Here is a 576,503-nt window from a genome sequence, read left to right on the forward strand (position 1 = left end):
GATATTTTATTTGTTTACATGTAAATATAGCATTTCGGATCAAGGTTTAAAGTAACGGTATCGGGTATCGTATCGGTCGGGTGATTTTAACAGACTTATCGTATCGTTCAGAGATACGTATCGAACAATACAGATACGCATAGATATGGTCAAGATACACATGGAAATACATTTTTTGAACAAAAAATAATATAAATAAACAATATACAATAAGTGTCATGCATAAAACCTAAAATGGTGAATAATATATAATCAAACAAGTGCATTAAATTGAAATTGTTATAAAAGATGAAATTTCTTACATGTTGTAATCGCATCATTCGGAGATACGTATCAAATAATACAGATACGCATAGATATGGTCAAGATACACATGAAAATACACTTTTGGAACAAAAAACAATATAAATAAACAATATATAATAAGTGTCATGCATAAAACCTAAAATGGTGAATAATATATAATCAAACAAGTGCATTAAATTGAAATTGTTATAAAAGATGAAATTTCTTATATGTTGTAATCGTCTATAGCCATGAAGATTATTGGATGATGCAAAGGATGATGTTGTAGCATTCCTTGATTCGTTTTTTAGTTAACAAGTGTGAAAAACCAAGATTAAATGCAATATTTTTTATTTTTGATTGAGAGTTTTCATTCATTTTTTCGTTAGATTAGGAGTTGTATCGAGTCTGTAAAATGATTTTTTTTTAATGGAATGTAACGATGGTATCGGTATCGGTATGTATCGGTACATATCGATAATGTATCGAGCCATATCTATCGATACGTATGAATACACATCGATACGTATTAAACCACCTACATAACCCTTTATTGGATGTATCGATGTTATTGGTCCGTATCGGTCAATATATTTCGATACAATTCAAGACAATTCATTTTTTTTAAAAAAGGAGACGTGTTGGTATGTATCATATCGGTATAATTATCTAATGATTTAAAAACAACAATCCTCTTTATCTAAACAATTTTTGAAAAATTCATGGGGTAGTTTAAAAGTTTAAGATACGGTAGTTTTAGTAAATATCTATAGGCTAAGTGTAGGGTAGTGATAGTAATTGCCCCTCAATTATATGATTCATGGGGTCTTGAGATTAGTCACATACCATGTGACCGATCCACTTAGTTATCCGCTTAACCAATTATAGAATTGGAGAGATCTTCATTTTACCTAGGAGATACCAACTGAAGAGTGACACATCAAAAATCCAAAAAAAAAATTTTATTTATGATGGTCGAAGAAGTCATATTATTGAGGTTAAGGAACTAACCAATTAAGGCATGATTGCTTGTACTGAAAGACCAAGGGAGTCGTTGGTCTGCTTTTCTCCAAGGAGCCCAGCATGTCCAAGGTGCTGCCGGTCGTTGGCTGTGCTGCACATCCCTAGGCGTGTGCCGAGATATGTGCGGTACAACTCAGCCGTTGGATGCCCCCTTGGGGCGCCAGGCTCCCTGGAGACGATCCTGACCCGGTCATGTATGCCCTTAATGACAATTTGTTAGAATTAATAAAATAGATCTATTTCTATTTTCATGCATTTATGTCTAGGGTGTTTCTGTTTGTTAGAATTAAGAAGGTTACAAACAAATTTTGTAACCATATATTTTTTACCCCTATCAAATGTTGTCTAAATTTATATTTTTTTGTAATTGCATGTCTATAAGAGAGACTGTAAGTGCAACAAGCGGAGGTGGACTGCTACATCTTGTACTTAGAACCAAGTTTGGAGCTCTTTTGATTTTGAAATCAAAACAAGGAGCAATCTCCTTCAGGCCTTTGATTCTGATTGTGATTAGCATCGCCATACTGTCTGTTGTTGGGGTCTTCAGATTTGAACGAAATTTTATTGCTACACTTGTAGCAGGAATGTTTTCAGATTTAGCTTCTTTAAGTTGCCTTTGTTCTCCTTGTTTTTTGGTTTTATTATTTTTTCTGTTCCTCTTATGGGTGGTCCTTTATATGTTTTTTCCTCCTTTAATGCAATTTTTATTCAACGCCCCCAAAAAATTAAAATTTTCTCTTCTCAAGTTCTCTGCCCGGTCAGGTTCGTAAGTTCCTCTCATAGGGAGGGTGAAAATGACGATCTCACCCCACCCGGGCATTGTGTTCGGGCAAGGGATGAGGTCATCATTTCCGACCCATTATGAGAGGAACCTACGAACCTGATCGGGCAGGAAAATGAGAGGAGTTAATATGAAATCTCTAACATAATAATGAGAAACTCGATGCGAAATTAACTACTGAGAATACCAACAAAATTATGTTATTAGTACTTAAAGCCATGGTCCCTGGTCGTAAACACTTTCCAGTCAAAACCTAATGATAAATATTCGTCTAGTAAATATGCAAAAAATTAACCAATATCAAACAATTTACATATGAAGTTGGTGGACACACTTCCAATGGGTTCAGGTGTTAACCAAAAGGTACAAGTAGTCAAATGAGGAGGGAACGACCCAAGAAATGATTCTACACGGCGAGTCTCAAAGTTGAATACTCCCGTGTCATGGTAACCTTCTGATGGTGGTTCAAAGGGTCCATAATCGTAGTCGTCATTAAAATAGATGGAGTTCCCCATGCAGGGGCATTCTGGAAATTCTTGGGCAGACAGAGAAATTGAGCTGCTATTTCCCAGAAACAAAATACGATCATCGCCAATGCTTTGAATTGGGATCCACTCGCGCTTGCTCTCGTCCAACTTCCGAACCCAAAACTTGATAGTTTTGAATTTGAATGGTGGGTGGACGACGATATCTTTGTAATCATCGTCATCGTAGTGGCCGTCAGGTTCGTGATCATCAAGCCACCTGAAGTGCCTTAAAACTAACAATAGTTCTCCTAATGATTCCACCAAATAATACATGTCGCATCCTCTTCCCGCCGGTGGCCGGAAAGTGATTTCCCTCTCAATTGGGGTTTCAGAACTGAAGTCATAAGTTACAACGGGTCCATGGTTGCTAACAGCATAGAGGAGTAGTCCCTGCTTGTAGAAAATAGCATCTTCAAAATGACAACATTTTTCTGATACTATAGTAGTCCATTTATCAGCTCCTGGCTTATAATAAGCCAACCACTTCTGATTAGTGACAATGACTACTACAACGTAGTCTGGTGTTGTACAAGGATTCGAAGATAGAACTGCCTTGTGGATGTAATGCATGGATGTATTGGTTGGAGGTTCAGGTGGGTGTTCTCTTGGAGGAAAGGAGAATTCGGAAAGGGAAGGAAGGTGGATATGGCCTTCAGAGACTGGATTGAATAGTTGAATCTCTTTGGTGAACCCATCTACTGTTAATAGCCAGCCTTGAGAAGATCCACAACACCACTTATCGTGAATCTCTGGGATGTGAAGCTCATTAATCTTCTTGCGACTTGAAAGATTAAAGAAAGGTCGGATTTTAGTAGTGTTGTCTTTTTCTTTGTCAGCAGGGGGAAGCATCAGAAACGGAAGTAGACGAAGACGGGGACAGCGATTACTAGTGATGATTGTAACTACTGATGATCGCCATGAGGAGCATACAGAAGCAAGACGAAGATGGTCGGAGAGAGAGGTGAGTCGATCAAGGATGAGCTCCTTCAGTTCAGGTAGAAGTTCGGACCAGCCCATTGCAGAAGAAGCCATATATAGAACGGAGCTTCAATGCCTCCAGAGGAACCCAATGAAGGAAAAAGTTAAGAGATGGAAAAAAAAAAGAAATATGGATATGATCAGAGACCGGGGGAGAGGTATAAAAGGAGAGGATGATAGGATTTTGAGTTTCTAAAGGAGAGGATAATAGGATTTTGAGTTTAAATTGGACTCTTTAAAGAGAGAGAGAGAGAGAGAGAGAGAGAGAGAGAGTTCCACTCGATTCGGTCCTTATACAAAAAAAATAACAGGATTAACAAAATTAGAATAAATTTGCTGTATTATAACGAGCAACTCGATTCCTTCTACAACAATGATAACGATTATTTATATATAATAAAAATTTGCTAACTCGATTACTTCTATAACACTATGATCACCATACAAAACCTACTAATACAAATTAACCAACAACCAAAATTTTCAGGCATTTTTAAACTATAAAAGGTATAGCGGAAGTTCGTCCCGCATTATTCGGTATGTACAAAGCCGATGTCTATAAATAAGACAAACACGAAAAAGAACGTTTCCAGGCTGCATAGCATCTCCTTATGTCTATCTCTCTCATGTATCCTATGAAATGACATATATATCTCTATTGTGGGAGGAGATATATACATATAGGGAGGTGCTAGCAGCGTACATTATATAGTCAGACAAGAACTACATCCCTTCAATCAAATACCATTTTTTTTTGTATTACTGTGCATCCTCTATAGTCATTATTTAGGTAAAAACATTCTTGCAAGTGCTTGATTTTCAAAACTTTTTTGCTATATGACAAACTCTACTTATATTGAAATTTAATCTCTAATTACGGAACATTATAGTCTACTATTTCTAAAAGTTTGGCGCCATTCAAGTTGTCACATGGTAGATATTTAGGCCACATAAGAAGCCTTTCCTAGGTGGGACATGTAGAAAACCATTTCTCTTGAGAGAAATTATCTAGATAGATGATGGGTGGCCTCCCATTTCCTCCAAGTTCTATGGGTAGTTAGTTATCCATGGAACAATGGAAGGTGATGTTTTCAAAAATCACAAGATTAATCTGTCATCTATTTTTGCATTTTTTTTTTAATCTAAATCGCATGTTTCTGTTCATAGTTAGGAGTGTGCACAGTAATGAACATGCACGAGATATGTGTGAATACAAAAGTGAGTACTAGATTAAATTAGACTCTTAAATTTGACACAAATTTAATCTAGACCACGTCCTCTCAATCCAATAGTCAGAATGGACATATCATCTATATGTGTGACAGGATAGATGCCTTGTGACAATTGAAAAAACAACAAAGTTTTGTGTCAATAATAATTCGCCCCTGGATGCAATATTGAGAGTTGTCTCTAGTTAGTCAAAACAATATAAGGAAGAAATTAAAACTTCAAACTGTGATTAGAGTTAAAAGGGTTGTATCATGTTTAATTGTCTATATCTGAAAAGGAAACTTGGTACTCCAAATTCAATATGATTAGAGTTAAAAGGGTTGTATCATGTTTAATTGTCTCACTTTATTAGACTGTATGATTAATCGATTGATAAGGACATGAACATACATATATAAAACAACTGTATTAATTTAACCGAAGAGATAGTGTAGGCTAAGAAGTCAATATTAATCCATGATTAATTATGCGAGAAGCTAATCTTATTTGGGATTCATTCACTTCAACTAGTGGGTATTCAATATTCAATAAGAGGTGTCAATAGGTTGGGTTCGGTTGGTTTCAGTCAGGCCTAGTCGTTCCCACCAATTTAAGGTTTCGCACCGTTCTTACCTGCTTATGTAATAAGGCCTCGTAGGTCATGGTATGGACACATTTCTATTCGATCAGTCGGTTACAGGTCCATAATAGGACTCGAGGTAATCAAGTTAATCAGGCTTTAAACAATCTAATTGATTAATCATACTATAAATGGTCTTTAAATGAGTCATAAATGGGCTATAGCCGGGATAAGTGGGCTTAAATGAACTAAGCCATAAATGGTTGGGTATTGTCAGGTCACTACCTTGCATTAGGAATATCTGATTATCAATCGATCGGTGCTTGAGCCCAACATGTTCAATAATCTCGGGCTTCAATCAATCGATTTACTATCAGTGTGGGCCAACTTTTGACACCCTCAAATCCTCATCATTAGAGATACTATTAAGAATTTTTATAAAATATTAAGAATTAATTAAGATTTGGTAGTGATTTGGACAATGTTCCTAGAATTTGGCCTACTACCCTACGTCCCAACTCCTACCATACATAGCATTTAAGATTTGGTGAGTTTCGCCTACGCACCCGTCAGGTCAAAGTCATAGCCAGCTGCTGGAGCCTTTAACAATCAAAGAAAAATGGATAGTTCCATCAAAAAATAAATAAATAAATAAATGGATAGTACTATTTTTAAAGGAGATTAGTTTTTTTTGCTGGTAAATATTTTAAAAAAGCTACCTCATCACATGGTAACATCTAACAATCAAATTAACATCACCCACCCGAAAACTCCAACTATGAATATTGAACAACTCTTATGAAATTGGGTCCCATGTCCCAAATTTATCTCTCTCTCTCTCTCTTTACATGAAATGACCTCGCATCATATTAGTATCTGTTTCTATGTTGCTTGTTCAGAGAACTCTCTTTATATACAAATGTTGGGTTTTTTTTTCTCTATTATGAAAATAGCTAGGAATGCTTATTTGTTTCATTTTTTTATATTTGGTTAATAGGAATCCATTCCTCAAGATGGCTTTAGATGTGCATGATGTATTGGAAGGATATTTTAGAGAATATACTAAAATCTTATAAGGATTTGTAAACCCTAGGATGGTGGTTTGACTTTCACAACCAGGAAAACTTTATGCTATTGGTTAGTCGTTTATGGGTGTTTTTATTGTCTTTATAGTCAATCAAGGCGGACACCAAGGTTTAAGTATACAGAATCGGATATAGGATTTGCCTTAATTTAACTCTGGTCTAAGTCAAATCAAAATCAATCGGAATCCTAGAAATTGGAATCAAACAGACTATGATTTTAGAGTTTTTTATTCAATAAAGTTGAGATAAGTAAATTTCATTAATTTTTGTACTATTTACTAACTAAAAGGAGGAAACAATAACCAAAAGTGAATATCAAACATGAATAATGGGTCAATCAACCAATTTAATTCCTCTTACTATAACCATGGCCCACACACCTCATTTGAAAAGTTCTTGTTTCCTCTTCACTCAACCCCTGTGGATTTGATTTGGCGCCAATTTTTGAGAAAATTATTAGATTTTAAAACATGTAAAAATATCATATTGGACGGTTTTGATTCAAGAACACCAATTGTAAATTGTAATAAAGATTCTTCAAGGGTCAAGGCTAGCTTGGTTATACAAGGCTTTCCATTTTTTTTTTAATATAGTAATTACCAAATAGTAAGACAAACCCTTAATTTTCACAACATGAAATGATTATATGGCAATTCTGATTGTTTGTTAAATTGGAAACCTTTTGGACAAAGGGACTTTAAAATGTATAGTTTCGTCCGCACCTAGCTATATCCATGAGTATTTAACAAGTTGGACTAGGACTGTACTTATCCTCACTCCTAGTACAATCATCTTAATCACATTTTTAAGACGTTGACTTTTCAACTGTCTTCAGTTTTTTTTTTTTTTTCTTCTTTTAAAAATTAACATGCTAGTCAGGGATGAGGACAGTGACGAGGGAGGTTTTCATCCTCTCAAGTAGGGATGTAAATGAATAGTCAAAATCTGTTTCTATATCCGTGTCCGTATCCATTTAGCACTATTCGAATCCGTCCGAAAGCTAAACGGATGCGGATACGAATAGGACGATAGCTATCCGAAAAGCTATATTTACATGTAAACGAATAAAATATTCGATCCGTATCTATATCCGTTTGGCACTGTCCGAATCCGTCCGAAAGCTAATCGGATGCGGATACGGATATAGCACTATCCGAGCCAAATCTAATCCGTTTACATCCCTACTCTCAAGTAGTCAAGTGCAAAAGTACTAATGAAAGATGGATGGAAGAGCTTAGGTGAAGATCAGATGTTTTTTATCGGACCGGTTTCATCTTTCTCCATCATATCTCCTTCTTCTTCTTCTTCTTCTTCTAAAAACAATCGTGATTTTAGCACTGGTGGTTTTAGAGGAAATCGCATCTATTTCATCGATTTCTATTTCATAGATCAACACAACGTAACGTCACATATGATAAAGGCGAATTCAACTTAGAAGATGATTGTATTGAGTCGTCATTACCAATTCTGATTTCTTGCTTTCCAGATGGGTTCAAACCGTAATCAGTTTGGGAAAAAAAATTTCAATTTCAATCCTAATCGATTTGGGGAAGATGAGGGCATGGTTATTTTATTTTTTTAATTTTGATGGGTTATTATCAGAAGGGCATTTTGGTCATTAGTTCCCTTAAAACTAACATCTAACGTCCCAAATTAACAACAGAGACCAAAGTGCTACAATATTTTGAAAGTAGGGAGGAGGTTGTAATAAAAAATGTTGTAGAGGATATTTGGACAAATGGACATTTTCAGGAGGGCATTTATCAAAAACCCAAAAAAAAAAAAAAAAAAAAAAAAAAAAAAAAAAAAATGTCAAATGTAAGGGTGTTAAATCTAAAATGTTAGCTTTTTTTTTTTCTTTTTTTTTTTTATGATGTAAGGGTGTCAAATGTTAGCTTGCATTGGTAGGCCCAACTAGATCCGATTGGTTAAAGCCAACATCAGACTGACCAATTAGTAAACAACTTGGTGCCAGACCTAGCCCAATTATGAAAAGGATCGGTAATGGTGTTTGATTACAGCCCAACTTGCACCCAACTAACCGGCCATTTATAGCACCAATAGCACATTTAATGCCATTTTAGTCTCTTTAAAGCCCGTTTATGTCCTATTTACGGCCCATTTATAACCCAATTGTAAGTTTTTGTTTTGGGTGAGGGAAGGGGGGCAGAGCCCAATTGTAAGTTGATTAGTCAATTAAACCATTTAAAAACCCAATTATTTCGTGAACCTGATTATGAACCAGTAACCAACCAACCGAATAGAAGTGTATCTACGCCGTAAGCTATGAAGCACAATTACTTAAATTTTATCCATGACATCTTCGTGATGCTAGTGAAACCTAATGAGAAAAGAGGCAGTCATTCAGAAATAATGTGGGTGCTATCAACACTCTAGATGGATTAGATTAGGATGATCATGGGGGGCACATCAAATAGATAGGGTGAAGAGTTGGCATAATGCCCTAGTCATCCCAATATAATGGACAAGTGATCAATTTAAACCATTTTTGTGTATGTATGTCCATATTCAAATTCTAACTATGTAAAGAGCGGTCAGGAATCGAAAGCAAGAGGAGTACCCAAAGGCTTGCAGCAGGCCAAGCAGTTAGGGCTCACCACCGTCACTCTCTGGATTGATTGTGAAGAATTGGTACCTCTTCTTCATTGGTTGTAGCAAGGTCTTGAATCCAATGCCACCTAGGCAAAATGGTTTTTCGATTTTGGGGACGTTCTGATCCAGTTGATTATGATTTTCAAATATGAGGGGTCGATTCTAGGGTTTCTAATCAGAATTGACCGATTTGATCCTCGATCCCAATTTTCATAACCCTGGCTATCACCCTCTTGCTTTATCTGTCTCTTTCATATATGAAATTACCTCCCTGTCCTCCTATCTAGAAATCCATTCTGCCTTATTTATGCCACTTGCACAAAGAACCCTCTCCTTAAAATATAATATATCTATTATTTTCCAATAAAAGGAAAAACTCATTTAAACAGTCCATTTTGATAAGCTTATCAAACCTTATAGTCTTGAATTTTCAAACTTCTATCCTGTCACGTGGAATGATGATTTGGCAATATATTCTACCATAGTCCTGAATTTTCAAATTTATATTTGGGTTTCCTTCATAAACTTGTGGTTACCAAGTTGAGCCGTTCTAAAAGTTTTACCGTCCAAATAAATATAAGACTGAGCTTTCTTTAATTAGGCTTCGTTTGTTTCGATGTAAAATTTTACTTGAAACTTTTTATTTCATAAAAATTTAGATGTAAAATTTTAAATGTTGAAAAGTGTTCCAATGTTTTTATTTTATGGAAACAAACATTAGAAAATTTTTCAACATGTAAAAATTTACATTTATGAAGTAAAATTTGCCGCGAAAAATTTTACGCCGAAACAAATGGAGCCAAGCCACACCGCAAGGCTTCAAATGCATGTGGAAGGGTATCGGGAGGGTCTTTTAGGGACCGAGTTTTCCTTAACCCATTCCGCGGGACTTCAAATGCGTGTGGGAGGGTATGGAGAGGGTATTTTAGAGAACATCGTAAAACCCTATAGGGGTTTGTGAACTCTACGATGGTGTGGTGATTCTCCATGTGGGGAAGGAAAACTTTCTCCATGTATAACCATATACTTCACCACAAAGACTCTCAAGTTCTATATTATTTCCAAAACCATAAAAAAAGACATTAATTTCAAAGACAATTTAAACACGTCAAGAAATCAAATTAAGAGTTAAATAACCCCTCCAATTAAAGACATTAACCCCACCCACCTACTTATATTGATAACGCATTTCTTCCCATTTATTACTGTAGTCTTATGTTACTCCTCTCTCTCTCTCTCTCTCTCTGCATCTTCTTCAATTCCTCTATATAAAACCATTCCTTCATCTCCACCTTTTCCACACATCTGTTACAACCTTTGTTTTTTCTATATTTTTCCCCCTCTTTTTTTGTCCATTTTTCTTTTCTTGCTTCTCCACTGTATAAGCCAACCCATCTAGGCACCTACTAGACCGACAGGGAGAAGGAAAATATGCCAAAGGACAAAAGCTTTCAAAAATCTCTGCAAATATACCTCTCTAAGCTCATAAAACCCATCTCAACCCAGCTTCCAATCCATCCAAATACCATAAACAGCCCTTCAAATTGGATCTTATCAGGTTGCAGACACCCTAAGACCTCTTCTTTCTCCGTGGATCAAAACCAATCCAACACCCATAAAAATGGTGATGATGATAATGCTGCAACTCTCACCGACATCGATCACTTCCTCTTCGAAAACTTCAATTCCCTCTACTGCAACACTAACAACAGCGATGGCAATAAGAACAGCGGTGGCGGTGGCGCCGCCAATCAACGTTGCAAAATCTGTAGTCCCAGAGCATTCCTCTTCGAATCACCAAGATTGGGTGACGCAACACCTCATGTACGGCCATCGAATCGGTTCTTTGTGTCACCCAGCACATCCAATTCACTACTGGAAGACACCCGATCGACCTTATTGGGTGAAACTGGATCGAGCTCGACTACTCTACGTGAGTCCATGGCTCTGTCTGCGAAGATAAAGAGTCTCAATTTGGAACTCCCTGATGAAAGCATTGCAGTGCTTACGTACAGTCGAGATCCTTATGAGGATTTCCGGCAATCCATGGCGGAGATGATTAAAGCACGGTTAAGTCAGGATGAGAGCGTGGATTGGGAGTTCATGGAAGAGCTTCTGTTTTGTTACTTGAAACTGAACGATAAGAAATCCTATAAATATATACTTGGGGCTTTTGTGGATCTGATGGTAATTTTACGTCAGAATTCCGGTAGTTCGCCGGGAAAACCACGTAAGATTAAGACAACAGCAACGAGCAGGAAGAGGACGAAGAAAGGAGAGAAGAGAAGGAAAGGACATGTAACGTGAGATTTATTATTTATACGATATAGCTGGCCCAGCAAGAAAAGTCACAATCTTTCTATGATCCCTCTCTATAGAGTATAGATATATATTATGGTATATATGCAACGCATGTGTTGTTTGTTTATGTATATGGAAATATGGAATGAGAATTCTCTTTTCTTACCAAACTTTCAAACCTCCTATTGTGATACCCAATATTGGTAAAGATATCAAGCTCCTCTCAGTGGCACTTTGGATTCCTTTCCTTCTGATACCCTCAGCATTTTTAAGGATATTTAGTAACTTGGTAACACATTTCAGAAGTTGTTCCATTCACCACATTTCCATGGAGATTAACCGCGACTCCCTAGCTAAGAGGGCTTTGTCTTGTGCGTGTGAAACTAATTAGAACAAACAAAAAGATTTGGGAAAATTATACTGCCACCCCCTGAGGTTTGTATAAAATACTAAGGGACCCCCTATATTTTTAAATTATACAACCACACCCCCTGAGTGGATGGTAAGTGGACGGTGTTAAATAATACATTTTAAATACCAAATTTGTCCTCTTCTAATAACCTATTAATACTCAGTGGGAAATTCCAACTTTGCCCTCTTCATCTATGCTAAGTGATGGACTATAGAAACTCCAACACCAACCATACTTCCAAGCAAAAGAGAGACGACTCAGAACTCCCCCTCAAGAACGGGGGCACCGCCATCGGTGGCATCGATCTCTCCCTCCTCGAAGCATGAAGATATGAAGCTAAACTAGGGCCTAATCTCATTTATCTACTGCTGCTTATGATGATATCTAGTTGGAAATATTGATTACCATGTCCATATCAGTAGTGGTTTACAGATCTGGAATTTTTTCTCAAGCTATCAAGATTCAATGGTGCTCACTATCAAGCCACTTGATGATACCGATTTTTTGAAAGGTAATTGAAGGCATCTGAACGTGCACTTGACCAATATTTCAGATCTTCTACTAGTCTGATTCTCAGTAATCAAATTTCTCCTACCTCACCTTGTTAAGTTTATGATATTAAACATAAACAATGGAAAAGAGTAAAGGAAGAAGAAAAACACAAGTTTTACGTGGTTCAGGCCATAAGCCCTACGTCGACGGATCCAAGGCCTACAGAGCCATATATTTCATTATGATCGAATGAATTTTACATCAATTGGCATCCAAATATATACAGGGTAAATGCACAATTACAGGAGGTAAGTATAGTAGGATATTTTAGGGTATCACCAACAATCTTGGTGATCAAATCAGAAAACATATTTGGTAGAATATCTTAGATATAGGAGATAATTAGGGAGCCTTATCACCAGCGAATCTTGGTGGCCTGGTCATAGACTCGGTCCACCCTTATCACCTGCGATACTCTGTTTTTTAGTCACATTGGTTCTTCAATTACTTCTGATCCTTCCACCTGATCAGAATAATATTTTGGGATACAAGTAACCTCTCCAAGGTTCCCCTCGTCTGCAATTTCAGGTCCATCAAACCTGTATTTTTCTTGCTACTGAATTATCTCCCAAATCTGGGTTTCAAGCTCTCGGTCTGAAGAGTTAGTTGCTGCCAACTGATTTGATCCTCTTAGAACAATGTTGCTGCTACCTGAATATACTTCTACTACCTGAATCTTTCCCTTGCTTTTAAGGTTTGGGTTTTTGGTTCTGTGAGAAGAAAGCACTTATGTGGAAACAACGAGAGTGAGAGTGAGAAACAGAGACTTGTAATCCTAAACCCTGAAAGGAGTAATGAGAGGATGGGAAGGGGGGAGAAGTAGTGAGGGACTCCTCTGTTCTGCGAAAAAACCCTAAATCGAGATGGCGTTGAACATTGCCTCAATAGATTGCCATCTTGAGAAGTTGCAGAGGACCAGAACCCTAATTTGATTTGAGTAACAGAGCAGGGGAAGGGGTGGGAGGGGATGGTAAGTTCACACCCCTAATAGGGGTATATTAGTCATTTTAAGTTGTGAATTACCAACACCGTACCACTTAACGGGAATGATATAACGGAGTGGGTCTGACTGTAACAACCAACCAAAACTCAGGGGGTGTGGCTGTATAATTTAGAAACATAGGGGGTCACTCTGTATTTTATACAAACCTCAGGGGGTGGCAGTGTAATTTTCTCAAAGGGTTTTTCATTATGGAAAAAATTTTCCTTTACCTGTTGGAGAGGTAGAATCCCTAACTCATTGGTGATAAAGGGTGTCAAACGGTTTGGTTTCGATTTTCGATCTAGTTTTGGGTCGATTTAAGATACAACATGTGGAAACTGAGACTGAATAGGAGCATGTGTTTCCAAATCAGAATTGAACTGACACAGTTCAATTTTTATTTGGTTTCACATTCAACTTTGACCTCGATTTGTATTTAGTTTGAGCCTTATTTTAGGCCTTTAGGCAAACATTTTACATTTTTACAATAAAAGAAACCATTGTTTGGTAGAGCCATAGTCTATTAAACTTTTTCCAAACATTAAAATGGAATAAAATTTATCATCCACATTAATTAAAACATTTTAAAAAATATGTTTTATTCGATTCTTTATTCAGCTTGAAAATGGGTAGTTCAGTTTGATTTGACAGTTTCAATTATGAAATCATACCAATGATTTCAGAATTTTAAAATCAAAATCAAACCAATTTATTTGGTTCAATTCAATTCGATTTTAAACGGCAAGTTTCGTTTTTGGCTCTAAATTGACACCCTCATGGATGATGCTTTATTTTGACATTTGTTAGGGTTTAATTGGATTCAAACTTAGCAGAAGAAAAAAAAGGCAAAAGAATGGGGCGTACTTCTCACTAAATTTGAAGTCCACTTGACCTACCACATGGCAGTTATGACTAACAACTAACTAGGGAAAGAGACAAATATGACTATCTTTATTCTCTCAATTTGTCTGCGCATACTTGACGTCAAGTACATCTAACAGAGGAGACAAAAATGACTATCCTACCCCCTCCCCGAACATACTGCCCAAGGTGGGGTCTACGTGAGGTCCACCTCCCTCTATTAGATTTACTTGACATCAAGTAAGGGCAGGCAAATTGAGATGATAATTTTCCTTTGTTTTTCTGATAAGACCCAATAATCTCTTTTTTAGCAAAATTAAAGACAATATTTTAGCATCGGGAAATTTTGGTTGTTACCAAGACAAGATTCTAACCTTACTTTTATGCCCTTTTACTATAATACATTTTTTTTCAAGGGTAAAGTTGTTTGTAACCGAGATGGTTACAAGTAACTGCTGGAATCACTTTTTTATTCCATTGTTACCCTTGAATATATTATTCTCTCCTCTTTCAAGTAAAATTTTTTTCGTAATTTCATTATCCCTCTCTACCCGATCTCTGTCTCAGTCTCTGTTTTCCCATCTTCCCCACCTCCGTCTCAGCCTCCGTTTCCAGCCCCCTCCTGTGTCCTCTCCCTCCTCCCTCTCCCTCCTCCCTTCTCCCCTCTCCCATCCCCTTCCCACTGCATCTCCCTTCCTCGACTTTGCCCATCCCACGAAACTCTGCCCCATCCTCTGCAAAAAAATTACCCCCGAATCCCCTTCAATGGTTGTCTTCAATTCCACTCCCTGTGTTTTTCCTGCAATCTTTAATAAGTGTGCAGAACATGATGTTTATGACATCCATTCCCCAGGATTCCATCAATTGATATTTCAGACTGCATTTGCGCTTCAGACCAATATCCTCAGGCTCAAGACCTGCAAGTACAGTGAGGTTAAGCCTACACTCAGCAATTGGTTGATATTGCCGAGTTCCTCCGCACCAACTTAGCCAACATTATGTGAAATGATGTATGATACCTTGAAGTGAATTTTACGGGTGAACTAAATCAAAACCCATCCTCCAAATGAGTTTCAACAAACATCGGTAATTGCAGAAAGTAAATGAAATCCTAAACAATATACCGAAGAATTTGGAAGTAGTAGAAGGGTATAGAACTATAAGCAAAAACAATTAGGAATAAAAGATGCAAATCATGACAACATGTGCTCGTTCTTAAGGCAGAGAATCTCCCATAATGGGAAGAAAATGTAAACTCCAAATTGGTGCATCAAATCGAAGTTTAGTTCCAACAAAGATGTTCATGGAATATTCAAGAGTATAAATCACAAGTACCTCTTATGCAGTTTAAGTTGCACAGTTCAATGGCAGCGCACATATTTGTGCTTCATTACAAGGATGGGGGAAGGAAGTGGGAGAGGGAAAAGAGGAGCCGAAGCCGAAGCCCAAAGAGAAGGGAGTGGGAATAGCGGACCTGGAAATAGGGTGCCTGCAATAGAATCAAGCAAAACAGGGAAGTAGCAGGAAGAGAAAGAAGAAGAGGGTCGTACAATGTTGAGAATTTACAATATTAGATGATTTGTTATAGTGCCACATCATTATTTGGAGGGTAAAACAGTCCGGTTACAAAGTCTGTTGGTAACCTTCTTGGTTACAAACAGACTCACCCATTTTTCAATGAGTTAATCCTTTCGTTCAACATAAAAAGTTAAAAACTGGTTTAAATGTTGCATAAATAACTTTCTGCTGTATGAAAACTCTGTTTTACCCTACATTAAAACACTTCCAAAAAAACTTCCAGGAATAAGGCAAGAGGCAATGAAAAAAATGTTACAACATCTTAGTTCACCACATTGGTGACAAGTTGTTCCCTTCAGAATTATTTCATTAGAAGCATGCAAATAGAAGAATTAAAGTCGAACTTCTCCATTTGACAAAACATGAGCTGCTAAAATTCAAATGTTGTGCCGGTATTACAGCCTCTGCTCTGGCAATGGTATGACCTATGAACGAAGATTTATCAGCCCGAACCATAACTGTTCCACTCAAATGTGATGTAAGATCAAATTGCAGTATTATCAATGGTATGAACAGCTGAGTTTCTCCAGTTATTTCTTTCCTGGCGTGCATCTCCAAAGACTAAAAGGTCTGATTTGGTATGATTTTTATTTCGGAATGTGTGACAGATTAGCCGCTTAAAACTTCATGGCTTCATGACCTTTGTTTGTCTAAAGCTATTGGTTGCACACATGCTTATCATCAATAAACTCCCTATTTACCAAAAAATAAAAGAAGCAAACTGTACTAGTTCCGCTGATATTCTGGTTCTGTACTTCTTAAGTCCTGCATTAGCCTATCTCAGTATATCCCCATTTCAGCTAAACTTTATAGTGTAGGTCCTTAGAGCACTATACTCAAATCCAACATGCATAGATAGTCTCATAATCATCTTAAATATAAAATATTAGTTTTAAATATTACATTCAAATGTTACACAGTTGGCAAAAACAAAAGTGTACAAGAATAATTACCATGCAGTTCAATGTAGCTCCAATCGTCATCATTGAACAAGTATCTCCTCTTGCCATACATAATTGCACGTACCCTTATCCCAAGGGGCATCCATATGAATTCCAAATTCTTCAGGTAGCGAAGGTTTTTCATAACATAATGAAAAAGAGAGCTCAGCTTAGCTATTAATGGTAGTAATGATCTTTTCCATCAGTCTTTCGAACTGGTAATAGCACTGGGCCCAAATACTCCACCAGCTCTGCTCACAGCATCCACATTCTATATTATATGACTCATGAAATCATTTCCATCACCACCATCTGTCAGCAACACCTAAGAAGCACCCCCATGAAAACAACCTCCATATCCACTGTAAAGCACCCAGACCTGCAGTATCGCAAGTTTCATTTATCCAGTTAAATAAAGGGTGTTGATTGGCCCTTTTTTTTTCTGTTGCCCATGAAAGTGGAGAAAGTAATAGCTCCACCATCTTTCATGTCTCATCTTCCCATCAGGGTTCATATTATTAATTTGCTTAATTGCATCAGTGTCCACCCGTCATACCCTTCACCACCTCTATTGTTGGTCAGCAACATCTATCTGACTCTGCACAACAACCCAAAAACAACCTCCACATCCACTATGAAGGACCCCACCTACAGTATTGCCAGTTTCATTATCCAATTAATTGATGGTCGTTACTTGGCTCCTTTGTTTGATGTTGCCCATGACAGTGAAGACGGAATGCCTCCAGCACCCTACATGCCTAATCTTCCCATCAGGGTATCTATTAAATTTTCCCCGGCCTGCCGAATCGTATCAGTCTCTACCCTGTCATATGTTCCAATGTACAGTTCCTCTCACTAAACGCAACATCCAGATTAGTAAGACCACAAAAATTTCAACCTTCCAGAGTCCCATGCGAGTTGTGGCCCCAGATCATAACACATTAAGTCAAGTTTCACCAACCCCAATGGCATTAAACAATAATGTAATTCATGCAATTGCATTAAGTCAAGTTTCACCAACCCCAATGTGTGTGGTAGTACGTCATGTCATCCTGGCTCTTCCCTTTAAGTCAAACAACAAAATATAAGCAAAATTATATGAACATATCAGTAATTAACTGCACAATACAGTACATACCTGAATCAAGTCTTTCTTCAGCTTTGCCAAGAAATTCCTAACACCAAGCTATCCAAGTCAGATGAATTAAGCTGCAGGAATGTACTGCCAATGAGAATATAGAGAATTTCATTCTGGTAGCAATACCAACTCAAGCACACCAATCATCCGCAACAATAGTAGAGAAAAACATTTGTGTAGAATAAATCCAGACAGCAACGAACAAAATACACAGCAGAGATTAAGAAAATTATCCTCTCAAGTTCTCTGCCCGATACAGTTCCCTAGTGCCTCTAATAAAAGGGGGGTGGACCCACCCGGGCAGTGTGTTCGGACAGGGGGTAAGGTCATCATTTCCGCCCCTTATGAGAGGAACCAGACGAACTGTACCGGGCAGGAAACCTGAGAGGATAAAGATCCCAGAGAATACCAACCTCCATCCAAAATATCATAGCAGCAGCAGCAACATAAACATCATAAGCCCTTCTCAAGGCAAATAGAAATCTTTACAAAGAAGATAGATAAAGTGCAGCATAGATCGCTGTGAACCATTGGTAAAAGTACAGCATAGGTTGTTACAAACCACTGATAAAAGTGCAGTGTAGGTTATCGCCATAGTTGTCACGGCGTCACGGCGATCCAAGTCGGTGGAGGGGTGTCACGTCGATATATCGACATGTCGCCCGCCATGGCGTTGCCATGGCGAGCATGTCGACCATGTTTTATTTTTTATTTTCTTTATTTTTAATGTGTTAATAGATGTATACTCAAGCCATGTTTTATTTTTTCTCTATTGTTTCTCAAGTTTTAAGAAGAAAATTCAGAAATCGAAGAAGAAATCGAAGAGGGAAAGAAGACAGGAAGAAGAAATCGAAGAAAAAATCGAAGAAGAAATCGAAGAGGGCAAGAAGAAATCGAAGAAGAAATCGAAGAGGGAAAGAAGAAATCGAAGAGGGAAGAAGAAATCGAAGACAAGAAGAAGAAATCGAAGAGGGAAAGAGAGACAGGAAGAAGAAATCAAAGAGGGTCGCCATGCAACCCTCTCTAGCGCCAGGACGCCATGGCGACGCCATGACAACTATGGTTATCGCAGACCAATGATAACAGCATAAGGTTGTCGGGAACCACATAACATAGCATAAGGTTGTTGGGAACCACAAACAAGAATTTTGTTGTTGAAAACCACAAGTAACCATCTTTATAAGATAAAATTGTTGATGAGGACACGAGAAGATGACACGAACAAGAAAATAATAATAATCTTCAGCTGATGACTAGAGCAGATAATAATAATGATCTTCAAATATCTCAGATAATAATCTCCAACCTTCCCCTCACATGTAGCACTACATATGGACAAATAATGCAGGGGAGAACACCAAAGGATAACCCATCATCATATGGCTACAATAACATGCATCACGAAAGATCAGTCGCACTTAAACCCCATACCAAAAACAGCGGTAGCAAATAAAATCCCAGGTAGGCCAAATTTAAACAAATCTGAGGAAATAATCTCTAATAATTACAACAGCAAACATCACTCCATGCAAGTACCAATCTTCAAAAAATTGCAACCCCAACTGATGTGATCTTGCGTTGGGTTTGTCTTCAACCTCCAACCACGATAGGTACAGACGGTAAGGCAAAACTTGCGGCTGATGGATATCAAGCGATTGGAGGCCAATCGACTTCAAACCTAAGACTTAAATTGCCAACCGGTTGCACTATAACTCCAACAGTTAATCACTGAATTAAATAGCTTGTAGTTCACTAGGAAGTTGTTGAAACATGAGTACAGGACCTGATGGCGGCTTAAGAACCAGGTCTGAACTCGAGTTGTAACTCACAACAGAGGAACTGATTGGGAGCAGGGATCCAGGGTAAGAATCGCCCTAGGGATAGGAAATGGCACACCAAATTTTATGGTGGGAAAACTAAGGATGATGAAGATCAATTGGTTTTGGTCCAGCAATCACTCACGGAGGGATACGTCAAAGCAACCTCCCAAAGTCATTGTTATGTAAAGATAGAACCCTAGATCTCTGCTGAAATTGGAGATGGTCAGCCTGTATGTTCCGTCGAACTAAAGAGAGGACAGATGCACCGTAAAGGAGGATAAAAAGGCAAGAGAAACAGGGAAGGAAAAGGGGTTGGGTTCAACAAAGTGGCAGCAACAGTATTATTTGAAGAGTCACGACAAAGTAAAGAGGGAAAGAAGAATCCAAACCTGAGAATATGATTCGACAGACGAAAGAGGAACCCATTAGCTCAACTCTACAACCGAGAGAGGTAACTCAAACCCAACTTTTCATTCCATTCCAACTAGGGTATTATAGCCCCCTTTTTTTTTTTTTTTTTTCTTCTTCATAGCTCTGATAACATGCACCAAATTAAATAAACCAGAATCTATGAAGAAGAAGAAGAGAACCAATAGAGAGAAAGAGAAGACAATATCGATGGACAGATGAGAACCCCTAGAGCCACAGTAGAATTCAGTATTATTCCTATCGTGACTAGGCTAAAGATTTATATTGTCAGTAAAAGTAAAGTCCAATAAGGAGTTAATTGCATAAAGACCCAAAGACAAAAAAAGACATAACACTAACATGACTTTAATAGACCAACTCTAACCAAACACTACTAACTAATAAGAATAGTAACAACATAACCAGGAAAGGAGGGAAATCCCCTTCACTCTATACACTTAACAGGTACCATATGAGACTAGGCTAAAATAAGTGAAGGGGGGTGTTGATGTGCCAAAAGGATGCCTAATTTTCTTCCTGGGGGATAAATGTGCCAAAAGGATGAGTAATTTTCTTCCTGTTCATCGCAGACATATCGAAGTCTCCAACTTTTGGTTGCATTTTCACATTAACACAGGTACCCCGGGTGTACATGAAGTGTCCAGGCAACAAAGCTTGAATCTCAATTCTCTCTCCTGCTTAACCAGTTACCTTAGGAAATAATAAAGTTACTTCATTTTCTTTATTTCAACCAATAGGTATTCTAAAAGGTTAATCACTAATATTTTCTTAAGCTTTTTGACCGACAACAATTTCTATGCTTTGTGAAGGATATGCTGCTTTCATGGAAATTCGGTGCAGTTTTACCATCATTTGATTTCATATATAGAGTTTCGATATCACAGGTTTGTTTGAATTATCGAACTAACTAATCCAGTATACTCGGTAATGGACTGAACAGGGCTAACCTGGCAATTGAACATACAGAAGCTATGCATTCTGGGAAGACAGAAACGAGGAAAATAAAATAGAGAAAGAAAGCAAATCTCAGAGGAATTTAATGCGAGCCAAAACAGATAGTTTCACAACAAGGAAATAGTCTCTTACATCATTGGTTAGCTGCCTCGTGAATTCTAAGATGCTGCTCATAAATAGGCCGATACTTCTCAGGGATATAATCCTTGAATCTGCCAAAAATTATTAACAGAATGAGATCTTGTGGTGATGAAATTACATTTCTTTATGTATATCTTCATTAGATCATAATCAAATGCATTGCAAGAAGGAATATGAGCACTCAGAGAAAATATGAATCATAACTTCATAAGCTGAAAATTTTAACTTTATCTTTGTTTTCTTGATGATTGGTAAGCCATGAAAATTAACCTTCAAACTATAAAGACAAGTAAGAACCAATATAACTCTTGTAATGTACTGTCAGACTGGGCAATTGGACCACTGAGTGCCAGACCAACACCAATATCAATTCAAGGATCGCAGGTCCTCCAAGACATGTGACTGGTCAATAAACCATCCAATCTGAACAATGGAATCGTTCTGATCATTCAAACTGCATGGTTGGAAATTAATTCAAAGTCACATGCAAATAGAGTTGAACAATAACCACCAAGGATATCAAGATAGTGCCTTACTCAGTGCAACAAGCAAACCCGGAATTTATGTACTTTCCAATTTAAAAAACATGGTTCTAGATTCACAAGGTGTGGGTGATGAAGTTCAGCCTCAAAAGGCCTATAAGTGATCAGACCTTATCGTGGAGGATGATTCAGCTTTGTTTACTATTAAGTGGTACAGTTCACACAAAAAGAGCCTTTGAAGACACTTGCATCTTATTATAAGGGCCAGATTTCTCTCTCCAGGTAGTAATATTTCTTTCAGTAGAAAATTGATACCAGTCAATAGCTAGGCTGATTAGCTTGTCCAAAGCAGAACTGTCACACAGCAATTGTATTTGGGGCCTTTCCTATTAGGTAGTCATCCCTTTTCAGTGTTTCTGTCTCTTGGTTCTATAATTTTTCTTCATCCCAGTAGATTTCTTGAGGGTCCACCTTCTTGTGTCAGACATTACACTCATTTGGACACTGCTGTGCATCTTTTGCATATAAACTTAGCTCAATGTGGTTCTACATCTACTTGGATGTTTCAAAGCTATACTAAATTTCTTATTCATTGTTTGTTTTGATTTTCTCTATTGACCTTCATTACAATACACTTAATTAAAGATACATGCACATACTTACCCTTGCTCTAAGCATCAACCAGTCCAATATGAAGGCACTCTTTTGAAGAGATATTCAAATACATGTCAAGCATAACTGATCAATTAAATTCCCATGGTTATATCCCCATTCTAGATTTTGGGAGGTTCTCATGTCTAACACTCCAGATAATAGTGGTGGTCTCTTACTTCTTGTTGCTATATACTATGTGTTACATCTGTAGCTCTCCCACAACTTGCCACATGTGCATGCACAGCGCCACTTTATTTTTTTGTTAAGATAAGGGTTAGGTTACCTGAGTCATTTGGGAACTTTAAGAGTTCACATAGTTTTAGTGTTGTTAGTGGTGGGTCCTACATTTTGTTAGTTGAGTTATTTAATTCCACTGAAGTTTTAAGTTGGACTGGGAATTGTTTTTTTTTTTTTAAGGTTGGGAATCAATGAATAAAGTTCATCTCATTAAAACTACACATTAACGTGTAAACTAGAGGTTTCGGGTTCCCTTGAAGCAATTTTCTTTTTTCCCTCGATTGCATTAAGCAAAATAGGGAAGAAAACACAGATTGTACCAAAGTGGCATAGAGCCTGGGAATGGACCATCGAGTGGAGAAGTTAGAGCAAGATGTGGGATCTCTCATGGCAAGGCAACAGTAGATCATAGACAGACTTACAGAGCGCTTTGAAAATTATCTGCTTAGTAGGTGGGAGAAAATTCTCAAGCTATGTCGCAAGGCATGGTGGAAGGGTCAGGGGTTAACGATAGATCATAACGCCATGGCTCTCATCATTCCTTCGTCCTTAAATTAGTAAAGTTGGATTTACCCAGTTATAATGGAGGAGAAGATAGAACGAGATGGTTGTGGCAGGCTGAACAGTTTTTCCAATTCCGTAGGATTCCTGAAGAAGAATGGATGGCTTTAGTGTCATTTCATCGAGAGGGAAATGGTCAATTATGATTCTAGCTGCTAAAACGAGAGAGGGGTGTTAGTTTCATGGTAGGAATTTCATGATGGACTCCACTCGAAGTATGGTCCCACTCAATTTCGTGATTTCTTTGGTGAGCTAACCAAACTTCAACAGGGTGAAACTATATGTAACTGTCAACCCAATTCGAGAAACTCTAAGCTAAGGTGGGGCACCTTCCACAAGACAAACAAGTTAGTTGCTTCTTTGGTGGATTGAAGAAAAGAATCAAATCCAATGTTTTAGCTAGGAAGCCTGATTCATTATCAGCAGCAATTGGGTTGGCTCAATTGTATGAAGCTCACAGTCTATACCAACTCCAAACTATGCCTTTGCACTTTAGGGAAAGCATGTCACCTAATGAGGAAGGCACCCTTCAACCACCCAACTCTTTCGTTAGAAGGATGTCTCCAGCAGAATTGCAAGAGAGACGCGCAAAGGGGCTATGTTACAATTGCAATGGAAAATTTAGTCTTAGGACACTGGTGTAAAAAACTATTTGTGATTGAGGCATGTTTTGAGGAAGATGGGGACGCCGTTATAGATGATGAAGCAATTTCTAGATCATGCCCTTCAAGACAAGGGCGAAAATTAAGAGGGGGATGTTACATCCATAGCTCCCCCACAACTTACAAGTGCACATGCACAATGTCACTTTATTTTCTGTTAAGATAAGGATTAGGTTACCTGAGTCATTTGGGAACTTTAAGAGGCCACGTAGTTGTTAGTTTTGTTAGTGGTGGGTCTTAATATTCTTTGTAGAGTTCTTGTTTTCTTGTAGGTACATGATGGAGTGGTTTAATTTCGTTGGAGTTGTAAATTGGAGTAGGATTTGTTTATTTAAAGTTGGGAATCAATGAATAAAGATTACCTTTGGCAAAACTAAACACTAAAGTGTACAATATGGTTTCTATTTTCTTCCATATAAAATTGGATTGCTTCGAGGGCAACCACCTCATAGATAGCGTTCATGTCACGCGAAGGCTCGCTTATAATGCTACCAAGCCAAGAAAGGAGTGCTCCACTCTGAAAGAGAAGGAACGGAAAGACCAGGTGGCATCGCTCGTCGCCTTAATGGATTTTTGCATTTGAATGAACGAAAAAAGAGAGCCGAACTATGTTTGTTTCATGATCGGAAAGGTCATCCGATCAGGATCAAAGATGACTGATTAGCAAGGTTTTTTACTTACTAGGAAGACCGCCTTTCAAAAAAGAAAGACACCAAACACTAAAGTGTATGGTATGGTCTTTGTTTTCTTCCATATAAAATTGGATTGCTTTGAGGGAATCTTTTGCCAAAGATAATCTTTACTCATTGATTCCCACCTTTAAATAAACACTCCAATAGAATTAAACTACTTACATGAAAATAGGAACTCAATGGCCCCTACTAACAGGTTAACAGCACTAACAACTACAAGAGTCACTACCTACAACAACCCAACCATTGCGGAGCTCTCGAAGTTCCCAATTGACTTGGCAACCTAACCCTTATCTTCAACACCAAAGCCATTGTATATGTACATGTGGCAAGTTGTCAGAGCTGCGGATGTAACATCCCCCTAAATTTTTCCCTTTTCTTCAAGAGCATGATCTTGAAACTGCTTCGTCATCCATAACGATGTTCCCATCTTCCTCCTCAAAACAAGCCTCAATCACAAACAATTTTTTGCAATGGTGTCCAGGGCTAAATTTGTAATTTCAATTGTAACATAGCCCCTTTGCACGTCGTTCTTGCAATTCTTCCGAAAACATCCTTCTAACCAAAAGAGTTGGATGGGTTGGAGGTTCCTTTCTCATAAAGTGAGGTGTTTTTCCTAAATTCCAAAGGCATAACTCGGCAGAGGGACAGATTGCGAGCTTCATACAATCAAGCTAACCCAATTGTTATCGATAGGGAATCAAGCCTTCCAGCTAAAATGCTAGCTTTGATGCTTTCCTTCAGCCCACAAACAAAACAGCTAACTTCTCTATCTTGTGAAAGATGGTGCAACTTAGCTAGAAGTTTCCCGAATTGGGTTTGATAGTCATATTTAGATTCACCCTGTTGAAGTTTTGTTCGCTCATCAAAGAAATCATGAAACTAAGTAGGACCATACCTCGAGTGGAGTCCAACTCAAAATTCTACCATGAACAGTTGGAACCATAGTAAGCATCACCCTCAAGATGGAATGACACCAAAGCCACCCGTTCTTCAAGAATTCCTTGGAATTGGAAAAGCTGTTCAGCCCAACACAACCAGCTCGTTGTATCTTCTTCGCCATTGTAATGAGGAAAATACAACTTTTACTAATTTAAGGGTGAAAGAATGTTGGAGCTATGTTGATGTGTTCCACCATTAACCCCTAACCTAACACCATTGCCTCCCAACAAACCTTGAGAATTTTCTCTAGCATGTCAAAGAGCTTTGTGAGTCTGTTCATGATCTATTGTTGGCCGGTCATGAGAGACCCCACATCTTGCTTTAACTTCTCCACTCGATGGTCCATTCCCAGGCTCTGGTACCACCTTGGTATGGTCTCCATTTTCTTCCCTATATTATTGACTGCAACAAAAAAGAGCAACCCATTGCACGAAGTACCTACTACTGCAGGGTCTGAGAGGGGCAAATGTGCGCAGCCTCACCCCTTGCTTTGCAAGAGAGGTTGTCTCCAAGTTTTAAACCTGCAACCAACAGGTTGCAATAGCACAACTTATCCCTTGTGCCAAGGGGGTAAAAAATTTGGATTGCTTCGAGAGAATCTAAAACGTCCAGTTACACGTCAGTGTTTAATTTTTGTCAAAGGTCCCTTTTATTCATTGATTCCCACCTTTAAATAAACACTCCACTGGAATTAAACCACTTACATGAAAATACGAACATAACAGCCCCCACTAACCTACAACTACGGAACTCTCAATAAATTCTTATTTATTTATAAAAATAAGGAAAAATGTTCTCTGCATTGGGGGCACATGATGCACCCAAACACATGGGGGTGGGAAAAATGACTAGCCCACCCCCTTGAATGAACGAAATGATGCGCCCGTCCCGCCCCATGTGTCTGGGCACAGCCCAAACCCCCATGCGCTTCCGAGCAGAGAACATCGCCCCTAAAAATAAATAGCCTAAAAAAGCAAACAATGACTATTCACAAGGGCCCATTGTAGAAATAATTAAGTAGTCACATTTCACTAGCTCAATAGGTAGAGAATCAAATTTAGAACATAACAAAGAAATAAACTTTAGCCTGTATTGGATCATCCATATCGCTTTTCCATCTCACTGTACATTATACATAGAAGTTTAACAAAATAATTCTTTTTGAGATAAGCAGCACATTTTGGTTGTTAGACCGATATACAATGATATCACGATACTCTTGATACATGCCTAACAGGTATCAAGCACTCTCAAAGCATGGAAGGTTGTGCTATTTGAATACCTATAACTTCCCGCCATTTACCTATTCACTAGTCACTACTCTTATAGTTACACACTTATACCCCTTTACCAGCCACCCACCCACCCACACACACACACACGAAAACTAAATCTTATATATAGATCCATGATCTCACAAGATTCAATGATCAAGACTTCAGAGTATCATAGTGGTTTGGTTGATAAGAAAATAAAGATTGGTTTCAGATGCAGAATACACTTGTGAGAGATTTATTATATCAACCAGACTCTGCTAATTTTAGAATTTGGACCCTAGAAGTCATTCTAAGATAGAAAACTAGGCTTATGTGTTCAATTTGGAATTCAATCATGCATTACTTTTCTCCATATATGAGCAGATCCCAGTTGCTGTTCTCAGCTCTCTTGAACTCTTATAGACCAAAAATAGATACAAAAGGATGAAGAAATGGCTTTGCAGATGGGAGGTCTTTATTTATAATGGCTTTAAGGTTTTGATCATTCATCAACTTAAGAGAGAGAAGAGAAGAGCAAGTGTTCATCAGTGAAGGAAGGCAGGAAACAATGGGGTAGAAAACAGAGATGCCAGGGAGGTAGATAAATCGTATATCTGAGCAATGCTAGGAGAACCCTAGTGTCCATTATCTGGAGCATCCCTAGCCTTTGATTGGGAGTCGTTACCACCCTGGTTTTTTCGAACAGGAGTTGAAATCTCATTGAATTCTTCTTCAGATATTTACACCATGAAGGTAGGGATGCTGTTGCTTCAGATCAATTGGCATTGGATGAGCCAGTTTGTAGAATCTACCAGATTGAAGAAGATTTTCAAGATTAAAATTGTTAAATCCGTGCCCAAAACCCAGTTTAAAACCCGATCTGACCACCAGTCTGGTTTGAACCTTTTGTGTAGAACCGGGAGTGGAGTACGCTCGTGAACTGTGGGTCATAATACTCAAGCCATCACACAAGATTGTCGACCGCAAAACAGGGGAAGTCCTCGAGGAAAGATCCACCGTCAAAGACAGGGGGAAAATCGTCCACGAAAGTATATTCTCGGAATTCCCTTATGATGGGGATTCGCGGGGCCCGCACCTGAATCGCCCTTATCCACTTAGCGATGACTGGGAGTAAGTCACTATCCGAATAATTCATGCCTATGCATGACCATTAATAAGCATAAGAACTAGAATGGGCTTGGGCTTAGGAGCTTAGTCACTTTCTATTTGTAACTAGAACTTAGGACATGGGCCATGGGCCATGGGCCATGGGCCCAAGTGGATCCAATGGCCCAATAACTTAAACTAGACCTTGGGCTTATACCTAACCAAACAAGCTCCTAAGAAAATGGACCTAAGGACTTGAGACTAACCAAACAAGACCTAATGCCTAAATGGATTATTAAAGACCCAAAACTACTATTCACCTCACATTACAATCCTAAATCGTGGAGAGGAGAGGAGAAAAAGAAAGAAGAAGAGGAGAAGAAGAAAGAAGAAGAAAGAAGAAGGGAGAAGTATGGTGGAGCACAAGCTATCATCATCAACCCTTGGTGAGTCTCTCTCTCTCTCTCTCTCTCTCTCTCTCTCTCTCTCTCTCTCTCTCTCTCTCTCTCCATCTCTCTTTCCCTAATTCTATTACCTAGGGTTTGAATCGGTTGAGCACACCTTGAGTGCTCCATCTACTCAATTAGAAGAGCCATTAATGGCAAATCCTTGATGCTTAACTATGAAGCACCTAACCCTACCTTAAACCCATTCACCCTTCTCCATTTATGAACCCTAAGTTGGGGATTTACCTCCATTTATGGGTTTCACCAACCCTCATGGAAGACCGTAGATGTGTGGTTTGAGGGGTGTTAAATAACATTGATTAAAGACATTTCAAAACCCCAATACCCAAACCCATGAGTTTCCTTTCCATATGTATTTTAATGGAGGAAAACCTAATCGATCATGGGGTTTACAAACCCATGTTGGGTGTGTGCTATGGCACCTTGGTTGGAGTTGTTCTCATGGCCAAAGAGACCCCTAAAAACCCCTAAGAATACCCCATTTTAGCCCAAGACTTTGGGGCTGCAAAACCATTCTCGGAATGACATGAACAGCAAGACTGGCACGTGGACAGGCACATACAAGTGCCAGTCCCTGAGAAACTAGATCTGCCGATGAGAAGTCCGAGAGGGGCAGGCACATGGACAGGCACATGCAAGTGCCAGTCCCTGAGAAACTAGATCTGCCGGTGGGAAGTCCGAGAGGGACAGGCACATGCAAGTGCCAGCCCCTGAGAAAGATCTGCCGGTGGGAGGTCCGAGAGGGACAGGCACATACAAGTGCCAGTCCCTGAGAACCTAGATCTGCCGGTGGGAAAGTCCGAGAGGGACAGGCACAGGGACAGGCACATGGACAGGCACATAATATAGCCTTGTTGTATGTGTCGGTCCCCTATTTCAGCCTTGTTTGATAACTTATGGGGCCCAACTCTTTTAACCCTAAGACACTAATCTCTCCCCACGTTGTACACTCTCTTTAGGTTGACTGACCCGGCTTGGGGGCGTATTAGTACGTGGGACAGTGTACTTGGCATCGAACGCCGATTTGAAGAGCTCCGTACTGACGATTGACTGAGAATCAAGGTGAGTGAGTTAAGCAAACGTCTTAATTTATGGAATGTTTGTATGTCGTGTCTTGCGAATGCCATTCATGCATGTGTGCTATAATATATAATTATTGGTAAGATATAGGACGATATAAATGTTTAGATGTTGATAGGACTTTACATTCTTGTCTTGCGATATTATTTATTTTATTGCACTATAGTGCAAATGGTATTGGATTTAGTTATGGGACTCGGGTGCCGGTTGGTGCTGGACCTGGGGATTCCATAATATGGACTCACTCATGGCATGTAGATCTAGGGCTTCGGAAGCGGGATCCAAGTGTCGGTGGGTGCTGGGCTTGAGATTGCTGTACTTGAAATTACATTAGAGTTGTCCATTGCATTAGGTGGAAAAGGGATGGTGACCGACCGACTACCTTCGGTATTCACATCTCGTACTTGTATACGTACGCATGGGTTAGAGGGGAGAGAGGATAGCCGGCCGATCGTATTTCAGTATCTATGGACTCGGCCTCTGGCCTATGCACATGCGTACCTCACTCATACAATAGGTGAATGTTGGCTAGGATAAATGTTTACCCAGTACTATGACCCTTACCGACAGGGGGTTAGGTGTCGGTCAAATCCGTGGGTTCCGACCGTTATTCGGGTATACCCACCCTGGAAGTTCGGGCACCAACCGTATTTTGGGCCGAACGCCAGGACGGGATTTGACTTGGGGGTTTGCGTATATCTCTTGAAGGAGACCGGTACGGCAGGCTTCCAGCGTGACTCGGGTTTGTCATCGCCGGTATACCATCCGTTTATGGTATCGATGTCGGGGATGCTACCTAAGGTGTTGCTATAGTACTATACCTGACTTAGTTGTGCGTTAGGTGGATTGGCTAGGATAAATGTTTACCCAGTACTATGACCCTTACCGACAGGGGGTTAGGTGTCGGTCAAATCCGTGGGTTCCGACTGTTATTCGGGTATACCCACCCGGGAAGTTCGGGCACCGACCGTATTTTGGGCCGAACGCCAGGACGGGATTTGACTTGGGGGTTTGCGTATATCTCTTGGTGGAGACCGGTACGGCAGGCTTCCAGCGCAACTCGGGTTTGTCATCGCCGGTATACCATCAGTTTATGGTACCGAGGTCGGGGATGCTACCTAAGGTGTTGCTATAGTACTATACCTGACTTAGTTGTGTGTTAGGTGGATAACAATAAAACTATACATCATCATTCATTCATGTAGCATGATTGTAAATTGTATGTAATGTACGGTCTACCTTGGTGGTATGGGACGCCTTGGTATCCGTCCATCATGTATGGTTTGCAGTCAACCCCATTCATTATTATTATTGTGTATGCTTGTGTGGCTTAGCCACTCATTGGGCTCAGTTGGAGCTCACTCCTCGAGGAAACATATTTTTAGTTGATGCAGGTATATTCGAGCAGGATGGCGCAGGGTTCAAGACTCCTGAAGAAGGTCATGAAGAGTGGTGGACTCCGGAGTATGAGGATCATGGACCGGAGTGCTACTGTGAGATGTGTTCCACGAGGGAACAGTGATTCTTGGCTGGTGGCCATCTTTTGTTACACTTTGATAAACTATCTTTTGTTTCAAAGGTGTATTCTTTTTATTCCTTTCTTGATAGGTGTATTTATTATACAGTGATAATACATAGATCCTGATTAGAACGAATTGTACTTGAAGGGGTAAACTTGAATAGACAATATTTTATATGCTATCACCTAGCTTCTGCTAACTCTAATGTTATTAATATTAATCCTTTCCTTTTACCTATTATCTGTCGTTGTGAATGAGTTAGTCTTGGGTACTGCATCAGTGATTCTGGTGGTTGGAGAGCGTAGTTGTATGCTCCGATTGCATTCCCCGTGATTCAGGGATGGGGGTGTGATAAAAATGTTATAACCGTTGGATGAAATTGTCAATAATGTAGAGTAAAAATATCTGATGATATGCAATATCAACCGGGTGAAAGGATATGTTGACGAAGTAATGTTTTGGTTTGTATACGATTGCTAAAGGGCCTATTTCATATGATTCATCACCAGGCCTCTAGCAAATGTTTGTAATACCACAAGGATGAGGTGTGGCACTGAAGAGTTTAAGTGGCAACTCAGACTAGAAGATGGTTATCATACAAAACCATGACAAAAGACTAATTAATGTTTAAGAGTTAAGAGCACTAGTATCAAGTTCATTAAGTCAGGGGGTTAAAGATTTATGGCGAACTTTACTTGCAGAAGAAGTAGAATTTAATACCTTTTAAGAAGAAGAAACCTCCCCGGAGCAGAAAATAAGCTTGCAATAGATTGCAGCACATGATTAATCTTCATTGTTTTGGACTTCAAAGCCTTCATAAAACCCACAAATTCTTTATATTCTACTGCTGAAAGATTTTCTTGAACCTGTAATTCTTACAAAAAATTAAAAAAGGTTCCTTTCTTTTGAATACAATTCCATGAACATTAGAATGTGCCACCAGATAAATCACTGAGCACAAGAGAGTTGATTAATTTCTCACAGCAAAGAATACCATAAAATAAAGATTCCCACATAGACTGCAGATTTGAGCATATCTAAAGCACCAAGCCAGCTCCATGGCCATTTAGGACCAGCAGGCTGTTACATAGGCTTTGGTTTACAAAGCTAGCATGTCGAAACTAAGCTAAATTGATCAAACAATAAAAGAATGTGTAGTACATAAAAATGGAAAAAGCATATCACAAATAAATTAAAACCAAAGTACCCACAAGGGAGATGATTTCACAATTTTCAGTAAAGCTATTTTTGAAGCTTCTGGAACAACCAAGACAGGGACTTCTATGCCTAGATGCTAGAGACAAGTAAAAGTGACCACAAGAATTTTTGTTTTACACACAAAATATGAAGTCAAATTAATGAGGCCAATGAGCTGTTAAAACAATTTACCTGAATTAGAAAATCAGATCCTTTCTTTTCTTCATCAACACAAGACACAGTGCTAGAGTGAACATCCTTTTGTCTGTCAGGAGAAGACTTAGCAACCTTCTGAGTCGTCATGTCATCATCAGTGTCATCATCAGTTATCTCTACAGAACAAACTTGGGCATGTTCCATGTTTTTACTACTTTCATAAGTAACAATTTCTGCTGGTTCACCTGCAGAAGGCTGTGACAGTTTCCTATGTTTCTCTAATTTTATGGAAGTGTGATTTGATTGTGCTGTCTTGACATCATATAAATGCTCACGGAAAAGAGAATTTTCAGAATATTGAGTTACACCAGAATCTGTTTCCAATATTTTAGGCTTCTTTGAAGAACAAGATGCCACCAGTTCTGCTGTGCTAGGCTTTTCATCCAACTGGGAATCAATGGTCAAATCAATTACTCCACAGTTGTGATAGTGTTGATCTTTTCGCTTGGAAGTCCACAATTTTTTTTCACCACAAGAAAGAACTCCTGAATATTCTAAGGCTAAAGGATGAGTTTTCTTGCAAGGAGTAAGAGTTGAACGGTTAGCAGGAAGAATTTCTCCCAACTGGCTGCTGGTGCTGCCTCTACTGGCAGCAAGTACAGAGGATAATGGCTGTTCCGAGCAACATCCATCTACTGAAGTTATCTGTAAACAGAAGATAGAGCAACTGCCTCCTTTTAGAATGTTCATATTAGGAAATATAGACATAAAGAAGATAGTGCACTTGGGTAAAATTAAAACATTACCAAATCAATACAAGACTTATCCCATAAGAATTTGTCCTGAGGCTGAATGACCTTCACCCCTTTCGCATCCCCTGTCAGATTTTATTAAGCATTAACAAGCAGTAGGATAGATTGCTTTCCGTTCTTGATCCATCACAACAAAATAATACCATCATTGGTTGTAAGGTGTTGAAATAGGCTGCTTACCAGATTGGGGTAAGTAGTCCTAGTTAGATTAGGATTAGTCCTACTAGTCCTAGCAGATTAGGATTAGTCCTAGTCAAGTTAGGAGTAGTACTAGTCAGATTATGATTCTCTTCTTTTATTTTTTCCCTTTGTTTTATTGTTCTTCCCTCAGCCGAGTCCTATTCTGGCATTCCTAGTTGTATTAGGAATTCCTAATAGGATTAGGACTGAGGCAATATTCCTATTTGTACTTTGATTAATTGTACTTCAATTCTATATAAATAAAGGGCCTTGGTGATCAGTTAAGATCATCCAAGCATTCTCTAAATTCTCTCTTCTCACATAAGGATAAACCAAAACCTGCTGAATTACTAGATAGCCTTGCACCATTTTGAATTTTTTAATCCACAGCCACTAAAGAACTCATATGGGATGCTCCCCACCCCCCCGGCGGGCATCCAGAAAACCAAAAACTCCCAACAGTTCTTAAAAATGGGCTGGAGGCCAAACTAATCTGGCTCAGTATTTGAGGATCCTAGTGGTCCAAAGACTCCAAACATCCCAGTCCAGCATCCAAATGGTCCCAAAAAAGAAAAGGTCTCAAAAGAAAAGGAAATGAAATAAATGATAATTATGATATACTACAACTACATGTCTAGACTAATGTTAGGATGCTGCCACTCAAGGTTTATGTTCAACTCCTGCTACACATCTAATTAATCGAAGTCCTTTGGCTCTGATATAGAGTAGTTTTTGCATGATCCAGCTGTCAGACCTTTCAGTCCGAGCACACTCAAAGAGGACATCCTTTTTTTTCTTCTTTTTTTTATTGGTAGGCAACACAAATAAATACTTGATCAAAAAACAGGGAATAAAGGACTTATAAAATATATTCTTATCAGTTGTTGTGCAGCATATGCAAAAAAAAAAAAAAACAGAAAGTACATATCTGGGCAGCAAAATGTCACAGAATCACAGTTACAGAATATTGCTCCAGTCAGAACCAAGATCCTGAGGTGTGACTTGTGAGGCCATAAAATTCCTTTGTAGCGCAAGTCCATTCTTCTAATATCTGAACAACTTCAAGTAGCACTGATTTCATCCTGTTTGTTGTCCTCAAAACAATGGTTTAAAGTATCGGTATCGGGTATCATATCGGAAGGGTGATTTTAAGAGACGTATCGTATCGTTTCGTATCGAAGAGACACAAGATACGCTTTTGATTATATATAAAAGATGTGGTTTCTTACATGTACTAATACCAATTTTTTAGGTATTGTATCGGTTAGTATCGGTGGATACGGAAGGATACTTTAAACCAGTCAAAACCTTCTATTTCTTTCCTTCCAAATGGACCAGCAACGACCATAAGGAGTCATGCTCCAGATCACTTTCACCTTGGGAGGAAAGACAACTTCTGGCCACTTCATGATCAAGAATTTCAGTGGAGTAACTCTAATGCAGAACCGGTTTAAGCCCGGTTTAAATTTGGGCCAGGATTTAGTACTGGATTGGATTGGGCATTAATTTGTTGAGTTTATTTACTGCAATAGGCCGAGTTAAAAAAGGGCGCACCCAGTGCACAAGGCTCGCGCCACTGCGGGGTCTGGGGAGGGTCATAATGTACGCAGCCTTACCCCTGCTTTCGCAGAGAGGCTGTTTCCAGACTCGAACCCACAACCAGTTGGTCACAATGGAGCAACCTTACGGTTGTAATAGGCTGAATTATAAGGCCAAAAAGTGAGGGATTAAAGGGGTACACAAAATTGTCTTCTTATTTTAGTGGATCTCATGTTGGTGATATTTGGATAGGGATTCATCTTATATGTTAGTCCAAGTTGTTAGTATTCGAGTTAGTTTAGGAAATTTAGAGTCATTAGTTGTCTAATTAGGGAAGTCTTAGTAGTTGAGTTAATCTAAGAGATTTCCTTTTATTTCCATACAAATATGTAAGCAATCCCCCCCCCCACAGTATGTGATTTTGGAATGGAATAGAACCTGTTTTTTCATAAGATCCTACATAAGCCTACCCTAGTTCCCTCCGCCTTCTCTCTTTCAATTTCTCTTCTCTCTCCTCTATTCCCCCACCATTTCTCCTCTCTCTCTTATCTTTGTGATCTCCTTTTTCTCACCTTTTCCCTGTAGTACCTCGCCGGCAGGTTCTCAGATCTGAATCTTTCCTCTTCTATCTATTAAGCAAACCCCCCCCCCCCCCAACCAGCAGATCCATCAATTGATCTGCAACAAACCCCCACCATAGTCAAATAAGCCAAAAACATGTCCACAGAAAGAAGGCACACTCACACTTCAAAAACAGATGCTCAGCAGCCTCCTCATCATTTATAACAAACACTGTATCTACTAAGCAAGCAGAAAACTAAGCCGAAACATCCACTTTTAAATTTTCTCAAGAGTTAAAAAGTTTCTTAAGTGATAGCACCCAGTCAAAAAACTCCAACTCTCTGTTTAACATTGCTTTTCCATATCACAGTGCTATCCTTGATATCAGAATCTTTGCCACTCAGATTTTGAAATAATTCTTCACAGAAAACTCACCTCTTGATTTCAGAATTTTTGGAAGCGGCTTCAACATAGATAAAATGCAATCTTTAAACTAGGTCAGCACATTGATCAAATTCATGGTCCAAAAGACTTCTTCTAAACAGCGGCACCCATGCAATAGATCCATCATCCATGCGACATGTCAAAAACCTGGTTTATCCGTTTATCACTGCATTCTTTTCAGTGTACAATCTGCATATACGTCAACAACTCCCTTGTGGCAGCCATTCCCCAAGACAAGCAAAAATCACTAAAAACTCTAAAGTAGACCCGGTTAAAAGTTGGTTCAGGATTTAGTATCAGGTTGGGTTGGGTTGGGCATTAATTTTTGGGTTTATTTACAGTAATGGGCAGAATTATAAGGCCCAAAAGTGGGGGATTAAGGGGATCACGAAATTATTATCTTATTTTAGTGGTCCCATGTAAGTGATAGTTGAATAGGGATTTATCTTATATTTTGTCCCTTAGTTTAGGAACTTTAGAGTCCTAAGCTGTCTAGTTAGCAAAGTTTTAGTAGTTGAGTTAATCTAGGAGAATTTTTTTTATTTATTTACTTATATGTAACCAACCCCACCCCTCCCCCCCCCCCCTAATGTAAGACTAGACCAGAATAGCTCTAATCCCAGGCAGGATCAAATAGAAAACCCTCCAATAAACAAGAAATCATATGAGGGAACCAAGAGAACAATGGGAACTAAAATCATATGAAGGAACAATTTCCTTGATTGAAATTATAAAAAAAACCCACAAAAGTAACCTGTCGAAGCAGCAATGATCTTGATGTGGTAATCTTCAAGAAATCGATGTGACAATCAGTTGAAAGAAATCCCAGCAGCTTGTAGCAGTCTTGAGATCGATTTGAACAAAACTAGGGTTTAGATTCAAGAACGGATGGAAGGGGAAAGGGGAATGGGCATCTCACCCCAGGTCGGTGTTGCTGACTGCATACGGGATTGGTGTCCTAAACTCATTTCTTCACTTCTCTTCTGTTCTCCTCCTCTCTTCTTCCTCCAAAGAAGATCGATCCCATCTCTTTTCCCTCCCCTTCCATCGATCTGATTTCTTCTCTTAACAACGTGATTGCTTCCTTTAGATCTGATCACATATTTGAGATCAGTAAGCCTGCCCGCATCTAAGACACATAATCTGGATTTTCAGATTGCATAATTTGGTATTAAAGCCAAACCTGGCTATAGATACTTACGTTTTCAAGACTAGAGTTCGTTTGCCAACAGAAAAACTGCTATTTTCTTCATAAATGAAGGGCAGAGTGACAATTTCATCTCGGGATCTGTGGTGGAGATGCTATCAAAGAGCGATGAGACCATCATTGAGTCTGAGGAGGATGTCTTTGTCGAATTATCAATTTTCCCATATTGTGATGGTGTTTATTGTGAGATATTTGAATCTTCTGAACGCATCATTAAAGTAGGTCGACAATGGTTGGAACTTGGAAGAGCGAAGAGTTGTAGTTGATCACTATCGCAATTTGTGCATCGATCTGATTTCTTCCCTTAACAACACAGTTGCTTCCTTTATCTTAAATATGATCACAAATTTGATCAGTGGGCCTTCTTGCATTATATATGCTTCATTCTGAACACTTATATATAAACATAGGCCTCAACCTTGCCAAGATCTCTTCACTTGGGGGTCTGAAAGTGGATCCAGGTCCAAATGCTGAACTATTGAATAGAAAGATGGGAAATTTCATACACATGGTCGGACCACCAGGTATGCACCTGGTGGCTGGTGCTCATCTTCAACCTCGATGTCAGGGGTTAGAATTTCTATGAACCTTCTACCTAGCAAGACTGGAAACCCACTTGAAACAGAAACTAAACGATTGAAGGATTGGAAATCTCTCTAGTAACTTGTTCAACAACTTTCCATGGCTGAGACTTGGGAAGTTTGCAATGGGAAATGCTAGAACCGTGTTCATAAATTGAGTGTGTGGTGGCCATGCTCCAACAGGATCATGAATTGTGACAGCTATGTCCCACCCTCTAATTTTTGTTCATTTCAAGGACTGGTCAGCATACAGGATCTAAGTGGGAAACATGGTGGCCACATTTCATACTCCGGTTGGAGCGTGGCCACATGCTCAATTAATGTGTGTGGCCTTAGCCTTTCCTGTTTTCAATATTCTTCTTGGTGTCTCCTTCAATGACAACCAAGGGTTTAGAGATCAGGATCCACATGGTTTCAATATAGGTATAGGTCCAAAACGATCCTGATCCGGGAGGGGGTTGGATGACCACGAATCCTCCTTATTTCAGGTTTTTTTTCGGTGATCATCCTGATGATCTGGATCAGTATGATACCTATTTTTAAAACCTTGATCTAGGATCATGTCGGCCCTCGCTGATCCCAATCCAGATCAGATCTGGATCAGCTGATTGACTGGTCCACAACTAAAATAAACCAAGATCACATTTCCTAGCTGAAACTGGGATTGGATCCAGTAGTGGATATACTGATCATGAATCCTTGATGAAAACACCCGCCTAATATGATAAAGTCAAATACTCAAAAGTATATACAGTATGAGATAACTAATGCATATTGCCATTCATACTTCACAGTTAGCTTTCTAGAGAAACCGTCTAATGAAAGATTAAACTCGAACCAGAGAAAACCAATTGGAATTTAGCTCAAACAGGATCACGGAACAGAGATACAAACCAGAAACAAAGAAATCTAGCAGATAAGGTTGAACAGTTCATATAGGCTCCTATTTCAGTCAAAGGTTCTGCTCTGTTTACAAAGCAGGTCTGCCAAATTTTAACGAAGTCTGATGGCTAGAATGTGAAATCTAGAACAATCTTACTGCCATAAAGAATTGTAGTAAATTGTAATAGAACTGCAGTAATCAATTACTAGAATCTGAGATCAATAACAGCACTTTAAACAAGATGAAATCTGAAATTGTAGGAGCTAACAGAAAGCTTTGAACAGATCTGAAAAATAGCAACAGAAACTGAAATTAACCACAATAACAGATCTGAAAATTGATAAAACAGTATAGCCGCAGGGTATGCAAGTGAGTAGCTCTGACCTAGCATCTAACAGAAAGATATACAGAAAGAAAGAAAACATGTTAGAAATCCACCCAAACCCCAAGCTAGGAATCCACCAAAGTTTGCAAAGAGAATCCACTCTTCCGCTAAGGACATCGCAATATTTTCAATAAAGACATCCTCCAAGTACACCCAGAATCCATCAGGTAAAATCCATTGAATCCTTAAGAGGTATGGTCTGAATTCACTGAACCAAAAAATTTGAATATTTTATTTCTTCTAATCAAAGTGAGGAGTTGTAGACCAATACAAGTGAATGTTTTATTTCTTCTAATCAAAGTGAGGAGTTGTAGACCAGTACAAGTATTTATAGCTACTCCAAAAGCCTGTGATTGACTTAGGAGAGAACTTACATCATCCAACAAATAAAAATCTTTAAACTGACTTAAAGATTTAACCAATAAGAAAAAAACAGCCAACTCAAACTGGAATAAAATGTACTTAATCCAAGATAAGCTTTATGATTTTTAAAAAAATGGGAAAAAGAAATCTGTCCGGGAGTGTGGCCTACACCAGCACTCCCATGAGTCTATCTCTCTCCCTTCCCCATATGAAAAGACACCTCCGCCCCCTTGTTTTGAGGAGAGAGATAGCCATGGGAGTGCTGACGTAGACCACACTCCCGGACAGAAAACCACTTCCTTAAATATATATATATATATATATAATTTCTAGAAGACCCCATAACTTAACTAAATAATAAATCTCATATTTAGGTTCATTAAAGTGGCCTATTATAATTTCTACCCAAAAAAAAAAGTGGCCTATTATAATGAAAACTTCTTGGACAAAAGGCCCAACATATATGTAACCCAACCCAAAGCTTATTTCCACTAAAAAAAACCCATTATTTTCAATTTATCTGCATCACCATCCCCACAGTTTCATGAGAAAATGGTGCCCCGTAATTGCTTCCTACGAGGTTAATAAAATATAGTGAAGCATACTATGGCCTAAGGCAGTTTAAAGTAACTCTAGAGAAAAGAATATGAAGATCTGTACACAAATCATATATAATAGAATTGTAATGTAAAAATATAAGCACTGTTTAATAACTTGGCTAGAAGATAGTCAAGATACTTAACTAATGCCTATGTTTGACTTTTTCAGATCAAGTTTCCCTCCATTTCTGAAAAACCGAGTCAGCGTAAAGACTACGTCACCAAAATTAGGATAACACTGCAGAAGCAAAACAGAAGTAAGTGCAAGGTTTACTAAACAAAAACATTACACCAAAACACACTAGTGTACCTTGATATATGGCCGAATCCAAAGTGACATTTCGCCCTGTCGACCTGGTTGCATGAACCTGTTCAAAGAAAAGAAGATGAAATAACGTACAAGAAAATGCACATATTGTAGTGTTGAATGGTAGAACAATTGCTCCAGTGAAAATCTTATACAAGTGAATCAAGAGAGGCGTACTGCACCTTAGTCTGAACGAAATGAGATGTTAGAGGCTTTTCCATACTACAGAGGCTCCAATGATCATTGCTCTAAAATGACTCTCTAAGGATGAAAAAAAAAATCTGGATGTCCCCATAGTCAACTAAAAGAAGCTAAGATGCACAAACCTTAACGTTCTGGCTCAGAGATGGTAGATAAATGGAATGGTGCCCCAGATTTTATACAGTACATCATAAGAAATTTGTAGTTCATAATTTTCTTGCACGCTCATACAGTTATGAAGTACAGATGGGAGAAAAGGACAGAAGGCTCTGGTTGTGGTTGTTCTGGTGGTTGTTCCAAAGTAGCTTCCCATTACAATTCCCTTACCAAGGAGGCAGATGAAGAGGAGAGCGAAGGTTAAAGGATGTTAGCAGGTTTGGGAGACAAATTTTCTGCAACAGTAGCTACATTTGCCCTAAACAAGGTTCTTACATTAGACAATCTTTTTATATAGTCATTTTTGTTTATGACAAAACAAGTCAGCAGTGCTAATCTTTCTGTATTATAATATGGTAGTGAAAGTGTTGTTGTATTTGCTTTGGTTGTTTGGTGTGCATATCACTGGAGCTCATAATGTGAATAAATTATTATTCAATAGCCTAAGTGACCCTTGGGTGAAAAGGCAATGTGTAGTGGAATTAGTTACAATATGCTCTGGCTTGGGATTTGTTGAAGGAAATGAATCTGACTTTTTGAAGACAACTCCAGAGTTTTCCCCCAAATTTGTGATGATATTTCACAGGTATTTGATTGATTCAACTTTGACTTGTAAAGAACGCATCAGCATAGATAGGAATAGCTTTGCTTTCATCTGGGGCTTCCTTGTTATATGACTGAAATCTTTTCCTGATTCTGTTGATAGTTCAGTCTTTTGGTAACTCTTGTATAGGCTTCAGGGATATATGAATATTATCTCACAGGTAATTATACCCTTTAATGAAAAGTTAAATCTCTATTTTTTGCTGATTGAAAAGCGGGGACAAAAAAAAGATGCACGGATCTTACAATAACTATAATGAAATTCAGGACTTAGTATGTGTTAGTAAGTGTTAGTAACAGAGTAGCAGTAAATGTAACAGTAGGAGCATCATCTTAATTATTGAAATTTAATTCAATTGAGTTCCCACATACTCTTGCAGCAGAAATAAATGGAACAAAACCTTTCATCACATAAGATAATTGCTCCATAATCATTGCTGTGACGAATGACGCGTCCAACAGCCTGATTCACAGCCCGAGATGCCTGTTGTCTGTACCATTCCTCTCCAGTCAAAACCTGCAAATTTAGCAAACAATGAATTGATTCTAGAGATAATCAAGATTCAAAAAAAAGATCCATCCCTAGAAAATTTATATCCTCCTCCGGTATAACCATCATATTCACAAGTATAGCCTATATCACATCACTATACCCGGAGCAGTTTAACAAGTTTAGCAATATCAGCATTACCTTAAACTTTTTCATTTGTGATTGAGCCTGTTGATCCAAGTACTCACGTTTCAAACGAATCTATGATACAACAATTAGATGGCAAGTTAGTGAAAGAAAATACATGTATAAAGAGGAGTAGTAGCAAGAGTTATGAAATCAAGCAAATGAACATGCGATAGATAGATAGTAAACAATAACCATGAAGCACGGCAATAACGATTAGCACATGTTCTGTGTGTATTACGGCAGCATTTTGCCAACTATTATGACCAATCACCCAAGAATTGAAACTACAGATTTACTATCCCTCCACATTCCAAGTTCCTCACCACCAGCATGTCTCAGAAAAAGAACCAATAAAAGAATGGATTCAATGGACCAGGCCAGGCTTAGAAAGTAGTGTACAAAGAAATTATATTGTAAGCATCCCTTCTCACTGAATTTAATAAGGTAAATGTTAACAGTAACTGTTTTAAGTCATGGTTGCCAGCTAGGAATTGTAACGCAAAAAATTAAAGAATATAAACTCGTGAGCATGTAAAATATCAGAGAATAATTATAGTTTATGAACACTAAAAACACCAAGAATTTTAATAGTGTCAAAAAGAGAGCTATATTACAGTTTGTCTAAAAATCTGAAAGCATACCTTCGGATCAGTCCTCATGGCAAATGGTATACCAGTGATCACAACGGCTCTCCCAGCATGATCGGCAAAATCTAATCCTTCACTTACCTGACAACCAACAGATTACAAAGGCAGTGATATCTGACGGTAAATTATCATAATGACACAGCAAATAAAAGCTATCAACAGGGGCCATGCAGAATAATTTTGCTTCCAAATTCATTAGATACAATTTGCACTCTGATCTCAAGAAGAACAGAGTAACTCTGTCAGATGATGACAAGAAAATGATGCTGAAAAGTTTCTGGGTTGGACTCATACCTTGCCTCGGCAAACAGCAAAAAATACTGCACCAGAAGTAGATGTGTCCTTCAACTTAGTCATAAAGTCCTGTAAGAGAACCTTATTTCAGCTAGTCCATCAAGCGATGAAGACAGGAATGTTGGTTAAGAATATTGAACAAATTGAAGGATCACAAAAAGGAACAAAAATATGGATATTTGTAAGAATATATCATTTTTACTTACTTCGATTGCAGAAGGGAAAAGCGAAGATTGCCTAGGTTCTACAACAGGTTGCTTGTGTCTGCAGATCCTTTCCCAGATTGTGCTCGAATTTGTGGAGTTTGTATGACCCTATAAAAATGCATCAATGTTTATTCATATATAACTACAAATTATAAACAGGTAGGTTCATCATGGCTGATATCTTACCATGGTCTTCCAACACCCAATAAATTGGTCCAAAAGATAGTATGATGGAAAGAAAACGAGCAGTCCATCAGGTACAATTCGAGCAAAATTTACTGCAAAATAGCAATTCGTAAAAGATTGGCATTGGAAGAAATTTTAAAGAAAAAAAATGCCCCAAACTCAACATTTCTACCTTGTACCACCTGTTGATACATACCAATAGCATTCCCAAGATCTTGTTTGTAGTCTAGAGAATCACGATTTCGATAAGAGGAGTTGAAAGAGCAACCAGATGGACCATTAGATACTACTCCAGCCCAGATTTGATTTGAAGATATAACATGAGGATTCTCCAACTGAACAGGAAATTCTCTAAGATGGCAAAGAAGCAATTCAACTTCAGCAATGGAGATATGTGTGTGTGTGTGTGTGTGTGTGTGTACACGAGTGCATTCATCAGTGTGTGTGTGTGTGGGAGAGAGAGAGTTATCTACATAAGAAACCTACATCTTCAACTCCTGTGCAAATGAATCAAGTGGAGATAATGTGCCAGATGTCAAAATGATAGAACCAACACCCAGCTTGGAGAATCTCTCCATTGCCATTCCTGGGTTGAAACACCACCAGCTGAAAATCCTTGATGCCTTGCCTATAAACATCAAATTCAATGAAAATCAAGAACAGATCAAAGACACAATAAAAAGAATAGGATGAGTAAAGCTTGTCAAGCACAAGACTTTAGAGGAACTGGAAATTTGAACTTCAGTTTTGTGTCACAACTACCTCGATAAGCATCTGTAGTATTCACTTCTACTTCTTGCACATGAACCTTAACCCAGCCATGCAGGTGAGAGAGAGAGAGAGAGAGAGTAAGTCATGATAGTCCCATATGTTGAAGATTTCAAAGAGAGCGAGAGAACAACATCCATTACGTGAACCAACTTACCTGATAGAATTTGGCATGATCTTTACTACCATCTCTAAAGATTGTGTAAAGAATATCACCCATGCTTTCAAGCCTGCATACAGTGCCATTTGCCTTTTGTGGCCCGCCATCTGCAGTTACATTTACATGTAAAATTTATATAACATGCACTTTCCAATATGAATCATCATTAAATATATTCCTACAACTGCAAAATTGATTAAACATGTCAAAGTAGGACAACACCAGCATGTCTCCTAATAAGACTGAACTAATGCAACCATATAAAATGTTCATTAACATGTGAGCATCTAAACTCAGACAATAAGGGGCTGTATGGCAATGTTTTTGTTCCAAATTAGTATTTCTGTATCAGAAATATTAATTAGTGTTTCTGTTCATTTGGAATACTTCTGTACAAAATATGTTGTAATGGTAAAACTGAAAAAACAGTATTTTAATTTTTGGCCACTAAAAATGAACAGAAGCACGTATGGTGCATATTAACAGAAGCATATCTTTTGTTTGTACCAAATTAAATAAAATGCCATCCTACACATTTTAGCCACGTATTTTATTACCTCCATGAAAAACGCTTATATAGCGGGAATCTGGAAATTTGAAGAATCCTAGGTCTAAACCACCTATTTTGAAAGTAGGATCCAATGACATTGAAATCAGGTCAATTTGAGTTCCACAAGAAAAGATTTTGTTTCAAGGACCATCATTGGTTAACAAGAAATTGTGTGTGGAACCTGTGAATTTTAAAATTCTAGGTCTAAACCACCTAAATTTGAAAATGGGATACAATTAGGATTGAAATCGGGTCAATCGGATTTCTCAAGGGCCATCATTAGTCGCTGCAAATATTAGTGATGGTGGGAACATGGAAAATTGAAAACCATAGAACCACCTAATTTTAAAAGAGGGTCCAATAGCGCAGAGAGAGTTCGAGGGGTCCTTCAAGTTTGAGGGTCGAGAGTCGGGGTGTATCAGGCCTTTTTTGTTCATCATTTGTGTTTCTGTTCTTTATTAACAACTTCAGATGTGTTTCTCCAATTAACAACAAATGTGCTTTTTTTATCCGGTTCATTCCAAAAAAAAACCACAAAACAGATTGGACATCACATACATGTTCTGTTCGAAATTACTTCCAAAAAAAACACAAAAACAACAAAAGTGTTTCTTTCAAATGTTGCCACTGCAGATAGGGAAAAATCCAAGGAATGTGAAGGCATTGACAGTCTAAGCTGACCTTCCTCAAGAAGCGATGCAGCTACTTCAATTGTATCAATTAGCATACTAGCAGTTTCATATTTGATATTGAGATCAGCAAGCAATTCATAGACGTACGACCCCGGTCGAGTAAAACCCAACTCCTTGGATTCAATTGGTACTTCAGCAATTCGCTTCTCAAGCTTCAGCAGAAGGGCTGCAAGAATAGCATTACACCTCATTAAGAAATATGACAAACCATTCAAAAAACTTCCGAATGCTTCTCTTTAATAAATAAAGATAAAATCATAAAAAGACAAAAAAATGTCAGTTTCAGTACCGTATGACATTAGTTGCACATACAGAAAGACCTTCTAGGCCAAATAAATTTTCTCCTATCCCTACCTCTTTGCATATAAAAGTTACATGATACAAGAAGTCTAGTGTTTATGTTGATCAGATGATATAATTTCTTAATTTCATGAATAACAATAATGTTAATAGCAATATCATACGACTTTAGTTATACATACAGAAAAGAAATTTTATGCAAAATAAACATTATTTGACCCTACAAGGAGTGCAAGTCAAGCCCAAAAATACCCAAGCCGGAAATTTCCAGGATTGGGCTGAGATTGCCAACTCATGGCCTGAGCCTAGGCTGTGAAATCCGAGCCCAAGGCCAGCCCGGGCTGGGCTAGGGTTGAGGATTCAGGTTGGGCACAGCCAACAAAGCCCAGCCCGGTTTACATGAACATGTTAAAAAAATCTGTAAATTGCAACCCCTTAGTCTAGGATTCAAATCTTCTTTTCATCTCTCTTTATTATATACAATTAACCACTTCTAGGATGGATTTTCCAGGTCGGACAGCTCCTGACAGGCCGAGCCGGTTGGGCCTTCCTAACTCGAGGTCAGACCAGGCTCAGCTTCTGCTGGGGACAGGTGACTTCAGGTTTGGCCCAGATTTTCAAAACCCAGCCCTACTCACCTGAGTTGCACACACCTAGTCTACCTTGTAGAATATAAAAGGTACCATGTAGGTCACAATGACACAAATTTCAAATTTTATAATAACAGCAATATCATACTACATTTACTTATCAGATGTGCTTGGAATGGCAAGCTTGTCAATCATCTCTTAATACATTATCATTTCCTCGTCTTTTTCTTTTTTCTTATTCTCTTTTTTTTTCATTTTTTTTAATGTTGTGTATTCCTATGTTTTAGCTCCGATTGAAGGAGCTAAGAGAGCGAGGGGCAGACCTAAAATGACCATAGGAAAAGTTGTGAGGAAGGACATGCATAGTCTTGGTTTTGTACCATGTATGACCGTGGATAGAGCCTATTGGAGGGCAAGGATCCATGTATCAGACCCTATTTAGCCTGAGATTCTCTTGACTTGCTGGGCTGTGCCTCTTTCCTCTTACTTTAATCTTTCACTTTTATTTTCCACCGTTCATTTGTCATTTTTCATTTTTCACTTCTCATTTCCCATCACTCTTGTACATCTCTTCATTCCCTTATTTTGTCTAGACCCCAGTTTTACCTACTTTGTTGTTGTTGTATTCCTATGTTTTCCTACTGACCCAATTAAGTTCTACTGGAGTTAATACTCAACTCAGATTGGCTTCATAGGCAAGCTCCTCATTTAGAGGATTTTGGAGTATAGACAGGAGAACAAATAAGATTTTCAAGGTAAGAATATGTTGACCATCATCAATCTAACACAAAGCAGATTGGTGAGCATCTTCGGCAGTCTTTTAGATCACAGAATATATGGCTCCAACTTGGAATTGGAGGGAGGTTGCCCAATTATGGACTCATCTTCAGCAGAGTCTTTAAGTGGGAGTATATCTGGAAATTTACATAAGAATGGGGATGAAATAAACCACTCAGAAATATAGGGGCTGTTATGTAAATATGGAGACTAGGGGTTAAGTTACGTGAAGAGGTTGTCTTCAACCTCTCAACAAGGCACCCAGCAGTGACCTAACCTGTTCCAGAAGAGGAAACTTTCACATAATTTTTCATTCATCAGAGAAATATAAAGATAAAAAGGTGTACAGAAAGATTAGGATCATAAATAGTGCTCTGTATTTGACTAGAGCTAAACAGAAGCTGAAACTAACTAGTTCCCTCTCCACCCAATTGCCCACGACAAGACAAGAGGATAGCATTAAGTGGAGATGGAGTTCCATATCACGTTTATCAGCAAAAAAGTGGCAACATGAAACATGTGTACTCCGTTCAGTTACCTTTAAGAATAGCAAAATTATCTGGATTAAGTGCTTTATCATTTGATTGTTCAATTGCCTTCTTTGCAATAGAAAGGTCAACGCATTTTTGTGCTTCAGAAATGCAAGCAGACAGAAGGCCAGATGGTATGTCAAAGGATGCTGCATCTGCACATATGCTTTCCTACACTTCAGAGTAAGCAATCCATCACTTAGAGTTTGCCAAAAACTTCACAACAACAAAGGCAAGTTACAACTCCTGCAAGGGTTCAAACAAATCACTTGCACACGCGGATTTTATCAAATAAATGACTTTAAAGTGAGAGAATCAGAATTAAAAACCAAAAAGGAAAATTCAACAATGTGGTGAGAAAACCAGTGTCATGAAACCAGCCCGGCCCGGCTGGTCAAACCAGAGCTAGATTTCAGAACATTTCAAAGAAAAAAAATATTTCAGATTAAATCATAAATGTCCCCACAGTTTTCTACACTTCTGACACAAGATATTCTCATTAATTTAGTTAAAAGAAGAAGAAAACAACAAAAGATACGATTAGAGAACTGATCCCATTTGTCATGATCCAAATTAAAGTATTGTTGCCTTACCAAGTTGTGAGCTTCATCAAATATGAGTACACTGTTATGCCACTGAAGGCTAAGAGTTTTACAGTTCTTACGATCTATAAGATAGTTGTAAGGAGCAAATAAAATATCAACAATCTTGTGGAGCTCTCTAGAAGTATAATAAGGGCACCTGCAAGGAAGGTTGACATTCAATTAAAGCAAACAAACAGAGTCTACATTAACCACCATTCTCATAGCATGCAACATAGAGAACACATTGACAACAAAGAGATAGAGATACTGAGAAAACTTACGCCCCATCTGTTCGCCCAATATTGACCAGATCCTCTATGTCAATAGGGTCATCTCCAAGATTAGGGTGACGCTTCACATAATCTACAAAAAAAAAAAAGTAATCATATTAGTGAAAGTTAAAAATGTCAAACACAACATACATTTCCCAAATATACAGTCTTTCTATTTAGATTGGCAACATAAAGAATATTTTACTTGTGTATAAAATAAGCAGTATAGTAGCGATGATTGGAGTATACCCCACAAATGTATGGTATACAGGAAACAAAATAACATCCATATGCCTCCTTACTAGAAGGAAATCCCTGATACCGCAAAAGTCTGCTCCCCAATCTGCAGAAATTCTTGGTGGACTTCAGGGTTTGTCATCCAAGAATTTAGAATTGCTGAATTTACAAACCCTCCAACACATTAAAGGAAGAATCATCCAAAGAATCTAATAATTAATATAGTACAGAATCCAAGGTCAATCCGAAAACATGCCTTTACTCCTTTGGCCGTTACCCAATTTCCTGAGGAAGACTAAAAAGTATCCAGAAAATGAGCGTGAAGACTCACAACGGTGTCAAAGATTATGGAAATTCCCTTCATTGGACAAGTAAGTAATCATCATGAATAATTTACTAAGGGTAAGTAACCAAGCAAACACTTCCATTTTGGGATTGATAGTAGGACCCCAAACTCTTCCAACCAAAAAAAGAATTAACTTCATTAAGAAGATTGTTTCTTATTTTTTCAACCCCAATCCCTCATATCAATTCCAATTCTATCAATATCCGCCCCTTCCAACAGTGCAAGAAGATGAATACATTCTTCTTTTGTTTTTTAAGACAAGTAAGACAATTTTATTGAATGAAAATGCCAGAGGAATCACAAGGCCTCCAAGACAAAGGCTATGCAAGCTGACTGTTAAGTTATGGACATGTACTGCAGGGATATTTATGTCCTTTCCCCTTTATTATTTCAAGTATGGTAATAAAAATTTATGTTGTTTTTACACGAGATGTGTAAACAGAACTGTATTTCTTATCATTATTTCTGGCATGTAACATTTACATAGCTATGGTACTTTCTGTTCTTTCTTTTTTTTTTTGGGTGAATGCTTTCTGTTCTTTTCCTTTGAAGTTTGACGGGTTCTTTTCTTCTTTTCTTCTCCTGGTTTAATGCTTCTCTTGCTTTATAGCTGTGAAGATGTGCCTTCAGGGGACTGATGTTTGTTTTCAGTTTTCTTCGTTCCATTATTTAGTTATTCAGATTTTGATATTTTTGGAGAACGATTTTCGTCCCTAATGTTGTATTTGTTGGTTCAAGATGCCTTCATGAATTTTATGATGAGCTCATATTTGTATCTCTCGATATTTCTCTTGCTTTAAGCAAGCTCTTGTCATCATTGTCGTTATTATGTGCTTTCTTCATTGTTTTATGTAATAATGTTCTGTTTTAACATGATTCTATTTTGTTTCTTATTTAATGATTTCCGCAATAAGGTTTTCCTTGTCGTCGGGCTTAAATCGTTTAAGACAGTTAGTTCTGAATAGCCCATTCATCTCAAGTCGTAGGGTTGTGATAAGTGGCAAGCTGTGAAATTTCGAGGATGAAATTTTTACAAGGGGGTAGGATGTCACACCCTGCATGTGTATCATGATTATCTTTATTATTATTTAGATGGTCTTGAATATTTTATGTTTTGTGATTATTTTATTAATATTTGCATCATAATGGGAGTGATTTACTGCTATCCAATATTATTTATATAATATAGTCATATTATTTTAATGTTGCTAATTATTAGTGGCAAAATTGTAATTTCTACTATCACCAATGACATGAGAATGTGAATTGTTTAGTGTATTAAATTCTGTTTCATTACTTTTACATATTCCTTTAATGACAAATATACTATTTTATATTATTATAAGGTGGGATATATTATTCTATTATTATTGGTATAATCCCTTTATATTATAAGAACCTATTTTGGATACTAAGGTGTATATATGTATATACTATGGTATATATATAATGTTTAACATATATACTTATACAGAAGGTCGTGCTTGGCGCGTTGGTCAAGTGCTCACTTGCTGAACGCTTGGTCACGGGTCCAAGTCCTGGTAACAGCCTCTTTGGAAACAAGGGTAAGGCTGCGTACATTTGACCCTCCCCAGACCCTGCTAAACGTGGAAGCCTTGTGCACTGGGTATGGCCTACTTATACACTAAGGCTGCGTTTGGTAACGTTCTTCGGAACGTGTTTCTCCGTTCTTTCGTTCTCCGAGAACGGAAAAAACGGGCTTTAGCTATTTGACATTTTGGGTTTTTTTTTGGTCTTGAAGAACGAACCAGTCAAGAAAATGGTCTGTGGAACGCCTTTGACGAAACACCTCAGAGGTGTTTTGTCGTTCCACAGAACAACATAACGGCCCAAAAAAATCGAGAAGTCATGGCTGAATGAAGGAAGCTGGTCATCGAAGGGATAGAGTGTAGACCTGAATCTTCCTACAAATCCATCCTCAACACACTACAGCGCTACGAAGGTCTATCTCTCGTCCCTCCATCCCTCCCTCGCCCCTCCCTCGTCCCTCTCTCTCTCTCTCTCTCTGAACCTGTGTGTGGTTTTGAAACCCTAACCCTAGTGGATCGGGTTTGATATCCACTGAATCAGAGGAGACTCCAGCTTGATGAACTGTTGCCCTCTCCCTCTACCTCTCCCTACCGATTTTTCAACCAAAAAACCTAGTTCGTTGTAGATTTTGCTGTGATTGTAAATTTATTTTTTTTTAAGTTCAGATCTATGTTTTCCATTGCAGATCTGTGCTTTCTTCCAAGGGCTCTTCGGCTACACCATCACAACTCTGCTCTCTCTCTCCAACAAGTAATCCGAAAATCTTTCTTTTTCTGATTTCATTCATGGATGTGTCTGTGATGCTCTTATCGATTACCCTGTTTTGTTTGTTTGGTTTTATTTTTTTATTTTTTTTTTTGCAAAAATGTTTCTAATAGCTTGATTTATCTACAAGTAGTAATCTTACAAGTTCAGATGTTTTCAAATAGAAATATAGCAGAGGATAGATGAAACCCATTATTGGTGTTCACTTACAAGTAGAAAATGCGAAGGAGTGCGAGGAATTGTTAAATCTTCGGGTCTGCATATTTTAATGTGGTTGATTTTGCAGTCATTTGTCTCATCTTCCTATTTTTAGAGAGTACAAAACTTTGGTAGAGTTATTCAGTAGCTTCAAGTTACTATTTGATGGACTTGTGATAATTTTGCATTTTTGTTTGATTCCCAGTCATTATTTTGATTTCTACCGTGGAGTTGGTTTTGGCATTACTGTAATTACTAGCAAATTTGTAAGAACAGGTTTTACCAAACACCATAGTTGTTCCAGAACTGTTCTGAGAATAGTTTTGAAACGGATTTGCCAAAAGGTCAATTACATATAAAGAACACTGTTCCAGACCAAAAACAGCAAAAAAATTTTCTGGGAAAAAACACCTGTTCTTGACAAAGAACGTTACCGAACGCAGCCTAAGTGAATAGTGTCTCATATGGTATATATATGATATATATAGTAAACTATGTGATGTAAGACAAAACATGAAGAAAAAGAGACCAAAACACTGTCCACGTGAACAGTGTTACAGCCCCTTATTTTGCCTTGGTGAGAATATTATTAGAAGATCCTTGGTGGGGATCACCTGAGAATCCAAGCTTTGACAAGAAAGAGGATCAGCTGCTAGAAGACTTGAAGATCTGATTTTATTTTGTTACTATTCTCTTAGTAGTACTTAGTTACTAAATCTATTAGTTTCTATTTTAGTTATCGTAGCATGTGGCTGAACTACAAAGCCTAGTAGTTTCTTTTAAATACCTTTTTTAGTTAGGTTTTAGTAGTTTTTATTTCCCAATTTTTTTATTTTCAGTTAGTTTCTATTTTAGAAAGTTTGTCTTTTTATTGTAAGCCTGCCTAAGCTATTAATAGGCCCCCTATTGTAAGGAAGGAGCAGATTTTGGATAATAGAATTTTGTGGCCAAGCTTGCCATCGATTATGGGATTAATTCCTTGTTTCAACAGCTGGGATAGCTGTGGGTGAGTGACCCAGGCTGAGAAGGCCATTCCCTTACCCCCTGTTCAATCCCTTTTATTGCTGCTGCCTGTGACTACTACCAGTGCTGGAGATCACATTGAAGATTAGATTCAATCCCACCAAATTGAGATATTAACTGCTGCTGCTGTTCAACACAAAGAAGGCCGCAATCATCCCTGCAATTCCAGTTTCCGTCCAGGCTTGCTGCAAGTTTCAGACTTGAATAACTCCACCACCAGACACTGGAACCAGAAGAGATTTGAAGGGCTGAATCATACAACCAAGGGCTACACTCGACCCCTGGTTTGGTGTCCTAACACTCACTGGTTTGGAAGATCTGCTTTAACCTTCTAATTTTGACTTCATTTCATATCTTAGCAACCAGCCATCACAACAGGCTGAGATTTGGAGCACAAGACCTACTCAGTCCCTGCTCCATTTGATCCAAGTTTGACACCAAACTGCTGGATGGATTATCTAGTATTTGTTACCTTCTATTTTGGTGTTTACCTTCTAATTCTGATTTGTTTCTATTATTGATGATCTGCGGCAACCTATCATCAATCTTACTGCAGAGTGGTTCTTAGCTGAACCTCTTCAACATTACTGTGTGTGAATAGTGTTTATAGGATACTGTTAGAAACCGAGAATAAGGGTCTCGGTATTAGCGCCTGGCGCTAATAGCCTAATACTGAGACTTGTTTAGTAAGGGTATTTTGGGGTTTTCTTCTTTTGTAATATGTTTAACTTATTCTTTATATATATATATTGGTGAAAGGGGGAGAACAAATCAATCGATTGTTCTCCCCAAAGGATTACAGTCTATCGTCTTCTTCTTCTTCCCTCTCTTCTTCTTCCTTCTTTCTCTTTTCTTCTTCTAATTCATTATTGTTTACATGGTATCAGAGCTTGGCTCTTAGGAATCGATTTAATTTCCTAGGACCTACTCTATCACTCTCGGTTCTCATTGGAGTTGCGATCTGAAGTTTTTCCTGAATTTGGTTTGAAGGGGTTGCAGCACCCTATGCTGCGTTTTTGGAGGATGTTTGAGACTAGTTCATGAAGATATAAGAAGAACTTGGTCTCCTTTTTTGTGGTTTGTATCGATTCAGGGCTAGTAATTGAGGTTGATTGAAAAGAGATTCAATTTCAGGTTTCAGTTTTTGGCAGATTTGTTCGAATTCTTTTTTTCCTGGATCGATTGCTGTTGAAGCTCGATTTTTTGGCTTGTTGAAGATGTGTTTTTCTTGTTGGAGGGACATTATTTGGAGCTGCAAATTCCTTTTTATTTGATCGAGATGGGTGACAGAAGTGGAGATTCAAAGGAGGTTGTTGCAGAAGTTATCTCGGGCTCTTCCAAGTCTATCACAGAGAAGAAATTGGAGGATGTTAGTAATTTTCAGCAATGGAAGAAAATTGTCTGGGTGGTTCTAACTGGTCGTGGTCAACAGAAACATCTTACCAAGGCCAAAATAGAAGATGATGAAGCATGGGAAATTGTAGATGCACGTATTCTGGGACAGATGCTGAACTGTATGGCTTCCCAGATCGTTGACTTAGTGACTCACATAGATATTGTGAAGGAGTTATGGGATTATTTGCATATTCTGTATTCTTGACAGAATAATTTGTCTCGTATTTATGAACTATCACAAGAATTTTATCGTGAAGACAGGAAAGGTCGTCCATTGACCCAATATTTTGCTGATTATAAGCAGATGTTTGAAGAATTAAATGCATTGCTGCCTATTAGTTCTGATGCGAAACAAATGCAGGAACAGCAGGAACAACTCGCAGTTATGGGGTTTTTAGGAGGTCTGGGTCAGGAATATGACTCAGTACGCTCTACCATTCTTATTGGAGGTGATAGAGTTGCCTCCCTTGCTGAAATTTTCTCTCATGTTCTTCGTGTTTCTCGCGATAGTTCTCATGAACCAACACCTGGTAATGGTGAGAGTTCAGCTCTTGTTGCATCTAGCTAGGGGAGAGACAATGGTGGACGTAGTGGGGGCCGTGGTGGTGGCATTGGTAGCCTTGGTGGTGGAAGAGGCAGTAGTGGTGGTAATAGTGGTGGTAATGGTGGTGGTAATAGTGGTGAAAATTCTGGTCCTGTGAAGACCTGTAATCATTGTGGTCGACCAGGACATATCCAACGCTTTTGTTGGAAGCTTCATGATAAACCACCACAACAACAATATGCCAATTCAGCGACTAATACCGAGTCTTCTGTTCCATCTTCTAAGGGTAAAGTGGTGAGATTGTCGGATGAGGATTATGCTCGGTTCACACAGTTTCAGATACCTCAGCCTTCTACATCCTCCTCCACTGCTACTTTTGCTCAGACAAGTAATACTGCTGCGTGTTTCTTATCTTCTCGCCCATGGATCATTGATTCGGGTACATCTGATCATATGTCTGGTGTGTCAAGTAATTTTTCTTCCTTTAAGTGATGCAAAATTATCACCAAACTGGGCTTCTTTTATTAGGAATAAGTCTAGGGTTGGGATATATATATGTTAGGCCTTTGATCCCAAGGGTTTTCTATATAATAGGCCACTTTAACAGGCCTAGAATAGGGGTATATAGGTTGCATACGGGATTAGCCCAATACTTAGCTTTATTTTCTGTTTTTTAAATTGAACCGGTTTAAATTGGTTCCATCCAATTGGTTCAATTGGTCTAATTTAAGTGAAGTGCTCCTATTGGCTAAAAAATTCTTAAATTCTATTGGCTAGTAAGGAATCTTCTTTTAAATCAGTTGTTTTAAGTTAGATTCTTTTATTTTACGTTAGTCGGGGTAACAGAGTCCTTTCTTTTAAAAGTTTTAAGTTGTTTCTATTTTAGTCCCACCCTTCCACGATTTATGTGGTAAGAGGTTAAGTTGTAGTGAGATTTGGCCTTAGGCCTTCTATTATAAATAAAACAAATCGTGGGAGGCTCCCCCACAGATTATTTGAGTTTAAAAAAGAATTCGTTGGCTGCCAATGCTGCTGCTCCTTGCTCCCTTGTGAGTGTGTGCATCCTTATGAATCTCAAGGTGGAAGGGACTGGTGGAATCCGGTTGACTCCTTACGCTGTGACGGCTGGGAGGATCTTCTTCAATTCGAAGGTGGTTCTATCCTTCACATCTGTTCAAGCTGCTGCCAATGGAATCTCCAGTAAGTTTGACACCCAATTTCTTCTTCTAACCCTCTAATACTTTCCCCCAATCGATCCCCTTTATTTTTTGGTTTGAATCCCATAAACCCTAACTCCATTAAACCCTAGATCTTGCTGCCTAGCCACATGTAACCATTAGAATTACTTCAAATTCAAACTACAGCCTCTCCTTAACACCCCCTACACTCGACCCAAGCTGCTACCTCTATTTGTCTTTCAAAACCCTAAATCCCCTCACCTACATTAAAGCCCTAAAATCCCCACAGCCTGATTGAACCATCAGAACCAGCCCATATTTGGATTGAATCTTCCCCTCCCTGTTTAGAAAACTCGACCCCAAGCCCAGTCCTTACATCCCACTTAAAACCCTAAACTTGACCTAATTTCTAAAACCCGAAACCCTAATCCTAAAATTTTGGAATTTGAATTTTTATTCAAATCTTGTTCAAACCTACATTAATAGCTTCTCCTAGACCTGCCTATCAATACCCTATAAGATTCATCTCCATATTCATAAACCTAACCCTAGAAATTGACCTAAAACCCTAATTCTGCCCATTCGAACTAACAGCCCCCTTTGAGATCCCGTTGCTTGGTCTCTAATAGGATCCTTCTCCTATTTAGAGCTACATTATTAAGTCAACCAAATCTAGTGTTACATTGGGTGATGGTTCCTTTGCCAAAGTCACTGGCACTGGCACTGTTTGTCCTATTAAATCTTTGTCTCTATCTTATGTCCTCCATTTACCTGATTTCCCTTGTAACTTGCTTTCTGTTAGTAAAATAACTAAAGCCTATAATTATTCTGGGACATTCTTCCCTGATTCTTGTGTTTTTCAGGAACTTACGACGAAGAAGATGCTTGGTAGGGGACGTGAGAAAGGGGAATTGTATCTTCTTGACGACTCTTCTTCAGTTGCTTGCTCCAGTGTTTAGTTTCCACACCAAGTTCATTGTCGGTTGGGTCATCCATCGTTGCAGAGCTTACAGGAGTTGGATTCTCGTATTCGTTTTCTTTCTAGTCTAGAGTGTGAGTCATGTCAGTTTGGAAAGCTCCATCATGTGAGTTATTCCCCCAGAGTCAATAAACGGTCTGTGAACTCTTTTTCTTTAGTGCATCCTGATGTATGGGGACCTTGTCCCGTTACTTCTAAGTTGGGATTTAAATATTTTGTTGTCTTTGTTGATGACTATTCTAGAGTCACATGGGTTTATCTAATGAAGCATCGTTCTAAGTTATTTGCAATTTTTCGTACCTTTGTTAATGAAATTCATACTCAATTCAATACCAATATTCGTGTCTTGCGTAGTGATAATGCACTAGAGTAATTTTCAGCACCTTTTAACTCCTTTATGGCTGACCGTGGTATGTTACACCAGTCTTCCTGTTCAACCACACCCCAACAAAATGGTGTGGCTGAACGAAAGAATACATATCTAATGGAGGTGATTCGTTCAATCCTTTTTGAAATGAAAGTGCCAAAAATATTTTGGGTTGATGCTGTTTTGACTGTCTGTTTTCTTATAAATCGTATGCCATCTTCTGTGTTACAAGGGGGGATTCCTCATTCTCTTTTATTTCCGACTGAACCGCTTTTTGTTTTACCACCTCGTATTTTTGGCTGTGTTTGCTTTATTCATGATCATCGTCCAGGGCTGTCCAAGTTAGATCCCAAAGCCATTAAGTGTATTTTCTTGGGGTATTCACGGACTCAAAAAGGTTATCGGAGTTATTCTCCTGTTCTTCAAAAATATTGTCACTGTCGAAGTTTCCTTTTTTGAGTCCACCTCCTATAGTGATGACTCTTTTGTTCTCTCTGAGTTGGACAATGAGATTCCTTTGTATGTGGTTCAGCGGTCTATCTCACAGGTTCCACCAGCTACAGTTTCATCACCACCACCTCCACCTCCACCTGTTTGGCCAGCACCTCCTCCAGTTTGGTTCACTTTTGTTCGTCGTCCTCGTATCGATGCAACACCCTCGGCCTCTACTGATCCTCCGGCATCTACTTTGTCTACAGATCCAGCCCCTCAATTAAGTGTTCCTACTTCCGATCTGGATATTCCCATTGTTCATCGTAAGGGTGTTCGTAGTTGTACTCAACATCCTTTGTCTAATTTTGTGTCTTATGCTGGTTTGTCTGCTAGCTTCTCTTCTTGTATCTCTACTATTGAATCTTATCCTATCCCTAAGTATGTTTCAGAGGCATTATCACATTCTGGCTTGAGGACAATTATGGAAGAGGAATTGTCTGCTTTGGTTGAAAACTACACTTGGGATTTAGTGCCTTTACCTGTTGGTGCAAAGGTCGTTGGTTGTCGGTGGGTGTATGTTGTGAAGGTGAATCCGGATGGCTCCTTGGCCCGTTTGAAGGCACGGTTGGTCACAAAGGATTATACCCAAGTTTATAGGGTTGATTATCTTGACACATTTTCCCCGATTGCAAAGCTTGCATTTGTTCGCCTCTTGATTTCTCTTGCGGCTTCGCATCACTGGACTCTTTTTCAGTTGGATGTGAAGAATGCATTTCTTTATGATGATCTCCATGAGGAGGTTTATATGGAGCAACTTCCGGGATTTGTTGCTCAGGGGGAGTCTAGTCTGGTTTGCAAACTCAAGAAATCGTTGTATGGTCTGAAGCAATCCTCTAGAGCCTGGTTTGGGAAGTTTTTTTATGTGGTTTTGGAGTTTGGGCTAGCTCGGTGTGGCAGTGATCATTCGGTATTCTACCGACATAGCAAGGCTGGCAGGTTATTTTTGGTGGTATATGTTGATGATATAGTCATCAGTTCATCATTGATAATGATACTGAAGGTATTAAGCAACTGAAAATACATTTGGAGCATAAATTTCAAACCAAGGATCTTGGTCGGTTTAAGTATTTCCTTGGGAGTTAGAGGTTGCTCAGTCTAGCAAAGGTATTTCTCTTTCCCAAAGAAAATATGTTCTTAACCTGCTTATAGAAATAGGTATGCTTGGGTCTAAACCTTTGGATACTCCAATGGACCCGAATTTGAATTTGACAGGTGACAGTGGTGATGTTCTAAATGATCCGGAAAAATATCGAAGACCTGTTGGTAAATTGAATTATCTCACTGTGACTCGACCGGATATTGCCTTTCCGGTCAGTGTAATGAGTCAGTTTTTGTCCTCTCCCAGAGTCCCAGGACGTCGCATTGGGATGTTGTGATTTGGATTTTGAGATACCTCAAGAAGGCTCCAGACCATGGTCTACTCTACACTAACCATGGTCATAGGCGTGTTGAGAGGTTTTGTGATGCTGAATGGGCCGGGTCCCCCGTGGATAGGAGATCTACTACTGGATATTGTGTCTTTGTGGGAGGAAATTTGGTGTCTTGGAAAAGCAAGAAGCAGCCAGTGGTAGCCAGATCTAGTGCAGAGTCAGAGTATTGGGCGATGGCCCAATTACTTGTGAATTGATGTGGATGAAGCAATTGTTGGTTGAATTGAAGTTTGTGGAAAAGTCATTTATACAGCTATGGTGTGACAATCAAGCTGCTATCCATATTGCTTCCCAGCCTGTGTTCCATAAAAGAACAAAACACAAGAAGTTGACTGTCATTTTGTTTGAGAAAAGCTACAAGATCTTATTACTCCACAACATGTTCGTACAGGAGAGCAGCTTGCTGATGTTTTTACTAAGTCTTTGGGGAGTGTGAGAATTGATTATATTTGTAACAAGCTAGGCATGATTAACATATATGCTCCAGCTTGAGGGGGAGTGTTAGAAACCAAGAATAAGGGTCTCGGTATTAGCGTCTGGAGCTAATATCGAAACTTGTTTAGTAAGGGTATTTTGGGGTTTTCTTCTTTTTTAATATGTTTAACCTATTCTTTATATATATTGGTGAAAGGGGAGAACAAATCAATCAGTCGTTCTCCCCAAAGGATTACAGTCTATCATCTTCTTCTTCTTCCCTCTCTTCTTCTTCCTTCTTTCTCTTTTCTTCTTCTAATTCATTATTGTTTACAGATACATAGTATAATATAGTATGATATGTGATATATATATATACATACGCACACACACACACATATATATAAGGGACTAAGTGAACAGTGCTTATAGCATCAGCTTAAGCATGGAAGTAGTGGTTTATGAGGTGGCAGCATATGGCTTGTGGTTTAACGTAGTGGAATCTTTACGTTCAGCCATCTAGTATATGGATGAGGTGTCAAATGGGTTATATCAGCAACATAGTAATATTAAGTGGAATTCTGTGTGGCAGCAGCATAGGTATGAGGATGTGGGGTGGCTTTCCTAGAACCTTCCGCCTATCATGGGGGCAGGGCGGTCATTTCACCCCCCACTGTGTCTGGGCATGGCCTGCCCCCGCCCCACACACACACACAGAGAGAACATTTTCCCATAAATTGTACTACAGAGGACCGGTGAGAGAGAGAATAGCCATATGATACCCCAAAAATAGATCCAATCTTTAAAAAAGTTCTACCTCTTAATGACGAGGGAAATCCCACAAAAAAAAAACCAAATAAAAGAACAGAAATGTAATCTGCAAGAAGAGATTTCCATAAACAACCCAAACACAAACTATACACGAGTCAAGCAGAAATACCTGCTACACGAGTATAATGGGTGCAGCGCTTTTTGCGGCCCCTACAAAGGGAATGGCAAGCATTGGTTTGTGCTCTCCCACGAAGAATGCGCACTTCATCATGAATGCACAATTGCTCCCGAGAACCTAATACCACCATTTTCGGCCTGCAAGCTTATGATTAATGAATGAGTTAAATCTACAAAATATGTGAAGTTTTTTTGGGCTGCAGGTCTAGAGGGTATATCTTGACCGGCACAAATATCAGCATATTGCAGACAGTTTTGTTGGCAGGTAGACACCAAGGTCTCCTACTCACATGTCAAGTTTCAGCTAAAATGGAGTTTGCCAAGTGTAAAATAAAAGCATAGAAAACTTCTACACTACCAAGAGGGTGCACGGACTACCAATAAGGTGCATGGACACGCCATTACTGGGGAGTGTGTATGATTGAATCCAAGCCTGAAATTTAACATGTGACCAATCCACACTTTTCTTGGATATTGAAATTGTCACATCACCCTTCCACATGGCAAGATGCAGGTGCTGGTCAAGAGATACCCTCTAAACCTCTCAGTCCATAAAACTTTTGCCTATATACCTACAATCATAATTTTGATAAAATGACACCAATGGAACAACCACTCAGGAGATTAACCAACAACGTACCCTACATTAGGTGTGGGGGGGGGGGGGGGACGGAGGAAGAAAAAGGAAATCCACAGTCAATCTTGTGGAGTAACCTCCAATTGTGAAAAGGAAAAAATAAAAATAGCCAGAATTTCATGGTAAAATTCTTCCAGAAACAAGGTGCAATGGAAAAATGGCACTTTGATCTTGTACATTCTTTAAGGCACTTAGTCTATTATGCTCTTTTTCCTTTTAACTTCAATGTACGTAGAAATTTTGTCATGACTCCATTTATTTCTGGTGAAAACTGCATAAAAGAGAACTTTTCAGATAATCAGTATAAAAAATAATATTTGTGTACAAATCTTTTCCTTCCGCATGGTTTTAACTGTAAACAAACGGAGCCTACATGAAATTATGCTCCATGTTCTCCGATTGCATGGATTATTGGAGTGCTCAAGGCACTAATGGTCAAAAAGGAACACTTTTCCATCCTTTACCATGGATAAGTACATTCCCATTAAGACCTTTTTCCATTCCTAACATAATAATCAAACTCCCATAGAAAACCACTCTTGTTCTAACACCAAGATAATCAGCAAACAAAAGTTCCAACAGGAATATTTCAGTAAAGATATTGAAATCCATTAACCATGCCTAACCTGTAACTGGTTCTTTTTAACTCTTGAATTACTTGCTGGAGCTGGCTGTGGGTGCGTGAAGTGTATACTATAGTAGGGAGATTTCCAGTTCCAGATTGCGATTGTGATACAGTTAAGTGCTTGTCTTCCATATTCTGAACTTTCCTCACATTTTTTCCAGTTGAGAAAGGACCCAAACTCTTCCTCCAAGCCAATGTAGCACATAGAAGACACAGAGTCTTTCCTGTTCCAGTAGGACTCTCCAATAATGCATTGCATTTCTAAAACATTGATTGAAACGCATTACAATTTGCTCCTCAGAAAAGAAATGCTACAGATATAGGACATAAAAGTAAATCTCATAAAGTTTCTACATAAAGACCCTGAATGAAACTGTATGGCACTAAACCCAGATTGAACGAAATTTTTGAAACCTATTCTACATAATTTACACTTGACTCACTTACTGTAATCTCTCTAGTGTAGTAAACATGTAAATATTGAGTAATGAAAAACAAAATCATTCTTTAAATTTTAAAATAAACCAAAGGAAAAACGAAATCATTCAGAAATCAGAACTTACATCCTGTAACGACTGGATTACTTTCTCCATATAAACTAACTGGCAATCGTATGCCTCGAAAGGGAAATCAACATCGATCCCCCTGATCTTGTAGGTTGGCATTGTGTTCCAATCAGAAATGATCGCACCAACCCTTGCCTTTCGCAAACCCTAATAAGAAAAAGGATTAAGAAAACCACTTCGAAGCTTGCAAGGAAGACTTTTCCCGCCACGAGGAGCCCTTTTTTATAGTTGAAACGATACTAGTCTTGCTCCTGGGGTTTTTACCGTTAGATTATAACTCGAGGTCAAAGGGGTATGATTTTTTCAACCCCCACCGAAAAAAAAAAGGGTTAAAAAAGTATCGGAACATTGGTCATGAATAATACATGGAAGAAGAACTGTATCGAAACTTGTCGAAACCATCGAGTTAATTCGGTTTTGCAGGTTTTCGAGACGAGTTAAATGGTGGTTTTAAAAAATTCAAAGTTTCGATCGGAATTCGATGGTTTCGACTAATTTCGACCGAGATGTTGGTAATTTCACAAGTTTTGATACTTGTGCCCATCGAAACTTGGGGAAACCTGACTCGAAACCAGTACAGATATTTAAGTATGTCAGTTAACAGGCAAAAAACCAGGATAGACACTTATGTATGCCTAATATCATTTAAGTAAATATTTTCATTTACTTGAGATATTATTCATAAATAAGCAAATAATCCTATTTGAATCCAATAAAAATAGTTAAAAAATCAAATTCCAAAAGAAAAAAAAGTCGCTCTCCCAATTCAAGAATAAAAACTGGATTTTCGACGGTATGTGCAATTTTCAACTTTCTAGTGCTAGGGTTATTCTCAAATCTAAAAATCCATAAACCTTAATATAGTAAAACATTGCTAAAAATCAAAAGTGTGATAAAATATTCATTTGTTTTGATATCCAAAAAAATATTTTCATTCAAAGCGATTTTGAATGCATTCGTGCACACCAAATCAAGTTTGACAGTACATAACTCCTTCAATATAAATCAGATTTAAACAATCTTAAACTTGTTGGAAAACTTTCTAACAAATCCAAGATTGCTTAAATCTCATTTATATTGAAAGAGTTATGTTCCGGTCAAACCTTATTGGATACCATGTCCAAGAACAATATACAGTATCAAACTTGGATCAAAACCACAAGTAATATTTGTAGTGTTCTCTATGTGAAACTAATGCATGGATTGAGTTTAAAATGTCAAGATTAGGCAACAAAATAAGAATCAAGGCAAAAGAACAACTTCTGGGCCTCGAAACCAAGGTTCGAGCTAGCCTGGAGAAAGTCCCAGGTTTCGACCGAAATGAACTCGTTTTCTAGCTGGTCGAAACCTAATCGAAACCCGAGTTTTAGAACCTTTGTCATGACTATATCCGTCCTTGCCAATACCGATATCCATTTTTATTGTTGGTTATACCAATGCCGGTATCCTTTTTTTTTTTTGTTTGGTAATACCAATACCGATATCGATTGATACTAATAATGTGTGAATTCAACCATATCGGGTCAATTGGGCTGTACTGATCACATTTTGGATCAGCCCGTGTGTATCGGCCAGGAAAAAAAATCATAAAAATATACTATTATTGTGAAAGTAATAAAAATTAAAAAATAAAAAGTTTAAGCTTTTAGGTTTAGGGTTTGAGGTTTAAGATTTAAGGTTTGGGGTTTAGGATTTTAGGGTTTTAGGGTTCTAGGGTTTAGGGTTTAGAGTTTAGGACTAGATAAAAGAAGGCAATGGAGTCTTTTCAAAGGGAGATGAAAGAGGATGACACATGTTGGGCACCCTAGAGGCATACCCATCCTTTTCTCATAATTAAATAAAAAAATAGGGAAAAGATCCATGCTAGGGTCCATGCCCCCTACACTCTCACACAAAGCATCGTAAAATGACATCCTTGTCCCCTGGGTAGATACACAAGTGTGTTCCCCCTTTGGCCCAAATGCTGGTGTAGGGACCATGCAACCAAGTAGTGATCTTCTGCCCTTAAAAGAATATAGTAGCCTATGTCATTTCCCAACTTTAAGACACTCTTTATAGGGAGAGGAATAGGCACATTGCTTGCATGTGATAGGCTAGCAAGCAGCACCAATGGAGTCTTGGGACAAGAGACATCATATAGAAGGGGTAGGGAGTCATTTCAAGAGGGGGAAGTGAGAGATATGCAAAGTGGGCGCTAGCTTGCGTTATGCAGGCTGTGTGCCCAGCCTTTCCCCGCTTTATATATAGGAAATGCTTCTCAAATTACCAATCCTATAAATTTTTCCTTTATTTTTCCTTAGTTTTTATGTACATAATCTAAGAAAATATTAGAAGTCTAATTTTCATATTTTTGGATTAAACAAATTTTTATCAGATGGAAGTTAAATGGAGCTAAGATGTTGTTGACAAAATTGGCCAAGTGAGATAACAGTGCGTGAAAAAAATTTCCACAACAAAAACGAATTTATGTTTTAAATTTTGTTTTAAATATTTCCTGACTAGTGATTAGATGAGAAATACTTGTTGGGAAAAACAATGTATGTTTTTAACATGAGCAATGCATAAAATCGTGTACGAGTCATACGACACATAAAACTGTATACGTGTCCATAGAATTGTATTCAATATACAAAAACATATATGAAGGATCAACGAAAACAGTACACTAAAACAAATACATACACAAGAAGCAAAAGATTTACGTGATTCAACAAAATGATATAAATCTATGCAGTGAAATCCAACTTCCACTAAGAATAAATATAAGAGGCGTATATTATTAAATATTATAGATGACATTTTATATTGTGGTTTTTTTTTACAAAAAATAATCATTATTTTCCTCAAAATTATGAAAAAGCTTGACAAGGCAATGGAATTTTCTAAATAATAACTCAATGATAAACCAATAATTTTTTTCATTCCTACACTTAATGTATCGAAGCCCAATCACCCTATACTATAGGCACCTTAGAGAACACATCCCTCAACAGAATGTCAATCACAAATTAAGGATCCAAAATCATATTCAAAATGCTTAAACTATTACATTTGTTCGTGTATGATCCCAAATTAAGGATCTAAAATCATACTCAAAATGCTTAAGCCATTACATTTCTATATGTTTGTGTTTGTGTGCACGTGTGCGCATGCGTGTGTGTTTTTGCTCAATAAATATTGTAGAAAGATATAATTCGGTGCATACCTCTTAAGCCCCTTTTTTTAATGGAAAAAAAAAAGGTACTTGGTTGTGTGGCTCAGGTTCTCGTACGAGGATGGTCCTTGGGACCTGCGCACCACCCACATGAAATCTAGAGGGGGCAGTGGATTCCATATGGGTGGTGCTCAGATTCCAAGGACCATTGTCACACCCCCATCCCTGAACCACGGGGAATGCAACTAGAGCGTACCAATACGCTCTCTAACCACCAGAATCACTGATGCAGTACCCAAGACTAACTCATTCACAACGACAAATAATAGGTAAAAGGAAAGGATTAATATTAATAACATCAGAGTTAGCAGAAGCTAGGTGATAGCATATAAAATATTGTCTATTCAAATTTACCCCTTCATATCAATGGGTTCTAATCAGGATCTATGTATTATCACTGTATAATAAATACACTTATCAAGAAAGGAATAAAAGAATACACCTTTGAATCGAAAATAGTTTATCAAAGTATAACAAAAGATGGCCACCTGACCAAGAATCACTGTTCCCCGTGGAACACATCTCACAGATAGCACTCCGGTCCATGATCCTCATACTCCGAAGTCCACCACTCTTCATGACCTTCATCAGGAGTCTTGAACTCTGTGCCATCATGCTCGAATGTACCTGCATCAACTAAAAAATATGTTTCCTCGAGGAGTGAGCTCTAACTGAGCACAATGAGTGGCTAAGCCACACAAGCATACACAATAATAATAATGAATGGGGTTGACTGCAAACCATACATGATGGACGGATACCAAGGTGTCCCATACCACCAAGGTAGACCGTACATCACATACAATTTACAATCATGCTACATGAATGAATGATGATGTATAGTTTTATTGTTATCCACCTAACACACAACTAAGTCAGGTATAGTACTATAGCAACACCTTAGGTAGCATCCCCGACATCGGTACCATAAACGGATGGTATACCGGCGATGACAAACCCGAGTCGCGCCGGAAGCCTCGCGATCGGTCTCCACCAAGAGATATACGCAAACCCCCGAGTCAAATCCCGTCCTGGCGTTCGGCCCAAAATACGGTTGGCGCCCGAACTTCCCGGGTGGGTATACTCGAATAACGGTCGGAACCCACGGATTTGATCGACACCTAACCCCGTCGGTAAGGGTCATAGTCTGGGTAAACATTTATCCTAGCCGCATTCACCTATTGTATGAGTGAGGTACGCATGTGCATAGGCCAGAGGCGGAGTCCATAGATACCGAAATACGGTCGATCGGCTATCCTCTCGCCCCTCTAGCCCATACGTACGTATACAAGTACGAGATGTGAATACCGAAGGCAGTCGGTCGGTCACCATCCCGTTTCCACCTAATGCAATGGACAACTCTAATGCAATTTCAAGTACGGCAATCTCAAGCCGACCCACCGGCACTTGGATCCCGCTCCAAGCCCTAGATCTACATGCCATGAGTGAGTCCATATTATGGAATCCTCGGTCCAAGACCAACCGGCACCCGAGTCCCATAACTAAATCCAACACCATTCGCACCATAGTGCAGTAAAATAAATAATATCGCAAGACAAGAATGTAAAGTCCTATCAACATCTAAACATTTATATCGTCCTATATCTTACTAATAATTATATATAATAGCACACATGCATGAATGACATTCGCAAGACACGACACACAAACATTCCATAAATTAAGACGTTTGCTTAACTCACTCACCTTGATTCTCAGTCAATCGTCAGTACGGAGCTCTTCAAATCGACGTTCGATGCTAAGTACATTGTCCCATGTACTAATACGCCCCCGAGCCGGGTCAGTCAACCTAAAGAGAGTGTACAACGTGGGGAGAGATTAGTGCCTTAGGGCTAGAAGAGTTGGGCCCCATAAGTTATCAAACAAGGCTAAAATAGGGGACCGGCACATACAAAGAAGGCTATATCATGTGCCTGTCCATGTGCCTGTCCCTCTCGGACTTTCCCACCGCGAGATCTAGGTTCTCGTGGACCGGCACATGCATGTGCCTGTCCATGTGCCTATCCCTCTCGGACCTCCCACCCGCAGATCTTTCTCAGGACTGGCACTTGCATGTGCCTGTCCATGTGCCTGTCCCTCTCGGACCTCTCACCGCAGATCTTTCTCGGACGGCACTTGCATGTGCTGTCCATGTGCCTGTCCCTCTCGGACGCCCCACCGCAGATCTAGTTTCTCGGGACTCGGCACTTGCATGTGCCTGTCCACGTGCGTCTTTTTGTTCATGCCATTCCGAGAATGGTTTTGCGATCCCAAAGTCTTGGGCTAAAATGGGGTATTCTTAGGGGTTTTTAGGGGTCTCTTTGGCCATGAGAACAACTCCAACCAAGGTGCCATAGCACACACCCAACATGGGTTTGTAAACCCCATGATCGATTAGGTTTTTCTCCATTAAAATACATATGGAAAGAAAACTCATGGGTTTGGGTATTGGGGTTTTGAAAGGGGCTTTAATCAATGTTATTTAACAACCCACAAACCACACCTCTATGGTCTTCCATGAGGGTTGGTGAAACCCATAAATGGAGGTGAATCCCCAACTTAGGGTTCATAAATGGAAAAAGGGTGAAAGGGGGTTCAAGGTAGGATTAGGTGTCTTTATAACTAAGCTTCAAAGATTAGCCATTAATGGCCTTTCCATTAGGGTAGATGAAGCACTCATGGCTCATAAGTCCAAACCCTAGGTCTATAAATTAGGAAGTGAGAGAGAGAGAGAGAGAGAGAGAGAGAATGCTCACCAATGTAGGAGAGTGAGCTTGGGTTCCACCTCTCTTCCTTCTTCCTTCTTCTTCTTCTTCTTTTTCTTCTTCTTCTTTCTTTCTTTCTCTCCTTTCCTCTCCACGATTTAGGTTTTCTATTGTGAGGTGAATAGTGGATTGACCCCTATTTACCTCACTTTAGTCTTAAGTCATGTTTGGTTGTCTTAGGTCTTTAGGTCCATTTTAAGTTATTGGGCCCATTATACTACTAGGCCCATAATATGATTAGAAGGAACATCAGGTCCTAAGCCATTCTAGTATTTATACTCATGAGTTATTAGGATATTAACTTACTCCCAATCATCTATAAGTGGGAACGGGTACACCGGGCGAGGGCCGGGCGGATCCTCGAAATAAGGAAATGCTAGGAATGCACCCTCGAAGATAAACTTTCCCCTATCTCTGTCGATGTACCTATCCTCGACGACTTCTCTAGAGTCACGGTCAACAATCTTGTGGGATGGCTTGAGTATCATGGTCCACAGTTCACGAGCGTACTCCGCTCCCGGTTCTACATAAAAGGTTCAAACCAGACCGGTGGTCAGACCGAGTTTTAAACCGGGTTTTGGGCACGGATTTAACAACCATCCTTGTACAAAGACCTGAGCGGGACTCCATGGCTCTTGTCCCCAGGCATAGGAGTACACAAAACTACCGCCAAACTCCTATTGAAATCAAAATTCCCATCCATGTTGATGCCTTTGCACGCACTCTCATAGGACCTCGCGTTGGTGCAAGGGCTACACGACCAAACAGCGATCGCTAGCCCCCTTTTTTGTATAGGGAAAGGGTTTTCTACGCTGCCACACCAGACCAATTGGTGTCTTGAAAAAGGTATCATTCATATGAGAGGTATACATTCAAAGTAGGGGAGGGAGAGAGAGGGAAAAAAAAAAAAGAAGCTCACGTGATAGAGAAATTACACTTTTTTTTTTAATGAAGAAGAGAAAAATATATTAAGCCGAAGAAAGATTTACATAGAGTTTATAGTCAAAATGAGACTTTAAATTACAGGCTTTGTGCGCCCAAAGCATTAAAATGGTAGACAAAAAATCATCCTTAACGAGACTAAAACCAACACCATGGGTCCAAAATCTCCAAAAAGTAATTTAGAACAGGCCAAGGCCAAGTAGATTGAGTTGGAGATAGAAGAAGACCCAACAGCAACTTATGAAAGCACCAAATTTCTTTCACCTTCAGCCCCATATTCTCAACATGAGCTAGACCTGTCACAATTCCAAAAAGTTCGAGTTTCAAGTCGTGATGAGGATTGATATAACCCACAATGATCAAAACGAAATTGCCATCAACCAGAATGTTGAATGCCCAACCAGAAGAGCCTAGGTTTTTGGAGTTGGATCCTACGCATATCAAAACAGAAAAATCCAAAATAGGTACAGATGATAATGAAGTGACAGAAATAAAATCCTCATAATGATTAGTTACATCAAGGGATGAAATGGGGGGGGGGTCTGACGATCCTTTAGCCAACGTTCAATCCTCCTCATAACTAAAAGAGGGTTAGGCTTAACCGAATTAAACGTAATACAATTCCTGGATTCCCAAATAAAGTAACGATATATAATAAACATTAAAAAAAAAAAAAATAAAAAAAAAAATCATAGTAGCTTATCAAGCTTGTATTTCAACAAGGTGAAAAGGTATAAATGTTCCAATGAGCGGTGGGAGAGAAACTCGGTTCTCAGACTAGAGGACCAACTGCTCAGATATGTTTAACCCAATCACAAGAAAGGAAGGTATGCCAATGGGTCTCGGTACAACTGAAACAGAAAGCACAACTGGGGTCGATCTGATTTCATTTCGAAATAATATCCTTAACCAGAAGCCCTGCATGTAACACACGCTAGAAAAAGAGATTAAACTTAGAAAGTAAATTAAGCTTCCAAAAAAAATTTCACCTTGAGGTAAGAGGTAAATCACGAGTAGGGGAGTTAGAGAGCAGAAATTTAGCAGCAAGTTTAGTACTAAATCGGCCATCTTTAGCCAAGGTACACCACCAACTATCATTAGAATCATAAAAGGAACATTAATAATGTTAGGCAAAAAATTAGGAACAAAGGAATTAATTAAATCAAAATCCCACTGAAGAGAATTTGTAAATAAATAAACCTTTTTGGGGAACTGAAGCGGGGAAGAATTAGAGCAAATGGAGAACCCAAGGATTGAAGGAATCCAAGGATCCGTCAAAAAATGGGTATTCTGACCATTACCCACTCTTTGTCTCCCCATTACATGAAGTTTTGGGTTTTAGGAAAGCTAGAACCCACAATGATGCCCTTTTTCTTAAGTTGGGGTGGAGATTTCTTTCTGATGATTCCTCTTTGTGAGCAAAAATTTTAAAGGCCCGTTATTTTTTGAATATGTCCCTATTTAACCCTAGGACCTCTCATAAGAAAGGGTCTTGGACCTGGAATAACATCACCCATATTATCCCTGCCTAAAACCCAAACCTCCATATGTAAACGAAAAGCCACACTTATAGCCTGAGAAATTGCACTATGGTAGCATGGCAATCTTTTTTACTATACTCCAAAGTTGACTCATAATAATAAATAATAATAAAAACTGTATATCAATTCCATGAATGCACTTTATACAAAACAAAATCCATTCATCACTTTATGCATACCCAAATACTTACCTATGTACACACACAACACATGGAGGCACACAAATACTACTGGACAATCTTGTCTTATAAAGTGACTAATTATTCTTGAACCAAATTTTTGTTTTTTTTTTAATTGTAATAAGGAAGAAAATTTTCCTATAACATAAAAATATTTTTTTAATTATTTGTTTTACCTTTTTAACGTAAAATGCCCCCCAAAAAAATGTATACTTTGAGAAAATTTGTCATATAAAATATATTTTGTATAGAAATTTTACAATGAAACAAACATGCCATTGGGTGATAATTTGACCCGAGTGGTAAATTTTTTTGTTTCCCTATTTTAATCATATTATACATGTATTACTAATATTATAAGTTGCTCACAAGGATTAAAAAAATTCAGAATTCTCTCAATAAGCAATAACCCTAGTTTTTGTACAAGGATCAATCGGTCTGGAGCAATAAGGATCATGATTGACCTTGGCTGATTCAATCATAAGTTTTAAAACAATGATTGCCCAAATGAATCAGGTTGTTTTTATCAAAAGAAAATAAAGAAAATCAATGACTACATCATTTATCGACAAACTACCAAACTCCTAATAACAAATCACATGGTGAAGACAATTGCTAACGTAGTTAGTTGGTGCCTTGTTGGTAGAGTGCAGGCTCCTAGAGGTCGGGTTCTACTTCTCCGTCTTCATATTGTGTCTTAAGGCACCCCTTTCCCCCTCCCCACACCCATAGTTTTAGTTCAAGGTATCGATCAATTTTGAAATTGATCCTAATACCAATACGTAACTGTTATACCTGCACCCAAAGTACACCTTAATTCTTCGGGCCACGTCGAACTTTCACTGGTAGATGTTGCGGCGCTGCCAATGGTCAACACTTGTGAGTTTGGGTCGTGACAGTCAAGGAGATAACTGGAATCAAATGGTGGAATTTCAATGTGATGGGTGATGTGACCGCGTGAAGGTGAACATTTAATCTTTAAATATCATGTGTACGTGCTCCCTTTGTAACCCTCGAAAGGTGGGCCAAAGCCCAGAGTTTATTACCTTGGGTTTACCCTATTTCTGCAGGATTGGACCCTGAGCTGGACCCACGGGGGTGAGTCCACACTTGCCATAAGATTTATTATAGGTAAGTGTCATGCGCCCCGCTATTTTTTTTTGCAACTTAGTGATTCGGCCTTAAAATATCTTAGGGGCCCACTAGAGACTAATTGAGGGTTTTGGAGTTATGTGGATTAATCAAATGATCCACTCACTAAGCCATGTGTTAATCCATCTATCCACTCACAAAACCACTAAACACCCACTAACTAGCCACTAACTCTTCTAACCTAGCAAAACAGCGGAGATGAGGAGAGAAAGGAAAAGAGAGGAAAAGAGAAGGAAAGGAGAAGAAGAAGGAAGAGAAGAAAGGAATTAGAAGTTCTAGGACTAGTGTATTCTGTCCTAGGAGTCATCATCTTGGTAAGGTAGGTTCTTGAATCTATCTCTTTCTCCCTTCTTGAATTCTTTTTGGGTTTGTAGATGAAGCCATTTAGGTTGGGGGTTTTGAACCAAAGGTTCCATTTGGAACCCAAGTATGTTTTTGGGTTAGTAACCTCCCTACTTGGAGGCTTGATGCTAGCCTTGAGTCTGTCCTCTTCCCTTTTGTGGAATTTGATTCTTGGATTTAGGGTTCTTGGTGGAGAAACCCTAGGTTTGGGGTTTTGATGAAATTACCCTTTGAACCCAATAACCCTATGATAAGGGTAGGGTATTATGACCCTAGGTGGCTTATAGTCCTTTTCCCCTAGCCCTTGTGGGCTGAAACCCTAGAGAAATCGAATTCAGGAGCTTGCATGTGGTGAATTTTGGATTTTGCAGGGTACTGGACCCTGTGGTGGACTCAGACCAGAAACCACCATAAGAGTCCACCCCTTCTCTGCCTACAGCTGGACCTTATGGTGGACTCATACCAGAGTCCGCCCTATAAGTCCGCATGCTTGCTGGTTCACACTGGACCCAGGAGTGGACCCAGACCAGAATCCACCCAAGAGTCCAGTCTTAGGTTTTAGAGTATTTTGCCCGGGCACTGTGCCTCCACTCAAGAGTCCACCTAAACTCTATTGTGTTACCTTTAAGCCTAGACTTCAAGATCCCTCATACCTTATCTAATTCGCTTTGTCACGCTTCTTTAGGCACCATTACTCTTACGGTGAGGCTTATCATACATTGATCGACGATGAACCCTAATAAACGAATCACGAACTAATAGGTGAGTGGGTGTGGATTTGACTTAATTTGGAAGTGTTTTGCATTATGTTATGCTTGTATGCCATTTCTCATGCATACTCATTCTTGCATTATTATAATTATGTTTGTGGAAATTGCGAATGTATGCGTTATGAATGTGGCTTGTTAATGTTTTCATTATGCTTATAATTGGTTTGTCATGCGTCGTGTCGTGCTGGTACCCGGGTGATAGATGGTATGGGACGTTGATGCACTCAAAATACCTCTTGATACGATAGTGTCATATTGCATCATATGGTTAGTGCTATTATATGGTTTGTCATGCGCCGTATCGTGCTGGTACCCGGGTACTAGATGGTATGGGCCGTTGATGCACCCGGAATACCTCTTTACACGATAATTCATATAGAATGATTAGGATTACATTCCCCTTGCTATGACCCTTACCAACAGGGGTTTAGGTGTTGGGTATCCAAGGCTCCCTATGTGCCTGAGAAGTGATACGAGGCCAGGTCAGGGATGATCATTGGTTATCGGGGTTTGCCTCTGGGTGGCGAGTGGCTTCTACTGGCACGGGTCCCAAGGTTATAATTGAGGTTGCATCGTGGTGATAAGATAAGTGATCCATGATGTTTTTCGAGTTGTTACAGTATCAAGAACCTAGTGACTTAGACATGTTTGCCAGGTGGCTAATATTGTTAATTAATTCATGCATCATGGATTATGTGTTATTGTTTGCATGTTCTCCATCTCCTCACTGGGCTCAGTGGAGCTTACCCCTCTTTGCGCAACCTTTTTAGATGTGTTGCAGGTGATGTTTTAGTGAAAATCTCAGTGGCTCTTTCTCTTGGACATGTTTTTCTCGGCGTTGCTGACGTGCAATCGGTGACTTATATCTACGATGTTGATTAAATCATGATGACTGTGCCAATGGGACACTTGGATCGAGACACTTATTTCTTTATTTATTTTAAGTTTCATCATTTGTATAGTATAAACTCTCTAAAAATTACTGTTGTTCTTAGTTTTATTTAACCTCTTGAGAAATGATGTAATATATTATTTGTCTATCACATAGAATTTTGAACGCTTTTATTATTGTAAACGCTACCATTATTTTGCATCTACATTTACTTTTATTGTAAATGTATTTCTTTCCGTACTCTGATGTACATATGAGTTGTATTGAGTTGACTATGATTCGAGCCATTGCATCGAGATCCTAGCGGTGTGAGGTGACAGGTGTCATTCTAATCATACCCTCTTTTATTATATTTTATCCCTTTTTGGGATAGAGGTGTAACCGTAACGGTCTGCATCAAATGTATCAATTATTTCCCTCCTCTCAAAGATACTGATTATAACATGGATTTTGACCACATTACGCTATGTCCGTACCCCATCACCGATCTGGTATCGACCAGGTATACACCCAATTTGATACCGATTCCTAAATCCTAGCACCCACCTCCTAGAGTTCAGTTCCTCTGCACGTACCAACAAGTGAACGTACATGTGAGAGCCAACCACCTGTCTTATTTTTGCCATTTACAAGGGGATGAGTGGTTTTTATGGAAATAAGATTAAAATGTGATTGACTCTGAGATGTACATTCACGAATCGTTATCGTCTACGGTTCCTTGACCGGTGCGGTTCCCTACTGCCTCTCACAAAAAGGGGGTGGGACCCACCCGGGGCACTTGATCGAACACTCTGCCCGGGTGGGGTCCACCCTCCTCTTATGAGAGGCACTAGGGAACCGCACCGGTCAGGGAACCACATACGATAAAAATTCGTACGTTCACCTGTTGGTATGTGCAAATGATCCATTCTCCACCTCCTACTTCCCCCCTCTAGAAGATGTAATTAAAATCCAATGGAACAGTTAGATAGGTAGCCCCCCAACCATGAACCACCCCTAACAACACCTGTCGGTGAGGCAATCAGTCTATTATAGAAGGGGAAAAGAAAGGAGCCCGGTTTTATAGCCCAGCTCAGAATTAAGGCTATAATGGGCTTTTTATATTGAGCTCAAATTCCATGATGGTCCAGATGAGATCCGGTCAAAGAACCACCAGATGGCGCCAAAGTTACATTTTCGTTTTCCCGCGAAACAATTAGCGCGCGAAAACACCCATTTCAGATACTGTGCCGTTAAAAACGGCAATGGAGAATGGAGACAGGGCGCCTCGAAACAGTTTCAGATCTCATCTCTCTCTGGATCTATAGTCAAGTCCTCTATCTCAATGGCAGCCGCAACGTCCCTGAAGAGGAGAACACGAGCTCCAAAGCCTATCTCTCCTCTATCACTAACGGGCAGCAGTGACGAAGAACGAGAGTACGATGAAACCTTTTGTGAGGAATGCCGCTCCGGTGATGCGGCTGACGAGCTTCTCCTCTGCGACAAATGTGATCGAGGGTTTCACCTCTTCTGCCTTCGACCCATTCTTGTTTCTGTGCCAAAAGGGCTGTGGTTTTGCCCACCTTGTTCCAACCTGAAGAAACCCAAAAGTAAGTAAATGTGTTGTTGAGTTTTATTCTTATTATATTGTTATAAGCAGTCGTTTTGATTGGTTTTGTTCTATTGTTGCAGAGTTTCCTCTAATCCAAACTAAAATTATTGACTTCTTTCGAGTTCAGAGGTCCTCGGATTTGACACAGAAATCCAAAAGTGGTAAGGGCCGTATATTGATTTTCATGGATATTCCCCTCTTCAGTTATAGAGATTTAATCTGTATTAATTCGTAATTGTTCTTATATTTAGGTAATCAGAGAACAAGGAAACGAGCAGGTACTTTAGTGGTGTCAAAGAAAAAGAGAAAGCTATTGTCGTTCAAGCCCACTGAGGACCCTGCAAGAAGATTAGAACAGATGGCATCTTTGGCCACAGCATTGACGGCAACGGGGACAGATTTCAGTAACGAGCTTACTTATATGCCCGGCATGGCTCCAAGGTCTGCAAACTGCCCACGTATTGAAAAAGGAGGAATGCAGGTAAGCGGAAATGATAATTTCATGAGTTAACTAATGCTGAATTACCCATAAACAATTCAAAACAGCAAGAAAAGCCACTTAATACAATGGCATTAGTGTTACATGCTGGCAACAATAGCATTTACTTGCTTAAATTCATTGTTTATTAGATAGATTCTTTACATCCATGGTTTCAAATATCTGTATCAGATCTGCAAATATGAATTGGTATCCTGTGTCAGTGGGAACAGTTCTTGGGGTAAATTTGTTCAAAAAAAATTGAGGGCAAAACTGCCCGATTTCTGAAACCTTGGTGCACATAGCCTGGTATTGTTTGAGGCTCTTTAAGTGAGGTTGCTATGGGTTTCCATGGTAGTTAATACTGTTGTATTCCTACAAACTATTAAATTTTTTTTCCTAGTATGCATAATTGTGTGTTAAATGCAGGTGGTATGCATGAGAAGCCTCTTAGCATGGACATCTAAGTATGAAAGTTTATTATTTGATGACATATTAGTGTCACAAGATTGTTATTTTTTCCAATACTTACAAGGCGTCTAGTTTGCCACATTGATAGATGATGTGTCCATTCTGATCGTTGTTAGATAGAGGGAACATGGTCTAGGTTAGCCACATGTCAAATTTCATAGACCTGTGTATGTACATGCATTTGTACCTCTTTTGCCACATCGGATGAGGCCCAAATTTTCTAGACAGATATGTCTTAATGTCTCTCGGTTCACATGTCAAGTTTCAGCTCACATAGAGTTTACCAAGAATTACCAAGAGGGTATGTAGACCTTCGAGGGAATCATGGACCTAAAAGGGAGGGCTAATGATTGAATTTGAGTATGGAATTTCACATATTGTCATTCTGGATCATTCCCTACATGTCCAATAGTCAGAATTGCCAAATCACCATGCCAAATGGAAAAATTGCTATGCTCGTCGAAAAAAGTTTATAGACTTGCCCCTTGAGAGATATTTTTGCTGTATTATTATTAGAATTTACAAATTTACAAAAACTCCATTAAAACATAGTGAGAGTTGATCAGAGATTTGTCTGTCTTACAACTATTATAGTAGACTTAAACTGGTTTTCAAGAATATGAATTAATGTTAGAGATATCTTGGTTTCCAGGTTTTATCTCGTGAAGATACTGAAACCTTAAACCTCTGCAAGAATATGATGGAAAGAGGAGAATGGCCTCCCCTCATGGTTGTTTTTGATTCTCAAGAAGGGTGAGCCCACTCCATTCCAGTTTTCATTTTATTTAGATGAATTCTCCTTTGTTGTTTTCACATATTCAAACTGGGATTCAATAAACTTAATCAATTGAACAGGTTTACTGTAGAGGCAGACAGATATATAAAAGATTTCACAATTATCACAGAATATACAGGTGATGTTGATTACTTAAGAAATCGTGAAAACGACGATGGTGATAGCATGATGACTCTTATCTCTGCTGTTGATCCTTCACAAAGCCTTGTTATTTGTCCTGATAAACGTAGTAATATTGCCCGCTTCATCAATGGAATCAACAACCACACTCCGTAAGTATTCTGTTAAGAGAACCAAGAAAGCAAAAAACTTGTTTCAGGTAATTGAAAAAGGACTAAAGCTTTACTCCTATGAAACAGGAATGGGAAGAAGAAGCAGAATTTGAAATGCGTGAGGTATAATGTCAATGGTGAGTGCAGGGTTTTACTGATAGCAAATAGAGATATACCAAAGGGGGAGAGATTGTACTACGATTATAATGGGCAGGAGCATGAATACCCTACTCAGCATTTTGTCTGAAACTACATTCTTTGACAACTAATCCTTTACCCTTGGCTAAGGAGTAATTGATGACTTTGGAATAGTTTATTAGCTAATCCTTTTTGAGGAAATTTTATTGGGGATGAAAATGTTTCATCCTTTCCCATGTAAGATCAAATTGACCTTTGTAATACAACCATTACCTCATCAAAGGGTTAATCTGAAGAGGAAAAAAAATCTTTTTTTTTTTGTCCAAAGAAATTATAGGGATCATATTTGTTTTGAGTCTTCTAATTACAAAAGCAAGTAAAATTCTTTTTCTGATCTGCCTGATGGGATGTTTTTGTTAATGGAACTAATTTTCTAGGGCAAATATGGTGATTGAAGCCTCCTTGAGGCTTCAAACAACAAAAGAATGTATTATTTCTCAACTAATGTCACTACTGAGTCATTTGTGTGGCCTCAATAAAGGAAGTAAGAAACTTAAAATGGCAAAACAAAAAAAATCAATTGTAAAGATTAAGGCTGTGTTTGGTATGCATTCTAAGAATAGATTTTGAGTCTAGTATGTATTTTAAAATCTGATTCTTCTATATTTTCTTATTTCATAATGTATATAGACTTGGAACCTATTCGATGGATCCATACCAATTACCAAACACAGCCAAAGACAAAAAGTTGAAAAAAGATATGCAGCCATCAAACTCAACATCATGGGAGAGGAAGGGATAAAAGAAAGACTAATTCATGTTGCAGAGGAAATGGTACTGTTAGAATAAATGGACTCTATCCCTTCCTCATTATCCTGTCATTGTTTCACATAGAAAAATAGATGACTATGGCATAGGGGCATCAAAACCTTTGCTCAACCCAACTAAATCAACTGAGATCAGCCTATTGATGCTGATTTGTCTGGTGTTTGGAACTGCTCCTTTTGGAGAGTGCTCGTGGACTTGGTCAGTGAAACAAGTCCCTTTGATGGCATCTTTGGTTACAAAACTATTATGTACTATTTTTTTCCAAGTGTGTGGCCCTCCTGTGCTCCCATCTTGGCCCCTCTGTGGGTCTCTTGTATGGCCCCTAGTGGACCTCTTACACAAGAAAAAATAGATCAGCCTGTCGATTATTAAGTGGTCCTTTCTCAGTCTGGGTTTTAGACTTCGGTAAATAACCGGCCGGCCACAACTAACAGATCATAAATAGACCAATTAACCAAAACAGAGAAACCAACTTGCCATTTAAGAAATAGTTTCAGTCTGTGACCGTTGAGAACTATTTTATAGTTAGGCAATCTGTCTGGGTTAAAAGGCTGGGGTGTTAAGTCTAGATCAACTAAAACAGAAAGGCACCAATCAATTGACACCCCCTAATATGGCATTGGATGCTATAAATGGTTAGAAGTTTCCAGATTTTACCTGCAATGACAACTTGTCCTGGTAAGAAAATGTTTGGCATCCATTTCTTGAAGTTATTTGACATTGAACTCTAATGTTGAAGAACTAGACACCATGTATTTAAAGAATAAAAAATAAAAAATAAAAATAATTGCATCAAAGAATTAAAAACTCATCTCAAGGATAAAGGGCATATCCAGTTAGGGCTGTAAACGGATCGGATTGGGCTCGGATAGTGCTATATCAGCATCCGCATCCGATTAGCTATCGGACGGATTCGGATAGTGCTAAACGGATATGGATCGGATATTTTATCCGTTTACATTTAAATATAGCTTTTCGGATAGCTATAGCCTATCCGTATCCGCATCCGTTTAGCTTTCGAACGGATTCGGATAGCGTTAAACGGATACAGACACGGATACGGAAACGGATTTCGACTATTCATTTACACCCCTATATCCAGTGCACGAGGCTCCCGCCATTACGGGTTCTAGGGAGGACATAATGTATGCCAGCCTTAACCCCCGCTTCGCGGAGAGGTGGTTTCCCGAGGATATGCCCATAATTTCTAGTTTCAACTATATCCTTACTTGGAGACGAAGAACATAGATCATTTCCTCAAGATCCACTTGACAATGATACATGAAGTGGCTATGGGTTATAGACACACATGCACACATGAAGCTGTAAATAATACAGTAGCACTGGTTTGACATTAGGATTCTATACTGAAGTGTCATGTGTAGTTCCATGGGTAATGAATTCCACAGCCATGTAGAGTTGAAGATGACCTATGGGGCTGAATACTTCATCCTCACCCTCGACAAGATCAAATTCATTTGAACTTCAGACATACAACTAATAAAACAAGTATTACTTCGTCAAAAAAGTCTTGCCAACATTAAGTCATTCATTGGTATTCGGGGAAAGTTGAAATGGCAAAGAAAGTCAGTTCTAATACTTTATGTTATCTCCAATACATACATCATACATACATTTGGTAAAAGCACCTTTGTGGAGGGCAACAATACATTCTGATATCAAATTTTCACTCCACAAGAAGATGTAACTATGATATTAAACCTTAGGAAAGAGGAGAATAAAAGAGATACTAACAAATCTACAATGTAGTATTGGTGTGTGGAAGGGAATCTACAATGTAGTATTGAAGTGTAGTCCTTCCATCTTTCTAGGAACATTCCCTTCGTTACTACCAGAGTGTTCCTCTTAGCTCATTGGTGATCTAGGTTAAGTAAAACCTTAACTGATGAGTTGCATAGAGGACATCACATTTTTTTTTTGGGTCTGTCCAAATCAAGGGCCCATAGGCCAACTACAATTACAAAGGGAAGGCGAAGACAAGCCAACAGAAACCTACAACTACCAAGGGGAAAGGGATAATGGCTGCCTTTTTTAATGACACAAATGTGACCAGGAGAGTCAAACCCATGACCTCCTGGAGGGCATGCACTTCAACTAGCAAGTCTCCAACCAACCAAGGAAGCAGATGTTCAGAAGTATATCAGATGCTGTATACTTTATTTTGTAATCATTGGCCTGTCCCTTTCCTCTCATCTCACATAGCATTAAAGATGAATATGACAACAGATAGTAAATGTCAAGGATCCCAAACACTATCTGCAATGTCAAGTATGCACTTGCCATGTGATAGGCATACATTAAGAGGAAAATTTACATTATAGAATTGAAACTTCTTGCTCTACAGATAAGCAGGTGATTTCAAATTGTAAGCCATATCCCTAGGTATTACATAAAAAAGAAAAAAAAATGCAAATAAGCAATAGCTAGGTGTGCATTGGTTCAGTCTGGTGATTGTGAACCATCAATATTACCTTCCTCAACCACCACTACAAAATTCTTACACGGAATATAAAAAAAATCATCCAGTACATAACATCTGATTGCCAGCATCTTCTGACAAGTTTCCATCTTCAGAGTCTGAAATAATATGAGGTTCAAAAATGCTGTCACAGGGAGGTCTCTGCCTTAACTGCTTTTTCATGTCTGCATCACTTCCTAGCATCAACCCAGGACAATCGGTCCCTGCTATTCTCCTACTGCGGCGCAATCCTATGACTTCAGTGAAACCATTTCGTTTCTGAGAATTCTGTTTCACACCATTTCCAGGGCCAATTTTTTTACTATTCTTCTCAGAAGTACCTAAGTTGTCACCAATGTCATCATTGTCAACCTCATCCTTGCCATCATAATCGTCATCATTGTCACTGCTATCACTGCCAGTTCCTATGAACTGAATCTCATCAGTGACACTTCCTTCAGGATCACTGTCATTTTCCTGCTCATGCCTTTTATCCCCAGTGGGATCTCCCCTAATCATAAATTAAAATTTCCCAATCAGTTATGAGACATTTGCAACAAATAAAAGATGGAAAATACTATTATTTGAGCAAGGGATACCAAATAAGTCAACAATTGCAGGGGGGAGTAGATGGAAGAAAAATAATCATGGTTGCATTTAAAAATAAAAATAACGCTGTTCCAACGATGGTAATTTTTAAAATGCAAGTGGATGAGAATTGTATCAAGAACTCTTTGAGACGGAAAATATTTGCTGTCCAACAGAAGGGTTGAAAGACAAGGTTCCATGTAACCAAGAAAATTGGAGAAACATTCAGCAGGGTTGAAAGATAGGATTCCAAGAAACCAACAAGATTGGAGAAACACATTCTTATTTAGAAGAACAAAATTTTTACTCAAAACAGTTGCTGCCATTTGAAAAGTCAAAGAGTTCCAAAACAGCGAATACCTTAAGGGCCCATTTGTTTGCAGGGGTGGGAGAGTTGCTAGACTTTCCCCCAAAACAGGGGAAAGCGAAGTGTTTGATTAACAAGGGTGGTCACCGTGGACAGCTCCCAAACAACCTCTGCAAGTCAGGTTTTCCATGTCTGCTGATGTGATCGGCCTACTTTAAAGAACTCAGGCAGCGTTCAGTCTGCAACCCATGGTCCGTGAACAAAATCCACTAATTGATCTTCCCTGCCCTCTCTCTACCATGAAACTAATCTTGGTTTCAACAGGTATTGAGACGAACCCTAAGGTCAATACAGGTTCGTACCAAGTTTTGACTCTCTACTCACTCCTGTCTCTGCTCTCTCTCTTCCTCGTCTCTTTGTTCAAAGCTCTCTCCTCTCCATCGTCTGTCTTCCCTACCCTTTCTCTACTCACCTCTCTGCTCTGTCTCTTGTCTACCTTCCCTGCCCCCCCTCTCTCTCTCTCCAACGTCTTCTTTCCTGCCATTCTCTATTTTCCCACGCTCCCCCTGCAACATTCTTCTTTCTCTCTCTTCACTCTACCTCTCTCCTCACTTTCGAACCTTCCTACCCAACCAAACGAGGTGGGGGGGGGGTGGGGGGTGGGGGGTGGGATGCAACAGTAAGTTCCTCCCACTTGACCATTCTGATCGTTCACCGCACTAGCATGTGGGGCCAATCTCCAAAACTATCCTGTTAAAGATTACTATCATGAGGGAGAGTATCTCTATTGAGTATAAATTGTTGGGTTCTGTTGAGTTTAGTTGTAGTTTCCTTTTACTTGTTTACTTTAGTTATTTGTGCTATTACAACCTGTTGGTTGCGGGTTCAAAATTTGGAAAGCCTCTTTGCAAAGCAGGAAGTAAGGCTGCTTACATTTGCCCCTCCTAGATTCTACACTAGCAGGAGCCTGGTGCACTGAGTCTGACAAAGATTCATCACCGAACTAAGCTTGTTTTATTAGGAATAAGTCTAGGGTTGGATTCTATACATGTTGGGCCTTTGATCCAATGGATTTTCAATGTAATAGGTCACTTTTATGGACCTAAAGTATGGGTAATGGGGTTGCATACGGGATTAGATGTTTTAGTTCCATACTTAGTTTTATTTTGGTGTTTTTGTTCTTAAATTGAACCGGTTCAACCAGTGGTTTAACTTAAGTGACTTTAGTAGTTTTTCTATTAAGTGTTTAGTTGGGCTGGATTAGGACTCCGTTTGATTAAGGATTGGGTTAAATCTTTCCTTTTAGTGTAGGAGTCTATTTTTTAGTCTTTTATATAAGGTTGTAAGGGGGGGGGGGGAAGTATTGAACACGAATTTTGATATTAATGAAAAGCTCTTTGCTACTCTTCTTCTCCATTGAAGATTTTTGTCTTGTGTTTGATCAAGGCTGGTGGGATCGGTGTTTCATCCGATAGACACCTTAAGGTGGGAAGCCCAGGTGGTTCGTTTGAAGGAATTGGTGCACGATCCGGTTGACACCTTGCGTTGGGAAACCCCGGGTAGTTTATTTTGGGGTTCTTTGCATCTCCATTACTGTTCTACAGTCAAGCAATCTGATCTCAAGGTTCTCTTCATCAACTATCAGAACACATATTTCATAGGTTTTGTCTGTGTCATTGGACAAGTGAACTGATGATGAAATTGACTCTATGGTCAAGGTTGGCGGTAATTCTTCTGCTAACAAAATCTATGATTTTTTATCCATGTTGAGTAGTAATCGTTGGGTTATCTTGAGTTTAGTTGTAGTTTCCTTTTACTTGTTTACTTACTTTTAGTTATTTTTGCTATATTAACCTGTCGGTTGCGGGCTCAAAATTTGGAAAGCCTCTTTTGCGAAGCAGGAGGTAAGGCTGCTGCGCACATTTGCCCCTCCTAGACCCTGCAGTAGCAGGAGTCTGGTGCACTAGGTTGCTCTCTTTTTTACTTGCTTTTAGTTATTTACTTTTGTTGTAATTAGACTTGGACTATGTGAGGAAGAAGAAAAAGAAAAAATAATCTCCTGTGGATGCTCTATTTTTGAGTTAATTTGCTGTAACCTACAACTCCTCATCTCTTTCTCAATCATACTCTGTTTAGCCTGAAAATCTACCCATCATCTATGTTCATCTATCTCTCAGAAACTCTTGCTTAACACACTGTTTTTTAACAGTTGTAGTTGCTGGTTTGTCAAACCAGCAAGCTCTGCTCTGCTCTGGACGACCCAACAGTCCCCTCTTTTAAGATCTCATCTCTCATCCCTTCTTTTTCCATAAACCTGGAGTGTGAGATCCCCTAACCTAGGCAACCCCAACACTAGGACCCTAATTGCTGAAGCCTTCCCCATTGAAAGAATCAAATTCCAAACTATTGCTGAAACTGAAACTTTTGCCGTACCTGTATGTTGTAGTCTTACTAAACTTATTGCCAATTGCTGAAACCCCTTTGTTGAGTAAAATTGATAGGATTAGAGGTTGAGATTAATATACCCCCTAAAGCTTCAGTTCGAACGACTTCATCTTGAGGGAGATTTATCTTCTTGAAGCGAAGTTTCCTCCGATGGTTCTGAGTTCAAAGGTTCAAGACATCATTGTTTCCCCCCTTCTTAGTAGTTCCTACCATATATCCCCACTATCCTTATTACCCCTCCCCCTCTTATTTTTCACTTCTTACCCTTATTTTTTGTTTCATACCAAATCTACCCTCCATTTTATCTTCATATCTTTTATCATTTACTTTATTTGTTCCAAGTTTGCCTCCACTTTTAATTAGAATTCCTATCCTGTCCTTTCCTTCTTTATCTCCCTAATAAGACTTTGAAATTCTCCTTTATTACAAGATTGTCTCTCCCTCGCAAACCTTGAAATATTTACAGAATTTCCATCTTCCTATTCAGCCTATTGTACAATTGGTTAGGCCCATTAGCAAACCCAAATTGTGTTTTGGGACCCAGGTTTCGTGCCAATTTAGTGGGTCCATTGGTCTTGCATATTTATCACTTAAGTAGGCCCATAGCAACCAAATTTAGGGTCTCTAACCCTAGATCGCATCAGTTTTGGGTTGCAATTTTGAAGATTGGTACTTGCATGGCGTCATATTGTTGTTGTTCGTGAGCAGATGCTGCACATTGTTTATATTATATTGGATGTTGGTTCTTTCCTTGCAAAGCCGCTGTTTTGCCATTGTTATTATTGAAGACTATTTGCTCAGATTTGTTAAAATTTGGCCCATCTAGGATATTATTTGCTAGCGGTTGTTTTTGGTGTGTGGTTTGTGCGATTGATCTTTCACTATGCTGGTTATTGCAGCCATGTGATGATGGATTATCCTTTGGTGTTCCACCCTATATTATTTGTCCATTTGTAGTGCTACACGTGAGAGGGGGGGGGGGAATGGAGTCATCATCTAATATTTGAAGAATACTGTTATTATCTGTTCGTGTCATCCGCTGTAGTCATCAGCAGCATATTTTCTTATCAAGACGGTTATTTGTAGTTTTTAGCAACAAGATTCTTATATGTGGTTCCCAACAACCTTATGCCATGTTATGCAGTTCCCAGCAACCTTATGTCATTACTTGTGGTTCACAGCTACCTTATGTTGTCATCAATGGTTTGCAGCAACCTATGCTGCACTTTTATCAGTGGTTCGCAACAACCTATGCTGCACTTTTACTGGTGATTCACAGAGACCTATGTTGCACTTTTATCTGTCTTCTTTGTGAAGTTTACTACTTGCCTTCCTTGAGAAGGGCTTATGATGTTGTTGCTGTTATGATATTTTGGCTTGCGGTTGATATTCTCTACCACTTTATTTTACTCGTTGATGTCTGAATTTATTCGATATGAAGGCTTTTCTTCTACTGCAGTGCTGGTCGTTGAGGTGTTTATGATTTTACTGGGACTAGAAAGTGGTGTTACTACTGGCTTCCATAGTTATCAAGGCGTCGCCTAGGTGTCAAGGTGGTAAAATCAGGCCAAGGCAGTGGGCCGCTTTAGTGAATGCAAGAAAGCCAGGCGTCACCTTGGTCCCCTTAGTACGACTTGGGTACAAGGCGGTCGTCTTATGTATTAGATTGTATATTTTTTTTCTAACCTTATATTATGGTAATGACTTATATTGTTTTTGTTCCATTCTCATTGGATGGTGTATTATAGTTCCTACATTGCTGCTACATGGGATGAAGCCTTTAAAAGGGTAATATAAAGACCAAATTACCAAAACCCAAACCCTCAATTGGAGTATTTGACTCTCATTTTTGTGAGAAGCTGAGAAGTGAGGAGGCGAGATGACGTAGAACCAAGCCTCCTTGAATTGAGGAAGCCACCCTAAACCTAGGGTTTTAGTAGGAGCCTTAGGATAGTTTATTTCAGTTCTATACTTAGTTTTTTTTAGCAGCCTTAAGGACTTAATCCTATTGGCTGAGATTGTTTTATTCTTATTGGTTCCTAGGGTATCTTTTATTTAAGTTGTTTTAAGTTGTCTTAAGTTATTAGGGTTTAGATGGTCAGATGGGACTCAAATTGGGATCGAGTGTAGGAGGGAGAGGGAGGGATGTTTGCTGGAAGTTTGGAACAGATCTGATGGTTGGAAGGTGAATGCTTGGGGATCAAGCTAAAATTCGAAGGAATAGTTGCAGGTTTAATGGAGGGGAAGGAAGGCTGGCTGTAGTGATCTGATTGGGTAGATGGGAAAGGATGGATTAGGTCAGAGGATGAAGGGGGGAAGAATATATGCAAGAAACTAAAATTACTTACTAGTTTGATCTCCTTCAGAGGCAAAAGCAGCAGCTTGAAGAAGCTTGAATGAAGAAGAAGAAAAACCTCTCAGTACTGGACAGACGCAAGGAGTCATGAGAGTCCACTCACCCTTCACCTTGAGATCCACAAGGCAACACTCACACAAGGGAGCAATGGCAGCAGCAGCAAAGCAGCAACGAAATTGTATTTTTTTTCCAAATAAACTGTGGGGGAGCCTCTCCCACGATTCTCTTATTAATAAGGGCCTAAGGGCCAAAATAGAATACAATTCAAACTCTCCTTCATCAATCGTGGATGGGAGTAGCTAGATTAAAATAACTTAAACTTAAAAGAAAAAGACTCATCTACCCCTAATAACTTAAGACAACTTAAAACAACTTAATAAAAGATACCCTAGGAACCAATAAGAATAAAACAATCTCAGCCAATAGGATTAAGTCATTAAGGCTGCTAAAAAAACACTAAGTATAGAACTGAAATAAACTATCCTAAGGCCCCTACTAAAACCCTAGGTTTGGGGTGGCTTCCTCAATTCGAGGAGGCTTGGATCTACATCAATGATCTGTGCCAAACTTCCAGCAAACATCCCTCCCTCTCCCTCCTACACTCGATCCCAATTTGAGGCCCATCTGACCATTTAAACCCTAGTTTTCAGCCTAGATCCTTAAACCTAAAACCCGAAACCCTAATTCTGCAGATTTTTCAAACTTAACCAAATCCAATTATTTTTATCCCATAATAACCCCCTAGACCTGCATATTTAAGCCATATAAGACCCATTCCTAAATTCCCATCCTAAACCTTAGAATTAACCTAAAACCTAGTGCGGTCCATTTGAACCAGCAACCCCTTTTGCTATTGATCCTGTTATCTGGCTCCTAGTAGGTCTCCTACCTATCTAGGACTACATTACGAGAACAGCAGCGGCTCCGGCGACCTTCCTCCTTCGATTCCATCGCCAGTGAACCTTATCTCTACCTCTTCAGTTCTGTCAAGGTGTTTTTTTCTTCTGCTTTTTTTTTTTTACAGTTGCTCTCTTCTTATTCTTCTTACATTTTCCCTATATGAGTTGCCGTTGCTCCCTGGTGGTGATGAGGACATCAGCCCAGGTCGAGAATTTAAAGTGTACCAGAGAAAGAGATGCTGACGCTTAAAGTGTACCAGAGACAGAGACGATGACGCAGAGATCGGACTACTCCAGCCCAGTTTGGGATGCACGATGAGTTCAGAGGCTACCGTCTTGCTAGGAGGACAATCGAATCACCAAAGCTGGCCCCATATTGAAATCGATTTATTTTTCTGGTTTTTTTTTGGTTCAATGGTTTGAATGGTTCAGCCCCACATTGGCACTTACGATTCATATTAGTTACTAGGATATTTTTACTTTTATTTTTACCTTTTTACTCGGAAGATTTTATTTTCTTAGGATTTGTTTGGGATGCGATTTAATTTCTTTCCTAGTTTATTGATTAGGATAGGATTTTTTTATTCTCTTACTTTATGAAAGCATGTAAGGCTGCAGCCAAATCAGTTATTGATGAATGATAAAAATAATAATTATTATTATTATTTCTTGGACTCTTCTCCAACGTCTCCCTCTCCCATTGTGGAGCACTCTCTTCTTCTCCTCCTCTCTCCATCTTTCTTGGTGCTAAAGGTAAGTTCAAACTCTCCTTTCTCTCCCATTATTTTCTTCTATCTTCTTCTACTTCATTTCTTTTTACTCCATATATTGCTGTCCATGAATATTGTTTCCCATCCCCATCGAATTCAGATTTGTTTCACCCATCCCTGTTTTATGGTTTATTTATTATTACCGTGTTCTGAGAATTCTTTGCATTGAATCTCTTGCTGTTTCTTTATTTATTGGCTGCATATTTAAGACCTAACTTGGCATCTATTATTTTCGGAATAGTGAAAGAGCTTGCACTTGATTTGTTACTATGCAGTTCATGTTCCTCATCCCTACATCTCCCTATTGATGTCTTGTTAAGTTGTTGCATTTTGGCTAAGATTTTTATTGTTCATAGTTGCAATAATATTCTGTCTTAGTCTTCATTGTTTATCATATATGCTGCTTCCACTCCACGTTTACAGCCCCTCCCTAAGGTTTATACTTGCTAGCATAGCCTACCCCACCAGCCCTTGTAGGAACACTAGTCTCTAGGTTTTCCCCTACATCAGGTGGCTTGCTCACTTCTTCTTTTCCTCTTTTGTTTTGCTTTTCTTACCGCAGGTGGAAACTTAGACGTTGCTCCCTCCTGGCCTCCTTAGTCCTGCTCCCTGCTCCCTACTCTCTTCTTCTTCTTCTTCACTGACTCTAGTTACGCAGTTCATCTTCTCTCTGTGTTCTTTTTTTTTTAACAGCCGCAGCTGCTCCCTATTTTCTGGAACCAGGCAACCAGTGGTCCGACTGTCCAAGTGTTCAACACAGTAACATTATCTGAGTAAGCCGTTAGGGTTCTTAGTTACATGGTCCGTTTGGTTGACAAAGATATGGTGAAAGTGGTCTGGTTCAAGTGAACTTAGTTTGTTGATTTGTTTTTCAGATGAATATCTTTCATTGGTACGATTCTTTAATATTTATTTAGCATATAAGTAGAATTATATAATTTTTAATATACTATTTGTACCGAATAAAATGATTATATAAAAAAAAAAAAATAACACTACAATGCCTTGTTCGGCGAGGAGACACCTTGCCGCCACCCTATCACCAAGGCACTTGGGAAAGCTCTCAAACGCCTTGGTCACCTTGCCGCCTTGATAGCTATGCTGGCTTCTACATATGGTTATCTGTCCAAGTTGGGTTCGGCGCGTTATTTTTATTTTTATTGTGTTCCAAGATGAAGTCAAGGGTATATATGCTCCAGCTTGAGGGGGAGTGTTAAAGATTACTGTGTGAGGGCGAGTGTCCCTGTTGAGTAGTAATCATTGGGTTATGTTGAGTTTTAGTTGTAGTTTCCTTTCACTTGTTTACTTGATCTAAGTTATATACTTTCATTTTAGGTTTCTGAATATATCGTGGCCTAGAATTCTCTCCCCTTTTCACCATCGTGTTCTCTGGCTTTCTCTCTTCTTTTTCTTCACAGGTCCTTGTTGTTAAGATCAAATTTTATCACATCCCACCCCACACTCCACTCTATCCAAATAGGGGCCCTAAGAAACCAAGAAAAACTCTTCATACCTCACAATAGGTTAGAAGGAAATTCAGGCAAAGAAGCCAAAGGAGTCAAATTTGTGTAGAATTTGCAATTATAAGCAAAGTATTACTTAAATTAAATTACAGTTCTGCAGTTTAAAGAGTTAATTTTTTTTTTAAAAGTAAACAAGGTTCCAAAATTGTGAATTCCTTAAGAGGCCAAGAATATCTCTTCATCCAAAAGGTTGGAAGGGAACTCCAGAAAATAAGTGAGGAGATGAATTGCTACAGAATTTGCAATTTTAAGCTGAGCTTTTACTTAGATAAAATTACAATTTTCCAAGGTAAAAGGATAGGCATTTACATTTTTGAAAAGCCATAAGCTTTTTCTAAGAAAAATCTCATCTTATACATGTCGGGTTTCGAGTCTTCCATGCAATCTTTGAAGTCCAACAAAGTGCAGTGGTAAGATTGTTTAGGTTTGCTCCAAGTTTTCAACATAAATGAGGAGCAACCACAACATCTAGCAAGAAGGCAGTGCCATTTTATACTCTGAATAAATCTACTGAAAATTTAATTTTTTTAAATTTATTTTCTGCACAAAAAAGGTCTCACACTGGAAAGGGGAAGGAAAATAGAAAAGCCCTTGAAAGTGGCTGCTTGTAAATTAAAAAGCAAAGAGACACTAAGATGGAGAGGAGCAATGAAGGATAGCAGTTCTTACTTAATCACCTCTATAGCCTCGTCAATAGACCTGTCATACTCATCTGTAGATCAACCAAATTTAGGGGAAGCTTCTTCAGAAAAGTAAAGATGAAATTAATAGAAGGGGGAAAAATGGGTGGTCAATGTGAGAAACACAAAATGAAAGGAAAGAAACATAATACAATTTAAAATTACTCTATATTTCTGTTCTTTGTATTTTCCTAATTTATTTCCATTTGAAGAAGTGAGATTGATTGCTTTATACAATTATTTCATGCCAGTTCATATCAGTAAAAGTTTTCATAAAAAGAGGCCTCCAATATGATGCTTGTTAAAACAGTCGACTGATAACAAATACAACTATTTTCTGTTGGTTAACATCATTGGGAATCAAGAATTGATCATTACCATTGCCAGTACAAATCATCTCCCCCGCCCCTAAAAAAAAGTTGGGAGCCATGTATAATAAGCAGGTGCACATATGCAGTAGAGAAACTTTTAGTGCTTAGACAACCATATGGCATCCAAAATTTCCTGGTCAGGGCATGTGACATGACAATTGGCTATAACAGAGATTTTCCAGTCCTTGAGATATGCAGCACAGAGAATTTTTATCTACATTGCTTCGAAAAAATAAACAAATTCCCACAACTATTATTCTATGGGCAATGTAATAATATATAGTGAGGTATAGTTCAGACTCACAGTGGCAGTCGACACTAAAAACAGTCCAGACCATCTGCTAACAGCTGCTCAATCAAAGATTGGCTGCCAACTTTTGATTCTGGTGCCCCTCCCCCACCCAAGGTTTAATATTTCGCGATATCTCGGTATCTCGGGCCTACCGAGATATCCGAAATATCGCGAAATATGACCGAAATATTGCATTTTTTCTGCAATATTTCGGGGGTCCATCTCGGGGGGTATTTGGCCATATCTAGGCCTGAAACTTCATGGATAGCCTTATTTAAGCTTAATAAACACATTTAAACCATAAATTGTAAAAATGTGAATTCAAATTGGTGTTTTAGGCTTGCACCCTTGATTGACATACGGTTGCCGACCCTAATGTATAAATAGTTAAATACACATAGATTAGGCAGTTAATATTTAATAATAGTATTTAACTTCATCACATATCAAGTTAAAGCCAATACACATTGATGAGTACCATGATTCTCATAAACTCCATAATATTCAATAACTCGTTTAAAGCCTTAAAGGCAATACACTAAGTGTCAAAGTCAGTAAGTCACAAGACTCGCAACTCGCAAGTCACAACTCACAAGTTCATAGATCAATGAAATGACAACTTAAGTTACAAATTACAAGTGCTAAACTGCTAATAGTAGTTGCTGTGCCTCCCTGGATCAATCCCACTCATGCCTCGCTGGAGTCGACGTCCATTGCTTTCTGTTTGAAGGACATATGTGGACTACGGTATAGAATCGGAGAAGAAACGAGTATAGTCATCCACAAGTGTCACGTAAATGGAATCATCAACATACTGTAGGTAACCTATCCTAGGATATAAGCTAGGGTTACCAATCGATCCAGTCCGTGAAGAAGATGATCCACTGTGATATAATGTTGGCGCCGGCGCAAGAGGCGACGGCATTGGCTGCATGTATGGCTGGTGAGGTTGGTAGCTAGGTCCGCTAGGGTATGCAAAGATGTTATCTACAAAAGATGCTCCAGTATGTCCCTGGGACTGGTAGTCATAGTCCCCTACCCCACTAAACTGCTCATATGATGATGATCCATATCCATATCCATCGTAAGGTTGTGATGCACCATAATCCGATGCCAATGGAGTGGTATATGCGTCAAAAGATGGGGCACGCCAATGTCCAGTCGGTCCTCCCTCCCTATCACCCATACTCAAACCACCAACAAAGCTAGATAGGTTATCAATGTCCATGTGATCAGGTTGCAACTGTGTTTGTTGACCCCTATGCTTCCTGTTGTATGTATGTAGGGGGCCTCTTGAGGGTGGGGGTGCGGGGGCACGTGCTCTGTGGTCCGTATCTTGTGTGGCATGATCAAACTGTGTCTCTCCAGTGAAACGGAGTGGCTCTACAGGTGTTGTATCCTGGGCCTCCTGGCCTACCACATAACGCTCTCGCATGCAGTCAAATTCTTCACTAGCATCACCATCACCACCACCAGCATCACCATCATCATCATTTGAGGACTTAGACCAATCTTCATCATCAGCAACATTGCCACCAGTGGGCTGGAATGGTATGGGTAAGGCTTCCCTTGCATGTATCTAACCCTCGTCAGCCATATACTCGTCCACATCAGCACCAATCTCAGAAGCTATCATGGGGTCGGGCCTACCTCCCTCCTCATCTAACACTGGCTCACCTCTATCCCTCACCCAATCCACAATAGGGTCCTCATCGTCTGAGTCAACTTGAAAGATGTCAACTAGATCAATGGTGCCCCTCTGTCCCTCATGTCCCATACGTATGTGTTGCAGTTTCAGCCTCAAGTTGTAATGCACATACACCATGTCAGATAAACATTGAGACCCCAATCTGTTGCGCCTCTAGGAGTGGATGAGTGCAAAGGTACTCCAGTTCCTTTCACAACCAGATGCAGAACATGTTTGGGCAAGGACTTTAATTGCTATTCTTCTTAAGTTTTTAGCCGATTCCCCATACAGCACCCACCATTCAGCTGCATTACAAGTTTACAACAAAAAAGACATGTGTCAAATGTTATTTCAACTTTCAAATTTCAATACATATGTAATTTAAAACTTAAAAGAATTACCAGCATCACCACGTGCTCTGCCTTGTATCGCAACCTCAATTCCAAAACTTCCCAATGCATCCCTAAATACCTTGATCTACACCCATGTGGAAAATTAGTAAGTACTTCTTCACTACTTATTTGAAAGCATCAATAAGTTGAGTTTCCAAATGAACTCACCTCATTGTTGCAAATTGCTTGTAGTGCACCATCTGGCTCCAACTTCTTCACTACTTGTTTCACATCATCAATAAGTTGAGTTTCCAACCCAAGCCTATTGTTATATTGATACTTAGGGTTCAAGTAGTATGCTGAAATATGACATATAGAATAGAGGTATTGTCAAATGCATAGGTAATTAGTAAATAATAATACTATGAATTAGTAAACATAAAACAAATTTACTCACCAGCCTTATGCAGTAGATGCATAAGTTAATTCTCTCAACGAGCATTTATGATATATAAGAAGTGTTTGCTACTGCGAGGAGCCACACTATAGACACTATCTTTCATCAAGTCTATTGCAGCATATAGGACTGGCATGGTTGGGCCCTTCAGAGCGGAGTCAACAACATGTAGAACTTTAACTACTGGCTCCAAAACTTTCACCACTTTGCTTAGTTTGGTCCAGAAGTCCTCAGATGACATCGTTGCTTGTGCTTCCCTCCCATTTGTAGTCTTGGAACCCTTCCATTCAAACCACTCCTTAAAAGCAAACATGCTTCTCAGCCTGGCCTTCTTTGTCTCAATACTTTTGAGGGCAATGTAGTTGGTGGCAAATCTTGTGATGCCAGGCCTAACCAAGTCACCCCCACATTTTTCCCTCAATAGATTGAGTGCATAGGAGTGGTTGTATACAAAGTTGGTGACTTGTCTTGCACTTTCAACCACAATCTTCACCAACTTTAACTTTCCCATATCTTTTAGCATTAAATCAATGCAAAGGGCTACACAAGGAGTCCAGAAGAGCCGGTACTTACTATTGTTCATCATCTTCTCACTGACCAGCTTGAAGTTACTTCCATTGTCCGTTACAATCTGGACAACATTCTCAATACCCACATCTTTTTTCACTACTTCCTTTAACAATCTGTAAATATATTTTGCATCCTTTATCTCTTTGGATGCATCCACAGATTTGAGGAACACTGTCCTCCCATCACAATAAACCATGAAATTGATGATGGACTTTCTTGTAGGCCCAATCCATCCATGTACCATTATAGTCACCCCATATGTCTCCCACATATTCCTCATCTCACTAATGTACTCATCAATCTCACTCTTTTGTTGAGGTAGATAAACATCCATTACCTCATATGGGGTGGGGCCCTTGAATCCTGGGCCAGCCTCTGCAATGGTATCTATCATGGTATCATAATGGGGGCCTTGTGCAGTGTTTGCTGGGATGGTATGGTATAGCATCCACTTAGCTATTGATTCTTTAACCAATCCCTTCATCCCCTTCCATGCTCCTTTGATTCTGGGTTGACTGCTTCCTTTCTTCTTATGCAATTTAGGATCAGATGTTGATGGTGGTATTGGTACTGGTAGAGGTGCTGGGGTTGCCCTCACACTTTGTGATCTTCTAAAAGGTTTCAAAGATCTAGGACCTCCAGAACTGCCAGCTCCTCCACTACCCTTTACTCTTTGTCTCTGCTGATCATCTTGAAAACTTACTCTACTCCTTGAAACAGTCCGCCTAAAATCCCTAGCCTCCTCTACTGTTTGTATGTCATCAGGTACTGCAATGTCCTCATCATCATCAGAGGAGTCATCATCATCATCATCATCATTGTATTGTCTTCCTCCTCCCATCGAACTCCTCACTGTATCCTCAAATTGTTCTCTTATCCTTTGCTTGTCAGCCTTCCTCTTCTTCTTTCCCCTCAAACTATCACCAATCTCCCTGGCTACTTCAATAGGGACCATATGACAACCTACAACATCTTTAGATCCTCTAGTCAGATGTTGTTTAAGTCTACTGGACCCACCTCTCATAAATTGCATGTGACAATAGTTACATATAGATTTTCTCTTATCCCCATCAATGGGAGTGTCATGTAACCATGCAATGTCACCCCTATGCTGGCTGGCAGGTCTCTCTTGTTCCCTATGTTCTCTTTGTTCCCTCCGCCCCCTTTGTTGACTACTTTCCCCCACCTTTTGCTTGCCCTTCGCACGTTGTCTATCGCGATCCGCCATAATGATACTTGTTTACTGCAATGTAAGTAACACAAATAATTAAAAAACTTAATGTCGATGCACTTCAATTGACACTTTTAGATTACTAATACACTTGTATAGCTATTTAATATTTTTCCCCTAACCCTTATATTTTTCACATAATTAAAACCAATTTTTTATATATAATGTTAATATAAGTATTGACCTAACATAACAAAACAAAAAATTAGCAAACATAATATACATGTAATGCATTTCAAAACATATAGAAATAACTTTCATATTTTTTAAACTTAAAACTCATATTTTTCCTTATTTATTTTTTTATTTTTTGTATTTATTATATATTTTTCTTAATTTTTTAAAATTGAAATAATTATTTAAGAGCAAAAAAATAAATCCGACACCGTGAAGCCGTAGATCGGCCATTGGTGTCTAACATATATTTAATTCATTACCATCTAAGTCATATTACCCCTAATTATTTCCTATTTTAACTGTAGGAAAATGAATTTTTAAAACCAGAAAATTAAAAAAAAAAAAATACATATGGAAAAAAAATTTCGACACCATGAGGCTATAGATCGGCCTCCGGTGTCTAACATATATTAATATCATCACCATCCAACAAAATTTGTACATAGTCTTTTCAAAAAAATAGTTTTAGAGAAATAGAATTTACCTTAAATAGTGGAAAAAGGCTTGGATGATGAGCTTAGATGACCCTCCGATGAGTTTACCGGCGAAAATCCGACAACAATGTGCTTGAACAATGGCTAGAGTGTTGGATGAGAGCTTGGAAGAGCGGAAGAATAGGCAAAAGACTGAAATTCCTTAGCAAATGCAACTCTCGGTCGAAATATGGACCGAAATTTGTGAAATATTGTATTAAAGCCCCCCTTCACGTGACACTTTAAGCCAAAATACCATATTTCGTCGATATCTCGTGAGATATCGACGAAATATGGTATTTTTTCATTTCGACCTGATTTCGCATCTCGGTAAGCTCGAGATATACGAAATTAAGCGATATTTCGGTGAAATATCGCGAGATTTTGAACCATGCCCCCACCCCCCAAAAAAAAATCCCACAAGAATTTATAAAGCTGATTTAACCCTACAAACTTTCTTTTATAAGCAAGCTGATGTCAGACAAAAGAGGGGAACACACAATGACAGCAGCTTCTACCCATCTTACCACCCTGATGACAAGATTTTTATATTTCATTAATACTAGGTAGAATAATCATTTCGCCCATAATTAAGAAGTGCTGGAGTAATCAACCAAAGGAAAAATAATTTATAGATAAAGTATATGTAAGTAAGTGATTGAAAGAGGAAGCCACTTTCACACAATATATAAGAATCTTTACACAGTTAATTTTTACATTAATAAAGTATATATTTATAAGTTTCAACACCCAACTAAACCTCTATAACTCTTTTTAGCATATTCTAGAGCCTATGGTGAAATGTAGACAAGAGAACCCAAAATGCCCATCACTCTACCTTTGGAGTGAGGCAGAAAAAGGCACAAGAAACTCGCAGTTTTTCATCCTCACTATGACTAAGAGCTCAAGTATGAAGTATCTGTCTGCTTGTGTGGGTATGACTTAAGTGGTACATCATGCATTCCCTATTACTGGTACCCAATCATCACCTTATGATATGGAATTCAGGACCAACTGGGACCAACTGGGCACAAATGATACTTTCCCAAATGGAAAAGATTTCTGGGAAACCACTAAAAACTCATAAATGTATTGCTGATTCTACTTTATGCCATATTGTCATGCAAGTTAGGAAGTTGGGAAGAAATTGAAGATCCAAAATTCTTACAAAACAAAAAGAGCGACCCAGTGCACGAGGCTCCTGCTACTGCAGGGTCTGGGAGGGCAAAATGTATGCAGCCTTAACCCCTGCTTCGCAGAAGAGGCTGTTTCCTTCCAAGTTTTGAACCCACAACCAACAGTTTGCAATAGCACAACTTAACCATTGCACCAAGGCTCGCAAAAAACACCCTTTTTTGGATAGAATACTTAGAAGAGATTCAGCAATGGCACTGCCAATTATGACCAGGAGCATGATCAGGGGTCAACATCATCTGCAGGTGAGGTAATTGATGAGGTAGGCTAGGCTGAAACAAAGCAAACATTAGCAAATCTACAGAAACCAGAATCGCAGTGAACCTAAAGTCTGAGAAACACAGCAGAACTTGAAGTGAATTGAACTTGCAAACTATAAACCTGATGAAGCTGAAACTAATATATCCCAGAGGCTCTATGGGGGTGACTATGGTAAAAATATCAAAGAGAGTTAATGGTCAGATGGGCAGAAACATGCAAGGACACTAGATAGAAAGTGTAGAAGATAGCAAAACAGCAAATTAAGAAAACTAATGTAACTCATGATCTGCTCGCTACCGTTTCACCTAAAAGCTCAACCGTTAGGGAAGGGCAGCGTAAATGTATACATCAACACTCCCCTGCACGTGCAGGCCAAGATCACATGGTCCTTGCACGTGACCAAGATCACATGGCACCTAGGGAGAAGAAATGTTGTGAAAAAAAACCTTCCGATGCACTTCCCAGGGGTTGAACACATGACCTCCCTGCTCTGATACCATGTTCGCTACCGTTTCACCTAAAAGCTCAAACTGTTAGGGAAGGGCAGCGTAAATGTATACATCAACATGATCTAACCATCCGATGGACACCATAGCTAGGTCAAATGAAGTAAGAGGGGAAGGGAATAACAGTTTAATTTCAGTCCAAGTTGATGGCTAAATTATCAGAAACTATTAACTGAAGATCAGACTGTGTTGTTGTCCAACAGTATATCACAGATATGTAAACAGTACTAGAAATTAACAGAAATTAAGAATAACTTAGAGAACAATATAGGGGTTAACTTAACACAGAAGAAAAGATCGGACATCACCTAGTAGATGACCACAATGGGAGTATCAACTGCTGGAATGTTGATCAGACAGTGAACGGAAAGAGAAACAAAACAGAGAAGAGAACGAAAGGAAGAAAAAGCATGACCAATAGGCTTCACCACCTATAGCCTGCGGTTGGGCTTCACCGCCTTGGTTGTGACTGATTCACCACAGTATACACACTCACATAGAGCTGGTTTGTCAAAACATCCAAATCTTTTGGCTACTGTGCCATTCTTTATTTATACCTGTGAACATTCCAACCAAATAGGAAACTCTCTAATATAGTGAGAGATCCTTTACTACAAAGCAACAAAGAAAATTTAGTAACTCCCTAAAATCAAAAGTCGTAAACAACTGAAAAACAATAGAGTTTAGGAACTGTCCACAAAATAGAAAGTCCCAAAATAACAACTACCAAGTAGCATACTTGCTTACTAACAAAGGAACTATTAACTTCTAAATAAACAACTACTTAACAAAATGGAAACTTGCTATTTCAGACCATACAATATTCCAGTAGCAAAAAAAATCTTCCACCAGGATCCTCCACCAAACTTGTTCATTCAGGGGCCCACACAACTCCTTGTGAAAATTACAACATGAATAGTACAACCAAACCTTCTTCCAAAGGTCATATCCCTTTTATTTCTTCTTCCGGACACTTTTTCTTCTTTTCTTCAATCATATGAATGAAGAAATAAAAGGATATGACCTTGAATTCAGCACCAAAGGCCTGCGGTAATCACCACCAGACCCAACCTATTGCTTCATCACAATAGGGCTGGAGTGGCATCACCATAGTCCAAATAACATCACCACTGACCCAAAGAGGCAAAAGCCAAGCTTCTCAATCAACTCAAAATCGTTGGAGGTTGTTCCTCCTTTGCTTTATTTACAATATTTGTTGTATTACAATGGGAATGAACTCTAATATTAGCAACTAAATCATAATAGTAATAAATCTAACAGAATATTTCAGCCAACAATCCTCTAGATAATCTCCTCTCCAAACAAATCACATTGAGCCCATGCAAATCCCCTCCAAATCTTCTAAAACAAACAATAAATACCAAAAGAGATTAACTGCTTAATCCCATATAGGACTCAAATCCCTAATATTTGGGTTGATAGGATTGACCTATTACAATAGTAAACCCAAAAATACTAAGCCCATAATCCATATAAAACCCATTGGACACTCAAATTAAACCCAACTTAAACCATAGGTTAAGTTGGAGCCAATAAACTAAACCAAACCCAAAACAAGAGGCCATCTTCCTTTGTCGCTGGAATTCTGCATCATAAGGACTTCCTCCGTAGTGTATTTTTCTATCCTCAAAGATTTTGATCCTCATTATCCCAAACCTTTCAAACCTGTGCCACCTACCACTTATCACTTACACCTCAATTTGGAATAACCACATTGAAACATAAGTTTGAAGAATGATGGTAACAGAATATAGGTAAGCTTACGGGAGAATAAACATAACAAGAAGCTAAGAAATTCAAATGTATAAATTTGGAGGTCATTGAATCATTTATAGAACTCATAACCAGATCATGCAATGCATAAAACAAAGAAAGTAAGTAGTATCATACCAAATGTGTAACTGACTGGTCTACGAACACGACAAGTACGCGTATTCATCATTCCAAAAGAGCTAAAAATTCCACTCTGAAACATTGCTTTCTCTTGTTGACGTTTCAATGCCCTTTCTTTCTTCTGTTACAGGGCAGAATAAATAAGTTTCAAAATAAATCCATGCTAATGTCAAATACAATCACACTGCAAAATGAATATGACAAGAAAGAAGATATTAGTTCACAGCCTTTGGAGCTTTTCCAGAACAGGCAAGGATGCTAACAACAAACCTTCTGGAGCTTTTCCAGAACAGGCAAAATTTCACTTTCAACAATCTTCCCAACATTAGATTCCACCACAACTTCACTAGAAGAAAGCTTATCCTGCCAATGCCAGAAAAAAAAAAGAGGCATAATTAAACACTCAGGAAAGCCAAAAACATGGGAATAGAAGAGACAAAAAGAGTTGCCTCACTAAAATCTCACGAAATTCCTCAAGATTGGTTGCCAGTGTTTCCCATTGAAAACCAGTTGTTGGCGGTGTTAAGCGTCCCTTCTCCCTTGAGCTTTGGTTGTATTCAACCTTTTTCACTTCCCTGTATAACCGATGACCAATAACTGAATCTCCATCATACCTAACAAGAATATGGAAGATTAATTAGCATCAAGATTTTTCATTAAAAGATCTACAAAAAAAAAAAATCCAAAAGATTACCAGTAATTAGTTCCATTTCCATCTCCACCAATTCTATCTTTACGGAAAGTGGAAAGTTGTCTTCCATCTTTCAGTTCATCGTTAATATAAGTCAATATATCATCTTGCTGCAAATAAACAAAATGGTTTTTCGGTTTTTCCACAATAGTAATAAACAAAAAATAATATTATTGATACGAAAATAATACTTCAATAAAAGAAAAGCAAGAATTGAGGAACACAATAACAGATTGGATATTCCAGCGAGAGACACATGCAGCACAACCCCATCAGACTCACAGGAAAATAACAAATTAACAACAAAAAGGGGAAAAAGTAATTTTTTATTATTTTTGTATGTTAAACTTACAATAAGACGAATTTCACAGAGTACTTTCAAGATCTCCAAACGAACAGTTGGATCAATTTCCTTGTATTCGGATATCTCTTCTCTGCACAAGCCCCACCAACAAAAACCTTTTGTCTCAAGAACTAGAAAACGTGGCACAAAAGTAAAAAAAATCACCAAATATGAGATGTGCTCCATGCATACCCATGGGATACAAGGAGTGGAATTCCCCCTTCAGCCACCTACACCAAAATGCTGTTCTAATTAAACAAAATAGCCCTCTTGACAGTGGAGAATATTTCCACAAAATGTTTTGCAAAACAGTGCATTAGAATTACCTACCCTTGGCCACCACGCATAAAGTTTCTTACAAAGTTCCGTAATCCAAACGTCAGGGTCATTCAATTTTTTGCTGACGGATGGTATACCCTAGAAAATATAGATGTCATATTGTACAGTATTTATGGGCAGGAGGAACAGGATAACTAACCAAACAAACAACTTAACACAGAAAGAGTACTCAACTAAGAAGTACAAAAATACAGAGAGAAAACACGACAATAAACCTTCAAAAGTAAAATGTGGAGCCGAGCGAGAGTGTCGTTGGGCGTAATGAGGGCTGTCTCGATTTCTTCCGCTGGAAACTCCAACTTGCTATCAATAATAGGCTGGAAAACCTGCCAAAACGATCAAACCAACATTAAAATACGAAACCCACTGTCAAATCAACATTAGAGAAAGCATAAGCTAATTGAATAAACCGGTGAGAAATTATGGGAAGGAGATGAAGAAAGAAAAGGATAAAGCATGATCTTGCATGTAAGAAGTTAAGAACAGAAGCCAGTTCCCATCGTTCCCTAAGACGAAGACGAGCAAGCTGTGATTCCGACGGATGCAAGACTGAATCCATTGATGATCTTCCATCCGAAATAACCTTTTCTTCAACGTTCAAGTGAACAGTTGGATTCTCTCTCCCGCGCTTTTTCGCCATTTTTTGAAACCTCAAAACACGACAGAAAGAGCAGTGCGTTCTTATGTTTGCAGCAAGAATCGTTAACAGTTAACCGAAAGCATGAGAAGTTGGAGGGGGAGACGAAACCATAAAAGAAAGGGGGAAAAAAAAAAAATTTGGTTCTACGGAGTAGAGAGACGACGGAAGAGACAGCTGAAATAAATAATAAATGAAAATGCTCCCGCCTAAAATTGAAACAGAGGATTTCAACCGGGGTTAACCTTCTAGCCCTAGGGCTGATTACAGGATCTTCTCTTGTCATCTTTCATTCGCTTTTAACCCGTTACCGAACACACTGGTTGAAATGTTGAGTCAAACTGGTATAACGTTCACGCATACAAGGGGCGGCATGATTCGCAGCTATCAGGGCCTTAGATTTCATAGGCCTTTTAGTGGCACAAATGTGACAACGAGAATCGAACCCACGACCTCCTAGAGGGCAAGCACTTCAACTAGCAAGCCTTCAACCAATCGAACAAGCAGTTGTTCATAGTCAAAGCAATTGATGTCCTTAAAAAAATATCATCTATACGAGACTCATATTTTCCAAGCATGCGCGAAAAAATGACAAAATAAACAAGAGATAATTAGCACACTGTGGCCCTTTGATTCCATCTTATTCAAGTAGTTGATGATATGGTCTCATCATCTTATTTTGAGGAGATATCGTAATCCATATCAAATTTGGAACGATTCCTCTCGTCATGGAAACTGATATTTCATACTATTCAAATGTAATCAATGTAATCATACCACAAATCCTTCGCCGTTTAACGGTTCTTAGGTCAGTATATGCCACATGAGAAGCAAACAAGGTGGCTCAGATAATAATGACCCTACGATTAATCCCGCACTAATATAGAGTGACATTTATCGAGGGACAGGTTGAGTTTTTTTTCTTCTTTTTTCTTCCTTCTTCCTCTCATTTTTTTTTTTTTTTTTTTTTTTTTGCGTTCTATACTAAATAGTATGCCTTTTTATCGAGGGATAATCTGAGCTTCTCTTTTGTAAACATACTATATTAGATAGAACAATATTTACCGAATGACAATTTGAACTCTCTTTATAGGCACGCTATATTAGGTAGAGTATACCATCGGGAATCTCAATCTGAGCCTCCAACAATTTACAAAGTTAATTTGTGGCGTACCTAATCAGATATGATCTAATTTCTTACATGATGCATGCAATAGGTATGTTTGTATGACATTAAATATCACCCTTAATAGAACTGATATACACATCGCTCGTATTTACGAAGTAAGTCAGAGGTATATATGTGATTCCTTTAAGATACCAATTGGTATAATATCAAGGGGTGTGGCTTCACCGCGAATTATCCATGACTACACATGGGGTTCAACGACTAACCATGACCTTGACTATTTTTATGTCGTACGTGTGGGTGTGCATAAAAATGTTGCAAGAAGCGGCCATCATCTAATCTCAGAGTACTTAGTATGATGTGTCTCATCTCCCCGAGTGTAGAGGCACAATAGGGAGTACCCTTAAGTTTGATTTTCACTTCGAGCACAATGCATGATGTGGTTAATTGGTACAATCATGATGCAACAATGAGGTTAACCAAACATTATCATAAATCAATATAGCAGAGTCGCCACTGACCACTATGGGTACTACGACCTCCGGATGCAGGGTTTCAATCCACCTTGCGAGCAGGATTCGTTTGATTCTGGCTCCCTTGACGACAGGGGGTTTGGGATCATAATATATACACATTAAAAAACAAATGGAGTCGCCACCTAGGATTCGGGTCTAGGACCCAGTGTGAGTAGCCCCATCCAAGATGAATGGAAAGGGATTATATGATTCCATATAGTTTGGTCAGACAGTCTGGGTTAGTGGTTAGATTACGAGAGTGGGAAGGTATCAACATCCCATGTCGTTCGATTGAACCGGTCTTTCTACTAGATGCTCGATTTTGAACATTTTCCGATAATGATATTTATTATACCAACTTGTGAGGCTAATTTATGATGCATAAAATATGTAAAAATGAACACTAAACATGATACTTGCAACCAAAAATGGTAATGTGCATGTTAAAGTAAGTTACTTCAATATATGAAAATGAGCTGAAATGCTTTGCAGAAAAATAAAACAAAACACTATGTTTTTGTAAATAAAGTTTACTATTTATACTAATGCAAACTACTTTAATTGTCTACGTCATGCCAAAATGATAAAAATGGGAAAAGCATATACTTGCAATGAAATAAACAAAGTAAAAAAGAAATACCACAAATACAAAATGTGATGATGTCCCACGACTTAGATGGAAACAGACGATCGGCTTGCCTCTCTTTCATCGAACAGAGTAACAACTATGTAAGATAGGTTGGGTTACCTGAACTTCAATAGAGTAACAATTGTAACAAGGACTTTTATCACTAGGATCTCGAGCAAAGCAACGACATCGCTGGGGATTTCTCGAAACTATTGCCCGTTACTTGGATAGAGTAACGATACTAAATGGCCATAACAAGGATATCATGGGGAATGTTATGAAAGAAGGTGAGAAAAATGGGAAATGAAATATGGGTTATGGCCACTTGGAGCACGAGCAAGGTCTCAAGAGGCTAAAATATCGTAGGACATGGGATATAGGGAGGGTGGGTCACTAGAGAGCACGTACATACATTCAAAATAGGCAAAAGCGAGTGAGAGAGATCGCTTCCCAAGGCTATGGGACCTCCTCCCGAAGTGGGACTTGACAGCCCTGTAGAGACCGCGATCATGTAGAGTACGAATTTTCGTTCCCGTAGGGCTGTAGATATTCCGCAGCACCGCGGCTTTTTTTGAGGGGGGAGGGGGCAGGGGTTGTGCCTTTTTTGGATGTTTTCACATGCGTTCGACTGCGAGTGAGGATCCAATATTGGCCCATGACCAATTGTCGTCATCGCCATGAGCAAGTGACGATTTCCAGCGTCTATAGTAAGTAGTGTAGAGTGAACAAATAATTTCGATTACAACACATTCTTATAATCGGGTTGGTTTCAAACAGATTAACCCTCATTTCAAATAAATGTATCGATACGATTGATTGCAAATCAACTAAATTTATTCCAAAAAAATTAAAAAGTTAGTTTGACAAGTTTTATTATATATATAATGGCTATTCAAAGTTGGGAAAGAGTAGTTGGTAGAATAGGTATTTCTATTCCTCTTTGAAGAAACATAAGATTGACATACTTGGGATGCCTGTGCGCGTACCCTATAAAGGAATATAGAGAAGCCCCCACTTTTGTATTTCAATAGTGGCATCTGGATCTCTCATTCCATCAAAACAAAGTATTCCCTCCCTTTTGCTAGCTGACTCTTCCTCCCTAACTTGTTTGCCAGGCTTTGGACGAGGGATAAGGTCAAGTCATCCTACCTCCACAATTCCTCGCCTCTACTTGTGCTTGCCATGTCTTAACCACTCATATGAGGCGTTCCTTTCAGGATATCGCAATTTAGTATAAAAGGCCTTAGCCTGGTGTCTTATTCACATATCGCAATATTTGCATAACAGCCTCCCAATGGTCAAATTGAGTTTGAGCGGTTGAGCCATGAACTGGCTAACCACACTGACTGGGAAAGCAATGGTCTTTCCCATAACATCTCAAGATAAAATATTCTGTATTGAGACGCATAACACAATTGTTCTACTTAATTGCACTGCAATCAAAGGCGCTTTGGCTACCTTTCACACCAAGAAGGGATATTTGTACAAGAGAAGGATGAAACTAGGGTAGTATATATCATGTGAATAGTGAAGTAGTATTTGATTTTGAGTAATGGCTACAATGACTAACACAAGGCCTTACAAAGTAAATTAACGGGTACCTTTAATAAGAAACAAAATATTATGAGATGGGGTGGACGATTCATGAGAGAACATATGAATAAATTTGAGGACGAAATTTGGTAAAACTAATAGAAATTTTTTCCCTAAGCGCCTATGTTCATGTTACACATCATCATATTTTGTGGCACAATTAGGTAAAGCGTATAGAAATTATATAGTTGTTATGTAGTCCAAAAAATAATGAAAAATGGTTTCTACAATAAGAACTCTAGACATTGGAACATGAATGGATGACAATCATGACATGGCTATTTTAACCATTGGATAGAGAGGTCATAATTTACATTAATCACATATCAAATTTAGAGTCCAATTGAATCAAATATCCTCTCGTGTATCAATATTCCTATGTATGTGTCTGTTTACAACCAACATTTAGATCAATACTTTGGGATCTCTCCCACAACCTTGGATTTGCAAAGCTATATTGTGTCAATTGGTAAACTCCAATAGAATTGAAATTGTTGGCGCTTGAAGTTGACGTATAAAGAAAGTTCATACATTCAGCTTGTAGGAATTAGGTTAAAAAGGGGGTGATGAACCCAAGACTATTTAGACCAATCAGGTGCTACCACGTGTATCAGTCCAAGAAGGGGCCGTCCTAGGCCCAGAAGAGAACCAACACAGACACGAACCATAGGCGCGGCTCCCAGAGACGCGGGCTCCCAGGTGCGGCCTCACAGGCGTAGCCTCCACAAGCGCGGCCTCCTATAGGCGCGACCCCCTTTTCACCAAGTTCCACGTCACATAACCTTCGCGGACGTCACCAAGCCTATGCTCCAACCATCACAGCAGACATACGCCATCTCCAGGACTCTAGGCCACCGCCTAGAAGTCACGTCACCCTAACGGACTCTAACACCAAAGGTGCTATCATTACCCGTCGGTGTCTATCTATTAAGGATCCCAACATCACTGGGATACTCCCTTCCGCAAGGAGGTGACAAGCCATGGAAGAGCCCTGCTACCCAGGGTCTCTATCTACTCTACGGCTCATTCGCCATCAAACTGGGACTTTCCACACCGCCATACTCCGCTATAAAAAGGAAGGTATGCGACTCCATCAACCCATCTTGAATTCTAATTATTCATCTGTTTGCTCAGAGAGATCTAACTTAGGCATCGGAGAGTCCTAGGTCGAAACCACACCGGTTCTCCTTTGTCACCCAAGGTCTTTTGTAGGTTACGACGCTTGAAGGACCGCTGAACGATTTCTTAACGCAACAGATTGGCGCAGTCGGTGGAAACGACGCTAGCCATTACCTTTACTAGCCAATTTCCATATCTATTGAACCATGGCACCACGAGGTAGGAAGATCGCTCCCTCCACCAACAATGCCCCGAGGGAGGGGAATGGATCACCTCCTCCAGAGAGCTCACGTCACAGAGCCAATGACCAGGACCATGTCTCTCTAGAGAGGGAGGTCCCAAACGATGATCAAGTTGCGGTAGTCGAACCCAACAATGAAGTGGTGATGGAGATGGTACCTGACCCCAATGCCCCAGCAACTATGGGTCAGATCAATGACCTACATCGACAGATCCTCGAGGATCAACGACTCTTCCACGACTACCTAAGGCAGTGTGCAACATCACACCGTTGTAGGATGACCCTCGACTGGAACTGAGCCCCAGGAGGTCCCCTCCCAAGGGTGACAGATCAAAGAGGCACACCAAGCAGCGGGGAGAGCCTTCCCAACCTAGGGGGCAATCGACGGATCCTCCAGCACAGTCGAATCAAGGGAGAACACCATCACATCGATCCGTGGTACCTAACCCTGAAAGGGTCCATCCGAAGGTCGGTGTTTGATGGTCGAATAAGAGGAAGTTATGTACCAGGGCAAAGCCAGACTTATCGTGAAGCAAGCCCCTCGCGGTCAAGATAAGATTCATCACGACGTGACCCTTCACCATCTCGCCAACAGTCGAGATGGGAAGGGACTTCTAGGAGAGGACGCGAACGACTAGTCAGACGTGAAGGACAAACACGGGATGAAGACCTAGATAAGGGACTCCGAGAGTTGGACGAGAAGCTAGAAGGGTTGAAGAAGTAGACCAAGGGTGAGACACACTCAATCCCTGGACAACACCCCTTCTCAAAAGAGATCATGTCAGCCTTACTCCAATCCAGGTTCAAGTTTCCCACCTTTGAACTCTATAGTGGTATCATCGACCCTAATGACCATATCAACTACTTCAACGGGATGATGACCCTCTATGGTGGATCGGACGTGGTATCCTATCAAGCATTCCCTGTATCCCTTAAGGGTGCAGCGACCTCATGATTTTCCAGACTGCGACCATGGCCGATTGGGTCATTTGCAGAACTATGCAAACAGTTCGTGACCCTCTTCTAGAGTAGCGTAAAGCAAAAGAAAACCACAGTCAATATATTGAACGTGATACAAAACCCTAGGGAGTCCTCCAGGGAGTATGTCAGCAAGTTCACCAAGGAGTCCTTATAAGTCAGAGGAGACCTAGACGACCAGACCCAGCATGCTGCCTTGGCTGGGGGCATCCGAGACATAGAGTTGATCAAGGACCTGGCACGTCATGAGACCAGGATTATGAAGGAGCTCCTAGAGCGATGCAACGAGTTCGCCAATATGGCCGAGATAGTACAAGCTCCAAAGAAGGCAATCGAAGTCAAGCCACAAGACAATAAAAGGTCAACACCAGAGGACCGTAAAGATAATAAGAAGTCAAGGATCGAGCGTCGACAAGAGAAGGGCGACCGCCCATCTGGGAGAAGTGATTGTCGCCCAGAGAGGAGTGAGAGAGTAGGCAGTCCAGAGTTCACACAACTAAACACCACCAGGTCCCAAATCCTTATGCAGATCCAGGACCGTGACCTAATTCGATTGCCACGACCCATGCTAGCAGGGCCTGAGAAGCGCAACCCAAACAAGTACTGTCTCTTCCACAAGGACTATAGGCATGACACATAAAACTGCTACCAACTGAAGAGGGAGATAGAAGGCCTTGTGAGAGCAGGCAGTTTGAACAAATACATGAAGGGGAAACCTGATGGCCGTTCGGGCCAAAGAGACAGAGGGCGTGATCTAGAAAGAGAAGAACCAAGAAGGGAAGAAAGGAGAGCAGACCGAGATACAGAGAGAGACCGAACTGACGAAAGAAGAGACGCGTCGGAGCCCAGCGGCACCAAGGGAGCCCCCATCCTCGCAGTACTTGGAGGACCAGGGCAGGAATCAACCAGGAAGGCCAAAGCCCATGCCAGGTTCATGGGAGTGGCAGAGAAGCCAAGTAAGATAGCAAAGACCGAGACGATGATCTCCTTCTCGGATGCAGACTTGAAAGGGGTGAGCTTTCCACATGAGGATGCCCTGGTAGTACAGGTGGAGGTAGCAAACCGACCTGTGCACAGGGTGTTGATAGATACAGGAGCATCAGTAGATGTACTCTCCCTGGAAGCCTACCGACAGTTCGGGTTCGGAGACGATCAACTCAAGCCAGAGCTCAACTACCTCCATGGATTCTCGGGCGCTATCGCCTCCATTAGAGGCACCATAGAATTGTCCGTCACCTTCGGAGTACATCCTCACCAGGTAATGATCATGGTAAACTTCATGGTCGTCATATCCGTGGTGTCATTCAACGACCTCTTAGGGTGCCCATCTCTGGTAGCCCTTAGAGGTGTCATGTCTCCACTCCACCTGAAGATGAAGTTCCCCACTGACAACAAAGTAGGTGAAGTCCGAGGCGACCAGAAGAAAGCCAGAGAATGCTACGCCACCTTCTTGAAGAAGAACAATAGCAACACACGGGGGATGTCACTATGTATAGAGAACCTGGTCAGTGACTAGAGAGATGAACTAATAGAGAAGAGAGGAAGGCCGGTGGAGGACCTTGTCCCATGGCCACTCAGCAAAGATGACCCTTCCAAGGTAGTACAGGTTGGCTCATTATTGAGCGATGAACAGAAAAAAGAACTGGAATACCTCCTCCAAGCCAACATGGATGTCTTCGCATGGTCGACCGACGACATGCCATGCATACCTAGATCCATAGCAGAGCACAGGCTGCATGTAGACCCAACTAGGAAGCCCATCCAATAGAAGAGGCGAAACTTCACCCTCGATCGACAGGCAGCTATCAAGGAAGAGGTAGAAAAGTTGAGCCAATCAGGGTTCATCAGGGAAGAGAAGTTCTCTACCTGGCACGCGAACATGATCATGGTACCCAAACCTAATGGGAAGTGGAGAATGTGCGTCGACTATACTGAGCTGAATAAAGCATGCCTAAAGGACGAGTACCCACTACCTAGGATTGATCTGCTGATCGACGCCACCACCGGACATGAGATGTAGAGTTTCATGGACGCATACTCTGGTTACAACTAGATCCTCATGCATGAGGATGATGAGTCTTACACCGCATTTTGAACGGACAAGGAGAACTACTACTACCGTGTCATGTCGTTTGGGCTGAAGAATGCAGGGGCCACCTGCCAAAGGATGGTCAATAAAATGTTCGAGGAATAGATCGGGCACAACATGGAGGTGTACATAGACGACATGGTCGTGAAAAGTGTCCAAGCCCATCAACACCTATCCGACCTGGAAGAGGCATTCATGATATTGAGAAGGAACCAGATGAGATTAAACCCTGCAAAATACGTTTTCAGAGTAAAGTCAGGAAAGTTTTTGGGGTTCATGGTCTCAGTACGCGGAATTGAAGCCAACCCATCCAAGATCAAAGCCATCCAAGAGATGGCACCACCTCGGATGGTCAGGGAAGTACAGAGGCTGAATGGAAGGATCGCCGCCTTTTTAAGGTTCGTGTCACGGTCAGGAGACAAGTGCATGCCGTTCTTCAAGACGTTGAAGAACCTCCGAAGTCTTAAAGACTTTGCATGGATGGAGGAGTGTCAAAAAGCGTTTGAAGAGCTGAATGCGTACCTCGAGAATCCTCCACTGCTTGGGCAACCAAAACCCAATGAAGAGCTACAGATCTACCTGGCTGCGACCCCAGTCCCAGTGAGTGCGGTACTATTGAAGGAAGAGGGTACGATACAGAGACCCATCTATTATGTCAGTCATGTACTAATTGACGCAAAGACCAGGTACACCAGGATTGAGAAGGTAGCCTACGCTCTGGTGATCGCGGCTAGGAAGCTACGACCATACTTCCAAGCCTATACTATCATAGTCCTCACCGACCTACCACTGAAGAAAATACTGCACAAGCCAGACGTCTCTGGACGGTTGGTTGGTTGGGCAGTAGAGTTGAGTGAACACGACATCAGGTTCCAGCCCAGGACGGTCATCAAAGGCCAAGCCTTGGCAAACTTCGTCACTGAATGCACCCTACCTGAGATCGAGCCAGATGCAGAAGGACCAGACGAGCATGAACGAGGATCGTGGGAGATGTACGTGGATGGTTCGAGTAACGCCATAGGAAGCAGGGTTGGCTTCCTACTCACTAGCCCCAAAGGATTTCGAATCCAATACGCTCTCCGCTTCACCTTCCCAGCATCCGACAACGAAGCAGAGTATGAGGCACTACTGGCTAGACTCCGGGTGGCCAAAGCCATTCAAGTCACACACCTATCCATTCGGAGTGACTCCCAGCTAGTGGTAAATCAGGTGAATGGAGAGTATGAGGCGAAGGTCGAGCGAATGACATCATATCTAGCACGTGCTCAGGAATTGATCGGGGGGTTCATGAAGTTTGAGATGGCTCGAGTTCCCAGGATCGAGAACACCACCGTTAACGCCCTGTCCAGGCTAGCCAACGATGAGCTCTGCAACCTGGCTAGTGCCATCTACGTCAAAAACTACCTACAGAATGATGTCTTACCAGAAGACAAGGTCGAAGCAAGGAAGATAAGAATGAGAGCTGCAAAGTACATCGTCATGGACGGAATACTATACAATAGGGGGCAACAACACCACTACTTCGGTGCTAGGACCCAAGGGGGAAGCCCAATATGCCCTGATAGAGGTACATGAAGGGATTTGTGGAAGCCATATGGGAGGAAGAGCCCTAGCCTATAAAATCCTCCGCCAGTGGCTCTACTAGCCAATAATGTAAGAGGAAGCCATACAGTACGTCAAGGACTGCGAGCAATGCCAGTTATTCGCCCCAGTACCCCATCTACCTGCCACCAAGCTGACATCGATCCTTAACCCCATTCCCTTTGCTATGTGGGGGGTGGACATCTTGGGTGACTTCACAACAACATTTGGCAACCGCAAGTACTTGGTGGTCGCCATAGACTACTTCATCAAGTGGGTAGAAGCCAAGCCATTGACCAGGATCACAGAGAATGAAATGGAGAAGTTCGTCCATGACGACATCATCTACAGGTTCGGGGTACCAAAGATAATAGTCTCAGACAATGGAAAGCAGTTTAACAACCCCAAGTTCAGAGCCTTCTATCACAGCTACAACGTTGACTATCGACCTATTTCAGTAGTATACCCACAAGCCAATGGTCAGGTGGAGGTGACAAACATAACACTGCTAGATGGAATAAATAAAAGACTAGAAGGAGCCAAAGGGAAGTGGGTCGAGGAACTACTGAGTGTTATGTAAGGACACCCACAGGAGAAAGCCCATTCTGCCTAACACATGGCACAAAACCACTAGCTTCAGTAGAGGTCCTTGCCATGTCCCACAGAGTACTGCACTTCAATGAGAGAACCTACACCGACAGACTGCGAGCAAACCTGGACTTCCTAGATGAGGTACGAGAGAAGATACTATTGAGAAACGTGGCATACCAGCAGCGAACAACCAAGTACTACAACGCCAGGGTGCGAGAGCGCTTATTCCATCAGGGGGACCTAGTCTTACCGAGAGCAAGTGCATCACAGCCAAGGAAAGAAGGAAAACTATCAGCAAATTGGGAAGGACTTTACATAGTTTTCAAGCAGATACGTCCAGGGACATACCACTTGAAAACTCTGAGGGGCAAGAAGGTAGACCGTACCTAGAACTCAGAACACCTAAAGATATACTATCAGTAGAAGTAACAGCAACAAGCAAGCAGCAAGCAAGCACTAAGCAACCACCAAGGCCAAGGGCCAAAAGAGAAGAAAGCCAACAAAAAGTCACACTATTCTATGTTGCTTAAAGATAAACACATGAGGGGCACCAAAAAGACAAATGTCAAATGAGTGCAAGGAAGAGACAAGATTTCAAAAAAGGTGGAAGGCAAAAAGTAAGAGAGAAAGAGATGATGAGAAACAGTAAGAAGTGAAAAGTGGAAAGGGAAGAGAGAAGGAAGGAGATATATACATACCTACCCAAAAAGAAGAAGAAAGAGTGTGGGAGGAGAGGCTTGAACCTACAACCTCTCCCACCTCACCAAGAGGGATTTACATGCAATCCCCTAAAGAGAAGCTTGTTCACAATGAACCCCTCACTGCATAAAAGCATTACTCTCTTAGACATTCTGTTCTAAGAGAGTGGGGGGCAAATGATGAACCCAATATTATTTAGACCAATTAGGAGTTGCCACGTATCAGTCCAAGAAGGGGCCGTCCTAAACCCAGAAGAGAACTAACACAGACACGAACCGCAGGCGCGGCCTTCACAGGTGTGGCTCCCAGGCCTATGCTCCAACCATCACAACAGACATATGCCATCTCCAGGACTCTAGGCCACTGCCTAGAAGTCACGTCACCCTAACAGACTCTAACACCAAAGGTGCTATCACCACCCGCAGGTGTCTATCTATTAAGGATCCCAACACCACTGGGATACTCCCTCCCGTAAGGAGGCGACCAACCATGGAAGAGCCCTGCTACCCAGGGTCTCTCTATCCACTCTACGGCTGACTCGCCATCAAACTGGGACTCTCAACACCACCATACTTTGTTATAAAAAGGAAGGTTTGCGACTCCATTAACCCATATTGAATTCTAATTATTCATCTGTTTGCTCAGAGAGATCTAACTTAGGCATCGGAGAGTCCTAGGCCGGAACCACACCGGGTCTCCCTTGTCACCTAGGGTCTTTTGCAGGTTACGACACTCGAAGGACCGCTGCGCGATTTCTTGATGCAACAGGGGGTGTGGGGGGGGGTGAATGATGTACACATTATTGGTACCACACGATATATAATGATTTCTTTCCTCATATCACTCTCTACATTATCTTTCCACCTTGACCATATATATGAATCCCTAATATACAAATCAACTTTATTTCTTTTTTCTTTTTTCTCATGTCACTCTATATATTATCTTTCATCCTTGACCATATGAATCCATAATATACAAATCATGAAACATTCTTCGTGTGTTCATTGTCTTAGTGTGGGGATGCCAATACATGCAGACAACGTATAGATCCATCTTCCCTCCCCCCGCACTAAAAAAAAGCAATAAAGTTTAGAAAAAGGATTTTGTCCGAGAACATGGCTCATGCACCTAAACACAGGATGGAGCAAAATGATCGCTCCACCCCTATAAAATGTGGAAATCCCACCCTTGTGATATTTATATGTGTGCTCCATTGGCCCTTTAGCTGGCATAGCACGTTTAGGGACAGAAAAACCTTTTTTCATAAAGTATTTTGAAACATGCAAACATGGAATCATGTCCTATATGGATTCAAATATTATTCTATACTGACTACTGTTGATGGAATTTGGTAAACACTGGAAACGTCTGGACGAAACGAGTCGGTTCAACTAAAATTTTGTTTCCATTTTGTTTTTTTGTGCAGTTTTGGAATGGTTCTTAGTTTTGATCGTCCAAAGGGCAGGTTTAGCGGGCCACACGTGGATTCATGACGTGAGTCTAATAAACACAACCAGACGGTCCAGAGTTGAATTTGGTCCAGTTCTATAATACCGACAGAACCGCTCAGTAAATCAAAACTCATTATCTTTAGGTTTCTCTACCGTCGGATATCATAAACACGGGGAGACACGATATCAAAACTCATTATCGTTAGGTTTCTCTACCGTCGGATTTGATAAACACTGGGAGACACGAGATGGGAACCAAATCAACGGTATAAGTCTCAGGTCTATGATTACTATTTATGTTTCTTCATATACCTAAGTATCATTTAAAAGCATAATACCCATCTAGAGTTCTCGAGCCCCACCGTCCAACCTTCTAGGGTTCTCGAGTGCGAGGGGCAATTCCAAATTAATTTTCAACCCAAAATGAGGTTTCTTTTCATGGGTGGAATTTTTTTTGGAGGATTCTAGAAGAAGAGAGCCCTAATATTGAACTCGATGCCTGGAATTCTCTCCAAAGCATACAAAATTTCCGCGAAAGCTTGAAGGTACATTCAGATAAGAACCCTAATTTTCGCAATTTCTACCCGGCAATTCTTATGCTCTGAGAGGTTTTAGCTTTGCAGATCTGTAAAATTTTCAGCTATTCTGAAATTTAAACCGTTTTCGTTCAGTCTAAGGTGTTCATATAGTGTATGCGAATACCTTATTTCGTTCATGCTCCGTTATAGAATTTTCCTCTATTCTGCTCTTTATTCGGTCTGTTGAAAACCCTAGAAAATTGACGCCGGTCTTTGTCAATAGAGCCTGTGTAGGTTCGTGATCAGATCGGATTTTTGGAAGGTCTATTGGATATTTGATAATGAGGACCTTCTTTCTTTAATTGATTTACATTTAGTTAATTTTTTTATTCGAAGTATTACTCGTACGTGAATAATGCTGTGTTTCATGTTCTTTCCGGCTTTAGATTGTGACTAATTCCTATTATTGCACTTTTGTTTAGATCGTTGATTGTTGGCCGGGAGTGACCAATTTGTCAAACGGACTGATTTTGTTCCGGCGAAAATGAGCGTTGTTGGTTTTGATTTGGGTAACGAAAGCTGCATTGTTGCTGTTGCTCGGCAACGAGGCATTGATGTTGTTCTTAACGATGAATCAAAACGGGAAACTCCTGCTATCGTCTGCTTTGGTGAGAAGCAGCGGTTCATTGGAACAGCTGGGGCCGCTTCCACGATGATGAACCCTAAAAACTCGATCTCTCAGATAAAGCGTATGATCGGGAGGCAGTTTTCTGATCCCGAGTTTCAGCGTGATATTAAATCCTTACCTTTTACAGTTACGGAAGGGCCGGATGGTTTTCCATTAATTCACGCTCGATACCTTGGAGAAACAAAGGTCTTTACCCCAACGCAGCTATTGGGGATGGTACTGTCGAATCTGAAGAGCATAGCAGAGAAGAATCTAAATGCGGCAGTAGTGGATTGTTGTATTGGAATTCCGGTGTATTTCACGGATCTTCAGAGAAGAGCTGTTTTGGATGCCGCTACAATAGCTGGTTTGCATCCTTTACGTCTGATGCATGAGACGACATCCACAGCCTTGGCTTATGGAATATACAAGACTGATTTGCCCGAGAATGACCAATTAAATGTCGCATTTGTTGACATTGGCCACGCATCTATGCAAGTATGCATTGCAGGCTTCAAGAAAGGTCAGCTGAAGGTTCTCTCACATGCATTTGACCGGTCTCTTGGAGGTAGAGATTTCGATGAAGCTTTGTTCCAGCACTTTGCAGCAAAGTTCAAGGAAGAGTACAAAATTGACGTTTTCCAAAATGCACGGGCATGCCTTAGGCTGCGTGCGGGTTGTGAGAAGCTGAAGAAGGTACTCAGTGCAAATCCAGAGGCACCATTGAACATAGAGTGCTTAATGGATGACAAAGATGTCAGAGGCTTCATCAAGAGGGAGGACTTTGAGCAGCTCAGTGTTCCAATTTTGGAGCGTGTGAAGGTACCTTTACAGAAGGCTCTTGCAGATGCGGGAATAACTGTTGACAATGTCCATGCAGTAGAGGTTGTTGGTTCAGGGTCACGTGTTCCCGCAGTCATCAGAATATTGACTGAATTCTTTGGAAAGGAACCAAGGCGTACAATGAATGCCAGTGAATGTGTTGCCCGAGGTTGTGCACTTGAATGTGCAATCCTCAGTCCAACATTCAAAGTGCGGGAGTTCCAGGTAATATATTTTTCTATGTTTATTGGTTTCATTTTGGTCGATGTGTTTTGAGCTTGTTGATTAATCTAATCCAATAATTGGAAGGTTGAAACAAATCAGGTGCTTGCAAGTTAGAGCTGATTTCCTGAGCACTTGATAATTCTTCTGAAGATAATTGGTGAAATAAATTTACTTTCCTAGTTAGAACATTTTTTAAATTAAGTTGAGAATGATTGCAGAAAAAGAGGGGAGGGGTTGTTGAGAAATTGAGAATGCTAGTGAAGGTCCTGTCTATGCATGATGAGTAGGTAGGTGGGGTGTGGGGGAGGGAGTGTGTGAGAGATACTTGGAGGGGTGGTAAGAGTGAAAGGTCTTGGTGGGTGGCTGAGGAATAGGTAGTTTCCCTAACAAAGATGGAAGATTGAGAGAGATAAATGGGGTACTTTCCTAATAAGGGAGGAAAGAGGGGGGAAGAGATATGGTCATTAGTTTAATATGAGTGGCCTTAATTGAAAGGTTAGTGTCTGTAAGTTTCCTAAATCTAAAGATTGTTATCTGTTGGGTAAAAATGAAACATCCTTTATGCTCATCATCCAAACCTTCACGTAAACAGCTTGTAGAAATGAAGTCTAGTATGTTAATGCCTTTTTGTATCTCTTCTCTATGTGATTGATAAGTGCCAACTCATATTTCCGCAATTTGAGATAGGAATGCTTACTGCTTGCTAACCAATGGTTGTTATCTTCAGATAAGCTATTATTTTGTTTCACTGCTTTAGGCTTTATTGACTGTTTATTTAGTGATCAGATTATTTTTTTATTATTTTTTTTAATGTTAGCATGGTTTTCAATATTTTTTTTTGTGACAACGTTGAAATCTTTCATGAACTTATTGACCTGCCCAACCTGGAACAAAGAAATTACCCATTTTATAAAATACAATTATGTTTCTAATTGAGTTAACTTCTAATGGGTGTGAATGTGTGCTCTTACTGTGTATTTGGACAAGGTGTACATGGGCCAGGCTCGTGCTGGACTGGGCTTTATTACCCCAGCTTAGCCTGAGAATAAGTGGGCTGGGATGTCTGGGTGCACTTGGTATAACTTCGGTGGTGTGGGTTTGAGCCCCCTTCCCTCTCCTCTTCCGCCCAACACCAACCAAAATAAAATAAAAAAAAGGCCTGGAGCTATCTAGGATAATGTTTGGGAAAATATTTGACACTTTGGAGTAGTTTGGTATTTTGCTCTTTTACTTTTTCTTCCCTCATAAGATACACTTCCCCATTCTTTTGTGAGGGTCATTTATTGTAAGTATTGAGTTACTGTTAGAATTACTTGTGAGAATGAAAGAAGTACTTCAGAAAATTAGTCAATTGAGGAAGTCAGATGAAGCAGATTGCTTCCTTAGCGTCTGGCTTGTTTTAGCATTTTTCTTTTATATAAATAATAAATGCACTTTAGTCCTCGAGCACGAAAGCCACTTTAGTCCTTGAGCATAAAAGCCTGGGCCTGGTGGGCTGGACTTGGACATTCCTTACATAGCTGGTACAGTTATTTACCCTTCTATTCCCAAACCAGTGTGAGCACAATAAGTCCCTTTGTTTGTGCAATCTTAATGTCTTTTTGCAATAGATGATCTGTTTTTAAAAAATGTAAAACTGACACCCAAAATGTTTACTACTATTTGTCAAATATTTTAATTTTTTTGCTATTGTTGTTGCATTTGTATATTATTCCAATTTGTTAGTGATGGTGTTTAATTGTTGGTTTCATCTTGATATTACAAGTGGCTCTGCTTTGATTTATTCTAATTCTTACTGTTCAATAAGGCAAAGCATTTTCATCATTTGCACCTGCAAAAGTTATTCTTTCTTCTTAAGCAAGTTAGCGTGGACATCGTACTGGTTTGCCAGTCTTGTTATTAATTATTGTGTTTTTGTCTCTTCAGGTCAATGAGTGCTTTCCCTTCCCAATTGCCTTGTCATGGAAAGGGTCTGCACCTGATTCACAAAATGGTGCCACCGATCATCAGCAAAGCACCATAGTCTTCCCCAAGGGAAATCCAATACCCAGTGTCAAGGCCTTGACATTTTATAGATCAGGAACATTTACAGTTGATGTTCAATATGCTGATGTGAGTGAATTGCAGGCACTGGCAAAGATCAGCACTTACACGGTAACTGAGCTGCCAATGGGGTTCATTTATTGACTTAAGTTTTATAATGTATGTGCAACATTTCTTTTCTCACTTGCATTCTGAATGTGCCCAGATTGGTCCATTCCAATCTGCAAAAGGTGAACGTGCAAAAGTGAAAGTGAAAGTTCGCTTGAATCTGCATGGCGTTGTGTCTATTGAGTCAGCAACAGTAAGTGCTGGACATAACAGTAGCTTAATTTAAATTCCATTTGTTTGCATTTTCCTCAGATTTTTATGCGAATCTTTATTTCAGCTTCTGGAGGAAGAAGATGTGGAAATCCCAGTTGTAAAGGAGTCAGCAAGGGAGACTACAAAGATGGAAACTGATGAGGCTCCTGCTGATGGTGCACCTGCTGCTGCAGGTGAAAATGATATAAACATGCAAGATGCAAAAGGTAGCACTGATGCATCTGGTGTTGAAAATGGTGCTCCTGGGTCTGGGGATAAGCCTGTGCAGATGGAAGCAGATGCAAAGGTTGGTTATTCTTTTCTTATTACGCATCTTTTTTTTTTATTTCCTGTGGTCTTTTTTTTTTCCTTCACATTTTTTGCTTCACTTGGTTTAGTTTAGGACCCAGTTTGGATGGTATCCATTTGCTTCTTCTTGAAACTGTTTTTAACATTGTCTGCAACCTAGTTAACAATTAAATTTGAACCTTAAAAAGAGTGGCTAATTTTCATGTGTGTGTGTGATGTGACATACATGGTGATATTTAGTGAGTCTGGTTGTGCTTCACAGCCTTCACTACACCTTTGGTGGTTTATAAATGCACAATCACCATGCTATACAGGGTATTCTTTGGCTGGTTAGCTACATAGTAAGTTATAGGATTTTGGTTGGTTTATGGTTTTCTAGATGGGTAGTGTAGAAATCTACAGCTTGGCAGTTTCAGCCATACAAGGGAAGGAGATGGCCGAGACAGACTGCCCATCAGATGGTTGATGCGCAGAGAGTCCGAGTTGATCGTGCTGTCCCAGTTCATGGTTCAAAATTTCAACCTAGAATTTTTTGCAAAATAATTTGGCTTTGACATTAGTCGAAATGAAATGCCTATGCAAAACACAGGGGAGTCCATATATCGGTGAAATTTCATTTCACTTGGCAAAATTTTGATCATTTCGTCTTATTTCAGCGAATTTTTTAACAGGGCCCTTATAAAAAAAACAAGATTTCAATGAAATTTTGAGCTTTGCCCCTCTTTCTCCCCAGGGCTTTTTATTTTCGGTAAAATATCAAAATTTGTACCACCTGCAGGCCTTCTGTGATGGATTTTGAGAGACTTTTCTAGCCAGAGGATTGGAGGATAACGTGGCCATCATTTCTTTTGGTTTTCTCCTTTTTTTTTTTTTTGTGGTCCTTCTGCCCTACCCCACAAAATCTAGTGATTCAAGCATGTGTAAACTTAAAGGCAAAATCTAGGTTTTGACAGGTGAAATGGCCATTTCAAAATTTCCAGTGTAATGTTGCAAATCTCGATGGCCAAATGCTAAAATATTTCGGTTCCAGTGGGGTGGAAATTCCACCGAAATCCGAATGTTTTAACCTCAAACAAGCTATTTACTACACTGCCTGTTGCATGCGGCCTGTAGGAGGTGGATAAATCAATGTTCAGGAGAACAGTTTTAAATTCAACTCCTCAATTCTGATGTGTGGTTGTATTAGAAGAAGATCAGTAACAACAGTTGTTGTGCTTAAACAATGATATAGAGCTTTGTCGTCGTGATTCCATCTGCAATGGTCCTCACCACGTCTAAGGTGACAAGTATTATAACATACATTACCATTTGTTGACTGCATACTAAATGTAGATCTGTAGATATTTTAATTTGTATTAGCGCTGGTATCACTGTGTTTCTTAGGAGGTTTTGGCCTGCTGTTAATATTTGCTTTTGCCAACATTTTTCTTGGAATTTATATCAGAAGCACCACAGGTATTGAAACAGAGTTCATTGATGTTGGAGTAGGAAGGAGGAAGAAAATCTTCCAGGTCATTTAGATTTCAATTCTTGGCATTGGGATCTGGTTCTACTTTTATTGGTTCTTCTCCAAACTTATATTATTGAATTGTGCTCTTCTAACTGTTTTTCGTATTTATTTTGTAACTACCGGAATTGTCTCTTTCATTTACCTTGAATTGAAGATATATGCGGTATACTTCTGTTAGTCGCTGGGTTGATATGAGCTTTTTATGCGGTATAGTTCTGTTTGTCTGCTGGGTTGATATGAGCTTATTTTTTTAATATATATATTTTAGTGTTATAATTGAGCTTGGTTATGCTTCAATTGTTATTTCCTGAATCTGCTCTGACCTAGATTTTGTTGTACATGCAATTTTTCCTCTTCAGGTTGAGGTTCCAAAAAAGAAGGTAAAGAAGACAAATATCCCGGTTACTGAATTTGTTTATGGGGGAATGCCACCTGTTGATCTGCAAAAAGCTGTGGAGAAAGAATTTGAAATGGCACTTCAGGACCGAGTGATGGAGGAAACAAAGGACAAGAAGAATGCGGTGGAGGCTTACGTATATGACATGAGAAATAAGGTATATCTATGCACACATGATAGATAGAGTTGTGTTGCACTTCATTGGCATATGTTCAATTGCTATGTGCCAAGTTGTTGATGTTATTTCTCTTGATTTTCCAGCTGAATGACAAGTATCAAGAATTTGTGACTTCTCCAGAGAGAGATGAATTTATTGCAAAACTACAGGATGTTGAGGATTGGTTGTATGAGGATGGTGAGGATGAAACCAAGGGTGTTTATATTGCTAAGCTGGAGGAGCTCAAGGAGGTAAGATTTCTTATTGTTCTGTGCAGTTGAACTTGCAGCAGTGATATGTGATATCTTCTGATATGGTTCAATGAATTAACAGCAAGGTGATCCCATTGAGGAGCGTTACAAAGAGAACTCAGAGAGAGGACCAGCTATTGAACAATTTACCTATTGTATCAACAGTTTCAGAGAGGCAGCATTCTCGAATGATCCTAAATTTGATCATATTGATGTAGCTGAGAAACAAAAGGTGAAGGGGTCCCCCCAATCCCTCCTTCCCAAACCTCCCAAAAAACTGAATTTCCCTTTTTGCCTACTTAATTTATCTGTTCATTTAAATACCAGATCACTGCTCTGACGTACTGGATAGAGACCACTTTCTGATAATGTTCATCCTTTGATATCTTGTAGGTGGTAAATGAGTGTGGCGAAGCAGAGGCATGGTTGAGAGAGAAGTGGCAGCAACAGGAAAGCCTCCCGAAATATGCTTCCCCTGTTCTGCTATCAGCTGATGTGAAAAGGAAAGCAGAAGCAGTTGACAGGTACAAGTGTTAAATTTAAATCCATCTCCGTGTGTCTTCTCCTGTAGGAAGAGACTTGGTTTATTTCTTTCTTCTTAACTTGTTCCTCCTATTACTAAATTGTGGTTGCTTGCTTACCCCCTTTTTTTAATTTTTTTTTTGTGGTTCTTGCTGTACAGGTTCTGCAGACCTATCATGATGAAACCTAAGCCAGCCAAGCCATCAACTCCAACTGAGGCACCTTCACCTTCACCCCAGGGCAATGAACCCCAAAGTAGCGAGTCTGGTAGTGAAAACAAAGAAGACAATGGTGAGGCATCGCCAACTGCTTCTGAGCCAATGGAAACTGAAAAGTCAGAGGGTGCTAAAAATCATGCGTAAGTTAATAGGGCATTTGTTTTGTGATTCATTCGAGTCAAAGATAGGTTCATTTTGTATTTTTATCGTTTCAGTTCGGGTGTGGATGAGGTCGAGGGTTGATATGGGATTCCCTACTTCTAAAGAATTAGTTATCATGTTTGAATTTATACAAACACCCGGTGGTCACCACCGTTTGTTATTACACCTTACGAGGAATCTCTAGAATCCGGTTTTCAAGAGGGATTTAAGAGAAAATATGAGACTTTGTTATGCTTATTTTACACTTACTGTGAGTAGATGCATTTTACGCATTCAACGCACTTTATTTATCTTCCAATGTATGCACCTTACCTATTCAAGAGGGACTTCTTCACAAGCTTTTTGTGGCTGGCCTTTCTATTTCTTTGATATGCAGCAAATGAGGATGGTCAAATCAATTCAAGTTTTGGGGGATGGGTTCATTTGAAGTAATTCTCAGAATGCAAGTCCAGCAGTTTTAGGCTTGAGCCCTCTTTGAGAGTCTTGAGAGTCCAGCAGTTTCATCTCATAATCTATTACACTTCCTTTCGTCCCTCAGATTGTCAAGATTTTTGGTTTCCTGTTTATGAAAACTGTTGTTTAAAGTAGGTTAGCTGGAAGCCAACCTATTCCACCCCTTCTTGTCTACTGCACTCGGCACTCTAAGAAGCAACAATTTATTGGGGTTAATGTTCTTTTTATTAGCTGCTTAGACTGAGCAATTGATATATATATGGCTGCATGGGTTGCATGAAGCTATATGGTTGAAGTTTTAAATTGTTTATACAATAATAATTATAGGAGAAGGTTTAGGTTTCTGAGAGGCTGTGTGGCCCCAACGCTAGCATGAGGACAATGGAAGCATGCATAGAAACATTAACATTATTAGAGAGAGCCTTTAATGGGGGTGGGCTATCATTTCGTACCATGCTTCGTGGCATGGTTTGAGGTATTTGCACGTTTCTTTTACCCAAAACAAAAAGGGGTATTTGCACGTTTCGGGTTATACATATTGGTATCACAAGCGTTGCTTTAAATCTCAGTCGAAACTAATTGAGACGAGGAATGGGTGGAGTTTAAAAAGTCACATATCGAAACTTGAGGAAACTTACTCTAAACCAAAAAACACATTTATTTATGCCAGAAATTAAAATAAATATGTTTTTTTATGATAGCCAAGGTAGAAACTAATTTATGCCTAATATTATGCATTTGTTTAAGTTATTGTTCATAAAAAGCAAATATCCCTTATTTGAATAAAAAAATATTAAAATCAAATTTTAAAAGGATAAAAAATCAATCCTAGTTCATGAACAAAAATGAATTTTCTAAAGTGTAATTTTCAATTTCTTAATGTTGCAGGTTTTTCAAATCTATAAATGTCATAAATCTTAATACTATAAAACATTGTTAAAGCTAAAAGTGCAGTAAATTTTTATTTATTTTTTTCATTTAGAATGATTTCAAAAAGCATTTGCACACACTAATTAAGTTTGATCGGAATATAATACTTTAAATCTAAATTAGATTTAAGCAATTTTGGATTTTTTTTGAAAGCTTTCTAGTAATTTTAAAAAATCTTCACGCATATCAAATTATGTTTGTACACAACTTGTTCAATATAAATTAGATTTAAGCAATTTTGGATTTATTTGAAAACTTTCTTGATAAGCTTTCAAACAAATCCAAGATTGTTTAAATCTGATTTATATTAAAGGAGTTATGTTTCAGTCAAATTTTATTCGATACCATATCCAAGAAATATACAGTATCAAATTTGGGTCAAAACCACAAGTATTGTTTTTAGTGTTTTATAAGTGAAATTAATGCATGAACTGAGTTCAAAATGTCAAAAAATAGGCATCACAACATGAATCAAGATTAAAAAAAAATAACTTCTAAGCTTCAAAACCAAGGTTTGAGTTAACATGGAGAAAATCTCAGGTTTCAACCAAGTCTTAGTTTTTGACTAATCAAAACCGTTGACACTAATACTTAGAACCTTGATCACGAGTCACCAATCTTTCACTATCATTTTGTACCTATCTGTGGCATGTTTTAAGGTATTCGCACGTTTCAGGTGATACATATCCATATCATAAGTCATCAATCTTGAGCTGTCATTTCTTGCCCCTCTGGCATGTTTTGAGGTATTCGCATCTTTTGGGTGATACATATCGGTATCACAAGTCACCAATTTTGATATCGTATCGATACGAATACAGAATTCATCTTTTTCTTTTTAGGTTTAATATTTTGAATAGATATATTAAATGTAAAATACAGGTGGATTATATCTTGTAAAAACCCGTTATAGTAAGACTTAGGAAATGTATCAGTGAAATAGGATCGACAAGGGGTAAAACAGTGGAAAAAACCTTTTAAGGAAAATCAATGGTAAATTTGTCTGATACTATTCCTCAGAATTTTTGTTTTTTTTTTATAAATATTTCACTTCCTTCATTTGTTTTGCAACCAAACGGAGCCTAGTCCACCATGAACCCTGTTTATCCATCAAGACAAAGGCCCTCTTCTGTATATAATTTTTCTTTTTTATGTTTTTATAAATGATTTCACTGCCTTCTCCCAAAATTTGATTTGCAAACAGAGAGCCTAGTCCAATATTAACTCTGTTAATAACTTAATCCATCAAAACAAAGAATTGGCGTTGGGCAGTCAAGAAAAATGCAGTGGTCAGCCAGAGGAAAGGGTGATCTCCATGAGTCGATGATGGGGGAGTAATAATTACTAGGAGAAGAAGACAGATCTAAACAATTGCAAGTTTCAGTCCCTGGATAAAGATCTCGCTTAAAAAAGTTGGAAAAAGGGTACGCTATCATCTTCTCTTCTTCTCTCTCCTCATATAAAATTAAGCAGTCGTTTTGAAGTTTAATGAAACATTCGTTTCTTAGTTCATGTGTACTTCCCAAACCGAAATTTAGAGTAAGGATTGGGGCTGAATCAACAATATATTAAATTTTTCATCTTCAATCGAGAAACAAGTGGAGAATATTTGCAGAAATTAAGCTCAATCTCATTACGTAACAATTTCGTCAATTTCTTTTCGTTAATTGGGAGGTAAAACCCGTACGAATCCCGAAAAAAATCTCGAACTATATAACAGTATCAATAAAAATAAGAGGATACCTAAGATAAAAGAAAGAGAAAATTTATCAACCACTACAGAGTATTTCTGTTTTCTTTACACAGATTTCTTACAAAGCTAATTCTATAGTTTTCCACATCCGATTTCATCCACTCTTTCAACCTTAACATCCGGAGAAAAGGAAAGAAAGATTTACAACAGTAGAACGAACTAAACACACGACAACTTCACCTATAACTCGGAATCCATCACATTCACTTACCCTTTCCCGACCCTGAGTTTCCTCTCAGCTTGACTTCCAAGACCCTCTCCATCTTCGCTAACACAGCCTGGTTAGGAACAGCTTTCCCGTTCTCGTATTCCTGAACCAACTGTAGCTTCTCATTGATCTGCTTAGCCAGATCGGCCTGACTCATCTTCTTAGCCAACCGTGCCTTCTGTATGGCCTGTCTCACATCCGCCGCTACTCGGTTCACCGCCGCCGGTTCCGTCTCCTCGTCGAGTTTCCTGGCGTTGACAGCCGTTGCCGGTAGTTTCTTGTTCGAACCCGCGTCGAACTTCTTTATCGTCTGAATCTCTGTACCCACACGTAGAGCCTGGTTCACGGCTTTCGGATCTCTAAGCGCCTGAGCCTTTGGCTTGGATTTGTGTAGCACGACTGGCTCCCAATCCTGAGACAAGGCTCCTGCGTATCTGCTCGGCATCGTTGATCGAAAGTCGAAGATGAAAGAAATGAGAAAAGAGAAATTGCAGGTGACGAAGATCAACGATCCATTCGAAATGGGGAATGGTTTTTTATAGGAGTTGGTTGTCTAGAAGGTTCGTTCCGTCACTGTGAATCGATTTGGTTCTCGAAGTTTCTCAAGTGGCTTTTGTCTTATTTTTGAGAATCCAACGTGTTGATTGGTTTCGTAGTTCGAAATTGGATTGGGGCCTGTATGAAATGGGCCTATTTTGTTGTCCAAAATTAGCAATACTCACTTATGGCCAAGAATTAATTGGCATTATTGAAAACAAATTTAGCTCCAAATCTATAACTCAATTCAAAGAATTAGGTCAGAATTGATAATTGGCTTTCAACCCACTCATCCATTTAAACTTTTTTTTTTTTTTGGGGTAAAACTCATCCATTTAAACTCAGAATGGGGGGACATTGGTCCCTGATGATTCCAATCTGGATCGAATCGGACCTGATAAGAACTGGGGTCATTGGTCCCTGCTCATTCCGATCTGGATCGAATCGGAACTGATAAGAACTGGTTTAAAAAACCCTAGAATCGATCGTTCCATAACATAATTAACCAAGATCGATCACAATCGATTCTGATCCGATCTGGCCAATTGAACCAATTTGCTTCCAATTTTTTGAACCATTGACTGTGATGGGCAAAAGGGCAACTCTGGAGATGTGAGAACTGTAACTCTTGCAATTCCATGCTACAGTTTTAAGGATCATATATTCATAATGCTTAAGCAATGTCATTTTTTCGTCCTCTCGTGTTGCGAGCTTAAGAAATAAAAACAAATTATTGGAATAATAAATTTTGTTATCGACCAAAGGAATGGAGACTGGAGAGAAAACAAGGTAAAAACAGAAATAGTTCACACAATTGCAAGAGATAATTGCAAATCTGGTTAATAATTTAGTCATAAGGCCCAACGGCCTGGCAGCCCATATATATTTAGAAAAATCACAGGATAAGAAAATATGTCAAATTGATTCTCGATGGACATTACAAAACGAACAATTAGTATCCAAGTCTAACCATTTCCCCAAGGTTTCTCGAACAGGAACACCCTCATGAAGCACCCTCCAAAGATGGACTTTGAACTTATGGTGGATATTAAATTTCTAAAGAAATAACCACCATTTAGCGAGAAAATGAGGTCCAGCCACCCTCTCAGAGCGAGAGGTTACAGACTTACAGATAGATATTTATCCTTACACAAAAATTTTGCCGCCAATTTGGTAGTGAACAAGCCATTGTGGGAATCTTTAAAATTTCACAAACCAAAGAAGGAGGTAAATACAAAGAGAGTAGATTTGCATTCCATGTATTTAAAGAAACAAAATCACATATCTTGGCCTTAGGATCGTGTCTTGCCCAAACTGAGGGAACAGTACACATCGGCAACGAAGGAACCTAAGGGTCGGACCAAAAGTTTCCTGTCCATTACCTATTTTCCGAGACATCATTTCATTGAAGAATGGGAATGATGATAGCAATGCTGCTCCACTTCCAGAAACCCCTCTTCGAAACAGTTGTTATCAAGGATATATTTATTAAAAAAAAAAATATTTAGTTCGCAAAATCTTAGCCCATAGGACCTCCTCTTCATTAATTAAGCACCAACCCATCTTAAGTAAAAGAGCCTTATTTTGGGTTACAGAGTCTCTCAAACCCAAACCCCCAAAGTTTAGGTGAACAAATCGTATTCCAAACAAATAAATGAAGTTTCTTTGAATCACCCTGATTCGCATTCCAAAATCTCAAACTAATCGAATCAAGCCTGAAAGATTTTAGCGGGAAAGGCAAAACAAGAATTAGATAGGCTGGGATTGCAGATAAAATAGATTGAGATCAAACCTTACGGCAATCATAAGAAAAGGAGATTCGCATTCCAAGTTGTTAAGCAGTTTTTTACACGATTAACAATATGCTCTAAACCAAACACTTTTGGACCTAGGATGAAAAATGCTAGTACAAAATAAATAACATTCTTTGTCATTTCCTTAATGCCAATAATCAAAACAAGACACCATCTGTCATCCAAGGGAATATTACAATTAAAAAATTAACCGTTTTTATCAAGGTTAATATGTTGGCCAGACAAATCAGAAAGGAGATCTAGGATAGATTTAATAGTCAAGACATCTTCAATAGTCGTTTGACAAAAAAATGAAAGTATAATCGACAAAAAGTAAGTGAGATACTTCAAGAGCATTGCAAGAAACCTTCATACCTCTAAACATGTCTAATTCTCTATGCTAATAAAAGCTAGGAAAGAGCTTCTATAGCATTGACAAACAAAATAAGGGCTCAAGAGGCACCCTTGTCTGAGGGTTCAAAGTTCTCAAAAAAACTACCCTCAAGCTTGATCGAATAGGAAACATAATATAAGATGTGATTAACGAGATCACATCAACAGTCTCCAAATCTCCAAAACTCAAAGATAGCTCTAATGAATCCCCACTCAAGTCTATCATATGCTTTGGTCATATCCAACTTAAGAGCAATAATACAAAGACTTCCATTTTTTATGGTTCAAATAGTTAAAATTTTCCTAAGCAATAATAATTTTATCAATGATTTGTTTGCCTAGTATGAAAGCAACTTGGAAAGGCGACACAAAAGACTGTAAGAGACCCTTCAACTTGTTGAGTAAAATCGTAATAATTATTTTGTATGATGCATTGCACAGACTTATGGACCGAAAATCATCAACCCTCGTAGCATCATCTTTTTTGGGGATAAGACAAATTAAGGTATGATTAACACCAGAAGCAAGACATTAGGTACGAAAGAAATCATCCACAAAACGACAAACATCTACCAAGTCTCGAAATTTCTAATAAAAACAAGCTTGAAATCCATCAACATTTGGGGCTTTAAAAGACCCAAAAGAGAAAACCACATCTCTGATTTCATCCTACGAGGGGAAACACTTAGAGCACTTGGATGTGATGGGTCAAACAAACATTCAACAAAAGTAGGTTCTAAGGGAATGAAGATAGTAAACAATTAAACTATTATAAGACGCAAAAGTTTTAGTAGTATCCCAAGTATTCTAAATACGATCACCATCAGCATCAATTAGAAGATCCATTATATGCTTACGAAGATGATGTTTGGTTAGAGCATGATAGTACCGAGTATTTCTATCACCATCCTTCATATGAAAATGCCTAGATTTTTAGAGGGTTCTCCAAAGTCTCCAAATTCGAAAACAAATAGAAAAGAGAAAAATCTTAAAACCTCAACATGAGAAAAAATGATCGATTCAAAAAACCTTCAAAAGTCTGTTGAGACTCGTTAATTTAGCCATCAGACTCTAACCACTTAAAAGACCACATTTTTTCAATACAAAAATTCGGAAGTGAGGATGGAAGTCCTAGCTTCTTGAAAATAAAAAAAAACCTTTCTGAAAAACAAGTTTCAGGTTTGTGGACTGAAGAAGAATTGGATTATGGTTTGATCCAATGGAATGTATTTTCAAAAGAGAAGCGAAAGGGAATAAATTAATGGGAAAATTACATACCCCTCTCTGTACTTTACCCTAATTACATGTTACTCCCCTTGGTTTTCCCACCTTATATTTTCCTCCCCTGTACTTTAAGAAATATTACTATTTAACCCCTGCCGTTATCATCCGTCTGTTAAGTGTTAATGTGACATTGTTAGATTTTTCATAATCCCCAAACTAACCCTGGTCCATGTAAATAGACCCTTTTACCCTTTTGATTAAAAAGATTCTTCTTCTTCTTCCTCCTCCACCTGCAACCGCACCCGCCCCCACCCCCTCTGCAACCATTTTTTCGAAGCCTTTTATACGCTTGGATGAGCGAAACCCAACATATGAACATGAGAAGGGCTGCCAAGGCTAATCCCAGAATTCGCAGAAACTGAAAAAACCCCATCTCTCTACGTCTCCCTTTCTCTGTTTCTTGAAGAAACCTGCAAGCCCTACCCTTGTAAACCCCAGACCCCACGAACCCCAAGCTCCTGGAATGATTATGACAATTTTATCTTCCTCTTCACCCCTTCACTACCTCTTCTCCTTCTTCTAAAACCTGATCGAATCACAACTTGCAACTGCCACTGCAATTGCCGCTCCACCATCGCCACCACTACCAATGCTGCCCAACCGCACCACATCCTCTTTCCCGCCCAGCGAGATCCTTCCATCCCTTCTGTTTCTTCATTCTTCTTCTTCTCCTTCTTTTATCTCTGGTTTATTTTCCCCAATCCCCTGTTCTGGCGCACAAACAGCCCTCACGTAGGGAAAAGGAGTTTCGCCGGAAGCTGCAACGGCGAAGGGACGATGAGAATCACGCCGCCAAAGTAGGGCAATGACTGTTGAGAAGAAATATGAACCAATCACTGATTCCTACTGTAGTCCACATATAGTTAAAACGGGTATGGAAAAAATACAGTGGTCAATTCTTGTGCTAGTTTTTGTATCAAATATGAATATTGGACTTTATTCCCAGTTACATTTTTGGCGAAGTGCCAAGATGATAGTGAAAAAGAGATTTCTGACATGAGAGAGGAAATGTTAACTCCTTGAGTATCATGATCTAGGAACTCCTTTGCCTGAATTTAAAAGAGAGAATAATTTGTTTCTAGGAATATTCTTTGACAATTACTGTGAAATATGGTAGCCTGGTTTAGTTAAATCCATCTCTCTCTGTCCCCTTCCGGCTCTTTGTCTGGATTTGAATCGAAGGGTAAAAAATTCAGTTACATTTCAGACAAAGCAGCCGAATCAACACCCCACCCCTCTGCATATCACCGCCAGCCCCATCCCTTTGTTGTTCCACTGAAACCCTACCCCATTTCAGTGTTTCCGATAGCACTGAAACCCTAATCCCAACCCATCGACCACCACTGAAACCCTTCCCAACATCCACTGTGAAGCACAAAACCATCCACCGCCCCACTCTGATCTCAATCGAACCCCTTCCTAGGGTTCCGCCAGAACCCCAAAAAAAAATGAAGAAGATAGAGCGCGAGACCACAAAACAGAAACGTCATAGGATAATCAGAGGCGGTGTATATCTTATCCGCCGCCAACCTCCTCCTCGTCTCCCATCCCCAGCGAAGGATAGCATTGTAATTTAATTTCTGTTGTTTTAGTACAAGGGTTAAATAGTATTTTCTAAGTAATATCTAACAGCAGGCTAACACTGTAAGCTGGAGGGAGTCAAAATGTAAGGTGGGAAAACCAAGGGAAGGAACGTATAATTAGAGCAAAGTACAGGGGAGGGGATGTAATTTTCCCTAAATTAAACCATGAGGGATAAGTTAAAATCCTATTCCAAACATTTTTTAATCAGACCAGGAGGGGCTTGCCTATTAGTCCTAGTAAAACGAGAACCTATAATGTCAGATTTGCATCTTGAAGAATTATATAATTGAGAATTAGAATTAAACCAAACTTGCCCTATATGCTAAGGCCCTAGTCATGCCTTGTATAAGCATACTAGCACTCCCATTTTTGGCGACAATGAAGACCATATGGCTTGAGTATAAATTTGTAAACCCACTCCCCCAACCCAACCCCTTTCTCTATTTCAACTCCATTTTGATCCTTAGGATCACACATTCTGATGAGGGTTTTCTTATACTAATCACCCAGTTATGGCACGTAGAAGGATGGTCCAAATATGATCGTTGGATATGTAGTGAATAGTGTAGATTGCTCGCATATTAATTACTAAAGTAAATTTAACTATTTATCGTCTCATGTATTGAAATGCACCTTTTTAATAGGTCTAACATTGATAGGCAACCTTCCCCCCCCCCCCCCTCTTTTAAAAAAATCCAAAATATATTTTTTGAAGGAAGAAGTTTTCCTTCATCAAGGAGTGAAGGATCACCGATTCACCATCCCCATCAATGGCCATAAAAATCTACTCCCTACTGTGGGCGATCCCTTGTGGACACTAATCCAAGGCCTTGGTCAATGGAAACCCCATCGACTGTGGTTGAAGAAAAACTCGATCATTTTTCAAAGTGGGAAAATGAGCTCTGTTTGGGAGCTTGACATCTAAGCCCTCAGTAAGCACTTTTTAGGAGTTGTTTCATTAAAAAATTGGTGGTATATTGAACATTGATACACTTGGCGTCTAGGGTGGACTCCATCTCCATCATGTGACTAGATTATTTGCTTCACTCAACGTCTTAACCATGTCATGTCCCAATAGAGGAATGAAAAATTAAAAAGAATAAAAAAATAAATAAGGATCAAGTTTTCCTTAAGCCACGATGAATGTGAATTCATTCACCGCAAGGCTTCAGATGTCTGTAGGACGGTGGGAAAGATATCAGAAAGGTATTTGAAGAACATACTAGAACTTTACAGGGTTTGTGAACCCTAGAATGATGGGGTGAAGAAAAATTTTCTTCAAAAAAATAATAATAATTTCCAAGAACTATTTCATGAAACCTAACCAAAAAACAAGTTAAACAACCGAACACAAGATTATTCAAAGAGGAAAGTTTTCATACACGGCTATGTAAGCCGTGTATGTGAGAGGATCTCTCACAAAAAATTGGAAAAGTCATAAATCCCCACCCATTAATTAATGTCTTGAAACTCCCATCCTCTTATATACACGGTTTACTCAAATTATGAAAAAATGTGTGAAGCTTGGGCTTGGCAGGTATCACTTAGGCCCCACTTACATTAGCCCATGCAATGACAAGCATAGTCCGATCTGGCCATGTCTAGTGCTCCAATGCCAAGTGACCAAGTCAATCATAGTGAAACTCTCCAGATGTATTTGTAACAAACGAGCCATTTAAGGCAGGCTTGGGGTTTTGGCGGCCCACAACCCTCCAGATTTTAGAGTAAAGAATTCACTCGAGACTCCAGACTTTCAAAAATACCGACCGATGGGTCCAATCTGTAAAACATCAGCTGAATAGGGGCATTTATGTCTTTGGACGCTCCAAAATCCAAAGCCAAAAAGTGGCGCCAAGTCTCCCCCCATCACCTCATTAGCCATATGAGCCAATACCCACGACAGAGATGCCATCGTTCTTTCCACTGTCTAATTTCTCGTTATATTCACACTTTTGTTCTCTTCGTTGTGTGCTTTCACTTCAATCAGAATGCAGCGCCAGAGTTCCATACTCTCCTTCTTCCAGAGATCCTCATCTGAAAACCATCAGAGCTCCGGTGGCTCCTCAGACGCCGACATGTTAGCCAGTCGGCGTCAATCTCCGTCGTCGGAAAAGCAAGGGAAGCAGAAGTCATTATTCACAGAACAACAAACTGCTCTTCCATCGGCTAATGATTCTTCGTTTGAAATCAGAGGAACTGATACTCCTCCAGAAAAGCTGCCGCGTCAGATTCTTCCGTCTAGCTTTTCGGTGAACGATGACATCAGGCCTTCGCTGTTTCATAGTATTATGCATAAGTTTGTGAAGGTCGACGAACGAGACAATTCTTGTGGACGGTATGTTCTTTCCATTTAAACTTCAAATCAAAATATCCGGATTAGGATATTGTTTGATCTTGGTCTGTAAGGTTTTGTGAAGCTGTTGTGACGATTTGTGGAAACTCTTGTAGATATAGGTCAAGCGCAGCTATATCCGAAGAGAAAATTCTGTTCGTTTTATTTTTATTCTTCTCATTACTCTTTTTTGATACAGCAGGAGTATATAATACCACTCATCCTAACTTAATTATTTCTCAATCAATGATAACGGTGGGCTGGGAATTATTTGAAGAAATGAAAGTGTCCAAAAAAAAAAAAATTTTTGTTACTTTGAGCCGGATGGCATATAGAACACTATAATCATGGAATGATGGAATATGCAATATCATGAAACCAAGATATCTATAATGTTAAATCTAACTGACTGGTTGCTACCCTAAGAAGTTGGTTGAGAGGCCTTCTTTGTCTGTCTGCTGGGCGATGCATTTTCATGACTCAATGACCATGTATAGTTAACGGTGCATACTTATTTAAAGTTTTTTTTTTTTGGTTCAAAATTAAAGTGTATATTCAACCGTGGCATCATTATTAGTTGTTTTAGCACATGAATGTTTTAGTTTTGGATGAATCACATTTTAATTTGGGGATAATTTTGCAGGGACCAAGCTGGTGGTGGTTCCTCTAAAGGTCTCATGATATCTAGTAATATCGGTGACAATCAGCTATTGTCTCAACACGAAACATTTGTCAGGAATTCCCAAAAGGACAGTGTTTGTAATTCTAAGGACATCAATGATCAAGGGGACTTTTTATGGATGGAAAGTGATCCCGATGATTTAGGGCCAGAAACACCAGGTATTCGTCCTCTTGTTCCCCGTTTGAAGCGAATTCAAGAGGATTATTCTAACTCAGACAAAAAGAGTGGATCTTCCTTGTCGAGTTTTGGCAAAAGAGCAAAGTTACTTGAAGATTCAAGTTCTGGAAACCAGTGTCGTGGAGATGCATCGGAAACAACTGTTAGTAAATTTGAATGGCTTGACCCTTCTTTGATAAGAGATGCAAATGGAAGAAGGCCTAATGATGCTCTTTATGACAAGAGGACCCTATACATACGGCCTGATGCATTGAAAAAAATGACAGCATCTCAAAAACAATATTGGAGTGTGAAATGTCAGTATATGGATGTTGTTCTCTTCTTTAAAGTGGTTAGTTCAACTTGCCATCTCATTTGGTGTCTGTCTTATGGTAACATTGCTTTTGGTTCGATGGAACTAGAAAATTTCTTTTAAGCCTTTACTTTGGTTAAGATACTGGTTTACAAGTTAGAAATTTTGTGCTGTTTTGAACTTATACCATACTGCAATTGAAATGCTGATAATCCAAGTGCAAATAGGAAAGTGTCAATTTATGTATAAATTGCTGAAACATGACATATTTGAGAAGAGTCGCATTGGGAAGGTTTTGTAAATAGGTAATGGGATTTTCCAATGTCTACGATGCATACGGTTCAAAAAAAAAATTGCAAAAAAATCAATGTGTCGATCCTAGTCCTCTTTCTTTTTTCATAGCAGTTTTTTTAACTCCTAACGAAAGGGCTTTTCTTCCATTTTTCAAGAAAGATAAGTTTTGGCTCCCTATAATATGAAAAAGAATTCACTAAACTTATCGAACTAACCTCTCATTGATGTATTGTTTCATCGAGATCCAAATCACGATGTAATTTTCTTGTTCCTGAATGGGCCTCTTCAAGTCTTTTAGGTTTAGGCTCTACTCTGGGTAAAGGTCTGCCTGATTTTTATTTGCACATATAGGACAAATGATCCCAATACCACTTCTTTTTGCTATGATTTCTGTTTTTCTTGTTCAAGTCATTTCATGTCTTATACTATTATTAAAAAAGGGGGGTGGATTTTTTGTTCAAAAAGCCCTGCTGTGGACTTCTTGCAATTATTCAGCATCTTGAGTCTATGAGTTACTTGTTTTTTTGCATTATATTAATCAAATTTCTCACCTTTTCTGAGGTGGAAAAAAATTGAAGAAGTGAACATTCTAATAAAGGATAGAGTGCTTGCATTCACACAATATAGATTAGGTATTTGGGTCGTAGACTCATATTTGTGAACTATTTGAGATAGAGTGAGACAAAAGGAGAGGAGAATAGGATAAAAAATAGTTTATAGTCATTATACATTGGATCCCTTGGGAGGGCCTCTTGTATGTACATATTTTTTCAGGAGCTTGCTGCACATTGTTTTATTTTCTATCCTATCTTGGTGAACACCCTGGTTTACCTTTTGATCTGCACAGCGTTTTGTTTTTTCAGCATTACCCAAGGCTTTCTTTATTGCTGGTTGTTGAAAAAGAGAAAAACTGACATTTATATTGTGTGAGTTAGTTTCTGTGATGATTCTTTAAATTTTCCTTAACTTTGAGTCTGATATTTTCGGGAAACAGACTCTCCGCGAAGCGGGGTAAGGCTGTGTACATTATGACTCTCCGCAGTGGCGGGAGCCTTGTGCACTCGGTACGCCCTTTTTTTGAGTCTAATATGTATTATGTTTTTCTTTATGGACTGTAACTGGTCATTCCACTAAAGCATGGTTGATAAAAGGGTGTACCCAGTGCACGAGGCTCTCGCCACTGCAGGGTGTGGGAGGGTCATAATGTATGCAGCCTTACCCTTGCTTTTGTAGAGATGCTGTTTGATGTTCTTAATATTGACTCAATACTGTAATTAAGTATTTACGGAAATTGGAATTGCTGGAGTTGACTGATTTTTTGTGACAGGTGAAGGACATCACATTTAAAAGGCATATGACATTAAGTTGGGGTTCAAATTGAAATTGGGAAACTTGGGAGCCAGGATCTATCGAAGTTAAGGGTTTTATAGGTGAAAAGTTGGCTGAGCAATTCATGTTTTGTGGGGTTTCTAGTATATTGGATTGGGCTAATTTATTGGGACAAAGGCATGGGGTTTTGAAGGCTCAAAGGATTAGGGTTTTAAAAACCTGGTCATGGGGTTAGGCAACAGCAAATAACGCAAGGATGACACACTAGCGACATTTGATTTGACCTTGTTGTGGCCTAAAGATCAAAACTTCAAGGAAATTTTTTATAAAACCAAACCAGCAATGCAAATAGTTTTTCTCATTACCACTGAAGAAAGCAATTGCAATACCTCTACCAGGGTTCTCAAGTTTGGCCAGGAAAATCAACTAAAACTTTTGAATTTAGGAATAAAAAACCAAATTATCCGTAGAATATTGATACTTTATTTGGATGTGTCATTCAAATTGACTTTGTAAGATTGACCACAACAATATTAAACTTGAGAACACTTTAATTTGATAACAAACAAAAATATTAAGAATGAACCTTTTCAAATGTACGTAGTATTTATGATACCAAATTATAAATGGTTTGAACTTCTACTAGATAAAAACTCCAATGTTCTAGTTCAGCATCACAACATGAATCTCATTCGCTTTGACTTGATATGATCCTTTTATGTTGGGAATAATCCCAGATCGGAAAACTCTAGTACCTTGGATGCCTTCATGACCATTGGGCCTCTCCACCTTATAGCTTAAGCTTTTGGGTTGGACACTTCAAGATGGTATCAGAGCCATAAAGCCCAGTACGTTGTAACAGATTTTTGTACATTTTCCAAAAAGAGGGGCCACACATGCCACGTGTGTTGCCATCCAAAAGAGGGGCAACATGTGAAGGGAGGTGTTGGGAATGATACTACATTGGATGACTCTGAGACCTTGGATGCTTTCATATACCAGTTTGGCCTCTCCACCTTATAGCCTAAGCTTTTGAATTGGACACCTCATGCATTCAAACCCCTGTGTGGGTCCCAAATAAGTAATTGCCCCTTCTACACAAAGTTTGAACTTGAGTATTGTCCTTCTCCTGGTTCACTAAAAGGCTTTCAGCTCTTGATCCTTACTATTAACTCATTTCCTTTTGTTATCTCTTTTTCTTTGGCCCGTGGACATATTTCTGGTAAATTTTATGTCGGATCTTCTTATGTACTGTTGCTTAGTGCGATGATAAAAACATCTCAGGCTGCCGGCAGGATGACGCGGCTTTCAGTCTTGAGAGCAGCTGCTTTGTGCAAAACAGAATTTGGGAAAGCGGGACTTGCACCTTGTTACATCCCTTTCTTTCCCTAGAATTTGGAACGAAAAGAATAGACTTTTGAAGACCATTCAAGATCTTTCCCAAGAATTTATGCTGACATTAGCTCTACCTTTTTCATTAGGCTTTGGGCAACTAAAGAATTCACTAGAGTTTCAACTTTCAACTGACCCTTTTGCTTGCAATTGGATTCTTTGCTTAAGATTGAATTCTTTTTGAAAAGGGGATATACTTCCTTTTTTAGTGAGTTTTTGTTCTATTTGGGTAGGGTGAGGTAAAAAATCAGGTATAATTTTACATTTTGACAATTATGAATGACTGAAATTCTATGGTTGCTATGATTATTAAAAAAAAGAAAAAACTAAAGCAATTGCTAATGATTTTATTGTTTAGTCAATACTGTCATCAACTCATGTTATGTTTTCCTCCCGTTTATTAACTTTTCCACTTGTGAATTGCAGTGGGTGTGCATTTGTTTGTTTGTTTATTTGTTAATTTTGGGGATAGACAGAATAAAAATTATTATTATGACAATATCAAGGCATTAATAACCAACAGCAGTAGAAGAGGAAGAGAAGAAGAGAATGGTGGGAGGTAGATAGGATGAACCGTAGGTTCATACTAAAACACCTCCCTTCTAAGATCCCAAGCAAACCTAAACCCGAACTCAACAGAATAGTCAACGAGAGTCAACTTTTGCAGATGAAGGTCAAACTTTGGGAATCAATCACAGAAAAGTACCAGGGATATCCTTCAGAAGATAGGAGTGATCCAACAATCAGATTGTAAATAATTAAAGAATTATGAAATCAGAGAATAAAATCCAGCAAGTAGGAAAACTCAAATTAAATGAATTCCGAAGGTCAGATCAGGGTAAAACTCAAACCGAGTCTCACTCTTAGGATGCTTAATCAATGCCCAAAATATGGATCAAATCTAAAGGTTAGATAGAAAGTAATCTTGAAATCTTCGGACCTGAAATAGAACACCTGCCGAAAATAGGAGATTTTTAATAACTTCAAACTAGGTGCTCAGATCAGTGATAGTGTCGCCTTGAATGCCACCAAGTTTCAGCTTGATCTGATCACTAAAACTATCTCGGGTGCAAAAATTAAACTGACAGAAAACTGGCTAAAAACAGGGTTGCTGCGGGTTGTTCCAATCAAGTTTTAATGAGGTTGAACCACTATGAACAAAGTAGTAATACCAGTAACAGATTAAAGGAAGATATCTAACTCAAATCAGAGAATGAAATCTAAGAACAATAGTGCCAATCGTTGGGATATCAACCAGTATACCTTGATTGTTAGAAAACAGAGTATAATGAGATAACCAAGGCTTCCCACCAACTGGACCAGAATGCCACTGTCCAAAGAGGCTTCACACCATGACTGAATCACACATCTAGTTGCAGAAAAGCAAACTTCAATTATTCATCCAACGTATGGAGCTCTTTGCTCTACAAGTTTATGTAGAAAAGAATTAAACCGATTCCTAATCTGATTAGGAAATCAGATCCTAGTCTGAAAAAAAAAGCAACCCAGTGCACGAGGCTCCCACTACTGCAGGGTCTGAGAGGGGCAAATGTATGCTGCCTTACCTTACCCCCTGCTTCGCAGGAGAGGCTGTTTCCAATTTTAGAACCCGCAACCAATAGGTTGCAATAGCACAACTTAACTGTTGCGCCAAGGCTCGCCCATTAAATCAGATTCTAGTCTAACTATGAAATTATTCCTATTACTAATTACAAAGCATAACTGAGAAAGGAAACATAGTTCAAATAGGAAAACTTAACTACTTAAATTAGAATCTAAGTAACTAATTATTAAGCCCACAAATGTGCTGGATTAGGCCCACAAATGGGCTGCAACCACCTAACTTGAGCTGGACCCGTTGCTGACATTTTTCTTCCTTCGGGACTCGGGAGTAAGTGATGTACTCCTGCTCTTCACCAGAGAGGGAATGAAGAGGGATCGAAGAAGAGGAGAGAGAAGGGAAGATTACTGCCCATGGTTTGAGTTGTGAACGGCCTACTCAAACCGTGGGGAGAGAATTATATTTATAGCCAAATAAACACCTTACAACGTAGTCCACCGACTTAAGATGAAGATAAAATTAAAAACTCTTGAAACACTTAACACACAAAGTGAGACATATAAAGTAAAACTAACACTTAAACACATAAAACCCAATTCTACACCAACACTAAAACCGTGAGTTGCTCCTAAACCATGAGTAACGCTTTAACAATTATTAAAGAGAAAAAAGGATCTACATATACAGCAGTCTATAAACACAAATGACTGTACATATACTGCAACATAGTGAGAAAAAAGAAGAAAAGAGGGAATGTACACTTGAAAGAGAAAACCTTAGACATAAATGACTATACAATATATATAGCCACATGAAGGAAGGACTTACCAAAAGAGAAATGCAGAGTGCACACGTGTCTACAGAGAAATATAGAGCGCTCATGTTTCTTTTCACATCTTTGTGTTAATATTGTAGCCAGGTTCAGTTTCCCCGTGTATCTTTTATGCATCTACCTTGTTCATTTGTCAGTAATAATTTTATTATTATTATTTTTTTCTTTTTATCCCATTTTGGTGGTTTCTTTCTATATATAAATTTCCCTACCTAATGTTTTCCCTTGGCAACTAGGGGAAATTCTATGAGCTTTATGAATTAGATGCTGAAATCGGTCATAAGGAGCTTGATTGGAAAATGACATTCAGTGGTGTAGGTAAATGTAGGCAGGTGAGCTTCAGCTCTAATATTTGTGGCCCTTCTGGTGGTTTCCTCCCCCTCCCCCCTCACTGTTGTAAGTAATTCATAGCTTCAACAAGGATTTATTTGTATTCAGTAGCATCTCATTTTTGTCAGGTTGGTATTTCTGAAAGTGGAATCGATGATGCTGTTCAGAAACTTGTTGCTCGTGGGTAAGTGAACCTTGTTTATTTGACATACATTGGGGATGGTTGTTTCTTAGTTTCACGTTGCCCTGAGAAAGAATCATAGGATCGTTATTTTTCTTGCTTCAGCGAGTTGATGCAATCTCTGCTTCTCCATCCCTGTGTCTTTTTCTCTTGCTTGTCGCTCTATTTTTGGTATTTAGTTATATGATTTCATCTCTTTTTTTTTTAATCAAGTAACTAAGTTAACTTGTATTTTACTACAATCTGGTGTTTGTCTGTACAAACCTTTTTTGCATTTGCTAATTTGTTGGCTAGACTCTTCCCCCACACCCCTTACTTCATTCCCTTCTTCCCCCTATTTTGGTTAATTAAGCCACGTGAAAGGGCCTCTATGCAGATATGTGCTACCTGTGTTGGATGTTCCCCAGGTGGATAACATTTATATTTGGTATGATTTCTTAGGCCAACATGCACCCAATGTGCCCATGGCCATTATATAGTATATTTTCCCTGTTTTTTTTTGGTTTTAAATTTTCAATAACAAACGTGACTTATGATAATGTCTGATGGAGAGCATTTTTTTTAATGGGGTAAATTGGTTGCAATGGCTTTCTTCCTTGGTGTGGGTGGCTGGGTGCAATTCTATAGTATATACTTGTTTTCTTTTGAGCTTCTTGATCTTTTAGTGCTTGAAGCTTGAATCAGCATATTTGGTGGATCGCAACCTTCTACCGGCATACATTGCTTGTTTTAAAATTCTTGATCTGTGGTGCAAAAGTTGCTGCTGGACTCATGTCCTAATTACTAAGATAAGCTAGCTGTTGTATCTGGGCTTTCAAAATTTCCCTATGAGGCATTGATGTAGGACAAAACATGAAGATAAAGAGGCCAAAACACTGTTCACGTGAACAGTGCCACCGCCCCTTATTTTGCCTTGGTGGAATATTATTAGAAGATCCTGTGGGGCCCAAGACCAAAGGTCAATTTTGTCTACGTGTGGGGATTTAGAAGTTTAGTTTAGTTTCTAATTTTCTATTTAGAAAGTAGGCTTAAGTTTCTATTTTTATTAGGATTGGTTTCTAATTTTGTTCCTTGCATGTTGGCTGAACTATAAAGCCCAGTTTCTATTTTCATTAGGTTTCTATTTTCTCTTTTTCTTGAGGAGCAAGTCTTGCCCTCTATTAATTGTGAGGCTGCTGTAGCCATTCCACACGATTTATCTCAGTTATGTGAAAGTTATTTTCCTGCTGCAAGCATGGTTATTCTCAAGTTTGATTGTGAAGTTTGAAGGGCTGAAGGAGTCTTGCTGAGAGAGCTAAATCCATCTATCCCCCCAACCTTCTATGTCCTATCTTCTCCATCTTCTCTGTCTCTCCATCTATCTTTGAGTACTGCTGTGATATTGAGACTGCCCAACCATCCAGAAATCCAATCAGGTGTTGCTGCTGCTGTTGCTGGAGACATCCTTTCCTCATTGTGATTGCTGCTACTGGGTGTGCCTTCGACTGGGGCTGTTGCTGCATCTCTGTAACTCTTTTGGCAGCACCTTTTATTTTCATTCCACCCCCATAACTTCACTTCTACCCATCAGAACTTCATCAAACTTGCAGCAGAGCCCTCTCTCCATGGATCCTATACTCGATCCAAGTTTGATCACCATCATATTTCTGTGATTTGGCATGCAGAGAATTAGTTTCTATTTTGGGAGTTGCTGTCATATCTTCCAGCTGAACCATCAGAATCAATTGAAACTTTCAGCAGTGTTTCTACTCTATACAAGCATCATTCGATCCAAAGCTGGGAGAATTCCTTTGGCTGGTTTGGTTGATTTCATATACTTTCTAATTCTGCCTCTTGTTTCTATTTTGGATTTATGGGTTTATCGATCCTATTGTAGAGTGGTTCTTAACTGAACCCCTTCTATATTAGGCATTGTTTGGAGACATTCCTGACTGTCCTGGACTCCTTGTTTTCTTGGTGATGAGACCCTCAATTATGAGGAACACATGAACAAGTTCCCAGAATCTATCCAAAGGCGCCAAAATTCCTTGTAAATCATTTGAAATTTGTATAATGGCCATCTCAATCATCATATCCTTAGAGTTCACTTCTATAGATCCTATTTCTTTCTTACGAGTCTTTGATTTTGATTTTTGTATCCTTTCATATTCTGTGAAGGTATAAAGTTGGACGAATGGAACAGATAGAGACATCTGATCAAGCGAAGGCTAGGGGAGCAACTTCTGTAAGTAGTCAAGTGGCCTTGAGGCATTCAGACTCTTCCACAATAGTTATTATTGTTTGTTAGTTAACCAAAAAAGTTAAATTTTGCTAATTCCAGAGCCTGGATCATTATTGGAAACAAATGCTTCTCTAGTTCTTTGTGCCTACAGTGTTAAATTTGTGGCATGCTGTCAAAATGTGTTGTAAATTAGGCTTGCTCTAGATGAATATTCTCTTTTCTATTGGTGGATGAAAGCTGGGATTCACGTATAAGCATAGAGTGATCATAATTTGTCTTACGAAACTAATGATATTCTTAACTACTTTTTGAAAAATTGAAGCCAACTTATTGTGTAAAATAACGTTTGAAGCTTTAGAGATTCATGTCTATAAATGAAACTTGGGTTCCATCTCAAAAGTGCTCTAGGGATCACAGACAGTGCTTAAGTTGAGATGCTGGGAAAGTTATTCCTTTTTTTATTTTATTTTATCAGAAGGATAGTAGGAAAACTGAAAATTTTTTTTTGGTGTGATAATGAAGTGATTGCTACCACATGTTAAGTCAGGGAAAGAAGATATAATTTTGTATCTTCCTTCATGATGTTAACATTATGTATATAATTCTACGACGTAGTATTAGTGAAAAATTGTAAAAAACAATTCTTTTGTTTGGAAAAAATAGTAGATCTTTTAAAGTTGGCCCAATATTTTGCTTACAATTTATACTTTTAGGTAAAAAATACCTTATGTAAGCTTTTGCGACATACTGTCAAACTGGCATTGCAATCGTAACACTTTCTTTTGCATGTAAGCTTTCTTTGATGTTTGTTTATTTAGGCATTTTGAATGTTTAACGGCAAATTACAAGCAAAACTTCTGATATTTCAGCCGTTTTCATGGTATCCTTTTACTGTAAGCATTCAAACCCGTTTGTTTTGAAGGGAGTAGGGGTAATAACCTGACATTGTCGTGAGGTTGAAGGCAGGAATGGGAAAGTGCAGTAAAAATACTGTAGCATCCTACCTCACCTCATTTGGTTGGGTGTGATGAGAAAGGTTATTCTTTTTTATTGGAGGGATAAACAGGATGGGAAGGTTCGAGAATCTAGACTGAGGTGAGAGGGAGATTGAAGAGAGAGAAGCTCTGCATTCTTGTTCACGTCTAAAAGTAGAGTCTCCAACTCATGGCTCACCTGAGGGCGAAGGTTTGCATTTTCCTGCTGTTGCTGCTCCTCCATGACCATGAACCAGAGAAATTCCCAGGACCAAAAGAGGGGGGGAGAAGGGCTGTTGTTGCTGTTCAATTGGGTTAGTTTGGGTGAGAGAAAGATAGATGAATCGAAGCTACTCTAGCTGTATGGTTATCGTGTTAGGGTTTTCAGTTAAGCTATTTGAGCTTGGGTGTTCACTGTTCACAAACAACTGGGACCATATTAACAGAGTCCTTAATTTTCATCATCGATGATGACGGATCGGAGAGTCAGAGCAAGGATGGATTGTTCTCACTTTGGTCCGTCTGAGCTGTCGGTTGAGAACCCATTTCAAAATTGTTGAAATTATGCAAAAACCTAATCTCATTCATCAGATCCAAGCTCTAGAAAATCAGTTCCATCATCCCTAATTCAACCACGCCATTTGTGTAACGAATACACATCATCATCTGCAACACATAGTCCGGCTCTCGCGAGCACCGTCACGTAGGGTTTGCAGGCACTGCTGAAGTGTCTCTTGACTGAGCAACATCGAAGGAAGCAGTGCGATGAATGGCGCTTCTTCATGCAAACCGGAGTTTGGTGAAATCTTGAATTTTGGGGAGAGCAAGAGGACTTTGAGCAGTGCTAATGGTACTCTGTTCTCAACAATTCAACACAATTTGCTGCAGATGATAAGAAGAGATCTGCCACATTGAGGTGCAGTAACGAAGAGGGCATTCTCTCATTCACTTCTGGCGTAGTATTGCCTTCTTCTGGTGTTGTTAATTCAAGCTGTGGAACTGGAGATTCCGACCACTCTGACCTTGAACCTTTGGCTGTAAGGCTGAGAGTAATAGAGTCGTTGACCCTGAGAATAGCCCTCGGAAGCGAGGAAGGGAACCCAACAATGCCCGAGAGGAACCACCACGCCATGTTGAAGCTGAGAGACAATGGTGTGAGAAGCTCAACATTACGTTTCACAAATTCTAACAGCTTCCATGGCGGTCTCAGGCACTGTAGTTCGCTGGCATTTGTCGAACACAATGAGCTCCAACGCAGAGATCAAGATTGTGTAGCCAGCGAGAGAAGAAGAGAACCAGATGACTGTAACCACTTTCCCTCACCTATCCCTCAAGAGTTCTACCAAATCGGTGGGACCCTGAAGAGAGGTGGGGTGGAGAAAACACAATCCCGAATCTCCCGACAGGGATTTTCTTGAAAAATGTGAAATCCCACCCTGGACATCCAAACGGAATTGTTTTACCTCAACCATGGGATAGTTGTCGGGAAATCCCACCCCCTACTAGACCCCCGCTTAACAAACGGGGCTCCAGAATTGGCGATAATAGGTTTGCCAAGGGTTGATAGTGGATCTTATCGTGTTATGTAAGCAACATTTATTTCCCTTCAATTTTTGTCTATATAGCTTTTTCTTATCATTATATTGAGTTTTATCAGTAGTTCTATTTTTATTTTTTAGTATCAAAGCCTAACAAAAAATGTATAGAAGTATTTTGAACGGAAATTTAGTTAACTAACTGATTTTTCTTTTGGTTGTTTGACTGGTGTTATTTCAAGTGCCCTGTTTTGATTAGTGATAATTGATTTTCAGGTGATCCAAAGGAAATTAGTAAATGTTATTACTCCATCGACAACAATTGATGGCAACATTGGGCCTGATGCTGTCCATCTTCTTGCTCTAAAAGAGGTTCGCAGATTTGTTTGTTGATGGCATTCTTCTGAATACATACACCAATTCTGTCTCTGTGAAAGGTTGCTAATTTGGTTTGCATTAGTTGTATATATTTCATCCCCCAACACCCACTCTTTTTGCGTGGGAGGTTGGGTTGTTGTCATTTGGATATTAATATCATGGATATTTGTATGAGTGTATCTGCTGGAGATTGTGCTTGATGGTCTCCTCGCTCTTTTGGGCTTGGATTTTCTTCTTTATTAACTCCATCATTGGTGATTCCCTTGCCTTTAAGGTTTTGTCCAACTATTTGTTACTTCTGGTGTGTTTTAATTGGCTTTGGTGCTATGACATGTTAAGAAGGTGAGTGGTGTAAGGTTTCTGGCTTCTTGGCAGGCATGTCCCCTTGTATTGCCTTTTTGCAGTTTGTAACTTGAGAGAAAACCAAGTCCAGTCAACCAAAACAATATGCAGGAAATAACACAGAAAGAGAGAAGAAGAAGAAGAAGAGGTAATTCTAATGCTGGCTATAGGCTCAAAGAGGTAATTCTATCGCTGGTAGGATCTATTTATATTAGTAAACAGAGTTACAAAAAAAACATAAAAAGGAAGTCAACTCAAACTAGGAAACTACCTAGAAAACAAAAGAACTTAAACACTACCAAGGACTATCTCACAATGGAAACAACTCGCTATCATGAGTTACATAATACTCTTATCGCTGGACATAGGAATGGGTCCAATGGGGTACACACGACAACTATAGGACCAACTACAAATATTTTAACACTCCCCCTCAAAGGTGGAGCATACAAATCACCCATGCCCAGCTTGAACAAACACTTCCGGAATGCAGGACCAAAGAGGGACTTAGTAAATAAATCAGCCAACTGATCACCAGACGAAACGAACGGATTAACAATCAGCTTTTTCAGAACAGCATCCAGCAACACCAGACCCATCTTTGTATTTATTTGATGCATGGATTACAAAATTAGGAAGTATCTAGAAATCTTACAAGGAAATAATTGAGACTTGATCCCTAAGGAATAGAATCCTAACTTAGTCTAGACCAACTAAAAGGAAACAAATGACCTAAATAAAAATAGAAACTAAATCTAAAATAAGGACAAAAATAGAAAATAGACTATGCCTATTCCACACAAACTGCCTTGGGCCCCACAGAATCTTCTAGAAGCATTCCCCACACAAGGCAAATATGGGCTGTGACACTGTTCACATGAACTGTACCGTGAAGCGTGTTCTGGTCTTTAATTCAATCTCCACCAGCTGTCTTGGGGTCCACTCGAGATCTGAAAATACTCCTTCACCTGCTGGCTCGATGTGGCAGAGTATGGACCAAGAAATGGCAAAATTTGAATGGGAATTAATGGGCAGCATTCGATCTGTGAGATGGACCAAAGATTGGCCTACTTGATAGCCCAATCGATGGGCTTGGACTGCATCACAATCTATGGATTGAAACAGTCCCCAAGAGCCTGGTTCGACAAGTTCAATTCTATTGTTACTCATTGTGGGTTCTCTCAATGTTACTCTAACCATTCTGTGTTTGTACGGCGTAAGGGCTCCAAGGTGGTTGTGTTAGTTGTCTATGTAGATGACATTATTATATCTGGGGATGATGTATCCGTGATTGCAGTGGTGAAGTCTTACGTATATCAGCATTTTCAGATGAAAGACTTAGGTGCCCTCCGGTGTTTTCTTGGCATTGAACTTTTACGGAGTAAAAAAAGGATTAGTCTATCACAAAGAAAACACTTGTCAGACCACTTGTCTGAAACTGGTATGCTTGTGTCCAAGCATGTTGATACTCTGTGGATCCACATAAGAAGTTTGGCACTAGTGATGGCGAAGACTGTGAAGATAAGCGCCAATATATGTGACTGGTAGGGAAGCTTATTTATCTAACAATTACTAGACCGATATATCCTTCGTTGTTGGTGTTATTAGTCAATTTATGGGGTCACGAAAGAAAGTTCAATGGGAGGTAGACTGTCGTATCTTGAAGTATCTAAAGGGGGCCCTAGGGAAGGGGTTCATTTATCGTCCTCATCAGAATGTTGATCTAGTAGGTTTTCTAGATACTGACTTGGTTGGTGCTGATGGTGATCGACGATTTACCATAGGATATTGTACTTTTGTTGGTGGAAACTAGTCACTTGGAGAAGCGAAAAGCAAACAACTGTGGTTAGTGTTAGTGCTGAGGCTGAGTATCGTGCTATGGCTCATACTATAGCCGAGTTGATGTGGTTGCAATCATTACTTCAAGAGATGGGTTTTCCAGTCTCTCCACTGATGAAGATGTTTTATGATAACCAAACTGCTATCTTCATTGTCAGCAATCCAATGTTTCTTGAAAGAACCAAGCAAATTGAGGTTGATTGCCATTTTGTGAGGAACACTGTTATGAAAGGCTGATTGTTATTTCTTATGTTTCTTTTGCTGATCAACTTGGTGGTGTCTTTACCAAACCTCTTTTTGGTCCTGCTTTCGGGAAAGGCTGTTCCAAGTTGGGAATGGGTGACTTTTATGCCCCAGCTTGAGGGGAATGTTAATGGTTGCACTATGCATACCATGGGGGTACAATTGTGTACCACAATAGGAGAACTGTCCCTATAGTGGTTGGTTAGTTGCTTAGATATCTCTTTAATTCTTTCCTAATTAGATTAGATCTCTTCTTTCTATTTTAGCTAGGTATCTTCTATTGTACCTTCTATAGGATTCCTTTCCCTTCTCTTGTAATAGCTCTATGTAAATATACGGTTGAGGGAGACTGTTAGAGATACCGATTGCTAATCTCTCTCTCTCTCTCTATCTTGCGTGGTTACTGGTTATTAATTTCTGATATTGTCACAGGGCTTAACCATAGCGTCAATCCCTACGCTGTTGGCCTTATTCTTAGGCTTAACACTGCCCTATTGCTGCTGTTAAAGAGGGGTTTTACTTGCTGTAATCCAGTACATTCAATCCTATTGTTGGGTTGGAAGTCTTGCTTGCTGTTTAGTGGACTTGCTTTTGTAGTGTTTTGTTAATAAAGCTTGTCTCATAATGGAAAGTATTTGTCAATGTCTCCATTTTGATTCATTAGCTGTTGCCTGTTAGTGAAGAAATTTTGTGCCTTTTATACCCCAAATTCATTTTCTTTTTCCAAGTAGCACTAAGGGTTATTGATAGATTTTTTTAATCAACTTTAATGCATTGTATTCTGTGTTTAGGGGGATGGTGGGTTTGAGAATGGTTCAACGGTATATGGATTTGCATTTGCTGACTGTGCTGCTTTAAAATTTTGGGTTGGTTCCATATGCGATGACGGTTCCTGTGCCGCTTTAGGAGCTTTGTTGATGCAAGTAAGTTCTAGCCTTCTGTTTGGCTGTTTGAAAGTTGTAAAATGTGCAGTATATCATGAGTGTTATGATAATAAGATCTCTCTTTTTTTTCTTTCAGGTTTCCCCAAAGGAAGTTATATATGAAAGTAGAGGTAAAGCTTTCTCTATTTCCTTATGGGTGGATTTTTTTTTTTCCGGAAGTGTCCCTGCAACTTTGTCTTCATGACTGTTTTTTTGTTATTGCAGGGCTTTCTAAGGAAGCTCACAAAGCACTCAAAAAGTACTCTTCAGCAGGTGGTAATTCAAATGAATCTTTCGGTCTCTTCAAGGTGTTTGGTGTAACGTATTTGTCATAGTAATTCTAAGTCAAGAAATGACGTGCTTAACGGAATATATTCTCTCAGTCTTTATGTTTCATCACTATCAAAAATCTCTCTTGGAAGACCTTACATATAACCTTTTCTGTGGTTCTCCCTCACTCTGTCAATTAATTCATCCTCAATCATAAAAAAATCATAAAAAAGGAGCATATAGATGAATAAAGTTAGTTATACACCAAAACATTGGTCTAAAACCTCTTAGACATGGCTAAATTCATTTATCCACTAGAGCAGGGGGAATGTTGCAGAATCTTCAGTCATTTGAGATTTTGAGTTATCAGGATAAACTTACTGCTTATGATTACTTGAGGCACCATTTTGAGCTCAGATTGAGTTGTAATTGACATTACAGAGATGGTAGGGATTTTTTTTCATTGATCAAATATCAAATTCAAGTGTTTAGGGATTTCTCGGTATTCATGCCATTGTCTTTCTCATGATTTGGGACTTTTGATAATTTTCATTTCATTCACTTAGCTGGCATGAGAGCTGGCGTACACATGCACACCCACACAACCATATTGGGATGGTCATGCATGTACATCAGTTTGAGGTTGACTTCACTTAATGATTGCTGCATGTTTCCACTCCTTGAAGTATTTGATGACAATGTTCAAGAATTCATTTAAAATTATGGCCAAAGGTTATATGCACGGCCGTGCGCTGAAGACAACCATGGGTCGAAATGACCAAAACCCTCCCCCCCCCCCCCCTTTGAAGAATTGTGGATGGGGTGTGGTGCCGTGCATGAATCCCCTCACTTAAAATTATAATGTCTTCGAGTTTCGACTTTCCCACAGGTTCCACTATGTCACAATCATTGTCAGTCGCGGGTTTTATGGATGCATCTGAAGTTAGAAAACTGATTCACTCCAAAGGATACTTTAGAGGGTCTTCTAATCCCTGGGAATATGTACTTGATGGTGTAAGACACCATGATCTCGTTGTTTGTACCCTCGGTGGACTCATTAGTCATTTATCTAGGTTGATGGTAAGCTTATTTTTGCCATTCTTTGATTGAGAACATGGTTGTAGTTGCTGTTTATTAAGAATATAATACTGACCCTTTCCAGTTTATAACAGTTAGATGATGCTTTACACAATGGAGATATTCTACCTTACCAAGTCTATAGAGGTTGTCTTAGATTGGATGGTCAGACACTTGTAAATCTTGAGATTTTTAGCAATAATGCTGACGGTAGTTCATCAGGTAAGTGTAAACAAATCCAGTTTGAGAGGCTGACTTGCCTTTCCATGAGCAAATAAGGGCTTATTTATTTACTTTTAACAAGGTTTATGTTGCTTGATTTCAGGTACATTATACAAATATCTTGATAGTTGTATTACATCATCTGGTAAGCGGCTTTTAAGAAGCTGGATCTGTCATCCACTAAAGGAGGTTCAGGAAATCAATGATAGGCTTAATGTGGTCGAGGAATTGATGAAAAATTCTGAAATAACATCAATTATGGCTCAATATCTGCGCAAGCTTCCTGACTTAGAAAGGCTATTTGGACGGGTTAAAGCTACTGTTAGGTCATCAGCTTCACTTTCATTTCCCATGATTGGGAAAAAAATATTGAAACAGCGAGTATGTCTTTTTCATATTTTTGCATGGATTAGTCTTTTTCATTTGTGATTGTTGCTATATTGATGCACCTGTCTCTAATTTCTGCCATAGTTTTCATATCCAGATTGAATGCCAAATTTGAAAGAGTGTGGTAACCATATAAAAAACCATGGGGGTTGAGTCGGTTTAACCCAGTTTGGCTAGCTGGTCCACTCTGTTTCTTAGAGCTCTCCCTTCTGGAATATTCTTGTTAAATTCTTCTTGCTTTCTTGCTCCATGCCATTCTGCAATTCTTTTTTGTAATTGGTTTTTACTTTGGTAGATAAAAAGTTCATGTCTTTCCTAACTTTATTTTCAATATTCTGATAAAAAAGGGGTAGTTTCTAACTTTCTATTTAATAGTCTAGTGAATAAATGTATTCACATGGTTGTCTAAATCTTAGATTCTTGGGATTCAACTCAGGTCTGATTTTAAGTTTCCTAAACACATTCAGAAGGAGATAAGGTTGAGACTTTGGTCTCTTGTTTGGCCTTATTGTCGTGTGATTCCTCTTGCAAGGTTTGATCTTGCATGTCCAGGCTGTAATATCTGTAATGCACCAAGTAATTTGCACACTGCGAGTAAATATTCCTTGGATAAATTAATCAATGCTGCTTATGTATTAAAGATGGGATTTTCTTATTGACACCCTCTAAGGTGGTAATAAATTTGTAACCTTACTTTTTTGCCTCTTTTTTTATTCCCAAAAGTTATTTAATGCAGGGGAACAAAAGAGGTTTTTTGAAAAATTGAAAGTCATTTAATGCATGTCCTATGTTAAATGACAGATTTACTCTCATTGAAAAAACTGCATTAAAAACTTTCGGGAATGAGACAAGGGGCAATTGAATGAAGGTGTCAAATTCTAAATACACCTATAGAGGTGTCATTCAGACGTCCCCCTCAAAAAAAGAATAAAAGAAATTAATGCTTGTTTACCTGTTTCCTATGTGCTGCATATTTTAAATCGCTATCAATATCTAATGCACATCATCTTCTCTCTTTTAGGTTAAAAAAATTTCTTTTATTGCGTTAATTGAGATGTATACCGTTTTAGAATTTACTACTCCAGTCATGTGGTTTGATTTTGTTGTATTACCTTTTCTTTTATTCAAGTGGCTTCATGTATTGCTTGGAAGCTGAATGGGGGTGCCTTGCCAAGTTGCCATTACTGTAAACTCAAATATTTCAAGGTTTTGAACATTAAACTACTTTAACAAAGATAACTGGTTCTTATTTTATATTTATTAATTAAAAAGTGGAACTATTCGACTGCCTCTTTTATTTTAATTTTTTAATATATATTACCTTTGGTGTCATACAGGTGAAGGCATTTGGATCTCTTATTAAAGGACTTCGAATTGGAATGGACTTGTTAAACATTTTCAACAAAGAAAAGCATGGATTTCCATCATTATCAAAAATGTTGGACCTTCCATTATTATGTGGTGTTAATGATCTTGACGAACTTCTTACCCAATTAGAAGCAGCTGTAGATAACGACTTCCCAAAATACCAGGTATGATTTCATGGACACGGGCACAATACTTTGGCATCTCTTGTATGCATCGCAAAATAGGTTTGGTTAAACTTTGTTTTTGAGCACTCTCTTTTTTCTAGTACATAGAAGAATCCTTGATCTCTGTAAACGGCATCAGCAAGTTCTCTGTAAGTGTAACCATAGCTGGAAGAAGAAATACAATCCTGTTTATATCTGTGTCTATGTGAGTTCAGATCTCTAACTTCATTGCTTGGAATCAGGTTGACTTGCTTATTACCTCTTTTGACCCTGACGGTAGGTCTTCCATAGATTGCCTTATGGTTCTGAAATCCTCGGGGTATTTTCTCTTAACCTCCAAGCAAATGTTTGTTGGACTTTGAAGATTTCTTGCAAGTCCTTCCTCCACCCCACCGAAGATATAAAGTATCGGTATCGGGTGCGTATCGGAAGGGTGATTTTAAGAGAAGTATCGTAGCGTATTGGAGATACGTATGGAAATGGTCAAGATACACATGAAAATATACTTTTCGGAGTGAAAAACAATATAAATAAGCAATATATAACAGTTATCTTGCATAAACACTAAAATGTAGAACAACCTTTAATGAGACAAGAGACTTACATCGATTTGAGTACAAATCCTTGTAAATGATCAAGTTTGATGCATCAACTAACTTAGTTTTACCTAAATCTATCGATTTATAACGATTAATAGGATTAAAAACCATGATTTAAACACAATGATCAAGTTTTTCTGAAACCTACATTTTTCTGTGAAATCTCCTTTAATCTTTGATCTCAAAAACAAAATCATAGTCTAATAGTTACATGGGCCTTTAATGGCCGTGTCGACGTGTATCGGTTGGTATCGATTGTATCGAGCCATATCGATCTGTATCGGTTAATACATACCGATACCAGCGATATGTATCGATACTCTCACAGAACCCTTTAACAACATCACTTGATTGAAGAAGCCATTAGCACTAGATCTGCAGACTCTCTTTTATCAAGAATTGAAAAAAAAAAGATCCTGTTCTTTGATAAGGAACTACATTCTCATCTTCCAAGCATCTACGTTTAAAGGTTCAATCTTGCGATGCTTGACAATCGTATGTGTTTTAAGTAGATATGGTTTTATTATTTTGTCACTTTTGTGGATGATCACTCACACATGATATGGTTGTATTTATTGAAGGATCGTTTTGAGTTCTTGTCAATGTTTAACAATTTTTTAATGAAATAAACACTCAATTTATGTTTGAAAGTGTTTCGTTCTGATAATGCTCTTTAGCATTCCCAAACCGAAATATCATCTTTTTGTTTTGAGCATAGAGTGTTATATCAACTAGTTGTACTTATTCTCTTCAGCAAAATGATGTTGTTGAATGGAAGAATAGGCACTTACTGGAAGTTGCTAGATCTTTGATGATAGATATGAAATCAAAAAAACTATTGGGGGAGATGTCGTGTTAATTGTTTGTTTTCTTATAAATCATATGCCTTCCAGTGTTCTTCAAAAACAGTCTCCTTTTTCAGTAAAGTTTCCAATATTGTTATTATTTTCTTTTCCTCCACCTCCATGGGTGTTTGGCTATACTTGTTTTGTTCATAATCTACAGCCTAATATTGATAAAATATCTCCTTTGTTCCAGAAAATGTGTTTTTTCTTGGATATTCTCGTACCCAAAAGGGTTACTGATGCTATGGCACCTATCTCTGATCAACAATTTGTAAGCACTGATGTTACCTTTGTTGAGATCACACCTTATTTTTCTAGTGAAGGAAAAGTGTTGGAAAATGACTCCTCTATTCCCTCTATTGTGTGTCTGCCTCTCCTAGTATGAATTCCTCTTGCAGATGCTCCTTGTCCACCTCATTCTTCACCTCTATAAGTATACCAACGATGCTCCAAAGCATTAGGTATTGCCTCGGTATCTCCCTCTGCTTACCTTTTTTGCATATGGAGATTCGCCACATCCTTGTTTAGTTTTTGGTCTTCCTATTGCTCTCAGAAAAGGTAAACGGTCTTGTTCTCTACAAACTCAAGTTTCTTATCCGATTGCTAAATATCTATTAGTTTCTCGTCTTCCCACTTATCTTCGTACTTTTGCAATGTCATTGTTTGCATACACTGTTCCCAATACTTTTCGGTAAGCTCTGGCTCATCTTGGGTGGAAGATGGCTATGGATGTAGAGATGGATGCTCTTTGTAGTTGTCAGTCATGGTCTCTAGTTGACTTGCCTCTATGCAAGGATCTTGTTAAGTGTCTCTGGGAGTATGCCATCAAGTATCTTCCTGATGGCTCTATTGAGAATAGAACTAAAACTCGGAACTCAACCCCAACTCGACCCCTTAGAAAACCGAGTTGACTCGAGATATCTCGAGATCTCGGTCGAGTTGGCGCATTTCCAACTCGAAACTTGGTTTTGGTGGGTTTTAGACCTAGTTTGGGTCTGAAACTTGGTACTCAGCCTATTTTAGGCCATTTAAACACAATGGCACTATCAAATTTTGCAAAAACAAAGTCCAAATATGAGTTTCACTTCGGACCCTAGGTTGGTAGGCGATGACGTACTAAAATACCCTACTCTACACATAATTTAGTAATAGAAAGCAATCAAAACATTCAATTAATGTAAAACAACTTAAACAAGCATTAGAAATGTTAAATTGTACATGACATGAATCTGTTTAACAATGTTACATTACTTAAAATGTGATTGTTTAATGAATTCAGTCCCAAAACTATCCACATAGAATTCCCATGTCATAGTGTTGCTGTAGTGTTGCACATAGTTTGCCACATCATTCATATAAATGTTGTCATCAACATATGCCGATTCCCTTATCCTAGGGTACATGGGAGGTGGTTGCCATGAGGCATGAGATCTATTGCTACTGTCATATTGAGGCATGTATGGGTGTGGCTTGTTTGGGACTGGGAATATGAGCCCAAAACCTGACCCAGTGCTTTGATTGTCAAACTCAAGTGCTGATTGCCCAAACTGACCATAGCCATTATATTCAGAACCGGTGCTCTCTTGACCATAATCATAGTCATGATGAGGCTGAGATGAATGCCACGACTGACGCTCACTAGTAGTATCTATACTCATGCTTCAAAACTTGCAAGCATGGTCTGCATACTCATGTCATCATCCTGAGCCTGTGAATGATTGTAACCTTTCTTTCTCTTGTACATAGCGGGGGCACCATGGTCTCAATCTTGTGTGGCATGCGTAAACTGAGATTCACCTGTGTAACTTATAGGATCCGCCTGCGTTCCCACCTCATACTGTTACTGCTTGCGCATCCCCTCATGACAATCATCATAATAACCACCACTCAGCATGCCACTACCACCACCGCCACCACCAGGATCACCACCATCACTATTACCACCACCATCATCACCATCACCACCACCATCATCATCATCATCATCATCATCATCATCATCATCACCACCACTTCCTGTTGCAGCCTAAAAAGGTCTCGGTGACTCAAAATTGTTTACCTTCGAAAATGCTTCAAATTTGAGATGAATCCTTCAATTGTGTAGCTGAATCAACTCTCCGACAGGTTGTATGTTGAAATCTGGAGGTAAAATGAGCTCACAGCTTTCACAGGGGAAGAAAAGAGGTTCTGGACAGAACTCGATCGAGATATCTAGAGTTCTGTCGAGTTACGATACATTTAAAGGATAAGATGGGTTGAGATATGGGTTGACCCAAGATCTTGGGTCGAGATCTCGTCTGAGATATTTCACTTTTAGAACTCGTTTTAAGTTTCGTCTCGACCCCTTGGAAAACCAAGATCTTGGTCGAGATCTCGCGAGTTATAGTTCTATGCTATTGAGAGGCTTAAATCCCGTTTGGTGGCTAATGGTTACACTCAAACTTCTGGAGTGGACTATTTTGAAACCTTTTCGCCTGTTGCCTGCCTTAACTCTATCCGAGTTTTAATTTCTTTGGTTGTGAATCTTGATTGGCTGTTGTTTCAACTTGAAATTAAAATGCATTTTGTATGGACATTTACTTAAGGAAGTGTATATGGAGCAACCTCCTGGACATGTTGCTCACGGAGAGAATGCACAGAAAGTGTGTAGGCCGCACAAGGCCATTTATGGGCTGAAACAGTCTCCTAGAGCATGGTGTGATAAGTTTAGCAAGGTTGTGATTGGTTGTGGTTTTTTACAATGCTATTCTAATCACATTGTGTTTTTTGTCGTCGCGATTCCAGGGTGGTTGTGCTAGTATTAAACATGTTAAGTTTTATTTTAAACATTTCTAGATGAAAGAATTGGGGGTTCTAAAGTATTTTTTGGGTATTGAAGTGCTTCACAACAAGCGTGGGGTTCGCTTATCTTAGAGGAAATATGTTCTTGATCTTCTGTTTGAGACTGGTATGTTGGGTTGCAAACTTGTTGATACTCCTATGCAAGGTTCGAGAACTCGGGTCTCGGTGGCATCTTGGCCAGGCCAGAAACCGAGTCGAGCCGAGATCTCGGCGAGTTGATGCATTTTTTTTTTTTGGGACTCGGACCCCCAACTCGGTGGGTTGTACACATATTTTGGGTCTGAAACTTGGTATCCAGCCTATTTCAGGCCATTTAAACACAATGGCATGCCCAGATTTGCCAAAAAACAAGTCCAAATATGAGTTTCACTTTGGACCATAGGTTGGTAGGTGACGAGTCGTACTAAAACAACATAATCTATATATAATTTAGTAAAACATAGCAAATTAGCAATCAAAACATTCTAATTAGCACACATCAATCAAAACATTCAAATAAAATGTACATTACATCAATGTTCACTTAATTTGTTACATAAAATGAGATTGAACAAGAAATTCATCCCTATATCGATCCACATAGAATTCCCATGTCATGGAATTGCTATAGTGTTGCAAATAGTGTGACTGACTTCCATATAAGTCTTCGATCAACATATACCAATCTCCCAATCTTAGGGTACATGGGAGGTTGTTGGTATGAGGTGTAAGATCCATCTACTCTTGTCATATTGAGTTTGAGGCATGTATGATGGTTTGGGACTAGGAATGTATACCCAACACGACTACTGAGCTTATTGTCATACTCACTTCTTGTTCGCCACATCGACCATAGGCACTATAATCGAACCGGTGCTCTGCTGGCCATAGTCATAGCCATGATGATCTTGAAATGATTGCCGAGTGATGCTCACTAGTAGTATCTATACTCTTGCTTCGAAACTTGTAAGCATGGTGTTCATCATCGCCGTTGTCCTCCTCCGAGCATATGACTGATGTGAGTGTTTGTGACCCTTCTTTCTGTTGTATGTTTTAGGGTAGCCACCATGGTCTTGATCTTGAGTGGCATGCGTAAGCTGAGAGTCACCGTGAAACGCACAGGTCCTCCGCGCTCCAACTTTCGTCAGACGCTCGCGCATCCCCTCACGACGATCATCATAATAACCGCCACTCCGCATGCCACTAGCAGCAGCAGCTTCACCACCATCACCATCACTAGCATCACCAGTGTCACCACCACCACCACCATCATCATCAGCAGGACTTCCTACAGCAGGCTCAAAAGGTTTCGGTGACTCTGCATGTGCACGCCCCTCTTGCGTCGGCATATATTCATCAACATCAGTGCCAGTTACAGACGCAATGGTGGGGTCGGGCCTACCCCCAGATTGATCCACATCAGGTGTACCACGATCCCTCACCCATTGGAATAGGGGATCCTCATCGTCATCAGAGTCCTCTTGAAAAATGTTGGACAGTTCAATGGGTTCTTTATCATTGGCCTCAATTCCTTCACGTATGTGCCTCATCCTTAATCTCATATTCAGAGGCACATACACAAGCTGCTCCGTCGTTCGCTACCCAACCTATTCCGCCTCTTTGAATGTATCAATGAGAATGTACTCATTGCGCTCACATCCGAAGGATGAACAAGTTTTGAGAGCACTCTCACCGCTACCTTCCTCGGTTGGGTGAACTTGTACCATAAAGCACCCACCACATCGTGCATTACAAATATAGAATAGTATGAATATGTACATTCTAAAGAGATAAAATTATAATTCATAAATGTAATATCATGCCACCTACCAGGGTCTGACTTTTGTCTACCCTCCACTGCAGCTAGTCGACCGAAACTTGCTGAGGCCTCTCTGAAGTATTTGATCTATTTTCAATATGAGGCATTAGTATTTCCTATTTAGTAATTACATTCATAAAACCAAAGTGCCAAAGTCCCATACTCTCACCTCATCGTTGCAAGCAGCTTGTGTCTTTGGATGGGGCTCCAACTTCTGAGTAACAGTTTGAACTGCCTCTAACAATTCTATGTCTAGCCCAAGATCATGGGAGTAGTGATACTTTGGATTCAACATATATTAAAACCACATGAATCTAACAAGGATTACAAAAATTTTTTTTGGAAAAAATGGATTTGGGGAAGAAATAGAAAACACCTTTGAAATCTTGCAAATAGGTGATGATGTTCCAAATTGGCACTTGAATCTTCACTTTGGCACTTCAATCTAACTCCAAACAGTGCATTCCATCCAACAATCGAAAGAAAGAAGAAGAAATTTGAAGGAGAGGTGTTTTTCCCCTTGGTTTAGAGCCTAAGAACTTCTGTTCCTGCTCTCTCTTATGTTGGAAATGGGTTTTTGGGTGAAAATTGGGCTGAATACAAGTAAATAGCACCTTTGGGCCCAACCGAGATATCGCCGAGATCTCGGTCGAGAAAGTGCACTTTTGAGTACCGACTAGGAACTCGACTCGGTTTTGCCCAAAACCGAGAAACTCGGCGAGATCTCGCCAGCGCGAGTTCTCGAACCTTGCTCCTATGAACCCCCATGTCAAACTTGGAGCTTGTGATGGTGCAGACTTTGCAAATAAACAATAGTACCGACAGGTGGTTGGTAAACTTATTTATTTGATTGTTACTAGGCTTGATATATCCTTTACTACTGGTGTTATTAGTCAGTTCATAGAAACTCCTAAAAAATTCTTTGGGAGGCAGCATGCCGAAACTTGCAGTATCTCAAAGGTACTCTGGGGTGAGGTCTTATCTATCGTTGTCATGGTCACACAGATGTTGATGGCTTTTCTGATGCTGATTGGGCAGGTGCTGATGGTGATCGTAGGTCAACTACGGGGTATTGTACTTTTGTTGGAGGTAATCTCGTTACTTGGAGAACAAGGTTTAAGATCTCTGTGCCAACATTGGTTTCGACCAGTCAGAACCGAGATTTCCTAGGTTTCGACCATATCTCGGTTGAAACCTAGTACTTTCTCCAAGCAAACTCCAAACCTTGGTTTCGAGGTCCAGAAATAGTTTTTTTTGCTTGGACTCTTGTTGTGCTCCCTATTTTTGACATTTTGAACTCAATCCATGCATTAGTTTCACATAGAGAACACTCAATATAATACTTATGGTTTTGACCCAAGTTTGATAATGCATATTGGTTTTGGACATGGTATCGAATAAGGTTTGATTGGGACATAATTCCTTTGATATAAATCAGATTTAAGCTATCTTGGATTTGTAGGAAAGCCCTTTCTGCCTGCTGAAATTGATGTGAATATTTTACTGCTCTTTTTGGTTTTTAGTAATGTTTTATCATATTAAGATTTATGAAATTTTTAGATTTGAGAAAAAACCCAACATTTAAAAGTTGAAAATTGCACCTATCATCGGAAATCCTATTTTTGTTCTTGAACTTGGGGGTTGACTTTTTATCCTTTTAGAATTTAAATTTTTAACTATTTTTATTGGATTCAAATAGGGGGTGTTTGCTTATTTATGAATAATATCTTAAGTAAAAAAATCATTTGCGTAACTGATATTTATAATTTCGATGAAGATAAGTGAATTTATATTGGTGTTCAGGTCGAAACTTGCAAAATTATTGAAATTTGGTTAAAACTGTGTCGAAACCATGCGAAACCTGGTGTAATTTAAATTCGACCCTTAACTCGTCTCGGTAGCCTGCAAAGCCGAGACAACTCGCTGTTTCGACTGAGTTCTTCCATGTTGGAGAAGCAAGAAGCAACTTACAAAGGCTCAATCTAGTGCCAAGACAGAGTATTGAGCTATGGTTTACACTGCAGCTGAGCTGATGTGGTTGAAATCTTTATTTCAAGAGCTTGGCTTTCCTGTTAACAAGCCTATGGATATGTATTGCGAGAACAAGCTGTCATTTATATTGCTAGTAATCCGGTCTTTCATGAGCGGGCGAAGCATATTGATTTTTTTTTTTGGGTGAATAAAAAATTCATTACCAAAGACCCCACAAAGGGGGAGAAAGAGGATCTACAGAAGCAATTACAAGAGAAACAAAACAAGACGAAGCCACACCCAACCATCAAGAGGGAGGGACAGAGGGTTGTAGCAAGGACAAGGACAAACCCCAGAAGACAACAATGAGCTTGTTCCTTGGGGAGTCATAAACATTACGATGGGGTAATATATGGAGCTTAAAGCTAACTTCAAAGTAGATGACTTTCCAAATCTTGTCAAAGGAACGGGAGTTGGAGGTCCATCATATGGAGTTTAGAGCTAATTTCAAAGCATATTGAGGTTGATTGCCATTTTGTGAGAGATGCTATTATGAGAAAGGTGATTTCAACTCACTTTGTCAATTCTAATGATCTACTGAGTGATCTCTTCACTAAAGCCTTATTTTGTAATGCCTTTGTTAATGGTTGTTCCAAGCTGGGTTTGGGTGATGTTTACGATCCAGCTTGAGGGGGAGTGTTGAGAAGTGAGTAGTAATATTGTCATGATATTGTGTCAGTGCTGTTTAGTGTTAACCGTAAGAGTTATGGAGAGTAAGTCTTAGTCTTATGTTTTGATAAGATAAGTAGGGACAGTAATGATAATATACTGTACTTTTTTTTTTTTAATATATAATGGAATCACTACGCATGGTTTGGGTGTTCTCTCCAAACCATGAGGTCTTCTCTCCCTCTTTCTCTTCTTCTCTCTCTTCTCACTTTATTCCCTCGTGTGGCTGCTGTATCTTTTAGACTCTGATATTGTCAGTTGTCACAGTTACATGAGGAGGTTGACTTCAACCTTTCGACAAAGGCATTTAGCAGTAACCTGAATCTCTTCCAGGTGAGAGAACTCTCTTAAGCAGTGATGGATCAATCTGAAATTTTAGGGTATGATTCCCAACTCATAACCCTATTGAGTGCACCTAACCATTGATTTAATAAATAACTAACAAAACCAAGAAATTCCTGGAAATACAGCAGGACAGCAAGAACAGGTTCAGCAATGATTTCCAATTTGGTTCTTACAGCAGGATTAGTTCAGTGGTTAAGGACTTAAGGTTTGGGTCATCTAGAGCACATAGTCCGAAATCTCGCGAGATCTCGCCGAGATTCTCGGTTTTTGGATTTTCCGAGTCGAGATGACCTACGAGTCCCAAAAGTATACTTTCTTGTCGAGATCTCGGTTTGACATAGGCAAATGCCCATCTAGGTCCTTTATATGAGTGCTACATCTCGAAATCTTGGTGGAAAATCTTGGTATACAGACACCTATCTATGCCAGGAACCAAGGCAGACAAGACAGGTACTTATTAAGTAAATGTTTTTGTATTTGTATTTCATTTATTTAAGATATTATTCATAAATAAGCAAATACCCCCTATTTGAATCCAATAAAAATAGTTAAAAAATCAAATTCCAAAAGGAAAAAAAGTCAACCCCCCAGTTCAAGAGCAAAAACTGGATTTTCGACGGTAGGTGCAATTTTCAACTTTCTAATGCTGGGGTTTTTCTCAAATCTAAAAATTTCATAAATCTTATTATGGTAAAACATTGCTAAAAACCAAAAGTGCGGTAAAATATTCATTTGTTTTGATGTTCAAAAAACTATTTTCATTCAGAGCGATTTTGATAGCATTTGTGCACACCGAATTAAGTTTGACCGGTACATAACTCTTTCAATATAAATCAGATTTTAGCAATCTTGGCAAAGCTTTCCAACAAGTCCAAGATTGCTTAAATCTGATTTATATTGAAGGAGTTATGTACCGGTCAAACTTAATTCAGTGTGCGCGAACACTGTCAAAATCGCTCTGAATGAAAATAGTTTTTTGGACATCAAAACAAATGAATATTTTACTGCACTTTTGGTTTTTAGCAATGTTTTACCATAATAAGATTTATGGAATTTTTCGATTTGAGAAAAACCCCAGCATTAGAAAGTTGAAAATTGCACCTACCACCAGTTTTTGTTCTTGAACTGGGGGGTTGACTTTTTTTCCTTTTGGAATTTGATTTTTAACTATTTTTATTGGATTCAAATAGGGGGGTATTTGCTTATTTATGAATAATATCTTAAGTAAATGCAATACTTAAATGATATTAGGCATAAATAAGTCTGTTTGTCCTATGTCTGTCTTGCTTTCTAGCATAAGTAAGTTTCTGTCCTACTTTCCCACTAACTGAAACTCCTATTTGGACTTTGTTTTTGCAAAATCTGATAGTGCCATTGTGTTTAAAAGGCCTAAAATAGGCTGAATACCAACTTTCAGACCCAAAAGAGGTCTAAAACCCACCGAGATGGGCTTCCGAATCAGAAAAAAAAAAAAGTGCACAAACTTGCCGAGATCTCGGCCCAACTCGGTTTTTGGCTGGGCCGAGATGGCTCCGAGACCCGAGTTTTCGAACCTTGCTAGAGCAGAGAAAGTCCCACCAAAACCTTAGTAAGAAAGGGGAGGGGATGAGGGAGATCGACCCCAAACTTGAGGGACTGTTTTACTGCTGGAAACAGGGTATGGTGAAGAGAGTCTAAGTAACTCAGAAAGAAATAGAAAGAAGAAAAAGAATAGGGAGGAAGACAAACTTGGATAGAAGAGAGTTCGGAGAAGAGATTCCAAGCACAAAGAGCAGGAGAGAGAGGACATGGAACCGCGACGTGGTCAACTCACAGCCCATGAAGCATAGATAAAAACTTCTAATCTCAAACCTAAAACGGACATAGAAACTGAATCAAACTAGGAAACTACTACCAATAAAACCCTAATTACAGAATAACCCAAATTCCCTACCAACCTTATGGGTCATGCTGGTCCAACCACATATATGCAATTGCATCAGGATTGTTTTCTCATTGAGGGGAATTTGACACATTTCTATCCATTTTCATAATATGTAGCAATATTAAGGTCTTATCATCTACCTGTAATTTGATGCTGTTTGATTTATATTCACTCATAATTTGTTTTTAATTATTGCACCAGACTTCCATATTTTCCAACATTAGATACATCTTCTTGCTAGAAATTCCAACAGCATGTAAATCATGGCAGATTCATGGGGCTAACAGCTTGGTGTTCTCATTTGTTACAAATCACTGAGTAGATTTGCTGCCCTTTTTGATAAATTGAATGACCTTCTTTGAGTGGTGTGAAGATTGCAGAACTTGGAAAGTTCTATGGTTCTTAAACAAGGAAAAATGTTCTCAGTGCCGGGGGCGCAGGCTGCGCCCATACACATGGGGGGTGGGCGAAATGACCGCCCTGCCCCTCTGAATGGCTGAAATACTGCCCCCATGTGTCTGGGTGCAGCCTGTGCTGCGGCATAGAGAACATGGACCCTTAACTTAAATATATCTGTTTTTCATTGCATAAGATCTTGGTTTATATCACTTTTCTAATTAACGTTCTTCTATATACAAGTTGGTTAGTGCTTACACAACAGTTATGACTTTGAGCTTTTTTTTTTTTTTTGGGTGAATGACTTTGAGCATGTTGTTTCTTTGTACCTGGGTATTAGGACCATGAAGTGGCAGACTCAGATGCTGATACACTGTCCGTTCTGACTGAGTTGTTTATTGAAAGAGCGACTCAATGGTCTCAAGTCATCCACGCACTGAACTATATTGATGTTATACGCTCCTTCACAATGACTGCAAATTCTTCGTGTGGGTCAATGTGCAGACCTACTTTCCTACCCGCTAAAGCCAAGCCCTTGATTGCTTGCCAAGAGATTGGAGGACCTCTACTTAAAGTTATAGGGTTGTGGCATCCATATGCTCTTGGAGAAAATGGGGGCACAGTGGTTCCCAACGACATACATCTTGGTGAGGATGCTACTGGCTATCATCCCCATACTTTGCTATTGACAGGACCCAATATGGGTGGAAAGTCAACTCTGATGCGTGCCACATGTCTGGCTGTTATACTAGCTCAGGTTTGTTTGACTTCTAGAACCTAATGCACTTTGGTTTTTATGGGTATGTTTGGCGATAGCTAGAGCAAAATTTGTACCGCTAGAAATCAGATTTGAGTGAAATTGTAAAATTCTCGACCTAAAAGGATCCATATTTGAACTTTGGTTGAGAGTCAACAACTCAGAATCTCTCAAGGTATTGGAAATTGCTAGACTTATTACTGAGTAATAACTAACATTAGCTTTGAAAATATTTTAATATGTAATTCTTTTTTGTCTCCTTTAATTTTCCTTTGCAGTTGGGCTGCTATGTGCCATGTAAGATGCTTGTTCTTTCTCCTGTGGATATTATTTTCACGCGACTTGGTGCCACTGATCGGATCATGACCGGGGAAAGTAAGTTCTTCCTATTTAGTCATAAATTTTATGTTTCATGCTTGCATCTGTTGAGACTAACAATAACACACATCATGTATATTAGCCTCTGGTAAAGTTTTTATTTTATCGTTCATGCAGTCATCTACTCCCCTTCCTTTTCTACGGTAGAAAGCTGAATTACTTTTTGATAATTTAAGAGGTTTGTACTTCATAAATGGTCTAATTTTTTGCTGTTTCACCAATCAGTGGGTGTACCGAATCTAATACTCAAGAGCTGATATAGGTGGTGGTCATACAATCTATTGGGACTTCTACTTCTAAACAATCAGATTATCATTGCCTGTTTGGGAATAATAATTCATTGTTTTAGGGGAATGGTTCAGGTCATGCTGCCATGTCCCCAGTATGGTAAACGTGTTTAACTGACAATTGCTGTCTTGAATTTTCTGGTTTGCATCATGAAAGTCGTAGAGATTGGATTTGAAAGGCCATGCCTCAAGCACCAAATTAATGTCACAGATCCATGTTTACTTTGGATCATGACATCTTGGGTGAAGTCTATCATATGATGGTCCCACTTAGCACACAGGTCATTCCACCTGTTATTTCAATGTTAATCAGTCATTGTCTGCAGTCCACCCATAACATCTCAAATATCCTGGTGTTTTGATTACTCTAAACTACTGTTTTTATGAGCTTTGACTGTGTGATTAGACTGTGACCAGACTGTTCAGGCTGCCCAACTGTGAGGTTTGAAGAGTCTGTACCAACCTCAGCTTTGGAGGTCACGGAAAACCATTGGCTGGTCAATGGGCCATATGGCCCAAATAGTCAGATTAGGTGGTCAGCAGATGATCTCTTAGCATTTAATATTATTATTTGTATTCTGTAAAATTTAGAATTGGTAAGCCTTACACTGTACACAAATGATGAAGTTGAACCGCAAACTTGTTGCATGGCAAGTTAGCTGCATGACGGTACCAACATTAGCTTTTGTTTATATTCACAGTTATATAAAATATGCAATATTTATTTACTTTCTTTCAAACTGCTAGACTAGCAAATGCCATGCCAGAGTGAACCAACCTCTGGTCCACTTTTAAAAACATTTCTCTGAAACCTAACCAAAATCATCAAGTTCTAGTTTTCTGGGTTTTTCTGAAAGTAAATAGAAATGAGGTTTCATTTAGTTGAGCTTAAAAACATTAGATATTTACTTTTTTTTCCTCCTAAAATTTTAAATGTGGATGTTGAAATGTTGGTTATTACTTCTATAGGCACATTTTTTATTGAATGCATGGAAACAGCATCAGTTCTTCAAAATTCCACTCAAGATTCTGTTGTTGTTCTTGATGAACTTGGTCGAGGAACGAGCACATTTGATGGATATGCCATTGCATATGCTGTGAGTGAATCAATCTTCTGAACTGTTGTTTCACTTCTGATTCAGTGCCTTTTTCTCCATGAATTTTTGTTATTCATAATGGTCATTGCTTTCATTTTTTCATTTATAATGCATTCATATTATTATAAGCCGGTCCGTCACCTATGGATCAATGAAATCGTGTGCAAACTGAATGGGCTCACATTCAGCTCCCGCTCTCCACTCTTCTTTTTCTTCTTCACTTCAATCACATTGGCCAACATGGTTTCAAAGCAAACTCTGATGACTGATCTAAGGAACACATTCCTCCTGGTTTTAGAGTCTGAGGCAGCCAGTAGCTAATTTCATTAGTCATGTGTTCTTTACGTCCAAATGGCTGAGTATAACTTTTGACTGAGGAGTTCTTTGGATTAAGTTTTGAGTAGATTGGTGAAAGTTGAAGTTTTTGGGAAATTACAAGATTATCTACAGTTTTACGTTACAAAATTAACCACTCTCTTTCGTTTAACCATATTAGTCAAAATAAAGATTGACATTACAAAATTACCCAAAACAGTGTTTCTCTTTCACCTCTTTATGTTTTATGACTTTTTTACCCCCATTTTCCTCTTCCACCTTGTTTCCAATCACAGCCTTCACCTTGGCCACAACTATTAGCTGACGCATGTAAGAGGGACCAAGAGTCCCCACCAATTTCCTATTGTCTGCTGCAGCACAGGGATACTGTTCTTTCTTCTTTCTTTCTTTCTAGTTACTGAACCTTTCTCTGTTTTGGTGCACAAAGTAGTGTGTTTGTATGTTGTAGAGATGAGCACAGGCGAGATTCCTCTGAATATGACCATGTACGTCAACAATCTCAACGAGAAAATCAAACTCAAAGATATGAAACCCATCTCTCTCTCTCTCTCTATTGTGTGCTCGCTGTTTCTATAAATTCATCTTCAATTGCTGTTATCCCTGCTAGGTTTTGTTAGTTTTCTGTTTCTGACACTTGAAACTTTTTCTCGAAGATTTATCAGGTTTGGGGCAAGCAAGAATACGACTTTTTCCCTAAACCCATTGCTTTCTACATTTGACTGGTCTGGGATTTGAGATCTTGCTGGCGAGATTTGCAGCGGTAAGATCCTGAAATACGGAAAATCTGCAGTTTCATCCTCAATGGGCATTCGGAGTCGTGGTTAACCTAGATGGTGATAGGAATGGCAAGATGTTGGAGGAGAATTGAAGTCCGGGGAATGGGAAGCGAGACCGTCTGGGGAATGCAGCACCGGTTTCAGGAGAAGGGATGCCCCATGGTGAGAGAGGGGTTGTTGTAATTTGGGTATTCTCGTAAGTGTGTTCAGCACTAAGGGTATTCTTGTAATTTTTTATTTTCTCATTTATTATGAATAGAACTTGGCTGTGATCCTTTGGGACACAAGTCATTATTCTCCCAAGTCCCAACCTCTTTCATCATGGTATTAGAGCGAGAATCAATCTTGGGATCCCTGCCCTAGTACCCAGGCCACGGTGAAGCAACACAGCAGTGCCGTTGACTCCCATAGCATCACCGACAACTACAACATCATCACCGCCTCACCCTTTCTTCCTTTCTCTCTCCCGCGACTCATCTCCACCAACCTTTCTCCCGCGACTCATCACCGCCTCACCCTTTCACCCTTGCTCTCTTGGCCTCACCGCTAGATATTCCGCTTCCTTTCTATCACTCGCCACACACCGCTACCAGCACCGCCTCACCCCACCGTTGCCTTTACGTCCTCGCAACTTCTCTCTCTCTCTCTCTCTCTCTCTCTCTCTCTCTCTATCGCGAGTCTCCACCTTCCTTTTTTCTCCCTTCTAAAGCCCTCTTTCCCTCTCCATGGGTCTTCTACATGAACTAACCCTCGGTAGTTCTCTTTTTTCCCACCGAGGGTCCTTTTCTTGTGACTGGTTGCTTTCTAGTTTCCATGCCCTAAACCAACAATCCTTCTTTGTCGTTGTTTGTTATCCTTGTGATGCTCCTTTACTATAGCCTTGTTTTCACCCTTACCTTGCTGTAGCTAGCAGTTGGGTCTATCTTTTGATCAGCCACCATGTCCGGTGAAAGCACCACCTCAATTAACACTGAGGGAATGAATCGCAGTTCCTCTAGCGAGTTTCCGTCGTTCCCTGTTAGCTCCATCAAGTTTGATGGTAGTAACTACTTGATGTGGTCATGCTCTTGCTTCCTCTCTAGTGCTGCCGGTGGTTTTACCGGATACCTTACGGGTGAAACTGTGAAGCCTACGACTGCTGGTCCTTCGTTCTAGAAATAGATTTCTGATGACTCTCTTGTCATGTCCTTGATTAACTCTATGCAACCTTCGATTGCTCGTGGCTATCTTCTCCTAGACTTGGCTAAGAAAATTTGGAAAGTAGCCAAAAAAAACCTATTCTCAAGTTGGGAACTCTGCACAAGTCTGAGTTTTTTTTGGGTGAATAAAATAATTCATTACCAAATAGGAAGGAAAGAAAAAAATACAACTACCCTCAAATAGGAGGGAGAAGAAGAGAAAAACAAACAGCCAAAGACTCAAATAGGGGACTAACCAGAAGGAGATATTCTTGTCGCAGTACTACTATGAGTTGCGCAACATGTGGCAGGAACTTGATTTCTATGAGATCTTTCAGGCTACATGTTCTACTGATGCTGCCAACTTCAAGAAACGTGAAGATATGATTCACATTTATGACTTTTTATTTGGTTTGAATGTGGAGTATGACCATATACGGTCCCAGGTTCTCAGTCGGGACCCCCTTCCGTCCTTAGAGCAGTCTTATGCCCTTGTCCGACTTGAGAAATGTCAGCGTACAGCCATGTTGCAGCCTGTTCCTCAGGAGAGATCTGCTCTCTACACTGGCTTAGGCTCTGCTTCTCAATCACGGGGTGGCTCTGCCCGTACTTCTGATCGTTCCTCATCTGATTGTGAACCGGTGAAATGTGAATATTGCGGGAAGGAACGTCACACGAAGGAGTATTGCTGGAAGCTACATGGCCATCCCACCTCCACCGCTACACGTGGTTGTGGATGTGGTACCTCAGTATTGCTCATGCACATCACATTGAGGTGCCTCCTCCTGCATCCACCGACGACCAGTTTCTCAGGATGAGTTACTTGTTCTCCGCCGTCTGATGTCCAGACTGGAACCCACTTCTACACCAGTACCGAATTCTGCTGCCTCTGCTACCTCTGGTTCGACCTCTTCTGCCTCCAACGTGCACTCAGGTATTCCTTTTGTTGATCATTGAGCTTTAGCTATACCCTCATCTTGGAGAATTGACTCTGGCGCCACAGACTATATAACTGGTTCCTCTAGTCAGTTTCTACCTTTTATCCAGGTTCAGGTAAGGAATGTGTTTGAGTTGTTGATGGTTCCCTTTCCTCTGTCTATGGGAAAGGATCCATCTACTCTACCACTTCTTTACCTTTATAGTTTGTTCTTCAAGTGCCCAATTTTTCTACTAACCTCCTTTCTATTAGTAGTATTACTCGGGCTTAAACTGTAAGGTCACCTTTTTTCCGTCTCATTGTGTTTTTCAGGATTTGGTGAAGGGGAGAACGATTGGCAGTGGTAGATTGAGCGGTGGTCTATATCTGCTGGAGGACAGTCATTCTGCGGCTTCAGTTCTTTCTCCTCAGGCTCATCAGTTGGACTCTTTTGCTTCTGCCTTATCAGAGTTATATCGGTGGCATTGGCGCTTAGGCCACCCACCTTTTAGGACTTTATCTCATGTTTTTCCTAGTCTATTTCAGAAGTATAATCCTAATGGCTTTTTTTTTTAATTTTTTATGATGCTTGTGTTTTTGCCAAGCAAACTCGTGTTGTTTATCCTCTTTTTCAACGTATTAGTAATGCAAGAGTCGAGCTCGAACCAGGGAAACCAGCGGGAGATTGATTGCAGCAGGATCGACACAATGAAAGGAACAGCAGCAGGGTTCAAGACTGAGGTCTAGTGGGCTCCTTAGGGGCCTGAAGCAGTCGTCCAAGTATCACCCTGATCAAGACCTTCGAATCAGCAGCATACTGATGCAGCCGCAAGTGTGGAAAGTGGTCTTCTTTGCCTGGACAGCACCAGAAGATTCAGTTGTTGTTTAGGATGCTCTCTAGGTCTTCACAGATGTAGTAACATGTAGCAGCACTTGATTGCAGTCGCACAAAAGCAGGAACAGTAGGGAATCGAATAAGAGAAGTAGAAGATAGGAGAAAAAAGGGAAAGGGATAGGGAGATTCGGCTCTCCCAGAAAGGCTTTCTCAACCCTAGGATTTTGGCTCTCTAACACTATCGTCCATGCTGGCCATTGTATGGCTTTGATACCAAATAATGTAGAAGGGGTTCAATTAAGAACCACTCTACAGCAGGATCGATGATAGGTTGCAGGCTTGCAGCAGAACATCAATTTTGAAACAAAATCAGGTTGATTGGTTCTTGTATGGAGTAGTAGCACTGCTGAAAGTCTCATTTGATTCTGATGATTGAATTGGAAGATATGGCAGCAGCACCAAAATAGAAGGTTAAGGGTCATCTCACAAACCAGCACTTTGTTTGGGCTCCAATGAGGATCGAGTGGAGGCCTTGTGGAGTAGGTGATCTGCAGCAAGTTCGGTGTAATTTTGATGGACAGAAGTGAAGTTATGAAGGGGGAATGAAAATAGAATGTTTGTGAATATGGAGGATTCTAGCCAATGGAATGGGATAGAAGTGGGGATCGAATGGAGGGGGTGATGGAGTGAGGTGATGCTCCAAAACTCTGCAGGTTTTGATGAAGTAATGTGGTGTTGCAGCAGAGAGAAACTCGCAGGAGCAGCAGAGGTCTTCAATCAATGGGTACAGCAGCAGCAGCAACAGACTTGGAGTGTTTGGGAATTGATTGCAGCCTTCGAAGGATTCTTCACAGCACTTGTATTGATCAACAGAGAAACAGCAGCACAAAGGAATGATTGCAATAGAGAGGAGAAGAAGATAGAGAAGAGAAGAAAGGGGGTAGGGGAATGACTATCTCAGCCTCGAACCAGGGAAACCAGTGGGAGATTGATTGCAGCCAGGATCAACACGATAAGGAACAAATTAAATAACTAAAGGTTTTTTTTTATTGCTGCTTTTTTTTCTATTACATATGAATGGAGAACATAAAGGATAAGAAGAAAGGAGAAAAAGATAAAGAAGAGAAGAAAGGGGGTAGGGGAATGGCTGTCTCAGCCTGAGTCTCTCACCCACAGCTATCCCAGCTGTTGAACAGGAACCGAGTGCAAGAATGCCTGAAAATTCCATTCATTAATTCTGTCTAACTATTACAATAAGGGGTTGCCTATTTAATGAAGTAGGCTACTATCTCTCCAATGAAGCACTCGTGGTTGAATTTCTGATTCAAACGGTCGAGGCTCAAAAAGTTCCACGAATTTTTTATCGAGAGGGGGCAGAAGTTTTGTAGAGGTGACGTTTGTCAACTCATATAAGCATTTCCAGCTAACAGCAAGATTGTGGCAATCAGCTTACAAAATTAGCAACTTAAAAAAAAATAGCAAGTTGACAAACTTAGCAACTAATGGAAATTAGAAACTTAATGAAAATAGAAACTACTAAATGCTTTATAACTTTGCCTTCTAAACATGTAAAGATAACCAAATTAGAAACTACCTAATATAAACTGAAAATAGAAACTAAACTATGGTAGCATTAGGAGAGAAGCTTTCTCCACTTGATGGGCCCAATAGATCTTCTAAAAGGCATCCCCACACAAGGCAAATATGGGTTGTGACACTGTTCACGTGAACAGTATTTTGACCTCTTTTTCTTGACCCTTCTAGAAGACCTGCTGGGCTGGCTCGATCTGGTCCAATTCTGGTCCATCTGGAGCTGGTTTGATGGGCCTTGGTTCTTCTTTTAGTTAGTTGTGGGATCTACATCAATTAGTATTGAACCTTTTGTTTTAATGCACTCTGATTTTTGGGGACCTCGTTGTGTGTCTATTCCTGGTTATCAATATACTTTTATTGATTGCTATTCTCGTTCGACTTGGGTTTATTTAATGTGCCATAACAGTGAGATGTTTCATTGCTTTCAACTTTTTCATCGTATGATTGAAACCCAGTTTAATGCTGTTGTTAAAGTTCTCCGCAGTGATCGAGAATATATTGAGGGCAATTTTCAATCCTATCTTGCTGCTGAAGGTATATTCATCAGACTAGTTGCGTGCATATTCCTGCACAAAATGGTGTCGTGGAACCTAAAAACCGCCACTTGTTGGAGGTCGCATGTGCTCTTATGTTTGAAATGCATGTCCCTAAACATTATTGGAGTGAGGTCATCCTTACCGCTGCTTACTTAATCAACCGCATGCCGTCTCGTGTGTTGGGTTCTCGGTCTCCTTTGGATGTTCACCGCATGCCTTCCTCTGCGAGTCTTTGGCTGCGTGTACTACACACACAACCATCATCTCGCTAGCAAACTCGATCCTTGGGATCTCCGGTGCATTTTTGTTGGTTACTTTGCCACTCAGAAAGGCTATAAGTGCTACCATCCGCCCACTCGTCGTATGTTTGTCACTATGGATGTCGTGTTCATGAGTCTGCTGCTTATTATTCCTCGGCACCTCTACAGGGGGCCCTTCTGGTGATGATGTGCCGCTGATTGTTCCTCTTGATAGTCCTTCCTTATCCCTTCTTGAGCTCGATGTGCACCCCTTTGTGCAGGGGGAGCTTCCTTCTACTGACAATGTACAAAGTGCTAAACCATTACAGGTGTTCACTCGCTCTCGGTCTCGCAAAGATCTAGCTGATATTACCACTGCTCTACCTGGTCAGTCGCCCTTAGATTCAGAACCGCCTATCATCTAATTTGAACTCAGTAATCTTCCTCCTAGTGATGACTCTTTGAATTTGCCTATTGCTGTCTGTAAAGGGAAAAGGAGTTGTACCCAACATCTTATTTCTCATGTGGTGTCTTATGATTCCCTCTCTCCTTCCTTGTCTTTTATTTCTATTCTCCAGTCTTGGCAGAATGCAATGGTAGATTCGAGATGGAAAGAGGCCATGATAAAGGAGATGAGAGCCCTTAGAAAAAATGATACATGGGACCTTGTCTCTCTTCCTCCAGGCAAGAGACCCATGGGCTGCAAGTGGGTATACACGGTGAAGTGAAACAAAAGGCTGTTGGAACACTGGATAGATACAAAGCGAGGCTAGGTTCACCTAAATATATGGGATTGACTACTTGTAGACTTTTGCACCTGTTGCAAAACTGAACACTATTCAAGTTATCTTTTCTTGTGTTGTTAATTTGGGCTGGGAACTGCAGCAACTTGATGTAAAAAATGCCTTCATGGCGAACTTAAAGAGGAGGTATATATGGAAGTTCCTCAAGGATGAAACTCAAGGGAAGGTGCGCAGACTATAGTGTGCTTTGAATGGGCTAAAACAGTCCCTTAGAGCCTGGGTTTGGGCGTTTTCATAAGGCTATGGTCACTATTGGGTACACTCAAAGTAATGTTGATCACACCTTGTTCATTGAGCAGTCTAGTGTTGACTTTACTGTTCTCATTGTTTATGTTGATGACATCGTCCTTACTGGAAGTGACTCAACTGAAATAGCTAAATTGAAAAAGTATTTGGGGCGAGAGTTTGAAATCAAAGATTTGGGGCAGTTGCGGTATTTCCTTGGGATTGAAGTTGCTCGTTCTTCTAAGGGAATCCTTCTATCTCAAAGGCACTATACTTTGGATCTCCTATCCGAGATTGGGATTCTTGGTTGTCGGTCTGTTGATACTCCTCTTAAAGCAAACACACATCTAAAGGGCAAAGATATGATCCAGTTGACAAAGGAGGCTATCAGTGACTGGTGGGAAAGTTGATATCTCTCTCCCATACTTGACCAGACATTGCTCATGCTGTGAGTCTAGTGAGTCAATATGCATGACCCATACTCAACTCACTTGGATGTTGTATATCGTATTCTAAGATACCTGAAGTCAGCACTTGGAAAAGGGGTTCTTTTTTCTCCTCATAGTCACATTCGCATAGACTATAGAGGCCTTCACTGATGCAGACTAGGCAGGTCTTCTGATAATCGAAGGTCCACGTCTGGCTATTGTACCTTTGTAGGAGGTAACCTTGTGACTTGGCAGAGTAAGAAGTAAGCTATTGTTGCTCAGTCCAGTGTAGAGGCTGAATTCCGTGCTATTGCACACAACATATGTGAGATGTTTTGGCTTAAGGGTTTTCTTCATGATCTTGGTGTTAGTACTAGTTCTCCCATGACACTGTACTGTGATAGTAAATCTGCTATTAGTATTACCCACAGTCCTGTTCAGCATGACAGGACAATGCACATGGAGATAGATCACCATTTCATCAAGGAGAAACTGGATCAAGGAGTTATATGTATTCCCTCTGTTCAATCTGGTGATCAATTGGCCGATGTCTTCACCAAAAGCCTTAGTAGTGAGATGTTTCATTCTATTGTGTGCAAGTTGGGCATGTGTGATATATATACACCAACTTGAGAGGAAGTGTTGTAATTTAGGTATTCTCCTAAGTGTGTTCAGCCCTAAGGGTATACTTGTAATTTTGTTCTTTTTTCTTTTATTATAAATAGAACTTGGTTGTGATCCCTTAGGACACAAGTCGTCATTCTCCCACATAGTTGTCAAGGTGTCACCTAGGAGACGCTTAGGCGTCTAGGTGGATTTCTAGGTGCCTAGGCGGTTGCCGCCTTATTGTAGGACGCCTTGCATTGGTTTAATTGGGTATCGAACCAGGTTCTGGCACTTATTTATGCCAAATAACATTTAAGTAAATGGTTTTATATTACTTAAGATATTATTCATAAATAAGCAAATACCCCCTATTTGAATCCAATAAAAATAGTTAAAAAATCAAATTCGAAAAGGATAAAAGTCAACCCCCCAGTTCAAGAACAAAAACTGGATTTTTGGCGGTAGGTGGAATTTTCAACTTTCTAATGCTGGATTTTTTTCTCAAATCCAAAAATTCCATAAATCTTAATATGGTAAAACATCGTTAAAAACCATAAGTGCGGTAAAATATTCATTTGTTTTGAAATCTAAAAAAATATTTTCATTCAGAGCGAAGTTGATAGCATTCGCGCACATCAAATAAGATTTGACCGAAACATAACTCCTTCAATATAAATCAGATTTAAGCAATTTTGAATTTATTGTAAAGCTGGTTTTGTGCTCTACCTAATACAAAAAGTCTCATGTAAAATAAAATCATTTGATCAATCAAATTTCTTAGAGAACAATAACATTTCTCTAAATCAAGAGCAGTTTAATTACTTATTGATAACATCATAATTTCTAAGAGCAGTATTAACCAAATGTGAGACTAGGTATACCTGAAAATGACCAATTCACATATAAACCAAATGTGTGTTTTGATTGTTTCACTCATATAATTGATATATTAAAGAAATAATACCGGAATGTGATTTAGACCACCTAGGAGCCGCTTAGGGAGGACCTCGAATGCCCTGGATCGCCTAGCGCCTTGACAAGTATGTTCTCCCAACCTCTTTCATCAGGGGTCAACGTGATTTTAGGGACAATTGTCCAATATGTAGGAGGTTACTGTTTTGGGTATTTTTGTAATACCAGTCTTTATTGTTGGTATATTAGTTAAATAAAAGATTAGGTAAGTTTTGTAAACTGAAACTCAATTCTAGGTAATCTTGTAATTTTTGCAAGTTTTTTTTGGATTTTATTTCCACCCCTTGAAAAGCAATAACATTATCTGCTAAAATCTTGCTATTGAATCTTTTTCATATCTGTAACAAATCAGGATCTGAAATCAGTACCTGTCAAGTAGAAGAGAGAGGAGAAAAGAGAGAGAACAATGGAAAAATAGAGAGCTAAACCCACGAGAGGTTCAACTTGCCTATTGTGGTCTGCCAATGAATTAATTATAGTGACAAGCAAAATCAGAGTTGGACTTTGAGTAGGTTACAAGACCCACACGCGCATAACTTAGTCAAACTAGACTCCAACTAGTAAAACTAAAGAAGACCATATCACAACAAGGACACTCCACTATCGTGACTAAACACAGTACATATCTTAACAATATCTTTTTTTTTTGTTTTTTTTTTTAACCCGAATATTCTCTGGGACCCGGGGTAGCCCCTAATCTATTATTAAAATCAATCAATGAAATAATAATTACAAGGGGGGGACATGCCCGCCTTACCCCAAACCATACCTAAAATAAACACTCTTATCACTCCTTGACACACCAAAACCAATCCACCTAAACAAATTATTTCCTGAAAACCGGCAGCCCACAAGCATCCTCACGTGTAATCCTTCGAAGGTCGGGAGGGAGCTCCTTCCCCCCCTTGAAATTCCGTATCCACCGCTGAGTCACATGCCAAATTCGCCAACCAGTCTGCTGCCCTGTTGCCTTCCCTGAACGTAAAAAGGATCAAAGGTTTTAAAACCCTGACCAGCTCCATCGTTTCTTGGAACCAATACCAGCCCTTCCAAGATCCACACCTCCCCTTTGCGATGCTTTGGATTGTTACCTTCGAATCCGAGTTGACCACGACCCCTGTCGCCTCCAGCTTGGTACAAAGCTTCAGACCATCATTCAAAGCCCTTAGTTCGGCGATGGTGTTTGTACATTCTCCATAGAATTTTGATGGCAGGGCAAACTTTGAGCTATGTTTGCCCTGCCTTGTTGCTTCTCTTCTTCTACTTGTACTTTCTAGTCTATTTTGGTGCTAACCATGGTGATTGAGTTAGGAATGGCGCATGAATGATTTGCTAACATCAATACATTTTTTTCTTGATTGTTGTTGATGGTTGTTGTTGTTGTTGTTGACTGGAGCATTGGTTATTTGCTTGGTCCTTACTCTGGCAATAATATGTTGGGAGTGAAGGTCTGTCTCTCATTCAAGGATATAAAGATTTGGGATTCAGGTTCAGGTTTGTATCCGCCTATCCTAACCATAACCGATCCACTGATAGAATCTCTTCTGTCATCTTCACTTGCGGAGCTGAACAGACTCTGGGAGACCGGTAAAGCCCTGAAAGTGGGGACCTCATGGTTTTTCAAGCCCTGGTCCATTTCATCCTCCATCTTGTTCAAGCACTGATAAACAGATTGGCAAATCCAAGACATAATATCGGATCATTCACTGACCAATCCCATTAGGCATTGGCTTATGCAGATGTTTTATCTTTTTTTTAGTTTCCCAAAAATCATTGTACTCTACATTTAAAATTTTCAAAGATGTTGATCTTTAATACAACTTGAGTTTTGTAACATAAAGTCAAAAACCAACATGGCTTCATGGTGTCTAACCTTCAAACTTTTCCTCAAACATTTAGAAAATGTTTTGTTTCATCATCCAAACAAGCAAGCTAGGAATAAACAATTAAAATCACCCAATCTGCTGATTTCTTGGTGCAAGCAATCTCAGGTAAAAACCAGCCTTTCAAGCTGGTTCAGTGGTTCTATGACCAGGGTACTAATAAACTATTAGTCGGTGGTCGCTAGTTAGTGATAAATATTTGTTGGTCCACTGGAGAAATGGGGAGAGATTGTAGTGTCAAGAAAGTGGTGACCATTCAGTCTCCAGGTATATGTTCTCTACATGTGGAAGGTCAAATGGAGTAGGATGAACGAATGAATGGCCCTCCCCAAATAGCCACCCATCCCTGTAGCAATGGTAGTAGTGTGCTAGCTCCTTTGGTTTAGGTTACTGCCATCCCATACAACAGTTTCTTTCCTGTCTATTACAAAGCCTTTCTCCTTGGAATCTACAGAAATTTTCCAAGTACCTTCCTTCCCAAATAAAACACAAGTCATGTTACTGCTGTTTATTACTAAGGTTGAGTTGGTTTGGCACCTGGAATGAAATCATTCATTAAGAATTTCCTTACTATTTGTGTGCAACAGTCAATGCTTCAAAGTTTACTTGTTTTATGTTTGCTGGTTTATTTTTTTTTGAAATGAAAATATTTCTATTAGGTATACAACCTCTATTAGTTGGCAGAAGGCATAATCGAGTTTAGCTGTATCTATTCTTTTCATGTTTTGTGATGAATGGACATTAGTATGTTTTTTGGTTGGTCAGGACAAATGACCACGTGCACTAAGGCAAGTCATGATTGAACGATTTTATTAAAAAAGGACGACCATGTGCATCCTTAATAAACATGGACATTAAATTGATTTTTTTTTTCCCTGAAAGATGGATTGTGGTGAGATTTCTGGAAGACAGTTCGCTCTTCCTGAGCAAGTCTAAGGCCTATATCTTGAATAATTGTTTCAGGTATTCCGTCATCTTGTTGAGAAGGTCCACTGCCGTCTACTGTTTGCCACACACTACCACCCACTCACGAAGGAATTTGCTTCTCATCCTCATGTCACACTACAACATATGGCCTGCACATTCAAACCAAAAGTCGGAGGCTCCTTCAGCAGTGATCAAGAACTAGTTTTTCTGTACCGGCTTACCTTAGGAGCCTGTCCTGAGAGCTATGGGCTGCAAGTGGCGCTCATGGCTGGGATTCCTAGGAAAGTGGTTGAAGTTGCTTCCAAAGCTAGCCAGGGAATGAAGGAGTTGATTGCAAAGAATTTCAGGTCAAGTGAACAGAGATCAGATTTTTCTACTCTACATGAAGAATGGCTGAAGACCCTATTAGCAGTCTCAAAGACCAGAGAGAGTAGTTTAAACAATGATGATGATGCCTTTGACACATTGCTTTGCTTGTGGCATGAGCTGAAGACCTTTTATCGTCTCCCTAACTGAAAAGAATTATGCAGCATCATTATGTGTCATTCTAAAGAGGGAGGAGAAAAAAATGAATTGAACTGGCATTCCGTCCATCGAAGGTGCAGGTCCCTGGTTAAGTTCCAGGGTGGAAAGACTGCAGGGTTCATGGGTGGATGATCACTGGATGATCCCTTTGCTGGGTCACTGATTGTACATATAGCTCTAGGCAACTGCTGACGGGATTCATGTAAACATGGCTGTGTTTTAGTGATCATTGTAAGGAAATTCTGATCTTGCAATCCAGTTTTGCATAGGCATGGCTTCTGATAACCTTGGTAATGTGGTGGAGGAAAAATTCATCGTTTTAAATTGTAAGCTGAATTTGAAGCAACATAAAAAACGCAGGCCTTTCAAGGACTTCTCTGAAATCAGATTCTTCCACTGGCAACTAAGCAACGAATATGAGGATCATTTGATTGTCTCCATCCCACTGTTTCATCAGTCTGTTGCATGCTGTATATTTTTCTCATTTTCTCTGTTCTTTTTTGATCTCAGTCTCAAACTTTCCTTTAGAGTAGTGCCAGGTGATGGGGTTGCAGTCACTTCAAGTAGTGGAGCTTCTACCTATCCCCCAACAAAAAATAAAAATTTGTGGAGCTTCAGGCATCCGGCGACCAAAGCCCTGTTGAACGGTGGCTGTAGCTATAACGGTCCTAAGGTAGCGATCCACCGACATAATTTTGCTGCTTCTCAGTCACTTCAAGTTGTGCAGCTTCTACCTATCCAAAAAAAAAAATGTGGAGCTTCAGACATCCGGTGACCAAAGCCCTGGTGAACAGTGGCCGTAACTACAACGGTCCTAAGGTAGCGATCCACCGCACATAATTTTGCGGCTTCTTAGTGTCTCTTTTCTGAAACCTTGCAGAGTTAACCCGTGACGGTATCCAACAAAAGGATGATATCCAGGCCAGGGATTGTCCACTTTGACAGTGGGCAGAAGCTTAGTTATTCAACAACAGATATTCTCCCCATAATGTTAGTCGAACTATGAGCTCTTCCCAACATGGTCAACTTGGCAAGAATATTAAGCAACACCATTGGTCGTGCCATTTTGTCTCAGCTGTGAAATAGAGCTGAAAAAATAAACTATATAGTCCAATGAAGAAAACTGGTTATGTTTTTAAAATAGAGGTGGAGAAGCATTGGGCCACACCGGAAGAGTTAAGAAATGAAAACTGAAGCATGGAGAGATGTGACAATGGAGGCGTTCCTCTTTCAAACTATGGAGGTTATCAGCCCCTCTAAGTTGTGATTCATAACAGTAAAAAACCATCTCTACCCCTCGATGGGAGTTGTCGAGGATCAAATATGCCAAAAAAGCTACTTTTTTTTGTCAGCAAACTCCCCACCTAAAGGTATTATTTATCATAATAATCTCCATTGAAATCAATGATCCATTGAAATCTTCAGACACATTACTCAAGCTCTAAGACAGCCATGAAAGTTATGTTCAACTCGAATAGTGGCTTGAGGTTCACAAACTTAATGAGGAACAATGCGGCAGAATGAAATTTAGTTTGCAGTTATATTAACCATGTTCAAGTTTCTTTGTCAATTAGTTCCTCCTATATTTCACCCAAAACTGATCTGTTCAAGACTCTCTACACCTACACCTCAGATGCGTTTGGAATATTTGGCCAAAGGTAGGATGAACTACAAACCATTGGAGTCCTATTACTTGTACAGGCATGAGGCAGAAAGAAAGAGCTTCGCTACTTAGGAGAAGGGAGTGAAACTTGGAAGAGGGAGGAGGTGTTGGAGACAGATGGCGAGGACATACAACGGAGATTTTTGGGGAATGGTAGTTTTCGAGATCAGTAGTTATAAATTTAGGACGAAGTTTCCCTTCATCCATAGCGAAAGGAGAATTTTCCTTCATCAAGGGCCTTGGATGGCGTGGAAAGAGTTATCGACTTCGTATTGTATACTTTTTCTTTACCCAAGGTGGAGGAAAATGTCCAACATAAATTTATGGGAGACTGATGGCCACACTGTGGGTATTATGCACCCTCGCACAGTCTCCCCCGGTCCTCTCATTTTATCCATTCCTATTCCAATATTTCTTGAAGCTGATAGGTTTATTTGGGTGCCCACTTCAAAAGGTATTTTCATGATCGTTTCTGCTTATAGTATTGCAATAAATGGGTTCTCTCAATCATATGATTCGACATGGCTTAAGATCTGGCATCTTCCGACCGTTTCTAAAGTACAACATTTCATCTGAAAAATATTACACCAAAAGCTTCCATTGCCGGACCTTCTCATTCGCAGGGGACTGAATCTAAATCCTTTATGTACCTTTTGTCTTGATTAGCAACAGTCATTAGATCATTTCTTTGGAGGCTGCTTAAAGACTCGGGAAGTATCATCACAGTCGTTCACAATCTCATTAAAGGTCAGAATAACTCTAGCAAAGACAATATTCTGCTGATTGCTTATTGTTGCAGTATTTTGTGGAACATTTGGATTGGATATTGAGACTGGACCTTCAAGCAACAAGTATTCAATCCTAGAGCCGTTGTGCTTAGATTCATTGCGGGGGCTAAGGAAGTGGTCAATCAATTCTGCTTCTCTAAGGTAAAAATGAGAAGATTGGTATAATGGGTTCACCCTCCTCACCCGTTTGTTAAGTTCAATGTTGATGGTCCAAGCTTGGGGAATTCTGGAAAAATTGGAATTGGAGGAGTTTGTCGCAATCAGGATGGAAAATTGGAATTGGGGGAGTTTGTCGCAATCAGGATGCATCATTCATTTGCGGGTTCTCGGAAGGAATTAATTGGAACTATGCTCTGGCTGCCAAAGCTCTAGCTGCTCGTAGGGCTATCCTATCAGCTCTTTCTTTGAACTTCAAGGTCATTATTGAGAGTGATAACCTTTTGCTGATTAGCCTGTTGAATGGTGCTACTGAGGCCTCCCCTTGGAAGATCAAGCCTATTGTGATTGACTGCTTCAACCTCGTCCCACTCTTCGACGAGATTAGGTTCAGTCATGTTTTGCGGGAAGCGAATTCTGTGGCAGATTCCCTAGCATTTCAAGCGGCTTCTTCCCAAATTTCCCTTTGTTGAAGTTCTTCTCCTCCCCCCTCTATTTCTCCTTTATTGTATGCTGACTCTGTGGGAACATTGTTCCTTAGATGATACATTTTCTTCATAAAAAAAAAGACATGATATATGGGCCCTAATATACAAACCATACCAAGCCCCTCCCCTTCCATGCTCCCATAGGCTTACCATGTAGGATTCCATCCCACACTTCCCCTACTCTAAATTTAGATTTCATACTAACATAAAATTACCAAGTTACCCTACAAGCGACAATGAGTTTTCACGAGTGGTCATTCATAAATGACAAAAGAGTGGCCTAGGGTGTTCTAGGTCTTGTTCATGATTGTTTTAACAAATGAGAAGATTCTCAGCTCCATCAAAAAATAATAATAATAATAAAATAAAATTAGAAGATAAAATCTTTGAAATCACCATGAGTCAACTCAACGTAGGTTAATCCCAACTAAATGTGGCCGGCTATAAGGATCATCTTTTGTCAATCTATTCAATTCAAAGTTATATTTGTTATTAGTCATAAATTATGCAAGTTCTTTCCACCCCAGTTCTCTTATAAGCATTTTAGGTTGCCTTTGACTCTTTTAACTTATTTGATTTAAATCTTATCAATCATCCTTATTGACATATTCAAAGGTCTCCATTGCATTCCTATTTCACCTTAAACAATTGTTTCTCAACTTATTGAATATTAAAGATACTCCCATATTCACTTTAGTTTGTTTATTCTTTACTTTATATTTTGTAGTTTTATCACTCATTCACCTCAGCATCATGTTTTCCCTCTAATAATTATATTTTGGGTACGTTATGAAACACCCCCTCAAACGAGATCGAATCGCACTTATCTGAAAATACTCAGAACACCCTCTGCTTTAGATCCCTATATTACAGATTAGTCCCTACCGTTAGTTTTACGCTGTTAACGTATGAAGTCAGCTGGTTAAATTTTTTTAAAACCCTAAACTACCCTTGACCAATGTATAATTACCATTTTACCCTTTAATCTAACTCCCCCCCTCCCCCCCTAAATTGATCCTTTCTCACACCACTTTTTTCCATATGACCTGCAACTTAATCTTCGGCGAGGAAGAAACACCCATCCAAATCTGCTTTCCTTTTGATTAAAAATTTGAGACCAATATCTATCCAGTAGGTCCATAGCTTCAAAGTTGAAGAGATTAAGAACACTAATGGACTATGACTTAGAGGTAGAGACGCGCTTGAGCGCCTACCAATTAGATATGGCAGCAAGGCCGACCAATGACTTGTTCCGCTATGGCTTCAAGGAGCTTATTCCGATCCACACTGTGGCAGCCCAAGATCTTCAAGGTCCTGAGATTCTTGGAGCTAATGATCAGGAGTCCGAAGTACTGGCTGTTGTAGAGATCCTCGATGCAGATGGTTTTAAGGGAGTATGCGGTGACACCTAGTCTGATAGGCATGGCAGTGGAGCCGGTAAGACGCTTGACCGAAAGCTCTTCGAGGGAGGAAGAGTGACCGAGGATAGCGTCATGCCCTTGGCACCAAAGTTGCAGGAATCACAATAGAGCTTCTTCAATCCCTTGCAATTGACGGCAATAGAGACCATGCCTACATCGGTCAAGTCAAGGCAACAATAGAGCTTAAAGCAAATGAGGTTACGACAGCAGAGAGAGATGATAACAAGAGCGTCGTCGCCTATGCTGACGGATTGGGAATCACATTCGAGGGCAAGGTGGGTAAAAAAATCAAAGCGAGTGAAGAGAGAGGGTATGACGGGGAGGAGATCGGATTTGACATTGAGAGAGAGCCGATATCGGCTCTAACCCTCGCAGCGGAACCAACGACGGCAGATGAGAGAGCAACTTTTGCAGTCGAGGGAGCGTAGGAACTTGAAGATGTAGGAGAAGAATGGAGAAGAAGTGGAGAACCACTCGCCGCCGGCAGAAGAACAAGAGGAAGAAGAGATGGAGAAGAATGGAGTAGAAGTGAAGAACCAGTCACCGATTCGCCGCCGACAGAAGAAGAAGACGAAGAAGAGATGGAGAAGAAGTGAGAACCAGGCTTTTCACTTCTCTTACATAGGGATTAGGGTTGGTTGGGTTGGGTTGGGTTGGGTTGGGTTACTAAGGGATGGGTTAAGGTTAAACATGACATTTCACTTTTTTGTTTGACTTAAGATAACACCGTTAGTGTAGAGGGAGACGGATGAATATTTTAGAATAGGAGGGGGTGATCTAACATTCAATCCGATTTCAGGGGGTGTTTCGTAATTTACCATTATATTTTATATTTTGTTGAACGACTTAACATTTAACTTCATACATCATTATTATTACTGATAGTATAATTTTCCTATAAACTTTTTCTTTAAATTTTTAATGGAATACGTCTCCTCACACAACACTAGAAAAATCTCTATTTCATCCACCATGTTGACATCAAACAAAATGCATATTCTTTCCATTATTAAATAACTATTCCACATTCCACAAGAACCTAAAAATTTAAAACTGATTTTGATTCTCTACCCAAAAAAATAAAAAAGTGATTTTGATTTTACAATTCGATGAAGATTTTTACTACAACAAGGAGTATGAATGATTTACACACCAATCAGGGTTTTAGTTCAGGGGATCAAGATTCACCAAATAATCTAGGGTTTAAGCAAAATCATCGATATCATATCAATATGGATATCTCAAACCATGCTTATATGACATTTTGGCAATAACAATGGAGTGGAGGAATTTAGATAAAATAAAAAAAAAGGGGTATCACGTGAGACTTATCTTCTATTTCTTATTTTTTATTTGGGAGAGGGTTCCCTAAAAAACAGTGTGAGGGCCAATGGGAGCGCGTGTGGAAGTATCAATAACAGTAGGATTTTCGCTTTTCATGGGGTGGGGGTGGTCATTTGCCTCCCCCTATTTCTGAACGTAGGAGCCACGTTGCTTTTTAGGTTCTTTTACCTTTTTTTTTTTATATTATAATTGGACTTAAAATATTTAAAATTGTGGCGAATGGTTTGTTAGTTATAACAAAGGAATATGAGTTTGGAGCAATAGACCACATAACTGGGATAAAACACTTGGCCCCTATAACACTTGGCCCCTATAGCACGAATTGCCCAAAATATTTTCATATTCATGATTTTGTACATACGATTGTCACCATCCTAGTTGTAGACCGCACACGCTCTCTCCTCATTAAATGTTCCTTGGAGAACGATTTAATCACCCACCTTTTTTGTGAAAAATTGCACTTTAACGTTGTAGTGATTCAGTGATTCCTCTACCTCTAAAATGTATCTCTATCATTAAATATCATCCTTCTTTTTTTTTGGGAAAATTACATCCCCCTCCCCTGTACTTTGCCCTAATTATACGTTCCTTCTCTTGGTTTTCCCACCTTGCATTTTAACCCCTTATGGCTGACGGTGTTAGAGTGCTGTTAGTTAATGGTTAAAAAGACAATATTACCTTTTACTAACAAATTAAAACTGCATTTCCTATTCTACCCTTTTCATCATCTTCAACCTAAAACACCTCTTTCTTTCCTCCTCCACCGCCAGCACCACCACCACTATTGCCGCTACCTCCTCTTCCTCCTCCACCGTCAGCACCATCACCACCGTCACCATGGATGGTGATATACGAGGGTCTAACCACCTGCCAATGAAACTCAAATTTGATATTAACCAATTGATGGCCAAACAGAAAGCTCATATTTAAGGATCCCAAAAGATGGTTTCATGAGAGCTTGCACCAGAAACCGGAAACACCTTCTATAGATCAAACTCATTCCAATGTTTCAGATTGGTTGCAGAATGTGGTCTAAGGGGGGAAAAATAGAGGGCACAAGCAAGTTGTTCTGCCTGATTTGCATATGGCTTTGGAAGACCGCCACCTCCACCGCCATTTAATTTGTTAAATATAGGTGATTTTTCTCGTCCGCCGTTCTCCTCTGGTATCATTGTAGTAGACTGATAAAAACAGAGGACGAGGGAGGGTAACAAAGAGAACCAACCCATTCTCCCTTTGAATCCTCCATTAACGATTCTGGAGATTTGGTGTTTCTAGTTTGATTAAAAAAATGGCATTCTTAGATCCACTCACACCAGAGATTGTGGGCATTGCTGTCGCGTTTGTCACCATCGGCGCCGGTGCTGTGTATTCTATCTCAACAAGAAACCCAATGGTATGAGATTCAGTGATCCGAGAAGTACCCTATTTTTCTTTAGATTTTCTGTGCCTTTGACATTAGTTCTCCATCCGGTTTACCATCAATCAGAATCGATTCTTCTTACCAAAGTTCCCATCATCCATAATGCTGTAAGAAATTATAGAAAATAAAGTAAGAAAATTTAAAAAGAAAGGGGATGTTGAAACATTTATGCTCAAGAAAGGTCAAATATCATCTTATAATATCTAGAGAGGCAATCGGCTCTTCCTATTCAACTAAAAATCATCATACCCAATCAAGAAATTGAGTATTCGAGTCAGAAAGTTCATCATTTGGCCCCTTCAAACTATATTAAAAAGAGAAGAAGAAGCAAACGAAGGTAAACTGGATGGAGAACTGAAAACCTAATTCCATAGTGGAGTGTTAAAATCGATAACGCTATCAAGGAGAAATTTTCCAAAAGATATGTGAAGAAGAAGAGAGGGGGAGGGGGGGGGGAACAATAGAAAAATTAGGGCTTTGTGATCTGGAATAGTAAACTAAGAAACCAGAAGAACCAGCTATCGCGATGACGAAACGATGTTCCCTGATGGATCATACAATTCGAAACCTACGAAACAACGATTCTAACTATCCATGGCAACCTCAGTAGGGTTTCTGGTTTATAACACCACAAGATCGAAGGATATATCGGTTGGTGGAAGGAAGAAGAAGATGATGGAGAAGAAAAGAAAAAGAAGATCAGTGGAGGAGAAGATTCAGCTAGGTTACCTACGGTTAGGGTTTAGTGAAGTGGAGAGGAAGAGATGGAGGTACTCCATTTTTGTTCTCACCGGAGTTTGCAGGAGAAGGTCGGGATTGGAGGAGGAGGAGGAGGAAGAAGAAGAAGGGTAAAAGGGTCTATTTACATGGATCCAAGGTTAGTGTGGGGATTAAATCAAAAGGGTAAATGGGTCATCTCACAAGGACCCAGGGTTAGTTTGGGGATTATGAAAATTTTTACTATGCCACATCAGCACTTAACAGACGGACAGTAACGACAGGGGTGTAATAGTAGTTATGTTCAAAGTAGAGGGGAGGGGTATGTATGGTGAGAAAACCAAGGGGAGTAACGTGTAATTAGGTCAAAGTACAGGGGAGGGGACGCAATTTTCCCTATTTTTTTTTGGGTAGAAATTATCATTAATTTTCAGTATTTAGAAAGAAAAAAAAAAAAAAAAAAAAAAAAAAAAAACTCCACATAGAAGGTTTAAATTCCAGAGGTCCCACTCCCAACACAACACAGTTCATATAAAAAGTTACGAGAGCTAGACCCTTTTCAGGCGGTTGAGGTTGAGGAGGAAAGCAACTGAAACAGAAAAGGCAGAAAGACAAACGGCGAGGAATCCAAATGGGCAGGATTTAGTCATTGCGTATCGATTGTTACAGTCATGGAGAAAGAGATCGAATTGCTCTCCAGAGTGACTGTGAATCATCTATTTCTCGCACAGTTCGAAGCGTTCAGGGCATCCTTGCTTAGCTTGCGAAAGCGAAAGCCCGAGCTTGCAATAGCAATCCTTCAGACCGTTGTTGCTAAAGGAGCGAGAATTGATGGCATCCTCTGGTCCGGCACCTGCGCCTCTCCCTCTTTGCTAGCATGGTTATCAGCCGTCGAATTGCTCGAATTCGATGACGTATCAGCGACCTGGAACCTTCACCCGGAGATATTGCGGTTGAAGGTTGAATTCATTTTGCTGGTACAGCTCGTATCTTCTAAGCTCTCGGAAAGCGTTCGTGGACTAGTTAATTTGGAAAGTAAAGGGAAAGATGATATTTCCGGTGACAAATTTGAGTCTCGACCTGAGAATCTCACTGAAGAAGGGAATCTGAAGGAATCAGCTGGTGCTTTGGTTGATACTGTAAAATTTCTAGACCGGTTTTCGAATTTAGGCTTGCGGCGGTTGAGGGGTTATATATTTGATGATGACATTGGACCCTCTGATTTTGTTATTTCCTTTGATGAGGGAGAACTACGGTGCTTTAGGAAATTAATTCTTGACCAGAAAGAGATTTTTGATGCAATGTGCTGGAATATTCAGAAACAAATTCATTGGTCCGATCCATATGATTCGGGTTTGGCGATCAGTGTGTGCACTGAAGAGAAGGTGGCTTTTGGTTCTACGGAGGAGGAACTGAAAGCTCTCACTTCGATACAGAAGAATGTTCAACTTGCACATTTGGATGCTATGAAGGAGTGTGCCACGGAAGATGACGAGAACAGGGCAATTTCTCATCTTCGTTTCCTTCATCTAGATTATGGAGTATCGGAGCTCGAGTATCAGTAAGTTTTTTTTTTTGTTGGGGGGGGGGGGCGCGGTATACTATCGTCAACCATGATTCTTCTCTGAAATATGTTTCCTAGCTACCCAAGAATCCTACCTATAAATGGATGTACACGTTTAGGAAAAAAACGATAACAATCTTAATTCATGACAGGATCCAAGTTGTTACTATTTAAAAGAAGAGAACATTCTTAATGCATTACATAAATTTCTTTATAATCCGGCATAAATTTTCACTGGGATGTACAGTTCTTTTCAGTCTGTGTATTATATTATGTGGAGTTGGATCCATTTTGCTGATTGTTGAGAGAATTTGTTATTGCGGTGATCTTGGATTCCTTGCTTCATCTATCTTTGATCTTGCAGTGGACCAAGCAGTTCAAAGATTTACTTTGTTTCAGAATAACTTCTAAAATAGAACTTTCCCATGTAAACTACGATTTGATTTTCTTAAAGAATATTGGGAATGTACTGTGACAAGATTTTCTGTGATCATAGTTCGTTTTTTTTTTTTTGGGGGGTGGGGGGTTGGGTGGGTGGGAGAATTGAAATCCTAGAGTTCTATCTGTTGATATTGCTTTCGATAGTTTAGGGTCCATATTCTCCTTCACTTTGTGGCTCTTCTTAACATTAGACATCTGGGTCCTATCTTTTCTTGTTTGTGCCTTTTCAACAGGGTTCATGTACTGATATATGGTTAGGAAAAGGGTAAGGAAAAGAATTAACCACAGGAAAACAGAAAGTGAAGCAGCTAGAATTGAGAAAGTCAACGGGGGATTAAAAAGCGGTTATGGTCCGTATGGAGGCTTGAATATGAACATGTAATTTGATACGGTGAAACATATTGAAGTTGTGAAGTTAAACAGGGTCTGGAAGCTTTTACTGGTAATGTTAGAAGTGCTGAAGATGGGATGTTCAGTGGTTGGAGAATCCCTTAGCAGTGACATTGTTTAATGTGAACAAGTGTGTGTGTGTGTTTTTGGGTAGTTAAAAAAAAGAATTTCTGTATAAGGGAATGAATACAGTATCCTTTTGACTGATTACATCCATATAGGTAGAGAACCACAATGTCCAACAACAACAACAAAACAACTCAGCTTTATCCCAACTAAATGGAGTCGGCTATATGGATCCTTGCCCTTCAATCAGTTTTATTCGAGGTCATACTTGATACAAGGCCAAGGCTATGCATGTCTTTCCTCACCACTTTTCCTAAGGTCCTTTTAGGTCTGCCCCTGACTTTTTTAGTTCCTTCAATCTGAATCAAATTAGCCTCCGTACTGGAGCATCCAATGGCCTCCGTTGAATATGGCCATGCCATCTCAAACGACTTTCTCATAGCTTATCATGTATCGGATCAATGTAACTGACCCCATCTCCTCATTCCCTTTTTTTTAGTTTACCATGTAGCTGACCCCATCTCCTCATTCCCCCTTTTTTTTGTTTTGTTTAGGTCTCAGTTCTACGTACCTTGTTTTGTTTAGGTCCATGTAGCCGACCCCATTGAGTTGGGATAAGGCTGAGTTTGTCGTGAAAAGAAGGATGGGAAATGAGATGAGAAATAAAAAATGGTAAATTTACAAATGAAAGGTGGAAAATAAAAGGAAAAATGAAGGATGAAAGATAAAAGTAAGAGGAAAGAGGCACAACCCAGCAAGTCAGGAGAATCTCAGCTAAATGAGGTGTGCTACATGTATCCTTGCCCTCCAATAGGCTCTATCCGAGGTCATACTTGGTCCAAGACCTAGACTATGCATGTCCTTCCTCACAACTTCTCCTATGGTCATTTTAGGCCTGCTCCTAGCTCTTTTAGCTCATTTAATCGGGATCAGATCACTCTTCCTTACTGGGGCGTTCCTAGGCCTCCGTTGAACATGACCATGCCACCTTAAACGATTCTCTCAGAGCTTTGTCGTTGATCGGGGCAACTCCCAATTCAGCTCTAATATGGTCCTTACTTTATTCTTCCTAGTTTTTCCGCATATCCATCTTAACATCCTTATCTTGCTACACGTAGCTTCTCAATATGACACTTCTTAACTGTCCAACATTTTGTCCCATACATCATGGCCGGTTGTACAACAGTCCTATAAACTTTCCTTTAAGCTTTAAAGGAATACGTCGGTCACACAGTACTCTGAACGCACCTCTCCACTTCATCCATCCCATTTTAATTCTCTGTGAAACATCATCCTCTGTGTCACATTCTTTATTTATGATTGACTCTAGATACCTAAAATAGTCACTTTGTGATATCTCTCTTTCCTCAATTCGTACTATGTCAATATCTATCATAGTGTGACTAAAATTATACATCATATACTCCGGCTTTGTTATACTAATCTTAAAGCCTCATGTTTCCAAGGTTGATCTTCATAGCTCTAACTTAGCGTTAATCCTTGCTTTTGTCTCATCCACCAAAACGATATCATCGATGAAGAGCATACAACACGGGACCTCGTTTTGGATGCACTTGGTTAGGTCGTCCATGATCAGCGCAAAAAGATAAGGGCTTAAGGCTGATTCCGGATGTAACCCAATCGTAATTGGGAATTCCTTGGCCTGACCTCCCACAAATATCACGTTAGTTACCACACCCTCATACATATCTTTAATCACATCAACATATTTACTCGACACCCCTCTCTTTACTAGAACATGCTGGATTAAATCTCTAGGGACTCGGTCATAAGCTTTTTTCAGGTCAATAAAGACCATATGGATCCTTCTTGCTATCATAGTTGTCAAGGCGGCAAAGCAACCAAAGGCGTTGGAGGGGTGTCTAAGCGCTTAGGCGACAGGCGCCCGCATAGGCGACACCAATATACCCCACAACCTCCTAGGGTTTTCCATACTTTTATTGGAATCTCATGTGGGCCTGGTATCTTGCCTACTTTCATCTTTCTTAAGGCTGCTTTGACTTCCTCCACATTAATCTTTCATACATATCTATGATGTGTGGTGTCCTGTTGAATAATGAATTAGTCTTGGATCATTTCTACTTGACCTGTCTCCATTTAGTAGTTCACAAATATATTCATCCTATCTCTTCACAATGTCCTCATCCCTTACCAGATTTCTCTCCATCATCACCCTTGATATACCTCACCTGATCGAAATCTCTACTTTTCCTTTCTCTCATCTTAGCTATCTTACAAATAGCTTTTCCCCTTCTTTTTTGTGTAGGTTGGTATAGAGGTTCTCATATTTCTTTGACCTAGCCATCCCCACAATCTTCATAGCTTCGTTTTTGGCATCATTGTACCTCTTTTTATCCTTTGTTTCTTTAATCCTTTGTTATGCCTTAAAACAATCTTTCTTTGTCTTAATGGCTGCTTGGACCTCATCGTTCCACCACCAAGCCTCCGTAGGGGCCTAGCAACTACCCTTCGCTTCCCCTAGCACATCTTTAGCAACCCTCTTAATACAAGTCATCATCTCGTTCCACATCGCATTGGTGTCTCCCTCAAAGTCACACTTTCCTTGATTGACCACATTATCAGTAAATGTCCTTAGGGACTCCCCTTTTAATCTCCACCAACTTATCTTAGGGTACATAGGTTCCGTCCTCCTACGCTTCTATACACTGAGGCACATATCCAGGACTACCAGTCTATGTTGGGTGGTTAAACTCTCCCTAAGAATAACCTTACAGTCCTTACACACCATTAAGAGTACTGAACATGAATAGAAAATAGAAAGTAAGAAAAACCAAAAATCATTATATTTCACGAACAGGAATAACTCCCAATTCTCAGGTCTGATGATTCTCCAGTTTTGGTCGAGCATAGTCCTAACAAAGTAGCATATCTTATCACAATTTGGGCCTAATCCAGGGCTGGATAGTTGGAACCTAAAGGTTGTAACTTGTAAGAGAACAAGAGAAAGGAGATGATGAGAGTAGGAAGTAATATGGTGTGGGAGAGAATAGACTTCTCTCCCTTATATTTACTCACGTAGCCATCATACGAGAAATTACATACCTATAGAAGAAGAAGTATTGTGTTGTGGGAGAGAATAGACTTCTCTCCCTTGTATGACTTCAGAAGAAGTAATATGTTGAGGGAGAGAATAGACTTCTCTCCCTATATGACTTCTCAATATCCCAGTACCCAAAGTTCCCTTATAACATGAACTCTAACACTCCCCCTCAAGCTGGAGAATAAATGTCATACATTCCTAGCTTGCACAGAAGAGTACTGAACATATGAAAAATGAGCCATTTGGTGAAGATATCAGCTAACTGGTCACCTATCCTCACAAAAGGGTTACATATGTGACTAACATCAATCTTTTCTTTAATGAAATGTCGTTCCACCTCAATATGCTTTGTTCGGTTATGTTGCATAGGATTGTGGACTATATTTATAATAGCCTTGTTATCACAAATTCACAATAGAGCCACATGGGTGCCTTAGTATCAAAACCCAACTCTTGGACCAATCTTCTCAACCATAGGAGTTCACTTACTTAATGAGCCATAGCCCTGAATTCTGCCTTTGCACTTGATCTAGCCACAACAAACTGTTTTTTGCTCTTTTATGTGACTAGGTTACCACCTACAAATTTGTAATAAATAGCCTGATGATGCAGACTGTCTGTCAGAAACTGAACCAGCCCAATCAACATCAGTGTAGCCTTCTATCCTCAAATGGCTGTGCCTGGCATATAGTAGCCCTTTTCTTGGGGTGGACTTCAAGTACACGAGGATGTGATATACAACAACCAAGCACCCACTCTTGGGGGTAAACTGACTCACCACCCCAATTGCATAGGTGATATCTGGGCGATTCAGAGAGAGATAGATTAGCTTCCTCACTAGTCTCTGGTACTTCCCTGCATTAATAAGGGATGAACCACAATCTTCTCCTAACTTGTGATTTTTCTCAATAGTAGAGTTTACTGGTTTACAGCCCAGCATTCTTGTTTTTTTAACAAATCCAGTACAAACTTCCTTTGACAGATATTTATTACCTTCTGTGTTCGTGACACTTCAATTCCCAAGAAGTATTTCCAGGGTCAAAGGTCCTTGATCTCAAACTATTGAGCTAAGTAGGCCTTCAGTCTATTTATTTCAACCATATCATTTCCAGTCATCTCAATATCACCCACATAGAAAATTAGGGCTGTGATAAGTACCATTACCTTGCCGGGTAATAGAGTATGGTCAGTTTGACTGGGTATATCCGGTCTTCGAAATAGCTTGTCTAAACCTCTCAAACCTAGCCTTCGGGGACTGTTTAAGGCCATATAAAGCTTTCTTGAGAAGAGACAATTTCCTTTCAGCTGAGGGAAACTTGAAGCCTGGTAGAGTATGCATATACACTTCCTCTTCTAAGTGACCTTGGAGGAATGCATTCTTCACATCAACTTGATATAATGGCTCGTATTTATTGGTCGCCAATGATAACAGAGCTCTCTTATCGAATTGTGTTTAGCTACATGAGCAAATCTCTCTTGATAGTCAATCCCATAAACCTGAATATGTCCTTCGTCCACTAACCTTGCCTTATACCTCTCAACAATGCCATCTGATCGTTACTTGATTGAGTGGACCCAGCTACACCCAACTGGAACTCTCCCCTTGGGAAGATCAACTAGCTTCCGAGTACAGTTCTTCTCAAGTGGCATCATGTCCTCAGACATGGCCTCAGTGACATTCTTGGGAATGGAAGTGGTGGAAAGAGAAATAGAAAAAGCAACACCTGTAGGAGGGATATCATCATAGGAAAGAAACTTGGCTATAGGATTAGTACAACCTCTACCAATGGGAAGATCTAACTCAGAAGGAGGGGAAGGGATGTTACCTGACCGAGGAAGGTGGATCTAAGGATGTGGATCCAAAGAGGACTCTTGGAAGGTCTTCTTTCTCTTTCTTTTGTAAGCAAGTAACTCCTTTTCATTACCAGCTCCCCTTGAATGATCTAAAACATCAACAACAGCCACCTCCTTGTTTTCCCCCACATCAAACAGAAATGGAGGAATAGGCAAAGGTGGAAGAAAGGGGGTGACATCAACAGCCTTTTCACTCCCGCTATTCTCCCCCTGAAGAGGATGTTGATGAGGAGTAAAGAAGGGCACAAATTCAAAAAATGTGACATCTTTGGAGAGAAGTCGCCTTCGGGAAGGGGGATGGTAGCATTTATAGCCTTGGTAGTGGGGAATACCCAAGAAAAAGGCATTTGAGAGCCTTAGGGTCAAGTTTAGTCCAAGTAGACTTATTAACATAAACATAATATACACACCCAAACACCTTGCGGGGGGGGGGGGGGGGGAAGAGAGAAAGCGGAAACCTGAGGGGACAGAATTTCCAAAGGGGATTTGGAACCAACAACTTTAGTGGGTGTTATTGTGAATTGTATAAGCTTGGTATTAGCGTCGATAGCTAATACCGAGAGAATGGTGAGGAGGGTAGATTAGTAATCTAGTTTATTTCTTTTATTTTATCTGTTTTCCTATTTTGCCCTTGAGTGGCTATATATTGAAGTTTAGAGGGAGGGTTACACGTATCGTGTAACTCCCAAGTTGCACATCTCTTCTCCTCTTCTCCCTCTCGGTTTCTCTCCTTGTTCTTCCTCTTTTTCTTCATTAATTTACATGGTATCAGAGCTGTAAGTACTGCTACAAATTTCGTAGATCACTACTTCTCTTATCTACAACATCCAATTGAAGATTTAAGAAGTATTTGAAGACTTGAAGACCTTGCGGTTTCTCCTATTTTCTGTTTGAAGGGGTGCAACACCCTATGCTGTATTTTGGGATTGTTTAGAGGCTAGTTCATGATATAAATTAAGAACTAGGTCTCCATTTTGGGTTTGTGGAAATATTTGAAGGAGTTTTGATGGAGTGAAGGTTGTGTTGGATTCTCAAGCATCAATCGACAATATTCACAGGGTTCTTAGATCGATTTTTCTAGAGGAAGAAAAATCGATTTTTAACAGGGTTTTTTGAAGGAATCGATTGCTGCCTTTGCTGCCTTTGTCGACTTTTGTCTGGGTTTCTATCCCTGCTTTCAGCATCCTTTATCTTATCTTTTTTCACTTCATCAAGTACACAATGGGTGATGAATTGAAATCTGGTGAAGTTTTAAAGTTTGTAACAACTATAGAAATTTTTCTTCCTCCTCCAATCGCACTACCGAGAAGAAGTTGGAAGGGATTACAAATTTTTTGCACTGGAAGAAAATTGTTAGGCTAGTGTTAACTGGACGTGATCAGCACCAACACCTCTTCAACACTAGGCCTGAGAATGACACTTTGTGGGACACAGTTGATGCTCGAATCTTGGGACAGATGTTGAATTCCATGGAGAACCAAATCGTGGATTTGGTAACACATATTGATATAGTGAAAGAGTTGTGGGAGTATCTTAATGTTTTGTACTCTAGACAAAACAACCTTTCCCGCATTTATGACTTGTCCCAAGAGTTCTACCGAGTTGATTGAAAGGGTTGTACTTTGACCCAATATTTTGCTGATTTTAAGAGAATGTATGAGGAGCTTAATTCCTTACTTCCTATCACTACTAATGTGGAATAGATGCAAAGTCAGCGGTAACAACTTGCTGTTATGGGATTTTTGTGAGGCCTTGGGAAAGAATTTGACTTTGTTCGTTCCCAAATTCTTGGTGGTGACAAGGTAGCCACTTTGTCTGAAACTTTTTCCAGGGTTCTTCGTGTTTCTCGAGAGCATACTAATGATAGTGATACTTCTGCCCTGGCTTCTTTCCCATCCAACTGTGGGCCCAATAGTGGGGCTGGTGGTGGTGGTAATGTCAGCTCTGGTGGTGGCCGTGGTCGTGGTGGTAGGGCTCGTTCTTCTAGTAAGGCACCTACTCTGGGTACTCAAAGTAACTCTGATATTTCTGGTGGTTCAGTGCGAACTTGTCATCATTGTGGTCGTCCGGGACATATCCAACGTTTCAGTTGGAAACTTCATGGCAAACCAAATCAGCAACAGTTTGCCAACTCTGCTACTACTGAGTTTCCTGTATCTCCATAGCCTGTTGGTAGGACTGTGAAGATGTCTGATGATGAATATGCCCGTTATACACAGTTCCAGATTTCTCAGTCAGCCCAGCCTCCAACTTTGACCTTTGTTCAGACAGGTAATGACACTGCATGCCTTTCGATTGTCTCTTCCCGTCCCTGGATCATTGATTCAGGGGCCTCCGAGCATATGATTGGCGTTTCAGGTATACTTTATTCTTTTCAGAAATCTTCTTCGAGTGTCACTTTAGCTAATGGTTCCTTGGCTAAAGTGACTGGTACTGGTACTGCCCATATTACACCGTCTCTTTTTTTGTCTTCCGTTCTTTATGTACCTGATTTTCCTTTTAACATTTTATCTGTTAGTCGGTTTATTAAAACCCATAATTGTTCTGTAACCTTTTCTTCTGATTCTTGTGTATTTCAGGATCTTTCGTCGAAGAGGATGATTGGTAGAGGTTGTGCATCGAGGGGACTTTACATACTTGAAGACACTTCATCTATGGCGTGTACTAGTGTGGCGTCACCCCACCAGATTCATTGTCGTTTGGGTCATCCTTCGTTGGAGAGCTTGAAGGTTCTTGATAGTCGTTTTCGGTCACTTTCTAGTTTAAATTGTGAGTCGTGTCAGTTTGGGAAACTCCACCGTGTGAGTTATCCTCCTAGAGTCAATAAACGGTCTGACCAACCTCTTTCTTTAGTTCATTCAGATGTCTGGGGTCCATATCCTGTCGTTTCCACTTTGGGTTTTCGTTACTTTGTAACTTTTGTTGATGATTATTCCAGGGTTACCTGGATCTACTTAATGAAACATCGTTCTGAGTTATTTTCTATCTTTTGTGCATTTGTGAATGAAATAAATAATCAATTTTCGCAGCCTTTGCGTGTTCTTCGTAGGGATAAAGCTAAGGAATATTTTTCTGCTCCTTTTGCTGAATTTATAACTCAACGTGGTATTATTCATCAGTCCTCTTGTGCTTATACCCCCCCAACAAAATGGTGTAGCTGAGAGGAAAAATAGACATTTGATGGAGGTTACTCGTTGTCAGTTGTTTGAAATGAAGGTAGCTAAATCCTTTTGGGCAGATGCAGTTTTAACTTCGTGTTATCTCATTAATCGTATGCGTTCTTCCGTTTTACGTGGTGGTATTCCCTTTTCTTTGTTGTTTCCTTCTGCGCCACTGTTTGTTTTGCCACCCCGTGTGTTTGGTAGTGTCTGCTTTATTCGTGATCATCGTCCTGGTGTTTCCAAGTTGGATCCCAAGGCTCTCAAGTGTCTGTTTGTTGGTTATTCTCGTACTCAAAAGGGTTATCGTTGTTATTCTTTTGAGTTGCGAAAATATATTGTTACAGTTGATGTCTCTTTTTTTGAGTCTATACCGTTTGATAATTCTTCTAGTAATGTGTCTGACTTAGATGATGATCTTCCCGTTTCTATTATTCAGTCTACCGTTCACCATGCTCCACAAGCTGCCTCATCACGGGCACCTCAACCTAGTGTGTTTCAACGTCACCAATGGAAAGTATGTGCTTGGACCCCCGCTACATCGACTTCTACACCATCTCCTCCTTTGCCGATAGATTCTGCAATAGGTAATGGTCGTCCTCCTTTGGAACCTTATTCTGATCTTGATGTTCCTATTGCTCGTCGTAAGGTGGTTAGGGCTTGTACCTGACACCCCATTTCTAACTTTGTTTCCTATGATGGTTTGTCTTCCGCTTTTCATTCTTGTTTACATATTGTTGAAAATCATCCTGTTCCTAAGTCTGTCGCAGAGGCATTGTCTAGTCCTGGTTGGAGGGCTGCTATGAATGAGGAATTGTTGGCATTGGAAGAAAATCAGACTTGGGATCTTGTTCCCTTACCTTCAGGGAAATCAGCTATTGGTTGTCGATGGGTGTATCTGGTGAAAGTGAACCCTGATGGGTCCTGGGCTCGCTTGAAAGCCCGCCTGGTTGCCAAAGGTTATGCCCAAGTGTATGATGTGGATTACTTAGATACATTTTCTCCTGTGGCAAAGCTTACTTCTGTTCGTATTTTGATATCACTTACTGCCACTTCCCATTGACCCTTATGTCAGCTTGATGTCAAGAATGCATTCTTGCATGGTGATTTGAGTGAAGAAGTTTATATGGAGCAACCTCCTGGATTTGTTTCTCAGGGGGAGTCTGGTTTGGTATGTAAATTGAAGAAGTCTCTGTATGGGCTGAAACAGTCCCCTAGAGCTTGGTTCGGCAGATTCACTGAAGTTGTGTTAGAGTTTGGGCTGACACGGTGTGATAGTGATCATTCTGTATTTTTCCACCGTTCTGAAGTTGGAAAATTATTCCTTGTGGTTTATGTTGATGATATAGTCATCGCAGGAGATGATGTTTCTGGTTGAAGGTTTGAAGACACACTTGTAGCAGAAATTTCAGACCAAGGACCTGGGAAGGTTGAAATATTTTTTGGGTGTGGAAGTTGCTCAGTCAAAGAAAGGAATTTCACTCTCACAGAGAAAATATGTTCTTGATCTTCTGTCAGAAACAGGAATGCTAGGTTCTAAACCTCTAGATACTCCTATGGATCCTAATTTAAAGTTTGTTGCAGATGATGGGGAGGTCTTAGTTGATCTAGAGAAGTACTGGAGGCTTGTTGGAAAATTGAATTATCTAACAGTGACTAGGCTTGATATAGCTTTTCCTGTTAGTGTGGTAAGCCAGTTTTTATTTGCTCCTCGGACATCTCATTGGGAGGCTGTTATACATATCTTACGCTATCTTAAAAAGGCTCCTAGACGTGGACTTCTCTATAGTGATCATGGCCATGGGCGGATAGTAGGTTTCAGATGCTGACTGGGCAGGATCTCCAGTTGATAGGAGATCTACTACAGGTTACTGTGTGTTTGTTGGTGGAAATTTGGTGTCCTGGAAGAGTAAGAAAAAGACAGTCGTTGCTCGTTCCAGTGCAGAGTCAGAGTACAGGGCTATGAGACATGTTACCGGTGAGTTGATGTGGGTGTTAATGGCTGAACTTGGCTTTGTCGATGGTTCTCCAATGAAACTGTGGCGTGACAATCAAGCTGCCGTTCATATTGCTTCCGGTGTTTCATGAAAGGACGAAACACATTGAGGTTGATTGTCATTTCATTCGAGAAAAGTTACAACAAGGTTTAATTTCTCCTGGTCATGTCCATACAGGAGAACAACTTGCAGATGTGTTCACAAAGTCTTTGGGAGGTGCAAGAGTGGATTATATTTGTAACAAGTTGGGCATGATTAACATCTATTCTCCAGCTTGAGGGGGAGTGTTATCGTGAATTGTATAAGCTTGGTATTAGCGTTGATAGCTAATACCGAGAGAGGGGTGAGGAAGGTAGATTAGTAATCTAGTTTATTTCTTTTATTTTATCTATTTTCCTATTTTGCCCTTAAGTGGCTATATATTGAAGTTTAGAGGGAGGGTTACACATATCGTGTAACTCCCAAGTTGCACATCTCTTCTCCCCTTCTCCCTCTCGGTTTCTCTCCTTCTTCTTCCTCTTTTTCTTCATTAATTTACAGTGGGCATACGGTTGATTAAGAAGGCAGTAGTTAGAAGGGCATCAAACCAAAAAGTTTTAGGGACATGCATGCCAAATAGCAAACTCCTAATGACTTTCAATAAATGACGATTTTTCCTCTCAACTACCCAACTCATTTGTGGTGTGTCAACACAAGCAAGCTGATGGATAATGCCATTATTGATAAAAAGTTTTGGAGTCCACCATAGATGTATTCCCTCCTATTAGAGCGAACAATTTTACTTTTACTATCAAATTGAGTACAAATCATTTGATAGGAATTTTTGACAGTGTCATAGACATCACTCTTGTATTTCATCGAAAAGGTCCAGGTGGTGCGGGAACATTCATCAACTAATGAAACAAAATAACTATAGCCAAATAAAGTAGTGGGAGCCGGTCCCCAAACATCAGACTGCACAATATGAGTAGGAACAATAGATCTATTACCATTATAGGGATAAGAGGAATGACAATGTTTAGCAAACAAATATGGTTCACACTGAAATACATGGGAAGAAGAAAGAGAAGAAAACAAGTATGGCAACTGTTTTTTTGTAACAACAAAAGGATTGCCCAAATGCTGATGCTAAAGCATCACAAAATCAGCAGTACTGTTGTCACTACGTCCACACACGTAGGACTGAGCTGTGGGCATAAAGGATGTTCTGGGTTACAAAAGGTAGAGTCCTTTCTCCTCACGTCCACTGCCATTAATCCTCTTCGTCACCAAATCCTGAAAATGACAATAAGAAGGAAAGAAGTGGACACATCAATTCAAGGATTTGATTAGGTGGCTCACAAATAAGAGATTAGTGGCAAAGTTAAGAACATGAAGAACATAGTCGAGAAATAGAAGAAACAACATGAACACTACCCTTTCCAGAAATAGAGGAAAGGGAAGCATTAGCGACCCTAACCTTATCCTTACCAGAGCAGGTAGAATATGATTCATAACATTGAGACATACCAGTCATATGATCAGTGGCGCTAAAGTCAATGACCGAAGAAAAGGCAGTGGAAGGAGCGAATGTAGAGACTTGCAAGGCTGAAGCTAAAGGATCTGGCAATGTGAAAGGAGAGCTACCCAACTATGAGATAACCTTTCAAAATGCTGCAATGTCCTCCTGAGTGAGGGAACTAGGGTTTGCCTGTAGTCCAGATGGGTACCCCATAGGTTCAATCTCAGGCATCACGGTGTGTGCTTTAGCTCCACCTCTCCTACAACCATGCATACCAAGGGGATGGCCATGAAGCACCCAACACCTCTCTCTAGTGTGCCTAGATTTCATATAGTGGTCGTTTGAGTCTATATCTGTCATCCCCACGAGGTGGTCCTTGGCCTCTTCCTCCACCTCGCCAGTCTTTGTGGGAGCTAGAGGTAAGAGCAGATCACTCTAGGGATGGTATAGTTTCCATGGCCACTCTTCGAGACTCCTCACTTTGCAAGTAGCTACAGACTTCATCTTGAGAGGGAATAGGTAATAGGCCCAAAGTTTGCACCTAGATTGGTTCATATTTCGGGTTCAGCCTACCAAGGAGAATCAAGACAAGTTCCTGCTTAAGACGTCGAGATACTTTTGTTTCATTCTCGGGGTTGGATAGTTGGAGGTCCATATAATGATCATACTCCTCCCAGAATCCAATAGCAGTGTTATAGTACTCAGAAATTGTCTTGTCTCCTTGCTTCATTGTGATGACTTTCTGAAGGAGTTGATAGACCTTAGCCGAGTCACCTACTCGATCAAAGTCTTAGAGAACTACCCAAATATCCTTGTTAGTCTCCTTCCTCGTAAATCTTCTTCCGATCTCAGGTTTTATAGAGAAAATCAACCAAGTCATAACAGTTGAGTTCTCGGTCTCCCATTTCTGATATGTCAGGTCACTTGAATTAGGAGCTTCAATGGTACCTGTAATGTACCCTGACCTCCCCCGATTTCGCAGAGAAAGCTTCACAGAATGGGCCCATCCAAATAGTTGGTGCTCCACTAACCTCAGACATAATGTAGGAACACACTTAGCAATGTGAGGATGATATCCAAACCAAATGGGGAGTACACACTCAACCAAAATACATTTTCCTAGTACTCAGAAAAAAAACCCGGCAAGAAAAAAAACTGCAAAACTTTCAGATACCCAAATCAAATACACCTTTCAAAGAGTAGCACCATATCATAACAACTCATGAGATCCAAACAAAGTAGCTCATCGAGGAAGGGAGGGAGAGGAGGGAGAGGAGGAAAGCAATATTTGATCAATAAATTCAAAGTTTTGATAGATAACTGTTCTTGCGCAAATATGGTTTCAATCCTTCATTGCTGGCTATTCAATCCCCAAATGATGATGAAATCAAAACCAGTAGAGTCGCTTTTTTCCAGTTGAAGGAAGGAATCAAGTTGATTTTGTCAAAGAAAAAAAAAAACAAACTTTGAATGCCTTACAAGTTACAGGAGGTCAGGAGCTCTCGGTAAGGGTTTTGCAGTCACGGATCATGTTCAATAGTTTATAAGAGATGTATTGAGTGTATCGCTAGGTATTACCCCTATTTTTTTCCTCACAAATTTGTTGTGGGAAAATCAATTTTTTTTTTAAAAACAGAAAATTCAATAAAACCTAAAAAATAATCCGACTCTGTGAAGTCGTAGATCAGACCATTCTATCTAACATATAGAAACTTGAAACAAATTTACCATGTCTATTAATATAGTCTTCCAAAAAAATTGGATTTGGGGAAAAAGGCATCATTATCTTCAAGCTCCAAGGAGCAAATCCACTCTCTATAAGGGTTGAATGTGTGTGAGAATGCATGAAAGAGGTGATCAATGAAGTATTTTGGGCAAAAAACACCTCCGTTTAGTTGAAACCAGTGAAACTCCTCTTTCAAAACTTGTCGAAACTGACAAGTTAGACACAGATAATGAATTTTTATATGGGGTTAAATCAATTTTCTGTCGAACGACCTAAACCTGGTCAAACCCTGTTGAAACCATGCGATACCATTTCGACCCATGGTATTTTCTCTGTAAGCTATGGAACCGAGATATCTCGGTCGAAACCTTCAGTTTCGACTGAGATCTTAAACCATGAGTTAGGGGCATTTTAAGAGGCAGAGAGAGTAGGCATATTGAAGGGAAAACAGGACAAATGCAAATGGATCTTCTCTATGATTCTTCCATGTGCTTTGGCAGCTTGGTGACTGGTGATAAGTTTAAGTCATTTGTGGGCATAATCTGATGCAGTTTTCATTGTGCATGGTAAATAGAATCATACTGTACAGTTTGTATAACGTATTTGGATACTTTATTCACTTGTTTTCCTAAAGAAGGAAACTTATTCACGTGTTGCCTATTGAAAACATGTTTTCCCTCACAGTTTTTAATTAGCTATTGTAATATGTTGTTTCTCCTAGGATGGCTCTACAAGTTCCGATCAAGGCTATTTGGTCCGGAAGAAATGGTTTTGGAGACGCTTGGCATGCTGTACGAGAAAAAATGCTGCTGGTTTTTGGAGAAGCACTTTCATCAAATTGCACAAAACTTGTCCAGATGATTCAGGTGGTAAAACTCTTGGTCAACTGCTGTCTGTTGTGATTAGTAACATTTGGGTCTAGGTTGAGATGTACATACACTAGGGATACTCTATGATATGCATATAACACTTTTTTCAAGATTTAGTTTGCTTAATGGGTTCAGAGTATGCTATGTGTTATTCACATGGGAAGAGAACTTATGCAAGAGATACTGCATTCATTTCTTATTCTGCTTTTTTTCCTTTTGGAATCTGATTTTTTAACTATTTTTATTGGATTCAAATAGGGGGTATTTGGTTATTTATGAATAATATCTTAAGTAAATGACAAAAACATTTACTTAAATGATATTTGGCATAAATAAGTGCTTGGCCTGACAACTATGACTCTCAGTACACTGTGCATACACTAGTAAACTTGGGTAAAAAACCACAAGTACCATTTTGAGTGTTTTTTTTTGTTGGTGAAAATAGTTCCTGCATTGTGTTTAGAATGTTAAAAATAGGCTGTATACCATAGTTGTCACGGCGTCACGGCGATCCAAGTCGGTGGAAGGGTGTCACGTCGATATATCGACATGTCGCCCGCCATGGCGTTGCCATGGCGAGCATGTCGACCATGTTTAATTTTTTATTTTCTGTATTTTTAATTCATTTAGTATGCTATAATATATGTCCTATAACATCAAAAATCAACATGAAAGTGTACTACACTACTACTAATATACTATGCCACTATGGTTTAATTCATGAAAGTGTAACTAATATCCATTAGTGTATATGAAAGTATGAAAAATTGAAAATATAGATTAACCTATCAAATAATTGAAAGCAATAGTAAAAATCAAATGATAGGCTAACCTGTTTACTGAAGCTTGATAGCAATAGTCTTTCTTTAGTGTATGTGATTTGGAGCAAAGCATCTAAGCTATTAAATGGTTTAAAAAAAAAAAATTTTAATCTAACTTTTATATGTACAAATATCGACCGATATGCCAACATATCGTGGTATGGCGTCCATGGCGACGCCATGGCGTCGCCATGGAAGCCATATCGAACGATATATTGACATCCACCATGGCGTAGCTCGATATGCCCCCTCTCCCAACGCCAGGACGCCATGACAACTATGCTGTATACAAAAAATCAGTTCAAAAAAAGCATTTATGGGTCTTGAAACCACCAACTCGAGTTGGCTGGGAAAAAATCACTGGTTTCGACCAAGTTTCGACCAGTTGACCATATCTCGGTTTCTGGCTGGTAGAAACCAGGTCGAAACCCGAGATCTTGAAACTTGCTTGTATGTCATCTCATCTCGAGGAGCTTGAGAATTCGGCGAATTTTTGAACTGTGCTCCTGCTTTTCTTCCATGGTCCTCTATTCTGTGTCTTTTTCTTTGTTCTTCTGATTGAAGTTCATTTTGCTGCTACATTGTAAAAAAAATGCTGGCTTGGTCTGTTTTACAGCTTGCAAACTTACCTCAGTACTTAAATGGTAACTTAAAATGTGAAAACTGACTTTCATTTAGTATTAACTACAAATATTGGGGAATCGGCTTATATTGGTCAGAGAATTTAAATTTTTTGGTTTGTTGTTAGGTGGGAGTTTCCTGCTAGCTGCTGGTTTGATTGGCAGAATACAGCAAAATGTTGATCTAATTAATAAGACAGATAAAATACTTTGTAAACTTGATTGATTCAATTAGTCTTGTAAGTTTGCGTTCTCTAGCCAACCTAACTTATCTGAACTGATTTGTACTTTGGAAAATTGTATTGATTTTTTTTTGTGGGAAATCAGTTTTATTGATTTTACTCCTTCATAGGTCATTCAAGACGAGTTACTTGCTGAAGAAGTTGAGAAGTCCAGAGCTTCTGATACCAACTGGATCCCACCTCCTCTTGGGTGTCTTCTTAAGTATTTTGTAGAATTGGAACATGATCTGGATGAAGATGACAGAACTTCAAAGCGGATCATGGCAATCAGTTCTTGCATGAGAGACATGTACCACTATGCTCGTGTCTCGGGATTACATATACTGGAGTGTATTATAGATACTGCACTATCTGCTTTGAAGAGGGAACAACTTCAAGAAGTTAGCAATGTATGTGATGTTATCCCATGTAAATTTTATGAGTATGGCATGTAAGGGACAATGTCCTGCCCTAGTGCTGCGGTAAATTGGTCATTTTTTTTATTGGCTTCCTGTTATCTTCAATTTGATTAATGAGGATTTGTGGTCATTTATGACAGATTCTTTCACTCTATCCTCTTCTTCAACCCCTGGTAGCTGCTATGGGTTGGGATCTATTATCTGGTAAAACACAAGTACGGAAGAAAATGATGCAACTATTGTGGAGAAGTAAATCACAAGAACTAAGGCTGGAAGAGTTTTCTTTTTATGGAAAACAGTCAGATGAGGTAGTATCTTGCTCTCTATGAAAATTTGAATTAAAAAATAAAAAAATAAACTGTTTTATTGCAGTTGCCTCATGTCATATTTTCTGTCGGCACTCAGGAGAAACAGTTGTTAATCATTGAAAATTGCTTTCAACAGATATCTTGCGTGGAACATCTTTGTGATATTCTATGTTACCGGCTGGATCTTGCTTCTTTCGTTGCCTGTGTGAATTCTGGTCAACCTTGGGATTCAAAATCTTCATTGCTGTTTTCTGGAAAGGATTTTCAGGTGAATGAAAACGAGGATTTCAGTTCGGAGTCTTTGGACCCTTTTGTTGAAAATTTTGTTCTGGAACGACTTGCCGTCCAGACACCTTTGCAGGTGAGAATTCACTTTTCTTATTTGATGAATTTAAGATATACTAGGCATAATGATTAGATTTCTGCAACTTCTAAATTGCATTTTACTTAATCACCTGCAAATCTAAATATGCTGTACTTATCTGTTTATGTTAAAAATTTCCTTGTGTTTTAAATGTTCACTTCCTGTCCACCTATTTCTTTTTCTGTTTTAGCATGTTTCCACATGTAGTTATGTTTTGGAGTCTAAAATTTGGGTCTTCTGGCATTAACCGCATCAGACATTTGCCCTTTTCATTGGTATAGTAATAATATATTTATATGTGGACAGGAAAAGGGTGCTATGAAATATCAGTGGTATATTAATAGCTAATGGTGCAACTGTAAGATTGCTCCATTGTGACCAAGTGCTCACGGTTTTGAGTCTGGAAACAGAGCCTCTCTGCAAAAAGCAAGGGTAAGCTGCGTACATTATGACCCTCCCCAGACCCCGCAGTGGCGGGAGCCTTGTGTACTGGGTACGCCCTTTTTTTCTAGTAATAGCTAATGCAGGCCTGGTTTAAAGTTGGGCCAGGTTTGCCCTTTCCATTATCCATCAGGTAGATCTCTATATTTTCTTGTAATCTCCATTGTTTAGTGAGGGAGAGCTTTGATGATATGGAATGGTGGTCGACTTCCAATGAAGTAGCCAACTAGGGAGTTGAGCCAGAGAGGCCTCATCATTCAGTAACCCATTTGGGCAGTGAGATACTTTGGAGCTTCCAATGATTGTAGGGGCAACAATGCATAGAGGGAGGCCTTCCCGGGAGAGCATAGGGGCTTATCTGAACAGAGCACTCCAGGTAGAGACTAAGTGAGGAGGGTTATGGGAAGGCGGGGGGGGGGGGTCAAGAAGTGGAGAAGGCGGATGGGGAGAGGGGAGACCTGGATGCTGACGACACCACACCACGGAGACCATCCATGGCGGCCGGCGGTCACAGGGGCTGGGACAAAACTAATGCAGGCCCGGTTTAAAGTTGAGCCAGGTTCTTGTAAATAAAACATAAAAGGTTGTACATGAGCAATGTGGGACTAAACCCATATACAAAACAATCAATTAAATAAAAGGAAAAAAGTCCAGAATACCCCCACGGTATTCTGGCCCCCACGGTATTCTGGCTATATCTAACACTCCCCCTCAAGTTGGAGCATATATATCATGCATGCCCAACTTGACTAAGATAGGATGAAACAGCTTGCTATTCAGCCCCTTAGTGAACACATCTGCCAGTTGATTAGTAGACTTCACAAAGGGAACATAAATGAGGCCAGCTTCAAGCTTTTCCTTGATGAAATGTCTGTCAACCTCCACGTGTTTAGTGCGATCATGCTGGATAGGGTTATGAGCAATGCTAATGGCAGCTTTATTGTCACAATAGAGCATCATTGGAAGATGGACAGCCACACCAATATCCTGTAATAACCCTCTAAGCCATAGAAGTTCACAAATGCCTTGGGCCATCGCACGAAACTCGGCTTCAGCACTGGACCTTGCCACAACATTCTGTTTTTTGCTACGCCATGTGACAAGGTTCCCACCCACAAAGGAACAATAGCCAGAGATAGACTTTCTGTCAGAAGAATCAGCCCAATCGGCATCAACATAAGCTTCAACCTTGAGATGACCATTGGGAGATAAGAGAATTCCCTTCCCTGGAGCAGACTTCAAATACCTCAAAATACGACGGACTGCATCCATATGAGAGGAATAGGGATCATGCATGAATTGGCTCACCATAGTTACTGCAACTGCTATGTCAGGTCTGGTGTGAGAAAGATAGATTAGTTTGCCCACTAACCGCTGATAACCACCTTTGTCGACAGGTTCACCTTCTTTCTCCCTAAGTTTTGTAGTAGCATCCATAGGAGTATCTGAAGGATGACAACCTAGCAGCCCTGTCTCAGTCAATAGATCAAGGACATATTTTCTTTGAGAAAGAAAGATGCCCTTTGAAGAGCGAGCAACTTCTATCCCTAAAAAATATTTTAGAGAGCCTAGATCCTTGACCTCAAACTCACGACCAAGGAGAAGCTTCAAATCCCTGATAGCAGCATCCTCATTACCAGTCACCACTATATCATCCACATAGACTATGAGTAGAGTAACCTTGTCACCAACTCGTCTGATGATCAAGGTGTGATTAGCATTGCTCTGCTTGTAACCTGCTGAGATCATAGCCTTATGAAATCTGCCGAACCAGGCCCTAGGTGACTGCTTCAACCCATAGAGAGCACGTTTCAACTTATAGACTTTGCCCCTAGTCCTGTCGTCAGAGAAGCCTGGTGGAATGTCCATATATACCTCCTCCTCAAGCTCCCCATGGAAGAAGGCATTCTTTACATCTAACTGCTGAAGATCCCACCCAAGATTTGCAGCACAAGATAATAACACCCTGACAGTGTTGAGCTTTACCACTGGTGCAAAGGTCTCCTGGTAGTCAACTCCATAAGTCTGAGTAAACCCCTTTGCAACCAGACGTGCCTTATACCGATCCACTGAACCATCAACCTTCTGTTTGACTACGAAGACCCATTTACATCCCACTGGTTTTTTCCCTAGAGGAAGAGCCACAAGATCCCACGTGTTATTTTTGTGTAGTGCTCTCATTTCTTCCAACATTGCAGCCTTCCACTTTCCATCTGTATTTGTTTCTTGCCAATTTTTCGGAATAGAGACAGAAGAAAGAGGGAATACAAAAGCACGGAAAGAAGGAGAAAGAGAACTATACGAAACAAAGCGAGATATGGGATGTAAAGTGCAAGTCCTAGTACCTTTGCGATGAGCAATAGGTTGTTCGGAAGGAGGGGGATTACCAGGAGATGAAGGATCCGGGTCTGGAGCCGGCAATTGGATGGGTACTGGTGCTACAGTGGTTTGCAACTGCCCTCTGTTGGATCTGCCCCTTGTATAGGTGATGATGTTGGAGTTGTCGTCGATTCTCTTATGAAATTCACCAATAGTCCTCTAGACTGGAGTCAGTTCCCCCTAGATAGGGACATTAACAACACTATTTTCTATGGTCTCCCCCTGTAAAGGATTCCCATCAGGTGAGGGAGGAACAGCCAAAGGAAGTTGGACATCCAAAGTAGGCTGAGCAGCAGCCGTGGGTGGTGGTAAAGTAGGCTGGACAACAGCCTGAGGAACCTCTGGTAGAGGAATCTCAAAGGGCACATCTTCACTAGAACTCTCCCCCTGAAGAGGTGGCGAAGAATAGTAAGAAAGGGACTCATGGAAAACAACATCCATACTAACCATGGTACGCCGGGAAGGGGGATGGTAACACTTGTAACCTTTCTGGGTCGGAGAATAACCCAAGAAAATACAACGAAGGCCCCGAGGTTCAAGTTTGCCAGGAGATCTAGTATTCCTAACATAACACACACAACCAAACACCTTAGGGGGCACAATGAAAGAGGAATTTCCCATTAAAACATTAGAGGGGGTACGAGAGTCAAGAACCCAAGAAGGCAGTCTATTGATGAGATAGGCCGCGGTGAGTACCGCATCCCCCCAATATTGAGATGGGACATTCCTCGCAAACATCAAAGCCCTGGCCATCTCTAACAAGTGGCGATTCTTACGTTCCGCCACACCATTTTGGGCAGGGGTATCGACACAGCTAGTTTGATGAAGGATTCCATGGTCAGCAAGATACTTTTGAAATTGGGATTCTGTATACTCTGTTCCATTATCACTTCTTAATACTTTGAGAGTAGCCTGGAACTGAGTTTGAATCAACTTATGAAAATGCTGAAAACATGAAAAAACCTGATTTTTGGTGTGCAAAAGATACACCCATGTATGCCTAGAACAACCTATGAAAGAGACAAACCAACGATGGCCAGAAATAGACGGTTTACGACTAGGGCCCCAAACATCAGAATGCACCAAATTAAAACAAAAAGAACTCCTTTTATTTGAAAGTGGATAATTTGAACGTGTCTGTTTGGCCAGAACACAAGCCTCACAAAAAGAGTCATCCTTAGTACGAAGGGTGACCAAACTAGGAAATAAATGAGCTAAAATTCCTAAAGGGGGGTAACCTAACCTAGAGTGCCACTGGTAGAGTTCAGAAGAGACCATGGAGTTCTGGTGTAGCGGAGAAGGCAATGGTGGTGGAGAGAAGCGACCGTCATCCAGCAGGTACAGCCCACCGTGCACTTTACCCGATTCAATCGTCTTCCCAGACTCCAGATCCTGAAACACACATTGAGAAGGAAAGAAGGTGACTTTGCAGTTAAGATCACGAGTAATACTACTAATAGAAAGAAGGTTAGTAGTAAAGTTAGGAATGTGTAAAACAGAGGACAAGGGAAGAGAAGAAGTGCAGTTGATGATTCCTTTTCCAGAAATGGCAGAAAGGGAACCATCAGCCACTTTGACCTTGTCCTTCCCAGAAGTGGGAGAATATCTGTGAAACAAGCTAGAAGTACCGGTCATGTGATCTGTAGCTCCAGAATCAATGATCCAAGGATGGGAACCTACAGAAGCACAATGACCCCCAAATGCAATACCTGACCGGGCAAAGTGTGAACCTGAAGGAGCAAAAGAATGGGCAGGAGCTGATGTAGTAGAGGCAGTAGCAGCAGCGGAAGTCCTGAGCATACGTAGGAGTGCCTGTAGATCATCCTGGGATAGACCAGTGTTAGTAGCAGGGGCTGCAGTAATAGCTTCGGACTGGTGGGCCTTGGTCTTCCGCTTTGTCTTTGTCTTGGCAGCCCGTTTATCTTCAAAATCATCTGGTTTCCCATGAAGTTTCCAGCACTTCTCCTTGGTGTGGTAGGGTTTGTGACAATGCTCACAAACAACAGTCCCTGTGGAAGAATCACCAAGAGAAGCAGTCCTACTAGGTGCAGGAGTAGCAGGGGGCAGCAGCCTTAAGTGCTGATCTGTCAGTAACAGGGGGATGCAACATGGCAGCCCGACGGTTCTCCTCAGAGGACACCAATGCATAAGACTGTTCAAGTGTGGGAAAGGGCTTATGGCCCAACACTTGAACACGGATCTGATCATACTCCACATTCAAGCCAGCCAAAAAATCATAGACTCTAATCTTGTCCACATGCTTCTTATAGTAGGTAATATCTGCAGCGGTACTCGGGTGGAAGTCAGAAAAGTGGTCCAGCTGCTGCCAAAGGCTACGTAAAGTAGCATAATATGTAGAGACTGTCAATTCCCCCTGAGTAGTGTGCAGGACCTTCTTCCTGAGTTCATAGACCTGGGCATCATTGCCAAGTTGCCCGTAGGTTTGCAAGCAGCCCAAATCTCTGCAGCTGTATCAAGAAGAAGAAAATTATTCTGTAGTTCTGTAGTCATAGAGCCAACGAGGTAGGACATGAGAACTCCATTGTTGGCCAGCCACCTGTCTCGAGCAGCTCCAATCTCAGTCGGCATAACACTGGCACCAGTAATATGCCCAGTAAGGCCACGGCCAGCAATAGTGAAAGAGGCTGACCGAGACCAAAGCAAGTAGTTAGTGCCATCCAACTTGATTGGATTAGGAGTAAAATTATGATAATCTGATTTACTGTGTCCATCATCAACAGTAGTAGTAGTCGAATCCAGAGAGTCACCCATGAGAGCAGTATAAAAGCCCAAAATATAGAGAGAAGCTGTTATGAAGAGAACCCCACAAAAACCTGCAGTTGAATGGTCTATAATTGGAGCGGCAACAGCAGTAAATAGCAGCAACAGCGGCAAGGTGAACCCTTGGATCGATTCTTTCTGAGTTTAAAAAACCCTGAAAGAGCTGAAATCGATGCAAGGAAAAAAGGGAACAAAAACACTGCAGATGGGTCTGAAAATAGGAGATAATAATCTTCTAATAATGCTGAAGCACCCTGCAAAAAATCAGCAGCACCTGAAACCTGCAAACCCTAGATCGATATTGGTCAGGGTTTTGAAAAAAACCTGGAATGCTGAAATCGATAAAGGGTGTGATATGCCAAAAAACTGATCTGATGTAGTCCCAACCAAGGTCGAGTGAGTCTTTAATAGTGGAGAACAAGTCTTCAAAAATTCAGAAGCAATCGAAGTCACCAGCCCCTAGATCGATGGTTGTCAGGGTTTTAGAAAAAAAACCCTGTTTTTGAGGAAAAATCGATCTTAGGGGGTCTTGAACAGATCTGATGATAGGAACAGATGTCGACCTGCTGCAGTTCTTGATCTTCAAAGAGGAGGAATGATCCCTTATAGCTGAGATGGAATCAATCCCCAAAAACTGAAGAAACCAAATATTGCAGACAGGTAAGGGTACCTATCGAGCAGAAAATCAACTAATAAAAACAGAGGTAATGGAGGGCAGCAACTAGATCTTTGCAGATCACCTCATTAGTGCTGCCCTAATGGGAGAATGAAGAGCAAGAGAGGAGAAGGCAGCAACCGAGAGAGAGAGGAAGAAGGCTGAGATCGAGAATGGAAGAGAAGGAGGGATGGGGAAAGGTCCCTAATTCGAGTTCTGCTCTGATACCATGTTAGCAGACCAGAATTAGGCTGAATGCTTGGATGATTAATTCACCCCAAGCTCCACTTTATTTATAAGAGTAAATAAAACATAAAAGGTTGTACATGAGCAATGTGGGACTAAACCCATATACAAAACAATCAATTAAATAAAGGGAAAAAAGTCCCGAATACCCCCACGGTTTTCTGGCTATATCTAACAGTTTGGGTTGGGCCTTTTTTTTGTTTTGGTGAATAAAAATTATTACCAAAACCCCAAAGGGAAGAGAAAAAGAAGGGGAGGGATAAACAAAGCCTCAAGCCCTAGGAGGAGCCTGAGGGCTGCAAAAAGAAGCAACTAGACCCCAGGAAACAACAATATGCATGTTCCTTGGGGTTCAATATTAGAACCGTGAGGGAGCATATGAAGTCTGGAGCTAACGTTGAAGGAGATGGCTTTCTAAATCTTGTCAATAGAACGAGAGTTGGAGGTCCATCTTCAAAGATTCTGCTCCATCTAAATGTGCGAAATAATGGCCCCAAACACCAACTTGGAAGCAGTTTCGTAGATAGAAGTGTCTGAAAAAGTCATATCCAATCAAAGCCACTCTCGAGTGAAGGGAAGAGCTCTCCTATTACGGGGCCAAATGGAGAGTAAGGCTTTCTTCCAATTAGTGGAGGTAAATGGGCAAGTAAAGAATAGGTGATCGACGTCCTTTATGCCATTCCAAGTATAGTTGTCAAGGCGTCGCCTTGGCGTCCAAACGCCTTGGTTGACTTGGGCGCCTAGGCGGGCACCTTGGTCACCTAGTTAGTATCGCCTTGATTTTGGACCCTCTCCAACACCTTGGGTCGCCTAGATGCCGTGACAATTATGATTCCATCAAAGGGTACAGGAGGGGAGCCTTGGATGTGACGGTGAAGGAGAAATGATTGGGTATGGAGGCAAAGGTTGAGGGTTCTTCCTTCGGTAATGTCTCTTCCCATGTGGCCTCTTGCCGCAGTAGCTTCTCCCTTGTCCTATCCCAACTCCAATCGTACACGCTCAACCCTTTCCAGGTTGACGAGGAAAAACGCCTCTCTGGAGGTCTCCTCCCTCTCATCCCAAGAAGAGAGTTTTATTCGCCAAAAATCCCGCATCAAATGGCTTGAGCTTGGTGACTCTAATTCAGCCTATTTCCACTGATCTATGAAAGCCCGTACTAACTCCAAGTCATATCCAAAGTAGCTCTTAAAGCTTGGAATGCGTCTTTCGAGAATATCTCTTCTTGTGTGGCCTCTTGTCGCACTAGCCTCTCCCTTGTCCAATCCCAACTCTAATCTGACATGCTCAACCCTTTGTTGGCTGAGGAGGAAAAACACCTCTCTTTGAAGCTCTCCTCCCTCTCATCCCACGAAGAGAGTTTCCTTCGCCAAAAATCCGGCATCAAATGGCTTGAGCTTGGTGACTCTAATTCGGCCTATTTCCACCGATCTATGAAAGCCCGTACTAACTCCAATTTTATCCTCTTGCTCCATACACGGGATGGCTCCTCCCTTACAGACGCCCATGACATCAGGATGGAAGCCATCTCCTATTTCTCATCCCTCTTTTGTTCCTCCATCCCCTCCCTCCCCCCTTTCTCCTGACCTTATCAATAAATTTGTCCCTCCATCCCTTTTGGACTCTCTCGAATCTATCCCCTTTGAGGAAGAAATCCTAAAAGCGGTCCTCGCCCAGAAATCCAACAAGGCCCCCGACCCTGATGGATTTAGTATGGGGTTCTTCTCGTCTTGCTAGGACATCCTTATAGATGACCTTGTCAAAATTATTTGTAGCTTTTTCTTCAATCCCAGCTAGCTCCCCAAAATTAATCAAACTTGTTAAGAGGATCAGAATTAAAACTTAATGCTTGGATGATTTAATTCATCCCAAGCACATATGTATTTATAACTATAATGAAAGAATGATCAAAAGTACATGAGCAATGTGGGACTAAACTACACGCGAGGAACTAACAAAATAATAAAGGGAAAAAGTCCGGAATACCCCCACGGTATTCTGGCCCATATATCGAATACTCCCCCTCAAGTTGGAGCATATATATCATGCATGCCCAACTTGAGTAAGATAGGATGAAACAGCTTGCCACTCAGTCCCTTAGTGAGTATATCAGCCAGTTGATCAGTAGACTTCACAAAGGGAACACAAATGAGGCCGGCGTCAAGCTTCTCCTTGATGAAATGTCTGTCAACCTCCACGTGTTTAGTGCGACCATGTTGGACAAGGTTATGAGCAATGCTAATGGTTGCTTTATTGTGACAATAAAGCATCATGGGAAGATGGACAGCAACACCAATATCCTACAATAATCCTCTAAGCCACAAAAGTTCACAGATGCCGTGGGCCATGGCCCGAAACTCGACTTCAGCACTGGACCTTGCCACAACATTCTGTTTTTTGCTACGTCATGTGACAAGGTTCCCACCTACAAAGGAACAATAGCCAGAGATAGACTTTCTGTCAGTAGAACCAGCCCAATCGGCATCAGTATAAGCTTCAACCTTAAGGTGACCATTGGGAGATAGAAGGATTCCCTTTCCTGGAGTAGACTTCAAATACCGCAAAATGCGACGGACTGCATCCATATGAGAGGAATAGGGATCATGCATGAACTGGCTCACCAAACTTACAGCAACAACTATGTCAGGTCGTGTGTGGGAAAGGTAGATTAGTTTGCCCACTAACTGCTGATAAGCACCCTTGTCAACAGGCTGATCCTCTTTCTCCCTAAGTTTTGTAGTAACTTCCATAGGAGTATCTGAAGGATGACAACCCAGCAGCCCTGTCTTAGTCAATAGATCAAGAACATATTTTCTTTGAGAAAGAAAGATGCCCTTAGAAGATCGAGCAACTTCTATCCCTAGAAAATATTTTAGAGGACCAAGATCTTTGACCTCAAACTCACGGCCAAGAAAAAGTTTCAAATCCCTGATTGCAGCATCATCATTACCAGTGACCACAATATCATCCACATAGACTATGAGAAGAGTGACCTTGTCACCCAGACGTCTGATAAATAAAGTGTGATCAGCATTGCTCTGCTTGTAACCTGCTGAAATCATAGCCTTATGAAATCTGCCAAACCAGGCTCTAGGTGACTGTTTTAAACCATAAAGGGCGCGCTTCAATTTACAGACCCTGCCCCTAGTCCTGTCATCAGAAAAGCCTGGTGGAATGTCCATATATACCTCCTCCTCAAGCTCCCCATGGAGCAAGGCATTCTTTACATCTAACTGCTGAAGATCCCACCCAAGATTTGCAGCACAAGATAATAACACCCTGACGGTGTTGAGCTTTGCCACTAGTGCATAGGTCTCCTGATAGTCAACTCCATAAGTCTGAGTGAACCCCTTTGCAACCAGTCGTGCCTTATACCTATCCACCGAACCATCAGCCTTCTGTTTAACCACGAAGACCCATTTACATCCCACTGGTTTTTTCCCTGGAGGAAAAGCCACAAGATCCCACGTATTATTTTTGTGTAGTGCTCTCATTTCTTCCAACATTGCTGCCTTCCACTTTCCATCTGTAGATGCTTCCTGCCAATTTCTAGGAATCGAGATAGAGGAAAGAGAAGATACAAAGGCACGAAAAGAGGGAGAAAGAGAGTTATAAGAAACAAAATGAGATATGGGATGTAAAGTGAAAGTCCTAGTACCTTTGCGAAGTGCAATAAGTAGGTCGGAAGAGGAGGGATTACCAGGAGGTGTAGGATCCATGTCTGGAACCGGCAATTGGATGGGTACTGGTGCTATAGTGGGTTGCAGCTGTCCTCTGTTGGATCTGCCCCTTGTATAGGTGATTATGTTGGAGTTGTCAATTCTCTTCTGAAATTCACCAATAGTTCTCTGGACTGGAGTCAGCTCCCCCTGGATAGGAACATTAACAACACTATTTTCTATAGTCTCCCCCTGTAAAGGAATCCCATTAGGTGAGGGAGGAACAACCAGAGGGTGTTGGGCAGTCTCCAAAGTAGGATGGGAAGCATCCAAAAGAGGCCGGGCAGCCGCTGTGGGTGGTAGGGAAGGCTGGGCAGCAGCCAGAGGAACCTCAGGTAGAGGAATCTCAAAGGACACATCTTCACTAGAACCCTCCCCCTGAAGAGGTGGCGAAGAATAATAAGAAAGGGACTCATGGAAAATAACATCCATACTCACCATGGTACGGCGGGAAGGGGGATGGTAGCATTTATAACCTTTCTGGGTTGGGGAATAACCCAAGAAAATACAACGAAGCCTCCGAGGTTCAAGTTTGCCTGGAGATTTGGTATCTCTAGCATAACACACACAACCAAACACTTTGGGAGGCACAATAAAGGAGGAATTACCCAGTAAAATATCAGAGGGGCTGCGGGAGTTAAGAACCCGAGAGGGTAGCCTATTGATGAGATAGGTTGCAGGGAGAACCGCATCCCCCCAATATTGAGACGGGACATTCCTCGCAAACATCAAAGCCCTAGCCATTTCCAACAAGTGACGATTTTTTCTTTCCGCCGCACCATTCTGGGCAGGTGTATCAACACAACTAGTTTGATGAATAATTTCATGATCAGCCAAATATTTTTGAAATTGTGATTCTGTATACTTTGTTCCATTATCACTTTTCAATACTTTGAGAGTAGCCTGGAATTGAGTTTAGACCATTTTATGATAGTGCTGAAAACATGAAAAAACTTGATTTTTTGTGTGCAAAAGATACACCCAGGTGTTCCTAGAATGAAAATCAATGAAAGAGACAAACCAACGATGACCAGAAATAGATGGTTTACGACTAGGGCCCCAAACATCAGAATACACTAATTGAAAACAAGAAGAACTCCTTTTATTTGAAATTGGATAAGTTGAACGTGTCTGTTTGGCCAGAACACAAGCCTCACAAAAAAGGTCATCCTTAGTACGAAGGGTGACCAAACTAGGAAATAAATGAGCTAAAATTCCTAAAGGTGGGTGACCTAACCTAGAGTGCCACTGGTAAAGTTCAGAAGAAACCATGGAGTTCTGGTGTAGCGGAGAAGGTAATGGTGGTGGAGAGAAGCGACCATCATCAAGCAGGTACAACCCACCGTGCACTTTACCCAATCCAATCGTCTTCCCAGAGTCCAGATCCTGAAACACACAATTAGAAGGAAAGAAAGTGACTTTGCAGTTAAGATCACGGGTAATACAACTAATGGAAAGAAGGTTAGTAGTAAAATTAGGAATGTGTAAAACAGAAGACAAGGGAAGAGAGGAAGTGCAGTTGATGAGTCCTTTTCCAGATATGGAAGAAAGGGAACCATCAGCCACTTTAACCTTGTCTTTCCCAGAAGTGGGAGAATATCTGTGAAACAGGCTAGAGGAACCGGTCATATGATCTGTAGCTCCAGAGTCTATGATCTAAGGATGTGAAGCTATAGAAGCACAATGACCTCCAAAAGGAATACCGGACCGGGCAAAGTGTGAACCTGAAGGAGCAGAAGAATTGGCAGTAGCTGATGTAGTAGAGGCAGCAGCAGCGGAAGACCTCAGCATATGTTGGAGTGCCTGTAGATCATCCTGGGATAGAGCAGGGTCAGTAGCAGGGGCTGCAGTTAGAGTCTCAGTCTGATGGGCCTTGGTCTTTGTCTTTGTCTTAGCCTTGGCAGCCCTCTTTGCCTCAAAGTCAGCCGGTTTCCCATGAAGTTTCCAACACTTCTCCTTGGTGTGGTAGGGTTTGTGACAGTACTCACAGACAATAGACCCTGTAGTTGAATCACCAAGAGAAGCAGTGCCACTAGGTGCAGGAGTGGCAGGGGCAGCAACCTGTAAAGTTGACCTGTCAGTAATAGGAGGGTGCAACATGGCAGCCCTACGGTTTTCTTCAGAGGAGACCAGGGCATAGGACTGTTCAAGTGTGGGAAAAGGCTTGTGACCCAACACTTGAACCCGAATCTGATCATACTCCACATTTAATCCTGCTAAAAAATCATAAACTCTAATCTTGTCCACATGTTGCTTATAAGAAGTAATATCGGCAGCTGTACTCGGGTGAAAGTCAGGAAAATGGTCCAGTTGCTGCAAAAGGCTGCGCAAGGTAGCATAGTATTTGGAGACTGTCAACTCTCCCTGAGTAGTGTGAAGGACCTTCTTCGTGAGTTCATATACTTGGGCATCATTGCCAAGCTGTCCATAAGTCTCCTTGTAAGCAGCCCAAATTTCCGAGGCTGTGTCAAGGAGAAGAAAATTGTGCTGCAGATCTGTAGTCATAGAACCGATCAGGTAGGACATAAGAACTCCATTGTTGGCAAACCACTTGTCCTGAGCAGCTCCAACCTCAGTAGGTATAGTAGTGGTTCCCCTAATATGATCAGTAAGGCCACGGCCAGCAATGGCAAAGGAGGCAGACCTAGACCAAAGCAAGTAATTAGTGCCATCCAACTTGATTGGATTTGGGGAAAAAGTATGATAATCTGGTTTGCTGTTTCCATCACCAACAGAGGTAGCAGTGGAATCCACAGAGTCACCCATGAAGACAGGAGAGAACCCCAAATCGCAGAATGGGGCTGTAGTGAAGAGAAACCCAACAAAACCTTCAAGTTCAGGGCTGAAAAAACGATGAGAACCTTCTAGTAATGAAGGAATGAATGCCTCCAAAAATCAGCAACAATAGATAAGTAGAACCTTGAGATCGATTTTTTTTCAGGGTTTTGAACAAAACCCGTAAAGTGCTGAAATCGATAAGAGGAGAAGATGCCCAAACAGTGAGTAGAAGAGGCTGAAGTTGCTGTCGAAGATGCCTTGAATAGGGGAGAATCACTCCTCAAAAAATCAGAATCATTGGACAGGTGGAACCCCAAGATCGATTATTGTCAGGGTTTTGAAAAACCGTGAGATTGTGAAAAAATAATCGAACTTGAGGGGTCTTCAAGTTGATGTAGATGCTGGAATACCAATCTGCTGCAGTTCCTGAGCTTCAAACAGGTGAACAAATCTCTTATAGTAGAGATGGAATCTGTCCAAGGAAGGCTGAAGGCTTCAAATGTCGCAGCAAGGAGGCAAAAAACCTATCGATCAGGTCTGAATATCATGGGATGAGGCAAGAAAAAGGGGGCAGCAACTGGATCAACAGATCACCTCATCAGTGCTGCCCTATGGAAAAAAGGAAAGCAAAACAAAGGGAAGAAGAGAAGAGAAGGGAGATCGAGAATTAGAGAGAGGAGGGGGATCGAGAATGGTAAAAAGTTCTAATTCACAACCAGCTTTGATACCATGTTAAGAGGATCAGAATTAGAACTTAATGCTTGGATGATTTAATTCATCCCAAGCACATATGTATTTATAACTATAATGAAAGAATGATCAAAAGTACATGAGCAATGTGGGACTAAACCACACGCAAGGAACTAACAAAATAATAAAGGGAAAAAGTCCAGAATACCCCCACGGTATTCTGGCCCATATATCGAACAAAACTTTTCTTTGCCTCATTCCTAAGAAAGAGGGAGCCTCTTCCTTGACTACTTTAGACCGATCTCCCTTTGCAACCTCCTCTACAAATTTCATAGCCAAAATCCTGACAAACGGCTCCAGCTTGTTATCCCCTCTCTTGTCAGTCCCAATCAATTGACCTTCATTTTCGGCAGAAGCATTGTTGATAATATCCTCCTTTGCTCGGAAATTGTTTGGGGGTTTCGATTGCAAATCGCACTCCCCTCCCGCCCTCATGAAAATTGACATTCACAAGGCCTTTGACTCCCTGCATTGGGATTTCATTTGCGATGTCCTGACCCAAATGTCCTGACCGTCCGTTTTTGTCCATTGGATTCATTATTGCATCTCCTCCTCTTTCTTTCGGTCATTGTCAACGGCTCGCATGCTGGTTTCTTTGCCCCCCAAAGCTGGAATCCGCCAGGGCAACCCCCTCTCTCCTTTTCTATTCTCTCTCACTCTCGAGGTTTTCTCTGAAGCATCCAAGTTAAAACCGACCAACACCTTATCTCCCCCATTCCTAAGTGCAAAAGCCTCAACATTACCCATCTCGCCTTTGCTGATGATCTTATAATCTTCTCCAAGGCTTCCCCCTCATTTATCTCCACCATTATGTCCTCCCTTCAGCTCTTCGAGAGACTCTTTGGTCTTCGAATTAATCTCCTGAAATCCCATATTTTACTCTCTGGGGTCTCTGACACGGACAAGGATACCCTTCTCCGCCTTACTGGATTCACCTTGGATCCCTTCCTGTGAAATATTTTGGCCTTCCTTTGATCCTTGCTAGGTTGACCAGTCATCACTACACCTCTATGCTGGGCTCCAACTTTAGAAGGGCAAACTCCTTTCTTTTGTAGTAGGATTGTTCTAATCAAATCAGTCCCTTCAATCCTCCTGCATTTACTGGTGTGGTATTTATGGACTTCCAAAATCCACCATCTATGCCATGGAATCCCTCTTTTTCTTCTTCATGTGGAAAGGAAAGGAATCTTCTAAATTTCTTCACCCGATTAGCTGGACTGCCATCTATCTCCCAAAATCCGAAGGAGCCCTTGGCATTTGTAGAAATATGTGATTATAATATTGTTGGCATTCTCAAGCTAATCTGGAAAATCTCCACTAAGCATGATTCTATCTCGGTTAACAAGGTCTATTCCCATCTCCTTCAGCGGGACTCCATTTGGACGGTCCCTCAACCCGCTGATCCCTGCTGGGTTTGGCGCAAGATCCTCCTTCGCCTCTTAGCCCTTTCAGCTACCTCCTCGGTGATCGCCAATGGGACCTCTATATCCCTCTGGCTAGATCCTTGGCATCCTGTAGGTGTCCTCTACAATCTCATTGGTGCTCGATGGGTTTATTCATCTGGCATTCCTAAATCCGCTCCTCTCCCCATATTCATCTCCTTAGGATCCTGGACCCACCCTCCCCTTCCCCTCATTGCCTCTCCTAGATCTGAGCGTCTCTCTCTCCCCCTCCTCCTCCCTAACCCCTTTCTCTTGGATAAGGTTACTTGGCTCCTCTCCCCTAAAGGGGTTTTCAGCTCTTCCTTAGCTTGGGACTTTGTCGGACACCATGCTCCCTGGTCCCGTGGTCCAATATTTTCCGGTTCAAAGGCCACATCCCCCGCCATAGCTTTAATGTTTGGAGAACCCTTAACCTTGCCCTTCCCGCCCAATCATTTCTTCTCCACCGCCACATCCCCCTATTCCCCTCCTCTGTTCTATGTTGGAATGGTATTAAGGACATTAACCACCTCTTTTTCTCTTGCCCCTAAGCCCTCTCTATCTGTAAGACAGCCTTGGCCTCTATTTGGTACCGTAGCAGGAGACCCCTTCCATTTGGAAGGGAGTGGCTTTGGTTGAGTAGGGTTTTTTTCGGGTAGTACAATCTGTGACACCGCCAGCAAGTTTGTGTTTGGGGCTGCTATTTCTCACATTTGGATGGAGTGGAATACTCGAAGATGGACTTCCATTCTTGCTCTATTTCTCACATTGCTCCACTCTCGGGATTTGGAAAGCCATCTTCTTCGATGATAGCTCTAAACTACACATGTTTCTCCATGGACCTCTTGTTGATACCCCAAGGAACAGGCATATTGTTGTATCCTGGGGTCTTGATGTTTCTCTTCTTCGCTCTGATGACCCGGTTTCTTAGGGCTTGGGTCTTGTATAGCTTCCCCCCCCTTTCTTCCTTGTGTATTCTCCCTCCTCCTCTCTCCTCCCCTTTCTGGGGTTTTGGTAATGAATTTTTTATTCACCAAAAAATAAGAAAAAAAGGTTGAGGGATCTCCAGACATTGAAGCTATGGCGAGGAAGAGGAGACTTAGTTTTTGATTTTATTGTTGTAATGGGCTCAAATATAAATCCCAAAGTAGGGTTTTAAGGGGGTGCACAAAAATTATTTCATTTATGGGTCCCATGTCTAGAGTCTAAATTTAGGAAGTTATCTTAGCTATCCAAGAGACCTATTATTAGTTATTTTAGGCTAGTAAGAGTTTTATTAATTTTGGTTGTTTATTTAGAGTAAGAGGGCGGGCCTCTACGCAACTGTAAGGTTGCTCCATTGCAACCTAGTGGTTGTGGGTTCGAGTCGGGAAACAGCCTCTCCACGAAGTGGGGGTAAGGCTGTGTACATGATGACCCTCCCCAGACCCCGCAGTGGCAGGAGCCTCGTGCACTGGGTATGCACTCCCTTTTTTTTTAATTGTTTAGAGTAAGAGAGTGTTAATGAGTCGTTATGAGAGAGAAGTTGGGAATGTTCACAGGTTATAAATATGTAACCACCCCTTCCAACGATTTGGATTATTGGAATGAAATTTGAATGGATTACTTTTGGTAATTCATTTGCTGGCTTCTCTCTCCTTTCCTCTAGATCGGGTAAGAGATCCCTCTCTCCCTTCCTATCGTTTCTTTCTGTTCCTTCTGCTTTATCACACACACGGTAATCTCTCTCCCTTCTTTCTCTCCTAAGTTTTCTCTTTTCTTTTTTGTTTCCATGGATTCTTTTTTTTTTTTTAAGATCTGATTTGCCTTTCTTTCATCAATTGGTTCCTTCTTTTCCTCTTCCTTTATTGGGACAGCACATCAGATATACTCGCTTCATCTTTCATTCCATAAAATGTTAGTTTCAGATACTAAATTTTAGGATCTAACCTCCCTAGATTCTCTCCTCATCAATTACCTATTGCAGGTTAAATTTCCTTTATTTATCTCCCAATTTTCTCTCAGGTTATCTCTTTCCTTATTTTTACCACTATCAACCACACTCCCTCTCAATTGCACCACATCAATTTCCATTAATTTTGCTGGTTAAATTCTGTTTTATTTCAGAAAATTATTCTTGAAATCTAGTAATTATTCAATTGAAAATCTGACCGTTAATTTTGAGATCAGATCTGGTCCACCTCTAGTCGTCAGATCGGGATCTCTTTCATTCCACTGGTGGGCCTTTACTGGAAGGCCAATCAGATCCATCAGATCTGATCGATCTGCATCAAAAACCATCCAGCATGGGTCGTTTTGATAAGCTTATCAAAGCTTCTCAGATATCTGCCACATGGCAGATCGGATGGAGCCCAAATTTTGTTGACAGGTAGATCTTGAGGTCCCTTGCTCACTTGTTAAATTTCAGCCCAAACAAAGTTTCCCAAATGGCAAAATAGAGCTTTTAAAAATCCAGGACCATAGGAGAGTGAACAATAGTGGTTGGTGTACTTCAGGCGTGCATGGACATACATGGGGGTTGTTTGATTGAATTTGAGTCTGATATTTCCAGTCCATGCCCTCTCCATCCAACAGTCATCCACATCATCTTTCCACGTGTCAGAATGAGGGTGGGCCTCTTTGATAAGTTTATCAACAGAGAACTAGTAGAAAGAGTCTTTCCCTTCCTGTAAATAAACAAAGAACCCAAAATTTTCCATTTTATGTGTTCATGAAAGGTGAAAGGTGAACCATTAGTGGATTAAGGTAAATGTAATTATGTAATTCAGGAATTGGAGATTCTCGAAGCTGTTGTGTCTTATTATAAAAGATCATACCTCCGGGAAGTCCTTCAGAGGCCGGCATTGAATGGAATTGACTTTGAGAAGGTTGGGTGAGGATGATTTAGTTTTTTGATGTGGTCATGGAAGATATAATGAAGACTTTCTGGAACATGCTTTTTTGGATAAAATCAAAAGGAAAAATTTAATTGAGGGACCCCCAAAAAATTATGCAACCACGCATGCACCCACACCCACACCTACAATAAAGGTGTCCAAATCGGAGGCTATAATGAATACTGGACTGCTAGACAAAAACAACCTCCTGTCATGTCTAATGTCAGCTATGAACTAGTCAGAATATTCTTTACTTGTTGAAGCCCGTAAGTTCAACTTTTCTTTAGCTGTGCCACCATTCTGTTGGCTGGAACAGCATAATTGTTGAAGGCCCTGCATTTCTTTCAAACCACACACTCCAACTAGCAGTAGCAGGTAGCATGGTTCAAAATTTTTCGACAAATTTCGACACTACCGAGACGAGATGGGCTTCCGAAATGAAAATGTTCAAATTTCGGTATATTTCGGTCTGCATCAGGGTCCGACCGTATACACTGTCATTCAAGGGCACAAACCCAAAACACCACTTTGAGTTCATTTTTTTACAATATGAAGGTTTAAATGTGTTTATTTAGCTTAAATAAGGGTGTACATGAAGTATCAGACCTTAATATGGCAAAAAACCCACCGAGATGGAGTGCCAAAATATGACACAAAAAATACCATATTTTTGGCGAAATTTGGGTATATTTCAGGTATTTCGGAAATCTCGACCAGCCCGAAATGGCGAGACTAGATTTTAAACCTTGCTTGAACGCATCAAGGCTGGACTTAACAGAGACCATATCCATGTTGCTTAAGGTCCAATCTTCTGTCCTGCTGGCCTGGTTGAATTCTTTTATTCTGGAGTTTGAAGCCGTAGTCATATGGGGGATCTCCCAGTCATTTAAATTTTTTGCACAAGGAGATCAAATACATAGGGATCTGTTAGCCTGGGCATGAAAGCTACACAAGCCTGCTTATCACTGGCAATGCCTATATCACAGGGAAAGACAGCTTAAAAGGGGTGTCCAGGCACCAATTATCATTCGAAAAATACGTTGACCTGCGTCACCTGCCATCTCCAACCATGATACTGATATAATGCTTAAAAGAATTGTGTCAAGCCTTGATGCTCTTCCATAAACTGCGAGTATAAGTATAAAGTGCTTCTAACTTCCCAGATTTTGCACTCATTCAGGCTTCCATATGACCGATAGGTTTTGGCACTAGTGTGGAAAGTTATCTGTGGGTCCACAAATCTGCATTGAGGAGCTTAATTGGCTACAATTTCTTTGTTGTGATTTGGGGGTGGGTGTGGCTTGCTGGAGCCCGATTTTGCCTCCTTTCTCTTATATTTATGTCTCTTTCCTTGTTAATGTAACTTCTTTTTGTTGCCGATCAGAAAAGCAAAAACCTTTATTGGTTTACTACAACTCGGTGGTCATTCCCTGTTGTTCTCTCCTGATAAATTTCATTGCTTGTTGCTGATTGTGTTATTTCTTCTCGTAGTTTTGTGTGTCAAGTTATTGTTATAAGTCCATGGAATACAGGGTTTTGTCTTATACAGTTTTTGGTTTTGGGTTCTTTTTGAGTTATTTGAGATAGAGGGAGAGAGAGGTGAAGGTTAATGTTTTTTTTTGTCCATATACCAATGTTCTCCAGCCATGTCATTCTTTGCTAAGGTGTGCAAGAGAAATTTTTGCTCCTATCCTTGGAAGTCGTTTCTCATTTAATCTGCATCTTTTGGAAGATGAAAGTAATACATAGATTAGTAACATGTTATGTATAGTAGGATTATTAATACCATTTTGTGTTGGTCTTAACAAGTTTTTTGTTTTCTTCCTCCCCTCACCCCCTCTCTCTTGTAGGTCTTGTTTGATGTGGTTCCTGGAATGAAGTTTAAAGATGCTATTGAGCTAATTAGTATGCAGCCTCTTGCATCAACAACAGCTGCTTGGAAGAGGTGAACTTGCAACTATGCTTCTATTGTTCTGTCAATATTATCAAGCAAGTTATTGTCTATAAAAAATATGCTCCTATTTTCTAACTATGAAATACCGGGTACAAAGTTTAACTTTTAAGAATTTAAGTTCATACTCAAACTCACTTTTCCAAGTTCCAACCAATTTGTAAAACAAATGCAAGTTGCAACGAAGCTGCAATTTGCATTGAAATTTGTGTGGCCCAGTGTGCGTGGTTAGTTGATGCTTTCATATACTGTGAGTCTGTGATGATGTTCTCTGTAATTAAGTGCATAATATGGTTACTAGTTGAATTCATTGGTACATCTATCTTATAGTTTATGTGAGGATATTGGATTTGGATGTTATGTCATCTGGACGAAGTTGTGATCTATTTTTCCCCTGAATCTGGTTATCTGTGTATAATGCCTAATGAATGCTTGAGTAAATCTATAGTTAATTTACAGACTATTTGGACCTCTGAAGCCCTCTTCATGTCAGTCAATATCTCTATTCTTTTCCATGTGTTGATGTATATCTTCTATGTATGTATATTTTGGTAGAATGCAGGATATTGAACTGATGCACATGCGCTATGGTCTGGAATCTGCTGTGCTAGCTTTAGGAGCTATGGAAAGGAGTATGGCCAATGACACTGAAAACCATCATTCTATGGCATTCTGCTATTTGAAAGACTTGCAGAGCCATCTTGAAGCCATCAATAATATTCCACGCAAGGTTAGTGGCTTATCATCAGAATTCCTTGAAAAATGTTATATAGTACCGCACAGTGCTGTTGTCCCTGTTAATGCTCTTTTTTTTTTTTTTTTTTTAAATTGCTATATTCTTTCTGATCTTCTTGGTTCATGGTAAGGCAAGGTATGCCTGATGTTAGCCAAAAGAAAAAAAGGCACTAAGATGGGTATATATATAGGGTGCATCTGTTTGTAACCAGATTCTTTTACCCTCCATAAAATGATGTGACACTCTAATAAAAAGTCTAATAATGTACTCTTTGCAAGAGAGAGAAGTTGGGTGGGAAGTGATTTCCTCTTTGCAGCACTTCAACATCCCCACTGTTATGTGTGAATCTCTGCTATCTCTGCTTATTGGATGCCTGAATCTTGCCCACTGCCGCTCATCATGAAAGAAAAGCTTAAAGAGATGAAGTATACAGAGATGGTGGCACAAGAGATTGTGAAGTTTCAGGCTCTGGTGACTGGTGCCTCAATCTGTTTTGCAGTGATGGAGACTCAAAATTCTGGGATGGGCTGCACAGCAGAGAAGCGGGGGCTGGGGAGAGGGGGCTGCAAAGCCACCGGTATTGACCAACAGTTAATGAGCTTGCTACCCCTTCATTTATACTAAGGTATCAGTAAGAAATTTCAGAGGACATCTCAGACTGCAGTCACTGAACACATTTGTTTCCATCCGAAAACCCATGTTCATAAACCACCATATGTAACCCTGCAAATTAAGGAACTCAAAATTATCTCAATTCGTTGAGTCTTGAGTAAAAAGGCCGTACCCAGTGCACAAGGCTCCCGAGTTTAGCAGGGTCTGAACTCAAGACTCAATTCGTTGAGTCTGGAGTCCATCCGTGAATTTAGAAGTCCAAAATTTAACCAATGGAATCAATAATACACAAAAATGCATACATCTCCAATTTTTTTGCCATTATCATCTTCCTCTGGTCACAGAAAGGAAGAAAGCCGAGAACTTTTGAATGTTTAGACAATGCAACACCAGGATCCATGGAGGTTGTCACTAAGATTCACATGTTACTCTTTGATTTTAAGAGAAAAAAAAATTGCTTAGTATTGTGCCATTGTCGGCTTCCGCCAGAGAGACAGCTAGAGCTAGCAAGGGAGGGCAGAGGGAGAGCCGAAGGTGAGAGGGAAAGGGAGAGGGAGCCAGAGACTGAGAAGAAGGGGAGAGGACGAGGGATAGTGGGAGGGAGGAGTGACGAATTACAAAAATTCCCTTATTATCCATAAAGAGTAATCAGTGTGGAGCAAATGAGCCTGGTTACAATAATATGTTGTTACCGGGTTGGTTACAAAGTACAAACAGCTCTTTATATATATATATATACCACCAAGCTCATTCTGGAGTGTCTCTAAGTTACATTGCTGTGGTATTCCGTGGAATTTCATGGTTCTTTGGAAAGATTTCTTCTTGCTTGAGAAGTGATGTAGGGCGAAAGGGGCCACCATTCTCTTTCCTCAATTGTTCCGATCAGGACAAGTGGGTTGGTTTGTTTCATCTTCCTATCTACGCAATTCTCTGTCTTCGTTGTGAGCATTAAATCTCAGATCTGATTTCATGTCAAACATAGTTTCAATTCGGTCACTTTTCCTTAGAGTTGTTTTTGTAAGGTCAAAACTTTTATATTTTGGGTGATTTTGGTATCCTTTGATAGATTATTGAGTTACTTATCTAATAAGACCAAGGTATTGTGATTCTGAGATGTGTCGGGAAAGTTATGACCGATTTAGTAAAGGAGGCTCAGTCAGTTAAGGATTATCTATCTTTGGTTTTTTGGGTAGTCTAAGAGTTTTTGTATGGATATTTTAGTCATTATTTCTTCCTTTCACTAATTGTTCATATTGTCCTTGATTTGTAGCAGTTAGTAGGGTTATTTCTTAGACTACCAAGCAATGACCAGAAATAATGACTAAAATACCCATACAAAAACTCTTAGACTAACTAAACAACAAAAAATATAAAATTGTTAAGTAACTGACACTCCTTCACTTAATTGGTTCAAACTTTCCCAAGAAATATTGGAATCACGAGATCTTGGTCTCATTGGATGGGTAACTCAATAACCTATTAGATGACATACCAAAATCACTCCATTTCCAAAAACAACCCTAAAGAAAAGTGTCGGAGCTGACTCTATGTTTGACATGAAATCAGATCTGAGATTTAATGCACCTACTACTGTTTTTGATGTTCTTTTATTTCAAATCTTACTCTTCTTTTTTCTCTTCCTCTCCTACATCAGGAAGGATGAGATTTGATGTGTATTAAAACTGCCCCATATGTACCGTGAGGGTACATATCTCTATGTGTACATGTGGGCAGTAGGCTAGTTGGTTGTTAGTTCCCTTTTTGGTTATTTTACTTTATGCTATTTCCTAATTTTTTGTTATTTCCTAGTTAGTCTTCTATTGTATTTAGGAAACTATTGTAATAGGGAAGCTTCTAGTCTTCTAGACTTTCCTTTTATCTTGGATTTGAAGGATTATATATTGACGCTGAGGTGGAATGCTAGACATACGATTCTGCAGTCTCTTTGGCAGATTCATCTTCTTCTTCTCTGTTCTTTCTCTTGTATGGTTACTGGTTTCTAGGTTCTGATATTGTTACACTGTGGTACTGAAACTAGTAAGTCATCCAGGCTCGTTCAATTAGATACAGATCCAAGGAAGTTGGGAAGGATTAGATCTGTAACAAATCTGGCCAGATTGATTGGATAAAACACCTGGCAGGTTTCTTCAATTATGATAGTCAACTGAAGCCTGGGGGGATAAATCAGGTCTGGTTCTATAAGCAACCTAGCAGCAAGCTTGGCCTAAAGGTGAAGAAGTTGTATAAGAGTCTGATCATAGGGGATGAAATCAATACATGGATTAGAGCTGGAAGCTTTAGAAAATTGAGTTCTTTCTATCATTTCTCTTTCAGGTTGTTTTTAGACGGTCAGAACTTAACTGTTTTACATGATTTTGGTGTTGTTTGAAAGCTTAGTCTGTTACCTTTTGAATAAAACCAATGTACAGCATTCTGAATTGTGTCGGAGAATTATGACCAATTTATTGATTGGTGTTTGTGTTATGTTATGTTATTTTTTCTTTTTTGGATGTTTAATTAATTTAGGAGAGTAAGTTGGGTATTTTGGTTTTTAAGTTAGTAGTAGGTCAGAATTGGGTTAAGGAGTCCATCTATACATTTTGTCGAGAGATTGTTACCTGATTTCCATTGACTAAATTGCTATTCAGTTTGGCTGGGATGCTTCCCTTCTTTGCTTTGTGTTATGTTATTCATTTTTAAGGTTTTTGAAATTGATCACCCCCACCCTCAACCTATTATGCCTTGGCATTAATATATGTTACTTGTGAAAAATCAACAAAAAGTTATAGCTAGACTTTCTTTCTTCTCTCCTCTTCCTCTTGTGTTTTGTATTGGAAAGTGCTTCTCCTCTCATAGTGCAGTTTATTTTACTTACAAAATTACTTTATATTTTATGAAAAATCATCGGTTCTTGCTTTGTCCTGGTGCTAGATATTCATTTCTAGTTAGGTATGATTTAGGCAATTTTATCTTTTGTACCCTGCCATGAACATTAGTAATTCTGTTTGAAATGCCTCTTATCTATATTTGGAAGTGATGGAATCCATTATGCAATGACCCTATCAAGTAACTGATGATGAGCCCTTCAAATCGATGCAGATATTCTTAGTGAGCATTGTCATCTCACTTTTACATATGGATGACATTGCTGTGAACTTGACACATTGTGCCCCGACTGGGAGCTCTTCTGAATTGCCCTATATGTCGACTTCAGAACAAGTTTATCTTACTTCATGTGAAGGAGGGAACAAAATGGTGATATCTTTTACAGGGTTGCTGCTAGATATATTACATCACAATTTACCATCAGATGGATTTGAACAGGAGCTCTTGTTGAACAGCAGTATAACTAGTAGTGCAGTACAAGCCTTAGAGTGGAAAATTTCAAATGCCAAACGTTTCATCGAAGATTGCGAATGGCGTTTGTCAATTTTGCAACGTCTTCTTCCATTATCTGAACGCCAGTGGAGTTGGAAGGAAGCATTGACTATATTACGTGCTGCTCCATCTAAATTGTTGAACCTGTGAGTTTGATAAAGCCAATTTAAATTTCAAATGACTTATTTTTGTCACACTTTTTGGTTTTGATTAGTTGTTTACTTAGAAGGATTGTTTAATTTCATAGTTCTAAGTTTTAAATTTGAAGTATATTGCTAAGATTTGTAGCACATATTTCTACTTTATTTTTCATTTCTTACTTTGAGCAGCTACGTTGAATAGAGGCCCGTTTTGTTGGTCCTATAATGACCTTTGGTCTTTCTAGGTTCATGTAAGTTGGATCTGTAGTAACAAATATCTCTAAGCTAAATAGTTAATAGTTTTTCGAGTGATCTACTTGGTTCAGATTGCAAACATAATAATCTCCAGCTAGTAACTGACAATCTCAAGCAAAACCTTCCACCAACAGCTTAGATACTTCAATATTTTGCTCTTTGAAATAATTCCTGGATTTGAAATCAACTTTGGAAAAAATTAACAATCGGAGTTGGATAGGTTCTGAAGATGGGGGAGTTGGTGGAATGCTTCCAACGTAGAGATTGCTTTCTTCTAATAAATATTTGCCCTTGCTATGCCACTCAGAGCCAATTCAATAAGCTGTCAGTTTAAGAATCACTGCTGGAGCATGTGGAGCAAAGACTGCTGTATTGAAAGGGAAACTACATGCTTGAAGGGGTAACATCACATAAGTTAAAGCTGTTTTTTCTAGGATCCCATACTTCAAGCGACTAACACTGTAGATCATTCTTGCCTAGGAACTTTATTGGATTGAAGTAGAAAATGCATCAAACTGCTATTTTGTTCAGAGGTAGGGGTGCAGTCCAGACTGGTCGGTAGGTTCAAGGATGAGAATATTAATATGGAAGAATAAATCTCCCTTCATGAAATGTTGGGAGATTCAACAATGAGAGTTATGGAAACAGGTCATTTACCTAACTACAAGATAGATAATGTGAGGCATCATTAGGGGTCATTACATGCAGTATTCAATCATTTGGTTAGTTTTAATACTTGTATTTCACTTGTACTCATATATTCCTTGTTGGTGTTATGTTTTTTGATGCAGTGTAGGGTGGTGGCCATGGATTAGGCACTAATGGGGTTGATCTTTGGAGCATAGTTTTAATTTTTAAAACTCGTTTCGGTATGCCATTTCAGTCAGACTGAATTAGTGAGATGCACTGAAATTGGCAAAATTTCGCCGAATAGTGCACTTTTTGCCAGACTATTTCGGGGGGCAAATGAGAGAAACTTCGACCAAAATTCCGCCGAAACAGTGCATTTTTGTCTACAGTGTTGACATGATAGAAATGAGTGACATGATAGAAATGAGCGAAATTTCGGCAAAACAGCGGTGATTCTGGGTTTTGCCTCTTGTTTTGTCTCAGACATGTCGAAATTAGCGAAATTTAGGCGAGTTTTTGTACTATGCTTTGTAGGGGAACTATGGAAAAACTAAACCTCTTCCTGGGGAGGTCTGAAGTATTTGTAGTGGTCTTTGGTGAAATGGGTGCTGTGTGGATAGACCATTTTAGCAACAAATTTCCAGAAACATGCAACCTAGGTGCAGGGGACTGCCTGCAGATTCTCTTGTTGAGACCTAAATGATCTCCTTTCAAAGGAAAAAGCAGCAATTTATATTAACTATTTTAAGGGTTTAAATGAAGGGGGAAACATATAAAAGTTACTCATATATGCATGACATCAGGAAAAGTGATGTTGTGAATTGGGGGCAAACAAGTTGGATATGTGGACCTGTCTCTTTTTCTTAGAGGATTTCACTATCCAGTTTTAATTTCCTTTTCTATATAATATCTAGTCTTAAACCCCTCAATTTCTGGAATATAATAGTTGGTATTTGATGAATAGTGCATCTGGTGCATGTTGAACATGTTGGATTCAGTCACTCACACACACATATATATGTATATGTATTGTATTAAATGTAGCGAACAAGTTACCAGACCAGATCTGAGTTTGTTGTCTGGAAGCTGCCAGCACTATTGGAGGTAGACAGTCCAGATGTTTGCTTGCATGTGTGGTGCATGCGTAGTTGTGCCCCTTTCCACTTTCAATTGTGTGTCTTTTATAATAACATCTGTTGCTATGGTTTGACCACCTTTGGTGCTTGGTTATTATGCAGTTGCATGCAAAGAGCGAAATATGACATTGGGGAAGAGGCAGTTCATCGGTTTTCCTTACCTCCAGAAGATAAAGCAACACTTGAACTTGCTGAATGGGTAGATGGTGCTTTTAGAAAAGCATTGGTATGGTTTAAACTAGTCACTCCATTCTTACTTGGATCTTTCCTCTGGTAGATCAATATTTTTTGTATATCTTATTATCTTCACACCACATATTTTCTGTACTTGCAAAGTTGATTGTTGCCTGGACTACTCTTTTATTACTTCTCTTAATATACAGGTTCTATATATTCACTCTTATAATTAATCCACTTTTGTATAATATGCTTTTCTGGTCAGTATCATTTATTTGATCTAACTATGTATACTGATTTGTTGATGATTAATATGGGGCGATGCCACCATATTCCTTTCTACTAAATCAAAGTGCATGGAAATGCATTTTTGATTGTGTGGCTCGATGGCATCGTTCTATCAATAGAATTCGCTTCATTGTCATTTAATTTGGAGGCAACAGCTATGCGTCCAACATCCTTCCATTGGTGATTGGGGATCTCTAATTCTTGTATTTATGTAAGATTTTTCTCAACACGATTGGGGTTGTAGCATTGTCCATGCCAAGGCATATGTGCTTCTCTCTGTTAGAGTTATTAGAATATCTTGTATAAGGGTAGTTCTGTCATTGTCTTATTATAAGACATGCCTAATTGTATGTTCTTTCTTTATTTATTTCTGTTTACCTCCCTAGAGAGTTCTGTGTAATTCATGAAAGTACTTTAATGAAGTGAATATGTGTGTGTTGAGAATCTCTCAACACACACAATCGATTCTCTCTTCTCTTCTCTTCTTCCTCTCCTAGCTGCTGAACCTTTGATACTCTCACTAGGAAAGATCCATCTACAGATTTAACTTGGTATCAGAGCTAGCATCTCTGGTTTGAGAGTCGACTAGGCTCAGTTGTGGTCTTCACTTCTCTTTGGAACCCTAACAAGGTGGAGGGTTCCATTAGAGGCTGTAATATGTGAGATGATATACATTATACATTCTTTGGAGTTGTACTCTTCAAACCAAACTCATATGGAGAGAGTTTAGGAGTTGCTGCAGTGGATTGAAGCTGTAGAAGGCAGCTACCATGTTACCGCCAGCCTTTGGAGGGATTTTTTTTCAATTCTGCCTTATCTCTTCACCATTTGGAATGAGACCCTGTGCATCTGAATCGCCTAGGGGTCCTCTTTCAGACCCCCAGACACTTGCATGTTGAGAGGAATGCTTCTTGGCAGAAACTGCATTGCAGCCTTTGGAAGAAAACCCAGGATTTCTGCCAGCTTCTCTCTGTTCCAGTTTCGATTCTGCCCTTTGGCAGATTGTTTTGCCTTGAAGTTAGGCCCATTTGAGTCGCCTAGAATTTCTCTTTTGAAGCCCTAAGAGCTTGGTTCTTGAAGGGGGAAGATTGGAGAGTATTGCTCTCTCTTTTGCTGCTGTACAGGTATTGACAGCTCTGTTTTTTGCCCACGACCTTTTATGGGAAGTGGTAGTGTGGTTTGGTTGATTTGGAGTTATTTGCCTACTGGTTGTTATGGAATGAAGGCTATTGGGTGTTAGAGTGATTTGGTTGATGTTTTACAATCTCTTGCTTCCTGTACACTTGCTGTTTTTTGGTACTTGCTCTATGTCGGGTTGATTTGGTTGTTTGGAGCTAGTTGTTTGCTGGTTTGCCTCCTTTGTTTGGGTTGAGCATACTCCCCATTTGAGTAGAACACTATATTGCTTTTTGAAGTTTCTACACATTATGTCTACTGTATCTAGGAGTAGTTTTGAGGTTAGTAGACCAGCTCCGGCTAGCAGTTTGAGTGGTGGCTTCCCCACTATGGCTTCTTTTGATAACCCCAACACCCAAATCTCTGTTGTGAAGTTGGACAATACCAACTACTTGGATTGGTCCCATTTTGTGAAGATGTCCCTACGAAGTAAGGGAAAGTTGGGGTATATTACCGACTCTATTAAGGAGCCTGCCACTACTGATCCAGGATACCTGAAGTGGGAGACTGAGAACTCCACAGTTATGATTTGGTTGGTCTTCTCCATGAAACCTGAGATTAGTAGGAGATTTATGGACAAGGAGATCACAAAGGATATGTGGGATAGTACCACCAGGACCTTTGATCGAGTTGGTGACTATGCAAAGGTGTACCGAATCCACCAAAAGGTCATCAATATGAAACAGGGTGAGCGAAGCATCTCTGACTACTACAATACTGTTATCAACCTGTGGCAGGAATATGATCACTACAGGTATCTTCGACTATCCAACTTTGAGGATGAAGTCAAGGTCTACAACAATCAGGAAGTTGAACGGATCTTCTCTCTACTTGGTGGGCTTAATCCAGAGTATGAGCCTATTCGCCTATAGATCCTAGGGATGTCTCCCTTTCCATCCTTGGATGAAGTATGTAGTTACTTGCAAAGTGAGGAAACCAGGAGAGCGACCATGGATACTGCACCATCAATGGAGCGATCTGCTCTTGTTTCTAGCTCCCACAAAGACTGGAAAAGTGGGGGGAAAGGCTAAGGGCCAACTCGTGGAGATCACCGTGAAAGATTTAAATGTGATCACTGTGGAAAACTGGGGCACACTAAGGACAGGTGTTGGGACCTTCATGGGCAGCCCTCTAGTATGCGTGGTGGTTCATCTGGTGCCTGTGGTGGCAAGCGAGGAGGAGCTAGGGCTCACTCTGTGACATCTGAGACTGAGTCATTTGGACCCCAGTTTTGCTCCTGATTCCCTTTCACAGGATGATATTGTAGCCTTCCGCCGATTGATGTCACACCTTAGCTACTCCCCTACTAGTTCTACCCCTAGAGGGTCAGCTGCTTCTGTCTCAGCTTTGCAGGTCTCGTCTGTACCTTCTACTGCTCCCACTTGGATCATTGACTTTGGACCCTCTGACCACATGACTAGTATGTCACAGTTTTATGATTCTTATTCCATTTGCTCTGGCCGAGACAAGGTAAGGGTTGTTGATGGATCCCTTTCTTCTGTCTCTGGTAAGGGTAATGTGAGAGTTACTTCTTCTATTTCTCTTGAGTTTGTCCTTCATGTCCCTGATTTTGCTACTAACCTACTATCAGTGAGTCATTTAACCAAATCCTTGAATTGTTGTGTCATTTTCTTTCCTTCCTATTATCTTTTTCGGGATTTGGAGACAAAGAGGGTTATTGGTAGTGGGACTGAGAAAGGAGGACTCTATCTACTTAAACCACAATTACCCGGTTCCTCTACTGTTGCAGCTTATGTTTGTGGTCGGAGTGACTGTAGTACTTTGGAGCATGGTACTAAATCTCGTTTCGTTTCGGTGTTTCGGTCTGACTGAAATTTCCGAGATACCAAAATTTCGTCGAAATCTCGGTCAAAATATGGTATTTTTCTGTGGGTGTAAAATGCCAAAAATGTCCGAGATTTCCGAAATTTTCGAAACGAGATGACCGAAATTACCGAAATTTCCGAAATATTGCATTTTTTCATTTCAAACTTGCATTTCGTTTCGGACAGGTCGAGATACTCGAAATATTCGATATCTCGACCGAAATTTCGCGAGTTTTAGTACTATGCTTTGGGGTCATTAATCCTTTGGCATCGACATTTGGGTCATCCCTCTTTTGTTGTTATGAGGAGACAATTACCCCATTTGCTTACTTCTTTTCCTTCTTATGTTTTTCAGTGTGAACCATGTATTTTTGCTAAACATTGTCGAACATGTTATCCTTATTGTGGTAATAGATCTCCAACACCTTTTTCTCTTGTTCAATCTGATTTTTGGGGACCTTATCTCACTACTTCTTTGTCTGGATTTCGTAACTTTGTTTCATTTGTGGATGATTATTCTAGGTCCAATTGGACTATTTTTTTGAAACACAAAAGTGATGTTTATGATGCTTTCAAGGATTATCAACTTATCCTTACTCAGTTTGGTACTCGAATTCAAATTGTTAGGTCTGATAAGGGGGGTAAGTAAATATATGGGGGCTCCAACAGTTCTTTACTGATCATGGCATCATCCATCAACTGGCATGTGTTGACACCCCTCAACAAAATGGGGTAGCTGAGAAAAAAAGCCGCCACTTGTTGGAAGTCACCAGGAGTCTTCTCTTTGGTATGCATGTGCCTAAGACCTTTTGGTCTGATGCACTTCTTACTGCTGCGTTCGTTATTAACCGGATGCTATCTCCCCTTCTTGGCTCCAAATCTCCTCTAGCTCTTCTTTCTTCTCAATCGTCAGTCTTCTCTTTGCCTCCAAAAGTGTTTGGTTGTGTTTGTTATGTTCATGTCAACAAATTAGCCCGCACCAAACTTGATCCCAAAGCCCTCAAGTGCATCTTCTTGGGCTACTTTGATTCAACAAAAGGGTATAAATGTTACCACCTGTCTTCTTGAAGGCGACTTCTCTCGAAAGATGTCACCTTCTTTGAGTCTATTCCCTTCTTTTCTTCTCCTTAGCATCCTCTTCAGGGGGAGAGCATTACTAGAAGTGAACAGGATGCTGATGTCATTCCTATTTTATCTCCCTTGCCTACCTCTACTTCCCCATTCCTATTTAATACTGGAAAATACAAAGAAGTGGAGGTTGTTCATGCTGTTGATGGTGATGGTGTTGTTGATATTGATGCTAGTAGTAGTGGTGATGCTAGCAGGAAAAAAGACCACAAGAGAAGATTCAAAGATGTTATATTCAAAAGAGATGAATGCTTGAAGGGAAAAGGAAAGCAACCTTGCCAAAACCCCTCTTTGGATCCACATCCTCAGTCTCATCCTCCCCAGTCAGGTAATAACTCTCCTTCTGAGTTAGATCTTCCCATTGCTATGAGAAAAGGGAAGAGAGCCTGTACTAACCCCATGGCCTAGTTTGTTTCCTATGACTCTATTGCTCCTATAGGTATTACCTTCTCCACTGCCCTTGAGTCTTCTTCTATTCCCAAAAATGTTACTGAGGCCTTAGCTGATCCCAAATGGATGCAAGCAATGTCTGAGGAAATGAAGGCTCTGGAGAAGAATGGTACTTGGACACTTGTTGATCTTCCCATGGGGAGAACTCTGATTGGGTGCAGATGGGTTTATACCTTTAAGTATAGATCAGATGGTATAATGGAAAGATACAAAGCTCGACTGGTTGCAAAAGGGTACAGTCAAGTGTATGACATCGATTACCAAGAGACTTTTGCCCCAGTAGCCAAGCATAACTCAATCAGGTGCTCCTTTCAGTGGCTGCCAATAAAAATTGGCCAATGTACCAATTAGATGTGAAAAATGCATTCCTTCATGGAGACTTAGCAGATGAAGTGTACATGCAGCCCCCACCTGGCTTTAAGTGTCCCTCAACTGAAGGGAAAGTTTATCTCTTGAAGAAAGCTCTCTATGGCCTCAAGCAGTCTCCTAAGGCCTAGTTTGAGCGATTTAGGTAAGCCATCCTGAAGAATCGGTGTTCCTAGAGTCAAGCTGACCACACCTTGTTTATCAGGAGAGGAGATGGCACAATCACAGCTCTCATTGTCTATGTTGATGACATTGTAGTCACTGGGAATGATGTTGTTGAGATAATCAGGTTGAAGTCTTATCTGGTTAAACTTCTTGGATATTGAAGTATCTAGATCAAGGAAAGGAATCAATATCTGCCAGAGGAAATTTGTCTTGGACCTTCTGAAGGAGACATGAACGTTGGGGTGTAAACCAGCAACCTCTCCCATTGATTCGAATCACAAGCTTGGTGATGAATGTGGTTCTCCTCTCATAGATGCAGGCAAGTATCAAAGATTAGTTGGGAAACTAATCTATCTTTCCTTCACTCAACCAGACATCTCTTATGCAGTTGGAGTGGTGAGTTAGTTCATGCATGCTCCCAAGAATGGATATCTGGATGCGGTATATCGCATCTCCCCTATCCCCTACTGTAAGCACATCAACCTCACTCATCTGGCCTTTGCAGATGTTTTGATGATCTTCTCTAAGGCCTCCACCTCCTCTATCTCTGCCATCATGGACTCTCTCCACCTCTTTGAATCCCTTTCCGGTCTCCACATTAACCTCCTCAAATCCAAAATCTTCCTCATTGGCATCCCTGATTCAGTCAAAGCCTCCCTCTTGGATCTGACGGGGTTCTCCATTGGTTCCCTCCCCGTTAAGTATCTCGGCCTTCCCCTCATTCCTGCTAGGCTATCCAGCCACCATTGTGCTCCCATGCTTGACAACATCCGCAAGAGACTCCAACTTTGGAAAGGCAAACTCCTCTCCTATGCTGGCAGGTAGGAATGTGTCAAGTCTATCCTCCAAGCCTCATACATCTATTGGACTGGCATCTTTGGTATCCCCAAAGCCACTATCAAGGCTATGGAGCGCCTCTTTTACGCTTTTCTCTGGAAAGGGTCCGACTCCTCCAAATTCCTCCATCCCTCTAGCTGGAAATCCATTTGCCTTCCTAAATCCGAAGGTGGCTTGGGTATCCGTCGCATTTGCGACTCCAACACTGCGGGTATCCTCAAGCTGATTTGGAAGATCTCTTCCCGTCAGGATTCCATTTGGGTCACTTGGGTCTACTCCTATCTTCTCAAATCAGACTCCATTTGGACTGCCAAGACTCCCTCGGATTGCTCTTGGATTTGGCGTAAAATCCTCCTCCTCAGGCCTCTTGCTCTCTGAGGCACCGCTGCCTCTATTACTAATGGTTCCGCCATCTCTCTCTGGCTTGATCCTTGGCACCCGCTTGGTATCCTCTATAATCTTCTGGGCCCCAGGACAATCTATTCTTTAGGTCTCCCAAAAGCCTCTCCCCTTTCCAGCCTCATTGTCTCTGGATCTTGGACTCCCCCTCCCTCCCTTACCCCATTTACCTTGTACTTATTCTGGCAGTCCCTCCCCCCTCTCCCCTCCCCTCCCCTTTTCCCACCCTTGTTGATAGAATAATTTACCTTCCTTCCTCCTCTGGCTCCTTCTCCTCTAGGTCAGCCTGGAACTTTGTGCGTGATCCCAGCCCATCCGTCCCCTGGCACACCCTAATCTGGTTCAAGGGCCACATCCCTTGCCATAGCTTTATAGCCTGGAGATCCCTTAGACTTTGCCTCCGTACACAAGCCTTCCTGCTGCACCGTAACATCCCTGTCTTCCCTTCTTGCATCTTTTGTTGGAGTGGTCATGAGGATATAGCCCACCTTTTCTTTGCCTGTCCCTTCTCCTCCACCATCTGGAAAAAGGCCCTTTCCCTCATTTGGCCCCGAAATAGAAGACCGTTGGATTTTGATCAGGAATGGCGTTGGTTGGTGAAAGCTTTCTCAGGGAAGTCTGTCTGTGACACTATTGGCAAGCTGGTTTTCTGTGCTGCTATCTATCATATTTGGATGGAGCGAAACCTTAGGAGATGGACTTCCAACTCCTGATCTTTTGATCTGATTTGGAAGGCCATCTCCTTCGACGTCTCTTCTAAAGTCAACTGTGGTCGCATTCGTCGTTTTTTGGACTCCCCAAGGAACAGGCATATTGTTGTTTCCTGGGGACTTGATTTGTCTCTTTTGAGGAGCCCCTTTTCTGCGTAGGCTGGGCTGGTCGCCTTCCCTTCCCCCCTTCCCCCTCTCTTCTCTCTCTTGTATATCCCCCCCCCTTTTTTTCTCCCTACCCCATGCTGGGGTATGGTAATATATTCATTCATCCAAAAAAAAAAAAATCTGGGCCTTTTATTGATCCCAGCAAGGCTATCTGCCCATCATTGCACCCCTAAGCTCGATGTCATTTGAAAGAGGCTTCAACTGTGGAAAGGCAAACTCCTATCCTATGCAGGTCGGCTGGTCCTCATCAAATCAGTCTTGCAATCCTCTTACATATACTGATCGGGCATTTTTGGTCTTCCCAAAGCTATCATCAAGTCCCTTAAGTCTCTCATGGCTGCCTTCCTTTGGAAAGGAAATGACTCCACCAGATTCCTTCACCCCATTAAATGAACTTTTGTTTGTCTCCCTAAATAGGAAGGAGGGCTGGGTCTAAGAAGAATCAAAGATGTTAATTCAGCTGGCTTCACCAAATTGATCTGGAAGCTTGTAAACATGGAGAAAAGTATTTGGGTGGACTGGGTTTATTCAAGGCTGCAACGTTTTGACTCAATTTGGACAGTCTCGACCTTGTCTGATGCTTCTTGGGTGTGGCGCAAGATCCTAGACCTTCGTCCTGCTGTTCTCGGAGCCATTTGCTCCCATATTGATGATAAGGCCTCTACCAAACTTTGCTGGACCATTGGCAGCCCATGGGTGTGCTCCTTCACCTCGTCCCTCCTAGAGCTATCTACAACTCTGGTCTCTCTAGGCAGGCCATGGTTGCTGACGTCATTCATCTTGATGTTTGGGCTCCCCCAATTTCGTCTCATCGAGCGCTTAATGTTATTTGGAATGCTTTGTCATCTATCCTTAGAAGATCCTCTGGAAGGGGAGATCGAGTAGTCTAGACAATTTCTTTCTCAGGTTCCACCAGCTCCAAGGCAGCCTGGGATCTCTTGCGATCCAGATTATTCCTACTTCTTGGCAAAAGCTTCTTTGGTTCAAGCATCACATCCCTCGTCATTGTTTTATGACTTGGTGGGTCTTCACCAACTACCTCCCAACGCAATCCTTCCTTCTCCACCGTCAAATGGCTGTCTCCTCCTCGTGCTGCCTCTGCTGGAATGCGGTTGAAGATATCAACCATCTTATTTTTGAGTGCCCCTTCTCCTCCTCTATTTGGAAAGGCATCCTTGCTAAGTACTAGTCCAGAAGGCGTCGTATTCTTCCTTTCGCAAGGGAGTGGGTCTGGGTGGATATGATCTTCTCGGGGTCTTCTTTTTGTGATACTGTGGGAAAGCTAGCCTTCTGCTCTGCTATTAATCACATTTGGATGGAGCAAAATATCAGGAAATAGACCTCCAACTCTCAGTCTTTTCTGTCAGTCTTTTCGCCAGATTTGGGATTCCATTTCTTTTGACATTAAAGCCAAGATTTCTTTGGTCCCCCTTTCTTGTATTGACACCCCAAGGAATAGGCATATTGTAGCCGCCTGGGGTTTCCTTCTCTCCTCCCTCCGGGCCTCCTCTTCTTCTTGTATATTTGTGTATCTCTCTCTCTTCCTTTTTAGGGGGCTGTTGTAGTTCTCCTTCTTTTTGGTAATGAATTTTTTATTCACCCAAAAAACATAACGTAATTTAAGGCTTATTTTTTTTGGGGTGAATAAAAAGATTCATTTCCAAAGAGAAAGAGGACTACAATAGCCCCCTTAGGGGGAGAAAAGAACAAATCGAAAAAATAAACAAGAAACCTTAGCCTCAAACATGGATGGGAGAGGCTTGGAGGGAGACGGAGAGAAGACCCCAGGAGACAACAATAAGCCTGTTCCTGGGGTGTCAATACATATAGAGGGAACAGCCGACGAGAGCTTAGCTTTAATTTCAAAAGAAATGGAATCCCAAATCTGTTGGAGAGTCCGAGAGTTGGATGTCTATTTCCTGATATTGCGTTCCATCCAAATATGATTGATGACTACACAAAAAGCCAACTTGCTAGTCGTGTCACAGATAGAAAGACCGGAAAAAGTCATATCTTCCCAGAGCCACTCTTTAGTATAAGGGAGAATTCTTCGACTTCTAGGCCAGCATTTGGTTAAAATGCCTTTCCAAATGGCGGAGGAGAGAGGACAAGCAAAAAAATAGGTGTTCAATATCTTCCACATCATTCCAACAAAGGTAGCACATGGGGAGACAAAGATCTGGTGGTGGAGGTGGTGGTGGCGGTGGCGATGGCGAAGGAAGGACTGCATTAGAAGGCCGTTAGAGAAAGCTCTCCAGACCGTGAAGCAATGGCGGGGAATGTGATGCTTGAACCAATTAACCGAACAAGCTTCCTCCAGGGTGCCAACGGGCTCTTAGAGCGAATAAAATCCCTGGCAGCTTTAGCATTAAAGGAGCCCAATAAGTTCGACATCCAGATAACACAGTCGCCTCTCCCAGAGGGTCTTCTAGAGATAGAAGGCAGAGCATTCGAAATGCTATTAAGAACAGGATGGAGGATAGGCGAAGGAGCCCAGCCAACAGGATCTAAGATATCAGCCACCATAGAATGTCTACGAAGCCCCGAGCTATAAATGGTTCTGGGGCTGATGAAATGGAGATTTTCCTGATTAACTTGAGGATGCCAGTGACGGATCCTGCGGATACCAAGACCTCCTTCAATTTTTGGGAGACAGTTAGCTGCCCAGCCTAATTGGATGGAGGAATTTAGAAGATTCCTTACCTTTCAAAAGAAAGGAGCAGAAGAGAGATTACATGGCTTTGATCGTGGATTTTGGAAGCCCATAGATACCAAACCAGTAGATGTATGAGGATTGAAGGGCTGATCTGATCAACACAATCCTACCTGCGAAGGAAAGGAATTTGCCCTTCAAGAGTTGGAACCTTTTGCGGATAAGTTCTGGTGCTTCAGCTATATCAATGCCCCCTTTCTGCTTTCTCAATCGCATTTCTCCTTGGTTCTTGCAAATAAATTCTCTTTCAGAGCAAAATTTTTAGTATTGTTACCTTCGATGCTACTGATATGCAGGATCCTTCCCTTAGTTGGTGCTAGAGTCATCTACAACTCAGGGTTACACAAGAAGTATAGGGTTGCGGACATCCTTCGCCATGATGGTTGGCCCCCCTCCCTTCCCCCCAGCTTGCCGCCATTTGGAATGCCTTCCCTTCCATCCCAAGACGTCCTAGAGGTTCAGGTGATATTGTGAATTGGTCTCCTTCTTCGGATCTTTTTAGTTCGAAATTTACCTGGGATCTCATCAGAACTTGTGCCCCAGTCTCTCATTGGTGCAAGTTGGTTTGGTTCAAGGGGCATATCCCCAGCCACAACTTCTCTGTCTGGTGGGCTCTAACTGTCTCCAACACAGTCTTTTCTGATCTACCAGCAGATTCCTGTCTCCCCAAGCCTGTTGTCTTTGTTGGAATGCTTCTGAAGATGTTGATTACCTCTTCTTTAATTTGATACAGCCTTTTGGCTAAATGCTATCCAAGGAGGAGAAGGATTTTACCCTTTGAGAGGGAATGGATTTGGGTTGATATGACCTAACCTTTGCTGGCAAGTCTATCTATGATGTGGTAGGAAAGCTTGCTTTTGGAGCTGTGGTCTCCCATATTTGGATTTAGCGTAACCTCAGAAATGGCCTTCGAGTTCGGGAACCATCAAGCAAAGTTGGGACTCTATAGTCTTTGATGTCAAAAGTAAAGTTTCTGTGATTTCTTCTAGATGTAATAGCTCCCCAAGGAACAGTTGAATTGTTGTCTCTTGGGTCCTCCTCCCCTCCCTGTTTCATCCCCCTGCCCTCTTTCTTAGGGGTTGTGCTTTGAATTTCTTTTTGTCTTGTATTTTCTGTTTTGTTTCCCCCTTAATTTAGGGTTCCCTTGTTTCCCTTCCTAATTTTTTTTTTTTGGGGGGGGGGGGGGGTTCCCTATTTTTTCTGTCCTTTTGGTAATGATTTTTTATTTACCAAAAAATAAAAATTGATATAGAGGATCCTGCTATGACATATTTTTATTATCCACAAACTGCAAAAAGCCTTACTATGCATTGATTAAATTTTACATTAGAATGCCAAGTTGCCAACTTCCTTCGCCATGCTAAATAGAATTAGCTTATTCTTGAAGTTATTATTTCCATTTGTTTCTATCAGATCTTAATATAAAACTGTTACTAGCAGCATAGTTAAGGTGTCGCCTTGGCAACGCCTAGACATCTGGGCTCTTTCTTTGGGCCTTGTTGACACTTCACGAATTTATGTTTATTACTTTGTTTTTTCGATGAATATGCTTTATCTTATATATCCTATACTTCGTTTATTATATGTTGATTTTCTCATATTAGGTACTAACTAGCATATTTATGTCATATTGCATTGACGTGGTTAAGATGTTACATATAAGTATAATTATATAAAATTATCATCGCTATATTATATATAGTCATGTACTGCACGCCTAGGGTGCCTAGGACACTTGGGCAGGTGCCTTGTCGCCTAGGTGCCCCTCCAACGCCTTGGGTGGCCTTGAAAACTATGACTAGCAGCGGCAAATGAATTATGTTCTTTTATTTATCAGTTGTCAGCGCTTAGCTGCAATGCAAAATGCAATTGAGTATTCTTTTTTAGTTTCAAGAATAGGGTTTGGATCTCTTTTTCTCCACTATCTTTTATTACTATCAAATAAATTTTTGTTTTCCTTTTCCTGCAGAACATTAATCAAACCCTGCTGCTGTGTCCATTTAGGGTGCTTTTCTGTGTTGTTTCCCACTCTCTTATTTGATATGCTTTGTAGGTGGAAGATGCAGTTTCCCGTGTTGCTGATGGAACTTCCACTGCTGAACAAGAATTTGTTTTTTCATCGTTGCGTTCTCAGTTAGGTCCTCTAGCTGCGGTAAGTGTTCTCAATGTTTTTCTTCTCCTTCTCTTTTTCCCCTTTTATTTAAATTCCCGCCCCCCCATGAGAACCATAACTATGTGCATGCATATGTTTTTACTTTTCAGATTCTTCTTTATATCGATGTTGCTGCAAATTCTTCAAGGTCTGTGAATATGTCCAAGCGGCTTCTGGACCGGGTAAGAAAGGGTGCTTTGCTAGTTTGTGATTTGAGGATTACCATCATTGTCTTGTTAATGCAGGAGAAATGCTAGCACCACTCTCTGGTGATAATTCGTTATCTGATGCTGGTATCGAAGAATGTTTCAGTAAGAATGTGCCTGTGTTTTACCAGAAAATCCTTGGATATTAGGGTCTCAACACTAATGCAATGTCCTTATAAATGTTTTGGGTTTTTTTTTTTATATGGGTAATGTTAACAAAACAGGAATTTCGTGAATGGCTTGAATGATCAATGAGATCAGTTAAGCTCTCTATTTATAATAATAATAATAAAAGAGATTACAAAGGGAAACACTGTTCACGATACTATTCACGACACTGTTCACGACATTGTTCACGTGAACAGTGTCACAGCCCAAATTACAATCCTACCCTTGTTCAAAAGTACATAAATAAAGCATAAATAAAAAACCAAAAATACCCTTATAATATCTAGTAACACATCTCAACACTCCCCCTCAAGTTGGGGCATAGATATCACACATGCCCAACTTGACTAGACTAGGATAAAACAACTTCCCACTCAACCCTTTGGTGAAGACATCAGCCAGTTGATCTCCAGACTTCACAAAAGGAATACAAATCTGCCCACTCTCTAACTTCTTCTTGATGAAGTGTTTGTCAATCTCCACATGTTTGGTACGGTCATGCTGCACTGGATTGTGGGCAATGCTAATTGTTGCTTTGTTGTCATAGTACAACATCATTGGAAGATGAACAGAACCACGGATATCAAGGAGTAAACTCTAAAGCCACAGTAACTCACATATGCCCTGGGCCATAGCATAGAATTCAGCTTCAGCACTAGATCTTGCCACAACATTGTGCTTTTTACTCAGCCATGTGACTAGATTTCCTCCAACAAAAGTACAATAGCCGGAGGTAGATTTCCTGTCAGGGTTACCACCCCAGTCAGCATCTGTGTAAGCCTCAATGCGAAGATGGTCATGAGGAGACAAAAGGATCCCCTTTCCTGGAGCTGACTTCAAGTAATGGAGAATACGAAGAACAGCAGCCATGTGAGTGGAATAAGGATCATGCATGAACTGGCTCACAAGACTCACAGCAATGGCAATATCTGGTCTGGTGTGGGAGAGATAAATCAGCTTGCCCACCAATCGTTGATATCTGCCCTTATCAACAAGTTCACCATCCTTCTCTTGCAGACGGGTAGTAGCTTCCAAGGGAGTGTCACAAGGATGACAACCAAGCAAACCAGTCTCTGACAGTAAATCTAGAACATACTTTCTCTGGGAGAGAAAGATGCCTTTTGGAAAACGGGCAACTTCAATCCCAAGAAAATATCTTAGCTGTCCTAGATCTTTTATGTCAAATTCCCGTCCCAAGCAAGCCTTAGGTGAGAAACTTCATCTCGTATCATTACGATCACAACTATGTCATCAACATAAACTATGAGAAGAGTGACATTTTCTCCCTTTCGCTTGATGAGCAGTGTGATCAGCATGACTGTTTGTATCCACAGGAGACCATGGCTTTATGAAACCTACCAAACCATGCCCGTGGAGATTGCTTCAACCCATAGAGTGCCCTTTTGAGCCTACAAACTTTCCCATGGGTCTTGTCAGAGGAAAAACCCGGAGGAACATCCATATAAACCTCCTCTTCCAACTCCCCATGAAGAAATGCATTTTTTACATCCAACTGCTGTAGGTCCTAGCCAAAGTTGACAGCATAAGACAGTAAGACCCGGACAGTGTTCAACTTCGTAGCAGGGGCAAATGTCTCCTGGTAGTCGATCCCATAAGTCTGAGTGAAGCCTCTGGCCACAAGCCTGGCTTTATATCTATCCACTGTTCCGTCGGCTTCGCTGACAACAAATACCCATTTGCACCCGGTGGTTTCTTACCCGAAGGAAGAACAACTAGCTCCCATGTCTCATTTTTAAGTAAGGCCGTCATTTCTTCCATCATGGTTGCTTTCCACTTTGGATCTGCAATCGCCTCCTGCCATTTCTGAGGAATAGAAACAGAGGAAAGATAAGAAACAAATGCACGATAGGAAGGAGATAAAGCATCATAGGAAACAACATTGGAGATGGGGTGTTGGGTGCATGACCTAACGCCTTTACGAACAGCGATAGGTAAGTGAAGGGAAGGATCCTTACCAGATGATGTAGTAGGGTCTGGATCTGGATCAAGTGCAGATGATTGTGGAGGTGATATGGTGGTGGTAGTAGTCTCAACTTGTCTGTGCGCTCCGGGTATATACCTTATCAACAGGATTTGTGATGGTCTCACGCTCCCCTGAATAGGAGCCACTATAGGAGCTGAAGTTACTGGAGGGCTCCCCACGAATAGAAGCCGGAAGAATAGCAGACACATCTTCAAAACCCCGATCCTGCTCCCCCTGAAGAGGTCTGGGAATAATATGACAAGGACTCATGGAAGACCATATCCATGGAGACAAAAGTACGACGAGAAGGTGGATGGTAACACTTGTATCCTTTTCTGGGTCGCAGAATAGCCCAGAAAAATACACCGAATGCTCCGTGGATCAAATTTCCCATGAGGATGATGATTGCGGACATTGCAAAAACAACCAAAAACTTTGGGGGGAACCACAAAGGAGGAGGAACCCTGGAGGAGATCAATGGGGGAACGACCATAAAGGACACGGGTAGGCACACGGTTGATGAGATAAGCAGCGGTAAGAATGGCATCACCCCAGTAGTGAGAAGGAACCTGCCGTGCAAATATAATGGCCCGGGCTAGCTCAAAGAGATGTCTATTTTTCCTTTCAGCAACCCCATTCTGGGCAGGTGTGTCAACACAGCTGGTCTGATGGACAATACCATGTTCAACCAAATAAAGTTGGAATTGACCCTCCAGGTACTCTCTACCATTATCACTGTGTAAAATGCGCAAGGTGGCATTGAATTGGGTCTGAACCATACGATGAAATAACTGAAAACAGCGGAAGACCTCACTTTTATGGCTCATCATGTACACCCAAGTGACACGAGTATAACAATTAATAAACGAGACAAACCATCGATGACCAGAAAGGGAAGTACAACGGGCAGGGCCCCACACATCAGAATGAGCCAAAGCAAAAGGAAACTCACTTCTTTTATTTAATGAAGAATAACTGGAACGAGTCTGTTTGGCCAAAACACAAGCCTCACATAAAAACTCATTCCTATTACAATGCTTAATCAAGCTCGGAAACAAAAGAGACAAAGTACTAAGGGATGGATGACCAAGTCGGCAGTGCCAGAGATGAAGGTCAGGGGACGAGGTGGACTGTAAATGATGAGCTGTAGAGGAAGCCGAATGCAAAGTAGAAGGCTGACCCGGGTCAAGTAAGTAGAGACCACCCCGCATCTTACCACCCCAATCGTGCGTCCCGTCTCCAAATCCTGTATGACACAATGTGAAGGGAAAAAAGTCAGTTTGTAGTTCAGATCTCTAGTTAGACTACTAATAGAGAGAAGGTTGGTAGAAAAGGACGGAACATGCAAAACAGATTTTAATGAAAGGGTAGGTGAGCAGCGTATGGAACCCTTCCCATTAATAGGAGAAAGGGAACCATTAGCTACTCGAACACTATCTTTGCCAGAAGATGGAGAATAAAGATGAAAGGCATGGGAGGAGCCAGTGATGTGGTCAGTGGCACCAGAATCTATAATCCAAGGACTGGATACAGCCGATGCACACGATTACTGACTGGAGTACCTGAGGCAAAATTAGAACCAGGAGGGGCAGCAGGTGTGGATGCCGTAGTGGACGCAGTGGAAGAGGCCTGTAGCATGCGACGGAAAGCTAGGAGCTCATCCTGAGTAAGCCCAATGTCAGATGAAGGGGCAGCAGCTGCAGTAGTAGGAGAATCAGCCATATGAGCCTTGGGCTTAAACTTCCCACGGGCTTTCTTTTCCTCAAAATCAGCAGGCTTCCCATGGAGCTTCCAGCATTGAGCCTTAGTATGATAGAGCCTGTTGCAGTGTTCACACTTGACAGGACCTTTAGGGACAACAGTACCACTATCAGTAGTGGTAAGAGAAGGAGTACTGGAAGCAACTTGCAAGGCGGAGCGATCAACAGTAGAGGAATGCAGCATAGCAGCCCGACGAGATTCCTCATTATGAACCAAGGCAAAGGCCTGCTCTAGGGATGGAAAAGGGGACTGCCCAAGTACTTGCACCCGAATAGGATCAAACTCCATATTTAGTCCAGCCAAAAAATCATAGACACGCATTTTGTCAACGTGTTTGCGATAGGCAGCCAGATCAGTAGCAGTAGAGGGCTGATAGTTGGAGTAATGATCCAATTGTTGCCACATGTTCTTAAGGGCAGCATAGTATTTGGAGACAGAGAGCTCCTATTGGGTAATGGCATTAGCCTTCTTTCTAATCTCATAGACCTGTGCATCATTCCCCGTGCGACCATAAGTCTCTTTGGCACCAGTCCAGATAGCATGGGCAGTGTTCAGTAGAAGAAAATTGTCTGAGATATCCCCTTGCATAGAATGGATCAAGTAGGACATCACCATCTTATCATTCGATAACCACTTGTTGAGCTGAGAACCCTCTTCCACTGGTTTAGTTGTTGTCCCAAGAAGATGGCCAGTGAGGCCACGGCCAGCTATTGTCAAATAGGTGGACCGAGAGCACTTCAGGTAGTTAGAGCCATCAAGTTTGATTGGGGCAGCAAGGGGAAGAAAATTAGTCCGGGGCTGGCCATCAATGCCAGAAGAGGCCGAAGAAGAATCTGAACTAGTCATTGCAGCAGGTAACCAATCTTCAATGAAGCAGCAAACAGCCAAAAAGTATCCAAAAAAATTCTGGAATTGACCCCCAATAGAAAAGGGCTGTATTGGAGCAAAAAATTTCAGATATGTAGGCTGGGAATGATGTCGAATGAAGGCAGCAAGGGTGCCAATCAGATGCAGCAGGAACCAGCAGCCTAACCCCAAGATCGATTAATGTCAAGGTTTTGAAAAAAGACCCTGAGAAGAGAGATCGATAAGGGGCTGGGGTCTTCAACCAATCTGATGAAGTGAATAGGGGCTGAGAACAATATCAAATAAAGATCCCATAATAGAAGATGCAGCCGAAACTGATGTAGAGGACTGATCTCCAAAAAAAAATAGGAATCTTCAAATCGCAGACAGTGCTTCAGCTCCACTCGATCCAAAAAATAGGCATAAAAAAGGTGGTATATTGGGGCAGCAGCTAGATCATTACGATCACCTCAGTAGTGCTGCCCTAATGGGAGAAGAAGAACCAAAAGAAAGGAAGAAAGAAGAAGGGAAGAAGCTCGATGGAGGGAAGGGGAAAAAAATCGAAGGGAGGGAGGTGGGTTTTGAAAACCTAGATCAGAGTGTATTTGGCTCTGATGCCATGTTAACAAAACAGGAATTTCGTGAATGGCTTGAATGATGAATGAGATCAGTCAAGCTCTCTATTTATAATAATAATAATAAAAAAGATTACAAAGGGAAATACTGTTCATGACATTATTCAGGACATTATTCACGACACTGTTCACGACACTGTTCACGTGAACAGTGTCACAGCCCAATTTACAATCCTACCCTTGTTCAAAAGTACATAAATAAAGCATAAATAAAAAACCAAAAATACCCTTATAATATCAGGTAACACTTCTCAACAGGTAATATATAAATGGTTTAGTTGCCAAGTTTGGCACGTCTCTTCCACTAAAAACCATATGGAAACTGGCAGCGAAGCACAACAGTATTTAGATAGATTGGGTTTACTCAGGATTCCTTCAAAATGATTCTATTTGGACTGTTAACAGATCTCCGGATGCATCTTGGGTTTGGAAAAACATCCTCAAATGGAGAAACTTAGCCATTGGAGTTATTAAGTCCAAGATTGCAGATGGCTCCACCACTCAGCTTGGGCTCGATCATTGGCATCCCTTGGGTATCCTCCTTCCCTTAGTAAGTTTCAGGAATATTTACAAGGCTGGTCTTCACCATAGTTCGAAAACTCGTTTCGTTTTGGTATTTCGGGCTGACCAAAATCATGGTTCAAAATCTCGCGATATATCTCCGATATTTCGGATATCTCAACACTGCCGAGACGAGATGACCATACGAAATAAAAAAAGTCAAAATTTCAGTATATTTCGTGAAATTTCGGTATATTACTAAAACAATATTTATTTAACTATTTATACATCAGGGTCCGACCGTATACTGTTAATCAAGGGTGCAAACCCAAAACACCACTTTGAGTTCATTTTTTTTTTGCAATATGAAGGTTTAAATGTGTTTATTTAGCTTAAATAAAGGTGTATATGAAGTATTAGGCCTTAATATGGCAAAAAACCCACCGAGATGGACTGCCGAAATATGACAGAAAAAATATCATATTTCGGCGAAATTTCAGATATTTCGAAAATCTTGACCTGCCCGAAATGGCGAGACGAGACGAGATCTTGAACTATGACCGAAATATCCGAAATTTTGGTCGAAATATTGTACTTTTTCAGCAAGGTTTCGGTAGGTCGTTGCGGTAGGTTTTAGGCCAAGTTAAGGCTTAAAACTTCATGGAAACCCTATTTTAGGCTATATAAACACATGTAAATGTCCAAATTGCAAAAATACTCACCGAAAATGGTGTTTTGGACACCATTAATTTGCAGTATACGGTCGAATCCTAATGTATAACTTAGTTAATTACACACACTCATTGTTTAATACTTTAAGTACTAGAGGAAATAAGTCACATAATAACTAATAAGCAATTTAAACAACTAAATTCACTTGGAAACATAAATTCAATGACTCATAAGTCATAACTTATGTCATAATATTAAGTACAATAAGTCAATAACAATAACAACTTAACAAGATGATATCAGTATCCCAAATTCCCAATACAAGTCAAGTAGTCATCAAGTGACTCAAATGTTTACAAATATACTAATAATAATTACTCCACCGTCCAGGATTGACCCCGCTCATAGTCCGATGGAGCCGACGTGCAATGTTCTCCGACTGTAGGACATATGAATGCCACGTCATAGTTTGGGAGAAGAAACGAGTGTAGTACTGTAGTCATCCACAATTGCCATGTAAATTGCATCATCAACATGCTGAAGGTAGTCATTGTTGGAGTTGTTAGCAAGGGATGTACTGGGTCTCTCTTCCCCAACTTCGGCGGTCCTAACCCGTATTCAATCCTCTGTTTACCAAGTGCTTCCGGCGTAGATGTGGCGAAGATTTGAAGGCCGGTACACAAATCAGCACAGAGAAGGTAAAGAATGAAGAACAGAAAAGAAAAAACCACAAAAGAGCAGCCTAGTGAGTCTCGGTTGAAATTTCGACCGAGACTAACGAGTTTTTATCTTTTGTATCAAGTGATTTGAAAGGGGAATCTCGATATCTCACGAGATGTAACAATATCTCGAGATATCACGAGATGATCGAAATCTCGATTGAGATTTAGTATTTTTTCATATCGAAGTATCATTTCGTTTCACCCTGGTCGAGATACTCGAAATTCTCGAGATCTCGACCGAGATTTCACGAGTTTTTGTACTATGGTCTTCACAAATTTTCAAAAGTGGCTGACACCATATCCTTCGGATCTTGGGTCCCCTCTCCCTCTCCGTAGCTTGAATTTATTTGGAATGCTCTCCCTCCTTTGAATGGAAGAAATTCAAATTTTGAAGACCTGGTTTCTTGGACTCCATTGGCTATAGGTATCTTTAGCTCCAAATCGGCTTGGAATCACATAAGATCTAGTTGCCCGCCTACTGATTGGTTCCAAATTGCTTGGTTCAAAGGTCATATTCCAATGCACAGCTTCTGTGTTTGGCGCACGCTTTTAAACTGCCTCCCAACTCAGTCTTTCCTCATTCGTCGGCATTTAAGTGTCTCTCCTACTTGCTGCCTTTGTTTGAATGGCTTAGAAACGGCTGACCATCTATTCTTTGATTGTCCTTTCTTGGCTTCAATTTGGAAAGGAATCCTCATCAAATGCTGGCCGAGGAGAAGAAAGATTCTTCCTCTTCAGAGAGAATGGAGGTGGATCACACAATCTTTCGGGGGCAATTCAATTTGCGATACTATTGGTTTGCTGGCTTTTGGGGCCTCCATCGCGCATATTTGGATGGAGCGTAATATTAGGAGATGGACCTCCAACTCTAGGTCCTTTAGGCTGATTTGGGATTCCATCATCTTTGATGTCAAATCCAAATCCTACTGTTCCCCCCCTTCTTCCTCTTGTGTAAACTTCCCAAGGAACATGCACATTTTTGCTTCCTGGGATCTCCCTACTTCTCTTCTTCCCCCTTCTCCCTAGGGAGATCTCCCTACAATTGGGTTGATTATTTCCGCTGCTTGATTAAGTTTATTCTGCTGCGTGCTGCCCTGGTTCTACACTTCAAGATTTTATGTCACTGTGACAATCTGAGATTCATCACTGGACAGCTATTGAAGATTGGTGAAAGTTTGTTGATCAAGTCTGCCCAAGTTTTGGAGATCAATTATTTCAAGTTTTTGAAGGTTTGTTTGGGAGCTTCATTCATCCGTCAAGCTGGACTCTGCTGCAACTTAGTTTCTTCCCATTTTGTTCAAGTTGGGCATTAGTGCCTTATATGCGCCAACTTGAGGGGAAGTATTGGAATATGTAATCCAGAATACCGTGGGGGTATTCTGGTCCTTTTGGGTTTACTTAGTTGTTAAGTTATTAGGATTAGATTGCTGCTTTTATAGAGTCAGCTAGTTAGGGGTATTTTTGTCTATTTATGCCCCTTTGTAGTATTTCCCTCTATTTATAATAGAGGGGCTTACTTATTAATGAATTAAGCCATTCCATTCTCTAATTCTCTCTTTCTAACCCACGGTTCTGCTAACAATTCGTCTTTTCCTTCTTCCTCTTTCTTTCAATTCACTTTCTTAATTCCTTGCTGAACCCAGTTGTATTCTTACCTAATCACATGTACCGCTTGAAGATTTGATGGTTCAGCAACCCAACTGTTTATTATTCCTACTGGTTTTCCCAAACATCCAGCAACCTCCAGCCCCATTTTCTCTTTAATTTAGACTGGTTCAGCACCTTAATTCACAGATGTTCATCTAATTTCATAGAAATACAGCAGCCCCATAATAACTCCTAGGTATTCAGCTTCTCTTTTCTTCAATTCTCCTCTGTTTTTCTTCAAATTAGAACTTTAGATCTTCTACACTCAATTCCAGATCCCAATAGATAAGGTAATCCTCTTCAAAACGCAATTCCTGATTCATAAATCTCAAATCCTCTCTTCAATTCTTCTTGATTCCCTTCCAAATCTCCTACGGTTCAGCAACCTCAGATCATAATTCTCTTATTAATTTCATGAGGCCACTGCAGCTCCTTCCCAAATCCCAGCAGTACTTTGCTTCAAATCCCTTCAACTCCTTATAGTTCAGCTACTCAGAAACTTTTAAATCCTCCATTAACTTCACTCACGAACAACAGCTAACAACACTCCAACTTCTCTTCTTCTTCATTAATTCTCCTTTGCTTCTCTTCAATTTAGACCTCCAGTCCTTTAGCATACCATCACCAGCTCCAGATAAGAACACCCCTTTAAAACCTGATTTTAAGTTGAAGTTCAGGTTCCTATCTTCTTATTCTCAACTCCAGAACCCAATTGTAACTTTCTTCCAGGTCCTAATACTCCTACATCTTCATTAAATCAACATTCCCAAACACAAATTTCCATTTAGTTCTATAAGAACACAGCAGCACATCATTCTTCTTCTCTTCTCTCTTCTTTTTCTGCAGTCCAGAATCGGTTCTGGTTTGTTGAGTATCTAATCCCCTTTCTTTGATTCAAACATACCCTTATATCTAATTTCCTAATCATTCACTTAAACCCATATGTCTAATTACTGACTTATTAACTAATTAAACATCTAATTCACTTAATAAACATTAACTACCAATCTAATTTATTAAACTACCTTACTTTTGTCAAACCTCCTCTAATTACAAGATCCCAGCTCAAGACATCTATTCCTCTTATGAGACTGAAGTCCGAAGCCACCTCCTACTTCCCATGCACAGCCTCATATGCCATCTCCTGCTTCCTCAGCCATGTGGGGCTGGCTTTGAACAGCCACCACCTCCTTCCCCATACATAGCCTCATAGGCCACCTCCTCTTTCCTCTGGCTGCTCCTCTTTGAATCTCCATAACTCAAACAAACCATAGTTATCCATATTTGAACCATTTGGTTCAACCAAACCAAACCAAACCAAACCAGACCAAGCCACGCCAAGTCACGTCCTACTTGACTATTCACTTAGTATACAATTACAACTATATGTTGTATCAATCATATATATACACATACATACACCATAGTGTATTATATAATATAAAACTCATATAATTCATATGACTTCTATTAAAAATAATAAAATAATTCTCTTCACGTTATAATAATATAAAACATTATACTAATCTACTAATATAATACTAAAACAGAATATGAAGCAATAAAATACTCATAATTATTCAAATACTATTATAATATTCATAAAAGCATTAGAATATTCTAGGACACCTAATATAAAAATAAAATATTCATGACCTGCATACGGGGTGTTACCTGCATACTTTCTTAAAAGGTAGCTAAGAAAGAATGTAAAACAAGAAGGAGAAAGATGAAAATATAAGGTTGGAGAAGAAGAGGAAGAGGGAGAAGAGAAGAAGAGAAGATGGTGGAATGTTGTGTGTTAGAGAATAATCTCTACTACACCTATATTACTTCACTAATATAATGTAAAGAATTACATACACCTCCCAAGGGAGGTAAAAGGTAAAAAAAGAGAAAATACAATAAAAGACAACTAGACAACAAACTAGTTCCTAAAGTACTCTTATAGCATAAAGTCTTAACAGTCCCCCTCAAGCTGGAGAATAAATGTCATGCATTCCCAACTTGCATAATAGGGTACCGAACTAGTGAGAGGTGAGTCATTTAATGAAGATGTCTACCAATTGATCACCTGTCATCATGAAAGGAGTGCAAACGCAGCCAGTATCTATCTTCTCCTTGATGAAGTGCCGGTCCACTTCGATGTGCTTTGTTCTATCATGTTGCACCAGATTGTGAGCATTGTTTATAGCTTCCTTGTTATCACAGTAGAGCCGCATAGGTCCTTCAGTATCAAACCCCGACTCCTGGGCCAATCGTCTCAACCTTATGAGTTCACAAACTCTGTGAGCCATTGCCCTAAATTCTGCCTTTGCATTGGATCTAGCTACAATAGACTGTTTTTTTCTGCTCTATGTAACCAAATTACCACCTACAAAAATGTGCAATAGCCAGATGTAGACCGTCTGTCTGAGATGGATCTAACCCAATCAACATGTGTGAAACCTTCTATCTTCAAGTGGTTGTGCCTGACATACAATAGTCCTTTCCCTAGAGAGGACTTCTAGTATCTGATAATGTGGTATACAACATCCAAGTGCCCACTCATGGGAGCATGCATAAACTGGCTTACTACTTCCACTGCATAAGAAATATCTGGCTAGTCATAGACAGATAAATGACCTTCCCCACTAGCCTCTGGTAGTTCTCTACATCAACAAGAGAGGGGTCACAGTCTTCTCCTAGCTTGTGGTTCTGCTCAATAGGAAAACTTTCTAGTTTGCAGCCCAACATCCATGTCTCTTTCAACAAATCTAGAACAAACTTCCTTTGACATATGTTGATTCCCTTCTTGGACCTTGACACTTCAATTCCCAAGAAGTACTTTTTTTTTGGTGAATAAAAAATTCATTACCAAAACCCGAAAGGCAGGGGAGGAAGAGAAAAAGGGAGGGGGGGAATACACAAGGGAAGGAGAAGGGGGAGGGGAGCTATACAAAACACAAGCCACAGACTTAGGGAACCTGGGTAGAAGAACAAAAGAGAGAAGAATCTAACCCCCAGGTAACAACAATGTGCCTGTTCCTTGGGGCGTCTATAAGGGATCTATGGGGAAGCAAATGAAGTCTAGAGCTAACATAAAAAAAGATGGCTTTCCAAATCATGTCAATAGATCGGGAGTTGAAAGTCCATCTACGAAGATTCTGCTCCATCCAGATGTGAGAAATAGCAGCCCCGAACACAAGCTTGCCAAAAGTGTACCAAAAAAGGACATATTGAGCCAAAGCTGCTCCAGGGCGAAGGGAAGGAGCCATCTGCTATGGGGCCAAATGGACTGAAGGTCTTTTTTCCAGATAGAGGAGGCTAGGGGATAGGAAAAGAAAGGGTGGTCAACATCCTCAAGGCCATTCCAGCAAAGGATACAGGAGGGGGAGACAGAGATGTGGCGGTGGTTGAGGAATGTTTGGGTCGGGAGGCAAAGGTTTAGGGTTCTCCAGACATTGAAGGAGTGTCTAGGAATGTGACCTTTGAACCAAACAAGATTGCGCCAGGGGACAAATGGGCCATGAGGTCTAACAAAATCCCAAGCAGAGTGGGAGCTAAAAATACCATTGTGGGAGGGGAGCTAGGTTACTTTGTTCGTGTGAGAGGGTTGGGGAGGGGGGAGAGAGGTCCAGACCTGAGTGAGACTAGGGGGAAGGGGGAGGGGGGAGAGAGGTCTAGACTTGAGTGAGACCAGGAGGAAGGGGGAGGGGGGGGACTAGGAGCCATGAGAGATAAGTAATTAGAGAGGGGCTGATTTGGGGATACCAGAAGAGTAGACTCCTCGGCACCTAAGAGGTTGAAAAGGACTCAGAAGGGTGCTAAGGATCAAACCAAAGGGATATGGATATACCATTAGCAATCATTGATGAAGTGGCACTAAGGGTAAGGGGACGAAGGAGAAGGATTTTGAGCCAGACCCAGGAGGGGTCCGCAAGCTGGGGGACAATCTAGATGGAATCGGTTTTGATGAGGTAAGAGTATACCCAATTGACCCAAATTAAATCCTGTTTGGAGGAGATTTTCCAGATCAGCTTGAGCAGGACAACAATATTGTAGTCACAGATACAACGGATGCCGAGGCCTCCTTCAGATTTGGGCTAGCAAATTGTTGCCCAGCTAATCAGGTGGAGGAATTTAGAGGACTCTTGGCCTTTCCAAAGGAAAGCACAGAAGAGAGCTTCCATAGCTTTGATTGTGGATTGCGAAAGGCCATAGATACCGCACCAATAGATGTAAGAGGATTGGAGAACGGATTTGATCTAGAGAATCCTACCCGCGAAGTAAAGGAGTTTGCCCTTCCAAAGCTGAAGCCTCTTGCGGATGAGATCTAACATAGGAATGCAGTGATGGCTGGTCAGCCTGGTAGGAATTAGAGGGAGGCCAATGTATTTCACAGGAAGGGACCAGAGGAAAACCAAATCAAACTGAGGAGGGTGGCTTTAACATCCTCAGAGACCCCGGAAAGAAAGATTTGAGATTTTAAGAGGTTAATGTGTAGCCTCAAGAGAGATTTTAAGAGGGCTGTAATGGTGCCATGACCTTACCTAATAAACAAGGTGTGATCAGCTTGACTCTGGGAATACCCATTCTTCAAAATAGCCTGCCTGAATCACTCAAACCATGCCTTTGGGGACTGTTTGAGACCATATAGTGTGTTCTTGAGAAGACACACTTTCCCTTCAGCTGAAGGAAGCTTGAAGCCGGGTGGAGTTTGCATGTACACTTCCTCTTCAGAGTCACCATGGAGGAAGGTATTCTTCACATCTAACTGATATAATGACCAATCTTTATTGGCCGTTAGTGATAAGAGAACTCTTATTGAGTTGTGTTTAGCCACAGGAACAATTGTCTCTGGTAATCAATCCCATACACCTGACTATACCCTTTGGCCACCAACCTTGCCTTATACCTCTCAATTGTACCATCGGACCAATATATTTAAAAAAAAAAAAAAAAAAAAAAAAAAAAAAAAAAAAAAAAGAAATTTTATTGAAGATATAAAAGCAGGCCAACAAGCCTATGACAGATTACTGGCAAAGAAAGCTAAAGCTTAAAAATGGGGGAACTCAGTCCTAAACCATATTGGCGAGGGCTTCAAGCCACTCGCTCACCCAAGAGAAATAATAAAACAAGGCTACGGGGGATCTGCGAGGCGCACCGAGGGGGTCCTTGTCCTATTTGATCGTTGGGGGAACTCAGCATATACACCAGGCCGATCAAAAGCCACACGGGCCAAAAGAGCCTCCTCCTCTGGTGAAAAGGGAGATGAAATCTCCTTTTCAACCAGAGGTTTTTCTACCGCCGTGTCCACCGCCTTAACACTAAGCTTTGCCTTCCTTTGACGTCGAGTTCTACCAATAATTGGAGTTGCCATATGGGAACCTACCCGACCACCTCGAGGGGCATTCCTACGACCATTACGATTATTTCGACCCAATACCTGAGTCCACCCACCTTGCATCTCCTCTTGATCAAGTTGGTCATCACCCGACCCACGAGAATCCGATCTTAGAACTGAATCCACCTCATTAGGCATATTTAAAGCGATAGCCCCATTTTGAAAGAGGGAATTCTGCACATTCGAACTCCTACCCTCTCTTTGGTTCGGCTCCAACGATTTGCCCCGATGCCCCGTCTCAGATCCATGATCCAACCCAAATCCTGACCCGATTTGAGCATTCAAGACCTGAGAAGCGTAAATGTCTCCGTCGCCTTCAAGGGAGCACTCACCATCCGACCCACCCACATCTGACCCAGATGCACAAGCAAAACCCATAACCCATTTTTAGGCCCGAATCCACTCCATTCGACCCACCTATGTGAGGGTTCAATCTGCCAGAAATACGAGCATTATCCCTTACCATAACACCCTCCATCGTATGAGGCTGATTAGGAATTTGAGATTGACTCAAATTCCTTCCATTCTCGACTCCAACGTCCACTCTCCCAACAGAAACGCCCCTTTCCACATTTAACTCCACGATCAAAGGAAATCCAGCTCCATTATGTCCAACTGGCAGGGGGGAAATCTCTTGACAAACTTGACGTCCAAGAGAAGGAGTTCTCCTCACCGATTCCCTCCCTGAGTTGGGTCTGTTAGAGCGCGTCCCTGCCGAGTGAACTCGGTCATCTTCAACGTAGGCCGCTTCCGGAATCTCAGCCGCGATGTCCTTCATGGTTTGCCGTTGCTCATCCACCTTTTTATGGCTTTGTAATTGCTCCCTTGGACTAATTTGTGATTCACTCAATGCTTCACCTACCAACGAAGACTCAACAACAGCCTCCTCTCTCACTGCAACTTCGCCGGATTCTTGAGGCACTTGCACCCTTGTCACCAAGTCCGTCGATAACAACGATAACCGCTGCTCTTAAGGAGGGCTAACGCCGGAACCTGACTCCTCGGCTCCTTCAACCTCCAAGCTCTGCGCACCATCCTCAACTAAAAGGCAGGGAGCTGTGCACTCATCAGAACCAGCGCTCAACTCACCACTGCCAACAGATATGCCCACCTGGCCCTCCACACACGTCCCCACCAAAGCGCCATCAGTGCACCCCTGCACAAGTTCCTCCACACATACTTGATTGTGTAGCCCCTTTTGCATCCCCCAACTGGAACTCTTCTCCAGGGAAGATCAACAAGTTTCCAAGTACTATTCTTTTCATGTGCCAACATTTCCTCAGACATGGCCTCAGTAACATTCTTGGGAATGGAAATGGAGGAAAGGGCTGCAATAAAAGCAACACCTGTGGAAGATAGAGCATTGTAGGAGACAAACTGGGCAATGGAACTAGTACAAGCTCTCTGTCCCTTTCGAATAGCAATGGGAAGATCTAGCTCAGAGGGAAGTGAAGGAGTGTTACCTGACTGAGGAAGGTGGAGCTCAGGATGTAGATCCAAAGAGGACTCTTGGCAGGTCTTTTTTTCTCTCTCTCTTGTACATAATTGCTCCTTCTCGGTACCAGAACCATCACCAAACTGATCACCAATATCAACCACATCTACTTCTTTATGTTTCTGTTATGTGCCTAATGGGGTCTACTTTAGTGTATGGGCGCTAGATCCATCAACTCTGGAGCTTTTGGTGTATCAGTCAAGTACCTAACATTTGGTATTAAAGCTGGGCATTACATCATGGGTTTGAGTCACGGAAAGGGCTACCTAGGAAAAGGCTACCTGGAGTAGAGTGAAAGCCGTCAAGAAAGGGCTACCTGCCACTAGGAAATGATTCTGGACTTTGGAGCAGAGTGGAGCTGCTTGAAAGGGCTACCTACCACCAGAGTAAAAGCTTCCTAGAGTGATAGCTGTTGAGGGCGACGGTTGCGGAATCGTGGTGGTATGTTATATGTCTAATGGGGCTCACTCTAGTGTATGGGTGCTAGATTGGGCCAGCCTAGTATGGGATATGTTAAAGGGCTTGATTTAACGTGTTCCATCAGCTCTGGAGCTTTTGGCGTATCGGTCAAGTACCTAACAGTTTCCCCATGTTAGGCATAAAAGGAGAAATAGGTAGGGAAGAAAGAAAGGGAATGTCATCAGCAAGCTTTTCACTCCCATTATTCTCCTCTTGAAGAGGATGCTGCTAAGGAGCAAAGAAGGGCACAAGTTCAAGGAAGGTGACATCTTTGGAGAGGAGAAGTCGGCGGGGGAAGGATGGTAGTACTTGTAGCCTGTGGTAGTAGAGGAATACCTAAGAAAGGGCATTTGAGGGCCTTTGGATCAAGTTTAGTTTGAGAGGATTTGTTAACATGAACATAAAAAAGACACCCAAAGACCTTGGGAGGAAGAGAGAAAGCAGAGACCTAAGGAGTCAAGGTTTTCAAAGGAGATTTGGAACTAAGGAGTTTTGTAGGCATGCGGTTGATGAGAAAAGATGCAGAAAGAAGAGCATCAGACCAAAAAGTTTTAGGAACATGCATGGTAAATAAAATACTCCGAGTGACCTTCAATAAATGACGATTTTTCCTCTCAGCTACCCCATTCTGTTGGGGTGTGTTAACACAAGCTAGCTGATGGATAATGCCATTATCAATAAAGAAGTTTTGGAGGCCACCAAACATATACTCCCCCCCTTTATCAGAACGAACAATTTTGATTTTAGTTTCAAATTGAGTTAGAATCATTTGATAAAATATTTTGGATGCACCATAAACATCACTCTTGTGTTTCATCAAAATAGTCCAAGTAGTGTAGGAATAATCATCAACAAATGAAAAAAATTGTCGATAGCCAAATAAATAGGTAGTAGGAGTGGGTCCCCAAGCATTAGTATGCACAGTGTGAAAAGGAACAGTAGATCTATTACCATGATATGGATAAGACGAATGACAATGTTTGGCAAACATACATGGTTCACATTGAAAGACATGAGAAGAAGAAAAAGAAGAAAATAAATGAGGTAACTTGTTCCTCATTACAACAAAAGATGGATGACCAAGGCGTTGATGCCATAACATTACAGAATCTACAGAACTACTATCACTACGGCCACACACATAAGACTAAGTTGTGGGCAAAACAGGTGATCGAGGTTCCAGAAGAAGGACCCTTTCTCCTCACGCCCACTGCCAATAATCCTCTTCGTTACTAAATTGTGAAAAAGACAGCGAGAAGGAAAAAAAGTGACACAATAGTTCAAGGATTTTGTTAAGTGACTCACAGACAAGAGATTAGTGGCAAAGTTCGGGACATGAAGAACAGAATCAAGGGAAATGGAAGATGTAGCATGAATATCGCCTTACCAGAAATGGAGGAAAGGGAGCCATCAGCCACCCTGACCTTATCCCTACCAGAACAAATGGAGTAGGAATCATAATAGTGGGATGTACCAGTCATGTGGTCAATGGCACTAGAGTCAATGACCAAAATGGGGCTGTGGTAGGAGTGGATGTGGAAGCCTACAAAGCTGAATATGAGGAGTCTGGAATTGTAGATGTAGAAGATGAGCTACTCAGCTGTGACCATAGTACTAAAACTCGCGAAATTTCGGTCGAGATATCGAATATTTCGAGTATCTCGACCTGTCTGAAACGAAATGCAAGTCCGAAATGAAAAAATGCAATATTTCGAATATTTCGACCAAATTTCGACCAAATTTCGGAAATTTCGGTCATCTCGTTTCGGAAATTTCGAAAATCTCGGTAATTTCGGTCATCTCGTTTCGAAAATTTCGGAAATCTCGGACATTTTTGGCATTTTACACCCACAGAAAAATACCATATTTCGACTGAGATTTCGACGAAATTTCGGTATCTCGGAAATTTCGGTCAGACCGAAACACCAAAACGAAACGAGATTTAGTACCATGGCTGTGACATGACCCTGCAAAATGCGACAATATCCTCCCTGGTGAGTGATTTGGAATCAGCCTGTATACTAGGTGAGTAATCCAGAGTATCAGTCTCAGTCATCACAGAATGCACTCTAGCTCCTCCGCTACGACCACCACGTGTACTAGGGGGACGGCCATGAAGAACCCAACACCTCTCTCTAGTGTGCCTAGGTTTCCCACAATGGATACATCTGGGCCTATCTCTGTCATCTCTACTTGGTTGGCCTTGACCTTTGCCACCACCACGCCAATCTCTTTGGAAGCTAGAAGAAAGAGCAGACAACTCAAGGGAAGAAGCAGGTTCCATGGCTACCTTGTGAGTCTTCTCACTCTACAAATAACTACATACCTCATCTAGGGATGGAAGAGGAGACCTGCCCAAGATTTGTATATGGATGGGCTCATACTCCATGTTCAAGCTACCAAGAGGAATAAGAACACGCTCCTTCTCAAGGGTTCGGTAAACTTTTGCTTCATATTCTAGGCTGGATAGTTGAAGATCCCTATAATGATCATACTCTTCCCAGAGACGAATGATAGTATTATAAAATTCAGAAATAGACCTATCCCCTTGCTTCATGGTAATGATCTTTTGGAGAAGTTGATACACCTTAGCCGAATACCAACTCTGTCAAAAGTTTTTGAAACACTATCCCAAATGTCCTTGGCAGTTTCCTTGCTCATAAATCTCCTCCCAATCTCAGGCTTCGTAGAGAAGATAAGCCAAGCATAGTTATCAAGGCGTCACCTAGGTGTCCAGGCTCCTTGGTCGCCTAGGCGGGCAGGGCGCCTTGCCGCCTTGTTGGTGTCGCCTGGATTTTAGACCCTCTCCAACGCCATGGTCGCCTTGCCGCCTTGATAACTACGGAGCCAAGTCATAATTGTGGAGTTCTCAGTCTCCCATTTTGGATATGTTGGGTCATTTGGGTTGGGGGCTTTGATGTTGCCTGTAACATACCCTAGCTTCCCCCTACTCTGGAGGGAAAGCTTCACACAATGTGCCCAGTCCAAGTAGTTGGTATTGTCCAACTTCACAATGGAAATCTGGGTATTTGGGTTTTCAAAAACCACCTGAGCAGGAGGAGCACCACTCGAAACAACCTCCGTGGATTCACTGATCCCAGCCATGATGAAGAGACAAACTTAGGAAGTAGGGTTAACACCCAAAGTCAAATGGGGAGTATATTCTTAACCCAAAAAAACCTTTCAAACACTAGTGAACACAGTCTAGCAACCAAACAAGGCTAACATCTCAAAAACAATTCAACTCCACCACAATTCTTCAAAGTATAGCTTCAGCACACAACCACTAGAGAAGCTCAAACAACATACCTCACCAGCACCAAGCAGCCAGAAGCATCACATATCCCTAATGCAGACAAAACAGAGAACTGGGGCTGGCGGTAGCCTAAAAGTCAAGGGAAAAGTGAGTTGTGGAGCTTGAACTAGTAAAAGCATGGAGCAAGGCCAGGGGGGGGGGGAATTGATGTACACCCTAGGGTGATCCAAAAGAGTCTAACCTGAGCTTCAATACTGTCCGGATGAGAGTGTACCAAAAAAGCTGGCGGTAACTTCCTCTTGGGCTGGTTTTACTCGATTTTACCTCCATGTGTCTATTTCTTCAAATTAGTTCTTCTCTTGGTGGCTCCATGGTCCTTGTTCATGTTCCTTGCAAGATTTCTTCAAACATTTCACATAATAATCTCTTCCTTGGAACCCCTTTGTAACCTAGGGTTCCAAAGAGAGGAGAAAAGAAGAACAGGAAAGTACTTAGACTCTCAAACCAACAAAAACAAAGTGTGCTCTGATACCAAGTTGGAAGTTAAAGAATGTAAAAGAACAAGGAGAAAGATGAAAGTAGAAGGTTGGAGAGGAAGAGGAAGAGTGAGAAGAGAAGAAGAAGAAGAGAAGACGGTGGAATGTTGTATATTAGAGAATAATGTCTACCACACCTATATAACTTCACTAATAAGATGTAAGGAATTACATACACCTCCCAAGGGAGGTAAAAGGTAAAAAGGAGAAATACAACATAAGACAACTAGACAACAAACTGGTTCCTACAGTAGGTGGAACTTGGAGTGAAGCTTGTCTACACTGGACGGTTTAGGGGCAATCATGCCATTCTGTAGTTGGGGCTACTTCTTACTCATGGTCTTTTTTTTTATTTTTTATTCTTCTTTTCTAATCTGCCTTATTTTGTTTTTTTTTTTTTTTTGGTACTTTACCCTGGTTCTTTGATTATGTTCTCTTTAGACTGGATCTGACTTTTTTATATTTAATGCAAGCCTTTGCATGAGCAGCCCTGTTGGGAAACTAAATATGTATGCTTTTTGGACAATGCAAAATTAGTTCTTGTGCATTTCTTGGAAAATCTATATTTGATATTTACACTTTGTACAAAGATATATTGATATTGACATTGTTATTGATCTTTATCCATGTTTTATGATATATTCATGTTACTCTATCTTGTATGTTAATCTTGTGATTACTTGTTTCTTTAATCCTGTGTTTTTCCCTGGGTACATATAATTTCCATGGTTTCTTGAATGTAGGTTTTTAATCATAACACAACATATGTTCTTTGTTTTCACTGCCTACAGTCTGTCCATGCACGCCTTTATCTTTGGTGCTAGATCTTGCATGTATTTTAAGTGTTAGGCTGTTGCATTGAATTGTTTCACATGCAGGCTCAAGTTATTTTATCTGAGATCTATCCGGGAGGTTCGCCAAAGACTGGTTCAACTTACTGGGATCAGATTCAAGAAGTGGGGATAATTTCAGTTACAAGGCGTGTACTTAAACGTCTGCATGAAATATTGGAACAAGTCAGTATTTCAAGTGTTTTATTTTCTCAAATAGTCATTCGTACTTCTTATGAGTGTGAATTATCTTATTTCCATCAAGCTGCACCCTAAGAAATGTTTTTACAACTAATAATGCTCTAATGACCTCTGAAAAATATTGCTTCACTACATTGTTTGGAGGTGCTGAAGTATATTATATGACTCAATGTAAATGCTGTTGGTTATCATCCATACCCTCTTTATAAGTGTTAAAAAACCCACAGAAAACCTTTGGTGCTAATTCTTTTCAGGTGGGGGTCTTCGATTTTACTTCCCCTCTTTTTGATTTTTTGACCCTCTTTATAATTTCTTTTCTTCTCTTTATTTGGATAGGAACCACAAGGAAAATTTCCAACCAAGTAAACCTGGGAAAAAGTTCCCTCTTGGTGGAACACTATTCTCTAAATGCAGGGAAATTTGCTAGGTAGCTGAAGGATGCTACCTTTGAGTATGGAAAGGCAAAATCTAATAGTCAGTATACATTGTAATGTTTAGACTTTACGACCTTGCCACATGGCAGTATAGGGGTGGATCCATGTGATGGATGATTAGGAAGCCATGTCATTGCTGTAAGTTTCAGCCTCAAACAAGTAGAGGAAGTGGTTCAAATCACATAGATGCCATTTTTTATGTTTATTTTCATTACCCTCTTCTGGCAAATTTGTAAATTTTGAAATACTGGATCAAACTCTAGTCCAATCTTCTTACTCATTTCTGGTTGAAATTTTATGAGGTTTGAGGTCCTCTATCACATGGGCCCCACCCTTGTATAGGTGTGTGGCAGGGTTGTGAAATGTAAACATCACTAGGTGTTAGCAGACCTGAATTAGAGAATAATGCTTGGATGATCAAAGACTGATCCCAAGCTTTGTATTTATAAGCAATAATCACAAGTTCATGGACAGAATTGTCCCTAACGCATAACCGACTCTATAATAGAGTCAATACAAAGCATAAAATATAGATAATGACCAGAATACCCTCACGGTATTCTGTCCCATACATTCTAACACTCCCCCTCAAGTTGGTGCATATATGTCACACATGCCCAACTTGATTAGAATAGGATGAAACAGTTTGCCACTCAACCCCTTAGTGAACACATCGGCTAATTGATCAGCAAATTTCACAAAGGGATCACAAATGAGTCCGGCTTCAAGCTTCTCCTTGATGAAATGTCTGTCAACCTCTACATGCTTAGTACGATCGTGCTATACAGGGTTGTGAGCGATGCTAATAGCAGCCTTATTATCACAATATAGCATTATAGGAAGCTGGGTAGCAACCCCAATATCTTGCAACAATCCTCTAAGCCATAATAATTCATAGATTCCGTGTGCCATGGCACAAAACTCTGCTTCAGCATTGGACCTTGCAACAATATTCTGCTTCTTGCTACTCCACTTGACAAGATTTCCACCCACAAAAGAGCAATATCCAGAGATGGATTTTCTATCGGTAGAGCTAACCCAATCTGCATCAGTGTAAGCTTCAACCTTTAGATGACCAATGGGAGATAAAAGTATTCCTTTTCCTGGAGCAGACTTCAAGTATCGTAGAATGCGAAGAACTACCTCCATATGAGAGAAATAAGGATCATGCATAAACTGGCTTACCAAGCTCACGGCAATAACTATGTAAGGCCGTGTATGAGAGAGGTAGATTAGTTTGCCAACCAATTACTAATAGCGACCTTTGTCAACTGGTTCACCTTCTTTCTCCTTGAGTCTTGTAGTAGCTTCCATGGGAGTATCTGCAGGATGACACCCTAACAATCCAATCTCAGACAATAGATCTAGGATATATTTTCTTTGAGAAAGAAAGATGCCCTTTGAAGATCAAGTAACTTCTATCCCTAGAAAATATTTTAGAGTTCCCAGATCCTTTATCTCAAATTCATGGCCCAGAAAGTGCTTCAGTTTGTTGATCTCATCACCATCATTTCCGGTCACCATAATATTATCCATATAGACTATAAGAATGCTTACCTTATTACCAACTCGTGTGATGAACAAGTTATGATCAACATTGCTTTGTTTGTATCCCACCGAAACCATAGCCTAGTTTGGCCCTAGGTGATTACTTCAACCCATAAAGAGTATGCTTTAATTTACAGACCTTGCCCTTGGTCTGTCATCAGAAAAGCCTAGTGGAATGTCCATATATACCTCTTCTTCTAGTTCTTCATGGAGGAAATCATTCTTCACATCCAGCTGTTTAAGACCCCATCCAAGGTTTACAACACAAGATAACAATACCCTTACAGTATTGAGTTTGGCCATTGGTGCGAAGGTCTCCTGATACTTAATCCCATTATGTCTGAGTGAAGCCCTTTGCAACCAGACGTGCCTTATATCGATCCACTGTCCCGTCTGCTTTCTGTTTAACCACAAACACGCATTTACATCCCACTGATTTTTCCCTAGGAAGAAGAGCCACAAGATCCCATGTATTATTTTTCTGTAAAGCTCTCATTTCTTCCAACATTGTTGCCTGCCTGCCTTCCACTTTCCATCTATAGAAGCTTCTTGCCAATTTTTAGGAATGGAAACAGAAGAAAGAGAGGACATAAATGCACAAAAGGATGGAGAAAGAGAACTATAAGAAACAAAATGAGATATGGGATGTTGAGTATGTTGGAATATGTACTCTAGAATACCGTGGGGGTATTCTGGTCCTTTTGGGGTAGTCTTTATGTTATTAAGTCTAAGTTGGCTATGTGGGTTTTAGTCCCACATCGCCTATTTTAGTCTCTTGTAACTTTCCCCTCTATTATAAATAGAGGGGCTTACCTATCAATTAATACAAGCAATTATTCTCTCATTCTCTCTTTTCTAGCCCACGATTCTACCAACATGGTTGTAGCCAAGGTTTAAAGTATCGGTATCGGGTATCGTATCGATCGGGTGATTGTAAGAGACGTATCGTATCGTTTCGAAGATACGTATCGAACAATACAAATACGCATATAAATGGTCAAGATACACATGGAAATATACTTTTGGAACAAAAAACGATATAAATAAGCAATATATAATAAGTGTCATGCATAAAACCTAAAATGGTGAATAATGTATAACCAAACAAGTGCAGTAAATTGAAAATGTGATTAAAAGATGAATTTCTCACATGTTGTAATCGTCTATAGCCATGAAGAGTATTGGATGATGCAAAGGATGATATTGTAGCACTCCTTGATTCGTTTTTTAGTTTAAAAGTGTGAAAAACCAAGATTAAATGCAAGATTTTAGACTCTTGGTTGAGAGTTTCCTTTCATTTTTTCGTTAGATTAGGAATTGTATCGAGTCTGAGAGTGAAAATGGTTTTTTTATGGAATGTATCGATGGTATTGGTATGTATCGGTGTGTATCGGTACGTATCGGTGATGTATCGATACGTATCGAGTCGTATCGGCCGATATGTATCGATACGTATTAAACCGCTCACTGAACCCTTTATTGGACGTATCGATGGTATCGATACGTATCGGTCGTGTCGTATCGTATCGGCCCGTATCGGTCGATACATTTCGAGACAGTTCATTTAAAAAAAAAAAAGGAGACATCGGTATGTATCGTATCGGTCGGTCGATACCGATACGTATCGGTCCGTATCGTATCGTATCGGGTGATACTTTAAACCATGGTTGTAACCAATACCTGATTATCACTGTAATTGCCGTTTTGAGAGTCGATTTTAAATTCTGGCTTGAAGAAGGAAACCCTAGTTCATAGAGGAAGAAGAGGAACTAGGGTTTCACATACTGGTTTTGATGAAAGCTGAAATAGTGTCTGAAGATCATACCTGAAGTTGGGTGTGCATCGATTGTGGAATCTTGCTGCTATTGTTGTCGTTTTCTGCTTTTGCTATGATCGATTTTCCGTTGAGTAATCGATTTACCGCCGGAAGATTTGTTAAGGAATATCGATTTGCTGCTGAAATTCCAGGCTTTATCTCTGCTGGGTGGTATTACCAGAACCAAGAAGAAGCATGCTGAATCTTTAATCCTTGTCGATTGGTTCTTAGATCTGGGTTGAAGGGTGCCTGCCCATAGACAGCTCAAGTCTTTGAAGATTTCCTTCAAAACTTTCCTTTAGTTGTGAGAGTCGAAGCCTGCAACTGAACTGCTGCAACTTCTACCGCCTGCTGCAGCTCCAGTCCTTCAATCTCAGAATCTGGTGGTTGATTGGAGCTTTGTTTGGGTGCAATCCAGAGGTATTTCCATCACCTACTTACCGTTAAGACCCTAGGATAAACAGAGCATCCCCGAAGGAGTTCTTTCCTTCGGAAACCTGTTGGGTTTTCCGTCTCTGGTTTGTGCTAGAGGTAGGAGAGGACCTCTTCAACTTCCCCTTTCCAAGAATTTTATTTTTTCTACTTTTATTACCCCACTTTCCAATTTTACCCTTCCATAATGTCAATAACCCCTTCTATCCTTTAGTTTGTTTTCTTCCAAGTTAGTCCTAAATCTATAAATTAATTCCCATTATGTCCCACTGCTTCAATTACCAATACCCCCCTTGCAAATTCTGGTTTATTACGAGATTGCCACTCCTCCCTTAAATTTGGCCTTGGTTATGCATATATATATGGATTTCACTTAAATTACAGTTCTGCCATTACCTCTTGTTATTGCCTATTATATACTTGGATGGGTCCATCCCGAACGAAATTGGGTATTTTGACCCGGGTTCCACATCAATTGGAGATTGCATGATGTAATTACAGAATTGCCATTGGGTATATATATGTGCCATTTTTCCTGCAATTTTTGGTGTTTCTCCCACTTGAAGATCAAGTCTCAATCACCAAGGAGATTGGTTATTCGAACTGGAGATCCATTCAGAGGTGGCGGTTCCAACATGGTATCTAAGGGTTAGGGCAGTCCACTTTTGCTGATTTTTTGAGGAGAGTTTTATAACCATCAGAGGAATATTCAACCCATATTTCAGCAACATTCATCAGTTCTTTTTGGCAAAAATTCAGGTTCATTCTTATGGCTCGGTTTCTCCAATTATCAACCTATTTTTTTTACTTGTTCCTATGTGGCCGGCTGCTTCAACTACCTATGGATCTTTCGGGTTCTTTATCTTATATTTGCTGGTTCTATTGAGCTTTACTACATATATTGCTGGTTTTGTTGATTGGCTTCTGTAAGCATGACTGGTTGACATATTACTGCTGCCTTTATGTGGACTACTGCTGCCCTATTATTGAGACTGAGTATCCTACTATTGGAGATCGAATTTCTTTCATTATTGAAGACTTGTATCTACTACCCTGGAGATCAGTTTATTTGGGATTACAACAGTGTGTTCCAAGGTTATTGGTTGCAACTACGAACCTATTCAGTTATGTGAAGCTTTTTTGGTTCATATCCGGCTCCCTTTGAGAGCTTGATCCTAGCATTGTTCACAAATTCAGATCTGATCCAAGTTTTTTGTTGAAGCTTCTTACATCCATTGCTGTCCAAATATCTTCGTCAGTTCTATTTAGCATGTGGGAGTTTATAGTTTGGAATTTTGCACACTAGTACTTCCTTGTGTGAATATCGATCAAGGTTTTACAGAATGGTACCTTCTCCTTCTACAAATTAGACTTGTTTTTTTAATTCAGATCTGATCATTGGAGATTGGTGTTTTGGAATTAGTTTGATCGATTGAAAGAAGGTTGTAAATTACTGTGTTGTTTTGTCCATGGTTCATTATCCCACTGCTTCTTTTCACTTCACCACCTCCCAAACCATACCTTTGGCATATACCCATAACCACCTTGGAAGTTTATGGTATTCTCTAAATTGTCATTTCTTCTCTTTCCATTACCCTTGGCACCTTTTGGAAGATTCTGGAATATTATGTTTTTGCCTTATCACTTACATCATCTCTGTTATGTCCACGTGTACTACACGTGAGGGGGGGATTATGTACAGTATACTGCAGCCATTGCAAAAAGCAGAACTTGCAGGAACACTTGGTGCAAAACATAGAAGATCAGAGTTTTCACCATTGCCAATGGGTATCTACTTTGTTATTGGGGTGAGTTTGCCGTAAGGGGGAGATTGGTATTAAAGTATTGAAGATGTTTGGTGATTGCCTGCCTATATGAGGTTGTACAGTTGGGTTGATTTTTTCCGCTGCTTGATCTTTTCTGCTGCTTGATTCATCTGCTCGCTACCCTAGTTACTTATCTTCAAGATTATCATTCAGAGATTCATCACTGGACAGCAATAGAAGATTGGTAAAAGTTGCCTTTTTTGAAAGACATTCCAATCCCGGTTTGCTGATCAAGTCTGCCCAAGTTTTGAAGATCTATTTTTTCAAGTTCTTGAAGGTTTATTTGGGAGCTGCATTCGTCTTGAAGCTAGATTCTGCTACAACTTATTTTTTCCCGTTTTGTTCAAGTTGGGCATTAGTACCTTGTATGCGCCAACTTGAGGGGGAGTGTTAGCATTATTATGGAGTTTTTTTTTATTTAGTTCAAAGCTGAATTTTCTTTCTTTAATTCTTTGTATAATTCAGCTTGAGGGGGAGTGTTGGAATATGTACTCCAGAATACCGTGGGGGTATTCTGGTCCTTTTGGGGTAGTCTTTATGTTATTAAGTGTAAGTCGGCTATGTGGGTTTTAGTCCCATATCGCCTATTTTAGTCTCTTGTAACTTTCCCCTCTATTATAAATAGAGGGGTTTACCTATCAATTAATACAAGCAATTATTCTCTCATTCTCTCTTTTCTAGCCCACGATTCTACCAACAGAGTACAAGTCCTAGTACCTTTGTGATGAGCAATAGCTAGGTCAGAAGGAGAAATCTTACCAGGAGAAGTAGGATCTGGATCCAGAGTTGGCAACTGGATAGGTTTTGGTGCTATAGTGGATTGAAGCTGCCCTTTTTTAGAACATCCTCTTTGATAGGTTAAATTGTTGGAGTTGTCAATCCTTTTCTAAAATTCACCAATGATTCTCTAGACTGGAGTCAACTCCCTCTGAATACGAACTTCACCATCACTATTTTCCATAATCTCCCCCTGTATGGGATTCTCTTTGCCCAAAGGAGTAGGGGCAGCAACCAAAGGAGAAGGAATCTCAAGGGAAGACTCAAGGGAAGGAGACACATCTTCACTAGAACTCTCCCCCTGAAGAGGTGGTGAGGAATAATAGCAAAGACTTTCATGCAACATGACATCCATACTAACCAGGGTGCAACGGGAAGGGGGATGGTAACACTTATAACCTTTCTGGGTCAGAGAATAACCCAAAAAAATACACCGTGACCCACGGGGTTCAAGTTTGCCAAGGGACCCAGTATCCCTGGCATAACACACATAGCCAAACACTTTGGGTGAAACCACAAAGGAAGAATTCTCAAGTAAAACTTCAGCCGGACTATAGGAATCAAGGGGCCTAGTAGATAACTGATTAATGAGATAGGCTGCAGTGAGAACAACATCTCCCCAATATTGGGAAGGAGCATGTCAAGCAAACATCAATGCTCTGGCCACTTCTAATAAGTAGCGGTTCTTCCTCTCAGCCACACCATTTTGGGCTGAGGTATCAACACAACTGGTCTGGTGAATAACACCATGGTCAGTGACGTACTTTTGGAAGGAAGATTCCTTATATTTTGTTCCATTATCACTGCTCAAAATTTTGAGAGTAGCCTGGAATTGAGTTTGGACCATCTTATGAAAATGTTGAAAACATAAAAAAACCTGATTCTTTGTATGCACAAGATATACCCATGTGTTTCTAAAATGACAGTCAATAAATGAAACAAACCAACGATGCCCAGAAAGACTAGGATCCCAAACATCAGAATGAACAATATGAAACAAAGAAGAACTCCTTTTATTTGAAATAGAAAAAGTTGAACGAGTCTGTTTGGCCAGAACACAAGCGTCACAAAAAAATTCATCCTTATTACAACTTTGTACTAAAGTAGGAAATAAATGAGATAAATTCCTAATGGGGGGTGACCTAATCTAGAGTGCCATTGGTAAAGTTCCGAAGAGTCCAAAGAGTTCTGGTGGAGCGAAGAAGGTAATGGTGGTGAGAAGGACTTCCATCATCAAGTAGGTACAATCTACTTTGCATCTTACCCCATCCAATCGTCTTCTTAGACACCAGATCCTGAAAAACACAATGGGAAGGAAAAAAAGTTACTTTGCAATTAAGATCACGAGTAAGACTACTAATGGAGAGAAGATTAGTAGTAAAATTAGGAATGTGTAAAACAGAAGATAAGGTAAGAGAAGTAGTGCAGTTGATGGATCATTTTTCAGAGATGGATGAAAGGGAACCATCAGCTACTTTGACTTTGTCTTTCCCAGAAGTGGGTGAATAGCGATGAAAAATGCTGGAGGAACCTGTCATGTGATCTGTAGCTCCAGAATCTATGATCCAAGGATGAGAAGCTACTGAAGCACAATGATCACCAAATGGGATACCTGATAGGGCAAAATTTGAACCTGAAGGAGCGAGGAATTGGCAGTAGCTGATGTAGTAGAGGCAGTAGCAGCGGAAGACTTTAGCAAACGTAGGAATGCTTGTAGATCATCCTGGGATAGACCAATGTCAGTAGCTGGGGCTGTGGTAACAGTCTCAGAGTGATTTGCCTTGTTTTTTGGTTTTTTCTTGGCAGCACATTTGGCCTCAAAGTCTGCTGGTTTCCCATGAAGCTTCCAACATTTCTCTTTGGTGTGGTAGGGCTTGTTACAATGCTCACAAGTAACAAGGCCCTTGGTAGAATCACCAGATGAGGAGTTCCTAGCAGTGATAGGAATAGCCGTGGAAGCAGTCTGGAGAGCTGATCTCTCAGTAGGTGAAGGATGTAACATAGCAGCCCTATGGTTTTCTTCAGAGGAGACCAAGGCATAGGATTGTTCAAGTGTGGGAAAAGGAGAGTGACTCAACACTTGGACATGAATCTGATCATATTCCACATTTAATCCCGCCAAGAAGTCATAAACCCATATCTTGTCAACATGCTTCTTATAAGTAGCAATATCAACAGCAGTAAAAGGATGGAAATCAGAAAAATGATCCAACTGTTGCCAAAGGCTGCGTAGGGTTGCATAATATTTGGAGACAGATAATTCCCCCTAAGTGGTATGAAGGACCTTCTTCCGAAGTTCATAAACCTGGGCATCATTACTAAGCTGTCCATATGTTTCCTTGCAGGTAGACCATATCTAATCAGCTGTATCCAGGAGTAGAAACCCATCGGCTAAGTCTGGTTTCATGGAACCAATCAAATAGGACATGAGTACACCATTATTGGAGAGCCACCTATCTTGAAGAGGGCTAGGAGTAGTTGGCATGATAGTGGTACCATTAATATGCCCAGTAAGCTCACGGCCAACAATTGCAAAGGAAGCAGATTGAGACCATAGGAGGTAATTGGAGCCATCCAGTTTAATAGGATTGGGTGGAAAAGTATGATACTCAGTCTTACCATGTCCATGTATGCCTGAAGTTCTAGTAGAAATATCAGAGTCACCCATAAGTGCAGCAGAGAAACCCAACTCGCAGAGAGGGGCTGTTGTGATGAGAAACCCAATAAATACTCCAAGATAAAGGCTAGAAATTGGAGGAGAGACCTCTTTAAATATAGGAACAGGTGTCTCCAAAAATCAGCAGCAATAGACAGGCAATCCCCTAGATCGACTTTTTCCGGGTTTTGAAAAAAGCCCTGATTTTGGTGAGATCGATGTAGGGAAGAATCCCTTGCAAAAAATCAGTGGAATGAGCTGAAACTTGGATCGAGTGGACTTCTAGTAGTGCTGAATCACGCTTCCAAAAATCAGCATCAACAGAGAACAATAACCTTAAGTTCGATATTTGCAGGGTTTTGAAAAAAACCAAGATGAGGGCAAAATCGATCGGGGAGAGATTCCTCAGTATGGCTGGAGATAGAACCTTGTCCAATAAATCTGCTGCAGTTCTTGATCTTCAATAATATGAGAGATCCCTTGGAAGATTATAGTGAATCAGTCCAAAAACTTTAAGTCTTCAAATTTCGCAGGCAGAGTACAAGCTCCTATCGATCAGAATTTTTTATAACATCGAATGAGGTGATGGAGGGCATCAAGTCATAAAAAATCAACATTAAGCCACATCAAGTCATCAAAAAGAACATTAGGGCACATCAAGTCATAAAAAATCAATATTAAGTCACATTAAGTCATCAAAAATCAACATAGAACTTGAAGACAACAAAACTGAAGAAGCAAGCTATTGGAAGTTTAAAACAATCAAAACATACATTTGGTTGATACTGTTCTTGGAATTGGTCATTAACCTGGTTGTTAGAGTTGTTAGAATATCTTGTGTAGGGGTAGTTCTGTCATTGTCATGTTATAAGACATGACCAAGTTGTATTTTTCTTGTTCTTATTTTATTTCCCTTTACCTCCCTAGGGTGGCCTGTGTAATTTGGAAGAGATTATTAATGAAGTAATATGTGTGTTGAGAATAACTCAACACACAATCGATTCTCCCATCCTCTTCTCTTCCCTCCTTCTTCTTCTTCTTGCTGTAAATCTCATCTCTCTTATTAGATTCGATCCATCTTTAAGTTTCAACTTGGTATCAAAGCTAAGCAATCTGGTTTGAGAGTCGACTAAGCTTTGCTGTCTTGTTCTTTACCTCTCTTTGGAACCCTAAGAGGACAAAGGGGTTCCATTAGAGGCTGTACTTTGTGAAGTATACACATACTACACTATTTGGTGGTTCATTCTTCAAACCCACACACTGTGGATGGAGTTTAGTGGCTGTTGTTGAAGATTAAAGCTCTTACAGCCACCCAGTTTTTTCCGCCAGTTGAAGGAGTGGTTCTCCTATTTATCCCTCATCTTCTCATCTTTTGGGAAGAGGTTTGCTGCTTGTGGATCGCCTAGGGGTACTCTTTTAAACCCCTTACCACTCGGTTGAAGAAAGAACCTGTTTGAGGAGCATAGCTCCAAACTGTGACACTCTCAAGGTTCCGCCAGCTCTGTTTTTTGTCTCTGGTTTGTTTTTTTTTGAAGCTCAGTATATTGGATGTGTGTTGGTGTATACGAATGGAGTTGTTTGTTCTTTTTACACCTATTGTTGCTATGGACTGAAGGTTATTGGGTATTAGAGCAGTTTGGTTGATGCTATACATGCCTTTACTCCCTATACAAGCCTTTTCTCCCTTTACACCTATTTTTTTTGGTATTGGTTCTCTGTTTGGTTGATTTGGCTGTTTGGGGACTTGTTTGCTGGTCTGCCTACTTTGTTTGGGTTGAGGGTACTCCCCATTTGAGCAGTCCACTATTGTTTGTTGAAGTGTCTGGACAAGATTCTGAGGTCAGTGGACCAAGTACAGCTGGCAGCCTAAGTAGTGGATTCCCAACCATGGCTTCCTTTGATAACCCCAACACCCAAATCTCTATTATGAAGTTGGACAATACCAACTACTTGGATTGGTCTCGGTCTGTGAAGTTGTCCCTACGCAATAGGGGAAAGTTGGGCTACATTACTGGGTCTATCACAGTTCTTGCTACAACTGATCCAGGCTATCTCAAGTGGGAGACTGAGAACTCCACTGTTATGACTTGGCTGATATTCTCCATGAAACCTGAGATAGGTAGGAGGTTTATGAGTAAGGAGACTGCGAAAGATATTTGGGACAGTGCCTCCAAAGTTTTTGATAGAGTTGGAGATGCAACAAAAATGTATCAAATTCTCCAAAAGATCATCTATATGAAACAGGGTGATAGGAGTATATTTGAGTACTACAACTCTGTTAGTAGCTTGTGGGAGGAATATGATCACTATAACAACCTCTAGTTGTCCAACTCTGATGATCAGGCAAAGGTCTACAGGAGTCAAGAAAAGGAAAGGATCCTTATTTTGCTTGGAGGTCTTAACCCAGAGTATGAGCCTCTTCGCTTGCTAATCTTAGGAAGATATCCCTTTCCATCTCTGGATGAAGTGTGCAGTTACTTGCAAAGTGAGGAAACCAGGAGAACCACTATGGATATTGTTAGAATATGTACTCCAGAATACCCCCACGGGTATTCTGGTCCTTTTCGGGTAGTTTTTATGTTATTAAGTTTAAGTCGGCTATGTGGGTTTTAGTCCCACATCGCCTATTTTAGTCTCTTGTAACTTTCCTCTCTATTATAAATAGAGGGGCTTACCTATCAGTGAAGTAAAACAATTATTCTCTCATTCTCTATTTTCTAGCCCACGATTTTACCAACATGGTATCAGAGCTGGTCTGATCTAGGTTAGAGAGAGAGAAAAAAAAAACCCTATTTCTCCCTTCTTCTCCTCCCATCGATCTCTCTCTTATTCTCCCTTTTCTCAGTTTTCTCCTCCTACTGGTTTTCTTCTTCTTACCCATGTAAGGGGACAGCACTAATGAGGAAAATAAAATATTCAATGATTTAGTTACTGCCCTCCTTCATTCTATTCGAATTTTTCCATTAAAATTTTGCTGGATCCTTCTCTGCGATTTGGAGTTCCCCTTCTTTGAGATCAGATCTCTATGAAAACTGATCCTCTAATTTTGGAACACCCTATGTAGCCTTTTGCAGCCCTATACTGCCCTATTCCAAAACCTAACTTCCCTTTTTTCTTTATCTCCATCTTTTATTATTTTTTTTCCAGCCCCCATACCCAAATCGATCAGAAAAAAACCCTGACTCCAATCGATTTTAGGGTTTCCTTTTTCAGATGCAGCTGATTTTTTGGGGGTGATTCCATACTTTCTGATGGCTGGATTTGTTTTTACAGCAAAACCTGCTCAACCTGCTATTTTTGGTTACCTGCTAAAACCCTGACTCAAATCAAAATTAGGGTTATAGGTTTCAGTTTTTGCTGATTTTAGGAGGGATGATTACTCCAACTACAAGGACCACTTGACCTCAGTATAAGCCTCTTTCCAAGTGTTTGAAAACCCCCAACCCCAATCGATCCTCCTTTTCAGGGTTTTACAAAACCCTGACACATATCGATTTTAGGGTTAGGGTTGCTTGCTGCTGCTGGAGTTTTTTGGAGGTGTTTCTACCATCAAGAGGGACATTCTACTTCAAGTATTCGTGGCTTGAAGAAGTTCTATTAGACAAGATAGCTGCTGCCCTATTTTTTCTACAAATTTTGGTGTTTCTCCCACTTGAAGATCAAGTCTTAATCACCAAAGAGATTGGTTATTCGAACTGGAGATCCATTCCCGCAGTTGAGGTCAACATCTATTACCAGAAAACATCACCTTTGACAAGTCATTATCACTTTTGTTGAAGCCCACTTCCCTACAATCGATCTTCACTTTCAGGGTTTTTTACAAAACCCTACCTATAATCGATCTAAGGGTTAGGGCAGTCCTCTTTTGCTGATTTTTTTAGGAGAGTTTTATAACCATCAGAGGAGTATTCAACCTATATTTCAGCATCATTCATCAGTTATTCTTGGAAAAAAATTCAGGTTCATTCTTATGGCTCGGTTTCTCCACTTATCAACCTATTTTTTTACTAGTTCCTATGTGGCTGGCTGCTTCAACTACCTATGGATCTGTTGGGTTATTTAATCTATACTTGCTAGTTCTATTGAGCTTTACTACCTACCTTGCTGGTTCTATTGATTGGCTTCTGTAAGCATGACTGGTTGACATGTTACTGCTGCCTTTATGTGGACTACTGCTGCCCTATTATTGAGACTGAGTATCCTACTATTGGAGATCGAATTTCTTTCATTATTGAAGACTCAAATCTACTACCCTGGAGATCAGCTTATTTGGGATTACAACAGTGTGTTCCAAGGTTATTGGTTGCAACTACGAACCTATTCAATTAGGTGAAGCTTTTTGGTTCATATCCGGCTTACTTTGAGAGCTTGATCCTAGCCATATTCACAAATTCCGATCTGATCCAAGTTTTTTGTTGAAGCTTCTTACATCCATTGCTGTCCAAATATCTTCGTCAATTCTATTTAGCATGTGGGAGTTTATAAATTGGAGTTTTGCACACTTGTTCTTCCTTGTGTAAAGATCGATCAAGTTTTTGGAGAATAGTGCCTTCTCCTTCTAAAAGTCAGACCTGTTTTTATATAATTCAGATCTGATCATTGGAGATTAGTGTTTTGGAATTAGTTTGATCGATTGAAAAAGGTTGAAGATTATTGTGTTGCATTGTTTTTGTCCATGGTTCATTATCCCATTGCCCTTTTCACTTCACCACCTCCCAAAACATACCTTTGGCATATACCCATAACCCCTTTGGAAGTTAATGGTATTCTCTAATTTGCCATTTCTTCCTTTTCCATTACCCTTAGCACCTCTTGGAAAATTCTGGAATATTATGTTTTTGCCCTATCTCTTACATCATCTCTGTTATGTCCACGTGTACTACACTTGAGGGGGGGATTATGTACAGTACACCTACAGACATTGTAAAAGCAAAACTTGCAGGAACACTTGGTGCAAAACATAGAAGATCAGAGTTTTCACCATTGCCAATGGGTATCTGCTTTGTTATTGGGTTGAGTTTTCCGTAAGGGGGAGATTGAAGTATTAAAGTATTGAAGATGTTTGGTTATTGCCTGCCTATATGAGGTTCTACAATTGGGTTGATTTTTTCCGCTGCTTGATTTTTTCTGCTGCTTGATTCATCTGCTTGCTGCCCTAGTTGCTTATCTTCAAGATTACTAGTCAAAGATTCATCACTGGACAGCTGTTAAAGATTGGTGAAAGTTTGCTACTCAAGTCTGCCCACGTTTTGAAGATCTATTTTTCAAGTTCTTGAAGGTTTATTTGGGAGCTGCATTCGTCTTGAAGCTAGATCCTGCTACAACTTAGTTTTTTCCCATTTTGTTCAAGTTGGGCATTAGTACCTTGTATGCGCCAACTTGAGGGGGAGTCTTAGCATTATTATGGAGTTCTTTTTTCTTTAGTTCAAGCTGGATCTTCTTTCTTTAATTATTTGTATAATCCAGCTTGAGGGGGAGTGTTAGAATATGTACTCCAGAATACCGTGCGGGTATTTTGGTCCTTTTGGGGTAGTTTTTATGTTATTAAGTTTAAGTCGGCTATGTGGGTTTTAGTCCCACATCGCCTATTTTAGTCTCTTGTAACTTTCCCCTTTATTATAAATAGAGGGGCTTACCTATCAGTGAAGTAAAACAATTATTCTCTCATTCTCTCTTTTCTAGCCCACGATTCTACCAACAGATGTTGCACCATCAACAGAGAGATCTGCTCTTGTTTCCAGTTCCCACAGAGACTGGAAAAGTGGGGGGAAAGGCCAAGGGTTACCTCATGGAGATCATCGTGAGAGATACAAATGTGATCATTGTGGCAAGCTTAGACACACCAAGGACAGGTGTTGGGATCTTCATGGACAGCCCCCTGGTATGCGTGGTAGTTCATCTAGTGTCCGTGGAGGAAAGTGAGGGGGAGCTAGGGCTCACTCCGTGACATCTGAGTCTGAGCCACCTGGACCCCAGTCGGCTCCTGATTCCCTCTCACAGGATGATATTGCAGCCCTCCGTCGGCTGATGTCTCACCTTGGAGCACCTGCTACTGGTTCTACCTCTGGAGGATCTACTACTTCTGCCTCAGCTCTGCAGGTCTCATCTGCCCCTCTTACTGCACCCACCTGGATTATTGACTCTGGAGCCTCTGATCACATGACTGGTATGTCACAGTACTATGATTCCTACTCCATTTGCTCTGGCCGGGACAAGGTAAGGGTTGCTGATGGTTCCCTTTCTTTTGTCTCTGGTAAGGGTAATGTGCGAGTTACTCCTTCTATTTCCCTCGAGTCTGTCCTTCATGTTCCTGATTTTGCTACTAACCTATTATCAGTGAGTCATCTAACCAAATCCTTACATTATTGTGTCACTTTCTTTCCTTCCTATTGTGTCTTTCAGGATTTGGAGACAAAGAGGGTTATTGGCAGTGGGACTGAGAAAGGAGGACTCTATCTTCTTGAACCATGGTTACCTGCCCAATTTACTGCTGCAGCTTATGTTTGTGGTCGGAGTGACCGTAGTACTTTGGAGTCTGTAATGCTTTGGCATCAGCGTTTGGGTCATCCCTCTTTTGTTGTTATGAGGAGACAGTTACCCCACTTGTTTACTTCTTTACCTTCATCTTATGTTTTTCAGTGTGAATCTTGTATTTTTGCTAAACATTGTCGCACATCTTATCCTTATCGTGGTAATAGATCTACTGCACCTTTTTCCCTTGTTCATACTGATGTTTGGGGGCCTTCTCCTACTACTTCTTTATTTGGATTTTGTTACTTTGTTTCATTTGTGGATGACTATTCTCAGTCTACTTGGACTATTTTGTTGAAACAAAAGAGTGATGTTTGTGATGCTTTTATGGATTTTTATCAACTTATTAGTACTCAGTTTGGTACCCGCATTCAAATTGTTAGGTCTGATAAGGGGGGTGAGTACATGTATGAGGGGCTCCAATAGTTTTTTACTGATAATGGCATCCTCCATCAACTGGCTTGTGTTGACACCCCACAACAAAATGGGGTGGTTGAGCGCAAAAATCGCCATTTGCTGGAAATCACCAGGGGTCTTCTCTTTGGTATGCATGTGCCTAAGACCTTCTGGTCTAATGCACTTCTTACTGCTGCATTTCTTATTAACCGGATGCCAACTCCACTCCTTGGCTCCAAATCTCCCCTGGCTCTTCTTTCTCCGCAATCCTCAGCTTTCTCCTTGCCTCCGAGAGTCTTTGGGTGTGTTTGTTATGTTCATGTCAACAAATCATCCCGTACCAAGCTTGACCCCAAAGCTCTCAAGTGCATCTTCTTGGGCTACTCTGATTCAACTAAAGGGTATAAGTGCTACCATCCTCCTTCCCGAAGGCGACTTCTCTCCAAAGATGTCACCTTCTTTGAGTCTATCCCTTATTTTTCTTCCCCTCAACATTCTGTTCAGGGGGAGAGTACTAGCAGTGAACAGAATGCTGATGTCATTCCCTTTCTATCTCCCTTGCCTACCTCCACTTCCCCATTCCTATTTGATATTGGAAAGTACAAAGAAGGGGATGTTGTTGATGATGCTGATGCTAATGGTGTTGTTGATATTGATGCTAGTAGTGGTGGTGATGCTACCAGGAAAAAAGAATACAAGGGAATAAGATTCAAAGAAGATGGTGTATTCACAAGAGGTGAATGCTTGTTGAAGGGAAAAGGGAAGCAACCATGGTATAAGCAACCTTGCCGAAACCCCTCTTTGGATCCACATCCTCAGTCTCATCCTCCTTAGTCAGGTAATTCCTCTCCTTCTAAGTTAGATCTTCCCATTGCTATGAGAAAGGGGAAGAGAGCCTGTACTAACCCCATAGCCCAGTTTGTTTCCTATGACTCCATTTTTCCTACAGGTATTGCTTTTTCCACTGCCCTTGAGTCTTCTTCTATTCCCAAAAATGTCTCAGAGGCCTTATCTGATCCAAAATAGATGCAAGCAATGACTGAGGAAATGGTGGCTCTAGACTGAGGAAATGGTACTAAATCTCGTTTCGTTTCGGTGTTTCGGTCTGACCGAAATTTCCGAGATACCGAAATTTCGTCGAAATATGGTATTTTTCTGTGGGTGTAAAATGCCAAAATGACCGAGATTTCCGAAATTTTCGAAACGAGATTACCGAAATTACCGTGATTTCCGAAATTTTCGAAACGAGATGACCGAAATTTCCGAAATATTCGAAATATTGCACATGACACTTTTAGTGGCTTTTTCAATATCTCGTGATATATCGTGGGTCCACGATATTTCGTCGATATCTCACGAGATATCGTCGAAATATGGAATTTTTCCATTTCGGATTGGTATCATATCTTGGACAGCTCGAGATATACGAAATTTGGCAAAATATCGCCGAAATTTCGCGAGATTTTGAACCTTGCTTCCTAGGGGGAGAACTCCAGTTGGATGCAGATGGGTTTATACAGTCAAGTATAGATCCGATGGTACAGTGGAGAGGTACAAAGCTAGGCTGGTTGCAAAAGGGTATAGTCAAGTGTATGGCATTGTCTACCAGGAGACTTTTGCCCCCGTAGCCAAGCATAACTCAATCAGGGTTCTTCTTTCGGTGGCAGCCAATAAAGATTGGCCAATGTACCAATTAGATGTGAAGAATGTATTTCTTCATGGAGATTTAGCAGAGGAAGTGTACATGCAGCCTCCAGCTGGTTTTAAGTGTCCCTCAGCTGAAGGGAAAGTGTGTCTCTTGAAGAAGGCTCTCTATGGCCTCAAGCAGTCTCCTAAGGCCTGGTTTGAGAGATTTAGACAAGCCATCCTGAAGAATGGGTATTATCAGAGTCAAGCTGACCACACCTTGTTTATTAGGAGAGGTAATGGTACAGTTACAGCTCTCATTGTCTATGTTGATGACATTGTGGTGACTGGGAATGATGTTGCTGAGATAAACAGATTGAAGTCTTATCTGGCTAGATAGTTTGAGATCAAAGACCTTGGACTCTTGAAATACTTCTTGGGTATTGAAGTATCTAGATCAAGGAAAGGGATCAACATTTGCCAAAGGAAATTTGTCTTGGATCTTCTGAAAGAGACAGGGATGATGGGGTGCAAACCAGCCACTTCCCCCATTGATCCGAATCATAAACTTGGTGATGAATGTGGTTCTTCTCTTATAGATGTAAGCTAGTACCAAAGGTTAGTTGGGAAACTAATCTATCTCTCCTTGACTCGACCAGACATCTCTTATGCAGTTGGAGTGGTGAGTCAGTTCATGCATGCTCCCAGAAGTGGACATCTGGATGCCGTGTATCGCATTATTAGATACTTGAAATCCTGTCCAGGAAAAGGTCTTCTATTTGCCAGGCATGACCATTTGCAGATTGAAGGCTACACAGATGCTGATTGGGCTGGTTCAGTTTCTGACAGGAGATCTACTTCTGGGTACTATACCTTTGTGGGTGGTAATCTAGTTACTTGGAGGAGCAAGAAACAACCAGTTGTAGCTAGATCCAGTGCAGAGGCCGAGTTTAGGGCCATGGCCCATAGAGTATGTGAGCTTATATGGCTGAAAAGGTTTTTTCAAGACTTGAGCTTTGAAACTGAAGGGCTAATGAGACTTTATTGTGACAACAAAGCTACCATAAGCATTGCCCATAATCCAGTTCAACATGATCGAACCAAGCATATTGAGGTTGATCGTCACTTCATCAAAGAGAAGCTGGATTCTAGGTGCATTTGTACTCCCTTTGTGAAGACAGGTGATCAAGTAGCAGATATCTTCACCAAGGGTCTCACTCCTAGTCTATTTAGTACCCTATTGTGCAAGCTGGGAATGTATGACATTTATTCTCCAGCTTGAGGGGGAGTGTTAGAGTTGTTAGAATATCTTGTGTAGGGGTAGTTCTGTCATTGTCATGTTATAAGACATGACCAAGTGGTATTTTTCTTGTTCTTATTTTATTTCCCTTTACCTCCCTAGGGAAGGCCTGTGTAATTTGGAAGAGATTATTAATGAAGTAATATGTGTGTTGAGAATAACTCAACACACAATCGATTCTCCCATCCTCTTCTCTTCTTCTCTTCTCTTCCCTCCATCTTCTTCTTGCTGTAAATCTCATCTCTCTTACTAGATTCGATCCATCTTTAAGTTTCAACTCTGGTATCCTAGTCTCACATTTGATTTGTACTGTTCTTAGAAAATATGTACTTATCTATAAGTAATTAAACTGCTCTCGATCTGGTCAAAAGGGTTTACTCTCACCTCCTCAAGGCGGACTCCATCTGGTCAATCTCTATCCCATCTGACTCCTCTTGGATTTGGCGTAAGATTCTCTTACTCCGTCCTCTCGCCCTCTGTGGTATCTCAACCTCCATTACTGATGGCTCCACCACCTCCCTCTGGCGTGACCCCTGGCACCCTTTAGGGGTCCTCTTCATTTCCTTCAGTCCCAGATCGATCTATTCTTCTGGCCTCCCAAAAGCCTCCCCTCTCTCCTCCCTTATTACTCTTGGCTCTTGGACCCCTCCCCCTTCTCTCAATCCCGCCATCCTCTCCCAAATCTGGTCATCCCTCCCTCTCCTTCTTCCTCCCCCTCCCCCCCTCATGCGGATAAGGTTATATGGCTCCCTTCCCCCAATAGCCTCTTCACCTGTAACTCAACCTGGAATTTTGTTCGAGACCCTAGCCCCATCGTCCCTTGGCACAAGTTAATTTGGTTCAAAGGTCATATCCCTCGCCATAGTTTCACTGTCTGGAGAACCCTTAGATCCTGCTTGCCCACCCAAGCTTTCCTCATACACCGCAATATCCCCGTCTCCCCTTCTTGTACCCTTTGTTGAAATGGCCATGAAGACATCCCCCACCTCTTCTTTGTTTGCCTTTTTACCTCCCCCATCTAGAAAAAAGCCCTTTCCTCGATCTGGCCTCGTAGTAGGAGGATCCTTGTGTTTGAGCGAGAATGGCTATGGTTGGACATGACTTTTTTTGGGACCTCTGTCTGTGACACAATTGGGAAGCTTGTATTTGGCGCCGCTATTAATCAATCTGGATGGAAAGGATTCTCAGAATCTCAGGAGATGGACTTCCAACTCTCGATCTTTTGATCCTCCTTTTCTCCCTGCCCCCTCCTGGGGTTCGGTAATATATTTATTTACCAAAAAAAAAAAAAAACTGCTCTCGATTTAGAGAAATGTTTTTGTTCTCCAAGAAGTTTGATTGGTCAAATGATTTTATTTTTACACGAGACTTTTTGTATTAGGTAGAGCACAAAACCAGCTTTCCAACAAATCCAATATTGCTTAAATCTGATTTATATTAAAGGAGTTATATTTCGGTCAAACTTTATTTAATGTGTGTGAATGCTGTTAAAATCGCTCTGAATGAAATTGTTTTTTAGGGAAAATTTCACGGACACCGCCTGTAAGTATTCAATATGTCACAGACTTCCCAAACTTGGTCAAAATGGCAACCTACCCCCTGACGTTAAGCACAGTTAGTACCGAAAGGTGAAATATCCATTTTACCCCTTAGTTATTTGAATAAAAAAAACTGTCATTTCCTCTTCTTCCCTCTTCTTCCATATTCTTACCTTTTTGGAGAACTGCTGCAAATCCATTTTGGGCGACCATCACCTGCTCCGGCTCCGGCGGCCATTACTAGCGGCAATTCCAACTCAGGCGACCATTACCATCTTCTTCCCCTTTCTTCTTTCTTTCTTTCTTTCTTTCTTTCTTCTTTTTCTTCTTCCTAAAACTCCACCCACCCCCTGAACAAGATCAATGTAAATAGCTGATGCTGGTTGCTGTGAAGAGCCTCTCTTTCTGGGGGCGGGGGGTTCTGGGAAGATCAAGGAGAAGGAACGAAAAAGCATTACCACAACTTGTATAGACGAAGCAGGATTTCCTGTATGGCTGGTGGAGATCAACTGAAGATGATGAATCTTTTGTAATTTTTTGCTGTTCTTACATTGTCCAATGTCTGATCCTCTATTGTAAAAATCTGGAGTTCTTATTTTCAATCAATTAATGCAATATATTTTTCTTCTACTTTCCTGTGTACCAGTCCGAGTTTCTTATAGGTCTTTCTGGGCTAAACTCTCTCTTTTTCAAACTTAAATCAATGGATGGAAACTGGGTCTGGTACGTTTCTCCATATATATATTTTTTTTTGGTGAATAAGTATATATTACCAAACCCCAGGAGGGGGCCGGAAGGAGAAAAAAAAAGGGGGGGGGGGAATGTACAATGAGAGGAGGGGGGGAGAAAAGAAAGACTAGGGTCAAGTCCTCCTTAAACTAAAAGGGGACTGCAACATACTGCTATGTTTCTCCATATATTATTTTCACTTCAACGGTGGAATCATGATTCTTGGTAGTGTTGGTTTGTGATCTCCACTGTGAGAGAGATTCTAGCATGAGATCTCTTACCAATCTGAGAAAGAATCCTTTCACTCCTCTGTAAGTGTAGAAGGATCCCTGATCATGGTTGCTGTTTCTGAGACCTCATCGTCTGTGAAGGGTCCATTAATTTAACGGCAGACTGTGATGGAATAGACCGGAGGAGGGCCATAGAAAAAGACCTCATCGGGGATGGATTCGGCAAATATGATTAGAGTACAATACCTACTGTTCATCATCCATCTACTGTTAGCCCATGGAATGACTTCATTCGAATACCGCGGCACAGATCCCAGGTTCAATAAAGTGTTCAACAGCGGAATGTCCAACCACTCCACCATCACCATGAAGAAGATCCTTGACACCTACAAGGGATTCAAGGGACTCACCTCCCTGGTGGACGTCGGCGGTGGAATTGGGATCGAGTGGGGTGGAAGGGAAAAGATGAACAGTAATTGTTTTTAGATGTAAGGGTATTATAGGGAGTTCACCCTGTGGTAAGGGTAATTTCGCCATTATAAAAGAATTAACAGCAACTTAATTGCCCAGTGGACCAAGTTGAAATAAAAACATAAAGTAAGGATAGTCCGTGATATTTTTCCAAAGTTTGGTATGTCCGTGATATTTCATATACTTACAGGGGGCGTTTGTGAAATTTTCCCTTTGTTTTATATAACAAAACAAATAAATATTTTACAGCACTTTTGGTTTTTAGCAATTTTTTACCATATTTAGATTTATGAAATTTTTAGATTTGAGAAAAACTCGGGAGATTTGAAAAATGATGGTTTTGGACTTTATGATCACAGCCCATCTTTATTTATAATAGATGAGAGAACATTCTAGAATAGGTACGAGGACGGAAATACAATTAGAAACTAGGCATAGATCGATTCTAACAAGGAAAAAGGAGTAAGAGCTTGCTACCTATATAAAATAAACATATTTTAATATTTTCTGTAAAGATACCTACATTTCCATGTGGGGTTTTTGAGTACTTTTTTTTGGGGGGGGGGGGGGGTGGGGAAGGGGAGACTGGCCCCACCTTGGCTCCACTCCTGTTTGGTGGTGAAGTGATTCAATGAATGCTTTGTTCAGAAAATAAAATAGCACATGTGGAGAATGGAGCACGGTTTAAAAACTCAGAATCGGGATCCGGATTGGTCCCAGCTGATTCCGATCCAGATCAGTGTGGAATTAGTAAGAATGGGCCCCAATATGCCCTAACCCTAGTTTTGGGAAGGGGATAGGCCGATCTGGATCCACCAGAATCAGGATCGGCCTTGGCCAATTCCGATCCAAACCGATCCTGATTTTCGAAACCCTGGATCAGAGTTCTTTCACACATATGGGAGTTTGCTAATATGCTGCATCATAATTCATATGTGATGCTTATGAGATCATAGATTCTCTAGCTTAAGATTGTGTAGGTTTAATCTCTTGCACATGGGATATGGTTTGCTAGTCTTGGCACTACAATAAGGTCTGTGTTTAATTGTTGAGGTGAACCCCCAGACATCTTTATCTGTTATTTGCTTTTATCTCTGCTTGTAACTTTAGAGAGTGCCCATATCTTTTTAATATGTCGTGCAATCTTATCCAAAGTTTGCTTGCCATGTGAAATTCTCACTTCCAAGTTGCTGTTAAGCTGCTAGGTGACAATTGCAAGAGAGGCTTCATCTCTTCCTCTCATTTCTACTCATACACTTTTGTTGCATTGAAAGAGATAACTGTCTTTTGATTTATTTTGTTCAGGAAAAACCTCCGACTCTTCAAGCAATTCTTTCAGGAGAGACTATACTTTCTTCATCTAGGGAGTCTAACCGACAAGGACATAGACAACGTGCTCTTTCTATCCTACATCAGATGATTGAAGATGCTCACATGGGGAAGCGGCAGTTTTTGAGTGGTACTTCATACTTGTTTGAGTTGTTTCTGGTTTTTTTGAGATCAATACCTAGTTTTTACATTATGATGGGTAATCTCCTTAAGATTTGCGATTTCCTTGTCTGAAATTTCAGGGAAACTTCATAACCTTGCTAGAGCTCTTGCCGACGAGGACATGGATGCAAATTTCATGAAAGGAGAAAACCCCACTGCTGATCAAAATATCATCTCAATTCTTGACCGGGATGGTGTGCTTGGACTTGGACTAAAAGCTACCAAACCAAAATCCTTTAGGTCAGCAGTTGGAGAAACTAGTGTGCACTCTGTTGGTTATGATATGAAAGATACTGGAAAACGATTCTATGGTCCTCTAAGTTCCAAACCAGCTACATATCTTTCAGCGTTTATTCTCTACATTGCAACGATTGGTGACATAGTTGATGGAATTGATACAACTCATGATTTCAACTTCTTCTCACTTGTTTATGAATGGCCTAAAGATGTAAGTTTTTATGATTATTATGTTGATTGTGTGTAGATTTATGGTTTTCCAGTGTAGAAATTATTTTCTCAGCATTTGAAAATTTCTGATCACAAACTTCTTATTTATAGGGAAACAATTGTTGCTCTTGGGTGATAAAGTGTGTTGATTAATTGGCTCGATGTTATATAAATTTAATCAGGGTTATGTGGAACTTCTCCTAGTTTAAGTCTTCACCTTTTTTCTTAAAAAATTTTCCCGGTTTTAATCTAAGGACATTTTTATGACTTCTACAGCCAAACTTGGCAAAATAAAACTTTGCTGTTCATTGACATGGAATATTACTGTAATTGTGACCATAGTTGTCAAAGCAACCCAGGTGGTGACCAGTTGACAAGGCACTCACCTAGGCCAGACCTAGGCAACCTAAACATACATGCTATCTATTATTTATGTCATAAGGAGATCTATAATGCTTTAATGCTATATATTAAATTTAATATATATGTATCAATACAATATGATATAATTATGTTAGTGCTGACATAATATGAGAAAGCCAACATATAAATAAGAGTGTAATAGCATATAATAAAGAAAAAACAATTACAGGGAACATATGTGTTATACTTTCTTTTTTCCTCTCATATTCATGTTTCCATGCATTTCAATGTACCAAAACTCTGTAAACCAAGCCAATAAAACAGTCAGAAAAAATCACTTTAATAAAAAAAAAAGGGCGTACCCAGTTCACAAGGCTCCCGCCACTGCGGTGGAGCCTTTTGTGTGTGTTTGGGGGGGGGGGGGGTTGAAGGAATCTTGCATTTTGTTAAACTATGTTCTGAGAAGGAGAAACAAAATATCAAATTATTGGTACATGGCTCATAAGCTCGTTGTAGAAACACTTCCGTGCATCCCAAAATCTCTAAGTAGCCAATGGCCAGATATAGCCATATAGGTGTAGCTATAAGCTTCAATTTTACAGCTGGACTTTAAAGTCAGGTTGGGGGAGGGGAGGCCTGTTAAATAATTTTCCTTGACCGTTAGTTCAATTGTTAAAACTGATGTTACTGAAATAGCCCATTTTTTTTGTTTTTAATTGGGAGGGGGGGGGGGGGTTTGGTGGTGTGTTGCTCAATGTGGATGTCCTGGAAGAAATTGTTTTATTCTTTGTTAGTAAATGAAATATAACTTGTAAATGTTTTAGTGGTAGCAATTCTAGAGAGATGAGCTCAAAGGAAATAAAGCAAGGGAAAGAGGTCCAAATATCACAACACTATACCCTTTGAAATCCTCTTCTCTGCCCCTGAAAAACTTTCCCAAGGGAACAGCCTTGAAATTTATCTGGATGAACCAGAACCTTGTCAAGGTCACCAAGGCTACAACATCCAGGCACCTTCCAAATCAACCATCAAATTAATTGGCTGTCTGCTGACACGTATGTTGACTTCTACCTAGATGTAATTAGATTGAGAGAAGTTTTTTCCCTCAAGCAGCTCAATGCCTCAACCATCCTGGTCCATTTGTGCATGTTGAGCTTTAGTATGGGCATCTTTACTTGCAGTGCTTTGGGTGTTTGCCTTCTATATTTAAAAGATATTATATCAGTCAAGCTATCACGTCTGATATTGATATATGTTTGGTACATTTTGGTATGAATGAGTTTCATCACATATTAACAAATAAGTCCAAGTATCTCTTTGGCTATGCAACAAGGACGTGACATATTTGGTGTCCGATATGGATATGAGGTGACCAACAGGGTAACTCCTGACGGCATAACAAGTATGCAAATAATGATTATGTTTTGCCTATGGGCAATTTCCTTGGTGCAGCTATAATCATGTTTCCTTATCATGCCTATGTGCATGACTGCATTTGTTACATATATATTTGGCACACTGTCAAGAGGTCATAGCCTTAAAAAAAATATTTCCTGTAGGTGTATATATTTATCAGATGGCCTCATGATTATTTTTCAGCTTTTAACTCGATTGGTGTTTGAGCGGGGCAGCACTGATGCAGCTGGAAAGGTGGCAGATATAATGGGTGCTGATTTTGTGCATGAAGTTATATCGGCATGTGTGCCTCCAGTTTATCCTCCACGATCTGGTCATGGTTGGGCATGTATTCCCGTGCTACCTACCTATTCAAAGACAAGCCTGGAAAATAAAGCATTTTTTCACTCTTCTAAAGAAGCAAAGCCTAGTTCATACGCCCCTTCATCAGTGACGCCTGGAAACCCTCTTTATCCTTTGCAACTTGATATAGTGAAACATTTGGTTAAGTTGTCTCCTGTGAGGGCTGTGTTAGCGTGTGTTTTTGGCAGTAGCATGTTATACAGTGGTAATGATTCATCTATATCTAGTTCCTTGAATGGTGGATCGATGCATGCATATGATGCTGACAGGATGTTCTATGAGTTTGCTCTGGATCAATCAGAGAGGTAAGAAGTTATAAAGTACTACTTTCCTAGAGACATTGACCACATCTTCATCTATTTGATATGGGAGGCAGGATCCCAATTACCTGATATGCAATGGACATTGCCCTATTCGTGGGGTGCTGGCCCAATTTGGTTACCTTGTCAGCAGTCAAGTACGTTGCAGAATTGGGTCTTGATGACTGTTTCACGATTTGGGTCCAATTCAGCTAGCCTGTACCCATTAACTGATTAACCTTCAAGATTTTAGTCTATAGACTTCTATTTGTCTTGGGGAAAGAGGAAAATATACATTACTGTCAACTATTGTTGGGGTCTCTAGTTGCTTTCGGGTATTTTTGAAAGCATCTTTAGAACCAAGGGTAGCTGTGGAACCTGGAGCACTGGAACTAATGTATTAAGTACAGTTTGACCTTGACTGGCTACACCTGGAAACCCTTGATATCCTTCCTTTCTGTTTGATATCTTACTTGTCTAATTTTACTTGTTGATTTGATGAACAGGTTTCCAACCTTGAACCGATGGATACAAATGCAGACAAATCTTCATAGAGTATCAGAGTCTGCTATGACAGCTACGCAAACTCCTGAAGATTCCAACTCTAAGCCTGAGATCAATACTTCTGTCAAGCGATTACGTGAGCCTGTAAGTGATACCGAGTCAGAATCTGAGGATGTTGTTAGCAGTAACACTTCTACAAGTGTGCTGGAGTTCAGGAGCAATGCAGCTTCCGAGCCTTGGCAAGATTTCACAAAGTCTGAGAATGTTGAACTTGATCCAACCGTTTTCCTCTCTTTTGATTGGGAGAATGAGGGGCCCTATGAAAAAGCTGTAGAGAGGTTTTTACATTTTGTCTTCTGTCTTCATATTCTGCTAATTTATTGCCTTCAGATATACGATCATCCTATTTTCCTTTATTTACTGGTTATGTATCTACTGTGTAGTCTAATGTATGGGTTAAAACAATATTTCCTGAAATAGTACTCCACTCTGAAATATTCGTCCAAAATCAAATGCTAATGGTAGTAGATGTTCTGTCATGCTTCAAAAGTTCAATAATCAGTGCTGCAGTTGATGCAGAATATTTTTGCTTGGCATGGCAGAGCTTTGGTAATCTGCACTTAATTGAAACATGTGTTTGGTCAACAATACTACTATACTAGATCATCTATACTAAAAGTTATCCAGAAAAGGTACCTATGAGAAGTTAAAAAATTCAAGAAAAAGGTAAGATGTTATGTAAAGTCTTGAGAGTCGTTTGTTGTGGTATGGTCATGTTCAACAGAGGCCTAGGGATGCCCCGGTAGGGAGGAGTGATGTGATTCTGATTGAAGGGGCTAAAAGAGCTAGGGGCAGGCCTACAATGACCATAGGAGAAGTTGTGAGGAATGGCATGCATAGTCTAAGTCTTGTACCAAGGATGACCTCGGATCGAGCCTATTGGAGGTCAAGGATCCATGTAGCAGACCCCATTTAGCTGAGATTCTCCTAACTTGCTGGGCTGTTCCTCTTTCCCCTTACTTTCATCTTTCATTTGTCATTTTCCTTCTTTTCATTTCTCATCTCACGCTCATCCCTCTTTTCCCAACTCTTCATTCCCCCTTTTTTGTTTAGACCTCAGTTTTACCTACTTTGTTTTGTTTGAATCCATGTAACCGATCCCATTAAGTTGGGATGAGGCTGAGTTTGTTGTTGTTGAGGAAATGGAATATGGATATGAGATGAACCTAAGTGGATGGTTGCTGTTCCAAATGCGACGATGCATTGATCGTGGATGATGAGGTAGCGTTGGATGACTGAAGATCTTGAAGAAGTGTAAGGAGTTGATTGTAGTTGTTGCGAGCCACAAGACTTGATGAAGAAACTCCAGATAAAGGTGCATTAATGGTTTCGCCAGGAGACACTGTCTCAGTATTTCCATTAGACACAACAGTATTAGCTAATGGTGGAGCCCACTCTGGTCTGCAATGTTTAGCCCAACATGTCTCAACCGTATGGTTGGGCTTGCCACAAAAGGAACACTGTCTGGAGGGGCAATGAATCCGTTGTCCACCTGTAACTCGACCACGACTCCCCCATGAGCCTTGCCCTCTCCCATAAAAGGTAGAACTGTGTCCACGGCTAGAACAAAAGCAGAACCTTCCTTAGGAGAGGGTGAGGTATCAGCGCTGGAGTAACAATACGCTGAAGACGAGCAAAGGACTCAGAGTGAAGGCACCTTCTCCCCAGCAAGCAACTGGCTCGTAACAAACTAATAATTTGAATTTAGTCCTGCTATAAACTTTGCAATGTGAATTTTCTCCTGCTGAATTTTCAATTGTTCCATAGTAGAACTAGTGACATGCATATTGAGCTCCTCTGTCATATCCCTAAAAGCACTGAAGTACTCATTCAAAGATCTGTCCCCTGCTTGAAGACTGAAGTTAGAAATTTTATCATATAAATCATAAATATGGGAGATATTCTTCTCTTGGGAGAAATTTTGCTTCAAGTCATCCCATACTCCCTTTGCAATGGTGTGGAACATGACCTTGGCTGCAATAGCAGGATCCATACTGTTCCACAACCATATGAGAAGGGTGTCATTCTGATGCATCCACTCATAGGCTTTGACATCAGAAGGGTCTTTGGAGCCAGCATAAGGCGATTTGGTTTGGAGGTACACTTCAGGTCCCCTTTAGCATTAATGTAAACCTTAACGGCATGGGCCATAACAGATAAATAGTAATTCAATTGAGTTTGACAGGAGTAATCTGGACATTCACAGTGTCCGAGGTGGATTTCAGATCAGCCATCCTGCACAGATGGAGTACTGATGAGTTTCCAAGCCTGGAGAGATATAGTATATAGTAGGGGATATAAATTCCACAAGATCACACAAATCTGATGACACTTGCAGTAGCAGCAACAAACAAAATCAAATCTGGAAGTGTAATAGCAGTAAATAAAGGTGCCAGATAGACACCAAATTAGAATCAAAGGGCCCACTGTAGGAGGGAAACAATGCCCTAAAAACTTGGAGATCTGCTGGTCGGATCCCAAGTAACCAATTGATATGGTGATAAATCTGCCCAATCTGAGTATTGCAAGTGCCAAGGAGAAAACTGAGATCACAACCTCAGAAGCTCAGATCAGGCCCAAACCTAGATCGAGTATGCCATAGGGATTAATCAAGCCCTAAAAGATAACAAACATCTTCTGGTCCAATGGAAAATAGAAGAAGATCTTCTGTAACAAAAAAATTTCAGAATATAGTGCCTGTAGCCACTATTTTTAGAAAAAATAGTTCCTGCGATTGAATTCTTCCATGGACAGCAAGGAGAATATAGTTGATGCAGAGAGACCCTAGTTAATCTTTATATCAACATCACTAGGGTTTTAGATTAATCAAAGGCAGCATGGGTTGCTATAACCACAAGGAAAATCTTTCAAGAGTCTCTCAAAGCAGTATCATTGGTGATTGTAATCACTGATTAAGAGTGCTCTGATACCATGTACAAGATCAGAAGCCAAAACCAGCAATCACAATAAGGAGAAGAAGAAGAATGCAAGGACTTTTCAGTCTTGTGGTTGTAGTAGAAAACAATTAGGAAACTAGAGAACAAATAGGAAACTACCGAACATACTGACTATAGCTAATGGAAACTTAACAACACTGAACTAATGACTACCGCAAGGACAAGACAATAATATCCCTGCAGTATTACAAGTATAACTTAACAACTTCATCCAGCATTTCAATCTTCAATTGTTCATGCAATATTTTTAATTTCTGATGACATGAATGTCCAGATTGATATACAATAATTAAAATAAAATTCTAACATGATTATGATTCAAGGGGTCACCAAGAACACAGATATTCCAGGAACCAGCCTTCATTTTGTTGCTGAGAGTCCCTTCCCTAAAAATTTTCTTTTTTGGAATTTTGAAGAGATGTTTATGACACTCGACTAGTACATTAGTATTTTCTCTGGATTTAATTGATCTAATAAGCAAACACTCACCATTTTTAGTTCTCCTGCCATGCTCAAAATTCTCCGGGAATACAATGTAATCACTGTCGTCTTAACAGCTTTGTTGACAGTGATGGGTCCTCATTGGAACCCTTCTGTTCCATAGGGGTGATTTTCCCATACCACAATCTGCCTGCTGATCCACATCATTGTAAAAAAATCACCTTCTCTCTGTTAGGTACTTGACCGATACGCCAAAAGTTCCAATGCTGATGGAACGCGTTAAATCAAGCCCTTTAACCTATCCCATACTAGGCTGGCCCAATCTAGCGCCCAAACACTAGAGTGGGCCCCATTGGGCACATAGCAAACCACCATGCTTCCGCAGCCGTCGTCCTCGGCGGCTCTCACTCTAGGCAGCTGTCACTCTGGCAGTAGGTAGTCCTTTCCGAGCAGCTCCACTCTCTGTTCCAGGGTTTTTTCCTGGCGGCAGATAGCTCTTTCTTGATGGCTTTCACTCTACTCCAAGTAGCCCTTTCCGTGACTTGAACCCATGACGTGGTGCCCAGCTTTGATACCAAATGTTAGGTACTTGACCGATACGCCAAAAGCTTTGAAGCTGATGGAACACGTTAAATCAAGCCCTTCAACCTATCCCATACCAGGCTGGCCCAGTCTAGCGCCCATACACTAGAATGGGCCCCACTGGGCACATAACACTCTCCCCCTTGAATCTTCATGACTAGCATCCTCCTTTTCAAATTGGTTTGAGAAGAAAGCTACATATTCCATCATGGCCAACACCCTTATCCCTTTTGTTGTGAGTTGCAGCCAAGTCCACTTCCCTTTAATCCTTCATGTTCATCAGAATAATTTCCTATTTACCTGTTTGCTGTAGGGAAACTGATGAGTATCCATTGCATATGTGGAACCTTCTTTTTCTTTTTTGGGATATATCTGTAAAACCAAATCGAGTCACTAGGTTTTTGTGAATCCTTCCGAATCTCTATGAACATCAGTGAATGCAAAAATTCAAGCTCATTACTAGTGGCTGTTATGATCTTCAGTAATATACTGTTGCTCAATCATTGTATAGCTTCCCCTTGCTTCAGGGAAGCTCAATGAATTTTAGAATTAATACATTTCCTGCCTGTTTCAACCTCTGGGACTCTAATCATTCTGAGTCTTGCTCAGGCAGTTATGCTTTTTTTTCTGATAAATTAAGAGGTTTTAATGGTGTTTTGTGTCTTCTTTGACAGACTTATTGATGAAGGAAAATTAATGGATGCTCTTGCTCTTTCTGACCGCTGCTTACGTGATGGAGCCTCGGATAGTTTACTTCAATCACTCATTGAACGTGGAGAGGAAAGCCTCTCAGTCTCTGGACATTCGCAAGGTTATGGTGCACATAATTTCTGCAGCAATAGTTGGCAGTATTGTCTACGGCTGAAAGACAAACAGCTGGCTGCTAGACTCGCTCTCAAGTATGTAAATTACAGAGAATTTTATTATTGTTACACTGAATAATTTTCTTATGTTAAGTAATAGTTGTTTCTGTTGAGTTACTGAATGCATCTTCACCTAGTTAGGAACAATGTTTAAAATCTCGTTTCGTTTCGGTATTTCGGTCAGACCAAAATATCTGAGATATCCGAACTTTCGGATGTTTCGGTTGAAATATTGTATTTTTTCTGGAAGGTTTCGATAGGTCATTTTGGTGGGTTTTAGGCCAAGTTAAGGCCTGAAACTTTTTGGAAACCTTATTTTAGGCTATATAAACACATAAATGTTCAAATTACAAAAATAGTCACCCAAAGTGGTGTTTTGGATTTGCACCATTGATTGGCAGTATACAGTCGAATTGAAACAAGTAAATTCACTTGGAAACATAAATTCAATGACTCATAAGTCATAATATTAAGTACATAAATCAATAACACGAATATCCTCTAAGAAAAAGAGCATTTGGGTTAACTGGGTTTACTCAAGACTCCTCCGGCAAGATTCTATTTGGACTGTTACTGTCTCCTTTGAGGCTTCTTGGGTTTGGCGCAAGATCCTGGAAGCTCGCCATCTTGTTCAAAGTCACATCCACAATCACATAGGTGATGGGCTCTCCACCTCTCTTTGGCTGGACAACTGGCACCCCAAGGGAATATTACTCCACCTTGTCACCCCAAGGGTTATCTATGCTTCGGGTCTTCATAGGAAGGCTTGGGTGGCTGATATTCTCCATCTTGATGATTGGGCTCCCCCCCCAACCTCCTCTCCGCAATTAGCTCTTATCTGGAGTGAGCTTCAGTCTATCAGCAGAAGGTTTCCATCTAGGGGAGATAGTGTCTCTTGGAATGCAAACAGCTCTCCTACATTCTCCTCTAAAGGAGCTTGGAACCTTATCCGGCAGAAAGGTCCCATGGCTATTTGGAGGAAGCTTCTGTGGTTCAGGCATCACATCCCTAGGCACTATTTCACTGCTTGGAGGGTCTTCACCGAATGTCTTCCTACGCAAGCCTTCCTTCGCAGGCGGCTCATCCAGGTGTCCAGTTCTTGCTGCCTTTGTTGGAGCAACCCGGAAGACTTGGCTCATTTGTTCTTTGATTGTCCTGTCTCCAAGGCCATATGGAAAGGCATCCTCTCCAAATGCTGGCCTGCCCAAAGAAGGATTCTCAGTTTCTCTAGAGAATGGATTTGGGTTGACATGACCTATGGAGGAACTTCTTTGTGTGATTCTGTGGGAAAGATGGCTTTCTGTGCTGCTCTTAGTCACATTTGGATGGAGAGGAATATTAGGAAATGGACCTCCAAATCGCGTACCTTTCAGCAGATTTGGGATTCCATTTCCTTTGAAAATCTCCTCAAAGCTGCTGTTTGCCCCTCCCTCTTTTTGTAAGAACACCCCAAGGAACAGGCTTATTGTTGTCTCCTGGGGTCTCTCTAATGTTTCTCTCTCTTCTAGCTCCTGTTAGCTAATGCTCTCCTAGCCGTGGGCTCTTGTATTTCCCCTTTGGGTGCCCCTTTCTTTTTCTCTAGTAATTATATTCTTTATTCACCCAAAAAAAAAAACATGAATATCCCAAATTCCCAATACAAGTAAAGTAGTCATCAAGTGACTCAAATGTCTACTAATAATAATTACTCTGCCATCCAAGATCGAACCCACCCATAGTCTGATGGAGCCGACATGCATTTTTCTCCGACTGTAAGACATATGAATGCCACGTCATAGTCTGGGAGAAGAAACGACTGTAGTCATCCACAGTTGCCATGTAAATAGCATCATCAACAATTGTGTTTCTCCGATGAATCGGATCGACTCCTGCTGCTCTTCTACCACATAATGCTCTTGAATTCCCTCATAAGCCTCACCAACACCAACACCAACACAACCATCACCACCACCACCACCACCATCATCATCTCTATGACTACCAGTGTTCTCCAAGTGCTTCCGGCGTAGATGCGGCTAAGATTTGAAGGCCAGTTCAAAATTCACCAAAGAGAAGTGAAGGAGGAAGAAATGGGTGGAAGAAAATGAAAAAAATCAAGCCTTGTGAGCTCTCGGTCGAAATTTAGACCGAGACTCACGAGATTTTGACATTTTATAACTTGGGTTTGTAACATTCTGCCGATATTTCGGTGAGATGTTACAAAGTACCAAAATTTCGTGAAATGACTGAAATCTCGACCGAGTTATTGTATTTTTTCATTTCGAAGTGGTGTTTCGTTTCGGCCAGATCGAGATTCTCGAAATCTCGATCGAGTTTTAATGAGTTTTTGTACTATGGTTAGGAAGGATCTATTATTCATTTATTCCTTTGTCAGCCCGTGGCATGTAATACCCAGGGTCTAACCTGTGAGATCTACCACCAACCTATATCATGATATGCTATAAAAGGCCAGACAATCTGCAGATAGGAAGGTTGAAATCCTCATTCTACAGCTTATTGTGTTAGGTTTTTCTACTATCTTGCTTGTTTCTCTTGATATATTCCCGTTTCCCTCTTATGCTGCATCACCTTTTTCCTTTTGTCGAAGTTTAACTAGATCCCATACCTTGCCAAAAGATGAAGTAAAGGTAGAAAAATAAGAAAAATAAAGGAAATGTTGGAATATCTAGTGAGGGCATTCTGGTCATGTACATTTAAAATGTGTATGTGGGGGAATATTATTTCTAATAAGGGCATATTTGTAATTCTATTTCTTTCCCATATATAAGTTAATAGCATGTGGAGTGGGAGTTGATGACTCATACACTCTTCTTTTCTTTGTATTCTTCTTCTTCTTCTTCTTCTCCAATCCTCTCTGGTTCTCTTCTTCCCTTTCCTTAGCCTCTGTTGTGCATTTAATCACAGCAGTTTCAACTTGGTATCAGAGCTTCATTGCTGTTTTGAGGGTTGGTTAAAACTTTCACAGTTCCCCCTCTCTCAGTAAGGAACCTAGTAGAGGAGAGGGGTTTCCATATACTTAGACATGTGAGGATTGTCACCTTGGATCCTTGGAAGTGAAGTAGAGAGATGCTGAGACAGTTTGGAACCACCTAGCATGAACCGAGACAGTTTTTGAGTGTACAGGGTAATCCCCTAGGTCAAGTTGCAGAGTAATTTCTATCACTAACCATGGTTTTTTTAAGGGCATGAAACTAGTAACTTTTAGGTCATCTTAAGGTACTCTAATGGTGCTCTAAATATCAAGTTCAAAGCTTACCTGGCGTGGGTGCAGCAGGTCCAACATGGAAGAATGGTCCTACCGCTTGGTTCTGGTTGCAGGATCTGGTTTCACACAAACCAGAGTCTTTTAGGGCAGAAGGCTGGTACCTTCCAGGTTGCTCTACGGTCCTTTTTTGGTGGCTTCAATATCAAATTCAACAGCCATGTATACTGCTAGCATTAGCTCCAGGTAGTGGTACATGTTCTACTGCTCACAGGAACCATACCAACATCTCTAATCAACTGGAGTTACAGTCAGTCAAGCCTGGGTGGTGAGGATAGATGAAGTCGAGACGAGATGACATACGAGTTGAAAAAGTGCAACAACTCGAGCGAGATCTCAAGAATCTCGATCCAAACTCCTTTATGTGAGTACCAGATCTCGAGATCTCGGTGGGAAATCTTGGTATACAAACACCTATCTATGCAAACTTTGCTATACAAACACTTATTTATTCCGAAAACCAGGACAAACACTTATTCATGCCTAATATCATTTAAGTAAATGAATTTGTATTTCATTTACTTAAGATATTATTTATAAATAAGCAAATACCCCCCTATTTGAATCCAATTAAAATAGTTAAAAAATAAAATTCCAAAAGGAAAAAAAGTCAACCCCCCAGTTTAAGAACAAAAACTTTCTAATATGGTAAAACATTGCTAAAAGCCAAAAGTGCGGTAAAATATTCATTTGTTTTGATGTCCAAAAAAATATTTTCATTCAGAGCGATTTTGACAGAATTCGCGCACACTAAATTAAGTTTGACCGGTACATTATTCCTTCAATATAAATCAGATTTAAGCAATCTTGGACTTGTTGGAAAGCTTTGTTTTGATATTAGGCATAAATAAGTGTTTGTCCTGTGTCTGTCTTGGTTTCTGGCATAAGCAAGTGTTTGTCCTGGTCTGCCACTAAGTGAAACTCCTATTTGGACTTTGTTTTTGCAAAATCTGATATTGCCATTGTGTTTAAATGGCCTAAAATAGGCTGAGTACAAAGTTTCAGACCCAAACTAGGTCTAAAACCCATTGAAACCAGGTTTCCAGTTGAAAAAAAAAATGCACCTACTCGACTGAGATCTCGGTTTTTCTTAGGATTGAATTGGGGTCGAGTTCCGAGTTTTAGTACCTTGCCTTGAACTAGACCAAGTTTCCAGTAATCTCTCATAATGCCGGACATCAGCAGGTCAATGAACTGCATGTCAGGGAGAGTCGGCACCGTAAATCTAAATATGGACAGTATGTCTCCATAGATATCCATAGTCAAATTGGATCATACGACTACTTAGACTGGTCTCACCCTGTCAAGTTGCCCTCGTGGAGCTGAGGAAAGTTAGGATAGCTCCAAATCCTAGTGATCCGATTCCACTTACCAAAAGTGGGAGACTAAAACTTCTATGGTAGTGACATGTCTTACATTTTCTATGGAACCGGAGATTGGTATGAGACTGATTAGAAAGTTGACTACAAAAGAAGTATGAGATAGTGTGGTTTTGTGGTCATGACTTTTGACCGAGTGGGGGATTCTGCCAAAGTCTATCACCTGCTTCAACGTGTTTTTTTTTTTTTGGATGAATAATAAATTTCATTACCAAAGGAAAGAGAGGGGAGGGGGAAGGAAACAGCCCGAACCTATTACAAAGACCTGCCAAACGGCTATGGCTTGCAAAATAAAAGGCAATAGCCCAAAAAGGAACTACGCACTAAGCAAATCAAAACAAAGGGAAACAGAAGCCAGCCTTGACAAAACCACGAACTCTAACCTGGGTCCATAGCCACACGGCAAAAAGCATGATTTTTGATAGCCAAACTCGAAGGCAAAATCTTCTCCGCACCAGGGTGGGAGTAGGCAATGTAGGGACGAATCTTAGGGAAAGGAGGGGAACTGGGTTTATGGCGGAGAAAAACTCTTAAAGGCGGAGGAGCATTAGGCTAGGGCACGAAGGAGGGAGCCTCAATAGAAGGTTAGAACAAAGAGACGAAAAGCAAGGAGCAATAGGACCATTGGGCCTGTTAGCCCAATAGGCCCAATAGGCCCTGCTTCAATGTGTTATAGCCGCCAAACAAGGGGATGAGTCAATCTTTGAGTATTATAAAACGATGGTTGGCTTCTGAGAGGAATATGTCCATTGCAGGGATATTCACTTGTCAAAGCCTGAGGGCGAGGCCAAGTTTTATGAGATACTTAAGATAGAACATATTCTATTTTTCTTTGGGGAGTTGAACCCAGAGTAGAAAGCATAGTTGCCAAGGCATTGCCTAGGCAACAATTAGGGGTCCAAGGTGCTTGGACGCCTTTGTTTCCTTTTGGTGTTGCCATGCGTCTAGGCCCCCTCTAATGCCTTGGTTGCCTAGATGCCGTGGCAACTATGGTATGAACCTATTTGTGTGAAAAAGCAAGAAGACAAGCTATGGATCTAAGTCCCCTCTCAACTTTAGATGAGGTTTGTGCTATCTTTAGAGTGAAGAAACAAGAAGGCAAGCTATGGATCTAAGTCCCCTCTTTGAGAAATCTGTATTTACCACTATGTCACAACGAGGTGGCCCTATGGGTGGTACGTGGACCTGGTGCTAGCTGTAGTGAAGACAAATATCATCTCAGATTTTAACATTGTGGGAAGACCAGGCACGCTAAGGAAGCTTTTTTGGATCTCCATGGTCATCCACCTAAACAAGTAGTTGGTGGATCTAGAGGCAGCTGAACTAGAGGAGCCAGAGCCCACTCTGTGGTTGCTAGTACTAACTATTTGGGAAACCGACCTACTTTTGAATCATAAATTGATGTTGGCTCTCTTTCGAGAGAAGAGATTGAGACTTTCCGATAAGTCTTGGCAAGGTTTGGAAATGCCAGTATGACTACCGGAAGTGAAAGGAAATCCTCGATTATGTGAGGCATGGATATTCTTTCACGTCAAGAAAAAAAAGTTCTGCCAATTTATTTGAATGGAGAAAGAGACTCCTGGAAAGTGCTTTATGAGGGCTTAAATAAAATAGAATTTAAATGTGGAGAGAAAGGACACAAGGCAGTGATTAGCCTTAAAAAGTCTAAGGAAAGTTTCTGATGCAGTGTTCGAGGGCAAGGCAAGAAGCTCTATTAAAGGCCGAAGAGAAGTGTAGAAAATGTGAATAGTGGCTTGTCTCTAATTGATCACAGCCCCGCTTTGTTTATAGCAGATGGGAGAACATTCTAGAAAAGGTACAAGGACGATAATACCCCTAGGACAGAAATACCCTTGAACCCATATTACAACACTCCCCCTCAAGTTGGTGCATAAATATCAAACATGCCCAACTTGCCAACTATAAAACAAAAACTCTTACTACTAATACCCTTAGTGAGAATATCAGCTAACTGCTCACTAGACTGAATTAAAGAAACACAAATGAGTACTTGCTCAAGCTTCTCCTTGATGAAGTGACGATCGATTTCAACATGTTTGGTGCGATCATGTTGAATTGGATTATGTGCAATACTTATTGCTGATTTACTGCTGCAATAGAGACGCATAGGAAGATCAACAACAACATGTAAGTTTTGGAGAAGTCCTTGGAGCCCGAGAAGTTCACATATTCCATGGGCCATAGCTCGAAATTCTGCTTCAGCATTAGATCGAGCAACAACTGTATGCTTCTTGCTTCTCCAAGTAACCAAGTTACCACCAACAAAGGTGCAATAACCTTATGTGGATCTTTTGTCATTTGGACACCCTGCCTAGTCAGCTTCAGTAAAGGCTTCAACCCGAAGATGATTATGAGGAGAGAAGAGAATACCCTTTCCAGGAGAAGACTTCAGATATCTTAAGATCCTATATGCGGCCTTCAGATGAGTAGAATAAGGACCATGTATATATTGACTGACTACACTTACTGCAAAGGTTATATCTGGCCGAGTGTAGGATATGTATATTAAACGCCCAACAAATCTCTAATAGCTTCCCTTATCAACTGGCTCTCCATCCTTACTCTTTAGTTGAGTATTTGGTTCGAATGGCGTATCAGCTAGCTTACACCCCAATATTCTAGTGTCAGTCAACGAATCAAGAGTGTACTTCCTTTGAGCCTTTAGTTTGCTTATTTCCTCAACATTACTCCCAGTGATTACTATGTCATCCACATAGACTATCAACACTATAATATGCTGTCCTGCCTTCTTGATAAATAAGGTATGATCAGCATTACTCTGTGTGTACCCAATAGGGGGCTCTATGAAAATGACCAAACCATGCTCTAGGAGACTGCTTTAGGCCATATAAAGCTTTCTTCAGATGACATACCTTTCCAAGAGTCTCTGGGGAAGAAAAACTAGGAGGAATATCCATATATACTTCTTCTAACTCCCCATGGAGGAAGGCATTTTTCACATCAAGCTGTTGAAGATCTCATCTTAGGTTCAAAGCACAGGAAATAATTACCCTTACAGCATTCATCTTTGCAAGTGAGGCAAATTTTTCCTGATAATCGATCCCATAAGTTTGGGTAAATCCTCTTGCAACCAGCGTAGCCTTATATCTCTCAACCGATCCATCAGCTTTCTGTTTTACAGCAAATACCCATTTGCAGCCTACAGGTTTCTTTCCAAGAGGAAGAGGTGGCAATTCCCAAGTATTATTTTTTCCCAGGGCACTCATTTCTTCATGTATTGCATCTTTCCACTTTGAATTAACTAAATCCTCTTGCCAAGTGTTAGGGATAGAAACAGAGGCCGAAGAGAAAACAAAGGCATAGAAAGAAGGGGAAAGAGAATTATATGAAACAACTTTGGAAATAGGATGCTGAGTACATTTTCTCTTAGGCTTACGAAGTGCAATAGGTAATTCAAGACTAGGATCAGAAGTAGACTTACCAAGAGAAGAACTCGAAACTAGCAATACTGATTGAGGTGGAGCAGTGGTGGTGGGTTTTTTAGTACAAGTTCCTCAAGAAAAGGTCTTCAAGGTGTCAAGTTCCCCAGGCTCCGCCTGAATTAAAGGTTGCTCATGTTCCCCCTAGATCAAAGGCTGCTCTTGTTCTTGCCCTGTTATACCATCCTCAAGTTCTATGGATGGGTCTTCCACTGTAGGAACATACACATCCAATGGAGCAATCAAGTCCACTTCACTAACAAGATCCCCTTGAAGAGGACTATGCGTAGGAAAATTAGCTTCAGATTCCCGAAAAATGATATCCATAGTGACAAACATCTTCCTTGTAGGCCGGTGATAGCACTTATATCCCTTATGGGTAGTAGAGTAGCCCAAAGAAATGCAGCGGAGTCCCTTGGGATCAAACTTCCCATGGACATGATGATTGCGAGCAAATACTTCACAACCAACGACCGTAGGAGGGATCACAAAAGAAGAAGATCCCAAGAGAACATCAGAAGGACAGAGAGCATCGAGGACCCGGGAGGGCAGCCGATTGATAAGATAGGCAACAGAGAGCACAAATCACCCTAAAAACGTGGAAGAACAGCCATGCTGAACATAAGAGATCTGGCCACTCCAAGAGATGTCGATTCTTCCGTTCAGCTACACCATTCTAGGCAAGAGTATCCACCCATGAAGTTTGGTGTATTATCCCATGAGAAGACATGTAAGTCTGAAATGAGCTCTCCATATATTCTTTCCCATTATCAGTCCGGAAAATTTTTACACGAGCATCAAACTGAGCTTGAACCATTTTATGAAACAATTGGAAGCAGGAAAATACGTCACTTTTTGGTGCATAAGATAAACCCATGTAGTTCGGCTGAAACAATCAATAAAGGTAACAAACCACCGGTAGCCAGAGTTGGAAACACAATAGGTAGGGCCCCATACATCAGAATGTATCAAACTAAATGGAATAAGACTTCTATTATCTGGAATGGGATAAACAGCTCGAGTTTGCTTGGAAAAAAATGCAAGCATCACAAGAAAAATTGTTGGGGTTCAACTCTTAACTAAACTGGTAAATAAAATAGATTAAACTCTTAAAGGAGGGTGGCCAAGTCGACGATGCCACTCATGCAGTTCGGCCAAGGCTGATGCCGAAGATTCAGGGAGGGAAGCAAGAGAAACCAAAGTTGATGTGGGAGAAGGAGAACCATCTAGTATGTAGATCCCACTAACCACCTTATCACTGCCAATCGTATGACCCGTTTCCAAGTCTTGAAAAAGACAATGGGTAGGAAAAAAAGTTACTTTATAGTTCAAATCACGAGTGAGGCTACTAATAGATAATAAATTAGTAGTAAATTTTGGAACATGCACAACAGAAGAAAGTCTCAAGGAAGGAGTGCCCTTAATCGTGCCCTTCCCAGAAATAGAGGAAAGGGATCCATCAACGACCCAGACTTTAGTGTTACCAGACAATGGAAAATATTTAAAAAATTGGGTAGAAGAACCTGTCATGTAATTAATTGCACCGGAGTCAATGATCCAAGAATTGGACATGACTGAGGTACAATTTCCACTAAAAATACTTGTTGTGGGTGAAGGTGAAGAAGTGGAAGTAGTGGGAAGTCCTGGCAATAAGGTAGCCGAAGCAGCAGAAGGTGTTGGTGCAAAAGTGTGGTGTCAAGCCGAGTCATCAAGTGATGAAGATGCTGGTTAAATTCCTCCTGGAAAAGATGTCGATCAGAGGTTCTGTCCTCAGATGAAGTCTGATTAGCCCGTGCGGTGGTAGAACGTTCCTAGTCACGTCCACGGGTATCATTGGGATGCTCTTGAAGCTTCCAACATTTTTCTCAAGTGTGTCGTTCCTTGCCACAATAATCACACTTTACTAGTGGGCGATCTACAGTAGATTGATCACCTGTAGGGAGAAGGGACCCCACGAGACGGCTGTTGTGGGCTAGTGAGGAGGGCAGATCACTCCTGGGTAACAGGGTGAACCATAACAGTGCAACGACTTTCCTTTGATTGTACCATAGCATAGGAGCTTGTTCTAGAGTAGGGAAGGGATCACGATTCAAGATCGTGGCACGAATCTGATCGTACTTTATATTGAGGCCAGCAAGAAAATCAAATACTGGAGATCTTCTTCTCACTTCTTGAAGGCAGTAGCATCAACATCACAAACAGCAGTAAAAGGCCCATAAAAATCGATCTGTTGCCACATGCCTTGTAGTTTAGAATAATATTGAGAGAGGGATAATTCTTGTTGCTTTATGGAATGTATCTTCTGACGGAGCTCATAACACTGGGCCGTATTACCAACCTGAGAGTAGTGTCCTCCTTGACTGTCTTCCAAATCTTGGCAGCAGTGTCAAAAAGGAGATAGCCACTAGCAATATCAGGATCCATAGAGTTAATGAGATAGGACATCACAAGAAAGTTTGATGTCATCCATTTATCTTAGGCAGAACCAGCAGCAGCAGGCATAATAGCAGTTCCGGTGATGTAACCAGAAAGACCACCGGAATCAATAGCCAATAAACAGGATCTCGACCACACAAGATAATTGCTCCCATTTAATTTGATGGGGCTAGTAGGGAATGGAAGGAAGTCACGCTGAGTTGCTCCTTCAGGTCCAGTAAAAGCGGTGGAGATATCTAATTCTGCCATAAGTGCTGGTGAAGAAAGACCAAATCACAAGATCAACCCTAAAAAAAAGGATCCCAAAAAGAACATCAAGAAATCCCAAGGAATTATGGATTTAAAACATGTCACACAAGATAAAGGCCCTTGGTGGGAGTCAACTCACCACCAAGGGGAAAAGAAAGTAGCCGGAAACAGCTGGAGGCGACGGTGGCAGGAGGTGCTGTGGAAAAAACCAAGAGGGAGAGAGAGGTGCTGGCGGTGCTAAGAGAGAAGCCGTGAGAGAGAGAGAGAGAGAGGCGGGAGGTTGCTGGCGGCGCGAAAACCAAGTAGGGAAGAGAGAGGAGCGGTTGCGCTAGGGCTTCGTGAAGGGCATTAGGGTTGGAATCCCGAAGTGGATCCGAGCTCTGAAACCATGTAGAAAATGTGAATAATGGCTGGTGTCTAATTGATTACAACCCCACTTTTTTTTATAATAGATGGGAGAACATTCTAGAATAGGTACACGGACGATAATACCCCTAGGATAGAAATACCCTTGAACCCATAATACAACAAGAAGCCTTCAAGAGATAGGGTTGTTTTTATAGAGAAGGAAAAGATAAAGGTCTTGTACTAACCATCCCATTGCCTTGTTTGTCTCCTGTGATTCCTTTTCTCCTACAGCTTTGGCCTATTCTATGGCCCTATCATCCATTCCAATTCCCAAGAATGTCTCAGAGGTCTTGGCTAATCTAATATGTAAGGAGGATCGGTTCTCCAGGCTTCTTATATCTATTGGTGTGGTATTTATGGTATCCCTAAAGCCACCATCAAAGCTATGGAACGCCTTTTCTGTGCTTTCCTCTAGAAAGGGAAAGAAACCTCCAAGTTCATTCACCCTATCAGTTGGAACTTGGAAGTCCATTTGCCTCCCTAAATCTGAAGGAGGCCTTCGTATTCGTCGTATTCGTGACTCCAATACCGCGGGCATCCTGAAGCTCATTTGGAAAATCTCCTCTAGGCACGACTCCATCTGGGTCAACTGGGTTTACTCCCACCTCTTAAAGCCTGATTCCATCTGGACTGTCCCCATTTCCCCCCGACTCTTCCTGGGTTTGGCGTAAGATCCTCCTCCTTCGCCCCTTTGCTCTTAGAGCTACCTCCTCCTCCATTGTCGATGGCTCCTCCGTCTCTCTCTGGCTTGATCCCTGGCACCCCCTTGGGGTTCTTTACAATGTCTTTAGCCCTAGGCAGATTTTTTCTTCGGGCATCCCCAAATCTGGCCCCCCTCTCCTCCATCATCTCTTGAGACTCTTGGTCCCCCCTCCTTCCCTCCATTACACCATCCTATCCCAGATCTGGCCTTCCCTTCCCCCCCGCCTCATGCAGATAAGGTCATTTTGCTTCCCTCCCCCAACAGCCTCTTCTGCTCTAGATCGGCTTGGATTTTTATTAGGAACCCTAGCCCCTTTGTCCCTTGGTGTAAGTTAGTCTGGTTCAAAGGCTATATCCCTCACCATAGCTTTACAACCTGGAGAACCCAAGCCTTCCTTATCCACAGACACATCCCTACCCCCCCCTTCCTGCGTTTTCTGCTGGAATGGTGACGAGGATATGCCCCACCTCTTCTTTGACTGCCCTTTGTCCTCCTCCATCTGGAAGAAAGCCCTCACTATCATTGGCCCCGGTGCAGGAGACCTCTTGCTTTTCATAGAGAATGGCTCTGGGCCTGCCTCTGGCTTGACATGACATTCTCTGGTCGCTTCATCTGCGACACTGTTGGTAAGCTTGTTTTCGGTTCTGCAATTTATCACATTTGGATGGAGTGAAATCTTAGAAGATAGACCTCCAACTCTAGATCTTACGATTTGATTTGGAAAGTGTTCTCTTTTGACGTGTCCTCCAAGCTCAGCTTTATCCCTCATAGGTCCATTTTAGATACCCTAAGGAACAGGCATATTGTTGTATCTTGGGGTCTTGATATTTCTCTCTTGCAGCCTCCTACCTCTTCTTTGGTAGCTTGAGGCTTGTTTCCTTCCCCCCCCCCCCCCTTGTATTCCCCCCCTTTTTTCCCTCTGCCCCCTCCTGGGGTTTGGTAATAGATTTTTTTCTTTTTTGGGTGAATAAAAAATTCATTACCAAAAGAGAGGAGAAAGAAAATTACAGAGGGCCCCAAAGGGGGAAGCCAACCAGCCTAAACAGAAGCCGGAGAAACCAAGGAAACATTAGAGAGACCCCAGGAAAGAACAATGGTCCTGTTCCTCAGGGACTCTATACAAGAAGGGGGGGGGGATAGAAGATAACTTTGCTTTAATTTCAAAGGAAATGGAATCCCAAATCTTCTGGTAAGGCCGAGAGTTGGAGGTCCATTTTCTCAAATTGCGCTCCATCCAAATATGGTTGTGAGTAGCACAGAACGCCAGCTTCCCAACCAAGTCACAAGTAGAGGAGCCCGCAAAAGTCATTTCAATCCAAATCCATTCTCTAGAGAAGGGAAGGATACATCTACAAGAAGGCCAGCCTTTGAGGAGGACACCCTTCTAAATGGCAGCAGCAGTAGGGCACTCAAAGAAAAGGTGGTTCAAGTCTTCATCATTGTTCCAACAGAGGCAGCAAGCACGAGAGACTAAGATCTGGCGGCTGCGAAGAAAGGCTTGAATGGGGAGGCAGTTGTTGAAAACTCTCCAGGCTGTGATGCAGTGCCTAGGAATGTGATGCTTGAACCAAAGGAGCCTACGCCAAGGAACCAAAGGGCCTTTCAGACGAACAAAATTCCAAGCAGCCTTGGAAGAGAAGGAGCAGGAGTTGTTCGAAGACCAAGTAACACAGTCACCTCTAGAAGCAGCCCTTCTAGTGACAGAGAGGAGCTCATTCCAGATAGCAATGAGGGAAGGACCAGTTGGGGGGGGGGGGAGCCCAACCATTGTGACCTAGAATGTCCGCAACCAAAGAAAGCCTATGTAAGCCGGAGGAGTATATGGTTCTAGGGGTAATCTGGTGCAGAACAATTCCCCTAGGATGCCAGTTGTCAAGCCATAGGTAAGTAGAACGACCATCACCAATGTTGGAGCGAATGACTTGAAGGACCAAGGGACGGCTAGCAAGAATCTTCCTCCAGACCCAAGAGGCATCAGATAAAGAGGAGGCAGTCCAAATGGAGTCATTGCGGAGAAGACCCGAATAAATCCAATCCACCCAAATGCTCTTTTTTTTCGAGGCAATCTTCCAGAGAAGCTTGATGATACCAGCTGAGTTGACATCTTTGATTCTGCTAATGCCTAACCCTCCTTCCTTCTTGGGAAGGTAAACAGCAGCCCAACTTAAAGGATGAAGAAACCTCGAGGTGTCAGTGCCCTTCCAGAGGAAGGAAGCCATAAGAGCTTCAAGAGCCTTGATAGTAGCTTGGGGAAGCCCATAAATACCCGACCAGTAGATATAAGAAGCTTCCAGAACTGATCTAATGAGAACCAACCTGCCAGCATAAGAAAGAAGCTTGCTTTTCCAGAGCTGAAGTCTCTTTCGGATCAGATCCAACATGGGAGTGCAGTGATGCAGTGATGAGCAGACAATCTAGCCGGGATCAAGGGAATTCCCAGGTATTTGACAGGCAGCTGGCCTTCAAGGAACCCTGAAGCGGCAAGGAAGGCAGCTTTGTCTAAATCAGAAACTCCTGCAAAGAAGATGAGGGACTTGGAGGGGTTGATGCGAAGGCCCGAGAGCTCTTTGAATTGCTGGAGACAAAGCAAGATAGCTTCTAAAGAGGCAATTGAAGCCTTGGAGAATATCATCAAATCATCGGCGAATGCCAAGTGAGTGAGCTTGAGGGCTTTACACTTGGGTAATAGATTTATTTATTCACCAAAAAAAAAAAAAATGTGTAAGGACGCTATGCATGAGGAATGAAGGAATTGGAGAGGAGTGGTACTTGGGATTTGGTTGATCGTCCAAAGGGCAAAATCCAGTGGGATGCAGATGGATGTTCACAATATGGTACAAGCCAAGTGACACTATTGAGAAATATAAGACTAGATTGGTGGTAAAGGGCTTTGGACAGGTATATAGTTTTGATTGCCAAGAAACCTTTGCCCTTATAGCTAAGTTGAACTTTATAAGGGTTATTCTGTCCTTGGATGCAAATTAGGAACGGGTCCCTATATCAGTTTATGTGAAAGTGCTTTTCTGCAGGGTAATCTGGAAGAGGTGGTGTACATGCAAACTCCCCTAGATTTAAGTCTCCCACAGCAAAAGATATGGTGTACCACCTAAAAAAGGCTCTTTATGGTCTGAAACAATCATCAAGAGCTTGGTTTATCAGTTTAGACAAGCTATGGTAAAAAACAGATACAATCAAAGCCAAGCAAACCATACCTTGTTCACCAAGAGAGCATATGATAAGCAGGTTTGAAATTTCAGATTTCTAACTCATTTTGATTTCTGTCGAAACCGAAATATTTTGGTGAAAATCCATTTCACAAATTTTGGTCCATTTTGACATTGTAATTTTGATAGTCATTTTGTGTTGATTTTGGTTGAAACCGAAATATTTCATGAAATTTTGGTTGGCATGATGGTATGTTTACAGCTCTCATTGTGTACATTGATGATATGGTGGTGACTAGGTGATGATGAGGAAAAAGTAAGGAAACTAAAAGAGTATTTAGCTTATCAATTTGAAATTAAGAACCTGAGTAGCTTAAAATAATTCTTAGGAATTGAGATATCAAGGTCAACCAAGGGCATTTATATCTGTTAGAGGAAGTATGTCTTGGATCTTCTAATTGAAACGGAGATTTTGGGTTGTAAGCCTATAGACTCACCTATTGACCAAAATCATAAATTTGGTGGGGAAAGTGGACATCTGGTTGGTGATGTAGGGAGACAACAAAGACTGGTTGGGAAGTTGATCTATCTCACCTTCACTCGTCTAGATATTGCATATGCTGTCAGTGTGGTCGGCTAGTTCATTCATGCTCCTAGAATTGGTCACATGAAAGCAATTTATCGAATTATCAAGTATCTGAAGTCAAGCCCAAGGAAAGGATTACTATTCAAGAGAAATAATCATTTGAGAATAGAGGCATATACTGATGTAGATTGAGCAGGATTAGTCATAGACAGGTTGTCTACATCAGGATAACCTTTATCAGTAGGAGTCTGGTAACTTGGAGGAGCAAGAAACAATTCATTGTTGCCAGATCTAGAGCCAAGGCATATGGCTTATGTAGTTTTTGAACTTCTATTGCTAAAGAAGTTGATCTAGGAACTGGGTCTTGAGGCTGACAAACCTATAAGACTCTACTATGACAACAAAGCGACTATCATTATTAAGGACTTAAGTATTGGTTTCAGGTATCGTATTGGAGGGGAGATTTTAAGAGACATCGTATCGTAACGTAGAGACACAAGATACAATAATGATACGCATGGAAATGATCAAGAAATGCATGTATATGCTTATGATACATAAATATATTTTTGAAGCATAAAACACCTTATTATGCAACATGTAATTATATATCAACTTGATGCAAGGATTTAATTTGTTTTTACCTAATCTAGTGACGCATTAAAAGAAAGAAAAAAAAGATTTGAGCACAAAAAAAAAACTTCTACTTTACTACTTTTTTTTGCTCAAATCTGTTTTGATCCATGATTGCAGCACTGTAAATCCCCAAAACTTTTTGAAATGGTAAAGATTAGGTTCATTTTTTATGTTAGATGATTTCCTCCAACTCATATCCAAGAGAAAAACAAGTTTCCAAGGCCTTTGGTTGCTCTCAGTTCTGTATCTCACTCACAGTTTCTGTTTTGCAGGTCTAAAGGTGGTGTACCAAGTGTATCGGTCCCATATTGGGCCGTTTCAACCTATATCGGTTGATACAATTGTTTTTTGGTAACAAGTATTGTATCAATCCCCATCGATACCGATATGTATCGGCCGATAAGATATGATACTTACCGATACTTAAAACCCTGATCAGTATGGCTCACAATCCAGTTCCAGCATGATCATACTAAACATATTGAAGTGGACTGTCACTTTATCAAGGAAAAACTTCAATTTGGATGTCTATGCTCACCTTTTGTGAGATTAAGAGAACAACTAACAGATGTGTTAGACCAAAGAAATTGTCTCCCTACGCTTTCATGCATTTGTTAGACAAGCTGGGCATGTGTGATATCTATGCTCCAGCTTGAGGTGGTGTGTTGAAATATCTAGTGAGGGCATATTGGTCATGTATATGTAAAATGTGTATGTTGGGGGAATTTCATTTCTCATAACTTATAAGGGCATATTTGTAATTCTATATCTTTCTCATATAAGTTAATAGCATATGAAGTGGGAGTCGATGACTCATACACTCTTTTCTTCTTCGTATTCTTCTTCTTCTCCAATCTTTTCTGGTTCTCTTTTCCCTTTTCTTATCCTTTCTGTGCATCTAATAACAGTAGTTTTAAGCTGGAAAATCCCCTCTTGGTCAACTCTTATATGTGTTTATGTGTGTATTCAGCACTAATGGTGGTGTTTGCGGAGATGGGAAAATCCGTGCTGTGTGTGTACTCTTTTATGTACTGCTAAAACATTATTGCATAAAAAATTTCTGTTTCAGGTATCTGCACAGATGGGAACTAGATGCTTCTATGGATGTTCTATTAATGTGCAGCTGTCACTTGCCGGAAAGTGATCCAATTAAGAATGAGGTATCTACTTTAGTTTATATTTGCTTCATTGCCACAAAATATAAGAATGTGTATGGATCCATGTGATAAATGACTCTATACCCATCTTACTAGTCAAATTTCAGCCTTAGACAAGCTACTTTAGTTTAATTTGCTTCATTGCCACAAAATATAAGAATGTGTATGGATCCATGTGATAAAGGACTCTATACCCATCTTACTAGTCAAATTTCAGCCTCAGACAAGCTAGTGGAATGGTCTAGAAGTTTTTACAAACTTCCTTAAAATTGTAAAATTGCCATTACATTACAATGGAAGCTAGTCACATTTTTGTAATTTTATCACTTTTTACACACTTTTGAGACCATTTTCCTACTCATGGGGCTGAAAATTGACTAGTGAGATGGGCATAGGGTTCTCTTCTCATGTACACCCCCCATGTCTGCCACATGGTAGCTCGTGGCAGATTGATGTGTTTTAAGGTAGGCAAAGTAAGATTAAGAGAACACAATAACCACAGGACAGAAACACCGCAATTCAAGCTCAAGAAACAACAACAACAAACTCAGCCTTATCCCAACTTAATGGGGTCGGCTATATGGATCCAAACAGAACAAAGTAGGGAAAATAGAGTTATATATATATATATATATATATATATATATATATATATATATATATATATATATGAGAAAATTACGTTTACCACCCCTGTAGTTTGAATTTATTACGTCTACCACCCCTGTAAATTAATCTATTTCAAAACTTCCCTTGTATTTTGGAAAAGCCTTACAACCATACCCTTACCATTAGATTAGAACAATTAAGTGATGATGTCATCGCCCAATTTAATTTAAATGCCCATACTACCCTTAATAAAACCTCATTCCTTATTTACTCCCACTTGAAATAATTAATATTACTTATTCACCCCTAAAACATCATCTTCTCTAAATGAAAAAAAGGAAAACGAGAGAACTTTCATCGTCTATCGGTTGTTTTCAGAGGACCTTCATCGCCTCAAAACCTTCATCCCACCTCCGATCAACCGATGCCACCATCGCCAACCATTCCCAACAACGACGTCGCCATCACCATCATCGATGACCTCCACCGTTTTTCTCCTCACATTGCGCCATGGCCACTATTCCTCTGCTGGTTTGAACTGCTCCTTTTAGATCCAAAACTGGGAAGGGGATTAGTTGTTTTTTTGAAATTTCAAAAGCCAAAATAGTATGGCAAAGCTTAGACATTTTACTGAAAGTTGCAAAATTGTTCTCATATGGGATCTTGCTTGAGAGTTGATCATAGTTGTCACGGCGTCACGGCGATCCAAGTCGGTGGAGGGGTGTCACATCGATATATTGACATGTCGCCCGCCATGGCGAGCATGTCGACCATGTTTTATTTTTTATTTTCTCTATTTTTAATGTATTAATAGATGTATACTCAAGCCATGTTTTATTTTTTCTCTATTGTTTCTCAAGTTTTAAGAAGAAAATTCTGAAATCGAAGAAGAAATCGAAGAGGGAAAGAAGAAATCGAAAGAAATTGAAGAGGGAAAGAAGAAATCGAAGACAGGAAGAAGAAATCAAAGAGGGATGCCATGGCGTAGGTCGCCATGCAACCCTCTCCAGCGCCAGGACGCCATGGCGACGCCATGACAACTATGGAGTTGATTGAATGCCACATCGAAAGTAGAAAGATAATAGAGTTGAATCATTTGAGGAGGGATCATTCCTACCAACTTGTTATGGGAGAGATCCAAACTCTCCAAATTTTCCAACTCTTGAAAGGATTCTGGAAAATGGCCCATTAGAGAATTGTGAGAAAGGTTTAATGAAAGCAGGGCTCTCAGCTCTCCAATTTGAGATGGAATGGAATTGGTTTAGGGAAAAATCGATCCTAGCCATCTGAGCAAGAGGAAGACCCTCATATGAGTTCAAATTTTTCTTTATGGCAAAATTTATCTTGTGTTTAACTTCAATGTACCTGGAAAACCATATTTCTCCAAAAAATGGTGATTCAGATTTTTCTTGCCATGAGGTGATGTTGTTGAGGCAAGAAGGTATGCTTCCAGATAGAGTGTTATTTGAAAGATCCAAAAAGCATAATCGTTGCATATGACACAATGACTTGGGTGGAAGATGACCAACAAAATGGTTTCTTCTCATAAGGAGCACAACCAAATGTGGGAAAGCAGACCAATCTTGGACAAAGCTTTAGTAGACAAAATTAGTTATTGAATTTAGGTCTTTTTGCTTTTCCTAAAGCTTAGAGATGGGATCATAGTTCAAAATCTCATTTCGACCTCCTCGAAATGAAATGCCACCTCGAATAAAAAAAATACAAAAATTCGATCGAAATTTCGAGATATCTCGAGATTTTTTCAAAATTTCGCGAGATTTTGAGTTTCTTGAGAAATTGCTTTATATAAATGAACATGTTTCGTCAGTCTCGGTCAAAATTTTGACCGAGACTGAGAAACAGCTCTGGGTTTGCACTTTTGCTTGGTTTTTGAAGGTTTTTTCTCATTTCTTCACAGTGGATCAGTGGGTAGTATTTCTTCACAGTTTGGTGACTTATATCGTAGGATAGGTTACCTTCAGCATGTTGATGATGCAATTGACATGGCCACTGTGGATGACTACACTTGCTTCTTCTCCCAGACTATGACGTGGCATGCATTTGTCCTACAGTCGGAGAGCAATACACGTCGGCTCTAGCGGACCATGAGTGGGGTTGATCCTGGACGGCGGAGTAGTTATTATTAGCAAATTTGTAAACATTTGAGATGAATGATGACTAGTTGACTACTTGACTTGTAGCCTTGTAGGGGACAATTGGGGATATTGACATATTGTGATTTGGAATGTTTGATATCATCTTCTTAAATCTTAACTCTTAAGTTGTTATTTGTTAACTTGTTATTGACTTGATGTCTTATGTACTTAATATTATGATTTATGACTTAACTTATGAGTCATTATGTTTCCAACTTAGTTCCAAGTCAATTTACTTGTTTAATGTACAATGTGTATGTGTAATGTTTAATATATATTAGGGTTTGACCGTACGTTGCCAATCAATGGTGCACATCCAAAACACCATTTTGGGTGACTATTTTTGCAATTTGAACATTTAAATGTGTTTATATAGCCTAAAATAGGGTTTCCATGAAGTTTCAGGCCTTAACTTGGCCTAAAACCCACCAAAATGACCTATCGAAACATACCAGAAAAAATACAATATTGCGACTGAAATATCCGAAATTTCGAATATTTCGGATATTTCGGTCAGCCCGAAATACCGAAACGAAACAAGTTCTCGAACTATGGATGGGATGAGATGGTGACTTGCAGAAAAAAGAAGATACGCAAGGAAGGTTTGGGATGGGATGGTGACTCGTGATCAATCTCTAACATTAAGAAGAAGCAGAGAGAAGCAGCAGAGAAGAACAAGAAGCAGAGAAGAAGAAGCAGCAGCAGGGAAGAAGAAGAAGCAGAGAAAAAGAAGCAGCAGCAGAGAAGAAGAAGAAGTAGAAGTTACCTGTTGGATCAAGGCCGGAGCAGGAGGTAGTCGTCGCCGGAGCAGATGGTCATCGCCGAAGCAGCAGGTGCTCTGAAATCTTCTCGCTCTAGGTAGTAGGTATGCAATGGTAACAAGGGGTGGGGTTAGTTTATCAATAGAGAACAGGGAAGGGCAAAACTGACTTTTTAAATTAATAGGGAATATGGAAGGGCAAAACTGTCTTTCCAATTTAAAAGTAACAGAGTTAGCACTCAGGGGTACGGACATAATTAATTAATTTACAGGGGTGGTAGATGTAATAAATTCAAACTACAGGGGTGATAAACGTAATTTTCCCTGGCAAAAATAGTAAGAGGAAGTAGGCACAGCCCAGCACGTCAAGAGAAACTCAGCTAAATGGGGTCTGCAACATGAATCCTTGCTCTCCAATAGGCTTTTGTTTCAAGCTTAAGAAACAAAAGGACAGAATATAGGAAGTTTAAAAAATCTCAGAATATAATGGTCAGATGGGGATGAAATTAAACTCGAATAGACCTCTCAATAGGGTGTTCAATCTCTCCAAACCTGAAGCTGATCCACTGGTTGGATCTGCTAGAACAGGGTATAACAGAAATACAAACTCTAAGAAACTGTATTTTCTTCTATCGCAATCCATGGGTCAGATGATCCTCAAATTCTGGTTGAAGGTAGGGAGGACAGGTAATACAAAAACTATAGGCCAATCCTATGGTTGGATTGGCTGGAATGAAGACACCAAAACAGTACAACCATAATAGGTTAGTACTTTAACAAATCCAGAACCTGGAACCAGTCCCTGCAAGTGGAAGACAGGAGAGAAAGAGAGAGATGATGGAGATGGAATTGCTAAGCCACGATAGACTCAACTTGTAATTTATTGTTGTCATGCTGCCTTTACTAATAATTTAGCTACAAGCCAATAGGAAGTGGACTCTAAGTAGGAGTCTTACTTAGAGTACAGAACACTGCTTTATTTTCTTCTTCTTTTTTTTTCAAGTTTAAGGAAGGGGCCCGCTCCCTCTCCGTCTCCTCTAGAAAACACCTTAGCGATAGGAAGCAAAACCCAGAGCCGCCGATGTGGAGCAGCCCGGCTTCCTCCTCTTTTTTTTTTTTTTTCTTCTTCTTCATCAGGTTTTGGAGTCTGGCAGTGAGGTCAGGCTCCTCCTTCCGTTCTTCTTCTGCTTCTCTCCCTCCTTTCTTCCTCCTCCGCCTTCTCCTCTTCTTCTTCGGGAATCAGGATTTGGAGCTTGGTCTTCTCGTTTGGACCAGTGTAGTGCTAGTGGCCACCATCTTTGCTCAGTCTGCAGTCATGCTAGTTGACAGCCCTCTTGGTCTGTTGTTTTCGTGGTCGTCGGCCTTGCCTGGTTTGCTGCCTCGCAATTTGCCCGCCTGCTAGGTTTGTACCCAGGCTCATTGGGGACTCTCCTGCCTGGTCACGATGCTTCGCTGGGCTTTCGTCTCTGACAACCGCTCACTTTGCTGGGTCGCCTCCCTCTCTGGCTGCCTTCCTCGCTTGGCCTGCTGACCCGTCTCTTCGCCTCCAGCCCCGTTCGCCTTCTCCCTCGCCAGTCGTCTTGCATCGCCGGTGCTCTCAGTTGTCACTTGGACTGCAGCTGCTTGGACGCCAGCCCCTCTCGGTCAGCCTTCTGCCTGATCCGCCTGGCTCGCTTGGCTAACGCCGTGTTACTGCCGGCTGCATAGGCTACCCTCTGCAAGCTATGCTCGGCTGGCAGCCGGTTCGCCGTTGCCCTCTACAAGGCCGGTGCCTCTCCGACGTGGCTGTCACCTCCACTTGGCCTGCTGCCCGCTTGGCCGTGGTCCTTTGCTAGGCCAGCTCCCCTCTACTGTGGCTGTTTGTTTGCCAGTGATGCTCCGATTCTTGTCTTGGCGGCTGGTCGTTGTTGTGCTGAGATATTTGGTTTAGGGTTTGTGGTTCCCTACCTGGAATTGACATGGCTGTCCTTCTCTTTCTATTGGGCTTCTTTGCTCTTGTGGGCTTTTGTATTTTCTTGGGCTTCCTTTTCTTTGTTTATGCCCATGTGGGCTTTTGATTTTTGCAGGCCTAGCCTCCTCTCAGGTTGGGCCTTGTAATTTATTGATGAGATAAAACAATACAAGGCAGTTGCAAGGAACTAAAACTTGGAACTCGACCAGGTTTCAACCCTGGGAAAAACCGAGTTGTCTTGAGATATCTTTTTTTTTCAACTCGAAACTTGGTTTCGGTGGGTTTTGGGCCTAGTTTAGGTCTGAAAATTGGTACTCAGCCTATGTTAGGCCATTTAAACACAATGACACTATCAGATTTTGCAAAAACAAAGTCCAATAGGAGTTTCACTTAGTGGGAAACCAGGACAAATACTTATACCAAAAACCAGGACAGACACTTATTTATGCCGAATATCATCTAAGTAAATGTTTTTGTTTTTGTATTTCATTTACTTAAGATATTATTCATAAATAAGCAAATACCCCCCTATTTGAATCCAATAAAAATAGTTAAAAAATAAAATTCCAAAAGGAAAAAAGTCAACCCCCCCATTCAAGAACAAAAACTGGATTTTCAGCGGTAGGTGCAATTTTCAACTTTCTAATGCTGGGGTTTTTCTCAAATCTTAATATGGTAAAACATTGCTAAAAACCAAAAGTGCGGTAAAATATTTATTTGTTGTTGTACAAAAAAAAAAATTTCATTTAGAGCGATTTTGACAACATTAGCGCACACCAAATTAAGTTTGACTGGTACATAACTCCTTCAATATAAATCAGATTTAAGCAATTTCCAACAATCCAAGATTGCTTAAATCAGATTTATATTGAAAAAGTTATGTACCGGTCAAACTTAATTTGGTGTGCGCGAATGCTGTCAAAATCGCTCGGACTGAAAATATTTTTTTGTACATCAAAACAAATTAATATTTTACCGCACTTCTGGTTTTTAGCAATGTTTTACCATATTAAGATTTATGGAATTTTTAGATTTGAGAAAAACCCCAGCATTAGAAAGTTGAAAATTGCACCTACCGCCAAAAATCCAGTTTTTGGTCTTGAACTGGGGGGTTGACTTTTTTTCCTTTTGGAATTTGATTTTGTGACTATTTTTATTGGATTCAAATAGGGGGGTATTTGCTTATTTATGAATAATATCTTAAGTAAATGAAATCATTTACTTAAATGATATTAGGCATAAATAAGTGTCTGTCCTATGTCTGTATACCAAGGTTTGTATTGATAGGTGTCTATATACCGAAATGGCAGTCTCAGTAGAAGTGGAACAAGCTCTCGGTTGAGATAGCTCAAGATCTAGAAGTTATATAAGGTGAGTTGGGTCAAGATCTGGGTTGACCCAAGATCTCATCTTGACCCGAGATATTGCACTTTTTTATCTCGTATGGCATCTCATCTCAAACCTGGGAAAAACCGAGATCTCGCGAGATTTAGTTCCTTGGGCAATTGTCAGTAACCCATTTAGTTTGAGAAGGACCAGAGCAGTAGGCTTGTCAGATTCCCCTATAAGGTTACTAGAAAGGCTACGGGAACCAATAGCAAGAGAACACGAACGAGACCACATCAGGTAGTTGCTCCCATCTAGTTTGATGGAGCTAATAGGGAACAAAGGAAAGTCACACTCTCGCTAAATGACTCCTTCTTGTCCAGTGGATGCGGTTGACATGTCAGACATTGTTGTTGATCAGATATGGACACCAAAAGAGATCCTATCACAGGAAAAAATATAAAAAATCTCCAAAAACTGCAATGGGAGATTTAAATCATTGCAAGGTAAGGGACCCTTGGTGGGAAAAAAACTCACTACCAAGGGTGAAGAAAAGGGAAAAACAAGGAGGCGGTGGTGGTGAAACCGAGAGAGGAGAGAACGGCAGTGGTGGTTGGCGGTGAAACCGAGAGAGAGAAGACGGAGGCGAGAGAGAGGCGGCGGTGGTGGTTCTAGGGTTTCATGAGCAAGAACATTAAAGTTTGGATCCCAATGTTGATCCTTGCTCTGATACCATGATGAATTTGGGGAATTGAACTTGTGTCTATGAGACACCACAGCTTTATTTATAATTGAATGTTACGAGGTACAAGTACAATAGTGCCCCTAGGGCAACACTAATAAACCCTAACAGAGAATTATATCCTTGTACCCTTATTACTACAGTAGAATAGTAAACAGCATTGAAGGGAATGGAGGGCTAAAGAGTAAGAAAGAAACTCAAGAACCTATGGCTGTTGGAATACATCCCAAAACAGAATTGAGAACTTGAAGTAGACTGAGCGGCAAGATATAAAACTCCTCAAACTTCAATTCTCAATCCTGATACCAGTGAAGGACCTCCCATGGTAGTAGGGCTTATACAGTGAATCAGCAAATAAAGAAAGATAATTGGAAGGAGAGAAAGAGGGGGATATGGTTGGTCTGGTTTCACCACCCGCCATTCCAAGGATTCCCCATCTTGGTTGTTAGTTTGCTGCTACTTCACACAATAGGAGCTGTTGCTTCATTGAAGAAGGATCACTTTGTTTTTCAAAATTGTGGGAGGTGTGTCCCTTCTTCTATTTATTAACTTGAATAGTTGCAAACTTGCAATTACAAAAATAGAAACCTTGGCTACCAACTAGCCTACAAGCAAATGAAATAGAAACCCTTGGCTACCAAGTAGCCTACAATCAAAATAGAAACATCTAATGACAAAAACCAAAGAAGAAAAAATACATTGAAAATAGAAACTATAAAAGTAAATATTCCCAACATGGGACCACAAGATATGTTGTCCAGCAACTCCACCAATTGATGGCCCAATATGAGACAGGATATGGGCCTCAAAACTAGTGCAACCGATGGCCTATATTGGGCTTAAGTGATGGCCTATGATGGGCTTAAGTAATAACTAGAATATGGGCCTAAGTGTAGGATTAAGTGTGCCGGTTATTACTAAAACCACTGGGTCTCAATTAGGGACCTATTTCTTTCTCCTACGGCGGTACATCCTTAGCTCTGCATCACAGATAATCATTTTCTCGCAAACAGAGTTATATATTTATAATGCTCGTAACTTGTTAGCATGATGTTATCAACTGATGCTTACGCAGTACTAGTTGTAACTTGTAATTTCTTCTTTTGTCGCCATATTTTATTGGCTAGGTTATTTTGTGTTGCCTTGGTGATGTTCTTTGTTGTATATCATTAGGTCATGCAGAAGAGACAAGCTTTGCAGAAGTATAATCACATTTTATCTGCAGATGACCATTATAGTAGCTGGCAAGAGGTCCTTATTCTTCTTTCCTTTCCCTAAATCTAATAAGTACATTATATTGAACTTTGCTTGATATCTTTAAATACTGCTGACATGTAATTCAAGTTTTCATTCTCATCTTATGTGCAATGTATGAGGGAAAAAATTTGTTTATTAATTCTATCGCCCTCCCCCTCCCACCTCCCCCCCCCCCCCCAACAACAAAAAAAAAACTGGGCACGATTTTTATCAGGTAGAAGCTGAATGTAAGGAAGATCCTGAAGGTCTAGCACTTAGGCTAGCTGGCAAAGGAGCAGTTTCTGCTGCATTAGAAGTAGCTGAAAGTGCAAATTTATCTATAGATCTGCGAAGAGAACTCCAAGGAAGACAACTTGTGAAGCTTCTCACTGCAGACCCTCTTAATGGTGGAGGTCCAGCAGAAGCTTCACGATTTCTTTCTTCACTACGTGATCCTGATGATGCTTTACCAGTTGCAATGGGTGCAATGCAGCTGTTACCAAACCTGCGGTCAAAGCAACTTCTGGTATCCTATTATTTTTCTACTTAAATTTGAAGAGTTGATTTATAAACATCATGGTCTTTCTGTAATAATTGTTTCTTTTGTTTTATGAAGGTTCACTTTTTCTTGAAGCGGTGGGGTGGAAATCTGTCTGATGTTGAGTTATCCCGTCTTCATTCTTGGGCCTTGGGCCTCCGTGTTCTAGCAGCCTTGCCATTGCCATGGCAACAACGATGTTCTTCTCTGCATGAACATCCTCATCTGATTCTGGAAGTGCTTCTAATGAGGAAACAACTGGAATCTGCATCTTTGGTACTATTCTTTTCCTACTAATTTTTGAGGACCTTGCAGATGCGTTAACTGACTTGAGCCCTCTTCTCCATACTCATATTCCCATGTTTCCTGGTGGTCTTACATACTGTTGATTAGGGAAAACATAGCAATTGCCTAAGACATCTTTTACCACCTCACCTACAAAGACATGAAAATAATTTTTTTTTTATGTATACCAAGGAATAATTGCTGTCATTTCTAGCTGTTATCCCCATCCATAATTATTCTTGCATTTTTTGTTTTTGGGGGCTGGTGGCAGATCTTGAAAGAATTCCCTTCACTGAGAAACAACAACTTAATTCTTACATATTCTGCCAAAGCTATTGTAGTCAGTGCTAGCTCTTCTTCAAGGGAACGGATACCTGTATCAGGTCCAAGACCGAAGCAGAAAGCAAGAATAGGCATTCCATCTAGGTCCAATTTTAGCAGCAGCCTCAGTAACTTGCAAAAAGAGGCTCGGAGAGCTTTTTCTTGGACTGGGCGTGATACTGGAACCAAGACAGCTCCAAAAGAAGTTTACAGGAAGAGAAAAAGCTCGGGATTAACACCATCTGAAAGAGTCGCTTGGGAGGCAATGGCTGGTATTCAGGAAGATCGCCTTTCAATATATTCTGCAGATGGGCAAGAACGGCTCCCATCTGTTTCGATTGCTGAGGAATGGATGCTCACGGGTGATCCAAACAAGGATTATTCAGTTCGCTCTTCTCACCGATATGAAAGTGCTCCGGATATAATTCTTTTTAAGGTATGGTGGGAAATCAGGTTCTGAATTGAGAGATGATGTATTTGTGACATAGTATGTACAATCAGTGAAAGTACCTCTGTAACAACAGCTGCCTAGCGCAGTTGGTGAGCTGTGGTGCGCTTCATGCCCATGCTCACCAAGAGGTCTCGAGTTCAAGTCTCCTGGCTGGTACCTCCCGTCCTCCCCCCCCCCCTCTTAAGGAAAAAAAAAAGTAGAAGTACTTCTGTACTTGAATAGGATGTAAATAAACATTAGTAGACGTAGGCCACTACTGCACAATGTGCATGTTGAGTATCTTGCATATACGAATTACGAAAATGATTTCCTATTACCAATACAAACATGTGTACATAACTTTTATTTTACCTAGTAAATGTTTAAAGAATATCCTGCTACTGTTGTCTCATACTTACTGAAAATTATTTTCCATGGTTTCTGAGTTTTTTAGGTAGAAAGTTAAGGTCTTTGTTAAATGTATAAAATTTCTGGAGAAAACTATCTTGCAATACTTTTTTCAATTCTACACCAAATCTTGCACAAAACATATTGAAGTTTTGACAATATTTTGATCAAGTACTATTTGGGTTTGTAGTCTTCAGCAAACATGTTTTCTCAATAATGCATTTTTGTCTTTATTTAGTATTGCTACATATGCTTGATAAGAAATCAATCACACCCATAAAAAAGAGTTCCTGAAAATTTGTTGTTGAAAGCTCTGAAGAAATTCCTGAACATAGATGTTCAAACTGAACTAGATACAAATAAATGAATAATATAGTATTTTTATTTCACTTTGCAGTGTGTGCATGCTGGAAAAATGTAAACGTAAGGTAGCACACATGTAATTATTTGCTTCACAATATGCTGCCCTGGATCAGCTGAATTTGTGGTTCTTTTTTCATTGCTAGGCTCTGCTTTCATTGTGCTTTGATGAGTCAGTATCTGCCAAAGGTGCTCTGGACTTGTGTGTTGGTCAGATGAAGAATGTGTTGAGCTCTCAGCAGCTGCCCTTGAATGCATCGATGGAAAATTTGGGCCGAGCATATCATGCGACAGAAACTTTTGTACAGGTTACTACCTTAGCAATTGATTAAGACAATCCAGGAGTATATATTTGTTGAAATCCAAGCTGCTTGCTTGGGGTATTGTGTCATAGTCAAAAATGAATAACCCCTTGGTCTACCATCATGGTTATTGATGAAAAATAAGGGGTGGTCAGTCATGGTGATAGCTGAATTCTGTGCATATAGAACCTGCATCTTCCTCAACTATAGCTTTATTATCTATAAAAGTTTATTATTGGAGATTGTATATATTATTTCATTTTGCATCTGCAGGCATTGTTTTATGCTAAATCCCAGCTGAGAAAACTTGCTGGGAGCAGTGACTTGTCGAGCAATTTGGACAGAAGTAGGGATGCTGATGATGCTTCTTCAGATGCTGGCAGCTCTAGTGTTGGTAGTCAAACAACTGATGAAGTGTCCGAAGTTCTGTCACAAGCAGAAATCTGGCTTGGGCGGGCCGAGTTGCTTCAAAGCCTTCTGGGGTCTGGAATTGTTGCTTCTCTTGATGATATTGCAGACAGAGAGTCGTCTGAACGTCTTCGTGACAGGCTAATTGAAGATGAACGTTACAGCATGGCTGTCTATACTAGCAAAAAGTGCAAGGTATCATCCATGTGGAGGCATTTAATTGTGCATGTTATTTTCTTAGTTCCTATATTTTTTTATATCCGATTTGATTTATTTATACATATATTGAAACTGTTTGATTCTCAGATTGATGCTTTTCCTGTATGGAGTGCATGGGGACATGCTTTACTTCGGATGGAACACTATAGTCAAGCTCGTGTGAAATTTAAGTATGTTGACCGTGCTTTTGAAAATTTAATGTGTCTAATATGGGAAGTGAACTTATGGACTTGCTGTAGCAAATTGAAACATTCAGTGCAGAGACTAAAATTCTTGTGGCACATGGCTAATGAGTTTTCATGGTGTCCAGGCAAGCTCTTCAATTATACAAGGGTGATCCTATGCATGTTATTCTGGAGATCGTCAATACAATAGAAGGAGGGCCACCAGTTGATGTTTCAGCTGTCCGTTCAATGTAAGAGTTAAAGCAGCTTACTAATCATATTGCACTGATTTCTTCGTTCTTTGTTCTCAGAATAGATATTGAGCTTCTTTGCTGTGGTTGCTATGGGGCCAGGCTAGGTGGATTCAACAGTCATCCAGACTCAGAAGATCTGTCTAAACCTGACCATCTCCTAAAATCTTTGGTTGGGCCTATCCTGAGGCCCAACTTTGGGTACCAGGCTCACCTTTGCCGAGTGCCCACAACGTGTATGTGGTTCTTGATAAAGCTGAAGCTCTAATCCTGTTACAGATAGTGTATGGGGTCATTACAGCCATGCTTGCTGTGGGCCAAACCCACTAGCGTTGTTCAGCTCAGTCCTGGTGGGAAGATCTAGACTCCTTAAAACAGAGAAACTGTATTTTCCTTGTATGTTAAAAGCACAGGTCACTAAAAGTTTATTGTAATGAGAAAGAAAGGCTTTCTTTTTTTTTTTTGGTGAATAAGAAATTCATTACCAAAAGAGAAGAAAGAAACAAGGGGCCCCCAAGGGAAGAAAGAAAAATAAAAGCCAACCCCTAGCTTAGCTATCGGCCGGCTGAAGCAACAAAAGAAACATTTGATAGGCCCTAGGAATCAACAATGAGCCTGTTCCTTGGGGAGTCAAAACAACTAGGAGGAGGAGCTAGCGATAACTTTGCTTTAATTTCAAAGGAAATGGAATCCCAAATCTTCTGGTAAGAGCGAGAGTTGGAGGTCCATTTCCTGATATTGCGCTCCATCCAAATGTGGTTGAAAGTTGCACAAAAGGCTAATCGGCCAACCGTGTCGCAAATAGAGCTGCCCGCGAAGGTCATGTCAATCCAGATCCATTCCCTTGAGAAAGGGAGGATTCTTCTTCGAGAAGGCCAGCACTTGGAGAGGATGCCTTTCCAGATGGCAGCAGCGGTAGGGCACTCAAAAAAGAGGTGATCCAAGTCTTCAGTATTGTTCCAGCAAAGGCAACAGGCAGGGGAGACTGAGACCTGTCTAGAGCGAAGAAAAGCCTGGGTTGGGAGGCATTTGGTGAAGATTCTCCAAGCTGTGAAGCAATGGCGAGGGATGTGGAGCTTGCACCAAGGAGCTAAGGGGCCATGCAGACGGATGAGATTCCAGGCAGCCTTGGATGAGAAGGAGCAAGAGGAGCTGGTCTTCCAAGTAACACAGTCACCTCTAAAAGCAGGCCTCCTAGTGATGGAGCTCATTCCAGATGTGATTGAGGGAGGGAGGGAGAGGGAGGAGGGGACCAGCCATCTTGATCAATAATATCAGCCACGAGAGAAGGCCTGTGGAGACCCAAAGCATGGATGGTTCTAAGAGAGACCAACTGGAAAACGATTCCCAAAGGGTGCCAATAACATGTAAGTAGGTAGTTTGGAAATCCAAGGGAGTTGGTGGATTAACTTAACAAATTATTGACAAAATTATTATAAAGAAGAAAATGCTGGATGAATGGAGCATTGTGGTGCTTGTTGACAAGAAAAAGGGTGATATTTGTAGTTGGACACTTGGGCTTGCTATTGTGATATCAAACTCTTGAGTCCTGAAACTTTGAGAGAGTTACTACTTACTAATAACGGATTAAGAAGAAGGTGGGGATGGCTAGGGCAAGGAAATAGGAGGAGCTCTATATTAGTCTTAACACAAAGGAAGGGGAAAAAGCTATTTATAAAATAGCTAAAATGAGAGAAAGGAAGAGTAGAGATTTTGACTAGGTGAGATGTATAAAAGGGGAGGATGGAAGAGTTTTAGTAAGAGATGAGGACATTGTGAGGAGATGGGATGAGTATATTTTGAACTTCTAAATGGAGATAGTTCGAATATGACCGAACCGGTTAACAACATTATTCATCAAGATGTCACACATCATAGATATGTACGAAAGATTGGTGTGGCGGAAGTTAAAGAAGCCTTAAGAAAGATGAAAGTAGGCAAGTCTCTAAGACCGGATGAGATCCCAATAGAAGTGTGGAAGGCCCTAGGAGTATGTGGGGTATGCTGGTTAACCAAGTTATTTAATAAGATTATGATCACAAGGAGAATGCTTGATGATTGGAGGAGAAGCATTGTAGTTCCGGTCTACAAAAATAAGGGTGATGTCCAGAGCTGTAATAACTATAGAAGCATAAAACTGATGAGCCATACCATAAAACTTTGGGAGAAGGTTTTTGGATCCCATCTAAGAAGAGAGAGTCATATCTCAAAGAATTAATTTGGTTTTATGCTAGGTAGATCCATGGCAGAAGCTATCTACCTATTGAGGAGGCTCATGGAAAGATATAGAGCTAGCAAGAAGAATCTCCATATGCTCTTTATAGAGTTGGAGAAAGCCTATGGCAGAGTACCTAGAGATTTAATCCGGCATGTTCTTGCGAAGAGAGGGGTGACGAGTAAGTATATAGAGGTAATTAAAGATATGTATGAGGGTGTGGTGACTAGTGTGAGATCAATAGGGGGTCAGGGCAAGGAATTCCCAATAACGTTGGGTTACATCAAGGATCAGCCCTAAGTCCTTATTTGTTTTCATTTATCATGGATGAATTAACCAAGAACATCCAAGACGAGGTACCATGGTGTATGCTCTTCGTCGATGATATTGTTTTGGTGGATGAGACAAAAGCAGGGATTAACGCTAAGTTAGAGTTGTGGAGATCGACCTTGGAAACAAGAGGCTTTAAGATTAGTAGATCAAAGACGGAGTATATGATGTGTAACTTTAGTCACACTATGACGGATGATGACATGATGAAAATTGAGGAATGAAAGATACCGCCAAGTAACTATTTCAGGTATCTGGGGTCTATCATACACAAAGAAGGTGACATAGATGATGATGTTTCACAAAGAATTAAAGTAGGATGGATGAAGTGGAGAGGTGCGTTCGGAGTCCTGTGTGATCGACGCATTCCTTTAAAGCTTAAAGGAAAGTTCTATAGGATTGTTGTCTGACTGGCTATGATGTATGGAGCGGAATATTGGGAAGTTAAGGAATGTCATATAGCAAAGATGTGTATTGCAAAGATGATATTAAGATGGATGTGCGGCAAAACTAGGAAGGATAAAGTGAGGAACAAATGTATTAGAGCGGATGTAGGAGTCGCCTCGATTAGCGACAAGCTCCGAGAATGTCGCCTAAGGTGGTTTGGCCATGTACAACGGAGGCCTGGGGACGCCCCAGTAATGAGAAATGATCTGATACCGATTAAGGGAGCTAAAAGAGCTAGAGGCAGGCCTAAAATGACCATAGGTGAGGTTGTGAAGAATGACATGCATAGTCTGGGTCTTGTACCGAGTATGACCTCAAATAGAGCCTATTGGAGAGCAAGGATCCATGTTTTTTTTTTTTGGGTGAATAAGAAATTCATTACCAAGAAGGAAAAAATAATTACAGTGCCCTCAAAGGGGAGCAACAAAACAAAAAATGAGGAAGACCCCTAGCCTCAGCTTTGCGGGCAGGGGGGAACAAGGGAGACAGAAGAGAGGCCCCTGGAGACAACAATAAGCCTGTTCCTTGGGGTGTCAGGGCAAAAGGAAGGAGGGGTTGACGATAACTTCGCCATAATATCAAAAGAAATGGAATCCCAAATCTGCCTGTAAGATCTAGAGTTGGAGGTCCATTTCCTAATATTACGCTCCATCCAAATGTGGTTCAAGGTAGCACAAAAAGCAAGTTTCCCAACAGTATCACATAAAGAGCGCCCTCCAAAGGTCATGTTGATCCAAATCCATTCCCAGGAGAAAGGAAGAATTCTTCTAGGGGTTGGCCAACATTTAAGCAAGATGCCTTTCCAGATTGCTGCTGCAGTGGGGCACTCAAAGAAGGGGTGATCCGTGTCCTCCAAATTGTTCCAGCAGAGGCAACAAGAGGGGGAGACCGGGATGTGGCGATGCCGGAGAAAAGCTTGAGTTGGGAGACAATTGTTGAAGATCCTCCAAACAGTAAAGCAGTGCCTAGGGATGTGGTGCTTGAACCAAAGCAACTTTCTCTAAGTGGCTATAGGACCCTTGTGCCGAATGATGTCTCAGGCAGATTTGGAGGAGAAGATCGGAGGATTGTTTGCCAACCAGTTAACACAGTCTTGGTTGTCAAAAGATCTCCTGGTGATGGAGGAGAGGTCATTCCAGATGGTGGCAAGGTCCTGAGAGGAAGTAGGAGGGAGGGCCCAGTCGGACTGATGAAGGGTGTCAGCCACCAAGGAGAGCTTGTGGAGGCCAGAAGCATAAATGGTCCGAGGAGTAACCAACGGGAGGAGGACTCCCTTCGGGTGCCAATGATCCAACCAAAGATTGGAAGAGAGACCATCCCCAATCTGAGATTTGATGACATGTTTGACCAGGTGATGGGAACCTAAAAGTTTGCGCCAAATCCAAGAAGAATTAGCCAACAGGGAGGCTGTCCAAATGGAATCATGCCAGAGGTACCCCGAGTATATCCAGTCCACCCAGATGCTCTTTTGCTTGGAAGCAATCTTCCAGATTAACTTGCAAATACCCGCTAAGTTGAATTCTTTGATTCTTCTGATGCCCAAGCCTCCTTCAATCTTCGGCAGACACACCGCAGCCCAGGGAAGAGGGTGGAGAAATCTGGAAGTATCATTACCCTTCCAAAGGAAAGAAGCTAGCAAAGATTCCAAGGACTTTATAGTAGCTTGAGGCAACCCATAGATTCCAGACCAATAGATATAAGAAGATTCCAAGACTGATCTGATAAGAACCAACCTGCCTGCATAAGAGAGAAGCTTGCCTTTCCATAACTGAAGCCTTTTGCGGATGAGATCAAGCATTGGGGTGCAGTGATGAGCTGAAAGCCTGGCAGGAATCAAAGGAAGTCCCAAATACTTAACAGGCAAGTGAAATTCTTGAAATCCAGATCTGGCAAGTAAAGGAATTTTGTCCATCTCAGAAACCCTTGCAAAGAATTTGAGAGACTTTGAAGGGTTGATGCGAAGGCCCGATATCTCATGGAAGCGCTGTAGGCAAAGCATAATAGTCTCCAGAGAGGCAATGGAAGCCTTTGAGAAGATCATTAGGTCATCCGTGTAGGCCAAGTGAGAAAGATTGAGAGCTTTACACTTAGGCATAGGCGCAATCAGCTGTTGGTCAGTGCAGATTTGGATATTCTTGGAGAGAGCTTCCAAAGCCAAGGGAACAGATAGGGAGACAGAGGACAACCTTGTCTAATTCCCACAGAGGCATCAAAGAAACCTGTCGGGCTGCCATTAACAAGCACTGAAAACTTTGGGGAAGAGATGCATGCCTGAATCCAGTTGACAAAGATACAAGGAAACCCCATCTTGGACATCACCTGACTGATGAAGTCCCATCTTAAAGAATCAAAGGCTTTGTGAATGTCAATCTTTAGGAGAATAGCAGGGGAGTGACTTTTCCTCTCAAAGCCTCTGACAATGTCATGACAAATGAGGATGTTGTCAGAGATGTGTCTTCCAGGAATGAAGGCCGATTGGTTGTCACTGACAAGGATATCCACCACACTTTTGAGTCGCCTTACAAGGATCTTGGCAATAAATTTGTACAGAAGGTTGCAGAGAGCAATGAACCTGAAATCATTCATTGCAGATGCACCATCCTTTTTAGGGATGATACAGAGAAATGTGTGATTGATGCCTTTGACTTGATAAGGGTTGTAGAAGAAACTGACTATAGCAGCAATAAGATCCGGCTTGATGATGTCCCAGGCAGCTAAAAAGAACCACATGCTGAAAACATCCGGGCCAGGGGCACCCGACACCTTGAGAGAATGGATGGCAGCCACAATCTCATCTTCATTAGGAATGGAGCCCAAAGAGTCATGGATGGCCGGGGGGATAAATTTGTTAAGAAGGCCATTCGGGAAGGATGGAGAGGCCAGTTGAGAGGTGGTGAAGAGACCATTGAAGTGCTGAACAGCTAGATCTTTGATATCTTTGACAGTGGAGACAATAGAACCATCATGGGCTGTAAGCTGAACAATGGAGTTTGCATTAACTTTGGCCTTCAAAGATCTATGAAAATAAGCAGTATTAGAGTCCCAAAATCAAGCCACTTGATTCTAGATTTTTGCTTCAAAAAGCTCTCTTCACGAGCTAGCAAGGAAGAGAGCTCAAGAGAAGTAGCTTTTTCTTCCTCAGCTAGGACACCATTGCAATGATCCGATTGCAGCCGAATCTGAAGAGAGCCAAGTCTGTCCTTGCAATCCAAAACCTGTTGAGATATGTTGCCAAAAGTGGAGGCATTCCAGTCCTTGAGAGCTATCTTGACATTTTTGAGTTTTTTGGAAAAAGCAATGAGAGGGGAAGAGAAAGTATTGACTGGTTTTTCCCAAGCTTGAAGAACTGTGGGTAAAAAGGAGGGGTGAGAAGCCCACATGTCAAAGTATTTAAATGGTTTTGGGCCAAACGAAGGGAAGGGCTGAATGGCTAGGGAAATGGGGGAGTGGTCTGAAATGTCCGGACTGTCAAAGTTGGCATGAGAAGAAGGAAAGGCTGAAAGCCATTCCTCATTAACCAAAACTCTGTCAAGTTTACAAGAGATCCTATTATGACCAGCTCTTTTGTTGCACCAAGTAAGAGGGAACCCAGTCCATCTTAGATCATTTACACTCTTGTCCTCAATACAATCATTGAAAGACTTGATTGCTTCTAAATCCAAGTGATCACCTCACTTCTTTTCATGACTGAATCTGATCACATTAAAATCACCTCCCAAGCCCCATGGGTGATGACCAAGCTGGCTAGCAATGCTAAGAAGGTCTGACCACAGGGGAGTTCTCAAAGCATGACTGTTGTGGGCATAAACCACAGTGAAGAAGAAGGAGAAATGACCCAGGCAGTCAAAGAGAGAAAGATGGACAAATTGAGAGGAAGAAGACAGGAAGGATATAGAGATTTTTGAAGGGTTCCAAAGAATCCAGATTCTACCATTTGGGTGATGGGTGTAATTAGAGAGGAAAGACCAGCCAGGAGCAAGAGATTGCAGAATTTTGGCATGGTTGGGTTCTTTGATATGGGTTTCAAAGAGGCAGCAAAAGTTCGCTCGAGACTGGCGCAACTTAGAACGAACAGAGGCTTGCTTAGCAAGGGAGTTCAAGCCCCTAGTGTTCCAGATGAAGCCTTGGATCATTTGGAAAAGGGAGGAAGAGGCAACAATGGCTCACAGAGCCTGGATAGGACAGATCTCGAGCGAGTTTCACTTCTGTGGCGACGCCGGTAGGAGCAGTGGAGGGGAGAAACAGGAGTGATTAACGGCCTTGCAGGGCAAGGAGAAAGGTTTGAAATGTCGGGTGAAGGAGATGGAGTTCCAGACAGGTTGGGATTTACGGGTTGTAAAGTGACCCGCGAACCCGAGAGAATAGTCGTGTAAGGGTAAGGATCACTTAAGTTGGCGGGGTGAAGCCCAGGGTCAAAGAGGTTCGAGCCCATAAAGGGGGAAGGACCAAGGGGGACCACCAGGGGTTCAAAGGAGCCAGAAGGTGAGGGGCCCACAGAAGGGGGGCAAAAAGGAGACATCGTTGACAGAGGCAAAGGAGTTTCATCGGTGCCAAGAGACGAAGGCGCAAAGGGCCAGTCATAGGAGCAGTACGATTTTCCAAGGCTGACGACAACGGACCTGCAGCAGGGCCTGGAGGACCAGAAGAGCCAAGAAAGGAAGGATCAGAGTGGGAATCCAGCGACATCCTCGATCTGCTTCTGGGGAGAACATCGAAATGGAGAATTTCAGGGCACGAGACAGGCCAGGGTCAACTGCCTCATCGTCGTCAGCGGCAAGGACACTGAACTTGTTCAGGTCAGAGGCGAAAGCCTGGTGGCTCTGTTGTTGGAGCTGGCCATTCACATTCCGACGAGGATTCCGGTATCGCAATCTGTTCCTGGTTCTTCCCCGGGAAGGCGATCAGAAACTGCTCGTAGTCGGTTGGGATCTTTGCTCCGCTCCGATGGAGCCAGGGGGGCTGGTTCAGAGGCCCTCCAGCAACGGCAAAGGGAAGGGGTTCAGGCGACACACCTACGACAGAAGCAGGGGCATTCGACACTCCATCAAAGCCTCCTTTGACAGAAAAAGCAGGGTCTTTCGGCGTACCTACGACAGTGGCAGGGGCAATCTTCTCGCCATCACCAGTAGCAGGAGCTGGTTTGCAGAGTTGAGAGCCGTGGCCAAAAGTCTTGCAGACCTCACAATGGGGAGGCTTCCATTCATAATGGAGCTCCTGTTCAAAAGAGAACTCTTCTCCCTCCTTGACCGTGATAAAGGAAGGAAGTGGATCAGCAGTAGAGACTTCAACGCAAATTCGAGCGTAGGCTAATCTGTCTTTTCGTTTGGTTCTCACGTCTAAGAAGAGAGGGGTGCCTAGGACTGAGCCAACCAAACTGAGTCCATTAGTGCACCAGTAGTGCAGGAGGAGCCCCGGCAGAGTAACCCAGAGGGGGATGGAGGTAGGGTCAACTCGCCGAAGATGGAGATGATGGTGCCATTGACACAGGAAAATAGGTTTTTGACCAACAAGCCAGGGTCCACCCTCAAGATCACGGGTCTTGTCAGATTCAACAGAGAATTTGAAGATAAAGAAGCCGTTGTCCAGAAGAAAGGAGTCCATGGAGCCCTGTGTCCTCCATTGTTTGGAGAGGGACAGCTTCACTGTGTGGAATGGTGGTCTGGAACCAAAGAAGTGCCCGACAAGACAATTCTCCCAAAGCTTTGCTTCCGAGGTAAGAAGGTCAGGTGAGCAGAGAGCAACTTTGGAGGAGCCAACAGAGGCAGGTGCAACAAAATGCAAAGGAAGGCCCTCAGGCAGAGAACCAGACCTCAGAACAAGCAAAGAGCTCCAAGAAGCAGGCTGGGGGGATGCGGGATTGCGGGAAGAGCAGGAGGAGGGGGAGAAGGCATGGAGGAAGTAGACGGCAAGAGAGGGTGAGGCTAGGGGATCAAGGCAACAGGTTTGGCTGGAGCCGAAGGGGGAGAATCGAGCAAGGATCCATGTTATCAACACCATGTAGCTCAGATTTTCCTGAATTCCTGGGCTATCCTCTTTCTTCGTACTTTCATCTTACATTTTCCGTTACTTGTAAATATTTTTTTAATATTCATCTTATTTTATTGCTTATCAAGGAAAAAGTAATGTCAGAACTATTGGTAGAGAATGAAACTGTTAAAACACAGGTAAAAATTCAGATATTTCGCATTGATTATATTCTAAAGCATTATCTAAACGAAGTGTCTTAATCGACACACCAAGTTGATTCTTAATTTTAGAATAAAACTATTGCAAGTTGAAACACACGTAAAAATTCAGCACGAGATTAATCGTCCACAAATGTCACAAAATAAACAAACCCCAATTGACTCTTGACCAAGGTTCTAAACTCGGGTTTCGACCAGCCAGAAACTGCGATATGGTCGAAACTGATCGAAACCTGTGATTTTTTCCCAGCCAACTCGAGCTGGTGGTTTCAAGGCCCAGAAATGCTCTTTTTGATCTATTTTTTGTATACATCCTATTTTTGACATTCTAAACACAATGCATGAACTATTTTCACACCAAAAAAAAAAAAAAAAAAACTCAGAATGGTACTTATAGTTTTTTACCCAAGTTTACTAGTGTACGCACAGTGTACTGAGAATCATAGTTGTCCAGACAAACACTTATTTATGCTTAATATCATTTAATTAAATGAAATAATATTGTTATTTATACCCCCCCCCTCCTATTAGAATCCAATAAAAATAGTTAAAAAATTAAATTCCAAAAAGATAAAAAGTCAACCCTCCTAGTTCAAGAACCAAAACTGGATTTTCGAGGGTAGGTGCAATTTTCAACTTTCCATAAATCTTAATATGGTAAAACATTGCTAAAAACCGAAGTGTGGTAAAATATTCATTTGTTTTGATGTGTAAAAAAATAGTTTCATTCAGAGCGAATTTGACAACATTCACGCACACCAAATAAGGTTTGACCGAAACATAACTCCTTCAACCACTAACGACAGACTAACACCATCAGATTTCATGGGGCTTCAAGTAATTGTTTGAAAAGTTGGGGTTATCAAGCAATCGGGCCATAGTACAGGGGGTGTACAAGTAATTTTCCCTAACTATTTTTATTGGATTCAAATAGGGGGTCTTTGCTTATTTATGAATAATATCTTAAAATTAAATGAAATAACAAATATAAAAACATTTACTTAAATTATTTTAGGCATAAATAAGTGTCTGTATACCAAGGTTTCCCATCAAGATCTCAGCCGAGACAATGCATTCCTTCTATTTCGCCTAGCATCTCATCTCGGTTTTGCTAAAAACCTAGATATTACTGAGATCTCAGCAAGTCTTGTTCCATGGTAATGGCGTAATGCCAATGAAGTGGTGAAGTCACAGGAGAGGTAACAACAGCAGCAGCAGCAGTAGCAGTAGTAAAGTCCATCCTTCTCATCCCCTCCACCAATCATCTTCCTTGTTTGCAGATCCTGAAAAACACTATAGGTAGGGTAAAAGGTGACTGAGCAATTTAAGGATTTGGTTGATTTGACTAACAGACATAAGATTTAATGGTAAGTAGGGAACATGGAGAATAGAAGTTAAAGAGGGAAGTGAAGGTAGAGAAACAGACCTAGTAGCAACCACATTTGTAGAGGAGCCTTTGGCTAGGATGACCCTATAAGGATGGGCAATCTTCTGAGGTGAAGAGAGAATGTTAGACTTACCAGTCATATGGGTGGAGGCTCTTGAATTAATTATCCAAGGAATGGGTGAGTTTGTAAGTAGGGCAGTTGTACGTGTATAAGCCAAAGTGGTTGTGGAAGAGGAAGCACCAATGGAAGGCTGAAGGTTCTGAAGAAGCTTAAGAATTTACTGCAATCATCACGAGGTCCTGTACCAGACAATGGAGCACGAGATGAAGATGCACTAAGAATGTCACTAGGATACATCTTCTTAGAATTACCGTCAGGAGTAGCAGTATGAGCTGATTGAGAAATCCAATCGGGTTTACCATGTTTTGCCTAGCAGATATCAATAGTATGATTTAACTTGCCACAAAACGAACACTGTCTAATAGGTCTGTCACTCTATTGTCCACCAGTACCATGGCCTCCCCATGAGCCACACCTTCTTCCAAAGAAATTAGCTTTGCGGCCACGACCAGCAATAAAGGCAGAACTATCTTTAGGAGAAGTATCTGCACATGAAGGTGTAAGTGTGTAACAATGCGTTGAAGATGTGCAAAGGCTTTATGATGTAGGGGATTACCTAGAAGCTAGGGTTCCTACATAGGTTGCATAATAGGGACAATAATGAGTATACACTCAAGGGACTGTAGGTATGAAATGGGATGGACAGCAGCATATGCAAGCCTGCATGAGTTAATGAAACAGAATTTTATTGTAGCAGTGAACAATATAGGTCTAAGCAACATGCATCAATTCAACAAACACATGGTAGGCAACATGGGGGTGGGGAAGCAAGAACAAAAATTACCAATATCAAGTGCAGAGATCTTTCAATACTCTGAAAAGAACCCATGCTATAACCAGTCCTAGGCATGCATTCCAATAGAAAATAAGACATAAGCAAGTATGAAGAAGATGCATAAAGTTTAACAGCAGTATAGGTGAAAACAGATTAGATAATAACAATGGTTCAAGGTTCCAAATTAGGAATTACAGCAGGGAGGGGAGGGGGAATGATGAGCATGCATTCGGGTAGGGGGGAATGGGGTAGTGCAGATAATGTAACAAACAGAAAAGAAAGAAGTGGGGGAGAAGGGAAACAAATAACTTAACCACTTACCTGCTGTGCTGCTGAAACAGAAAAGGAGAGAAGAAGAAGAAGATAATCCATTTGGGGGGTTGAGGGGAGAAGATGCTCCATGCAAGAGAGGAGAGGAAGACCCAAGAGCCAATAGCTTGTTTCATTTCATTTCTTAACATTCAACATCCCTGGCTGAATGGCCTATTACATCTTTAAATAGAAACAAAACAATAAAAAAAAGGCCTAACTAGGCTGTTGATTGGGCACACAGTCCAACAGCCTAGGGGAAAGTGCCAAAAAGCAAAAAGTACAATCTGTTCCAAGTGGGCCTGGGCCTGGACTATGGCTTAAACAAATTAAAGATTGACCCCAGTGGGCCTGGGCTTGGACTATGGCTTAAACAATTTAAAGACTGACCCCAAGTGGGCCTGGGCCTGGGCCTTGACTAAAATTACATAAGACAAAAAAAAAACTGAACCAAATACTGACCCAAATTGAACCAAACCATAAACTGAATTACACAAAGTAATTGACCCAAATAGAACCAAAAACAGATCTGGACCAGCAGAGGAGCTTCAGCACCACAAACCATATCGAAAGAAGTCCCCATCCAACCATAGGGAGCTCGATCCCAAATGTAGCTGCTTACGCAATCTCCTTTGGTATACCTTTAAATCCTTAGGAATGGGGCTGATGTCCCCATCACTTTATTGAGTGAAGGAATTTTTTGCTCCAGCAAGTAATTGGCTTTTAACAGAATGATAGTCAGAACTTAGACCGGCCACGAACTTTGCAACATGAAATTTTTCTTGTTGAAGCTTCAATTGCTCCAGATCTGTGGTGAGTGGCTGATGAATATTAAGCTCTTTGTCATCCCTTTAATCATACTGAAATACTCATTGAGAGACCTGTCCCCTTGTTTGAAATTGAAGATTTTATCATATAAATCCTAGATTCGAGATATATTCTTCTCCTGGGAGAAGGTTTGCTTCAGATCATTCCAAACTCCTTTCGCAGTTGTATGGAACATGACATTAGCAGCAATAGCAGGTTCCATGCTATTCCATAACCAAATAAGTATAGTATCATTCTCCTGCATCCATCCTAATGTAGTCCTAGATAGGTAGGAGACCTACTAGGAGCCAAACAATAGGATCAAATAACAAAAGGGGCTGCTGGTTCAAATGGACAGCACTAGAATTTAGGTCAATTCCTAGGGTTAGGGTAGGATATTGGGAATATAGTTTATACGATTAAACTAGGCAGGTTTTGGGGAGTTTAGAAAGCTAGATTTGGTTAGGTTTTGATGGGAATTTAAAATTCCAGAAATTAGGGTTAGGGTTTCAGGTTTTGGGTTTTAGAAACTAGGTCAAATTTAGGGTTTTGAAAGACAAATAGGGGCAGCAGCTTGGGTCGAGTGTAGGGGGTGTTAAGGAGAGGCTGTGGTTTGAATTTGAAGTAATTCTAATGGTTAAATATGGCTGGGCAGCAAGATCTAGGGTTTAATGGAGTTAGGGTTTATGGGATTCAAACCAAAAATAAAGGGGATCAATTGGGGGAAAGGATTAGAAGATTAGAAGAAGAATTTTGGCGTCAAACTTACTGGAGATTGCACTGGCAGCAAGCTTCGACAGTTGTGAAGGATAAAACCACCTTCAAATTTGAGGAAGATCCTCCCAGCCGTCACGGCGTAAGGACTCAAACGGATTCCACCAGTCCCTTTCCACCTTGATAGAACCACAAGGATGCACACTCACAAGGAGCAACACTCAACAGAGCAGGACAGCAGCAATGGCAGCAAACAAAAGCTTTTCATTAATCAAATTCGTATTCAAGGCTTTGCTCCCTTACAACCTTATATAAAAGACTCAAAAATAGACTTTTACTCTAAAAAGGAAAGGCCTAACCCAATCCTTAACCTATTAGATAACTTAAACTGACTAGGAAACTAAAATACTAAAAGAAATAGACTCAAAACATGGCTGGACTTATAGAATCCTAATCCAACCCAACTTACATCACATGACCACTTAAGTTGTCACATGATCACTTAACCAAGTCACATGATCACCATAGTTGTCATAGCGACGCCATGGCGTCATATCGCTGGAGAAGTGGGCATATCGACCACCAATATGGATGATGTAAGAATATCGACCGATATGGCCTCCATGTCGTCGCCATGGACGCCATACCATGACATATGGCCATATCGGCCGACATGGTTGTTTCAAATTATAAAACTTAATTTTTTAACAATAATTTTTTTTAACCATTTTTTATTTTAATGCTTTTTCCTTAACATAAAAAAAATTAAAAAAACATCAAACAGAAAACACTAATACATTATTGACTAATACACAATCACATATTCACATCAGCAATTTTTTTTTTTTATTTAGATGGGTTGTTTATTAGCTTTATTCACTCAATATAAATGTTTACCAAAAAAAAAAAACTTTCACTCAATATAAATTACGTTCTTGTAATTGTTTTTTTGTTTTGTTACTTTTGTAATCACTTTCATATGAATCATATCTCAACTCTCATGATTTTTCAACTTTATTATCAACAAAACTATTGCTATCCATTATTTGATAATCGTTCATATACACTAATGGATATTACACTTTCATGAATTAAACAATAGTAAATTAGTAGTACACTTCCATGTTAATTTTTTATGTTATAGGGTATATATTATAGCATTCTAAATGACATTAAAAATAGAAAAAATAAAAAATAAAACATGGTCGATATGATCGCCATGGCAATGCCATGGCGGGCGACATGTCGATATGTCGACATGACACCCCTCCATCGACTTGGATCGCCGTGACAACGTGACAACTATGATGATCACTTAAATTGAACCAATTTGAACCGATTCAATTAAAAAAACATAAAAATAAACTAAGTATTGGGCTAATCCCGTATGCAACCTATATACCCCTAGTTTAGGCTCATTAAAGTGGCCTATTACATAGAAAACCCTTGGGATCAAAGGCTCAACATATATATATCCCAACCCTAGACTTATTTCTAAAGAAATAATCCCATTTCGGTGATGAATCTGCATCAACTCTCCCCAACTTGAAAAAATTCGTCTTCGAATTTTATAGTGATGAGGGGGAAACAACATATGAGTAGCAGCTTCAACCATTCCCAAACAAAATTCTGGTGATGCAGGAACATTAGGGATGAAGTCTTCAAGGTGTGGAGCTTTCTCTTCGAAGAACCATGGTGGCATAACAAACTCTATGTGTTCGATCTCTGAATCACTCGTGAATACCTTATCCATAGAGTCTTCAGTGTTAATAACCTTCTTAGACACCAGCTCCACCTCTTCATCTTCTACTGTATCAGCCTTATCTACATTGGTTTCTTCGACATAGACCACTTCAGTAGGATCTTCTACATGTTGCTTTTCCATCTTTGAAGCTATAGGAGTGGTCTCTTTCTTTTCATCACAATTCACTGCCACTTCAGATTTATTTTCAACTTCCTTTGGCAATGAAAATATGTATTCTCTATACCTGTCTGTGTCTTCTCTGTAACCTCTGAGTCTATCCCTGTGTTCTCTGGCAGGGGTGACTGTTTGTTCTCCCAATCGTTGCAATCTATCCAGGATGGCTTCATTTGCAGCCCTTTGTTCAACAGCAAATTTCTGGAACAATTCCAACAGAGCAGCCATAGGATCTGCTGATGGATTTACTATTAGATTACCATGCTGATCCATGGCTCTGATACCACTTAATGTAGTCCTAGATAGGTAGGAGACCTACTAAGAGCCAAACTACAGGATCAAATAACGAAAGGGGCTGCTGGTTTGAATGGATAGCACTAGAATTTAGGTCAATTCCTAGGGTTAGGGTAGGATAATGGGAATATAGTTTATACGATTAAACTAGGCAGGTTTTGGGGAGTTTAGAAAGCTAGATTTGGTTAGGTTTAGATGAGAATTCAAAATTCCAGAAATTAGGGTTAGGGTTTCAGGTTTTGGGTTTTAGAAACTAGGTCAAATTTAGGGTTTTGAAAGACAAATAGGTGCAGCAGCTTGGGTCGAGTGTAGGGGGTGTTAAGGAGAGGCTGTGGTTTGAATTTTAAGTAATTCTAATGGTTAAATATGGCTGGGCAGCAAGATCTAGGGTTTAATAGAGTTAGGGTTTATGGGACTCAAACCAAAAATAAAGGGGATCAATTGAGGGAAAGGATTAGAGGATTAGAAAAATAATTTGGGCGTCAAACTTACTAGAGATTCCACTGGCAGCAAGCTTCGACAGTTGTGAAGGGTAAAGCCACCTTCGAATTTGAAGAAGATCCTCCCAGCCGTCACGGCGAAGGAGTCAACCGGATTCCACAAGTCCCTTTCCACCTTGATAGAACCATAAGGATGCACACTCACAAGGAGCAACACTCAACAGAGCAGGGCAGCAGCAATGACAGCAAACAAAAGCTTTTCATTAATCAAATTCGTATTCAAGGCTTTGCCCCCTTACAACCTTATATAAAATACTCAAAAATAGACTTCTACTCTAAAAAGGAAAGGCCTAACCCAATCCTTAACTTATTAGGTAACTTAAACTGACTATGAAACTAAAATACTAAAAAAAATAGACTCAAAACATGGTTGGACTTATAGAGTCCTAATCCAGCCCAACTTACATCACATGACCACTTAACCAAGTCACATGATCACTTAAATTGAACCAATTTGAACCGGTTCAATTAAAAAAACATAAAAATAAACTAAGTATTGGGCTAATCCCGTATGCAACCTATATACCCTTAGTTTAGGCTCATTAAAGTGGCCTATTCCATAGAAACCCTTGGGATCAAAGGCCCAACATCTATATATCCCAACCCTAGACTTATTTCTAAAGAAATAATCCCATTTCGGTGATGAATCTACATCACATCCCTCATGCTTCACTTTAGCATTAATATATACCTTTACCGCTTGAGCACATAACAAGTAATTGGATACTCCAATTAACTTAACACTAATTTGCACATTGACATGGCCAGTGGTGGGCTTAGAATCAGCCATCATGCAGCAACAGTGACCAATATGATGGAAAAAATCTGAATTTGTAGTGAAATTTATAAGCATCAGAACCTGAGGTCAAAATAACTCCAAGTTAATCGAATGACCCTCACCAATAGGTGATCAATGCCCTAAACAGTATCCTGATCTTTTGAATCAGTAGGTCATATTAGCAGCAACAATATGATGGAAATTACCTAAAACAAAACGGAGTGCCGCAGGATTAAAGAGAGAAAACTTGCGGCTTGCACTCTGGAGCTCTGATTCACTCCAATTTTATATCAAGTTGACTATTAGATAGGGGCAAAATACCTCTGAATCTCAAGGCAATCTGGTGGACAGATTAGAAATAATTGCAATTTGAAGAAACCTTAAAACTAATCGTAAACAGGGTATCGCATGGAGTGAAGAACAATAATGATTGAGGAAGATCAATGAGGCCAATCAGCTTCAAACCAGTATCGAGTTGACCTCCAAAGTGGTTCAACCTATCCACAAATTTTGAGAAGAATCCACTGGCTGGATCAAATTTAATTTGAGATCACAATATGAGGAAAAAAACAGGTTCCAGAATAAACAACTTCAATCTGCTATTTCCTTGGCTGCAGTCGATCTCCACTCCATAAGAATATCTTATCAGAAAAAAAGGACCCTAGTTTACCATTATTATCACCAACTAGGGCCCATTATGATCAATGTGCAGCATAGGGTGCTGCAACCCTTAACAGGAACACTTTGAGACTTCCAAACCAGAATCGAATGAGATGATTAGTTACTGATTGAGCTCTGATACCATGTAACGAAATTAGAACCTAATCAGCAATACAACAAGAAGAAGAAAGAAGGGGGAAAGAGAAGGAATCAATGGAAGACTGAGAGAGAGAGGAAGAAGCTGTGCGGTAAACTGGAATACACTACCGCCAGCAACAAACACTATATTTATATTGAGTTGGTTACAATTACAATAGGAAACTGACTCTAGGCTCTAGCTAGCTACTAGCTAGAAAACACAATTACAATAGGAAAGATTAACTACAAACAGAGCTTTAACTTAAACACAACTTAAATAAAAGGGATCCCATGGAATGGAAGTCTATGGACTCCCATAGACCTCCAACCATAGTTCGAGAACTCGTTTCGTTTCGGTATTTCGGGCTGACCGAAATATCCGAAATATTCGAAATTTCGAATATTTCGGTCGACATATTGTATTTTTTCTGGTATGTTTCGATAGATCATTTCGGTGGGTTTTAGGCCAAGTTAAGGCCTGAAACTTCATGGAAACACTATTTTAGGCTATATAAACACATTTAAATGTTCAAATTGCAAACATAGTCACCCAAAATGGTGTTTTGGATGTGCACCATTGATTGGCAATGTACGGTCGAACCCTAATGTATAACTTAGTTAATTACACATTTACACATACACATTGTATATTAAACAAGTAAACTCATAAGTTAAGTCATAAATCATAATATTAAGTACATAAGACATCAAGTCAATAACAAGTTAACAAATAACAACTTAAGAGTTAAGATTTAAGAAGATGATATCAAACATTCCAAATCACATATATTTATTTCATCACAAACAAACATGTTGATCATGCATTTCCCTAAAAAAAATCAATTTTGAGAATATGGTTTTACCTGGAATAGTGGAAAGGCTTCACAGATGTGCTAAGAAGTTTGTTCTCCAAGTGATTCCGACGTAGATGCGGCAAGGATTCAAGTGGGAAGTGGAAGAATGGAGAAGAAATGAGCAAAACCCTTCAAAAACCAAGCAAAAGTGCAAAACCAGAGCTATTTCTCAGTCTCGGTCGAAATTTCGACCGAGACTGACGAAACATGTTCATTTATATAAAGCAATTTCTCGAGAAATTCGAAATCTCGCGATATTTTGAAAAAATCTCGAGATATCTCGAAATTTCGAGAATTTTGATCGAATTTTTGTATTTTTTTTATTTGAGGTGGCATTTCGTTTCGAGGAGGTCGAAATATCCAAAATTTCCAAAATCTCAATCAAGATTTCGCGAGATTTTGAACTATGCCTCCAACGACACACACATACATTCTAACAAGGATAATATTCAAACCAAATGGGGAGTACACACTCAACCTAAATATACCTTCCCAGTATTCAGGAAAAAAAATTCCTGCAAGGTGATAAACCAAAAACAAATTGAAAAATTCAACTCAAACACCTTTCAATCCATGGATAAATGAGTTGTGCTCCAACAATTCATGTCTTCAGTAACCAAGACCATGGGGGGTTGGAGGTAACCCTTGGGCAATTCAAATGAGCCCTGTCCCACCTCCAATGGATGCTGGATGAGAGAGAGAGAGAGAGAGAGAAACTCAAGTACAAAGCTGGCAGTAAGCTTGTTTGTTCTGCCCTTTGTCGATTTGAGCTCCAAACAGCCACATCTTCACGTGAGATCTCTTCTTGGTGCTTCAATATTCTTCATCTAAGACTTTTCTCATGATTTCTTCAAATTTTTCACATGGTAGCCTCTTCCTTGAACCCCTTTGTAACCTAGGGTTTCAAAGAGAAGAAAAAGAAGCGGAGAACTTGTAGCGCGACTCTCAAACCAAATCTGGAGGTTCTGATAATCTAAAGGATGTAAGAGAACAAGAGAAGATGAGAGTTGGAGGACAAAGAAGAAGAAGAGGAGAAGCAGTTGGCGGTAATTAGTTGTGGGAGAGCATAGATTTCTCTCCCCTATATTGATTCACTTAGCCACATAAGGGAAATTACACACCTACCCCCCTATGCTAACATAAGACAGATACGGGAGGTAAAAAGGTAAAAAAAGTAAAGCACAATACAACATAATAACCTAGTACCCAAAGTACCCTTATTACATGAACACTAACACCCCCCCTCCCCAAAAAAAATAGAAAAGCTAAAGCGTAGGAAGGGTTGCCTAGTTTTTTCAACAAAATTAATTAGAAATGAATATATTCACATGGAATGTACGAATTGCATCGTAAGGTAAAAGATAAGGGAAGGTTGATTCTGACTGCTAGGAGGAGAGCAGAAAATGCCATTGAAAGGTGAGGAATGATGTAATGCAAACACAAACCAGTAAAAGGAATGAAATGGCAAGAATCAGAGCGCAATGGCAAGACATGATTCTTGTAGTGATCTTATCTATTTCGGGGTAAGGTTTAGTTTAGTTGTGTTGCACTTAGTTGTATTCTTGTAAAGTTGGGAAATTTATGTCTACCACCCCTGGGGTTTCAAACAATTATGTCTACCACCCCTGGGATTTCAAAAATTATTTTCGTACCCCTAAGTACTAACTCTGTTAGTTTTGGAAGGAAATGACAATTTTGCCCTTGTCCTCTTCTTCTTCTTCCCTTAATTCTACTCTTGAACCCTAACGGCATAGAACCCGTCTCTCCCATCTATGGTAAGCCTCCATCTCCCTTCACTACGTCTTCTCCGGTAAGCCACCATCAAGCCTGAGAAAATCCCTCAAGAGAGCTGTAAGTTAAACAGCTGACTCTCGATTCCTCACTGCAGAATAGAAGACCCAATCTGGAGTTTGGATCAGAAATTACTACTGACAGTGAGGGGGATAGGATTAATATCTGGATGAGAAAAGAAAGGAACACGATCCACTCCAAGCATTTACCCCATAACCCCAGAAGTTTATACTGCTCAGTCGAAGGCAATAGATGGCAAATGAAAGGAAAATGTTGACACAGAATGGAAAAAGCACATCAACCCAGAATTGAATCAGAAATCCAGAAACATATATTTATTTGCCGTCAAAAAAGAGTGCATAAAACAAACGAGAACCCATCTCACATAACCATCATTCACACACATCTAACTCTACATTTCCACCCAAATCGCATAACCTCAATTTGCAAACAAACCCATCAACCAGAAGCGGAAAATAAAAAGAACACAAAGAAATTGATGTAGGACTCACCTATCATTGTTGGAATCACGGACAGAACCCAAGTCAATCCTTGCTTACAACCATTTAAGAGACTAATACCAACCGTTATATTAAGCGTAGCTTGAGAAATGCGAGAAATGCGCAATCCACCTACTGTCTCTTTCTTGGTCTGTCTTTCTATTTTTCTATTCTTTTTCTCTGCTACTAAATAACTCTCTTCAGTCTTCACAGAAATATCGGTTAACCATTGACACACAGAGAAAAAAACATGTGGACAATGGTACCTTAGACGAGAAATCACCAAAATCTTGGCTTGATTTCCCCAGAAAACTGTGCTAATTGGTTAGATTCTCATCCATCAAATTCGATTCTGCACATCTCATTTGGGTCTCAGAACACAATCAGCTCTACCCAAATGATGGAACTTGCAATGGGTTTGGAGGTTAATGGGAAGCCGTTCATTTGGGTCATGAGACCTTCGATTGGGTTCCATATTAAAGCTGCACTCAGAGCCGAGTGGTTGCCAAAAGGGTTTGAAGAGCAAGTGAGAGAAAGAAGAAGAAGAAGGGTAAAAGGAAGGGAAGGAGAAGCTAGCCGTAGAGGGAGCAGCAGCAGAAGGGTCTCCGAGGGCTACTCCGGCAACACGAGGAAGGAGTGAGAGACGAGAGACAAATTAAGCAGCAGTTAGGGCTACAAACAAATGGGGATAAATATGTAAAAACACCTTCATTAAGGGTATTATGGGCATTTGGTTAATATATGGGTGATGACATCATCACTTAACTGTTCTCATCTAACGGTAGGGGTACGTTTGTAAGAATCTTTCAAAATATAGGGGAAGTTTATGAAATAGATGAAATCCTAGGCGTGGTAGACATAATTGTTTGAAACCCCAGGGGTGGTAGACGTAAATTCCCTAAAATAATCTATTTGTGTATTAGGAGGAGAGCAACAAAGGCCATTGAATGGTGAGGAATGATGTGATGCAAACAGAAACCAGTAAAAGGAGCGAAATGGTAAGAATCAGAGTGCAATGGCAAGACATGATTCTTGTAGTGATCTCATCTATTTCGGGATAAGGTTTCATTCAGTTGTGTTGCGCTTGGTTGTATTCTTAATAGTTTTATTTGTTTATCTATGACAGGGTGTTCTGTTGTAAATTTTATGTTATAAAAAGGTTATGAGATTGCATGAAATTTCACGACTTAAAGATGCAACAACTATTTGTAATGCTACATGAAATTTGACAACTTAAAATATACTGCAGGTATGAACATTTGGCTAAAAGTGCACCAACAATCTTAGATGACTCCCTATCCGCTGACTCATACCTTAATGTTCTATATATGCCATCTACTTTTCCCCGTTCTGAGAGGTCTAGACGGGCTCTACTATATTCAAAGAGTCAGTCCATGTCATCTATTTCAGATTTTGATGATGGCCCTCGCAGCAACCTGGACAATGTTCGTTACCTCGAGTGTGTTAACTACTTGCAAGAAGTAAGTTGGAATGATCTTGCTGTGGTTTAAATTGTACGCAAATCTTTCACTAATATATTGGTCATGTCTGTAAGAAAATTTCAGATTGATTTGTACACTTGCACATTCCATAGCCAGTTCTTGCATTTGAACACGTAACAAGCTTTTATTGGAAAGTCAACTCTATTACTGATTCTACATAACAAGCATTTATTGGAAAGTCATAATTGCTTTCAAACACCCCCTTCTTCTCCAGTAGTTCTTTCTTGGTGGTTGGTTGGACTGCCTGTTTACTCAGAAATTTGTGGGTTGGGATATAGCCAGTATGGTTTACATCCTTATATAGTTGACTCTACATGGATATTTATCCTGATGCTTCATGTGGTGGTAAATTTTCTATAATATTTTTGTTTCTGATGATATTTTTTGTCTTTGTATTTGCACTTTTTGCAGCATGCACGTCAACATCTACTTGGTTTTATGTTCAGACATGGCCGCTACAAGGATGCTTGCATGCTGTTCTTTCCTCCAGATGCTGTTCCTCCACCTCCTCAACCCTCTTCACTTGCGGTTGTTACTCCATCTTCATCTCCTCAAAGGCCTGATCCTTTGGCAACTGATTACGGAACAATTGATGATTTATGTGATTGCTGCATTGGTTATGATGCCATGCCCGTTTTGGAACTCGTCATTTCAACAAGAATGTCTTCTAGTGTAGCACAGGATGTGGCAGTGAACCAGTATACAGCTTCTGCACTTGTCCGTATATGCGCCTATTGTGAAACTCATAGGCATTTTAATTATCTTTACAAGTTCCAGGTGCATAAAATGTTATCCCCTTCTTTTAATGAAGCTTTTATATAGAAATGGATTGGGATCTCTTACAAGTAGGGAAGCTGCCTGGTTCTGTTCTTACTAAGATGTCAGAAAATTCTTCATTCTTGTGATGAAAATATGTGATAGAGAAATGATTATCGTGGACATGTGTGTGCATGTGTGTGCTCGCACATGTTTTCGTTTAGAACAAAAATTATTTTCACTTATTTCTGCAAGCATCCAAAAGATGTTTATGCTAAATGAAAAATATTCATTGTCAAATGCATACCAGCTTTTGTGGTTTGTCTGATACTGAGACAGATTTTTCGTAAATGCCCTAGAAGGCTAGAATTGATCAGTTCTTTGTGAGGGCATCAGACACATGTTAGATAGGATTGTCCAATAAATCATATGATGTCCATGCATCTAATCTAAGAAACTTCCACAGCCATTTTACAAGTAAGCCTACATTTTTCCCCTTTGATTTTGGTAGACTTTGTCCACTGTCCTTGTTTGATTTACTATTTTCCCAGATTATAAGCTAATGTTTTTCTTCTCAAATCAGGTTTTCAAATTGATCACAGGATCTCATTATAGAATTAGTTCTAGTAGAAGTATAGTTAAAAAAAAATCATCCTTTTTTAACCTCTGCTTTATTCTCCTCTTCTTTTTACTCTATTGATGACATGGCCAACCCTTTAAACATATTATGTCCTCAATTTCAGAATACATAGACCATGATTACCATCATTATATTCACGGCAATCTTCTCTTTTTTCTTTTTTTTGGGGTGGGGGGGGGGGTTGGGGGGAGGGCTGATTTTGAGCAATTTTTTTTCTATTTTGAGTACTTGACCATAACTTGCTGCTACAGGTAATCAAGAAGGATCATGTTGCTGCTGGACTTTGTTGTATTCAGCTATTTATGAACTCTTCTTTCCAAGATGAAGCTCTAAAACATTTGGAGCATGCAAAAGTAAATCCCTCTTTTTTTTTCGTTTTTTTTTTTGTTGGATTAGTGAAAGCAAGTCCTTATTTGTTAATAATACGATGACAGTCCTGTGGAAACCTACAATTTTCAAATAACTCAGCTACTTTATTATTTTGCATATCTACAACTGTTCAGCTAATGTAGTTTGTATCTTTTCTCAAGTTCTTCTATGACTATGAGGCTGTGACTATTTTTATGATCTTGTTGTGGAAACTGCTGCTGTACTAAAGATGCAAGTCTGTATATAAAAGACTAACATATGTACAAATTACAAGACATATTTTATTACTGGACCCATGACCAAAATACTCTCTTCTTCCGCTGTTGGACTAAAGTGTGCAAGTATCTACATTAAAAAACTAACATAATTACAAAACATATATTCTATTACTTGACCCATGACCAAAATACCCTTGCTTTTCTTTTTTATTTTGGGGGGGGGTGTTCGGAGATATATTATGAGGTCACCACACTTCCTGCTTACTGTTGCTACGTTAGCATGCTTTTCATGGGTTAAGTGGCATGTGCTTGTTCAGTGGGAAAAAGCAATGGACCAGAGCTTTATAAGCTTGTGATCTGATACTTTTATGATTTCTTTTAGATCTGCATTGCAGGATTTCTTGTCTTTGGTTTTGCTTAGCATATCTTTATTATGGTGCAGTTGCATTTTGAAGAAGGATTGTCAGCACGACACAAAGCAGGGGATTCAACAAAGCTCATCTCGAAGGGAGTCCGAGGAAAAAGTGCGTCCGAAAAGCTTTCTGAGGAGGGACTTGTCAAGTTATCTGCACGTGTTGCAATCCAAGTATGATATCTTCTAAGAAAACAAATGCTTTCAGCAGCTTTTGATGCAACACCATGTAGACTTATGGCAAAATCTTTGTTAATTTTCGTCATGTTCGATACTCTCCTGCATAGATACCTTGTATAAGATAGTGATAAAATATCTGGTTCACTTTTATCCAAAAAACAATGTGTTTGTCATTGATGTATGGCCAATTGATATGAAGAACTTTAATGGTGTAAACTGTAAACCATATCAAATAAAATGTGAATCTTTCCTACACTTTTGAAACTACTTTAATGTATTCGCTTCTCTTTAGCAAACGACCTTATTCAACTCCTGGGCCGCACACATAAGTATAAGCTTGTTAAAACTAAACCGTAAGTAATTTAAGTTTAGTGCGTTCAATTTTATCCGTCTAGTATTGACTGCTAATTAAAAGATATCCAACAGTTATATAACATCTTTTAGAAGTTGCAATATTTGTCCAACCTTGATTTGGAGAGGTTCGAGTAAGAATCTTATGTTCAAAATCTAGTTCCATTCAATTAGATCTCATCCATATTAGAAACCAGATTAGAACAAGGTTTCGCAATTGGGACTCTCAACCTAGGGGCCTGAATTAGGAATATTGACATATTAGATAACAAGTTTATTTATCCTATAAACTAAGCATTAGCTCAGATGGTTATTGTTATGAGTTATATAAGTTTTTAGTTCTGATATTATGAAAGGTGCTTTTAGCATATCAATAAATTCAGTTATAATTGTATTAGTGCATTTATTAAGCTCAATTATAATGGTTTTTGTGAGTTGTGACATGAACTTCCAAAAGTAGCTAAAACTGTTGGGTCCAGTTAATCAGATTAAAACCCAGTCATATACAGAGGTCCTGGTAGAAAATTGGATTCTGGCTCAGGCTGATGGTCTTAAAGTTAGAAATGAGCTAGGATTGATTCAAGACTAGAAGTAAGAAGGTAGAGGCTGAGAAGAGAGAAGAGAAGGAGGAGAAGAGAAGAAGAGAGAAGGACAAGAGGAGAAATGAACACAACCATATGGGAGAGAGAATTGATTTCTCTCCCCTATATTCTTCATTAATCAACTGCTGGAATTACAAACAGCTCCCTAGGGAGGTAAAGGGAAAAATAAGAAACAAGAGACAAAATACAACTTAAGGCACAATACAATGGCCAGTCACAGAAATACCCCTAAAACATAAACTCTAACACCCCCCCTCAAGCTGGAGAATAAATGTCGTACATTCCCAGCTTGCATAGAAGAGCATTGAACTGATGAGGAATGAGTCCTTTGGTGAAGATGTCTGCCAATTGATCACCGGTCTTCACAAAGGGAGTACAAATGTACCCAGAGTTAATCTTTTCTTTGATGAAGTGTCTATCAACTTCAATGTGCTTTGTTCAGTCATGTTGCACAGGGTTGTATGCTATACTAATGGCAGCCTTGTTATCACAATAGAGTCTCATAGGTGCCTCAGTATCAAATCCCAACTGTTGGACCAGCCGTTTCAACCATAGGAGTTCACATACTCCATGAGCCATAGCTCTAAATTCTGCCTCTGCACTTGACCGAGCCACAACTGGTTGTTTTTTGCTCCTCCATGTGAGCATATTACCACCCACAAAAGTACAATAGCCAGATGTAGATCGTCTGTCAGAAACTGAACCAGCCCAATCAACATCAGTGTAGCCTTCAATTCTCAAATGATTGTTCTTGGCATATAGAACTCAAATGATTGTTCTTGGCATAGAGAAGACCTTTTCCTGGAGAGGACTTCAAGTATCTGAGGATCTGGTAAACAACATCCAAGTGCCCACTCTTGGGGGCATGCATAAACTAACTCATCACCCCAACTGCATAGGTGATATCTGGGCGAGTCAAAGAGAGAGAGATCAATTTCCCTACAAGCCTCTGGTATTTCCCTGCATCAACAAGGGAAGGTCCACAGTCTTCTCCTAGCTTATGATTCTGATCAATAGGAGAGTTTGCTGGTTTGCAACCCAACATCCCTGTCTCTTTCAACTAGTCTAGGACAAACTTCCTTTGACATATATTTATTCCCTTCTTAGACCTTGACATTTCAATACCCAAGAAGTACTTTAAACGTCCCAAATCTTTAATCTCAAACTGTTGAGCCAAGTAGGTCTTCAGCCTATTTATCTCAACTATATCATTTCCAATCATTACAATATCATCAACATAGACAATAAGGGCTGTGATGGTACCATTACCTCACCGGGTAAATAAAGTGTGGTCAGCTTGGCTCTGGGAATACCCATTTTTCAAAATGGCCTGTCTAAACCTCTCAAACCAAGACTTCAAGGACTGCTTGAGACCATATAGTGCCTTCTTGAGCAGGCACACTTTCCCTTTAGCTGAGGGACACTTCAAGCCAGGTGAAGTCTACATGTACACTTCCTCTTCTAGATCACCGTGGAGGAAAGCGTTCTTCACATCCAACTGATACAATGGCCAATCTTTTTTTTTTTGCTGAATAAGAAATTTATTACCAAAGAGGAAAAAAGAATTACAGGGCCCCCGAAGAGGAGCAACAAAACAAAAAATAAGAGGCCAAAGCATCAACTCTGAGGGCCAATAGAAACAAGAGAGACCCCAGGAGACAACAATAAGCCTGTTCCTTGGGGTATCGGGACAAAAGGAGGGAGGAGCTGACAATGGTTTCGCCTTAATTTCAAAGGAAATGGAATCCCAAATTTGCTGATAAGACCTAGAGTTGGAGGTCCATTTCCTAATATTACGCTCCATCCAAATATGGTTCATAGTTGCACAAAAAGCAAGCTTTCCAACAGTATCACATATAGAGGGTCCCGCAAAGGTCATGTCGATCCAAATCCATTCACGGGAGAAAGGAAGAATTCTTCTAGAGACTGGCCAACATTTGAGTAAGATGCCTTTCCAGATCGCTGCCGCTGTAGGGCACTCAAAGAATAGGTGATCAATGTCTTCCACATTGTTCCAGCAGAGGCAGCAATAGGGGGAGACAAGGATGTGGCGATGCAGAAGGAAGGCCTGAGTTGGAAGACAGTTGTTGAAGATCCTCCAAGCGGTGAAGCAGTGCCTAGGGATGTGATGTTTGAAGCAAAGAAGCTTTCTCCAGGGGGCTAGAGGACCCTTAAGCCGAATGAGATCCCAAGCTGATTTTGAGGAGAAGAGAGAAGTATTGTTTGCCAACCAATTTACATAGTCACACCTGCCCAAAGGCCTTCTGAGTATGGAGGGAAGGTCATTCCAGATGAGGGCAAGATCCGGAAAGGAAGTAGGAGGAGGAGACCAGCCAGACTGATCTAAGATGTCAGCTACCAAAGAGAGCCTGTGGAGACCTGAAGCATAAATGATCCGAGGGGTAATCAAGGGGAGGAGGATCCCCTTTGGTTGCCAATGATCCAGCCAAAGATAGGAAGAGAGACCATCCCCAATCTGAGATTTGATGACATGAATGACCAAGTGACGGGAGCCTAAGATTTTGCGCCAGACCCAAGAAGGATCAGACAACGGGGAAGTTGTCCAAATGGAATCCTGCCGAAGGGGTCCCGAGTAGATCCAATCAACCCAAATGCTCTTATGCTTTGAAGCAATCTTCCAGATTAACTTGAAGATACCAGCCGAGTTCACATCTTTGATTCTTCTAATGCCCAGGCCACCCTCTTTCTTCGGCAGACACACAGCAGCCCAGTTAAGAGGATGAAGGTATCTGGAAGAATCATTACCCTTCCAAAGAAATGAAGCCAAAAGAGATTTCAAGGACTTAATAGTAGCTTGAGGCAGCCCATAGATGCCAGACCAGTAGATATAAGAAGATTCTAAGAGTGATCTAATAAGAACCAACCTGCTAGCATAAGAGAGAAGCTTGCCTTTCCATAACTGAAGCCTTTTCCGAATGAGATCAAGCATCGGGGTACAGTGGTGGGCTGAAAGCCTAGCAGGGATCAAAGGAAGACCCAAATACTTAACAAGCAATTGACCTTCATAGAAGCCAGATTTCTCTAGAAAAGAAACCTTGTCCAGCTCCGATACCCTAGCAAAAAACAGGAGAGACTTTGAAGGGTTGATGCGGAGGCCCGATAACTCATGAAAGTGCTGCAAACAGAGCATAATAGATTCCAGAGAGTCAATGGAAGCCTTTGAGAAGATCACCAGGTCATCCGCAAAGGCCAAGTGAGTTAACTTGAGAGCTTTACACTTAGGCAAAGGCGTAATAAGCTGCTGATCTGTGCAAATTTGGATTTCCCTGGAGAGTGCTTCCAAGGCCAAAGTGAGCAAATAAGGGGAGAGAGGGCAGCCTTGCCTAATTCCCACAGAGGCTTCAAAGTAACCTGCCGAGCTGCCATTAACTAGCACTGAAAACTTTCGGGAAGAGATGCAAGCCTGAACCCAGTTGACAAAGATAAAAGGGAATCCCATCTTGGTCATCACCTGACTAATGAAGTCCCACCTTAAAGAATCAAAGGCCTTATGGATGTCAATCTTCAGGTTGACTGCGGGGGAATGATTTTTCCTGTCAAACCCTCTGACAATGTCATGACAAATAAGAATGTTGTCCGAGATGTGTCTTCTTGGGATGAAAGCCGATTGGTTGTCACTGACAAGGAGATACACTACACTTTTGAGCCGCCTAGCAAGAATCTTGGCAATGAATTTGTATAGGAGATTGCAGAGAGCAATGGGCCTGAAATCATTCATAGCAGATGCACCATTCTTTTTGGGGATGAGACAAAGAAAAGTATGATTGATACCTTTGACCTAATAAGGGTTGAAGAAGAAGCTGACAATGGCAGCAATAAGATCCAATTTGATGATGTCCCAAGCACCTAAGAAGAAACCCATACTGAACCCATCAGGACCAGGATCTCCCAACACCTTAAGAGAGTGGATGGCAGCCACAATCTCATCTTCTTTAGGAATGGAGCTCAAAGAGTCAAGGAGAGTCGGAGGAATGAACTTGTTGAGCAAGCCATTCGGGATGGAAGGAGAGATCATCTGAGAGCTGCTGAAGATTCCCTTGAAATGCTGAACTACCAAGTCTTTAATATCTTTTAACTGTAGAGACAATAGAACCATCTTGGGCTGTAAGCTGAACAATGGAGTTTGCATTGACTCCATAACTCCAGATTTAACCATCTGATTTAGCCGTAACTTTCAGCATATATTCCCCTCCACCCTGCTCACACTCAACCTGAATATTAAGTCCATTCAACCACCTGATTTCCTGTTATCATAACCCTAGTGTTGAGATGTGTTACCCGATATTATAAGGGTATTTTGGGTTTTTTATTTATGCTTTATTTATGTACTTTTGAACAAGGGTAGGATTGTAATTTGGGCTGTGACACTGTTCACGTGAACAGTGTCGTGAACAGTATCGTGAATAGTGCCGTGAACAGTGTTTCCCTTTGTAATCTCTTTTATTATTATTATTATAAATAGAGAGTTTGACTGATCTCATTGATCATTCAAGCCATTCACGAAATTCCTGTTTTGTTAACATGGCATCAGAGCCAAATACACTCTGATCTAGGTTTTCAAAACCCACCTCCCTCCCTTCGATTTTTTTCTCCTTCCCTCCATCGAGCTTCTTCCCTTCTTCTTTCTTCCTTTCTTTTGGTTCTTCTTCTCCCATTAGGGCAGCACTACTGAGGTGATCGTAATGATCTAGCTGCTGCCCCAATATACCTCCTTTTTTATGCCTCTTTTTTGGATCGAGTGGAGCTGAAGCACTGTCTGCTATTTGAAGATTCCTATTTTTTTGGAGATCAAGCCTCTACATCTGTTTCGGCTGCATCTTCTATTGTGGGATCTTTATTTGATATTGTTCTCAGCCCCTATTCACTTCATCAGATTGGTTGAAGACCCCAGCCCCTTATCGATCTCTCTTCTCAGGGTTTTTTTCAAAACCCTGACATTAATCGATCTTGGGGTTGGGCTGCTGGTTCCTGCTGCATCTGATTGGCACCTTTGCTGCCTTCATTCGACATCATTCCCAGCCTACATATCTGAGATTTTTTGCTCCAATACAGCCCTTTTCTATTGGGGGTCAATTCCAGAATTTTTTTGGATATTTTTTGGCTGTTTGCTGCTTCATTGAAGATTGGTTACCTGCTGCAATGACTGGTTCAGATTCTTCTTCAGCCTCTTCTGGCATTGATGGCCAGCCCCGGACTGATTTTCTTCCCCTTGCTGCCCCAATCAAACTTGATGGCTCTAACTACCTGAAGTGGTCTCGGTCTACCGATTTGACAGTAGCTGGCCGTGGCCTCACTAGCCATCTTCTTGGGACAACAACTAAACTAGTGGAAGAGGGTTCTCAGCTCAACAGGTGGTTATCGAATGATGCGATGGTGATGTCCTACTTGATCCATTCTATGCAAGGGGATATCTCAGACAATTTTCTTCTACTGGACACTGCCCATACTATCTGGAATGGTGCCAAAGAGACTTATGGTCGCACGGGGAATGATGCACAGGTCTATGAGATTAGAAAGAAGGCTAATGCCACTACCCAACAGGAGCTCTCTGTCTCCAAATACTATGCTGCCCTCAAGAACATGTGACAAGCAATTGGATCATTACTCCGACTATCAGCCCTCTCATCACATCGATCGGCTGCCTATCGCAAACACGTTGACAAAATACGTGCCTATGATTTTTTGGCTGGACTAAATATGGAGTTTGATCCTATTCGGGTGCAAGTACTTGGGCAATCCCCTTTTCCATCCCTAGAACAGGCCTTTGCCTTGGTTCATAATGGGGAATCTCGTCGGGCTGCTATGCTGCATTCCTCTACTGTTGATCGCTCCGCCTTGCAAGTTGCTTCCAGTACTCCTTCTCTTACCACTACTGATGGTGGTACTGTTGTCCCTAAAGGTCCTGTCAAGTGTGAACACTGCAACAGGCTCTATCATACTAAGGCTCAATGCTGGAAACTCCATGGGAAGCCTGCTGATTTTGACGAAAAGAAAGCCTGTGGGAAGTTTAAGCCCAAGGCTCATATGGCTGATTCTCCTACTCCTGCTGCTGCTGCCCCTTCATCTGACATTGGGCTTACTCAGGATGAGCTCCTAGCTTTCCGTCGCAAGCTACAGGCCTCTTCCGCTGCCTCCACTACGGCATCTACACCTGCTGCCCCTCCTGGTTCTAATTTTGCCTCAAGTACTCCAGTCAGTAGTCTGTGTGCATCGGCTGTATCCAGTCCTTGGATTATAGATTCCGGTGCCACTGACCACATGACTGGCTCCTCCCATGTATTTCATCTTTATTCTCCATCTTCTTGCAAAGACAGTGTTCGAGTAGCTAATGGTTCCCTTTCTCCTATTAATGGGAAGGGTTCCATACGCTGCTCCCCTACCCTTTCATTAAAATCTGTTTTGCATGTTCCGTCCTTTTCTACCAACCTTCTCTCTATTAGTAGTCTCACTAGAGATCTGAACTGCAAACTGACTTTTTTCCCTTCTCATTGTGTCATACAAGATCTGGAGACGGGGCGTACGATTGGGGGTGGTAAGATGCGGGGTGGTCTCTACTTACTTGACCCGGGTCGAGCCTTCTACTTTGCATTCGGCTTCCTCTCTGACTCATCATTTCTGATCCACCTCGTCCCACGACCTTCATCTCTGCACTGCCGACTTGATCATCCATCCCTTAGTACTTTGTCTCTTTTGTTTCCGAGCTTGATTAAGCATTGTAATAGGAATGAGTTTTTATGTGAGGCTTGTGTTTTGGCCAAACAGACTCGTTCCAGTTATTCTTCATTAAATAAAAGAAGTGAGTTTCCTTTTACTTTGGTTCATTCTGATGTGTGAGGCCCTGGCCGTTGTACTTCCCTTTCTGGTCATCGATGGTTTGTCTCGTTTATTGATTGTTATACTCGTGCCACTTGGGTGTACATGATGAGCCATAAAAGTGAGGTCTTCCGCTGTTTTCAGTTATTTCATCCTATGGTTCAGACCCAATTCAATGCCACCTTGCGCATTTTACGCAGTGATAATGGTAGAGAGTACATGGAGGGTCAGTTCCAACTTTATTTGGCTGCACATGGTATTGTCCATCAGACTAGCTGTGTTGACACACCTGCCCAGAATGGGGTTGCTGAAAGGAAAAATAGACATCTCCTTGAGGTCGCCCGGGCCATTATGTTTGCATGGCAGGTTCCTTCTCACTACTGGGTTGATGCCATTCTTACCGCTGCTTATCTCATCAACCGTGTGCCTACCCGTGTCCTTGATGGTCGTTCCCCCGTTGATCTCCTCCAGGGTTCCTCCTCCTTTGTGGTTCCCCCCAAAGTTTTTGGTTGTGTTGGCTATGTCCGCAATCATCATCCTCATGGGAAATTTAATCCACGGAGCATTCGGTGTATTTTTCTGGGCTATTCTGCGACCCAGAAAGGATACAAGTGTTACCATCCACCTTCTCGTCGTACTTTTGTCTCCATGGATATTGTCTTCCATGAGTCCTTGTCATATTATTCCCAGACACCTCTTCAGGGGGAGTAGGATCAGGGTTTTGAAGATGTGTCTGCTATTCTTCCTGATTCTATTCTGGGGGAGCCCTCTGTAACTTCAGCTCCTATAGTGGCTCCTATTCAGGGGGAGCGTAGACCAGTCAATCAAATCCCTGTTGATAAGGTATATATCCGGGAGCGCACAGGACAAGTTGAGACTACCACCACCACCATACCACCTCCACAATTGTCTGCACTTGATCCAGATCCAGACCCTACTACATCATCTGGTAAGGATCCTTCCCTTGACTTACCTATCGTTGTTCGTAAAGGCGTTAGGTCATGCACCCAACACCCCATCTCCAATGTTGTTTCCTATGATGCTTTATCTCCTTCCTATCGTGCATTTGTTTCTTCTCTTTCCTCTGTTTCTATTCCTCAAAAATGGCAGGAGGCGATTGCAGATCCAAAGTGGAAAGCAGCCATGATGGAAGAAATGACACGGCCTTACTTAAAAATGAGACATGGGAGCTAGTTGTTCTTCCTTCGGGTAAGAAACCAGTCGGGTGCAAATGGGTATTTGTTGTCAAGCAGAAGCCAGATGGAACAGTGGATAGATATAAAGCCAGGCTTGTGGCCAGAGGCTTCACTCAGACTTATGGGATCGACTACCAGGAGACATTTGCCCCTGTTGCAAAGTTGAACATTGTCCGGGTCTTACTGTCTTGTGCTGTCAACTTTGGCTGGGACCTACAGCAGTTGGATGTAAAAAATGCATTTCTTTATAGGGAGTTGGAAGAGGAGGTTTATATGGATGTTCCTCCGGGTTTTTCCTCTGACAAGACCCATGGGAAAGTTTGTAGGCTCAAAAGGGCACTCTATGGGTTGAAGCAATCTCCACGGGCATGGTTTGGTAGGTTTCATAAAGCCATGGTCTCCTGTGGATACAAACAAAGTCATGCTGATCACAATCTATTCATCAAGCGAAAGGGAGAAAAGGTCACTCTTCTCATAGTTTATGTTGATGACATAGTTGTGACTGGTAATGATACAAATGAAGTTTCTCACCTGAAGGCTTTCTTGGGACGGGAATTTGACATAAAAGATCTAGGACAGCTAAGATATTTTCTTGGGATTGAAGTTGCCCGTTCTCCAAAAGGCATCTTTCTCTCCCAGAGAAAGTATGTTCTAGATTTACTATCAGAGACTGGTTTGCTTGGTTGTCATCCTTGTGACACTCCCTTGGAAGCTACTACTCGTCTGCAAGAGAAGGAGGGTGAACCTGTTGATACGGGCAGATATCAACGATTGGTGGGCAAGCTAATTTATCTCTCCCACACCAGACCAGATATTGCCATTGCTGTGAGTCTTGTGAGCCAGTTCATGCATGATCCTTATTCCACTCACATGGCTGCTGTTCTTCGTATTCTCCATTACTTGAAGTCGGCTCCAGGAAAGGGGATCCTTTTGTCTCCTCATGACCATCTTTGCATTGAGGCTTACAGAGATCTTGATCGGGGTGGTAACCCCGACAGGAAATCTACCTCCGGCTATTGTACTTTTGTTGGAGGAAATCTAGTCACATGGCGGAGTAAAAAGCAAAATGTTGTGGCAAGATCTAGTGCTGAAGCTGAATTCCGTGCTATGGATCCAAGGCATATGTGAGTTACTGTGGCTTCAGAGTTTACTCCCTGATATTCGTGGTTCTGTTCATCTTCCAATGATGTTGTACTGTGACAACAAAGCAGCAATTAGCATTGCCCACAATCCAGTGCAGCATGACCGTACCAAACATGTGGAGATTGACAGACACTTCATCAAGGAGAAGTTAGAGAGTGGGCAGATTTGTATTCCTTTTGTGAAGTCTGGAGATCAACTGGCTGATGTCTTCACCAAAGGGTTGAGTGGGAAGTTGTTTTATCCTAGTCTAGTCAAGTTGGGCATGTGTGATATCTATGCCCCAACTTGAGGGGGAGTGTTGAGATGTGTTACCCGATATTATAAGGGTATTTTGGGTTTTTTATTTATGCTTTATTTATGTACTTTTGAACAAGGGTAGGATTGTAATTTGGGCTGTGACACTGTTCAAGTGAACAGTGTCGTGAACAGTATCGTGAATAGTGCCGTGAACAGTGTTTCCCTTTGTAATCTCTTTTATTATTATTATTATTATAAATAGAGAGTTTGACTGATCTCATTGATCATTCAAGCCATTCACGAAATTCCTGTTTTGTTAACACCTAGATTCCCTCATCTACCCCCTTTCAAAACCCTATTCCTAGTTGCTGCCCAAATCCATCTAACCTACTTCTACCCATCCAAAACCTATAAAACCTAGTTGATTAGACTCCTACAAACCTTCCTAGCTTTACCATATAAGGTCCATCCCTATTAACTTAACCCTAACCCTAAAATTGACCTAAAACCTCAATTCTGCCCCCATTGAACCAGTAGTTCAACAGACCCTGGTTACTTGGCTCCTAATAGATCTATCATCTATCTAGGATTACATTATTAAGCCACATAAGTCATCAAAAATCCACATTAAGTCACATCAAATCATCAAAAATCAACATTAAGTCGCATCAAGTCATCAAAAATCAACATAGAACTAGAAAACAACAAAACTGAAGAAACAAGATATTGGAAGTTTGAAACAATCAAAATAGATAGTTGGTTTATACTGTTCTTGGAATTGGTCATTGTCATGGTATACCTAGTCTCACATTTGGTTTATATTGTTTATAGAAAATATGATCTTATCTATAAGTAATTAAACTGCTCTCGATTTAGAGAAATGTTCTTGTTCTCTACGAAGTTTGACTGGTCAAATGATTTTATTTTTACATGAGACTTTTTGTATTTGGTCGACCACAAAACCAGCTTTCCAAAAAATCCAAGATTGCTTAAATCTGATTTATATTGAAGGAGTTATATCCCGGTCAAACCTTATTTGGTTTACGCGAATGCTGTCAAAATCGCTCTGAATGAAGAATTTTTTTTAGATATCAAAACAAATGAATATTTTACCGCATTTTTTGTTTTTATCAATTTTTTACCATATTAAAACTTATAGAATTTTTAGATTTGAGAAAAACCCCAGCATTAGAAAGTTGAAGCTTTCAACTACTGCCAAAAATCCAATTTTTGTTCTTGAACTGGGGGGTTGACTTTTTATCTTTTTGGAATTTTATTTTTTAACTATTTTTATTGGATTCAAATAGGGGGTATTTGCTTATTTATGAATAATATCTTAAGTAAATGAAATAACAAATATAAAAGCATTTACTTCAGCACTACACTACATTATTTTCCAACCTTGCGTCATTTGTTTGACCGTCATATTTTTTTTTCAAATTGCTTAACTTCTTTGTTTCTTGTTGTGTAGTACTCTGAACATTACGAATAGTTTCACTGCTATATTCCAGTTGAAGAAAATGTCATAGTTGTTTCTACACTTGCAATCCTTACTTTTTTTACCGTGACATTGGGTGAAAATATAATCACTAAACATGAGGTCATCCAAACTGCCTGCATTTTCCATGTTCTTTCCTGTGTTTATTCTCGACCATGAGGACTGTTCGACTTACCTCGAAGAGTGATATCCTGCTAATTGTTTCCTAACATTGTCAAAAACTGTATAGGTTGATGTAGTGAGATCCTTCAATGATACAGATGGACCCCAATGGAAACATTCTCTTTTCGGAAATCCCAATGACCCTGAAACTTTCAGGTTTGTATTCCCTTGATTTCTAGTCAATCCATGTTCTCACTTTTTTTTATTTTTTAAATTTCATATTTTACCTCTATAAGTGTAGTTTTGTAATCTTATTTCTTTATTCAAGTAGAGATTTAAGGGATGAGAAGCCCCAAATGCCAGAGAAAGAAGTATCTACGCAAGAAATGAACTGGCCCAAAAAAAAAAAATTCTCTACTTTCCTCTTGTTACATAATCCCAATGGAACAAATCACTTTCTGATGTCATAGGGGCTTCTTAATAGAAGAGCTGGAAAAATCTGATGGAGGAGGACAAAAACTATACAGGCAAGAAGAAACCAGGAGAAAACACAACCTCTTACTCTCCTCTAATGGACTGCTTAAAAGAATCTAAACTGAACTGGAGTTGAAAAAATAAATCCTTCAATGAATGAATAACTCAATGAGCAGGCCCTAACTCAATTTCTTTTCTTTGAAGGCTTCTCTAGACAACTAAAGGGAGTATTCTCCAAGGCCATCCTCCCATCCTCACTGGATATCCCAAGGCTCTTAGAGGCCAACTGTTGATGAGATCAATCATCTTACAAGTTGCACCCAAGAAGCCTTAAATAAGGATAAGAAGCAAGCTTACACCTCCCTAGTAATGATAAATATTGTGGGGAGCCACTTGTTCTATTTTTTTATTTTTCATTTTCCTTTTCAACAGATTTGTTTTAAACTCTGATTTTACAGCCTAAAAAATTATCATCGTTATGTTTTTGGGTTTTTAGTTTTGAGGGGTCTTTCCCTTCTCTTTTGCAGACCTTGCCTCCCTCCCTCTGTAAAGGCAGTCTTGTAAGTTGTATGTTGTTTGTCTCTCCCCCCCCCCCCCCCTCTCTTCTCTTCCTTTGGTAATGAATTTTTTTTTATTCAGCCTACAAAAAAAAAGGTACTGTCTGGTTTATTACTCTAGGTGTTTTTAGAACTTGTAATCTTCTTCACACAGTCCTTGGTCTTTTTTTTGGGTGAATAAAAATTCATTACCATAAAGAGAAAATACAAGGAAACCCCAGAATACAGGAGGGGAGAGGAGAAAAAAAACCAACAAAACAAAGGGCACGCAGACCCAACTAATGGGGGGATAACATACAAGAGGGGTGGCCCCAGGAGGCAATATTATGCCTGTTCCTAGGGGGAAGAAACACAGGAAGAAGAGGGAGAGGGGGGTTGGGATTTAGTTCTGACTTCAAAGGAGATGGAGTCCCAAATCTGCCTGTAGGATCTAGAGTTGGAACTCCATCTCCCAATGTTGCGCTCCATCCAAATATGTGAAATAGTAGCTCCAAAAGCAAGCTTTCCAATTCTATCACAAAGGGAGTTGCCCCCCGAAGGTCATTTCAATCCACACCCATTCTCTTTGAAAAGGGAGAATTCTTCTTCTTCTAGGCCAATATTTGCGAAGAGCCCCATACCAAATAGCGGAAGAGAACGGGCAGTCAAAAAATAGGTGCTCTACAGATTCAATGCCATTCCAACAAAGACAGCAGGTTGGAGAGACACTGATTTTGCCAATGAAGGAGAAAGGACTGAGTTGGGAGGCAGTTTGTAAGAGCGCACCAAACACAGAAGCTATGCCGAGGGATGTGCCCTTTGAACCAGACAATCTTGTGCCAATAGGATCCCTGGATCTTATGAGGTTCCAAGCAGATTTGGATCTGAAAATGCCTGAAGAAGTTGGAGTCCAAGTAGTCAAATCTCCCGAACCATCAGGTCTTCTAACAATAGAAGGAAGGGCATTCCAAATGTCTGCAAGTTGAGGGGAGGGAGTGGGAGTCCAGCCATTAGAGAGGATAATGTCCGCAACCGATGAGAGCTTATGGAGGCCAGCTCTGTATATAAGTCTAGAGCTCACTATATGAAGGACAATGCCCATGAGGTGCCAATGATCTAACCAAATTCTGGAAGTAGAGCCGTCATCAATCTTGGTGGTAATTGCCTTAAAGGCTAGGGGTCTGAGTTTGAGAATGTTCTTCCAGACCCAAGAGGAGTCAGGGAAGCAAGATACAGTCCATATAGAATCTCTCTTAAGAATCCCCGAATATATCCAGTCCACCCAAATACTCTTATGTTTAGAAGCAATCTTCCAAATAAGTTTGAGGATACCAGCCTTATTGACTTCTTTGATTCTTCGTAACCCAAGACCTCCTTCCTTTCTAGGGAAGCAAACCAAGGACCAGCTAGTAGGGCGAAGGAATCTAGAGGACTCCGCGCCTTTCCAAAGGAAGCTACTCATAATGCGTCATCAATCTTGGTGACAGTCCTTGTCTTATTCCGAAAAGTTCTTTAAGTCGGGTAAAAAAAGGTTTTCAAAATAATTTGAAAGTATACTTACCATCATGTCATTGTCAAGAGTTTTCATTGTCTTGCACATTTTTCGAGTATGCATGTGAAATGACAAAATTGTACCCTCACTAAAAGAAGATGTGTGCTATACCAGGAGGGCAAAAAATAAGGTTATAAATTATTTGATGCCCTAAGGGGTTTCAATAAGAAAATGATGCAGTAGCACTTGACTGGTTGGACCAGCATGACCGAGTTTGGAAACCCAAACCAAGAACTGGTCCAACCCAGGTTTTTTAGTCCAACAAGGGTTGGAAGTAGTTCGTTTATTTATTTTTGTCAATTATTTGTAAAGTAGGATACATATAGGCTGGTTACTTTATTTGAACTCTATTCTAGTTTTATAGTTGGATTAGGATATAGTTTTACATTCCCACTACGACTCTTGATTTTGTTTATTTATACATTGTAACCCAACATTAGAGAGAGAGTAAATTGAATAGAAAATATTGGGTGTGCCTGTTAGAGTCTATGTAATAAGGGTAGTTTGGGCACTAGTTTAGTATCTTGTTGTCTTATGTTGTAATTTTCCTTTTTTACCTTTTGCCTCCCTGGGGAGGTGTTTGTAATTCTTCTTTGTGTTAGTAAATCAAGTAGGGGAGAGGAATCTTTACTCCCCCACATTTGGTTGCACATCTCCTTCTCTCTTTTTCTCTTCCCCTCATCTTCTCTTCTTCTTTTCTCACCTCCTACCTTCTCTCCTCTCTTTAATCGATCCTTACACCATTTCCAGCTTGGTATCAGAGCATGGTTTGAGAGTCGACCAAGCTTTTACTCCCTTACACCTCTCTTTGGAACACTAGAAAAGTAAAGGGTTCCAATAGAGGCTATACCATGTAAACAAACACATCTAGAAGCACCTAGAAGGCATAATGGAAGAAGTTTGGAGGTTATGAAGACTATTCGAAGAAGCAAGAAGCCCCTTGGTCACTACCACCAGTTCTTTTTTCTCTTCTGGTTTCTCCTCCATCAAGCAGTATTTGGAACTTGGAAGTGGGGCTGTGCTTGCTAGAGTCGCCCAAGGGGTGGCTTTCAACCCCCCCAAGGCCTTGGTTACTAAAGAGGTGAGTTGGTGGAGCACAACTCATCCTCCTCCAAGCTGCCAGGTACCGCCAGATTTGTTTTTGTTGCCCCTTTTTTTGCTCAAAATGCTTTGTATGGTGAGTTTGGTTGCTATTGGTTGGTAAGTTATATCATTTGGGACTTATGTGTTGTCATGGAATGAAGCTAAATCGTGAAGGGTGTATATGAGTTGGTTGTCAAGTTTTTTATGGCTACCTACTTACTGGATTTTTTTTTGGTAGAGTGTACTCCCCATTGGTTTTGGGTATCATCCCCACTTTCTACGTGTGTTCCTACATTATGTAAAGCCCTTTGGAACCAGGCGTGCCTTATATCGATCCACAGTCCCATCAACCTTCTGTTTGACCACAAACACCCATTTACATCCCACTGGTCGTTTCCCTGGAGGAAGATCTACAAGATCCCAAGTATTTTTTTATTTTTTTGGATGAATAAAAATTTAATTACGAAGAAAAAAGAAGGAATATACAAGCCCAAGGGCAAACAATGCCGAAGCTAGGATCTAGCTAGGATGCAAAATGGATAGAGGGAGACCACAGGAGACAACAATGAGCATGTTCCTTGGGGAATCCTTCAAATCCGAAGGGGGGAGGGATCTAATCTTAGATGAAACATCAAAAAAGATGGCCTTCCAAATCGTGTCAAAAGAGCGGGAGTTAGACCTCCATCTTTTAAGGTTACGTTCCATCCAAATGTGAGAGATAGTGGCACAAAAGGCAATCTTGCTAACCGAATCACAAGTCGACTTCCCTCCGAACGTCATGTCAATCCAAATCCATTCTCTGTTGAGAGAAAGGGGGGTGTGCCGATCGGGCCAACAGTGGCGAAGAACACGGGTCCAGATGGAGGAAGCAAAGGGGCAAGAGAAAAACAGGTGATCTGCATCTTCAGCCCCATTCCAACAAAGGCAGCAGCTGGGAGGGACCTGAATATGCCGATAAATGAGGAAGGCTTAAGTAGGGAGGCAATTAGCAAGGGCACGCCAAGCAGTGAGGCTATGGCGGGGGATGTGGCCTCTAAACCAAACGACTCTGTGCCAAGGACAGGGGTTCCCTCTATGTCTAACCATGTCCTAAGCGGAGTGGGAGCTGAATCTGCTAAAGGGGGAGGGGAGCGATAAGGTGGTGTCGCCTCTACCTCGATGCCCGGGGGGGATGGGGGGAAGGGAGCTCCACAGGTCGGCAAGGGGGGGAAGGGAGAGGGGGGGACCAAGAGCCACTGGTGATGATAGAGGCAACAGGGGCTGATCTGTCCAATCCGGAGGAGTAGATCTCGCGGGGGCTCACAATGGGAGAGAGGACACCAGAAGGGTGCCATTTGTCCAGCCAAAGTAAGGTGGTCAAACCATCATCAATCCTGCAAGAAATGGCGTCCCTAGCTAAATGCCTCACCTGGAGAATTCTGCGCCAAACCCAGGAGGAGTCAGCCCCAGGCTAACAGACCAAATGGAATCTCTACGGAGGGGCCCAGCATACACCCAAGAAGTCCAGATGCTGGTTTTGTTGGTGAGGAGCTTCCAAATTAGCTTGATGGAACCAGCAATGTTGACATCTTTAATTCTCCTGAGCCCAAGGCCTCCTTCAGATTTGGGGACGCAAAGGGAAGCCCAGCTCATGGGATGAAAGAACCTGGCTGAGTCCACACCTTTCCAGAGGAAAGCACACGCAATAGATTCAGCCTCCTTGATGCTAGCCTTTGAAAGGCCAAAAACACCACTCAGATAGATGTAGCAAGACTGGAGCACCGATCTGATGAGCTCAAGGCGACCTGCATAGGATAAGAGCTTGGCTTTCCAAAGCTGCAGCCTCTTGCGAAGGAGATCCAAGATGGGGGAGCAATGGTGGGTTGAAAGTTTGGCAGGGATGAGGAGAAGGCCAAGGTAGCGGACTGGTAAGGTGCCAATGGCAAAGCCGGTGAGGGGAGAGGGAGGCTTTGGTGGTATCAGGGACTCCAGTATGGGGGAGCAGTATTATTTTTTTTCAATGCTCTCATTTCTTCCAACATTGCTGCCTTCCACTTTCCATCTGTGTAAGCTTCCTGCCAATTTTTAAGAATAGAAATAGAAGAAAGAGAGGACACAAATGCGCAAAAAGATGGAGAAAGAGAACTATAAGAAACAAAACGGGAAATGGGATGCTGAGTGCAAGTCCTAGTACCTTTGCGATGAGCAATAGGTAGGTCGGAAGGAGAAATCTTACCAGGAGAAGTAGGGTCTGGATCCAGAGTCGGCAACTGGATGGGTAATTGGGTACTAGAGCTACGGTGGATTGAGGCTATAACTCTCCCCCTACTCAAGAATAGTAGGCCCTAGGGAAGGAAACACATCCACATCTTCACTATAACTCTCCCCCTGAAGAGGTGGTGAATAAGAAAGGCCTTCACGGAAGGTAACATCCATACTGACTAGAGTACGACGGGAAGGGAGATGATAACACTTATATCCTTTCTGGGTTGGAGAATAACCCAAAAAATACACCGCAATCCACAGGGTTCAAGCTTGGCAGGGGACCTGGTATCCCTAGCATAACACACACAGCCAAACACTTTAGGTGAAACCACAAAGGACGAATTCCCAAAAACAACTTCAGCCGGACTACGGATGTCAAGGACCCTAGTAGGCAATCGATTAATGAGATAAGCTGCAGTGAGAACAGCATCTCCCTAATATTGGGAGGGAACATGTCGAGCAAACATTAATGCTCTGGCCGTTTCTAATAAGTGACGGTTCTTCCTTTTGGCTACACCGTTTTGGGCTAGGGTATCAACACAACTAGTCTGGTGAAGAATTCCATGGTCAATAAGATATTTTTGAAAGTGACCCTCTTTATACTCTATTCCATTGTCACTTCTCAAAACTTTGAGAGTGGCCTGGAATTGAGTTTGGATCATCTTATGGAAATGCTGAAAACAGGAAAAGACCTCACTTTTCGTGTGCAAAAGGTATATCCATGTGTTTCTAAAGTGACAATCTATAAATGACACAAACCAACGATGTCCAGAAATTGAAGTCTTACGACTAAAGCCCCAAACATCAGAATGAACCACATGGAAAAGGGAAGAACTTCTTTTATTAGAACTAGAATAAATTGAACGTGTCTATTTGGCCAGTACACACCCCTCACAATAGAATTCATCTTTATTACAACCCTTGACTAAGGCTGGAAACAAATGAGACAAAGTTCATAATGGGGGATGACCTAATCTAGAGTGCCATTGGTAAAGTTCAGGAGAGACCATTGAATTTTGATGAAGTGGAGAAGGTACGGTTGGTGGAGAAGGACGACCATCGTCAAGCAGGTACAATCCACCTTGCACTTTACCACATCCAATCGTCTTCCCTGTCACCAGATCCTGTAAAACACAGTGAGAAGGAAAAAAACTATTTTGCAATTAAGGTCACGAGTAAGACTACTAATGGAAAGAAGATTAGTAGTAAAATTAGGAATATCCAAAACTGAAGACAAGATAAGGGACGAGGTGCAGTTAGTGGATCCTTTTCCAGAGATGGAGGAAAGGGAACCATCAGCTACCCTGACTTTGTCCTTCCCTGAAATGGGAGAAGAACGATGGAAAAAACTAGAAGATCCAGTCATGTGGTCTATAGTACCAGAATCTATGATCCAAGGATGGGATGCTACAGAAGCACAGTGACCACCAAATGGGATACCTGACCGAGCAAAATATGAACCTCAAGGAGCTGAGGAATTGGCAGGGGCTGATGTAGTAGAAGCCGCAGCAGTAGAAGTCCTTAGCATACGTAGGAATGCCTGTAGATCATCCTGGGATAAACCAAGTTCAGTAGTAATAATCTCAGTGTGATGAGCCTTAGCAGATTGAGGCTCAAACGACAAGGGACCTCTCAAGCTATGGGCCTTCCCATCTCTGTTTGCTTTCACCACAGTTCCTAGCGAACCGAGTGAAGATCCGTATCAAAGACCTACTGAGATCCAAGATTGAAAAGATTACAAAAATGAACCCACAAAGGCTGAAAGAGACATGTTCTTTGGTTTTTTCTTGGCAGCCTGTTTTGCTTTAAAGTCAGTTGGTTTCCCGTGGAGCTTCCAACACTTCTCTTTGGTATGGTAGGGCTAGTGAAAGTACTCACAAGTGACAGTACCAGTAGTAGAATCACCAAGAGAAAGGTTTCCAGTAGGTGCAGGAGTAATCGGGGCAGCAGCCTGGAGGGCTGATCTGTCAGTGGTAGGAGGATGTAACATAGCAGCCCTACGATTCTCTTCAGGGGAGACCAGGGCATAAGACTGTTCAAGTGTGGGAAAGGAGAATGGCCCAACACTTGAACACGAATCTGGTCATACTCCACATTCAACCCTGCCAAGAAATCATAGACCCTGATCTTGTCCACATGTTTCTTATAGGCAGTAATGTCAGCAGTTGTAGTAGGGTGGAAATCAAAGAAGTGGTCCAATTGTTGCCAGAGGCTGCGCAGGGTAGCAGAGTATTTGGAGACGGATAATTCTCCCTGAGTAGTGCGAAGGACCTTTTTCCTGAGTTCATAAACCTGGGCATCATTGCCAAGCTGACCGTATTTCTCTTTGTAAGCAGACCAAATCTGAGAAGCTGTGTCAAGGAGAAGAAATCCATGTGCAAGGTTTGAAGTTATAGAACCAATCAGGTACGACATGAGAACCCCATTGTTGGCAAGCCACCTACTTTGAAGAGGACCTGGTGCAGTCGGCATAACACTGGTGCCATCAATATGGCCAGTAAGGTCATGGCCAGTAATACCAAAGGCTGCAGATCAAGACCATAACAAGTAGTTGGATCCATCCAGTTTGATGGGATTAGGAGGAAAGTGTGGTAATCAGTTTTACCTTGACCATCCTGATCAGAAGTAGCAGTGGAAGTGATTGAGTCACCCATACTTGTAGCAGAGAAACCCAAATCGCAGAGAGGGGCTGTTGTGAAGAGAACCCCAACAAATACTCCAAGATAAAGGCTGAAAATTGGAGGAGAGACTGCTGGAAATATAGTAATAATTTTTTCCAAAAATCAGCAACAGCAGCCAGGGCAATCCCCTAGATTGATATTTTCAGCGTTTTTTTCGAAACCTTGAATATGGTGAGATCGATGTAGGAGAAAATGGAAGCAAAAACACATTGGAATGGGCTGGAACTTGGATCGAGTGGCCTTCTAGTAGTGCTGAATCACCCTTCCAAAAATCAGCATCAACAAAGAACAATAACCCTAAGATCGATATTTAGAGAGCAAAAATCGATAGGGAGAGAGAGTCTTCAGTATGGCTGGAGATAGAACCTTGTCCAATAAATCTGCTGCAGTTCCTAAGCTTCAATAATGTGGAGAGATCCCTTGGGAGATAAAGTTGAATCAGTCCAAAAATTTGAAGGCTTCAAATTTCGCAGGCAGGGTACACAAGCTTCTATCGATTCTGAAATTTTAGAACATGAATGAGGTGATGGAGGGCAGCAACTGGATCTGTAGATCACCTCATCAGTGCTGCCCTAATGGGAGAATGAAGAACTTGAGAATGAAAGAGAGAAGAAGAAGAAGAAAATTGAGAATGGAAGAGAGGAGAGTTACCCTAATTTGAAACCTGCTCTGATGCCATGTTTTTTTTTGGATGAATAAGAATTTCATTACCAAAAGAGAAGAGAAAACAAGGGGCCCCGAGGGGAAGAAAGAAAAATAAAAAGCCTGTCCCTAGCTTAGCTGGGGGCCGGCTGTAGTAACAAAAGCAACATTTGAGAGACCCCAGGAATCAACAATTAGCCTGTTCCTTGGGGTGTCATTACAACTAGAAGGAGGAGCTAGCGATAACTTTGCTTTAATTTCAAAGGAAATGGAGTCCCAAATCTTCTGATAGGAGCGAGAGTTGGAGGTCCATTTCCTGACATTGCGCTCCATCCAAATGTGGTTGAGAGTTGCACAAAAAGCTAATTTGCCAACAGAGTCGCAAATAGAGTGACCAGCGAAGGTCATGTCGATCCATATCCATTCCCTTGAGAAAGGGAGGATCCTTCTGTGGGCAGGCCAGCACTTAGACAAGATTCCTTTCCAGATGGCAGCAGCAGTAGGGCAATCGAAGAAGAGATGATCCAAGTCTGTACCATTCCAACAGAGACAGCAAGCCGTAGAGACAGGGATCTATCTAGCCCGAAGAAAAGACTGAGTAGGTAAGCAATTGTTGAAAATTCTCCATGCTGTGAAGCAGTGGCGAGGGATGTGATGCTTGAACCAAAGAAGCTTGCGCTACGGGACCAACTGACCGTGTAGCCTAATAAGATTCCAGGCAGCCTTAGAGGAGAAAGAGCATGAATTGTTTGTCTTCCAAGTAACACAGTCACCTCTAGGAGCAGGCCTTTCTGGGAATAGTATGGAGCTCATTCCAGATAAGGCCAAGGGCGGTAGAGGAAGAAGAAGGGGGAGCTCAGCCAGCTTGGTCAATGATATCAGCCACTAAAGAAAGCCTGTTGAGACCTGAAGCATAAATGGTTCTCGGGGTGACCAAGTGTAAGAGAATTCCCATAGGGTACCAGTGATCCAACCACAAGTAAGAGGAAAGGCCATCACCAATGCTGGAGCGAATGACTTGGAGGACCAGATGACGACTAGCAAGAATCTTACGCCAGACCCAAGAGGCATCGGATAAGGCTGAGGCAGACCAGATAGAGTCTTGGCGGAGCAGACCTGAGTATAACCAGTCAACCCATATACTTTTTTGCTTGGAGGCTATCTTCCAAATGAGCTTGATGATACCTGCTGAGTTCACCTCTTTTATTCTACGAATACCTAGACCTCCTTTTTTTGGGAGACACACGGCGGCCCAGCTGATAGGATGGAGGAATCTAGCTGATTCATTTCCCTTCCAAAGAAAAGAGGCCATGAGAGACTCCAGAGATTTAATAACTAATTGGGGGAGCCCAAAGATGCCAGACCAATAAATATAGGACGATTCCAGGACTGATTTGATGAGAACTGTTATCGTGGACTTGGTATTAGCGCAGAGAGCTAATACCGAGAATAGGTGTAGGAGGGTAGAATGGTATATTTAGAGGTTTAAGTTATTTCTTTTAATTTTATTTGTTTTCCTGTTTTACCTTTAAGTGGACAGATCTATATATTTGAAGTTTAGAGGAGAGACACACATATCGTGTGGCTCCCCAAGTCACATTCTCGACTTCTCTTTTCTATCTCGGTTTCTCTTCTTCTTCTTTTTTTTTCTCCATTAATTCACATGGTATCAGAGCTGTAAGGCCTGCTACAAACTTCGAAGATTTTTGCTTCTATTATCTGCAACACTCAATTGCAGATTTAAATATATTTTTTTAGGCTTTGAAGATCTACTGTTTCTTCTATTTTCTGCTTGAAGGGGTGCAGCACCCTATGCTGTATTTTGGAGTTGTTTGTGGGACTGTTTAGAAGCTAGTTCATGATATAAATTAAGAACTAGGTCTATCTCTTTGTCTGAAACATGTTTGAAGGGGTTTCTCGATGAAGTGAAGGTTTTGTCAGGGTTTTGATTGAAGGATCAATTGCTGCCTCTACTATCTGTATCGACTTGGTCAGGGATTTATTTGAGGGGATCGATTACAATTTTTGCTGCATATTTTGGGGAAATTAATTGCAGTCCTTGCTGCCTCTATCGATAACTATTAGGGTTTTATATCCCTTGTCGATTTCTGTCCCTGCTGCCCATATTTTTTATTTTATTCTTTTCATCCTTCACTTCATCAAGCACACAATGGGTGATGAATTAAAGTCTGCAGAAGGTTCAAAGTCAGTAACCGCTGAAGTTTTTCTTCCTCTTCAAATCAGATTACCGAGAAGAAGTTGGAAGGAGTTACAAATTTTTTGCAATGGAAGAAAATTGTGAGGCTAGTGTTGACTGGCCGTGATCAACACCAACACCTCTTCAACACTAAGCCTGAGAATGACTCTTCTTAGGAGACAGTTGATGCACGTATCTTGGGACAGATGTTGAATTCCATGGATCACCAAATTGTTGATTTGGTAACACATTGATACTGTGAAAGAGTTGTGGGAGTATCTTAATGTTTTGTATTCTGAACAAAACAATTTGTCCCGCATTTATGACTTGTCCCAGGAGTTCTACAGGGTTGATCGAAAGGGTCGTTCTTTGACCCAATATTTTGCTGATTTTAAGAGGATGTATGAAGAGCTCAATTCATTACTTCCTATCACTGCCAATGTGGAAAAGATGCAGAACCAGCGGGAACAACTGGCTGTTATGGGTTTTTTAGGAGGTCTTGGGAAAGATTTTGATTCTGTTCGATCTCAGATTCTTGGGGGTGACAGGGTGGCCACTTTATCTGAAACCTTTTCCAGGGTTCTTCATGTTTCTCGAGAGAATACAACTGATGGTGATACTTCAGCCCTGGCTTCCTTTCCATCCAACCGTGGGCCCAACAGTGGGGCTTGTAGTGGTGGTAATGTCAGTTCTGGTGGTGGCCGTGGTCGTGGGAGTGGGGCTGGTTCGTCTAATAAGGCTCCTACCTTAGGTACTCAAGGTAATTCTGATGTTTCTGGTGGTTCAGTCCACACTTGCCATCATTGTGGTCGTCCAGGACATATCCAACGTTTCAGTTGGAACTTCATGGCAAACCAACTCAGCAACAGTTTGCCAACTCTGCTACAGCTGATCCTCCTATATCTCCACAGCCTGAAGGTAAAACTATGAAGATGTCTGATGATGAATATGCCCGATATACACAATTTCAGATTTCTCAGTCCGCCCAATCTCCAACTGCAACATTTGTTCAGACAGGTAATGCCATTGCATGCCTTTCGACTATCTCTTCCCGTCCCTGGATTATTGATTCGGGAGCCTCCGAGCACATGACTGGCGTTTCAGGTATCCTTTCTTCTTTTCAAAAATCCTCTTCAAGTGTCACTTTAGCAAATGGTTCCTTGGCTAAGGTGATTGGTACTGGTACTGCCCATATTACACCTTCTCTTTCTTTGTCTTCCGTTCTTTGTCCCTGATTTTCCTTTTAATCTTTTATCTGTAAGTCGGTTCATTAAAACCCATAACTGTTCTGTAACCTTTTCTTCTGATTCTTGTGTATTTCAGGATCTTTCGTCGAAGAGGATGATTGGTAGAGGTCGTGCATCAGGGGGCCTTTACATACTTGAGGACACTTCATCTATGGCGTGTACCGGTGTGGCGTCACCCCACCAGATTCATTGTCGTTTGGGTCATCCTTCGTTGGAGAGTTTGAAGCTTCTTGATGGTCGTTTTCGGTCAATTTCTAGTTTTAATTGTGAGTCGTGTCAGTTTGGGAAACTCCACCGTGCGAGTTATCCTCCTAGAGTCAGTAAACGGTCTGACCAACTGCTTTCTTTAGTTCATTCCGATGTTTGGGGTCCGTGTCCTGTCGTTTCCACTTTGGGTTTTCGTTACTTTGTAACTTTTGTTGATGATTATTCTAGGGTTACCTAGATCTACTTAATGAAATAGTGTTCTGAGTTATTTTCTATTTTCTGTGCATTTGTGAATGAAGTGAGTAATCAATTTTCATACCCTTTGCGTGTTCTTCGTAGTGATAATGCTAAAGAATATTTTTCTGCTCCTTTTACTGAATTTATGACTCAGCGTGGCATTATTCATCAGTCCTCTTGTGCTTACACCCCTCAACAAAATGGTGTGGCCGAGAGGAAAAATAGACACTTGATGGAGGTTACTAGTTGTTTATTGTTTGAAATGAAAGTAGCTAAATCCTTTTGGGCTGATGCTGTTTTAACCTCGTGCTATCTCATTAATCGTATGCCTTCTTCGGTTTTACGTGGTGGTATTCCCTTTTCTTTGTTGTTTCCTTCTGCACCACTGTTTGTTTTGCCACCTCGTGTGTTTGGTAGTGGTTGCTTTATTCATGATCATCATCCTGGTGTTTCCAAGTTGGATCCCAAGGCTCTCAAATGCATGTTTGTTGGTTACTCTCGCACTCAAAAGGGTTACCGTTGTTACTCTTTTGACTTGCGAAAATACTTTGTTACCGCTGATGTTTCTTTCTTTGAGTCTACACCGTTTGTTCGTTCTTCTAATACTGTGTCTGCCTTGGATGATGATATTCCTATTACTGTTGTTCGGTCTACTATTCACCATGCTCCGCAAGCTGCCTCATTACTGGCACCTCAACCCAGTGTGTATAACCGTCACCAATGGAAAGTATGTACTTGGTCCCCTGCGACATCGACTCCTACACCATCTCCTTCTTTGCCGGCAGATCCTGCAATAGGTAATCTTCCTCCTCCTTTGGAACCTTCTTCTGATCTTGATATTCCTATTGCTCGTCGGAAAGGGGTTAGGGCTTGCACCCAACACCCCATTTCTAACTTTGTTTCTTATGCTGATTTGTCCTCCACTTTTCATTCTTGTTTACATATTGTTGAGAAACATCCTGTTCCTAAGTTTGTCGCAGAGGCATTGTCTAGTCCAGGTTGGAAGGCTGCTATGGATGAGGAATTATTGGCATTGGATGAAAATCAGACTTGGGATCTTGTTCCCTTACCTTCAGGGAAGACTGCTATTGGTTGTCGCTGGGTGTATGTAGTGAAGGTGAATCCTGATGGTTCTTTGGCTCGCTTGAAAGCGCGCCTAGTTGCCAAGGGTTATGCCCAGGTGTATGGTGTGGATTACTTGGATACTTTTTCCCCTGTGGCAAAACTTACTTCTGTTCGTATTTTGATCTCCCTGGTTGCCACTTATCATTGGCCTCTATATCAGCTTGATGTCAAAAATGCCTTCTTGCTTGGTGACCTGCAAGAAGAGGTTTATATGGAGCAACCTCCTGGGTTTGTTGCTCAGGGGGAGTCTTGCTTGGTGTGTAAATTGAAGAAGTCTCTATATGGGCTGAAACAGTCCCCTAGAGCCTGGTTTGGCAGATTCACCGAAGTTGTGTTAGAGTTTGGGCTGACACGGTGTGATAGTGATCACTCAGTATTTTTCCATTGCTCTGAGGTTGGAAAATTATTTCTTGTGGTGTATGTTGATGATATAGTTATTACAGGAGATGATGTTTCTGGGATTGATGAATTGAAGACACACTTGCAGCAGAAATTTCAGACCAAGGACCTGGGAAAGTTGAAATATTTTTTGGGTGTGGAAGTTGCTCAGTCAAAGAAAGGGATTTCACTCTCACAGCGGAAGTATGTTCTTGATCTTTTGTCAGAAACAGGAATGCTAGGTTCTAAACCTTTAGATACTCCTATAGATCCTAATTTAAAACTTGTTGCAGAGGATGATGAAGTCTAAGGTGATCCAGAGAAGTATCGAAGGCTTGTTGGAAAATTGAACTATCTCACTGTGACCAGACCTGACATAGCATTTCTTGTTAGTGTGGTGAGCCAGTTCTTGTCTGCTCCTCGGACGTCTCATTGGGAGGCTGTTATGCATATTTTACGCTATCTTAAAAAGGCTCCTGGATGTGGTCTTCTCTACAGTGATCATGGTCATGGGCAGATAACAGGTTTTTCAGATGCTAACTGGGTTGGGTCTCCGGTTGATAGGCGATCCACTACAGGTTACTATGTATTTGTTGGTGGAAATTTGGTGTTCTGGAAGAGTAAGAAACGGACAGTTGTTGCTCGATCCAGTGCAGAATCAGAGTACAGGGCTATGGCACATGTTACCTATGAGTTGATGTGGGTAAAGCAATTAATGATTGGACTTGGCTTTGTTGATGATGCTCCAATGAAACTGTGGTGTGATAATCAAGCTGTTGTCCATATTGCTTCAAATCCAATGTTTCATGAAAGGACGAAACACATTGAGGTGGACTACCATTTTGTTCGAGAAAAGTTACAACAAGGTGTAATTTCTCCTGGTCATGTTCGTACAGGAGAACAACTTGCAGATGTGTTCACAAAGTCTTTGGGAAGTGCAAGAGTGGTTTATATTTGTAACAAGCTGGGCATGATTGACATCTATGCTCCAGCTTAAGGGGGAGTGTTATCATGGACTTGGTATTAGAGCAGAGAGCTAATACCGAGAATAGGTGTAGGAGGGTAGAATGGTATATTTAGAGGTTTAAGTTATTTCTTTTAATTTTATTTGTTTTCCTGTTTTACCCTTAAGTGGACAGATCTATATATTTGAAGTTTAGAGGAGAGACACACATATCGTGTGGCTCCCCAAGTCACATTCTCGACTTCTCTTTTCTCTCTCGGTTTCTCTTCTTCTTTTTCTTCTTTTTCTCCATTAATTCACAAGAACCAATCTGCCAGCATAGGATAGAAGCTTGCCCTTCCAAAGCTGAAGCCTCTTCCTGATAAGATCAAGCATTGGGGTGCAATGGTGAGCTGAAAGTCTTGCCGGAATCAGAGGAAGGCCTAGGTATTTGACTGGAAGGCGACCTTCAAGGAAACCAGATTTCTCCAGGAAGGCAGATTTGTCTAACTCTGGCACCCCCGCAAAGAACAGCAGAGACTTGGCCGGATTGATGCGCAAACCTGAGAGATCATGAAAATGCTGAAGACAAAGCAAAATAGACTCAAGCGAGCTGATCGAGGCCTTAGAGAAAAACATCAAGTCATCAGCAAAGGCCAAATGAGTAAGCTTGAGGGCTTTGCATTTGGCCATCGGAGAAATAAACATCTGATCAGTGCAAATCTAGATATCTCTGGAGAGAACTTCCAAGGCCAAAGTGAATAAATAAGGAGAGAGCGGACAACCTTGACGAATCCCCGCCGAAGCCCCAAAGTAGCCTGCCGGGTTGCCATTAAGCAGAACTGAGAACATAGGGGTGTTGATGCAAGAAGAGATCCAGTTGATGAAGACCAACGGAAACCCCATCTTGATCAAAACATGAGCTATAAAATCCCACCTGAGAGAGTCAAAAGCCTTATGAATGTCAATCTTCATAAGGATAGAGGGGGCATGGTTTTTCCTGTCAAAGCCTCTCACAATGTCATGGCATAAAAGGATGTTGTCCGCAATATTTCTTCCAGGAATAAAAGCTGACTGGTTGTCACTGACTAGCGGGTCCACAACACCTTTTAAACGTCGAGCAAGAATCTTGGCTATAAACTTGTAGAGTAGGTTGCAAAGAGCTATGGCCTGAAATCATTCATAACATTTGCCCCTTCCTTTTTGGGGATGAGACAAAGGAAGGTTTGATTAATGCTCTTAATCTGATTGGGGTTGAAGAAGAAACTTTTAATGGCAGCAATGAGATCAGATTTGATGATGTCCCAGCAGGCTAGAAAGAAGCCCATGCTAAAGCCATCCGGGCCCGGAGCCCCATTCACCTTGAGGGAGTGGACTGCTGCTATAATTTCCTCTTCATTGGGGATGGCACACAGAGAGGCCTGCTGCTCCGGGCCAACAAACTTGTTGAGCAGATTTTCGGGGATGGGGGGATGGTTCACCTGATGGTTGGTGAAAAGGTCTTTAAAGTGCTGAACAGCCAAGTCTTTGATACCATCCACAGAAGTGACAAGAGAGCCATCCGGGCTAGAGAGCTGAGAAATGGAGTCAGCATTGGCTCTTGCTTTCACAGATCGATGAAAGTAGGCAGTGTTCGAGTCACCCAGATCCAACCACTTGATTCTAGACTTTTGCTTGAGGAAACTTTCTTCCCTAGCAAGCAGGGTAGTAAGCTCAACTAAAGTTTCTTTTTCTTCAACAGCAAGGGGGCCATTGTGAAGATCAGATTGTAACCAATTTGTCTTTGCAATCAGCCACCTGGAGAGAAATATTACCAAAGGTATTGTGGTTCCAAACCTTGAGAGCAGCCTTGACATTCTTGAGGTTTTTGGAGAAGGTAAGAAGGGGGTTGGAGAAGGAGAAAACAGGCTTGTTCCAAGCTTCAAGGACCAGAGGGAGGAAAGTAGGGTGAGAGGACCACATGTCGAAGTATTTGAAAGGTTTGGGACCAAAAGAGGAGAAGGGCTGGATGGTTAGGGAGATAGGAGAGTGGTCAAAGAGGCCATGTTAACAGATCTGAATTAGGGAATAAGGCTTGGATGATCAAAGGCTGATCCCAAGCAATGTATTTATAATATTAGAAGACAAATTTCATGGACAATTCTGTCCCCTCATAACCGACTCAATATAAAGCAAAATAAAAAGGGAAAAAAGGACCAGAATACCCCCCACGTTATTCTGTCCCATACAACCAACACCTCTACATCTGCTCCTTCCACTGCCTCTTCGTGGGTCATTGACTCTGGAGCCACTGACCATATGACCGGCATATCTCAGTGTTATGACTCCTACTCTATTTATTCTGGTTAGGAAAAGATTAGGGTCATTGATGGTTCTCTTTCTTCTATTTCTGGTAAGGGTAGTGTCAGTGTTACTCCTTTTATTTTCCTCGACTCCATTCTTCATGTTCCTAAGTTTAACACTACCCTCTTACCTATGAGCCACCAAACCAAATCCTTGAATTGTTGTGTCACTTTTTTTCCATCTCATTGTAATTTTCAGGATTTGGTGACAGAGAGGATTATTAACAGTAGCTGAGAGGAAAAGGGACTCTACCTTCTTGATCCAGGAACATCCCCTCTATCTATTGCTCAGTCCTACACGTGTAGGCATAGTAACAACAGTACCATTGACTCTGTAATGTTGTGGCATCAACGTTCGGGCCACCCTTCTTTCCATGTTATGAGGAACAAATTGCTACACTTGTTCTCTTCTATTCCTTCTTCCCATGTATTTCAGCATGAACCCTGTTTATTTGCTAAACATTGTCGTTCTTCTTATCCTTACAATGGCAATAGATCCATCGTTCCCTTTCATATTGTGCAGACTGATGTTTGGGGACCTTCCCCACTACTTCTTTATTGGTTATCGTTATTTCGTTTCAATGTTGATGATTATTCCTGGTCCACTAGGGATTTTTTTATGAAACGTAAGAGTGATGTCTCTGATGCCTTTAAAATTTATCAGCTGGTTTTTACTCAGTTTTCTACTAGAATTCAAATTGTTCACTCCGATAAAGGGGGTGAACACATATATGGACTCAAGAAATTTTTTACCGACAATGGCATTACCCACCAACTTGCTTGTGTTGACACACCCCAACAAAATGGGGTAGCTGAGAGGAAAAATCGCCACTTGTTGCAAGTCACTAGGACTCTCCCTCTTTGGCATGCATGTCCCTAAGACCTTTTGGTCTGATATCCTTCTTGTTGTTGCTTTCCTCATTGACCGCATGCCCACTAAACTCTTTGGTTCCAAATCCCCTTTGGGAACCTTGTTCCCTTAGGCTTCTGCTTTTTCTCTTCCCCCCAAGGTGTTTGGGTGTGTCTGTTATGTCCATGTTCACAAATCTGCTTGGACTAAACTTGATCCCAAGGCCCTTAAATGCATCTTTCTTGGGTATTCCTCCTCTACCAAAGGCTATAAGTGCTACTATCCCTCTTCCCGCCAGCGACTTCTTTCCAAAGATGTCACCTTCTTTGAGTCTGTTCCCTTCTTTTCTCCTCATCAGCATCCTCTAAGTCTAAAGGTGAAGCCAATGCAAAAATGGATGCCCTCACTATCGTTGTCAATTCCATTGTGACCGGTGGAATCTATTCAAGCTTCAATTGATTGACTGGTGGCTTATGATAAAGGAAAGTGCTGAAATAGGCTGCTTACCCGATTGGGGTAAGTAGTCCTAGTTAGATTAGGATTAGTTCTACTAGTCCTAGCTGATTAGGATTAGTCCTAGTCAAGTTAGGAGTAGTACTAGTTAGATTATGATTCTCTTCTTTTATTTTTCCCTTTGTTTTATTGTTTTTCCCTCAGCCGAGTCCTATTCTGGCATTCCTAGTTGTATTAGGAATTCCTAATAGGATTAGGATTGAGGCAACATTCCTATTTGTACTTTGATTAATTGTACTTCAATTCTATATAAATAAAGGGCCTTGCTGATCGGTTAAGATCATTCAAGCATTATTTTTCACTGTTGTTTACATGGTATCAGAGCCACTTCTGATCTGAAGAAGCAGCCCTCTCGATTCTCTGGTTTTTTCTTCTCCAACTCTCTAAGCTACTGGTTCTCTCCTTCTCCAACAATCTCGGTTACTAGTTCTCTTCTTCTCCACCACTCTCGGACTCTCTATCTCACTTAGGGCAGCAACTTTGAGGTGAATCCAATGAAGATATAGCTGCTGCCCTCAATGACACCTCACTGAAGATTGAAGACACTGGTGTGACCTAATTCTGCAGGCAGATTCCCTCCATCTTTAGAGATCAAGCTACTTCTTCAACTACAGTTCGACTTCTGGTTCTTTGGAGATTGGTTCCTGCCATTATTGGTCTACACCATTCCTTTATAGAAGACTGCAGCTTTGGATCAAATCTAATTCAAATTCCAAACCTGCGATATTTCTGTATTTTTGTTTTTTTCCTAAATTTTGATAAATTTAGGGTTTTTTATTAGCTCATCCGAAGGAGCTAATTATTGGAGGACTTCTTCCCCACTACTAGAGGAGCACTCGATCAGTTTTTCAGCCTATTCTGACGGCTGAAATTGCTGCAACTTCAAAACCCATATTTCAGATGTGATTCAATTTTTTGAAGATCTGTTTTTTTCAAATTTGTGGATCGATTTTTGCCTTGCTGAACTATGGGTGATTCTGAAACAACTACTGCTACTTCTAGAGGGGATGGTCAGCCTAGGAATGACTTCCTTCCCTATGTTGCTGCCATTAAGCTTGATGGTACGAATTATTTAATCTGGGCCAGATCACTATCCTTGACTGTGGCTGGTAGGGGATTCACTGGCCATCTTACTGGCACCACCAAAGACCAAACAACCTGCTGAAGAAGGTGCTGCCCATACTAAATGGGCTGCCAACGATGCTATGGTGATGTCATTCGTTTTAAATTCTATGACCACTGATCTATCCAGTCAATATCTCCTCCTTGACACTGCTACTCAGATATGGACTGCTGTCAAGGGAACTTATGGTCGATCAGGAAGTGGTGCTCAGGTTTATGAAATCAAGAAGACACTCCAAAACACTACTCAGAAGGAGATGTCTGTCACTAAATACTATGCTGCCCTCAAGTGTTTATGGCAGCAATTGGATCATTATGCTAGGTTTCAACCTATTACTACTACTGATATTACTACCTATTATTCTTATGTTGATCAGTTTCGGGTCTATGATTTCCTAGCTGGACTCAATGATGATTATGACGCTATCCGGGTGCAAGTCCTTGGTCAGGTTCCTTTCCCCACTTTAGAGGAGACCTTTTCTTATGTTCACAGTGAAGAGACACGAAGGGCTGCCATGATGCTTACTCCCAAAGTTGAGAGATCAGCCTTACAAACTGCTGGCTTCACCCCTGTTACTTCTTCTGACAGTGTTGCTGCTACTACCACCAAAGAGCCTGTGAAGTGTGAGCATTGTCACAAACCATATCACACTAAGGCTCAATGTTGGAAATTACATGGGAAGCCAGCTGATTTTGAGGCCAAACGTGGTCGTGCTAAGTCTAAAAACAAAGCCAATCACATTGAAAGTGTAGCTCTAACTCCCACTGCTGACATCAGTTTCTCTCAAGAAGAACTCCAGGCTCTACGTCATATGTTGAACACATCCGCTGCCTCTACTACATCTGCTGCCAATTCAGGTTCCTTCTCTGCCCGTACAGGTATTTCCTTTGCTGGTCATTATGCCTCAGTAGTTTCCACTCCATGGATCATAGACTCCAGTGCTACTGATTACATGACAGCTTCTTCCAGCCTTTTTAATACATATTCTCCTGCTTCTGGTAAGGATAAAGTCAAAATTGTTGATGGGTCCCTCTCCTCCATATCAGGGAAAGGATCCATTGGTTGTTCTCCTTCTCTTGCCCTGTCATCTGTGTTGCATATTCCCAAATTTGCAACTAACCTTCTTTCCATTAGCAGTATCACTAAATCCCTGAATTGTAAAGTGACTTTTTTTCCCACTCACTGTGTCTTTCAGGAACTGGACTCGGGGAAGACGATTGGATTGGGTAAAGTGCATGGCGGATTGTACCTGCTTGATGGCAATCCTACACCTACCCAGGTTTTACCGTCGGCATCTTTCTCTTCTGAATTACATAAATGGCACTCTAGACTAGGCCATCCCCCTTTAGGTACTTTATCAAATTTATTTCCAGCATTAGTTAAAGACTGTAATAAGGAAGACTTTTTTTGTGACCCTTGTGTCTTGGCTAAACAGACACATTCAACTTATCCTATTTCTAATAACAGATCCTCTTCCTTATTTCATGTTGTTCATACTGATGTGTGGGGTCCTAGTAGGAAAGCTTTCCGGTCTGGACATCGGTGGTATGTCACTTTTATTGACTGCTATTCTAGGTTCACTTGGGTATACCTTATGCACACAAAAAATAAAGTTTTTTCGTGTTTTCGGCACTTTCATCAGTTGGTTAAAACCCAATTTAATGCCACTCTTCAAACTTTGAGGAGTGACAATGGGAGAGAGTATATGGAAGGTCAGTTCCAAAAATACCTTGTTGCCCATGGAATTCTCCATCAGACCAGCTGTGTTGACACTCCAGCCCAAAATGGTGTGGCTGAGAGGAAAAACCGCCACCTCCAAGAGGTGGCTAGGGCTCTTATATTTGCTCGCAATGTCCCTTCCCTTTATTGGGGGGATGCTGTCCTTACTGCAGCCTATTTAATTAATAGGCTACCCAGTCGTGTTCTTCTTTCCAAAGCCCCTATTGAGCTATTACGTGGCTCTTCTTCCTTTATAGTTCCACCTAAGGTGTTTGGCTGCGTTTGTTATGCCAAGGATACAAGGTCCCCTGGTAAACTAGACCCACGTAGTCTCCGCTGCATTTTCTTGGGATACTCTGCTACTCGAAGGGGTACAAATGTTATTACCCTCCATCCCGCAGACTTTTGTCACAAGATGGATGTTGTTTTTCATGAAGCGTTCCATATTATATGTCCCCACCTCTTCAGGGGGAGAGTGGTAGTGAAGATGTGCTGACTATTGACTCTCCACCTCCACTTCAGTCTGTTTACCATGAGTCTGAACCTGTTCGGCCTGCCCTTAATACTCCCCCTGAGTCATGGGGAGAGGTTCCTATACAAGGGGAGACTATTTCTATTCAGGGGGAGCAATCTACCCCTGTCCAAACTCCTATCCAGAGGACTATTAGTGAATTTCATTGGAGGATTGATGCTAATAACATAAAGACCTATGCAAGGAAACATAAGCAGGTTCAATCAACTGTTGCTCCAATACCCATCCAATTGCCGAACCTGGATCCAAAACCTGCCTCTCCACCTGGTAATGTTCCTTCTCCTGAGTTACCTATTGCTCTTCGCAAAGGGGTCAGGACTTGCACTCAGCATCCCATATCTCATGTTGTTTCTTATGACTCCCTTTCCCCCATCCTTTCGTGCTTTTGTTTTCTCGTATTCCTAACAATTGGTAGAAAGCTCTATCAGATGGAAAGTGGAACGCAGCTATGATGGAAGAAATGGAAGCCTTTAAGAAAAATAACACATGGGAGCTTGTGGTTCTTCCACCTGGGAAGAAAACCGTTGTATGTAAATGGGTGTTTGTGGTGAAACAGAAGGTGGATGGCACTGTGGATAGGTATAAGGCACGACTCGTGGCCAAGGGGTTCACTCAGACATACGGCATTGATTACCAGGAAACTTTTGCACCTGTTGCAAAGTTAAATACTGTTCATGTGTTATTATCTTGTGCAGTCAACCTTGGATGGGATTTGCAGCAACTAGATGTAAAAAATGCCTTCCTAAATGGAACACTGGATGAGGAGGTGTATATGGACATTCCACCAGGGTTCTCTTGTGACAGAAACCAAGGAAAAGTGTGTAGGCTGAAGCGTGCACTTTATGGGCTAAAGCAGTCACCTCGAGCATGGTTTGGCCGGTTTCACAAGGCCATGATTTCTGTGGGCTATAAGCAGAGTAATGTTGATCACACAGTCTTTATAAAGAGGGCTGGTGAAAAACTCACTATTCTTATAGTCTACGTTCATGATATAGTGGTTACCGGCAATGATGGTGATGAGATCAGATAGTTGAAGACCTTCCTTGGACAAGAATTTGAGAATAAAGATCTAGGAAAGCTACGATACTTTCTTGGGATTGAAGTGGCCAGATCTTCTAAAGGCATTTTTCTCTCCCAGAGGAAGTATGTCCTAGATGTTTAAGTTAAAATAATACTGCAAGCGTACGGGTCAATCGTAGCTACGGGTTGAACACGAGGAGATATACGCCACTCTATTTAACTAACTTAAAAGTAATGCAAAGTGAACCAAATTAAAGTGTTAAATTAAACTAATTAAACTAATGAAAATTAATGCATCCTAACTCATAAGCATCTAACAAAATTAAGGGATTAAATTGGCGTCCTAACACATGAGCATCTAACCTATCAAATTAATGCAAATTGAAAGGAATAAAAATGCAATCACACATAATAACCACATAAAAAGGAATAAGGGAATAAAAGTGCATCCACAAACCACAACCATATAAAAAAAAATAAAAGAAATAGAGGGAGAAGAAGAAGAAGATAGAGAGAGATAGAGGAGAGGGAGAATGAGATTAAGGGTTTAGAGAATGAGATACCTTGATATGCTTGAACCGGATTGAACTTGCTTGCATGAATACTTGAATAAACTTACCATGGCTTCCTCTTCTAAATCTCCAAGTCTTGTCATCAACATAGGAACTTGGACTAGGAAGCTTTAAACTAAAACTACTACAACCATTAAACTAGACTTATGAAATCAAAACTAAGAACTTGAAAGAACTAATCTTATGAAATCAAAACTAAAAACTAGAAAGCCAAAAATCACAATTTAGAAGGAAAAGAAGAGAAGAAATTTCACTAATTAATGAGCAACATTACAAAGGAGATGGTAGGGGTATTTATAGGGGGAAGAGAGGAGAAGAGGGAAGTATAGGAGAAATATTCCCTAAGAAAAGAGAATATTCTCTTCTCCTTCCTCCTTTACGTTGCCTTGAATCCCAAGAAAAAAGAAAAAAAATAAAAAGAGGGAGAGAAAAGAATCCTAGATACATGAACCTTCTATTTATTAAAAAGTAAGTTTCTAATTCTAACTTGTGCTTCCTTTTCTTTGTAGATATCTTCTCCAAGCAATGAGATCAAAGCATCTTTGACTTTTCAACTTTCCATAGATGAGAAAATATCTTTCAAAATAAATCTATCCCAAGTAGACTTCCAAAAGTGCCCTTGAAAAGTTGGAGGAGAGAGAGAAAGTGATGACTAGGATAGTGATGACTAGGATTCCACTCAACCAAATAACAAAATCCCCAATGTGTCCTCTAAAAATCGTGGGGCATTAAATGCAGCCCAGAAAAATCGTGGATACCTTGTGGGCCTTTAAAACTATGGAATCTAGTGGCAGTGTGGGTCCCTCCATGTGGGTAGCAGTCCTTCTCTCTCTTCAAGATTGCAAAATTGCCGAAACGGCCTTGGACTTGCAGTAGATCTCCACCATTGCTTAGAAATATCTTCTATAATGTCAAAAATGTCCTTGGGCAATGGTAGAATGACTATGGGCTTGCACTACAGCTCCTTTCTGACCCATTATCCTTTCTTGGGCTGAAAAGAATAATCAACTGTACGGTGAGCTAGACGAATGTGTACTTGCGTTCCGTCACGTCCAACTTGCTCCAAATTTAATCCTCTTTACAGCCATGGAAAGAAAAATGATAACTTTACGTGTAACTTGGGACATGCAGCTCCCGATAGTCCAGAATAGCCCAAAATAGCCCAAAACCTGAAAAGCACAAGAAAGCACCAAAGTAACTCTATCCAATGTGGTAAAATGTATGCTTTATGCCCTAAGATTTCACACATAAATGTATGCTTTCGCTTCCACGTGGATGTCTTGGCATCTCCCACTGTCTCTATACGGATGACACTATTATCTTTACCAGGGGTTTGAAGGCCTCTCTTAAGCAGATCATTGGCTTTATTAGCAGATACGAGGGTTTTGTAGTGGGGGACAAGGTTTCGGGGGCTAGAGCCCGTATGGTTGGTGCGGTAACTGGTTTCCCTAGGCGGTGCCTCCCTCTAACCTACCTGGGGGCTCCACTTCACTCTGGACGGCTGAAGAGTAGTTTCTTTGATGATTTGATTGGCAAGTTGAGAGGAAGGGTGGCCGGTTGGAAGGCCAAGCTGCTATCTACAGGTGGGCGGGTTACTCTGCTGCGTCATGTGTTGTCTCTATTCCCCTTCATGTGCTTGCTACTTTGGTGCCGCCAAAGGAGGTTTTTCGACGGATCTATGGTATTCTGGCAGATTTCCTTTGGGGCAACTCGAAATGGGGAAAACGCAGGCACTGGTTGGGTTGGAAGAAGGTGTGCAGGCCGCTGGAGGAAGGAGAATTGGGGATTAGACTGCTGGAGGAGGTTGGCCTCGCCCTTAGGCTAAAAGGCCTCTAGAGGGTCATGTTGGAACGTTCGCTCTGGGGGGAGTTCTTCATGGCTAAACTGCTGAAAAATTGCCATCTCACGTTGGTTTTCTCTCATGGGGTGGGCTCCAAATCTTGGAGGAATACCTTGGCTTGCAAAGACATCCTACTGTCCAGGTCTAGGTGGCTCATTGGAACAGGGGACATTTTATTCTGGCTGGATGATTGGATTGGAAAGGGGCCTTTGATGGATCATGTGGATAATGCTCTCCAGATTGACACCTCTCTTCGAGTTAAGGATGTGCTGGGGGTGGACGGCAGCTGGAACCAAGCCGTTATTGGTCAGATTGATGCAGATGAGGTTAGACAAGGGATACTCCAGGGTGGCTATGTGCTCTCAAGGAAGGCGGACAGGCTGGTTTGGACTCCCGCTAGCGATGGTTGCTTCTCTGTGAAGTCTGTGTGGAACGAGCTGAGAGGACGCTCATCGGAGATTGGCTATTCCAGATGGATTTGGAACCAGACGCTGCCAACAAAAATTGCCTTTTTTACTTGGCAGCTTTTTAACGGTGCAATACCTACAGACGAATTGGTGATGAAGGTTGGTGTCCCCCTGGCGTCAAAGTGCAACTGTTGTGGGAGCCCAAGAAGTGAGTCGACAGATCATTGTCTCGTCTTTGGTGGGACTGCCACTAGGGTGTGGAGGTTTTTTCTCGGAGATCTTCGATGTCCTAGTTGTTTTAGCACAGGATGTCAGAAGCCGGATTTTATTGTGGCAAGAATCGGCTAGTTGCAATAGTCTTGCGGCCTACATTGCTGGGTTCCTGCCTTCCTTGATCGTGTGGGAGCTTTGGAAGGAAAGATGTAATAGAAGACATGGGGAACGGATGAGGTCGGCACGGGGTGTCATTGGCAGTATTGTGGCTTGGGTAAGATGCCTGCTATTGCCCTCCAAGCTTGGGAAAAGCCCCTCGATGAGGGAACAACAAATTCTTGGCATCCTTGGAATTGCAGCCCCGCCAACTAGGATTGCTCGGCCTATCCCGGTTGACTGGTGCCCCCCATTTGTGTCACAGAAACTGAACGTGGATGGGGCATGTAGAGGGAATCCTGGTGAAGGGGGAGGAGGAGGAATCATAAGCGACTGCGAGGGGGTGGTCCTAGCAGCCTTCGCTAACTTCTATGGTCCATGTACGAACTCCATCGCTGAGGTACGGGCTTTGAGGGATGGCTTAAAGTTGTGTCAGGAGTTGGGCCTTGTTGGGGTGGTGATTAACTTGGACTCTATCTCCACGGTGCGCATGATCAACCTCAGAAGATGTGGATTATGGCAGGGGTGGTACTGGTTTCAGGAATCTTTGGAGCTGATTGACTTGATCAAGCCTTGCATCTCCTTTGCATATAGGGAAAGTAATAGAGCTGCGGACTGGCTGGCAAACCATGCTTGCAATGTCAGGCTGTCCACCACATTCCGTCAAGGCAACTTGCCTGAAGGAGGTTTCCTACGTATTCTGAGGGAAGATAGATCTGGTTTGCCTGTGCTCAGGCAGTAGTGCGTTATGATTTTTTATTCTTTATTTGTTATTGGGTTAGGGGTAAGGCGGCATGTCCCCCCCCCCCATGTATTCATTCATTCTTTTTGGAACTTAATAAAATTCTAGGGGCTGCCTCGGGTCCCAGAGAATATTCGGGTGAAAAAAAAAATGATATGTATAGGCTGTTTATTTTATTTGAACTCTTTCTAGTTTGATAGTTGAATTAGGAGATAGTTTTACATCCCCACTAGGACTCTTTTGATTTTGCTTATTTATACATTGTAACCCAACATTGGAAACACAGTGAATTGAATAGAAAATATTGGGTTTGCCTATTTGAGTGTGTGGTTTTGTGCTTCCTCTTCCCCTGCAAAGCTCCTCCTCAGAAATCTTCCCTTATCCTAACCAGTCCACCACCAGAAAATCCCTTTAAAACATAATTATGATCATTACTGAGAACTAAAATAAAAAACACGGGCGTTCAAACTAATTTAATCATCATGTCAAGAAAGAGGGCGGGAGGATGGAAGTGTGGGAGAGAAGATTTTTACCATATCATCTTGCCAAAGGACAGCTAGGGTGGGAGAGAGTTTTGAGAGGATTCCAATTCTACAAGGCTAAACCACATTGGAGCATAGGAGCATCTATTTTTAATATGGGTTAACATTTGGATTTCCAGGTTTCTTAGTGTTTTTATTCTCTATTGCTCTGCAGGAGAAGGTGCGAGATTGCAGAGACTCTCGCTGAGAAGAATTTTGACTTGGCTTTCCAAGTAATATATGAATTCAATCTTCCTGGTACAGACTTTATGAACTTTGTTAGTTTAGCATTCATTTTATTTTATTTTATTTTATTTTTCTAGATTCAATGCTGTTATGGATTCCACTTCGTCATCCTTCTCTTCTGTTGCCTGTTCTCAACTTATGTTCTATGTTTGCAGCTGTTGATATATATGCCGGTGTTTCAGCATCACTGGCAGAGAGAAAGAAGGGTGGTCAGCTGACAGAATTTTTGAGAAACATTAAAGGCACAATTGATGATGATGATTGGGACCAGGTAATGTTTATTTCACGTAACTTTCTAGTAATTTTTTTACTTTCAAGTAGTTAATGGGAAATTCATAAGTAAGGGGAACACATTGGTTGGAAATGACAAAGCCAAAAAGAAGAGGGGCTTCTGGTGAAAATAAGGAATTATTAAAATTGAAATTTCCCTCGATTGAAGGAAATCTCTAGTGTGGTTTCAATCCTCCTGAATGAGACTATTTTTTATTGTTTTCAATCTCTTCCCATGGAATTAGGTAACTAATGTTAAGATGTTGGTTTTAGAGCTTCTGCTTGTTTTGTTCTTTTCCTCCACGTGCCTGGACAGGTGTTTTAGAAATAAACTCATTTGGTGTTTTTTTGCTTTGGTATTTTCAGACCTCTTTGGGTGTGTTCTGTGACTACTTTCTCGTAAGCATATATGGTGAATGTCTTTCCCCCTCCCCCAAAAAAAAAAAAACCCTTCTTAGCCTTGAATTTGAATTTGGAAAATGAACTTTAGAGATCAGTTATCGCATTACAGGATTTGAAACAAATAAGTACCGTTTCATATACTAGCTTATATCTTAGCCACTAGAGACATTTACTCTTTCAAAGTTCACAATTGTTTATCAACATTGCATACATGTATTCAAAGTTGCAAGTAAAAATTATTGCGATAATAAACTGCCTATTATTTCCTGTTGTTTTTCTTCCTCTCATGATAGTTCTATATAATTATGGGAATTTTTTTTTTAGAATGGCATCAAATGTTTTCATTTTATCTGTATATTTTTGTTAATCAAAGCTTTACAACATATGTTTTCTGTGTTGATTTAGGTGTTGGGAGCAGCCATAAATGTATATGCAAACAAACACAAAGAACGCCCTGACCGTCTCATAGACATGTTAATTAGCAGCCACAGGTAATTGCTAGATCGGTACTGTTTTTTCTTCTCATTAATTTAAACTGCATGGGAAGTGAAATAATCTGTATTAGGTGGGATTTGAGTTCTTTGTTTTTAGCTCAGATACTTGTAGGAGGGAAAACCAAAAAAAAATTGACCATAAGAAATTAATAGAGCTAAGTTATTTTGATTTATTTATATTATATATTTTAGTGTGGAAGCAATATCCAGGTGTAGCATTCTAGTTTGTACATATCCTTGAAATGATGTTTTCACAATCCAGCCAATACTTTACCTAGTTAGGGTTGATGAACTTGAAACTACATTGTGGTTTAAATGTCAATTATTTCTCTTGGGGATGACATGCCACATGGAAATATTAGAAATTGACACTCTTGGAAATTCTGGAATATTAAAACATTTCTCAAAAATATACTTAAAATCTCAATATATGAGTACTAATGACTGCTTAAGGAGAATTTTAGATACAGATATCTAGAAAATGAGAGTACCAGTTACAGTCTAACACAAATCAGCGTGTAAGTAATATATATACAAACCATGAGATTTCTTATTTATATTGTTTGCAATGAGAACAGAAAATGCAGATGCTATATGGATTTCTAGTGTTCTATATGATTTCCTTATTTATTAGTTAGATTAGGCACATACCCATCTCAACCCAACACCCCCCGCCCACCCCCGGTTGGGCTGGAATTTTTGGCCCTTCGGTTGAACCTTGGCTAAAAAGAAAAGCCCGAGGTCAGGTTCGGGTGCTCTCATGCTGATCTACCCAAGCCCTAACCAGAGAGACTTAAAAAAATAAAAGAAAACTCAAGCCGTATATTGTGTATGTATTCATGTATGACATAGACAAATAGATTATGTAGTGATAGTTGATATGATGGATCTTATACATGCCAATGGTGGAGTTTATTTCAAAGTCTTATGCTTATGTAGGTAATTGGTTTAGATTTTTTTTTCACCCAATGAAATGCTGAAAATTTTTTTTTTAGTCTTTTTAAAATTTTATCACACCAGTATGCAATGTGTACTTGATTTTGAAGGAAGGGTTGTATTCTTTTTTTTCTCCTTTCTATTTACTGATGTATAGCTCTAATGAAAGGAAGGGAAGCATAGTTGGGTTTTTTTTAATATTTCTCTTTGCAATAAAAGTTTTTTTGACTTGTTAAAAGAAAAGATTTTTGTACATTCATATACTTCTTTGATGTTCCATTAGTTCAGTGTATTCATTTTTTGTGTTTTCTTTGTCATACAAAAATTGCGGACTGAGGCTGTGTATGTTGCTTTTCCTACTGACACCAATACATAAAAATGTCGTTTCTTAGATATGCTTCTATCTAGGGTTTCCAGGACGACAAACTAAGTAGAAATACTAAAATCAATTAAAACCCTTAAAATTTGATTGAAAAGATTCATGCTTGAAGTGCAAGTGCATGTGATTGGAATATGCTAGACAGTTCTAGTGAGGCTGTCATGGAAAAAGAAGATCCATGAAGCCGACCCCATTTAGTTGGGATAAAGCTGAGTTCAGTTGAGTTGTCACGGAAAAAAACAGGCTTGTGGGACCTTTTTTCCTTCAAAATTTTGCCCATGCAAAAAGTCTTATTTTAGCTGTGTCAACCTGAAAACTTCAAGAAAAAAAAAATAGTGAAGATCCCTCTGTTGTAAAAATTGGTTTGATCCTTTAGGAATTTTCTTGACGAAAACTGAAGAGAAAAATGAGAGACAAAGCTAATTGTTTTCCCCCCTCCATATCAACAAAGATTAAAAAGCAGTGTTTGACCAATATTCCCCATAATGAAAGAAACCTCTGGTGGGTTTATCCTTTATCAGCACTGACCTGGCCTATTCCCATCTTTGCTGATGTGTCGGACCAAACAAGGTGTAAACAGCCTTAGAACTGAATGCTCGAGTGATCAATATGGATCACCAAGCTCCTTTATTTATAATCAAAGAGTTACAATAATCATACTAGAATTAGGAAAGCTACCCTTGCCTATTCATATTAGGAATACCCAAATAAGAATAGGCTAAGGGAGAACAAATAAAGAAGAGGACAAAACTACCCCTATCGGGTAGAACTACTTATTCTAACACTCCTCCTCAAGTTGGAGCATAAATATCAAACATGCCCAACTTGACAAGAATAGGATGAAAAACTTTTCCACTTAATCCCTTAGTGAACACATCAGCTAGTTGGTCAGCAAACTGCATAAAAGGAACACAGACCAACCCTTCTTCCAACTTCTCTTTGATAAAGTGCCTATCAACCTCCACATGCTTTGTACCATCATGCTGAACAGGATTGTGAGCAATGCTAATGGCAGCTTTGTTGTCACAATACAACATCATGGGAAGACAGACAGGAACACCAAGATCTTGCAATAAGCCTTTGAGCCATAGCAATTCACAAATACCCTGTGCCATAGCACGAAGTTCTGCCTCGGCACTAGACCTTGCCACTACGTTCTGCTTTATTACTATGACATGTAACAAGGTTTCCACCAACAAACGAGCAATAGCCAGAGATGGACTTCCTATCAGAGGATCCAGCCCAATCAGCATCAGTATATGCTTCGACACGAAGATGGCCATTCAGAGACAGAAGAATTCCTTTTCCCGGGGCTGACTTCAAGTAACGGAGAATTCGAAGAACAACATCCATGTGAGAAGAATGAGGATCATGCATGAACTGACTTACCATACTCACAGTGACGGCTATATCTGGTCGTGTATGAGATAGATAAATAAGCTTGCCGATCAATCTCTGATAAGGACCTTTGTCAACAGGTTCACCCTCCTTTTCTTTAAGTCGTGTAGTAACTTCCATAGGCGTATTAGAAGGATGACACCCTAGCATTCCAGTCTCGGTCAGCAAATCTAGGATGTACTTCCTTTGAGAAAGAACGATGCCCTTAGAAGATCGAGCAACTTCTATGCCTAGAAAGTACTTTAGGTTTCCCAGATCTTTTATTTCAAATTCTTGGCCAAGCAAAGTCTTCAATTTGCTGATCTCATTATCATTCCCGGTGACCACAATGTCATCCACATAGACTATGAGAATGGTTATTTTTTCACCATTCCTTTTTATAAACAGGGTATAATCAGCATTACTCTGCTTATAACCCACAGAAACCATAGCCTTGTGAAACGATCCAAACCATACACGGGGTGACTGCTTCAGCCCGTATAAAGCACGCTTCAATTTACACACTTTGCCGTTGGTTTTATCACATGAGAAATCCGGTGGAATATCCATATACACTTCATCCTCAAGCTCTCCATGGAGGAAGGCATTCTTCACATCTAACTGCTGCAATTCTCATCCCAAATTTACTGCACAAGATAGTAGTACTCTGACAGTGTTCAGCTTTGCAACTGGTGCAAAGGTCTCCTGATAGTCAATCCCATAAGTCTGAGTAATTCCCTTTGCCACCAATCGTGTTCGTGCTTTGTATCGACCCACAGTGCCATCTACCTTCTGTTTCACCACAAACACCCACTTACATCCAACTGGTTTCTTTCCTGAAGGAAGAACCACAAGCTCCCATGTATCATTCTTTTGTAAGGCTTTCATTTCTTCCATCATTGCTGCCTTCCACTTTCCATCTGTAAAAGCTTCCTGCCAATTTTGGGGAATACGAACAGAAGAAAGAGAAGAGACAAACGTACGGAAGGATGGAAGGGAATCATAAGAGACTACATGAGAAATAAGATGCCGAGTACAAGCCCGAATACCTTTGCAATGAGCAATAGGTAAGTCAGGAGAAGAAGGAGAAGAGATGTTACCTAGAGAACAATCTAGTTCCAGGGCCGGCGATTGGATTGGTACTGGTGTTGCAATGGATGGTAGTTGCGTGTTTTTGGAATGTCCCCTGTGGTAGGTTTTGAGATTGGAATCATTAATGTTGTTCTGAAATTCCCTAATGGTTTGTTGGACTGGAGTCAACTCCCCCTGAAGGGGATTTTCAGCATCATCTAAGTTCTCCCCCTGGGGAAAATCCTCTCTGTCTTCAGTAGGAGGGAGGGGAGAAGCAGAAGACTCAAGAGGGATGGGATCACTATTCGGTTGGTTCTATACAGGAGACATATTCGGCTGGTTTTGTACAGGAAGCTCAACCAACACATCTTCCCTGAAATTCTCCCCCTAAAGAGGTGTAGATGGATAATAGGAGAGAGCTTCATGAAAGATAACATCCATACTAACCAAGGTACGACGGGTGGGGGGTGGTAACATTTATAACCCTTTTGGGATGGAGAATATCCCAAGAAAATACAACGGACGCCACAGGGTTCAAGTTTGCCTGGGGATCTGGTATCCCTAGCATAACAGACACAACCAAAAACTTTAGGTGGAACGACCAAGGAGGAATATCCCTGTAATAAAGTAGCAAGGGTTTGTGAGTCAAGGACTCGGGTAGGCAGCCTATTAATGAGATAGGCTGCAGTAAGGACAGCATCTCCCCAATATTAGGAAGGAACAAAATGGGCAAACATAATAGCCCGAGACACCTCAAGGAGGTGGCGGTTTTTCCTTTCAGCCACACCATTTTGGGCTGGGGTATCGACACAACTGGTCTGATGGAGGATTCCATGGGCAGCAAGATAGTGTTGGAACCGACCATCCATATATTCTTTACCATTGTCACTCCGCAATATCTATAGAGTGGCATTGTATTGGGTCTGAACCATCTGATGAAAATTTTGAAAACAAGAGAAGACATCACTTTTGTTATGCATTAAATAAACTCATGTACTCCTAGAATAACAATCAATAAAAGAAATAAACCAACGATGGCCTTTGAGGGAAGGTTTTCGGCTAGGTCCCCAAACATCAGAATGAACAAGATTAAAAGGAGAAAAACTTCTTTTATTAGAAATAGAATAAGTGGAACGCTGTTGTTTGGCCAAAACACAAGCCTCACAAAAAAATTTGTCCTTATTACACTCTTTAACTAATGCTGGAAATAAAAAAGACAATGTGCCTAAAGGGGGATGACCTAGTCTTTTATGCCATTGTTGAAGTTCAGAAGAGACTAATGAATTTTGATGAAGAGGAGAAGGAAGTGGTGGTGGTGAAGTAGGACTCCCATTATCAAGCAGGTACAATCCACCATGCATCTTACCACCTCCAATCGTCGCCCCCGTTGCCAGATCCTGAAAAACACAGTGTGAAGGGAAAAAAGTTACTTTGCAATTTAAATCACAGGTAAGACTACTGATGGATAGAAGATTAGTGGTAAATTTAGGGATATGTAAAACAGATGATAAATTTAGAGAAGGAGAGCAACTGATAGATCCTTTCCCAGAGACAGAAGAGAGAGAACCATCAGCCACTCGGACTTTATCTTTACCAGAAGTAGGAGAATAATGATGAAATAGGCTGGAGGATCCAGTCATATGATCAGTGGCACCGGAGTCTATGATCCAGGGAGAAGAGACTACTGATGCACAATGACTAGCAAAAGAAATACCTGAGTGGGCTAAATTTGAACCTGGAGGGTTGGAAGAACTGGCAGGAGTCGATGTAGCGGAAGCCTATAACATACGACAGAAAGCTTGAAGTTCATCCTTGGATAGTCCAGTGTCAGTAGGAGTAGTAGTGACAGCCTCAGTATGATTAGCTTTGTTTTTCGATTTCTAAGCAGCACGCTTAGCTTCAAAGTCTGCTGGTTTTCCATGTATCTTCCAACATGAACAATTATCACATTTGACTGCTGCCTTTTCAGATTTAGAATTTCCAGCAATAGGAGGAGTAGAACCAGTCCCAGTGTGTAGAGCTGATCGATCCGGAGGTGTGGTATTAAGCATAGCTGCACGTCGTCGATCTTCAATATGAACGAATGCATAGGACTGTTCCAGTGTAGGGAAGGGATCCTTGCTAAGAATCTGAACCCTAATTGGATCGTATTCAACATTAAGGCCAGCCAAAAAGTCATAAACCCTAATTTTATCGACATGCTTCCTGTATGCAGCAATGTCATTGGTAGTAGTGGGCTAATAATCAGAGTAATGATCAAGTTCTTGCCAACACTTGCGAAGTTCAGCATAGTATTGAGAGATAGTCAACTCATTCTGTTTAATGTCATGAATTTTTTTTTCTTAACTCATATACCTGAGCATCATTCCCAACCTGGGAATAGGTATCCTTTGCGGCCTTCCATATCTGGGCAGTAGTGTCATGGAGAAGATAACCAGGTGCAATGGAAGAATGCATAGAATGTATAAGATATGACATTACCATAGGGTCATTAGATATCCACCGAGTCAGGGCAGGTCCTTCTTCAACAGGTTTGGGAAGGCTGCCTGTAAGGTGTCCTGTGTAGCCACAGCCAGCAATAGTAAGGTTGGTAGACCTTGACCACATCAAATAATTAGTCCCATCGAGTTTAGTGGGAGAAGAAAAAGGAAGGTACTCTGGACGAGTAGATCCATTTGAGTCAGCTGAAGTAAGATCAGACATGATGTCGAAAGTGTAGAAGACACGGGTTTTGAAAAAACTTGGATCAAATTCTCTTCAGGTAGTATGTAATAAATCCTCAAAAAATCAGCAAATTCTGATGAATAAATAAAAAACCCTAGCAGGGCAGATGTCAGAATCGAGTAGAATCCTGGGTTTTGAGATTGCAGAATTTTCAGCCGTCAGAATAGGCTGAAACTGAGGTCGAGTTTTCCTCTAGTGGTAGGGAAGATGTCCTCCAAAAATTAGCTCCTTCTGATGAACCAATAAAAAGCCCTAAATTTATGAAAATTTAGGAAAAAAACTTGAAAAAAAGAAATCGCAGGGTTGAATCTGAATTTGTGTTGATTCAAATCTGCAGTCTTCAATCAGGGAAGGGTGTAGACCAATAATGGTAGGAATCAATCTCCAAAAAAACAGAAATCAAGCTTGAGTTGAAGTAGCAGCTCGATCCCCAAGGTTGGAGGAAACCTGCAGCATATTCTGATCACACCAAGGATATTTGATCTTCAATGAGGTGACATTGAGGGCAGCAGCTAAATCTTCATTAGATCACCTCATAGTTGCTGCCCTGAATGAGAGAGAGAGACCGAGAGTGGTGGAGAAGAAGAAAACCAGAAACCGAGAAGGGTGGAGAACAGAAAACCTAAAAAAACCGAGAAAGCTGCTCTTCTAGATCAGAGTTGGCTCTGATACCATGTAAACAGCCTTAGAACTGAATGCTTGAGTGATCAATATGGATCACCAAGCTCCTTTATTTATAATCAAAGAGTTACAATAATCATACTAGAATTAGGAAAGCTACCCTTGCCTATTCATATTAGGAATACCCAAATGAGAATAGGCTAAGGGAGAACAAATATAAAAGAGGACAAAACTACCCCTATCGGGTAGAACTACTTATTCTAACACAAGGTTAATTAAGTTGAGCTAGTTTGACCAAAACGCACACAAACCCAAGCTTTTGTTTTACATCTATGTGGATTGTGGTAAGGCTTTTACTGCAGATCGATGGAACTACGGCTCTTCATGCATAGAGATCAAGGCGTATTTGTTAACTTATGCTGTTGTTCCATATGCTTTATTTTCTCAACATGTATAATTTTTTTCCCAGTCAGATATACCTATCATTTTATTTTTCAATCACTTATGATCTAGCATTTTCTGTGCAGGAGAGTTCTGGCCTGTGTGGTATGTGGCCGTCTTAAAAGTGCTTTCCAAATTGCCTCTCGAAGTGGTAGTGTGGCTGATGTTCAATATGTAGCACATCAGGTCCCTTACGCTCTCAATGAACTCTTTACCCCAAGGCTGCATCCGATTCTCTTATTTTAGTGTATTTCTGATTTTACATTTAGAGATTTATAGAAAAACAATAAGAAGAGCAAGTCCTGTTAAAGTACTGCTACACTGAGTGATTTTACTGAGTTGAAATTTATTTGTATCTTAAAAAATTATGCAGAATAATAAGAAATTTGGTTTGCTGTTTCATAATAATTCACACTTTTTGAATTACATTTCATTTTGAAAGATAACAATCTGATTTTATCTGAACTTTTTTGTTTTTAAAAGATTTTTGGTTTAGTCCAGGAGGCTCGAATTGCATAATTTAGTTTGCTTTAAAACTTTGCACTTAGTAGGTTTGCTGCACTTTAGTGTGTGCTGTTGTATACTTGTATCATAGACTATAAGTTTTAGTGTTATTTAAGTGCTCTGATATGAATTCTTTCTTTCTAATTTCAGCAAGTAATTTTTCTAATTCTACTATGATTTTGCAGGCATTACATGCAAATGCACTCCCTGTACTTGATATGTGCAAGCAGTGGTTGGCTCAATACATGTAAAGTGCAAGGATGTCCGAAAGTTTACAATGTCTGATGGGCTAATCATGAAGCAAAGCTGGTCGTAACTGATGATAATACACCTTAGATGTAGTTGAGTTAACATATTTTGTCACAGTGCATTAAGCACTCTATTATCACAGCAAAATGTGTGGGAGAAAATCAGGTTAATGCAGAAAAAAATTTCCTTCAGTTATTTTAGGTGGGTGCAAGTGTAAGCTGTGGTCCAAGCAGAACCCTGACCAGATGCTCTGTAAAATGGAAAAGGAGAATGCATGGGTGTATGTTTACACCCGAATATCTTCAATTAGATGGGGAGGTCGGGTTTATGGCTGAGACATCTGTGATGGTTTGATTCTAGTAATTGCTGTCTAGTGAAAATTACAATGCAGATGGGGACTAGGACAGATGACAACAGATGGTGTGTGAGGAATTACAGAGGTGATGCGGGCATGGGGTTGGTCTCATCAAGTGCTGGCTAGAGAAAGAAGATGTAAAGAGCAGATAGGTGGTTCATTGGGACTCAATGGGTGACAGACTTGGGTTGTTACTTGTTAGGTATGGCTCTGGTAAATCATGTTTGGCTTCTATGTGAGCCTCTTGGATCCCTGGGAGGGAGGGGGGTGAGATATCCAACCGGATTGGATTTTTTTTTTTTCCCCCTTCTTTTTCAAATTTTGGGTTGACCAATTGCACTTTGTTTTATATTTGAAGCAGCTTTGGGTTCAGAATTTTTCAGCTTAGTTCAATCAGCCAGACCTGTTACAACAGGACCTTCTTTTTTCTCCTTTTCAAACCATTCTAATTCTGGTTTAAAAATTTTGGGTTTCGAAAATGCTGTGCCTTTGACAAGCTGAACTGAACCTGATGGCCGTCTACATTCAGTATACAACACATGTTATACAATTTGTGTACAGAAAAGAACATCACTGGATCTATTAGCTTCTCTCCAGATATTCTGAAGGCCTCACTTATAGAGCTTAGCTGATAAAGGATATTCTGTGCTAGAACATCCAAAAGAAAGAAAACTTGGGCGTCGTCTTTAATAGGACTTCAACAAGCCAGATGCATGAGCAAGTGGGACACATGAAGATCATGAAGCTGCTGTTCGAATTTGATGCAACACAAATTTGATGGGGTGGTGGTTTGAGGGATCTGCTAAGATTTATGTGTTCCTTTTGTCATTAACACTCAAAAAATTCTTTCGGGACTGTACTCTCCATATTACTGTATTGTTGAATTGTTGTAGAATATGTAGTGAGGTGGGCTCATAGTTTGGCTATTATAACACATCTGAACAAATAGGCAGGTACTTGATGTTCTTGGATCGGCTGGCATGATCCGAGTCCGGTAGCTTCAGGTTTTTGAGTTCTCTGTATCATTTCTTGGTAGATTACTTGATGCAAGTTGAATTTCCACCCAAAAGAAAAGGGTGCTTAGGGAATGATCAATTTTGGAACTGAGTTTTCAATGCTATTCTCTGAAGTACTAAGTGTTTAAAATGACCTTAGAATGATGGTTTAGTATCTAAAATGTTAACAACTTTAGGGAGGGTTTTCTTGTCCACCGATCTACATAACCAAGCCATGGTTGGGTGGCTATTTCTACCATGGATTGGGCTGAAATTTTGTGGATATATAGACTGTGAAGTCCCTCTTGCTCACATGTCAAGTTCAGCCCAAACAGAGATGGTCACATGGAAATCCCGCGGATGTTAATAGACAGGTCAAACAATTTCAGAATGATCCCAAATTTTGTGTTCCAATATGTTTTATCATTTTAAAGCATTTCTGGTGTAAAATTGACTTGATTTAGCCACTGTTTTGACTAAAATGCCCGAGTTCTTTTTGCTCACATGTCAAGTTCAGCCCGAACAGAGATGGTCACATGGCAAATAAGTGACAAATGTAGGAACTTGACATGGGTGCAAGGGACTACCAAAGGGATGCATGGATTATATAAGAGAGGGTATGGCATAAGCTGGGGAGGTGTTAAATGATTGAATTCGGGTCTGAAATATGACATGTGATCTATCCAAATCATCTTGTAGGTATTCCAGGGATCCTTGCAAATCCAACGGTCAATTTACCATTGGATCCTTGCATGTGGTAGAGTTAGGTGTCCTAACTCCTAACTAGAGACCTTACCTAGTATGCTGGGGGAAACTCTCACCAAAACTTTTTTTTTTAAGTACATAATTAAGGTAAAAATTTTCACAATGGAACTATTTCTACCATAAGAAGTGATGTTGCAATTATGACCATAGGATATCTAGAAAATGGTTTGGATTGACCATGAGTTCAATTTTATTCAAATTCAATCAAATATTCCCAATGTACATCCATGCATCTCTATATTTATCAGCCGTCCATTTTTTTGGCATGCATCCTCTCCATGGTCTTCAATCTTTTAATTACAATCCCTCTCATGCACATGGCAGAACCAAGGCCCAACCTGCCTAGAAATCTCTCTTCTGTTGATTAAAGAATTGTTCTTGAGCAATGAAAATTAATTGAAATAACTTGGTAGACTGCTTTATATTTGGTAGATTAACTTATATAGTCGAAAAGAGCTCTATTGTGTCATAACAGCATATTTCACTCCTTTTTATCCTTCGTTTAGGACCGTAGTTGTAGGTAAGGGTGTCAAAATTAAATTGAAATGGAATCGAGCTGTTTACATCAAAACCGTGAAACTGTTTAATAAATGGTTCAATTTTGGTTTTAAAATTGAGATCATTTAATTAAACAGGTTAAATTGATAGTAAACCAATTAAATCAAAACAAATATTTGTAAACTATAATGGCAATAATTAATCATGAGCTATAATAGTAAGTAATTAATAAATATGTAATGGTACAAACAAATCGGATCGAGCTGTTTACATCAAAATCATGAAACTGTTTAATAAATGGTCAATTTTGGTTTTAAAATTGAGACCGTTCAATTGAACAATTTAAACCAACTAGCCAAGGGGGCGGGTCGTTGCGGCAGACATTGTGGTGGAGGTGGGTGTGTGGAGAAGACTACGGGTGCAATGGGGGTGGTTGCGTGGGGAAGATAGGAAAATTATCTCCTCCAGTTTTCTGCCCGGCCCAGTTCCCTAGTTCCTCTAATAGGGGGTGGTGGACCCCACCCGGGCAGAGTGTTTGGGCAGGGGTAGGTTGGTCATTTCAGTCCCCCCTTGTTAGTGAAAACTAGGGAACTAGAGGGTATGGGGTGGGGTTTGAAGGGAAAATTATCCTCTCCAATTCCCTATTAGCTCGGCAGTGCTAGTGTGGATGTTCAACACGTGGCAGCTCGGACATCCAACGGTCTAAGCTCATTGACTATGTTGAGTTCAGACCGTTGGATGTCTGAGCTACCACTTGTTAGACATCCACACTAGCACTGCCGTACTGCCGAGCTATAGGGAATTGGAGAGGATAATAATCTAGGTTTGAAGACAGAGGGGGTGAATTGGGGGCAGGGAAGTATGGTAGGGTGGGTTGCAGAGGGAGAGAAAAGGGAGGGATGGTGATAGCGGCGGCCACTGCGACAGTGGTGATGGATTATGTATGATTGTGGTGGGGTATAATTGGAATTCTAAATTATGGTACTTTAAATATAAGTTATCAATCATTGGATATCAAATATAGAGTTTCACCAAATGTTTTTTTTTTTTTTGGAGATAGGAGGGGTATCCGACTTTAGGCCGACTAAATCCCCCCTTGGGCTCGTACATGACCCCCGCACCACGCACGAACCGGGAGCTTCTGGGCCCTCGTGAGCCTCAGGCGGGTGGCCCCAAGAAATTATGCAGCGGCGAAGGTTTGATCACGAGACCTCACTTCCTGAGGCGGAGTCTCATGTCCCCTCCAAGCCAACTGCGCTAACCCCTTGGGGTTAGTTTCACCAAATGTTGGATACCCTAACTGTCATTTACCAAATAAAAATTAAAAGACATGTAATGAATAATAACCGTTTAAATAAAAAAAATTAAAAAACCTTACACAACCATTTAAACCAAAATCGTTTATAAATGGTTTAGGTTTCAACACGGAAAACTGTTTATTAAACAGTTTGGTTTCAATTTTACCTTAAAAAACTTACACCGAACTATTTAACACCCTTAGTTGTAGGTGTCTAGCCGACCCAAGCCAACAAAGCGATCTCCTAGACAACCAAAAAGACATTAATTGTCAGGGCGCCTAGATGCCAAGGCAGTCTCACATAGGAGTAAGGGTGTTAACGGTCCGGTTTCAGTTAAACGGTATTGTTCGGTTCAGTTTTGGCTATTTGATGGTAGAAACCGTAACTAGACTGTTTAGTTAAACGGTCTCATATTCAAAACCTAGACCATTTGATAAATGGTTTCGGTTAAAAGGTTTTTAAACGATTTCGGTTAAACGGTTTTACACGGTTTTGATTAGACGGTTACTAAATGGTTTCATAAACCATTTACTAAGTCTAATTACATGTTGCATTTTTTTAATAGAAAATAGATTTTCTATTAATCATTTCAATCAGAAATTCCACCTTGTGCATCTCTTTTAATCTCCCTATTTCCTGATAGCTTCTTTAAAATCCACAACTTTTCTAGAACCTGTTATATTTATACATTAGAACACCTGAGAAAAAATTTATGGTTCTAATTTTTGGATGGAAAAAAAAAACAAATTGAATCTGAAAACTTAGTTTAGAGATTAACTAAGATGGAAAACAAAGTTGTTTGAAAGAACATCCACCAAGTCTCTATAAATTGGGGGCAAGAAGAAGATAGAAATTAAGAATAGTTGGATCCCCATTGATATCGGCAGCTGCGGCTTCCATGGCTCCTTTCGTAGCTCTACCGATTACAGAATCAAATGTAAAGAACACACCAACATTCACAATCGGGGGCCTTTGACAGTGCACATAACCATTAAGGAAGACACATAAAAATTAAGAATGAAATAGGAACAACAGAAGCCATGGTTAGAGCTTCAAAATACAGAGACCCACAAGCACATAACAATATGAATCAATAGCTCCCCTGAAACTGAGGTTTTTAAACGGTTAGATGTTTGGTTATAATCGATTTTAATTGGATTACACGGTTTGAAACCATTGGATTAATCAGTCTAAATCAAATCGAACTGATTAAATAAACAGTGTCATTTCTAAAACCATAACCAGGCCATTTAACTAAACGATCTGTCGGTTACGGTTTAAATGGATCGGTTCGATTTCTATATGCCCAGGTAGCATCCAACCGTTGGGATGTACCGCATACATCCCTAAGCATGCACCAAGATGTGTGTAACACAGTCTAACCTTTGGATGCCCCATGGACACTCCCTCGACGCTGAGCTCTCTGAAGAGGAGCCGGATCCCATAGGAGATGCCTTGACAACTATGGGTGAAAAGACTTACCAAAAATATGGGTGCAAGGGACTACCCCGTGCAAATTGGAACTCTTTGACCCTATTTATTCCCAAAATAAAAAAGTATTTTATTTTTTGAGTGATTAAAAATGATGAGTATGAGGTAATACATTTTGCCTAAAATTTGCTTTGTTGCCGACAGAATTGGTCAGAAAAATTGGCCGGAAACTGGCAGACTTTGACGGGAATCGATGTGAATCGTCGTGACCGATTCGAGCAATCCGATTCCGACTTTTGAAACTATGAATTGGTTGGATCCGCACTGTTTCCGTTACGGGCCCGTTCTCTGACTCTCAGTTATCGGAAAGCGCCACGTTTCCTTGGCGGGAAAGTCACGAGTTAATCCGCTGGGACCCTCCTAACGGTTGTTCCCTCCCAAATCCCAATTATAAATAGCAGTAACTGCTAGGAGACAGAGTCCGATCTCACGCACCCTTCAATTTCCTCTCAATCTGTTCGGCTGGCAAGTGAAAATGGATACTTCAAAAGCAATGGTACTTGCAGCTTCGTCTCCTTCAGAAACTCCTGCTCTTCCTCCTACAGAGTCTGATTCTCAGTTTTCAAATCTAATCTGTGGTACGACTTGTTCTTTCAGAAACCTCGTTACGATTTCTTATGAATTTACTTCTTTACTATCTTGTCCCCTTTTTTTGTTTTTTAAGTTTGTTTGTTTCCGTTTCGCCTTCAAATTTTCGATCGATCGCTACTCCTCCAGTTAGCTGACTTGTAGATCTGCTTTTCCATGAGGAAAAGAGAAAATTGACGTAAAGATCCGAGCGAATTTACTATGTATTTGTAGTAGTGTAATGGAAATGAGGTTTTCCGTTCCGAGATCTGAAAAAACATGAAATGATATTGTATGCTACCCGAAATTTTTTTATAAATCTCGGGAAGAATCTTTGATCTTATATAAAATGTTAGATTTTCTATTCAAGTTGCAGTACATTTATTGATTCACTTCAGATTTGAGAAATTCCCCTGTTTTTGGCAAATACTTGAAGATTTGTTGTTTTCTTCCTCAAAAATTTATTTGTATTGTTCTAACTCTGAAACGAACATAGAATTTTGTATTCTTCTAATGGTGATTTCAAAACTTGTTCTAAGCTTTCAAATACCTTGATTTTTAAAGGATTTATTACAGAATTTTGGTTCTAAATCCAATTCTGAAGATTTTTCATTTCATAAGAATTTGATCTACTAAAACTAATTTGGTCACTCTGACTCCTTTGATCTGAATGGACTTTTAAGTTTCCAGTTTCCATCAGAATGTGCTTAATTTCATTTTCGTCAACACCTGTGGCCAATGTATAAATGCATGAATGCCTTCAGTCATTCTCCCCCATGAATCACGACCTTGCTGAATATATGACCAAGCAGTCCGAACGATTGATCTCTAAATATATGGGAATTGTAGTCAATCACACTACAGACATCCTCTGCACTTAACGCAACCTGTCCATTAGAAAGTGAAAACCATTTATGAACAAATCCTAAAATCAATCTTTTATAGCTTGTGACAGTGGAGCAGGAGCATGGAATAGAAAGGAAGTATTGTGTTGTTGGAGCATCAAATTTGAAAAGCTCCAAAGTGTTGGAGTGTCGCAAGAGTATGTAGGCACGGATGTGGGTGACACTGTGTACATGAGCATATCTGTATGTGTCTGTGTTTGTGCTTGTGTTTGTGTTTGTGTTTGTGTTTGTGTTTGTGTTTGTTTTCCTTCTTTTATTAGTTGTTTTCAAATAAGGCCGGTGCTTCCTTTACTAGGTTTTTCCATGACTGGCAGCAAGAATTATTATGTGCTGAAATTTTTGTAGAACTGAATGCTATTCTTACTTCCTATATGGCTTTAAGTATACCATCATTTTTGTATATTTTTCATTAAATTAAGATTAATCAAGGATATAACCACACGTTTATAGTTCAATGAAAGATCTGGTTGTAGCTGTGGCATGATCCCATCCTGTCGATAAGGGATTCTCAGACTTGCAATGCTATTTTGTGTTTCTTTGTCCCCACTGCCCAGTCCAAGCTCCTTCTCCCCTTAACAGCACTTCCTTCTTTCAATAAATGCAGATGTCTCACAACAGGTGCAAGCAGCAATGGCAAACATGCTTAAAATGACACAGTGAGCTACTTTTCTATTTTGATCTCCAACAATCCACTTTTATCAGCTAAATGGCACTGGAGGGGATTAATTTCAAACCAGTTATTTTAAAAAAAGCATTAATTGAGAATAAGGAAATCCTCAACCCTGTTTTCTTACTAATGCAAACAAACTCTCCAATGGAACTTTTCTATGCTTTTAGTCCTTCCCTATTCCCCTTTGTCAGATGCAACAAACCCCAATGTCACCCTCGCTTCTTTCTCAACTTTTACTTTTTCCAAATCCTGGCAGATATGCAATGGCATTAGTTTTTACGGTCACTTTCCTTTTTTCTTTAATTAAGTCCTCCCAATATATTTTCTGACGTCGCATTCTTTCTGTTTTAGTTTCCCATTTATCTTTCTTATCCTCAATGAACTTTACCAGAGAAATAGATCATAGCTCATCTGGAATCTTGGAAGAGATAGAGTACTGTAAAGTGTCTGCCATGGAGAAGAGGAAAGTCTTAGAGGAAGAGAAAGAAAGTTTCCAGAAAGCTGCCTACACTGTTTTGGAAATGCTCAACAACAGATAGATTCGATGAAAGTTGTAAGCTTTCCTGTGTCCCATTATTAATATACACTCTTTCAAGTAAAATTGTATGTTTTAAGGATAATATTATGACCTTGGAGTCCTTGTAGACATGCTATAGAACTGTTCTTTTCCATGCATTTCTAGATTTATTGCTATGTTACTCTACATTGTCTGCTGTAGGATGTCAAATTTAATTGCTGAGTTTCACAGAAATCATTCCCTTTTCCTCTCTATTTCAAACTGAACAGGTGATAATAACACCACTAGTTAACTATCAGCCACGAGAACCTCAATCGCTTGTTTGCCAAAGTTTTTCTTCACATTCACCAAGTTGTCATATTTTATTAGGATACGTTTAAGGAAAACATTCCTTTCCTTTAAGTTGATTATGCTTCATCGATTTACTCCCCCCCACCACCCCACCCCCCCCCCCCCCCCAAAAAAAAAAAAAAAAAAATCATGAAGATTGATGTTATCCTTATCTGTGAACAAGTGCCTAGCACACTTGGTAGCTTGTGGTGCGTAAAAAGTAAAAACCCATTGCTACCAGGAGGTCTTGGGTTCAAGCCTCCTAGTTCACTTCTTCCCTCCCCCTTACCTATCAAAAAAAATATATCCTCATCTAGAAAAAAAGCTATTTTACATGTATGTGTTTCAAACTTACGTACATATGCTTCTTGTACACTACCTTTGCATTCGTTGCCTGTTCGTAAATATACTCCTACATGAATTTGCTTCCGGCTCAGCTTGGATCCAGACCATTTCCTGGATATGGCTTCTATGACCAACTTTCTGAGCAAGGCTTGACAGCAAAGTCAGTTAAAATACACTGATAGTGCACCTATTGGCTACTGTATTCTTGTAAAGCAGATGCTGGTGCAAGCTTAGGTTCTTATGGCATTTGACTACAAATTTTGGAGACCTACAACAAAGAGATTTTTTTTTTGGGGGGGTGGGGGTGGGGTTGGTGGTACCAGAGGAATTTAAACTTTGATGCTCCCTAAGAATCAGAATACACTGCATAGGTTTCTTTTTCTTTTTAAAAGGAAAGATTTATCATTCTTGCCAAAACAAAAAATGATTCAGAAGAATTCCATTATATGGATATTAATGATTTGGTCTTTTTTGTTTTTAAACTGACAGATTCAACAATCTAAAATGGAGTAATAAAGAAAATTCTTTATTCTTTTTCTTTTCTTCATCTTGTGATAGCTGAACTATTTTATAGTTTTAACTCTCTCTCTCTCTCTCTGTCTCTCACATTAAAGCTGATCTTTCTGTACAGATTACCCAGCAGCTTTGTATAGAAGGAATTTATTCCACTAGTCCTCCTTTTAAACCCTTAAAATACCAAGAATTATACTTCCATATATTTAACTGCATACAAATTACTAAAGATCTTCTTCTTGATGACTATAGAAGCGGGCATGGTGTTTTTTTTTTATTTTGTTTTCTTTAACAGAAGAAAACACTATTTGAATAGAATAATGTGAATTATGTTTGCCTTTTGGGCTCCTTGTGTTATCTGCATTATGAGGAGAGAAAATTTCCATAGAAACAAAGTACAGGTTTATCATTACCAAGGTGGTGTGGTTCTGCAATTTTCATTATCGCCATAAAGCATCTTTGAAATGCAAGATCATGATAGTTGGGTGATGGAATAGGTATAAGTGTGGAGGTCGGAAGGGGAAAACTAGACTATACCTTTAATCTATAAGTTTTTCCAGGATAATTGTCTTCTGATCTTCAACATGTGGCTGCATAATTTTCTTTTTTTTGACTGATTTAATTTTTTTACTTTTACGTAAAATGAAACTTTAGTCAACAGATATTTAATTTTTATTAAAATGAAACTTTAGTTCCCTTAGTTATATGTTATTGAATTTTTATTTTAATTCTTCTATATGTGCTCTTAGTTTTACATTGTTTTAAGCCATAAGCTTAAGAGTGCTTATTAATTTTCTGTTATATGATTGCTTGTTGGAACTGACTGAGAGATATCATTCTATCACAGCAAGATGATATTATTTCTGACACTAGTTTCTGTTCTTGTTGTTTTACATCATCAGGGGAGGAATACAATCAAGGAGGAGCCAGCCTTTTGTCATATTTTTTGCACTTACTACATTTAGTTTAGTAGAGATTTCTCATTCCCACTAGTGATACACTAGAAACTGGAATGTTAACAATTTCGAATTTCTAGATACTGGGGTAGTTGGGTTTGCTGATTTCGCCCAAATCAGCTAAATAGGTGCACCCAAACTTGTCAGTGCCCCTAAACATTATGTCTTGAACCCAGAATATTTTCATAATGGTACTGAGAATTACAAGAACAGCTTAGTTGAAACCTCCTCTGCCACTTTTGTGCCCCCTCCCTGCTTCTCATCTCCCTCACGGCATTCTCTCATTGGGTACTAAAACCATTTTTTCATGTAAAATCATCTACTATTGCAAATATCACGAAGTTGAAACAATTAATACAGTTAAATGACTTGAACCCTAGTATGGTTTCTTGTATGTGCCTTGCTCAAAGCTTGGCCTGAGGCTTGTACTCGAGTTCGAGTCCCCTCCCGCACAATTGGGTGCTTGGCTGAGGCACCCCCTTCATTCTCCCCCCTCCCTCATTGGGCGCCCAATCCCCCTGGCCCACCTTGACAAAAAAAAAACCCAACCCAAACCCAACTTCAGAAAACCTGAGTTTGGCACCATGCGTAATACCTCAGGTCAGGTTGCACTTTAGCGGGCTTGCTTTCCCAATCATAAGGTCAAGCTTGGGCCACCGCTCTAACCCACCCAATCTACCAATGCTCATTAACTACTAACTAGCTTGTTGAAGAGCGGTCTCGAGCCTAGGCCTACACTATGACATGCTGTAGAGTACCTTTAACATTATTTACTGCTCAAATTTTAGCATATTTAATGTGTAGGTGGTTAAGTATTCCCCCCCTCCCCTCTCTCCCCCCAAGGAATAAAAGAAAATTAAGTGTAGTTGTTTAAACCTTTGTTAGGATAATATGAGCTTCCAACTACTATGATTCATTTCTAATGCTGAACTTGATAATTGATAACAAAACATGCCTTGATAGCGACACTATCATGAAAGGCTCTGAAAGCAAGCTATATTTTATCTATATTTTGTTTATTTCTTTCTTCGTAGCAAGGAGTAGATTCCCCTATAGACCTACACTTTAATTGGAAGATCTGTCTTGTTTCAGCAAAATCTTATAGGGGATAGATAATATGGTTGTTCAAACTTCAAACCATCTATCCATCAATACGGTATTGTTTATAGATTAATCTAATTATAACATCTCTACAAGATTACAAATCAACTTGCATGGAAAATCCTCTATTAATAATTGACATTCATTTAAGTATAAGATCTTTCAACTTGGAAAAAGGGAGAGATACCCAAATGTAAGGCTTTCTTTAGCAATAATTCTGCTGAGTTTACGTATAAATAAAGCATAATGTCGCTAAACATATGGAGCCATTCTAGGCCGCGCTACCTAAGCTGTCTAACCTCAAGATTCCTTGTTTCACTATGTCACTTTCATATGACTCCACTAAAGTCGTCCTCAAAGTTATAAAAATTATGTAATGTAAAGCACTGAATTCTTAACTGATTATGATTGCAATTCTAAGCGAAATATTATATATGTTTGTGATAAAAGCTCCCTCTCTCTCTCTCTTGTGGAAGGAATATTAGGTTTTTATTTAATGGGTTATGTCAACATTAGAGTTTCAATCTCTATAAAAAATATGTAAAAAAAATACAGAAAGATGACAAAATAATCCTAGTTTTGGCTCACTCTTGATGTCACAAACGTATATTGGAGTTTGGGGGCTATTCAGTTTTAAGTAAGTAATGGAAATTTTATTATTTTATGGGTAAACCAGCCTCTCGATACATTAAAAACTCCATAGAAAAGATATAGGTCTTGCAAAGCGAATCGAATTATTGATAATCGGTTTGATTTTGGCTTTTAATTAAGTCTAATAATTGGTTCTATTTTGGTTTTGATAAATTAATTAAATTGTTCTAGAAACAGCCTCTCTGCGAAAGAAGGGGTAAGACTACGTACATTATGATCTTCCCTGAACCCCACAGTGGTAGGACCTCATGCACTGAGTACACCTTTTTAATTAAATTAGTAAATCAATGAAAGTGATTTAGAGAGAGAGAGAGAGGGGGGGAGAGTTTTGATCCTCTCTCTCTTTCTATCTTTTGTTCTCTCTTGATGTTTTGCTTCTATCGGAATTTGATGGACTTCCATACTCTTGTAGTGTTGAAATTTCAGATTTTTCAGCATTGATTTCTTTGTGTATTGGGGGGAGGGGATGTCATGGAGGTATTTTGCAACTCCGGTGGAAAGAGGCTATAAATGGGAAACCAGTTCCGATCCATGAACTCTTCATGTTTTTCTGAATAAATTTGTATTTATCAAAAAAAAAAAAAAAAAGGGGGGCGGGGAAACCAGTTAGGAATTGATTAAGCCGATCTAATTATTAATTGATTTTGATTTACAAAATTAAAACAAATTAATAATTAGTTCAGTTTTGCTATATTATATCTTGAATCGATTAACCAAAACCAAACTAATTTAACCCCCAATTAGGTGTTCCTAGTCCATGGTCCCCATAGACAATGCTTAGATGCCACTATAAACACCCAAAAGGAATGCAAGCAATACCTAGTAAAACAATAGATATTACATAAATAAAAAAACTTCAATATTTATTTATTTTTAATGAGAAAAAAAGAGTTTTACAGCTTTAATTATATGCTCTTCAGAGATTGCTTTTCGTAATGGTATACTATGATGACTATGGATGGTATACTTTAAACACTGCTTTAATAGGGGAGATGTTTTTTGGGGAAGTTAATCAGGTCCAAGTCTCAAACTCCCAACTTAAGATTGACAGAAAAAATAAATAAATAAATAAAACTAAAAGTTGGCTTATGACCTTACAATAGTGGTGGACCTAAAAATTTGATATGGGGTTGGTGTAAAGAGTTTTCTATTTATTTAGGAGTAAGATTGTCCACATCATCTCTCTATGTGGTTCAAGTCAAGCTAATTGTTTTACTAATCATTTGACATGGCACTAAACAAGTAAGCCATGCTTGATCATCTTGGATTCATCTTGACTTGAGGGGGTTGAATGTTCACGTACGACTCACAGCCGTTTAAATGAAGATTAATTAATAAAAATTACAAATAAATCACTTAATTAAATTAGAAATTAATAAAATTTAAAATAAAAGGGATGAAGGGGCACAAGTCCGGATCAATTCAGACCAATTCAATCTATCGGGATCAATCCGGATCTTGATTCTGTGTTTTTAAACCTTAGAAACTATGAGAAATGAAAGCATGAAAGGGAGGAGCCGGGGAGGGGGGAAGAATGAACTAAAACTTTATGCTCCGGTCACATACAGGTATAAGCTTTAGCACTAATTAATAATGTATACAGTAATAAACTATCATGGAGAATCACCTTTTTCATACCAGTTCAAAGAGATAACATCATTATGTATGCAAATTATTTGGTTCTTTTCTTTTCTTTTCTTTTTTAAATTTTATATAACGAGTTCTGTTCCTTTTAGTAGATTATGTAAAACCAATACATATGGGTTGTTTAATTGGGGACTTTGGATTTTAGTAGATTATTTGAAGTCTGGAGACTCTAGATCCAGATCGACTCAGACCTTGTCACCTTTTCTTAGGTTGTGTGAGACTCTGAATGTATTTGGTTGTGAACTTGTGATTTAGAACACATTATGCATTATGAAAAGCCAACATAGCCGACAATGACAGAAGTTTCCACTTTCAAGTAGACAGCAACTAATCATTCTTGTCGGGTCTGGTTTTTTTAATCAGGTTGGACCGGGAAGCTGGTTAGACCAAAACTTCTCTACTTCAAACCTCAAGGAACCCTAGATTGGATGAGTAACAAAATTGCATCCCATTTTGATTTGAAGATTGGATCATCTACACATGTTTCACGTACGGTTTCGTAATGACACATATTCTTTTGCTTCCATAAATACCCTTTAGTGTTAAAGGGTATGTGTTCTCACAAAAACCGTACATGAAATGTCCGGGTTCATTGATTTGAGCTTAATGCAATGACAATTTGTACAAAAAATCATCGTTAATGCGAAATCGAAGCAAATTTTGAACTTTTTCCCCTGTAGAACAGTATTGACTCTCAAAATTGAACCGGACCAGAGGCAAAACCTCAATGGTTGGTCTATCCAGAACCCAACTCAAGCCAAAGTATCTTTAGCCCATTAATAATTTGGGATTCGGTGGGTCTGATTCAAGTGGAGCCCAACCCAAGTTGCACCTTTTAAATAGTCGATCTCTACCGCTTTTTCAGTCAAAACCTCTAATGGTTTGGTCCAGCCAGAACCCAACTCAACCCAAAATATCCTTAGCCCATTAATAATAATTTAGGATTAGGTGGGTCAGATTCTGGTGGAGCCCAACCCAAGTTGCAATTATTAAATAATTATTTTTTGGGGGTGTAAATTGGAAAACACTTTTTAAATAGTCTGGGCGGCTAGACCAGGTTCACTGGGACCTAACTTCAATTGATCTAACGGTTGAGAGTTGCCCACTCAAATCAGATATTAATGATCTTCTTTAGTAGGACCCCATCAAGCTTGTACTTTGTAATAACACCTCTCCTCTGCATGTTTGCCACGTGTATTACTGTCATAAAAAAATGTGTCGTATCAAAAAAAATGTCATACAAAAATGTGGGCCCCATTTTCACGGATTCATTGAATTATCCCATCGTCCAAAATACGTATCGTATCGTATTGATGTGACAGCGCTAGTACCATATCACAATGGGACCACTAATCTACTATTTTAATACTGTTGTTTGCGTTTTCTAAACCGTCTGATTAGGATAAGTTCTAGAACCTAGGAATTCATTTGATCCAATCTAACGGTCCTTGAGATGCTACAGTGTTTCATTATTTTACTACGTATTTGTATATATAAATGTGGGTGCATAGATTAATGCCCCATCCACTTCCTTGAAATCACAACAAAAGCAAATATATATATACTAGTAAAATAATATAAATTAATTTTTTAGTTTTCCTAGGAATTTTTCGTAATTCGTGAGGTGGCAAACCCACTTCAATAATTAAAGTGAAAATAAAATTGCAAATTTTTTTTTTAATTTTATAATGACCATATTATAATAAATTACAGATCAGTCTTGTAAATTTTACCTTTTAACAAATCGGGCTCCAAGTTTCAGTAATTGTTAAAATGGTCTTCAGATAGTGAGCTGTATTTACATAATTACCCCTAGAAAGCCTGATTGCCCGAATGAGACAAATAAACAGGATTGCATGTACATGTGCAAAAGAAACAAAAAGACCAACAAGAGAAAAGACAAAATGCGAGGCTTTGTGCCAAAGGGAATAGATTGTCTACTCGTTATTTTCGAAGTGATAAAAAAATTTTAATTCGTTATTTTCAAAAAAAAAAATATATATATATATATATTTTCTTCATCCTCCTCCTCCTTTTTGAACTTGCATTTTGAAAGAGTAATAAAAGTTTGGTATTGAAAGAAGATATTGTAGAGAGAAAATCTATGGAGTTTGTATGATCCGTTCAAAAAGGTTTAGAATTCAAGAAATTATAAAAACCCTAATTTCTCAAAAATTGAAGATTTGATGGTCATCCTCTAGTCTTTGCATGTGTTTATGCAATTAAAATATTAAAAAAAATTTGATGTTCGAGTTTTTTTAATATTGTATAGATTGGAATGTTAAGTGAATTTGGATTGTATTGGTTGAATGTATCAATGAATGGTTCAAAACTTCAGCAGGATTAGAAAGAACATATGTCTAATAAAATCATGTAAAAGAGAGAATCACAAACGCATAATCCGGTTGATTATTCAATCAAATTTTTTGGTGAAGGATTATTCAATCAAATTGTTGTTTTTTTTATTTTGCTAAAGGTCAGCAAGTATATTAGATATAGAAATGAGTTACAGTATAAAGAACAAAAGTTGAGTAGAAGAATCTCAACCCAAAAGCATGTAAAGCAAAGAACTAACAGAACCGGTAATATGGTCTACTAGAAGCTTCCCAACTAACCGATCTGGCAACAAAGTTTGGGGTATCGTCCCACCTTTCAGACATTTTTTTTCTGTCGCCCTTTTTGCTATAGTATCTGCAGAGGCGTTGCCTTCTCTGTAGCAGTGAGTGATACGCCACTGGATGGTAGAGAGATAAGTCTCCGCACTCCACCACTGTTGCAGAAAATCCCAAGGTATGTTTGATGCTAAAATGCCATAGACCACTAAGACCGAATCACTTTCCACCCATAGGCGCTCCACTTGTAGGTCTTTCGCTTCTTTTAGGCCGATAAAAAACATTACCATTTCAGCTTGATAGTTGGTGCGAATTCCTTCAAAACTAGAGAAACCATGTCGAACAATGCCCAAGTGATTTCGAAAAATGTCCCCAACGCCTGAGTTTCCTGGGTTGCCAAGGGAGCAGCCATCAAATTGTTGAGAAATGTTGTGCTTCAAAAGAATAAAATAATGATGATCATTAAGATATTTTGACGAGTATTGGTATATTTTACCTTAAATTTTGTCTACTACTTGCTTTGTCATAATATCAAAAAGAAAAATCTTATAACCAAATAGTAATTTACCATTTGGATATTCTTGATAACCAATAGAAAATCCTATTATATGAAAAATAATAATAAATTACTATCAGGAGTATATCTTCATGACTATTATAATATCCTAACAGAGGTCATGATATTGTAGAATAGCCTAATATTTATTCTTTCCCATGCTTTTAAAATGTTTGAGAGAAATATTGTATCTCATTATTTGATTTGGTCCTTTTTTTTTTTTTTTCTTTTTATCATGGACAATGGGATTGCTCACTTAGCATTTTACTTATCTACTAATAGCCATAGAAAACCTAAGGAATGGTTGTGCAACAAAATAGATAAGACAATAATATATGCAACATTTTAATTGTAGATTTAGAATAAAAACTTTCAATTGTTGCTCCAATTTGTAGACATTACATAAAATCATACGCACCATTTACAAATTATTTCAAACAACGAAATTCATTGACCATCTGTTATTTAGTTGGAATTTCATGCCATCATATCCATAAGATGTGACTTGTTTTGGGTGAAATATCATGACATCAAAAGAAACAAAAATAACATATTACTCTCAAGGTTTTTATTAACCAATAAGGGTAAAATGTAGTTTTCAGTAGGAATTCCTTTCATTGGTAGGAAATGAAGTTATTAGTATGATATTTAAAGTTTATAAGGTAACATAACGATATATTTCTAATCCTATCGATCATGAATAAATTCTAACCACGGAACTTAAATTTGAAAAGAAAAAAAAAAAAAAATTTCTTCTTCCTAGCAAACAAAGAAGAAAATGCTAAAAGCTTGGAACAATCCAAACCCTTATATGGAACTCATGGCTGGTCTTAAGAATTCACTTAAGAGTGATAAATCTCGGATCATAATTGTCATCTTGAGAATTCTATGTGTATTGAGCCTGTTCAAGTTAAATCACATCCAATGGAGTTTGATCGATTCCAGAATGACTCGAACAGTAATCAACGGAGACTAATCTTGCACTTTCAATGAGATCTTCCTTAAGCATTTTACAAAAAGAAAGACAAACAGAAGAGCAAGAGGAGGATGAATAGGAAAAAGAAGAAACATTAGTGCGAGATAAAATACATTCTTTTATTTTTATTTTTAAAAAATTATTTATATCTCTTTTCACACGTCTAGTTTAATCCCAAAAAAAATGTCCAGTAAACTTTCTCTCTCATTAGAGAAGAATAATTACTTTACGAAAGATCTATTGTTTTCTATCACACATTCCAAAAATAATAATAATAAATCCAATGGATCATACGTAGTACATGCATCATCCCAAGAAGCAAAGCATAGCCTAGGATATTGCTCTTTCTCTCTCAATCTTGAACTAGTTGAAGACAAAATTGTCCCTTATGCTGAGCCAAACTAACATATCCAATTTATCATGAGCAAAAGAAACCGTGATTCTGCACTTCCTTCATCAAATTTGTATATATTTGAAAGAGTTGTTATCGCAAATTACTCAACATATACTTATTATATTTCATTACAAAAATGGATATTATTATATGAGCGATGGTTCACTGGTAAGCACAATTACAGTGAGGAGCATGTCGTATATGGTATTTTAGATAGAAGGTCACAAATTTGAAGGCATTTACGGAGATTCGTAAATATGATGCATGAATAATGAGGAATAATAATGATTGGTTGATTGCTGTCACTCAAAAAAAAATTTCTTTATTACAATGCTGATCAACAAAATTTTCTCCATATGGTAAATAAAAAGTTTGCTGTAATATCATGGAAGTCTCTTTTCACACATGTCTAGTCAACTTTCTTTTAAGAGGAATAATTACTTTATAAAAAATCAATACAACCTTAATTTATTAATGGGAAAGAGTTCCCCATGATGTCACTGTGGGGGAATTTACACACCCCACCAATGACGGGGTGAATAAAGGTATCGTCAAATTTTATTTTTTTTTCTTGGGGGGGGGGGGAGAAGGACATCTACAGAGAGTCCCCAAGATCAAAACAAGATAAAGATAATAACAAAGAAGTCCATGTGAAAAAAAAATGCTACCTTGCACCGTGGTAAAAATTTTCTCTTTATTAATCGTTCAGACTCAAGAGTTCCTTTTTCTATTTCTGGGTATGAGACTCAAGAGTTCGATTGACTAAAAGGTGAAACTTGATTAATCTAATTTGTAAATTTTTTTATCAAGAATGTATGGTTTAGGAGAAAGGAACACTGTCTGGTAGTGTCCCCACATTCTCAATGGCCTTTATATTGGTGCAGTGACCATGCAATCTAACGGCAAACCCTTTCCTCGATTACTAAAAAGAATTTGTTAGACTGCATAGAGTACACTAGCATCTCTTGTGTTTATCTTTCTCCTCCAACAATATAAACACAAGGAGAGATTTAAGAGACAGTAGGAAGCTACATGGATATTTATCACCTACGGTTCCCTGCTCAATACAATTCCTATGGTTCCCAAATAAAGAGAATGAAATGATCATTCCACCTCTGATCGAACATTCTGCTTGAGTGGAGTTCACCCCCTCTTATTAGAGGGACTAGAGGAACTTTACCGATCAAGGGATCGCAGGAGATATTTTTCTAGACTACACGCCTACACCCCAAGGTTCTTTTTATGATTTCAGTTTTTTGTTTTTTTTGGGTAAAGTATGAATTCAGTTTCACACTTTCACCTACATAGTTACACTGAGAATTTATTATCTATTTTAAAATATTGCTCCATTTATTTCTTTCATAGGATGGGTCAGAGTCGTCAGACTCCTATTGCCATGTAGGCCTATTGCACGTGTGATTGATCGAACGTTTCTAAAGGATGGACAACCGTTTGATGAATGTACTGTCCTTTAAGAATCTTGACTCGTCGCTGGATTGCATGGGGATGTGTGCCAGTAAGTACACGTGTCATTCTTCTACTGCTGCGCGAAATCATGAAAGCTGAGCCACGCAAAACGACAAAAGAGATGTACTAAGAAAAAATAATAAAGCGGGACAGGTAAATGAATTTTTTTTTTTTTTTTTGGTAAGATGGTAAATGATGACGGATGACCTATGCTTCAAAGTTCAGTTCCACCTTACCAAAACAAAAATAAAAAAACAAAAAAGAGTTCAGTTCCACTTGACATGGCACACGAGTGGGGGGTAAACAGATGATAAAACTAACGGTTAAATTAACGGCGTTAACCTAGATTATCTCATGCACTGATGCGACTAGGGGTGTAAATGAATAGTCGAAATCCATTTTCATATCTGTATCCGTATTTGTTTAACACTATCCAAATCCGTCTGAAAGCTAAACAGATGCGGATACGAATAGGCTATAGCTATTCAAAAATCTATATTTACATGTAAACGAATAAAATATTCGATCCGTATCCGTGTCCATATTCGTTTAGTATTATCTAAATCCATCCGATAGCTAATCAGATGCGAATATGAATATAACACTATCCGAGTCGAATCCAATCTATTTACGGCCCTAAATGCGAAGCGGAACTAACGAAGTAAGGGATCGTTCACCGTTTATTGTTTATTGTTAAGATATAGGGAATAGCTTTACCAAAAAAACCAATAAGATATAGGGAATAGGGATGTCCTCAGTCCTCACGTGTCATTCCTTTACCGTGGAATTGGGGATGAAATAACTCGGCGATCATGGAAACTCTTGTACCTTCTCTTGCTTGCTAAGCTGGGCAAAGTTGTATCATGGCTTTAGGAATTATATTTGATCCATTATCTTTTATGGGCAGGAGTTCTCCGTGTGAGTGCATGGCCAGTGTGTGTATGGGAGTCAATGGGAGCGCGTAGCGGCATCAACTCGATGTTCATTATCGCCTTTCATGGGTGGGGTAGTCATTTTCTCCCTTCTATCTAGGCATAGGGTGCACTCTCCCCCCTCCCCCCTCCCCCCTCCCCCCTCCCCCCTGAGTGTCAATTTTGGACTGAAACAGGTAACCGGATTGGAACTGTCCCACTAGAAACCAGAACCGATCCACCCAATAATTTATTGGTCCGGATCTGGCCTTAGTGATAGGTTATTGGTTCAGATCTGGTATGATCTCAAGAACCGTTAGAACCGAAAGAAATGACAAGGACTGGATTATCATCTAATAAAATCTGACGAATGATGTCATACAACAGAAAAACAACTTCAGAAATTGTGTTTTTGGTATTATCTCCACTCATACCTAACAACTGCAATGTATAGATTATTATTTCAATAAAAAACTTTATTCACGAACCACCAAATTGGTGATGACAGATGTCTAATTATTATAATAGTTTGCTATTTCTAAACCGTCTCTCTCTTTCTCTACATAAACAAAATCTAAATATGAGGAATTATGTGAAAGTTGCAGACATCAAAATTAGTTCAAGTCTAACATATCTGTTCGCATGAGATGATAATATATACATGGACACATTGGAACGTCTACCGTTTTTCTAGAGCAACTCCTATTGTCCTTGTTTTAGGTTCTACATTATAATAATGTTTAAACCCGCTTAGGAATCAAAACCGGACCACCCATTACTTAATGGTCCTGGATCTCAGATTTGGAACCGGTGAGCTTATTGGTGCCGATCTGGTCTTGACATCTTAGAGCTAGAACTGCCAGAGAATCGGACCGATAGCCCAGAATAGGACCAATTGACACCCCTATCCCCCCCCCCCCATAGAGAACTTTCTCTTATTTTTATTTATTGAGAATGGATCATCTGCATGTACGTACAAGTGAACGTACATGTAAGAACCAACCACTTGTTCTTTTTCATTCCATAATTACCCCTCCTTCCCTTGTAAATGGCAAAAATGGGACAGGTGGTTACCTCTCACATGTACTTGCACTTGCACATACGTGCAAAGGAACTGAACTCTTTTTTATTTGGGAAAAGATTCTCTGAGTCACTCTAGTAGGATACTTCAACACCTTTGTGTCTGTCTCTTTCCTCCTCATTTGAAATGACCCTGCTGCCCTTCCAGACTCCCTTGTACGATATTATTTTGTTGCACCTCATTGGTACACTTCCCAATGCTACTTGCTAAGAGAATCTTCTCTCTTTTATTTTATTTTTTTGGAAAAGATTACTGCCTGATCGCGTAGCCTCTACGCCAAGTAAGGGGTGTCAACCAGTCGAGCTCGGTCAGGCCTAGCCGAGCCTCACGGTGCTTAAAGCCTGCACTGTGACCGCCCGTTTATATAATCGAGTAGAGCATGGATGGGCTGGGTCGGGCTCAGGCTATAATCGGATAATATGATCGAACCTTAAACGGTACAGAACCGGGCTATGAGCATGTTTAAATCTAAATGGACTTTAAACGGTGCAGCCATTTCTGGGTAGTATGACGTCCGATTTCATTGCGGGATTCAACTCCACCCAAGTAAGGTTCTAATTTTCAAAATCCTGACAACTGACTACCATTTCAGTCACTTTGTTCGACTCCAAACTGTTATGCATTTTTTTAATACTTTGAACTATGATTTCTTATTTTCTTTGTGTTCTCTTGGGTGCTATTGGAGTTGGTGAGAAATCCACTACTGTAATTGGTGCAACATTTCAGGTAAAGTATCTCCAATCTGGTAAATTTCATATAATATCCTCTTAATTTTCATACATGGTTAAATATTGACACAGTCACACAAGGGAGATCAGGAGAGGGAAGGGGAGGGGAAGTTTACAAATTAAAGGGTCAGGCTAGATCAGGATTGGAATTGGTTTGTCCGATTGGGCGCCCGACGAATTAGGACCTCACACCGGGACCGCCCAATTACTAAATGTGCCAATCCGGGCTGGGCTTTAGTCGGCTGGACTCGTTCGGGTCTAGCGGGCCAGGCCTAGAATTGATACCCCTAACGCCAAGACACGTGAGTGTACGAAATTACTATCCCATCCATTGTAAAATAAAAAATTCCATTCATGTATATGCCTCTAGAGCTAGATTTGCATTTGGCAACCACAAAAGTAAGGGTGTTAATTTAGAACCGAAACGGGTCGTTTAAAAACGAGTCGAACTAAACCGGAGTAAATCGGTTCGGTTTTGATTTACAAAGCTATAAACTTTTCTAGGTTCAGTTCGGTTTCATTTCATGCCTAAAACTGTTAAACGGAATTGAATTATCTATTTTCGAACCGTATAAAATTATATTCGTTTTTCAACTTTTAAATCAAATGTGGATGATAAATTCTTTTCCATTTTAGTGTTTGGGAAAATTTTTGTGGACTATGATTCTAACAAATAAAGGATTTTTTATTGGTGAAGATGTAAAAAAGTTGGTCTAAACAGTTAAAATATGACCTATACCGAATATAAAACAAAATTAAAACTCACTAAGAAAGTTGAATGCAAAGCCGAATAAATACCAAAACTGAACCAAACCGAGTCAATTCGGTTTTGGTTTTAAAAATATATTCCTATTCTCGGTTCGGTTCAAATTTAATCTCTACATTTTATTTCTTAACCGAACTGAAACCAAACCGATTGGCACCTTTACACAAGCTCCTAAACCATCTTTGAAAATGACAATATGAATCAGCGAATATCGTATGGATCTAATTGTTTTTTATGACAATGGGTTTTTTTTTTTAATCCTGTATTGGCCTGATATGGCTGATACATATTGCTATCAGTATTGGCAGCGACCAATAACGTGAACTATAAATCCATGGGTTGTATGGTGTCTTTCTTTTTTGTTGAAAACAATGATTCAAGAATCAAAATCAGATCAGTCGAATTGGCCAATTCGAAGCAGCCAATCCATATGCCAATTCTAGGGTTAGGGTATATTTTAGTCGGTTTTGATCGATTTACGAACCGATCCAGCCTGAATAGATCCAGTTTATGATTCTACTTTTTAAAATTTTGGTTGAAAGTGAAGGTTCATTGGTAGTCAAGGTTTTAAAATAAGGAATCAGACAGAGACGATTCTGATCTGAATTAGCCTTCAAGAACCCCATGATCAGTCCACCAATCCAAAAACAAGGAAATTTCTAGGATTTTCAGTGTGAATCAATCTTGTCGGATCAATCGAAATCAGGAACAGTCACGACTGATTCAACGATCCGATTCCCGATTTTTAAAACCATGTTGGTGGTCGAAAGGCTTAAAGGCTAGTAGTTCCAATGGTTTGTAATTTCTTTTTTTCAAAATAAATTGGTAGTTGAGGAAACAGATTTATGAGGATTATATAATGGTTTCATGTTTAGTGTAATGGTTACTGCGGTTAAGATTGATAAATCAATAAAAATAAAAAAAATTAAGATTTTTATAATGATTTTTTTTTTTTTTTTTTTTTTTTTTGAGTAGAAAATTTTATGATGAATTAGATCTAAGGGCATTGACCACATCAATATTCGATATAATTGAATTGGATAAGCCAACTAGATCAGATTATCTTTGCTTTAGAAGATATAGGTTGGAAATGGTACTAGATCCATGTCAAAACGCTAATTACATGTCAATGTCACAACATTAATGTTATCTTCAATTACAATAATAAATATGTGAAGAGACACACACTTATGTACAATGCCCCTAACCCATCAAAATAATTGTGAAAGAATACCCTTCTACATGACGAGAATTGAGGGGTTCCCCCCTCCCCCCTCTAAATGTAACTCCATTCATGCTAATCACATCTAAAATGTGATAGATTTTCTTCTATTTTTCCTACACAAAAACTTATGTAAGAGGCTTTTTCAATTGTAAACATGTTCACCAAAACTATTTGGGACATTGAATTTCACAAATAGGTTGATTGGATTTAGCCCAATTCGATTTCAAATCAATTATTTTTAAACGTTTAATAAAGTTATTTTGAATAAGATTTTGTGAGACTGTATATGTTTGTATATTGTTAAATAAGAGTTTTTCTTATTGGCGCCCCTTAAGGGAGTCAAATAATTTGTGATCTTACTTTTTGGTCTTTTTAGTATAAGATACATTTTTTTCTTCTAATGAGGTTAATATTATCGTTTCACATTTGTACTCGAAAAATATGCATGACAATGATATCTTTTGATAATAATTAAATAATATATTGATATGTTACTTTCAAATTATTTTTGAAACCATCTTTTTATACCCCTATTTTAAATAATCTTTGGGAAAAAGACAAGGGAAAATTAAAAGGTATCAAGTTCTAAATACACCTAAATCGGTGTCATTCAGAAAGCCCCTTTAATAATGATGATGATTAATATTCGTTTAAACTTAATAATATATTTTATTGTTTAAATCAAAATAAACTTTACTCCAAAATTATAAAAGAATATGACCTAAAAGATAACATGTGCAAATGCTATTATGATTTAACTATGAGAATTGAGTGAAAATGTAAGCCTTATTCATGTGTGGTATAACAAATGCCATTCAAATTTCTATCCAACTATTCTACCCTTTGATGATATATATCGAATAACTTATGTTCCCCTCTTTTATCCTCCACAAATTTTTTTAATTCATTTGTTTTACCATGTTTCCAAATTAACTTCTATTATAAGATTGACAGATCATATATATCAATATATGCATAAGGCATTGAAATTATTCATATATCCTCCATCCCCAACCTACCACACACACACACACAAAAAAAAAAGAAGAAATTATTCATATATAATTTTTATCTTTATTGGATATGGTCATCGATTATCTTTGACTGCTAGACCAACTCAATCTTGACTGGTAAAGTTTCCATTTTCACATCCTCAATAGCCAATGACTAACCATATATTTTTTTTGTTTCGTCAACCATCTAAAATTTATTATTGAAAGTCCATATGGAAAATTTTCATTGGGAAAAATGAGCAATAGGAGGAAAACAAGTTGAAGTTGGGGTTGGGGTTGGGGTTGGGGTTGGGGTGGCGGGGGGGGGGGGGTGAGATACCAATTATACATGAGAAAGCAACAAATTTGAAACATGTCTAGTAAACTAATGAGCTTCAAAGATACAACTACAAGTACCAGCCATACTTTACTTTTATAGATCAATTTATTGTTTACGTGTAATGATAAACACTAATAATGATGGTCATGTGTGAAGATTAACTCAAATAAGGTGTGCCTTTACTGAGTCCAAATTTAGGTGTCATTTATCAAAATGTTAAATTTTATGCTTTTTCCCTCTCCGATGATAATCACATAATGATGTGTTTAACATATATGTTGTATAATTGTAGATGATCTATTTACCTCCATTGAGCCTTCTTTAAAATTTTTTTTGATGAGTACTTACATTTTCTTTCTTTATATTGAAAATTCTTTATCTCTTCTAGACTAAAGTCTACCATATGATCTTTGATTATGTGTCTATCTCTCTCTTCTCAAATTCAAAAAAAAATTAAATTTTTTCTTTTCTTTCTGTCCATTTCTTGCCAACCAAACATAGCCTTATTGTAGACTAAAGTCTATCACATGATCTTTGATTATGTGTCTATCTCTCTCTCCTTAAATTTAAAAAAAAATTGAACTTTTTCTTTTCTCTTTTGTCCATTTCTTGCCAACCAAACATAGCCTTATTGTTAAGGGTCCAAAATACCTTCTTTCCAACCTAGATCTCATGTGATACGCATAAATATCACCCATCAATAAGCATGCGACACATGGTGAGGATAATTCATAAATCAAGGATGCGTTAAGTTTCCCAGTTATATCGAGACTCTCCTTTTGTCTCACCGAGGTGACGTATCATATCAGTACTTCCCCCTTTAGGATTCTCAACAATGATCTCCTTCCATATCAGCTCCCTTTAGGACTCTCACTGAGGTGTTGTATCATATCAGGATTTCCCTCTTTAGGACTCTCAACGATGATCTCCTTCCAATATTGGACTCCTAGCGCTGACTCTCAACACAACCATGCAATTTCATCCTATAGATATAGGGGGCCAACACCCAGGTAAGGGGATCAATCCATCTTTGACTCTCTTGCGCAATTGCTCTGCTAATTCGTGTTGTTGCTTGGAGATTGACTTAAGCATCAAAGAATCCTCCCCAAAGTCTGCCCTGATCTCTCTTTTGCCTTTTGTTCTTTAGTCTTGCAGAACTGCTCGTCCGCATCAGGCTGATCGATTTTCTACGACAACACCACAGATTAAGAAATTCTCTCTTCACCATAGGTGAGAAAACTTGATCTAATTTATTTATTTATTTATTTTGGTGGATTTTATTGTTAATATGTTTGATAAGGACCAATTAATTATTAATTAGCTATAATATGATTGGAAAACTAGGTTTTGACTCAGGCGAGTCACCCAAGTCGAGTTACAAAAAATATAAAACTAGGCTAGGAATTACGAAGACTCCCAGGCTTAAGAAATAATCAGACTAGGTCTGAGTTAGTCCAAGTTTTTATTGACTCGTTTTCGTTTGAGATGTGAATCTCATGGAGTCTAGTTTTATTTTTTTCATTGGGCCATATGCTATTAATAGACCATATTAATTTTGGTTTACAACTAAATAGAACCCTACATTTTTTGTTTGTTGTCTATATTAACTCTTTTTTTTTCCTCAACCATAACCTGAGTTCTTTCCTCCCTTGAAGAAGGGAAAGAGGGAAGATACTAAAAAAAAAACATTACCGCCCCTAATCAGGTTTCACTCACTCAACGCACAGATTTTGGAAAAAGATGTCAAAGTTGAAAATTTGATTTTCCAAATATAAACTATACTGTCGTGGTTTTAGTGCACGGTATTGGATCAGGTATCGGTCAATCGTAAAACCTATATGATACTAATACAGCATCGAAACATATTGGCCATATCGGACAGATTTACCCTTCAATCTCTTTTTAAAATGGATTTGTGACCATTTTACCCCTTGTTTGTACTGTATCACCGATATGGTACTGGCACAATAATGGGATCGATTACTTGCAAACACCGATACATATTGCCTGATACAAACGATACGATATGATACCGATACTGAAAACCATGTATATGGCAATAAAAGGGCTCAAGTAGGAAAACCACGCCTAAGATATTGGGGGGTCCTTCCGTCATTTCACTTCATCCGTTGTCTTCGGAAACTCGCGAGTAGGATTCCGGTCGAACCATAATTAAAGAGTTGTGGAGTGTGGACGTTAGTCAGTTAATTTTAAACTCCACAATCAGCTTTGTTACTTCTTCTGCCGACTCTCTTCAAATGGGAAAGAAATACCCTTTTGAAAATTGCATTTTCAACCAAACCCAAAAAAAATAATCTAAATAGGAAGAGAGAGAGAGAGAATACTTTATAGTTTTATATTTTTTAGTTCGTACAGATGAATACGTATTTTTCGTGTAGAATACGTATCCTATGTCAATCATGAAGCAGAGATCGAGAGTGGAAACTGAGAAGTATATCAAGCGGCTACCTGCGTCGCTGATTTTGATGAATGTGTAAGAGAGGAAGAAAGAGAAAAAGGGTAAAGAAAATAGAGTGCAGGAAGGAACAGAGTACAGTGGTGTACTGCACAAGTTTCACACCTTTGTTGATATATAGTTTTTCTTCTTTTGGAGTACTCAGCTCTCATCTGGGAAGTTTTCTGAGGAGAAAACCAGGTGGGTTTTCCATTTTCTTCATGATCCTTTGCTTCATTCCTCATTACGTGTGTTCTTGGATATTGGGTTCTTGGGTTTGGACTTTAAATGTGAAAAATTGGAAAGGGGATTTAGTTTGGGATTTTTATCTTCGGTTGATGTTTCTTTTCAGCCCTGCATGCATGTTCCAAAGGTTTCAGAGCTTCTCATCTGATACTTATCAGAGTTCTGTTATCTGTGATTTTATGAACCTTGTCGGTGCATTTTTCCGGAGTTATTCTCAGTTCATGTCTATAAATTTGCCTTTGAAATTCAGATTATAAGCTTTGACAGTAAATTATTTTTTCAACTCCCAATGCAAGGTCCGTGGTAGCTGAGCTATTCTTCTTGTAACGTGTTGTTTTGATCTATGTCATTGGTCCTGTATTCAAATTTTGATTGAAATCAGGAGAGGGATGTGATCTCATGCGCGGTTTCAGCGGTCTTTAAAAGTTTTTGCCTGCATTGGAGGAAGCTTGTCCATTTGGGTTTATTACATTTCGATTTTTGATCATCAACATCCTTATGGGGTTTCGGAGCTTTTCCTGTTGATGTTTCTCATGTGGGCAATTTGAGGCTCGGGACTTATGATCGCTGCAGATTCCTTCCCCCCCCCCCCCTCCCCCTCTCTCTCTCTCTCTCTACTCTACTCTACTCTAGAATCCATGCAAGCTCCATGCCTTCTTTTGTTGTTGAGTGCTAGAGGATTCTCACATGATTCGGCAAATCTGTAGTTATGTTTCTGGTTTTTGTGCTGTCTATCATTCCATTGTCACTCGACGCCACACGGTTTCATTATTTTCTTCTTCTTATTATTTATTGGTCTTCTCTTTGGGTCTTGATTATATTTATTTTCCCTAATTTTATTAATGTCATGTTCTTCTAATTTTCCAATGCAGTAAGAGGTGGTTTCTTTGGAGGGAGCTGAGATTTTGATAATGCTGAGGAAGAGGAGCCGATCAATTCAGAAAGATCAATACAAGGGTCATCTGATGTCGGATTCTGCTTCAGAGACTCGCGATTTTCTGGGGCAGAAGCTCAAAAGCGGTTCCTTTTTCAGCGTCCCTGGTTTGTTTATAGGGTTCAACACAAAGGGTTCATCAGATTCTGACTCTGCTAGAAGCCCTACTTCTCCTTTGGATTACAAGGTTTTTGCAAATTTAGCTAATCCTTTTAGGTCTCCCAGAGCAAGTCCTGATGGTCCTCAAAAAAGCTGGGATTGCAGTAAGGTCGGCCTTGGCATTGTAGATTCTCTCAAAGATGAAGTCAAACCATTTTCTAAGGGTCCTAAAACTTCGGAGAGTAAGAGTATTCTGTTCGGATCGCAGTTCAGAAACCCTTCTTCCCCAAAACATCTGTTTGATTCGGTTGATTCTTCTCTCCCTAAGGTCCATGCGGTTTCTCCAAATTCCCAGCTTGATTCTCCCCGTCTGCAACTGGACAACTCAGATAATGTGTTTAGAGTCGGAGAAACCCGATTACAACCTAAGCCTTTAGGGAAAGTGAGGTCTTGGTTGTTTGATTCTGATCTCTCTGCAACGTCTCTGAATAGCTTAACATACCTTAACACCAATTTGAGTTCTGAAGATTTATGGGTTGAAAAGAAAACTGCCCAAGTTAATTCGCCTTCTATAATCAATGGAGGCTCAAATTTTGACAATTCTTTGGTCATGAAGCCGAGTTCGCTCCCTGTATCCTTTGGCTCTGACGTAGGAATTATGGGGTCTCTCTCTGCCCGTGAGATAGAACTATCGGAGGACTATACTTGTGTAATTTCTCATGGTCCAAACCCAAGAAAAACTCACATTTTTGGTGACTGCATTTTAGAATGTCATGGTAGCGAGTTAACTAATTCTAAGAAAGAAGAGAGAGTGATGGAATTTTCACCGAAAGTTAAATGCTTGGATGGTTCTGTTCTGTATCCCTCTGATGATTTTTTGAGCTATTGTTGTGCTTGCAAGAAGAAGTTGGAACAGGGGAAAGACATCTATATGTACAGGTTTGTTCAATTTCTTCTCTGTTTTTGTATACTATATCCATTGCTTGTCTTATTAATCATAACTATTGATATAAGATGAGTGAACACTGTCAAAATCGGATATTGAGAACATGTAGTTTCCTTTTGTCTTGTGCAGAGGTGAGAAAGCATTTTGCAGTAGCAGTTGCCGCTCCCAGGAAATTTTGGTTGAGGAGGAAATGGAGAAAACTGTCAATAATTCCTCTGAAAACTCTCCTGGATCTACCTACCCTGAAAAAATATTTCTTTAGGGTATGGTTGTAGCTACATAACGGCATTGAAGGTTATTTCCCCTGCCAACAGGTTCACGATTGATGAAATCACAACAAAGGTAAACTCTTCGATCGTCCGTCTATCAAGAGCTGTCAATGTGAAGCGTTTAGCAGCCATGGATGATCGTTATGTACATTGCTTTGTTTGCTGTGATTGTGTTTTAGCTTTCATGGTTTGTCTGGTTAAGGATGGTGGAAGCTAGTTTTCCCGTTGATAATTGGGACATTGATATATGATGAGATTTATAATTTTGATTAGATAGGGTAGAAGTTGATGTCCTGGCTCCCCACCTTTTCTGTTTCTTCATTTTCTCTTGGCAGGAGATGTTGTATAAGCCTCTTAACTTGAGAAGTTCATGATTGAATATAAGCTGCTTTAGATATAATCTATGTTCTCCCTGTTTTTATTTGATGATTTTCCTGAAGCCATTGAAGCTTAACAAGTATGTGCTTCACATTATGTGGCGGTATTTTCACCCACTTTAGTGTGTTGTGTATGAAGCATGAAATATGGAATTACTGTTTGAAAAAGGTATTTATGAGAATCTGTATTACATGGGCCTGAGCCATGTCCTCCATTGTTGTGTGGCAATCACCATATTGACAACTATTTATACCAGCATGGTGGTCTTTCTGTGTTAAATGATAATCTGCATTCACTATCATATGATGCTGCCTATTATCATTGATCTTTACCTTATGAAGACAAGCATGTGAATGGGATTATGTGGTAGTGGTAACCACTGGGTCTAGACCTCCGATGCGTCACATTCACTGTAGAATTGCGTCTAGGTGAAGGAGAGTGTAAACTGTAGTGTCTCAGCTGTAAATTTCCTATTAACAGCAAACCATTTCTTCTATCAGATTATAGCTTACCTGTTTGATTCTTACTTCTTTCATCCTTGTTCACACCCAACCTACACCCTTTCATCTATCTAATGTGGCATGAACATTTGCAAGAAGCAGGTCTGGTTTCAGTAGAAACTGCTACCTGCATTCTCTACTAGTCCGACATTGTCAAGTATCCTTAGTCTCTCAGGAAAACAAACTGACATTATATCTGGTTTAATCTGTAGGGTTTTGGTAAGCTTCATTACCTCGTTTAGGTGCTCTACTCTATCAAACCCAGAGTAATCCATGACCCAAGTGCATATTTGGGAGCTATCCCAATATACCCAGTTCTGGTACTTGGTTGGCCTGCACCTCTCATGGTGTAGGCAGCTGTAGTTTTCATCCCAACATTCTTCAGGCAATGTTGGAGAAACAGCTCTGTAAAGGCTCTCTACTTTCCTACATTTATCAAACACATGAATTCAAAATTTCAAATAGCCTAATCTAGAGTTCCAGGGCAAGCCAAAGAACATTTGAACACTGTACAACACTTGTAATCTATCATTGTATATGAGGATTAGAGGTAAAGAACTGTGCATCCATCCTCCTCCAGAAATTAGAATCAAACTCAATTATTCACCCTATCCCCACATTTCTGCTTCTTGTGGTTACTATCCCACACAGTGATCCAGGATGTAAATCACTCATGCTTCCAGAGAGCAACCCTTTTGAATTGAATGAGCCTAAATCTGTTACTTAGATATTGTGTACAATTCTTTGAAATGTTCTGTAGGAATCCATCCAAATTCATTCCATCTTGAATTACTGCAATTATCCTCCAGATGAGCTCTGGTCCCATTTGCATACCTTTGTCTGTGTAAAGTGTAAACAACTCTGAATTTAAGCAAATGAAAAGACACAAAGTGGGCTAGAAGCATCCATCAATCAGACAAGGAAGGAGTCAACTCAGCAAAAGTTATTATCAAATCTAAACCCATAAGCAGCAATGGATGGAGCCATAGCCACCACGTTCCTCAAAGCCAAAACCAAAGAAAATAAAACCTCACATTTCATGTTTGCCAATTGCCACCGCCTGATGATTCAATGCTTTATCTATATTCCTGAACAAAGTGAAAGAGCTGTCATTTGTCAGCAATCCTCCGCACCAATTTTGAGATATTTCCAAGGTGAACAAACCTTTTCAAGATATGGCAGATCATGGCCTACGGCCTACCTAAGGTCAGGTCAAAACACCATCAACCCTAAAGTCCCATCAAAGCTTTTGGCGACCTGGGAATTTCAGAAAAAAAAAAAAACAAAATTGGGAGAATTCCCTCTTGAAATCTCACTGTTTGTAATGATGGTTGAGCATCCACCTTTTAATTTTTTTCTGATGGAAGTTGAGCATCCACCTTGTATGTAATCTTAATTAAGATAACAAGCATATTTTGAGTATAATCGACTTGAAATGAAAGCCTGAATGCCTTTTCCATTCCATCATCCATGGTTTGAGGCATCGGTATCACGATACATATTGGTTTTGTTAGTCATCGATCTTGATACCGTGTCATCTCATCGACGAAATGGTTCGGACAAGGGATAAAACAGTGAAAAAAATTATCTTTTAAGAAAAAATTTGGGTAAACTTGTCCAATACAGTTGATCTTTGCTGATATTGTATCGCTCTAGTTGATGTTGCACACAAACAACTAGGCCACTTAGAGATACCAAGAGTAGTGCTCAATTGAACATAAACAAAGTTATGATAGTGAAAATCAAGTTTAAGAGAAAATAGAGTTTGAGATTGTTTAACAAAAACTGTTAAACAAATGGACTAAAATCCAATCTATATACACAGAGGAAGAGAGATATCACCAAGGGTTGTTCCCAAAAGACACCCTAATACTGTGTCTTTTTCTACAAGACATATTTGTTGACCATTCAAATAGGCTTTCTAATCATGGTACGTAATCTAGGGATTGGATCGATCAATTCACTTGAATTCGATCGTTAACGATCAATGCTGACATCGATCATCTAGTATGACCCAAGTGTAAAATAATAATAAAAACTGATTTTTAGATTTGTATCAATCAAGACTGATCTCAATTTGACTTCTGCTACCTTAAAACAATGTTTTTAATAGTCACATCCATTGGTCACTTAGGGTGTTGCACTCCTCTGTAGTGTGATAGGGAGTGTAGCGCACATCCAACGGTCCACAGTGCTTGAGCATGCACGCAGCCCAACACTCTGTTTGTGTGTTGGATTACGTGCCCAAGCACTGCGGGCCGTCAAATGGTACGCTACAAACCATGTCGCGCTACAGAGGACTCAAATCCATCACTTAGGCGCCTAACAAAAGACACAATCCTTTAACAAACCTTTTATATAAAAATAATATTTTATAAGTTATTAATTAATAACCATTTAAAATTCCAACACCTCTAATCACCACCCCCCCCCCCCCCCCCTCAACCAAAAAAAAAAAAAATTTCCAACACCAAACGATTGAAAAGTTAGAAATTTTTTGAATGTGAGTGGGTATGAAGGCCTGACCCACCACCATTGAAAAGCTAACCCATGAAGGGTCCAGCTAGCCAGCCCAAGTGCACCTTTTTTCACAAAATTCAGGTAACCTTAGTAGTGATTAATCCTTTGAAGTGCAGAGTACCTTGGAACCGAAAACAACAAGGCTTTGCACTTTGCAGGGCTTTAGTACAAGTAGTAGTACACTAGTACACCTCTTAATGGGTAGCAGAACAAGGCACCAACCCCCACACAAATTGGTCGGATCAGTGCCGGAAGGGAATCATCTGTTCATGTCCATCCAAGGTTGCCAAGGGATCCGATTGTGAACTGGAAAGGGGCTTCATAGTTTGATTAGAGTCTTTTTTTTATGAGCTTTTAATCTTATAAAGACAATGTACATTGTACTAAGTAAGACAGTGAAGAATCTTATAATTGTTGTGAATCTGTAGTAGGTCGCTGAAGATTTTATTAGTTAAAAGAGAGAATGTTAAGATAATTAAACTGGATTAAACCAGATGCTTATCGTCTCCTGTTCCCCGCCCGGTACGGTGGTCCAGTTCCACTCATAGGGAGTCGGAAATGATGATCTAACCCCCTGCCTGAACACACTGCTCGATGGAGGTTAAAACGTCATTTCTGCCTCCCTATCAGTGGAATTGGACCACTGTATTGGGCAGGGAACAGGACAGGAAAAAAATTCAGATTAAACCTGCTAACTGAACTCTGTGCCGTGAATTTCTTGATTGAGTCTTCTTGCCAAGCATCCATTGATTCCATTGGTTGCAAAGGAAATAAACGGAAGGGAAATGAAATCATTACTAAAGTGAAAACTTTGTAATTGTCATCTTACATGATTGCATGATTAATTTTAAAATATTTTAAATTTGGTTATTAAATTTTAGGGATAGAGAATGCTACCTGGACGTGTGTGGTACACTACCCCTGCATCTAGACAAAGGCGGGCGAAATAACCACCATGTCGTTGGGGAATTCTGTTTTTCCATGGGGGTGTGTTGATCATTTTGCCCACCCCAGTGTTTGGACTTAGGGGCAGCGCCATTGCACGTTGTAGCATACTCTTTCCCAATAAAAATTATAGGACAAGGAATGCTAACCAGTGTTGTGTGTGGACGTGTACTTGCATCCAGATACAACACATTTCCACTTTTCTAGGAGGTGCACCAGTCTTTTCGCACCAGGTTGTGTTCGGGCAATAGGTACACGCCCACACACACCACCGATTAGCGTTCTTCTCCCAAAAAATATTTTGAGAAGTCTAACTCCAAAATATGGTGAGGTCATAATTCATCATTGGATTGGGGGAGAGCAGTCTCTTTGGGGGAGTGTGGCCACTGTGTGTGGTATTTGGATCCTCTACTGCCGAGTTGCCCCAACTACGCCCTATTTCGCAAATATAGTAAGGCGGTCATTTCACGCCCTACTATGTCTATGCACTAGGGAAGTTGGGGCAGCTCCACAGTAGAGGATCCGGATCCCTATGTGTGTGTATGTGCACTGGGGCAATGAGACAGCACACCAAAACATCTTGAGGGGTGGGATTTCTGCCCCCCTCCCATCCACTATGTCTGTGCGTGACCGGTAAATACACCCTCCCACATAAAAATTTTCTCCTTCATGATTACAGATTTTTTCTATTTTTTTCCTTTTCAAAATTGATTTCATTTTCCTTCCCTTCCCTTCCCTTCACTTGCAACGAGTTGGAGCTGTAAGTCAAAATGCCAAGGAAAAGAGGAAGAGTTCACACAGTTCACTCCATATGGAATCAGGGCTAGATGATAAATATCCTGGTTTCATCAATAAAGCACGGAAATACCACTCATTTAAAAATGTGTCCTTACAATTTTTTTTTTTCTGCCGCTTTTGATCTTTTTGGAAGTCTTGGACTGATTGGGAGGATAAAAATTCGACGTTAAGTAGGTTCAAAGCCCAAACCAAGTAAAGTAGTTTTTCTTTTCTTGGGTTTAATAAGAACCAAGAGGTTTTTTTTTTTTTTTTTTTTTTTTTTTGTATATTTATTTTTTCTTTTATCTTTTCTTAATATAATTTACTTATCCCAAAAAAAAAAACACAGAAGAAGTTTTCTAGTAGTTCCCTCTTAACCTTTTCATTTTCTTATTTAATGATAAAACTATGTCTTTGGGTGATCATAAGTAGGTTTTTAGTATTCTTGCCATCACTATGTATTTTATTTGGATTCATAGAAATCGAGTTATATTTACTCAATCCATTCTTAAGTAGTCTTAAGTCTTAACCCAACTATTGTCTTGCAAAATATTTCTCATTGGACTTTTGATCTTAATTTACCTCCCAACTCTTCCTTATCTCTTCCTGCCTCTCCCTCGGTGTTTCTTCTGGTTTTTTCCTTTTCTAAGTGTCTGGACTTGCCTATTGCTCATCATTCTATTGTTATTACTGATGTTAGTTTTATCAATGCTTCGATGGAGGTAGGTTGGGCTTCTCATATTATTTATAAAAACCATTTATTTTTTGTTAAAATAGACTATGGCATGACAAAAAGTGTGGTTGAGACAGAAGCAAGGGGATTTCTCCAAGGGACCAAAGGGGTAATGTCATTGGGCATCAATTCCATAGACATTTGTTCTGTGTCAAAGATTCTGACTCACATGATCCCGAAGATTGATGCAGTGGTTAGGTTCATGGGAAGTATTATGTGAGTATCTGGCTCATAGGGTTAGGGAGGAGGAAAAAAATTGGCTTGTTGCTGCCCTCAATTGTAAGTGCCAATTTAGAATAATTCCCTTTTCCTTTGGATTCACAAATACCCTCTTAGGTTTTTTTATTTTCCAAAATACCCTTTAGGATTCCAAGTCAGTGCCTATGATTGGTGCAGCAGGAACATGGCTGCAACTCGGGCAGCAACCAAATTTTGTTCAAGGAAGAGAAGGTGAGGTTGGTTTCTTCGCAAGAAATTATGGATTTTGTGTCCCTTTTGTGTTCTTAATTTTAATCTTTTTACATAAAAAATGTTGTAATGAGGCAAGGGTAGACCCAATGGGGGCGAAATGATCACCACACCTCCCATGAAAGGCGAAAATTCCGCCCCCTCCCCCCGAGATGCTAGCGCGCGCTCTCATTGGTTGCCACGCACGTGTGGCCCCTGTGCTCCCCCACAAAGAACGCTTTTCCAATATTCTTTTGGGAAAGAGAACACTACCTGGTTGCATGTAGGGGCAACGTGCGGTATGTTGCCCTTGTGCCTAGACACAAGGGCCGGCGAAATGACCATCACATCCCCGATAAATTCTGCCTTTCCATGAGGGTGTGGCGGTCATTTTGCCAGCCCCTGTGTCTAGGTACAAGGGCAATGCATCGCACACGCTCATGTAGTGTTTTTTCTCTCTTTTCTTTTTGGTAAAAATTTCCCGTGATAGAACAAGTAAGAGTGTCTTTGGATTGAACGCCTAATTTTGCCATGTGGAAGGATCAAATGAAAAATCTGATTGATGGATACTTAACAGACATTTTGAATATACCACATATTAAATTTTAGACTCAAATTCAATCATTTAGCCCGCAACATAATGCCATGCATTCTTGTATATGCCCAGCACACCTACTAGTACTTCGATCACTATCATTTCTTTTCTAGTTTTTCAAAACTTTATTTTGTCATAGGACAAACTCCATTTTGTCCTTCTTCTTTTTCTCTTTTTTCTTTTTCTTCTTTTTAATTTTTTTAATTTTTTTAATTTTTTAATTTTTTTTATTTTCGGTATGAATAAGACAAATTCCATTCAAGCTAGAACTTTGACATGACATATGAGCAGAGGACCTTAAGATCGACCTTTTTGTAATATTTCTCTCTAGCCAAGGCTTGATTAGGTGAGCTATTAGACCCATGGTTCGTGATCTCGGTATCGGTTGGATCGGATCGGATTGGGATTAGATTGGGATCGCCCAAACTCGGGCAAATATGACACTTTTGTCCCTATTTTCTTATAAAAAAAAAAGCTAATTTTTTATATTTTTACCCCTGTCCGTACAGCTGGATCAGATCGGTATCGAAATCAGTCTCAACCGACATCGATCCGATTCGACCAAAATCTATCGATCCGATCCAATACCTCAAACCATGATTAGACCAGAAAACCTTCTCCTATTTGAAAACTAATAAAAAAAAGGACTTCTCTCCAATCACTTGAAAGTAATAGAAACGAAAGAGGAGTGCGGTAAAAGTCCTACGGATTGCACATCCCAATATCCCATACCCCCTTTTTTTAGGAAAAGAAAAAAAAAACAATTATCGAAAAAATAAATTTAGTTACATCATTTTCTAAAACATAAGTTAATGGATATAGTTTTCCTCTACCCCATTCACCGCGGGGTAAGAGAGGGTGGGAAAAGGTATTGGGAGGGTATTTTGAAATATACAAGAACCTGAAGATGGTGGGGGCCTTAGTAATTCCCGATTCGTGTGTATTACGGGGTTGTGCACGAGTCCTGGGAGAATTAGTTGACCAAAGACTGGATATCTCCGGTTCCAAAAAAAAAGATTCCCTTGTTTTAGTCATGATATGAGAGTAGCATCATCCAGTTAAACCTTTATACACTTGTATCAGTTACCCTTGTTGGCTTTGGTGCCCATGGTTCTAAGTATCGGTATTGTATCACCCATACCATGCGATATGTAGCAGTTTTGATAGTCACTGATATTGATACCGTACTGATATCGTATCTATAGCACGGACAAGGGGTAAAATGGTCAGAAAACTCATTTTAGATTCAGGGGCAATTTTGTTTGATACAGTCGACCTAGGCCGATATCGTATCAATATCATATCGGTTTTGTAAGTTACCGATTCCCGTTCTAATACCGTGCACTAAAACCATGTTGGTGCCAATATATCCCCAGGAAAACCACAAGTCATAGAAATCAAAAGAATTATGATTTGTATTGAATAAAAACTAGTTTCAACTTTCAGTCTCTCAGATACAACTAAGATAGTCCCACATCGATGAGTGAAGGGGAGATCGTGATCCATTTAAGGATTGAAGTCTTCAATCCCTAGGAGGCCTTTTAAAACTGTGGGAGCGAATTAAGATAATAGAGGTCTAAGTCTAACCAGTAGTGTTGGCCACACCCACTTTTTTTATACAACTAGGAGGGTGGGGAAGCAAGATATAGTCAAGAAAACCCAATTTTGAGAAAACCTAGAGGTAAACTTGTCCAATACAACCGATCCATGTCGATTTCGATACGTAATGATTTTGAAGATGATTGATAGTTGATACCCGATCCGATACCGTGCACCAAAACCATGGGTGGGTGGGAAGAGAGACAAAAGAGTGGGCCCTGTTATAGAGAAAATGGTCTAATCTGTAGAACCAGGAGAATTTTGGTCGCTGCTCACTACAAGCGTCGGAATAGAGTCAGAAGAGCAAACTGGTCTAACGCAGGGTCTCTGTACTCTAGTCGTCTCTGACAGGAAGCAAAAGCGATGAACTTCGTGATGGGGAGCTCTTGCTTTCTGCAATCGCCACCTTATCAATCTCTCAAGCCCTCTTCTTCTTATTCTCCATGTCTATTCTTCTGTTCTGACACGAAAAATGTAGAGCCCAAAAAGAAAAGTAAGAATAAGAGCACAACAGCCATTGCTTCTCCGCACCCGGACAGCCCCAGTGAGACCAAGTTCTGCAGAAGGAGAGGAATTTTTCTTGTGGGTATCTCTTACTTTTCATTCATTCAGTTCAGGGCAAGAGCTGTCGATGCTTTGTCGAAGGGTTAGTTCGAATTTTTTATTTTTTTTTTCCTTAACTTGTTTTCTGGTTTTGCTTTTGATGGAAATGGCAGATTATTGGGATTTGACTAGAAATAGGAACCAAGTTTTGAAATTCGTTATGTGGGCTTGTTGTTTTCTTCTTTTATTAGTGCTCTGGGTAGCCCTCGCCAGAAGGAGAAGGGGGAGGGGGAGAAAACAGTGTCAAGGATTCCATTTATGCTGAATAGCTCCCCTTGTCTTTGGCTCCTCTGTTGTGGAGGCAGTGGATCTTTGGGCTTTGTAACATGGCTGAGTTCTGATATGTTACCTCGCTCTAGTTTAGTGAATTGTTTGGTTTGCAGGATATTGTGATGTGCGGTTTCTGATATGTTAGCTTGCTCTAGTTTAATGAATTATTTGGTTTGCAGGATATTATGATGTAAGGGTTGATGTGTAGAAAGTCTTACTATCTTTGCACCTGATGAAGTTTTCTTTTTTTATTTATTTTTCTCCCTTTTTCTTCCCCCTAATGAGCTGAAGAAAAAAAAAATTCTTCCCCTATTAGAAAGTAATCTATATAATTTGCCCCTTTTTAAGTTTGAAAAATTTTCACTTCCCTTCCCTTAAATTTCCATTGCAACCAAACAGAGCCGAAAAGAATGGTGGGAGGTGATGGGATGACAAAGAAATTGCATAAAATATTTCTCATGCTTGTGCTGATTAGTGGCAGAAATTAGTCTCCAAATTGTGATCAGGAACCCAGACGCAATAGAAGCACAATAAAATGATGATATGAAAACCAAGCCTGCTGGCTAGAGTAATACATTCATGATGGATCATATAGCCATAAGAGCTACGTCTTGACTGTGCATCTCAAGATGAGCTGTTCATGTCATGTGCACATTAATGGATAAGTGTTTATAATGACTATGCTTCCATGCAAATGCTGTTACCAAAAACAGAAAAAAAAAGCATACCAAAAAAATCCTATGGGCATGTTTTAATAGCTCATAAAGGTCATGTTTTTTACGATATTAAGAAATTAGGAAGGATTAGCATACCAAAAATGAAGGTAGCTTAGATCAGCTTTCTCTAGATAGATCAATTAGGAAAAACAGTTTTGATATTTTGAGCTTTGAACATGTTATAGATTGTATCAGACTTGTCTATGTTCATAGACAAGTAGACAACTTCCTCCCATGGCCAAATAGTCAGCCTAATATGAGGTCCTTCCAATTGCTGATGAGCATTCATGCCTTCTATATATAATTCTGAAGAAGTTGGATCCAACTCTGAAGTCTTACAGTTTCTGTAGTGACATACACAATTCCTCATTGGTTTTTTTTTTTTTTTTTCCTTTTCTCTATTTTGTTTTTCAAATGAACTAATTTTATTCCTTCATCTGATCAGAAGTGCAAAGCATAATAATGACAGGGGGCGAAGGTGTTCAAACACCAAAAAATCTTCAAAAGGAGGTATAAATCTCTGCCATTTTTGTGTTTCAGAAATAATGAAACAGATTGTAAGGCTTTACTTCATTTAAGCTTGAAACATCTGAAATTTGATAGCTTTTATGCACAGCAAGTACATCAGGGAGAAGCACAACCAAATCCATTTGTGGCTCTTTTGAATGCGATTGGCATTCTTGGTTCAGGTGTGCTTGGTGCATTATATGCATTGTCACAGAAGGAGAAGGCAGCTGCTGAAGCAATAATTGAATCTGTATAACCTCTCCTTACCTCCATAGTAAAGTTATTTTATTTTCTTGTTATTATTGATATTTATGGTTCTTTTTATTTGAATCCTTATCTTATTGTGTTACTTGAAGGTTCATCTAAATGGATCAGTGGTTTTTAATACTCATGCATGATTTGTGATGCAGATAAACACAAAAGTGAGTAAAAAAGAGGCAGCCATGGTTTCGCTGCAGAACAGTGCTGAAAGAATGCTACTGAATGAACAAGAAGAGCGGGCCAAGCAAATTAGAAAGGCAAAGGAAGAACAGCAGTCATTGTTAGTAGAACTAGCTTCTGCAAACAATACAGTAACGGGCCTACAGAAAGAGCTACAAAGTGAGAGAAAGTTAGTTGAGGAGCATAAGGTCCAGATGGATAGAATTCAAACTGATCTCAGGAAGGCTGTCGAGGACAAGAACATGCTTGAAGCCAACCTGAAGGAGAAGGTCAACTCGATTGAAGTGTTGCAGGAAAGGATAAATTTGCTAAGTCTAGAGATGAAGGAAAGAGAAGGTAATGTTAGACATCTCAGTTCCTCACTTGTGGAGAAGGAGATGGAGTGCAAGAACTTGGATTCTATCTGCAAGCAAGTCAAAGCTGACCTAGCAGAAGCAAATACAGAAATGAAAGCAGTGAAAGAGCAACTCTTTAGGACTCAAAAAGAACTAGATTTGAAGAACTCTGCAGTAGATGATCTGACTGCCAGAATACATTCTTTAAATTCTGAAAGAGACGACAAGAACAGAAAATTAGATGGTCTTCAGGAAGACTATAATGATTAATGACCTGAAGTTGTCTTCTGAAAAGAAGGCTGCCTCAAATGCTGAACTCTTGGTGAAAAGGCAGCAAGAACTTCATCAACTTGAAGAAAAGCTTGAGCCTGCTTTCAGTGAGTTAAACAGCAACCGGGCTTCAATCGCCAATTTGATGCAAGAAAGGAATGATCTGAAGAAAATGCTGGAAATAGAGGTAAGCAATGTGAAGAACCTGAAACATGAGCACCAAATCAGTGAGGAAACTCTTGGAGTATCAAGGGTTGAGATCTCCAATCTGTCAAAAGAACTGAAGCACTCAAGAAAGTTATGCGAAGAGCTCGAGTCTGAAGTTTCAAAGGTTAGGGCTGACTTCACCAATGCACAGGAATCATTAAAGAAAAGACTGGATGAGGCGAGGTCAACTTCAGAAGTATTTTCAAGTGAGCTTGCATCAGCGAAGGCACTTCTGAAGAAAGCCAAAGAAAAGTTCCAAATCGTGTCCAGTGAACTGGCAGATGTAAAAGAAACTCGTAATAACTTGAAGAAGGAACTGGTTGATGTCAATAAAAAGGCAGAAATTGCTGCTCAGGATTTAAAAGAAGAGAAGCAGAGAGCAGCTTCTTTGAAGGAGGAACTAGGGGCATCAGAAAAGCATATCTTAAAAGACAAGGAAGCAAGAAAGCATCTAGAAATTGACCTGGAAGAGGCCACCAAGTCACTCAATGAGATGAATAGAAATGCTTTAATGCTTTCAAGAGATCTAGAGATGGCTAACTCTAGATATGCTAACCTTGAAGATGAGAAAGATATACTTTACAAATCCCTTGTTGAACAAAAAAATGTCTCACAAGAAGCCCGAGAAAATGTGGAAGATGCTCATAACCTTGTAATGAAGCTTGGCAAAGAGAGGATGAATTTTGAGAAGAGAACAAAGAAGCTTGAAGAGGAACTGGCTTCTGCAAAGGGCGAGATATTACGGCTGAGGAGTCGGTTGAGCTCGTCAAGAACTCCTGTAAATGATCAACATCAGGAAAAGAACACAGGTGAGGGCAACACTTCTGCTGCTGTGAAGAGAAATAGTAGGAGCAGAAAAGGTGACGCCCAGTCGGATGCTTCTTAATAAGCCATTAAATTTTGTATCATCAGCCTTCATGATTTAACAAAATGCAAGGTCCAGATTGGACACATTACAGTGGTGTCTGTGTAATGGCTGTATTCATTTAGGGAAAACAAATTATATGTTAAGAGAGAGAGAGAGATTAACTTTTTTTGTAATCCTTTTCTCAGCAGGAAGAGATAGTTGTGTAATTGCACTCTCCAAGCCCTGTGCTTTTCATTCTTGATTTTGATGGGTGCTCACTTGTAAATCCTGTCAGACTGATATCAATGGAACAATCCAATAGTGGGAGGAAGGGGAATATTTTCTCAGGCCCATTCAGGGTTACTCTCACAGGGAAGAATCCCCACAACTACATTGCCTTGAAGTTGATCATTTAAACAGGATTCATGATATCATTGGTGCAGGTGAAATTCTACAGTTATTTGGTGAAGGGGAATCCATTGAAGATCACGTGTGGAGCGCGTGGGAGATGGGTTACAGACGTCCTCCTTACAGGCTATACACCTGATTACCAAAGCTAAAACAATCTCCTCCATGAACATCTTATTCAGTCTGTGGGCCTTGATCTAACAGTACCATTTATGAATCTGTTTGGAGCACTTAGAAAGCAAACAATTCAAGTGAAATGTAGAAGTGGAGTTCCACCAGAAAAAATAAATATGTGTAGTCGAGTGAGGGAACAGTGGAACGGAGAAGATACCATGAAAAGCAAAAATTGAAGTCTACTGAAAGAAAAATCCCGACCACAGTGGGAGTCGAACCCACGACCTTTTGATCCGAAGTCAAACGCGCTAATCCACTGCGCTATGCGGTCCTTGTTATTAATATCTCTACCAAATTTTAATGTTTTTTAATAAATTATTAAATGTACTACCCGAGAAGTATATAGTAACTTCTGCATTCAAATTACATCTGGGAAAGAAGAAAAAAGTACACCTGTCATCCTCGTTTGGGGAGGACGCAATTCTTATCCTCCCATCAATAATAATCTATTCTTTTGGTGAAGTCATAAAATCCTCACCAATTTATTAATAGCCGTGTTCGCGGTGCAATTCAGGGCTGAGAGCTGAGAGCTACGTGGTTGACAGATGGAAAGTGCTTCATCCAACAGTGTGAGCTCTTGACCTAGTTTTTTATTTTTCAAATTTGATACCATTAGATGTCGCATCTTCCACATATCGAACTCTCAATGTCAAATTGCATCGCACTCGACAATTAAGGAATTAAAGAGGATTTTGTCCGTGATGATATATTTTAACGAAAATCAAAATGATCAAACTGAACTCATTGAATCGACTGAATTGAAATTGATCGGATTGAACAGAAATCGATCAAACTAAACTCCTTATCGGTTTAGTATTGTTTGTATTTTAGAAATCGTTATAAAAACAAAATTGGCCGCACCGATTGATAAGATCAATCAAAACCAACAGTTTGAACTGAAAACCAGAAAGAAATAAAAAAAAGATAATTAAAAATATCTGATAAAATTCAGTATATTTTACATTTTTCATTTTTTATATATAAAACAAACCGAGACCAACTGATAAGGGACCACTGATGAAATTGATATTGGATCAGATCAACCAGAGCTACAGCTATTGGTTTGGGTTTTATTTTGTAGACTGACATTTATCGTTCGGTTCAGTCCAACCCGGTAGGCCGGTATGTGCAAAACAGGGGATTGAAATTAAGTCTTTAATTAAGGACATTCGTTCTTTACAATTATTACCTTTAACAGAATGTTCACAAATTGAAATTTTAAAGAAATCCTTTGATTTGGAGTTTGCAAATGAAGAGGAAGTATGATAACAAAAATCAAGGATTTTTTGGCTTAAGGAGGGAGACAAGAATACCAAATTCTTTCATGCCTTAACTCTTCAAAGAAGGCAGTATAACAGGATTCTGAAATTAAAACTTGCAAATGGAGATTGGACTCAAAAACGAAGATGAAGTTTATCTAGAGGTGTTATCTCATTTTCAATTTGCTTTTCAATCAGAAGGAGTCGATGGTGATGCTTTGAATGTGGTTCTTGAAGCAGTGGATCATGTTATTTCAGATGCAAATAATAGGATGTTATGTGCACCACCAACTATGGAGAAATGAAGACTGCACTATTTGTCATGAACCCTTTAAAGTCTCCTGGAGTTGATGGTTTTGTCCCTGTTTTTTTCCAATGCTATTGTGATATTATTAAGATAGATCTTTACCATTTTGTTATGGACTTCTTTAAATCTGGTACTGTATCTTCATATTTGAACAAGACATTGATTTGCCTAATCCCAAGGGTTAAGAATCCGAAGACTACTGATCAATTTCGGCCTATTGCTTTATGTCCTGGGTGTATAAGGTGATTAACAAAATTATAGCCACAAGGTAGAAATTGCTCCTAGATGATGTTATTTCTCCATTTCATTCGGTATTTATTCCAAACAGATCTATCTCGGATAATATCTTCATTACTCATGAACTCTTCCACTATATCAAAAAGAGAAAGAAAAGGCAGAAGCGTTTTGTCGCAATAAAACTTGACATGAAGAAGACATATACTAGACTTGAATGGGGTTTATAGAACCAATGTTGTTGATACTTTGTTTTCATGTTCATTGGGTGAAGATGGTGATGGCATGTTTATCTACAGTGTCCTATGGTCTCATTATAAATAGTGCACTAAGGGGAATTATATCACCCTCAAGGGGTGTTAGGCAGGGCTGCCCTTTAACCCCTACTTTGTTTATTTTGTGTTCACATGCTTTGAGTTGTAATCTCATGCGCCATGTGGCCAATGAAGACATTCATGGGGTTAAAGTTAGACATCAAGCATTACTCATTTCACACTTACTATTTACAGATGACAGCCTTATTTTTTCTGAAGTTAGACTAGAGGAAATTTGTATAATTAAAGAATGGTTTTTCTCTATATTGTTGGGTTCCTGGGCAAGTTAACAATCTATAGAAATCTAGTTTTGACTTTTTCCCCAAATACTCATGCCAAATGGAAGAGATGGTTCTCCAGAATTCTTAGTATTTCTTATGGATCGGGTCCAAGAAAGTATTTGGGTTTGCCAACAGAATTTGGAATCCCCAAATCATTACTTTTCTAGGACATTGCTACAAAGGTAGACAACAAATTACAAGACTAGAAATCCAAGTTTCTTTCTTATGCTGGTTAAGATGTTTTATTAAAGTCGGTTGTTCTATCAATGTCAAATTATGCTTGTATACATTATCCCCTTCTGACTTGCTCTCGTCCGTTTCGTCGTTTTCTTCCGCCTCTGACGACTTGTCCAATAATACATTCTTTTTCCTTCTTTTTCAGGAAGGATCTTCCCCTGCATATGGGAAACCTTCATTTTTTTCAAGTTGCCTACTTATCATAAACATCTTCACCAAGTTGCATCAAATTTCTTTTGGGGGGAGAAGAATGGTAAATCAAAGATGCATTGGATCTCTTGAAACCATCTATGCCAATCGAAAGAGAGAGGTGGACTTGGTTTTCGTGATCCTTCTTGTCACCACAAAGCATTACTATCCAAAATAGCTTGGCGTCCTTTGGTCTGATCAGACTAGTTTATTGGCCCGTTTCTTGAAGTCCATTTATTATCCACACAGATTTTCTTCATGCAAAAGCAAGCAACCAACCGAGTTGGGGCTGGAGGAGTATTTTGGAAGGTTTGGATGTTCTTAAAAGGGGTCTATGTTGGTGTATTGGAGATGGTACTTCTGCTGACATTGGAATGATGGTTGGATCCCTACAACTAAAGGTTTTAAAGTCAGTACACCATGCCCTCCTACTGTTTCTAAAGTGGGAGACTTGATTGATCATGACAATAGGACATGGCATACCGATCTACTTCACTCTTTATCTATACCATCTAATGTGAATAATATATTGAAGATTCATCTTCCATTATTTTCTAACAGTAATATACTTGAATCGATGACATCGAAAAATGGTCTTTATTCAGTGAAAAGTGCCTACCACCTTGTTGCATCTAATTCTACAGATGTGAGCACTTCTGCTGTATCAACTTCAAGAAGTCATTCTTGGTCGATAGTTCTGATGGATGTTTGGAAGATGATTTGGAGCATATAGTGCTTCTTGTGGAGATTGTGTGCTGATGGAGTGGCTATAGTCGATGCTCTTTGTCATCGAAATGTTAATGTAGATTGGAGTTATATGCGCTATAGGAAGCATGAAACGATTTCACACATCCTATTGGGCTGTGATTTCACTCAAGCAATGGTTTGGGTGCTCTATGTGGGTATCTCTTCTATCAGATGTTGAGCCAACTCTATGGCAATGGATTAATGGATGGAGTTCTGCTTCTCAAGATAAGGGTATTCGGCAAGACTTCTCTTGTAAGGCCTCTTTCCTCTTTTGGATGCTATGGAAGGCAAGAAATGATCAGTTTTTTGGTCGCCAAATTTGGTTGCCTGAAGATGTTATTGCTGACTCTACAAATGCTTTCCTGGTATTCAAGGATTCCTAATCCTCATCGGGATCGCAACATTCTTCTCAACATTTCCAACCACCGACTTCTACTGGCTGGATTGCTCTGCTCCAGGTACCATCAAAACAAACTGTGATGCAAGTCTGATTCCCAATTCTTCAACCGGTGGTTAAATTGGTGATTAAGTTGGTGGAAGTTGGTGACTAAGAGAGAGAGAGAAAGATGGAGTAAAGAGTTGCCTGGCCCTGATGGATCAGGGACTCAAAAATCTGATCCTGATTCTGGCCAATCTGGATCATACTGATCCTGATCCTGTACAAAAACTAGGATTTTCGATTCCGGACCTTTTGTAACCAATCGGGCAAGACCACTCCGGATCCCAATTCCAGGTTTTTAAACTATGTGATAGATAGAGACCCATGGCCATGAGCTTGAACTCTGTTTTCTATGTTCCCACTTCCAACTTTCTTGACCACCGCGCAGTTCTGTTTTACCCATTTTCTCAGCATTATAGTCTATTAACAGCTTTGTTTGGGGTCACCGTGTTTTGCTTGTGGATGACGAGAACAGAAGTCCCGTCCAGCATAAAAAACCATCCTTCATCCTGCTCATCAAAGAACTCTTTATTTTCAAATGCAACTACTGTCTCTCCAAGTCCTTCATTTGATATCATAGGCTGGCATGAAGCCAATGGCTCATCTTTTGGACAAGAACTACTCTGCCACCACCATCGCCATTCGTCATCTCTAGCCAGAAAATCAATTGTCTATGTAAGCTCACCCCTTTTAATCCAGTATTGATCACTTTATTGGTCAATCGAACTGAGAATCCACCCAAACAACCTTCGATGGTGGCCTCCTCTCACAGTTGTGCTCCGGTGGATCCATACTCCAGCATCCCAGTGGCTCAGGATCCCCTCATCCTAATATGAAGCAAGATGACCTCACCATTCCAGTTCTTTTGAAGATGCCCTTCAGGATGGAGTTCGGAAATCTGAGGGTCTGGTGCTGAATTTTTTTGTTATAATGATAAAGAATTGGGTTGCAGTTTCTCTGTTCCCTTTCCCCTTCATGGATGATCAATAATCAATAGATAACTAAGAAAAGTGAGCTCTCGTCAACAGGAGTTGAATGAACCCAAATCTACAATGCACTCTACTTTGATCATGAGTACGTAGTCACTGCTGTGAGGATGTTGTCCCTGTGGTTTCTCTAGTCTGTCGAGTGTTGTAGGACTTGCAATTGAGGCATTTCTGAGCTACAACATGGAACTTCACTTGTGAAGTAGCACCACAGTCGTTGCACAGGATCCAAACCTGTTAAGCACATTAGATCAGGCACATCCACACTGTAATAGCTCAGATGAATAGAAAATGACCGCAAGAATGGGCAGATACAGGGATGAAGAGATGTCGAACCATCTTGTTGTTGTAAGATTCAGGCATAGGCGTAGCCGCAATCTCCATGTCAATCTTTTCCCATACTTTGGACATATCACATACTGACTTGGAGCAGAGAGGGCAAGCATATCTGTTGTGCTTATAAGAGTAAATATCTCCATAAACAACTTTCAAAGCAAAACGAAGAAATAAATTGATTGATTGATAATAGAACAAATACTCACTGCAAGTGCTGCTGCATTTCCTTAAAGCAGTGCTCATGAATAGTATGTCCACAAGGTAAGGCAATCACATCACTTCTGGAGTCGAATAGATACTGCAGAACAACATGGCTAATGAGTTTTAAGTGAGCCTCAAAAATGAAAACACAAATTGACCTTCCCCTGCAAGGTTGGGCAGGGGAAGACGCAAATAGGAATATCTCACCTCAAAACAAACAGGACAGTCGTGATGCATTGCTCCTTCCACACATGGATGACTGTTCTTTAGCAGAACTGAGTAACAGCAACCTTCATCATAGATCCAAATTATAATAAGCACTAAAATTATATTTCTTCAGAAAAAAAAACACTCGAGGTGTGAAATTATAAGATAACAAACACCAAAGGCTTACCACATTTGTAGCAGTGGAAGAAATTTTCATGCCCACCAATTCTACAACCAGGCATAATATTATTAGTCATGAATCGCCAAAACTTTGCAAATTTTAATCAGACAAATCAAACAACCAAAAAATGAGGAAAAATAGAAAAATAACAAAAGCAGAAACCTGCAAATACCACAGCCATTGCAATGAAACTGTTTCTTCGATGTCTGCAAGTTGGCAAATCAAGAAAGGTTAGATACACACACACACACACACACAGAGGGGAGGATATAGTTTGGCTGCTCACATCATCATCAAACAGCTTGCAAATATCACAGAAGTAATTCCCCATGCAAACACCACAATTCATACAAAATTGCTGGACCTGGCCATAGCAGCAACCACCACAACAGAAAATGAGTAAGCTTTTCCTTTTTATTTATTTATTTTGAGGGAAGGGAGAGTGGAGTAGAGACTAATATCAAGGATTTTTTTTAATGAATGATAATTTTTTGGATGCTTGATTAATATTTCAACAAAAATTGCACAGATACAATGAGGTGACAATGGGTGGCCTCAATTTCTCAGAAGGCCCAGCGCAGCAGAGAGGGCAGGAATGGGTGATTTGCTGAATAAGCCTGTCAAGCCTAGCTGGACATGGCCCATAATAACCATCTTGAGGCAGATTCTGATTAGGACTGGGGCTCATTTGGTGTGTCAATGACCCCGGAAGCTCAAGTGCTTGAAAATTATCACCTTCTGTGTTTTCTTAATCTATAAAAAACTTTATGAGGGATGGGGATTTGTGGAGCTGTGCCTGGAAAGGATAAAAGAGCATCAGGTGAGGAAGTATTTCACATTTCCCCTGAAACTCTCAAACAACTAAGAGGTGAATGAAACTCCCTTACATTGATGGGACTCATTCAACCCCTTTGTCCTAGGCTTATCTAAACACTCATCAACAGCTAGAGCTGGGTACCAACAATCCATCATAAAGCTGTTCTGGTTTTCCCTTGGATCCAAAATCTCCATCAAAATATTAACTCAAACAGCACTTGGGACTAACTGAACTATACTCCTAATTCAACAACAACTCATCTTTATCCCAAGTCCCAACTAAATGGGGTCGACTACACGGATCCTTTCAAAAAAAAAATAATAAAATAAAAAATAAAAATGAAAGTAATAGGAAAGAGGATAGCCCAGGAAATCAGGAAGATCTCAGTTTCATGGTGTCGAAACTGAACTATACTCCTAATGTTGATCTAAAACTGAAACTGGTATCAACATGATTTCTCAATGGTATAACATTACTATGGTACAGGTTATACTAAAACGTAATATTTCTTTTTTTTTAGGAGGGGGGCATTATTGGTTGTGTTGTGGTTGAAATCCATATTCAAAACTCACCTCTTGTTCAGTGCCACACAGTGAACATATGACCTGGAAAAGAAGAAGGGCCAAATTCACTAAATGAAATTATAATACAGAAAATCAAGAAAAGTACCAGAAAGAACATTGACAATGGACAGGATCTACCTGTCCCACTTGATGTCGAGGGAGGTCATGTCTGTGAGTCCTTTCAACATTAAAGCTATTCTGCACACCAAAATATAAGCCAAAAACAATTGAATATTCAATATTTCTCACAATCAAGGGAAGGGAGAAAAAAAAAAGGCGGGGGGGGGGGGGGAGGGGAGGAATGCTCACAGTTACACACCACAAACCAATTCATATCCAATTAACTTCACAATGTTCTTTTTAATTTCTAGCTGGATCTTTTGTGTGTGTGTGGTGGGGGGTGGGGGGGGAAGGGATTGGAGCTTGAAACCCAAGGAAATAATGTTTGGCAAAGAGAACAGTGATGCTTCTCCATAATTTTCTTTTTCAAGCCTCTACTGCTAATAAAAAGGCCGTACCCAGTGCACAAGGCTCCTGCGTTTAGCAGGGTCTGAGGAGGGTCAAATGTACGCAGCCTACCCCTGTTTCCAGAGAGGTGTTTCCAGGACTTGAACCCGTGACCAAGCGTCAGCAAGTGAGCACTTGACCAACACGCCAAGCACGACCTTAAGCCTCTACTGCTAATGAAACACTTTCAATATTTAGAAATCCATTAAACCCACTTGGGACCTCCTCCAGGCAAGGACAACTAGTGATCCAGTTCAACTTTTAAGACAAATAGATTCCAACTAACGAGGCTGGACTGAAAAGTTCAGCGATAGACCAAGCATATTTCGTTGTCTGGCACATCATCCAGTCCTTTTTACAGGTCAATGAATGGTCACGGTTTCAAAGCAATTCTTTTCTTTTTCCAAAAGTTGGAATCCTCTGTATCAAATCAAGGTGGTTAACTTGTACATGATTTGAAATTGCTTGCCAGGCATAGTTTGAGATTTCGGTTTCAACCATGTTGAAACCGTAATATTTCACATTTTGGAAATATATCAGTCGAAACATTTCAGCTGCATGTTTCGTTTGACCATTTCGATGGTCAACTGGCTATATTTTGATCCAAAACTTTAGGGAAACCCTAATTAAGCATCTCTGAACATATTGAAACCTTTAGATTGTAAAAACACAACCAAAATGGTGTTTGATTCTGGACGCTAAGTTGCTAGGGTATTTCATACCTATTTATGGTGAGATGCCAAGGAGGACTTCGGTGGGATGTCAAGCCAATGATTCAGGTGGGACTCCTGAATCAATTATCTTTCCTTCTAATTTTCTTCTTTTCTTATTCTTCTAGTTAAATAACAGGACAATTCATTCTAAGCATTATTTTCTGGTCAGTTTTCTAGTTTCTTTGTTCCAATAGGAAACTTCTTTATTTGAGTTATCTAGCCATTGGATCTCTTTCAAATTTCATTATATATTCTTTCGTCTAAAGGTTCGGGCTGCCAAGGCAAATGCCTGGGACATTGCACGGCTGCATAGGAGACCCCTTTCAGCTGACAAGAAGTAGTCAAGAGAGTTATTACTGTAGGAAGCAAATATTGGGAGGTGGAGCCACTAGATTGAAGTGGCATCTAGCTAGTGGAGATAGGAATGTCACAGGCTGCCCTAATGTGCCAAGTGAGATAAAGATAGCTATGGCAGAGCATCTAAGGGACGGAGTAGAAGTTAGGAGGGAGAAGAGGGCAATCAGGGAAGAGTTTGATGAAGCATGTCTAGACAGGTATCCTGAGTTATGGGAGCAGGATTATGACAGCGATGAACTAGATGAGTATGATAATGTAGAAACAAAGGCAGAGGCAAACATGAGGAGGGCAAGGTTGGAGAGCAGAGAGCAACTTAGGATTGCTAATGAGAGAAGGTTACAGATGGCTAGGGGAGCTGGTTCATCTAGACAAGCTAGAGATGAGCCAGAGCTAGAGCAACCCCGGAGGAGGAGGAGGTTGAGACATAGAGAGCCAGAGATTCCATTCAAGAGGATTAGAGTGTGAGAGCCCCAGCCCAACGGGCTCCACCCCCACCCCCAACCTGTAACCCAGCTGTTAAGGTCCTTCAGATGGATCCTACACTCTTTCTAAGACCAGAGTTTAAATAAAATAGATTGAAACAGATGTGAACTAATGTGAAGGAGAAAATGGGGATTGCTTTCTCCAAGTGGGCTTTCTACCATAGCATTCCAACCAATGTCACCCAAGGGCCATACAATCAACACATGTTAGATGAGATAGGAGCTAGCCCAGGAGTGAAGGAGCACACCATAGGATATGTACAATGTTTGCTTGCCCCACCACAAGGAAGACTGATGGATTTATATTAATGAGTTGAAGCCAATGTGGGGACATTATGGAGTGATTGTGATGTGTGATGACTGGATTGGACCCATTAGATAGTCCATCATCAACTTCATGTTAAATTGTGATGGGAGGACTGTGTTCCTCAAAGTCTATTGATGCATCCAAGGAAAAGAAGGATGCAAAATATATTTACAAGTTGTTAAAAGAAGTGGTGGAGAGAGTGGATAATGTGGTATAGGTTGTCACTAACAATGGGAGCAACTTTAAGTAGACAAGGGAAAAAATTATGAACAATCTAAGGTACCGACTCTTCTAGACACCATGTGATGCCCACTGCATCGATCCATGTTGAAGGCAATGTGGAATTTGAAACCTGTGAAAGGGGTGGTAAAGAAGGCAAGACAAGGAAACACCTTCATCTACAATCATAGATTTGCTTTGCAAATGTTGAGGAGCAAGTGTAGTGGTGACTTAGTTCGGCCAGGGATTACACGGTTTGCAACTAATTGGATTGCTCTTCAAAGCTTCGAGTTGAAGAACGTTGGACTTAGGTCGATGTTTGCTTCTAAGGAATGGTTTAACTGGCATGGGTCTAGTTCTAGTGGAGGTCGGATAGTCCAGACTACCATTTCTAGCGACAAGTTCTGGGGTGATTTCAAGAACATCTTAAAGATCTTAGACCCAGCTGTCACTGTAATGAAAATGGTGGACCAATAGAGGAAGCCCATCGTGCTACACTTGTAGGCAGCTATTGATATGATGAAGATGCGGGTTGAGACAGTTTATAGAAGGGGCAATATAAACTCCACTTCCATTCGAGGCACACCCTGATAGAGGGCAAAGTTCATTCACAGACCCCACGTCCATTCGAGGCATACCCTGGTAGTAATGGAGCTGATGATGAGTGGTCCCATTCCTCAGATGCCACTCAACCACCTGCCCAGACTCAAGGCCGTTGTGGTGATGATGATGATGGTGGTGGTGGTGGTGGTGATGGTGGTACTAGTGGGTATTATGATGATAATGCCAAATTAGCATCCTTATGCGATGAGGACCAGATGATTCAGGAGCTAGAGCGAGATTCAAATCTACAGAGATTCACAAAGGAGACTCAGTTTACTCATGCAACATAAGATGATGATCATGGTACACCGTACACGTACCTCGAAAGGTTATAGTCAAGGTCCTTGTAAGCAGTTCGGACCTACTAATGAGGCATCTGGAATGGTTATATCCAGCTTGTCTAGCACTATGGAAGCCATGAGTTTGGGGGAGACCAGAGGATCTGGCCATTGGCGTGTGCCATCCTTCATAGCAGAGACCTCAATCCAACACTACATCATGATAGTGGCTTGAAGAGCATCAGATCAGCATCACATGTTGGGTATGGACCACATGGTGGATATGTTGGTGGACCATCCTTCGAGAGCACCGGTTCATTTAGATATGGTGGTGGTCATGGTGGATCTTCTACTTCATTTGGATATGGGAGTAGCCATGATGCATCTACTACATATGGATATGGGGATGGGTCAGGTACTTGGTCATCTTTTGTCGATAGTATCTTCAAGTATCCAACCCAACCATATGTACCGGCTCCCGATGAGCCCTTCCCTAGATTAAGATATCTTAGACAAGTTGATGCTGGGGCTTATAGATGGGCAATTATGGACTATCAGAACAATTGGGCCCAAAGCATGTCATGAGATACATATGTGGTGCATTTAGAGGAACGGCTACGACATCTTCAGTGGAACATAGATCGTGGATTGGACCCACCAAGAAACTCCTTGTGGAATTGAGTGGTAAGTGTTGTATAATTTATGGATTGATGGCTAAAATGAATTATTTAGTTTTCTAGCAGTTTGACTATATGTGAACTTAGTATGTATAATAAAGCTAGTGTACACTATACAAGATCATTCAATGTACATAGGTAAACTTGGGTAAAAACCACAAGTATTATTTTGAGCTTTTTTTTTTATGTGTGAAAATAGTTGATGTATTGTATTAAGAATGTTAAAAATAGGCTATATAGAAAAAACCAGAGCAAAAAAAAAATTCATGGGCCTTGAAACCACCAACTCGAGTTGGCTAGGAAAAAATACCAGGTTTCGACCAAATTTCGGTTTATGGCTGGTCGAAACCTAGGTCGGCACTGAGTTCTTTATCCTTGGAGTAGATGTCTAAGTAATGAAGCTAAGAAAATAAAAACAACTCTAAGTGACTCAACTCAAAGGGTGGGCTTTGGTGCAATGGTAAGGTTGCTCCATGGTGACCATGTGGTCACAGGTTCGAGTCTGGAAACAGCCTCTCTGCGAAAGCAGGGGTAAGGCTGCGCACATTATGACCCTCCCCAAACCCCACAGTGGTGGGAGCCTCATGCACTGCGTATGCCCTCTTAGAGATTCAACTCATCGCATGAGGGGGGACACTCCCCCTATCAAGAACAGTCTTTAACACCCCCCTCAAGCTGGAGAATATACATATAAAAATGCTCCAGCTTGGAACAACAAAACTAGTTATTAAAAGCAGCACCAGTCTTGAACACAAATAGCAGTTGTAGACGCCAATGAGCACAAAGAACGCCAAAAGCAAACAATCATCATAAATTTAACAAAAATATCAGGCTCAAGCACATCAATCATCAACAATAATGGATAAAAATCTTCGTGCAGAATAAACCCAGTCAGCAACGAACAAAATAAGCGGCAAGGAATACCAACCGCAATCCAAAATATCATAGCAGCAACAGCAACATTACAAGCCCTTCTCAAAGAATGTAAGTAATGGTTAGTACTTAGTAGTAATCTTCACAAAGAAGACAGTTAAAGTGCAGCATGCAACGGCTACATCATAAGCCCTTCTAAAAGAAGGCAGGTAGTACGCTTCACAAAGAAGACAAATAAAAGTGCAAATATTGATGCACTTATGAGACCTAAATAAAGGTCACAGATAAAAAGTGCAGCATAGGTTGTTGCAAACTAAATAAAAGTGTAGTACAGCTTATTGCGAACTAAGTAACAACATAAAGTTATTGGGAACCAAGTAGCAGCATCAAGTTGCTCAGGACCAAGTAGCAACATCAGGTTGCTAGGGACCAAGTAGTAGCATCAAGTTGTTGTGAACCAAACAACTTAAGGTTGTTATGGACCCGATAAATTGCATTGTTGATTAATACCACAAATAACTATCTTCATAGATACAATCGTTGTTGAGGATACGAGCAGATGACACGAACAAATAAATTATCTTCAACTAATTACTTGAGCAGATAAAAATAATACTCTCTAATCTCCTCCTAACGTGTAGCATTACACATGGACAAATAAGGTAGAGGATGCAATATGGAATAATTCACTATCACATGGAAGCAATAACCAGCATCACAAAGGATGAGCATCACATAAATCCCATAATCAAAAGCAATCGCAAATAAGATCCCAAGAAAATAAAATAATCTCCAATCCCCCCCTCTCACGGTAGCAAATAAAATACCAGATGACCAGATTTAAACAAATCTGAGCAAATAATTTCCACTAATAGCAGCAACAAACATAACTCCATACAAGTACCAATCTTCAAAAAAATTGCAAATCCCAAACTGATGTGATTTAGGGCCCACCAAAGCAAAATACCAAATTGGGCATAAAGGGTTTTAATGCAGAACCCAGGGTCAAAATACCCAATTGGATTCAGTATGGGTGATAATGGCAAAACCGTAAATATATCAAAGGTAGCAGAGGGGCTGGTAGCAGAATTGTAATCAACCAATATTTTAGGGGGGATACAAGGGGAATTACTATTTATGAAGTAGGGGCAAACTTGGAAGGAAGATTACAATTGTGTCCCCTTCCAAGTTTATCCCTACTTCATAAATAGCAATTCCCCTTGAGTCCCTATTTCATTAACAGGTATTGTAATCTAAGTAACAATCCTGCTAGGAGTAGATAGACAAGTACAATGAAGGAAAGAAAATAAAAACAACTCTAAGAGACTAAACTCACTGCATGACGGAGGACACTCCCCCCTATCGTGAACAATCTTTAACACTTCGTATTGGTAATACTACGTTTCCTCCTGTGGTGTCCTGCAGCAGCAACTTTTATGACTTGGTTGCTATTTCTTCTAGTTTCTATTCCTATACTCTCATCTTACTTCGTTCATTAGTTTCTCTTTTCACTCCCCTACTTTATATTTTTGTTTTTACACTTCCTATTTCTTCTTTAGTTTCTGTTTTCTGCTGTTTAGTTTCTAAACCCTATCCTTAAGTTATTTAGAACGACAATACATTGATTTAGACGACAGCCAAAAAAACATTAGAAAGTAGAAAATACAGACATGCTAAAATGTGTGTATATAACATGCATATTATAAATGTTTATACAAAATAACAATCCCAAACAAGACAGTATTCTCAAAAAAATTGCTTAAGGGTGAGGGGAAAGAAACAAAACTACTTCGGACCCTTACCTTTGACTCATTGTGACAATGGCGACAATCAAATATCTCATTACAGCATGGTGCTCTGATGCGACACCTCCGCCAATAATGTGAACATCTGTGAAACAAAAACTCGGAATTCAACCAAGCAAAATACAGAATTTTATTTGAGGGAAAAGGGAAAATACATAGAAACTTGTGCCATACTATAAAGTTCCCCAGAACATACCCATATTCCATAAATCCTTTTTCTATTGTATTGCTGTTTACATTAACTCTTGCCTCTTCTCTGAGAATGCATTCTCCACTGGACTGCTGAGGACATGTGTCAGCAACATCTGCTTCCATGTGTTTGTTATCCTTAATTGTTTCCATCCCATCAAGCTCAAGAGATGTGGAATGTTCAACCAAAGTTTCACCCATCTGATGGAGAATGTTTCAAGTGAGTGGGAACACTGGAAGCTGGCAACAAATTACTCACACCTGCACAAAGAAACTCATTTAGTACAATCATTCAACAACTTGACAGACACACTTAGTCACCAGATCAAACCAGTCAAACACGGAAAGATATTGTTGCTTTCTCGCATAGTGCTGCAGACCAATTGAAATCAGCAAGAACATAATCCAAGTAATGTTGAATATCTGCAATCAGCACAACTCCAACAGAAGGATTCATCAGAACATGCAGAGCTATAAGAACCCCAAACAATATCTCTAATGCAGAACTGTGCAACTCCAGAGTCTCCAGAGGTGAATAGAAACCACTAGTAATTCATGATCACTTGATTACTCGAGGCAATCCAGAAACCATAATGAACAAATTTGTGCACCAGCAACAGGTTCGCCCAAGCCTCTGGTAAAAGCAATAGATAACGAAATCAAGCGTTTACGTGGAACCAAACAAATTAACAGTGGGGAAAATAAGTGCAAGGATTGGGATAAGTATTTGGGTCCAACTGTCCACCAAGGACGAGCCTACCTCACGTTGCAGTTCTGCAGACAGTCTTTGCTGGTCAGTGAACCTGACCAACATGGTTAACTTCCATTATCATCCATCGCTAGGGGCCCCTTTCTCTAATAAGAGAGTTCTACTTCAGAGTGGCTTGAATTGGTTCACTTCATTCACACTTCATACACCGACAGGGAATGTTGCAACAAACCCACAGAACTAGTAACATTAGGTAAGTTACAAAACTAGCCCTAACAGAAACCTTAACAGCACCCTCCCTGATCTCATGGAATAGCCTCAGAATGCCTGCAACTTGTGATAGATAAACCTGCATGAAAAGTTTGTGTTCTCTACACCATTGTTCACTTCTAAGGTAAAAGGAGGCTATTAAAAAATGAAAGAGGAAGGTGTACTCTAAGCATCCTGTTATATTCATTAATATCATATCCATGTTAATTATTCGGGTTCAGGTTAGAAGTTATTGTCAGGTTCTGGTGAAACAAAACTATGATCCACGTTTGCTCCAACCGCCTTAATGCTTGCAGCACCTATATCATTGCTGGATCATAATACTCTGTTTTCTCAAGATATCAGGTGTGAAAAAATTAGAAGTACCATGATCAAGCACACCATATATGAACTTTGTTGGGCATATGTTCCTAAGAACGTTTCTTAATCAGCTCTAAACCTCCCAAGTGCAGCTTGATTCAGATTGGTACTAATAGATAGTTCTCCCATTAAAAAGTCTCTACTCCCATGTCTTATTCTATCTCTTTCCAGATTCTTTTTCTTCCTTTTCAAACTGAGGTTCTTTGAAACTGAATTTAGGCTGCAAAACTTCTACAAATATAGGAAGAAATTCATCTTAAAGACAGGTACTAAAGATATTGAATCAAATTTATAATATTTAGGGAAATTAAAGGTAACATTTCCCGAAGCACTTAGGCCTCCATGAGAATTCTAGACAGCTATTACAATCTTTCAGAGGAACGAATTAACTTGTCTACATATAGAAGGGATTCTCAACCTGCGGGTCAGTAGTATGCTCACTGAGAATGATGAAAACCTGATATTCTATCAAGAAGCCTGTTCATGCCACTAATAATTTATTCACCTGATATTCTATCGCTTGAATAGATCGTAGTAAATTTCCCATGCCCTAACTAACTGTTGAAACTAACACCATCCCCAAACTAACGGTAAAGCCTATATTCTAGCTGATCAGACCCTACCAAGAGCATCCAAGTTTTTCAACTTTGCTGAATAGCTTACAGACCCAGAACTACACACTACAGAGCTCTAATAAACTGTGAGTTTGCAAACTTGTTCCTTACAATATGCATCAAAGTTTCAGCACTTAATGGATCCATCCGAAAACTCATAATACACAAGGATGAAGAGCAGAGGCTATCACACACAAACACAAGAATTTCACTCATACAAGAAGCGAGAAGCAACAAACAGAATTGATTTAAACTCAAAGAGCATTCATGCGAACAAACTAATCACGCACAAATAATGTAATTATCAGCAACAAATTCATTCCCACTGCTCACCAACCACATCCTCTTTCCCCTAAATTTTTTATAAAAAAAAAAAGTGTGAAAAGAATGATTCTTTGAAAAGCGAAAAGGAAAAAAGAAAAACAACATTTTTGGTCCTGTCCTTCGTTCTTATTTAAATCTACAAATATCAGATTCGCAAGATCTTGCTCGGAATAAATAGATTGGAACATACTAGACGAGATTTTTAATCGAAAGCTGAAACTTAACCTAACATAAACCGATAATTTACACAAAACGTATTAGGGAAACGCCTAGACTATGAAATTTCTCCCTAAAATCCTAAATCCTTACGCACTAACACAAAACTTGCAGATTCTCAAGCTTCACACAAGAGCCCAGATCTACAGTTTCATGGTCTAAGTACCTAAAACTTTATAAGATTTTAGAGAGATTATTGACCGCAAACAATAATCCGGTTTCAGAAACTATAAATTAAACGAACTTCTACAGGAAGACGAACTTTCAATCTGCAGAGATGAGTCGCCGATCCGATAGGGAAAATTGACAGAACAATGAACAAGTTCCGCTTGTGAGATTGAATCGAAACCTCCGTTTCTCTTCCGCTTCGTCTCTGTCCGATTGGGAACGAAATTCAAATGAAGTTTTTTATATGATTGTTCATTGAACTTCCAGATGGTTCGAAAGAGTTTTAAGGAGAGAAAATATGGATAGTAGCTCTCGTCGAGGTTGACAAAATTTTACGAAAACAGGTGGGTTTCATAACAGACACTGTGCATAAGAGATCACAAACCCCTGTTTAAAAGTGATAGAATAGACCTTGGGTCTAGAGTGGAATATATAGACCCCGACTAGAAACCACTAATTTAGAATCTTTGAAAGTAGAACAATTGATAGTTTTCGCTACAATCTGCATCAAGGATCAAAAACTTCACGTACGGATCGCCAGATCAGCATTATTACTTCCCATTATTAGAGATACTACTGTATCAATATGGTACTGTCTGTATCGCATACAATACTTCCGTCGGATTGGAATATATGGTTGGATTGACCGATAGGTTCATACAAATCAAGCATTAAACCGCTGACCCGGTTATATTCTTTATGGAACCGACTCCATTGAATCGTTTCCTGGTAAAATATCTTCTACAGTTTAGGCAAAATCAATGAAGCGACAAGGATATCGGTATTTGGGTGACACGTGTTTGGACGCTGGTCGGTACGAATGCTCATACTTCAAAGTTGGGCAACGAAAGTCTGGACCCTTCTTTCTCCAGAAAGCGACAAGTGTACATTATTTTAGTCGGTCCCAGTGAATTATTATTTGTATATTTTTTGCTAATATAGGATGAGGACTAAAGTTTAAAATTCTTTCTTATATCAGAAGATAACTTTTAAAATTCTTATGATAATTATACCTAGATATTTAAGATTGCAACACATTCTAACTACACCCAAGAAGTTTCTCCTTATGGGCCCTAAGTGTGTCAATTTAGAACTGAAAATCGATAACGTCCAAATCGATTCGATTTTGGTTTCTGTTACACAAAGAAAAGTGTTATGGAAAACGGAGGTCACTCTTGAAGGTTTCTTGATTTATCTAATGACTGAATACTTGAATCCATCCATTACATGGACACAAGGGTTTCTAATTATACAAGTTTCTCTCCCCAACCCTCTTCCCAAAGATTTCCCAGATCTGTCAGATGGCTTTCCTTCTTTGTAAGGTCATCCCCTCGGGCTCGGATTAGGAAACTCTGTAAAAAGAGCGATCCTCTCCCCCCCTTTCTGGGGACTCCAAATCTTCTTTTTACACGTGAGTAGTGATTAGCAGTCACCATCCATCAAGGTTCTCTAAAACTGATCTTGCTGACATGTCTAAACCAACATAACTGCCATGCATGTGGTCTGATTAGTCTTGGACGAATACTGGTTTCTTGGGATCCAAGCCATTCCACACGTCATTCTCGGATTGGGTCGGTAAAATATGGTGTATTTGCCCTCTAGTCCCTTTGTCTTGAATAAGTCATAGGGATGACTTAACTTTCATTTTCGAGCATTACCATAAGGATCCTCATACTCGAAACTTCAGTGCACCAATCTTCATACTCGGTTACTCACGATCTTCGCCTGTCGCTATCCCTTATTGGTGGCCAGTTACTATTTACCCTTATTGGAGCCCAGTAATGCCGATCATCACCTGAATGAGGAAGTTGTTTCATTTGCAAAACACATCCCTATGCCGATGGTGCTACCATTGGATGTGAGTTCCCAAAAGTGCGTCGCCATTTGCTGTTTTTTGGCATGTGGGTCCAAAATATCTTCTAGATTTCGTGTCTTTTAAGGGAAAACCTCATAAAGTTCAAATTTGAACCTTTTAGCCTCCTGACGTTAACTTGTCAAGGAGGCCTCCCTCTTGTGGTGGGCACGTGCCCCACGTTCTCAACTGAGACGGCCAATTGCATCCTGTCGTCAAATAAAAAGAGGTAGGAGTGATCCGAGGCGTCGGATCACCCCCCCTTTTTTTTTTGGTATAAAGTGCTCAAACTTCTAGGAGCCTTTCTTCCTCATCGCTTTCAAACTTTGAAGCTCAAGTTTTCCGTCTCCCTGCTTTCGTTTCAACCCTTGGAGTCTTAGAAGTCTTCTCGCTCTGCGCTTTTTTCCCTTAGCCAAACTCTCCTTACTCGAGTAAGTTCTTCTTCCCTTCTCCTTTTTGCCTTTGATTCCCTTTTCTTTTATTCAGAAATGTCAAGTTCCAATAATGCCCCAACCTCTAAGACGGTGGGAGAAATAGATTCCTTATTTGAGGAATCAAATCGATTGTTCCATGGTTTCGGTGGCCAAAGATGCCACCGTGGTCCCCCCTAGGGAGTCTTCTGCGGTTCACCGCACTCGGTCTGGTGCTTCTGCCAACACCTCTTCCAGTAAGCCTTTGAAGAAATCATCTGTTGCCCCTCGTAGGAAGGCTCAACATGCTCGCCAACCCCAAATCAACCCCACTATAGAAAAGATGGTAGATGAGATCCCTTCGGTGCTAGATGTAACGGATGTCATGGAAATCCAAGAAATCTACTCGATTCCGGAGTCCATTTGCCTATTTTAGGTTTCTTTACCCTTCTAACATATGGAGAGTGTGAGGGCAAATAAGGCTTATTTGCCTCTCTTTGTTATATCATTTTATTTTATTTTTTATGGTGGAATTTGTTAGAAATAGGATTCTAGGCAATCGATATAAAACAAGACACAATATGAAATATATACACAAACATATATATATAAAATATGTCCGAATGAAATTTCAAATTACAAACAGAAATAAAACAACTTACAGTATCACAAAGTCTGTCTTTTTGTATCTTCCAAAACAGAGCAACACAAGTGGAATCGTACGAATCGTACTTTCCTTAAGGTATTTGAACACGTTGAATGTGCAGATCCAGGTTGACCTTTATGTTCTCACCTCCAAGGTAAAACTACTTCAATCACTAATGGTAGCACCCCAAGAGTGATTACGATACAGAATATTCGAAGGTATTACTCAATAATCAAAAGAAAAAACAAAAACAAAGAAAGTATGAAAACACTGTTTTAGAGAAAGAGCATAAGCATTTATAGGCCCACTAATACCTGTATGTATGCACAATTGTACATGTATGTATCATGTCCCGCCCCGCCCTGGACCCCAACCTCACATCTGGGACAAGGGAGACTTCCCTTGGAACCCTATGCCCCTTGTAATCTATATGAACACTTAATTACTCACCATTTCAAGTGTCCGTAACCAATGTGGGACTAAACTTGAAGAGGTTTTTATGCCTTTCCAAGTTTACACAAGAGATCCATGGTTCAAGTCTCCGTACACACACACACAAGTGTTTCAAAATAAAACAAAGTGGAGGGAAAGGAATTTCCATATTTTGAAACTGAAAAACAAAAACAAAACAACTTTTGAAACTCAAAATCCAACAGAATCCTTGTTTACCAAAGTAACCGTTTAATATCCTCTGATCTCCTTGTTGTGGTAAATTTGGAAAACTAGAAACAAAGTTATTTTCCTCCATGTTGATCTTGATCCTTTTAGTGTTATGATCACTTTTACTGCTTCGGTTGAGGAAGATTGAGTTTGCTTGAGGCAGATGGATCTTCTTTTGATGGAAGCTGGAATGCTTCTTCGAAGCGGGGTAGCAGAAGTGTGGTTATTAGTAGTGCTTCGGGAATTCTTGTTGCTGCTAAGTGTTAGCATGGGGATTTCTGCCACAGTTTTGGATGCATAAGCAATCTAAAATGGCCTATTATTGGCCTGGAGCTTGGAGCTGTTTGATCTACATGTTTACTCTGTTTTGCTCTTATTAAGGGGTTTGGGTCGCTTGATTGGGCAACACAAATTGTTGTAGATGATATTTTGGTTTTGCTTTCTTTGTTTTCTGTTGTTGTATTAATTTATCGACTTCCTTGCTCTTCTAATGGAGAAACCCATCATTTAGCTAAGGGCCGGTGCTTCTAGTTTCAATGTTTCATGAGTTTGGTGTCTCTCTCTGCCATCATTTCTTGGGTACACTCTCAGTAGATCTTTGCTGTCATACGGCGATGAATCCTTGTTATTCTTGATGAAAAAAGAATTCAACTCCGAGTCCAGCTCAAATTCACGTATGTGAGCGTACGAGAACAACTCCCAGCTGTACAGATGGAACCCACTTTGTGAGACACACATAGATGGATTCCATTTGAACAGCTGGGAGCTGTTGTAGTACGCTCACGCATGTGAATGTGAGCCCAACTCACTCTAAGTCTCAATGAGAGCATTTTCAGATTATAGAGTCTAAATTTCAGAGTCTCGAACTCGAACAAGGCAGGGGAGACCGAATCACTGAATTGAGGGTTGACACCACAAGTTTCAATTAAGTCATGTAGAAACACCAAGTTTCGATCTAGTGACTCAAACAAACTCATTTATTATAGCTAGTTGTGTCTACTTGATTATTGACCAAATTTTATCATTTATTATTTGATTTAATTAGTCGTCTAAGTCAAAACTTAGTTTTCTGGGAAATTCAAATGTTAAGTTACCTCTCAGATCACTTACCCTGGTAGGGATAACCACGATTTGACTACTCTCTAGCGAATCCATCGCCCAAGGAATGTCCAGTGAGGCATCGAACGGCTGGGGTGGTTGGATGCACACATTGGGCCCCATGTAGACACACATCCCGATGTGATCCCAACAGCCCAGCCGTTGGATGCCTCATTGGGCATTCACTGGGCATGGCGCTCGCTGGAGACGAGCCCGACTCAGGATTACCGAGAATTGTGATCGGAACCCATCGTACGGTTGCAAGGCAAGCCTTTGAGGCCCAGCGTGCACATAACAGACCAGGGCCCTTTCAGTTTGCACGCCACTTTCATCCTTGCCGCACGAATCCCCGAGTGTGATTTCTGAAATTTGAAAATTAATGTGTAGGGAATTCAGTCATTATGAAGCTTTGGAAGGGCGTTTCTGTCACGGAACAAAGAATACATTCCCTTCAAAGTTCCATCTGGGAAATGTGTGCAGCGGTTGTGGAACTTAGAGGGCGAGATCTCGCTCTGTTGCCAGATTTGGCCGTTCTCGCCTTCAAAATTTTCGCGGTCACTTTCCTCTTTATCTACCTCCCGCGTTCGCTCTCTATTTAAGCTTATAATTATCTCAATTCGCTCCGATAGAATACCTAGAATCTGTGAAAGCTTGAAGGGTTCAAACTGAGAAGATTCGTTAGCTTAGATTCTCGAAATTTGGTCCGAATTGGAGATGGGAGATCTGGAATTCTAGGTTTCAATAATGTGGAGATTCTGTTGCCAATTACGCAGATGGATCCTCTTGGTTTGCTAAAATGCAGTGGATAGTTGGTAATTTGTTGGAGGGTTGAAGGGATTTGAGTCTGACCTCAGGGTTCAGATTGAAACGTTTCGGGGACTGTGAGGGTTTGGGTGTTTATTTGACGAATTCTGTTATCGAAAGGAGATAAAGTCATGTTCTATGGGGCGATGGTATGGGATCCCTGGCTCATTCTCTCCCAGATTGTGTGCCTTCAATGTTTATATTATGTCACGCTGGGACTATTCATGTTCATTCTTGTTGGGACTCGGGTATCACGAATGAGCCTTATATATTTCTTTGATTACTCAACTCTCACTATTTCCACGGTAACTGGTTGGTGTGTCATTGGTTCGTTTCTACTCAGCGCGCTTGCCGGGTGAGAATCCCTCACTTCTTTTGGTACTTGTTTCTTTTCTTATACGTACGAGTTTTATTTGGCAGCATTTCATTTCATTTTAATTCAGCAATGATCATCTTGATGCATGCATTTTCTTTGTCAAAGTGACACAAATTTTTTGTTTAGAAGAATTGAGATATGCATGTGCATGTCATTGTGGGCATTGTAGAGTCAAGTATTAGTAAGCTTGTTCAGCGAGTTACTAACTTGAGTTGGATTCTCTTTTTCAACGAATTTGAGTTAGATACTTGGCTAATTAGATCAGAATATGACTTCTGTTTACTCTCTTGCTTACTGTTAGAATTAGGAATTGGGTTGAGCTCAATAATAGCATTGATGGCAGTTGGCATTTTAGGGACTTATTGTTTAACTAAGAGCTACTGTTTATGTTTCTGAGTCCGAGTAACATTAGGAGTTGTATAGAGTCAATAGAAGGGCTGAGATGTTTCATTAGGTGTGGTTGTTTTGTGCATAAGAATTGGAAATATTTGGAGAAGTTGCATATATATATTTTTTTTCAAATTTGAAATCCTTATTTGCTCCTGTTACTCAATCATATTGGATGCCTTATTGCTCTAGAATTTTTTTGTGTGTGTGTATGTGAGAGAGTGTGTGTGCTCTAGAGTTATGCTGCTATGATAACTGCTAATGTGCTAATGCTCAAATATATGGTGCTTTACTTATTGATCTTAAAATTTTGCTAGATGGTTATTTAAGTTTGGACTATTTCCCCTACCCTCAGATTCTCGATTGTTAACTGTAGCTGAAATTGATTTACAAACTGCATGAGTTGCTGTTAAAACGTGGGTAGTAATTGATGTAGAGAGCAAGGAGCAATCCTGTCATAGCACAAGCCCAATTCAAAAACCAGCAAACAACACAATAGAAAAATATAAGAAGAAGAAGAAGACCTAGCAGTAGTAGTGCCTTTTAGAGATTTTGAAGAAAGAATAAGAAAGCAATAAGGGATTGTTCACTGTGAATGGTTTTAGGTTTGATGGTGCAATTGCATTAGGCATTAATCCCGTATGGAGGTCTATATCCAAGCTTGGGAGGCCCATAAGGTGCTGGTGGCAGTCAAATGGGCTGAAAATGACTTTTGAGTAGTTATATTATAGGTTGAGCCTTTTATTTTTGTGGTTTCATTGTAACGAGCCTAATTTATAAACCTATAAAATGGGGATAAAGTTAGTACATGGGATTAGTAGCTAAGTGTTTGAGTTTGATTAGGATATTTAATAGTTAAAAGTTCTCTTTTGAGTTTATTTACTTTGTTGAGTGTGTTAGAATGATTAGGAGTCCTTTTATGAGTCAATTTAGGAACTTTAGAAGGTATTTATATGTGTAATACAACTCCCATCAGTTAGAGATGATTTGAGTAAAGAATATGAGTTTTGGTGCTGTGGAGCAGTGCATGCAAGATTCGTATCCCAAAACCTGATTTCTTCTCCCAAGCAGATCGTTTTTATCTATTTTCCCTCCCTTTCCATCGATCTGCTTTCTTCTCTTAACAATGCAGTTGCTTGCTTTATCTCAAATCTGATCACAAATTTGATTATTGGGCCTGTTTGCATTTGAGATCCATAATCTGGATTTTGAGATTGCATTAGTTAGTGGTTTGGTTGTGCAGTTCTGATGTTCTAATTACCATTTGATCATTTTGGACAGGATGACCTGTTGTCCTAGTTCAACCAGCCTTGTAGTTTCAACTGCTAACATGTTGATTTTTTTTTGTTTACACACCTGAATTGGGGGAGGGGTTTATTTTTCCACTCAACATATTGTTTTTAGGCTTTAACTTTTCTCAAGAAGAGGGAGACGTGGGTTCTAGGTTCCAACTAAGTTGTAATATGCTAGAGCCTGCCTGATTGCTATATATGTTGATTTTCCTTTTGTCGAATACTTGATTGTATTAGGTGCATAGTTCGAAAACTCCTCTCTACCAGGTTAAGATCTCTGCGAGACAGTGCATATTTTTTTGGTTTCGGAATGATGTTTCGGTGGGCAAATGGCCATAGTTGGCTCCGAAACTGTAAGGGAAGCTTGTTTTAGGCTTGGGAAAATTACATTGCGACCCCCTGAGGTTTGTCCTAAATACAGAGCGACCCCTTGCGTTTCTAAATTATACAGACGCACCCCCCTGAGTGGACGGTGTTAAATAATGCAATGGTGTTAAATAATACAATGTAAAATACCAACTTTGCCCTCATCTAATATCATTAACCAAAAACTGTTAAATAATACAATGTAAAATGCCAACTTTGCCTTCTTCTAAGATCATAAACCAAAAACCAAGGCGGCTCAGCTCTTCATCCTCTTTCCTCTCTAACCCTTTCTTCTTCTTCTTGATTTTGTTTCTATTTCATTCTATTCATCTTTCACAAGCACATTCAGCTCTTCATCCTCTTTCCTCTCTAACCCTTTCTTCTTGTTCGCTGAATCTCTATGAACACAAGTCAACATCTTCAACCCCATACTTAAAGCACCCATACCTCAACACTTTTATCTTCCTCTTCCTCAACTCGAAACAGAGATCTAACTAGAAACCAAAATTAAAATCTGCATATTCATCTTCCTTTTCATGTAGGGAAAGGAATTGCAAATGCAAAGCTAAATGCAGCTTACACAGCTCTCCAGGCATGGAAATCTGAAATAACCGATGACCCATTGGGCATCTTAAGCACATGGGTAGGTTCCAATGTCTGTTCTTACAGAGGCATTTTCTGTTTGAGCACTCAATATGGAGAATATCTGGTTCCTCCGACGACCTTGTTGTGGGAGGGATAGATCTGAACCAGGTCAATCTTCAAGGCTCTCTAGTGAAATAACTCTCTCCTCTCAGCTCTAACTGAGCTAGACCTGAGTTCAATCTCTTCTCGAGCCCTTTCACTGGAAGAAGGTAACTCATTCCCCAATGATCCAAAACACAAAACAAGCACACATACATTGAACGTCTTGGATTCATGAACCGACACAGTTTGTAGTCTAAAAGACCAATTATATATGTTTATATGTTCAATGATTCTGGTTAACCTCAAAGAAACGAAAACAGATAAAAACCATAGGAACCCATTGCAGAAATATCCTTTTAACACCGAAAAAAACAAAAAACAAAATCTTTAAGCAAATCTAGAGAGAGAGAGAGTTGAGTTAAAATCTTGGGAGGCTTTCCTCAGATACACCGGTGGCCAAAAGTCTTTTTCCATTAGATTTGTTGATTTGTCTCATATATAGATACACTGGATTTGTCCCATCTAATCTGATATTATGATATACTTAAAGCCTTTGATTCTGTATCTAACGAGGGTGGGTTGTTAATCTATAACACTCCTTTTCTGGATGCTCACCCAACAAATTCTCAGGATCCATTCCTGAAGATCTCTTCAGCAAGAACCTGGTCGCAATGTTCCTCAACAACAACCAATTCGAAGGGCAAATCCCTCTCAATTTGGGGAACTCACCAGCTTCTGTGATCAATTTAGCAAACAACAAGTTCAGTGGCGACATTTCATCTAGGGTTTTGTTCGAATGAGATCAAGGCATTTGCCTTCTTGAGCCAAATCAAGGCTTTCTCGAGATCTGTTCTTTCAAATCCTGGGCATAATCATGAAAATCCTCCTTGTTTACTTAGAATGCGGCTATTAGAGCTGCTCCTCATCTTTCCGGCAGATTTCAATCCCTAAACATGTACAACCCACTTCAGGATACTAGGATTTTGGAATAGAGTGAGAAGAGATGAAAACTTATAGTAGTAGCGAGAGAGATGAAGTGAGAGAATGAAGATTGATTGAAACGATAGGTAGCGATGAACCCAACCAGAACCCTACACCCTCTTTCTGATTCGAGTAACAGGGGAAGGGGGTGGGAAGTTAGGGATGCCCTATGGGCAAAATGGTAAGCTCACTCCATAGAAGGGGTATATTAGTCATTTTAAGGCAAACTTAACTAACACCGTAACAGCTAACTAACGGAGTGGGGCTGACTGTAACAACTAACGTAAACTCAGGGGGTGCGGCTGTATAATTTAGAAACACAGGGGGTCGCTCTGTATTTAGTACAAACCTCAGGGGGTGGCAGTGTAATTTTCCCTAAACATATTTAAATCTTCAAATTGAAAAAAAAAACACCCAATTTGGTGTTTTGGATTCCAATAGCATTTCAGAGACCAACACAAGATATCCAGAGACTATACCAAATGTGAAATGAGAAATAATCCAAAATTCAAATAAAAAAGGAAAAAAAAAAAGTGAAATGAGAAACTGGAATCAAATAGGGGGAAAAATGTGAAATGAGAAATCATCTCCTGCATTCTTGCACTTTGAAGTAGTAAGAAACAGAGCTGGGATTGGTCTTCAAAAAAAATAAAAAATAAAAAATAAAAGAGAGAAGCAGAGCAGAGACTATGGGAGCTAATGAATCTGAACAGTGAGTTCGACGACAACCTCACGAGGTTGTAAATGGATGTTTCCGATGATTACATTTTGGGAGAAGTCGCTTGACGAGGCAGAAGTTGCGCCGCTATGGAAGACGAGATCGTCCCAGAGCTATCTGCCTCTCACCAGAGTTTCAGTCTTTTAGACTGCAGAAGTTTTGCCGTTGCGGCAGACAAGATCGTCCTAGAGCTCTCGGCCTCTCACCAGAATTTCAGAGTTCAAACTTTGGTGGAGAAATAAGAAATAGGGCTGGCGATGGCCAACAAGCAGGGTTTAATACTTTAATAAGTCTGTCGGTTGGCATTCATTTATATATGCTTTATTTATATCGATTTATGTCACAATATCCACTAACGTCTATTTTATATGTATATATATATATATATATATATATATTATCAATACAAGTATCACGCCAGCAGAGTTTAAATATATTAATGTATAAATCAGTCCCATCATTTCATTACAAAATTCATTTTCTCACACGTTCGGTCAGGCGACCGTCGGGCTCATTTGTTGCACTGGGAACGACCATTTGATAATTGGTCGGTTCCAAAGCCCGGCCTCTTTATTATTTGGTCATGTCGGGCTCCGGTTTTGATCGGTCAGGACAAGTTAGTGTTACCGGTTAGGCCTGGGATTGACACCCCTAGCAATTACTATAGAGGCATAAAACTGATGATTCATACTAAAATTATAGGAGAGGGTTATTGAAACTCACTTGAGACAAGAAACTACCATTACGGAGTACCAATTTGGTTTTATGCCAAGAAGATCATCCACGACAAAAGCTATTTACTTAGGAGATTCATGGAAAGATTTAGAGATTGCAAGAAGGGTCTCCATATGTTTTTTATTGAGCTAGAAAAAGCTCATGACAAAGTCCCTAGAGAGTTAATCTGGAAAGTCCTAGAGAAGAGAAGTGTTTTAAGTAAAATATGTGGACATAATTATAGATGTGTATGATGGTGTGGTGATTGGTGACAAGTGTAAGATTTGTGGGGGATCATGGTAGTGAATTCCCAATTACAATTGGATTACATTAAGGATCAGCTTTAAGCCCTTATTTGTTTGCGCTTATCATGGATGATTTAACCTGAGACATTCAAAATGAGGTTCCTTGGTGTATGCTTTTTTCTGATGATATTGTTTTGGTGGATAAGAAAAAAGTAGGGATTAACACCAAATTGGATTTATGGAGATCAACCTTGGAATCAAACGGTTTTAAGATAAGTAGAACGAAGATGGAGTAAATGGTGTGTAACTTTGGTTGCACTACGACAGATATGAGGCGGTGAAAATTGATGAGAGGGAGATTCCGCAAAGTGATTATTTTAGGCATCTAAGCTCAATCATAAATAAAGAAGGTGATATAGAGTATGATGTTTTGGAGTGTTGTGTGATCGATGTATTCGTTTAAAACTTAAAAGGAAAATTTTATGGGACAGTCATACGGCCAACTATGATGTATGGTGTGGAATGTTGGGTAGTTAAGAAGCATCATATAGATAAACTCAGTGTAGCGGAGATGAGGATGTTGAGATGGATGAGTGTCAAAGCTAGGAAGGATAAAATAAGGAATGATCATATTAGAGCTGATTTGGGAGTAACTCTGATACATTATAAGCTGCGAGAAAGTTGTTTGAGGTGGCATGGCCATGTTCAACGGAGGCCTTTGAATGCCCCTATACGGAGGAGTGATTTGATTCAGATTGAAGGAACTAAAAGAGCTAGGGGCAAACCTAAAATGACTTCAGGAGAAGTGGTGAGAAAATACATGCATAGCTTAGGCCTTGTATCAAGTATGGCCTCGAATAGAGCTGATTGGAGGGCAAGGATCCATGTAGCCGACCCCATTTAGTTGGGATAAGGCTGATTTGTTGTTGTATTGATGTAAAGAAAATGCTGCTTTGTTTCTCTTTTATCAGTTACCTCGTTTGATGAATTGAGATTACAAGATATGGAATGCTTTGTTAATTAAAATTTTTTAGTCTCCTTTATGCTTTTTTGGAATTGACAATGTGGTTGCCCTTTCAACGTTAAGATTAATCTTATGTATGGTAAATGATTCAGATTCAAATGGGAATTCCTTGCTCATAGATGTTCATTTGTACATATATCTTAATATATAGGAGAGAGATTTCTGCTTGAAAGAAAACAATAGTAGAGAAACATAACTAAATTTGAGGAGAACAATGATTAAATTGGAATGTCGAAGTCAAAATGGAAATATTTTGGTGATTTTTACGAAAATCACTTTAACTTTAATATGACTTAAGATGAAGCTTATGACGTCTATGCTTCTTGAAACATCTAGCTTACTGATACTGTGATATAAAATTTACAAGGCAATTTTGGCCTCAAGATATGTTTCATGTGATAGCTAGTGGTAGGATGAAAGGGACTTTAACTCGAAGCTGCTTATCTCCACCTTCTTATTTTGTTGCTTTATTTTGTGCCGGTACCTGCTAACTTGCAGTTTTATTCTGGGCAGGGCTTTTTATGTGTTTCATTTGGTTGAGAGAGCCAAAAAGTGCTTAGACTTTGCAGCCACCCTCTATATTGTCCATCTCTTTATTTGCATAATATATGGAGGATGGCCATCCTCAATTACATGGTGGGTTGTAAGTGGTACTGGTCTTGCAGTGATGGTCTTTCTTGGTGAATGGTTGTGCATGCGACGCGAGCAGAGTGAAATTCCCTTAACACGATATCGTTCAAGTAAGTGGAGGTTTACTTTATCTGATTGATTGTCCATGCTGAACTAGATTTCTAGAAGAGTTATGGTTGGGACTTCATGTTTGTTAACAAGTTTCACGCTGCCTGTTATGCTCAAATTTTGTTGGTTTTAAAATGTTCCTTCCAATGTATTTGTGCATGCAGTCCTCCTCGGTCCCATCTGCCATCAGGGCCTTGGTAATATCCCTGTGAGGCTATTACCATTATAGGCTCTTGCAGATTCATTATTCTTCTTTTTTTTTTGTGTGTGTGTGTGTGTGTGTGTGTGTGTGTGTGTGTTTCACTTCTTTCTTCCGAGTCTGGCATGTTTTAGAGTTGCAGTAACATTGATTTCTGCCGTATCTTCCTTCAATTCTTCTTGTTTCTAAATAGACTGGGAAATGATATAATCTTTTAATTTGTCTACAAGTTTTGTTTTCTGTATTTGTTCTAGCCTTTATATGTCAACTGTTAAGAAATTTGGATTTTATCCTGTCCAAATTCCTCATAATTTCTTTCAACATGTTCGCATCCTTGAAGCATAATACTGATGGAAGGAATTGAGATTTCTACTTCCTTAAGCTGGGCCAACATTCTTTATTCTCAATTAAATAGATCCAGTCATATAGGATATTCATCTTTTTCTAGTAGAGAGAGGTCTTCCTTATGACTGGTTTTAAATGAGGTTGCTTCACTAGGGCTGGTTAGGTAACTGCAGAAGATGGTATTTTTTTTTGTGTAATGCTCCGAATTCTTTTTTCACATACATCCACATGTTGAGCAATGTAGAGATTGTGCTTCCTCTTGTCTTGGGTCCATTTCAAAATTCATAACTTATGGTAATTGGGATGATCTGCTGAATCAGTCCTTAGGAGGCCAATAGCAATGTGTGTTACTTCTATTATTCATTTTTCAGAAAGTTCCTAATTTGTAGGCTGATGGTTAAGGTCATCTAGTGCTGTCTATTTTGTGCAAGGGAGTGGGATCCACAGTTCCAGATCAAAAGTTACACACAAACAAAACATAGGGCTGGAAACACTATGAAACTACCTGCAACCATGAAACGTACAACCTGAATCTTGACACCATAAGACCTGAAATCTGCAACCCCAAACCACGTAACTGAACTTGAAGCCATGAAACCTGAAACCCATGAAAAACCATAACATGAAACCGATAGCCCCATTAGATCCCATTGAACCCTTCTGTGGCAGAGGGACTGTTGAAAACCCGAAAGGGCCCCGGGGGAGACCCACGCAAGGTAGTCCATACAGTCGACATAGGGTTACCAAATTTGACAGATGATATATCCACTAATTTCCCATCCATGTGGCCTAAAAACAGTGATGGACAGAAACCTTTTTCTCTTTGGATAAAGCCAGTTCTTTTTTTTTGGGGGGGGGGGGGTGTTGGGTTGGGGGAGTTTTAGATTGGCAAAAATAAAAGAAAAGAGAGCTAAAAGAGATGGGGTGTAGCTTTCCCCCTAACATCATCAACTAGAATGCAAACAAAAATGAGTGGACAAGAATCCACCGGAGCTAATTTGATCTGGATCTTCTAACTTCACTAGCTAAATAAATGTGCATCTTAAGTCAGTTCCAGAAAGTGTGCATTCACGTAATCCAACAATTGGGTAGCTCTACTATCAATGGTCTGTTGGGTGACGAAGGAATTTATTTAGGTTTGATCTGGCAATTTTAGTGGATTTAGATATCTAGTCAATTTGTTATATGCCAAAAATATAGTTTTTATCTGGGGAAATTTTATGTATAGGTGGTTTAACTTCCATGATTTAGCCGATCCCATTTAGTTGGGATAAGGCTCAGTTGTTGTTGTTGGTTTAAGTTTCATGGTTTGGAATAAATTTGTATTGCGTCAAGAGTTGCTTGAGCACTCTTTTTCATAGCTAGCAATATTGGCATCATTAATTTGGAAGTACTATGGCAGATGTTTGACAAACTCCACATGCAAGAGGATGTACAACGAAATTTGGGTAAGGCTTGTCACAGACAAATTTTGCATCTTCCAAAGCATGCTTAGATCAGCTTTATGTTCCATTGTCCATGCTGGTCAGCAGTAAGAGAATACAAGTCAAACAATATGGGAGTAATTTGGGAAGACAGAACCGGTTTGTGGAAGAAGCTTTCTGAAAGGTAGGGGGAATGCGACATGTATAATGTAATTTGCTTTCCAAGTACCAGTTAATTTGTATGCAGATTCCCCCTCCCCCTTTTTTTTGGCCCCATTCTAAATATCAGACTAGGACAAGCTTAATTAATGTGAGATCGGTGGGTTTCATTTACCAAATGAATAAAGAAATCATTTGCACTCGTGTGAAAATATAGTACAGATAATTGCTTGGTGAATTGTATAGCTGGAACAGTTTTTGAGCTCAATAAGGGGTAGGGATTTGGTAATTTTTTATGTTCATCAATGACCATTGATCCCTGTTTGCCAAACATCTTATCCTTGTCACTTGATCACTCTTGGGTGTTACTGTGGGTTTTGTTTTTTTTGGGGGGGGGGGGGGGTTGAACGCTTAGGTGTATTGTGTTGTTACTGTTAAAGTTGCTGGTTATAGACCAGTATTATTTCCTATTGTAAGTTTGTAACTAGTTTTAGTTCTTTTATATTTCTTTCTTATGGTCTACCATAGAACTTAAGTTGTTTGTAATAACATCTCCATACACATAAGTCCTCTAAATATAAATAAACACCTTTAAGACTCCCAGTTGGGATCTCTCTCACAACCACAAGTTCTTCTTCTTCTCTCTCTCTCTCTCTCCTCCTTGTCTTCTTATACACAGGTACTGTTCTTCCTATCTCTGATTCTGTCACATGGTATCAGAGTGGGAATAAAGTGGTTGTACTCTGAGGTCCCTTTCGAGCTTGCTGATTTGTGGTCTGCAACAACCTGTGTTGCATTGTGCGTTGTGTGATCCTATTTGTTCAAGTACGATATAAACTAGGGTTTCTTCTGCTAATATGCTGAATATCAAATTCAGTTTCGGCCATTACTTGCGATGGTATGACAACCTGTGGCTGCTTATGAAGACCTGTGGTTGCTGTTTTTTGGTGAAGTTCATTCATGCGGTTGCTGTGTAAGATGGAGTTCTTCTCTTATATGTAAGGTCTTCCTTGCTACTATTGTGGTTGTGTTCTACTGTTCCTGATTATTTTGTGCCACACAGTCCCGTTCTTGAGTGTTTCCTACTGCTAATAGGAGACCGTGTATAGGGAAATCTGGCCATTGGATTCTGCTCATATTTTGGAGTTGCCTTCTACACAACAACCACCTTGATTGATCAAATTTTGATCTAAATCAGGTAACTGGACTGTTAAGTCCTGGTGCTTCCTATTTTTAGGATCTAGGTTATTTCTGTTACAAAGCAGTATACACCTTTACAACCGTTGGATTTATATCAACTTTTGAGGAATACATCTGCTGCCTACTCCCTTGACTGGAGTTTGAAGAGGATCAAATTAGGGGATTGAGAGATATACTATTTCTCCTATTCTGCCCTATTTTTCTCCATGCGGTTATTAATATATATTTTTTCCTGTGGATTGGTTGCTGGTCTAAGGTGTGGTTGGTTAACTGTTCTGGTCTACAATATTCTATATATCATCAGTTGCTGGTTATCCTCTTCTGTGGCATGGCACTGGTCTGCAGTGTGATTGTTAGACTGTTCTATTCTATATATCATCGGTTGCTGGAAAAATTTTTGTCATTCTATTTTTTGTTATAAATGATTGATCAAGTTTTATGTGGACATTGTTAATGTCCAGATCACCTCTATCAAGTTGAGTGGTGCTTCCAATTACCTACTATGTGCACAGGTGGTACAAAAAAATGGTTGGTCCATCGATGTCGCATCTTCAACGTGTTGAGCTCTCAGGCCCGCACTATAGTGCACCGCAAGATGTCCTCGCACTGTAGAGGATTTTAATTCGAGTACCCATACACTCTGCAACTCGTGAAGTAAACTGAAAAATAACACATAGTAACAGTAATAAAGAGTAATTTGGCTCGAACACATCAAAACCTCCTCTTATAAGAGCTCAATGGAAATAGTATTTGGTTTATTAATACATCTCTATCCCATATTTAAAATTTAAAAATAAAAAAAAATTCCTCTTTTTAGGAGACTATAAATCTACACTAGTTATTTAAGGTCTCAAATATTTGACAAATAATCATATTCTTCTCTGTAAGAGACTACTTGGCATTCATGGCTGACCCTTGAAGAGTGACAAAGATATGGCAGCTACAGCTTCACCAACAGTCAGATACAGCCCATCCATTCCAAATGACTCTAAAATAGTAGATCTGTGGAGTTTTTCCATTACTTCTATAACAGGATTTGCCAACACAAGCTACAAGAGAAGAGAGAGAGAAAAAAAAAAAAAACACCCAGAAATTCATATGAATCAGTAAATTTTTTACCAGAATTGGTAATGAAATTTTAAGTTAATTCTTTGACTAGTAACTATTTTTACCTTAATTGACCTTTTCTCAAGCATCTTTTTAAGTTCACTTATTGCTTCAATTCCACTTGTATCAATGGCTGTCACAGCTGAATAACGTAAAATGCTGTGTGTTAGTCATGTGACTTGCAGACAATTAATCCTAACCTAATGGATTATAAAAGGTTTATAGCTTTTGTTCTATGCACCAACTTTGCAGAACAAATAAATAAATAAACCAACTTACCAGTCATGTCCAAAATTAAGAACTTTATAGAACAATCCTTATTTACTTGGATTCTTTCTTCCTCTTCTCTGACCCATCTTAGTATTCTGCCCAACAACAAATAAGCTCAATTCAGGTCAAATTTTCACCAAAGAAAGACCACCCATGACACTATGGTTTTAAATTCCGGATCAGTCGATCTGGATCGAAATCGGCCGAGGCCAATCCCGATTCCAACCGAGTCTTGACCAGAATCTAGGGTTAGGGAAATTCTGGACTGATTCCATAATGAGAAAACAGATTAGAATGAGAAAACAAACCTTTCTTGGAGGTAAGTGGAATTTGCAAAGTATATGGGTGATTCGATTCCAAGGATGAGGAAGTAGGGAACTCTCTTAGCGTCTCCATAACGGATAAGATTTTGGTATATTTGGGTCCCCGGAATATTCCCCAAAAGAACTGTGTTCGGCCTCGTCACATGCAATAAAATCTTGAAGATTGAGATTCCGATCTGAAATTTTCCGGCCAGTTTGTCAGATTCCGATTAACTACAGCAATAATCATTCTTTTGTAACTTTTGTACTATAGTTCTAATGCTCTACACAGTTTATCACTATAAAAGCCTTCTCAAAGCTGATCAATTCCCCCCACCATCTCCTATGGGTTGGCCCAGTTTTGACTTTGGGCTAGAATGGAATCTACCACATGGGCCTTAAAATACTGGGCCAGGCTGGCCAATATAAAACTTTAGCACCTTTATTGAGACATGCTTTATGGGTGAAGGAAGAATCTCCTCACCATAAACATCTAAACCCTCTCTGTGTATGTGTGTGTGTGTGTGTGTGTGTGTGTGTGTGTGTGTGTGTTCTTGGTAAGACATGCTAAAGAGATGTGTTCCTTAAACACCTCACACAGGTCAAGCAGGGATGACAGTTTTTTTTCTGTTTTAACCAAACATGGAATACATTTTATATGAAGTGGTGAATGTATAACCAAAAAGAAGGAAGAGAAACTTACAGCAATGGCAAGACCAATTTGGACAGAGATGAAGAGAACACCAAAGAAGGCACAAAGACAAGCCAAGCAATCAAGCTTGTCAACCTTCCATAAATTAAACGCGCTTTGATAGTCGATCAACCCAATCACGGCTGTTATAATTATCGCCGCCAAGACTAAATTTGGAGTATACTTAAACAGAGGCATGAGGAACAGCAGTGTCACTAGTACAGTTGCTGCCATTACTATGTTTGAAACCACTGATTGGGCTCCAGCGTTATAGTTTACAGCGGAGCGAGAGAAGGATCCTGATGAACATTCAGCAAATAAGAGTATTGAATCGTTATCGAATCCATGAACATATCACAGTTCTTTCATTGTAAGAATTAAGGGATCCAGAGGAATATCTCACCACTAGTAACATAGCATGAGGAGCAAGAACCAGCCATGTTCATCATTCCAATTGCCATCATTTCTTTGTTCCCATCAACTTGGTAATTTTTTAGGGAAGCAAATGTCCTTCCAACTGCAATTCCCTCCTATGAAATAACAAAATATAGATTAAAAAAAAAAAAAAAAAAAAAAACTAGTTAGACAAATAAGGAGAAATCATAAGTTCAAAAAGGAAAAGAGAGCCAGTTTTGTAGAACTCACAGTGAGAGATAAGATTCCAGTTATAATCCCCGTTTTAATAGCAAGGGAAAGATAAGGTCCATGAAAGTACAGCATGTTTGCTGAAGGTGGGTTTAGACCTTGTTGTAAGTTTCCAATCTGTGAGATAAGAGGAGCAAAAAAAGAAGGATAATTAATCAAATGGCTACCATATAAATTCTCTGAGAAAAGCTTTCTCCTGTAAGTAAAATAAAAAGATTTTTTCTTACTGTGGGGATGTGATTAATAACATGTTCTCTAAGGAAGAAAACCAGAACAGTTGATAGAATAACCGATGTTAATGGAGCGGCTGCAGAGACCCAGAAAAGCTTTGGTTTCCTCATGCTCTGATATTTAACCAAAGGGGAAAGAAACAAAAGCCACACAATTTGTTAACAAACCAAGGAACAATGGTGGTATGGTATGATTCTTGGTTCAAAGTTGATAGTAACAACTCACAATATGCCTTGTTGCCAATAGAAAGATCAAGAAACACATGCCCATCACTATGGTTTGCCATGACCACTGCAAATCGAAATAGCCGAGATTCACTGAATTGGAAGTTTCTTTAACTGTATTCCTGTATGTATGTGTGGAGTTTTTGGGTTCTGTTACTTACCTCTTTTCTGTGATGTAAAACAGATGACATTACAGGAACAATTTGCATCTTGGTTGTGAAGTGAGCAATTCCAAGCAACCCTTTCAGCTGTTGAAGGGATACTATAATTGCTGCCCCAGCCATGAATCCAACCAGGGTAGCCTTGGAGAGAAAATCAATGATGAAGCCTAACCTGTAATTAATCAAAAGCAATTAAGAAAAAGAGAAAAATAATTGCTTTTAATTCAATTACTTTTGTTGGCCAAAGTTCATAAGATTTGAAATTTTTTTTTTTTGTCCCTTCATCTGTAAAGAAATTTCAGTCCTTATAGACACTAACACCAATTTCTCCTTTCTGTTTTTTCTCACCTGAAAGGGTATATAACTACAATCATCAAAAACAGATTTTTTTCTAAGCAAATTGATAATCTAACAAGGTTAAGGAAGAACAAAGCAAAGAAGCACCATGATTGATGTTTAGGTAGTTTGTAATTGTTGATTAGGTTGAATCACTAAGCTAGCTTACTCAAAATGCCCAAAATATTGTTTCTTATTACGAGTGAATTGTCACCATCATAAATTTTAAAATTGACAATGAAAAAGAAAAAAAAAAGAGTTTGGAGAGTTCATACCTAAGCAGTCCAAGAGAAGCCTGAAATACACCAGCAAAGAAGGTGGCAGTGAAGGCCAACTGAAGATAAAGAACTGGATCTTCTAGATGGGAGACTGTCTCTTCAAGCATTGAGCCCATGACAAGAGATGCTATTGAAACTGGACCAACAGCAAGATGTCTGGAACTCCCAAGGATAGAATAGATCAATGGTGGAACAAAGCTGGAGTCTGCAAAAATCCCCATTCAGGGAAGATCAGAAATAAAAGAAAATTTTATAAGAGTAGCTCTTTCCATAATTGAATCAAAACAGAGAACTTACAAAGCCCAATTATAGCAGGCAAATTTGCAAGCTTTGCATAACTAATTCCCTACATGAGAGATGAGAAAGAAATTAAGTTATGGAAACTCCACAGAAAAAAAATAAAAAAATTCAAACATTTCCTTCTATTTAAAATTCCAGTAGCAGAAAACCAACCTCTGTTACTGAAACCAAGAACATGAGAAAAACAGAGTAAAATGCTTTAGCTTTCATGGGTTCTTCATACCTGTGGGATTGCCAAACTGGCAATGGTGAGTCCAGAGATAACATCAGACTTAAGAAGACTGAGACTGTAAGTTGGCCCCCACTGAAATATGGGGAAGAGATATTGAAGAGAAAGAATGAATTTCTTCGAGAGTGTCTGGTTTTTAAGCCTATGAAGAGGATCATCTGGGAAGAAAATCTCAGAAAGCCTATGTCTAAGCCTTTCAAAACCGGTTTTGTTGGGTGGTAAACATACTCTGTGTATCTCTAATGGTGGTAAAGAATCAGTCTGGATTTTCAAAGTGGTTTCCTGCCCTGCTACTCTATTGGTGTTGACACCCATTTCCCTTTTGCAGAACCACCAAAACCTTTGAAGAAACCAACTCAAAATGGTTTCTAAGACTGGTTTGGAAGATACAATACCAGAGTAGTTTAGAGCTTTGAAGGGGGAAAGTCGAAGATGAAAATACTAAGGGGTTCAAATTTATAGACAAAACCCAGAGAGAGAGAGAGAGAGAGAACAGAGAATGCCACCTTTTTCAGTATTGTTTGGACAGTTGATTTATCGGAGAATGAGAAATTGAATTTTCTATAAGAAGTCAAGAATCTAAACACCATAGAGAGAGTAAAGAGCGAAGGGGATGTAAAGACACTTTTTTTTCTTTTCTTCTGGAGACACTTTTAAAGAGTAAAACGACAACATAAATTCCTATGGGCCCTACAAAACACTCTCTGATTTATACTGCTTTGTTGTATTAATTCTAACCATCTGATCAATCAGATTGGTTTGAGAATATACTGATTGAACGTTTCTTGATCATTCTAGTTGCAGTGTATGAGAAATTTAGAACAACTTGAGAGTGATTATTTGTGGGATTTGAGACAATTTCGGAATAAAATCTTGGTTTTTTATTGAAGGGGTGGAATTTCACAACCTCCATCTCTGGATATCAGTGTGGGAGGATCAATCTGGGCCATTCGATTTATACTTACATGTGTCCAGTTGCATCCATTACATTGAATCAAATGATTCCTTCCATCCAATCCGAACTCTTTGTCTCTCTCTCTCTCTCTCTCTCTTTAAATTTTTGAGTGAGGGAGAGAATTTGAGTTTTTATTAGTGTCATTGTTTTGTGAGTGAAACACAAGGGTGGGGTGTCAAATTTTAGACCGTCAGTGAAATCCAAAGGTGGAGTGTCAAATTCTATCCTGAACCGGTCGAATCGTTTAAAATTAATCGGTTCAATATGGATAAAACTGAACCGAATCTTTATCAAGTAAATTCTGGCCTGATTTTTGTGAAAATAGACAAAATCAAAACTGACCGGACCATCCAAAATGGACCTATCAACATCGATAGAAAACCAACCTGAATCCAATAAAAAAAAAAGCTGAAAAATCCCCCCAAAATCAATAAAAAAGGTTTTGTATAAGGTTTTCTTTATATATATAAGAGATCTCTACTTGGTTGCATGGTCTCTACACAAGTGTCTAGGCCAATGGACGAGCACGCCTGGGTATCTACTCAAGGGGCAGAGGCATCATCTCACGGTGCCCTGTGAGAGGGCATAGGAAACACCACCAAGTAGAAATCTTTTTCCCATATATATAAAAGAAGGTGTTTCTTGTCCGATAGTGAAATCTAAGAGGGTAGGTGAAAGCCAATGAAGGTCCACCTTTTGGATCAATCAATAGGGGTAGAGAAGTCATTTCATGGGGCAGGAGAGAGAGAGAGAGAGAGAAAGAATACTAGCAGAGGCTACGCCTACGAACATGAAACATTCAATTTGAAATCGTAATCGGCCAAAACCGATCCTCACCTTATTGGGTAGGCTTCGTTTTGACGTCATTTTGAACGAGACCAAGACCGGTTCAACCAAATTGAAACCAGAACAAACCAACCAAGTAACACCCATACCCACAATCAAGTACATTCAAGTGGTTTACTAGTTTATATGAGAGCTGAAAACAAAGATCATGGTTTCCGGACTTGGTGTTGGGAATTGCCCCTCTCCACTTAAGTATTTTGATGATAACAAACGTATGGATATTACTAACATCTTACTTAAGTATTTGACATCCACATTGGTCATACTCAAGCTTGAAAGAAGTCCAAGATTTGGAAGCTCAAGAAAAAAACTTCGCATAACTTTGAAGATGGAAGGACTTTAAGAAAGGCTCATAAGACATTTCATCATTTTTACAAAAGAATGATTGAAGATTGAGGTTTGAAGATTGAAGAACATCACTTGAAGAAATCAAGTTGAAGTCTTTTCAAACAAGAAGTTTGATCATGTGCACATTGAAATAGAACTAGGACACAATTACATATTTGTAATATTTTTGCATACAACATCATTGCATATATGTACATAGCCTAGATAGACTCTTGGAGGTACCCAAGATGCTCCCAAGACTAGGCGGTCATAAATCTAAGTGGCAATAAAAAAAGACTGAAATAGCTAATTCGGATCCAGCCTTACCCAAAACGGCATGTCATTTGTGAAATGGAGGGCACCGGATGTCAAACGGCTAGGCCGTTTGTTCAGACTTTAAAGCCTTTAAAGTTCCAGGGTCAAACGGAGAGCGTCGGATAAAATCCAGCATGCCGTTTGTGATTGTTTTCCTAACAACTATATTCAGGAAAATGGAATGCCAGATCATGAAAAGGCATGTCGTTTCATAAAAAATATGATCGTTTTATATCTGTTGGAACTCAAAATGACTCCAACTTTTGGCTATAAATAGAGCACTAAAAGAGCTCTAAAAATAACATTTTTGACACACAAAATACACACCCAACTACTAGTCAATTGAGATCATTTGATGAGAGTTCAAAATCATTATTGAAAGCAATTTTAGTATTGAGATCAAAGCTCCAATTTCAAGTTCTTCTTCAAGAACTCAAGCTTTCTATTCTCCACATTTCCTCTAAGTCTTATTATCAAGAGAAGTGCATTAGGAAATCAAAAGTACATTATTATAATCATCATCACTCATATCATTGAAGCACTGACATCATTCAAAAGGTAAAGTGTCACCTCCCTTTGATAGGTATTTATACCACAACTCCTTATTGTAATTGATTGTTTATGCTTTTGATTTAAGAAAGCATTGTTGTATTAATGTAGACCGTACTTAGGTTAGTACAAGGACCCTCTCATCTATAAAAGATTGGAAGGATGCTCTTATCGTTTAACTAAGATTGTAAGGATCTTCTTATCCTTGAAAAAGAGTTGTAAAAATATCATTTCTCCATCTATTGTATTGAAAGGGAAATACTAGTGAAATTCTCTCAAATATTGAGAGGAGTGAAAGTAGATTCTTGGAGTCAAACCACTATAAATCTTATGCCTCATTTGTTTATGCTTTTTATATTCCAACTCAATTAACTCATATTTTATCTAAGTATGCAACTAATCAAAAAGAGGCAAAATCCACTAGTGATAACCTATTCACCCTCTCTAGGTTATCCAATACTTAGTTCATATAGACCGCTCCCAATCTAAGTTGACTCAGCAATCCCCCTTCAAAATTGGTTGTTAGTTTGTTACAACTTACAAGCCCTGAATTTGTCCGATTGTACCGATTTGACTAGGGATCAGTTTGATTCCGAGTCCAAACCCTAAATCCTTGACAGGGGTACAATTTGGAGCTATGAAAGTCACATGTGATTCTTGAGTGTAGTTTCAAGCCTCTACTCCGTCATGGAGTCATCCCCTATTGCTATTTTTCACTTGCCGAAAGGAAACACCTCTAGATCTAGAGTCATTATTATTCTCCCCTATTTGTTGAAGATTCGAAACGCCTTCCATTATTTTCTAACACCCGTTCAAGGCCAATGATGGTCATCCAAGATGGAATTTCTCCTTCACCATAGCTTGAGGAAAATTGTCTCCCTTATAAATTTGTACATTTGAAGTTAGAAAACTCTATTTTCTGTTTATCGTTGATAAACTTAAGATTAAGTTTTCCTTCACCCATGGTGAACAGATTCCAATGGTGATGTGACAGTATGATTGGACTCTGGATTCATCATTAATTCTCTTCCCCTATTATTTATGATTCGAACTCCGAACTACCATTCTCCACCAATCAGAAGGTCATATCCTATAGATGAAGATATTCCCTCTAGAAACTAGGTCCCAAGCTTATTCAAAGGGTCTGGAATAAAAAATGGAAAAACAAAAAGTATTCTTGCATGCATGGTGGGATTTTATTTTATTAATGTCATCTTAATGCTATGTTTGGGTGGTTGGAATTAAAATTCCCTTGATTCTACCACAGGAGCTTAATTAATAAATTAAAGGATGAAGAATTCTCACGACATTAGAGTGGAAAATCACACCAATAAGAGGGTGGGAGACTGATCATTAAGTAAGGGGTTCACATTTTGTCTAAAGAAAGAGAATATTAATGTGGATCTCATAGCTCATTATGTGAGAGTTATGTAAGAGGTTAGCAAAGGAATCCTCACTCCTTAAGTCAACAGTTAGATTCCAAACTTGGTAGATAGTTCTTGATTTCTATTGGAACTGAAGCTCTCTATACAATTCTTCAATGCAAAGCTAGCTGGACCAATTCCAAGCAGTTCAGATTCTCAAGATTCAACCTCAACCTAAAATCGTTTTTCACATGCATTAATCTCACTAATTTCAACCATAATTAAACACAAACCAAACAAAGACTGAAAGACTTTTGTTCTGGGTCATTCATTATTTTTTGTTAGCCAAATTCAAAAGAAAAAAAGAACCCAACATGACAAGTGATTGAAACTAAACTCTAATAATTTTTCTTTAAAAACTAATTAAAACTGAAAATTTCAGTCTATATTGTCCTCCTTATTTTTGGGAATATGTGCTGGAAAGAGTCCTCTCTCAGCTCTCTCTCTCTCTGGTACGGTTTTGAATGAATCAGATATCGTTATCCCCTCTAATTCGCTGTCCCTTTCAATTCCTCCAATTCCTCACATGGGGGCAGAAATGACCATCCTACCCCCTGGCCAAAAACACTGCCCAAGGTAGGATCCACTCCCCCTATTAGAGGAATTGAAGAAATTGAAGATGCCCACGAATTAGAGATGATAATTATTCTATATAGTGGGGCTGTTTCATATTACTGGTCCAACACTACAACCACTGGTTTCTTCTATATAACAAACTCATGAAGCCATTAAAATATACTTTGGATGGTTCTATATATCTACCAGTTTTGACCAGTCTTTCTTGCTGATGTGATTTCCTATTGAACCAAACTAGCTATGAGTGAGTAAGGTCTGGTCCTTAAAACTCCTACTCTAACTGGCCAATCCAAACCCTTATGCAAAAAAATATTGTACTGTCTGGTATATAATCATATTATGGGTAGGTATAGGTTCTCTCTCTCTCTCTCTCTCTCTCTCTCTGTGTTTGGAGACAAAATAACAAAGTAAAGAAACCATATTATATACTTCCCAACAGTTTGTTACAAAGGATTCAAACCCATAGAATTGAGCAAATGAAGAGATCTTTTAGGTGAGATTAAATGGTTTAGTCTTTTGCTAATACCTGGGTCCCTAGCTAGCTAGGTGGAGTGCACTTCCACTATATAAGCATATTATCCCTTATTATAATAGTTAATTAGTGGTAAAAAAAAAAATGGTTAAAAAGAAAAAAAGGTGATTTGAGATTCTGAAATCTGTATTCATGAAAGGTTCTAATAATGGGTTGAGCATCATTTCCCACTATACTCTCTTTGGGTGGATGATGACTAATATTGATCTAAAGGTATGATCTGATCCACACTTAATTAAATAAGCTATAGCTCTTCTGGCTGTTTAGATGTTTTCTGATAATGGTAGATATGTGTATTAATCTGATTAATTATAATGGGTTCTTTCAAAATGGGTCAGGGTTTAATTAAAAACCCAGAATCAGAGTCAATTAGAACCAACAAGAAATCAGTCAGAATCGGTCAAAACATGCCCTAATCCTAGTTTTCATACAAAGATATCGATTGAACCGGGTCAAAAGAATCGGGATCGGACTGAGTCAATCCGATCCGGATTCTTGAGACCTTGAATGGGTCCATCCATTCATGCATGCTAGCATGAATGGACAACCATAAGTTTTTATGGAGACCCATTTGTAGAAGAAAACCCTTTCCCATGAACATAGTTTATAAGTTTATTGACATTAAAAGCAATACTTAATTATCAAGACCAACTTGCATTACATCTCAATCTATATCAAGATAAGTTACTAAAGAGAAATGAATCCAAATAAGAATACAGCCTAAATCCTTTATTTGAAAGAATGATATTGAAACACACTGTTAAATCAAATTAATTAGGTAAGATACATGTAGTAGATTGGATTTGCATAGATTGTGAACTCTAATCAATCTTTGCTATCTTTAGGAACTCTAATTCTCCTCTTTATTTACATTGAAGCCTTGCTTGTGCATATATTCATGAAAGCTAGCTGAGGAGGGCTAGCTCTTCCCCTTACTTTAAGATCCATCTAGTTACAAGTAAAATTAAGGGAGGTGACATTAATTTAGATAAAAGAGAAATTAAGAAATTTTTCTAATTTAATGATTGTGTAACTAACTTCAACATTTAGTTACAAGATTTTTCAACCCTTTTAAAATAGATCCTTATCCTATTTTCATACTTGGGTGTTGAAATTTAAATATTAACTAAGCATCCAAAAAATGTAATTTCATTGAAAAGAGAAGTAAAATTTAGTTACTATATTAAGTTAGTTTTTTCTTTAGTTAGACAACTATTATTGGTAATGATGAAAAAAGTTTCTATTTTATTATTATTATTTTATTTCCTCTCCCTTTGTTTCTTTACTTGCAACCAAATGGAAGGCTTTGATGAAGTACTACAAGTTTATCTATCCATTGTAGGAATTATTTATTTATTTATTTAATTCCATGTTGTCTCACATGACCAATTAACTTATTGATCATGTACATATTTATTCTTAGTATTTTAATTTATTATGGAACCCAATCTTAGCTAACTAAGGGGATAGAGTCATATTCTATCCTGCACTCCTTGATGGGAGGGTGCACTACTATCTCTATATAAGTTTTCCCCAAAAAAAAAAAAAACACTATCTCTCTGTCTCACCTACTATCATTCTAGTATTCATTATTGAGATACATGGAAAGATATCAAGAGAAAGAAATCTAGAAGTTCCATTGCTCATTGCAGAGCGACGAACAAGAAGCCGTGGCCAGCTCAAGTCAAGTGGATGCTTCTCTTACGTTGGTGAAAAATATGCTTTGTTTCCCTCCTTTTGTTTGTGATTCAAGAATGCAATAGACGTGATTTTGAGAAAAGACACAAAAATAATAATTGTTACCAATGCCCAACGAATTTAAGCCGACATACAACATACAATAGTCGAATTCAGTGTCATTGTCGCGTCAGACATCACCCGGCCAACATTGTTAAAACTTTGATATACGTCTGAGAGAGTTCAAGATATGCCGATAAGGTTCCTAACAAACCCTAACTTTGAATTTTATCTATCTAATATTCAATACACAAATTTTGACGTCGAGAATAAAAAAAATACTGTTTGCCATCAAAAAAGAATACCACATATACAATAGCATCTCACCACACCAAGACCCGACTCAACATAACAGTATGAAAATAAATCCCAAACCCTCAGTATAAAAGAGAGGATAGTGAGTCTTTCTTTCACGGAACCCTACTCTTGTAATTCCCAGTCTAATGTATAAACATCACTTCATTCTCTTCAATATCCAATGTGGGACTAAAATTATTTCACTCATTTGCTTTGCAAAAAACAACATTGATAAGGTCTTGATTCCAACACTTGTGGGAGACTAAACAAGTAAAACACAAATGGAAGTATTTTGAAACTTCTTTTTATTCTAAAATTCATTTAATACCAACATTAGTTCATTGACGTTGTTTTAAAGTTGTAGTTTTCTCTTAAATGGAATGTCTCATTTCTCCCACCCCTCCACTCCCTCCCCCCGCAACAAATTCCTTCTTACAATAACGTGGAAAAATGTCGATCCAGGGCTTGCCCTGGTGATTCGCTACTCCCTTGGGAGATCTACGTTAGGAGCTTAATCGATGGTTCAAGTTTTCTTAGCGACACCTAGTCCACATTTATTTGCTTTCCAAGAAGTGGAGCCTATGGGTACCATATTTGACCCCTTGTGGGTCTTCTCCTTGCCTCCTTGTGGGGCCCTGATGGAATTGATGGCCTGTTGGCCCTTGAATTGTACCCAAAAAAAAAAAACAGCTTCGAAAACCATCATCATTTCGATTAATTATAATATATAATATCCTAATAGTCCAATCACAAAGTCAAATCACCATTGATGAAAGAGATTCACTTTTCACCATGGATGGAGTAAAACTAATCCTTAAGATTATATAAATTCCCATATCAAACATTTCAAAATACCAGTTTTTGATAGGGGGTCCATGGCCTTTCCTGTGGAACCCGGGTGTCTTTCCAAATTGCTCTAAGACCCAAAAATGAGAGAAAGAAGTTGATTCCACAATGTAATTCGTCTTTGAAGCCTAACACAACATTCTTCTAATCAACGGTAGAGAAATATAGGCAACATGCAAAATTACCCCTCACCTTCCATTCATGTTTTAAATAATTGGTATCGAATTGATCAATTCGTATTGGTATCGATCTCTCCTGAACGATCTCATATTAGTGGATCGTTACGGACAAGAGTAAAAATGAGAGAAAAAAAAAAAAAAAAAAAAAAAACCTAACTTTTATAAAAACATAGCTGATACAGACCCATATAGGCAATCCGTATCGACCGATTTGGATCGGTATCAATTACTAGAACCCTACTTTCATTAAATTAAATATCTCACTCATGTTGATGATGCTGTGCGTGCTTTTATTGGTCCTGATATTAGTGCAGAGACTACATGACCTGACAGCGATCTCTTGCTTTTTTGTATTTTAAACTTTATGTAATGATTCAATTTCTCGCGAGATGAAGGTGATAATAGGAGAGAATCTAATCGACTGTGGTTGGACCCCTGGGGACAAGTCCTCATCCTCTTTTTCACATTAGATCTCTGTCTATATACGCGGCGAGTGGAAGATGCTTCTTATATCACCGTCCAAATGCCTATTCTGGAACGTAAAGAGACCAACAACGACCAATCTCGTCGTACCCACATTGGATGGTTCAGATTCATCCACTACTTCTTCTTTGGGACCCACTTTGGACTCCTTATTAACCTTTCTTTTTCATTTTCTTATAAAAAAAAAATTGGATATTCCAGAATAATTCTTTGCCATAAGACGAGCGGCGATTAATTGTTGACTATCATCTATTCCAAAACCCACGTGTCTATTCATCATTTAAAAAAGAGAGTGATTGGCTGCAAGTGCGTCTTAAACTGGAAATCATTCTCACCCCACTCAGTTTCATCTGGTTCGGTTTCCACTTTCCTGAGAAACAAACGAAAAGCAAAGTCACACCATTCTCCTCGTTGGTCCTGTGACTAAAGGGTGTCAACTGATTGGTTTCGGTCGGGCCTAATCTGGCCCCACCAATTTAAGGTTTCACATTGTTATTGGCTGATTAGTTTTAATCAAGCCTCGTAAATAAGGGTGTCAATTTGGAATTGAAATCTACCGTTAAAAATCATATCGAGCCGAACCAAATAAGAATCGGTGTGATTTCAATATCAGGAAAAAGAATCTTATTTGGTATGATAAGATTTCAGTATTTAAGGCAATACTGTTTCGATACAAACCGTATCATACCAAATTATCTACTCTTGAACCAAACTGAATATACACATGCATAGTAATTATAAATTATGTTTCTCATATATTGTATATGATAATGGTTTATGAAACCATATAAAAACCTAATCGAAATCTAACTGAACCTAAATAAGAAAAGACGTTCACCGAATCCTTCTATCAAGGGAAGAACTCGACATATTCATCAGAAATACACCCTCAGGGAAAGTTCCTGGGACAGTTAATTCAAAACAATGAAAGAACAATCAAATAAGAAAAGAGCACTATACATTCTCTACACGCTCCCTATGCGCCCCCTACGCATGTCCTCATACAACGAAAAGAAAGCGCATTCCACACAAGAGACGCCTTCCAGAAACTATGTGATCAATGCGCCACACATATGTGAAAAATCAAAACCTCTTATAGATTTTAGAAGGCCTAGTATACTAGGATGTGTGATTTGATGGAAATTAAGATTGTACAAAATGAGAAATTATCATTCCATTCAATCTGATATGATATTTATGAAATCAAATAAAAAACATATCGAACCCGAACCAACTTGGTATGAATTTGGTATTGAAAATGCATTCAAGTTCTTGTTATGGTATGATTTGGGTTTCTCCTTTCCGTCTCCTGTACCAAATTCCCGAAACTGTACCGATTGACACTCTTACTAACTCATAGGTTAGGTATAGACACATTGTTTTTTTATTTGGTCAGGTACCGGTTCATAATTGAGTACATATTAATCAGTTTGTGAATGGGCCAATTAGACTATAAATGGCTAATCTGACTATAAAGTAGGTAATTGGTCTATAAAAAACCTAGTTTTCCTTTACCAATAGAGAACCCTCACCTCCCCTTACAAGGAATATTGCTTAAAAAGAATTTCTTAAAAAAACATAAACAGGATATTGGATCCTTTAGCCGAAAACCCAGAAAATTTTAATAATAAAAAAGTTAGCATAACCATCGACCTGGAATATTGTTAGTCAAAATATTGACTAATCAACTAAAAAGGTTGACTGCGTTTACTCGGTATGTACTAAGATATGTACTTTGATGAACGTACTTTTCCCAAATGTTTAACTTTAGGTCTCTTAATGATAAAACTAACATCACTTATAAAATTTAAAAAAATACAAAAAAAAAAAAAAAAAAAAGATGATGACATCAAAGAGCACTTAGGTTGGTAGAGGAGATTTCTAATGCTTCTGCATTTTTTTTTCAATTTTGCTCATTAAAGGACATTTTTTGGTGATGCCTACAAACTCCCACTAGCTAATCTAAATAATTAAGGAGAAAGTTTTTCTTCACCAATCTGTCCTTGGGTTCATAAAACCCTACAGGGTTTTAGTATAATTTTTAAAATACCCTTTTGATATCCATTCGCGTTCATTCTTCAGCTTGTAGAGAATGGATTTCCATTCACCGTAGCTAAAGGAAAATTCGATCACTAAACTTATTGAGGGAGATTTTTTCAAGGAGTGAGGGAAATACTTGACCTAAGGGGAATAACTATAATTAACCCCATTTCCTTCGCCGGCCAGCCGGTCCCACCGTGGTTATTAATGTAAAGGGCATTGTTTCTAGGTGGGATGTAGGAGCCATGCCATGCGCACCAGCCAATGAGAGCGCACACGGTGGCACAAAAGGGGCGGAATTTCTACCATACATGGGGGGCATGGCGGTCATTCTGGCCCCTATTGTGTGTGGGTGTGGCCCCTGCGTGGCTGCGTCCCACGCAAAAAAGGTTCTCCCTTAATATCAGTATTGGGATCCATACTGGTCTTGGTCCATAGCGATACCGAGACGTATTAGTGGTACTTGGCTTTGTAGGATGATTTTACCCTTAGATTAAAAAAATCATGTTTTTTGGATAGATTTCCGAATCATTATCCGTTGCTGTAACTGCAACGCTGCTATACTCATCCTGCGGCGTTGTAGGTGCCATGTGTGCATAGCAGGCCCCACATGGCACACATGGGCACCTACATCGCCGCACGATGAGTACAGCAGTGCTACAGTTACAAGAGCAGATATAAATCCTAGATTTCCTCTTAATAAAAACCGTTCCACCCATATGGGATCAGCCAAGTATCAAGATTGGCGTCAATACAGCCAATCCGATACCTATATCTAATTCCATGATCCCCACTTCCACTCCCCAAAAAAAAAAGGGAAAATTACATGATTAGCTACTTTTGGGTTTTCATTTACAAAACTGTCCACCTTATGTTTGAGTTAACAAAAATACACAAAAACAAGCTAAGGTTTACAAAATCGGACAAAATAGTGCCTCTCCCTCCCAAAATTATTTTTTTAGACATTTTTACCCCTGCCATTGACTTCTTGCCTAGGCATCTTCCGTTCCCTGCAACCCAACCCTGTTCCCACCCCTCCCTTCCCTTCCTTATGATTACCCAGGATGCCTGGGCGAGAAGGCAATGGTAGGGGTAAAAATGTCTAAAAAAGTAAGTGAGGGAGAGAGAGACACTATTTTGTTCAATTTTGTAAACCTTAACTTGTTTTTGTCTATTTTTGTTGGCTCAAACATAGAGTGGACAGTTTTGTAAATGAAAACCCAAAAGTAGCTAATCATGTAATTTTTCCTCTTAACTTGATAATTATTAACCTTTGGTAAAAGAAAAAGAAAGAAAATAAAATTTGGGTTAATCTGTTTGTAATTAAGGTGGTAACAACTAGGGGTATCTGACCGTTATCAACTTGCTACAATGGGGATTAAAGTGTCATTCCATGTGAAATGTCAGTTTATGTAAAAATGTAAAAGTTACATCCATATCCATCCTTTAAGGGTGATAATGTCATATTCTTAACAAATTGTTGGAAGAGGCAAAGTAGGAGCCAATGACGGAGATCCCTAAGGGTGAGGCGGTCATTTCGTGTGACCCTATGTATAGACGCAGGAGCCGCACGTGACGAGGTAGTGGTCTTTTCCCCAATTTAAAAGAAGAAAGTTTTCCTTTACTTGAGATGAACTCCATACTTTTGAATCTTCCATAAGTCTGAAATGCTCCTTCCATTGCTCATAAAATCCCATCCAATCACAAAGATGACCTTTGGCTGAAGAGATTCTTTTTCACTATTGCCAAAGGAAAACTCGATCTTTTTTTTTTAATGATTAACAAGAACAATTGTGTAGCAAACTAAAAGACATAATAAATATGGAATACTATGTCACTTAAAAATTTTAGTGCTTTTTTGAATGATAGAGAGTAAAATTTTAGTTATATAATTATAGATCGAATTTCTTTTTACCCATGGTGAAGAGAGAATCACTTAATCCATAAGATCTAATCCTTTGATTGAATTGAGAAACGGTGTTTTGGACTTTCGTTAGTAAGCGACAAGAATTAATGATAATGACACTCACTATTCTATGAATCCAATCAAAACCACCAATCATATTGGATGAAGATAAACTCTCTCCATAAGAAAAACTTTCGTGTACAATTATTCCTAGTAATGATTGCAAAACTTTCTATTTTATTTCTATTCTGATTTTACTTTATTTCACTTTAGATCTGACCAAATAGGGCCTTAAAGTGAAATCCCCATTCACAAAAGAAAACACAAAACTGTAACTTCTCAGATAGGCAAACTTCTTCTAGGCAAATTCTTGAACCATTTATTGTTAAACCAATTTCATGTATGATAAACCGTTTTAATCAGGGAATATATATAATACTGATACATCTAAGATTCATCGAACCAATCAGCGGCTGCCATGTGTCATAAAGTGATCCGTTCCATAATCAAGGAGAACCAACTGGGGGTCCCACACGGGCGTAGCCTCACCCAGGCACGGCCTGCACCCAGGCGCGGCTTCTCACCCAGGTGCGACATCGTGGACTTAGACGTGATGTACACGGACATCGAGGCCACTCGTCTATGACCCAATCGTATCACTACAGACTTATGCCACCACCAGGACTCTAGGCCACCGCTTAGAAGTCACGTCACCCAGACGGATTCAAGCACCAATGACTTTATCACCACACGCGAGTATCTATCCGCCAAGGATCTTGATACCACCAGGACACTCCCTCCCGCGGGGAGATGGCCAATCAGGATAGAGCCCTGTTACCCAGGGCCTCTATCCACTCAACGGCACACTCGCCATCAAACTGGGACTCTCCACACCGCCATACACTACTATAAAAGGCAAGGTACACAATCCCATCAAAGGATATCTAAACTCATATTGAATAATTACTATTCATCTATTTGCTCAGGAGATCTAACTTTGGCATCGGAAAGCCCTAGGTCGAAACCACACCAGTTCTCTCTGTTGACCTCTTGGTCCACTTGCAGGTGACGGCACTCGCAGGACCGCTCGACGATTTCTTGACGCAACAAATACAAATCAAATTTACAAAATAGCTTGAGTAGGCAATCTGGTGGGCTTGGTAGTGGGCACAGTAGCCTTGAAAGATTCCAATCAAGGCTTTACCACTGTGATGGATCATGGGTAGAAAGTAAGGATTTAGTTCACGCTATCGGTCACCGTCAATATCAATACTGATACAAATTGATCGTATCATGTCAGAGCGGACTCTTTTGCCCCCTAAATTTCTTATACAATTTATTTTAGGGAAAAAGAATGTTAACTGATCGCATGGTTCTTATGTCTAAACACATGACCGTCCAAAACTAATGCTCAACCCCCTGTGAACTAAAAAATCCCATTTAATCAAATACTCTTGCACGCACTCTTATTGATCCCCACACTGGTGTAGGTGCTACACGAACAGGTAGCGATCTCTTGCCTTTTTGTTTCTTTACTATTTTCTCCTCCCTCATCTATTGATTTTAGAATTTAAACTGTATTTCAGACCGGATGAAATTATTAAGTATGTGATGGATCAAGGCAGGCCGGCAAACTGAGGCATTTCAGTTGGGTTATCAAATATATATCAAATAATTGCTTCCCTTTACTGAATCCACCCAAGTATTGGAGGTCCCTTTCAAGCTTGAAGCTAGCTTAGAAGAGTACTTAGTGGGTATAGCTAAGTAGCTAGCTAGGCTATGTGTGGGTCTTTGTGGCCAAAACAAGTGTTTGAGCCTATTGACTCACAGTGAATGAACATAGGATGCTTAGGCTGTGAATGGGTTTATTCAAAGGGATATTCTCATCCTTCTTGTCTTTTTAATTTGGGCTGAGATCAAGTCCGGATTAGTTTCCCATCCTATACATAAAGGTTTTATTGACAGTTTCGTGATGACACGTGTGTTTTTGCTTTCACAACATCTTTTTATACTATTATTTTAAGTGTTTAGATGAGTATAAGTGGGGAAAAAAAGATACAATTGCTCTCAATGTATGGAGAGTTGATCCGGACTCGTAGAAGTTTCCTACGATGCCAGAGTAGGAAACCACACCAATGAGAGTATGAGAGACAAATAGGGACTTGCATTTTGTCTTAAGGGAAAAGTGTGTCTATATGAATCCCATGGTTCATTATATGAAAGAGGGCATGGAAAAGAATCCCCACTTTGGCATTTTGGGAAAAGGTTCTCTATACCGCTGGTGCAGGGTATGCTAGCATCTTTGTATCGATCTCTCATCGTTTCATGAAATGATCTTGCTACTTTTTCATATATGATACCATTTTGTCCCACCACCCTTATGCGTCTCTCTCTCTCTTTCTCTCTTTCTCTCTTTCTCTCTTTCTCTCTTTAATTTTTAACAATTGGTGTGCATTTTTTCCATGTGGCTGTTAGGGTTGAATCATCCTAGCATTGATCCACTATATTTTGCTCTGATCCATTTTGAGTGCCTTTATAGTCTACCATTGGAGTGGACTTCCACCAAAGTCAAATCCCAAGGGAAAGTGTTGAAAGGTATGTGCACTTTTTTGAGGGAAGATGATGACATGGACCTATCAAGGTTTGCCACGTGGGGGGGGTGTGGATCATGAGGGATGGTAATGGTCTTTAGCTAACAAAGTGGGAAAAAGAAGTGGGGTTTTGAAGACATTGAGTAGTGAATTGAAGAGATGAAAGGCAAGCACTAAGGGGAGTAGGGCCTTCATATGGTAGTATTGAACATGAGAAATTAGGGAATAATGGAGACATTACATTGGCCTTGGGTTGACTTGTAGGGTAAATGGTTACTATAGACCTCAAATTTCCTGATCCCACAAGTACTAGATTTTTAGGGTTTTATTTTTTGGGTGACTCTTTTGGTTACCATGTCTTCTAAACAGGGCCATTGACCTTAGAAGTTACTGGTTTAGGGAACATATGATCATGATAAGAACCATTTGTTCTTCTCAACAAAAATGTGAAGAATGCTATAAAGTGGAAGAAACAGAAGATTTTTCTTTTTTAAGTGAATGCCACTTCCAAGTTGATATGACAGGGGAAAAAATTGGACTAATGTCTTGGGTTTCTTTTAATGCATCAATCCCATCACCTTTTATTATCATTATTATTATTATTTTCTTTAGTTAATATTTTCCTTCCTTTTCAACCTTTAACTCAATGTGGTGGCACCCATGGACCTTCTTTGATGATCCCTTTTTTTTTTCTCCTTTACCTTATCTTCACAATGTTTTGTGGAAGGATTTCTTCCCTGTTTTTTTTTTTTTTGGTTCCTTATTGGGTTTCAAAAGAAATCAGGCCATTGATTTAGAAATTGGATCGGAATTGAGCGAGGTGGTTTTCATCGATTATGATTCTCGATGCATTAGATCCAACAAAGTTGGATTGATTCTGGCCGGAGTCCAACTCTGAAGAATTCCAGTAGATATCCAAAATGATTCAAATTGGAATTGCCGATCAATCCCGAAGCTAGTAATATGGGCTTAAAATTAAATCTTGAGAGGAGGATCTTTGCAAGAGAGGTTTCAAAGATTACAGTGCAATTCTATTTTGGATTTTAAGATTTTTTTCATGATCATGGAATCTGAGAGAACATTTAGATTTTTTTTTTTTTTTTTTTTTTGGGGGTGGGGGGGGGGGGTTGTGGTGGTGGTGGAGGGATCTGTCGGCCGAGTGATGATGTGATGGAGGTTATTAGGTGGGCTAAGAGAGGCTTTAGCAATAACCATAGGCTCAGTTTGGATTCAATTAAGAGAGAAAGAGAGAGCAATTAGTGGAGTGGATCCATTGGGGCGCAGTTGGCTCCGGTTAGGTGGCCCATATTTGATGGGCTTCTCGGTGGAATGGAGAGGAGGGTTAGAACTGTCGAGGGACGGCCCAGGAATGCCAAGAAGCCCAGAAACCAATGGATGCCCTAAGTCCTCTCTAAACAAACGGGGCCTAGATATCTTAATATGATTAGAGGAATTAGAGGGACTTGCACACAAGCTTTCCAACTCATTTTGTGGAATCTCCTATCAATGGTTCGATAAGATGGCTCATGTGACTCCAAGAACTTTGTCACTGCTTCAGATGTCAGGGCGCATTTGGCTCTCCTCCAGTCGTGGTGGCAGGAGCTGGAAGGTCCAGTGCTCGAAAACCACCCCAAAAACAGGGGTGGGCTGGTCATTTCATAGATGAGGTCACCCGCATCTAGACACCCCTTTCGGGCTCACGCGCTCCGGCTTTCTTTGCATGCTTGAGGATGCTGCGCAAAAGCCATTGTGCGTTAGCACATCCGTTTTCTTTGCTGCGTCATGAGTCTACAAGCCTTTCCATTTCCTGTCAGGGTAACCATTCTTAGTCAAGCTTGACAATTCCCCAATGGAAATGATAATTTCCAATTTCCAATTTTGTTACAAGAAAAAAATCATTTTTGGCGACCGAAATAAACCATTGCTAAAAAATGATTTTCTGTGAAGACAGAAACAATATCCATCGACTAAAGTGGCATCGCCAAAAATAGCCGAAAGGAAGACCGTTGAGGAAAATATTTTTAACAACGGAAAGAAATATCTGTCACCAAATTTCTTTTTAGTACAAAATATCAATATAGCATGTGAGATGCATTTTTTACAACAGATTTCTCCGTCAAGACGAGGGTGTGAATGGGCTAGGCTGGGCCAAATTTTTTAAAACCCCAGCTCAACCCTAAGCACTCTTAACTCAACTCAGGCCCAGTCTTAGGTTGGAATTGGATATCTCAGCCCAGACTCAACCCAGGCCCAGTCTTAGATCAAGTTTGGATATCTCAGCCCAGGCCCAACCCTGATTGACCTTGGTTGGGTTGGGTTGGGCTTTAGTTTTTAGGGATGGTTTTGATTCTTAAAAAAAAGAAAAAAATAATGAGTTGATAATGTATGTCAGTGGTTAATAATCTATTTATAATACATAATACATATTATATAGGCTCGGGTTGGGTCGGGTGTTGGCCCAGCCCGGCCTCGGGCCTGAAAATACCAGCCCAGGTCCTGTCCTGGCTCAGGGTGGGCATGGGTTTACGACAGAATAAAAATTGGTCACAAAAAATATAATTGGTGATGGAATAAAAAGTCTCACAAAAATTACATTAATAAAAAAAATATTTACTTTAAATCATATTTTACATGTAATTACTCTAAATTCTCTAATAGGCATTGCAGATTTTACAGATCAGATTTCTCTAAACTAACATGTGTTTTAATTAATCTAGTGGTGCCATACAATTATTTGGATTAGAGAAATAATTAGATCGGAATCGTCTGAGGCCGTTTCTGATTAACCCTGATTCTTGATGCATCGGGATTGATTTCGGCCTAGTCCAATTCTCAAGAATTCTGGCACAATCTGAGATGATTCGAACCTGAATCGATGATGACTAATCCCAAACTCAATTCTAAATTGAGAAAAACCCTGGAATCGGTTGAGTCAAAACATCCAAAATCAGGATTAATGGTCACGGCCGATCCAGACTTGAAAAAATGGCCCAATTTATCTTCCACGGGTCCAGAGTCCAGACTCACGAGCCCATGGCCCTATGCCTTCGTCGAGCCATTTAACAATCAGGTTATTAGGTCAAATCTGATAACAGTCTTTTTCGCATTAATAATTGGGCCGGGTTTGGGGGAGAGAGAGTGGGCTGAGTGTGATGGGCTGGGAACTGCCCACCCCCATTTTCAGTATACAACCAAGAATTGTGAACCATAGTTGGAAACTTGGGTTTTGACTGGGGCGAGTCGTCTGAGTCAAGTTCAAAATTTGGAAAACCTAGTCAAGAGTCGTGTAGATTAGGTCAAGGTAAAAAATGGCTGAGACTGGGTCATAAATCGTCCGAGTCAAATAAAACTCGACCAGTATAATCGTTTTTTAAAAACCATAAAGTTAATTCATTTAGAAACGGAGTTGAGTAAAGTTGTAAATTCATATTTTAAAACAATAAGAAACCCTCAACTCTTCGACTCCCTTCTCTTGTTCAATGCTATGAATTCAAAATGCAATATTTTGTGATTCCTTTTTTTTTTTTTTTTTTTTCCCACTTGGTTTTCCCATATTTTTCTGATTTTTTACTAATTTATACATATTTATAGCATTAAAAATTTTTAAAATGTGACTCTTTTTGACCGGTGACAAGGCCGAGTTATTAGGTTTTTCTAAAAGACGAGTCGAGTCAGAAAACCTAGTTTTCCAACTATGTTGTGAACACCTGAATAATAATCGGTCTAGGCTCAGCATCGAACTATTTACTAATTGGTCGATCAGATTTGGGGCTTCAACCAATCGGGCGCTCCTAAGTTCTGGTATCCATCCCCTCCAACACTAACGGAGGCATTACTTGGTTTCTTCATCTCCGTCGTCTCCTACCTCGGTGAACCTATCACCAACATGGATAATAGGATCGAATTTCCTTAATCCACGGTGAAGGAGGAATCCCTTCTCCATTGCCAGTAGTCCGGTCAAGCATCATTTTCTACTTCAAAGCTAGGGGGGGGGGGGGGAGAAGTCAAATTAAATTTGGTTCGAACCCACTAACAAAATCAAACTTTCATGGTCAATTAAGGGAGGTTTAATTTTAAAATAGATTGCTTTATATTTCAAAAGTGGTCCAACTGTTCATATTCACAAAAGCAAGAAAAGATGGAAGTCAATGGGTACCAAAGGATGCAAGTAATAAATAAGGAAAAAAGAATACCACCAGGATGTATGCTGTGACGTGTACTTATACCTAGACACAACCGGACGTAAAATAACTGCCCTATATGGTATTATGGTTGAAAAGTCCAAAAGTCCTATACTGTTGAGAAGTCCAAAACGGACCCAGGTCCTATTGTAAAGAGTTCCGGTTCAAAAATACAATTAGTTCAGGTCATAATCAAATAGGAGTGTAACTCTATACAATAGGAACTTCAAAAATACAATCATTGTAAGTGTTCTTCAAATCATAATCAAATAGGAGTGTAACTCTATACAATAGGATCTGAGTCCTTAATAGACTTCTCAACCATAACAAAAAGCTTTACCCAATAAAGAAAAAAAAACCATAAAAAATGTAAATATAAGGAAAAAAGAGATTTGAGGTCACGGCTTGCATCATCTAACCAGGGCCCTAGGGGTGTCAACTGGTTGGTTCGGCCGGTTTTGGTGTGATAAGGGTGAATTTAAAATCAAACCCATAAAGCGATCTTGAATTTTTGAGAAGCTTTCAATTTTTCTTATAGGTTGTTATCAGGTTGGTTTCGATATGACATACGTATGTATGTAAAATTATGGAGAAAAAATATGATTTTTAATGAGCATTACCCCCCAATCCAAAGTCGATACATAAGGATCGGTTTGGTCTAATTTGTGTCATTTTTACCGATTTAGGCTAGGTTTTGACACCCCTAAACCAGGTCAATGCTCTCAACTCGTTTGACATGGATGATCTTTCAAAATGAAATCCTAGGATGAAAAAGAGAGATGTAGTACACTTTGGGAGTGTAAAGTTGGTGAATTTAAATGTTGTAAATGGAACCAATTTTCTCCACCCATAGTAAAGAGAGAATTTATGGCTCATATTGTTCACGGAACAATGAACGGTATGGGACAAAAATTAATAATAGATCCAGAGTATCACATCACCATTGGTGTAGAGATCACCCGAGTGAAGAAAAACGTAATCCATGGTAAGTATTATTTGTTCATGTATATTTTAATATCAACATTGAAAAATATTGAAATTTGTTTATAGAACAAGTGACCACTCCCTTGGACTTAGGCCAACACTCTACTGCATTGACAGCCACCATCACACCAAGATACACTTCCCCTAAAGTAATACATGAATATGTGAATAATATCATCACAAAAAAAATGAGTGTCAATAGAATTATTTTATTTTTGTAGCCCAAACAATTTCCATGATATATCAGAACAATCATTTACGAGATTTAATGATTCCTAAGAGCGAATTTATCCTTTTAACTTTAACTATTCGGTCTTATATGCCACAAGGCAGATATTTGAGCCATCATTAGAAGCTTTTTGGATTGTTTTAGGAAATGTTGTCCATAAAATATATGATTTTTTTTTTTTTAATTACTCTCATAACACTATCTAATAAATTGTTTTTAAGATTTTTTCATCAAAAAAAAAAATTATTTTTAAGATTCAATAGAATTACATGATTATTTTTCTCAACCATGTGTACGTTAGGAAAGAGGAAGGCCTAAAGAGAAGAGGAGAATATTTGTCACATAGGCTCCATTTGATTGATAGAGAAATTAAAGGAAACGGAAACTAAAAATTTTCAATCCTAAAAAGAAAATTTTTATAATCATATTCAATATGAATAAATTACTTAAATTTTTGACCACATTTAGTAATGATATTTTCAAATCCAAAGATTTTGAATATAAAATACAATGAAATTTAATAATAAAAATTGCTAAATATGAATGAAGAATTAATAACATAATAATGTAAGATAATTATCACAAAAAAGATCATTTTTTTTCCATTCCTTTTCTTGACAAGAAACAGATCCTATTTTCTTTATAGGAAAATATTTTCTCTTCAGGAGCAATCGTAATAAGGGTGTTAAACGGTCTGATTTCATTTAAACTGTTTAATTAAATGGTCTCAGTTTTAACAGTTTCAGTCTAAACAGTTCGATTTGGTTTCTTAAACGGTTTATGTTTGCTTTTGGCACATTAATGTACATCTAATAATGTTAAAAGATCTGGTTTGGTTTAAACAGTTTATTTAAACGGTCTCAAATTTGAAACCATAAATAAACCATTTATTAAATGGTTTCGGTTTAAATGGTTCGATTCGATTTCGGTAAACGGTTATGGTTTGATTTTGACACCCTTAAATTGTAGAATAGTCTATTCCCCCATGAAATGGCAACTCTGCCCCCAATGGAAGAGAAGAGAGAGAGAGAGAGAGAGAGAGAGACGATGGTGATCACACAAATCACACACCAATCCCAAAAGTTTAACTGACTTTTAGGACTGTGGAATGGCGGATATACACAACACACCACACTCACACACCTGATGTTGGACTAAACCCACACTCCTCTTTTGTTTTTGATGAAAGTGTAATCACACAAACCACGCACCAATCCCAAAAGGTTAATCGACTTTTAAGACCATAGAATATATGACGGATATACACAACACATAACACACACCACACTCACACACCCGATGTGAGACTAAACCCACACACCCTGGTGTTGCCTATTTCTGATACATAGTTATTGGATTTATGTATCCTCGGAGGCTACAGTCATGACCTTTCACATAAATAAATAAAGTTCTTTTACCCCCAAAAATAAAAATAAATATAAAAATAAAAGCGCAAAAGTACCGAGTTGGTATCACACATGTCGGCTAACTGATGTAACAGAACATTAGTTAACGGTACAAGGACGGGATCCGGACTATTTCTCCTCCCTCTTTTCTCCTCAGACAATGCCACGTCATCGTCTCCTTTCGTTTGCGAGTTTTGGATAAGGAATGATGATGTCAGTACAGATCCTCATTTTTCTGATAAATTGGGTGTCAAATACCACTCAATCATTTTATTCCACGTGTTAATTTTGTTTTTATTTTTGACACTTTGACTGCCAGACCATCCTTATTAAATACCTACCTCATTTACCGCTTCTTCAATTCCAACCATCTCTCTCTCGCTCTGTGTGTGTGTGTGAAGCCATTAGCCATGAGTGGCTTTGGTGAGAAGGTGAACTTCCAAACTCCAAGAAGCTTTCTCACAGCATTCAAATCCGATCTGAAAGAGACGTTCTTCCCCGACGATCCATTCCGGCAATTCAAGAATGAATCAGAGCCGCTAGGTCTGACGAAGAAGGCGTTCCAATACTTCATTCCTGTCTTCGAATGGCTTCCCAATTACAATTTCCGCCTCTTCCGCTACGACCTCCTTGCCGGAATCACCATTGCCAGTCTTGCTATCCCTCAAGGGATTAGTTACGCTAAACTCGCTAACATTCCTCCTATTATCGGCCTCTGTAAGTTACAATTACAATTAACTTCTTTATCTCTAGTTCAGCTTCTCCAAATCATGATTGGAAGTAATTTTATCGATCAATTCCTTTTTCTTTTTTTTTTTTGTTGTTGCAGATTCGAGCTTCGTGCCTCCTCTGATTTACGCCGTTTTCGGTAGTTCAAGGGATCTCGCCGTGGGGACTGTTGCTGCTTCATCATTGCTCCTCGCTTCAAATGTTGGAGAACTAGTATCCGCCACGGACGACCCTGCATTGTATCTTGGATTGATTTTTACCTGTGCTTTCTTCACCGGGATTTTTCAATTGGCTTTAGGAATTTTCAGGTTCAGACTTCAGACACAAAAACAGAGGAAGTTTCAATTTTGGACAGTGATTTGGGCACATCCACTGCCTTTACTAAATCACTTCCCTCAGTTTTATTTGTTTATGAAGTAATGGAATGTTTTGATTTGCAGATTAGGAATTTTGGTAGATTTCTTGTCTCATTCAACCATTATTGGATTTATGGGAGGAACTGCAATCATCATTATTCTGCAACAATTAAAAGGGATATTTGGTTTGACGCATTTCACGTCCAAAACCGATTTAATCTCTGTTATGATATCAGTCTTCACCCAAATAAAGGAGGTTTGGGTTCCTCGATTCTTTAAAAACCTTAAAATTCAAATTTTGAAGCTCTGTATTAAATTTTTTTTTTTAAACTCATCTTATATATACTTTCTCTCTTTCTCTTGCAGTGGAAATGGGAAAGTGCAGTTGTAGGAACATGCTTTCTTTTATTTATCCTCTTCACCAAACACCTGGTGAGGTTTTTTTCTTAAATCAATTTTGCATGATTGATTCCAAACAGAGTTTCTTTGTAAAATATACATATATATATATATATATATATATATATATATATATATTTTATTTATTTATTTTTTTTTCTGAAAGATTAATTAAAAGATGGAATATTGAATTTGCAGGTGAAGAAGAAACCAAAGCTATTTTGGGTATCAGCAGTAGCTCCAATGGTGACCATAATAGTGGGCTGTGTTTTCGCTTATTTAGTTCATGGAGAGAAGCATGGTATTCAAACAGTAAGTTGTTCTTATCCCTTCTTTTTCTCCGAAATCTAAAAATTCCTTTTTTGAAATCTATTTTTATTTTTACAGTCTACCTCTTCAGTCAAACCGTTCCTAGTCTCTCTCAGTATCAGATCTCCCGATTAGTTCGTTACAAGATGAATGAGGTGTGCAAACCAATGAGGAGCATGAAATCTTATCCTACCAGTGTCTAATACCCTATATCAACTCTGTATAAGGTGCTCGTTTTGCATGGCCACGTGGAATTTTAGGAAGGGGTTTCCTTTTGTCTTACCTAGTCGAATCCTATCGTAGAATAGATATTCTACAGTTAGGGGTGTCAGTTGGCTGGTTCGATTCGGTTTTATCGGGTTGAATTGATTTTTAGTTGGTTTGATTCGATTCGGTCACACTGAATTGGTTTTTGACTGATTCGATTTGGTTAAGTTAGTTATTTTTATGTTTTAGTTTAGTACGATTTTTTATATGATACAAAAAAAATTTGAGATTGAGTTCTTGTTTGGCTGTATAACATATGCTAGCACCTCGTCTATCTCTCTAGTCTTATAGTAGAGGGGTTGGCCATGTCATTTCATAGGAGGGAGGAGAAAGATAGCACATGGAGGTGCTACTGTATGCAACACATCTTTAGTGTGTTTTTAATTTCAATCAATCCAATCGATAAACAAAAAATGAAGCCGAACCAGTGTGATTCTTTATTAATTGTTTCTGTCAATCCAACCGGATTGTTTAGGTTGAATTTGACCGTATCAATCAATCTGCCAATGAGTAATTATGAAGTTGATATCACACTACCTAGTCATGTGTGACACATGGCCCCTACACCCAGGCTTCGCAACTTGCCCCCATTTAAAGATAGAAATTCTTTGGAACCCAGAACCGTGCATCACACACGACCAATTAACATTTTCTATCAATCCCTTCATATTTTTAGGGCAAAAAGATCCGTACACATTGGGGATTCTTTCACACGTCCTTTCGCAAAAAATGAGAACCTCACACCTTCTCTTCTCTCCAAATCCTCCTAATTATGATTCATATGAGGGGCTGTCATAGTCTCATACATCTTAAATCTGAATTAGTACTTGTGGGAAACCCTCTTATTTTTTTAATGTTATGTTTGTTTCCTTCCGAGGCATATTGAGAATGGTGACACACTGAATGTAACAAATTAAGGTTACATAGAACAAAACCCAATGAGGAATTGCAGCCTAGGGCCCTGGATTACCACTTTTGGGATGAATTGTAATGTCGGATTAGCCACGTGTTATTTCACAACTTCTAGGCCCCACATGTCCTATACATATATTCGGATCCACGTTGCCACTTCATTAGAAAACGGTGAACCTAACGGTGTGGGCTTGACCATATCCTTCCATATTGAGAAGCCCAACTGCCTACCGAATCCTGATTCCTGACTAAAAAAGTGATAAGATTTTGAGGAAAATTTTGACCGAACTGGTGATCACCCACACGTAAAACTCATGTGGAATTCAAAGATCTTGAGAGGAAAAAGTTGGACAAGTCTCTAGATCGGACGGCTTGGATCTCTTTGACAAAAATGGTAACCCCTTTTTTCATTTTGTGGTGAACTAGAAGGGGCGGCACGGTTGGTTAGCCTTTAGTTAATAATTATTGCAATTGTGCTTTTGCTTGTTTATTATGCTACCTTTGGTTGACTGAAATGCTTGACAACTACCGGAAAAAGAAAAATGACTTAAATTTCTCTATACATCAAAATTCAAAGAATAAGATAATTAAGCAAGTTTGTACTCATTAATGGGATTAATTAATGGTTACACCCTAGCTAAGTAGCTATGGAGTTTTCATATATTAGACCTAACAATATTTCTCTTGTTATGTTTGTGGCAGGTGGGTCACTTGACTAAAGGATTAAATCCTCCATCTCTTAAAAAATTAAACTTTAATTCTCAGTATCTTGCTGTAACTGTAAAATCTGGGATTATCACAGGCATCTTGGCATTAGCTGTAAGACTACTTCTAACAAACACTTAACATTAATTAATTCTACATTGTTTCCTAATAATCCATCTTAGATTTATATTCTTCTTCTTCTTCTTCTTCCATAATGCAGGAAGGTATAGCTATAGGGAGGAGTTTTGCTGTAATGAAAAACTACCAAACAGATGGGAATAAGGAGATGATAGCTTTTGGGATTATGAACATTGTTGGTTCCCTCACTTCATGCTACTTAACCACAGGTGTTGTTGGACTTCATTACTTTCACTTTGCTTTCAAATTTTTTTTTCTTTGCCCATGCAGTACTAATAATCTCATACATGTTATGATCTTCTGATTTGTAGGGCCATTTTCGAAATCTGCAGTTAATTACAATGCAGGATGTAAGACACAAATGTCAAATGTAGTAATGTCTCTGTGTATGATGCTTACTCTATTAGTCTTGGCTCCTCTCTTTAGCTACACCCCTCTTGTTGCTCTCTCTGCTATTATCATGTCTGCAATGTTTGGTCTCATCAAGTACAAAACCGCTTATCACCTTTTCAAGGTCGACAAATTTGATTTTTGCATTTGTATGGCTGCTTTCTTGGGTGTCGTCTTCATTAGCATGGACGTCGGCCTCATGGTATCAGTAAGGATCTCTCTTCTCCCCACTATTAATTAGGGATTTTCTTATTGACACTCCTTAAGGGTGATAAAACTGTTTTTCTCAATGGAGAACTGGACGAAGAGATCTTTATGGTTTAACCCATGGGTTTTGAGAAGGAGGGACAAGAGCGCAAAGTATGTCGTCTCAAATGTTCCATCTATGACCTTAAGCAATCGTCCAGGCAGTGGTAAATTAGATTCATCATGCCATTACCTCTATAGGTCTTGAAATGATTGAATAAGACCACTGCGTGTATGTTAAACAGTCCAAGGAAGGTTTCATTATTCCATCCTTATATGTTGATGACATCTTGCAGGTAGGACTTTCAATAATTAGAGCACTCCTATATGTAGCTAGGCCTGGTACTGCTAAGCTTGGGAATATTCCGAGATCGATGACGATCTTTCGTGATATAGAGCAGTACCCTAGTGCAACTGATGTCCCTGGTACTCTTATTCTGCAACTGGGATCTCCTATTTACTTTGCTAATTCTTCTTACATTAAAGAAAAGTAAGTTCTAACTTCTCAAAAGAGATTTAATTTATTATTTTGATGTAGGTAGAAATTCTTAGCTAGGTTAACATTAATGACATTTTTATGTGCTTGTTAAACTAGGATTACAAGGTGGATTGAAGATGAACTCGACGAAAAAAACTCGAAAGGACACCATGATCTTCAGCATCTTATACTAGATTTTGGAGGTAATTAAGCTTATGTTGAATGACTGTTAATGCATTTTATAGTTTGTTTACCCCTTAATTAGTCCTGATTTACCTGTGGTGGTTAAATTATTTATAGGAGTTACATCTATTGACATGACTGGGATTGAAATGTTATTTGAAGTGCAAAAGGACATTTCAAGGAGAGGAATTAAGGTAAAACATTAGTGTTTAGTTATCTCTTTCTATATATATATATATAAATAATGATTGTAATCTCCAGAACATTTTTAGTTAAGTTACTAATGGAAATGGTTTTTTTGTTTTTTTAATATAGGTGGCACTAGTAAACCCTAGGGTAGCAGTGTTGGAGAAGTTGATGATATCAAAATTTATTGAGAAAATTGGGAAGGAATCTGTGTCCTTATCAATTGAAGAGGCAATCGAGGCATCCCATTTTATGCTTAATGAGTCAAAGATTCCCTCAACTAGTGTGGAGAGCGATACTTATGTAACTGATGATAATGATCTATAGAAGTTGATTAATTACCTCCCCCCCCCCCCTCCCCCCTTAAAGTTATTTGATAATTTGAAAGGATTAAGTTTGTTAAATAAATAGTTGTTTTGTTGGTAGTTAGAGAAAAAGATGGATCAAGAAGCTAGATCAGTATTCCTAATTTTCTTCACATAATCAAAGTTCGAATGCAAAAATGTAAAATCATGCACATTTTTCGAATACATATGTAAAATGACACTATTATACTCATTGAAAGAAAAAAAAAAACCTATGTTAGGGGTGCAAGTTTGGCCCAGTCAGCCTAAACTCGCCTTGGCCCGTCTTGAGCCCAAACAGGGCCTAGGATGAGATACTTAGCCCTGAGGGCGGGTCAGGGCTGGAAATTTCTGGCTCTGAGTCAGGGTCGGATCAAGCTAGGGTTGAGGCCTCGAGCTGAGCCCGGCCCGGCGCGGCCCAGTCCGACCCTGTTTTAAGTTATACAATATAATATATACTGATAATATACTATATAAATTATAAACTTTAAATGTCACACATATCTGTTATATAATATATTATATATGGAGATAAGTGTTATTTTATGTAAAATTGATAATTTTCTCCCCGACCCAGCTCAACTCAGTCCAGTCCATGCATCTCTCTCTTCCCCCACTCCATGATTAGGGTCAACCGGGCCCGACCCTGAGGGCAGGTCAGGGTTGGATACTACAGGTCTTGTGTTAGGGTTGGGCTGGGCCTGGGCCCAACTAAGGAAACTCAAGGTTGGACTTAGATTTTAAAAAGCCTGGCCCAATCCGACCCTATTGCAACCCTAAATGCAATGGTCAAAAAGGTAATCAGAAACCAAAATCTTCCCAACTACCACTTGTTTGTTTATACTTAATTGGCAGTTGAAGTTAAATTTAGAGTAGAGATTATGAAGAATAATAGGAGGGGCAGTAAACTTGGCACCAGATTGGATTAAGGCCGAGCTCAATTCTGGCCAATCAAGTTCGGCTGATCCCGTTCCAAAATCTAGGGTTAGGGCATATTTGCATTGACTCTTCACCGAATTCAGATTGATATTGATCCGATTCTCGATCGGGACTAATCCAAATCCTGATTCTAAGTTTTTAGACCTTGAATACAATAATGAGTGTGGGATTGAGTTGAGTTTGAATATGACATCTCAACTTGAAAATTCCATGTCCATGTAGAGTAAGGGCCTACAATGGTTTGCCCAATTCAAGCTTGTGAATGATCATGATCGATCACGATTTCATACATCTCGATGCGGTTGATTCTAGGGTTTTTGAGGCCGATTTCAATTCAGCTCGGAATCGTCAAGGATCGATTCGACCTCGATTCCAAGGATGATCCCATGCATTTAACGATCAACAAAATAACAACTAGGGGTGTCCAAAGTTGGTGAAAGCACTGGTAGACCCGAGACTGGTCCAATTGATTACTAAACGTGTCAGATTCAAGCACCGACGGTCACCCAACCGTTTATAGCTTGATTAATCTATTAATCCCATTTACTTTGATTATATCCAATTTATGACCCATTTAAGGACAGTTTATAGCCGATTTGTCAATTAGCCTATTTAAAACCTGATTATGTTGAGCCCGATTATGAACAAGTAACTGATCGACCAAATAAGAATATTTATGCTACCAACAGTTGCCTAGTGCAATTGGTGAGCTATGATGAGCTTCATGCCCATGCTCACCAGGAGGTCTCGAGTTCGAATCTCCTGGCAAGATCCAAGGAAAAAAGCACTTGAGCATCAAAACTGAATGAATTCTAAAATCACAGGTAGGTTCAGAGCATATCAATTGAACTAATGGAAGAATGTCTCCACCTTGAACTGCACTTTTAAAGAATTAAAGAGGATTTTTTCCCAACTCCAACTCATCAATGGCCATAATTCCTCTTCCACCAATGGTCATACTTGGGCTCCAAATTTTTTTTTTTTGGGGGTAATATAATTGGGCTAGGATGGGTGCCAGAGAACAACAAAGGACATTTCGGACCTCCAAGAAATAAGGGTGGAGTAATATAATGGTCATAGAACTGTGATTGTTTCTTTCACCGTGGGTGAAGGGTCTTGTTTTTATTTTCACACTCATGTAATGTGTTTTTGAAGACTAGATATTTTACATGGACTTCGTTCCATACTCTAAGAAGAAATTTGTACTAGTTCTTTGTGATCTTTATTTTTCTGTTTTAGAATAATTCCCCAACAAGCAAGTATAACTCATAAAGCAAACAATCGCTAGCTCGGTTGGTTGGAGGCATTACTAGTTGAATGCATGCCCCCCAGGCCCCAGGAGGTCAAGGGATTAACTCTCTTTGATTGCATTTGCCATAAAGGCACCCCCTTGCTCTCCTCCCTTGGTAGTTGTCGAATTCTGTTGGCTTTGGAAATTTCTCCAAACACTACCACCACCACCACCATCACCACCAAAGAAATATAGAGAATATATTCTCAAAAAATAAACTACCAAATGGATTTTTTATTTTTGAAATATTTTAAAATGCAATCAAACAATTTCAATTTCCTGACCAAACAGCTATTTGTTAACTATATCATGATAATCGATCCCAAATTGATCTTTTAAATTTTTTTTGGGTGAACCCCCCCCCCCCCCAACCAACAACCCCCATTGTAGGGGGGAAGGGGGATCCCAATTTAAATAGAAGTGATACCAAACGAGATAGTCAGTTCAATTTCAGTTATATTTTGTCGGTTGGTTCGGGTCTGAAAACGATACCCCGGGCCCAAACACCAATGCCGTAACCTAAAAGGACCTAGGAGGGCATTTCAGTCATTGAAGTGGTTGTAATTGTAAAATATGGGGAAGAGCAGGGCGTGTTTCGTTTGCTCGAACTTCACCTCGTAGAAGAAGAGAGCTCCACTGAAGGTTGGAAACCCTCGATCCAGCTTCCATGTCTACCTACTGAAGAGTATCATCACCGAAGTAAATTTACTTTTCCAAGTTTGAAATTTTCTATAGATTATCGCATTTGTCAGATTATCTGCTGCTTTGCCTCCATTATGTCTTCCTTTTTTAGTTTTTGATGTTCTTTCCTTACCGATAGAATGGCCTAAGTGATTAGAGTAATAAAGGGTTGGCTATTAAGTTTTTTTGTTCATGGTTTCATTGTCTCCATTTTTCTTTCTTATTGTTTTTCTTTTCTTTTCCTTCTTCTGTTGAACAGATCTTTGATTCCGTCGTTTGTTACTCATACCTCTTGGGAGTTTGTTTCTGCAAGTAGAAAAAGTATGAAGGGTAATGAACCGAAGGTATTCTTCGCCTGTTAAAAATTTATCATTGGAGCAGTCTCTTATTGAGTTAATAATTATTTTTACAAGTATAGTTTCTCATTTTATTATTTGGTTTTGTCACTGCATATTATTTTGTTATTATCAATGGAAACGAAATTCCGTTTTTTTATTTGGGTTAGTAATTAATCCATTGCAAAGAAATTTGATATTCTATTTTGGTTATTATCAGAAAGGTTGCTGATTTGATTGTAATAAAGGGAGGGTGAAATGTTGTAATGAACTTTTAAGCTCCCAATTTTTAGATTGTGCACTTGCCAAATTTTGAAATTTCAATTTTGGGGATAACTTGAAAGTTTAAACGATCTGAGTATTTTCATCGAGTTGGGTGGATTTGCTGAAATATAGTGCCCGAAACTTCCTCTCTTTTTTTATCTTTATCTTTTTTAGTTTTTCTCGGCATGGTTATTGGATTCAGTTTTCTTCAATTGTATGTTTTTGAGGTTCCACTAGGTTTTGTGGCTCCAATAATTTGAGAACTAGAAAGTAGAAAGTAGAAAGTAGAAAGCAGAATGTAGCTAAGGGGGAGGTACATTGCAATGTACAAAATAATGAGTGCATGTACTGGAAATATAGACATATTCTAGGAACAATTTGTTATGGTACTTGATGATTTAGCACATATTGTTAGAATATTTTGTTGAAGGTTGATGTCTTTTATTCTGTAGTTTGGGTTGTGGGCTGCCTCCGAAGGGCCGTTAAAAGGCAGTAGGGCTCGAGAAAGAGAGCTTGTAACCTTTTTCTCTTTGTTTTCCCTTTAAATTGTTAGCGAGGGGAGATTATTAGTATTACGGGGAATTCTTTGTAAACACAGAGTTGTGTGAGGAAGAGAGGTTGTAACCCTTTTCTCCTTTGCTAGTGAAGACTGCTCTCATCTCTCTGTGGATATAGGCACCTTTCCTAACAACATATACCCTTGTGCTGTGGGTGTGTGACAGTTTTTCTTTCTATTTCGTTTTGTTTTCTGCATCATGAATGGGCTTCTGTTTATGCATATTTCTATTCAGGTGCCTTGACGTCTAATCTTGTACCTTATTTAGTTCTTTTTATTCTATTCATCGCTTACATTTTGCAGGGGGGGGGGAATTCAATCTTATTATCCATAAAAGTGATAGATAGATAGATAGATAGATAGATAGATAGAAGTTATTTAATCTATGTTTGTGTTGCAAAACTTGCATAAGCAAAAGTTTTTTGAAGCTAAATGGAAAGGAGAACTTGCATATGCAAAAGTTTTTCTTCTGTTCATAAAAGTTATTTAATCTTTTTTTGTTATAGATAAAAGTTATTCTGCAATTACCGTAATCCATTTTGAGCTGAATAAAAGAATTCTTGTACATTCATAAGTTTATCCTTCCCAATAGTTTATTCATGAGGAGTGAGAAGGCTAGATGGCATATCCAGAAAAATGTCTGCGTTACTGTGCAATGTAACAGATCTGGCTTTTTTTTTTCCCTTTCTTTCAAATTGTGGAAAGATTAGAGAACTGTTAATTCTTAATAGTCGAAGTCAAACTAATCACAAATTATCTCTTACCTGCTGGAGATTTTACATTGAGATACTACAAAGATCTTGATGTACGCTACACTTCCTTAAAGGATCAGCTTGGTGATGTTCTTATTAAAGCGTTATCTCAACCACGGTTCTCATATCTGATCAACAAGCTCAAGGTGTTTTCAGCCTCCTTGAGCTTGAGGGGACGTTTAATAGAGATCAACTCAATCTCCACAAATTGTGTGGAAAAATCTGACACAACGTGACCGGAAATGATGATGTTGCTATTGAGACAATTGTAGCCTCTGTGACGAGTGCTATAACCTTAAAAAGAGTATGATGTCCACACCTATAGTCCATTTTAGGGTGATCAAATGGACTAAGTAATGGATAGTTGGAGAAGGGACTCATGGTGCGGATGGACGAGATACAGGAATGGATGGGTGGGACCAAGAGATTAGAGGCAGGAGGGGGGGGGGCTAGGATGGAGGGTAGTTGGGTATGTGTAGCAGATGTTGTTGGACTGATGGTGGATTCAAAATAAGGAAATCGGTCTTCATCAAACACAACATGACGGGAAATGATAATGCTGTTGGCGAGGTTGTTGAGACATTTGTAGCCTCTATGACGAGTGCTATAACAAAAAAAAACGTATGTTGTCCACGCCTATAGTCCATTCATTTTATGGTGATTAAATGGACGAAGTAACCGGTAGCACCGTAGCAGCCACACCCAAATAGTCGCAGTTGATCATACTCAGGATTTTTGCCAAATAATGGATACATAGGGAAGACATCATTTAAAAAGATAAGGAGAGGAGAGAGGAGAGAAAAGAGAGAAAAAGGAGTGGAAAACTCCAAATTGTGGGGAAAAAGTGGGTGAGAGAGGGAATATAGGAGGCAACAATCTCAATGACCAAGATAAACTAATTCATTTCATTAATCAAAAACCATGGGGCCTCTTAGCCTTTGCAATGTGTTATAGAAGTAAAAAAGGAGAGTTTAATTTACACTAAAACACCTCCATACGCAGGCCATGTAGGAGTGTCCTAAACACACTCAATTATTTTGAGTAATTATTAAAAACATCTCTTTATCTAGTCTGAAAATTAAATCCCTATTTTCCAGCCAACTATTTTGCAGGCTGTTGCTTTTCAAAATTTCATGATTTAATTAATTTCAACGCAAAACTTTACTCACATTAGACACTGAATCATTTTTATTATTTGCTTTTACTTTTTAATAAATTATTTATATGCATTTTCACGTAGTTGTGTTCTTGCTTTTTCATCCAGCTGCCAAGAATGGAGGACATTCTTAACCTCCCGGTGCAAGATCCGCCCTATACGGAGTTTTCTGCTGTTCACATAAACTGGGTAAAAATAGAAGGCGGTCGTCAAGGTGGTGATGATATTGCCCTGATCCCCTTCGCTAGAGTAGATGACTTCGTCAAAGGTGAATCAACTAATGCAGAATGCCCTGCTAGCTTTCGCATAGAGTCAAGAAGAAAGCGACCTGAAGGGAGTGTGAGCAAGCCAAGGGTCGATGGCTATCTTGAATACACGCTGTATGCTTCACAAGTGATTGATCTTTCAGTGTGATTTGTATTCCAAGGTACATCTTGGTGACTGTTACTTTCTAATGATGATTCTGTAGATATTGGTGTTCTTATGGTCCTGAAGATTATCGAGATAGTGAGTCTGGTGTTTGCGATAGCTTGAACAATAAGCCAGCATCAGGAAAAGGTAGCAGGCCTGGAAGGCGTCATATGATGAGAGGCTGCCTCTGCCACTTCACTGTGAAGCGCTTATATACTCGCCCTCTCCTTGCCCTCATCATTTACAATCAGCGAAACCATGTTGATAAGACAGGCGCCCCATGTCATGGAATACTTGATAGGGATGCTGTGGGAACTAGAGCTATGTATGCTCCTCGAATTTCAGAGGAATTACGTCAGAAAGTCATGTCTATGATTTATGTTGGAATATCTTTAGACAATATCATCCAGCATCACATGGAGGAAGTAGAAAAGCATGGTGGGCCTTGCAGCCGTGATGATTTTCTAACTCGAAATGATGTTCGCAACATGGAAAGGGTGATTCGACATTCCACTTATGAATTACATGCAAATGACGTATCTAGTATACGAATGTGGGTCCAACGCCACCAGAAGCTTGTTTTCTTCTTCCAAGATCTCTCTCCCACAGAATCATTCATTTTAGGGATACAGTCAGAGTGGCAGTTGCAGCAGATGATCCATTACGGGCATAACAGTTACGTGGCTTCTGATTCAAATTTTGGCTTGAAAAGACTCAGGGTACATGGACTCACTTTTTGGTAGTTTTATGTCTTTTGCATAGTTTAAATTTCAGGCTTCCTCATCCCATCGGCATCCTAGTTGAAATCAAAGTCTTCACAGAGGCAGCTCTTAATAGCACAACTGCTGTATTGCTATAACTTCCTAACTAGTGTAACCTCCTGTTAGGTCATTTCATTTGGGCTGCTCTTTTGGTATTGGATTTTTAATTGGGCTAAGGAAGAATGAAGTTCATCCTGTGCAATGGAGTATTAGCCCTTTTTTTGTTGTATCTATAATTTTATTACTGATGATTCAATTGTTAACTGATTATCTGTGCTGTCCCATTTTCCCCTCTTCTTGTCCTGTAAACAGTACCCATTGTGTGCTTTACTAGTTTTTGACTCATGCCAAAATGCAATTCCGGTTGCATGGATCATTACTTCCGGTTCTGATGGTGAAGATATACATAGATGGATGGGGCCTCTTGTTGAAAGAGTACGAACCAAGGACCATAGATGGAGTCCCAGTGCTTTTTTAATGGATGATCCATCTCTTGATATTTCTATTATAAGGTACTTATTCAGCGTGTTCTTTGGTTTAATCTTGATCATGCTTTTGATTCTAATAGACTAAAAATGCTAACATATGCTGCTTGCACACAGAGATGCTTTCCAGTGCAGGGTCCTATTATGTCTCTGGCATGTTCGTCGAGCCTGGATGAGAAGCCTTCTGAAGAAATGCTGCCACTTTGATGTGCAAAGAGAGATGTTTAAGCACCTAGGCCGGATTTTATATTCCACAAGGAATGGGCCAAGTGTTGTGGATGCAATAGAAGAATTTATGCAAATTTTTGTTGACCAAAGTGCTTTTATGGATTATTTTAGGGACCGATGGCTACCAAGGATGGGTAATTATTCAGTTTTCTTCTACTTGTTGTTTCATATATGATGCTGTTTGTCACTTAGAACAGTTTAAACAGAGGCTATGTAACTATAAGGAGTATACGTACACACACTCACTTGCACAGTGCAAAAGGTGATACTTCATTAGACATAGATCAGCTATTTTCCGAAGAGCTTATATAGTATACTAAGTGCATGGATAAATTGGTAGATCAGTGTCCATGTTTCTGACCCTAAGAGTTTGAAGAAGGCTTGGATAATGATTATATAAAATATGAGACTATGGTATGCATAACGAAAGAATAAGCCGAGCTTCATTTGTTTGATATTAGATAATTGAAATAATATTTCCTTTGTTTGGACTTGCCGATAAAGTTATGGATAACTGAACTAGATTGCATAAGACTGTTTATAACATAAATAGTTGTTATGGAAGGCAGGCCTGGATTGTGTTATAACTTCACATATGTACAAAAATATGATAATGTGGAGAATTAAACCTGGGCATGCTGGAAATCTGCAGTGTCATATTGCCCGTTCAAATATTTAATAATCGGCATCCTAGACCTGTTGAATAACTATTAAATGCATCAAATTCTAATGTGTGCTGTGATTTTACCTGAGTTAAATAATTAATACAAGCAAGAAGATTGAATGCAAGGAAGAAGAAGAAGAAGATGGAGAGAAACCGAGACTGCCAAGGACAAGTAGAGACGATTGTGTACTTTGGCACTCCCAAGCGTCAATTACTTGTAGATAAGCAATCAGTTACATAAGGGATAAAAGATAGAAATAGAAAGAAACAGAAACTTCCCAATCCTAGTTACAATCAGAGTCTAATTGGGAAGTCCAAAGAATAGAACAAAAACCCCCAACACATACTACTGCCACACATAAATAATACATGCCCCCACAATACATAGGGGTACATATGTTAACACCTGCTACCTTGCCTGCAGATATGTGGGTGAATGGCGTGAGGACTCTCCCTGTGGCAAATCAAGAGCCATATGCTGCAATTGAGGCCTATCACTTGAGATTGAAGTCCAACCTGTTCAATGATCTACATGCTGGTTCCTGGCATAGAGTTGATTGGCTGGTCCACCTGTTGACGACTGAATTCCACTCCTTGTATTGGTTTGATCAATATGTCGAAGAAACTGGGTGTTTTAGAAACCTGAGGGAGGAGTTCTTCTCAAATAACTCCTGGTATCGAGCATTGAGTATGTCAGATGTTGATGTGATCTTGGATGTGGAAGACCTCCGCCTCGTGAAGGTTATTTCTCAATCAGACAGGAGTCTGGCATATACAATCTGGAATCCAGGGTCAGAATTTGCAATGTGTGATTGCCAATGGTCCAGGTTGGGAAATCTGTGTAAGCATGTAATCAAGGTAGGCATCCTGTGTAGAAATCGCCAGGTTGCGAGGCCATCATTGGCTGCCCAGACTTATCGGCAGGCATTGCTGACCCTTCTGCAGAATCCTCCAGATGATCCTATAGTTCTTGATCATGCCATTTTACATGTGACCCGCCTGCAACAGGACATTAAAGGATTGGAAGACTTGTCAAATAGTGGCCTGCTCCAGCCTTTACCTCTTCTTGAGCCAAATACTCAGATTGCTGATAATCTCTTGCCTACACGTCTCCATTGATTGGACCATGGACATAAAAGTTTCGGTATTGCTTCTTTACTTGGATCTCTGAGGTTTCAGATGAGCCAGTTAAGAAGAATTTCCCATTCTGTCCCTGGCTGTGGAGGTAATAGGTATTAAACTGCTTGTGGAATTTTGGTCTGTTTGGTTCTCAAAGAAAATACTGAATTATCTCAGGATGGTATTCCATTTAAACTAATATGCAGGAACCTGAATGCAGTCAAGAGACCAAACTGACACCTGGGTTAATGAGAACAGTGTTTGCTCTGTATGAATGCTCAGTCTCTGCACTTAAGGTAAACATTTTATCAGATTATTGTTGGGCTATTAGCTGTTGTTTACTGGTATCTTTCATCCACCAATGGTCCAGCCTCCAAAGCCTGATGACATCTATTTTTGTTTCTGTTACAGTGCTTGGGCTCATACTGGAAAGGGGTGGTCTGACAATGTCAGATTATCATATCAGAATCCAAATAAGGGGCATTCACGAGGCTTTCTGCTTAATAAAAATTAACCAAGTTTACGACGGAGTTGGTGAGTTTGGTACATTTTGGTACCCAGCACTTGGTTTGAAACCCATCTTCGCCAGCGTCACCTCCCAAAAATCCCAATGTCTTACCGAAAGAGTACAAAGTAGTGTGGAAAAGAGAAAAATGAAACAAAAACGTATGGGATGATCAAGTAGTCCTATGCTAAGATGCTGTCAAATACACATACCTTAAACGAAGAATCAGTTCTTACCTCATTTGTTCTTCTCAAGGTACAATTATACTCTTGAAATTTCTCAGCTTCATTTAATCAATGGGCCTTTTAGGTACTCCAATTGGATATTCTCTAGGTTTGGATCATGTGATCTGTGTGACAGTTTTTTTTCTATATTATGTCTTTTTTTTTCTTTCTATGTTTTTCTCAAGGATAAGCTGTACTAAAAGAGTTAGATGGCTCTCTGATTGCAGTGTACTTGGAGCATGAATATATTAGTGCACCCTCAACTTGCAAATTGGAGGAATTGAGGAGGCCTAATGGAGGGTAGCAAAATATGAGAACAGTTCATATCCCTCATGCCTGAGCTGTGGAACTTCAATATGGACTGGAAGCTTAAATGGAGTATTAGCAGTGTATCAGTAATTTCACATGGCTGCCTGATGTGTTGTGGCCCAAGCCTCTTGAAGATCATTTAGGCAGTTTCATTCACTGAATATTTCCTTGTTACTCTTTTTGGGGCTCTTTGCATCTGGCTGACCATGTGGTCAACTTTGTTAATGAGGTTTATATGATCTGACTGAAGAGTTGTCTAAGCTGGCATTAGCACATACTGAGTTGGGTTCTTACAAGAAACTGATTTGAATAATGAGTCAATAATTGACTCACTGTATCTCAAATTTGCTGCTTGAGGGATGATTCACTACTTGGACTCTCTTGGGTTTTGATTGATTTCCTTGCAGTGTCGAATGTTTAAGTACCTGTTTGGTTTTGTTTTTCCGGTTGCTCAAACAATCGGTTTACCGCGAGAGTAACGTGTGATGGAGAGCGTGGGCGTGCCAGAGTCTGTAAGACTCAATGTTTGAAGAAGATTGCACTTGAAATAGGAAATCAAGAATTTCTATCGATCTTAATATTAGTATACACGAATGACATACCACTGATAGAAGAAATCAAAAGTAAAACTCGACAAAAAAGATGACTGCGATGATCAGGAGAAGATTACACTAAGAAAATAAAAATGTAATAAAATACAAGATGAATAAAATTACAGGTTATTATTGATTGATCGAGAGATCTCCTCACTTCTTAGATCTTGGCTTTAATACTTGTCAGGAGGGAGTCTCGACTGAGTATCTTTTAACCGCACCATCTCTGACAGTTATAGAACTGCCTGAATGTCATGTATTCTATAGAAATTCCCACTTCTATGGTAGTGTTGGTATTAAGTGCTTTACGGTTACAACCTTTTTAGCCCCACTAATTTTCCATGTGAGGAATCTACTTTGTTGATTGAATTGTTTTTTTACAATTTGAACTTGATCGGTCTGTCATTATCGGTCAATCGGTAATTTGAAGGTGTAAACAGGATCGAGTTTTTCAGAATCTCTTAATCCATGGATTCTGGTTACTGTATGGGACTCCTGAAATAGTATCAAAGACATTGTGGACTCAATTGCTAGATTCTCTTCACAGGACACCTTTAGCAATGTTGAAAATTCCATTTTCACATTCTAATGTATCACATATCTATCGTACTTGACAGGTTATGGTAGATTGCAGGCTATAACACCTGAGATTATTTTTACAAAAAAGTTAGAATGTTCCAATGATCTTTAATAGGAAAAGTTAGATATCTAATTATAGTTAAATGTCTCATTCTAACCTTCGGGTTTTTCTGTTTTTGGCACAGGCAAGATCCTCTACAAAAGAGACTAAGTTGGTCATTGGGATCAATCCAGCACTGCAAAATAAGATCCTTCATAGCTGGCCATGTGAGGTGCCCATACCCATTTTTTGTGAAGCAAATTATAGGTTCCTCATTATTGTAGTAGCCTACATAGCTTCTTTGCGAAAGCCAGGGATAAGGCTGCGTACATTATGACCCTCCTCAGACCCCGCAGTGTCAGGAGATTTGTACACTGGGTACACCCTATATAGTCACTATGCATAAACCTCCTGTAGAAATTGAAGTTGTTTATTGTGGATAGATGATCAGCTCAAACATTGTGATGTTAGAGGGTTATGAAAACAGGGTTTAAAAACCTGGAATCAAGATAAATGATCGGTTCCGGCTGAATCCGATCCAGACGATGGATGAGAAATCAGCCGGAATTCGCCAAAACATATACTAACCCTAAAATATTTACAAGGATCGGCCGATCTGATCCCGATTCTTGAAACCATATATGAGAATGACAAACTGAACATAAAATTTGATGGTTGGTTTAGTTGTATAGGTGGCCCACTTATAAGAAAGCCCATGAGAGTCTTTTTTATAGACCTCTTTTTTTTTGTGTGTGTGTGTGTGTGTGTGTGTGTGTATATCTTCTTCCATCTAGACTTGGAAAGAAACAGATCTTCATGAGGCATCCATTGTTTTATTGTGTGTATATGTGGTGATCTCTGAATGGACTGTGGAGACAGAGACAGAGAAAGAGAGAGAGAGGATTTGGTAGGGATATGTTGTAATAATACTCTTTTAAGGCTTGTTTGTTTGTTAGTTATATGGGCTTAAGCTTAATATCAATCTCACATTTAATTTAATAATTAATACCATAGGCTTAATATGTTTGACCTGTCAAATGATTGTGATTTGAGCCACTACTATTAAACTAAACTAAGTAAATCAAGTCAACTTGGAAACATTAAAATCTGAAATCTGTGATGATAAGGACACCCTAACAGCCCATGTGAGTATAATTTAGGAAAAGGCCCATTTCCTTTTGAGGTTGGCATTACTTACATCAAATCCATCCATCAATGAAGTTTTCATCACAAAAATCCATTCTTCAAAGAGAGTAAGTAGAAAAGGACAAGTTAGAAGGTGTATGAGAATAAATACATAATAAGAAGCCAAGAAGGTGGTTTTTTTTTTTTTGATAAACCAAGAAGGTGGTTATTAAATATATGATTTAGTAGCATCACCTTGTGTTCACAAAGTGGCTTAAATCAAGAAATAAAAAAAAAAAAATTTTGATAGGGAAAAGCGTGCTTGGGTGGGTAAATTTCAGGCAAGCACGATGGGTCTACCGGAAAATTATCACCTCCAGTTTGCTGACCTGCCCAGTTCCCCAGTTCCTCTAATAGGGGGATGGTGGACCCCACCCGGGCAGGGTGTTTGGGCATGGGTAGAGAGGTCATTTCAGCCCCCCTTTGTTAGAGGAACTGGGGAACTGGGCCGGTCAGCAAACTGGAGGTGATAAAGATCCTGGGTCTACCTGATGGATACCCTACTAAGGTAGGCAATTTACGCACGTCACAGAAATCAATTGCCCTAATTTTAGGGCAAGAGGCTACAGAGTCAAGGCCAGCCAACCTTAATTTAATGGGAAAAAAAGTTCTCTGAGCCGGCAGTATGATTTTAGTGCACAGTATTGGTTTTGGTATGTATCGGGTTTGATTAGACCGTTTTGCCCATTAAAATACGGACACTAGATTTTTTGGAGCATTTTGCCCTCCCTTGTTCCGTTACCTTTAATATGATATTAGTATCAGTACCAACCACGACTGTGTCAATTGATCTGATCCCAATACCTAAAACCATGGCAAGGGGGATGGTACAGTAACACCCTCTTTCTTTATCTTTTTTCTCCTCACATGAAATTGCCTCGCTGCGGCTCGCTTATGAATGCAATCATTCCATCGTACCCCATTGAAGTGTTCCTATGTGTGGTTGTGCCGCTTGCTCAAAGAATCCTCTCCCTTATTTAATATATGAGAAAAGTTTCTCACGACGTTGGTGTACTATTCCCCTTTCACATGGATTTTTTTTTATTGTTCTCTCTTTTATACTAACCCTGTGGTCCTATGTGGATTATGCCGTTTCTTGCACTGCCATTTGTATAGCATGAGAGATTCCCCCACATTGGTTTTATGAGGAATATTTCTCAATGTCAGTTGTTTGTCTCCCCATTAATATATTAACTGTGGACTAACTGAGAGGTTTTCTTTCTTAATCTAATTTTTTTCCCATAAGCATTGAGCACTGTAGCACGACTGAAACAATACATATCCATTGGATGATATATCTTCCACGCGGTGGTAGTTCAATTGGAGCTCAAATTTTGTAGATGTTATCATTTTCACGTTGTGCTATGCCTTCTATCAATTTTCAATCCAATTAATCTTTATTACAAGTCAAAATAAAAGTTTAATATTAGTTGACTTAAAAGGTCAAACATTTTCTGAAGAAAAAAATTGGCCAATAAAAATAGATGAAAATTTAAAATGATGGTGGTTCATACAATTGCAATGTCCTCAAAAATATTACAAGTGATCCATATCCTATTGATTCATAGGCAATAACGATCAAATCAACCCTACATACGGCCAAAATGGCTGTAAAACAAATATGAGTTTCTTTGTAAGAGGAATTATTTTTCATTATTATTAGGGGAAAAGTTTCCTATGACATTGATCCTCTCCTAGTACTTGAGCTATTAATTCCTCTCCAACCACCCATCCAATGGTTACGAGGATTTGGACACGCATCCCAATACCTATCAACAACTTGGGATGCATGTTCAAATCCTCCTTGTCGTTGGATGGATGGTTAGAGAGGATCTTTTTCCATATAGCCCTCTCACTTGAGGTTTATTTTTTTCTCTTACCTTGACCAAGTGAAATGGGTGATACCATTCTTTACAATGTCATAGGTGTAGCAGGAGAGATTCTCCTTCTCTGGCATCGTGGGAAACCCTCTTCCTTACTGTTATTACCATTGCCATTTTTTCGTTAATAATTATTTTTCTTTCTCATATTATGCATGGTTTTTTCTATAACATTGCTATCTTAAACGTGATGAGCACAACTATTTGATAGAAAAAAGAATATTAAAAAAAAGGGGGAAAATATTGAGTAATTAGCATGTGGAAGTGAGAGAACCGTCGAAAAATGGTTTTGAACTAATCTCTATGATACAAGAGGATACCTAATGTATAGTGATTGCCTCTTTTTTTTTGGGTACTAGGTGGGCCCACCATGTTTAAGATAATCCAATCCATATTTAAAAATTTGTTTTCTCAAAAATATTTGAGTCTGTTCGAAATCTAATTGGATGCAATAGGAATAATGTTACATTCGATTCAAATTTGATCCTTTTACATCCCTAGTAGTGCATCTCCATGAGTTCATATGACGGAAAAAAATTCTCTGCAGTATCCAAATCTTGTGGTACACTGTAATGCAGGTTTGAGAGTTCGACACGTGGAAGAAACGACATATGGTGCCAAGCTCAAGAAGAAAGAAAAAAATATCTGCTTTGCATCAAACTTGTACCATTGGATGAAGCTTCTTCAACATGTGTAGCTCTCAGGGCCGCACTGCACTGTAGAGAATTTTAATCCTCATATGACCCTAGAATGAAATTGAGCAATCTGAGATGCTTGCGATTAGGGTTCTTGGTTGGTGTGTTAAGGATAGATCCCTATATATATATATATATGATGAATCTGCTTCACACAAACTCATGTGCTTAAGATTCACCAGATTAGATTAAGATTATCTCTTGATCTGAGATCAGGTCATCCGTATTGGGGAATTGGGATGAAAGGGTTTGTTGGGTTTCCAAGTTTCAATACACTTTCTTTCTGTACATATTGGATCAGATAAATTGGTAACTTGTAGCTGTTGGCAACAGCTCCTCACCATCAAATAGTTGTGATGTGCTTATCACGTTCAAGATAGCAATGTTATAGAAAAAGCCATGCAGAATAGTTGTGCTAGGATCAGATAAATTGGTAACTTCGAAAATTACTCAAGCTTTGATTCAATAAAATGATCAAAATAGCATTAAACGGACATGAATATAAAATACAAAAAGGCATCTTATCTACTTCGTCTATTAAATTTTAAGTTGAAATTGTATCAATCAGATGCAAGTCTGATCTTTTATCAAAATATAAAATTCTCTCACGTTGTATTATACCACATGGGTAGTGTTATGAGGTTCTTGGTCCAGGAACATGACCCTTACACCAACGCGAGAGCCAATGGGAACACCCGTGGAAGCATCAACAAGGACGAGATTTTTGCCTTTCATGAAAGATGGGGCTATCATTTCCTATGTTTGGCACCAAAGCTCCACTTTCGGACACAGCTCTTTTTCTTTATCACATATATGCTGGTTCTCAAAGATGTGTGGTAATTAGAACCAAGGTCTAAAAACTTGGAATTGGGTACATAATTGGTCTTTATCGATTTCCAAGTTGAATCGTTTCAAAACCGGTTGCAATTGATTGGCAAATGGTAAAACTCGGTTGGAATTTGTTGGATTTGTCATGACTCGACCTAATTTGGTAATTCCACTTGCAAAAGTAGAGTAAGGGAACATTTGAGTCAATTCTTACCAATTCATCACCGATTCTGATAGGCCAGGACCGATCCGATCCGATCCGATCCCAAATTCAGATTTGTAAAACCGTGAGAGAGAATCTACAATTAGTTAGTGAGGGGCCAATGCGTGGCCCGTGTGCCTGCAGTTACGCAGCAAGAGTTGGATCGATTCTAAAGGAGAAGAATAAGACACACTATTTTGCTTTTATGTCTTGCAGCCACCAACACTGCCGAGTGCTGAAATGGTGTGAACAAGGGAAGTATTTATTATGCTTTATAAAAGATGCACGCTGATGCCTCAAAGCCTCAAACCACCATCACCATGAAAAGGTGTGGATGATAACGTGGGTTCCTCAATCGATGTGGTTGATCAGAAATTAAGCACTTTAAAGATAGAGAGGAGGAGAATACTCAAAGAGGTAAAAAAGGAAAATCTGCCCAGGTTTAGAGGGGTTGACCGTTTCCTTCAATTAAGGGAAAAGCAAACAGGGAAAGAAAGGGGGAGAAGAAGCTTTTCCATGGCCGAGACTGAAAAGGGTCAGATTATTTCATGCAGACCATAATTTGGGATGAGGAAATCAGTTTCCCCAAAAGCTTCAATTTTCAAATGCTGATGAGTGAAGAAAAGTTCAATATAAAATTTCTTTTTTTTTTTTTTGGTTGGGAACTCTGAGTGGTACCATTGCCAGACCAGTGAACAAGGAAGACATCAATCCATGATTCCAGGATCAGCTGGCTCTGCTCCAACTTTTTAATGACCCGGTCCAATAGGAACTTGCTGGAGGTCCTGGAAACTTTCAACCCTTTTCCCAGCACAGTTCTTCTGTCTGAAGTCTCCTTTTTATCAGAAACGTTGGGGTGGGGGGAGGGGGGGGTCAAGGCTTCATGTTCATCTACTCTCAGGCCTTCAATTTCAGAAGAGTTGGGATGTGTAGCATAGGACTTCACGGAATAGAAAGATAAACAAAAACCCACAAGAATGTACAATTGATAGATCTGGTTTTTTCAATCTCACCCCTGTAGAACACAAGATCTAAGAAGAAATTGGAGATATAATGGTTTGATATGAATATCAGTAACTGAAAATGTTCATTATACTATAAATTTGAAAATCAGAAAAGAAATGAAGTATGATAAAAAGAAAGGAAAAATAAAAAAGACAATAATGAAAAACCCACGAAGCAGCAGCAGCAGCAGAGGAGCAGAAGCGATACTGCCTTTCAGACCCTGATTATCAATTTTCTCATGAATCTCAACACTATACATACAATTCCCTGACACCTAAATCTCTCCCTAGCAATTTATTCACAATTCAGATATCCATAACAATTCAAATATATGGAGAGACTTTCTCTTCTGTCCCCCTTGTCTGTCTCCACTTCTCTTTTTCCCCAACAAATTAAATTCGACCAATACATAGCACATATTGCCGGAACCCATTCGATGATTGCAGGAATTCTGTTCTTCATTTTTTGTCCGGGTGCCAGACTCACCCAAACAGCAATAGCAATTGTGGACAGAGAAGTAGTAAAAGAAGAGTAAGAAGAATCTAATAACAGCCAAGATGACTGAAACATTGCTTTTCTTTCTTTGAAGGAGGGAATGTAGAAAGAAATTTCTCAAAAGAATCAATAGAAGGGAGGTGGTGGAGGAGATGCGTATCAAATTCCAACAATTGGTGCCGGCGCCGGAGTCGGCGAGGGTGCTTGTGGTTCATCCTCTTCACAAGGTGGTGGAGGCGGTGGTTCTATGCAAGGAGGTGGTGGTGGTTCTATGCATGGGGGTGGTGGTGGTGGGGAGTAGTAATGTGGAGGAGGTGGCGGGGGTGAATGTGGCGGAGGAGGCGGCGATTGTGGAGGTGGAGGTGGGGAATAGTAATGTGGAGGAGGTGGCGGGGGAGAATTTGGCGGAGGAGGCGGCGAATTTGGAGGTGGTGGTGGTGAATGTGGAGGAGGTGGCGAAGGTGGAGGAGGTGGTGGTGAAGGGGGAGGAGGTGGTGGTGAAGGGGGAGGAGGTGGCGAAGGTGGCGGAGGTGGTGGTGAATGGGGAGGAGGTGGTGAAGGGGGTGGAGGGGGAGAATGTGGCGGAGGTGGTGGTGAATATGGAGGTGGCGGCGAATGGGGCGGTGGAGGTGGTGGCGAATTATAGTAAGTAATCGGTGGCGGTGGTGAATGCAAAGGCGGAGGTGGTGAATGGGGAGGTGGCGGAGGCGGAGAACGAACACATGGCGGCGGTGGAGATCGAACACAGTAAACTGGAGGTGGCGGTGGTGATCGAACACAGTAAGGTGGAGATGGTGAAGGTAGTGATGGGGATGGCGGCGGCGGAGATAGAGGAGGTGGTGATGGGGATGGTGGTGGCAGAGATGGGGGAGGTGGTGATGGTGATGGTGATGGTGGTGGCGGAGGGGATGGTGGAGGTGGCGATGGAGGAGGTGGTGGAGGAGGTGATGGAGACGGCGGTGGAAGGGATGGGGGAGGTGGTGAAGGCGGAGGTGGGGATGGTGGGGGAGGAGGTGGAGAGAATACAGGTGGTGGTGGAGATGGGGTTGGGGGCGGTGAGCTAACAGGCGGTGGTGGAGAGAAAACAGGTGGCGGTGGTGGCGATGGCGATGGAGGCGTGAAAACTGGCGGAGGGGAGAAAACCGGCGGTGGTGGCGGTGGTGGCGATGGCGATGGAGGCGTGAAAACTGGCGGAGGGGAGAAAACCGGCGGTGGAGGTGACGTAATAATAGGTGGCGATGGCATGGGCATGGGAGGTGAAGGTGGAGGCGGAGATGGCAAAGAAGGAACAAAATGAGCACATCTGAAAGCACTACAATGCACCCGACGAGACGAGAACAACTTACATTGCCCGGCCGACCGCTGGTCTGGCCTTGCCGGCAGGCAATTCTTCCGATCGTCAAATTCAGGAAGACTCAAACAAGATGGAGACTCGCCTGTGAAGAAGTTGTACGAGTACGTGAAGTTCTGCAAATTGGGTAGCGAACAGATACTCGTAGGAATCGTCCCCGAGAGCATGTTGTGTGCCACATCGAGCTGCTCCAAGCTCACCATCTTCCCAATTGTATCAGGCAACGGCCCCATTAGCTTATTGAAGCTCACATCAAACACTGTCAAATTCGTCAACAACCCGATCTCCGCAGGCAAACACGATCGTAAGCCATTATTCAGCAAAATAATCTCATTCAAGTTGGTCATATTTCCCAAACTGGCAGGAACACAGCCATGGAAGTTATTATTGGCAAGAACAATCACAGAAACCGGAGAGTTACCAAAATTATCCGGGAGATCGAAATGGAAGCGATTGTCATTAAGGAAAATGGCATCAAGATCTTTATCGAAGAGCTCACTAGGGACACCGCCTTCGAACTCATTGAATCTCAGATCGAGATACTTGAGCATCGGCAATCTGAGAACTACCTGGGGGAACTTGCCAGCGAATCGATTGTTACTTAGATCCAGCTCGTACAGAAGCTTGAGGTTAACGAACTTGTGAGGCACAGTTCCACAGAAGCGATTGGAGTTAATATGAAACAATGCGAGATCGGTAAGCAACCCTAACTCCTCCGGAAGATAACCGGCAATATCGCCGTGGTTGAGATCAATGCCACCGACGGTTCGGATCCGTGGATTATCGAGCGCTTGAGTACAGAAAACGCCAGTGTAGTTGCAAACATCAGATCCGACCCAATCAGCAGTCAGATTGAGGGGATCGGAGAGTATAGCTTGCTTCCAAGCTTGCAAGGCATAGTAAGCGTTCTTGAGTCTGGCATTCTCAAAGACTAAAGAAGGATCGACGGTGACATTCTCTCCTCTGTCACCGAACTCATCCCTGTAGTACAAAAGCTGCCTCTGCCTGATATACATAGCTTCGGCATCCGTAAGGCTGCCATTGCTAGAAACGAACACATCTTGTTCTGCTAAAGCGAAAGAAGAAGAAAACAAAAGGAACAAAAATGAAGAACACAAATGCAGATTCAGGTATAGATAACTCTTCTTCTTCATCTCACACTACTGAACATTTGATGCTTTCTTCCTTTGTCTCGATCTTCTTTAGAACTCTTTCCCTTCTGATTGCAAATGCCAAGAAGAGACGACACAGTAGTAGTAGTAGTGGAGAGATGGAGAGAGAGAGAGAGGGAAGAGGGTTTTTTGAAGAGAGATGAGAGAATGATTTAGGAAAGTGATGAAATAAACATCAAAACCATGAAAATACAGCTAAATCACAGCTAAGAACCCACCAGACTCAGATTCTTTCCTCTTCTTGTTCTTCTTCTCTTTCGCCCGCCTCTTATTCTCTCTCTTGAGAAGGCGACTTTATTTTTGTTTTGGTTTCGAATAAAAATCCATCCAACCACACACGTTTATAGGGCTTTAAAAAAATTAGTCGGCGGCGGTGGCCGGGACCAGAGAGTGTATTCCGGCGACGATAAGTAGTTGATATCGCGAGATTTTGGGGGAGATAACAATGGAGTTGTTTGCTTATGTGGAATAACCTCCCACGACTTTGAAGAGTAGGTGCAGTGCCACTAACTTTTTAGTTTTATTTTACTAAACTAACCCCCCCCCCCCCCCCTTACACGGATATCTTTTTTTAGACACTTTTTTTTTTTATGAGAATTTTTAGACACTTTTTTAATTCTTCAACTCTGGAACCGGCGGAAATTCCTCTGGGTTTTTCTGATTAGGGTAGTTTGGTAATTCTGAACTTTTGCCGTTGAATAAATGAATCGGTTTTAAGTATTGTAACGGTTAAGTCTTGGGTTCGGAGTTCAGACCATCTTTTTCTTAACTGTACTTGTAACGGTTTGGAGTCATCTATGGATGGATGGGTTGTCACGATATGCATGGGATGATGATGATGATGATGTCGTTATTGGTAAAGAAGAGGAGCGGAAGTGGGTCCCGCAAAGCTCGTCTTTTCTCTCTCTTTATCTGTAATCTCATATGAGAGAAAGCGACAGCATAGGCAGCATGTGAGTGGGCCCATGAGTCATGTCCTGCACGGCTGGATCGTCGGTGCCGAGGAGGAAGTTTTGTGATACACCGCGTTCCCGTGACCTCGACAACCTTCCTCACCGCGTCAACAGTGTAGGGGTATTTTAGTATTTTCGATCATAGAATATTAATATGAAGAGTATATATAAAACCTAAACTCGCGTCAACACTATAGGGGTATTTTAGTATTTTCGGTCATAGAATATTAATATAAAGGGTATATATAAAACCTAAACGCGTTTCTTTACTGTAAATCATCAAATCGTAATGGCGATTAATGGATGGACTAAATTGCCCTCTTGCTTCCATACTCGTTGCTCAGTCCAGGGGTTTATCAGTAATTTTGAAACAAAAGCCATATAAGCCTCCTTGGCTCCTTCATCGTTCATGGGTGTCAATCGATTCCGTTTCGGTTTTTGGTTCGATTTGGTTTAAGATACAACATGTGGGACTTGAAACCAAACCATAACTGAATAGGAACATATTTTCAAAAATCAAAACAGAACTTCGTTTTTGGTACAGTATTAGTTTTGATTTTTAGAAACTGTTGAAAGACCCAAACTGATCAAACCATCCAGTAGGATCTATTGAAACCGACTATTTGGACCAATACAGTTAGAAAAACAAATCGATAAAATTTAATAGGGAGAAAGAATGTCATCCGGTTGTGTGTTGTGGCGTGTACCTGCACCCAAATACAGTCGGGTGTAAAATGGTTGTTACACCCCTGCCTTTCCATGGGTGTGGGGTGGTCATTTCTCACCATATTGTGTCTGGGCACAAGTACACACCATAACACACGGGTGACGTTCCTTATCCCAATTTAATAATTTTTTGAAGTAGTTTTTTCATATATGGAAAACCAAAACTGGACCAAAAAGACCGACAATAAACCAAAAAAAGAAACTAATACCAAATCAAAATCGTCGAAATTAATAAATATCAATTTTAGTGACTTTTGTAGATTAAACACTTTATCTTCCGCTCCCGATTCATGATGGAATCTATTGTGTATGCCTACTTTACCTACTTGACGAAAAGGAACGAACAACATTATGTTTCTGGGTTTATGGATTGAATTCAATTAACATTTCCAGTCGATGATCAATTAGATGCATCTTGTTCAGATCAATAATGAGTTCAACCAGAATCGACAATCACAAAAGGCACGGAGCCTTGAGAATTGGTTAGACATATCCATACGAACCGACAACCATTGGGGATTTTGGTTTGACTTTTGGAGATTAAACACTTTATCGGTTCAATTTTGGCTTGTCTGATATGTAAAAAAGCCCGGACAAAAAAAAAAAAAACCAACAGAGAAACCTGACCAAACTGACCATTTGACACCCCTATATTCATCCATATGGGAGAAGGGCAAATATAGTCTCTCTCTCTCTCTCTCTCTCAAATTTTTCAAAAAAAAAAATTAGTGCAATTAGTCAATCCTTTGAGAAATATAAGCTTTTTTTTAAGTAAAACTATTAAGAACTAAGGCACAACTTTAAAATATGTTGCAACATAATGTGAATGACACAAAAAAAAAATACAAAGCAAGGGATAGATTGAATTATTGATTAAAGATGCTTTTCTTGACCAACCTTATTATCATTCATATTCAAAACCAAACTATTTCCTTTATTATTACTTATAAAGTTGTTGTCACCAGCAAAGAAATAAGACAGTTTCAAACTAATGTTCGTTCATTCTTTGCTGCAGAATATGTGGAAGCATAAAAAATTATGCTTTGCCTCAAAGTTTCTATTTAAAATTTGGCAAAAATTTTGTAAATAATTGTGTATATACATCGTTGTCATTTTAGTTGTTGGATAGGCCTGAAATGATAATTGTGTAATATTATTTATGCTTTAACCAACTCTATAGGATGAAGGATAGCCATATACGTACACAACTACGAAGAAGTAAACCGTAGACCGACTACTCACATGTTAAGGTTTAATCCAATCAAAGTTTGTCTCGTGACAAAATAGAGTTTCGAAAATCTAAGTTCATAAGAGAGAAAATAGTTGGGGTCGGAGTATTATAGGCATACATAGACATACATGGGGATGCATGTCACTACAGGAGAAGGTATTTGATTGAATTAAGCTCTGGATTTTGGTACATGACAAATCCAAACTATATCATATCTATCTAACTGTTAAAATTACAATATCATCAATCCATATGGTTCAAAATGATAGACAATTTAGGAAGCTCTAAGAACGTTGCATGGTTGTGTGGATCCTGTGCCTAGACATAACCCCCCTAAAATGACTGCCCCGCCCCTTGATCAATGCCCCCACATTGGTGTAGGGGCCACACAACCTGGCATCGTTCTTCTTCCCTAATTAATATTTGGAGAAAGTTTTTCTTCACTGTGGGCTGAAGGATATGAATGACCATAAATGTCTATCACTCTAGTACCCAACCCTCACTGTTTGCGACACCCACTCAACACCATTTGAAGGTCTCAATCAAGGGAGAAGACCGTGGTTAAAGGAAAATTATCCCCTTAATATTTTGGGTTTGGAGTTTGGAAGGTAATTTGCAAAACTTGAAGCTTACTTGATTTAACAAAAGATGTTGCCTCTTGTACATGTCCACTTCACATACGGTTACATAATGACTTTAAAACATTAATCATCTTAGAAGTTAGGGAAAATTTTACGGACACCCCCTCTAAGTATTCAATATGTCACGGACTTACCAAATTTGGTCAAAATGGCAACCCTCCCCCTCACGTTAAGCAGGGTTACCACCCAAAGTTAAAATATCGATTTTACCCTCTTACTTATTTAAATAAAAAATGGGTAAATGATACTTAAGGTACCTAACATTTGATAAAATTATAAGTTGGGTATCCAATGTTTGACAAATTACGTTTAAGGTACTAAACCATCACCATTCACCACTGCCGCCGTCACCACCACACCCTCGTCCTCCCGCACAACCACCACCACCCCACCACCTACTGCAACGGCCTGCCCCCTCGACTACTCGTGATGCCCTCCCAACCAAAATTGTCGTATCCATGATTTGTTTATTCGTTTTCGTAAAGCCGCTCTACGATTCCATCCCTTCGATCAATCGATCCTTCAATTCGTTTCCGTAATCCAAAGAGTCAACAGAGATTGCCGTGTCTATGAAATTCCAGACATCCACCCCATGAATTCCTCAAAATCAATCTAAAATCATCATAGTCCATTGTAACAAATAACCTCCAATCCCCAAATTTCACCTGATTTTTTCCGCTGGAAACTGTTGGAAGACCTAGCGTTTGGATTTCATACAATTTGCAAATTGATCCGATCAGATAACGTTAAGAAAAACAAAATGAGGTCGTTAACATCATTTAACCTGCAAGAACCAGGGAAAGAAATGGTGGTAGGGGTTTTGAGTTGGGGTAAAGAATGAAGTGAGGAAGATGGGATTCGTTTTGGCGGTTTTGAAAGGGAGTGGGTAACGATGATGATGGATATTTGGTTAATGGAAGGGAAATAGAGATGAATTTTGAAGTTCAGTGGAGAGATGGGTTCGGTTATGGTGCCGAGAATAATAAGAATAAGAAGAAGAAAAAGGGGAAAGAGAGGGTGGTTGGACGGCGGCTATCAACAGGTAAACAAAAAAACAAAATGGTCTTCAATATTGCTTCATTCTTATCTCTAATAATCTGTTTGATTTCTGATCTAAACTTGAAGAAATTCAAAAGCAACAAATAAAATCGCACAATATGGGTACCTTTGGTTGTAGAGGGAGTAGATTTGGTCAAAACGAACATTAGCGAGCGCACTGTTGAACGCCATGGAAAAGGCATTACCGGGATAGGAAGAGATGAAATCCTTGAGAATCTCCTCTGGAATTAGATTAGTCTTTTCAACACTCCTTGAAGAATCAGGGGTGCAGCTCCTTTGGTGGATGAGCTACTGTCTTGTTAAGATCGCCAATATCTTCTTCTTCTTCTTCTTTGTGCTTGGAACAATCGAATTGAGATTCGAGAAACTAAAACTCGAAACAGGAACACAGAAATTGAATGAAAATAAAAGAGGAATCGATGAGTAGAAGAAGATGGAGATATGTAAAGTGTATTTATAGGTTGATAGACATGCGAGCCTGGGCATCGATTACGATGGTCCGTCTAGGTGCTGCCATGAAAGTCATTGGCATTGGTGGTGGTTGGAGGTTGCAGTGGTGAAGCAGAAAGAAACAAAGAAGAAGAAGAAATGGTGGGTCCCATGAAGAGAATGGTTTGTATTTGGGATTTTACCTTTAAGAGTATTATGGGGAATTCACAGGTAAGGGTAATTTCGCCATTTAAAAAGAGTTAACAGCCACTTAACTGCAGAGACTAACGGAGTGGACTAAGTTGAAATAAAGTCATAAAATAGGGGGTGTCTGTGACATTTTGACCAAGTTTGGTAAGTCTGTGACATATTGAATACTTAGAGGGGGTGTCCGTGATCCCTAGAAGTTAAAAACAAAATTTGAAGAAACATAGAAATTTAGGATCAATCCTATGTTATGGCATATGCCTTTCATCCTTTGGCATCGCTCTTTCTCACAAGTGATAATTTCCTAACGAGTAAAAACAGGAAACAGTGAAAATGAGAAAGGAGCGCAGAACACCCACCCATCCATCCATTGTTTTTAAGAATTGAAGACTTCAATTGTTCTAGACTGATTACTATTGATTATAGGGGTGTGTTTGGTGCTCAACCAACTATGCAATATTTTTTTCCCCCTTTAATTAAGGAAAGCGGTGATTACATAAATCAAACATTGGGTAAGAATTCTAACCAATGACAAAGGGCAACATATATGACCCTCGGGATTTAGGGTTTAAGATTTTCGCTCCGTTGGTAGTCCAACTGCAAATAAATGGGCTGGTCTCCACCACTACCACTACCACCACCATCATCGTCTGCTCATGTGATTTAAGTCACTAAACAATGAATAAGGTTGAAGACTTTTTTTTTGGGTAGAAGACAACTGCTAGAATAGTTGATTGGTATCCTGCCAATAGAGTGTAGACATCTCAGGTCACAGGTTAGACTCTCTTGTCTTCACCAAGTGCTCTAAGCCCCCTTCTTTCTTCTTTTCTTTCTTTATCTCTAATAATTGATAGAAAAAAGAACTCTGTCCGGGAGTGTGGCCTACACTAGCACTCCCATGAGTCTATCTTTCTCCTCCTCATATGAAAAGACAGCTCTACCCCCTTATTATAAGGAGGAGAGAGATAGACACATGGGAATGCTGACGTAGGCCACACTCCCGGACAAAAAAAATGCATCCTTAATTGATATTTCAAAGTCTCACGTGGCATATAGTACAGGTTGACCCAAAATAATAATAATGTTAAAAACAAAATATATACTATTTTTAGTTGAAAACGGCAAATCCCACTCCCCCCCACCCTAACAAAATCTCTTGTGCCATTGTAATGTAGGTTGACCCAAAAATAGTAAAAATAATAATATTAAGTTTATACTCCAAATCTCAATTTTTAAAAAAGTGAAATAAATAAAAGAACAGAAAAAAGGTTTTATGGACAAACAAACATGTCTACTTATAACGGGGCTCCACCACATTTTAATCTCATGGCTCAAATTCAATCATTTACTTCCCACTGTCATAGTAGTCCAAGCATTAGCACTCATTTCATAGTAGCTTCAATTTTTATTTTTATTTTTCAATGGGGTGGGGGGATCCTACACTAGACAAGGAATAGGAGCTTTAAAACTCGAAACCTCCTGGGGACTAGGCTTTACTGCACTAACCTAAAACCAGCAGCGCTAACACCTGTCCTAAGCTATAAATTTTTTCGATGTTTTATTTTGCCTCTTAATCTATTCTGTTAAGGTTATAAGCAAAGAACATTAAATACTACTTGTCCACATAACTTTGTTCTTATTCAACTCACCGGATGATAGAACTAAGTGCCCTTCCAAAGATACCTATCCATAAACCCATTCATCTAGTCCTTAAATGTGAAACCTTTATTAATAATCTGAATTCCCCATAGCCGCATGGTCATGAAAGTACATCATCACCAAAAAACACCATGATGTGCCATGATGTCTTGATACCCATATTGTTCTTCCTTTTGCCATTATTTAACTATTTTTTTTATAATTTCAAACCAGAAAGAATTCCTTGAATACAACCAAAAGTGAGTAACAACTAACAAGACAGTTTCAATTGGTGAGATATTATATGTCTAGAAAGTAACCTTTTTGTTTTTAAGCAGAGACAGTAATAGTAGTAGTTGCAGTAGTAGTGAATAGTGATGGGGAAGACTTCTATGACTAAATTTTAGCCACAAAGTGTGTGAGACTTTTGTATTTCGTTGTGTTTTGTAGTGAGGAAGAAATAAAAGGTTTCCAAAGAAGAGAACCATACATAAAGAAGTAAAGCCCTTCTTCGAGTTGTCCCCATCAAAACTTTTGAATACTCCACACATAATTGAATGTAACATAAACTTAACGAGTCCAGCACCAGAGATAGTTTACCTGATGGTACTACGGTACTACCACATCTACTGCACATAACATGCCAAGCCAATAACAGTGGATGACACTAATCAAGTAGCATTCTCAAACTTATGGGAAAAAGATTGCGACGCCGCCGGTGTGTAGATTCCTCCACACTTTCTCACATGGACTCCACAATCTCTCTCCTCGTTGGTAAGTGTTAAGACCTCCAATTGAATAATTCGATTTTCAACCTCATTATTGGGAAAAAAATTGCAAAAAAAAAATTATAGATTTTACTTATGTCAATTATCAAGCCAACTCCATCTTTATTCCTTTCTATTAATATTCATTTTTTTACAATTTTAAAGACCGAGTTTTCCTCCAGCCATGTTGCGTTATCAATAGCCATCGGATGGATGCCAAGAAACAGTGGAAGGCATTTTAAAATTCAGTCAACATGGTAATGAAAAACTCGCTCTCCTGATTTTAGAGGGAAAAAAAGGTTTTTTGAGCAAACAGCATAGACGAGTACAACAAAACAGCAACAGTTTCATTCATGAGAGAGCAACGAGGTCATTCCATACGAATGAGAGAGAGAGAGAGAGAGAAGGGGGGGGGGGTACTATAGCCTCCCCTGGCAACTAAACCTTTTCCCTTTCAAAAGTCACAAAAGATGAATGAAGGGTATGGGAGATGGGACACCGACTATTAAGGTGACCCAGTGAGGGTGATCGTTCCAGATGCTATGTTAGGGTGTGGTGGCCACATAATCAACTCCAAATCATATAATTTCTTATATGAAAAAGGTTAGCATTAGTTGGTTTTTATTTGAATACTCAATTGTCGACAAGTGAGAACAGGTCTCTCAATCATTGGGCATTTGGACCCAAACCCCAACCCCACAGCATTAAAAAGAACACCAGCCCCCACCCCACAAGAGGAATAAAAAAAAAAAAAAGAGAGGGAAAGAGATCCAACGCTTAGCTTCCGAATCTTACAACTATAACCCAACTAAACCCTAAACTGAAGAAGCCAGCTCATACCCAAAGTCCAAACAACTTTGGTCAATATATAATAACTTTCACAACTCCTCTACTTAACAATTATCCATATTTCTTTAAGCACAAACCCTACCAGCTTTTCTATTTAGAAATGATCAAATGATTGGCATAATAAGAAAGGGAAGAGAGAGAGAGAATAACATTTAAAAAAATTATGGGGAAGAAGGGTTGAACCTGAACAAGTCATCTCTAACACAACTCTGCTACTGTAACTCACAATGGTACATTAAGGAAAGCTTCCAAGTAACATATGCCACTAAACCAATTGGAGTTGGAAACTGATTACATAACCATCTGTATTGGCTATGATGAAAAATCCCATGGGCTCCACAAAATACACCACACCACTCCAGGCTACCCCGAAAACAACCGGTCCCCTGAATTGCCTCTTTCTGGCCTCTCTCCTGAGGATAAACCTGCAGAGATGACAGATACGAGCATTATCAAAACATCTGCAACTAGAACATACTTTTTACCAAATTGCAATTAAGAATAAGAAGAAAAAAGGACAATGAATGGAGTCGGAAAGAGATCTTTCCCACCCCTCCCCCACCAACTAAAAAGCACTTTCCATGCTTAATAGGGCTCCTCAGAAAAGCTACCCTTTAGCAGCAGTTGACAGCCCATCCTGCTTTCTTTGTATTGATTCTCTCTCTTCTACAGCCAATCGACAGAGACCTCCTAGGTGACACTCACCAATCATCTCTAAGATGGATTCACCACAAAAGAAGGAAGCAAATTACTCCACCGACAAATAGGAAGTAGGAAAAGTTGCATTAGGGTTCTTCCCTCCACCACATAATTGCCCAGAGTTGCAATCTTCCAACAACCCCACTTGTGGCCTTAAAAATTTCTCACCCATGTTGAGGGAATCCACACTAGCTCAAGCAAAAGAATCAAAGGAAAAATCCCACTAGGAACGCACCCAAAATCAGATGGCAACCCTCAAATCAACCTCAGAAAAGGGTGCTTTATCCCCATTTCTTGGTTAGCCAATTGGGAAGTAATATCAAGTGAAAGTGGAATAAACCAGGTCCCCATATCACAGAACTGATTCAAAGAATCAAGCAAAATATTTTAGATTTTTATTCAATGTTGTTAGAATTGATCCAAATATCAAAGAACTAAAATAAAATATTAAAAAAAAAAAAAACAACAAACTATTGCAATAAAAGAAATCCTTAAAAGGTTTCCTTGATGGTCATACAAATTAATCGACGATTTTGAACAAGAGGATCAGGATAAATCGTCGGAGGATCCGATTCGTTCACAATAAACCTTGGCTTAGTATCAGTATCTTGGGATGCCATCAGTTTTATCAATGGACATTTGAGTTTAAGTTCCCCTAAAATGGAGGAGTTGAAACTATTTAGTGATGACCTAAATTTACGCATAGAACTTAAAAATTTTGTCTATTTCATTCATGGATCCTTCTCTAGGCATCACTATGCCTAGGCTTAATGAAGTATAGCACTTCACTATTTGCCACATGGCATTACATGGGTTAGTCCATTAGACAAAGGACCAAGCAAGCATCTCATTGGTACAATTTCAACTTAAAACGAGTAGAAGCAGCTAAAATTACAAAAGATGACATTTTGTATTTTATATTCATCTCCATATGATGGCACTTCGGTAAATTTTACTAAAATGTTGAATCGGATACTTTGGACTAAAATTTGGTCATTGAGATGTATGTGGGGTCCTCAATCAAATGGACTAACTCATGTACTGCCATTACATCACTAGGCATAGTGACATAGGAAGAAAAACATTCATTTATTATTTTATATTAATTTAATTAATTTTAATATAAAGCAATATAAATAACAAATTAATATTTTTGTTTTTATTCTAAATTCTCTTAATTCTATCTTTCAAAATATTTCTAATACTTAGTTATGAATATATTGTGCAACCTAGGGGTCCATTTTCTGCCATGTGAAGGAAACTCTTTTCCTTCACCAGATGAGTATTCTACTACATCACTGAAACTCAAGGCTGTGATTAAGGTTTTCAAAACTTAGTAAATTGAAACATACTTTGTTTTGGGAAATCCCTTTCCAGAATCTCCTTGAGAACCTGTAATGAGAAAAACTAAAATGACATTCTGAACTGAATACCCCAATTCAACAAGAATAAAACCCTTACAGATGAAAAGACAAATAAGGGGGCGGGGAATGGCAAATCTGTTCTGTCAACTTCATCACAACTTCCATGTGTCAGTAGCTGCAACAATTCCCTCATCACAGCTGAATATTTTCTACTGTACCCATGTAAGACTGTAGGGTCTCTCGGGAACATGCAATAGTGACACCTTAACCTAGACATCACTATTCCCGGTAGATCAGATTATAGAACCACCCACCCCTTAAACAACCCAACAAAAACAGCTGATTATTTAACCAGAACATTGTGAATATAATTAATCCAATCTTAGGGATCAATTAACCAGGAAATACTTTGAGCTAGAAATTCTGGCAGATCCATAATCAGGTAAAGCCTAAGCATTTACCGAACAAACCCAAAATGATCCATGGATACTAAGTATTGTTCCACGGTTAATGATAACCAGAGATAGTGAATTACTGAAGAAAGAGAATTGAAAATGGAGTCAATCTGTGCACTGGCACTTTCCTCACCTTCAAAATAGGGTGTATAACAGCTGGAACCGGCTGTCTTCATGGGATCAAGTGACGTGGCGTAAGCACTGCCATGTAATCAAAAGGACAAACAATCAGGCCCATCAACACCAATTAAACCATCAAGTCGCAAGACTTCTTTTAATGATAAAATCACAAGGCACCATTGAGACTTTGTCTCTAATAGTTCTTTAAAAAATTAAAGAGATGTGGTAAAAGTCAATTACAGTAATTTAATGAAAAGATTGCTCAAGTGCAAATGACCAAAGATATTTAGAATTAGGAAGCCCTAAAGGGATACCAAGTGAGATAATAACTTCAATGAACATGGTGTTGTAATAAATTTAAGACTTAGTTACCAAACCACTCCTTTTAAATTCATAGTGCAAGAAGACAATCACTTGGATGGAAGGCATAATACGATACCACAAGTTAGGATCTGATGCGGAGACTCTATTGCAGCAAAAATAACTGCTGAAATGGGACATTTCCATGCAAAGTGTATTTCAATCAAATGGGTTAAGAGATACCTTCAATGAGTGAGTCAAGGATCTGCTAACAGTGAATACCATGAAGCACATAGAAACTACACTATGCACATGTAACTCAGAGTGAAGGGATTCATCATCCAACCCACTGATCAAAGCTTTACCTCAAGCTAGAGTCATCTGCCCAAAATGGACATGAGGAATAAAACCTGAACCCCAATGAAAAAAAAATGATAATTTGAGCCTAAAGTTTCCACCCAGAAATATTGGACATTCCTATAGTGACTTCTTTTCTAACAAAAACCAACACCTCGACTCCCCCCCCCCTCCCCACCAACCAAAAAAAACAGATTGTGATTCTAAGAAGAACAGAAATTTCACAATTGCATTCAGTTTGAGGTACATTCATGCTTTCTTAAGTGTACAGGAATATTCCTAAAATAATATCAATCATAGTAGCATAGGTAGTAATAATATAAGAGAATTCACAAAGAGGCCAAAGGTTTTCTTCTCGAAAAGATGGGTGCACAAGAATAGATGGGAGCGCCCCTGCAGCAACCCATTGTATACAAAGTTACAAACCCCATTAATATAAATAGCAGCCATTAACAATTAAAAGATAAGTAATAATAATAATAATAATAATAATATTGGTGAAAATAGGAGCCGTATTAAAGGGCACATTATAGTGGAAGAAAACAATTAATCACCGGAACAAAAATTGGATTTTCACACTTGCCCAACCAATTGCTTTTAGGCTGACGGAGTTCCTTCATTATTCGTACCCCACTCTTCGTCAGCCTCGTTTCCATTAACAAGGACAGCTCCATCTGTAGAATCGGCATCCACTTCGATGGCCTCTTCTTGGCCCTCTTCTCCATTCTCTTCTTCCACCTGAAATGAATAATGAATCTATGTAACTGAGCAGTACTTCATAACAAAATGTTTAGTACTAGAACACATAATTCAAGTAAAACAACTTAAACATGCATTCGGAATGAATAGACATCAAATTATAAACCATATCATAAGTCATGGATCATACATGGTTTGTTACAAAGAATCAAATATAGCGGAGTTAACAATACATGCAACAAGTCACCTGCAAAGTTGTCAAGGCGACGCCTAGGCGTCCAAGCGCCTTGGTCAACTTGGGTGCCTTGTTGAGTTGTTGGTGTCGCCTTGATTTTGGACCCTCTCCAACGTCTTGGGTTGCCTAGACACCGTGACAACTATGGTCACCTCTATGCCCATCCTAGAGTCCTAGACTCCTAGTACCAAAGCAGCAAAGCCAGCAAGTCTTCACTTCCACTATGTTCCTCTACTGCCCAGGTACTTGTTCCAACCTTGTACAGCAACGATTTGGCCAAGAAAGCACAAAAACTGGGTTTTTCAACCTTCACTGCTGGGGGAAGCCCCTCTTGGTGTGGTGGTGGCTGCCAGTGCAGTAGAACGCTGCCTAAGTCCAGGGAGAGGTCGCATGTTCGACTCTCCCCCCCCCCCATCGGATGTGTACATCCTGTTATTCCCCCTCCCCTCCCCTACACCCTGGCTGCCCTTCCTTGAGTTGGGACGCCAACCCCTAGTGGCCTATGGGCCTTGGAGATGACCCAAAAAGAAAAAGCCTATCACTGCTGAAACTAGCAGAAATGAGTCGAAATTTCAACCCATTTCTCTTGAATTATGGAATTTATACGAAAGGCTTTGAATAGCTTCGACCGAAATACCAGCGAATGAAGCAAAAGACTCGAAACATTGCAATCCTTCAATATCGCAGGTTGCTTTGTTCGGACAGCCTGCGAAACAAAATATTTTGGTTCATTTCGCGAAATTTCGTCAAAACCTTCTACCATGGTTTTACCATACAACATCTTAGTAAGGCATTGGTTTAACATATATTTTCGGCCATATTTCATGTACTCTAATATATGGTTGAGGCATGTATTACATGTGGATTCCCACCAAAATCCTAGAGTGAGTTTTAGGTTTCCACATTCTGTTCCTACTTCCTTCTCTGATCTTGGTCGTTTAACACATGACTGGAGAACTCAGGATCTGCAACCAACTTGCTTGTGAAAGGAGTGGGGTAAAAAATGGAACGCTAGCAGAGTGGAGGTCATGCTGAACCTGGTATCATATATAGTTTTTTGCTTTTTCGTTTTCATTTAGTAAATAATAAAAGGAAAGTGGCAGTGATGCAATAGCATTTGACTGGTTGGACCAGCATGACCGAGTTTGGAAACCCAAACCCAGACGGAAACGGGCCAACCTAGGTTTTTGGTCCACTAAGGTTTGGAAGTTGTTTCTTTAGTAGTTTTTTTTCTTTTATTTGCAAAGTAGGATACGTAGGAATAGACTAGTATTTTGAACTCTATTTAGAGTTGAATTAGGAGATAGTTTTACATTCCAACTAGATTCTGTTGGTTTTGGATTAGTAGGAGCTTATTAGCTTTATTTTCATTCCCAATAGACTTAGGATTATTGGTATTAGTTGCTTATAATTTTAGCAAGCAATGTAATAACTCCTACTCACACTAGGAGTTGATTGCAATGTAATAACTCCTACTCAAACTAGGAGTTGATTTCTAGTTTTCCTAGTTGGATTAGGACTTGTGATGTTCATTCTATTTTAGCAATGTAAGGCTGCTAAGCCAGATATTATTTGGCCAGAGTTGTGAGAGACGGTGTGGGTGTTATGCCTTAACCTGAGATACGTTCTTCTTCCCTTCTTCTTCCTGTTTATACTATGTTTTTCTGCAACTGAATATTGTTTTGAGTTCTGTCAATTACCAAGGCTGCTGGATTGTATTAGGCTCTGATTTCAAGAGGATATATTATTCTTCAATCTATATCAGATTCTTAAAATTAGGCAAGGTCAGATCAAAGCTTAATTTCAGGTTTAACAAACCAGTGGACGCTCTGTTTTTCTGCCTATTTCAGCCTGGATTGATCTTTAAATTAAATCCGATTCGGTAACCGACTAGCCCCAACTTTTGGCACATCAAAGAGCATTCCCTAGGTGACCTTCAACCTCAGTTTGGTGGGCATCAGATCAGTATCTTGGCAGCTATCTAAAATCACCCAAAACCTGCAACTCTTGCATTCCAGAATTTTATTTCTTTAATTAGTTCTGATCTTACCATTGGATTGGAACTCTGTTAGAGGGGTTTAATAGCATCTACCAAGGGTAGAACTTGGCTAGAGTTTGAGGCAATCCTATTGGTCTCATTTGATTTAATTTCAGATTGACTATTCTTCACAGTTTTTCCCAGATTCCCACTCTGAGTCGAAATCTTCTAATTACTCTCAAAATACTTATCCATTCAAGGGGTGTAATTATTCATCGAAAGGATTAGAAATCTCAAGTTTGACCTTCATCTGAGAAGGTTATCTTTTTTGCTGACCATGTTGACCTTGAGTTAACTTTGGGGTTCTGAGTGTATTCTTGAGATCCTGTTTGCGAGATTAGTTCCAGTATATTATTAAAGGTCTGGTCTTGCACCACAAATCCATAGCGCAATGGCCCAAACCTATATCAGACCATATGAACTCCTATAGTCCTGTCTTAAATTTTTTTTTTCTCCTCTAGATCCGGTTTCTCCAGTCAACAAGGCATAAAATCACTTTTCTTCCATGAGGGCTTCTACCAATTATGCAATTTAACAAATACTTCTGTAAGAAAGAAATGTTCTTGAGAATAGTGTATTAAATATGTGATACAAAAAAGTAACTGAAATCCCTAGTTTTTCGGCAAACCACATCAAAATCTCTAACATATATCAAATTCCTACTCCAATATTCGTACAAAGTTACTGCTGCTTCTCAACAATACAAAGAAAATCAGCACTAGAATCTATATACTTCTCTCTTGCTTCTGTCTCTGCTATAGCCTTTGGATATTGCTGACAAAGGAATTTGCTACTTGAGGTTCTCGTGGGAACACACAAAAAATATGAGTCAAGATCAAGAATGAGGAATGACAAAAAGGATATTAGTCTCAGCTTGTCCATGTTTGATTACAAGATAAAAAACACTGCCTCACAATTTACCAAGCATTATTCAATTACAGGAAAGGATGAAAACATATCAAATTTCAACTACTACTGCATGAACCTATCAAAATAATTTCAGCCAACAATGGATAAACTGACATTAATGTTTATTAATCTATCTAAAACGGAAAACTATTCCACAATTGAAATATAACTTAAACAGGTAGTCAGGTACATCCTTCTAAAAACACAAATGTTAAACCAATATCAGCTGCTGTCAAAGTGCAAGTACATGAAGATACTAGGAAATGTCACTGTTTACAGTTTACACAGTAGATTATGTAACCAAACCATACCTCATGACCAGTATCAGTATCTCCATTTTCCAATGGTGCCTCTTCCTCTCTATCGATTTGCATGCTTTTGAAAGCTTCCACAAGGTTGGCATTTGTTGATTTCTCGGCGTAGCTCAAGTATTCTTCCGCAGGAGGGTAAATGCCCCTAAAAGAATAGAAAAAATGAAATAAAATATAAAATAAGTTCATAAAAAAATGAAGCAAATTTTAGTAGCAAGAAAACAAAAGGCATATCTATCTGCAACATTATTCAGTGATGGCCTTATATTTAACACGATCAAAGTTGATAATATTAAGCTACACTCTCCATCACAAAATTGAATCATTTTACCTTCCCTCTGCAACCTTAGATTCAACGGCAAGAGCAACCTGCCAGTCCTCAAATAGATTAGGGTACTCTTGGGGATCTGCCAAAGACTCTGCAGCTTTTTGGTTAATCTGTACAACAGGGAAAATAATTGTATCAATTTTTTAGAATTCAAATGTAACACCACCCCTCCCAAGCTAATCAGATTGAACTATAACAAAGAGCAAATAAATAACACATAAAGGAACCTACCATGTTGAGATCATTTCTCCAAATTGCAACTATCTCTGAGACCTTGCTTGGTAGGTAGGAACGGGCCATCAAAGCAGCTTCAGGTATCCGGTTGCTGCCAAAGAAAATGCCGGGAAGAGTGTCAACCACGGAAGCTCTACGTCTGCGGACATATATGAAAGGTCCAAAGACTTTACCTCTCTACTAATAGTTGGAGGCACTCTTCCAATTTTCCTAGCATAAATAGGCAGAGAAATGCAACATTATTCTTCCCTTGCTCTTTAGCAAGAGATGCAAGCTTTGAGATTCCTTCAGCATCTCCAAGAGCAGAGTAGAGAAGCAACAATCCACTCAAGTCCATTGCATGTTGTAAACATTCTTCTGCCATTTCTAACTGCAGCAAGGAAGCCAGCATTTAATCAATAGTTCAAAACATATTCCCTTTAATTGTACACTCACATTGGATGAAGTATGAACTGTAAAAGGGGGAAAGCACATTGGGGAAAAGCAGGCGAGGCAAGAAAAGAAAGAGGATGAATAAATCCATAAAGGTTAAAACAGACTAAGACTCTACTAACAGAAATATCTTATCCACGAACTGGATTATACTGACTAACTGACCACCCTCCACCCCCTTGTTTTTCCCTTCTGTCTGACAGAGCCCTTTCTTTTGGACCCTTGACAGGGAAGGGGAACATTCCAACCCACTGAACAAGAGAGAATTTCTGTAGTTTCAGACAAGAACACATTACTTGGCCATTTAGCAGTTTCCACAAAGTTAAGATTGGATCTCAATCAATAAAACTTAACTTTCCAGAACACTTGGGCTTGTTTATGCAAATATGTATATTTTGCTCTGAACTGTATAGGTAGCATCAGAGAAAATAACTTGCCTAGGATCTATTCATTATAACCATAATACCTTTCCAGTAGACATTGCTAATTCTCCCAACTGCTTCCATTTCGATTCACTCTGTACTTCTGTGGCAATTGCCTGCAGAAAAAATAAATTACGTCTTTAAAAAAAGAGAAGGGAATGATTACAAGACAGTATTTTGGTGAAAGAAGATCAATTGCCTGAATAACTTTGGAACTCTAATAATGGTCACTCTGCTAGCTACATACCATCAACAGAGCCATACCTTTGCGTCTTCTAGTCTCCCAAGTTGGATGGCCAGATCAAATCTGTAATTGGGATCCGTAGCTACTTCTAGTGCCTCCTCTAGCATACCTCGTGATTCCAAAAAACGAGCCACACTGCATCGAAAGCACTTTTTTTTTCAGGATCTAAGGCGTCGAAAAAGCTTAAGAATCTTCAATTCAGAAAAAGAAACAAATATTTTCTTGGTGGACGAATGATAAACAAACATGATGCAATAGAACATGAAGGAACTCATTTTTTCCGGGTATCATCTTAAGCAATCTCATGAATATTTCATGGATAAGATGTACACATTATATAAAGGAAATGATAACTAACAATAGTGCTTTAACATTTTTCCGAACAAAATAAGTAATAAACTGGTAGAATATGAAGCATACCTATTATAATGCTCCTTTGGAATCGAGGGTAGGACTTCATTTGCCCGTTCTAGGTCTCCACGCATCACAAGAGTCTTATACTCAATCATACTAAGAAGCAAGGTGTATCCCATAACACTGCATGTGGAGAACATGAACCATAAGAGAAGAAAATGACCATAACAATAGTTAGCACCGGAAGAAGACCAGCACCCCAGGACACTCACTTGAATTCTTTGTCTATAAGATACACCCGACTTTGACTAGCAAGATAGCCCAACAAGTACATGGGCCGATCTAAGTGAAACATGGTCGTAACCTGAATTGTCATAATTAAGTATCAAGATGACTGCAAGCTATTCATGAAATTATAAATTACAAACTTTTTATAAAACAAACCGAACTAAGACTTAGCAAAAATGTATTTGCAAACCCAAAGTCCATATATACAGTATACCTCGCCACCAACACAGTAGTTAAGTCGCCAAGAAGAGTTGTTGTAAATGAAACAGTCCCCAACCCATATTCCTGTCCTGACTCGCTCATTTGTTTCATGGAGAAGCTCAAAAGCATCCTCAACACCCTGCTCATCTACTGCTCTTCCACCGTCTAAATAAGATGACACAATATCTCGCTGCCACATTAAGTAACAAAATTCAGTAAAGAAAATACAAGTTCCAACCACAAAGTATAGGATCCAATTTTATATAAATTCCTGAATGCAGACCCAACCTATCATATCATTAATCATTGAAAAGAAAGCATAGCACAGCAGAACACGTCTCCTTTTTTTTTGTGGGGGGGGGGGTGGGGGTGGGGCCGTGGGGGAGTAGTAGGAAAAATCAGAACTTGAGGATGTAAAATGAAGTATAACTGGGATTCTTACATTGTACTTAAGGATGTAAAATGAAGTATCACTGGCAATTGCCACTAGATCTCCACTATCAGCCCAATATAGATTCTGGAGTTGTCAGAACAACAAAAGAATTGAGACATCAACTACAGTACAGAAAAAAAAACAATGATAAACTAAGTGGGCAATCTCAGCTACATTAATTCTTACTTTGACATTCACATCGATTCTGCGAAGCAACCTACATTCAGCCCAATCATAAAAGCAAATAAAGTCATTTGAGCACATCGCTAGTAAAGTTCCTCCAAAAATACGCTCAGCAGAAAATGTTGGACGTATACTCTTCTTTTCCTGAAAATATCTCCACAGTTTAACTCTATCCAGAAAACCAAGTACAAAACTAATAAATTCAATCTGCCGATTTGATTGCAGAATAAAATGAGGCCAGCACTAACAAATTGAAATTAGCAAAATCACCATGAGAAATGCAAGCAAGTCACATTCTTAAAAAGATCAGTTTTGCCCAAGATATGTGAACAAGGGACATTTGGCCAAAGAGCTATGCTTTGGCATAGCATCAACATTTTTACCTTTGACGTTTGTTCATCGGATGTTCCATCTTCACATAACTTTTCCCATCCTACTTTTTCTCAAACAATGACACATGATTTAGAGCCAGACTAAATAGGACTGTCACATTTTGTGCAATGCTTTCTAATTAGTAGATTATTCTCAACTTGAATGGCCAATAGCTGTAAGCAGATGAAATATTATAAATGAACGAAATGAGAGGGAATAACACCCAGACCTGGCTAGGTAGGTTGATCCACAAGGTCAATGAGTCCAATGGACTGCAACATGCAAAGAAATAAGAAACTTCTCTTCTTTATTATTATTTTTTCCATAGGCATCCATAAATAAGGACCCAGTTTTTCTTTGCCCATGTGAAAAGAGAATCTCCTCATCATGAAGATCTGACCCTTTGATTAGCATGGGGAAGGGTATTTTCAACCTGTACAATAGGGGATGGGAGTTAATGATGACACAGGAGTCCAATCATAGGGTCGCATCACCAATGGTGAAGGAATTTAATCTTCACCATGGGTGAAGGAAAACTTAATGCCACATAAAACTGATTAGGAAAAAGAAAGGGAGAGTAACAAAATTGATTGAGCTACTGTTTTCCATCTTTTGGAGATTTTTTAGTATACCTAATCTCTCAAGGGACATTGGTGTAGAAAATATGAATTGGACTCCATAACCAGATGTGCCCACAATGAAATCAAGCACCAAATAACCCTAGGATTGCTATCACTGAGGTATTAAGAGAGAGAATGGATGCTGTGATGCAGGCATGCAGCACAGGTCCATCAGTTAAGCTCCAAAGCAGGCCCACATTTTGGGGCTATTTAAGTCCATCATGCTAGCATGTTTAAGTCCACATTCTGCCCATATAACACGATATCAACCAGCAGCTTAAGAAGATATTTTCCTGTCATATCGACCAGCAGCTTAAGGAGATCATTTCCAGATCTCAAGTGGGCCCATGGTCAATGCATGGAGAAGAGTGTGGAGGATTCTGACAGCTTGCATGCTCATCTATTTTGGGATAGTTTTTGTTCCTTGATGGGGGGTTTGTTAGCTAAAGTTAGTTTCCAATTTAATTAGATTTTGCTTTATGTAATGGGTAGTTTCTAATTCTAGGACTCTTTAGTTTTTTAGCTAATTAGATTGGGATTGGATTGACTTTGTAATAGTTTCTAATTAGGACAAAGGGATTTTCTTTCCACACAAGAAAGAAGCCCAATTGATGTAACCGATTAACATTAAAAATAAAGCAAAGGCTGTATTCAGCCTATATTGGTTTTTGAGTAAAGAAGAAGAGTTTGGCTTTGCAAACATGAGTGCTGTGAGATACAGTTGAGTGGGAGAGATTCCTGAGAGGTGAGAGGCCTATGAGTAGGTGAGATGCCTAGGAGAGAAAGTGAGACTCGATCAACTCCTATCCTATCCTTCTTTCTATCGATTTAAGTGAGAGTGATTATTCCCTGAGATTGCTGCACATCTAAAGGTGTGAATTAGCTGGCTCAACCGACTGATACTAACCAGCTGAGAAGTGTTGCCGGAATTTGTCGATTAAAGACCCCAACATCAATCCTGTGATTCTGTTCCTTGCAAGGGTTTTGCTAAAACCCTCAGCCTTCGATCTCACCAGCTGTGCATCAGTTGCTGACCAAATTTTGGGAATCAAACCCACATCCGAAGGGGACTGGTCAATGGTGATTTGAAGCAGAACCAAAATCTGGGTTTGCCTATTTCCATTGATCACTACTTCTGAACCCTAGATCAAGAACTTGCTTGATCTGAAATTTGTTGGGTTGTGTAAGAGATCTTGCCTGGGGTTCACGGTCACTAGTGACTTAGCCTTACAATATGCTGCCCAGGTATAGCTAAGGTGTTAAAAAGGTGAAAAGTACAGTTTCACAGTGAGACTAGCTTAGAGTTTGCCAGATAGATGATTGATGAGACAGGTCCAAGGAGTGGATTATAAAATTAAAGGTGTATTATAATGGGTTCAGCTATGCAATAACAGAAAACAAAGAGTACTGGAAAGCACACCTAATTGACTAGTTATGGGATAGGAATAGGAATACGAACTGACTAGTGTTTAAAAGAGAAGGCTATAGGAGAGGTCAAAGTTGTCATGGCATCTAGGTGACCCAAGGCGTCGAGGAGGGTCCAAAATCAAGGCGAAACCAACTAGGCGACCAAGGCGCCTGGGTAACGCCTTGACAACTCTGGTTTTATGAGGTATGGAGGTTATCTACTTATCTAATGAAGAGAAGCAAGAAAAGAACTGGTCATAGGTAGAGGAATAGATGCCACAAAGAAGTAAAATTTAAAAATAAAAAAAAAAGAGAATAGGACTATAGGAGAAGATGGAGATTACCAGATGAACAACCTGTCAACCCAACTAGGGTTTATGCAAACAACTACTAAGAGAAGATGGAGATTACCAGATGAACAACCTGTCAACTCAACTAGGGTTTATGCAAACAACCACTAGCACTAAAAGTCTAGATACAGTGTTATGAGACCCAGACAGACCTGGCCTCCAAAATGGCCAGGTCAAACCTCGCAACCCCATTTTGATCAAACTTGTTGATTTGCCCAAGGAACCTGGTTTATCAACATTGGTAAAAAAGTTATATACAACCATAGTAAAGCGGAGAGATGTTGGACGGTGCCTTTTAACATGCATAACAAGGTCATGATACATGCACCAGTCTCAGGCACAGACCTCAATACACCAACACGTCGATATATGTATTCAATAATAATTTTCTGTAGCAAAAAAACTAGTGAAAAAAAATTATTAAATTATCTATTCAGGCCCAAACATGTGATTATACTTACACAGCAGTTTCTCTCTCTCTCTCTCTCTCTCTAGAAAATTACATGAAGTGTTCAGCAGTATTAACATGAAACTCCGCATCCAGCACATGTTGACAATGCAAGAAAAGTGACAAGTGTGTCCTCTTTGCGTAGATTCCAATGTAAGAAATAAACAGCTATAGTAGTTGCTCGCACAGAATTCCCTTAGTTGAATAAGATTTAAGAAATTGAGACTAAGATAGGATTCAAACCTGGAATGTTTTACTAAAAATCTTAATCCTTGATGTACTCTCTCTAACGGCATATTCCCCATCTGATGACCAAACAAATTCCAGGGCTGATCCAAAGGATCTATTTCTCCAGGCAAGAGCAGTATAAATGATATACTCGCCATCCCCACAAACAACAACAAACCTCCCATTTGGATTGTGCTTTAAGCTCTGAAAGCAAAATTGCAATACAAAAGAAAATAGATCAGAAACATTTATCAAAAAATGTCAACCTGCTTTAACATTTAATAAGTTTATCCTTAACATTTAGAACACTGCAGAAGTGTCAAAAGATAAAAGCACTTGAACTTTCATCATAACTCATAACATTGCTCGCAGTGACAAATCTGAAATATATCAATTTATGGATTTCTGCAATCAAGATTTCCATCATTAAAAGCCCCCAAATTTCAAGTAAAAAATTACTGAGTACTATTAATTTTGCTTTATGGATTGCACATCTTGTTGCGAAGGCTTTTCTTATGAGAAATTAAACTACGATGGGAGTATGGAACAAGTAATACCAATTAGACAGAAGAGAGAGCTGTCTAAGAAAAAAGGGAGGGGAGAGACAAGAAGTCTAACAATAAGATGAGAAATCTAACATTTGCCACCACTTACCATGTGGCGTACATGGATAGATGTGGGTAGGTCCATGTGATAAGGCCCTATACTATCTCACTGGTCAATTTCAGTTCAAAAAACAGAAGGGGAAGCAGTTTAAAAGTTGGTATAAAGTATCTTGAAATTACAGAATTGTAATTTCACAGTTACGGAATCTAGTTGCATTTCTGTAACTTTACACTTTGGATTCATTTTAAAGGCACTTTCCCCTGGTTGTTTGGAGTTTAAATTGATCAATGAGGAGGAAGTGGGGTCCTCTATGACATGTCTCACACATGCTTGCCACATCGCAAGTGGTCACAATTTTAAATGTCACTGCTCACTGGCCATAGTGACATCAAGAACCCAATCAAAATTTGCCAACTTATCTGGCACTTGTCAACTGGTTTATTCCCATCATTGACATGTTGCATTGACAAATTGCATTGACAAATAGAGTAGATCTGCAAAAAAATCTAAAGCCCTAGAATACTGTACTCCTTGAAAAGGATTCTTCAAGCTGAGGGAGGCCACAATCAAACCAATGGGATGTAAGGGATATAGTTTTAAGCGCTCCATGATAATGTCAGTTCAATTCCCAAGCATAGAGAAGCCACGGACCTTTTTTTTTTTTTTTTTTTGGGGGGGGCGGGGAGTGGGGGTGAGGAGGGGGTGATGTGGTGGTTCTACACACATGGGAAATGAGATTACAGAATAGTGATATTTCGGTTATCAATTGCATAAGGCCAGCGATAGCCCAACATACCTGAGGGTACATGTCACAGGTCCCCAACTCCTTCACAGCCAAAGGCAATCGTTCTCCATCTGTCACCTGAAAAATACAAAACGCATTGATGGAATCATCCATTAACAAAGGTGGAAGTTTTTTCAACTTGCAGGCTCAAGTTATGCAACAAGGAGAATAGCCAATGCGAGAGTTCAAACCTCAAAATCTGCACCAACGCTCTTAATGTTTACAGTCTGGATTTCATTATGCTTAGCCCAAATAATTTTACCGCTACTATCCATACTAGCGACTGGCTCTTCTCGACCAATTTTTATCATAATAGTTCCCTCGTCATATCCAATCACAACCCTGTAAATTTTCAGTGGGGACAGTGGGGATAAGAAATGTTACTAATATTTGTAGACAAACATCAAACCTAAATAAATTCCATGAAATGAATTTTCCATGCTTTGAGCACAAACAAAGTTTCAGTGAGCTAAATGCACTGCAACCATATTTTGGACTTTGAAATATATACATAACAAACAGAAATTTGACAGATAAAACACTCACCGGCGTGAACTTTTCATGTATCCAATAGCCCACACTCGCTCAAGACCATAATTCAATGTGTTCTCAAGCCTGTGATTTCATAGTCACCGTCAGTAAATCATTTCAAACTTGGAGTTCTTGGATATGGCAAACATTTTATAGCTTAAACTTCAGACAGCGATATAATAACAAGGGCCTAGGTGGGGCAAAATTGTACAGTGTACAGAGGGAAAATGACAAAAAGGAGAGGCACAGCTAATGCAGCCAAGAGGCCATTTAAACCCTATTGGAGACTTTAACTCATTGAGAACCGAAGCCATCCAAAGGAGAGAGACATGAAAATTAGAATTATGTCTACCAATTAAAGAAATGCTATGATACACCTCATTACTCTGTACATATCTCCAAGGCAGGGCAACAGTCCTCATTTGATGAGGAATGCGTGCTTGAGAGCCCATGCTTGAACTGAATAAGTTATAATGGAAGAAGATGAAGCCAGAACTAGGCAAATATAAGAGAAAAGAACATGAAGTGAAAAGGAAATGATTCAGCAAATAAAAAAAGAAAAGTCTCAGCATAAAAAATATTGAAGGCAGGTCCTGACAGGTTATTTAATGGAAATTACATTGTTAAAGAACTACAATGAGCTAATGACACCCAAAAAAAAAAAAAGATGGAGAAAATTAGAAGGTTGAGTGAATCTGAACTATCCAGCTTTAACAATTCAAAAACTAAGAAATGTTAATATACATAAGATCCATTGCACTTAGAATAACAAAAAAGCTAGCACACAGAAGTTAGACCCATATGAAACATTCAAGGAGATATGCATTAGAAAACGTCCAGATGATCATAGCATCAGGAGTACACATCATATTGCCTATAATTATTGAATGTACCTATACGTGGTAGCATGCCATATACGAACAGTCCCATCCTCAGAGCCTGTAATTATTATGGGAAGTTCGGGATGGAAACAAACGGCAGAAACATTGTGTGTATGACCTTCTAGCGTTTGGACACAACTTTTGGTTTGGTAGTCCCATACCTGTTCCAATAAAATTAATGACAGAAATTGTCGAACTGATCATGCATTTTACAAAAGACATGCATTATTTAAAAAGAATAGTCAGTTTTCCAACCTTAGCGGTATGATCATCAGAACCAGTGATCAGATATGGCTTGTCGCCACCAGTGAAGTAATCAACGCAATTTACCCCTTTCAAATGGGCATCCAATGTAAAATTTGGGTCAGGGGAGCCTAGATTCCAAATCTGAACACATAATGAGCTTATCATAACGTCATAGTATGACAGAAAATGATAGATGAAAAATTCACATAGGAAGTTAACAACAAAGTCCCAGTCAAACCTTTATTGTCCGATCAAGGGAGGCACTAGCAAAAGTGTTGGTGTCTTTGGGATTAAATGTCACTTGCATCACATAGTGAGAATGGCCCTCGAAAATTTGAGTGCACATCCAGCCCTTCTCCCAATCCCAGAGTTTTATAAGCATGTCATCAGATGATGATAACACATATGGAAGCGTTGGATGGACTGCCACACACCTGATGTAATCTGTGTGTGCTTCGAACACTCTGACCTTGTCCATTGTATTATAATTGTATACACGTATGAACATGTCATCAGCTCCGACAACAATCCATTGCTTGCGTGCTATAAATTTTGCTGATCGAACTGCAAATGTATGATTTTATGGAAGAGGAAATTAGCAACCTCAAGAATAATCAACATTACAACTACTCCTCCCTGAACCACACAACCCCACCCCACCACCCCCAAAAAGAGAGAGAGAGAGAAAACATAAAATGAATAAGGTACCTGGCAACTCAGTGACCTCAAAAGACTTTGCCATAGTCTGGATAAGTATTCGCAAATTTTTTGATTAGTACAGTCCAAAATATGTTATCCGTACAACTAAGCAATATTTGGTTAAAATGATATGAGAAAAATAATAAAATGTGTCAAGGGAACATTATAGGCAGGTTTCGCAAGCGCATGAATGGAAATGTCTAGTTCCTATAAAATGTTAATAATGAATGTCTGCAGCCTGCAAGTATCAAGTTTGGTATCTTATGGCCTTTAATCAAACCCTATAACTTACATAAAGGTTGATCAAGATCCTGAAAAACTGATATAGCAGTAGATGTTGTTTATTTAGTCTCAAGTTGATTAAGCCCTCAAAAACACACCATTGTCAACTATCACAAGAGGTCCTAAAGGATCAGAACCCATTATATTCATATATCAACTTGCCCAATCATGTAAGGCATATGTTCAATACCAGAATTCACAACCAAGATAAATGGTGCAGGGGGAAACCAGTGGTGTGGATATGATCAGTCAAAGATCACAAATTTGCTAATTCGCTGTCCAAGTGTGATACCCTTACCTAACATCTCCTCTCAAATAGGCAAAGTATTTTCCTTCTTCCTAATAGAACACTACATTATTGTGTGTGTGTGTGTTTTTTTTTTTTTTTTTTTTTTTGGGGGGGGGAGGGGGGCGGGCAGGAAGGGGTGGAGAAAGAGAGAGAGAGCATCAGATTTGTTTCCAATTCCCAATTAAGAGTTAAGACACCTCATATCTTGAGAGCATTATTACTGCTCCCTAATGTGTGTCACCAAAATCAGGGTTTTAATCAAAGATGTCAACCCAAATGCAGAGTCGCGATCTTCAACCCTTCTACTTCATGGCCAATGCAGTGCAATATATTTAATTTCAAATTCAGGGGTATCTTAGTGATTTCAATTTCGCAGGAATCTGGGATTACTTTAGGTGTTCTGACTTTATCTTAAGGTAATTTAATACAGCACTGGTAAAATCTTGGATTAGTGTTTACATTGGTGCATATCTATAGCAGTTTGGTGGGGTGTCAGGCATTTATTATAATATGCAAGATCAATGCCTAATTACCCAGAGAAATATTTCAATCAAAGTCTCAATGTTCAATGTTTTTTGGGGATTTTCTCAATCTTGTATTACAGTATTGGTGTTTAGGTTTCTTGACTACCAAGGTCAATGAGTTCCTCAGCGCTTGTACGTATCCAGTGATTTACAATTTTACATGCCCATCTTATCATAAAAGAAGGCGTGCATTCAGGAAGCAATCTTTTTTAATATTTAGAAATCCTGTCTTCAAAGGCTTTGGCTCACTTACCGCTTCCGAAAGTCTACTAGTCTAAACCTAGTTTTGAGATTTCCACATCATAAAAATAACCTAGGAAAGCTTTTAATCATTTTTAATCAAAAACAGAATATTGGCAAGCAGTGGATTTTACAGAGAATCACAAAATCGCTTGTCCAACTTCCAAAAATACAGGTGAAGAATACATTTACGCCCTTTGTATACAAGCAAATTATGCTGAACAACAAAGGGTAACCCCAGATTGAAATTGGATCTTGGAACAATTTAGGTGAACCTGAGATACATACCCATGAGGCCTATATCTAGGTAACAGCAACAAATAATAGAAACATAAAATAGATCGGGGGGGGGGGGGAAAGAATTCCACCGATGGACCCTCAATATCCACATATACATCACCAAGACTCCACCTCAATTAATAATTTAAGAAAAAACCACCTTCAAAATTCACTCTGAGAGAGAGACTCATGAAAATCCTACTTAATCAAAACTAAAAAACCTGAAATCCCATAACATCTTACTGGAATTTATCATAACTCTCTTGAATCAATTCAAATTCAAGAGATTCTCTCAAATATATTCAAATTCAAGATAATGGTGTACCCGTATACTGACCACATAATGGGTTATTCTAAATCAACTAATATTAGGGCCTATAAAACCTCAAGTAAGCCAGAATCAAAGGGATAAGGAACCACAAGATCAGAATTGGAGAAATTCAATAGCTTAACAAGGACTGATCTGAGGGGGTTGAAACATGGGTCAAGTAGTGCATTTGTCATCTGAGGGAGTTAAAACATGGGTCAAGTAGTTTATTTGTCAAGGAGAATACTAGAATAGACCGTCAGGCATCAAAGTTGGACAATATTCCAACAGCCAGATTCAGAGGTAGGGAAGAATCCCACTTTCAGCAGGTTACAAAACCAAGACAGAAAATAGAAACTAGAAACCAGAATTAGCAGCTGCCAAAATTATTAAGTACCAGACTTAGTGACTCAGATATAGAAACTTGGAAATTTAGGAAATAAAGATTTAGAAACAGAAATAGAAAGTAGATTCAAAAACCAAATTTTAGAAATTAGCATTGAACCAGGATTCTAATATTGATTGAAGAAAAGTCAACTTTAAACAGAGACCAAACATAGGATTCAATGGATGAATCAATAGCAAGATTAATTAGATCTGTTTGGAAATTAATGTAGCGATTAATCTTGTGAATAGAAATAGATACAAAACAGACTACAGAATCACAGCTAAGAAATTCTGACCTTTTGTAGGAGAAAATATAGATAAAGGAGAGAGGTGATAATTAGGAATCAACCTGATTAACCAGTTGAATCCACAGCAGAAAACAACTACTCCACAACAGTCCACTCCTGAGTCCACAGAAAAAAAAACTCTTGAATTCCTCAAGAGTAAGCCTGAGATCCACAGACCAAAGTAGCAGCCACAGCCTATCTACATTCATAAATTCCTGGGTAGGTTTGTAGTCCCTTACAAAATTATATAGAATAGTGCTAAACAGACTCAGACTCCAAAAAGAAAGGCCTAAACCAATCCTAAACTGAAAAGAAAACTTGAACCAACTAGGAAACCGAAATTATAAAAATAATAGAAATAAAATAAAGCTTGAAAACAGGACTGGAATTATAGTAACATTTTCCAGCCAACTTGAGTGTTGATGACAAGTCCTATCAAACTCTTTTCCTCAATATCCAGAAATCAGCAAATCAAATCCAAAAGAGTAAGCAAAGCCCAGAAACCTAATATTAAATTAAAGAAATTACAGTCCAAAATAGAACCCACAATTGCTGGTTCCTAGGGTGAACCATAACTGAACTGCAGGGTCTGGAAAAAACCTGAAAACTAGTTCAAAGCTGGACTAGACCAAACAGCAGGATATTCCTCTTCTTCTGTTGTAACTGCCAACTGAATACTGCATCCCCATAAAATAGTCTTGGAAGATTCTTTAAATATGAAAGCCAAATTCTTCCTTTGACCAAGAAGTGCAACAACTGTCAGCAAGTCACAATGCAAACAGACCAATCAAACATACACATCTAACTGCGGGAGTGAGAGACACTCAATGATCAGGAATTTGCTCTTTTACCGAGATAATTGTTTCCATATAATATACTCACAATAGTTACACAATTATAGTCTAGAGGATTCCACTAAATGGAATATGACATGTGATGCGTATTGAGTGTGTTTAGACAATAGTATATCACAATGCACTGGCATCCATCACTCACAAGTCGTACCCCACGTCCATATCTGAGTTGCATGAAAAATATGCCATTAAGGCTCTGTATGGCAACATTTCTGTTCCAAAAAACTGTTTCTGAGTCAGAAACAGTTTTTTGTGTTTCTGTGATTTTGGAGTAATTCTGTATCAACAAATGTTGTATGGTAAAACTGGGAAAAATTTGTTTCTTCCACTAGGAAAAAAACACATTTATGGATTGTATATTAAGAGAATAATTTCTTCTATTCTGTGGTGGTGGCGGAGTTGGTGGTGGAGGTGGTGGTGGTGGTGGTGGTGGTGGTGGTGGTAGAGGAGTTGGTGGTGGAGGTGGAGGTGGAGGTAGAGGTGGGGGGGGGCAGCGGCATGGTTTGAGGAATTGGTAACGGATCAACCGGATCAGCCAATACCGATTCTTGACCGATCTCGTATCGGTAGATCAGTATTGACAGGAGTAAAATTGTAGAAAAAAAAAATCATTTTTTCAAAGGAAACAGGGGTATATCTGTCTGATCCAGATCAGTATCGGCCGAGACCAATACCGATTACTAAAACCTTGGGCGGTGGTGGTGGTGATTCGTGAATATGAAGTTAGTATCGTACACATTTTTGCTTTCAGTTTGTGTTTCTATTTTTTGAAGCTCCTTTTTAGTGTTTCTCAAAACTGTGCCAAATCTTTTTCATTTTTTTTTTGCCGGTTCAATCCAAAAAAAAAACGAACCGGATGACACATACAGTTTTCATCCCATTCTGTTCCAAAAAAGAACAAAAACAACAGAAACAGTTTTTTGAACGTTGCCATACAAACCTTAAACGCCCTACAAACGAGAAATTGGTGAGGGATCCTGTGTGTCCCCACTCATTCTAGATCCAATGACCATGATGCATCACCATTGTAGAACAGGGGGGTGGGGGAACTATGAACTTCATATTAGCATTATCTGTCATCTATCTGGCTTGCTATCTAGCCTTCTCAATTGGAGTTAATCCAGAAAATGGCTTCAGTGCATCGAGTGTACTGTGGCTACATATAGTATTGGCTATAAGCACATTAAATTTCCAAATGTTGAATACTACAACATCAAACATATGTTTAAGTGGCATCTGGGACTAGAGAAATGTACGCTCAAACAGGGGGAAAAATTGTATAGAAGATAAGTTCCTTACCTGGGACTGGTAGTTCCAGATGCATACAGATCCCGAATAAAGACTTGCGAGAATCCTAGAGGAAGTAATTCAATGCAAGTTATACTTTAGCAAACCAAATTTCTACAAAAGTACACACTTTATTCTCACTTAAAACTAGTGATAGGTTTGAATAAATCCAGATATACAGAAAATGTGGTAATATTTCCCACTATAATTATTTTTACCATGGTTCTGTTGGATGTAGATCCACGGATTTTACTCTTTCTGATCTTTGCGCAAGTTTTCTCTGATCCAGAGTTTATAATCAGCAGTGTATTCAACAAAACATAAACAAATAAAATTATTAAAACTATTTACACGACAATCTAGATTCAGTGAAAAGCAATACCTTAATTTCGAGTCTGAGAGGCTGCAGCAGCAACACAACCACGCAAGCAATTCAAATGAACAAGGGGAAAAAATTATCAGTTTTCATTCAAAAACCAGATCTTTGGGGGGGAGGGGAAGGGAGGAAGAATCAGAACCTAAACTGATGCCAAGTCCAGCATGAAAACAATAAAACTCCAATTTGTTTCAAATCCAACAAACAGGTAAATAATTCACGCACCTAAGCATCAACTGAATTGCTTACAACAAATCGATTTATATGTTCCCCAGATCTAAGCAATATCCAAATATAACAATTAAAACAACAATGAGAACGATAAATGTTACCATTATTGCGTCTGAACAACGAGAAGAGATCCCAAATCGAAAAAATTACTCAGGCAATCAGAGATCGAGAACCACAAGCCCTACAGATCCAGGCAATATCGATACTGAAGAGATCAGATAATAGAGCTGCGACTAATAAGCCTTCGCAAATAATGCTCGCAACGACAAGCAGTGATAGAGAAGATTGCGAGACAGCAAGCGAGGGGCTTTGCTTCCGTAGCGACGAGACCTCCCTGTCTGTAAATGTTATGAGGAAGAAGTGAAGCTGTGAAGAGAAACCGAGAAAATATTACGGAAAATTGGTCCGTTCACAATTCGCTTTGTAGCTAAGGAAAGAAATATTCAAGATTTCAATTTATTTACGTAACTGCCACTGCATTAGACTTCCATGTATCCATTTTTATGGATCTGCTGGTGCAAAATTTATACATGAATGCGTTGACGCTTCCTATATAAATTGGACGGACCAGATCATATGATGCTACCTCATTTCGTACTAAAATATAAGAATTATATTTGACCTCTGATTATATGACTCTTACCAAGTTTCAAGTTTCTAACCAAAAAAAAATACGGAAAAAGAATTTTGTCTGGGAGTGTGGCCTACGCCAGCACTCCCATTAGCTCTCTCTCTTTCCTCCCCATATGAAAAGAAACATCTATCCTCGTGTCTTGAGTAGGAGAGAGAGAGATACATGGGAGTGCTGGAGACCTGGAGTAGGCCACACTTGACATAAATTACCATCGAGAAAAAGTTCAAGTAAACTGGATTTTTTTGTTGAAATTTTAAATTATTTTTAAAATTAATGATTCAAAATATGATTGTGATTTTTATTTGGACATGTCTTTTTGAGACACCCCTTGGTTGTGTCTCTATCTCTCGATATGATTCGATTATATTGTCTTCTATTTTGGTGAGACAATAGGACAGATATTGCTGTTGTCAATCCCTAGGTTCAACTTCTACAAGGATACTTTGATGACATACAAACTGACATACAAAACAGATAAGTTTTATATTACTGTCTGTTACATTATATTTCTTTTTCTTTTTCTTTTGAGTAAACAATCGGCAACTAGATTGATTCTGACTTTGATTCCATTCAACTTGAATCAACCTAGCCGAAGCCCCTAGAAATCTAGTACAAATCGACTGATTCATATCTACCAATCCAAATTAATTTAAATCGGAATCAAATCTGATTAGACTGGAATCGATGATTTGATTCCAATTCTTCAAACCATACTCTTGGTGGTCAAATAGTCTCACTAAATTAAGTCAAAAATCAAAATTATCAAATGATCCCAACCATATTCACTAGATTGGACTTAAACAGAGTAAGGATTGTAGTTTGAGGATTCAATTGGAATTGAAACATGGATTCAGGTTTCCCATTTTTTTATTTTTTTTTAAACGACCACTTTCTAGGGTTTAGACAGATTATAATTGATTCTTTTTTTGGTAAATAAGTATGAATTTATTAGGATAAAACATGCAAGCTCATGGCGGGGAGAATGAACACATCTCACGCAACCATGGAGATGTGATAATCGAAATCGGTAGAGGCTGATCTGATTGCCAATTTTGTTTCCTTGACCCGTGGTAGGGATGGAAAATTTTGTGAATAATATAACTTTACCATTATACCTACTATCCATTAAAACTGGGTCTTGAGCGATCAATAAACTATAGTTTTATTGACATAATAATTTGTATATGATTCGACTAGTTTGGATATAATTGTGTGTGCATCAATCTAACTCATATCTAAAAACTTGTTGTAAGGACCACGAGACGAAATGGTGGGATTGTTGCGTGTCCTCCACCTCTCCCATTAGAATGAGATGAGGTGAATAAAAAAACATAAAGAGTCGCCACCTAGATTAAGGCTTAGGATCCACACATAAAATTGACTCAAAGTCTATCTGATGGGGAATTGGCCTAATCATCAATCTATAAACGAGTCTAAGTTACGGTCCAAGGAAGGTATTAGGCCTCCAATTTGCTCGATAAAAATTGACATCCATATTACTTGGCTAAACTAAGTATAAGAGACCCAATAACACTAAAAATAGTACCCCCAAAAAAAAGGAAAAATTAATGTTGATTTGTCGTGTGGTTCCTACGCCCACACACAAAAGCGTGCAAATTAAATTACTGCCCAGCCGCTCCTAAATAAAAAATACATCTGTGTTTATGCCCCTATACATGCTTTCAATGGTTACTATGTTGGTGCCGGGGCTACACAACCAAGTTGCAACTCTTGCCGCTGCTCTGCCCCCATCCCCTCCTCCAAAAAAAAAAAAAAAATCTCACCTTAAAATAGATAACTAAACAGATAAGATATAAGAAGATGTTGAAGGTTGCTTTTGACACAGGTAGAAGGATCCAACTCAAATTCCCAAGTGCACACACACTTAGGGCATCAGAAACTCAACCTTTTTTCATGACTCTAGTTAAGGAAAACTCCGTATACCATGAGGTTGCTACTAAAGTTGAGAAAAAATAACCCAAAGATATAAATGATCAATCAAAGACAAAGATAACTAGCTACTCATCCCAAAAAATGTGCAAAGCACCTGTAATAATAAATTTATGAGGGACTACCCACTCTTTGTATGTTACAAGGTCTCACAACCCATCCCAACCATCCATATGGGTTGGTTGCTCATCTATGGTGTCAACAAGTGACAACACTCACAACCAACGAGACTTGAGCAAGTTTCCATGTTTATCACACCGATAAGACACCTTGGGGTCATTGAATGAACAAGGAAGGGTTTGTGGCCTCCAAGAATGGATAAGAATGCGTACTAGTGATCAAATCCGAAGAAAACAAGAGTCCATGCTTATTTGGGAAATTCCCCAGGAATCAACGGGGCTGCTAGAGGTCGATGCTAACTTGGGCCAGGAATTTGTTGAACGTGACCTTTTGGCCATTGATGCATACTTCCAACAACTCGACAATGTAAAAACATTGTTCAACACATTTAAGTGTTCCATCGAAAGATTAATCTATAGGTCGATACCCTGTAGGTGTTGACTTAGGCCCTCTAATTGTCTATACACTTAAAAGTATCACCTCCCTTGCATTTTGCCACTTTAGTCGGTTTAGAAGTGAACCGTATAGTTCCAAGTGTGACTAGGCTAGGCCAGGCCTATTCAATATGGGTTTAAAGTCTTGGAACCCCATGTTTCTTAGGCTATGAATCAAACGATTCAAAATGCGTGTTTACATATTTTGCATACTTTAGCTTGGTACACGAATCATAGACTATACTGGCCAGTAGGGACTGCCTCCAATATAAATCTTAGTCATCAAAATGAAACCTTTTTCCCAAGTAAGGGATAAATGAACGTAATTCCATACCAAACTTGGGTATACTAAAATAATCCATCACTTGGACACGTCGGCCACTTTTTGGATCAAAACACTCTATATTTAATGAATATCTCCCTCCTATAGGGGTATTATGATCATTTTTTAACTTTTTCATGGATGATTTGTGAACGAACTAGAAACGCGAAATAAACTTCCCAAATCTACATATACAAGATCTACACACCTTAGATGACATCCTTCATCATCAGAACAACTTCCGCGATGACAGAATATAGTGTCTACACTTGTTTATATGGTCTTCATCATCAGGAATTTTTAGTGGAATTTTTTTTCTCTCTTGTCTGCTGCCCGGACAAGATCGTACTGTCCCCTCACATGGGGGCACGAAATGACTACTTAACCTCGCTCGGGCAGTGTGTTTGGACAGGGGGTTAGGTCGTCATTTTGTGCCCCTATGTGAGGGGACAGCATGATCCTGTTCGGACCGCGGACAGGAGAGGATAACGATTCATTTTTAGTGATAACACCAATCATTATCAAATTCCTGATTCGTAAAACATGAAATGTGTGAGCTGGAGTTTGCCTAGGCTCATGGACTTCTTTCAATCCAGTATGATCACAATTGGGTTTCGAAGTTTGAAGCCCAACCCAACCCAACCCAGCCCAGCCCAGTCTACCACAATGAAACCCTAGGGTCCATTCTACCAAAAAGAAAGAGGAATGCAGTGGCTAATCCCAAATTATCCACAAAGAAACAAGGAAAAAGCTCGAAGAGGTAGAAGAAATGGAGAATCACTGGTAAGCTCGTTTTCCCACGTAGTGTTCTTTATAAATTCCAACGGCTAAGATCGATAGTTCTTTAAACTTAAGCAATCATGGCGGAAATGATAAACAAAAATTAGCAAAAACGAAAAAAATTTGAGCTTTGAGCATATTCTTCTCGAAGGATTTATATGTTTTAGAGGTCTCAATTCTCTACTAGAGAGGCCGCATGCTCAAGCCAAGATGGAGTTATTTCTCCTCTAAATGAAAAAGAAAAAAATTATTGTTTCTTTTATGGTCTGCACTTCTCTTCTTCACCACTTCCACCAACCAGAGAAAATACCCATTATTGTAAAATCGTTTCTTGGGGTTCTACTGCTTCTGTTATTCTTCTATCGGGTAAAGCTCTCTTGGTTTTCGACTTATTTCCTGCATCTATTATTATATATTTGTTGCCTCTGTCCCCCTCTTGTCTATCTTTGTTGGGTGTTCTTCGTTTTGTTGATTGGATGTTGAGGTTTTGAGGTGCTTTATAGTTCATGGTTCAGAACCCATTTGGTATTTGTCATTTTTCATGATTTGGACTTCAGTGACCCAGTTCGAGGATTAATCATGGATCTGTGTTCTAACCCTAATGATGTTGTATTCATTGTTAGAGTTATATGTTTTCGTTCAGATTTCCTGCTTATTCGTCCGAAGTTTGTAACTTTTAGGTTGTACATTGAAAGCTCTCTCCCCCCCCCCCCCTCTAACCCCCGGGTTTCAAGTGAAAACCCTAGTTGGAAATCATTTTCAAGGAATTTCAATTTTGTCTTCTTTGGAAAACATTTTAGACAAGTATGCTTCGTTTTGGAATGTTAGGAATTAGGATGCTAGGTTTTTTCTTGGGGAAGAGTTTTCTCTCCAGGAGCGTGGCCCCTGCGCCAGCGCAGCTCCGATAGGACGGCACGAGAAAGCATCAACATGGGTGGGATTTCTGACTTTCATGGGGGTGGGACGGTCATTTTGTGCCATTTGTGTCTAGGAGCTACACTCCTGTACAGAGTCCTTTTTCCCTGCTTTTTAAATTTTTTTGTCATGTCTTTTTGTTTTCTTCTACTTCTGGATTTTATTTCAGCAGGATGGCTCCTCTTCCCCTTCCCCCTCCCCCTCTACCCCCGGCCTCTTTCTTTTTCGCTTTCATCTCCTGAGGCAAGCTTCTCTTAGTGCACAAATTGGCTTATGGAATTTCATTTCTTCAACTCTAAAAAATATATACTATTTGTGTTTTTGTTCTCCTATATACTCCAGCTTCTTTAATTTGGAAAGCTCTATTGTTAGTCTACATTATTATTTTTTCTATGTATATTGAGATATTTGGTACTTCTAAATCAGAACTATTGATGGTTTATTTTTCTGTGTCTGATTAATTCTCCGTGTTTGCTCATGCTTGCTTTCCTGTTAGACACAGATTTGGTTTTGTCTATTATGTTATACTAGTTTTCTCTATAATTTATTTTTTATGCAAATACATGTGGTGGTGGTTTTGATGTACTAAGAATAAATTTAAAATTCCTAAGTCATTAAATTCGAATGAAATTGGGCTATCAGTACTATTTTCATTGAGACTGCAATCAGTGAACTTTTGTAAATACAATATTTACTGTGTACAGATGTCATCTTCATTGTAAGGCAAACTGCATGCACTCCTGTACTGCTCAATCTCCTTATCACATTTAAATTAGTCTTTACATGTCTATCTTTGACGGTGGTCTTTGGTTTCAAGGGCCAGACTATTACAAGCTGGAAATTATTCTCCCAGCAAAAATCTCTGGGCAAACGAACAGCTAATTGTCATTTATAAATTCATGCTCCTTAAATTTGGTTGATAATGGTAGCTGAAATATGAATTTTTCTTCCAGGTGCTAGGATCTTCTTCTTGTGATCCATTGATAAAGAGACTTCTCCTGCTTTGGTTGTAGTATTGAATTCTTAATGGGTGATTCAGAAAATACAGTTCCTCCTTCAAAAAAGAGGGTTGCTGGGAGAGAGCTCTCTCGGGATAATCCTGGTCTTGATGATGAGGATGAGTCTCCTGAGCAAGAGACTGGGACATTCAAGAGGGCCAGTGATGAAGTTCTGGCAGCTAGAAGAATTGTTAAGGTTCGCCGTCAACAACCTCCAGCAGCTGCCTCTTCCAATCCTTTTGCTGCAATCCGGTTAGTACCTCCCCCTACTGAATCCAGTACAAAACCAGCTGAAGTTATCACTGAATCACATCCTGGTGAGCAAAAAGTTTCAGAAGAAGCAGAAGTAACAAGTGATGTGGGTACAGACACTGAAAAGGGGCTTGAAATAACTGAGCCAAAACGAGATCAGAATGATAAGCCGTCAGAAACCAGGATTGATGAACCGAAGGCCGAATCTGATACTGATAAGAAGAAAAGTGGTCCAGTTGATGAAGTAAGTAAACCTGAGAGTGGTGAGGAAAAGGAAGTTGTTGATGAAACTGAGGAGGTAGATAAAGAAGAGAATGGTCAACCAAATGCAGCTTCTCCTCTAAGTTCATTTCAACAACTGTCAAGCAACCAAAATGCTTTCACAGGTCTTGTTGGTACTGGATTTTCCAGTTCGTCATTCTCCTTTGGCTCAATTCCAAAAGATGGTTCTGGAGTTGGTTTTGGCTCTGGTTCTGGGTCTCTGTTTGGGCTTAAGAATGACAAACCATCTTCTTATCCATCCTTCAGTTTTGGTAGCTCTAACAATGGGAGCCCTTCTGTCTTTAGAACCGGAGGGGAATCCAGTGTTGCTAAGAGCGAGGGAGGTGGCCCCTCCTTGCAGGAGGTGCAGGTTGAGACAGGGGAAGAGAATGAGAAGGCTGTTTTTTCTGCTGATGCTGTGTTGTTCGAGTATCTTGATGGAGGTTGGAAGGAACGAGGAAAAGGAGAACTCAAAGTGAATGTTTCAACGACTGGAACTGAAAAGGCCAGACTTATTATGAGAGCTAGGGGGAACTTACGGTTGATCTTGAATGCAAGTCTTTATCCGGACATGAAATTCACAAATATGGACAAGAAGGGCATTACTTTTGCTTGCATAAATAGCACAGGAGAATGTAAGGAAGGGCTTTCCACATTTGCATTGAAGTTCAAGGATGGTTCCATTATGGAAGAGTTCCGTGGAGAAGTTATGGCGCACAAATGTAAGAAGACTACAGTCCTGAAGACACCAGAGAATTCTCCTAAGGCTTCGGATGATTAAATGCTGAGATAATGCTAGAAGAAATTGACTTCTTGTGTAAAACTGCACCCTGGGTAATAGCTGCGGAAATCCTCTTTCTTTTTGTTTATGTATTAGCAATTTATCAAGTCTTATGCAGTTGAGAATTTATAGAGTCCTATCCAAACTGGTTGTTCTTTGTCTGCAATATAGTCTTGGTCAGAATGTTCCATCTTTTCTGATTAGAAGTTCTAGTTGAACTGCATAACTTGCGGCTCCAAAGATGTTGACTACTTCATTGTAATGCTTGAAATTATTTTATAGAAGAGATGTCTTTTTCTTTCTCCAGAAATTAGTAGTGTGTGTTGCTGCAATGTAATGGTGAGCATTAGTCTTGGGCTTACTTCGAACATGTTTCCAGTTATGGTTTGGCAGATAATTTTTCATGTTACAAATCTTGAGCTTTGCTGTAATTTCGGCACCTTGTTGTACTAATATTCCATTTTCTTTCAAAATTTTGTATGGATTTTATGCTTGTGATGAGACAGTCCTCAGATAGGTAGTCATGCCTACTTAATGAAATATTTTATCAATGAGCCTAAACTTTGAATGCGCCCAACCTGTTTAGTTCATATTTTAGCTCAGAACACATAAGGGCATGTCTAATTGTCCATAAACACCCTTGTAGGAAAGATGATCTTCACATAAAAAGGACATCAAGGGAGACCACTTCTTTTGAAAGTTCTGATCCCCTCAAATTTGCAATGTTGCATTAAGAAATACTTTATTAATTATCCCAATTCCCAACTAGTTGCTTGTTTTTGGGAGATGGGGTCTTCCTTTTTACTTCCTAGTTGTGCAGTTAATTGATCAGTTGACTGTTCAATGATGGTACGAGAACTTCATGCTTGGAAATTCCAAGATTAATGAGCGAGGTCAAGTTCAAAACTGAATGAGGGCTAAAACCAAACTTTTCCATGGATGGGGTGTTGATTCATTAGGCAATAAGCATGGAGGGAGTTAATTATGTGAATTCATTCATATATATCATATAGCTTTTTTATGAGGTAGGTATGGAGGATATTGTTTTTGGGTAAGTGGTCCGATACAGCTTACTGTGTATCTTTTCATATGCAGAAGTTTTCCTCCTTTCTACTATACCATTTCTAAACAAGGTACTAAAACTCGGGTCTCGGTACCAACTCGACTCTTGGAACAACCGAGACGAGTCGAGATCTCGCCGAGTTGGTGTATTTTTTTTTTTTTCAACTCGAAGCCTCAACTTTGGGTCAACCCGAGATCTGGACCCAAGATCCGAGATCTCGCCGAGATATGTCGAGTTTTGTCCAATCAGGTAAGGTATTTAAGTGGTAGGTGGGTTAAAATAATGGGTCGAAACCGAGATCCAACCGAGATCTTGCCGAGATATTGCACTTTTGAGACTCGTAGGCAGTCTCATCTCGGCTTTTCCAAAAACCAAGAAACTCGGCGAGATCTCGCGAGTTCTCGAACTATGTTTCTAAAGAGGGTAGTGGGCCTGGAATTGTTTCAGCTGGCAGTCCAATGTCCATCCAAACCACTGTTGGATCATGGAGATAGATAGTGGATTTTCATTTTCATTGTTGGACCTGATATTAGATATTACTACATGTATTTCCTTGGATTGGTATATCTCTCGTCTGAAGAACACTCTGTTCAAGTGACATTATTTCTCTGTCATCAGGAATTGTTGCAAGAGCAAGTATGGAAAATTAATGACCTCGCATGCTCTTAAGTAATCAAAATGACTTAGGACTCTGTATTGCCCATATCTTGATAACATAAAGAGCCTTTGATATTAGTAAGACATCCTAATTTTCTTACTAACTGCTATTTCCACATGCTGCCTCCTACTTGTGCAAGTGACCGGTTGGGGTCTTTTGCCATAATGGTGTTGGTGTCAAGTGCCCTTCAAGACCTTGGTTTGTTAGACACATCTAAAATCTCTCTTCTTCTTCTGCTTCCTTTTCAGTTTAAAAAAATTAAGGTTATGGCTTCATTTTGTTATTGCTTCCTTCAGTATTGGGTTTTTGACCAACATAAGCAACTTTGGGAAGGGCATTTGTTGTGCACAGAGGGCGCGTATGTCTGCAGCATTGCTAATGAAAGTAAGATGCAGGAGTGGATTGCAAAGCCTTTTTTAAGATTCATAGAAATGTTTATGACTAATTTATTTCCTAATTGCATTGATGGCATGCCCAATTGATGGCATGCCCAATTATACTGTAAATATATAGAACCAATGGATAAAGTTTGCTACAACTCAACCAATAGTTGCTGGACTGAAGAGAAAATTGGATAATGCTTTACAGATTTCACTATAAAATGAGAAATTGGAAATTGATATACTAGTGGTGTAGGAAATGCTGCTGATAATCACATGTGCTTCATTGTATGTGGAAAGAAGGAAACCCACAGGTTGAGGTGAGGCAGAAGCTTCTCCATGGAATGCAGAACAAG

General features: G+C 39.8%; 19 protein-coding genes, 1 non-coding gene and 1 pseudogene across 36 annotated transcripts; 12 read left to right on the forward strand and 9 right to left on the reverse strand.

The window, feature by feature from the left end:
* Positions 1 to 2,379: 2,379 nt before the first annotated feature.
* Positions 2,380 to 3,648, reverse strand: LOC122651075 (putative F-box protein At5g55150). The gene has a single exon (XM_043844410.1). The coding sequence runs from the start codon at positions 3,646 to 3,648 to the stop codon at positions 2,380 to 2,382; it is 1,269 nt and encodes a 422-aa protein (XP_043700345.1).
* A 6,864-nt stretch (positions 3,649 to 10,512) lies between these two features.
* LOC122651076 (transcription repressor OFP14-like) lies at positions 10,513 to 11,388 on the forward strand. The gene has a single exon (XM_043844411.1). The coding sequence runs from the start codon at positions 10,513 to 10,515 to the stop codon at positions 11,386 to 11,388; it is 876 nt and encodes a 291-aa protein (XP_043700346.1).
* Positions 11,389 to 17,755: 6,367 nt separating this feature from the next.
* LOC122652112 (regulator of telomere elongation helicase 1 homolog) lies at positions 17,756 to 62,074 on the reverse strand. Of its 2 annotated transcripts, none has more exons than XM_043845783.1 (24): positions 61,952 to 62,074; positions 61,390 to 61,649; positions 60,119 to 60,264; positions 48,269 to 48,350; positions 47,997 to 48,144; positions 47,412 to 47,574; positions 45,196 to 45,372; positions 43,962 to 44,071; positions 43,808 to 43,844; positions 43,523 to 43,673; positions 43,233 to 43,387; positions 43,037 to 43,128; positions 42,851 to 42,958; positions 42,645 to 42,713; positions 42,345 to 42,431; positions 41,716 to 41,775; positions 41,426 to 41,541; positions 40,068 to 40,125; positions 39,902 to 39,995; positions 33,010 to 33,080; positions 32,240 to 32,908; positions 31,571 to 31,716; positions 21,182 to 21,261; positions 17,756 to 17,917 (listed from the first exon to the last, which is right to left on the reverse strand). In XM_043845783.1, exons 1-23 carry the CDS (start codon positions 62,051 to 62,053, stop codon positions 21,183 to 21,185), a joined length of 3,180 nt encoding a protein of 1,059 aa, XP_043701718.1. In that variant the 5' UTR covers positions 62,054 to 62,074; the 3' UTR covers positions 17,756 to 17,917; position 21,182. The 2 variants fall into 2 exon arrangements, with proteins under 2 accessions (XP_043701718.1, XP_043701717.1); XM_043845782.1 differs by having other exon boundaries at positions 43,523 to 43,664; positions 43,799 to 43,844.
* LOC122652115 (histone-lysine N-methyltransferase ATXR6-like) lies at positions 50,850 to 77,896 on the forward strand. The gene is made up of 8 exons (XM_043845786.1): positions 50,850 to 50,869; positions 75,040 to 75,340; positions 75,423 to 75,503; positions 75,594 to 75,823; positions 76,944 to 77,044; positions 77,147 to 77,359; positions 77,447 to 77,685; positions 77,726 to 77,896. The coding sequence occupies exons 2-7, from the start codon at positions 75,076 to 75,078 to the stop codon at positions 77,604 to 77,606; spliced, it is 1,050 nt and encodes a 349-aa protein (XP_043701721.1). The 5' UTR covers positions 50,850 to 50,869; positions 75,040 to 75,075; the 3' UTR covers positions 77,607 to 77,685; positions 77,726 to 77,896.
* A 2,723-nt stretch (positions 77,897 to 80,619) lies between these two features.
* Positions 80,620 to 101,974, reverse strand: LOC122652113 (DDT domain-containing protein DDR4). The gene is made up of 11 exons (XM_043845784.1): positions 101,677 to 101,974; positions 101,426 to 101,536; positions 101,202 to 101,288; positions 101,064 to 101,101; positions 100,881 to 100,962; positions 100,532 to 100,638; positions 100,292 to 100,451; positions 100,108 to 100,200; positions 99,835 to 99,958; positions 90,362 to 90,404; positions 80,620 to 81,315 (listed from the first exon to the last, which is right to left on the reverse strand). Exons 1-11 carry the CDS (start codon positions 101,848 to 101,850, stop codon positions 80,865 to 80,867), a joined length of 1,470 nt encoding a protein of 489 aa, XP_043701719.1. The 5' UTR covers positions 101,851 to 101,974; the 3' UTR covers positions 80,620 to 80,864.
* A 12,983-nt stretch (positions 101,975 to 114,957) lies between these two features.
* On the forward strand, positions 114,958 to 122,781 carry LOC122650655 (heat shock 70 kDa protein 15-like). Of its 2 annotated transcripts, none has more exons than XM_043844050.1 (10): positions 114,958 to 115,009; positions 115,465 to 116,696; positions 118,623 to 118,850; positions 118,945 to 119,040; positions 119,125 to 119,346; positions 121,218 to 121,412; positions 121,517 to 121,663; positions 121,746 to 121,895; positions 122,057 to 122,187; positions 122,346 to 122,781. In XM_043844050.1, the coding sequence occupies exons 2-10, from the start codon at positions 115,527 to 115,529 to the stop codon at positions 122,545 to 122,547; spliced, it is 2,541 nt and encodes an 846-aa protein (XP_043699985.1). In that variant the 5' UTR covers positions 114,958 to 115,009; positions 115,465 to 115,526; the 3' UTR covers positions 122,548 to 122,781. The 2 variants fall into 2 exon arrangements, with proteins under 2 accessions (XP_043699985.1, XP_043699986.1); XM_043844051.1 differs by having other exon boundaries at positions 114,990 to 115,073; positions 115,464 to 116,696.
* Positions 122,782 to 125,858: 3,077 nt separating this feature from the next.
* LOC122652040 (multiprotein-bridging factor 1c) lies at positions 125,859 to 126,416 on the reverse strand. Its single transcript, XM_043845672.1, has one exon. It carries the CDS (start codon positions 126,352 to 126,354, stop codon positions 125,905 to 125,907), a length of 450 nt encoding a protein of 149 aa, XP_043701607.1. The 5' UTR covers positions 126,355 to 126,416; the 3' UTR covers positions 125,859 to 125,904.
* Positions 126,417 to 133,410: 6,994 nt separating this feature from the next.
* Positions 133,411 to 193,968, forward strand: LOC122652611 (DNA mismatch repair protein MSH7). 2 transcript variants are annotated; one of them, XM_043846395.1, is made up of 18 exons: positions 133,411 to 133,835; positions 134,476 to 135,022; positions 140,628 to 140,723; positions 140,850 to 140,905; positions 143,060 to 143,126; positions 145,909 to 146,004; positions 149,226 to 149,357; positions 149,455 to 149,488; positions 149,583 to 149,630; positions 150,517 to 150,707; positions 150,800 to 150,926; positions 151,030 to 151,307; positions 152,651 to 152,845; positions 164,634 to 165,050; positions 165,329 to 165,425; positions 166,685 to 166,812; positions 179,102 to 179,604; positions 193,958 to 193,968. In XM_043846395.1, exons 1-17 carry the CDS (start codon positions 133,489 to 133,491, stop codon positions 179,579 to 179,581), a joined length of 3,336 nt encoding a protein of 1,111 aa, XP_043702330.1. In that variant the 5' UTR covers positions 133,411 to 133,488; the 3' UTR covers positions 179,582 to 179,604; positions 193,958 to 193,968. The 2 variants fall into 2 exon arrangements, with proteins under 2 accessions (XP_043702330.1, XP_043702329.1); XM_043846394.1 differs by lacking the exon at positions 193,958 to 193,968 and having other exon boundaries at positions 179,102 to 179,848.
* LOC122652610 lies at positions 188,136 to 405,650 on the forward strand. Its single transcript, XM_043846393.1, has 36 exons — positions 188,136 to 189,151; positions 204,091 to 204,235; positions 206,032 to 206,310; positions 206,460 to 206,627; positions 206,764 to 206,988; positions 226,885 to 226,979; positions 227,541 to 227,715; positions 231,433 to 231,857; positions 233,975 to 234,098; positions 246,329 to 246,427; positions 246,538 to 246,609; positions 267,580 to 267,717; positions 291,348 to 291,501; positions 291,614 to 291,981; positions 293,943 to 294,406; positions 294,907 to 295,242; positions 299,619 to 299,843; positions 317,161 to 317,251; positions 325,966 to 326,043; positions 326,264 to 326,554; positions 326,645 to 326,842; positions 327,123 to 327,608; positions 328,517 to 328,678; positions 328,946 to 329,275; positions 329,387 to 329,469; positions 329,610 to 329,714; positions 351,687 to 351,918; positions 352,351 to 352,716; positions 353,587 to 353,688; positions 354,365 to 354,508; positions 366,605 to 366,693; positions 394,749 to 394,831; positions 394,975 to 395,090; positions 395,897 to 395,982; positions 403,621 to 403,720; positions 404,224 to 405,650. The coding sequence occupies exons 1-36, from the start codon at positions 188,262 to 188,264 to the stop codon at positions 404,287 to 404,289; spliced, it is 7,590 nt and encodes a 2,529-aa protein (XP_043702328.1). The 5' UTR covers positions 188,136 to 188,261; the 3' UTR covers positions 404,290 to 405,650.
* A 4,414-nt stretch (positions 405,651 to 410,064) lies between these two features.
* On the forward strand, positions 410,065 to 414,501 carry LOC122652368. 2 transcript variants are annotated; one of them, XM_043846081.1, is made up of 4 exons: positions 410,065 to 410,267; positions 411,766 to 411,817; positions 412,223 to 412,381; positions 414,439 to 414,501. In XM_043846081.1, exons 1-3 carry the CDS (start codon positions 410,165 to 410,167, stop codon positions 412,368 to 412,370), a joined length of 303 nt encoding a protein of 100 aa, XP_043702016.1. In that variant the 5' UTR covers positions 410,065 to 410,164; the 3' UTR covers positions 412,371 to 412,381; positions 414,439 to 414,501. The 2 variants fall into 2 exon arrangements, with proteins under 2 accessions (XP_043702016.1, XP_043702015.1); XM_043846080.1 differs by lacking the exon at positions 414,439 to 414,501 and having other exon boundaries at positions 412,223 to 412,558.
* A 17,912-nt stretch (positions 414,502 to 432,413) lies between these two features.
* Positions 432,414 to 435,285, forward strand: LOC122653066 (FCS-Like Zinc finger 8-like). 4 transcript variants are annotated; one of them, XR_006331698.1, is made up of 4 exons: positions 432,414 to 432,595; positions 433,513 to 434,612; positions 434,749 to 434,961; positions 435,068 to 435,285. XR_006331698.1 is itself a non-coding variant. In XM_043846999.1 (3 exons), exons 2-3 carry the CDS (start codon positions 433,552 to 433,554, stop codon positions 434,879 to 434,881), a joined length of 1,194 nt encoding a protein of 397 aa, XP_043702934.1. In that variant the 5' UTR covers positions 432,414 to 432,595; positions 433,513 to 433,551; the 3' UTR covers positions 434,882 to 435,285. The 4 variants fall into 4 exon arrangements, 3 of the variants coding, with proteins under 3 accessions (XP_043702934.1, XP_043702935.1, XP_043702936.1); XM_043846999.1 differs by having other exon boundaries at positions 434,749 to 435,285; XM_043847000.1 differs by lacking the exon at positions 432,414 to 432,595 and adding an exon at positions 432,647 to 432,812 and having other exon boundaries at positions 433,512 to 434,612; positions 434,749 to 435,285.
* Positions 435,286 to 443,692: 8,407 nt separating this feature from the next.
* LOC122652187 lies at positions 443,693 to 447,629 on the forward strand (annotated as a pseudogene).
* A 728-nt stretch (positions 447,630 to 448,357) lies between these two features.
* Positions 448,358 to 448,431, reverse strand: TRNAR-UCG. The gene has a single exon. It is a non-coding gene; the product is annotated as a tRNA-Arg (tRNA).
* A 4,706-nt stretch (positions 448,432 to 453,137) lies between these two features.
* On the reverse strand, positions 453,138 to 463,875 carry LOC122651407 (probable E3 ubiquitin-protein ligase RZFP34). Its single transcript, XM_043844791.1, has 11 exons — positions 462,476 to 463,875; positions 462,277 to 462,364; positions 455,597 to 455,656; positions 455,468 to 455,500; positions 454,365 to 454,442; positions 454,241 to 454,284; positions 454,085 to 454,125; positions 453,898 to 453,980; positions 453,696 to 453,787; positions 453,490 to 453,601; positions 453,138 to 453,387 (listed from the first exon to the last, which is right to left on the reverse strand). Exons 1-11 carry the CDS (start codon positions 462,667 to 462,669, stop codon positions 453,250 to 453,252), a joined length of 963 nt encoding a protein of 320 aa, XP_043700726.1. The 5' UTR covers positions 462,670 to 463,875; the 3' UTR covers positions 453,138 to 453,249.
* Positions 463,876 to 470,614: 6,739 nt separating this feature from the next.
* Positions 470,615 to 480,239, forward strand: LOC122652799 (protein SYS1 homolog). The gene is made up of 3 exons (XM_043846655.1): positions 470,615 to 470,954; positions 477,903 to 478,129; positions 480,074 to 480,239. The coding sequence occupies exons 1-3, from the start codon at positions 470,731 to 470,733 to the stop codon at positions 480,079 to 480,081; spliced, it is 459 nt and encodes a 152-aa protein (XP_043702590.1). The 5' UTR covers positions 470,615 to 470,730; the 3' UTR covers positions 480,082 to 480,239.
* A 1,914-nt stretch (positions 480,240 to 482,153) lies between these two features.
* On the reverse strand, positions 482,154 to 486,609 carry LOC122652798 (probable sulfate transporter 3.4). Its single transcript, XM_043846654.1, has 13 exons — positions 486,223 to 486,609; positions 485,997 to 486,045; positions 485,697 to 485,904; positions 485,086 to 485,257; positions 484,926 to 484,991; positions 484,697 to 484,813; positions 484,470 to 484,586; positions 484,228 to 484,354; positions 483,837 to 484,123; positions 483,140 to 483,330; positions 482,841 to 482,926; positions 482,627 to 482,703; positions 482,154 to 482,503 (listed from the first exon to the last, which is right to left on the reverse strand). The coding sequence occupies exons 1-13, from the start codon at positions 486,541 to 486,543 to the stop codon at positions 482,357 to 482,359; spliced, it is 1,965 nt and encodes a 654-aa protein (XP_043702589.1). The 5' UTR covers positions 486,544 to 486,609; the 3' UTR covers positions 482,154 to 482,356.
* A 22,398-nt stretch (positions 486,610 to 509,007) lies between these two features.
* LOC122650080 (probable sulfate transporter 3.5) lies at positions 509,008 to 514,256 on the forward strand. The gene is made up of 12 exons (XM_043843380.1): positions 509,008 to 509,348; positions 509,461 to 509,668; positions 509,801 to 509,972; positions 510,083 to 510,148; positions 510,314 to 510,427; positions 512,306 to 512,422; positions 512,529 to 512,655; positions 512,758 to 513,044; positions 513,379 to 513,572; positions 513,678 to 513,763; positions 513,861 to 513,937; positions 514,059 to 514,256. Exons 1-12 carry the CDS (start codon positions 509,042 to 509,044, stop codon positions 514,254 to 514,256), a joined length of 1,953 nt encoding a protein of 650 aa, XP_043699315.1. The 5' UTR covers positions 509,008 to 509,041.
* A 2,940-nt stretch (positions 514,257 to 517,196) lies between these two features.
* Positions 517,197 to 524,754, forward strand: LOC122649544. Its single transcript, XM_043842735.1, has 8 exons — positions 517,197 to 517,202; positions 517,444 to 517,528; positions 520,356 to 520,627; positions 520,717 to 521,377; positions 521,732 to 521,931; positions 522,022 to 522,266; positions 523,221 to 524,211; positions 524,327 to 524,754. The coding sequence occupies exons 2-7, from the start codon at positions 517,508 to 517,510 to the stop codon at positions 523,913 to 523,915; spliced, it is 2,094 nt and encodes a 697-aa protein (XP_043698670.1). The 5' UTR covers positions 517,197 to 517,202; positions 517,444 to 517,507; the 3' UTR covers positions 523,916 to 524,211; positions 524,327 to 524,754.
* Positions 524,755 to 531,931: 7,177 nt separating this feature from the next.
* LOC122649540 (leucine-rich repeat extensin-like protein 4) lies at positions 531,932 to 535,012 on the reverse strand. Of its 6 annotated transcripts, none has more exons than XM_043842730.1 (3): positions 533,130 to 535,012; positions 533,034 to 533,090; positions 531,932 to 532,916 (listed from the first exon to the last, which is right to left on the reverse strand). In XM_043842730.1, exons 1-3 carry the CDS (start codon positions 534,958 to 534,960, stop codon positions 532,615 to 532,617), a joined length of 2,190 nt encoding a protein of 729 aa, XP_043698665.1. In that variant the 5' UTR covers positions 534,961 to 535,012; the 3' UTR covers positions 531,932 to 532,614. The 6 variants fall into 6 exon arrangements, with proteins under 6 accessions (XP_043698665.1, XP_043698664.1, XP_043698663.1 ...); XM_043842729.1 differs by having other exon boundaries at positions 531,932 to 532,898; positions 532,998 to 533,090; XM_043842732.1 differs by having other exon boundaries at positions 532,649 to 533,087; positions 533,130 to 533,202; positions 533,523 to 535,012.
* Positions 535,013 to 543,622: 8,610 nt separating this feature from the next.
* On the reverse strand, positions 543,623 to 566,931 carry LOC122649538 (coatomer subunit beta'-1-like). 4 transcript variants are annotated; one of them, XR_006331304.1, is made up of 26 exons: positions 566,701 to 566,930; positions 566,375 to 566,395; positions 566,211 to 566,272; positions 566,005 to 566,059; positions 561,266 to 561,302; positions 560,796 to 561,121; positions 560,567 to 560,698; positions 560,324 to 560,472; positions 559,446 to 559,514; positions 559,091 to 559,241; positions 558,912 to 558,977; positions 557,525 to 557,713; positions 554,088 to 554,228; positions 553,911 to 553,985; positions 553,482 to 553,658; positions 553,252 to 553,343; positions 553,046 to 553,162; positions 552,646 to 552,760; positions 552,426 to 552,497; positions 551,701 to 551,897; positions 551,525 to 551,618; positions 551,297 to 551,403; positions 550,966 to 551,110; positions 547,328 to 547,511; positions 546,130 to 546,197; positions 543,623 to 543,903 (listed from the first exon to the last, which is right to left on the reverse strand). XR_006331304.1 is itself a non-coding variant. In XM_043842724.1 (26 exons), the coding sequence occupies exons 1-25, from the start codon at positions 566,701 to 566,703 to the stop codon at positions 546,169 to 546,171; spliced, it is 2,730 nt and encodes a 909-aa protein (XP_043698659.1). In that variant the 5' UTR covers positions 566,704 to 566,931; the 3' UTR covers positions 543,623 to 543,903; positions 546,130 to 546,168. The 4 variants fall into 4 exon arrangements, 1 of the variants encoding a protein (XP_043698659.1); XR_006331302.1 differs by having other exon boundaries at positions 547,357 to 547,513; positions 550,965 to 551,110; XM_043842724.1 differs by having other exon boundaries at positions 547,403 to 547,511; positions 566,701 to 566,931.
* A 4,162-nt stretch (positions 566,932 to 571,093) lies between these two features.
* On the forward strand, positions 571,094 to 574,356 carry LOC122649546 (nuclear pore complex protein NUP50A). Of its 2 annotated transcripts, none has more exons than XM_043842740.1 (2): positions 571,094 to 571,205; positions 572,768 to 574,356. In XM_043842740.1, exon 2 carries the CDS (start codon positions 572,781 to 572,783, stop codon positions 574,044 to 574,046), a length of 1,266 nt encoding a protein of 421 aa, XP_043698675.1. In that variant the 5' UTR covers positions 571,094 to 571,205; positions 572,768 to 572,780; the 3' UTR covers positions 574,047 to 574,356. The 2 variants fall into 2 exon arrangements, with proteins under 2 accessions (XP_043698675.1, XP_043698676.1); XM_043842741.1 differs by having other exon boundaries at positions 571,108 to 571,205; positions 572,708 to 574,356.
* The last annotated feature ends 2,147 nt before the right edge of the window (positions 574,357 to 576,503 follow it).

This window comes from Telopea speciosissima, chromosome 2 (assembly GCF_018873765.1).
Source record: "Telopea speciosissima isolate NSW1024214 ecotype Mountain lineage chromosome 2, Tspe_v1, whole genome shotgun sequence".
Lineage (NCBI taxonomy): Eukaryota > Viridiplantae > Streptophyta > Magnoliopsida > Proteales > Proteaceae > Telopea > Telopea speciosissima.

Excerpts from the sequence above, each read along its gene's own strand:
- LOC122649544 (XM_043842735.1), top strand. The coding sequence starts at position 517,508 with ATGAAGGGTAATGAACCGAAG. Across the intron at positions 517,529-520,355 it reads TGAAGGGTAATGAACCGAAG|CTGCCAAGAATGGAGGACAT; the intron begins GTATTCTTCGCC and ends TTTTTCATCCAG. Across the intron at positions 520,628-520,716 it reads GGCTATCTTGAATACACGCT|ATATTGGTGTTCTTATGGTC; the intron begins GTATGCTTCACA and ends ATGATTCTGTAG.
- LOC122651407 (XM_043844791.1), bottom strand. The coding sequence starts at position 462,669 with ATGGGTGAAACTTTGGTTGAACATTCCACATCTCTTGAGCTTGATGGG. Across the intron at positions 462,365-462,475 it reads AAAGGATTTATGGAATATGG|ATGTTCACATTATTGGCGGA; the intron begins GTATGTTCTGGG and ends TTTGTTTCACAG. Across the intron at positions 454,285-454,364 it reads GCAAGCTGTTTGATGATGAT|ACATCGAAGAAACAGTTTCA; the intron begins GTGAGCAGCCAA and ends GCCAACTTGCAG.
- LOC122652798 (XM_043846654.1), bottom strand. The coding sequence starts at position 486,543 with ATGGGTGTCAACACCAATAGAGTAGCAGGGCAGGAAACCACTTTGAAA. Across the intron at positions 484,355-484,469 it reads CTGGAATCTTATCTCTCACT|GAGGGAATTGCAGTTGGAAG; the intron begins GTGAGTTCTACA and ends GTTATTTCATAG. Across the intron at positions 482,504-482,626 it reads TTGAGAAAAGGTCAATTAAG|CTTGTGTTGGCAAATCCTGT; the intron begins GTAAAAATAGTT and ends CTTCTCTTGTAG.
- LOC122652368 (XM_043846081.1), top strand. The coding sequence starts at position 410,165 with ATGGATACTTCAAAAGCAATGGTACTTGCAGCTTCGTCTCCTTCAGAA. Across the intron at positions 410,268-411,765 it reads GTTTTCAAATCTAATCTGTG|ATGTCTCACAACAGGTGCAA; the intron begins GTACGACTTGTT and ends CAATAAATGCAG. Across the intron at positions 411,818-412,222 it reads AACATGCTTAAAATGACACA|AGAAATAGATCATAGCTCAT; the intron begins GTGAGCTACTTT and ends GAACTTTACCAG.
- LOC122650655 (XM_043844050.1), top strand. The coding sequence starts at position 115,527 with ATGAGCGTTGTTGGTTTTGATTTGGGTAACGAAAGCTGCATTGTTGCT. Across the intron at positions 119,041-119,124 it reads TGTCTATTGAGTCAGCAACA|CTTCTGGAGGAAGAAGATGT; the intron begins GTAAGTGCTGGA and ends TCTTTATTTCAG. Across the intron at positions 121,664-121,745 it reads AGCTGGAGGAGCTCAAGGAG|CAAGGTGATCCCATTGAGGA; the intron begins GTAAGATTTCTT and ends ATGAATTAACAG.
- LOC122652611 (XM_043846395.1), top strand. The coding sequence starts at position 133,489 with ATGCAGCGCCAGAGTTCCATACTCTCCTTCTTCCAGAGATCCTCATCT. Across the intron at positions 149,358-149,454 it reads TAGGAGCTTTGTTGATGCAA|GTTTCCCCAAAGGAAGTTAT; the intron begins GTAAGTTCTAGC and ends TTTTTCTTTCAG. Across the intron at positions 166,813-179,101 it reads GATATGCCATTGCATATGCT|GTATTCCGTCATCTTGTTGA; the intron begins GTGAGTGAATCA and ends TAATTGTTTCAG.
- LOC122652610 (XM_043846393.1), top strand. The coding sequence starts at position 188,262 with ATGGAGAAAGAGATCGAATTGCTCTCCAGAGTGACTGTGAATCATCTA. Across the intron at positions 206,989-226,884 it reads CCGTCCAGACACCTTTGCAG|GTCTTGTTTGATGTGGTTCC; the intron begins GTGAGAATTCAC and ends TCTCTCTTGTAG. Across the intron at positions 326,555-326,644 it reads TGCGGTCAAAGCAACTTCTG|GTTCACTTTTTCTTGAAGCG; the intron begins GTATCCTATTAT and ends TGTTTTATGAAG.
- LOC122652112 (XM_043845783.1), bottom strand. The coding sequence starts at position 62,053 with ATGCCAACCTACAAGATCAGGGGGATCGATGTTGATTTCCCTTTCGAG. Across the intron at positions 42,432-42,644 it reads TTGCTGTTTGCCGAGGCAAG|GTAAGTGAAGGATTAGATTT; the intron begins GTATGAGTCCAA and ends GTTGGTTGTCAG. Across the intron at positions 40,126-41,425 it reads ATTATCTTATGTGATGAAAG|GTTCATGCAACCAGGTCGAC; the intron begins GTTTTGTTCCAT and ends TTCTTTGAACAG.
- LOC122652799 (XM_043846655.1), top strand. The coding sequence starts at position 470,731 with ATGTTCTATGGGGCGATGGTATGGGATCCCTGGCTCATTCTCTCCCAG. Across the intron at positions 470,955-477,902 it reads CTACTCAGCGCGCTTGCCGG|GGCTTTTTATGTGTTTCATT; the intron begins GTGAGAATCCCT and ends TATTCTGGGCAG.
- LOC122653066 (XM_043846999.1), top strand. The coding sequence starts at position 433,552 with ATGCTGAGGAAGAGGAGCCGATCAATTCAGAAAGATCAATACAAGGGT. Across the intron at positions 434,613-434,748 it reads AAAGACATCTATATGTACAG|AGGTGAGAAAGCATTTTGCA; the intron begins GTTTGTTCAATT and ends TGTCTTGTGCAG.
- LOC122652115 (XM_043845786.1), top strand. The coding sequence starts at position 75,076 with ATGGCAGCCGCAACGTCCCTGAAGAGGAGAACACGAGCTCCAAAGCCT. Across the intron at positions 75,504-75,593 it reads GACACAGAAATCCAAAAGTG|GTAATCAGAGAACAAGGAAA; the intron begins GTAAGGGCCGTA and ends TCTTATATTTAG. Across the intron at positions 75,824-76,943 it reads TTGAAAAAGGAGGAATGCAG|GTTTTATCTCGTGAAGATAC; the intron begins GTAAGCGGAAAT and ends CTTGGTTTCCAG.
- LOC122650080 (XM_043843380.1), top strand. The coding sequence starts at position 509,042 with ATGAGTGGCTTTGGTGAGAAGGTGAACTTCCAAACTCCAAGAAGCTTT. Across the intron at positions 513,764-513,860 it reads TCTTATACTAGATTTTGGAG|GAGTTACATCTATTGACATG; the intron begins GTAATTAAGCTT and ends AATTATTTATAG. Across the intron at positions 513,938-514,058 it reads TTTCAAGGAGAGGAATTAAG|GTGGCACTAGTAAACCCTAG; the intron begins GTAAAACATTAG and ends TTTTTAATATAG.
- LOC122651076 (XM_043844411.1), top strand. The coding sequence starts at position 10,513 with ATGCCAAAGGACAAAAGCTTTCAAAAATCTCTGCAAATATACCTCTCT.
- LOC122649546 (XM_043842740.1), top strand. The coding sequence starts at position 572,781 with ATGGGTGATTCAGAAAATACAGTTCCTCCTTCAAAAAAGAGGGTTGCT.
- LOC122649540 (XM_043842727.1), bottom strand. The coding sequence starts at position 534,960 with ATGAAGAAGAAGAGTTATCTATACCTGAATCTGCATTTGTGTTCTTCA. Across the intron at positions 533,091-533,129 it reads CCATTCACCACCTCCGCCTT|CACCACCTCCACCGCCCCAT; the intron begins TGCATTCACCAC and ends ACTATAATTCGC.
- LOC122651075 (XM_043844410.1), bottom strand. The coding sequence starts at position 3,648 with ATGGCTTCTTCTGCAATGGGCTGGTCCGAACTTCTACCTGAACTGAAG.
- LOC122652113 (XM_043845784.1), bottom strand. The coding sequence starts at position 101,850 with ATGGCGAAAAAGCGCGGGAGAGAGAATCCAACTGTTCACTTGAACGTT. Across the intron at positions 100,452-100,531 it reads GGAAATGGAACTAATTACTG|GTATGATGGAGATTCAGTTA; the intron begins GTAATCTTTTGG and ends TATTCTTGTTAG. Across the intron at positions 90,405-99,834 it reads ACCAGTCAGTTACACATTTG|ATGAGTATGACAGGTCTATT; the intron begins GTATGATACTAC and ends GTTGATCTACAG.
- LOC122649538 (XM_043842724.1), bottom strand. Across the intron at positions 554,229-557,524 it reads TTTTTAGTAAAACATTCCAG|GAAAAGAAGAGTATACGTCC; the intron begins GTTTGAATCCTA and ends AGATATTTTCAG. Across the intron at positions 551,898-552,425 it reads TAGCAATGTCTACTGGAAAG|TTAGAAATGGCAGAAGAATG; the intron begins GTATTATGGTTA and ends TCCTTGCTGCAG.
- LOC122652040 (XM_043845672.1), bottom strand. The coding sequence starts at position 126,354 with ATGCCGAGCAGATACGCAGGAGCCTTGTCTCAGGATTGGGAGCCAGTC.